General features: G+C 40.3%; 20 protein-coding genes, 1 long non-coding RNA gene and 1 pseudogene across 41 annotated transcripts in view; 14 read left to right on the top strand and 8 right to left on the bottom strand.

The window, feature by feature from the left end:
- The window catches only part of furinb (furin (paired basic amino acid cleaving enzyme) b), a 94,442-nt gene extending 43,467 nt beyond the window's left edge, over nt 1-50,975 (top strand). For both annotated transcript variants that reach the window (XM_082539340.1, XM_082539341.1), the window contains exons 3-16: nt 3,304-3,402; nt 11,277-11,372; nt 12,991-13,119; nt 13,502-13,578; nt 28,790-28,878; nt 31,331-31,503; nt 35,712-35,924; nt 40,503-40,603; nt 42,155-42,258; nt 45,424-45,541; nt 45,769-45,948; nt 46,163-46,290; nt 46,894-47,022; nt 48,062-50,975. In XM_082539340.1, coding sequence (XP_082395466.1) covers nt 3,304-3,402; nt 11,277-11,372; nt 12,991-13,119; nt 13,502-13,578; nt 28,790-28,878; nt 31,331-31,503; nt 35,712-35,924; nt 40,503-40,603; nt 42,155-42,258; nt 45,424-45,541; nt 45,769-45,948; nt 46,163-46,290; nt 46,894-47,022; nt 48,062-48,768 — 2,343 coding nt within the window. In that variant the 3' untranslated portion in view covers nt 48,769-50,975. The remainder of the gene's footprint in view (nt 1-3,303; nt 3,403-11,276; nt 11,373-12,990; nt 13,120-13,501; nt 13,579-28,789; nt 28,879-31,330; nt 31,504-35,711; nt 35,925-40,502; nt 40,604-42,154; nt 42,259-45,423; nt 45,542-45,768; nt 45,949-46,162; nt 46,291-46,893; nt 47,023-48,061) is intronic.
- Nucleotides 50,976-52,344: 1,369 nt separating this feature from the next.
- Nucleotides 52,345-72,898, bottom strand: man2a2 (mannosidase, alpha, class 2A, member 2). Its single transcript, XM_082539336.1, has 23 exons — nt 72,752-72,898; nt 70,602-71,584; nt 69,959-70,216; nt 69,710-69,854; nt 67,250-67,421; nt 66,909-67,036; nt 66,389-66,562; nt 65,753-65,939; nt 63,241-63,418; nt 62,692-62,894; nt 62,040-62,222; nt 61,780-61,894; nt 61,611-61,681; nt 61,322-61,487; nt 59,880-60,116; nt 59,527-59,649; nt 57,949-58,063; nt 57,569-57,702; nt 57,348-57,489; nt 56,887-57,020; nt 55,930-56,124; nt 55,707-55,820; nt 52,345-55,283 (listed from the first exon to the last, which is right to left on the bottom strand). The coding sequence occupies exons 2-23, from the start codon at nt 70,731-70,733 to the stop codon at nt 55,131-55,133; spliced, it is 3,459 nt and encodes a 1,152-aa protein (XP_082395462.1). The 5' UTR covers nt 70,734-71,584; nt 72,752-72,898; the 3' UTR covers nt 52,345-55,130.
- Nucleotides 72,899-75,862: 2,964 nt separating this feature from the next.
- On the top strand, nt 75,863-84,206 carry unc45a (unc-45 myosin chaperone A). Of its 2 annotated transcripts, XM_082538486.1 has the most exons (19): nt 75,863-76,025; nt 76,142-76,334; nt 78,401-78,576; nt 78,662-78,751; nt 78,887-79,054; nt 79,267-79,435; nt 79,562-79,732; nt 79,914-80,085; nt 80,213-80,513; nt 80,598-80,692; nt 80,846-80,987; nt 81,322-81,462; nt 81,590-81,717; nt 81,785-81,851; nt 82,015-82,128; nt 82,229-82,344; nt 82,904-83,021; nt 83,107-83,262; nt 83,351-84,206. In XM_082538486.1, exons 1-19 carry the CDS (start codon nt 76,002-76,004, stop codon nt 83,636-83,638), a joined length of 2,829 nt encoding a protein of 942 aa, XP_082394612.1. In that variant the 5' UTR covers nt 75,863-76,001; the 3' UTR covers nt 83,639-84,206. The 2 variants fall into 2 exon arrangements, with proteins under 2 accessions (XP_082394612.1, XP_082394613.1); XM_082538487.1 differs by lacking the exon at nt 75,863-76,025 and having other exon boundaries at nt 76,146-76,338.
- A 788-nt stretch (nt 84,207-84,994) lies between these two features.
- On the top strand, nt 84,995-87,306 carry rccd1 (RCC1 domain containing 1). 2 transcript variants are annotated; one of them, XM_082542818.1, is made up of 8 exons: nt 84,995-85,336; nt 85,430-85,645; nt 85,743-85,902; nt 86,017-86,138; nt 86,214-86,315; nt 86,404-86,574; nt 86,655-86,684; nt 86,799-87,306. In XM_082542818.1, exons 1-8 carry the CDS (start codon nt 85,129-85,131, stop codon nt 86,978-86,980), a joined length of 1,191 nt encoding a protein of 396 aa, XP_082398944.1. In that variant the 5' UTR covers nt 84,995-85,128; the 3' UTR covers nt 86,981-87,306. The 2 variants fall into 2 exon arrangements, with proteins under 2 accessions (XP_082398944.1, XP_082398945.1); XM_082542819.1 differs by lacking the exon at nt 86,655-86,684.
- On the bottom strand, nt 87,083-89,210 carry cib1 (calcium and integrin binding 1 (calmyrin)). The gene is made up of 7 exons (XM_082542820.1): nt 89,065-89,210; nt 88,331-88,365; nt 88,138-88,237; nt 87,817-87,970; nt 87,601-87,719; nt 87,389-87,477; nt 87,083-87,303 (listed from the first exon to the last, which is right to left on the bottom strand). Exons 1-7 carry the CDS (start codon nt 89,113-89,115, stop codon nt 87,282-87,284), a joined length of 570 nt encoding a protein of 189 aa, XP_082398946.1. The 5' UTR covers nt 89,116-89,210; the 3' UTR covers nt 87,083-87,281.
- Nucleotides 89,211-89,250: 40 nt separating this feature from the next.
- LOC309712181 (titin-like) lies at nt 89,251-99,560 on the bottom strand. The gene is made up of 4 exons (XM_082542816.1): nt 99,106-99,560; nt 98,567-98,663; nt 91,851-98,117; nt 89,251-91,701 (listed from the first exon to the last, which is right to left on the bottom strand). Exons 1-4 carry the CDS (start codon nt 99,124-99,126, stop codon nt 91,667-91,669), a joined length of 6,420 nt encoding a protein of 2,139 aa, XP_082398942.1. The 5' UTR covers nt 99,127-99,560; the 3' UTR covers nt 89,251-91,666.
- A 3,212-nt stretch (nt 99,561-102,772) lies between these two features.
- Nucleotides 102,773-104,783, top strand: gdpgp1 (GDP-D-glucose phosphorylase 1). The gene is made up of 2 exons (XM_082538622.1): nt 102,773-102,961; nt 103,410-104,783. Exon 2 carries the CDS (start codon nt 103,418-103,420, stop codon nt 104,513-104,515), a length of 1,098 nt encoding a protein of 365 aa, XP_082394748.1. The 5' UTR covers nt 102,773-102,961; nt 103,410-103,417; the 3' UTR covers nt 104,516-104,783.
- Nucleotides 104,784-106,723: 1,940 nt separating this feature from the next.
- Nucleotides 106,724-119,916, top strand: rhcgb (Rh family, C glycoprotein b). Its single transcript, XM_082542817.1, has 11 exons — nt 106,724-107,084; nt 109,752-109,941; nt 110,584-110,734; nt 111,028-111,175; nt 111,308-111,474; nt 111,669-111,806; nt 117,072-117,208; nt 117,356-117,480; nt 117,573-117,646; nt 118,158-118,225; nt 118,778-119,916. The coding sequence occupies exons 1-11, from the start codon at nt 106,865-106,867 to the stop codon at nt 118,824-118,826; spliced, it is 1,467 nt and encodes a 488-aa protein (XP_082398943.1). The 5' UTR covers nt 106,724-106,864; the 3' UTR covers nt 118,827-119,916.
- A 10,673-nt stretch (nt 119,917-130,589) lies between these two features.
- Nucleotides 130,590-138,884, bottom strand: LOC309712063. Its single transcript, XR_014278175.1, has 3 exons — nt 138,743-138,884; nt 136,822-137,091; nt 130,590-130,977 (listed from the first exon to the last, which is right to left on the bottom strand). It is a non-coding gene; the product is annotated as an uncharacterized lncRNA (long non-coding RNA).
- Nucleotides 138,885-142,072: 3,188 nt separating this feature from the next.
- LOC309711713 (Golgi apparatus membrane protein TVP23 homolog A-like) lies at nt 142,073-146,431 on the bottom strand. Of its 3 annotated transcripts, none has more exons than XM_082542169.1 (7): nt 145,083-145,168; nt 144,622-144,714; nt 142,983-143,127; nt 142,804-142,893; nt 142,585-142,710; nt 142,373-142,501; nt 142,073-142,271 (listed from the first exon to the last, which is right to left on the bottom strand). In XM_082542169.1, the coding sequence occupies exons 2-7, from the start codon at nt 144,699-144,701 to the stop codon at nt 142,245-142,247; spliced, it is 597 nt and encodes a 198-aa protein (XP_082398295.1). In that variant the 5' UTR covers nt 144,702-144,714; nt 145,083-145,168; the 3' UTR covers nt 142,073-142,244. The 3 variants fall into 3 exon arrangements, with proteins under 3 accessions (XP_082398295.1, XP_082398294.1, XP_082398296.1); XM_082542168.1 differs by lacking the exon at nt 145,083-145,168 and adding an exon at nt 144,967-145,074; XM_082542170.1 differs by lacking the exons at nt 144,622-144,714; nt 145,083-145,168 and adding an exon at nt 146,348-146,431.
- On the top strand, nt 145,344-157,276 carry polg (polymerase (DNA directed), gamma). Of its 4 annotated transcripts, none has more exons than XM_082542167.1 (23): nt 145,344-145,389; nt 145,959-146,556; nt 146,741-146,936; nt 147,062-147,229; nt 147,333-147,479; nt 147,593-147,672; nt 147,783-147,965; nt 148,051-148,193; nt 152,235-152,358; nt 152,453-152,674; nt 152,805-152,922; nt 153,165-153,248; nt 153,352-153,465; nt 153,554-153,714; nt 153,789-153,842; nt 153,928-154,045; nt 154,141-154,276; nt 154,373-154,619; nt 155,560-155,682; nt 155,813-155,981; nt 156,156-156,364; nt 156,447-156,607; nt 157,162-157,276. In XM_082542167.1, the coding sequence occupies exons 2-23, from the start codon at nt 145,985-145,987 to the stop codon at nt 157,224-157,226; spliced, it is 3,594 nt and encodes a 1,197-aa protein (XP_082398293.1). In that variant the 5' UTR covers nt 145,344-145,389; nt 145,959-145,984; the 3' UTR covers nt 157,227-157,276. The 4 variants fall into 4 exon arrangements, with proteins under 4 accessions (XP_082398293.1, XP_082398290.1, XP_082398291.1 ...); XM_082542164.1 differs by having other exon boundaries at nt 147,032-147,229; XM_082542165.1 differs by lacking the exon at nt 145,344-145,389 and adding an exon at nt 145,400-145,603 and having other exon boundaries at nt 147,032-147,229.
- A 19-nt stretch (nt 157,277-157,295) lies between these two features.
- On the bottom strand, nt 157,296-168,220 carry fanci (FA complementation group I). Its single transcript, XM_082542163.1, is given in 37 exon segments — nt 157,296-157,398; nt 157,635-157,736; nt 157,826-157,921; nt 158,043-158,117; nt 158,206-158,265; nt 158,344-158,400; nt 158,488-158,672; nt 158,786-158,882; nt 158,974-159,039; nt 160,290-160,417; nt 160,519-160,570; nt 160,648-160,764; nt 160,858-160,923; nt 160,926-161,184; nt 161,287-161,466; nt 161,682-161,843; nt 162,148-162,269; nt 162,412-162,600; nt 162,683-162,784; nt 162,866-162,934; nt 163,301-163,423; nt 163,544-163,658; nt 163,749-163,819; nt 163,901-164,031; nt 164,173-164,260; nt 164,355-164,535; nt 165,381-165,517; nt 165,635-165,712; nt 165,820-165,952; nt 166,081-166,166; nt 166,252-166,375; nt 166,516-166,557; nt 166,824-166,881; nt 166,972-167,125; nt 167,399-167,529; nt 167,686-167,758; nt 167,858-168,220. Coding segments are annotated over 37 exon segments (4,065 nt in total). The 5' UTR covers nt 167,951-168,220; the 3' UTR covers nt 157,296-157,335.
- A 472-nt stretch (nt 168,221-168,692) lies between these two features.
- On the top strand, nt 168,693-173,871 carry LOC309709492 (fatty acyl-CoA hydrolase precursor, medium chain-like; annotated as a pseudogene). Its single transcript, XR_014280667.1, has 11 exons — nt 168,693-168,730; nt 169,427-169,435; nt 171,787-171,976; nt 172,064-172,199; nt 172,298-172,397; nt 172,527-172,671; nt 172,773-172,850; nt 172,938-173,085; nt 173,199-173,348; nt 173,448-173,519; nt 173,588-173,871. The product of XR_014280667.1 is annotated as a fatty acyl-CoA hydrolase precursor, medium chain-like (transcript).
- Nucleotides 173,872-174,515: 644 nt separating this feature from the next.
- Nucleotides 174,516-185,763, top strand: LOC309711231 (fatty acyl-CoA hydrolase precursor, medium chain-like). The gene is made up of 14 exons (XM_082541395.1): nt 174,516-174,574; nt 179,077-179,160; nt 180,320-180,512; nt 180,589-180,730; nt 180,953-181,086; nt 183,370-183,523; nt 183,611-183,715; nt 183,841-183,939; nt 184,075-184,218; nt 184,325-184,402; nt 184,490-184,637; nt 184,751-184,900; nt 184,986-185,058; nt 185,131-185,763. The coding sequence occupies exons 2-14, from the start codon at nt 179,085-179,087 to the stop codon at nt 185,315-185,317; spliced, it is 1,683 nt and encodes a 560-aa protein (XP_082397521.1). The 5' UTR covers nt 174,516-174,574; nt 179,077-179,084; the 3' UTR covers nt 185,318-185,763.
- A 522-nt stretch (nt 185,764-186,285) lies between these two features.
- Nucleotides 186,286-193,706, top strand: LOC309711232 (cocaine esterase-like). The gene is made up of 13 exons (XM_082541396.1): nt 186,286-186,496; nt 187,813-188,005; nt 188,082-188,223; nt 188,456-188,589; nt 191,130-191,283; nt 191,373-191,477; nt 191,583-191,681; nt 191,826-191,969; nt 192,076-192,153; nt 192,242-192,389; nt 192,503-192,652; nt 192,738-192,810; nt 192,879-193,706. Exons 1-13 carry the CDS (start codon nt 186,421-186,423, stop codon nt 193,063-193,065), a joined length of 1,683 nt encoding a protein of 560 aa, XP_082397522.1. The 5' UTR covers nt 186,286-186,420; the 3' UTR covers nt 193,066-193,706.
- Nucleotides 193,707-193,809: 103 nt separating this feature from the next.
- Nucleotides 193,810-210,050, top strand: LOC309711230 (cocaine esterase-like; the record flags this gene model as incomplete). Of its 3 annotated transcripts, XM_082541394.1 has the most annotated exons (13): nt 193,810-194,124; nt 205,085-205,277; nt 205,354-205,495; nt 205,727-205,860; nt 207,695-207,848; nt 207,933-208,037; nt 208,161-208,259; nt 208,404-208,547; nt 208,648-208,725; nt 208,814-208,961; nt 209,075-209,224; nt 209,312-209,384; nt 209,633-210,050. In XM_082541394.1, the coding sequence occupies 13 exons, from the start codon at nt 194,043-194,045 to the stop codon at nt 209,817-209,819; spliced, it is 1,689 nt and encodes a 562-aa protein (XP_082397520.1). In that variant the 3' UTR covers nt 209,820-210,050. The 3 variants fall into 3 exon arrangements, with proteins under 3 accessions (XP_082397520.1, XP_082397519.1, XP_082397518.1); XM_082541393.1 differs by lacking the exons at nt 193,810-194,124; nt 205,085-205,277; nt 205,354-205,495 and adding an exon at nt 198,724-199,152 and having other exon boundaries at nt 209,633-209,856; nt 209,960-210,050; XM_082541392.1 differs by lacking the exons at nt 193,810-194,124; nt 205,085-205,277; nt 205,354-205,495 and adding an exon at nt 198,724-199,152.
- LOC309711235 (uncharacterized protein) lies at nt 196,381-198,514 on the bottom strand. 2 transcript variants are annotated; one of them, XR_014277911.1, is made up of 4 exons: nt 198,404-198,512; nt 197,840-198,018; nt 197,537-197,618; nt 196,381-197,002 (listed from the first exon to the last, which is right to left on the bottom strand). XR_014277911.1 is itself a non-coding variant. In XM_082541399.1 (4 exons), the coding sequence occupies exons 1-4, from the start codon at nt 198,449-198,451 to the stop codon at nt 196,887-196,889; spliced, it is 387 nt and encodes a 128-aa protein (XP_082397525.1). In that variant the 5' UTR covers nt 198,452-198,514; the 3' UTR covers nt 196,381-196,886. The 2 variants fall into 2 exon arrangements, 1 of the variants encoding a protein (XP_082397525.1); XM_082541399.1 differs by having other exon boundaries at nt 197,840-197,980; nt 198,404-198,514.
- Nucleotides 210,051-212,300: 2,250 nt separating the features above from the next.
- LOC309711234 (liver carboxylesterase 1-like) lies at nt 212,301-218,603 on the top strand. The gene is made up of 12 exons (XM_082541398.1): nt 212,301-212,396; nt 212,473-212,614; nt 212,837-212,970; nt 216,192-216,345; nt 216,431-216,535; nt 216,646-216,744; nt 216,880-217,023; nt 217,130-217,207; nt 217,295-217,442; nt 217,556-217,705; nt 217,793-217,865; nt 218,114-218,603. Coding segments are annotated over exons 1-12 (1,416 nt in total). The 5' UTR covers nt 212,301-212,394; the 3' UTR covers nt 218,301-218,603.
- Nucleotides 218,604-219,616: 1,013 nt separating this feature from the next.
- Nucleotides 219,617-224,973, top strand: LOC309711229 (cocaine esterase-like). 3 transcript variants are annotated; one of them, XM_082541391.1, is made up of 13 exons: nt 219,617-220,081; nt 221,342-221,534; nt 221,614-221,755; nt 222,086-222,219; nt 222,346-222,499; nt 222,587-222,691; nt 222,792-222,890; nt 223,045-223,188; nt 223,273-223,356; nt 223,440-223,587; nt 223,681-223,830; nt 223,939-224,011; nt 224,085-224,973. In XM_082541391.1, exons 1-13 carry the CDS (start codon nt 220,006-220,008, stop codon nt 224,269-224,271), a joined length of 1,689 nt encoding a protein of 562 aa, XP_082397517.1. In that variant the 5' UTR covers nt 219,617-220,005; the 3' UTR covers nt 224,272-224,973. The 3 variants fall into 3 exon arrangements, with proteins under 3 accessions (XP_082397517.1, XP_082397515.1, XP_082397516.1); XM_082541389.1 differs by lacking the exon at nt 219,617-220,081 and adding an exon at nt 220,609-221,026; XM_082541390.1 differs by lacking the exon at nt 219,617-220,081 and adding an exon at nt 220,610-221,026 and having other exon boundaries at nt 222,587-222,685.
- Nucleotides 224,974-225,988: 1,015 nt separating this feature from the next.
- On the bottom strand, nt 225,989-238,591 carry fbxo31 (F-box protein 31). Its single transcript, XM_082541397.1, has 9 exons — nt 237,972-238,591; nt 236,452-236,523; nt 230,020-230,096; nt 229,741-229,908; nt 229,534-229,608; nt 229,305-229,414; nt 229,025-229,178; nt 226,934-227,301; nt 225,989-226,526 (listed from the first exon to the last, which is right to left on the bottom strand). The coding sequence occupies exons 1-9, from the start codon at nt 238,393-238,395 to the stop codon at nt 226,304-226,306; spliced, it is 1,671 nt and encodes a 556-aa protein (XP_082397523.1). The 5' UTR covers nt 238,396-238,591; the 3' UTR covers nt 225,989-226,303.
- Nucleotides 238,592-243,199: 4,608 nt separating this feature from the next.
- banp (BTG3 associated nuclear protein) lies at nt 243,200-277,820 on the top strand. 2 transcript variants are annotated; one of them, XM_082542162.1, is made up of 13 exons: nt 243,200-243,459; nt 247,672-247,750; nt 247,931-248,040; nt 248,132-248,331; nt 248,457-248,513; nt 248,686-248,858; nt 249,940-250,179; nt 251,916-252,074; nt 255,059-255,180; nt 257,246-257,317; nt 259,312-259,356; nt 272,674-272,814; nt 276,747-277,820. In XM_082542162.1, exons 2-13 carry the CDS (start codon nt 247,681-247,683, stop codon nt 276,861-276,863), a joined length of 1,506 nt encoding a protein of 501 aa, XP_082398288.1. In that variant the 5' UTR covers nt 243,200-243,459; nt 247,672-247,680; the 3' UTR covers nt 276,864-277,820. The 2 variants fall into 2 exon arrangements, with proteins under 2 accessions (XP_082398288.1, XP_082398287.1); XM_082542161.1 differs by having other exon boundaries at nt 243,202-243,459; nt 248,424-248,513.
- Nucleotides 277,821-284,628: 6,808 nt separating this feature from the next.
- Nucleotides 284,629-497,515, top strand: znf469 (zinc finger protein 469). Of its 6 annotated transcripts, none has more exons than XM_082540330.1 (7): nt 284,629-285,476; nt 299,700-299,733; nt 335,883-335,923; nt 412,248-412,286; nt 435,192-435,326; nt 457,073-457,286; nt 484,464-497,515. In XM_082540330.1, exon 7 carries the CDS (start codon nt 484,653-484,655, stop codon nt 496,428-496,430), a length of 11,778 nt encoding a protein of 3,925 aa, XP_082396456.1. In that variant the 5' UTR covers nt 284,629-285,476; nt 299,700-299,733; nt 335,883-335,923; nt 412,248-412,286; nt 435,192-435,326; nt 457,073-457,286; nt 484,464-484,652; the 3' UTR covers nt 496,431-497,515. The 6 variants fall into 6 exon arrangements, with proteins under 6 accessions (XP_082396456.1, XP_082396453.1, XP_082396455.1 ...); XM_082540327.1 differs by having other exon boundaries at nt 299,700-299,759; XM_082540329.1 differs by lacking the exon at nt 435,192-435,326 and having other exon boundaries at nt 299,700-299,759.
- The last annotated feature ends 11,892 nt before the right edge of the window (nt 497,516-509,407 follow it).

The raw sequence follows: 509,407 nt of genomic DNA, 5'->3' as shown, positions 1-509,407 counted from the left end.
AGCCCTTTGGGCATGTCTTAAAGTCATAAATTTGCAATGTTTTCTCTCTGTTCTCTCACATATCGTTTCACAATATTCTTTTGTGTGGACCAAAAACTGCATATGTGCTAGCACAGTATGTGCTATGAACTTTCTTTTATGAACAAATATAATACATTTGCATGAATATTTATAATAAGACAAAATATGGCATTCGTAGATATTATCTTGCTTCATCTTGGAATTGAGAGAATTACTTGATAAGCCAGTGGGTAGAGTAACTGATAAGAGAAATGTAATTGTTTGTTGCTCTTTGAGTCATTTTAGTTATATGCAGTGTACAGATACAGAGTTTCTTCAAGCTACACAAAGTTTTAGAAACCATGGAAAAAGGAGTGAAACACCTAAAGTAAGAAATGCATGAGAAAGGAACTTCTTGCACTGCCCAGTGAGGAGTGTAAAGGGCAGTGTGCCTCTAATACAGACATTGAGCTTAGTGTCAGGGTGACTAATGACCTACAGTGCTCTCAATTATTATTGCTAACACATACACACACACACACACACAAACCCCATGTGATTTACTCGAGTGCATGCTTTGAAGAGGTATGACTCAGTTGCAATCACAGGCAGCTACACCAACATTTCCGTCTCCATCTCAATTTCCCAAGAACCGAAGACTCGTGGTCTAAATGAGGACATCAGCACTCTTGAAAATAGGTTTGTCCACAGAAAAGCCACCCAAGTGCAGCTCAGATTAGCTTTCTGCCCTGCCACAATCAATGTGAAAGTGGGTCTCATTAATTTCTTTGGGCACACCTTTCATCACACCTCAATCTTGCATTATTCAGAGGCTTTTTTTCCATTTTTAGCTTTGCCGTTGCTTTTGAGGCATGGTGATTGTAAGGTTAGTCCTTGACTGTAATAAAAATATAATAAAATCAGAGTCATCATGACCTCTGCAACTATGTTAACAACAGGATTTTTAAATATATTAATATAAATTTATCTTTCTGTACACTTTTACTTTTTTTTAAACATATATATTAAATAAGTATTAATTATTGCCTTTGCCTCTGTACAGCACCACAGTGGATTTTAAATCAAACAATCACGACAAGTTTGAAGTGCAGACTTTTATCTGTAATTCATTCTCCCAGAAGTATTGCATTAAAACTTAAGACCCTGAGTCTATCTCCCACCGGGAACGAGTCCAACTTATTGCCGGCTATTCGGACCAAGTTCTTGCAGTTGTTGTATAAAGATCGAATGGCTCGTAGCCACAGGCCAGACAATCCCATACTATTGAAGCACCTCAGAGAGAACACTTGGAGGGACATGATCGATTGCCTTCTTCAAGTCCACAAGACACATGTAGACTGTTTGGGCAAACTCCCGTGCACCCTCAAGTATCGTCAAGAGGGTAAAGAGTCCGCAACTGGGACAAAAACCTGCATTGTTCCTCCTGTATCTGAGGTTCGACTAACAGACGGACTCTGCTTTCCAGCACCCGGGCCTTGACTTTCCCAGGAAGGTTGAGGACTGTGATTTATATATATTTTTTTCTTTTCTCCCCACTTTTTTGTTCGGCCTAATGATGGCCTCATCTAGTTGCATCAGCACATCTTTGAACCTCATGTTGTGAATACAAGTTCAATTGTGAAAACTCTAATTAATCTTTCAGGACAAAAGAAATTATTTTTTTCCATTAACTGTGTATTTGTGGGAATGTCTTGTTGGGTAGCTTTCTCCTCACAAATCAGCCTTACGCTTCTTATATCTTTTCTACACATAATTGCATGCAGCGTGAACTCAAAAGAAAGGATCAATTTTGCATAACACTGAGTAATTTAAGACTGAGCGTCACTCAGTTTATGTGAAATTTATCACAGCAAGTGATATAAAAGCAAATCTTAATTACAAATATTTGACGAAGTCAAATTGGCTGGAGCTAGGCTGGCAGCTTTATTTCACTGCTGCCAGACTCTAAGCTCTGGAGCTTAGAGTCCAGCCTCCAGTCTGGACGGCCCGCAGACAGCCTGCCTGCAGAATCAGCCTGCAGCCCCAGGAGAGCCTTCCATCCTGCTGCGTCTGCTCTTCTCCCTCCTCATAAACATCCATCCTGCCTGGTCGACCTGTCAAACCCTGCATCTCCCACCCCTTGCCTCCCTCCGTTATCCCCCCCCCCCCCCCCCCCCCACATACACACACACACACACACACACACACACACACACACACACACACTCCCCTTCTCTCCCCTCTCTCTTCCTCTGCTCCACTGGGCTTGTGAAGGTGAGCCAGTCCCCGGTGGCACTACTGTACAGATTGCAATGTTTCCTCTTCAAATGGAGGTAGCTCTCTTGTAAAAACCCATGTGAAGAGGGACCGGGCTGTTTATTTTTGTCTTTTACTGCACACTTATCTCTGGGCGTCCTTGTTAATTAGTCTCTATCTCAGTCTTTGGTCAGCTGCTTTTGTCATTACAAGGACAGGATGAGGTTGTTCTGTGTGTTGCTTCAAAGTGAGGCTGATGAAAAGCACGCATCCCTGAGGTTTTAGGCCAGTTTGCTGCCACCCAATCACTTGTCCTTAAAAGCTTCTTTATGAGCAGGACGTGTGGGGGAACAATAAAAGCAGTAGGAGGAATGCTTAAGAATAGATCTGAAGTGACTCAACCTCTAATGGATGTGCCTAATCATTTTTGATAGTGTCCATCTGTGGTTCTGTAATTGATGTCTTAGGGCAGGTGCTTTCCTGGTACACTTCTTTGTCTGACATCTATAGAGCTGAAGTTTCTTCACCTCACTTCCCGATTAATCTCTGTTCTTTTAAGTTGCTCTGGATTTATTGTGTGTGTGTGTCTGTCTATGTATCATCTTTTATCATTTTTTTCTCAAAAGCTGCAATGTAATAAAGGATTAGGCAGGTCTCTAAAAATATACTCGCTAAAGAAATTGTAACACGTAAGTTATGTAACGAATAAAACACAGATCTCTAGGGCACTGGACTAAAATTCTTTTGTGGTGTTTAGAGGACTTCTGTGCCTAAAGTTCATGTCATGCATTATGACTGTTGATGAAATATTGTTTGTTTTCGTGTAATCTTTCAAAAGATGTTCACATTTCTACAACTCAGTGAAGTAACAAATGTTTATTTAATCTTAAATATGGAAAAAAGTGAGCCTGTTCTCAGATTTCGATTTGAACACTACCCTGTACATTTACTCATGTGCACATGAATGCCTTGGTGAGAACAGGCTGTTATTTGGCCATCCTGTTGCTGCAGGTGAACTGATTGCGCTTCCCCTATGTGTCGGTGCAGGTTTTTGGAGATTATTATCACTTCAGGCATCACGCCGTGGAGAAGAGAGCTTTGTCTGGCCACAAGAGGATGCACATCAGACTGCAAAAAGAACCACAGGTAAGACTGTTGTCAGCACTCGCACAGCTTATTGTAGCACTTCATGTTGGCAACAAAAGGCCAAAAGACAGATTGGATTGCACATAGAGAGTGGGTATATCACGAGAGAAAAGGGATGTCAGAATCGGTGACAGCTTGTCAAAGTCTTTGCACCGGTCCCTTCCATCTGTCCCCTGACCCAATCCAAAGTAGCTGTAAATATGCAAAACCACCCAGCACAACAGCTGGGAGAGTCTGTTATTAGCTGAGCATTTTCAGTAGTTTTTTTTTTCTTTTCTTTTCTAATAAATATTTTCATTTACATTTTCTAAAACGTAAATGCCATTTTTATATATTTAAAAATCGCATTTGTGGGGCATCTACTAATCGGAAGGCTGGTGTGTCGATCCCTGGCTGCTCCAGTCTGCATGGCAAAGTATTCTTGGGCAAGATACTGAACCGATGCATCCATTGGCGTGTGAATGTAGCTGAATGCTAGATGGAAAACACTTGAGCATAGTAAAGGTGCTTATGTGAATGGGTGTGAATAGTGAAGTAGGCATCTTTTTTCTAAAGTGCTTTGAGTGCTCGAGCACAAAAGCGTTATATAAAAGTCATTTACCATATATAGATGTGATATTTACCCGATATCAACCACCATTTTAGAATTGGTTCACAAAATCAAACTTTCTGTGGACCACATATAAAAACCAAAGTGCCAAAATTGGGAGATTTTTTTCTTCTCCTTTTCACGGATTATGGAATAAGCAGCATCATATCACCAGACCACTGTGTATTTGTACTGTTCCTGAACAATAAAACAGCATCTACTAACCAGTAAAAAAACCTAAATGCGCTTTTGCTTTTTCCCTGATAATAATGTTTATGTTCTCGCTAGAAACAAAATTGTCGGTTGATGTTAGAAAACACTGATTCACATTATAAACCTTATATCACGCTCTTTATTATAGCAGAATTTGCATCTGCAGCCAACAGATCAAAGCACATCAGTTACAGAGAAAATAATACTTGCAAAAATGTGAAATGCTTTTCTTTAAGCATGAAATGCTAATTAGATATGACATTTAGAGATCATTACAGCACTGCCTTCTGAAGGCAAAGAGATATTTACTAATGCTGCAAGCATTTTAAAAAAATCAGATTTGGGTTAAACTATTAAGTAATACACAGGAGATTTTTTTTTTAACCTGTCTTGGCAGGAAAAGGAAAAAGGGAGAGAAAATAGGAGAAACAATACAAATAAAGCAACAGAGCATGAGTAGAAAAACACACTGGGTCACCAAATAATGTACCTGTAAGAAAACACATACAAAAAACAAACAGCACTTAGAGGGGAAATGCAAACCTACGGGAGATTTTTAAGCAAACACAGCAGATATAGTCTTATTTAGTTTGTGTGGAGGAAAGAACTGAGTGTTAAAGTGCTGATATTCTACAGTTTATTCTAAAAATGTAGAAAAGATAAATGTGCAGTTACCATTATCAAGTGGACATAAGTAGATGACTGTCACCTAAAGAGGTGAAACCATATTAGATCATAACACTTCTTTTATTAAACGTCTCCTTTTAAATCTATTTGTGTATGTATATGTGTGAAATAGGAATTATTTAAATTAACCTTTTCAGCTTTTGTATATTAAAATAAACCCTGGATGAAGGCTTGCAGTAAGCTGGTGTGAAGTCTGTAGTATAGTAGTGTGAATTGTGTGGCAAAACCTGTTTGAATAAAACCCCATCTGTATACATGGGAATTTATAGTAAAACTATGGCTAAATCTGCCATATATAATGTCATTTGACTTCTCTACAATAAAAATATTTCTCAGAATGTTTAGTAGCTTCTAAAAAATCAAGTACCTCACATTTCAGGGACCAACAGAAGTACTGCATCTGTGCAAATGTCTGCTTTACAGTTCTTCTATTTTCAGTCTTACTGCTAAAAGAGTTAGCCATTTGTTGCTGCAGTGTTTACACTGGAAACAAGGGAGGCAGCTGAGGTAATTGCTGCTCTAAAAGCATCTTCAGAGCTGCCGGACTGGTGCTAAAAAGTAGGCAGTTACCCAGTGAGAACATCTATAGCAAGGTAGTTTTGCCAAGTGCAACCCAAGGACTAATCTGTAGCTTTCCTGAGTCCAAGTCATTCCAGCCGAGGAAAGGACTGATGTGCTCTGACAAGCTCTGAGGCCCCAAGACATCATTAGTGGGATATGGTGACGTGCACTGAGGCCAGTGGTATCAGGGGTTGGGGTAAGTGGATGACAACAAGTCTCTGAGAGCATCCAGGGAATCTGGTTGCTGAGCAGATATCGGTACTGTGGCTCTCAAATTCATAAAACATAGTTTTCAAATCTAAAAAAAAAAACCCCACACACAATTAAGTAAATTTAGCACAGGCAGTGGCAGAAACAAGGGTTTTATTAATCAGAATCAGAATTATTGTTACTGAGGAAGATTTAATGATGTGTAATATTGGATTTTGGGTGCAGAAGGGACCGAGCAACATTAAAACCCAAGTGAGAATCTGTCAATAGAAAGTTGATATGTTCCTAATAAGTGGCTTGAAAGTATTAAAATAAAACAATGAGATGGACACTGAGGTGTATTATGTGCTCTGTGGGCTTTTTGCTGATACCAAATGAGAGAAAAACCAATCTGCACTTTAAAACTGCTGCCTTGACGTCAAAGCCTAAGAATTACAGCCTTGCCTATTATAAAGACATTTTTGACAAAGGAGATTCCATCTCGAGTTCATCTTAGTTGGAATGTCAGTAGTTCAAGTTAACGCAGCACTTGAACCTAGCTATTAAGGGCAGCAGATTTCTGGCTCAGGCACAACAACTTGTCCCTAGGTTGCCCAACCACCCACACAACCAGAGCAAACCTCAGGCAAAGCCAAAAACATGCCACAGAAGCATAAGTGAGTGGGTTTGTTTTTGTGTTTTTATTTAAGTGCATTTGTGTAATCATATGGTTCTGTAAGACCATCTGATCTCTGGAAAAAATAAAGAACAGTAAAGGTTTTGCTTTACCTTTTTTTTTTTTTTTCAAATAAATAAATAAATAAAAAGACAATGGTTGGATTTGGATTAGTCATTGCTGAGCTTTGAGCTCGTTACAGTGTTTCCTCTCTGTAATCCAGCAGCTGTAACTCACATTACCTCCATTGTCTCTTTTCCTCAGCTCTGTGGAGCTAACGTGCTTATCACCATGCCTTTTGAATAATCACGCAGTGGCATGATGACACTGGCAGCTGCATAAGCTTACACCATAATGCTTGCGAGAGTTGTTTGTCATCTCCTCTCCACACCCCGTATCATCTTTATGAGGGAAAGAATTGATTTGTTTGGGGCGGCTACTGTTGGGTTTCTTATGAACAGTAGTGTAAGGCAGCGTGCACAGTGTCCTGGCTGGAATTTAAACTACATCTGTTTCTCGTACAGTTTTACTAGAAAGTTTCACTCTGGCTGTAAAAGTATGCTGGATTTTTAGTTGCTATATGAGGCCATATTGGATGAGGCTGACAAAATTCTGCATTTATTATTGTCAACAAATCCCGTTAGGAGACCAAAACCAATAATACATTAGTCTGCCTCTCAGTAGTGAACTCATGACTTACCAAGCTTGGCATTCAGCCCCAAGCCCACTGGTTGCTACTGACGTAAAAGTTTAAGTATGAGTCACAAGAGGAACAAGAGGGGGGGGAAAAATGCATTTGTCGGGGCCATGACTGATTATTTTCAAGACAGTGCGATTCCTCCTCCTTATATTGTTTCATTTTAATCTTTTTCAAAGGCTTGAAAAAACTAAAGTGATCCAATAATTCACAAGAAAAAAATCAAACGAGATGAAGAATATCTGTTTTCTGTTCATCATGTCGTGAATATTCCTCGATATTATCTTCCAGACCCTTGAAGAAGCCATCATTGATTTACAGCACCAGCGCAATATGTGTGTAATCACCTCAAAATAAACCATGCTCGTCGTAATGTCTGGCTCACTGATCTTTTTATTGTTGAGACACTAAACACTAAAGCTGCAGAAGGGAATATGCTTTCAGTGTCTGAAGCCTTGGATATACAGACAGTGCTTGTTAAAGCAGGGTTTTTCGTGACTCAGAGTGGCCTTTCGGGGCGGACCACTCACATAAGTACATTGGTTTATGCAGGGCATAGACCATAAAGGCAGTGCGTATGTGCCATCTTATCTTATTATGAATGTTATTTCAGATTCTTATTTTATTAATTTTTCTTTATTAAAAGGATCAGAAAGTCCCATTTTCAAAAAGGAAAGAAATTCAGTTAAATCTTTAAATAAAAAAATTCAATTTCTTCTTGGATCTGGATAAAATCTCTTTAGAGCAGAAATTGTAGAAGAGCTGGTTGAGAAAATGTTGTAATAATTATTACAAAATCCTCCAATGACAATGATAAATTTAAATTTGATTCATATATATCTATATAGAGCCAATTCACAACAGTCATCTCTGTGTACTTTACATTGTAGGGTCAAGACCTTATAGTACTCTACCCGTGAGAAAAGGTATTACTTGTAGTAATTTATGATAACTGCATGAGAGGCTGCCTTCATGTGTGCAGGCTGCATTACCAGAGGCATGTAGGAAATGTAAAAATGGGCAGCTGTAATGCAGTGTAATATAGTGCATTAAGGAATAAAGGAAGACAGATGCCTTATCCACCGTTACTACTCAGAAATTGGCCAGTGGTGTACCATTCCCGCTCCAGTGACATATGCCGTTTCTTCTGGATGGTTTGTTCATTGTATTCCATCATCACAGTCCAATTCCCAGCAGCAGGTGCTGATCTTCATACTTGTAGACTACCTTTACATGGTAATCAGACTCTCACATCAGCGTGCAAACCTGAGATCAGCTTTGCAGGCTTACAAGTGCTGCTGTAAATAGATGGATGTATATTTAATATCTGTCTTTATTGAAAAGTTAAGGTAAACAAGTGTACTTTCAATAAAATCATTCTTTAAAAGACGTGTTGTCTGTTTTTCTCTTGTTGCTTTTGACACTTTTTATTGTGAAATAATTCCATATCAAGAAATAATATTGGAGCTTGTGCAGCATGGCTAGTCTGTAAAATCAATTACGGAGCATCAAAGGCTATTGACTAAATAGTTTGTGAAATATATGGATCTCAATGATGCATGAGATACCCAAAATTTGTTACAGTTTTTTTTCTTTTTTCTTTTTTTCTTTGCATGCTCTGTCTCCAAGCAACCCCTCCTGCAGTCTGATTGACACGATAGTTTCCTACAATAACACATTTTTAGTTATTTCAGTCCTGAGCTCAATATGACATTTTCAATTTAGCTTCAAATTAAAAGGCCCCCTGTGAGATTTCCTGCTAAACAAACCAGGAATGTTTACATTCACTGCTAAACTTTCCAAAGCATACTGCAGACAGAATAATACCCTCCTTATTAACCGTCTCGTTGATATGTTTTTCATGAATATAATCATGGTGTTTTCAGCTATAAGTCCCAGCCTTAGTAGTTAGTGGCATCAATTTATTGGTGATTGTCATTTGATTAGATGTATTCATACAAATAGCAATGGAAAAAGTCCCTAAACGTATCTTTTTCTTTCCTTCTTTCTCTTTAAAGTGAGCCACAGAGCTATAGATCAAAGGACAGTGTGTCTTTTTTCACTGCTCTCTCTCTTTCTGCTTTGCCAACAACTCCAGCATGGCTTCTTCTTAGTCATCAGACATGAAAACCCTCAGGACACACTGAGAGAGATGGAACAAATGTTTATTGCTCAAGCAGATTACAGTGCTAGCCCTTGTGGAGACCTCCTCCTTGTTTCTTGATTATTTCTTTGTGCAGGTGGTTGTATTTGTCTAGTCTTTGTCCTTGCCCAACACTTGAAGTATATTTTTTAATTTCCAAAGATCACTTAATCTCCAGAAATAAACTGATTCCACCTTTTTTTTTTTTCTTTTTTTTTTTGTAGTTATTAAGCGGAGGTCGTCTTGCTGAAATGTTGCTCAATTTGCAAAAGAGATTGCATTAATTATGTTTGAAGTCAGCTTTAGCTATAAATGAAATGCTGTTTATCCTGTAGTCGATGGCTGTATGCAGATTATCATGGGTGGTAATTTTGCTCCGTTAATAATGTGGCGGGCAGTGGGCAGCAGTGCGGTGAGGTCAGACATGTGCAGTTATAAATGTAATGAAATGAGATAAATGTTAATTAGTCTAGGATCATTTCAATGAGGTTAATGGCTGCATTCTCTAAGGCAAAGTTTTCAGCTGGGTTTGGAGCTTACACCCTCAGCAGCTGTACTCAACACATTTTCTTTCAGACCCCGTGCTTTACAGAAGCATATAATCATGAAGTCGAGCAAGTAGAGAAGCCTCACCATTAGAAACAACACCAACAGCAGCAAAGCGATTGCAAAATGCTAAAAAAAAATCCACTGAAAAGACCTAAAATAGTTAAATAGCAAGTTGTACTTTGACAGTCTGCATTGTAAAGGAAATTCAAAAGTTTAGTCACGCTTCACTTGAGTGTTCTCCATGCAAATAGAGCAAGTTTGGGCTTTTTCACCTTCAACAAAAAAATCAGCAAAGGATGCATTTATCATTGACAATAATAATAATGCAGAACAGCATTTGCTCTAAGTGCTGTAGAAAATAAACCTCTGCTGTAAGCTCACTCAATCGACTGTCTGCAGATTCCCTCTGCTATAGTATAATTTCAGCCCAAGTCAGTATTTGAATTGTATTTTCAGTATTTTTGTCCTTATTTTAAGAAAGTTAACTTTTGTGTAGTTACACAAGTATAGCAAAAAACAAAAAGCAATGCCCCAGTGCATTATTTGTGTGTTTTCTGTATAGATGACAAGTTGACAGGTGACCATGAGGTAAAGCTGCTCTGCATAAAAATAAACAAAACCCCGTATAATTATGGGGTTATGCTTGTTGGAGGTGGGTGGGCTGTTTGGGTTTTGTTTTAGGGTTTTTAATTAAATGGATAGACTCAAAAAATAATAAAAAATGAGAAACGTATCTTCTAAAGCTTTTCAGATAGTGAAATTGAATTTTTATGGCGGATCCAAAGTAATGGAACACACCACAATAATCAATTTAACCTTGTTTTAATAGTTGTTTTTAATATTTGTCAATCATAATAGAAGTTAAAATGTGATCATTTGCACACCCCTACAACAAGGCATTCCTTGTTAAGCATATGAATGCTGTCCTTTTATTATTTTTTGTCACGGCTTGAATATAAATTGCTGACCTAAATGGGTCTATTTAAACTAGGTCTCTTTTAGCATTCTTACTACTGTCTCATGTACTCAGAGTGTTCAGAATATATGGGTATTAGCATGAAAACCCAAATGTTGAATGGCATTAACTGATTTGCTGTGTGACCTGTTAACATTGTGTGTTGCATTGTTTTTTGCAACTTCTGAAGCAAAACCACCATATGAAATTTACTATGTGTGATATTAGCAAGACTTGTTACCCTTACTTACTGAGCCTGAGCATTTCCCAGAAGCCCTCCCAACTTCAAAGGCCCCTGCTCAGGCACACTGTACAGTAGCCACCTTCCCTGTGCATCTGAGCAATGAACTAAATTAGATTTTCTTCACATCTCTGCTTCTCTTTCTAGTTATTACTTTTTGAACACAGCTGGGACCGTGTTTTCCTACATCCCCAGTCTGTGGGACACAGCAACAATTTCTCAAATTAGAACATTAATAATGACACAATATCATGAGGATTCCTGAGTAAACTGTGCTTTTTCTTTTTGCGTGTGGGTTTGCTTGTTTGCTTTGTGTGGGCATGCTGTTTGTGTGTGTGCGTGTGTGCACGCGTGTGTGTGCCTTGACAATCCAGGTCCTGTGGACAGAGCAGCAAGTGGTGAAAAAGAGGAAGAAGAGGGATGTGTATGAAGACCTAACGGATCCTGATTTCCCTAAGCAGTGGTACCTGGTGTGTAGACTTCCTACCATCTATCTCATTAGTTTGACATTATTACTAAAATGTTAAAATTGGGAAATGGAATAATTAAAATGCTTATGAAATACCATACATAATGAGATTTTCAGTAGCATGGTTCTAGTTTTCTAAAAGAGATATCTCTATGCTTCACCAACAAATAAAGTGGGTGTACAGTCAGCTGACTATATAGTGGCTGCTTCTCATATGCATTTGAAATCCCACTTTACATTTTCAAGCCCTCTCTGTATTCAATCATTTCAGTAGCAGCCTGTAGGAATGCCTGTTTTCAAGCTATATTCTTTGTTGAAGTGGAAGATTTATATTTAAATACAGCTGGTCTGGTAATCATAAGATGTGTTGCTCCGTTATGGGCTATTCTTTACCTGGCCTGTTTTAACCTCCTGCAACTTTTTTTTTCTCAGTCAAATATATAATGTAGTGCCTTCCACGATGTTGAGTTGAATGTGCAATTACATGTCAGGATAGATCACCTGTGAAGCATCGATAGCATATAATGTTGCCTCCATGTCTGTTTCATTATTCGCAGTTTTTCTCAGAGATGCCTCAATTCACCTTAATCCCCCCCCCCCCCCCCTTTTTTTTTTTAACTACATAAAACCTCTGTCAGTTCAGCAGATTAATGACAACATTGACTATCCCAGACATAAATCACCAGTGAATAGAAGTTGTGGAACTACCTCTGCCATTCAGCATTAGACTTCTAATCGTCTCAGGCCTTAAACCCTTTTTTTCCTATTTCAACTACATTGCAAAGCTCTGGCTTAAACAAACAAATAAACAAAGCTGGTTTAGCTGAACGCACAAACCACCAGTGCTGCAGTTCTGTTTTGGTCACATAATAAATTTATGGGATTTAGAATTCTTTTATAAAAGGTTTATTTAGCACAGTCACTTTAGGGCAAACTTAAGTGATGTATTGAGTTGTGTCTGCCTGAATTTAATAATGTGTATTTAATGTATTCATAAGTTTCAGCTATGTGCACTTCAATGTGAAGTCAAAGGGAAACTGGAAAAAGAAAAGGAGGCAGAGGAGATTATCTTAATGTCTTTCTGTTCCCGTATATCTGTGTTTATTTGTAACCATCTCTGTCAGCTCTCGCACTCACCTCTCCTTATTCTTCAAGCTGTACAGATTTTCACTTATTCCTCCAAATCACGCTTTACCGCTGCCTTTTGTCTGCCTCCCTCCCTCTCCTCTCGAATGCTGCCGAATGTTATTTCTTCAGTACGAGAGGCAAATGCTCTCTCCCCAAGATGCCTGACCTGCAACAGGTTGTCTTTCTTTTTCACTGACAGCAAAACAACAGTAGGATGTTCACAATGGGCAACTCATCCTGAGGAGGCAGACATACCGGGGTGATGCATTAAAATGGGAGTTTAAAATGTTCATGAAGCACCTCTGATCTCCCCTCGTATCTTCTTGGTGTCAGGTGTATCAAGCGATGCTGTTTTTAATAACATGCAGCAGAGAAGGTCTTCGCAGAAGATGTAGGACCTTCTTTCACTGACAGACCTTTTCTGTCATTTTGTCTCGGAAAAGTCAGTCATGGCAGATTGACAGCTGAACAAAAGCCTTTGTCTCTTCCAGTCCAACCCAACACATCAAGATCTGAATACAAAAGCAGCCTGGGCTCAGGGCTACACAGGAAGAGGTGTAGTGGTCACTATCCTGGATGATGGCATTGAGAAGGACCATCCCGACCTCATAAGCAATTACGTAAGTCATAAATTTCAAATAGCAGAGATGGAGCCGGACATGTTCTTGTCCCAAACTTCTCAACACACGATGCATTTTGAAACCAATTAACAAAATGTCTATTTTAACTGGTGATGATAAAAGGGCAACTTTTTGATATGTATTTTAATTTTCATGCTATTCAGTAAGAATTATAGCCACTAAAATTTCGTACTTCCTTTGTTTTATTAGCTGTATCAAAATCATCCAAAACCCTTGTGCACACAAAAGGTCCGACCGACAGCTTTTCAGGGTTTTTTTTTTAAACATTTAGTCACAGAGGAAAAAACAATTAAGCGAGCTCTTTAAAAGAAATGTAAAATCACTTGATTGGTGTCATAACCTTTTCTTATTTCTCTTTTAGGACCCTGAGGCCAGCTATGACGTAAATGATGGAGATACTGACCCTCAACCAAGATATACACAACGAAATGAGAACAGGTAATGTGCTAGCAAACTTGAAATATACATTTTTATTTAGTGATTAAATAATTTGGAATAGACTGTCCACCTCTTGTTTTATTAGTTATATTTTGCTCCCTGAAAGCTGTAGTTATCAGGGACTGGTGAGAAAGAAAGTGGATTCCGCTTTGGGTCCAGTGCTTTTGGCTCAGGCATTTGCATTCAGAAACCAATTATTTAAGTGTGGAAGTATGGGTGCAGTCATTCTGAAATCTCTTGAAAGACTGTTCCCCTTTTTTCTTGCTTCAGCACACAACTCAAGTTGCTGTAGCATCAATCCAGCCCATAACGCTCCACCACCAAAATAGCACTTATTTGTTGCCAATACAGCTCTTGTTTACTTGCCCCCCATTAACTCATGCTCTTCCCAAATACAAATACAGACCATTTTTTCCCTTCCAGTCTTTGGTGATCACTTGAAAACATATTTGTCCCAATTTATTGATGGAACACTAAAGCGTCAGCAAGAATGAATCCTTATCGCTCATCCCCTCCTCTCTCCCCATTTCTCAAAACGCCATGGTCCTCTGCTTTTGTCCAATCCCCCCTGGAGCAGATGAGAAGCTGCATCCCGCCTCTGAAATGCACAGCAGGATTTGTCTCAAATCTCTCTCTTTTCGTGCCACTAAGTCTTTTTGTGGTTGTATGGTTGTTTTTCTTTGTTAGTTTTGTTTCAAAGGATAGTATTTCCAGTTACAGTTGGTCAGAATGAAAGGCCCAATGGGCTTAATGTTTTTTTAGTTGTTGTTGTTGTTTTTAAAAGAAATTATTAAAAGCTGTTAAAATAAATCTGCTTCTTTACAGTTGCTTTTTGGTGCTTTGACGTTTGTCACTTTAAGCAGCTTCTGTTGTTCGTCTAGTTTTGCTTGTTTTTTTTCTGTTATCATCCAAAATATGATCTGTTCATCTGCAATATTTATTCATCTTGAAAGAGGCTGGCATCTGCAATTTTTGCACAGACGCCTGTTTCTTGTCCTTGCCGACAGCTTGAGCAGCCATGCAGAGCGAATCCAGCCTTTCCTGTCAGTGTATCGTAGATCCCACTCTGTCGTGCTGATCGAACAAAGCACTACTGGAGGGGATTGCTCTCTGACTCTGGTTTACTACAGCTCCCAAACTGCACCATGCTTATACTTTCCAAACATAATAAAAACATGAAATGCATGGGTTTGCACTTACACACGTTCTACTGCTGCTGTCGGTAGAGCTGCTAGAGTAATTATCTTACATTGGATCAATTTCTGAGCATAAAATGAATAGCAAGGGTGTGTCTTTGTGTCTACAGTGTGGAGCTTTGGTGTTTGGAGTGACCTGTGGACAAATTATATCCAATGAGTTATGCAAATCTCCACAAAGCAATACAGGCTGACAGTGAGTAATGCTCACAACCCCCTCACAAGGAGATTATATGAATATATTCATAGGACAACAAAAAGCAGAGGAGACTCGGAGGAAGGCATTTTTCCACAGTCATGGAGGCCAGTTCATTTGTACTGATGACACGCAAGGCTGATTTTTCAATTCTCATCTCAGGCGTTTTTCTATTGAGATGCTCTGTCTTGACTTGGCAGTTATTCTTGGAGGGGAGTGCATGTTTAGTTGAAGGCCAGTAATTCATTTGTGCTTCATCAATAAAATATTTGTGTTCATCATTATCAGAATCGGGGTATTAATTCTGATAACGGCATGGATATTTATCAGTCCAGCTGTGAATAAGGAGAGTTTTAATGAAAATTTATCGCAGCACGGTTTTAATACATTTTGTATTTGTGAAAGATTCTAATGAAATTCCAGCTGGGCCCATAATGATACACGGTAACACTGGTTACACAAATGTTAGGACAGTCTAGAAAATGTAATTTAAATCAATTGTGTAAAGGCTGAGCAAGGTTAATGTATATGCCATTTTTACATTTGATGTGACTGACATTAAAAAAAGAGACGACTACTGAAAACGTTATGCACTGCAAAACATAAAACATTTTGTGAAACATAATTCACAATAATATGATTGAAGTCCATCTCGACCACTTGATAACAATGTCCTACATGGACATCATCCTTCAGCCTAATCAGGTTTTATGTATGTGGCTAGAGATCGGCCACATACATAATATGTCAAAGGTGGAGGAGAAGAGAACTCGTAGGCATTCGCCTACTGTGGAGGCAAATTTTAATTCATGTCTGCACCTTCAGATTCAAGGTGATACCTATGTTTCATCATCTGCGCAGAGGTCCCCTCCACCAAAGAAGTGAAAACAAGAAAGAAAGAGACAACGTGACCAGCATCTATAGAAAACATCATCCCAATCCTCTTCACCTCAGTCCTCGACTCCTGAACCAAAGTCAGGACTGTACCACATGAAAATCTGCATAAAAATGTTTATTTATTCCCAATATTGTCACAATTACTTATTGTCAGCAGATCAGACACGTGACCCCCTCCTGTCTCCCGACAGCTGACACTGAGCCAGTTAAACAGCATTATGCAAGCTAATGTTGAACTCAAGTGTCAACTCAATGTGCACATTCTCTCTGATAAACAGTTTGATTACATTTTCACATCGTATGAGAGTTTATTTGCCAAGTGTCCAAGTCAACCAATGTTAGATCCACTTTACTAACAGCAGCTAACATCAGCAAAAACAGCAGTGGTTAGCTACAGAAAAGTTCAGGTTATCCCCAACAACTCACCTATTGTTCTCATCGGGTGGAAGTGAGTTTCACCGACTTGACGACTCCTTTCACAAAGTTTTACAGCTTCCTCCGGGGTAAACAGATGTGGACACATATGGACAGATGAGATAAAGAGAAGACTGGCCGACTACATTTACTTTTTGTCCTACAGCAGCCACTGTAACTAGAATTGTGCACTCATGTAAGAAAAAAAAGAGCTCAGTTAACTGCAGTCTGTAATCTACTGACCTCTAGTGGTGAAATTTTACACACTGTAACTTCAGGTATTTCTCAACCTAGAACGTTTTAAGCAATTTCCATTTTAGGAGTTGGGATTGTTACGATTTTATTGACACCAGTGTCACTATTGATTCTGCTGATCCATCTGGTTCTTTATCGATTTTCGATATTGATTTTTAGCTCTGCTTTATGTGAGGGAACACATGCAGCTACGTAAGTTTTTAGCTTTATTATCTAGACAGAACACTAATGCTAGCTGTAGCATCAGCCTCTCGGTAAACATCTTGAATGAAGAAAATTAGAGAATATTCGTAGGCTTTCTTTGCTAAAGAAAAATGCACAAAGTATAACACTAATGTTATCATATTGCAGGATATTCAGTGTCATTTACAGATGAGCTGCTTGATTGGACAGCAGCAGTAGCACTATTAAAACATCAAATAACTGACACTCATATTTTGTAGATGAGCATTTCAGCCTCTTGCTGGTGTTGTCACTCAAACTTGCAATAATTATTTTGCAAACATTATAATTAGTGTTACCTTGGTTCTTTTGTAAAACGAAGCTACTTCTTTTTCTGTGCTGTAATATTGTTTGTTTGTTTTTTGCCAGAATTGAGATATATGCGTTTTAAAAACATTCATATTTTGAGTGAGTAACTATATTGCAATCAGATTAGCCTGATTTTATGTATTTCCCCCACCTCTAAATTCTTGACAAGGTAAAAATTAAGGATAATTCAGTAGATCACTCTCTTGGCAAGCTCTCGCTAAATGCAGCCACATTCATATCATTCTATTATTCACACGTCGAAACTACACACTACCGTGCAGATTTTCAACGTTTTAATTTTGTGGTGATTCATTATTCTCTTTCGTTTTGTTTATAACAGCTTATATTCGTTTTTTTCCAACAAAAAACAAATAAAGACAAATGAAGAGAAAGGTTTGAGTTTCCCAAGGCACATACAGTATGCATAACCAGGCAATTCAGCTCACCTGGTTACTGCCCCCTCTTCTTCAAATGTATTCAGCCACCCACATACAATATACTCTGTTTCTCTAACTTCCCTGTGGAGAGCTGTTATCTCCTATAGAGAACCTTTCACAGGGCTTCATTAACTGAGATCCATATGCCTGCATGGGAGAGTGTGTAGTGACAGTCTTTATCAGAAAATGACTGGCATGCTAAACAGCCTCATGTCCTTGATTACAAATCAACCCATCATCCTCTGAATACTGAATGGTTAAACTCAAGGCTAAAGGTTTAGTGGCTAATCTGGATGATGGCAATGAGAAAGACCAAGAAAAGTGTTTGCATGCTTCTCTTGCCCCAATAAATTGCTCTGTCCTTGGTGGAACGTGGCTATTTGTTTCTCTGATCATGAAAGCACTTCTTCAGCAAAAAGACACAGACTAGAGGAATGTAATTGTACCCGTTCTGCACAAGCCTCGCATTTTAATTTTAATTTCATTAAATTATTAATTTGTTCTGACATTACTGGGGGCTGGGCAGACACCCCCTGCATCAGATGGCTGCGGGATGCGTTACATTTTTTAAGAGGTAAAGTAGTATGTAACTTTTATTGGGGCTCTTTTTTCCTGCTCCTTCAGTTTCCTACTTGATTGCTTGCAGATAACACATTAAAGAGAGTGTATATTCTTACACATATTCTCTTTAAAGGTTTTTTGATCATGCATGCACTCACCAGCCACTTCATTAGGCATACCTGTTTAGCTATTTACTCAAATATCTAGTCAGCAACCCGGTACATATGGTCAAGACAACATGCTGAAGTTCAAATGGAGCATCAGAGTGGCGAATAGGGGTGATTTGGGTGACTTAGAATAAGATATGGTTGTTCATGCCAGATGTGCTTGTCCTAGTATTTCAGAAACACTGAGGTATAAAGAGGATGATCTGTAAAAGAGGAAATATTCAGTGAGCGGCATTTCTCTGGGTAAAACTGCCTTGTTGATGCCAGAGTTCATGGTAGAATAGGCAGACTGCTTCGAGCTGATAAGCTAATAAGACAACAGCAACTCAAGTTCAAAGCCAATTGTTGCACCCTAGGTATGCAGAAGAGCAATTCTTTGAAGCTCTTTGATGATCAGACAGAAAATAAACTGAGGTTTGTTTGTTTTTTTTCTTTAATCATGTGAAAGTTGCGTTGGTAGTTAATTCATGATGTTACCTTTACTTCACCTAATTATACTTAGAGAAAGAAAGGTGAAAGGTCACTCGCTGCGGAGGCAAAATGTTTGTGTTTTACTGTCAATACAACTGAAAACATTTTTATGTCTTTGGGTCTTATTATGTACTTAGCGGCTGAAAACATAGCTCAATCCAATTTAAATTTGGACTGAACACCAGAAAGAAGGAAAAGAGTTAAATACCATCTGCAGGCACTGTGTCCTTGGCCAAGACAAGTGGCTAAGGCCTGAAATGAACCTTATTTTTGTACCCGAATGCAAATAAAAATGCCCGTCCTGTTATTTGGAAATCTATATCCCTTCTGTACATAGGCTGAATGCATATCTAAGACTTTATGGAGGTAATAAATCTGTGTCTTTGGAGGCTGATGCAGGAAAAATCAAAGCTGAAGGAGGGTACAAATCAAAGTAGACGGCTTCCTGATGTGTTGTCTGCTTTAATGCTTCTGTTATAGTGTTTGACACAGCAGGTCGTACCTGGCTGCGTTGACTTTGCTTACGAGACATTTTAGAGCACAGCATTTTGTGGAATTGGCATTGGTTGAACTGCTGCTATGTCAAGTGCGTTTTTCAGAAGTTATTTTAAGTCAAACAATAGTGCAGTCCGCATGTGTCTGATTAGTGTGCATGTGTTCTTTCTCCTTCCCCTATTAGTGTACATGTTTACAAGTATACTCTGTGCCGAGTAAATAAACAACCAAAGTTTGCTACTAATTTACCAAAAGTTTTATCAGACTTGGACATTACCTGAAACATCGTGGGATGAATAAAGAAATATTTTTTAAAAATTGCAGGGGGCATGTGCACAAAACCTTATTTTCTCCTATTTGCTCTGGCTCATTGCATGCTGAAGATAAATGCTGTGTTCTGTTTACACCAAGTTTATCAATTCTTGTTTAGAATGCTGCCAGCTTCTATCTAGCCTGAATACTGTAATTCTCCTTTCCCTTGTCTGTTTATTCTGCTGGGGAAAGCCTGTTTATTTTCCTGACAGCCAGGCAGGCTTGCAAGAGGTGAAGTTGGCAGAGAACCCACTCTTAAACCTGAATCCTCTGGCTTTCTGTTTTGAAGATATTACTTTTGCTAAAGAAAAGCTTCTTGCAGTATGAAGCTGCTGTTTTGTAAACATTTTAAATGGGTAATTTATGGAGGTGGTGAGCCGGGTTTATAATTTATGAGACATTACTGATCACCTCGACTCAATCAATATCACTTTTTTTTTTTCTCTCGGTGTGTTGTTTAATAGACATACAGTGACAGACTGATTTTGGACCAGTTGTGTTTGCAGTAAGTGGAGGAAGTCCAGTTTAACATGCTATTCAGGGTGAAGCTTTTTGCTTTTTTATACAAAGTTACTTTTATTAGTATAAATGCATTTAAAATCTTTTAAATGTGCTTTGTTGCACAGATGATTTTATGTAATTTGTTTAGAGACACACTGCACTATTTTTCATTTATTGTCTTTTCAGTTACTCCATCATTTGGTTAGGCTCGTTTTAAGCTACGATAGCAACATTAAGAGTCCCATTTCCTCTTCCACCACATTGCTTCGTAAAGCAGAGTAATGATGATTTTTTAGGGCAGGGGAAGTAGCACTTGTCTAATCTCTATTAATAGATATATGCATATGCAGACTCTGTATGGAAAGACAAGTAGATTTTTTTTGTCCACCTTTAGTCCTCAAGTAATCAGAATACTATTAGGAAACAAATTTCAGGAGGAGTTGGTTACATGCAGGTAAGCAGTCCTTGTGGAGAAGAACAGAGGGATTGCATTTGCTGAAATGCAATCTGGCAACCATGAATTACCGTCTGACAACGATCTAGGTTTTTGTTAGCTTTTTGAAATTCCTCTGCATCTTAAACAATAATCATTGTCTTGAGCCAGATATCCAGGTTACAGTGGGAAATTAGCTATTGCCCCAGAAGGCTGAGTCAGCTGAGGAGACGATGGGTTTCTGGATTGTTACAATGCTACTGAACAGTCATAGTACAAACAAAATGGGCATTTTGATATCTCGTCCTCTTCTTCTTCCTAAAAAAAAGATGTATTTCCTTCCAACTCCACATAAGTTTCCTCCCACACAAAGACATCCAAGTGAGTTGGATTAGAAAGTGTGAATTGCCTATAGATATGTTGCCTATGAATATCAGTCTAGTTACAGACTATTTAAAGTTTCCTTCTGATGGACAGTCAACTACCCCAACATACTTCCCTGCCTTCTGTCCATTGTATTGGCTGCCATCATTATAAGAAGGCAGACAAGAAAAGGATTCAATGCATGTTTACTCAATGCCAAGGGTTTAAAACGTGAAATATTAAACAAGCTCATCTGATCTCCTCTACAAAGCTTCAAGAACCTCTGTGTTCATCCACACAATGAAGCTATTTCTACTTCTCACTCCACTGTAACCATTTGAACAGACCTGCCTAAGGCCACAGCTGAGCTGAGTTGAGTAGAGCAGAAAATAGCCTAATACTTTTGGCAGCTACAATGAACGGACCCTATTCAGTCCCTCTAAAACCAACTGAGCAATGCCAAGACTCAGATCCTACAGTTTAGCCAAGCATTCGTTAGACATTAGTCTCACTTGATGATGCATATTTTGACACACATCCTCTGCGTAACAGAATTCAAACACAAACTGAATGTGTATGTGTGGTCACATTCATCTACCATTTGTAAACATAGATTCTCGGCGTTGGAACAGATTCGATTCAAAGTGCGTTTACGAGAAAGTATTTCTTGTCAGAGCTGTGTGAGCGTCAGAACCCCGTCTGTAAAGTATTCTGCATCATGCCCACCTTTGAAACCAAAGCTGTACTAAGTACAAACACATATACACTTTCTGGTTACTTTATGAAGTATACCTGTTGGATGCTTGTTGTCACAAATATCTAATCAGCCGATCGTATCACTGCAACTCGTTGCATCTAGGCAACCTGGTACTAGAAAAATCTACCTAATAAAGTATGTGTGTGTGAGCAGCTGACCACCGTGATTAGTGGATTTCCTTTGGGGGTTATTAAAATGAATAAAATGCATTGGCATAAAATGTAACCTCTTCCATCTGCTCACTAAACCATCACCTTTTTTGAGATGAGATAGCCTTTATTTGTCAGTTGCAGGTCTTTTGCCCACAACCGAGATGACAGACCTTGCCGACCGTACATACAATACACAAACATCACATTGGGGAGACAGGTCAGGCTAGGTAGCGAGAAAAAAACATCGAAATGTGTAACACAGAAGGATAATACAGGAATGCACAGATATCAACACATCAACACACCATAGCACAATAAACACCGACAAGCAACATGGGAAAGTGTTCCAGTGTGTACATCTGATCTGGGACCGCTGCAATCTTTCGACTGCGCCTCCAGCTGACCCGATGTCCACATCAGACGGGAGGTAAGCGTTGGAGGTGGGGTTGGATCCGGGGTAGGGAGGGTGATACGTCAGTGAGTGCTTATCAGTGTGTATCACTGGTCTCTCGATCTCCCGTTGGAGAACCGCGAGCTTCCCCATGATGGTATCAAACTTGCGGTCCGTGGTGTTGTCATTCTTTTACTCAGAGAGCCGATTCTGAGAACTCACGACTGCAGTTTTCTTTTCAAAGCAAAGACAGTTTTAAAAATTGCGATGGTGGCAAAGCTAAGATTCTTACGCTGTATTTGTCACATCTAAGAAGAGTTTTCTTTTGCAGAATTCTTTTATGTTAGTTGCTATTGTTGCATTCTTAAATACAGTACATTTCATGATGTTATTGACTCCTAAGTCCGAGGTGGAGATTGTCTTGTATGACATGTCCAAATTCTCCAACAAATGACAGGGCATTGACTTTCCCAAAAATGGTTCCTTGTCCTGAGGATGACAGATAAAAGCATTACCTCTCTCTGTCCCTTTTGCTTCTTCTGATAAGATAAGGGGGGTCACATTGGCTGTGTAAACAGAGCTTTTCTACTTCAACAGCCTTTTATCTAAGCTTTGTTTGGTCTTTTCTTATTCTAAGCTTATTTTAGTCAATGTATGTAGCTTCTGACATCCACCAGTTCACAGAGCAGTGATTTATTTAGTGTGATTGTCTCTCTGCAGAGTGAACCGTTTTGAAAGTGTTTCATTGTCTCGTCACGTCTTTTGTGCAAACGTCAACTTTTACCTACTTTTGAAACTACACTTACACCTACCCTCGCTACTTGACACGTCTCCGACGACTCTTCCAATCTATTTTAAATGGATATAGAATGGAGGCATTCAGTAAAGTGTCTCGGAAATCATTTAATTTCATGGACATTTGAAAGATAAAATTGTGGCTTCATCATAAACCCTTTTGTGTGCTCTGGCACGTCTGAGTCTCCCTGGATATATTAAGCTGTCTGGCTGTTTTTGCTGAATTCGATCCAGATCAGCCGCTCTATGTGCATGTGAATATGCAGACAGTATTCGAAACATTTACATTTTGGTGTGCACAGCCTCTCGATAAAAGTCTTCTCAGGCCTCTGGCTCTCTGTGCACTCTGCCGCGCTTGGCTGAATCCCCTGCCTGGCATCACATCTGTGGCTCCATGGTCTGAGGATATGTGCTGTCTGGAGCGTAAAGGCTGTTTTGTGATGCTGTGGACCAAACAACAGCATGTGCATGCCGATATTTACCACTAAAGGCAGTGGAGACATTAATATAAAGCGCTAATTAAAATTCCCTTTTCAGAATCCCGGACCTTTTTAAATCCAATACTATGATTGTTTTTATGAAAACATAGCAGTTTTGCTGATGTAATTAAAGGAAGCCGAAAACTCAGACTTTTTGGCGTAAGACCCGTAAGGATTGTGGTGTGTTTTTTTGTTGTTGTTTTTTAAACAAATGTCAGTGACAGTTGGCACATGAATCTGCTTTTTTTTGCGAAGTTAAACTGCAAATGTCTGCATGTAACAAGGCGTTTTCTTGGCCAAGCCGTCTGGCTGTCCATAGTGCTGACGATGTGTGATCTTAGCCATTGCGGGTAATGGCACGCTCCCTGGCCTGTGTAATAAAGGACAGCAAAACATCTCTTTTAAAATTAGTTCTCCCTTCATTTTTACTCACTCCTAGGAAATTATGACCACTGCAAAGGGACAGTTGTAAATTGCTTTAATATGTAGCAAAATGTCAGGTTAAAACAAACAAATGCGAGTTGGATTTATAATTTTTAAGTCTAATTTCCAAAAACATAAATCAGTAACTGCATTGAATACCTTCACATTAAAGCCTACACTGGTGTGTAGCAGTGACCCACTGCTGCATTAAATTACAGCAGAAGCACTTAGTGTTTTTTATGTTTTCAAATATAGATCTCTTCTATGATTGTTTTATGTTAAATTGGTTCCTTAATATATAAAAATGTAGGAATTTAACTTGTGGCAGGTCGGGCCAGGTTAGCACTGATCGCCCAGCTTTCTCAGTAATTAAAGAGAACTACACCCTAGCATCTGCCATCAACATAAAATCTTCTCACTCATACTTTTGTTGTGTGGAAAGGGGTATTGTCGCAGTCACACTAGTGGTCTTATGGCTCCATTTTGTATGATCTGAAATGACTGACGGCCACCATTCAACACCCACTCTGCGCTCGCAGCACATAATAACACACTGATTTGTGTGGACGAGCTTGTAAAGCCAGCCAGTGAGACGTTTGTCAGACACGCAATTGTGAGCTAAAATGTAATGAGTGGGCAGGTCTGTGCCTCTTTAGTGCTCTGATTAGACAATGGGTACTCACTAAAAGGTCTGCTCCCCACTTCACATGCAGACAGAGATGTCCTGTTGTACAGAAAACAACAGCCCACACTCTGATCAGCTGAGACTATAGACTATGCTGCAAGCTTTTACTATAGCAAATGCTCTGATACAATAAGATGACCGATTTGTGTGTCTGTATAGCAAGTTATAGCTTAAGTTATAAAGGGTTATAAAGTGTTTTGCTGATATGGCCTCCCCATCTAACACATTGCAGTTCAGCTCATGTGTGTGTGTTCCTGTTTAGACATCTTTGTGAGGACCAAAACTGGCATTCTACTATACTTGTGAGGACCAACAGTCATTTGTGAGGACACACACGTTGGTCCTCACGAGTTTAAAGGCTTTTTTGAGGCTCAAAATGTGGTTTTAGTGTCAGGTTTACAATTAGGTTATGGTTATGGTTAGGTTTAGGGTGAGAGTTAGGATTAGGTATTCATTTTTGATGGTTAGGGTTGGGGCAGGACAAGTTCCTGCCTCAAGTGGAGGAGTTTAAGTATCTCGGGTCTTGTTCACGAGTGATGGAAGAAGGGAGCCGGAGATCGACAGACGGATTGGTGCTGCGGCTGCAGCGATGTGGACGCTGTACCGGTCTGTCGTGGTGAAGAGAGAGCTGAGCGTAAAAGTGAAGCTCTCATTTTACTGGTCAGTCTACTTCCCTACCTTCACCTATGGCCACGAGCTGTGGGTAGTGACCGAAAGAAGAGATTGCGGATACAAGCAGCGGAAATGAGCTTCCTCCGAAGGGTGGCTGGCCTCTCCCTTAGAGATAGGGTGAGAAGTTCGGCCATCTGGGAGGGGCTCAGAGTAGAGCCGCTGCTCCTCCACATCGAAAGGAGCCAGTTCAGGTGGTTCAGGCATCTGACAAGGTATGTCCCACCGGGAGGAGGCCCCGGGGCAGACACATGACAGGCTGGAGAGATAATATCTCTCAGCTGGCCTGGAGGTTTTCAGAAGAATTTCACTCGCATGTACTGTACCAGTGTACCTGCACATGTGATGTGACAATAAAAGTGATTTGATTTGATTTGAGGTGCTAGAGGAGGTGGCTGGGGAGAGGTAGGTCTGGGCTTCTCTGCTCAGGCTGGGATAAGCGGGAAAAAAATGGATGGATAGTTCGGGTTAGAGATGTCGTTCAGCCATCACTAAGATAGCTGAACCACCGTGTGTGTGTGTGTGTGTGTGTGTGTGTGTGTGTGTGTGTGTGTGTGGGTGTGTGTGTGTGTGTGTGTGGGTGTGTGTGTGTGGTTCTTTAAATGTGCCAACTGAGTGCTGCTGTTTATGTAATATGAAACTAGTTAAGAGCAAAACAGTGTAGTTCAATTTAGCAATGACAACTTGTTAAATGCATTTGTGTTGCCTTATATCCTGCCATATGTGCCAAGGTGCTTCTGTAAGAGCCTGTGAAAAATAATCCCTGTTACGCAAATTGATTGCTTGTTTAAAAATCACATTAAGGTTTGTAGTTGACAGCTTAGGTCATAAAATGAATGATTTGTAACAAAGTTCAGCTTTGGGGGGTTTTTTTGGTTGGGTTTCCACATCATTCTTTTTTCTGTTATAAATTGTGACTTTGTCACAAAAACGACATGGGTGGAATAAGTAATAACACAGCAGTGATTCTCTGCTAAAACATATCCGAGTGAACAAAACTGCGAGTTAGCGGGTGGGTAATGTATCACAGATCCACACAAAGTCTAATCAGAATCTCAGCTGGAGGTGTAGCCACACTCCCGCCCTGTGAAACGACTTTGTCCTCTGGCTCATCATAAGCGAGGTTAGGAGATCAAAAAGGAAGTCATTTTTGGCTCCTGTGTGGCAATGCTGTGGATGTAATTAGCTTTGTTCTGATAACATACACTCAACACATCCCCCCCCGACAGGTGTGAAACACTGCACTTCCTAATCAGATACCTGCACTGTAATCAGGAGACAATCTTAATGACCTGTCTTAAATGCCAAATGCTCACTTCTGTTTCCCATCTCATCACACTGCTTCTCCCCAAAAGTCAATGAAACAAATTAAATTCTTTTCCGGTAATGACTACCTTTTTGCTTGGAATCATGCAAAGCTCTGCATTTTTCAATTAAACTCGCCATTGTTTATAATAGAAAAAGATCTAATAAAGATATTGATAAAGTGTGTTTGTAGGGGGTTGGAATAGTTTCCATTTGTGAAGTTTTGGTCTATTTGACATGTAGACTACGCTCTATAGGCAACCTGTCTCTTCTCTGAAACTCAAGACTGGTTCAAGGAATTATTGATGGACTTTGTGAATAATTCATGGGCATTGATAAAGTCTCGTATTTCATTTGGATGGCCTGTGGCCAGTGACTGTCAAAGGTAAAGTTAGTTTTTGACAGGCTTTTGTACTTGTCCTCAGGTTTCTATTCAGTCTTTTTTTCGGACTGGAAGACCTATAGCCTGTGTCACAAAAGAAAATATTTCTAATACTTTTTTTTCTTAAAACATTGAGTGATGCAGTACCTCAGCACTGTTTCCTCACAGCAAGAAGGCCCAAGGTTTGAATCTGCTTGCCAGCTGAGGCCTCACTATGTAGAATTTGCGTGTTCTCCATGTGCCTGCACAGAGTTCTCTCCGGGCATTTTGGCTTCGTTCTGTGGTCCAAAGTTATGCATGTTAGGTAAACTGGTGATTCTGGGTTAGGATTTTTCTGCCTGTTGTCCTGTCTGAATATTATGTACAATGAGTTTAATACTACTTGTACATGTTTTTATAGTATAGTATACTACTATATACACTATACACTGTATTAGATACATCTTGCTAATGCAGGATTTGACCCTAAAAAAGTTTTGGAAACATTCCTCAAAGATTTTTGTCCATGTTGACATGAGAGCATCACACAGTTGATGCAGATTAGTCGGATATACATCTATGATGAAATTCTCTGATTCTATCGCATCCCAAAAGTGCTCTATTGGCTGAGATCTGGTAACTGTGGAGTCCATTTGAGTACAGTGAATTCATTGTTATGTTCAAGATACCAGTTTGAGGCCCAGCCAGTGCACTCACGCTGAACCCAAGAATGAATGGTCAGAGTTGCATCTGGTATAAAATCTTTACCAAATTAAACATGCGGATCATCAAGAATGAGATTTCCATACTAGTTAGCAACAAGCGCCTCCGGTGCAGTTGGCCAGCAGGGTACCGGTGGAAATTGTCGTGCTGTTGGCTGAAGACAAAGGAAGAGGAGATGGGAAAGGCAGGTGAGAGTAGGGACTTTAAATGTCAGGACCGTAGCACAGGACGAGGGCTGGCTGATATGAAAATTAATATAATGCGTTTTCAGGAGACTAGGTAGATGGGAAGCAAGGCCAGGAGTGTTTGAGGTGGATTCAGACTGTTCCACCATGGTGTGGACAGGAAGCGAAATGGAGTAGGAGTAATCTTGAAGGAAGAGTGTGTGGATAGTTTTGTGGAGATGAAGAGAGTTTCAGACCAGGGTGGACAGGATTAGAAATAGTGTATCAGCTCAGGTTGAGCAGTTTGGAAACAAAGTTAGAGAAGCAAGGCTGATGGTTTGGACATGTGCAGACGAGGGATAGTGAAATTGGAAAAAGGATGCTGAATATCAAGCTGTCAGGTCGGAGGAAAAGAGGAAGACCTCAACTGCGAACGTTTGAGGCTGAAACTTGAAGGGGAGAAAAATGTGCGTTTAAGACCGTTAAAAATGAAAGTGCAAAAAGTACGATTAGAGTAACACGCAAACATCATGTTGGATTTATTAAGTCACAATTTCAGTTGTTTCACAGAACAATTTTTCTTTTTTTTTTGAATGCTATATTTGCAGCTCCTCTTTAATAAAGCACCCCAACAGTTTTTCACTTGTTGATACTTATCGTGCTGTGTGGAAAAGAAATCTCATGTGTCCTTTATGGTTCTAATTGCACATCAGGTTCACCACAGAGGTTACAGCTCTCTGTGTTGTTACAAGTATTAAATTATACGGCTGTCTAAATGAGAAGCCCTTAAATGTCAAAGGCATATCAGGCTTTTTGACATCTATTGTTAAAGCTGTAAGACATGCGTGTGCCGCAGTTCTAACGAGGGCCAATGGGCTTGTGTTTCTCTTTTGATTGCGTATTTATTTTTAGCAATACTTTAGCTGCCCTGTTATTTAAACATCCAGCACAGCTGGAACATTAACTGCCATTTTCGCTAATTTTATTTAGCTTTCAGAGCCTTTGTGGGGGTTTTTTAAAGTTCTTTTCTTTTCTTATGACCCATCTTTTCATTCACTTTCACCTTTTCTCTTGCCAGGCATGGAACACGGTGTGCAGGAGAAGTTGCAGCTGCAGCAAACAATGGTGTATGTGGCGTGGGTGTGGCCTATAATGCTAAAATTGGAGGTGAGTTAAGCACACGATTGATATTTTTCATTTGGCAGAAGGTTTAATCAGTATTATACTCATTTAAATGAGTTTATGATAATTTCACTTAGAACTGATACAGAACAAAATACACATTCACCATTAATAACTTGGAAGTTAATGTCTTTCTTCTAAGATCTCTGGGACTTTGGGGTTTGTGTCAGAACGACAATTTTGCAGCAGCTCAGGCTTCGCATTATATTAATGATCCAGTGATAGATTTTAAAGCTAATATCCATAATGTTTTTTTCTGGACCACTGACTCTCATTTACTGACTGACTGACTCTGTATTGTTCAGATGTACAAGTGAGAGTGTGCTGCAGAGATAGGCAGTATTATGCAGTGAATAGTTCTTTATCCAAAGCCTGTGAGATGAATTGCTTTTGATCATTTGCTGCAGTTTTTCTTGCCTGGAAATAAGTAGATCATGACTTAATTAAAACTCCTATGCTCCAGTAAAACAAATAAAATGGTCACTGCAACGATTTCATCCCTGCATTTAAAGCGGTTAGGTTCATGTTCAATGTTTATGAAAGGCTCAATCTGATTTTCTTAATTCGTGTCAGTGCTTTCATTGTGCTGCCCTCCACCTTTATTTGGCTCTCCACATAAAACGTAATATTTTTTAAAATTAATTTGTTTATTTTAATCAAGTCGGATTTCCAAAGTTAGTTAAACTGTTGATACATATTCATATGTTTATATGAAAGTTAGTCAAAATTAGACTCTTTGGGGAGAATCTTTTCCAATCAGTAATTAAGCTGTCAGCCTGTGCAGATATATGTACAGAAAGATGCTGTATGTAGAGCAGTTCATTCAAATTAAATCTGCGAAAACAAATCAAGTCTGGAAGGATTATTTTTCCTCCTGAATATTTTTGTGTTTGATAAATTATTCCAAGAAGGCCTTTAGTAACTTTTGTCATCAAACAATCTGTCAATGCCATGATGGCAGCCAACAAGACTCAGCGGAGCCGGTGGAGCCCTGAGCAGCCTGTTCACAGATGTTACTCATAACTCTCCTTCTTTGTCTTCATTACCATTCATCTCCCGACAGAGCCGCACATTGGCCCCGCTCTCATAAATTATTCCTCTGTGAATCTGTTCACGTCACGGCATCAGTGAATTGCTTATAAACAGCTGTGATTCGCTCCCAAGCACTCAAGTTGTGTGTGTTTTTTGTGTGGGTGGGTATGCGTGTGTGAGCAGAAGCAGTCGTGTTTGTGCTAAAGCTAAAATATGTGTGTCCTTACAGAGTAATAATTAGCGATTAGTACTTAAAACCTGTAATTGACCCTACTTAGCTCACTCTGTGTTTCCTCTCCATCTACTGTACTTGGTTTCCTTGTGCCTGCACACACACTCATAGCTGCACCGGTAGCTGCTACCTGTGACTTGATAAAGCTGCAGGGAATTCACGCAAGTGTCTTACTCAGGAATCATCAAGCCGCAGGAAGCTGATGAGAATTGTTACGACAGTAATTACCTTTACTGCTGCAGTGCAGCCCTCGCGTAACGATCACAGAGCAAACAATGTGCTTTATGTTGCATGTTTAGCGCAGTTACGTTTGCTTCGGGCTGCTTAGTATTCAAAGACGTGTTGCACTGAATGCCTGCGCCAACTCTGTAATTACAGCCTTGGTCACATCCCCACTGGTGTATGTTTGTTCCTACAGGGTTAGGCAGGTTCGCTAGAACGAATTATTGAAGTCTTAATGCGGGGACGTTGTCAGTCTTAGTGTATCCTCTGAGGTCCACTAAGTAATGGACCTTATTTGAGGGTGGGTTATTTCACGCTTCTCTACAGCTATTAATGTTCAGAGGAATGATCTGAGGCTGCTCACATCAAAGACTCAGACAGGTTTGCGTTCAGGTATGATGAAAGGTGACATGCGGCGCTACCCTGTGGACACGGCAGACTGCTGAAGGCTCTGTAAACTCTCAGCTCATTTTTACCTGTGCGTGTGTGGCTTTCTCTCATCTGCAGACTCTTGGATTCTTCTGCTTGTCCTCTCTATAGGTTTTGGTGGGGTCAGGAAGGTTGGTTTAACAACCCCCTGGGTTTTGTTTACATGATGCTTAAATAGTGTAGTATCCACCAGAGCAGCATCCGTGGGCGAGCTTTGTGTGCTTACTCATTAAAACTGAGACTCTGTGAAGTCTTGGTTTCCTTGTGAAGAGCTTGGTTTTTCCGGTTTTCAGTTTTCTTGTGTTTTTCTTTTTCCAGCTGGAGAAAAAAAGAGAAAGAAAATTTACGTTCTAACTGATTCGCTTGACTTTTTTCTTCTTTTTCTTTTTATCAACTTACGCCTGTTTTGTCTCTAAGGTATCTCACAACTCCCTCTGCTGTCTGTCACACTGTCACTATTTCTTCATAACTTTCTCTTCGGTAACCTTATCTAAACCCTCCATTGTGTCTTTGTTTTAATAGGAGTTCGTATGTTGGATGGGGAGGTGACAGATGTAGTGGAGGCTCAGTCTCTTAGCCTGAACCCTCAGCACATCCACATTTACAGTGCCAGCTGGGGCCCGGAAGATGACGGCAAGTCTCTGGATGGCCCTGCCAAGCTGGCTAAGGAGGCTTTCCTCCAGGGAATCACCAAGGTCAGTCAGAGCACAAACATGGTCTTTTAATTTACTAATGTCTTGCATTTCTTATTTATAGTATCACTATCAAAGTCACATCACCTCTTTAGTGTAGTCAAAGGAGCTTGCAAAGAAAGTGTAATAAATCAACATTCTGGGAGACTCATATTTACTTGGTTTATGATGAGACGCCATCAAGCTTAGCTCAGCTTAGCTTACAAGCTGTGATCAAAAGGCTTCACAATTACACACAAAATAAAAAAACAGGAATCATCGTTCATTTAAATTTAGCTGTAGATTGCTGCCTGTGCAGAAGCAGTTTTAACCACTTATACCTGTGCATCTGAATGTCCTCTACCGCGTTTGCTGAGGCTCTCTTTAATTTGACTTTTATCTTGGGAATGAGGACAGAGTCACAAGGAGCCAGTAAAGTAAAGTAATGTAGGTGGTCTGCAAAGACTTTGTTGCTGAGGCCAAAAAAAACTCCCTTTCAATGCACTTTGTGTCAGTGCGTGACGACCCCCAGTATACTTCAGTTTGTTTCCGCTGAATGTTCTACCTCAGATGTTACAGTGAAACTTTCATTGACAGTCTGACCCTGGGGGACACATTCACGGTGCACAACCCTGTGAATGTCAGAAAAACGATGACCACGCTCCTGGTTGAGCTTCTTACCTGATGCACCGCCTTCAGGCTTGGACACAGCAGACGCTTTCACTAAAACCAGCTTTTTGATCTGTGGGTAATAGCCGGAGACTCAGCTCTCATCGCAGCTGATGATGAATCTCAACATGAAAGCCGGGTCAGATTGACACAGAAGGTGGTATTTTTTATTTGCCAAAGTTTGAGACCCAAGGTGAAATTGGTCTGAAAAAGACTTCCCAGGAGTTATTTAAAAATGCCAGCTGTGTCCGAAGCAGTCCAGAGGTGCACAAGAAGACGATCTTAAGTGAGAGATGGGCTCAATTTAAATACGATGAGTAAGAGAGAATGTGTTTGGCTCAAAAGATTCAGTGTAAACATTCACTGGTTGATTTTTACATGAAACTGTTTTTATTGCATCACTGCTTGTTCTGTGTGCCTTTGCATTCCACAGTGATAAATTACTGAAATGCAGAAACCTCCAGATGCAAAAGTGTTGGAGATAGTTTTGGGCTCATGTTAGGCCAACAGAAACACAAAACAACAGGGACACACACTTTAACACAAAGACCAGCCGCATTCTCTGATAGTTGTCTTGTAGCTGGTCCCAAAAATGTTAATCAGTGAGTTTCAGAGGAGCAGTAGGTGGATTTTGTTGCTTTTATATAAAACTAGACTGCTTGTTTAAGCTCTTGGCTCACTTTGCAAAGAAGCAAAAAAGTGTGTGTGTGTGTGTGTGTGGGGGGGGGTTTATAAGTCAATCCAATCCGATATATTTTTGATTTTATAGCAGTTATAGAAGTTAAAGGACTCTTCCTTTCTCTTCCCTTCCTTTCTCTTCCCTTCTCTTCTTTTACCTTTTTCCCTTAATAAATTAAATCATCACTTAAAAACTGCAATTGGGATACATTTTGTTTAAAAAATTGTTTCAGTGCTGTGAAACATGCAACTGTGAAAAATATTTTTTAAAAACTGAAAAATCAAGAAGTGCACAGTAGTGGTCTTTCCAGCTGTAAATCACCAAAAAGTAATCAAGCGAAGCCTCATGATTCCCAAGCAGCTGGTGATGGTAAGGAGAAAAAAGTCTCTCTTTTCCAGGAAGAACACTTTAATAGAACAAGTCAGAAAAGTTCTGGACAATTTTCTACCTGTACAGTCAGAGCATATTACTTTTTAATTGATGATGGCTTCCCAAGACTGAGGAGAAGGACAAACTCAAGGTTAGTTTGCAAAATTGCCCTCTGCTTAGTCATTCAAGCTTGAATAGAATAAAACATTAAACAGTTTGGACTATTATCTAAGTCTAATACCAACATTTTTCATGTGTCAGTATGTGGCATCAAAAGACGTTATGAGAATAGGCTAATGATAAATGTGAGATGGAAGATAACAGAAAGAGAGGAGCAGTCACTGATGCGGAACAACAGTTACATTAAAACTCTGCTCTAATTGGCATATAAATTAATGAAAATTTTCAGTGAAACCGAATGACTCATTTATAGAATCCCATAATGCAAAATGCTCCTGATATCATGGTGTGTTAGTGAGGAAAGAGTGCCTCACAGCAACAAAGCAGGAGCTGACTGGTTCAGTGTGTGCTCTCCTGGCAGCGAGATAACCCTTGGCACTGGACTGTTATCGTCTGGCTTCTGTAACCTGCAACCAGGACAGCGTCAGGCCATAAATTAAGAGTAGTATGTACAGCTTCTCTAGCCTCTACTGTTAGGACACAGTTTGATTTGGACTGCATCGCCCAGCAGATGTAGTCTTATCCTGGATTCCTTTGAGAGATCATTTGCGAGATGGGGATGTGGGAATCCATTAAGAAAATTAAATGGATAATCATTTTAAAAACGTACTGAACAAGCTTAGTTAAAATTTGTATTCGCATCCTATTGAATTTCCTTTGTACGATTATGAGCTTAACATTTCTGTGATTAGCCATGCCGGAGACGGGCAGTGTTACAACAACAGTGATAAGGAATAAAATATTCCAGCATCTTATCTTTACTAGCAAGATACCAAGAAAATCAGCTAATTTAGTTTTATACTTGATGTAAAAACACAACAATGATACACACTGGTCTGCTCAGTCAGTATGATTAACGATGAAAGAGGTACAAAACAGAGGAGCAGAACAGGCAGTACAACACGTGGTGCTCTTAAAAGAAAAAGGGAATAAAATAAATGATGGCACATAACGAGAGCCCAGAGTAAGTCCATTAGCAAGGTACAGAGGAGGAGTTGGTAAAAGAAAAAAATCTGACTGAAAACTGGTAGATTTTGTGTGTGTGTGTGTGTGTGTGTGTGTGTGTGTGTGTGTGTGCACGCGCAATGGCATACATCTGTTTTTTTTCTCACCTAACTAATTTCTAACTGATTCATTTTCTAATGACAGAATGTAATAAATATTCAGTGGAAATATGAGCTGTGGGGAAATTCAAGTGAAAAGTAACCTTTTAAATTACTGGCATTTTTTTCTTCTTTTAAAAACTGTGTAATAGATTTACAATCAAAAACAAAGAGAATACGTTTTAGCACCGCATAAACCGTATATTTTCCGAGTGTACTTTTTACAACCTAAAAAATAAGATCAGCAATGACAGCAGTAGGTAAGAGTCTGTAAGACCTTAGGAAAGGGACACTGAGTGTTGTTGTCAACCCAGAGCCTATTACAGAGCTGTGGGGTCCTGACAGTCCCGCTGTCTCTGTCTCTTCGTCCAGCTTGGCCTCAGGCGGCAGTCATCAAGAATGGGTCAGCGGGCCTCGGGCTAAATATCACCAACATATTGAGAGAAAGAAGGTCAGCTTTGCAGGAAGTGGGCAGACACAAAAAAGAATAAAAACAGAAAAAGCAGTAAATCTGTTCTAAAATGCAATAGTAAGCAGAGCAGCAATGCCAAAATTCTGAGAAGTGCACAAATTCTCTGCGATTTGTATGCACTTTAGCTGCTCCAATTTTATACCGACTAGAGGCGGTCGATCGATTTCTGGGGCTTTCCAGCAAATAAAGAGTTACTCTGATCTAATCAGCTGGAGACAAATGTAGCGTTTGTGTGTCTGGTCACAAATGGAGCAATCAAATCTTCGCTTGTATTCCTGAGCTGACAAAGAACACCCTTTGTTACTTTGCTAAAAGGGGTTGGTGAAATTTTAATCCGAGCCAAGGATTTCTTGGCTCTTGTTGTGGTTCCAGACCCAGCTGGACCGAATGTACGTATGTCTCAGATAGTGTGTGTAATTTAGGAGCACAGTCTCTCTGCCAGATATCATGTTGTCATTTATCAGCCCTGAAATTATATTCAGCTTGAATAAATTTGGTAATTACATTTCCTCTGTTTGTTATCTGATGTTCTGCTGCAATAAGTCGTTTGACATGATGATGTATTAATAAGAGTTGTGCCTACAGCGCCTCAGTGTTTCTAAAAGAAAGCACGTTAACGACAGGCCGTTTAAGTATGGAGACAAACGTCTCTGTCAAAGCCGATTTTTCATACTTGAACCAGCTCCTGATAGCTTCTCCCTCTTAACCTTGTCTGTTCCTGGACTCCAGCCACATAAAGGTGTATGTTTCTGCACCACAGGGACGCAGCGGACTGGGCTCCATCTTCGTCTGGGCTTCGGGTAATGGTGGCCGGGAGCAAGACAGCTGTAACTGTGACGGCTACACGAACAGCATTTACACCCTGTCCATCAGCAGCACCACGCAGTCCGGCAACGTGCCGTGGTACAGCGAGCCCTGCTCCTCCACCCTCGCTACCACCTTCAGCTCTGGAAACCCGGGGGAGAAGCAGATAGTAGGTGTACAAACACACACGCTTACATGCACTTTAAAGATCTCAGATTTTGTGTAGGATTGTTTTTAATACTTTGAATCTTTGGCACCCTGTAAATGTCAAGTTTGACAGCACAGCTACACGTCCCGCTTACCAAAAGTTCATGCCGACGCATCCAAATTGAACCCGTTTTGAGTGTTTATACACATTAATGTTGTGTCTCTCAAATAGAAAAAAAAAAAGACTTCAAAATGTCAAAGTCTGAGTGATGTGAAACATACAATGAGCAAACACGACAAACACTGAGAGATGCCATGATTCCCTCAAGCTGCTTGTCACCCGAAGAAAGACTTGCTTCAGGGACGCAGAATAACATAAAACAACCATAAATCTGCCATTCCCTCCAAATTACACCAGAGGCGTGCTGCAGGCAAGTAAATACAACGCCAAATGAAATGGGTAGAAGTGAAGTCATTTTAAAATATACATGAGCACTTGCGTTGTATTGTTGCTTTAGCACGCAGAGGCTGCCGTTTGGTGCAGTACCCAGTGAGTTTATGCAATTTCCGTTTGTCCCAAACTAGTATTTATTTTCACTCTGTTAGATTTCTGTTTCTCACAATCATGCACTACCAAGTGGCTCATTTTGTGAGCGTATTTGGTCACCTCCATCTCCAGAGATTACACATTTTTTTCCCAACTGGAGCGAGAGAAAAGCAAAACATAAATTCCCGTTTTTCTAACTAAAATGACAGCAATGGCACTCGGCTGTAATTAACTTCATCTGTTGTGCACACCTAGATGGAATAAAATGTGGCTGTTTGCCAAAAATAAACACATTACCACCGAGTGGCACAAAGTTCACTAATTGGCCTTCAAGGCACAGTGTGCTGTTGCTACAGAGAAAAAGTAAATACGCTATATTTTCACAAAAATAAGGCTTTCAAATAATTAAATGGCACAATTAAAGCACTGATTGTTATTTTACTAAAGGTTAATAATGTTTTCTTATTTTGAAATTTTATGAATAATAATGTGCACAGGTTAAACTGTAGCCAGAGCTACAACTAGTATGTATTTATTGTAAACGTAGGTGGGGGGTTTTTTTCAGTTCACTCAATGAATTGTTGCATATTCTTCCTCATATATTCCTGATATTTGTTGTCGTCTGTCTTACCTTTGTTATGATGCTCTGTCATGTCAGGTGGATTCTGAAGTGGTTGTACAGGCCGCACCGGATTTTAAGCCGTATGCGTTTCACTTGTAATATGAGATATTTACACAGAAATATCACACATGAGGATTTTTAACGTTTAATTTAATCCGTAAGGTAACATAAACATGGTAACTTAAATGTTATGGTAACTGCAAATGCTTTTTTTCCTCGAACAGCGCCTGTAACACGGCTACCTTTAAGTATACGTACGTATCGATAACACACAAATTTCGTTGCTTATGGTTTTTTTACAGAACAGTGCACAAACAACATTGTCGTCTCTTAACAACTGGTAAAAATATATACCGTATATATACTACTTATCAATTTTATTGGTCTACTGTTACCAGGCAAAATGTTTTTGGCCGCTTGAAAAAAAATATGCATTAGCCGCACGTCAGTATAAGCCGCAGTGTTCACAGTGTGGGGAAAAAAAGCGGCTTATGACCCGAAAACTACGATAGACCTGAAATGGCGATCTGTCGTGTACTTGTGGCAGACCACTCAGATGGTGGTTTAATTTGGTTTGCTTTCTTCTGTTGTTGCCTCTTTTGCTGTGTTCTTTTAGTTCTGATCCCTTTGGCAACTTTTGTGCCAGTTTTAGTCACACTCCACCAGATTGTGCAAACAGAAGCTGCTTCTTCACAGTTGTCAGTGTTGATGTGGCGTGCCTTCATGTCACACTTTCATATGTCCTTGAACCTCGAGTCCAGGTGCCCCGTGGGCCTGGCACCATGGGGATTCTGCCATCATCTATGTTTCACATGGCCAAACCGGCACATGTGGCATTGCATAAGCAGCTTTTGCATGCTGGAAGTCTCAGTTTTGTGCGACTCTAGTTTGAGATATTTTGTCCTTCTATGTGATTCCAAGGCTTAGACAACTTAGACGAAAGCTGTTCTTGCTTCGTGATGGGACTATGTCCTCCAAGTAGTCACTGCAGTACAACAGGTGCTCTGTAGGCACAGATTTTTGTTGCTAGGATTAGCTTCTTGTTTTTCCACACTGAGTTTTATCCACATCCTGACCCATGACCGTGGTGTTTTTGATGCTTAAAGTAAGGCCAAATTCATTTCAGGCATGTGAAAACCTATTAAGAACCTCAGAACCGACAGCATGACATCAGCTCATAGATCTGCTGCTCTGACTTGCTCTGACTTTTGTCTTGGCTGGTAATATTGCCAAGTTGAACAGTTTGCCAGTGTCAGTTTGTGAGTGTCAGAAGGAATTTTGTGAAGAAGATCCCAAACAGCGCGACTGCTCAGATACTTTCAGGAGCGTTTCCACTTGCAAGGCAGCTGATGCCCTTTTCCAGCTTGTTCAGTGTTGGTTCTGCATCTCACTTCTCCAGTTAGCTGAGGAACAGTGTTTAGTGCAATTTCTGTGACTTTGTTCTCTGTGCCATATATTTTAACTTAGCATTCCACCAATCTCTCCATCTGTTTATCTCCACCAGTGATAAACTCACCAGCTTTGGACTTGAGGAGCTGTTTCGGAATCTGTTGGACCCGTTGCTTTCTTCATTCCTTCAAGCATACCTCTGATGTTTCCAGTATCAGTACCTTGTGTGCATTTCATAGCAAAGCTGCACCTGGTATTTATTAGCACAGCATCTAGTTGTGCTGTATGTCTGCCAGCTCTCAGATCTTCTAGGCTTTGCTTCTGCTTGAACGAGGCAGGCCTTATAGCTTTTATCAGTGGCTTCATTTCTGGCCATCAGCATCTACGCAGTGAGAATTCTTCCTCCTCCTTTTCCCAAACACTATGACAGTTCTATCATATGTGATGCTGCTTATGGAGCCCCACAGTTCAGCTGCGTTTTCAAAATAGTCAACATTTTGTGGAAGATTTTGATTTGGAGTATCCAGATTTTTTCCCATTTGTATTTGATTTTATAAGAAGCAGGTGTTGAAGTGTGCAAGGGTTTTATATTCTGGAATAATGAGGTTTCTCTGGTTGTACTCTCAGCTTGCAGCACCTAATATTCCTAAAATGAAATCTCAAAATATAGTAACCCTATTAGTCCTTCATATACTTTGTGCTTTTGGTGGGAGTTGTCCAGTTCGGGAGACATTAGCCGCAGCAGTGTCTGCCTACGCTTGAATATAATTTCATTTAATGGATTTTGGCTTGTGGCACATATTTGTGAATGAATGAATTGCAGAACCATAACCCAGCTATTGTGGGCAGTGTGAGTCACAAAGAATTTTCTTTTTTCTGTATACAACCGCTTTTGGTTGGCATTACAGCTTAGCAGAGTGCCAGCAACATCAGCATTTGCATCCTGTCATGAGCCTGAGCCACTTGTCACAGACAGTTTTCTCTTAAATGAATCACCTCACAACATGGTTGGTGGGTTTTTCTTTTGTAACGGGATCATATTTCGGGGGGGGGGGGGGGGGACTGAGTTTTTCAGGTGTATTTTTGGCCATAAGCCGATTGCCATTTAGTTCTATTATATTCAAGAGATGGCAGACGTCCCTATAGATGTTATCTCTAAAACTGAGCAACTCACACCAGAATAGTCTCGATAGATAAGTAACACTGAATCTGATCTGGGACCTTTTTCTATTTCTAACCTGCTATATGAAAAACTTAATTTGTCTAGTTAGAAAAAAAAAAAAAAAATGTCGAGTTTTCAGAGTCATAAAACCAAGAAAATGTCTAAAAAGAAGCTGCAGATAGTCTGAGCTGTTATTTACAAAAGATTTCACTCAATATTTAAAAAAAGATATTTTAAGATGAATCCGTTAACTTCCAGCATTTAATCTGTTAAATATTATTGTTTCAGTGTTATTCTGTCCAGGTCCTATATCTAACAGCTGGCCTGTGCAGACACCTGCCCTCCCTTTGTTTACCCCTCTGACACATCTTTCCACAGATAATGGTCATTAACGCCACAATCTGTCAGGCCAAAAGTTGCAAACCAAGAATCTGTCTCTAACCTTCATAGACCACCTTGCCTTTGGCTTCTTTGTCATTTCTGACATGTCCTCATCGTGACCCAGACAGCCCTCATTAGCTTTCTGGCACTTGCAGAGACCAAGAGGAGAGATGTACGTGGAGTGCTAACATACTCTGTCTCACCACAGCTTGACTTGGCTGGGCTGATTTGGCTGACCTTCATTACCCCAGGCGTGACCCCTTGGCAGGGATCCACAGACCTGAGACTGAACCACCTACTAATTCTCTCCTTCTCCTCTTTTCCATCGCACATAGCTGTGGGGAGAGCTCCTATTGTCCGCGGCCCTCATCTGTCTAGCTCTTAGTTTCTCTGCCTGGGAGCTTCACTCATGTTGAAGTGGGAAACTCAATGTGTCAAATCAACTATGTCTGTCCTCCTGTACTTATTTACACTTTCTCTCTATCTGCTTGTCTCTAAGGTGACCACCGACCTGAGGCAAAAATGCACAGACTCTCACACGGGGACGTCCGCGTCAGCACCGCTCGCTGCTGGGATCATCGCTCTAGCTCTGGAGGCCAAGTGAGTGCCCCTGTATCATCTGTTTCTACATTAGGGAATCAGAAATGTAAAGCTTTTTTTTTTTTACTTTATGCTACTGTTAACTTAGTTTATTATGATCCACTGCGTGCTACATGTGGGAGCATGTGCGTGGACTCACGTCTGTAAATGCGCAGACGTCTCTGGGAAGGCGGCGTTGGCCTAAATCCCAGCCAAGAAATTCTTTCCACTCCAGATTAAGCTTTTGATAATTGGTTAATTAGTGAGACAAATCAGCAGCTGCAGCCCACACAGACATCTGAATACCTGTAGGGCCCATGGTGAAGATTTTAAACCGGTGAATGTCTCTAATTATTGCTCACTCAGGACTCCAGGTGTCAGAATCCAAGTTTCTGTCAGCAGCTCTAATGTGTTCCCCATTATCTTGAGTCATATCTTGCATGTGTTAAGTCAGTTTTATCAGTAAGCAGTGCTTTACTGTGCATAATTCTCCTCCTTTCCACATTAGTGATTTGCTGACAGCTGTCAAATCAATCCAGTAGTACCACACAGCCAAGTTTCAGTTCTGGTATGCTCAGCGTCTCTGGTTTAACACCGCACAAGAGTCAGTATTTATCACTGTATAGCCACCCCCCCCCCACTCCTCCTGAAGCCCCTCCTGATAGGCAGCTGTAATAACAGGGTAGCTAGTTTATCAGTCTGGGACCGCACTGGAATTCACAGAGATGGAATCATTTAATAGGCAGAGTGTTTTGGCTTTCTGGTGTTTTATTATTTTATTATTTTCTCCTTCGCTCTTGGCTGAGGTGACATTGAGTGGATCGGAGGATCTTGTCCATTAATAACACATGAGAGGATGTGAGATGTGAATGCTGATGTGGAGGTTGGCGGAGGTGATGCACCACAGTGCAATTCCGTGTTTCTATTTCTGACAACTGTGGTGTTGCTCTCGGTAAAGCTCTGTGATTATCTTAACCCACAGAGCAGTTTTTCTTAGTGGTGACTTAAAGGATTCTCTGTTGGATACTTACAGCTAGACCCCTTAATAAATCTATATGAAGGGGAAAAAATTACTGAGCTTCAACTATGTTGGAGGTGACCCTGTCCCCAACTCACAGAACCTATTAGAAACTATCATTACAGATAGGCATAGACTGTCCTCCACGGTTTTGTTTTACAGTGTTCCCTGACCTTTCAACACAGTAGGTTATGATGTACCTTTGATGCTGGTATTTTATGCCCATGTTAAAACCTTTATGTGAGTCCATAGCTTTGTTTTAGTTGAGTGGCACATCCCTCAGGGTTCCCTCCACCTCTCAGTGTAGTATTTCAACACTGTACGGTTGTTCTCACTGTATATGCTCAGATGGATCACATTTCAGGTCTTTTTACAGTCTTCTGACCTTTTCCGTGTCCCATTGCTGCTCACATTTCCCGGCCTGTATTGTTGTACAGTTGAGGTCATCAAAACCTGACATTTCTCATAATGTGCATAATAGGAAGGTATTAGCCTCACCTATTACATGAGAGAATGTAAATGTGATTATATTTCTTTCTTCCCTGTCTGCGCAGTATGAACTTAACTTGGAGGGATATGCAGCACCTGGTGGTGAGAACATCCCAGCCCGGGCGTCTCAGCGCTGGTGACTGGAAGACCAACGGAGTGGGGCGCAGAGGTAAAAACTCAATACAGTTATTAGACAAATCAAGAGCAGGTGGTAACATGTGGAGTTGTGTCTATGCCTCAATAATGAGTACAAATGGAAAGTTCACTAAAGCGCTCTTTTGAAAATGCCTTGCTTGAGAGCGCTTTGGACGGCTTTGGTTGCTATGATACGGAATATGTGCAGATGTGTTACAAGTACCTACCTGACTGCTGCTTAACTGGTAAACGCTTGGTGAACTAAATGTACCTCCAAGCATTATTTTTATAGTAATGTCGCAGCAGTCCAGGGAAACAGGTCTGTTACACACATGCATACTTGGAGCAGCAGAAATATTAGTTTCTCTTACACTGTTGTTCAACTTTGTTGAACAAGTAAGCTGTGATGGTTGATCAGTATAATATGTGTCTTTCCCTCCAGATGGCAGTATAGCCCAGCCAAGGGATGAGCATTTATTAGCAATTATTTACATTTTTGTCGAGTAAATTTAAATGTTCATTTCTGTTTAGAAAGCTACCCTAAGATTCTGGTTATTACAACTCTTAGCACTTGGTATTTCTTTGCTATTTCTGTGCTAGTTCCATGCCAGAGTGGATTGATGCCCAGTTTCCCAATAACATGCATTTTTTTCTGATTCAAGTTAAGTAACCAAGTAACTGTGAAATTGTGTTAAAATTGTCATATTTTTGATCAGTTTGCTATTCCTATGCAGTGCAGACTACTGAATTTAACAAAAAATTTAACAAAAAAATTGAAATGAAAATACTTAGTTATTTAACACTTTTCCTGTCATGCATAATGTTGTAAGCAAAATATTAATTATCGGGTTAAAAAAAAGAAAATGCAGAAAACAAAGATGTGAATGGCTATGGTGGCCCTCATGGAGCCATTGAATACCATAGGTTATACTGATGAAGTGTGAGCTACATGTGGACAAGAACTGATAACATGAACTAACATATTTTTAAACAAATTATATCCCTAATTGTTTATAATGGATACATTTTAGTTTGTTATGCAAAGAACTTGAACAAATAGAAATCTCTTCTCTGCTCAAAGGAAGGTTTTGTCTTGCTTGTTACAGTTCGGCTATAACCATTACTTAACACGACCTGGCTCAAAGGTTTGTGGCCTAGTTGGTGCCGAGTTTAAGGCAGGCCAATCCGATAGGCTGAGACACTGGGTGGGTATATCAGGGTCTGCTTTGGAGTGGTTCAAATCTTATTTGTGTGAACAATCCTTCTCTGGGGCTACCTCTATGTACAGATCCTCTTCTGTTTCTCTTACCTATGGTGTGCCGCAAGGTTCTGTTTTAGGACCTTTATTGTTGTTGTTGTATTTACTCCCTCTTCAGCAAACCTTCTGAGCACGTTTATGGACATTTCTTATCACTGCTATGCAGATGATATTCAGCTATATATCTCCTTTAAGCCACAAGATGTTTCCAAGCTACAGATTTTGCATATACTCCATTAGAGGTTGGATGGCTGATAATTTTCTTCAACTTAATGAGGAGAAAAAAAAGTCCTTGTTTGTGCTCCCGATAAATTTGTGCCCATGGTTTTGGAAAATCTAGGTCCTCTTGCTAAATTTGCCAAACCTTCTATCAGGAATCTTGGTGTAACTTTTGACTCAGCTCTGACTTTGGACACTCATGTTAAATCTCTGCTTCGCTCCTGTTTTTATCATTTATGAAACAATGCTGAGTCCTATTGTGTCACGCTCTGAACTAGAAATGATCATACATGCATTTGTTTCATCTCGTTTGGACTAGTCTTCCAAGTACTCTTATGTTACACTCCTCCTGATCCAGCTGCACTGGCTCCCCATTAAAGTCAGAGTTCACTTTAAGATTATGACTTTTACATTCAGGGCTTTGCATGGACAAGCACCAACATACATCAGAGATTTCTTACATCCATACATCCCCAACAGGTCCCTGAGGTCATGTGATCAGGGCTTGCTGGTTGTCCATCACACAAGGCTAAATAACTAAAGATGACAGAGCTTTTGTAGCTGTGGCCCCCAGACTCTGGAACTATCTCCCTTTGAGTTTGAGATCTGTGGACTGAGTGGTTTCTTTTAAAAAAAGAAGAAGAAGAAGTTAAAAACTCATCTTTTTAAACTTGATTTTATGTTTTTGGCTTCAGTGAAGCACTTTGTGATTTTATCTTGAAAGATGCTATATAAATAAAATTTTATATTACTTATACTTTACTTAGATGAATACATTCAGAATTTCTAGTTCATTTCTTGTGTACTGCTTTAAGAATAAACATAAATGTTTGTCTTTAGGTTTCATGCACTTAGCGTCTAGTTCATAGATGCTCAATTAGTCCTTTTTAAAAAGTAAAACTTGTTTCTATTCGATTAAAGCAGCAATGTTGGCATTCTGTTAGAAACAGTCACACTGGCCAACAGCCAGAAACAGACTTTGAAGAACAACCTGCATTATCTTTTCTGCTAAAGTGTACTTCCTACCAAACTGACACGCATGAACATGCTATGTTTTGCAGCTTATCTTGTTGGAACAGCCGTGAAACATTTACCCAGAAAGTTTTCTGTTGGCATTAGTTTGCAGGGTAGATACTGTAGCCAATAAACATACATACAGATCTTCATTTAGGTGATGGTGTGGTCCCAGCTACACACTGTTTGTCTGCGGCCTGTAGGCTAAAGAATTAGTCTGACTTTGTCTTCCATTCCCTGCCAAGGTTCAGTCTGCCAGCTGCTGTCGTTCATCCACAGAAAGCCATCTGAGACATAGAGAAACTTTTCTGACATTGCCCCAAAGACCCTTTCCCTCCTTTTTAATGATAAAAAAAAAAGAAAATATGATAGGCTGGATAAACCTGTTTATATTATTACTGACTGTCGGTGACAGTTGGACTGTTAAATCCCTGCTGTTTTTAATCACATTTATGGTAAATGGTAAATGGCCTGTATTTATATAGCGCTTTACTAGTCCCTAAGGACCCCAAAGCACTTTACACATCCAGTCACCCACCCATTCACACACACATTCACACACTGGTTTATGTTCTCAGGCACAGATGAAGTATTGCTGTAGAGAGGATTGTTTGATTGTAATTTCTGTCACTCTGTGCTGCTATCTCATAACCACCACCCACAAAACTGCCATCCGCTCCCTATCCCTCCATTTTGTTTCCTCCACAGTGAGTCATTCGTACGGTTATGGGCTCCTGGATACAGGTGCTCTGGTGGCGTTGGCACAGAATTGGACATCAGTGGGACCGCAGCACCAGTGTGTTAACACGATGCTTTCAGAACCAAGGTTAGAAGGATGACTTAGAGCATGTGTGTGTGGGTTTGTCTGTAAAAAGAGTTTCACCATTATTACAAAGACTTCCTGTTCTATCATATCTCTGACCCTGATGGATGTCGCTGCATTCTCCTCCAAGCCGGGGAGGTCGCTTAAGTTTAAAGCACAGTGCTGTTCGGTGTCCATTTCTGCTTCCACACAACATTAACCACTCTGCCCGCCACTTGTCAAACCTGCAGAGACATCGGGAACAAACTGGTGTTCAGCAAGAGCGTGGATGCCTGCTGGGGACGACCAGAGCATGTCAGCTCCCTGGAACACGTTCAGGCTCGCCTCACTCTCTCCTACAACCAGAGAGGAAAATTGGCCATTCATCTCATCAGCCCGCTGGGTACACACTCCACCCTGCTGTTCCCCAGGTACACAGTAAAAAAACAGGACAACAGCAGCCAGGTCCTAATATAAATCTCTCTTTTTCTGTGCCACACACAGACAAATAATGTGCGTGTCCCTCGGTTTTACTTCGGCACACATGCTCCCAGAGGCGTATTCTCTGAGACAAATACTCAGAATATGCCTGCTTTCAGATGCAGGGAAAAAACACCAACATGTCCTCTCTTTTTATTTATTCAGGCCCAATGACTTCTCCTCAGAGGGTTTCAATGATTGGGCCTTTATGACCACACACTCATGGGACGAAGACCCTCAAGGAGAGTGGACCCTGGAGATAGAAAATGTAGCACCTAATGGACGTGACTATGGTAACCTAACTCATCTTCATTAATTGCCCGGACTGGTCGCATCACATCAAACCTTCTTCCGTTCCAGCATTATCTTATGTATTTCCATGCTTCTCTTAGTAGCCTCTCTGCAGTTCTTCCTTTTCTCTCCTTTTCTAACGGTCTATAACAGTTTTGGTTCCAGCAGAGAGGCACTTAGAAACTGCTCCAGATTAAAAGTTAAGAGTCTCTGGGCAGAGAACGATTCTTCTGCAAGAAAGTCTTTGGCAACTATTTGATTATCAAAACTTCAGTGTCTTGAGAATGTTTTTCTTTCCAACAACTGGGCTGCACTTTAGCTCTAAAAGCAAATGGCAGCACACCCTGACAGAAAGAGTTGCCATGTTTTCCAGTAGATTTGTTTTCTCTGAGCAGCAGAGGGAAACGAGAGAAACACCTCTCTTTCTCTGCTGCTGTTGATCCTCCTCCACTGTTGTTTGGGCCACTCACATCACTCGTTTCCTGTCTTTCCACCCCCATATCCTCTTCTCAGCCAGTTCACTCTGTTCCCTCTTTGAGAAGTGCTAAATTGATATTCTCTTTCACCACTTACACCTCCACTCTCTCTGCCTCTGTTCTCCTCAGGTGTGTTGAGTCAATTCACCCTCATCCTGTGGGGTACTGGGCCCAGCATAGTCAACCCCTCGTCCCCTGACTTCCCTCGGCCGTCCAACAACAGCTGCAAGACATTCGATGCCCAGCAGATCTGTATCGGTGAGATCGATCGGCCTTTCACTGTCACGCATGAGCCACTTAGGTTGAATAGATTCATTTGTATTGGCGCCGGCATACAGTCATTGTTACCAAACAGGCTTTGGGTCAGACTGTGTTGAGCATTTCAGTTTGTGAAAAGTGAATGTTGTGAATACAAATTGGCAATTTACAAGCCTCTTGCGCATCTGTTTATGTGCGCACAATGAATACGCACGTTGCCATATGTCATATCAAAGAGTGGAACGTATTGCGAGCAGCAGGGGAGATTTAAACTGCGCCAGTGCCTCAGGTGCATGTTGTCAGCAAGGATGACTTCCTCAGTGAAAAGCAGACGAAGTCAAAAATTATTTTATGTTTCGAGTCAGGCGCTTTCCTCTTAATCATTTTAGACATTTCAAAAATTTCAGTAAAATCAACATTACAGTTATTACTGCTTTTATTTCATTTCCTCAGTTGCCTGCTAATTTCCCTCAAATTAAGTCTAAGGTTCTGACTGCAGAAACCGACAAAGGACAAAAGGAGTAAATACTGAAATAATTGTTAACACTTATTTTTTTTGCCTGTTTGTGTTCTTTTGTAAATTAGCTGTCTTAGGGTAGAATATATTTCATATTTATTTATGGTTTTTATAGACTAAAGACGCTTTATAGCTTCTTTATCTCATTAACAAGTAAGAAATGTAGTTCCAATTAATTACATGCAGTGACATAGATATGGACTGTAATTAATCCCACACTGGTGAAATTCACTTGTGCGCAGGGGACAGGGTGAAAAAGATGTATTAGAAAAATAAAAATAGGAAAAATGGTGTACAAAAAAATGCCAAAATACTATACTGTGTACAAATGATTACTATATACAGTAAAAATACACAGTGCAGTGGGAGTGATAATAATACACAAATATATATATATTTTTTTTTAAACAGTGTTTGACGGTATGTGGTTCAAAGTTCAGAAATCATTTGTAGGTCTTATTTTCATTGTGTTTTTGACATAAACGCCCTCTTGACTAATTAATCTGCCCCCTCTCCATCCAGAGTGCAGCCCTGGCTTCTCCCTCTTCCTGCAGGGTTGTGTGAAGTTGTGTCCGCCAGGCTTCACGTCGGGGCAGCAGCTCCTCAACCTCTCTCTGGAGAACTGGGTAGATTTGTCCTCCGTCCAGGCGTGCCTGCCCTGCAATCCTGCCTGTCTCACTTGCTCTGGCACCGGGCCTGCAGATTGCCTGTCCTGCCCTCCTCACAGCCATCTGGTCTTCACCTCCTGTTTGCACCAGAACCAAGTCCAGCGAAAATCCCCTCTAACTGGAGGACTCCAGGGTGACGGAGCGCAGCCAGAAGGTGCGAGTCCAGCAGCAGCAGACCACGACAGCAAAGTAGCTGAGGAATCCCCAGGGCTCATTGTAGCTCCGTCCACTCAACTCCCCGCCGTCGTGGCCCTTCTCAGCTGTGCCTTCATCCTGGCTGCCTTCGTCGGGCTCTTCTTCTTGCTGCAGTTACGCTCAGGTGGCGCTTCTGCCTGGAGGACCAAATTGCCCTCTGGATTTTCAGAGACGAACGGGGTGCGGGTGGGCTTTGGTTTTGGCTTCCGGCAAGGACGGGAGAGAAAGGCAAGGATATGCTACAAAGGAATCCCCACTGTGTGGGCAGATGAGGACATGATTGCCTACGAGTCTGAATCAGACAGCGAGGAAGTGGACGGTCACAGCGAGAGAACAGCTTTTATTAAGACGCAGAGCTCAATCTAGCTGAAGCTGCATCTGCTGTTGTGGTGTCTGACACGACGACAGGTCTGACTGCACGGAGCTGATTCGTGAAGCAGAATCGCACAGGTTCAGAAAAACACAAAGCGCAGGCCTTACTGTCCCATCAGCACCCCATCCAAACGCAAAAGAGCCAATCAATTTTTTCTTGTATTTATTTGCTACAAGCTTCACGTGTATTTTCATGTATTTTATCTTTTATTTGATTGATGTCAGTTGTATTGATAAGCTTTGTCACCATTTAAATGTATTATGCAGCTAATTTACTTTGCAAATATTTTTCAGAGTGCTTTCCAGAAAATGAGTACTGCCACACCCTTAAAGCTTGGATACCTAACAGGAGAGAGTTAGAGACAGAATGGTCTAATATTAAGCAGCAGAGACCAAGATATCCTGAGTTTTGAAGAGGCACGACCATGACGTTGTGCAACTCCACCTAGAATAAATAAACATACCTTATTTAAATTTGGCAACAATGCAGTGCATTCAGCGCGACTGCTATTTTTGATCAGCCACTAGAATTTTCCTTCTGACCGCCTGTGCGTCTGTGACGGTTGCTGTATCTCCACCACCAGAGTGCAAACTCAAAATTATCCTGTGGCCATATGCTGCAGGCGTGCAAAGGCAAACAAGGAAGATTAGAATATTTTGGCTTTTATTGGAATATTTTCTCTCTGATGCCTCGGGATATTATAGCATTACAGAGACAAGGGTGACAAAATCACAGTCCACACCACCAGGAAAGTGTTCCTGTGCTCGTGGTTGTGTTCGCGGCTTGATGCAGCGCCTTCAGGCACTTCCACTGAAAAGTGCATTCTGGTGTTTTGTGTTGTAGTTTGTAACCCTCTGCTCTCATCACTGTGGATGATCTTTTATGTGACATCCTGGTCAGTTTGAGAGGGAAGTTGTTTACTCGAGGCATTTGAGGTCGCGATGAATCTGCCGAGACGCATGTGATGAAAAGGGCAGCTCCAGGGAGTGACTTAAGAAAAAAAATAGTGGGAGTGCTGGAAGCACTCGAGAAGGTCAAGCTGACCTTGAAGGGGAGCTCAAATTCAGGTTGGGTATGGTTTTTGCTTTTTATAGACAAAGTTGCAAACTTTTGATTGCATTTGTAGGTCAAGGCCCCAAATCGATGAATATTAGTGTCGAACTGAATATCTGTAAATTTCAAACTATATATCTGCACTTGGTAATACATGGTTCCTGAGGGGGAGAAAAAAACAGCGCCCCCTAGCATAAAAACTAATCAGAACTCGGAGTAACCTTGATGGAATCACAGTAGTTAATTATTCAGGCTTAGCAAAGCACCTCCAGAAGTAAAGGCCTTATTCAGAGGCTGAGAAGCACATTTGGATTGGCCCTTTACTCCATTACTTTATCTAAGGCATATCTAATTTGTCTCAACTACAAACATCAGGCCTCTACTTCAGGTGGACTTCTAATATATTGCTGTTGTTATCTTTCATCAGAGACCTGACAGATTGCAGGCCAGGGGTTATAAAGTTGACTCGCTGTTCATTAATGCTAAGAAAAACTTTAAATTGAGGATTTCTGCAGCGCGCTGGGACAGCATAATAAAACATCCCCGCAGGTTGTTTGATAAGCAGGAAACTGTGGAGGATGCTCTGTTTTCAATCAAGCCTCAGTGGGAATTTCCACTGCAGCGCAGACACCAGAGATGGTACATCAATCACACAGAAATGTGCCGAATTACAGTGAGCAGCACTGTTTTTTTAATGACATTAACCACTCAGCCCAAAAGCTGCTTGGCTAACCTTGTGAAGCATTGTGCCACTTGGTTACTGCGGGTGAGAAACAATATAATTCTCTCTTCATTTCTCCCCCAGAGTGTGCTTTATATTGATTTTGGGGCTTCTCTTTCAGAACATCTTCATCAAAGTGAAGCGTCCTCCCTTTCTGCTGTGAACACCAAACATAAAAGGACAAATTCATGCTTTATATTCTCTCTATAACGACGTAGACTTGCAGTTACGTGGCCAAATCAAAGCCTTTGGATCCAAAAGACCAGAATGGCTAGTGATTAAAAAAAATCAGAAGATAATGATTCAATTTTCTATGTTTGTTTTTATTTTTAATCCTTTTTTTTTACTATTTAACTGATGATGGATGTTATGTGTTGAGATCAATTTCATGCTGGATTAATTAAAAAAAAGTTTGGCTGTTGTAAAGCATGTCTGTTTTTTACTGCCAGGGTTGAAACCTTTTATAGTTTTTTTAATGCATCTTAAATTCAGCCCCTGACATACAAACATCCCAGAGAGAGCAGATGGTTCCTCGCTTCTTCATGGTCATATATCAGTGTTGCCGCTGCGTTTCCTTCACTCCTGGCATTGAGCTTTAACAGAGTGCCAGCCTTCTTTTTTCCTGCCTGCCATCCAGTTGCAGCAGTGAGCAAAGCTGCCAAGAACGCCTTCAAGAAACTGTTCCCTCAAGCTTCTGCGTAGCGGGCCCCTTAAAGTTTAAATTAATATAAATGGAGGTTTGTATGCATGGGGGGAAAACACCAGGCGGGCGGCGGCAGCAGCTTTGTTCATTAGCAGCTGCCCCCCCTCTCTACAGAGGTGCAGGTAACTGGGTTCATGGGTAAAGGTACATTCATTTTGTGGCCCATAATTAGATCTGCTGGGAGAACTCGCTGCACAATTCAGCACTTCCTGCATGTCATGTTTTGCATTTTAAATACAAACCAATTGCGTTTGCAAATTGTTTTGTAGATTTTTTTTTTTTTAATCTTTTGGAAAAAGTGGATGAATTTGAAAGCCCTTTGTCTCCATCAGTCACACCGCCATTACTCGTGTGTAGGAGTGGGTATTTTGTTTGTCCTTTTTCCCCCCCCCACACCTTGCCCTTTAGCTTGTAGTAATTAGCTGCCATGTACTGCGACAATGCTGTCTACTAACTAGACTTGGCAACAGTACACATTCCCTTAATTAAAACGGGACTCACGAATCAGCTCCTCATTAGTTGATTTCACAATATAATGCTCTGGACTCAGGGCCTCATTATTCCAGCAGGTCATGTTATCTGTGCTGTTGCTGAACATCATAAAGTCACCCGTCATATCCCCCCCCCCTTCCAAAATGCGAGGAGAGGCACCATTTTTCCAGATCCCTGATCCATTTTTATGTAGCAGCAGCAGCAAAGAAGCATTTTATGTTCGACTCCTGCTCGCTGCTGTCAACCATACCATCAACACCTTCACCTCAAAGTGGTAAACATGGGAAAACTTCCCGCTGCTTTTAACTACATGTGAGTTGAAGTGTAAACTTTAATGCTCGCCTTGACAGATATGCCGAGCGGGAGACCGACTGCTGACAAGTGAAGCATTGGATAGTCTAAGAGGGTTGATATGCCGCTGCACTTCTCTGACTGACAGCATCCACAGACATTTACACCGACTCAATGTTGCCCCCTGCTGATCATCACTTAATCTATTTAGGAACAGCATGTTAATTATCCAGATATTAATTAATGAATTAAACAGTTGGGGAGGGGGGTGGAAGTATTAGAAGATAAAGAGAGGCCTTTACAAAAGGCTAACTTTGTGTTTTCATCTTTATTCGCGTCCCATCTCTTTTTGTTCTTCTGCAGCGTTAATCCCCCGTGAATAACAAATGCAAGTAGAAGAGACTTTCATATATTACCTCTGAACAAACAAAAACAGTGCTACAAGAAGGAGAGAAAAAAGAAAAAGACGTTTACACAGAAAGTCAGACGCACATCGAAACAGCAGGGGAGAAGTTTATGACAAGGTTATAAGACACCGGGGAGAAAGTGCGATGGGAGATGAAGTGAAATCTGCTGACAGAAATGTTAACCACAGCTGGAGGGGAGAGAAGGGTTCTGCGGCGCTCACTGTGAGAGCCAGAGCAGAAAGTATTGAATTGTGGCGGGAGCAGCAAAAAGCAGCAGACCTCCCATGGAGGAAAAAAAGGAAAGAAAAGTGAATATAGAGACGGGGTAAAGCGACGCGACATGGTGAGGCTAAGACACAGGTGGGGGGGCTACGAGATGTCTGTCCTAAGCTTTGGACACTGATGACATCATCTATGGATGCTGTGAAAGAGCAAATGAGGGTAGGAAAGGCTGGAGACAGCCTTGGGGTAAGAAACACTGTGGAGATCAAATACAAAGAAGTGCAGCTCATCTGAAGAAACAGACTTGATGTTTTGGGGATTGGAGGTGGATCAGTTCACCCAAATTAGACCAAAGGCATAACTGGACTTCAGTAGTACGTGGCTATGCAGGCAGTGTTTGTATTAAGAGTCGAGCTTCGGAGATCTCTCTTAAATGTCAATGAAATTCTGCTCCCAGACCCATTTTAATAAAACATATGCTACATGTTTATGGCTTCCTGTTTTCTGCTCAGTATACTGACAAGTTTTTAGGAAATAATGAAACCAAACCGAGCAATCATAACAAAACAAAGCAAATGTTTTCCCCCCTTTGTTTTCAGGGGCGTTCCCGAGCCTCGATCCACAATTTAGTTTTAGCTTTTCGCAGCTGAGAAGGTCTCACATTCACACTCTAAATCAGCCGTGCTCTTTTGTTTCTGCGACAAGATTGCAGCAGCAATTAAAGCAGCAGTCAATGGGGGGAAAAAAAAAATCAAAAATCAAATTAAAATAGCTGTAATGGGGTGGTGTGGCAGAAATCTGAGCGACACTTTGGAGCGTAATAGTCACTGTGCCATCCATGATTAGATGAAACAAAATAAAATAAATTTGAGAAACATTCTTTTCTACTTAGCTTTTTAAAGCACTATCTGCTACAGTTTGAAGTCTTAATGAACGTAATATTTCTGGGAATCTGGACAGAGCAATGCACAAAACAAAAAGTGCAATAAAACTGAGTCACCTTGGGCTCTGGAAATGGTGATGATAGTTTTACAGCCTTGCCATAATGAAAGTAACATAATAGAAGCCCTGAACAGATTTCTCAAAACAACCTGCATGGCCACATATTATTATACCTCCAAAGCCTCAGTTGATTGATCGTTTGGAGTTGTGTTTTTTTTCTTGATATAAGGTGCAAATCAAAAGAACATCCTTCAAGAGTTTCCACACCACTAGAAGTATAAAAAAAATAGTATTTGCTTTTATAATTCGGATGAACTGACCACGTAATTTCTGATATTTCCCGTCAATGTGAATTATTTTCCTTCAGTGAAATGAGGCACTGCTCGACAGACACCCACATTAACTAATGATAATCAACAGTATTATGGATGGTCCCTGAAAGTGTACACCTCGAAAATGCTCCCATTTTAAAAAAACAAAACAAAAACAAACAAACCTTCATATATTCACATAAACATACTCCACAGACACACAGGTACCAATATATCTGCTGCATGGTATATATGAGGTATAGTCTTTGTCTAATCTTCTACTGCATACAGTATGGTACAGCCCAAACTCTCAACAGTGAAGTACGAGCACAGGAACGACCAACGGGAGCTTGAAATTCAGTCTTTCCACACATTTTTCATCCGCGAAGAGGAAGCTCAGGAAGAGGAAAAAGAAAGTTTCCTATCTACAAGGAGAAACAGTGGACAGGTAAACAGTCACCCAGTATGATTAATGATCGCACGGTTATCACATAGTGACCAAAGTGGGAATCGGGCAGCGTAAGGATTCGTAGCTTCTGTCTCCTGGTGAGTTGAGATATGAGAGGAAAAAAAAAAAAGACCTCACATTCTCTTTGCTGCAACTGAGACTGTCAAAAAGGAGGGGGAAAAAAAAAAAAAAAAGTCAGTCAACCTTATAACGGTTCAAAATCAAAACACTGATCTGTTTCATCTTCGCTGCATTTGTGGGGAAAAAACAAAATTAAGAACCCATTTTCTAAATAAAGCTTTGCAAATTGCACTCTGATGTGACACGCGTCCCGGGCTCTTTTTTTTGTTGTCATTTTGAATATTTACATTCAGTAGTTCAGTGCAGGATGAAGCAGAGATAGAAAAAGAAACTCCTTGCAAAGGAGAACCCTTAATTTTTCGACCACCGACACTGAACAGACACCCGGCTGAATCTGATGAGTGATTCTGGCCGTCTTTGTCATTTTGGAACAGCTAAAAGTTCACCCGGGTTCAGCTGCTCTTTGAGCCATCTGCAGTAACGGCTATCGCCTGCCCCCTGCTGTGCAGTCAGTCCTGTTACAGTGGACCCCATCTCTCTTGTAGCGTTTGTGGTTCTACTTTAAAACAAACAAAAACAAAAAAAACAGAGTCCCAGACCCCTCCGTTGCCAGCCCATGCTCGGCGTGGGAGGTGGTTGTTGGTCCGAGGAGTCTTAGAGGGTTTCTTTTGATCGGCACCGTTCTTATCGCAGCTTGAGCTTGAAGGCAGAGATCTCCATGGGATCGAGGGTGATGGTGGTGTTGTTGGCCAGAGGCGTGCCGGAGTGCATCAGAGTTAGTGACATGGGCTGAAGCAGCTGTAGGTCCAGGTTCTTGAACAGAGCCGACACGCTCAGCTGGACAGGGAGAAAAAGGAGGAGAGCTTCAGAGAAAAATACAGACAACAAGAGACTTCTTTTAAGCAAAAGCAACACAGCACAAGATGAACTGAAAAATCCACATCTACAGGAGGCTCATCAACAAAATTGACTACGTAATTATCAGCAGTAAAAAGTGCTGCCAATAAAAAAATTATTTGATCATTGTCAGTGTACTCACAATCAGCGTGGATTCTGTCGCAAGGACTACTTTAATCAACAGATGCTTTGGCAGTCGAGTCAAAATTACTTCTTTTTAAATGTCATTAGGCAGGATAAAAAAAAGTTACATATGACAGAAATAACAATGCAGCTGAACTTAAATATGCTACAAAATAAACCTCTTATCATGCGAAAATGTAGAGTAGTTTTATCCTGCGTGGTGTGAATTTCAACCCTGACCTGTCCCTGAGTGGTGGTGCAGTTGAATCCGAGGTTCTGAGCTTCGAAGTTGCAGTCCAGCGCGAGACGGTGAAGAATCAAAGCGGTGTATGGAGAGGGAGACAGGGGGTCCTGCTGCTCATATGCAAACACACGAAAAACGAATCAAAGTATGAAATGTCTAAAATAAAGTTTCCACTTTGTGAAAATCGTGTTTGTTTTTTTTTTAAATGTGTCTTTATACCTGGCTCTGGATGCTGCGGAGGTTCACCAGGTGGAGGTCGCAGGGGAGGATGGACTTGAGGGGAGCAAAGGTTTGTAGAGGAGGGATGCCACGTCTTTTGGGCAGAATGGGTAAGGCCAACACCTCATGGTTCAGCATGGCATTGGTCATGTGACTGAGTACAGATGGGAAGCTGGTTGTTGCACTGTCAGTCATCTGCAGGAGGGCAAAGTCAGATTTTAAAACAGTTGTGATAAATGACTGCAGAACTATTACAGCATCTTGAGTCACCTCTAGAGATGCTCTAGTGCCACTACATGAGGGACGGGCTCTAATTACTCTGTCCGAGCAGGAGGCGTATTTCTAATTCTAGTCCAGACAGACACGGTGCTAATCACAACTTTATGATGTGAACATTTAAATCACATGCATCGTCTCTGGCAACACTTCGCCCCCGTATGATCGACAGGTTAGATGGAGAGCCCGATGATAAAACTGCAACCGATGCCTTCCATTCTCTGCCAATGTGCATTCATTTACTTGATAAATGATATCATTTGTTTCTTTCAGTCGGGCTGTCATAAAGATGAACTGGTTTGGCTACAACTGTGAGGTGGAAGGAAGGGGAAAAAACTGGAGCTATGAGCCATAACTAAAGATACAGCTTTACCTCTTGAACTCGGTCACTCAGTAATGGAGAGAGAAAAGAACGTAACAAGGACGAGAGTTTGGCAAAGAAGCCATCGTGCTGAAGGTAGTGGAGTGAGGGGGGGGGAAAAGAAGAAGAGAAGGGAAACAAAATTAGAGAGTGGAGAGGATAGCAAAAAGACAGATGGGCTGGTAATGAGTACTGGAAAACAATATGAGGAAAGGTGTTAACAAATCACACACTGCACCCGACAACCTTGCACAGTCTTTCAATTCCTTGAGCCAGCTACGGTGTGCTGGAAAGACCACCGCTGCTGTCATCTTACAGACCTTGTTACTGGCTGATCTCCTCTCCAGCAGCAGCCGGAAACGATTGGCCGTCTTCTTGTTGTCTTTCAAGCCCTGACCCAGCCCACGATTATCATCCTGCATCAGTCGTCGGTCCATAATCACTTCGAGCTGGCCTGAAGGGAGAGCGGACCAGAGACAACAGCTTGAGCTCAGGTATTGAACTTTCAGACTTGAGTCAATAGATGCAAACACTTTGAGCTATCTGTCATTTAGAAACATTACTAATGATGATAAAAGGATTAGCTCAGCACACAAACGTGCGGATTTAAACGGTTTCACTCTCTGAGAACCTCTTAAGGGAGAAGAGGGAGAGCTAAGTGCTTGAGTCCTAATGCACAGTAAACAAAGAAAAATACCACACGTTTCAAAGATAACTTCCATTAAAAGATTAAATGAAGAAAAATGGCACATTATTGAATAAAATGTAACAGGATACAAACCACTCTCCAGGCTGCTGACACCCAGAGCCTGAGCCGTGTGCAGCGTGAGGCGGTAGTTGCCATCCTGGATGTACGCCTGGCTGGGCATGGGATAGAAGTTGGCTTGCAAGGGCAGCTTCAGGTAGTGTTGGCGAGGCTGCATCTAATAGAAAACAGACGCAACATTTCAAATAAATCTGAATACAAGTTGTTATTTCTCCTTTACTCATGATGCTACTGACCTGGAAGCCATTGAGGTCTGTGTAGAAGACCTCTCCACTCTGGATGTCAGTGACCAGTCGCATGGCCAGCTCCTTATTGGTCTGATCTCTAATGTCCACCATGGTGGTGATGTCTATTGATAAACCATCCACCCCTGAAAATGCGAAACAAGTCAGAGGAAGATGGAAATGTTCACTAAAAACGAGACTTCCTCACGCTTAAAAAAAAGAAAGTCAACAGACTCCAAAAAAAAAAAAAAAATCTCATTAAATTCTAAATTGTCATTTTGTTAAACATATTGGCTGTTGTTGTATTCTACCATCTGGTGTCTTTAAACATAAAAAGCCTGGGCAAAGCCAATTTGAGCTCAATCCACCAAGCAGTTTTGAGTAGTTACTACCTGGCACATTGTAGATGCGGATGGTTTGTTGAAAGTGCTGGTAGTGTGCCACCACCTCAGAGAAAAGAGGCCCCTCAACAACTCGCACCACAGGTGGCTCTTTCTGGTGGTAAGGCTGAAAGAGTAAAAGGAAGGCGAAACAGTGCGATTTCAAAATGTTCCTCAATGTAATACTGCAGATTTTGAACTTTTCCTCATCTATAGTAAATAATATCATCAAAAGACTCAGAGAATATAGAGAAATCTCTGTGCGCAAGCGACAAAGCCAACAACCAATACTGGATTTGTGTGATCTTCAGGCTCTCAGGCAGCAGTGCATTAAAAACAGGCACGATTCAGTCACTCAGTATGAGCTCAGAAACACTTCCAGAAATCGCTCTCTCTGAACACTGTGCCATCCACAAATACAGGTTCAAGTTTTATCATGCACAGTGTTGGGTTGTTGCTCAAACAATGTATCACATTCTTTACTTGATTCCTTGACAGAGAAGGTATTTGTTACACTACTTGTTAAATTACTTTCTCGTTATTCCATAATATTACCTTGGATGCATTGTCACGGTTGCCAGTTAACAGCATAAATCTACAGACCACAGTTGCGCGCACACACACACCAGTCCCTAATCCTGATGAGGACACACTTAAGATTTTTCTTTTAGTTTTTACATACGAAGTCAAAGCTGACAACACAAAGTAAAGTCAAAAACCAACACAAAGAGGCTTCAAAGTGATCGCCACAGTGTTTGTGCTGCAGAAACATGAGCATACAGGAACGGAGGCAACCACCTGACTGCCCTAACCTCTAACCCTAACACTCTGCTGGGGTGGGCTGGGGTCAGCATTCACTCAACTTAAACATCACTCTGTGCTCTTGTCTAGCTTTGTGTTAGCATGTTGTCTCTGCAGATGTTTGCAAAGACATGGAGTTGTGTTAGAATTATGCAGTTGTTTTTGCCCTAGAGGCAGTTTGCACTCATCATTGTCATTTTGTGCAATGAAAATAAAAGCCATGTCCATATCTCCACACCTGAAAATCCAAGCCTTTCACCAGCTGAAAAGTTTTGGTCCATCATGAAATAAAAAAATAACATAAAGAAGACCCAGAACTGTTGAGAAGCTAGAGTGGGACAACATTTATCTCCCAAATGTGCAGAAACTGGTCATCTCTGGTTCCCAGACATTTATACAGGGGAGGCTACACAACAGTAAACATGGCCCAACTGTTTTGAATCCTGTAGTTGGCCTATTTAATTTAAAATAGGCCAATATCTCTTACGAAAGAGTAAAATGTCTCACTTTAAACATCTAAAATATATATATATTATGTACTATTGTGAATAAATTATAGGTTTATGAGATTTGCAAATCGTTGTATTCTGTTTTGGAATTGGGGTTGCAGATACAGTACAGCAACTAAGCTCTTACTGTCTTTAAATCAAGCAAAAATGAAGCAGTACCCAGTCTGCCTGAATTCCTGCCCCGAGCTCCCTGGGACGACACTGTGACAGTATACACAGGGGAGTCTCGATCAAAGGCTTTAGAGAGACAAGTAAACGTGTGACAGAGTCAAGTAAATACCTTTGCTTTTCCATCTGGCAGAAAGAGGTAAGCGCCACTCTTGTCTTTAGAAGGACGAGTGCCGTACACCATGAACTGCATCTGAACCTTCACTTCCTGAGGATCATCCTTGCGTTTGATACTCTGCAGATGAAAACAGAGAGTGAGCAGAAAGGGAAAAAACAATTAGAGAAGAGATTAAAGCTTCTCTCCGCAACAACAAGACATAGCATGTTCACTTTGATCAAACGGGAAGGATTTGTTTACAAATCAAACTCACGGCCTTTTCCTCCACCAGATCAAAGATGAAACAGATCAGTGAAACTTTAACAGATACAAAGTCAAACAGAAGTAAGAGGAGAGGAAATACAAACCTCCAGCAGGCCGGTGGTTCCAGAGAAGCCTAGCGTTAGAGACTGACTGCTGATGTAGAAGGTCTGAGAGTCGGCTTGCTGAGAGCGGACAGGAAGCGGGTCCACAGCTCGGGCGGCAACACCCCGACCAGATAGCCTGAGTAGAGTGTCCGAACGTAGTGTCATGGGTGAGTCCGGAGAGTCATACAGATGGAAAACAGCCAGAGCGAGAGGCGGGAGACGAACCATGAATGTCGCCTGGATCAGGGATTGAGAAAGGTTTTAATTTTGAACAAAAATAAAACACAAACAGCTTGTGTTTTAAAATGCTGGCTTCGTTCTTCGTGTTACACAGGAATGCAAACGTTGACCACAAGGCATTCATTAAAACTTAAAAGCATTTACATATCAGCAACAGTGCTATAATTAAAATCTTATGAGAGACTGTGCTTAAAATGAAAATTCATTAGCCTCTGTTGGTGGAAAGCATTTTTTGGGAAAAAAAACCCATTTAAAATTCAATTACCTTAAGATTTAATAGATTGAGGCAGTTTATTTTTTATGTAATTTTCAATAGCTGAAAAAGAACATCTGTCCTAGTAACAACTTGCAGGTAAATAGAGAAAAAGAAGTAAAACTTTTATTTAGAAGACTAAGTGCTTTTAAAACACACATCATATACTTTACATACAGTACATCCTCTTGGCTTTTCTCTAAAGTAGAGCTAGGCGATAGAACGATAACGATATGTATCGCGATATAACTTTTACTCGATAGAGAAATTAAGCTATCGCGATAGACCTCGCCGCTCTTGTCGTCTTAAATAAATTTAAAAAAAAAGGTCAGCCAATCCAAATTCAGTAGCGCAGAGCCGAACCAATCATAGCCGCAGCGTCACGTCGCGTGACTTGTTACGTACAGCACAAGTGCCAAGCCGCACGTGTGTTTGTTTGGGAAGCAGCCAGCGGGTAATGGAGCCAGCGCGTAATGGAGGAAATGAGTGTGCCGACTAGAAAAATCAACCGAGCGTGACCGAAGAGAAAACAGATGATGGTTCCAATGCCGGAGAGATTGTCGAACGGAAGAGCCATAGAAGTTCCGTAGTGTGAAGGTATTTCGGCTATTTCAAGTCTGACAAAAAACAGAGTAGCGCGCACTGTAAATTGTGCCGAAAGCAAGTCTGGAAATACAATAAACTGGTGCATGCGTCACACTGTGCGCCACGTTATTGTTTCGGTGAAATGAATTTCTACAATACTGTTAATTCTACTCTCTGCAGTGTTTACATGCTCACATATACACAAAGTTACTGTCCCTCCACACATACGACTCTGTTCTGCTTCTATGCCCCAGCAAATTCCCTGTATGCGTCTGCACATATACTTGGCCAATAAACACGATTCTGATTCTGATTCTGATATCGCTATGCAGAAACCAGCATCCAAATGAAGTCAGTGCCTTACCTCAAACACCTCTGCACTCATCTGACTCGCAGAGCTCCACTGAGCACTCAGCTGTACGGGAAGCGACTGTCCATCCTCAGTAAGCACCCGAACCCTGACTGTGTTAACCAACACGGTCACCGCGCATAGCCTCTCTCGCTCAACTGGGTTGAACATAACCAGGTACCTGATGGGGAGGGGGAAAAAAAGGGGAAAAAAAGGAAAAAGCAATTATGAGCACAGGATGGTGTAGGAGTAGGTGAAAGAGAAGGCGGGGGGGATGAAAGATGCAAGATGATGCAGATAATACCTTGGTCCTGCAGGGTCCAGCTCGATTAAAGTGCGCTGAGGCATAGAGTCTTGAGTAGCACGCCTGTCATCCTATAGAAGGAAAATATAACACAGAAAGCACAGTGAATATTCAAGAACACACAAATATACAGGTCCGTTTGTTTTTTGTACGTGAAGTTTGCATTTACCGTCTCCAGAAAAGGCTCCGTCTGGTAAAAGCGATAAAACTCTTTGTTCTTCATCACCAGGAAATGAGCAGCATTAATGATCACTCTCTTCAGACCAATAAGTGACCGCAGTAATCTAGGTAGGATGAGAAAGAATGAAAGTGCTGCACTTCAAGGAGACACCTTCTTATTTACAACACATTTGTATCGAACAGGCCAGTCACAAGAGACTTAAGATTAAAAGCGAGATGGTAATCGTCCTAACTCCCTTCGTTTCTTACTTGGTGCCGTAGTCGATGACAACATTTTCTTTTGCTGTGCCAGTTATGGCGTCGTGATGCTGGAAGAGGCCAACGGAGCGCCTGGCATCCACTAGCAGGGAATAATCCGAAACCGGGTAACGCCCTGCCATGCCCGCATGCCTAGCATTTGCAACTGCCAGGCTGTAGAGGATCTCTGCCCCCCTGAAGGACAGTGACATATAGTTATCACGAGGGACACCTTTAGTCAGCTAAAGGTGCGTTCACATTATCTGACTACAGCAGTGGCCAAACTATAAGATCTCTACTGATTCATCACAAAAATTTCCAGTTGGACTTTAAGTTTTTGATGGTTTAGTGAATAGGCACAGTGATTGGTTAGAGAGCAAAAGGACCAATATTTTTTTATTTTTTTTGACTGTGAGCAAGTGTCAACTGACATTCTCGATACAGAACTTGGTCAAAAACATTTGATGCTGCATTTTGTTCTGCAGGTTAATTTGTATAGCAGAAGTTAAAGACACAGGTAGGTCCCTTTACACTGGAGTCCACACCTTAATTTTTTTGCAGTGCAAAATAGTCCTTTCCAAAATTTGTCCAAATAACCAGTAGAGGATAACCAACACATCCCCAAATCTGAAGTCAGCAATATTAGTGATTAAATCTGCCTTACCTGAGATGGGACTCTATGACGCGGTCCATACTCTTGTAAAAGGGTCGGGAGGTAAAATAACCAGTCCAGTAGTGGTCTTCACGGTCTGCGTAGGCAAAGAAATCTCCACTGAGCACCGGGTAGCCTGCCGGCCTGGATCCCTGGGCCACGCCGTTTGTTTTGTATACGGCGTTGAAGTAGTCTGTGAGAGTCCCAAATTGTGCCTGAGGAGCCGATTGACATGTAATTAAAAAAAAATAAAATAAAATTTAAAAAAAAATGGGCGCTTTCAAACACATCTGAACACAAGAAATAAAAAGCCTTTCAACATTAGGCATGTGCCTTTCATCTTACATGACATCTTCTGCACCAGACATCAAGTCGTGACAGATTCTTTGTTCTGTCAGCAAGTTAAAATACCACTGCATGATTCATTACCATGAGAAAGGTTGAATGCTGAACTACTTGGTACACTACACACTGAGATGGAAGAAGAAGATGAAATACAGGAGGGAAGGGAAAAAATATTTCGCTATAAGATTTGTGACAGTTGACAAATAAATTTCTCACTTGTACATGCATCTCAGGGTGAGAATTCATGTAGTCAAACAGCTTCTGGTAGTTGATATACTGCTGATCCCACTCAAGGGCTTTATCATAGCGGAAGTCATCCCCCAGAGGAACAAGGAGCACCTTACTGCGGTAGAGTTTCGATTTTTTACGGTACTGATCCAGGAGCAGCTGTGCCCTGATTGAGGAAAAAAAGGAAGAGGGGACACTTAGGACATATTTCTTGGCATCCAAGCTTCTATGCTTTGCATAAGACACTTTTCTAGGAAATCACTATGACCTTGGAAAGAGGAAAGTGGAACGATGATCAAATTACCCCTGGAGGTATTCTCCACAGAAACACCTCTCTGAAAAAAATCTTTAGGTCCTTGAAAGGCTGCTTAATGTTACTGCAAGAGCATCAGTACTCCATGTCCCAGATTTGCTAAAGGTTGAGAGCCAAAGGAGCAACAGACACAGCATGGACAATCATTTTTACTCCTTGCCTTATTGCATATTGATCTTTTGTTCCTGTCAGGCTGAAAAATTTGAAGAGGAACTTATTTAAATAACTCAGGCAGGATGATTATTTCTAATTGCACTAGTAGTTAATGTAAGAGCTGTCTGTCTGTCACGTTCTCTCCTTTAACTTTAATCAATAAATGAATAAGTGCTTCTTTTAACTGAGATGGCAAAGCTGCAGTCATTTCATTTATGCCTAGTTAGTCGGGTTCAGGCAGTCAATAATGGTATGTTCCTCTATACATTCGGGTGGTCAGTTTTTAGATTTATATAGTTAATACAGTGTGTGTTACAAAAAATGTTTTGGGGTTGTTGTTGTTTTTTTTATTAATCTTTGGATGACTGTTTTCTGACCTATCAGGATTTATCCAGCAAACAGCTATCAGCACTTCCAAGGCCACACCTGGTCCAACCAATTTCTGACCTAAGATTTTGCTCTAATGTGTCATAACATATGAACTCTCATTCCACTGTCATTCCTTGGTCTGAACTGTCCAGCTGTTCCCTGAGAGAAACATATGTGACGCAGCACGATAAACGCCAGCCAAAGACGCAGATTGAGGATCCCAGCTGTGACCAGGGCCAGTCAGCCAGTGAAATCTGCCCCATTGGATATCTATCTTTAACCTGTTGTGATGATGCTGTGTGGATTGTGATTGAATGAGTTGTAAACCCAGTTTCAATCGTTTACAAATGTGCTACAAATGAATATTTATCCATTTCTATCTTTACTAAACCACAATAACTAAAATGAATTAAATCTGTTTTAACATGTTAATCTACAGGTTTTACATTTTAAACATTTTTTTAAACTGGACTTTAGCCTGTTTTTTGTTCCGTGCCGCATCACATGGACTGTTTTGCTCATTACTGAAATTACTCGTTTTTAAAGTTTATTTAAAACTTTTCACTGTACTCTGAGCTTTTTGTACAGCTTAGTAAATCTGGCCCCATGTCTGGTTCCCTCTGTTCATCCAACCTCTCTGACTATTGTTACTGGAACAACTTCAAGCTGAGTTTATTTTTAAAGGGACCATTAAAGAAAATAGAGTTGCAACAACAGCGAAACAACCTGGGCTGTGTGTTGCTGGGCTGAAAAGCAGCACAATGTCAAAAGTTACATATTATACTCTAAACAAAAATGCTTGTTTTTTGCATGTCATGCAAAAAACAAGCATTTTAGTCTACTCCAATTTTTTTATGTAAAGGTCAGAACAATATACTGAGCAGAGTATGTTAGAGCTGTAATTTACAGCTGTCATGAACAGAGTTGGTCAAGTTACTTGAAAGTAATAATTAGTTACTAATTACTGATTACTTCTAATTAGTTACTCATTATTTATCTACTTTTTAAAAACATGATACACAACCTAAATATGTAATAAAGCAATGGACCTTTCAGCCCAGTTCTATTTTATTCGACATAATCCATCATATAAAATTAAATCAAATCAAAAAGTCTCTTTTCGAAAATTGTTTTATCAGTTTTAATCTTTTAACTTCATGCACATTGCATCAAGCAAAATTTAAATGATATGCAACAGTGTTTGACTTGAAGAAATTTGTTTTAACATTTATCAAACTTAAAGTAATGTCAGTACTGTTTCTGCCACGGACGTCGCATGCTCGAACGTCATAGTCGTGAGACACTCTCACAGACGACCAAAAAAAAAAAAAAAAAAAAAATCACAGTTTAGTAATGCAGTAATGCAGCATGCTTATGGGAAAGTAAAAGTAATCCAATTACTTTTTTGCAACAGTAATCCCTTTACTCATTACTTGAAAAAGTAACCGGATTACAGTAACGTGTTACAGCCCATATATGGTCATGACTCACTCATATATTCTGCAAATCTCTGTCCATTTGTATACTGAGCCATTAAATAACAGCATGTTCATTATTGATTATTCTGCTAGTACATCACTTGTCTGATCTACAGATCTAACCCAGAAAAAAATTAAGCATGAAATCTTTTGCTCCACGGTGAGCATCCACAAAGTGAAGACTTACCTCTCTGCTACGTTGGCTTCCACAATAGTTTTTGGTGGCACTTTCCAGGGACAATTTATCCTTCCGCCTGGTAGCCTCTTGAAGTCAAACTGGCAGCAGATCTTTGGATCAGGTCCACAGGTGTGAGGTACATCATAGCTATAAAAGGGCATCATGTGGCAAAAGATGTCTGTGTTTGACCCCATGTCTGTTAGGGTGGCAAAGTAAGGACAACAAAGCACTAGCATGAGAAATACTGACAGAAAGAACACATTTTGCTCTGCGCAAAGATGATCACACACATATCAGTGCTTCTAGAACTGCTATCAGTTTAATTTTCAAAACCTAGCACTGGTTAAACACTGGACAGTATTTAATTACAGAGCAAATCTCCCTAAATAGTGACAGTAACATATTGATATTATCTGGCATATCAAATTTTTCAAATTAAAATCTAATGAACAATAATCTTTGGCAGACATCCAGTTTAATCAGAAAAAATAATGACGGCAGCTCTTCTGAGGCCATTTTCCACTGGTTGTCCTTCCAAAAATTCCTCTTTCAAATGCCATAACGAGTGCCATGACTCATTCGGCAATGAGCTTAACAAAGACAAGCACATGAATCAGATGACATCAGCTGTTATGGTCCACTCACCCCATGCCTGCCTCCACATAAACTCCAGATTTCGGGTGGAGGCAAAATGTTTTTTAATGGAGTAGTGGATCCTCTGGATGAGCATGCTGGTCAGGTTGGCCCTCTTCAGTAGATAGGGCATAGTAGCACTGTGACCAAACGGGTCTACAGCCCACCCGCTGCAAGGAGTTATACCTATGACAGCAAGCAGGAAGCAAAGTATTTCAGGTTTATGCTTGGATAAAAGAGGAATACATCTTATGGGAAATCACTCTTCTCAGTGGGATGCAGTGAAAGTAGCACAAAGCATCTGAGCACCCACTGAGTTAGAGGCTACATCTGCTGCATGTAGGATGATGAGCTAGGATTTCAATACTAAGCAGTGTGAGGAGTGATAGAATTTTACATTTTTACTAGAATGAAGGCAAAAGCCCTTAAATTTCAGAGACAGTATGAAACTTTTTGAACTTTACATAAACATTACTCTGAATATAAATGATATCCGCTGAATAATAATAAAATGTCTTGAAGGATTGTTTACCTAGATTACTCTCCAGCCACTGATGCCCTTCAATGAGCTGGTCTATCATGGCAAAGTAATGGGCATTGGCTTCATCCGTCATCACCCAGCCTCCTGTCACAATCTCTAGCTGTCCTCCGAGGATCAGTCTGTTAAAAAGAAAGGATTAAGACAGCAAGGTGAGGATAATCCAGCCCTAAAGAAGGAGAGTCACATTAAGGAGATAATGAGCTATTTTTAAGATTTCACAGTCTAACATATTGTACTTAGGGCCAGTCTACATCAAAGAAATCTCACTGAATTCTCTGCCTTTTATTTTTACTCAAAAACAAAGCTGTGTGCTTCACAAAGCTATGACTAACTTGCGCATTGCCTCCTGTTTGTGTACATCTGCAGTCTCCCACCACTTGGAGAAGAATGAAATCTCAGACCAGATGAACTTCCTGCGAGGATCCTCAGCCAGCTTCACCACCATGTTGTTTAAAATATGTTGCGTCTGGTCTGTGAAATACTTGTCAAAAGTCTTGACCCAACCTAACAACACAAGAGGACAAATCTGGGCAATCTGCACAGCCACTGGCAAACATTCATACAAATTACACTGTGAAATAATTCACTCCTACCAATGCTTATCCAAACAGAGCTAATACAAAGCCGTGAAGAAAGCGCACGCAAAGAGACTCAGTGCTGGATTGTCACGGATCAAAAATAAAACTTATGTTTTATTCAACTAGAGCTGTTCGCCTCTACAACCTTTTTAGTAAAGTGGTTTCTAAGAAAAGTGACTAAAAAGCACTCTCTTTGCATTTTAAATGTGCAATAGTATACTGCAGCCCACAAAGCTCCTCTAGGATATCTCTTTTGCATGTTGTAATCTAATACATTTTATAGCGACTAAAGTTCCACATCATGTGGGAAATATGCAGAATCAGAAGAAATGCATTAGAGGTGAACAGAAACTTCCCTAGTTGACTGCTTACATTAAGACAATCGGTTTTTTGCATGAAAGGTTTTCTGAAATTTCTATGTCTAACTATGCGAATGAGACATTACCTATCAAGCTACGTGCCAATTTGCATACAGAAGAGAAATGTAAATATTGGAAACAGTCAGCTTCAATACTTCAGTACTGATTCAATACACATCTGTGTAATAATTTTGATCACATATTACAACTTAAAAGCCTTTTAAAGAGGTGATCTGAAATGAAGCTCATAAATCAGAAAGTATTGGGGAAAAAGTACTGTCACTTTTCGACACGAACATATCATTTTAGAGAGGAAATGCTCGCTAACATAGACCCTGGATGACATATGAACCTTTAAAATATGGAGAGGAATAAAACTGTAAAGTCTGGCATATGTGGAGTGTGTGAGTGGAGTATGACCAAAACAATGACCTTTAAAGCTACGCATTGTAAAATTTCATACATTTTTACTAGGAACTAGTATTTCAAATAGCAGATATCACTATGAAAATTCTCCATTTATCTACTGACATTAGGGCAGTTATTTTGTTGTATTACAATTTTTCTGAAATGTCATTTTGCAAATTAGGTACTATTCTATTCAGTATACACTCATTTCCATAAATAAGCAATAGACAAAGTGTTGACAAATAAACACATTTAGTGTTGTGGAAAGCAAACGAACACCGTTTCTTTCACATTGTTACTTTAAACTCTGGATTCTCCAAAGTGCAGGACCCTATCCGCTGGGTCACCTTGAGCGCAGCGAAAGAGTGCACTGCCTTCCTTCCTACTTTCTCCACTACTTTTAATTTAATTGATCCACAGCTCATTTCATACCGTGACTCCCTTCAAACTCAACTTTTCCATCCTAGTCATCACAGCAGACTAAACCTTCTTTTTATATATTCCTGGTTTCAAAAAGAACACCTCCATAATAATTTTAAAAAAAGCTTTAACCTAGCACAAAATGACAACTTCCAAGAAAATCATGCGCTGCCTCCTGCATTCTCGCTACAGGAAGCTCCCTCACCAAGTGAAGCACAATATTCCCCGTTGTGCAAATGTGTTTGAAGTCTACTCCTTGCTGTGTGTTCCATGTGAAAAAGGATAATTGTAGAAAAAAATCCCAATCTGACTCTTACAAAACTGTTCAAAGTTCATTTGTGAAGCTTAAACAGCTTCAAGTGTTTGATATGTGCCTTTTACTCACTCTCTAAATTGGCATTCAGTCATCAAAACCTTCGCAAACCCCATTTTAAACTCTTAATATCAGTTTTCTGCTTTAAGAGAATTCAGATAAGATCTGCTTTCATGTCTCTTCAATAAGAGCTGAGATTATTTCTGTAACTAAATCACCAGTCTAGCTGGATACAACACATGTTTATAACTTTTCAGCAAAGTTTTAAATAATGCAATTCAGAATGAAACCTATTCCCACTGCTGATGGACAAAATTTCCAGGTCTTTCTGGCCTGTCAACATATCAATAACTGTCAAGTTATCAAGCATGTGGCACAGGCGGGTAAACAAACTTAATGGAAATGTCAGTCTAAAATATAATCTCAGCCAATCCCATCTATGAATTGTTCCAGTTTTCCATTGGCAATATCTTCCTAATTCCATTGTTTGTTGCTAAGCCGTCAATCATGTCAGCATTATGCTAATAATAATGAGAACAAATGAATCCAATATTGAATGAATTTTGCATCCCTACAAACTAGCCTCCCACTCAGTTAAGTCCTAAAGTACCAAACTATTGAAACAAACTGCTCAGACGTCTTTTAGACTGTCTCACAAAAAACAATCTGATGCAGAAGCGCTCGGTTATGTTCAGTAAAGTTTACGTAACTCACCTGGATCATTGTGCGAATGAGGGACCACAAATACTTGCAGTGGTTCGTTATCCCACTCATTAGGTTCATAAGTGATGTCAAAGCCCTGCTTCCATACACCACCATCAGGGTTGTCAAATTTGAGGAGGGAGTACACATCCAGCATCTAAAATAAAACAATTAGCGCTCCCTGTTAAGACCCCAAAAATATTCTTAAAGTTTTTTTTGTTTTTTTACAGTAGCTACAACAACACAAAAGTCCTGGCCAACCTGGACGTCTGGTTGATCTCTGTTGCCTACAGCAAACTGACAATCCTGCGGCTTAACAGCAAGGAAAGTGGGACGACCATCGAAGGGTAGGACCCAGGAACCGTTGGCACTTCTGAATGGCAGGTGGCCACTGGGAGAGACAGCTCCTGTGTCTGTGAGCTCCATTACAGAATCCTTTATGTGGCTGATGATTTGATGGTTTTCCTCCAGGAGCTGCTCCAGCTGCTCAATCCTGTTCTGCAGGACTGAAATTTGGCTCTAAAAACAGACACAAAAATATGGATTAACACAAGAGATCAAACTAGCGTTCTTCTGCTCTATTAGTGTAGTCAAGTTATAGCTTTAAGAGTAAAAAGCAGATGATTTAGAAACGTCAACAAAGGAGTGTAGGACATTTAAAATATATCAACCAGTAAATAACTATATTATAACAAATGCATGATTGGAGGTGTCCATTTATATGTAAATTAAAAAAAAAAACAGGGTGAAACATATTTAGACTAATTAGCAGTCGGGCCTTAGAGGCAGGAATGTTTCTTATCATGACTTAAGGCTTGTAGTATATCACTGGAAAAAAAACAGTAAAATAAAATCAGGACAAATGTGCTATAATAAAAGCTGCAGAAAGGGTCATTACTCTTACCCGTGGAAAGTTCCCGCCGCTCTGTCGCCGTGCAGGGTCATGTTGGACTCGATCCAACATCAGATAAAGTGAGAACACAGCCACACAGAATATGGCCCCTCCACACACCGTCACCTGTTTCCTCAGCTTCATCCTCCTCTGAAGCGATATTCTTTCCAGGCTTTCAATTTTTTTTTAAAAATGACCTTGACTGAAGTTTAGGGTTTTTTTCAGTACAGAGGAAAAGGTCCAGAAAATTGGAATGCAATCATTTACAATAGAAAAGATAAAGAGGAAGAAAAAAAAAAGGTTGGAAAATAACCAACTAGACCAGTATTAATGGTTCAGTTCCACTCCTGTGATGCTTCCAGCCTCCACTCACCATGTTGGAGACCACAGTGAAGAGGTTACAGCAGCAGTAGCAGTGGACAAGGGTACTAAATCAGTAATAGCTGGCAAGAAGTCTGACAGCTCTGGCCAAACCACAGCCACCGGTGGTCTCCTTCAAAGTGGCCCTTGTGCTCAACCATCCAAATCAATGAGATTGCAGGAAAAGAAAAAAAAAGTGCCACACAGAAGCGGTTCAGACAGGGAACCTAGTGTACCCACAGCATGATGCGTGTTGCTGTGGGCCTGCTCTCTTGGTCCAGTCCCTTTTCCACGGCAGAGTCTAATCCACTACAGCTAGAGTCCCCTTTTTCTCAGTTGGCCCCAAGGGCCGTAACAGTTTGCACACTAGGCAGTGAAAGTGTAAAAGAGCAGGCTGTGGAAGAAAAAGACCAACTTGGCTCTGAACAGCAACTTTGTTTTTTTCTAGGTTTTTTGTTAGCTTTTTTTAATCAAGCCCAAACTGTTCCCAAAGCAGCTCCAGGAATTACAATGAGACAAATGTCATTCCTCTCTCAGCAGCAGAGTCATTGCATATCCAGTGTGGCAACATGGACAGCGAGTCTGTCCTTGATCACAAGTGCCAAGTTGAAATCACATTAGAGGGTCTTCTTCAGCTGTTAGGGAAATTTTAGATTAATAAAACTTGCAAAATAGACATTTAGCCAAACTTTTTAAGAGACAGGGTGTCACTGAGCAAAAGAAGCACTAGTAAAGAGGTCTCTGTTAGAAGATATTTCTTTCTGGATCTGACAAGTAAAGCTAACAAAGGGGGAGAAAATCCATCCAAATAGAAAGCCCCAGGTTTCCTTACAGCGGTAACGGGTGTTGCTTTCCTCTGTGCAAATCCACGATCATAATCCGGTCCCTTTGTACGCTGGGACTATTTTAGAATTAGCGCAAGGACTTTGGATAATGACCTTGCACTTTTATTTGCTAAGACTGACTGGAAAAACAAGAAAGAAGATTCTTCCTTAGACTATCTGGGCCAGAGTACATCCCACATGAAAGGGTTTATTTATTGGGATGCCCGACGGAGCATACCACAGTCCCTCATTCATGTGACAACGTGGAAATGCAGAGCTGATCCTAAGGCTGTTCACATGACGACATATAAAGAGTTAGCTTCTAGAGAAGCCATCACAGTCTATGCGTGTATGTACATGTAAAATCAAATCCTCCCTAAATTGCACGTTTCGTTATACTGACTGAGGGTTGACGCGTGTGATAAGGTTTAACTTGAAAGACTTTTGCTATCCCCGGGCAGCTAGCCAAAAGACACTTGGTTGCTTTAAACTTAAGCGCAGTGAAATATTTGTATACGGAAATTATTTCCCACAAGCTCAGACAGACGACAGCAGATTCTTCAAAAAATAATTAATATTTTAGCCACTCTAACGGAGACTGTCAAACTTTAATTACCATACTTACTGCCTAACGTTAGAAATTACGAATAAAAAAAGCTAGCGCTAGCTGTCAAATGTACCATCAGGTTACGTCTACTAGAAGCTCTGTGAACTCGATTCAAGTGTCGGAAAAGGGTTAGTATGAGGACTGCAAAGGAAGCTACTGATAAATTAGGATAAACAGCTGTTACATCTGTCGTTTTGTTCCGCTGAACATTTATGTCGGTGATTACGGGCGATAGCAAGTATTGACTGATAACATTAAGACAATACGTGGCTGATATTTCTCTGCTAACCGCTCACTTTTGCCCGAAACCTCGACTACCGTTTGCGTATGACCTTGGCACCTTGTCTCATAATGATAAAATCTGACGTTACCCATGAAAGGAAAGTATTCCGGAAGAGTGTAAAGCCCAGCAGTGTACGTGGATTTAGCTGCAGGCTGACGGATTACCTAAACTAGCTTAGCAGCTAGCGCCGCTGAGCAGCTGCTGCAAAGGCTGATGGGAGGAAAGGGGGTGTGTGCTGCTGACTGACCAGCATCTTGGGTAAAATAAACATTTAGAAAGTAGCTTTTTCTATTTTAAAAAATCCATTCATCCATACTCTTCCGCTTATCCTTGTCCACATAAATTAAAATATTTTTACATTTTATACTGTTGTACAGGTACAATTTTTGTAGGCTTTGATCCGTTATCTATTTAGCCGTATCTACTGAAATTAGATCCAGGGTCGAAATCAAAGACAGGTGCGATTTTAGGGAATCTTGAAACTGAAACTATACTGAAACTGGATTTTAAATGTACAGTGGTGTTTCCACCATTTGCCTATAGCTTCCTGCACAGACAGGCACCTGCAGGTTTTTGAAGAATCATGGGGGAATCTCCAAACAGTGTTATAGTAAAACAGTATAGTAGTGATCATATATGGTGGACATAAGTAACTGAGGTTATACATAGGGTGCCTTGAAAGATAAAGCCTTAAAAGAAACAAGATATATGTTATAAGGGAATCCATGGCCCATTTCAAAATTGACCTGAACCTACACTGAAGGCACAGAATGTGAACAGTAGAAGGGCTAATAAGTCTGTTATGTGCTGCGCCAATGGCACAGGAATAAACTGGTTATGATAATACTAAAGTTTTTTTTAATTACTCTTGCTTGTTATTACATTTTAAACATCACAGCAAACTAGATTCAATGATTTTTTTTACTGTTCCTATAAAAAGCAAGAATGTACAAGCGTTTCGTCTTTGCTCTAAACAAATTCAATTCTGAAAATTATTAATACCTTTTGAAAGACCTTTTCTACTAATGTATGTGAGAGACTGAAAAATGGAGGACAGTAGCTGTCCATTTCTCACCTACTATGTCTCAGTGGACTATGGCAGTAGAACCTTTTAAGCATAGAAATCAGACACTAATAATTAACAGTTGACTAAAAGCAAATCATCCCACATAGATAGTGCATTAAAGATAACTAGCATTCACCTGTTTTGTTTCCAGTGCTGTGCTTGTTTATAAGAAACACAGGCATTTAAAGAAAATGCAATAGAGAGTTCTTTCTGAGGTAGCTGGAAAGTTTTATCTCTATGAAATTTTTATAAAGCTACTGCAGTGGGACTGTTGTAACCCCTGCCAAAGTCCTATGCCAACAGACAAAGAGTCTTAGGCCACAGTGACAGCTGCTGAGAACCACAGTGCAGGTAAACAACAGTAGCAAAGCCCTGTGTGGAAAACATAATGGTGCATTGATGATGAGCTACACTGTTGTTTTTTGGTGGCTTATCGAAGTCTGTTTTTTGAAACAGAAGGTCTGCTGTCACTTCAGTTATTAATGAGCAGAATACGCAGGAAATTACAGGAAATGTGTTTTACTCCAGCCGCAACACACAATAACTTCTTATAAGGTCTCAAAAAATATTAAAAGTGGTTTGCTATGTTTAAGCTTTCTAAGTTATTTCTGTACTATGGTTCCAGAAAGTCCACCAGTAATGACAGCATAATTTTCCACAAAAGGAAGGAGCAAATGTTTATTCAGCTGTTGTTGATTTCAGGCCAGGCCTTTTTTTCTTTGGGACCCTGGTGCTGTTTTAGATTTCCTGCAACTAAATTATGTAAGAGACCTTACAGAAAAGTCCAGGCAATAGGAAATATATACCAATCACCATGCTGGATATTCTTCTAAATTAACAAAGGTGCTGTGGTAATATAAGACCCTTAACAGGTGTACCTGAGCACAAGGACCAAAGGTGACAAACTTGTCTCCAAGGCGACAGAGGACACCGAACAATAGTGCTAGACAGTATTGGTAAAAGGAGATTTCCCATAGGACTGGTATAAGAAATGCAGTACACGTCCTTTGGTGTTTTTAACTGTGGAGTTCCACTGCAAGAGACAAAGCAGTAGTGCTGACCTTAGGTTAACATATTAATTTGCAATTATATTATTATTATTTTTTTTTTTACACCAAAATTCAGAATGCACTCTTGTTTCCAAAAAGTGAGCCAACGTTTTCCTTGGTTCATAATAAATGAATCACTTCACTATGAGGTGCTTAAATTTTAATGTAACACATTATTTAAGTTGTTGTTCTTCTACGTATGACCTGAAGTACATATTTTGGCTGAACTGGCACTGTGGAACAACCCAGTTTGACATGCAAAACTTTTTAATTAACATCCACAAACATTTCAAATGGAATCCCTAGCACGTAACATATAAATACAACAACATGCAAACTGTAGAAGACAAACACTAGTTCCTTCTTCCTGTCTTGATCAAGTTTAGTATAATAAAAGACTGTATTGCTTAATAGCCTCCCCAAGTGGACAGTGTTCACATAAAAATGTTTAACATTGTCCTGCATCATACATAGGATACTTATCTAAGTTACTGACATTTATCAGTGCTAAAAAATTTGAAATAATTACAGTAAAAGATCTTTATCTTTGAGTGGTACTTAGTTAATCAGACTTACGCATACACTTATACAGTTAATCAAAATAACTAGTTTCTTTTTTTTAAAGGCAATAATGACAAAAGTCATAACATTTATGTTAAAACTTCACATAAATGAATTCTTAAAAATATATCATTTAAAGCTGCTCTATTGATTCAATAACTTTGAGCATTTGTGATTACATTTACAAAATGTGGCGAGTGGAGAACAACTCAGTCAGACGAGTGATTTTCCCACAACCTAACAACCCAAATGTTCTTATCATGTGTAATTCCTTTTTAAAAAATAGTTCTATATTGCTATATTACAGTTCTCAGACAGATATGGTGAATGTATGAAAAAAATGAACTGCTGGCTTTCACAACCCCTCTTTATGACATAAGTAGCCTGATATAACTCTCTGTGTCTGCATGGACTGAAGAAAGCCACATGGAATGGAAATATAACCAAATAAAGTGGAGATGGAGGCAGAAACGTTGTAGCTGTTCTCTTCCTTTTATGGTAATACAGCGTGGGCGAGAAGGGCGGTGCACGTCATCAACGTGCTCCGACACCCGGAAGTGTAGAAAGATGTAACATGTTTGGCTGGAGTTAGCGGTGTTTGCGACCACGTATAGTAAAATAAATCTACATATTTGCATTATACTGTGTGCGACACCTTAAAGATGAGTGATACTGAAAAAGAAAAGGTAATGTAGAGAAACAATTCGCTACTTTTGCCTAGCTTAGCTAATTTCAGTCAAATACATTTGATCGAAGTTTCTCTGTGATCCCGCTGCTACCTTTCCCCCCGTCTTTACTTTAGGACCCCGCCGCCCTGAAAGAGGAAGGAAACACTCTTTTCAAGGCAGGAGACATGCAAGGTGCTGTTTGCTGTTACACCAAAGCACTGAAGCTGACTGACAGCCATGCAGACAAAGCTGTACTGTACCGTAACCGCTCTGCGTGCTACCTTAAGCTGGAGGAGTACAGCAAGGCAGAGGCTGATGCCTCGAAAGGTCGGTATGTTCTCTTGTTTATTCTCAACATCACTGAATAACTTCTCTTTCATCGCGGCCCACAACTTAGCTGAAATTAAAGAAAATAGTCCGTATTAGTGCTCAAATTAGCCCTATTTTACGCGGTTTAAAGTTCATTCATCATCCAAATAGTTTCACAATATGAATATTGGCTTGTGTTCTTTTTATCCATATTCGCCAGTCACATTAACAATTATGGATAAAAGTAACTTCCTGCCTGGAGGTTTTTGGATCCTGTCCAACCTTATAAAGGTTGCACTTGCGTGAATGGGTGGATGACTGGATATGTAAAGCGCTTTGGGGTCCTTAGGGACTAGTAAAGCGCTATATAAATACAGGCCATTTACCATTTACCATTTGCACAATGACCATAATGATAACAGTCATCCTCCTGGAACCTCGCCATGTACACTTTTGAATAGCCCTTTATTGTCATTGTACATCCATCCACCCATTCGCTTCCGCTTATCCTTTTCAGGGTCGCTGGAGCCTATCCCAGCTGTCATAGGGCGAAAGGCGGGGTACACCCTGGACAGGTCGCCAGTCTGTCACAGGGCTAACACACAGGGACAGACACACTCACATTCACTCGCACATTCACACCTAGTGGCAATTTGGATTATCCAATTAACCTATCCCCACAAGCTGCATGTCTTTGGATGGTGGGAGGAAGCCGGAGTACCCGGAGAGAACCCACGCAAACACGGGGAGAACATGCAAACTCCACACAGAAAGACCCCGGGCTGATGGTGGAATTGAACTCAGGACCTTCTTGCTGTGCGGCAACAGTGCTAACCACCGTGCCGTCATTGTACACGTACAATGAAATTGTGGGTGCTCCACGCCAACTATGCAGGAAACAAATATAAATAGTAAGACAACAAGAATAAATAAGAAACAGGAGTAATCTATAAAAGACAAGAGAAAGGCACGGAGGTTGCAAAGTGCACTTATATTACGATGTATGGGTTAGAATATGTAAAATCATAATAAATTCCACAGTCATATCAAGGCAAACAAAAATGGTGCAGAAATATCTTATCAACCTGTACTTTGTGTATATGAGTAGTTAACAATAAGGTAATTTGCAATACCTCTGTAAATACATACAAATGAATCTATGCGCATAATGCACAAGCATATATACGCACAGATGGCCTTATATTTCATTCATTCAGATGCTAAAAAATAGAAAAGAAACCAAAGAAGCATGACAACTTTAAACTGAGCTACTAATCTGACAATTTTCTACAGATCAGCTCATCTGACTCATACTGTGTATATATTTTCTTTATACATATAGATTTAAATTGCTAGATAGATAAAGAGCCAAAGGCACTGGTCCAGCTTTCAAACTGCCCACATCCAAACCTATCACATGATTGAGTGGAACAACACTAATACATGAAGGCCCTCACGCTGCAATCCACAGTACCAAGAAAGGGTTATGCTGCCAATATCCCAGTACCAGACAGCAAAACTTCACCAGCCATCCTGTGACCATGACCTAGTAACTGTTTTGGTAGTAATGGGACACCTAAACCAGTGGTTTTAATGTTATGGTATATCTAGATTATATTTAAGTTATATTGAAAAAGTGAAAGTGTTTACTGACTTTTCTTACTTACTGTGAAGACACTACTTGATTGATACTCTGCCGCATGTGGTGCAAACTGAGAGTATTGTAAACAATGGAGTTTGAATGCGCTCTGCTGGCCAAACAGTGTGATGACGTCGATTACATACAAGCATCTTTTCCTGCAATATAATAATTAAACAAACAATGGACAACATAATTATAATGGTATATATGTCACCAGTATCATTATGTTGTCTTAACAAAAACAAACTTTTAGTTATTAGGTAGGTATTATAGACCAAAGAATTCTTATTGAGCAATAGTTACAGCAGAAATATTTTTTTTTATAATGGATAACATTATTCACAACTTGTGATTTTCAGCATTCTGGACATTGTTGCATGAAATGTGTCTTTACACAGATGCTTTTGCAGCTTTGATGAATATTATTATTGTCTCTTTCCAGCACTCGATACTGACCAAGGTGATGTGAAAGCCAGATTTCGGAGGGCCCAGGCATTTCAGAAACTTGGCCGGTTTGACCAGGCCTTTCTGGATGCTCAGAGATGTGCCCAACTGGAGCCCAAAAATAAAGCTTTCCAGGATCTGCTCAGACAGCTGGGAGCACAGATTCAGCAAAAGGTGGTGTGATGTGGATAAAGGTGTGGATAAACTTATTTTCTAAATTGTATCTTGCTAATCGAAATCATTTCTCTTAACCCTTTAGTCAGCACAACTAAACTCCACCGATGCTCGTGTGCAGCAGATGTTCTCCCTCCTCTTAGATCCATCTACTAAAGAGTGTGATCGACAGAAGGTGAGAATAACTCAAAAGGCAGATGAATACATTCCTCTAATTCATTCTTGATGCGCCTGATATTTCTTCATTAATGCTAATGCGTCTGTAAAACTGTACGGCACCAAAATAATCAAATCCTTCAATCAATTTCAGGCTGCTCAGAATCTAGTGGTGCTATCTCGAGAGGAAGCAGGAGCTGAACAGATCTTCCGTAATGATGGAGTGAAGCTAATTCAGAAACTTCTGCAGTCAAAGCTGGAGGATGTTGTACTTTCTGCTCTCAGGACATTGGTTGGTTTGTGCACAGGACATCAGTCTAGAGTAAGTGTGACTGTTCCTTTGAGATTACTATTTGCTTCATCTTTAAAGTCGCTTTTTATATTTTTGTAGTTTGGAATTATAAAAAAAAAGGTTTATATGCATTCTGATTTCCATCCATCATTAATGTGAAGCTAGAGCAGGCTGTTCAATGTGCTTGTCACTCAGTTGTTTTGCAGTTCATTATTGCTGATGTCCATTCTTTGAATTTCCAGACTATGGCGATAGTGAATGAGTTGGGAATGGAGCAGCTGTGTGTGGTAATGGGATCAGGAGCTTCAAGTGTGTCTCTGGCTGCCTGCCATCTGCTACAGGTGATGTTTGAAGCTCTGACAGAGGGAATGAAAAGAGAGATCAGAGGAAAAGATGAAGCTATACTTCCTGGTGAGTTTAGATACTTATATTGGGAACTTGGTTACACTGAAGGTTAACCTTTAGCAAATGTTTTGTGTGTGTCGGCTCTGTGTTCTTTACATTTAATTGTTACTCACTATATGAATCTTAACACAGAACCATCCAAGGAGCTGCGGTCAATGTTACGACACCTTTTGGAAATGATGCCAGCATCAAATGTGTCAGGACCGGGCAGAGACAGCGCTATAAATCTCCTTGTCAAACAAGTACCCCGCAAATCCTTGAAAAACCCAGATAACTCCCTCACGTTATGGGTGGTAGACCAGGGTATGAAACACATCCTACATGTAGGCAAATAATTTATTAAACCATGGTGGATACCAAGGCATGCATTACCGTGACACAAAGATGCATGTTTATTTTGTTCATTTTTCTATGTTAGAAAATTTATAACTGATGTTATCTGTTATCACTGTATATGAATTAGAGACTCATTGTTTTCCTACAGGGCTGAAGAAAATCCTGGAAGTGGCTGGGACTGTCCCAGAGATCTCAGAAGGGCCACCTCTTACAGACAACAGTCACATGAGCTGTTCAGTCTTGCTGAGCAAACTCTATGATGACCTAAAGAGTGACAAAGAGAGGGAGAACTTCAACAAACTATGTGAAGAATATGTTCAGTGAGTTGACCAAGGAAGCTTGTTTAAACTGTTTGTTCGTTTAGATCTTTTTTCCAGAACTGCATCACAAGTCCTTTGTGAGCATGAAAACTGATTGATTCTTCTAACATAATGTTGTTGTGGGCAGGCAACATTTCAGCCGGCCTGGCCTAGATGGCAAGCTGAGAGCCATCCAGACAGTATCAGTGCTTCTACAAGGGCCGAGTGATGTGGGTAACAGAACTCTGGAAATGTCAGGAATGATGGATGCCGTGATATCGCTGTGTGCCTCCGAAGATGTTACTCACCAGCAGGTAGCGGTTGAGGCTCTAATCCATGCTGCAGGCAAAGCCAAGAGAGCTTCATTTATCACAGCCAACGGAGTGTCCCTGCTAAAGGACCTATACAAGAAGAGCGAGAATGACAGGATACGTGTGAGAGCCTTAGTGGTAAGTACCACAGATAGTTTTAGAAAATAACACTTCTAAATAAAGATGAAAATAACAGCTATGTGTATGTGGGCTATTGCACAGGGTTTGTGCAAGCTTGGATCAGCAGGAGGAACAGATTTCAGCATGAAGCAGTTTGCAGAGGGATCTACACTTAAGCTTGCCAAGCAGTGCAGGAAGTATGTTGGCTTATATTGAATCTTAAGCCCTAGGTATAGATTAAGAGATGCAGCATGCTTGATGTACATCTGCAAAACCTGATCTAAATACCAGGTTTTGAGTGGATTACTGGATTTCAAATAACTGACAAGCTTTATCTCTTTCTCTGTAAGGTGGCTGTGTAATGAGACTCTCCCCCCAACTTCCCGCCGCTGGTCTGTGGAAGGTCTCGCCTACCTCACCTTTGATGCAGATGTAAAGGAAGACTTGGTGGAAGACAAGAATGCCCTGCTGGCCATGTTTGACCTTGCAAAGGTATAACTCATCATTATTTTCCTCATAGCTGAAAGAATTTAAACTGAAGTCTTATATTTTCTCCACTCTGACTTCTGTGGAGTTAACAGGGTCTGATTCTTCATAACCAAACGTCAGCATATTTGGCACACACCTTCACGGTGCATTAGATGGCAGTGTTAGTCCTGTCTATAGCGCTGACCAGTTAATCAGTAGTCCTTTCCTGTCTCTCATTGGACTCATTTGTTCTAAATCTAAGTAACTATTGCTAACTATTTCATGTCACAGGACCAGATTGTCATCCATGCTTGAAATGCACTGATGCCCTTTTTGTGTTTTCTGTGTGTTTTTGCAGTCCGAGGATAAGACTGTGCTCTTTGCTGTGGGTTCTACATTAGTGAATTGCACCAACAGTTATGATGTGGAGAAACCAGACCCTCAAATGGTGGAGCTGGCCAAGTATGCAAAGCAGCATGTACCTGAGGAACATCCCAAGGTAATACTAAAATTAACCTTTTCTTTTCAAGTAGAACTAACATAGCACAATATTTATTTTATACAGCTTCATTTCAATTATTTTTGGTTATGATTCATATTTCTGCCTGCTTTTTTTTTTATGTTAGGATGCACCTTCCTATGTAGAGAAAAGGCTGGTGAAGCTGCTGGAGGCTGGTGTGGTGTCTGCATTGGTTTGCATGGTCAAACAGGAGAGTCCTGCACTCACTGAGGCTTGTAGGGAATGTATTGCCAGGTAGGAAAATGGCAGTAAGTCTTGTTTTCTCTGTAGATTTTCTGGTTAATATAATCTTTCACGGCAGGGTGTTCTTGGCCCTAGTGGAGCGACAGGAAGACAGAGGCACAGTGGTGGCACAGGGTGGAGGAAAGGTAGAGTGTACTGATAAAAATTTCCCAAATTTCCCCTTGTGGGACAATTAAAAGATTTTTTTCTATTCTATTCTAAAATACACTCGGTTTAGCCTACACTCTTAACTAAGCACCACACTTCAGAAGGCTTAAATGATTTATGTCTGCTGCTCTCCTCCAAAAGGCTCTGATCCCACTTGCATCCGACAACACAGATGCAGGAAAAATCAAAGCTGCACAAGCCCTGGCAAAAATAACCATCACGTCTAACCCGGAGATTGCCTTTCCAGGAGAAAGGGTAAAAATGCAAACAGTAACACACAAGTTAACTTAAAAAAAATACAATAACTCTTTAACATTATCTTGCTTTTGTTTGTTTGTGTATTTTTTGGGGTCAGATCTATGAGGTGGTACGCCCACTAACCAGCCTTCTGAGGCTTGAGTGCACCCTGCTGCAGAACTTTGAGGCACTCATGGCTCTCACAAACCTGGCTGGCATCAACGATAGACTCAGGTTCGCCACTAGGGGGGAGTCTCTACTAAAAGTATTCATACAAAACAGTCTATTTTCATTCCAGAACATTACATTTAGGATACTTTTATTTATTTATTTATTTTACATTTTCTGCATTTTGCAAAGCTACTTTTGCAGATCAATACATGTGTCACTTTTATTGCTTAGCATAAAGTATTTAGATGGTGTGAAATCCTTCCATCAAACCTGTTTTTAAATTCTTCCAGGGTGACCACAAGTGACTGAGACTTAATATAGACTAAATCACAGACTTGATTAACATGCAGTAATTTTCTTGTATGGCAACTTTCCAAAGACTGAAACATTTAGAGTCTCTGTTGACCACTGAAATCCAATTTCCTGTCAAAGCTGTTTTCACTGTAGAAGCTGATAATTAACGCTGAAGTTGTGCAGTTATGCAAAGCATGCCTTGTTCTGTTTTATTTTTTACTTTTTTCAAAACTTACATTATATCTGCCTTTTAAAGCATCTTTTATCCTGATCAGCGCAGTTTCATAAGTGTTTTTCAGTTTTCTGAATTAAGTATACACTTTCACAGGCAAAAGATCATCAAGGAGAAAGCTGTACCTAAAATTGAAGGTTACATGTTTGAGGAGCATGACCTTGTACGAGCTTCTGCCACAGAGTGCATGTGCAACTTGGTTTTAAATACTGAGGTAAGGGATAATTTATTAACAAGTCTTTGAATACATGAATACCGGTTGAACTGACAGTAGCGGCTGTGCTGTGTGGCATCCTCAGGTGCAGAAGCTCTACCTGGCCACAGGAAATGATCGCCTGAAGCTGCTCGTGCTTTATAGCGGAGAGGATGACGGGAGGCTGCGGAAAGCTGCTGCAGGAACCTTGGCCATGCTGACAGCCGAACATCCTGAACTCTGCGCTCGCATCCCTGGAACTGTAAGAAAAGCACTCCAGTAGTGTCGCTACCATTATTTTATTTTTTTTTACTCTATTTTTGCTCACATGACTTCTGTTATCTTCTCAGACAACCCACTGGCTAGAAATTGTGCAGGCTTTGTTGCTCAGTGAAATACCTGACCTACGTCATCGTGGAGTGGTCATAGTTCAGAACATGATCCAGGCAGAGAAGAGTCTGGCTGAGAAACTCATAGAGAGCGAAGCTCTGGAGATTCTTTCCGTCCTTGCAAAGGGAGGAGAGGGCATGCCAGATGCCGTCTCGAAGATAGCTCAGAACTGCCTGGATAAAGCAATGGAGTACGGCATCATCAGAAACAGGGAAGAAAAGGAGAAGAGCTCAGGAACTGAACCCTGAACACAAAGTGCAGTGTGTGGATGTGCCACCTGACAGCGTTTCAGTTCTTTGAACATTATATTGGACCAGTGAAGTAATTTCATTTTTGCAGGAAATGGGCTCATATGTCTTAACAAAAAATGATTAAAAGCAATAAGGGATGTAGTGAAGAATGGTATCAAATGGAAGAACCAACAGCACAGAAATGATTTTTGACTGCTGTGTAACGTTGATTGTACACTTGTTAAAGTCTGGCAAAAGTGTGTATTCCACCCAGAGACCAACATTTCTCCTCCATGTATTTCCACTAAAAATGACCATTCCTATATATGTGCAAATATTTCATTTGAGTGTCATTATTAGTCCCACAAACACATTCTTATTTTTATTGTGCACACTACTTTTCTCAATATTTTATTTTATATTCAGCAAAAATAGAAACATTTCATTTACACTATAAAATTTACTTTTTGTTTAAATGTTTGTTATCACTATTATTGACAATCCAACACATTCCCAGTGTGCTTTGTTGTTTTAATACGTTTTAACTGAACACATGAAAAAAATAAATAAAAATGACCAATCCTCACTTCTGTTTACTTTATTCCATATCCCACCTGGCTAGATGTACTTTATAATGGTGCTTTAGTGCTGGGATGCCCAACTATTTTTATCCCTCAGCCATGAAAGGCTGGCGGGGTATTGTCATCGCCCTACTGGGCAGGCAATATGGATACCCAACTCTTTGAATGCGATCACTTGACAATGAAGTAATGTAGGAGTTTCAAATTTATACCTTAAGTGTATGTACTGAAAATCTCCGATGAGTCTGAATCTGTTGGGTTTTTTTTTTTTTGAAAATATCGTGAATGAAATAACAGAAGAAAGGATTTTGAAACTGACATCATAGGTACATCTGCTAGGAGGATGAGGGGTGCCACTGACTGCTCTGAGAATTTTTATATTATTAAAATGGCCATTCTACAACTTTCCAAACTAAATAAGAAATGTGACACAAGTTGTCCTATCAAAGTTTGTGGCACACATTTTATAATTTATGGCAGGGGTTTCAAACTCAATTTAGTTTAGTGATCATGTACAGTCCAGCTGATCTGCTAGCCAGGCCACATAACAATCTGGATCAAAAAAGCCAACCCTTCCATGTCTGTACAACTTTTTATTGTACAACTGTTTATGCGCACGCACATTTCACACTTAGTGAGCCAGCTTTTTATAAGACATTGTGAAAAGCCCGAGGTATATGCCTGATGCACAGCTTTTGTTCACAATAATCTCGGTGTAACGTGTAGTAACAGAGCAACCTTAAATACTGTCAATAAACATGAACTTGGTGTATGTCTCTTTAAAGACGATTTAAATGACATGCTCCTCCCTCGCCACTCGTCATCATCTCTCGCCGCTTGTGCTCCTGCTGTATTAAAAAAAAAAAAAATAAGCGCAGTCGTAGGTTAGTTTTGCGAACAGCTTCTGTTGAGCTGCTCGGTGTTCAGATGCGCTGGTTTGGCTTCGGTTTCAACGCCTTTGGACAGATATGTGTCCAGGAAAAGTCAGGCAGAGGAGAAAGTAGCAGCGCGCCCCACCAAGTCAAAATAAGTCACCCAGCAGAGCTCAGCAGTCACGTGGATAGAAGTAGATGCTGCTTGAAGACAAGTCAGATCAGAGTGAGCTGGAGTCGAAGAGCATCTTTACATTTAGAGGGTGAGTGTATCAAAGACATCGCCTAAGTCCTGAGGATTAATACATCTATTGCTTTAGCTTAGCTCTTGTTTTGTTGTTTGTTGTTTCTGTCAGGAGACAGCTGCCTGAGCTTGGCAGGTTTTGGGGAATCGGTCTCCAGCGAGGACTGTGGTATTTCTAAAATAGAGAGCCGTGGTTGTAAGGATGTATTCATCAGTGAATCGCACTTGACCCTGGCCTTCCCAGACAGGATTGAGACCTGGGATCTGCAGAAGAGGGAGAAGAGGCCATCATGGAGCATGGATATAAAAACCGACGCAGAGGGCTCTGGTAATGTGTATGCTAATATCTTATCTGGCTAGACAGACATTAATAATGATGTATGAAATTACAGAGTCTCAATATTACTTTTTATTTATTTTTATAGATGTGAATTTGCCATTGGTCCCTGGAGGTTACATTGCCTTAAAGCCTCCCTTCTACTGCACCTTACCAGGACACCTGAAAGCCAGGAGCCTAGCACTGGGTGCAGAGCATGCTGTTCTTCTTACTGCCACTGGAGCAGTGTACAGCTGGGGACTGGGCAGGTGGAGCCACTCACACATATGTCTTTGTTGAACATGTGAGAAGCAGCAGTTTCATGCATAAACAACAAATAAGCATAAGTAATCTTCCTATGCATGCATGTGTTTATGTAACAGCCATGGTCAGCTGGGGCATGGAGGGCTCACCTCTGAGGAGGAGCCCAGAGCAGTGGAGGCACTCTGGGGGATGCCCATGACCCATGTGGCTACAGGAGGCTGGCACTCAGCTTGCATTAGTGGTAAATGTCAAATAAAGATTTGGACAAGTTACAATCAGTTTGAAAAGGATTTGAAGAGGATCTTTTTGTTCTTAGATGGGGGTGACCTTTATGTGTGGGGCTGGAATGAGAGCGGCCAGCTTGGACTTCCTTCTCGAGGTCTGAGGAAATCTCAGCAGAAAACTAGTCAACAAACAGGTCTGTCCTGAAATGTGCACTGCTTTAAAGAGTTCTATTGAAGAGGCAGTTTTTACATCCATTTTGAACCACTGACCTTATCAAACAGGAGAATTATGCTGTGATACCAGCACACCACCAGATGAAAAGCTAAAGGAGGAAGAGGAGCATGAAGATGTGTTCATATCAATCCAGGCGTTCCCCGCTCTGCTGGACGTCTCTTCATCATGTGAAATCCGAGCAGTAAGCTGTGGTTCCCGCCACACAGCTGCAGTAACAAGTAAGGAATCTCTTCTGACAGTTGTTTTACCGGGATGCACATTTTCTAGCAATCATCGTGTCACAATTTCTTATTTTCAGCCACTGGTGACCTCTACACTTGGGGATGGGGTGAGTTTTGGTTTTAGAAATGTGTTACATCTAAGTGAAATACTCAAAGCAGTATCATTCAAATCAAAGTGAACGCCAAGATTTTTGGCATCTTTGCCTTTATTACCTTTACAGGGGAATACGGCCAGCTTGGACACCAAACAGTAACTAGTTCGGATGAGCCGCAGCGTGTGGAGTTTTTCAGGGCTGAGCAGATGCGTGTGCTTGATGTGGTGTGCGGGACATGGAACACATTTGCTGTTGCTGTAAAGGAGGAAGTAGCTTGTGCTGAAAATAGCACAAAATGCACTTGTTAAGCACAGTGAACTTTGGACAACAGTTGTAAATTTCTCCTACAAACACAAAGAATTAACTAAATTTCTTTGTTCATTTTTTTTCTCTATAAAAACTCAACTCAATACTTTTTGGTGAAACTTTTATTTTTTCTTCAAACAGATGTTTAAAAAGGGTTTATATTTGACAAATTACATAAAACAGTTAAGGCAGCAAAATCCACAGGTAAATATAATTTAAGGCAAGTAATTAAAATTGTTCTGATTTAAAATTATACACTAAAATTAAAAAGGTGCATGCATCTCCAAGGTCCACTGGAAGTCTTCAGAGCACAATCTTGAAGGAACTGTGGATAAATCAAATGAGAATCAATTGGACACTTATAAATGCAAATAATTATTGGTGTTTGGAGCAGCTGGATTTCTAGTTACCTGACAAAATCTGGTGACCTTGAAATGACGTGCTGAAACTCTGAGAGGTTCACAGTTCCGTCCTTGTCGATGTCTGACTCTTCAAGAATCTAAACAACACGCAGACATGGAAAAGAAAGACATTGTTAGGCTTACTGACACATCAGTATACCATCCCACACGCAGTTTATAACCACCCCTTACAACTATAAAGACAAACTCAGTAATCTCACGTTGCTGATGAGCTGCTTCATTTCCGTGGAGGAAAGTTTTGCATCGTTTGTCTCACCAGTTAAGCAGTTAACCAGCTTCTCCAGATCAGCACAGTCAAGGGTTCCATCATCATCAAAGTCTGAAAGCAGCAGACTGGTTAGCATTTCGTAGACTGACATATTTGTGTGCAAAAATAACTATATCACTTTTTATCAACGTTTTTTTTTTTTTTTTACCAAATATGCGGAATGCATAGTGGGATTTGATTTCCAGAGTAGCAGAGTCGCTGAAGGCACTCAGAAGATCCAGGAAGTCCTCAAAAGTGAGGCTTCCATCTTTTTGTTCAGAGGTTGAGAACACCTGGCAGATTCTTTCCTTGAAGGGGTTGGACTGTAACGGGAATGAGTACAAAGGTCAGAACAGATTACCAGCCACTGAAGCACTTCCTTCAGAGCATGAATTACAATATAATCCCATAAACATAGAAATCAAGCATTAACGCAAAAAACAAAACATAAAAACAATGTAATGCATATGCTTTGTTAAAATCTTTTCACCTTGAGCTCAGGCAGAGTAATAATCCTGCCTATTGGTACTCTGGCATCTATTTGTTCTTTTTCATGTTTCTCAAGCAGTTCTGTGAATCTCTTGTGAGCACTGCAAAAAAAGAGAAAAATATATCACACATTACAACAACCAGCAGAAGACAAAATTTTTTGTTAGTATGATGACTTGCAGCTTGTCACTTACAGAAGAATTTCTTGTTTTGTCAGGAAGGTCAGCTCCTAAAAATATATGTAGGGATTAGTCCTTTAAGAAGTTGAAGAGCTTCTTGTTCAAATAAACAGGCATCTTCTTAATTTAACAAGAAAAATAAAAGCATATAAAAAGTGATACATTAAACAATAATAAACAGTTTTCAAACTGAGCTTTGAATGAACAACAAAACAAAGACAAGACAGCCCGGACCCACTCAGTGCGTACCTGATTTTAATTACTGAAGTTGTTCAAACAGGAGATAAAAGGATAACACATATATTTATGAATACATTTTCTCTGAGTTTAGTAACAATAAGCGCTTCTTTCTTCTTCCAAAACAAAGGCAAAGTAAATGTAAGCATCAGTGCAAAGACAACAATCACTTATTAACATAAATTTGTAACTTTTACCCTCAAACGGATGTTTTTAAAGAGTCTGAGCAACAGTATTGGTTGTTATTAGGCTAGTGACCGTAACTTGTTTTTAATAGTATTTCCGCAGACGTTACATATAATCAATACGAATTACATCAACTACAAATGTAAATAATACTGGTTATTTGAGCACCAGGACGCTTATCATTTTATTTCTCCTTTGAAACGTCAGGCTAACAAAGCTATTACGCTCTTCCTTTAACGTTATTACAGGGCGTAAAAAACACTTCCACTCGTCCATTAAGAAAATAGGTAAAGTTTGCCTGTGGAGACTTTGCTTTCGGGACTTACCTGATATTCTGAGAGCGACTCTTTCGAAAGTTGACTCGCCGTAGTTCCCATGTCGAAGTTTTCAACTTCAAATTGTACTTTGCCGTAGTTAACAGTAACCCGCAAAACTACTGAACGGCTAATGTTTTCTGCTTCGCTTACTTCCGGTTTCTGACTAGAAGCGTCCTCCCCTTGTCGGGTGTAACGTAGCGGTTTCTATAGTGACGTATATGCAAAACCTTTAAAAAAGTGGCCTTTTTTTCTTTGGAAAGTTTAAAAAAGGAAAAACTCAGTTTGGTTCCTGTTCACAATTTTGTCATCATTACTTGATTTTCGTTGAGATAACAAAATAAAAGAGGAGACCGACTGGAAGTGGGTAAAGGTCGTTGATATAAATAAGGATACTAAAAACACTTTTATAAGTAAGACGTGAGCAGTGAAATGTACTCAAGTACAAGGAGTAGCTTTTATTTTCGTAGCATAAAAATAAAGCCCTGCGAGTCCTATTATTGTGGGGTCTCTAGTGATAGAATCACTAGTATCACAGTAGATTGTATCACTCTAACCAGACCAACCCAGTTCCACATATTACCAAAGAAGACAAAATAATGTTTCCTTTCTTTATTTGTATAACTACGGTTATTCTTGACTTTCATAATCCATTAAATTACACAGCATCTTTTTCTGAAAAAACAACAACACACCCTCTAATACTATCACTGATCTGCAACCCAATTAATTATACTTGCAACCCCATAATCATAAATACAAAACAAACATTACAAACATATGTTAAAACATATAAAATATTATTGCACAACATTTCTATGGTCCTGAGTATTTACTGGACACATTTATGTCATAATCTAAAAATAATAGTAATCCATTCAATCCTATTGTATTATTTAAAAATAATAATACTAAATTGTTTCCTTAGCTCACAAAGGCTTAATTCTCTTTGTAGTTGTTTAAATTATTACTTTAAAAGTGTATTTAAGCAAAGATATCAAAAAGATTAATTTGCAAAAAACATCACTATTTATTTTCAGTAGATTTAGAAAGTTGCTTAAATTAATATAAACCAAGACTTATCTGAAACTGAATGAGTATTCAGTATTAGGGTGACTACTACTATCTTCTCACAGTCCAAAGACATGCAGCATCAGTGGGGTTAGGTTAATTGATGATCTTTAAAGTAATAGTGTGTAAAATCTCACCACTAGATGTCTGTAGATTGCAGTCAAATGAATTCTGTTTTCTTACCCCTCCCAATCCAAGTGCATAATTGTAACTATGGTGGCTGCTATAATATGACAAACTTGTTTTAGTCAACCAATGGAGATCAGAAACTTAAAACTTAGACTGTACCATAATTTTAGTTTATAGTCGACTGTTGTTGTTTAGCTGGCTTATTGTCATCTGTCTGGACACAACAGGATTGCATGTCAAATCTGCTGACAAGAAGAAATTGTGACAATATGGTAAATGGTAAATGGCCTGTATTTGTATAGCGCTTTTCTAGTCCTTAAGGACCCCAAAGCGCTTTACACAACCTGTCATCCACCCATTCACACACACATTCACACACATATCAGAAATAAATAAGCACATTTATCCATGTTTTCATGTGTTTTCAGTTCAGGAGATGGGGCTTGAGGATGCTTATTCTGTTGTCTCTTTTCTTTGTGTTCTTGCTTCTTTGGTGAAGGGGACCCCCTCTCAGATGATAAAACATAGATACTTCATATCTTGAATCTGAATTTACCTCCATGTTTTCTTCTCCTCCATCTTTGGTGTATAACCTGACCTGGACAAATCTACTTTTTTCACGTTTTTTTAAAATTTGTTTTTTGTATTTTTAATACAGAACGGAATTTTTTTTTAATGTGTCAGTTCTTATTTAACCATTCCTAAACTCCTCCAGAAATAGTAAAATAAAAAGCAAACATAGATGTAGAACTATGGTTTTGAGAGTAAAAGTGTTCTTGCTGGTTTTCCTACCTCCTATAAAGTAATATTGTCTTGTCTTTTGTCAGCATAAATAACATAGGTAAGAGAATTTTTATAAAGTCAACCCAAAGCATACATATATGTTTGTCCGACATGTTCAGAAAGAAAAAAAAAAGAAGAAATCTTTGGCATAAATATGATGTACATGTTTAATCAGGTTACTTCCCTAAACAAAAGACAGAAAAGTACAGGGACATGAGACTAACTTGTCAACTCGTTATACTCTGACTCTCATGTCAGGCAAAAGACCAAAACATATCTGCATGTGTTTTATCCCAGCAGGGATAACCTTAAGCAATACAGAATTCCAGAGTCTCTGAATTTTTGTGTGCTGCCTGAAACTGTTTTCCTTTACATAAATAAAGACATTTGAACCATAAAGTTAGAAACTGATACATCATAATTCCTCAGAATGGTTGTTCACCAGCACGAGCTATTAATAATAACTTTTTTTTATTGCCTTCGTTTTACAAAATATGTTTTGATTTGAACTCAATCGACAAAGAACATCTTAAAACAAAATTGAATGTATTCTATTTTTATAAAAAAAACAAAAAAAACCCCGATGAATATCTCCAAATTTCAGGAGATGATTATCTTAACGTGGGGCAAGCTAGGCTCCTGGATTTGTCTCCCAGTCTGTTGTATCTAAAGCAAAAACAGAGGTAAAACAGCATGTAAAAGTGTGCAAGTGAGGTTTTAACATGGATTTTTGTGAAAGAATTCTTGTAAATGGTAAATGGCCTGTATTTATATAGCGCTTTGTAGCTGATGGTGTGTTTAATCTTAAGTGTTACCTGTCATTTTTGTTCCCTCTCTGGTCTCAGCTGGAACCCCAATCCCGTACTCATTTTCTCCTGTGACTCTAAAGAAATAGATTCCTCCCTCCTCCAGGTCGGACACCTTGTAAGACAATCGGCGACACTTGTCAGTAAGTCTTATCCATCCCGTTCTGCTGATGTCTCGTATGTCTACAAGGTAGTTCTTCACGGGAGACCCTCCCTCATTCTCAGGAATGTCCCAGGTAACAGTGGCAGAGTTCTTAGTCACATCTTTAACTATTATATGAGCCGGGGGACCAGGTGAATCTAAAACCCTCACATTTAGGGTCAAAGAGGCAGATCCAGCAGCATTTTGCAGTTTGACAGTATATTTGCCAGAGTCATCACGTGTTGCTCGTTCCACTGTGATAGAGGTGGCAGAGCTCGTGGTGTTGATCATTCCTCTGACTCGCAGATCAACATCTGCTTTCTCCCATGACACACTGGGAACAGGTTTGCCTGTGAAAGGCACCGTCAATGTGAAGGAGCTGCCACATTTAACAGGCAGAGTCTTTCTCATCTCAGGGTTAATGTGAATCTCAGGCTTCTCCTCTCGCTCTGTAGCTACTTCGGGGTCTGTTTCTGGGCTAGGCTCACTAATACCAACTTTATTTATGGATCTGACAGTAAAAACATATGCTGTCCCCGATGTGAGTCCCTTTACTGTAAACTCTGTCCTATCTGTGTTCTGAACAGCAACAGTCCAGTCTTCTTCTGTTGATTTTCTGAATTCAACTTTGTACCCTGTAACTGCCGCTCCACCGTCAAACACCGGTTTGTTCCATGACAGAGTGATTGAAGATCTGGATGAATCAATTATAGTGGGCTTTACTGGAGGGGAAGGAAGAAACTTTGGATCCTCTGCCAAGGTGAGTGGGCATGGCAAACTTGGTTCACTTAGCCCAGCAGCATTCTCAGCAAAGACTCTGAATTCATACTCAGATCCCGGATGCAGACCAGAGGCTTTGACTCGTAGGTCATAGACTGGCTTCTTATTGACCCGGACCCAACGGATGCCCTGCTTCTCCCTTTTCTCTACAATGTAACCGCTGATGCGGCTGCCACCATCAGAGGCGGGCGTCTTCCAGCAAATAGTCATCGCTTCATTGGTTGCACTTGTGACCTCAACATCTGTTGGAGCAGATGGGATGGTAAAAGGATCCATGGCCTTGACTGGGTCACTTTCCAAAGTCTCACCCTCACCATATTTATTGACTGCCCTCACCCTAAACAGGTATTCGTTTCCTTTGAGAAGTTTGGTTATCTTGCAAGTAGTTGACATCATGTCACCATACACAAGGGTCCAGGCAACACGGCTGGTTTCACATTTCTCAACAATGTAGTACATGATCTCCGCCCCACCAGTCTCATGAGGAGTTCCCCATGAGAGGGTGCACTTTTCTGCTGAAAGTCCAGAAACTTCAAGGGGTCCAGCAGGTGGACCAGGTCTGTCTAGTACTTTGCAGGTGATAGCCTTAGATGTGGTGCCCCCTGTATTCTGGAGAGTAAGAGTATACTGCCCAGAGTCTTTCCTAACACTTTCTCTGATAAGCAGAGAGGTATGCGTTTTTGTTGCGGTTATTTCAACTCGTCCTGTGGTGCCAATATTTCTACCATTCTTCAGCCAAAACACTGTAGGGTTGGGGCGGCCTGAGATGACAGCTTCTATTCTTAGGAGGTCTCCTGCTTTGACAACCACTACCTGTCGAAATTTGTCTTCCAAGATAATTTTGGGTGGCTCTACATTGTGCTGTGCTGTGACAGGTCCGGTTGTTTCAGAGGGTGGACTGAAGAGCTCCGCTGCATTCTTTGCAATAACACGAAAGTTGTACTGTTCACCCTCTGTAAGGCCAGTCACTTCAAAGAAGGTGTCCAATAAGTTTGTGAAGTTACACTTAAGCCAGCAACTATCGGGCAGTTCTTTGCGCTCAACAATGTAACCAGTTATTTTAGCGCCACCATCATATTCTGGCTTGTCCCACGAGAGAGTTACTGAAGTGTTAGTTATATTGGTGACAGTGAGGTTGCCTGGGGGGTCACACTGGTCTCTAGCTGCTACAGGATCAGATGGCTTGCTACAGGGTCCAACACCTGCCATATTCTCTGCACACACCCGGAACTCATATATAAGACCCTCCTCAACACTTGTCACCTTATACTGGTTTTCCGTCACTGGGCTTTTGTTCAATTTTTTCCACAGAATACTGCTTTGATCTTTGCATTCAATATGGTACCCAATAATAGGGCTGCCGCCATCACTCTCCGGTTTGCTCCAAGCAATGACCATAACAGACTTTGAGGCCTGCACAACATGAAGATTGGGTGGTGAGCCAGGTGGCTTGAAGGGATACTGAGCAACAACAGGCTCTGACTCAGTGAATTGGCTCTTTCCATAGCGATTCTCTGTAGCAACACGAAACTGGTATTCAGTGCCTTGTGTCAGACGGGAAATTTTGATTGATGTTCTTGCAACTGTAGCTGATACACTCTGCCATAATGTACTGCCTGTATCTCTTTTCTCAACAACATAATTAGTGATTTGACATCCACCAGTGTAATGTGGAGGCTGCCATGACAGAGACACAAAGTCAGCACTGACACCATCAACACTGAGGTCTGCTGGAGGACCAGGCCTTTCAAAAACATTAACAAATATTTGAGCAGAGGTGGTTCCAATGGAGTTGTTCAGGGTCACCTCATAAACACCAACATCTATCCTGGTTGCATCTTTGATAATGATCTGAGATGACGTGTCAGATGTGCTCACATTTACTCTGCTTGTCTCTTTCAGTGCATTGCCGTCTTTTTTCCAGGTTGCTGTTGGTGGTGGTACCCCTTTAAATGGAACATCGATCTTTAAATCATTTCCTGCCTTCACACTGAATGTGTTGGACAGCAGACTGATCATAGGCTCAGTACTGGTATCCTTTACTATCACAGGTGCCAGCAGGCATTTTGGCTCACTCTTTCCCTTCTCATTCACTGCGCACACTCTAAAGAAGTACTCTTTTCCTTTTGTCAGGCCATCAATAATTGCATCAAGCGCTTTACTCTCTGAACATTTTGTCCATGTGTCATCTCCCTTAGCTTGCATTTCTACAATATAACATGTGATTTTGCTTCCTCCATCATGGGCTGGCTTTTCCCAAGAGAGTCTTGCACTACTGCATGTGACATCGTTGAGTGTGATCTTGCCAGGAGGCAGGGGCACCTCAGAGACTTTAATAGCTTCCGTGGTTTCTGCTGGCAGCCCAGTGCCAAACTCATTCACAGCCAGGACACGAAAATAATAGAAGCATCCTTCCTGTAAATTGTCGATCTTATATGAATTCCTCATGCAGTTGCTAAAGACGCTTGTGAATGCTTTTCTAGTCTCCTCTCGCTTCTCTACAATGTAGTGCGAAATCTTTGCTCCTCCATCAATCAAAGGTGGCTCCCAAGAGATGGACACAGAATCCTTCTTTACATCCTTAACCTCCAAGTTTGTTGGTGCACTGGGAGAGTCCAAAACTTTCACATTGATGAATGCTGACTTGGAGCCACAGCAGTTCGAAGCCGTCAACACATACTTCCCAGTATCATTTCTGTTGACATTTTCAATGAGTAGCACAGTATAGGAGCTTGTTACCTCGATCTGAGCACGCTCACTGAGGGTGTCACCTTCCTTTGACCATTTAACCTCAGGCTCTGGCCTTCCTCTGATGGTAACAAAGAGATGTAAAGTGGAACAGACTCGAACGCTGACAATCTTCCTCAAGGCAGCGTCCAGCTCAATCTCTGGTGCCTCTACTTTTTCGGCTGCAACCACAGACCCAGGTAGATCCACATGGTCTCCGACACCAGCAGCATTTATGGCGCGAATACGAAAATTGTACTCTGCATTTTCTCTCAGTCTTTTCACAGTGTAATTTGTGTCCTCTACACCTGCGCTTGGTGTGCATGTAATCCACTCATCATCTGTTGCTTCTTTCATCTCTACTACATATCCACTGATGGTGGCTCCTCCATCATAGATTGGTTTTGACCAAGTCAGAGACACAGTACTGCTAGAATAGTCTGTCATTTTGGGGTTGGTTGGTGGACCAGGTGGGTAAGTAGCTTCACATACTTTTATATATTCACTTGGATCACTGGGAGCACCCACACCAGCTGCGTTTTCTGCAAGTATTCTAAACTGGTAGTAATGCCCCTCTGTGAGCCCAGTACATCGGAAACGCAAATCATTTAGTCTTCTCTTGTTGCATTTAGTCCACCTGACACCCTCTTTGTCAAGTTTCTCCACAATGAAGCCATCAATCTCTGAACCTCCATCAGTCTCAGGCCTTTCCCATGTTAATGTTACCGAGTCACCGGTCACAGCTGTAGCTATAGGTGTAGAAGGTGCACTTGGTGGTGTGAAAGGATTTTGTGCAATTAAGGGGTCTGATTCCAAAAATTCACCAACACCATATTTGTTCACGGCAGCAATTCTGAATACATATTCTTTGCCAGGTACCAGTTTTGTTACTTTGTAACTGAGAGCTTCAACATGAGCTTCAACTCCTGTCCATGTAACACGACTGGTCTCCCTTTTTTCAATGATGTAATGAGAAACAGTTGCACCTCCATCATTTAAGGGGGGATTCCAGTGAAGACTGCATTTCTCTGCACTGATAACTTTTACCTTCAGTTGTCCATCAGGAGGACCAGGTCTATCCAGGACCTTCAAATTTACTGGGACAGAAGTAGTTCCACCAATGTTAGTGAGGCTTAAGAGAAAGTGTCCCCCATCTGCTCGTGTACAGTCCCTGATAGTCAGGGTTGTATGTGTGAGAGTGGTTTTGATCTCCATTCTTGGTGTGACTTTGTCGATTTCTCTTCCTTCTTTCAACCATGTTACTGCTGGAAGAGGCTTTCCAAAGTAATCAGCTTCAATGACGAATGTCTCTCCAGCCTGAACAACTGTAGTACTCTTGAACTTGGGATCAACTGATGCTGTGGGTCCTTCAATAACATCCTGTGCAATGATGGTTACACATTCTGAAGGTGGACTCCAAACACCAGCCCCATTCTTAGCAGTTACTCTAAATTCATAACTTTGTCCTCCTGTCAGACATGTGACTGTGAACTGATTCTCAATAACATTTGTAAAGTTTGCCTTCATCCACCTGCCATCTGGGAGCTCCTTTTTTTCTACTACATAGCCTGTAATACTGCTTCCACCATCATATTTGGGCTTTGCCCACTGGAGTGTAATGTTCTCTCTCGTAATGACAACGGCTTCAGGTTTACCAGGTGGATCACAGGGGTCTCTTGCCACATAGCATTCTGATATCCTGCTAGATGGGCTGAGCCCTGCAATATTTTCAGCAAAGGCTCTGAATTCATACTCAATACCTTCTTCAAGCCCACTTGTTTTGAAGCGAACATCCGGTATAACAAATTTGTTAAGTTTGGTCCATAAAATGCTGTTCTTTTCTTTGCGTTCAAGGTGATAGCCAATGACAGGACTGCCTCCATCTCTGACTGGAGGCTCCCATTCAACCACCATGCTGTACTTTGTAACAGTGGAAACAAAGGGGGTGCCTGGGGCAGCAGGAACACTGAATGGATATTGTGCAACTACAATGGGTGATGTGATTGCAGTACTTTTTCCATATCTATTTTCTGCAAACACTCTGAATTGGTATTCACTTCCTGTCTTCAACTTGGTAACTTTGATTGTGGTTCTTACTGTAGTTGCAGAAACAGTCTGCCACTCCATACTTGTAGATTCCCGTTTCTCCACTACATAGTTGTCTAGTTGACAGCCTCCTGTGTATTCAGGTGGCTCCCAAGAGATGGTAACATAGTCTGAACTGACTTCATCAATCGTGACAGGTCCCGTGGGAGGGTCTGGCTTTTCAAGAACAACCACGGTGATTTCCCCTGTATATTTTCCAGCACTGTTGGCTGCAGTGACAGAGTACTGACCAGAGTGCTCCCTGATAGCATGTCTGATATGAAGGACTGTTAATGACGGTGTGGTTGAAATCTCTAGCCTTGATGTTTCTTTTACTCCCTGGCCATCTTTTTTCCATTCAACTTTTGGTGCTGGGTTCCCCAAGACTGGGACCTCTACTTTTAACTCTTCACCATTCTTGACAGTGAATGTTGTAAAAGTAATCTGGAGTTTTGGCTTAATAGCATTTTCCTTATCTGTGATGGGGGTGGGTTGGACATTTGGGCTGATTTCTCCATTTTCTGCAGCAGAAGAAGGCTGGCCTGTAGTGCAGAATAACAAGCTATAATTACAATTTATATATATATATATATATATGACTGGAAATGACATAGGTATCTCCTAAAAGATAATAAGACGATGTACAAGAGGCATCATTGGCATATTTCTCAGCTTTTATGTACAATTTGTATTGTACATTGAAGAAATCACAAAATTATATGTCTGAGGATTTTCTAAAACTAATCTACTGCTTTTACACTGTTAAAAACGAACACTGCTAGTTATTTAAGCTTATCTAAGGCATTTTAATCAACATATGAAACAAACTGATCTTGGGAGAAGCATCCTTCTTTTATTTACTTCAATACAAAGACATGTTAATGGAATTTATTATTAATAATTTGTTGAACATTTTCTAACTTAACTTTATAACAAAGTACGAATACATGCAATCTATGCACCGCAGAGACAGGATGAATGTGCAACATACCTTCAACAATAACAGTGGAGGGTGACTGGGAAACCTCAGTATCCCGTGTCATGTTTATATTTAGAACGTGAGCTTCATCTTCTGCTTTCTTTCCTATCTACAAGAGAGAGGGGTAACTTTTAATGTTAGTGAAAATGAGATTAAATATATACATTTAAATAGGAAAATACATTTTACCTTGTTCCAAGATTATAATATTGATTTGGTTATTTGGTGGCTTAAAGTCTGTATTAAATTTGTTAAAGAAAGCCCTCTGAGTGAGTTTTAAACAAGAATAGAAAGTAGGCTATCTTGCTGAGTGAGATGTGTGTAACCGAAACACTTGAAGGTGTTAAAAATAACTACAGACATGGCCAACCAGACTGCCAACTGCTCTGACGAACACATTAAAGCTGTATTATTATTTAAGTCTTAAGGCTCCCATTTAACATGCAAACAACAACATGCACAGAAAAAAACAACTCAACTAAAAGGACATTTGAAGATCCCTAAATGCTTTCTGTACTATATTACAAAGACGTTTAAGATGACTTTCTTACCTCATTCTTGTTTTCTTCCATCGTTTCTCTTAGTTAAACTGAAAATTTAGATCCCTTGTTAATCAGTTTGTTGGTAAAGATGCCCAAAGTGCTGTGAGCCCCAAACGTTTAGGACACAGATACACAACTCTGCCAATCACTGCCTGCTTTATCTGCAAAAGCATTCAGTGACTAAAATAAGCATGGCGGTGGATTGGCCAGCTGCTCATTCTTTCAAAATTAGTTTAGCCTGCATGGCTCAGCTAGAGATAAATGGAAAACGTCTCATCACTTAAATATTGTCCACGTACCATTCCTGTTATAAGAGGGTTTTCCCTGTAACTTCATATTTAGGTATTAATACACACCTACAGGCAGGCAAAGAAAAGCTTAATAATCTTATTTTACTGACCTTTTCAATGTTCGTGACTGATAAATATTGTGGGTGTTTGACACTTTTTTTGGCTTCAGCTAAGATTTTTGTTGGATTAGAAATGAGTACAGTTCAGTTTGAACAGTTTGGAGACAAATTTAGAGAAGCAAGGCTGACATAGTTTGGAAATGTGTAGAGGAGGGATGTACTGGACAAAGGATATTGAATATGGAGCTTCCAGGCAGGAGGAGAAAAGAAAGACCAGAGGGGAGGTACATATATGTAGTCAAACAGCACATAGGGCTGGTATGACAGAATATGATTCTAGAGATAGAATGAGATGGAAGCAGGTGATCTGCTATACCGACCACAGAGGGAGCAGCCAAAAAAGAAGTATTAAAAAGGAAGAGGAAGCTTTAAACTTGGGTGTGCCAGGGAAAGTTTTAGATCCATTCTATTAAAGGTGTAGTGTGTAGAATATCACCACTAGATGTCAATAGATTGCAGATTGCAATCAACTGAGTTCTGTCTTCTTAACCATCCCAATTTAAGTGCATAATCCTAGCTATGGTGGCTGCTGTAGTGAGTGTAGGCTGTCAGTCCACTGTTTACCTTAGCTGTAAATATATGTCCATATCTATTTACTCTGGAGGAGGCTGTAAAACTGAAAGCTGATGTGAGCTGATGAGTCAGTGAAGCTCACTTCTGCCTGATGACAGCATTGCTGAGGTGAGTTGCTTAGGATATCCTGAACTTCCTGTCGGTAAGTGCTGCAGTTTTTTGCTGTTGATAGCTGCCGTCAACTGGCGTTATTGAAACTTTCTTTGAAGTGGATCTAACATTGTTGGACTCAAACACACAGCAAATAAACTCTAGTATGATGTGAAAATGTAATCAAACTGTTTAATAGAGGGAAAGAATTATTTTTTGGACACCTGAACCTAAAATTATCTGGCATAATGTTGGGTCATCATAACCAGCTGGTTGTTTAGCTGGCTCGTTGTTAGCTGTCCAGAGATGGGACAGTCGTACGTATGATCTGGTGACAATAAGAAATTGGGACAATATTAGGACTAAACAAGCATGTTTTCATGTATTAGAGGGATGACTTCAGTTTCGGAGATGAAGCTGGAGATGAGAAGGAACTGGTTGAGGTGGAAATGTGGAAGGAGGCATAGGAGTGGTGGAGGAGGAGGCAGATGAATGGGTTAACCTTATATGTGGCTGGTCTCTAACCACATACATAAAATTTGATTAGGCAGAATTGTGATGTCCATCTTGACCAAGAGGGCGGGCCATATACAAATAGCATAAACAAAAAAATAACATCAAATGTGTTTTTAAAAAAAAGTCAAATTGAGTCAACCCCTTAAAGGAGTGCCAAAGGCTTTAGCAAATAAATATGTTTTATAAACAGTTGTAAACTCGGGGCAGACCATTCCACAGTGATCTGCCAGTCCAAAGACATGCAGTTAATGGGGTAAGGTTAGTTGATAATTCTAGATTGCCCTCTGATCTGAATGTGAGTGTGAATGGTTGTCTGTCTCTATGTGTTAGTACCGTGGCTCTCGCCCTATGGTAGCTGGGATACAATTGGTAACAGAGAATGGAGAATATAAAAAAATGCACCGTTGATAGCTGAAGAAATCTATTTTTGTTGTTCTTTATAAAAACAAAAAATTGAATAGCCTATATTCACTGTTCCTTTAAATGAACAAGAGACACCTTGAGAAAAGGGCTTGTTTTACGTTAAACTTGCATGCATTTTTTAGTATGTTTTCCATTTGGGCATAAAATCCACAGATTTCTTTTCAGTAATGCAAAAATCACTTTGTCAGTAGTCTAAAAATACATTACAGTGGTACTAGCATAAAAATACAAATGTTAATACTATTATTTTAATGCTATATTAATATACTAAACTAACTAAACTAATTTGAAATGAGCGCTTTAGGTCTATGATTAGCTTCACGGCTGCCACAAAAGTGATAAATGACATACTTGTTGCTCTTGATAAAAAACAGCACTGTGCTTCTCTCTTTATTGACCTGTCAAAAGCTTTCGACACTGTGGATCACGCCATTTTAAAGCATAGGCTTCTTTCTTTGGGGCTGTCTAGACATGTTGTCTCCTGGTTTACTAATTATTTGAGTGACAGGACTCAATGCATTAAATGTGAAAATCTGTGCTCAGAACTTTTGAATATTCACACTGGGGTGCCACAGGGTTCAATTTTAGGACCTCTGCTGTTCATCATGTATATAAATGATTTGGGACAAAATGTGTCCAATGCTAGTATGCATTTTTATGCTGATGACACAGTTATTTATTCCTTTGGCTCAAACTTTGAAAAGGCAATAGAATCGTTGCAGAAAGCTTTTGACGTGGTTCAGCACACACTTCTGGAGCTGAAATTGGTTCTCAATGCTGAAAAGACAAAGCTAATGTTGTTCTCAAACATGAAGAGATTTCCTCAAACTGTCCCCTTGGTGTCCACTCTTGAGGGAAACCTCATAGAAGTGGTGCATACGTATAAATATCTTGGCTTTTTAATTGATGATTCTCTGACCTTTAAACCTCACATAGACAATCTTGTGAAAAAACTCAAACTAAAATTGGGATTTTTCTTTCGAAACAAATTTTGCTTTTCTTTTGAGACAAAAAAGCGTCTTGTAAATGCTACATTTTTATCTGTTTTAGATTATGGTGATCTGCTGTACATGAATGCTTCCGCCCAGTGTCTTCATAAGATTGACTCAGTTTATCATGCCTCCTTACGGTTTATTACAAACTGTAGGGCCTTGACCCATTGTTGTGATCTGTACGCTCGAGTGGGATGGCCTTCGTTGTCCTCCAGGAGGTTTGCTCACTGGTGCATCTTTATTTATAAGGCCCTGCTTGGACAAATGCCCACCTACATTTGCGATCTGCTCACACGGAGAAGTACTGTTTCTTACAGCCTGCGTTCAAGCGATCTTTTATTGCTCAATGTTCCATTTGCCAGAACTGAACTGGGAAAGAGGGCTTTTACTTATGCTGCCCCTTTCACATGGAACATGATGCAAAAAGACTGGAAGATAGCAGATCTTATTTCATTAAATGCTTTTAAGTCCAGATTGAGAGAGCCAGAGAAAAATGTTTTTAAAATGTAATTGTTATTTATAATATGTATGTAACTTTGTAATTTTAACGTGTTGTCGCCTCTTGGCCAGGACTCCCTTGCAAAAGAGGTTTTTAATCTCAATGGGACTTTTCCTGGTTAAATAAAGGTTAATAATAAACAGAATCTTTTATTCTGAAACAAGGAGCCGGAAATGCACTAATACACACCAGCGAAGAAGAGCACGAAGCTAGCTTGCCAAGCTAACCGGTTGTAGACATCTGATTGAAGATGTAAACATGTATAAACCTTTCGATTGAATGGGAAAATTATTTAACCGTGTTGTTAACAGGCGTTTTAGCTGCTGTCGGTTTGTGATTTGACACGGTGTCAAATGTGAAGAGGTAAGGTCACTGTAAAATTCAATTCAATCATGCATGAATCATTAAAAGCCGTCCATTGAATGAAGTAAAATTGCTCTGTGAGGTGAATAGCAGGCTATACTGCCTCAGACACTAGTTTGATACCAGTGCACTGTCTGATAATAAAGCTGGAACTTTGTTCAAACTTTCCGCATGAAAATTACTTAATTAAGCCTCTGAGAACTGAACTTTTTGAAAGTTATACAATCACTTGTTTTAGCGTCCAGATGTTAATGTTTTTTCTAGTTTTCTTGTGTAACTATAGGTATTTCTATAGGTTTTTTGTTGGCATTGCCGGTGAAACAAACGTTATTTGCCAAATTATTGATATGACGTAAACTAAACATGCATACACGTGTCTGCCTGACCTAAATGACCGACCTCAGTGACTGTTATCAAATGTAATTCCTCTTGTTTCACTCATCAACAGATTCCAACATGTCCATCCAGTTTGTGTATAGCCATCAGCACTTCGTCACTGATGTGTATCGGATCAGTGGAAACAATTCCGCTAAAAACTCTGCATCAACAAAGTTTGACACCGCCATCCAAGGCGGCTGGGCAGACAGGATGGCACGGGGCATATTTCGCTACCATCTGGGGGATTTAAAAACGCGGGTCCTGCTGGGTTCTCATGGCTACGTGGCTCAGCTGAATATCCAAAGAGGAATAGAGAGAAGAAAGCCACAGGAGATCATGAGCATTAAGCAGGAGTTCAATGCCAAGCAGTTTAACTTTAACAAAATTAAACACGATGAAATCATATTTGAGATGATAAAGGACAAAAAAGGAGGTACACCTTTGACTAACAATGCAGAGTGTCCTCAACCCCAGAAGATGGTTGTGTTGGTCAATGTTAGCCCTCTAGAGTTTGGACATTGTCTCTTTGTCCCAGATCCTGCTCACTGTCGCCCACAGATCCTGACAAAGTTTGCAATCCATGTCGGCATTGAAGCTGTGCTTCTGAGCTCTGATCCCGGTTTCCGTGTGGGGTTCAACAGTCTGGGAGCATTTGCATCTGTCAATCATTTACACCTCCATGGATATTACCTAGACCATCCCCTCAAGATAGAGTCTAAGCCAGTTAAACCTTTATGTCCTGAAAAGGGATTTTATCGAATTTTGGATTTCCCGGCAGGCTTTTTGTTTTATGCAGAATCAGAGGAGGTGGAGAAAGTGGCCCAAACTATCTGTGAAGTCACAGATTTTCTTGTGAATGATAATATTGCTCATAACCTCTTTTTGACTAGAGGAAGCCCGCCGTGTGTTCAAACGCAAGGTGAAAAGGATTTCTGTTCAAGAAAAGGTGTTCGCGTTGCTGTGTGGCCCAGAATATCCTGCTTCGGTGCCAAAGAGGAGTCTGCCTTTAATGTTGCTCTATGTGAACTGGCTGGACATTTACCCTTTAAGAGCAAAAAGGACTTTGAGCGCATGACAGAGAAAGATGTCGTTGATGTAATCCAGAGCTATCTTTTGCCTGAAGATGAGTTTCATCAGCTGGAACAGCAGCTTACTGAACATTTATTGTGTTCATAATGTGCGGTCATTTTCATCAACTTACAGCTGGGCTGGAAGGGTCTTAGACTTTTGATGGCATAAATGGATGAATCTGGCCTCTGGATTTTGAATTAAATTGTAAAAACTGCAATACTGTACTGAATGTGTGTCAGAATCTTCCCTGTACAATGAAAGAGATTACACATGTTGAGATTTATGATATTTACAAGATAAAATGTGCTTTAATTGGTTAATGAATGTGTTTTAGCAAAACTGATATCAAATAAAATGTGACTAAAGAATGGAGTTTTGTGTCTGTCTGTTTAATGAATTGCTGTTCTTAGCCAAGTTTAATCGGGTCAGGAGAAGCTCGGGTGTGGTGGCACAGGGCGATTGTGAATGCTATTTGTTACATGTGAGCATTTTATGTTTGGTGTAAAAGGAGCATGGTGATAGGTTACATTTTTCCAAGCAAAGTAGATAATAACAATAAGTGTCATTGGGTACAAAAGGTTTTGCATTGGTTCAATAGAAAGGAGCACATTACTGAGAATTAAGGGCTGTAAGTTCTGTGGAAATCAGGCATAGGGGCATTTTGAGATTTGGACATAATATTCTTGACATACTATATTCTTGTCTATTTGTAGTGAAAAGATGATCGTGCCTTATGTAAAAGCCAGCAGCTTGAAGGATGCATTTTGTCCTTGTGTTTTGGATACTGGGTATTTTCCACAGCTGTTATCCCAACACGTTCTCAATGTGACAAATCGTCAGCATGTTACGCTTTCAGTCACCCAACGCGTTCCTATGTTATTTAATGTTATTGGTAACATTACCTAAATAACTGTCACCTGACAGTTATCCTGGCTCCACCATAAATAAAACTGCACAACAAGCCCAAAGTTAGTTCACAGCTATTGTCAAATAACAACACTACATCGGGCATTATGAGTTTCAAAAACTCACTTCAGAAAGCCTGACAGTGGTTCTCAGATAAACATCAATGCTAGACATAATCTCTGAAGAGCAAATCATTTGCTAGAACGACATCACCAAGGTAGCAGCAGTAGCGAGAGGAGCTGTCTGCTCACCTGTTGTAATGAGGCTCCTCACTGGGGATCACTCAGTAGCACATTAATCTGTATGCTTGGCTGCCAACTCGCTCTTTTTCTCCTATAATGGTTCAAAATGGTTTGACAGTTTTAATATTTATTATATTTATTTAGCAGACAGGGCAAAGTATTTAAACAGATTAACGGGAGTTACTATAGTCCTTCTTTTGCTGGTCTATACCTGGATAAATGGGAACTTCGTGTTTAATCAGGAAAACATGTTTTTCACACAGATTATTTGCTGGGGGATTAATTAAAGATATTTGTTTGATTTGGTCTCGATCAGAGACAGAACTACAAGCTTTAAATAACATGCATTCCAATATTAAGCTATTGTTAGGTTATAGCAACACTATAGGAATTCCATATGTGGAAGACAACTAAAAAGGATATAGTGCTCATAACCTTGCTGAAAAAAATAAAGGCATTTTAATTTTATTTTGAAAAGACCTGAAGTTTTGGATATTTAATCCAAATTATTTGTTCCAGTTTACTGATTCTTTATTTTACTCCGCTTTCATTGTTTCTGAGCACTAAGTGCAATAAAATGTTTTAATGTGAAAGTGAAAGTGAAAATGTTCTCTATAATTTGCTTGTATGAACCAGAAAAATGCACATTTGTTTCAACCTTAAACTCAATGATGGCTGTTTCAATCAAACCTGTCATGTATCTTAGACATTATTTACAGTTCATCGAAACAGCCCTGAGCAAGGAGAGAAGAATGTCCCCTGTAGCCATCTAGAAATAAGAAAACATTAACTGCAAGTTCTGTACAAGCCTCTATTATTATTGAAAAGCTTCATTTGTTTTCCAAAAATTGGCTTTTTGTCCTAAGGAATAAGTTAATCTCGCTGTTATATTACATGCTAAGCAAACATAAAGCCTAACCAACGAAATTTAAGGAACAACGTTTTTGCAGATTATTTAGGATGTGAATAAAGTTTGATTTGGTTTGATCAAAATTTTAGTAAAAACTGAAAATATGCTAAAATCAAAATTCAAAATCTAGATATCACTGAAAAGAGTCGCATGTGACTTGCAATTTGTAGGGAGAGTCTGTGGGTGTGTCCTCAGAGTCCCATCTTGAAAAATGCTCAGACCTTTAAAGCGTCTGTCACTTTTGCAGAGAGCAGCTCAGCAGAATAATTCAGAATTCAGATAATAAGGCATTGAGATAAAAAAAAAAAAAAAACTAAAAAAAACTATACATATATGTTGTTGTTTTTTATTATTATTTTTATTTTTTAGAAAATCTATTTTAAGTAATCAAAAGCAATGGGAGCTTGTCAGAGCTTTAGGGAAATGTGTGATCGTGAAAAGAACACCAATGTTCATCTGAGTCTTCCAGCCGTTTGCATTGTGTGGCAGACTGCCATGATCATCTTGTTTGGGGTTTTTATGCGTTATGATCACGAGTCAGATGCGCACTGGGTAGAGCACAGAAAACATTCAAATTTAACAGACATTGAGAATGACTTCTACTTCAGATATCCAAGTAAGTAATTTCTTTATTTCTATCTTTCTTCACCAGTAAATTCTGTAATGTATCCATTTCTATGTACAATTAGATATTTGTTCTATAATTTTATCTCTGCTAGCAAATAGTTTTTTCCAGTCCAGTAAAAAGCTTCTGGTTGACTTACCAGTTTCAGACCTCATATTATGCTAACCTTACAAATTACCTTCACATTGCTGACAAAGATCTGACTCCTAGGTGAATTTTCCCCAAGGATTTGACTCCTCTAAGGCCTCGTCCTGTTAAAAAAAAAAAAAGAAAAAGAAGAAGCTTAATGTCCATACTAAGCAATAAAGTGTGTCTAATTTTGATAATATGTTTTGTTTAGATTATGAGATTTTAAAGATCATGTAACATGGCGGGATATATTGGATGTATGGTTGTGGAAACTCTACAACACAGCCCACAGTGTCAATGTCAGGCTGTCGATAAGGCTAAGCCATCTGAGATGTGGTGTTGGATGTCAGATGAGAAGTTCTTTTCCTGATACACGTTAAAATTGGAGACTGAAAATACCCGGTTTTAAATTGATCAGTTTAACTGCAGGCAGTTTGCAACATCTCAGGCTTTGCTGGCTATGTTAGTTCGAAGACAGAAAAAAAGAACTTGTGCTAAAACATTTGCAGCTTATTGTTTCACAGTGCAGTGGCACCTATTGCGCCTCACAACGTGTGAGACAGTTGCAGTGTTATGTTGTAAATAATGCTGCTGTGCATGCTGGTATCTATGTATCCTATTTGCTAGTCATGTCAGGTACTGCCTGTCTCATGATTAAAGAACACTTCTTCAAGTGTGTAGCTGTAAATATAATCTCTAGATTTTTATACTTTTAATCTTGATTGATCTGAACTTCTAAGACCTGACAGATTTTTTTTTGGCTTAATTTAATGGAGTTATGCAATTCCTGACAATTTATTAAATATAACTAACTTTAGTTAGATAGATATATAAATAACCTAATTTAAAAAAAAACCCCAAAAACGTGTTGCTAGATCTACTTTAAATAATTACAATGATTTTGAGCAGGTGTTGTCCATACTTGCACTACAGACCCTCCAGATTCATGGAAACTGCCAAATCATCACTGTCATCGTTTTCCTGGTCTGCCCGTGTTACTTTTAAAGACATTTCCTGCAAACCCTAAGGGTTAGCACCTGCATAAGTAACTAGATGTAACTCTGCATCATCAAAACATGTCATCATCTAATCTGCAACAGTAAATACACACAGAGTCCTCGAGTCATCTTCACATTTTACCCCCTGTTATTTAATAAGCCCTCATGACTCCTGATGACATATTGTAAAAGTAAACTGCATGGTAGACAGAGCTCTGAAGGTGACAGTTTTTCCTCTAAATTCAAGAGTACACAATGTAACCTATAAAAGATCACAGGTTAATTAGTATCAGATTAAGAAAGAAAAAAGGACAACGATGGGTGTGATTAGCATTTTTGAAATCAAAAATATCTTTGCATACGATTTTATATAGTCACATTTAAAGCTCAGTTATTCTGAGAGAACGTGTACTTTAAATAGTACCTACTTGGGGCAGAATCACCCCATTGCAAGAAGGTTGTGGGTTTGAATCCACCAGCCTGCATGCCCCCAGTTTGCATATGCTTCCTGTGTCTGCATGCGTTCCCTCTTGGTATTTTGGCTTCCCACAGTTCAAAGACATGCGTGTTAGTTTAACGGTGATTCTAAATTATCCTTATGTGCGAATGTGAATGGTTTTCTGTCTCCCTGTGTTTCACAGTGTGTGTGTCTCTGTCACAGCTGTGACAGGGAGTGGGGTGGCTCAGGTTGTAGAGCAGATCAGCTACTGATCGGAAGGTTCCTCAGCATACAAATATCCTTGGGCAAAATACTAACTCCAAATTACCCTCTGATGCATTCATCAGAGTGTGAATTAGTTGCACTTGAGTTTAGAAGTGCTTGTATGAGTGGGGGTGAATGAGGCATGTTGTATAGAGCGCTTTGAGTACTCCGGGAGAATAGAAAAGCACTATATAAGAATCAGTCCATTTACCATTCTATCCCAACTGAATGAACGAGCCGAAGAAAATGAATAGATCCATAACACATGCTTACTAAGACATAAAATATAGTCATGGTGCATGGAAGGCTGACTTGAAGTAAATGGATTACATGTAAAGTTTCCATGTAATTTTGTTACATAAGCACAATGTAAATGTTACATTTAATGGAATCTGGTCAAATGAAATTTACTGCATTTGGATACATGTGGAAATATCAAGCACATTTTACACAATGATTAATTATTAAAATAAATAAACCTTTGATTTATATATTTCACTTTTATATTAAAAATGCTAATTTGCTGTGCAAATCATCCCTAAATTGTTTAAAGCCAGGTTTTCTTTTTTATTCTTTTTTTTTCTAGTTTTGTCTACATGAGCCCTCTTTTAGATTTTCCGCTCTTTCCACAATTTTTGCATCAACCCTTCAGACACTTACTTTGTTTACTCTAGTTGTGTGTTGGCAGACTGTAAGTGACTATCCACAACATGAGTTTGAAAGTAAAAACGTTATAACCACTATGCCACCAAGCTGTCCCTACTACCATTCCTTTCCTTTTTTCTACTTCTATTCTGTACTGCTCTTCTAATCACATTTTTCTGTTAGGTTTCCAAGATGTCCATGTGATGATATTTGTTGGATTTGGTTTCCTCATGACATTTCTTAAGCGATACAGCTTCGGAGGAGTAGGTTTCAACTTCCTCATCGCTGCCTTTGGTCTACAGTGGGCACTGCTGATGCAGGGCTGGTTCCACTCGCTGGACGCTGATGGGAAGATCAGAATTGGAATTGAAAAGTAATAGTTCAGTTTTATTGCTCATGATTTAAAGGAATCACTTCACACACAAAAAATCTTAAATGAATGACTTACAGATATTATATAACAGGTCATGTTATGAAATAATGTGATTCATGCTATGAGGTCTTGTCTTTGATTCAAATACGGTCTCTCCTATGGGAATATGTTTCCACCTGTATCCAGAAGAAAAAAGTGTAGGTGGAGAAACCAGTCTGAAAAATTGCCACAAAGATGTTTTTCAGCCACCCAAGAGTTTGTGTTTGTGGTTGGAAGTTAGACTGAAATTGGGGGTAATGGGAAATTATGCTACTTCTGAAGTGCTGCCAAAGATATGATAGCTGTGTTTGTGTGTAAAATAGAGATAGAGAAAGTGATCCACATGGGGTAATTCAAAACCGTGACCCTGCCTGGGAGCATAGTTTCTACTGAAACACATTAAGATGTGTTTTCTTTTCATTTGCCACCCATGTGAATCTATGTTAAGTGTACAAAATGCAGCATTGTTAGTTCATTCATTTCCGAATAAGTGCACTCTTAGCCAAATAAATATGATGATCTTGCACAAGGCCAGTGCAGAGAAGTAATGCTCTTTTATTTCCTTGCTTGTCCTTTACATTTTGGCTGTTTTGCCTTCTTCAGCCTGATCAATGCTGATTTCTGCGTGGCTGGCTGCTTAATTGCCTATGGAGCATTGCTGGGAAAAGTCAGTCCAGTCCAGCTAATGGTTCTGACTTTGTTTGGGATTACACTGTTTGCTGTCGAGGAATTTATCATCCTAAGTGTTATACATGTAAGTTTTAACAATCAGATTATACTTCACCAAAAATATATAATAAAAATGCTATCTAATCAGACAATACATATAATTTCCAGTTGTAAAAACAGGAGCTCCTTTAGTTCATGTCACACACACACACACACACACACACACACACACACACACACACACACACACACACACACACACACACACACACATGCATCTCAAGTCCACGACCACACCTGCTCAGAATCTGCTTCTCATAGCAGACTGCAGAGTAGGAAATATAGTTTTGGCCTAATGCTATTCTTTTATTCCTGAAGGCCAGAGATGCTGGAGGCTCCATGGTGATTCACACATTTGGAGGCTATTATGGTCTTTCCGTGTCATGGATGCTCTATCGTCCTAACTTGCACCAGAGCAGTCGTCTGCAGGGCTCTGTCTACCACTCAGATGTCTTTGCAATGATTGGTAAACTCTGTTTACTACCCACAACTGCACATGGTCATGTTTAGTATTGCTTTTGATTTATAAGAGTTTTTTTTTATCTATTTAATCTCACAAAACTCCCTGTTCCTCGTGACTTATATCACTATGGCACAGGCACCCTGTTCCTGTGGATGTTCTGGCCCAGCTTCAACTCAGCTATCTGTGATCACGGGGATGGGCAGCACAGAGCCGCCATCAACACTTACCTTTGTTTGGCCTCAACTGTTCTCACCACTGTGGCCATCTCGAGCCTCTTCCAGAAGCATGGGAAACTAGACATGGTAACAAGTTACAAACACTTATTAGATATAACCTATTATGCACATGGACATGATTATGACAATAAGAGATGAATACAAACCAAAACAAGAAATCTATAAAGAGTTTAACAATCCTGCAAACAAATTTTTCAACAAGTGCACCCTTCAGATGATTATTTACCCAGGATACACATTTTTCTGCACCTGTTTCTCAGGTTCACATCCAGAACTCCACACTTGCTGGAGGCGTTGCAGCTGGAACAGCAGCTGAGTTCATGCTGATGCCCTATGGCTGTCTTATTGTAGGTTTCTGCTGTGGCATCATCTCCACACTTGGATATATCTTTCTCACGGTATGATATTTTTTTTCTTTTAATGCTTTCCTTCCAACTGCTGTCAGACTTTACACCATGGTCTCTGCTGATGACCACACACACACACACACACACACACACACACACACACACACACACAATTGTAACTTTATCCCTGACAAGTGCATTTATTCCTACTATAACAAAGCATTTTATTCTATTTTGTATAGTATGTTATTCTATTTTATCTTCCATCCATCCATCCATCTTCATCCGCTTTGTCCGGGGCCGGGTCGCGGGGGCAGCAGCCTAAGCAAAGAGGCCCAGACCTCCCTCTCCCCAGCCACCTCCTCCAGCAGGGACGTGCAGAGGGGGGGGCTAGAGGGGCTTGAGCACCCGCCCCTTTCCTGATGAGTGCCCAAAGTGCCCTTTTGTTGAGGCAACTTTTAAATTTTTTTTATTTATTTATTATTATTTTTATGTGTGTGTGCGTGCGGAGTCCTGTCTGTGCCCCTCAACAATAATATTTAACTATTAATCATAGTTTTGCTAAATAAAAGGATCTGGCTTGCATCAGTCACATGATCACATTTAACCAATGATCGCCCTCGACGGCAGAACGCGCTGGTTACGAGCCGGGAACGAGCTCACAAAGAGCACGCGCATTTTTTGCGGTCCGGAGCTGTAGGAGAAACAAGTTAACTCAGAGACACAGACTGATGCGACAAACCCAGTAAGTAGGTGTACAGCGCACACTGTAGTGTGTAGCACACAGGAGTATTAGCTTATTACGTACACGTTGGTAAGCTGTCTTGTTGCAACTGACGAACTGAAACAAACGAGCGTGCTGTGTGTGCAACAGCGCGACAAACATTACCTGTCCTTTTATTAACTGCACAAGTAGTGCTGGTCACAGCTGCTGGCTACCTGTGTAAGGCTGTCATGGGTCTGTAGCTCTGTCACCGTTTTAGGGAACATATTTAGTTTTAAAGTAAGTTTCTGGGCATTTCCTGCCTTTCTGGAGGGATTATATTTCACTAAAAAACGATCTAATATGCATGTCCACATAATAATAATTATAATATATTAAAAAACACACGCTGTATTTTAAAGAACATACATTAAGAAGCAGATTATATTAGATTTATATTTTAAATAAGACAAAAGATTGTATCTCTACAGTTTAAAAATGTAATAAGCTTTGCCCTGCACAGAGTGGATAGTGAAACAAATGGAATCATCATAAATACATTATTTCATATTTATTACTTCCCCCTCCTCATTGCTTTATTATTGTAGCTCTAGTAATAAATAATAATGTAAGGATGCCCATAGTATATACAGTATTCTGAAGAAGGTCTAAAATGTCACTGTGCGTGCATGTGTGTGTTTTATGTATATAGATTTTTTTAAATTATTACTCATGATATAACATTGTGCAGACATGGCTGGTAAGGACATGAGGAGGAAACAGTAGGAGCGTATGAGGCTACTAAAGGCAGTGCTATAACATTTTTCTGTCATCATTTTATTATAGATTAAGTGCAGGAGTTGTTAGGTGTGGATAATTAGATTATAGTTTATTGCAATAGCAAGTTGTGCCTTGTTCTCAGATAGACAGCAAGTGGAGAGTGATATATGAAATGATGGGATGGAAGGAAGAAGAGAAGCAAAGAGTGATTCACAGGCAGAGCCGAGTTTATGTCACAGTTTTTCGTTGCCTTATGGTTCCAAGCGCTGTCACCAATCTTTGCATTTTGTTATTATCTCATGACACTTGTTTAATCAGCTACCATCTCTCCTGTGGACTTTTTAATGTCTACAGTCTCAGATCAACACAGCCCTGCCCTTCCCATATTAGATTCTTGATGAATGTGTGTTGTTGTTATTCAGCATGGTTCAATGTGCCCCTTTTTAACTTTGAGCACCCGCCCCTTTAAACCTCTCTGCACGTCCCTGTCCTCCAGCTTATCCGGGGGAATACCAAGGCGTTCCCAGGCCAGCCGAGAGATATAATCTCTCCAGCGTGTCCTGGGTCTGCCCCGGGGCCTCCTCCCGGTGGGACATGCCTGGAACACCTCACCCAGGAGGCGCCCAGGGGGCATCCTTGTCAGATGCCCGAACCACCTCAGCTGGCTCCTTTCGATGTGGAGCAGCAGCTGCTCTACTCTGAGCCCCTCCCGGATGGCCGAACTTCTCACCCTATCTCTAAGGGAGAGGCCAGCCACCCTTCGGAGGAAGCTCATTTCTGCCGCTTGTATCCGCGATCTCGTTCTTTCGGTCACTACCCACAGCTCGTGGCCATAGGTGAGGGTAGGGACGTAGATCGACCGGTAAATTGAGAGCTTCGCTTTTACACTCAGCTCCCTCTTCACCACGACGGACCGGTGCAGCGTCCGCATTACTGCAGCTGCAGCCCCAATCCGTCTGTCGATCTCCGGCTCCCTTCTCCCATCACTCGCGAACAAGACCCCGAGATACTTGAACTCCTCCACTTGTGGCAGGAACTCATCCCCGACCCGGAGTGGGCACTCCACCCTTTTCCGGCTGAGAACCATGGCCTCAGATTTGGAGGTGCTGATCCTCATTCCCGCTGCTTCACACTCGGCTGCGAACCGTTCCAGTGCGAGCTGGAGGCCTTCACCCGATGAAGCCAACATCTTATCCTATCCTATTATATTTTGTTTTTCTTAAGTTTTGCTCTTTCTGCCATGACCCCAAAATTTCCCATGTGTGCAACAAATAAGGAGGGTAGACCGGGGTTGTATTTCACACTTTTGACCCTTGCATGAATTTCTGATCAATATAATGTTGTTCAACAACCCTTTCATCACTAAAGCAAAGCCTAGGATGCTGGCTCAAAATAGTTGTTTGCAATTAATTATAACAAAAATTAATTAATTATCAAAGATCTGACACTTTGTGACCCCAGATGTACCCCAATGTACAGAGACATCAGTATTTCTATATATAAACAGCACCCAATGCCCCTTGTATTTAAAGCATGAATTTGAGAAAGTGACACGTTTTGCAAATTATTCTACATATGAGCAATAAAACTAAGGAAGTTGTGGTGCTTTAGTAATGTAGCTTTTGCTAAATGCACAAAAATAACAGAAAACAGATTCCACATTCCATTACTGTATTTTGAACTGTAATTTTAAAAAGAACTTCTGAACTTTTAAAATTACTGATATGATTTTAAAAGTTCAAAAGTTCTTTTTATCTTTTTACAGACAAATAGTCATTTTATGTGAGATTTTTCGACAGGTAACCTGAACAATAGTGAGCAAGTCAGTGTAGATCGGTGGTAGAGCAACAATGAACTTCATCAATATCAAACTCACTCTGAACTGATCTCCATTTTAAGTCATGATGCATGCTCGACCATCCACGTAAGGAAATTTACCAGGATCTCCATTTTAAGGCTTTTAGTTTTGCTCTAGTAAGTCTGTGCCTCACTCAAAGTCCCACAAGTCAGTGATGACAAATGTATACTCGTGGACTGCCAGGGGTATCAGTTCTGCAGACAGCATATCTAAAACATACTCTCTTGCACTGGCTATTGGTGTATGGCTTAACACAAACATTCTGCTAATATAGAAACAAAAACAAAACAAAAAACAAAACAAAAAAAAACAACAACACTGCCTTTACATGTCTAGCTGTAAAAACTATTTTAATACTTGGGGGCTTGGGTGTCACACATGTGAAAGGTTAATCAGGGGGCTTAAATACCTTGGTAGAAAGAAACAGCTGAAAACAGTCAAAGCAAGACAGGGGAAGTCAAACTCGACACAAGATACAGAAGACGCCGCCCTGAACTCTTTTATACCTTCCCAAAAACAAAGAACATCCACAACTCTCACATGTTGGCCCATCTCACGGGGGGGCTATATCTCCTCACTCACAGAGAGAATTATGATCTTGTTTTCTGCTTAGCCGTCACCTCCCTAAGAGCAGGACATCTGAATGTCTTCAACTTTACAACAGGGCCCCTACCTAAACATTTACATCCCTCTAGAAGTGTGTGAATGTGTGTGTGAATGGGTGGATGACTGGATATGTAAAGCGCTTTGGGGTCCTTAGGGACTAGTAAAGCGCTATATAAATACAGGCCATTTACCATTTACCATTTAAGCAGGAGGACTCTCAGTATCTATATCTCTCTATATATGTTGCCTCGGGATCTTATTTTCAGGAACTATAATGTTAGTTTTCACTCATATGCTGACGACACTCAGATCAATCTTCAGCTGAAGGGAAACAGTTCTGCTTCACTAGAACCTTTATTTCAGTGTCTCGTGATCATTTTTGGTTGTAAAGTTGCGATTCTAGAACCTCACATTTTAATTTGCACAGTTTAGAACTTTTTATCAAATTGCATGCTAAAAATTTTGGGGTTATATTTGACAATAAGTTCACTTTTGCGAAACAGATTAGTTTAGTTGTACAGCGGTCTTTCTTTAAACTGAGGCTTTTATCCAAGGTGAGATCTTTTTTGTCTTTTAAAAACCTAGAACGGGCAATTCCTGCTTTCATCCTATCCCAACTGGACTGTTGTAATTCTTTATATGTAGGCATTAGTCGGCCTGTCTTGCAAGGCTCCAGCTGGTCCAGAATGCCGCTGCTCGTCTTTTGACACAGACGAAGAGGAATGAACATATCTCCCCTGTGCTTACCACGCTTCACTGGCTCCCTGTACGTTTTAGAATCAATTATAATATCTTATTGGTTATAAAGCACTGAATGGACAGGCCCCACGGTATCTGTCAGACCTACTGCAGTCTTATATGCCCCTTAGAGCTCTTAGATCGGGTGATCTTTTGCTCTTGGCCACACCAAGGTCGAGACTGGTTCTTAGAGGTGATCGTGCGTTTGCAGTCGTGGTGTCTAAATTGTCGAATGATTTGCCTCTTCACATTAGACAGGCTCCTACCCTCAATCTTTTTAAATCTTAAAACACATTTCTACTTACCTGCTTTTAATACTGCACGAGAGTTATTTACTTATTTATTTGTTATTAGCTATTTGGCATTGATGTTGACTGATTTTGCTATTTTATTGCGTGTTATTTTATTATGTAATTTATATGTTTGTACAGCACTTTGGTCAACACCACTGTTGTAATTAAAAGTGCTATATAAATAAATAAACTAAACTAAACTAAACTGTTTAGTGTCTCCCTGTGATAACATCCCACAAGCATGCAAACTGGTGACAGGAGTGCTCTTACTCTACTAAAGTGAGAAAGTGATATTACTATAACTATGCTTGTGTAGTAAAATCAGACAAATCTTTCAGCCATTCATGGAGAAGCACCTGAAGATCCAGGACACGTGTGGAATCCACAACCTCCACGCTATGCCAGGAGTTGTAGGTGGCATTGTGGGAGCCATTACAGCTGCATCTGCATCTATTGAAGTTTATGGCCATGAAGGGTGAGTTTTCCTTGCCTACAAAAAGGAAACATTCAGCCAGACATTATGGCTGTGTTTCCCGTTTCAAATAAATGGCTTAAAGAGGAAAAAACAGTTGCAATACCTGTATTCTTTTCATTGAGCTCCCCTCCCCTTTTTTAAAAAAAGGCTGGTTAACACCTTTGACTTTGAGGGTAAATTCAAAGACATGGTACCCACAACGCAGGGCGGTCACCAGGCAGCGGGCCTCTGTGTGGCGTTGTGCTTCGGCATAGGTGGAGGCATCATTGTTGGTAAGGAAATCAGTTTGACAGAATATATACACTTGTTAAAAACTGCTTTTCAGACAGTGATGATAATGACTTAGTTTTTCTCTTCCTATTAGGCGCTATCTTAAGGCTACCTATCTGGGGAGATCCTGCAGATGACAACTGCTTTGATGATGAGACCTACTGGGAGGTGAGAGATAAATCTTAACATCCTTACATTTATGAGGATGTAAGGATTTGCAATGTAAAATCAGAATTCAGTCGCTATTTCAGCACACAGAAAGTTTTAGGATGCACAAAAAGAAAAAAGCTTTATTGGTATCCCTGAGTGGCATCTTTAAGATATTAAACAAATCCTGATGAATTTTATTAAATGGTCATACCTATTTTTGAAGCACACGTTTGCTCCAATGTGTATATAAATTGACAAAGAGATTTTAAATTACAGTCTTGGTTTAATGCTACTTGTAGAAACATTTGTTGTTGTGTTTTGCTCATTATGAGGCTGTTTCTCCAACCCAGCGTTAACATTTGCAAATAGTCTGCCGTCATTCACTCTTCTTCTGGTACAAAAATCCAATTTACTCTTTAACTTTTCCCCAAATTTAATAAGAAACCGTGAAATCAGATATTCTGACGATAGTTGTTCATATGCTTGTTATCTTCCTGAGATCACAATGTTTGCCTTCTAATATCAACAGGTCCCAGAGGAGGAGGAGAGCATCCCAACAATCCTGCAGTACAACAACCACGTGCAAAACAAAGATATGTAAGTGTCTCCTACTTTTATCTGTCGAGGATTTGTGCTGTTTTCATGCCAAACTAATGATGCAGTCATTGCCTTTTGTTGTTCAAGACTGTACTGCATTCAGTCTCCTCTCGATGGCAGCACAGCACAGTTTTGGGATTATTCACACATCTTGATGTAACTCCTGCCATTGTGTGAGGGATATATTTTCAGGGTGTTGAATACAGTGTAATCAGGAGGTGAGGTGGCGGATAACACGACACCTCAGAGACATAGACGTCTCCTACCACCCCTAGGTGTGGGTTTAATCATAAGATGCTAACGCAGATGCTGTGCTCTATGCTGCTAAGTTAACCTGTGCTCTCTGTTGATACGGGGTTTTCCACAGAACTGCTTCACATGGTTAACTCTTCAATGTGACCTTGAAGTTATGCAACAACAGTCATGTTTATAGTAGAAACAAAAATGCAACTAGTAATTATTTTTTGGAATCTTCTTAGTAGAGTTAATATGTAATGACCACATGAATGTCTTCAGGCCAGATCTTGTAATTTGTGAAATTTGGTTTTCTAGCACCGAGTCAAATTTCACCATGGAGTCAGAGTCCAGGGCTCGATCTTAATGGACATCTGCCTTGTTTCCTATCATTCTCCCACTGGACAAAAATGTTCATTTCGTGCAATTAATGACCACTTGTCAGCACCAGCTGTTTTTCATACAGTGATATGTTTGTCAGTATGTTATGACTGAATTGTATTTCAAAATCTCGTTTTTTGTTTGAGTTAAAAACTACTGGAGGAGTAATGTATCTTCTGCTAGCTGAACACATTATTCCATTTAAATCAGCTGACAGTAGGTCAAACATTCAGTGGGGGGAATTACCTTGATTTGCCTCATTTCAAAGTAAAGAGACCGGTAAATTGACTTATGTAAATTCTCGTGTCGCTTGCAATAATACCTCTAAAGCTGACCTAAACTACTCAAGAGAAAAGTTTTGTCTTATGCTTTGAACCACGTTGCGATGCATTTGTAGAATCTCCTATTCAACATTTCTCCTGATCCAAATCTAAATGATTTTGGTCTGTGTGATGTAATGAACTGCAGGTAAAATCTAAGAGTACACAACTTTTAGACAAACCTTTCTGTCAGCTTCCTTCATTGTCTCATTAGTTACATCTGAAAATGATATTTCCATTAGATGCATTTGAGTAGGGTTTTTTTTTTTTCCTTTTGGTGTGTATCTTCATGGAGAATTTTTACAATGAGACGGGTATTAATCTTGATACTGATTGATTTAGACCTAAGTTATCCTGTGACATTAAAGTAAATAAATGAATACATTTGGTAACGTGTTATCACCACCCTCTTATCAAGCATTACAAAGAATGATGGAAATGTAAATATGCAATCACACATGAGGAATTTTATAAAGTTAATATGCTGTTCTTTTTCCCTTCGTGCAGCGGCCTCTTCTTATGAGTACTTTTAGAGTTAGCAACAAAGACATTAGTCAACACCTTTTTGATTGTTGGATGATTCCAGCTAGTCACAATTTGCTAATGGTAAAATAGGCTATAGAAGGAATGTGTTACCAGATATGTTTATTGATATTACTGATCTGAAAATTGGTTTTGTCAGAAGTTGATATTTGTATTCTTAAACGTTCTACACTGATTGTATTGATCGTAATGTAATTTTGGAAATTAAAAGTTATTAAGAAAGTGTACAATGTCCTATGCCTGCTTTGTCTGTATGTGAATAATTAAGTTTGGATATATTTAGCAATTAAATAAATGTAGCCACTTTCACGTAAATTTTTGTTTGAAGCGGTGCACTTGAAATACAAATTTAAATGTGAGAGGGACTGTACCTCCTTCAACGGCTCCTCTTTAGTGGCGATGCAACTCAGGGTAAAGGTCGCACTCTTATTGCTCTCCCGGGACACTCTGGTGACCAAAACAAACTAGAGATCAGCCATAAGATCTTGACCTCATGTCACAAAAGGGCAATATCCCTGACAGGGTTGAACACACATGCTGGAGTTAATTATTTTGAATTCATTAGGAGAATTTCTGTGAAGTCATACATATTCCATATTGATATTATTTTTTCCACATGGATGGGTAAAAAAAATGCACAAGTGTGGGTTGTTCATGCAATAAATGTTAGATGATGCCTAGTCTGTCTATAATTGCTAAATATAGCATTGATTTGTGCATCGTCTATCCTTCATTTTCTGATGAAGGCTGGATTCACACATGCTCTGTCTTCTGCCCACACGTCTGTGGCATTTCACTGGTTGAAGGCGGAAGCAGCAGCAGCAGCAGCAGCAGCAGCACCAGCTCATGGCGGGAGTGTGGATGATTCCCACACATGAGTAGCAGCAAGGAATCCATCTCCTCATCCAGTCTCTTTGCTGACAAAAGCAGGCTTAGCGCTGTTTTCTTTTGTCATCAGTAACGTGTTTGAGTAAAGGAGGTAATGGTGCCACAAGTGCTCCAATTAAACGAGATGCAGCCCTGCTGGGAAGAAAGGCTCCCCCATTGCCCCCGATACCCCCCTATAATACATACACGCACATATGTGCACACACCCACACACAAACCTCAGCTCTTTTCATGCTACCCCCATGCAGTTCCCGCCCCAACTCTCCTCATGTTTATTCATCAGCCACTTAAAGGGCAAATGCAGAGGCCTGTTAAAACTAAATCAGGCTTACTTTTAAATGATGCCATGCCGTCCCCTCTGAGGTTAAGGCAGGGGCTTCCCAAATTCAGCATTTAAAGAAGGTCCTTCGGATGGACGCTGGCCACACGTTCATTCCTGAGAGCAAAGTGAGAAGGTGAGTTGGGGAAAACCTGTGGGGGGCATGAAAGAGGGAGGCATGGACAGAGAATGAGGCCTCACTTTCATTGCTGATGACCCACTGCCTGCCATCCAGGCTCAATCATGATCTCTGATTGACAGGTCGAAGGAAGGAGAGGGTGGGAACAGAAGGAGCTTAGAATGAGAGCTGCACAAAACGTACTCCCATATAGGGGGCTGTGGAGATGCTCATTAATGATAAAGAACATACCAGGCAAAGCATGTTTTCTCTGCATGCCAGCAATGTTGTTTGTTGGTTGAGATTAGTTTGTAATCTCCTAAAATGTACAGAACACTACATTACTACAACACAACGTGGGAGGTCGTGTTGGTGCACCTGATTGTGGACATTTAGCTTTTAGTTCTGCAACCCTAAACCCTTTTTGTTGTATTTTTCATTTCTTGATGAAACATTCCAAATGTTTTCAGTTGGTGAAAGGTCTGAACTGCAGGCAGGCTAGTTCAGCACCTTCTGTTACAAAGCTATGCTGTTGTAATAGATGCTGTATGGCTTCTTTGCATGATGGGGCTTTAATTTGCATCTGTGGATGGCACAATGAGCTGTGTTCACGTACAAAACTTTCTGGAAATGTTGCTGACTGACTCCACACAGTGATTTCCATGACAGAATCGTGTATGTTTTTAATGCAATGCTGCCGGAGGGCCCGAAATTCACAGGCATCTAATACCGATTTTTGGCCTTGACCCCTTGCGGACAGAGATTTCCCCAGATTCTCTGAGTCTTTTGATATTATGCACAGTAGATGATGAGATGTTAAAAGTCTCCACAATTTTACGCTGAGGAAAATTATTCAGAAATTGTTTTACAATTTGTGGAAACAGGGTTTTTTTTTCTGAAGCTCGGGCCATATTAATGAATATGAATAAAATATGGTTATATGAGGTTTGCAAATAATTGCATTTAGTTTTCATTTACTATTTACACAGCATAACATCTTTTTTGAAATTGGGATTGTATTTGTTTTTGCCACTCCTCAAACTAAACAGCACAATATGGTATTTTTTTTTATTTCTGTGTGTTCATGGGATTGTTTTATAGATATAGATACACGCCATCCACACTGCAGTAAAACCGCAATGAATTCCCTTTACAGTTACAAGCACCTACAGTGGTTAGAGTAGTATTCAGGAATCTATGTTCACTCTCTTATAGAGAGAGCTGTAAAAGCCCTTTTGAAAGCAACCACGAGTCCATAAAACTGTTCATAAACTATTCAAGCCCTTAGTCTTTTCTCTCTGTGCCTAATCTGCTCACATTCTGTTTGCAGTTTCAGTGTCCCCTAAAGGTGATCTCACAGCAGGCATTTCAAAACTTTCCTGACCATTAGGATCTGGACTGTCTTTGTGATGTCTAATCCTGGGACTAATTGAGTCCTATATTTCCCACCATCACTCCTGTCCAATGTTTTCCTTTGAGGCATTTTCAGCTATTTTTTTTATTCCATTACATTTGAGAGAGAGTGGCATGTTCCAGAATGAGTTTGTAATTTTTTCTTGCAAAAAAAAAAAAAAAAGTTCAGTCACTTCCTGATTTTGGATATTATCACTTGGTTATATTAGTGGCACATGTTGTGCAAGCCCAGGTAAGGTGGACCTGTGACTGAAGTGATGCTGCCAGGCTCTCATCAAGTTCACGTCTTTACTCAAGGGTAAATGTGGCCCTTATGAGAACAGATTTTGGCCAGATTTGGCCACAATTGTATTTGGCAGGGCGATATAAAGTACTTCACAAGCAAAATATTAGTTACATACAAATGTATCAGTACAAACAAACTATTGTTGTTTTATAACAATGTATGTATTACAGGGTATCTTGTTTTGGAAATATGACCAGTTCCTACTTTTTCACCAGCTTGGGGAGGAAACATTTTCCTGATAATACTTTTTAAAAACTTGTTTTTTTTTTACACAGGCAAGAACACTGGACTTTAAATGTACTTGTTATTGAGTTTTCTTATAATGTTGTTTATTTAAATTATGCTAAATAATTGTCTTTGGACCTATGCCCATTAGTGTTTGCAGCCTGCTCTTGAACCTCCCAGTTTTGTCCACTGTAGGTTTCTCCAGGCCTCCCCACGCCACAGAGGCTGCTTAAGTGTCCCTATCGGACCACAGTGGAGAGGAACAGCAGATTAACCATGATCCTATCCGCTCACCGCTAGCCCCTTCATACGCTCCGTTACACCAGCATTTAAAAGGAGGAGGGGACACCATTCAGGCCCGTGATATGAATCCCAGACGTGGGGACAAGAACAGAGCTTTCACCCCTGTCTCACAGCAAAGACCTCTTTCTGGCACCCTCTAATTCTGGTTGCTATGGGCTCCTGGGTTCAATGGTGGACTCCCGTTGTGAGGGGACAAAGCCTCTCAGTCATCCGGCGAGGGTTGCCAGGGGAGGCTGAATGTATGGGGAGGGACAGGCTGCCGTTGTCCCAGACGAAATGTCTCTCTTAAGGCGGCTGAGATCTGGTGATTGACAGGTGGCTACACGCTCCACTGCAGATCACCCGGGAGGTCTGGAAGGGGCCTTATAGCTGTGACCGTGAATGCATGGTTGTGTGTCTGCAGAAGTGTGTGTCTATGATTACACTGGCAGGGAGAACACATGAGAAGCTATAAAAGTGTCACCGTTGCATACCTGAAGAGGGAGCTGCTTCTGCGCCTGCATGTTCATTCACCCTATAATAATCCAATAAAGCCTGTAAAATGCATGTGGCATGTTGTTGAAGTAAAAGAAGTACAACAAATAAAAAAAAGTTTTGTAAGTGTTGCTGGAAGCCCCAACCCATGTCCAAAATCTGCCTGCTTAATAGATGTTTCTGACTTCAAGTACACTTTCTTTTAGAAAATTAAATGTAATTAATTGCTCTGTTTTATAGCTTCACAATACAGCTGTGAAAGCTGATCACTGTACAGTTAAACAGCTGTTGCAAACCTGAAACCACAATCAATATTTGCATGTTCACAGAATTTCTAATTTTTTAAAGGAAGGATCAAGAATAGATGCAATTTTAGGTAGATCACTGAACATATGGCTGGAGTGTGTCATTGCATAAAAACACAGACGTTAATTGCAATGATGCAAAAAAAATTGATTGCTGTTATCTGAGATTTTATAATATGCATGAATGTGTGCATAAGGATCTTTTTACTGCTGAGTACGGTTAAGTACACGGACCCGTGTGTTCTCAGATCAAGATGTTATTAGAAACAAATTTCTGCTACCCAAATTTGTATCATTGTCTCTTTTGTGAAATGGCATAATTTTACATTTTTGTGCTTTTAACATTAAAAAATATATTTGGTGGATCTTTCTTGGTAAGAAACTTTAAGTCGTGGCTTTTTAAATTAAAAAATTACAAAAATCAGATGCATTGATAAAAAAAAAACGCAAAACACTGGTATAATGTACAATGTTATGAAAATGCAACAGAAGAAAAACACTTTCGAATGACACAGTGAAAAGGGAGAAGAGTAATGCAAGAAACACTGCACATCAAGCTTTTTCTAGTTTAAGCAAAAAAATGAGACTTAAAGATGTTAGTGTGTGTCTATCTGATTCTCAAGGATTAGCAATATAAAGATCTGTGTCCCTCCCAAACACTCCTCCAGTGGGTGAAACATCACCCTGCTGGTGTCTAGGCATCAGAGGTCTCACAGAGGTGAGTGGGAACAAACAGGGCATGGATGTGGGGATCTAAAGGGGTTCTCTCACTACACTGAGTGTGCTTAGATAGACGTCTGGGACTGTCTGGGTCCTGCACTCCCAGACAGGGGCCCTTTCCACCCATCAGATGCTGTCCACGCCCACCCCCCTCTTCTCCTTGACCTTGACTCTCTGTGACTGTGGCCCTCCAGACAGTCTGGGGTCAAAGGCTAACACAGCAGCCACACATCAGACACGGTTCGAGTCCCCTGTGTGTGCATAAATGCTGAATGGCAAATCACCCTAAACCCCGCCTGTTGGAATGTGGCCCTGAATTCCTTCAGAGATGGATCCTGAGACATGAGGGAGAATTATTGTGGCAACATATGAAGTCCATAAAAAACAAAATGCTTCGTTCTGTGCGCCCCACAGAAAAAAATTGACTTAATTAAAGCATCAATTTGAAGTTCAAACAGATTTTTTGTCAACATTTACACACTGATTCAAAAATCCACATCGACGCATCTGCCGTGAGTAGCATTTGCAAGCAGCCGTGGTACAGCTTACCTTTCACCTTCGACTGCTGACTCACACAGTCCTCAGCCAATCACAACCAAGCTGCCAGCATGCCACGAAGAGCGGGGAATGGCTGAAGCCTCACGTGGCTTTTTGAAAGATGCCAACCCACACTGCGTGCACCTCTAATGAGCCTTTCCACGCCTCACTGTGAGCATGCGCACTGACTCAATATGGGTTCATCATTCCCCCCCCCCCCCCCCCCCCCCCCCCCACACACACACACACACCACCCACTCTTTTCTTCCTTCAGACTCTTGAAGCTTTTGGAATTAATTTCTGTTATAAATCAACACACATATTCTGATCTTCATTGTCTCTCTGCAGCCTAAATGCGTAAATCACCTGATTTCTTCAGCAGACATGCTGAAGATTAAGAGCACTTAATCAGCCCCACAAGAGGGAACAAAGCCAGCAGTGGCAGCAGAAGGTTTATCTCTCATTGATTACTGGTCGCAGGGACACAGTAGACATGGACAGTGAAATGTACACATGCAAAATAAGCAAAAAGGCAAAAGGAACATAAAGAATGTATCTCTCTTTCACCCACACACATATAGAAAACTTCGTCACTCATACACTCAAGGAGGGCAGACAGCAGCCATCTTAATAACTGATGCCCCTTCCTTTTATTTCTGTTTTTAAGACCAAAGCTTCTACATAAATTTTGCCTGAATCTGTTTAAAATCATGCAACTGTGAAGTAAAGACGAACGTCCTTTGGATAATTATAAAACACGGTGACTGAATCAGAGGCAGCAGGGGCTCAAACAACTCAGCGATAGGGTAAAAAAAATAATAATTCATAACAAAAATTAGTCTACATCACATTTGGAAATCAATTTGTTAAATAACTTTGTCTTAGTATTGATTTCTACATTCTTGCGAGGCTTTGGTTTTATTTCATTTTCGATAAAAGAACCAAATATTCGTTACTCTGAAATCAATTTTATTTTTAAAAATGTTGCCAAAGATTTTAAAAGCTTAATTATTTATTGTGGATTATTTGTAGAGGAAAATACACAGAGGCCTGTATGAGAAGAGAGTTATTGTGTTGTTGTAATGTGAAAATGGGGGTGGGGGTGAAATTATTTTTGCACTAGAGTTTTAGCAATTAACCATCCAAGCGATCTAAGCACAGGAAGCCTTTAAAATACATAATAATAATGATCATAATATTGCATTTAGCTCCAACTCTTTTGTTTTAAATTCATGTTATTGCCTTCCACTTCAACTCCCACCTGACGAGCATTTACGCAGCACGCAGAGTGTAACAAAAGACTGATAGATTACAGAGCAGGTAGAGGCTGGCTCTCAGAGGACCCACACTACATTACACAGTTCGTCTATTAACTGTATTACAGCACGGGAATGAGCTGCAACAGGAGGCGGGACATGATGGTCTTACGCACCAATCAAGAGCAGCACTGCAGCTGCAAACACTAATGCCAAGTCGAACCTGACGTCAGTTACTAACTAACAACAACAATTTAATGTGCTCAAATACAATATGAGCACATTAAATCCTTAAAAAAAAGAAAAAATAAGAAATAAACCTAAGATTTCGTTTTTTGTTTTTGTTTTTAGGTTTTTAGGTGTACAGTTTATAAATGAAAGATTACAATCAGCTAATAATTAGCTAATAATTTTTTAAACTATTACCATAATAATAGCAGGACTGTTGAGAGATTCCTGCAGCAGCCTGATGCAGCAAACCCCCCAATAAATGTAACAATAAGTTTAACGGAAATAAATAAATACAAACAAACACAAACCATTTGAGTGAAGGCCTTCGTTTTTTTACATAAGGATTTATGAGCGATGTATTATGTATGTTTATTTTGATATTATGGCTTGAAAACATTTTTACTTCCGGGAGCAGTGCGCCTGGTCAGTGCGCTCCTCTGCACTGCTGAGCGTCATTTATTGCGTCGATATTTGATACAACCCCACAGGCTTACTGCATGATCCAGATTCAGAGGATTATTTTTCATTGCGTTTAAATTTTATTTAAAAAAAAATTTTAATTGTGTTAACTGAACCTCAGAGTCTCACTTAACTTTGGTGAGAAATTATTTAGACACACGCATTTCATACAAAACAATACACAATGCTTCAGATGGGCTGCCAACCAAGAGCTAAATAAGTTGATCTTAACGACTAAAAGCACATTTACGGCGACTGGTAGTTAAGTATAAATCACGTGCTGCATAAATCAGCCCACTTGACATTGATGCCACGCACATGTTATTACTCTGCTCATGTTATGCTGTATATAATGACACGGATGTACAGTAATGAGTAATATTTCGATGTTTTTCAATGTTATTTACAAGTTTATTGTAGCTAAATATGTGGTAGAAAAAAAATATAATAAATAAAGTATACTGTTGAAGTGTGAAGAAGTTTTGCTTAAATAAAATAGTACCTCCATATTCTCGACTATCTGAGAAATCCAAATCAGTTTGGTTGAAGCATCAGCTCCTTGGAGGAGGAACCAATTGATTACAAAGCGACTCAGACACTTTGGAAGGAGAAAGGGCCCTCTGTTGTTTCAAACCAGCTCCTTTAACTTCCCAGAGTGTAGGGGCCCAGAGACAGGGCTGTGTGTGCTTGCAGTAAATGGCTGCACAGTGACTCCTCTGAAGCAGCGGTGGGGTGGGTGGTGAGGAAAGACTTTTAGGATACATTAAATCAGCCTGATTAGAAGTTTAGGCAAGGGCGAGGCTCGGGTCTGGCTGAAAGGCTGCCGGGTAGCCCCTTGAGTGATACTATTCACATCCTGGGAGAAAGGTCAGTGTCAGAGAAGTTCACAGGCCCCATCTCCTTTCTTATGCTAAAGGATCATACACATAGGGCTCATTCACAGGCTGGAAAGGCATAAACAGCTCCTACCAACTCTAACTTTCCCTCCAAAATGTTTGGATTCCTCATCGTGAGCAGTGAAGTCCTGCATCACGGCTTCTCTCCCTTAAGGGAGCAGCATGTGAGAATGTTGCTATGAAATAAAGGTTAAATATGTTGTTATTTTTATGGAAATCTGCTGAAAAAATATAGAATTTATATCTTTAATCTTTATATTTTATTTTCTCTTCTAACATGAGGGGGACAGGCTGTTGTTTTTATTGTATAGTGCTCAAATTCCTTTTTTGTGTTAACATGATTTATTAACTTCTTCATGCATTTCATTTTCTGTCTCAACTCCACTGGTCACTTGGGAATAGCAGGAAATAGCCACTTAATTAGCGGCCCTTGACCTTTGGTTCTGGCTAAAGCTTTTTTTGACCTCAGCATCTCTCCGGCCTGTTTATTGTCCTCTGGGGGACTGCCCAGCTCGTGACCCCTGACCCCTGCTGACATGGGACTTCACCAACAGGTCCCTGACCGGCTGTGCCACCTCACAGGACATTCATCAAAAAGCAATATTTACACCGAGCAACAGATTAAAGCAAGACGTTACCTCTGCAGAAGGATGATGTGGATACTGAATGTGCCATAATTATTCTCTGAGCTCTCTAATGTTTGTTTGCAGGGAGGAAACATAAAGCACACATTTGCAGGGCATGTAGGGTAAACCCAGCAGAATATGAAACATTTTTAATGATGAAAATCATGGCAGTGTAACAGTTTTTACAACATCATTTGAACATTTGTGCTTTCCTTCCATCCAGGCTCTACAGAGGCTGATTTCGCTAATTGGGTTCCATTCATCCAGAGAGGGGGAACTAATCACCAAAATCAGCCGCTGTAGTGTTTAGATAGATTGAAAACATGCTGACTCCTGCGTGGGGCTCCATGAGTGAGAACTGCACTGCCATGTGATGTTAGATTTGAGGAGATGGGTAAGAAAACAGTGCTGTCACAAGCTATTCACAAGCAAGTAACTGTGTAATTACAGAGTTTACTGCAAGATGTTTGTATCCGCACTTTAGTCTATTTGTTTTCTCACACTAGTCCATACATTATTGATTAGACTACCTCTATTTTTATTTTCTAAGTGTCATGTTTAATATATACAATATAAATAGATGATTTATTATATGGGTTAGAAGCGGGTATTCTGGCTTAGCAGCTTAGCTCTGTATTGCTGTTTATATTTCTGCTGCTGTGACACCTGCATATAGGATCAATAACTTCTTTAAAACATACAATTAAAATCAAGCTTTTTTTTCTTTTTCTTTTTTCAGTCTTTTATGAATTTTAATTGTTTCATCACTGCTTTTTAAATTGAAAAAAGTGTCATTCATTCATCCACTTTAAAACAATAATAGTCTGGTAATTTCAAAAGATTATATACATATTATATCGTTTTAAAATTTGTATTAGAAAATAATGCAATGTAATACAGTCAGAAGATTAAAATGAAAGGCGAATGGAGCAATGATGTTATTCATGTTTATTTAGTTATTAGTCAAGTACATTAAATTGCAAAAAGAAGTTATTCACAACTCAGTTGTTGAAACTAATGAGCATGTCTGTATTTTTTCTGTTTTTCTGTCACTTCTAAGCGTTTTGTTTGTTACACAAAGCGTGGAAATAATCCCCTGCTGACCCCGCGCGTGTCCATCTGTTGTTTGACTCCGGACAGAGATCAGTCGGACAGTGATTGAGGTCCGACTGACACCCGGACGGCTTGTAATCCCCACACCCATCCACCCACCCACCCACCCACCCAAAAAACTGATTAATTGTCCAAACGTGGCTGTGGCCTTCACTCACACTTAAAACTCAGACTCGCTTAAATTTATACTTACATTTTTATTGCACTGATTTAGACCTTTAACTATTCTTAGAACACAAGGCAAACGTGTGGGTGAAATGTTTCAAATAAAATCCACTTGATAAATAAAATATGAAGGCTATTATTATTACATTGTGTTTAATAGCGGACAGGGTCGTTTTGGCAACTGAGGTTTTCGGCTGATGAACTTTTCATTCCCACACACGGTGCTTTGTCTGCTCCTCCTAATTAAAACTTAATGCGGGGTCACTCAAACACCTTCTCACGAGAGAGAGCGAGCGAGCGAGAGAAAGAGAGAGAGGGACATTATAAATATGTGTGTGTTTCGTGTTTTATTTTCCCAGCTCTGTAATAATCCAGCCTCACAATATGGTCCTTCCTCGCCTATCGGATCACCAAAATAAAGCACGGTGTTGCTCGAAAACAAGAATCAAACACAGGGGTAAAGTTTTCATATTATTTTATTATATTATTTAAGTAGCTGTTACTGACAAGATATTAATAATAAAATAACCTATATTTATTAAAAAATACACTTTAGACATATTAAAATAAAATATTTAATTAATTTAAAAAAGCAGGCATTTACTGTGAAAATATACAAACATAATTTAGTGGGGAAAAAAGTGATTTATTAACAGTTTTTAAACAATTTAAACAAAAGACATCAGTATAAACATATCAGATCATATATGGCATTACATTCACAATGTCTTAAAATAGGGTTTTGTTGTTTTTGCTTAACCGAGGCCTTGATCTTGAATAATGTGTTTCATAGTAAACCTGCTGTTTCTACTTTATTTCGATGATACACTCAGGTTTCAGTTTCGTTAAATTTTATATTCTGTTAGGACAACAGTCTGATGAGTTTTCTTCCAGGCCGTCAGAGTCCTACAGAGTGCAGAGATGCAGGTCCTGTCCCATCCTGAGGAAGAAAGCATGGAGGGAATCATTAGCATGAGAATCGAACTTGGCTCCATAAACTCTTCTGCCCTGAATGAAAGTAACGTTTCACATTTTGGGTGCAAAAAGCAAAGTGAAGGTATTCTTGCAAACAGTCTCGATTTAGGAACACATTCCACTGACAACATAATATGAAAATGTGCTAGTTTTGTCATGAGCTAGTACGTTAAGCATTCATAATTAAAAGCTTTATTTGTAGAGCATTTTCTTGAGCTTACAAAATGCTGAGCAGTCATTAAAAACAGCAAACATTTACAATGAAACAAATTAACCCAAAGAACAAAGGGCCACCGGGTAAAACAACACATAAAAAGGGTAAATAACATCCCCATATAAAAACGAGTCTGTGGGGAAACGTTTAAGAATAAAATCTGAAAACGATTCTGCAAACCGAAGCAGCTCTTTGGTTATTCCAAAGGTTGATGAGTCTGTTTTGCCAATAGTGAATTTGTTGTGCATGATTTCTTTTTTCTTTCTTTTTTAATTTATACATTAAAGATTGTAAGCAGTGTTTCAGAAAAACAAACTTCCTTTTCATGCACTGTTAAAAAAAAGAAAAAGACCCCTGTGCTCTGCATGTTGTTCTTCTCTTCCATTTGCAGGCTGTATGCATGAAGGGATCTTAAGGCTTTTATCCCTACAGGGAACCAGCCCGAACTCTTTCTCTGTCAATTTCCACCCACTCCCCAATTCAGATGAGCCCTTTCTCCCACCAACCCCACAATGAAGGATTTGTCCTCGTTCTCTTTGTCCACCTCTGATATCTTTTTTTTGACTGCTCCCTCTCTGCAGACAGCATGCAGCGTATGCAAATAGGAGCTCTTTTATTCGTGAGACCCCTCCCCTGAATGAATGCAACCTTAAATGAGGCCACACTTGCGCACGCTCACAGAGGGGGCACGGAACATGCACATAGTACAATCAGTGGATTTGCATGCCCACTCTGACACGCAGTCACTCAAACATCAAACACTGACCATTTCAAATGAGCAGACACAGAAATATACATCGCAACAGATTATTTTATCCACAGGTTTATCCAAAGAGATCAATAACTCATGGGTTGAGGTTGGGGCCACAGAAGATGATTTTCACCGTTATTAATTACATCACAGTCCTACATGCAAAGTTGGAGATTACATTGCACAGATATTGCCTTGTAAGAACAACAATAGTGAGGCTTAAGCGAAACGGAATCATGCACTATGTGCATGTGTATAGTGAGTTTTCTGCTCACAAGCGATGCTTTGTTTGCTGTGTAATTTCACTATTTGACAATACGCTGGATATTTTTTGTTTTTTAGTGAAATGTTTTCTCTGCGGACTTCTTCTGACTGCAGGGAGCACGTTTTATCTGAAGAGCTCTGTTTGCAACGTAGGATTGGTTTCCTTTCTCACAAGTGCTTTATCACAGTGTTTGTATATTAGGTGACATGCACACATGCGCACGCTAACACACACACACACACACACACACACACACACACACACACACACACACACACACACACACAATGAGACAGAAGAAGTCTAACAGAATGTGCAGAGGAAGAGGTGGAGACTCAAAAGATTGGATGAATTATAACAGCGTCTGATGAACATAAAGCATTCTCTCACAACGAACATTCCCAAGCTGGCCCGTGCCATCTGTGAGTGTGTGTGAATGAGTTAGAGCTTGTGTGCATGTGTGTGTATCATTGGGGGGGGGGGTTGACGTCTGCTGGACAGCTCTGACAGTTCGGCCTTTTCAGCCCTACATTACTGAGCCGACCAGCCTCTTTCCCATAGCAACACTAACAGAGGTCAAAGGCTATGTACCCCGCACCCACCACCACCACCTCCTCCTCCTCCTCTTGTACTCCGGGGTGGTCACAGACACTCTTAACTCCCTGACCGGCTGCAGACAGAGCGGTCGCAACCATGAACTTGAACTTGAATTGATTTCTGACACAGAGTTGGGGTCGTACAGCCATTTTGCATCAGACGCTGTACTCTGCACTTTCTTTGTCTCTTTTTGCTTTTGCCTGTATCAAACTCGCACATGGTACTACTGAATAAAATTACATTCACAAAATAAAAAGAGGTCACTCCAAGGATTCAATGTAATTCTCCTCAACCCAGAACCTCATCTACTGATATGATTACAAAGGGCCACTGTATTAAAGGCTCAGTCACCTAATTCTCCCCTGCTTTCATTGGAGCATACAGGACCCCTACTCAGGGATGCCATGGCTAACAGACGTAATCTGCAAAGCCTTGGATGTAGAAACTTCTCTCCATCTTGCTCTAAGATACTTAGCATTGGGCTTTGTGCAAGATTAGTCTCTGCCAAAGTTGCATTAAAGAGTCCCAATGAGCCTCGCTTGACCCACATTGGACCTCATCCAAGACTATGGGCGGCCCATGAGCTGTGCTTTATACACCACAGCAGAGGCGTTAAAACATTAATACTGTCCACACATAGTGAAGAGGTAACCCAGGAGCTATACGGTATTAACATTTTATCGCTACTATGGCTACGGCGCTGAACTCACACAGAATAGGAAGTGAGCACCGGGCTACTGTCACTTCATCATGTCATACATTATAATTTCCCTGCACTGAAAATCCCACATAGGAAAAGCAATACATAGTTAATAATGAATAACAGAAGGAGGAAAGGAAGGAAAGGTAATCATCTCTATTCTGCCATTTTCTTGAGGGGAAATACATTTTTCTGTCAAATTTAAAGTTATGTACAAGTAGAAGGAATGAAAGAATGAAGAATGAATATTTAAGTATCTACAGTGTGCCGAGGAAGATTCGAGGACCTTTATATCCTAAATCCTCCCGACACCGTGTCAGAGCTGCTGACCTCACTCTTCAGCTGCTCTCATTTTAGACCATCTTGATTGAAAACTCTTTGTTTCCGAGACGATTAAAACCACGCGAGTCTTAAGCGGTTTCACTATCTAAATCAACATTTGCATTTTTTTTCCCATCACTTATTTTTTGCTCATTTGCAATCAACTCATGCTATCCCCCCTCCACACCACATTGCGTTTAGTAAGAAATACAGCTCTTATTAACCATTAGACAAAGAAATATTCTGTGTGCATTTGTACATGCTGCTCATTTTTAACACCCTTCAAGTACTAGTAAAAGCTCTTTACATCTACAGCACTTTTGGTATTAAGCGCAAATACATTTTCCTGACTTATTTGCTTCAGTCACCCCCTCTATTTGACCACGCTGTCTGTGCCGACTGCTGCGGCTATCACATACAAATTGATAGCCCTCCTTACTCTTTTCAAGCACACACACGCACACTCTTCCGTCTTCGATGCCCAGCTCCTCGCAGCTGCAGATGGCTTTAATGTGGCACTGCACAGGCTAGCACAAGCTAACTTCCTCAGTAAATGCAGATGGTGGGCTCAAACATGGCTGCCCATGTGCTACACCTGCTGCCTCCTTTTCATGCACGCATATACATTTAGCTCCAGTGTCTTTAACCTTCTCTTGATAACCCAATCTTTACCTTTGTTTTTTTTATTTTTTTAAAAAAAACCCAATTTCATCATCATTCCCCTCCTTGCTCCTCTGTTTCCCCTAATGTGTCATGGAGATGTGCAACGGAGACATAGCATTAAGCAAGCTATAATGTCTCCAAAACGATTTTTTTTTCACAGTGCTTCCTCTCTTCTGTCAAACCTGCCTGAAGCAATATGCTGTATATCACAGATGAGCAGCACAAATGCAATTGTAAAGACAGCTCTGAGTCTTTTATATGAATAAAGAGAGGGAATAATCTTTTGACATGTGGGCTGCACATGCCTTACACATCTTGTGGAGGCACACGTACAGTATGAGGCTCATTAATAATCATTATCCGCGGGTTACATCATTCAGCTTTCGAGAGCACACCCATCGCCTTAGCTGAGTCATTCGCCGTGATATGTTGTGCCACCAATTGTCTTGTATGATTTCTTTTTTCTTTTTTTACAATCTGAGAGCAGCATGAGTTTGGAGACGGTGTTTGCATTAACTCTCATCCAGATAGGAAAATTGAGATAAGATAAAGGAGTGCAAGGCAGAGGAAGTGACACACTGTGAGGGTTTAAATCTTTAATCAAATCAAAATTTTAATGTAAAAAAATTAATAAATATGAAAATTAATTGTTGCCTCCAATAGGATCTAAAGACAGGCTATGGTTTTACATGTGACAGCGTATAGGCCTCATGCTTGGGAAACCCCTCTCATTTAGCACAAAATACAGCATCTCCATGTCTTTCAGACATGGAGAGGAGGCTGAATAGACTAATGAACAGTCAGGTGGCACTCCAGGGCCTGAACTACACCCCCACCCCCCATCACACACATATCAAACCCACATACACTTGCACACACATTAAAACTCAGTGGCTCGTCCGACCCCGGTGATCTGCACGACAGTCTAATGTCTCAGGCATCTGCTCATGTCTAGTCTGGAGGGTCTTTCCCACCCTGCCCCCCAGCCCAGGTCCACCGCACCACCAGTTCCCACAATAGTGGGAAAGCAGGCTTTTCGAGGGGGAATGGGTAGGGAGTGGGGGGGTGGCAGCAGCTATTGAGGTGGGGTGGGGTGAGAAAGAACGGGGTTGAATGATAATGTGAAAACGCACGGTGCTGTTCATTAACACACGAGCACTGCAGCTGCACATGTTGGCCCTGCACACACACGCTCACGTGTCTCTTTTTCTGCTCCAGGTCGCTGCCGGAGTCACCGGGGGTACAGGGCAGCTCTACGCCACGATGAGGACGCTTTTCCGGGCGTGCGCGTGTAGGGTTACAGGCTTGGAGCTGCTGACGATTTGGATTGCTCTGCACTTACACTGATATTTAGCAGTGTCATTTTGCCCTTGCCAGATTTTGGAAGACGTTTTTAGCCTTCCTGTTAACTAAAGTTTCTAATCACATGCAAGCACCGAAGCAGTACAATTACACCAGAAAGAGCTGTAATCAGTATTAAACGCCGAGCGCTAATGCTTAAATTTATATATGAGCTCTTCAATCAGCGTTAACAGTTATAATAAGGTATGTTCACTGCCCCATTTCTTATTTCTCAAAACTTACATGCAAGCGCAGTGTCTGCACTGCAACATGAATGATAAAATATCAGTATTACACACAAGGAACTGCTTCGTGAACCCGAACATTTTCAGACTGTAAATTTAATTGTTAAACTCTAATGCTTTTACTTTTAAAGACAGTCGTGTGATCACCCACAGGAGAAATATCAGGATCCCTGCTTGTCTCCTCCTCAGATTTTCGCCACACTAAGACGCTTAAAGATACTGTGGTAAATATCACGATGCAAATTTCCTAACAAAAGCCGTTTTGCATGAATTAATCTCCGAGGTTTGTCAGGTGGAAACACGCCGTACACCACTGCCTGGTGTGCATCAGGGAGTAAAGAAGCACCATGACAGGAGAGGATGGCAGGTTTCCTTCAACCAGTGCCAGCTCATTAATTTTGTTTGCTACCCAGCAACCCCCCCCCACCCCTCCCTTCCACCATCAACTACCACCACCCTTCTTCACCCACCACCCTCACATCACCCCTTAACTGCTAATTAGCAGGAGCTGAAGAAAGCAGAAAAGGGAGAGGCCATGTGTGACTGGGGAGGAAATGGGAAACTCTTCTTTCCCCTCATCCCTCATCCTTCGTCCTGTTCCCTTCCCCCATCTCTCTCACACACACAGACACAGTCACACTTCCCACCTCCTGGCCACCATCACCACCACCATTACCACTGGTACCCAACAGAAAGCTATGATGCAGCTCACCTCGTGTGCCAGCCCAGCCATTTTAGGTGTCAACGGCAAACATCTCTCAAGATGGCTCCTCTGTGCAAGCCCTTACTCCGCAGGGTATCCGGCAGGGTCTTTGTCCCCCTCCTGGCACAGGCCAAGCGCCCACATTGGCAGTGCAGATGGCATCAGGGGCTCTCGGGCAAAAAAGGGGTGAAGGTGGGAGAGGGGAGGTCCTTTCTTTTTATTTTCTTCTAATGGTGGATCCTTTCAGGAATCCCACAGCTTTCAGTGTTATTCAGAAGCCTGCAATACGAGCAGAAAAATAGAAAAGAGAGGAGTAAAATATGAAAAGTGCTTTACACATCTTAAGGTATCACTATAGCTAAACACGGCCTACTGTACATACTGTAAACAAGCATAAATCAGTCAGCTATGGAAACTTTAAAAGCTCTCACCAGCTTTGCTTCTTCATAGCCCAGTCCCATCTCTTGTCATGCTTGTGTGTTTTTGTATGTTTTTGCCATAAAACCACCAAGAGAATCCTTCATATTATACAAAGTTCAAAGGTTAAATCAAGAATTCCTTGGACCGTCCCATATATAAAGCCTCAAGTGTTTTTATTCCCTTTCACTAAGAAGGCTCGTCATGTTCACACGCTACCTATAACAGGGAAAGCTCTGGAAAAGACTTGGACCACGGCCTTTTCACATATCCAATATCTCGTTGTGAAACGAAGCAATTAGCCGCATTTGACCGCAAGCTCTACAGCAATAGGTAGTTAACAGAATGAATGAAAACTCATCTCACTTTGGTGCTCTTTAGGCTTTAGAGGCATTCTCAGGGTTGAGCGTATGCACCGAACAGCGCTGAAGTACCAAGTTGAAAAGTTCAGCTCCTGTCTACAGGATGGCCCTGGCCTTCTCATTGAGGCGAGACACAATGTATCCCAAAGGCTCTGAGATTTGCTACAGCTTTAAATACAGACACCAAGTGTTTTTATTAGCAGGGTGCTACACCACTCAACGGCATTATTAGCAGTCCTGCTGGAACAAAGCATTAGCTTCCCCTTTCTTTCTCCTGAATGAAGTTAGAATCGGAACTGCATGTTGTGTTTAAAATAAATGGCAAATACTCTTCAGCGAAGGAAAAAAGTAAATGAATGACAAAGTAGAGGGTAAATTGTAAAAGATCACAACCCACTCGCTATAGGCTTCCAGGGGAACATGCCAGTGTATCCTGAAGCAGGTACTTTAAGAGGAATATTGGAGGTCCTCAAGAATGAAAATAATAATAATAAGTGTGACCTGTTCGCCTGTTCACCTTTCCTGCTACGACTTCCCTTCTTATTAGACTGGATTTTTAATATACTGTTAATTAATTTTTGGCAATAAAGTTTTTCTCACATGATGCTTTACTGACATCAGTGGACCAATGCCTGCGAATGGTGAAATTTTGGGTCTTTGAGTCTCTACTGCTTCCCATCCAGCCACTGGGTGACCTGCTTTACATTCAACACCATGTTGCAAAGAACGTGAATAGACAACCCTGAAACAGGCTCAATTCCTAAAGCTCATATGAACCCTTAGGTTACACTGAGGGGCATAAGTTTAAAGGTAAAAGATGCCTGGGGGTAGAGTACTGATTGAGATGTTAGATCATTTTATTTGCACTTGTGGCTGTTTTTATATAGTAGGTTAAAAAATTAAAATATAAATTAAAAGTAGTATTGTTAGAAATTTGTTTTTCTACTCTTCTACCATAAAATAAAGGTTGTATGAAGCTGACATATGCTACAATGGAAGGCCCACAAATGCACTGGTTATCGGTGAGAGAAACTCTTTATAAATATAAATTCAGCACTAAAATCTTACTTTACACACTTCTAGTAAAACATTTTGTTGCCTATCTAATTCACGAATATTAACACCAGCCTCAAAGCAGAACGTTTTCTTACCTGTTGGAGGTGAACTTCAAAATCCAACTTGGTGACTCTACAGCCGGAGCGCCCTTTTCTTTCGGGTACGCACACACGGCTACGGAAGTCATTTCTACTTTCGGTTATCTAGCTTTATGACAGGTATTTAACACTCATACAGCTAGATAACCAAAGACAAAAACAGACCCCCTCTCTCACACTCTCTGATGCTGTAGCCCGACATGATGCTGGCGTGATATCTAGAAGGAGGTGAAGCTGCATTAGTAGGCCCGTAATATTCAAAAATACACTCCCAGATCATTTCTGCATCTTTATATTAAAATAAAAAAGGAGCAAAAGCTATCGTCTCTACATGGAGTAAAAGATGCATGAAACGCCGCATGTTCACGATACGAAGATATGCACTGTCTTTATGCTGACATATGTTGGTGGTTTAAGAAGCCGACACACATTTCTTGTCCTGCCGTGATAAGGTGTCTGTTTGAAGGCCTGCTGAATACAGAGATCAGCCTGACCTAATTGTACTCTACATGTGTGCAATTGTCATGCATCTAAAATGTAAAATAATAATAACAAATAAATAAATATTAACTCATTAGAAAAATCAAATCAGGCGTTTTGTACACACAACAGGCTATAACGCTTACATTAGCATATCTTGCAGGTAACACCCCTGTATTGCAGCTACACAAATCACAATATTTAGCATACAAATTCTCATACTTTTTAACTTCAAAATTTCTAGTGTAAACCCGTGCAGGAGCTGTTTGAAATATTACTTTAAGCATTTAGTTAGATTTAAAAAAAAAAATCAACAGTGCTGAAAGATACTTCGATAATAACCTACAGTTATTTAGTTCATTTTGTAGGACAGACCTGTATTCTGCACAACACAACATCTTAACAATAATAACAAAAACAATTTAAGGCGAGATAAAAAGTATCACTATATGACTTGTAACAAACGACTGCCAAGGATAATTATTATTATAATTATCCATGGTCAAAACTTGGCATGTCGTTGTAATAAGATTAGGACTGAATGTGTATATCTATATCTATATCTATATCTATATCTATATATATATATATATATATATATATATATATATATATATATATATATATATATATATATCTATATCTATATCTATATATATATATATATATCGTCCTTAAAGCATGACCGTGATCCTGACACCGCGCTTATGCAGAGGACTAAAATGATGCTAGTTCAAGATCAAAAGCTGACTCTCGTAAAATGAAATAAATAAATAAAAACCTTCTCAATCTAAATTGAGCTGGGGTTTGGTTGGAGGGGGTGGGTAAGATGTTTTAATTTGCTCTCGGCTCGTTAGGGCTCCTGGGGGCAAGGGCAGCCTACTTTTAATGAGAGTTGCGATTGGCCTACTTCTTCTAAAACTAGACACATCACAAGGATTATCCGCATAAACTAACGCATGAAACCAATTTGTTCCTTATCATAACAACAGGCAGAGGGGTGTAGCAGTCTATATTATTCTGGTAATTTAGAGAATAAGATTTTTCTTTTCTGTTTAAAGATCATAGCCTGCACCTGCTTTCGCAGAAATAGAATGAAACAGGAGGGCGTTTCTGGTGGTTAAATTACATATTTCTTCCCCGTGGATATTAACCAGCAGGTATACTAAGCAGAGATTGCCAGTGTCCCTAAATCCTCTGCGTAAGCCACATGGACATGACATTTGGAGAGATTCAGAGCCTGAAAAAAAAAAAAAAGATGTGATGCTCTGCGTGCAAATCTTCCCTGTTTCCACCTCAATTTCTTACCTGCTTCACAAGCAAAGCGAACTCTGGAGGCAAATGTCCCCAACTTTAGCTCGCTGAATTTTCCAGACTCATTTTTCTGCATTCACGTCGGGCCCTCGGTGAGAATCAGCGCCGCCGCTCACGGATGAGTCCGCTTTCATCCTCGGTGCTCCAGCTTCTGCCTCTCCTCCAGCCTGCGCGCTTCCTCTACCGTCTGATTACTCGCTCCCGCAGTGACGTCATGCCAGGACCAGGGAGGCTTCCTGACCAATCACGGCGGCCGTTGGCACCAAAGAGTGTCCGATATCAGGAAGACGTCTCACTTCTGGCTCTTTCATAACTCCATTTACGCCCCCCCCCCCCCCCCCCCCCCCCATATTTTCTTCTCTACTACCACCTGCAGCAGTCGTAGTAGTAAAACTACACTAAAAGGCACAGATGGATAAAATTATCTCACTTCCAGATCTGTTTAGTATTTGTTTTCCTAAGAGCTTTCCACAATATCACACCAGCTTAAGGAGCAAAGGACTTCTTATTCACGCTGTTTCCAAAAATTTGGTGTTGGCCAATTTCTGTCCCTGTTCCTCTGCAATGGGAAGACTTGGAAACAAGAAAAAATAAAATAAAAAGAGCATGTCTTGCAATCCTTTTAAAAATATTTCTTTATTCTTAAACCAAGATCACGTCAGTATTATATCTCTTAAATATGCTGTTATATTAGAGTACCGTGCTCTCCGCAAATCAATGTATATACGTATATATGAACACATTTTCATTTTCAGAGTTATGGCCCTAACATTAACGTTATATATATGGTTAAAAATCATTTTAAACAAGTCACACTTTGCAGCTTGCAAAGTCATAAAGCAACTATGGTGACCGCATGCAGCCACATTGTTTGCTTTGAATTTTTCCACTTCAGAAATGAAGCTTTTCGTAGATGCAGACCAAAAATCGCGCCTTTTGCAGAGTGTCTTTGGAGGGCTGGAATAAGGGGTTAGCTTTCTTGGTCCAATAAAGGATCTTTGATGGTTTGTGTGGGAAGTGTGGGAAATGAGCATCAGGGGCCATGGCCAAAAGCAGAACGAACAGTTCCCTAACACGGTTAAAAATCTTTTTTTGTTTACTTCTTTAAAACTAAACTACACCATAAATAATACACAAATTGAATGTGCTTTAGTTGTGTTTACAGCAAATAATGTTAACTCAACCTCTCTCAATAATTGATTTCACTCTAACTCCCTCTGCATTTCAGTTTCCTTCCAAATTTTACGGTCATTTATTTTTCAAAATACTTTGTTGACCTATGCAAAGACCAAGCACACTGAGCCTAAAAAAAAAGACAGTCTATTAAAACTGGCTGATAATGGCCAGTGTAAATTATGTATATATGCATTAAATATTTATTAGTAATGCAAAAATCCAATAGGTTATGTGTGAAAAACATTAATAAAAAAGTTTGATTTGGTTCACCCTGATGCGCCTTGGCCTACCTTGTGACAGTCTTTGAGGTGTGGTGTTAAATCATGAGCAATAACTGTAATATGGATTTATCTTTTATTAAGCATAGCAACACCAATCCACAGACAGGATGTGCAATAAACAGTTCACAGCATTAAACGGAGCTCAACATAGCACACAAAGCCATTTGGGAACATGCGGTCTGTGGAAAGTGGAAATCTTGGGGAAGAGGCAGCTTACAAGTGTGTGTGTGTGTTGTTGGGGGGGGGCATTATAATATTCCAAAGATGATATCTGGCTGAAAGACAGAAAAAAAATAGATGCACTTCATAAAATTAATGTGAAATGGCATGTTAACAGAACAACAGCAGATGCTACATGATGCAGCCAGTCACTCACACGCTGGGGGAGCTGCTGTCCCGTGAAAGAGCGGTTGTCTGGAGGATGGCCATCCTGCCCGCCTGCCTTGCAGCGTAGGTAGCCATAAAGGTTAGCAGCTTGGAGGGAAATGCTAGCTACCACCACAGACTGAGGAAGGCAGACAGATGAGTCTGAGAGAGACAATATGCAATCTAGCACATATGCAGAAAAGCAAGCAAAGGGAGTCTCACCAGCCATTTAATCTTCAGAGAGAAGAGGGAGGTGAAGAAGAAGAAAGTCCAGATGAGAGGACAGATGATAAGGCCCAGCCAGAATATCCTTTCCTCTGCTTCAGTTCCAGTGTTACTATTCCGGGACTTATACACACAGATAAGAAAGCAAACACTATAGGGTTAACACATCAAAATCGCTAATTTTTATTGCTCAAAATGCACAAAACACCCTCTTACTTTTTTGGCCTCAAATACCCAGAGGCTCTTTCCATCCTCGTCAATCTGATTCCACCAGCGCAGCCCCACCAGCAGACGGCCGGTCACATTCTGAAAACAAGCGTGAGCAATTAAATCCTGCAAAGTTAAAGAAAGCCACAGAAAAGTAACTAGATCACACAAACTGTTTGATGTCTTACCTTCACAGACCAAAAGTCAAACGAGAGCAGAGCTATGATCAGGAGAAAACAGGACGCAAAGCTCTTGCTGATCCACTCACACAGCAGATAGACAACGATGGCAACCACTCGGAAGAACAAATGGAAAAAGGAGGCCATGGGGTGTCTAAAATTGTAGGGATTGGAAACGAGAAGCCTGATGTGTCAGCAGATAGCTTTCAAACAGATACAGGTGAGCATGTATGGAAACATAAAACGATAGTGTGCATGCAAAATGAGTTAACCTGCAGGATAGGTTTTATTCTGTGAATAGAAGGTCTGTAAACATTATCCCACCTCCAGTTTCAATTTAGTATTTATTTGCTTTGACCTTTGTGATCTCCAGTTAATGTTTCCAGTAGTTTTTCTGACACCACTTGTTTGTGTAGATTTAGCCTTTTCAACCTTCACAAAAAACTTCCACTACTAGTGATTTCTATGACTTCAGAGCTGTTTTCCTTAAATCAAGCAAAGAGATTCAGATCCATAACTGAGGTATCCACTGATGATCCCTCAGGATGAAATGGATGTATGCTTTGGAAGCATCATTTTAGGTACTTAGACAGCTCATGAATCCAGTTACATGATCACCTTTATCGGGTGGGAAGGTGTTCCTCTGGTCATTTAGGCCTTCTTCTACCACTTACTGCTGATCTAAAATTTTAGACTGTTCCACGTTAGTTTTATGGCATCGTAAAAAGCGCACTCCGCATGCTTATCCACATTTTTCTGCCATATTCATGTCCACTTGTAATGTGCTCAATGAGCTGAGTGTTTAAGAGTCCAGGCATGAGTTCTGTTATAGTCTGAACTGATACTTTTATGCCTGGTACTCTAACAGCTAGTGATTTATATTTAAACTAAAGCTCTATCAGCTACACAGCCCCCAAAGTACAACTGCATACAGAAAATATCTGTTTTCGTTACATGCTGGACGGGATTAAAAACAGGTGTTGACTATGTTTCTACCCTCTGAAATCCTGAAATTAGAGTTTGCCAAATGAGAAGACCAGGGGCACCTCCAGAATTGCTTCATGGGGTGGCCATAATAAAAATATTGGGGTGGCACACCAAAAAAGAATTTCCAGTTTTACTACGCTGTTTTCAAATAGGTTACCTGAAAATTATGGCAAAAAAAAAAGAGACAATAGAAGAAGAAAATAATTAGTTAGCCTAGTTAATCTCCTGATTTTAGAGTTGATACAACTGAAAATGGGTACTGATGAAAACCATATTATTTTAAAATCCATAATAGTCTATTTCAATTGATTGATTGATTGATTGGCTGGAAGTCCTAACCATCGCTTTAATGATTCTCAACAGAGCTGAGGAGAAGCTACTCAACATTCACTCTCCCAGAATGGAGTTAACTTTAAGAGTAAACCTGTTCAGGAAAGACAAATAAGTATTAGATCATGTAAGAGTGTCAACTGTTTCCTGTCTCTATGTTGGCCCTGAGATGTACCAGTGATCTTTCCATCTGTCCAGGGATTTGCACCAGCTTTTTTTTTTTTTTTTTGCTCAACAAGTTTTCAAAAAAACAAAAAACCTAATAATGCAAAGCTGAAAAGACACTATGGAAGATAAAACAGCTGTTGTGTTGATATTTCCTGCAGTGCACCTTATGACTGCGCTTCTCCGCGCCCTCTCCTGCTCGTCAGCTGCAAAGTCCAGCTCGACATCCTCAGTTGCATCCGCCATCGTCTGCTAAAAACTGTTTAAATCACCCGAGGGTTTGTAATACAATCTCGACAAGGACAATAATCAAAAAAGATCTCCACTGGCACCGTGATCTGAGATATGTACAAATCAAAATCTACCAAGCAAATACCAGTTTTGCATGGCTGTATTTGAACACTGAAACGAGCCAGGTGTTGCAGTGAAATAAGACCGACAGCGACACTGGCTACTTTTTTAAATCCACATCAGGAAACTGGGCTTAAAATATCTTTGATTCTTCACATACCTTACATATTTTGTGTTTTTCCGATACATTTTGACAACTACGCTACACTTCAATTAAAATAGCAATTCCGAATGAACAAAACAAACAAAAATATACGACCGCGGCAGGACTCGAACCTGCAATCTTCTGATCCGAAGTCAGACGCCTTATCCATTAGGCCACGCGGCCCATATTGCGATCTCATTCAGTATTTTGCATTTTTAACATTTTCTTCATAGTCCCTGTGGTATTCGTGTATAGCACTTTTTAAAATGAATATTCTAGCGCTATCCATGCTACGTAATCGAATCGCTGTCCGCTGTGTTCATTCAATCAGTTCTTTCTGACATACCACTGCTAGAAAAATAAGTCATCCAGCCCGCACGGTGGCGCTAACGATTTGTTTGGCTTTAGGCATACAACCCCACGAGAAGGAATGCTAAGGTAGCTATAATTCATTCTGTAATGATTTCAAAAATATGTTTTCGGATACATAACACGATAAAACAGATCAGCTGGGTTGCTTTTGTAATAAAACATAGTTAGATTAAAAACTGCCTTTTGCTAAATTACTGAAACGTTAGCGTAGCGTCATGTGTTCGCCAAGTAAACATGCGTTGAAGGGTCGGTAGTGCAACAGCTACAATAATATGAAAAGGTGAGGCAACCAGCATTCTACGTTTATCATTCGGTGGGTAAAATGATAGAATTAGCTACGTAGTTCACGTTTCATCTGTGTCTAGCAGCATTATTGCAAAAGTTTAGTTAATTTATACACATTTTAGTAACACCTGAGTGAAATATCAAAGTGCAAGCAAGTGATAATAGAGGCTCACAAAACCACAGAGAAGGCTGTAAGACACTCAGCAGTAGGAAAGTACACATTTAATCGTGTATAGAGGCTCTGTGGTGCCTAGATAAAGCTGCATTACGTCTCAGTTTGCCTCCGTCACGCTGTCTTATCACGATTGATCAGTGTCATGTCAATTAAGTTTTGAATCAATGTCTTCCAGCTCGAGCGAGAAGTCCACATGAGGTGATGCTGCATGTGTTACGCTGTCCTCTGAAGAGGACTCGTATCTCTTTACAATGGATGAGTCTACGTGGCTTCTGCTCCACCAAGCCTCACATACTTCAGGGCGAGGACTCCACACAAACCCGCCTGAACCCCCTTAACATCCAGATGCTGTCAAAAGGTCTTCACGAACAGATCTTTCGAGGGCTGGAGCCAGAATACAGAGAGGAGGCTGTACAGCGCAGCATAAGGCACTTACAGAAACACCAGCTGTGGGGAAAGGACACCTCACTGTTGCCCGATGTCGACCTGAAACTCCCCAAAATGTATGGCAATGACATTGACGAGCACTTCTGTCACTTGGCCCAGACACAGAGCCTTCCCTACCTTGAGGCTGCCACCAAGCTGAAACTGGCAGATCTACCACCCATGCCTCAGGAATGGAGCTGGGAGGTCGGCTGGACACGCTATGGGCCCACTGGGGAGAGTCAGAAAGTAGATTTTCCAGATGAGTCAGCTCTCGTGTTTGATGTGGAGGTGTGCACAACAGAGGGACAGTGTCCCACTCTGGCTGTTGCTGTTTCTCCAACCAACTGGTAAGAAATGAGCAAAAATGGGACAGGGTTGTATAGAACAATCCATTCATTTGCTTTATTCTTATGTTGTTGTAGTTGTTTCATACTTAAAACATTGTGTCTTCCATTCAACAATTGCTAACAATAAAAAGTTTTAAAGATAACTGGTACGTGCCTCAGTGATCTCTGTGTCCTATTTTTCTAGGTACTCATGGTGCAGTAAGCGTCTGATTGAAGAGCGATACTCCTGGTCAAACCACCTGACCCTTGCTGATCTCATTCCGCTAGAGACACCTTTCAACTCTGCTCGCCCTCCAGGGGGTAAATGGAAGGAGAGACTGATTGTGGGCCACAATGTCAGCTTTGACCGGGCTCACATTAAGGAGCAGTACCTATTAAAGGTTTACATCCTATTCCTCACATGTCGTTTTTACTCCTCACTTTATAAAATCCTTTGGTCACTTCTTTTTGTATGAATCACTATAATGCCCAGTAGCTTTTGTATGTTTGTATTCGCTTCCATAAGGGTTCAAAGGTGCGCTTCATGGACACCATGAGCCTTCACATGGCCATTTCAGGGCTAACCGGCTTCCAGCGCACACTGTGGATGGCCAGTAAGTTGGGTAAAAAGAGGGGTCTTCAGGAGGTCAAGGAACACATTAAGAAAGCTGGGAAGAAACACGAGGGCCCAATGGTTTGTCCTTTTCTACTACAGTTCACCTACGTAATATTTTGAGGCTATCATTTGGTATTTGGAAGGCTCTTGGCATAAGTGTGACATGATGTTGTGTGCACAGATCGGCTCCTGGGACTGGGTGAATATTAGCAGCATTAACAACCTGGCTGATGTCCATGCTCTGTATGTGGGAGGGCCGCCACTGCAGAAAGAAGCCAGAGAGACCTTTGTGAAGGGGAGCATGACGGATGTCAGAAACAATTTCCAGGTCAGATATGTGGCAAAATGTGTGTCTGATTAATGTGAACCATTTGTTAGATCTTGCATTTGGCCTGAATGGACACTTAGGCAAAATAAATGTGATTTTGCTGACACCTACAGGAGTTAATGCAATACTGCGCCCTTGACGTTAAGGCCACACATGAGGTCTTCACAGAGCAGCTGCCCCTCTTCATGGAGAGGTCAGCAAATCCCAACCCAAAGCTATTTTATAGTCATCTTTATCTTCTGTGTACAAATGTACACAACACAGCATTGTATAATTGTGTTGTCTCTGCTGTGTTTTTATAAGGTGCCCTCATCCAGTGACGCTTGCAGGGATGCTGGAGATGGGTGTGAGCTACCTTCCTGTCAATCAAAACTGGGGGCGATACCTGGAAGATTCTCAAGATGTTTATGAAGAGCTTCAGAGAGAGATGAAGAAGTCTCTAATGATTCTAGCGGATGATGCATGTCAGCTTCTGGAGAATGACAGGTGAGACCAGCACTGATTTATGTCAAGCTTTGAAGGTTCTTTTAAAAGCATTTACACTGCATAAGGTTTGTGTGTTTATACTAAGATACAAAGAAGACCCCTGGCTTTGGGATCTTGATTGGGACGTGCAGGAGTTCAAGCAGAAGAAAGTTGCAGCCAGCAAGAAGAAAGGCTCCAAAAAAGCAGATGACAAACAAATCGCCACTCCTCTTCCAGACTGGGAGGAAGGTCTGAGCTCAGACACTAATTCAGAATATTTGTGTAATTGGTATGATATATCTACTAGGGGTGCAACGATACACAAAATTCACGGTTTGGTTCGGTTCGATACTTTGGTGTCACGGTTCGATATTTTTTCGATACAAAAAAAATGTTCATGCCTTTTTAATTTGTCATTTATTAAAATTATAAATATATATTTTAACTCAAAAGTACAGTTTTTAAATTTAATGTTGCTGAAACAAAAGTAATTAAAAAAATAAATATATCTCAGGGCTCTCAAAATTTCAAAATCCCTGGTAGCCCTTCGGGCAGGGACTCTTCAGTTTTTGGTAGCCCAAAATAAATGTAAGTAGCCCGAATAAAAAAGAGAGCAATTTTTTGATTGATGTTTTGTTTCCTTTACAATATTATACTTTAATGTATAATATTGTAAAGGAAACAAAACATCAATCAAAAAATTGTTGAAAAACAAATTACAACATGTATAAAAATTACAATCATCAACTCAAATACTTGGTTCTAATTGAACAGAAATTTCTATGAACTTGTAAGAACTGTGTAGGACATGAATCAGTCTGTGTCAGATCCTGAATTTGAAATTTCCGCTGAAGTCACGGGTAAGAAACAAGTGGAACCAAGATCTAGGCCATTTGCTTTTTGAAGTTTGCAAAGACTGCTAAATTTTGCCAGTGGTAGTTCACTCTTTGCAACATAGTACGCTGTTCTAAACAGATTTTTCAGGTTTATTTTTAGTATGTTATTTGCAATTGGTGTTTGTTCTGGGAAAGATATTGCAGACTGAGCAATAATGCATTTCTTGCATTTCTCATGGCTTCTAATGGGGGCCTTTCTTAAAATGACTGGTCCCAGTAACAAAGGCGCTTGTCGACTCAGAAATCGAGAGAAAACCAACAACACACCCGGCAGAACATTATGTTATTTACACGGGTGCACATAAGTGGTCCGCATGTGCGCATTCGCTGTCAAAATAAAAGACGCGCGCACCAGATAAGAAGTTGCAAGACGCGTTTGCGTCCATATAAAAAGCACTGTTTTTGTCCGCTAGAGTGGGATTTTCACGGCACATTCTGCACCACATCTCTGTGCGTTCATCATTTGTTTGAAGCCAGCTCACCACCTGCAACCACTTTTCCGAGAATACGCGCTTCTTTTGTGGTTCGGAGTCCTTCTGACATTTCTTTGGAGGTAGAGAACACCAAAGTAATTGCTTAAAGGAGCTTCTTCGACATCTTTAAGAGTTTTAAACAAATGTCTGTCCTCCTCCAGAAAATCTTATGTATGCAAACACGCGTTGCAACTTCATATCTTGTGCGCGGTTTTTTTGGGTTTTTTTTGACAGCGAATGCGCACCTGCGGACCACTTATGTGCAGCCCCGGTTATATAGCTCCTCATATTGCAGCCACAGAAATTCTTTTGTCCATGAAACCATAAAGCTGCACTTTCTTTTTGCCTTATAGTCTGATTTGTCATAACTTTTCCGTTTTGTGGTAAGCTTTTCTTTGGCTGTCACTTCTTCACCCTGACCTCTCTTATTTGGCTCAGCAGAACTAAAATATATATCCTGCTGCTTTTACACACACACACACACACACACACACACACACACACACACACACACACACACACACACACACACACACACAACGGTCAGCGATTCTCTGCGCGATCAACCTCTCATATGTTTAAGCTTGCTGCGGGAGATTTCACTTGTCATGTTTGCATAGTAAGCTAACGATTGATAAGACGATGTCAGAGGAATTGGTGCGCAAATTATCATCACTCACCAATCAGTACTGTCAGTTCGCGCAATTGCAAAGTGAAAGCAAAAAACAAGCGCAAATTCAAACGCGATTTCAATATGTCACATATTGACAGTGGCTCACCGATGCCAATGACATAATTACCCAGCTACATTTCCGAAAGAATGCAAAAGCATTGACATATATTTTTCCTTCCTACAATAGCCCGACAGGCAGGGCAGAGATAGATTTTGGTAGTACCACTGGAAAAATCGCTAGCCCCGGGACGTCGGGCTAGCGATTTTGTAAGCCCTGCGTTACAGGCATGGCCCTTTAAGGATGAAGCCTGATGGGAAATGTATTCGGGATGTGTGTGAAGAGAGAGAGCGGAGAAGGGGAAAAAGTAACGGTTAGCTACAGAAGAGACAAAAAGAAAATGAATAAAAGGAATATAATAACTCCCTCGACAGCCAGAGTTGTGTCGGCGATGCTCGCTGTGAGTAAACTGTTTCAGCCCACTGTACGCGGTGTTCGTGCCTTAGAGAAGAAATAAAGTTCGGTGAAGCAGTTTCCTACGCCTCCTTCGATCTTTTTGCTAGCGGAGTTGACCTGTATAGTAAGCTGTTGCCGGCTACGAGTCAGTTACGGAACCTTCAAGTAACTACCAGAGGTTTCCTTACTACGGTTCGGGGCCGCGGATCTGGCGTGGTAACACCTGTATCTGATTCAGGAATCACTCATCTTTGGAAAAGAGAGTTTATTACAGAGAAATGGCTCTTTCCAAAATAAAAGCTATACTATCCGCTTCTTCTGGGCTATATTCTTAGCAGCATATTGTAGCGGGTCAGGGCTGTTCGGGGTTCTGTTTGTACAGTTATGTTTTGTTTATGTTGCCATAGTGACGGGTGACGCCCTCTCGCTGCGACGGTGTGTCCTTCCGGGGTCAGAGGGCGCCCTGTGTGGTGTTGTTGTTGTTGTGCGGTTGCCGCGCTGAGCAGTTAGCTAGCGGCAGTGTTCTTCTGCAGATGTCAATAAACGGCTGTGCTCCCTGGCTAGCTCACGGGAAGCAAGACCAAACGACACATCCGTCTCCTCGTTGTCTGAGCTCGCCACATTGGTGTCAGAAGTGGGATGATGGTGGCACCCCATGTTCTGACCCGAGTGACTTTTCCCCCGCCGGTCGTGACCGGCCGGTGCGCCAAAAGAAGGCACCTGGACATTTGCAGGACTTTGTGTGGGGCAATGGGGTCGTCGGGGACGACTGACCCCTTAGGTGGGGGCTGTGTAGCGGGTCAGGGCTGTTCGGGGTTCTGTTTGTACAGTTATGTTTTGTTTATGTTGCCATAGTGACGGGTGACGCCTTTTCGCTGCGACGGTGTGTCCTTCCGGGGTCAGAGGGCGCCCTGTGTGTTGTTGTTGTTGTTGCTGTGCGGTTGCTGCGCTGAGCAGTTAGCTAGCGGCAGTGTTCTTCTGCAGATGTCAATAAACGGCTGTGCTCCCTGGCTAGCTCACGGGAAGCAAGACCAAACGATACCTCCGTCTCCTCCTTGTCTGAGCTCGCCACAATATTAAACATATCAGGTCCCCATAAGGAGAATCATGTGCTAACGGCGGTCTAAATGACTCGGGTAAAGTTTGTAGCATGCATGCTTGTTGTTTTTTGTGCTTCCACTTGTCTTTGCACTAGGATGATGTCGGCGTAAATGTGCAGTCATATTCGTTGTGTTCCCACTAGTGCTGTCAGCGTTAATCTCGTTGAAATGACGTTAACGCCACAACACGGCAAATCTCCGTTAACGAGCTACCCCTGCATGGGGCTAGACGGCCAACACGTTAACGAGCTAACTGCGCTAACACACTAGTTCCCACCCATGTAATTGAGCATTGCGTGGCACATCCAACATACTGTTTTACTTTAGTCCATGACGCGCTTACCTTCAGGGTCATACTTCACATGAAAACCAAAATAATTCCAAACGCTTGCCCTGCGCTCTTCCTTCTGACGATGCTGTCTGTGTTGAACGCTCAGTGGATCTGCACTCGACAGTGCAGCCTAGGCGGAGTAGTCGAACACAGATTCACTGAGCGCTCAACACAGACAGCATCGTCAGAAGGAAAGTTGATAAAATAAATTACAAATTTTGTATTGTTCATATATATGCATACCGAACCGAAAGCACTGTATCGAACGGTTCAATATCGATACGAGTATCGTTGCACCCCTAATATCTACAGTGCACACAGACTATTAATAAAGTAACAGATAATTCAGTTGTGTTATATTAGACCCAGGTCCACCATCTGAAGAAGAGATGGAAGGCCCTCGCCCCAGCCGGCTAGCTGTTGAGAACCTAAAAGAAACAGTGAATCGACTTCCAAAGAGAAGGCAGCATCTACCTGCACATCCAGGGTAAGATCGCTCTCACACACACCACGGAGCCATTTCCAGTTCTGTTTCCCACTGATGGTGTAAGTCAGTTCTTTTTCCTCATTTTCTTCTTTAGGTGGTATCGTAAGCTGTGTGAGAAGATGTCTGACGACAGCTGGTCACCTGGAGCCAGTCTGATCAGCCTGCAAATGCGACTGACACCTAAACTGATGGGTTTGACTTGGGATGGTTTCCCCTTGCATTACACAGAGAAACACGGGTGGGGGTATCTGGTACCTGGACGCAGGGATAACCTTGATTCCCAGGAGGAAAACGCCGGGCCCGTGTGTCCCCACAGGTGAATCACATACTGCTCTCAAAGTAAAAACATGGCAGGGTGCTTTCACATCATGACCTGATCTTAGCAGGACGATCCTTGATGGCTGGAGATTTTTAACAGTGTATTAAAGTTTTGTTGTTTTTCACAGAGCTATTGAAAGTGTGTACAAAGAGTACTGTGAGCAGCATAGCAAGGAGCGACCGGACTATCTGGACTCAATCCCTTCAGATGACCTCATGTTAACAGACAGCACGGTGTGGACAAAGGTACATAATATACCATCATGTTTGGAGAATTTTGCATAGAATATTGCAACATGCTTCAAACAGATACCACATGCACTACAGACTGTTGGAATTTGCAAAAATCTTTCATCAAATTTAGACCTTTTCTTCAGTATCAACAGTAATACATGTGATTGCGGTTGGAGTTGATTCATCGGGGCTACGTGCTCTGAACGGATAACACATCTACCTTAATAATGTTTTTTTCTTATTGTCATGTATAGGTGGAGGAATTAAGTTCCCTGGAAAGCCAGATGGAGGAAAACGCCCTCAGAATGAGAAAAAGTGCAGAGAAGAACAAAAACAGGGTGAGTGCACAGGCTTGTAAGTTTAAATTACACCTATCGTGTCAGGTTTAGTGTTTCACTATGATTTGTTTATAACATACTTTGTATTCTTTACCAACAATAGTCTACAGATCCACATTATATGAAAGAGGGGAGTCATTGCCATTATCACCATGGAAACGGCCCCTACAATGATGTCGATATACCAGGTTGCTGGTTTTTCAAATTACCTCATAAGGTGAATTTATATTATTAATATATATCATAGGCACAGTGTTGTTCCACCAAGCTATTTTTACCTTGTGACCAATTATTTGTGTTTAAAGGATGGCAATCACAACAATGTCGGCAGTCCGTTCTCCAAGGACTTCCTGTCCAAGATGGAGGATGGCACTCTGAGAGCAGGAAGAGGTGGCACCAATGCAACACGAGCTCTGGAAATCAACAAAATGATGTCTTTCTGGAGGAATGCCCATAAACGTATAAGGTACTCCCATCAGAGTTAATCAAAGTAATTCAATAACAAATAAACTTTAGTAATGCTAAAAGGTCTTCTCGTAGTTCTCAGATGGTGCTGTGGCTCAGAAAAGTAGAGCTTCCCCGTTCTGTCAGCAGGTTTGTCTAATATTTTTAAAAAAAGAAAAGATTGATTGATTAGAGATAAAGTAATGAGGGTAATGAATGTAACATTTCCCCAAAGACACAAAGATTTTGATGAGGAGGGCCAGTATGGTGCCATATTACCTCAGGTCGTTACTGCTGGAACGGTAACACGTAGAGCTGTGGAGCCGACGTGGTTGACTGCCAGTAATGCACGGGTAAGAAGCAGAGCCGACACGCTAATCTGGATAAGTCTGAAAATACTGACCAGACACTAGAGCAATTCTGTATGGGCTTTATTCTGTGTCAACAGCGGGATCGGGTAGGCAGTGAGCTAAAGGCCATGGTGCAGGTACCACCTGGATATCACCTGATAGGAGCAGATGTAGATTCACAAGAGTTGTGGATTGCCGCAGTGCTTGGAGAGGCTCACTTTGCAGGCATGCACGGTATGACAGGTTTGGTTCTAAAGAAATCTACAGAAGGAGACTTTGTTATGTGTCTTCCTTTAATGATAATGCTGCATATGTCTCTCTGTGGTTTAGGTTGTACAGCATTTGGCTGGATGACCCTCCAGGGAAAAAAGAGTGAAGGCACTGACCTGCACAGCCGTACCGCTGATACTGTGGGCATCAGCCGAGAGCACGCAAAGGTGTTTAACTATGGACGCATATATGGCGCAGGGCAGCCCTTTGCTGAGAGGTTGCTCATGCAGTTCAACCACCGCCTCAGTCAGACAGAAGCTGCCAGTAAGGCCAGACAGATGTATGCCCTAACAAAAGGTATACGCAGGTAAGTTCAACGTAGGGGTGGGTTTTGATCATCAGTTTTCCGATTAAACTCGATTCTAGCTTGAATAACGCGATAACGATTCATTAAAATCCTGAATTGATTCTTAAATATAAATTTATTTTGTCCGAAACGCCAGAATCTCAGGTTAAACCTCACAAAATTTTGACAACCACCAAACAGCTAAAAACGCAAATGAGAGCAGGTACACGGATTCAGCATGAAGACCTAAACACAAAGTGCGGAACCGCCGACGGATAAGAATCAGTGAGATTTTGGCTTTCTCACCCGACTGCACGTACACGCCGTCATGCCGACAGCTCACAGATTCTGATGCGTCGGTGGGTCCGTGCATTGTGTTTACGTGGGTTTTTTTTGCGGTAGATTCTGGAGCTGTAGGCTTTGTCTCTCTCCAACCAAATTTGACTGAACCAGCAGCAAAAGAAGATCCAAACTACGCTTCACATTTCGCTTCACATAAACATCGTCATGTATTCCCTCTTACTTTTGCTGTTTTGCTTCCGCCACGGTAAAATGACACTTCGTGCACAGCTCTCTCTCTCTCAGTGCACTTCAAGAACAGTTTCTTATCTAAAAATCTGTTTTCTGCATTATTCGCTTGCTTATTACGCACAAGTCTACCGTTATGTACAGCGCTGTTGGCCGCTGTTTTTTGTTTTTTTTAATTTAAATTTGACTTCCGACAAGAAAGCCTCATTTCTGCTGTTCAATATTGAAGACATTTAAACTTTTTAAAATTTTGCAAAGTTGCAAAACACTTAACTGTGTCTCTAATTAAACCTGCGTAACTTTGCTCTGCTTCACTTCAGCAGCATCAGGTAATGTTTATATGTTGATTAATGGTTTTCTTCTGTTTTTGTTCTACTGCACAATGTTTAAGGTGGTAATCTGCTATAAAAAGACAGGTGTTTGTATTTGTCAGATATCATTTGTCAGAGGACGGCGAGTGGCTGGTGAATGAACTGGGTATAGATGTGGAGCGGGAGGAAGATGGAAGCGTCTCCCTCCAAGAATTGCGGAGGATCACTAGAGTGGCTTCACAATCGTGAGAATGCAAAATACAAACATTCACAAGTGCCTGGCTTGCAATAACCCATTTACTGTCCCTGAATATCCTCCTCTCAGGTGCTCTCCTCTTTAATTTTGCTTTTTTTGTGCTCCTGACACCATCTCAGTTCTCGACGGAAAAGATGGGATATTGTTGGGAAGCGTCTGTGGGCTGGAGGTACTGAGTCGGACATGTTCAATAAGCTGGAGAGTATAGCCCATTCAAAGAACCCGGCCACTCCTGTTCTAGGCTGCAGGATCAGCAGAGCACTGGAGCCCAATGCGGTTAAAGATGAGGTGATTGACTAAAGCTGGCAACAGGAGTATAATATATATATATATGATTTAATCTGAGTATTTAAAGGGATATGCATGTTTTGCCAATACAACAAACGACCAATGCATTACTCAAGAGGTCAGTCAGAGTGCTCTAAATGGCAAAATAAACTCTTCATTAATGTCTCCTTTCAGTTTATCACCAGCAGAGTGAACTGGGTGGTTCAGAGCTCTGCAGTGGACTACCTCCATCTGATGTTGGTGGTCATGAAGTGGCTCATTGAGGAGTATAACATTGATGGCCGCTTCTGCATCAGCATCCATGATGAGGTGCGGTACCTGGTCCGCAGTGAAGACTGTTACCGAGCAGCTCTGGCACTTCAAATCACAAACCTCCTTACAAGGTGTGCTCTTAGCTGACCGTATATTCTCACTGACAAACTGTGTGCTCTATAATGGATGGTTACTGTGTTTCTCTTCCTGCAGGAGTATGTTTGCTCATGCTTTAGGCATGCAGGACCTTCCCCAGTCTGTAGCCTTCTTCAGTGCAGTTGACATTGATCAGTGTTTGAGGAAGGAGGTCAACATGGACTGTGTGACTCCCTCTAACCCCACAGGTGTGGAACGAAAGTATGGTCTACCGCCTGGTGAGTTCTGCACACCATCACCAGCCTTCTTCCAACATTAAGAGTAGTATATTTATTATACAAATGTTTCTTATACAAAGTGCACAGGAAAGACAGGACAGCTTGTCTCATTACAAAATCTAAATGTAACAAATTCAGACGCAAGAACATACAATTTAGCTCTAGCACTTAAAGCTACAAAAATGCTCGTGTACAGACCAATTTGTTTTAAAACAACACCTTACAAAAGTTGGACTAAACATCTCTTTAAAATACAATAATGTATATGGAAAGTAATTAAATCCACCTCTTAGCATGACCACACAGTATTCAGTTAGTCTTCAAGAATTTTAAGAAAATCAACAGCACAGCTTGTTTATCACGAGAATTCCTGAAAGGAAGTAAATCAAATAAGTTTCAAATTTCTAAATAAGCCAAATTAGAAATGACTATTTTAATGTAATCAAGACAAAGACAGATATAAACTGTGGTTGGAAATGCAAGAAGGCTTTTTGATAAAGTGAACTTGAGGAACACAATCAGAATACTAAATAATGTGTGCAAACTTTCCACAGGTGAGGCCTTGGACATCTACCAAATCATCGACATCACTAAAGGCTCTCTAAACAAAGGGAGATAGCTCTTTGTGGACCAGACAGCTTTTATTCCAAACATACAACTGCCAGGACTCCATTCACCCGCTGCTGCAGTCTGGACGTGTGTGTGTAGCAGTGGTGCCCAGTATGACCTCACTGTTTCCTCTTCTTCTGTTTGGGTTCTTGTGTCTCGGTGGTGTCCTGTGACTCTGTGGTCTGAGAGCAATGGAAGAACAAAGACAAACAAACAGAGATCGTGTTGAAGGGAAAAATGATCTACTTTTAGCTCAGAGCATTCAAAGCATCAAGCTACATGCACATTTCAACCGTGGGAACAGTGTGGATATGGAGTCAGTTTTATGGACTCGTATAATAAAGTAAAAGTGGAGAGAAGAGGCTGTTGTGTATGTTGAACAGTATTGAAGCTCCTGTGGAGCTGAGCTAGCGCTTACCACCTGACTGTCATCCTGTTCCTGCAGGGCTGCATCCAGAGTAGCGGCATTGATGCGGAAATCTCTCGAAGTGCTCAGCTTCATATACTGCATCAAGTTTACCTGGAAAAACATGCAGCTAGATTTTACAGTGTCCAGAGGCCTGCAGAGTTTTAAAAAAATGTATATATTTTTTCAATATTTACACAAACCTTTGATTTCTTTGAGAGTGTGATGAGATACTTCTCATACTGCTCAATGCTGAAGATCAGGTTGGGGATAGCTTTAGTCTCACGCAAAAGTTTTGCCTTCCAAGAGGAAAAACATAACAGACTTGTTTATATTTCTTTGTATGCATATATTTCATTATTCTAAAAACAAAATTTGTATTGTTCAGTCCTCATTCATTAAATTTACAAGAGGCCTTACAGAAGCACCGGTGTTCACGTCATTCCTTCTCTTTTTCTTTTTGTCATCTGCACCTCCACCACTGATGTCTCCACTCTAAGAGGAATAAAAAGCATCTTGTGTCATTTCTGTAACAACAAAACATTAATGCAACGGAGCTGGACAAACTGAACCATGCTAATACCTGAGCATATGTGATAAAAGAATAGCACTGTGGTGTTAGGTGGGAGCCAGATAGTTTGACCTGCAAATATGAAAGAGTTAGTATGACGTTAGATCTATACAGGAAAATTTGAGCTAGGTGACAGTAGCTTGGACTCACCAGCTTCTCAAAGCGAGCTGGCAGCGACCCGTGCTGGCTGGCACACACCTGGATATACTAAAGTAAAATGAAGATAATGTAATGTTACACTCTGCAAGCTGCCCTGACATTTTCACTCAGAACATCAAGTTGACAAATACACACATATTTGACCAGCGTGGTGAGGATGGTATACGTGCGGGTCAGTTCTCTTAACAGTGTAACGGTGCAGGTGCCCAGCAGCAAAGCCGTCTGGACCAGCTCACTTAGCGCTGTTAAGAGAGTCCCAAGCTGCAGCGTCACTGCTTTCTCAACTGGGTCCTGCCGACCTGCAGTCTGTGTGGCTTCACCTACACATTTATGAAACACAGCATCACTTGCATTTTAGCCCCACTTGCTGACAAATGCATCTCTTCCTCCTCAGCATTAATCAAAGTGAGCATCAGTGTGAAAGGCTTCTTACCACAGCCCAATTTGTCAGAAGCTGTCTGACTTTTCTTCCTGGCAATAAGCCAGTCCACTTCATCAAGCACTCTGTCAACCTGAGACAGGACCAGCAGCTGGGACAAGACATTAACATGAAGAAGAAGGTGAGCAGGATAAGCAAAGGCATAACTCTCACAGCCAGTCAGTCAGAAAACCAACACTTACTGCTGCTGTTGAAGCAGTTTTCATGTTGACAATGGCAAAATTGGACTGCTTTTCCACCTCCACATCCTGAGACAGGAAAACAAAAGAAATCAGTTCACAAATGCACTTTAATGTGGGTGTATGAAGGTTACAGTCATCAGTGTACTGTGGGAAAGAAACTTGGATTTAAAATAGTCTTGTTTAACTTGTTTGATCATTAAATTCTTTCATATGAACTTGAGTGACATTTCATTCTTAATCCATAATGTCTGAAATGATGTTGGCCCAGCTTTGCAGCTATAACAGCTTCACCTCATCTGAGAAGGCTTTCAGAAGGTTTGGGAGTATGTTTATAAGAATTTTGAGCATTCTTCCAGAATTGGATTTGTGAGGTCAGACACTGATGTTGAACAAGAAGGCCTGCTCGCCATCTCTGCTCCAATTCATTCAAAAGATGTTCTCTTGGGTTTAGGTCAGGACTCTGAAGGCCAGTCAGATTCTCACCAAACTGGCTCATCCATGCCTTTATGGACAGGTATGGAGTCATGCTGGAACAGAAAGGGGCCAGCCCCAAACTTTTCCCAAAAAGTTCGGAGGATGAAACTGTCTAAAATGTCTTGGCATGCACCATACCACCGCCAAACCCAGATTTGTCTGATGGATTGCCAGACGGAGAAGCCTGATTTGTCACTCCAGTGAACACGTCACCACTGCTCTAGATTCCAGTGGTGACGTGCTTTACACCACTACATATGATGCTTTGCATTGCACTTGGTGATGTAAGGCTTGGATGCAGCTGTTTGGTCACTGAAACCCATTCCATGAAGCTCTCTACAAATCTTCCAGAGCTTATCTGAAGTTTGGAGGTCCGTAGTGATCAATGTTGAGAAAGTTGCCGACCTCTGCGCACTATGTGCCTCATTATCCGCTGACGCTGCTCTATGATTTTACGTGGCCAACTACTTCCCAATCCCAGTCATTTTTTGATAAAACACCAGTAACAGTTCACAATTGAATATATGCTGGCAAGGAGATTTCACAGCTGGACTTGTTGCACGGGTGGCTCCTGAGAGCAACCCTTTCTCTCACAAATGTTTGTAGAAGCAGTCTGCATGTCTAGGTGCTGGATTTCATACAGCTGTGGGCGTGGAAGTGATTGGAACACCTGAATTCAATGATCTGGATGAGTGAATGAATACTTTTGGCAATATAGTCTGTCGATCAACTCTAGCTGTGTGTGCAGTTTTATATAATTAAATGAGTTGCAGTAATAACAGTATCAGTATAGTTTAATGCCAAATTGTGCTCTGAACACTGCAAAGAAAAATTGTTCGTACCTGATCAATATCTCCCAGTACGCTGTGGATGTCTTGGCAGAGCTCCAGCAGTAGGCCTACAGGACTCTTATAAAGAACATGAAGGTTGAAGAGGAGAGAGAGCAGCCCCTTACAGAAGGCAGAATCCTCTAAAGGGAGAGAAAACCCCCACACACATACACACACATCAGGAAATGGCACCTAATATGCACCTAATATAGACACAGAGGTTAAGTAAACTATAACTTACCAAAACTGGTCTCTTTGCAGATTTTCACAGTCCACGTGATCATCTGAACAAACTGTTAATTAGATAATAGTGAATTAGAACAGGAGTATGTTAATTTGTTCGGTGGAGTGCATTTAAAAATAAATTTACCTGCTGGGAGGAGGGCTTTAGCTGGCGCGAGAGTACGCTTAGGATGCTGATCAGAAGCTGAGCCTCTTTGCTGTTAAAGTCTTCCTCACCGCCACTTAACTGTGTGAACAGCGCCCTCTGTTGACGGGCAAAGAAAACTGGATTTTAGCAAACATGTCATACTTAATAAACACAGTTTTCTTGTATTATTTAGTGTTAAATCAGAAGCACCTGAAACTGTCGGATGTAAAAGTAGTTCATCTCTACAACATCGCCTTCGTCATCTTGCTCTGTGCCATTTTCTGCATCATTTCAAAGAAACACATAATGATTAATTCCTGTATATTTTTTGTTGCTACAAAATGTACTGCTTTTTCACTGCTTGTCCAACCCATGGTAGAGAGCAGCTGGGCCATCTTGTTTGGGTAGCGTTGTTGGCAGGTTGTGAAGATCCTGAGCAAACCCTCCAGACACAGCTGAGACAAACTGGAGCGCTTCTCCTTCTTTCCCCCCTCCTCAACCACGCTGGGGATGTTCGTGTAACGCCACATCAGGACACTATAAAGAGACATAGACAGAGATCGTTTATTCTCATTTTTGGTCCTATAAGTATTATAATAAACAAATCGTGTGCTGTCATTTAGCCCAAGAGATTTCTACCTGGTCATGTCACAGAGGAAGCGGAAAGTCTTGTCTGCGTTCTGTCCATCTGGGCCGTCTGTGTGTCCCGTTTCATCCAGCTGCTGGATCTTCTGCACAACCACGCTCAGTATATAACGCACAAACTCTCCATTTGAACGAAGTACTGAGAGAGCCTCCTCTCTGCTCTGAGTGTTATCCCTGCAAAAGAAGATTTGATCTGATTTACCATTTCTAATTCTTATCCATGGAATTTGACTTTCCAAGTTTGCATAGTATTTCTAATTAGCATTTTAATGAATAGATTTAAACAATCAGAGTGCCTACAATTAGCTGCAAACTATAAATAACTGATTTTATTAAATTCCACAGATCTAGTAGTAGTCCATGTAAGCAACGCTAAAGAAACCATTTACCTGAAGAGCACAGTGATTGATGTTGATATGATGCCCATTGAGAATAAACTGCGGGGGGTCTTGTGTGAGGGCACCCGACCCTTTCCAGACTTCTCCTTCAGGATCTCAGACAGCTTGTGGTAACGGCTGAACAGCTCGATGATCTCCTCAAAGCACCTTTTACTGCAAGAAACGGGGGAAGATACAATGGTAAATTATAAAAAGAAATCCTCGCTGCATAATATGGCATATGTTTTGTATGATGCATAATTAAATTAGGATGATTAACTTTGTTAAACTTTTATTTTGGTAAAGATCCAAGTATTTTTGTGTTACTTCAATGAAATCAGCTATAGGGGGAGTGCTGGCTCTGTGTATCAGTCAGTAAACGTAGTGACCTGAACAGTTGCTGTGGGTTTATAAATTCAACTGTGTAACACAACAACACTTTCTCAAAATGCACAATTCAAAAACAGGTGCTTGTTACCTGTAGTTGGCTTTGATAAAGTTGTACTCCATGAGGACCTCATACACTCCCATCACCAGCACAGCATAGATATTATTCTTCACTCCAACACTGGATCCCATTGAAAACTCAGCCGACTTGTCCTGATCAGTATACACACATTATAAGACTTAGCAATATTGGAACAGACCAAGGTTCAGAGCCAACGTAAAAGCAAGGAAGAGCAGAATAATCTGAAATCTGCTAAGGACAAAGAAGCTGCTTGCTCTTGATCTCAAGACATACCAGTTCAAAGTCTTCTAGTTCGCACTTGATCATGCGTCTTGTCATACTCTCTAGAATAGCATGTAGGTCCGACCGGTATCCTTCCTCCTCTTCCTCATCACCATCACTGTCATCGCCATTGGGGTTGGCTGACTGGCGTGTGTTTTGCAGCCACATCAAGCAATGTACAGTACAGCTCAGCAGATGGGCCTGAAACATAACACTATTTATAGCTCGCATATCAGTCGAAATAAAACAACTTGCAAATATGGTACAGTGCACACAAGAGTACCAGAGGCTCCTGGAGGTAGACTTGGTCTCCGTGAGCAGTGATGCATGGTTCCAGTTTCACTGGGGGCAGGAGGTCTTGTTCAGGCTCGTAGTACCGCTTCAGCTAAGGACAAGCAAGCTTCTGATACATCATCAAGTCCATTATAACTAAGACAGCATGCAGTTAACTCATACATATACATACCTGTGACAAAAGGGTCTGCATGATGGAGCTTGCAAGTTGCGAGTTACGACGAAGAACATCAAAAAAACCCTTAAAAACCACAAGAATTTTCTTTTTCAGTATGAAAGTAACATTTTTACAGCTAAACCATATCTATACACATAAATAACGAAAGAGTAGAGGTTAACTCAGATTTGTTTTTCCCTTTAGGGATCACCACAGCAGATCATCTGTCTCCATCTTAGCATCCACCTCTTTCACACCGTCCCCCTTCATGTCCTCCTTCACTACATCTATGAACCTTCTCTGTAGTATTTCTCTTTTCTTATGCCTGCCAGCTTCATATTCAACACCCTTTGTAAAATGTATCCACTAACTATCCCAGGTTCACGTCTCTAGCCCTTTCTTCACACTGATAAACATAATAAGACATGACATTAAAAAAATGCTTCTGACCTCATAGAGCATGAGGCGCACATCAGCCTGCTGGCTGAGGCAGCGACGCAGACTGCTGAGGATCTCCAAGCAGAATGCTTCATTGGCAGCTGAGTTGTATCGCGAGTGAACATCCACTTGGATCTATGAATTGTAACAGAAAGACAAACCAAAAAATTAGACGGTTCCACACCTGCAGAGTGTTTCTAGCACACTTTCTAGAATCAAGTATGTAAAGTATACAGAGTTTTACTGCAACTGTACCTGACTGGAGGAGATTGCCTGGCTACACTGACTCGAGGCCAAGCTGCCCAACACTTTGAAGTTCTTCAGAAGCAACAAGAAGCCTGTAACTGCAGACTTCCGACCATCCAGTTGGCTAGTAGAGTCAAGTAAGGGGGTTGGTTAGTATAAGCCACCCTTCTTTAATTGCACTTTAAAGCTGTGTTAAGAATAAAGTAACACAAACCTGGAAAACATGGCCTTGCGAAGAACTAAAATTAAAGCATCTTTTAAGGACATGCTGACCTTGAGCAGGGGCTGAAGATTAAACAGAAACCAACGATTACACAATAGAAACCTCTAGAGCATTTATGTGTATCTGTTGGCCTGTTTAGGTACCTGGACAGCTTTGAGTAGACCTTGAACGGTGGCCAAAGGCAGGTATGACAAGTGGTCAAACGTCTCTGTCACCTTAGAGGATGACTCCAGAAGGATCATTGGGGCAGAGACCACAATATCAGAGAAAAGGTCTGAAGAAGAAAAGAAAACATTAAAACACAAGAATAAAAAAACAAAAAACAAAAAAAAAAACTGTCAAAACATAGTCTATAAAGTCAAAAAATGCTGCTGTGCATCTATAACTTAACCCTGCTGTCTAGAGGTTGTGTTACCTAAGAAATGACTGACAGGTGAGGCTGTCTTTGTGACTAGTCGATTTAAGACCTGCTCCAATATCTCTCCCCTGATAGGCTCATGCATCTGTTAAAGACATAAAATACACAATATTTGCATGACATTGAAAATCCTTTATTTACAATACTTCATAGCATAAAATTTTAACAAAAAATGTTACCTTAAAGCCCTGGAGTAGCACCTGTCCTCCTAGCTTACACGCTTGTTGAGTTGGTGTTCGGGCTACAGCTAGAGAGCCTTCTGTGGTCTTGCCAAATGGTCCAGGTTTGGGTCCAAATGCATCCATCAGGAAGAAGCCCAGCTGCACTAGCCCTTGGGTAACATGATCCCATCCGAACACACTATACGGATGGAAACGTAGACCTCATGTGAGAGGTTAAAATACAAATACTGTTTGTGTTGTACCATGTCATTTATTTTTGTTGAGGGTGTAGCGCGGTGTGGTCTGCGGTGCCGCTGCAGGGGAGGCGGATAAACTTGAGGGGCATCCGCAATCACACCTCGTCGGCATAAAGAGTCTGTACTGGGTCCTGTCAGTTGTTGTTGTTGGTATGTGTTGGGCTGTGAGCTGCGGAGCTGCAGCTGACTGTGTGTGTGTGTGTGTGTGTACAGCAACCGCGAGAAAAGTGGTGAATAAAGTATGCTGAACAGCATGTACATGTCACCGTGTGCTTGCTACAGTGCCTTTATCCGGGGAGCCTGAACAGCCCGGCCCTCCTCCACTCCCATGCCGTCGGGGAATGCTGGTGGGGGTCGCGGCGGTGTCAGCCAGGACCAGATCCAAGATTCTCAATCACCTGCACCCCACGCTCGATCCGGTCCTGGAGTTCTTCCTGTTGGCGGCGTGACACTGCCGCCTGCTCTCGCTGTGTGGCTGTCAGCTCTGGTCCTGGGTCTGCCGTGGCCCCCCTCCTGGGTTTTGGCAGGCTGTGAGCTCTGCAGCTCACAGCCTGACACATACCAACAACAACTGACAGCACCCAGAACAAACTCTTTATGCTGGAGAGAGGTGATTGCAGATGCCGCTCAGGTGCGTCCCCCTCCCCTGCATCGGCACCACAGACCACGAGCTGCCACAGAGGGGCATTACCTTATTTTGAAAGAAATCATGGAGAAAGAAACACATCAAGTTTTTCTGTTGAAGGTATCAAATAGAATACATAAATCAACATTTTGCTCTTCTTACCTGTTCTGGACTGTATCCAGTATCATCTGAGCCACACTGCAGTGCCCGGGTAGGAGGTCCTGTAGTAACTTTGACCCCTGTTGTAGCTGCTCGTCCTTGAAGCTCTTGATGATGGCCCCTTTCAAAAGTTCAAATACCTTCCAAAAAAATCATCATCATCAAAAATGAAATGATTAACACAAATGAATAGGAAAGATAACATGAATTAAGACTCTACTGAGTACGGGAAGTAGTGTGTAGTGTAGATTTCTAACCTGCTCTTCATAACGCTGGATACGTGCCACTGAGAGCAACAGGGCAACACTGAAAGGACACAAGTCTGCATACGATGTCTGCCAAAATGAAAATCAATATCTATGACACAGACTATCCGTACAAATATAACAAACAATTCTCAAACTATTAAAGCAACAAACAGATGAGCGATATTATACATAACCTTAAAGCCTTTAAGAAATTCCCTTGCAAGCTCATGGTCTAGTCTTATAGCAAAGACTATGTGGAGGATAGCAGTGCCCTCTACATGCCTTAGCTGGTCCTGTGGAATAGACTGAACCTCTAGATCCAGGCTGCTGAGAAGCGGATGTACAAGTTAAAAAAAACAAACAAACAAAAAAACAGACAGTCAGTAAATGGAAAGTTTACAGAAAGATGTATTGTGACTATAGTAAATCCCACTTGCAGTATATGAAACACTCACTCTCCATGTTTCTGCTCCTCTTCTTGGCGAGCGTCCTGCTCCTTAAAATAACCTACGATTCCGTCCAGGACTTGTTTCTTACAACCCTAACAGACAAAGAACAAGACCGGCATTTAGATGACTAACACAAACAGAAACATAATGTGCTGTTGAAGACACACTGTCACACACCTTTGCAGACAAAAGCAGCAGCTGGTAAACCAGCGGCGGGATCTCCTGCAGATCTAGTTTGTTGAACATCCTCAATACTTTCTCCACCACAAACTGCAACTCCTCTGATGACAAAGGCACATCCCTAAAATGAGGCAGACACAGTAAAACATTTTAAAAGGAACTAAAAAAATGTAAAATACACCAATATTGAAATAAATTCTATTATGATGGAAACAGAAATATGTTAAAGCATGCAATGAACTTAAAATAACAAAGTCCTACCTAAACATGGTTGTCAAGTGGATGACACACTGTGGATCCCATCTGCATGAAAAAGACCATGTAATGTAAATAAAAATATTTTTCAGTCATCTGCAAATCATTTCATCTCTACATCACAAACTGGTAATTGGACTAAAACAGAACATAAGACGTTGGCACTGAGGTACTTCATCATAATCCCTTTCATTACATGACCATGTAATTTCTAATAAATTAGGCATGAAGGCATCTAAATAATAAAATACTGCCAAAATACTACAATATATATTAGCATATCACTATATATATCAAATGCGACATGTCCTCACCTGCTCGAGCAGAGGCTGTTAATCAGCTGCTTCTTATACTCCTCACCACTGAGTTCCCCTAAAGTTATAATAAAAAATTGTGTTTTAGACCTTATAGATTGTGACATATGTGATATTAGGTTAGACAACAATGTTGATCACAAAGTACCTTTGCCATAAGACAAGGCTTCACATGCTGCAAGTGCAGTAAGAACTGTAGGAAACAGTTCCAGAGATTTCCCACTGCTCATTTTCCCCACTTTGATGGCATCAACAAAAAGAGACCCCAGTGTTGCAAGAGATGGCCCGGATAGTGTATGAGTCTGTGTATTAGATTAAAACAATCATTCTCATTCATATGAAAAAAAGAAAGTGTCACAATATATTTCTACTTATCTAATTCAAGTAGTTATAAATGATAGGATTGCAAGTCAGATCAGGACAAAAAAAACCTGTTACAAGCACAAAAATCAAGTAGACCCAAAAGCGTAGTTCCAAAACACACTTATTTGATTTAATCAACCAGTTACATGAAATCAACATATTTGGATATAGCGTACATCAAATCTATAATAACTTCTGTATAACATAAATACCTCCAGCATAAGCAACCCAATGATATCTGCTGCCACCTCAGTCTGAAGATCCCCAGACTCACACAGAGGGATGCAGTGCTGATACAGGAGAAGTCTACGATTTGCCCCAGCAGTGGAGCTGGGTGGAGAACCTAAACAACAAGCACAAACTATACATTTATTACATACCTTATCATCAAGCAGAAGTTATGCATATATGTTAAATGATTCTGACATGGTGTATGAGTGAATTATATTACCTTAGCTATCTTGCGATGTTTCACTTACAAGAATGAATGTGTACAAACCTTTAAATATGCCTTTTATTATGGTCCCAACCTTCTTGCCCTTCAGTGCACTATTGGTAATCGTGTTGGTGAGCTAAACATTGTGTGATAGATAGTAAGAGTATTTTATAGGTAAAACAGACATGACTTTGGAATTCCAAATGTGTCGCCCTTAGTTTGTAAAATAACTTACCTGGTCATCGGTCAGGGTTGAAAGGTATTTCTGTAGTTCGGGGATATTTTCTTCATCTGACAGTGAGACAATTTTATCCATTTCTGCTTTCATTGTCCACCCACAGATTGACACAAGTGGCTAGCAACTGTAGAATAAGCTAGAAATCTATCTCGTAAATCTCAGTAAGTTTATGAACGTTATTATTTTTATTTTACTTCTACTTATCGATTATCTAGTTGCATTTAATCCTGGGCATCCTGTTTAAATTAGTTGAAGGTAAATTACTCCGTAATATTATAACTTTATCGCTGTTGTGTTTCTAAAAAGTTTCAAGCGAACTTCCCGCCAGACGACACTTCCTGTTTTGCTTTGTGGTTGCCATGTTCAACTCAGACTCCCTCAATCACGTTATAATCCAGGTCACATTCCCCTGTACGGCAAAATGCGTATAATGTAAAAAAAATAGTTTTCCAGTAACTTGGAATAATATGCTAGCATAACACAATTTCTATATAGTTTCATATCTGAACGGAAGGAGTAGTTTGATCAAACTTACATTTGGCGGAAAACAGTCATCACTTCAGCCGTGGCAACCACGTTTGCAACCACGAGGTTTATAAATGGGTTACTTGTCGGTAAATATTTGGACATACGCTTACTGTTTATGCATTCCAGTTAAATATCATGTGTCGTTGTTTTGGTTAATGTCTTACACGTAATGTTTGGTTTCTGGAAATAAATCTCGCTAGGATCTTTTAACTTCAAGTCAGGAATAACCAACGCGGCCTGTTTCTTAGTGTTTCTTGAAATAGTGACGCGATAATAATTCATACCAGATCGGGCCAGTGGCGCAATGGATAACGCGTCTGACTACGGATCAGAAGATTCTAGGTTCGACTCCTGGCTGGCTCGTGAAATCTTTTTCGGTTTTGTGAAATTAAACTTTTGCTCCCCTGTTTGCTAAATGTGTTGCTAGTTTAGTGGCTGCATTGAAGTAGCGAATGCCATTGATTCAAACATCTAAAACCATGTATAATTATACATGTATGAAAATTATAAGACCATGTATTGTCCACAAAGGTATTTTGCGTAAAAACTATATAATTGGGATACTTTAAAACCGGATAATATGTATAGATTATTATTTTGTATTGAACACCATATTTTCAACCTGTATCATTTTCTGAGGCGCGAGGAGCCCGATGTTAAAATGTCCACCTTTAGAGTTTAAACAAATATGTTTGGGTTTTTTTTTTTTAAAGGTAACACAGTTGTTTTTATTGTATTAATGCCGAATTATTAATTGTGTCACTTTTGGCTACTCTAATAAGGTAGGTTCTCTGTAGCAGTCTTGATATATAATGAATAAATAAAAAACTGGGTCACATCCTGCAAGAAACACTATCTGTCTCTATGTGACAGATAAAAGGAGAAAGCCTCATATGATGAAGCACTCTTTCTGTCTCTTGGCTCTTTGCTCACATTTCTGAGAATCTGTGTGGTGTTGTGTCGAGTGGACCATGAAGTTCTATGCAAAGCAGACTTTCTCTTTTCTGATATCAGTTTTATTCCTCTGTGTTATTGCAGATCTTCAGGGTAAGTAGGAGAAAACCTTTTTTTAGGAAAATGACCGCTGTGACAACACTTAAATGATGTCAAATTTACGCCTTTGTATTTGTTTATCCTACATATAGTGCATGTTTTTCATTGTTTGTTTGTTTGTTTAAAAAAGATCTGTTTAAATCTAGCACTAGTAATAAATCATCACTCAGTGGTATTATGACAATAATATGCATAATACCGCAAATAAGAATGAGAACAATGTCTCTCTTTGAAAAAGATCCTAACAGCATTATTTATTTAAATCAAAAGATATCAAACAATCATCACTCAGTGGTTTTATGACAATGACAGTCATAATAAACTGACCATTAAATATCACATGTACTTAATGTTAATCAGATTGTAGCTATATTTTCTGTTTAGATATGTAGCTCAAAGAGGAATGAACAAAAAGTTGTGAGTTTTTTGTACCTATTCTCATTTTGAGGGGTTTAGGTGATATCTTTCCCATTATAGCCTATTTATTGTTTAGATAAAAGATAGCAAAGAATCAAGCAGGGTGTACCCATGGGAGAGGATGGAAGATAAACTCTTTTAGTAGGACACGGTACAAGTGTTGCAGAGATTATATACAACAAGGGACATTTACTGTAAAAAAAAAAAAAAAAAAGGCAGAGAAGTGGAATTTTTCCCCAGTAATAAATTATGTATTAAGTATGACACTTCAGATTAGATTTTTTAAACCAATTTAAGCCAAAAAAAAGGGTGCTGAAATTCTAATCAGAGTGTGTGTCTGTAATCTGAGCAGCACAGCACCCTGACGGGTGAAAGAGCACGTTTCCTATTGCATGCCATTCTGAACATGAATAAAGCTTTAAAGCAGCGGTTTGAGACTTTCCCTTAATACTGAATTTATTTAAATAACACAGGTCAACATGTCATAATCATCATAGGTATTTTTATTTGGGATTTGTAGTTCTTTTCATGCTGATTTCAAATTTGGGTTAAATTTTTTGTCCAGTTATTTCAGTACCTTGCTCAAATATTTCCGCACCGCAAAAATGAAGGTGCATCAGCACAAAGACTGACAGACTCAAGAATAGTTTCTTCTTAAAAGCCACACTCAAGGTCACCTGGTCCAGCCCTAACTATATGCTTTAGCAAAAAGGAAAGTTTTAAGCCTAATCTTAAAAGTAGAGATAGTGTCTGTCTCCTGAATCCAAACTGGAAGCTGGTTCCACAGAAGAGGGGCCTGAAAGCTTTCCCTCCCATTCTACCTTTGAATACTCTAGGAACAACAAGTAGGCCTGCAGTGCAAGAGCAAAGTGCTCTAATAGGGTGATATGGTACTACAAGGTCATTAAGATAAGATGGGGCCTGATTATTTAAGACCTTGTATGTGAGGAGCAGGATTTTGAATTCTGGATTTAACAGGAAGCCAATGAAGGGAAGCCAATACAGGAAAAATATGCTCTCTCTTTCTAGTCCCTGTCAGTACTCTTGCTGCAGCATTTTGGATTAGCTGAAGGCTTTTCAGGGAGTTTTTGGGACATCCTGATAATAATGAATTACAGTAGTCCAGCCTGGAAGTAATAAATGCATGAACTAGTTTTTTAGCGTCAGTGTCTAAATGAATATCAATTTTACTAAAAGTAGCTGTAGATAATATTACATCTGTGAGATGATTATTGTTAATTTTTTCTCTAATGATTAAAATTTTAATTGTGAAGAAGTTCATGAAGTCATTACTAGTTAATGATAAAGGGATGGTTGGCTCAATAGAGCTCTGACTTTTTGTCAGCCTGGCTACAGTGCTGAAGAGAAACCTGGGGTTGTTCTTATTTTCTTCAATCAGTGATGAATAGTAAGATGTTCTGGCTTTGTGGAGGGCTTTCTTATAAAGCAACAAACTATTTCTCCAGGATAAATGATGATCTTCTAAATTTGTGACACGCCATTTCCTCTCCAGTTTACGAGTCATCTGCTTTAGGCTACGTGTTTGAGAATTATACCACAGAGTCAAGTACTTCTGATTTGAGGCCTTAGTTTTCACAGGAGCTACAGTATCCAGAGTCGTACGTAGTGAGGAGGTAAAATTATTAACAAGATATGACTCATGACTCCTTCTGTGACTGCTATAAGGCCACAGATACTCTAAGAATGTTCACACTTCAATGTTAGACTTTTTCTACGGTCTGTATATCATATCATCTTGTCATAAGTCTTTAATATTGGAGGCATTACAGCAACAGCTCGCTTTTCCTCATGTTGTGAGGAAAAGGCTCCGATCAAACTGAGGCATGATGGTGATCATGTATTAGGGTGGGGTCTGGTATAAAAGGTCATCTGCTTTAAAGACATAAATAAAAGTGTCTTATAAAAAGATGTTTCAGTCAAAAAAATGCATTTTGTTTTATCAGCACTGGAGATGAGCACATTTCGGGGAACTTTGGCCTGCTGGACCAGGTTGAAGCTCTCAAGTGGATCCAGCAGCACATTCACAACTTTGGAGGAGACCCAGGATTAGTTACTATATTTGGAGAGTCTGCTGGTGGAGTGAGCGTGTCTCTTCTGGTAAGAATCTACAGTTAGAGGAACTTTATATAAACCTTTTCACTCTAGAACAAAAATTAATATTTGATGTGTTACTTGAATCACCAGCTCCTGTCACCACTGTCTGATGGGCTGTTTCATCGTGCCATTGCTGAGAGTGGCACAGCTGCTGTGGATACAGTTGTGGCAGATAATCCTCTACCAATGGCGCAGGTTAATTATCAATATTCTTCCTTTTTAGAGTGTGTTAAAAACATTTTTGTTGCAGAATAAGGTAACTCTGGCAATGGATTTGTTTTGACAAATATTTGACATTTCTATTTTATATCTGACCTCGGGCAGTTGCAAATGCATCTGGCTGCAGCCTTGAAAGCACAAAGAAGATCAGTGACTGCATGAGAAACCATGATATTGATACTATGGTGGGTTTTACACAGGTGAGGTAATGGGTGCAAACATGATAGAGAATGATTATTATGTCTTCTACAATGTTTATTTGAAGATTTCCATTTCTCCCTCAGCTATGTTCATGCTATCACATCTTTCACTTTTGTACATTTTACTCTCTTAGGGATCCAAATTTGAGATTTCAAGTAAATGTTGATGGACATTTCCTGACTAAACCTGTGGATGAGCTGTTTCGTAAACATGAACTCCATGCTGTTCCATTCATGACTGGTGTCAATAATGATGAAGGTGGATGGATGCTTGCATCAGTAAGTGTTGTAGAAGCCTGTGAATAAAGAGCCCAGTGGTCACAAACAGAACTTATGCCAGCAATTGTGAAACTTTAATAGTGGCTTTGTATTTTTTTTAGTTTTTTGCTCCCCAAAACTGGACAGAAGGACTAGATCGGGAATTTCTTTTGAACATGGTTTCCTTCTTCTACCCCGACGTAAGGCAGACACCACTTGATGTTACAATATTACTGTCCCCGACCTGCTCGAGCTTCTTTGATTGACGTGTTGCTTATTTCTTTAAGCCTAAAGCAGCATTTATCAGAGATGTGATAGCTGATGAATATATCGGAAATGGTGACGACCGTGTGAAAAACAGAGATGGGTACACTGAGATGCTTGGAGATTTGTTTTTCACCATTCCAGCGATCAAAGCTGCTAATGCTCACAGAGGTAATTTAATTTGTTTAATAAAAGATTATACAAATCTGTTTAAAACCCAACACTTGATATTTACTGTTACATACATTCATTAACAAATATCACACACATTCGTCTAAGTATAGATGCAGGTGCTCCTGTATACCTGTATGAGTACCAACATCCTCCGAAATTCCTGCAGCAGAAAAGGCCGAGCTTTGTTGGGACTGACCATGCAGATGAAATGTTTACGGTTTTTGGACTTTGCTTCACAACTACCCATGTAAAATTAGCCAGTAAGAATTCTCTGTAAAAATCTCTGTCTCAACACAGTACTGCATTTGTTTTGTTTTCCCCGTGTTTGAAAAATATGTTTTGCAACATGATCGTTTTAGATCCGTGCCCTGAGAATGCGGAACAGTTGAGCAAAATCATGATGAGCTAATTGGGAACTTTGCTCGCACAGGGTAGGAATGTCCAACTATTGTACATTTCACACATTTAATAACTGAATAACAAATGTATATCTGTTCAGATCTCCTGATGGGAAAAACCTAGTCCACTGGCCAAAGTATGAAGCAGAAGAAAATACCTGGCGATTGGTTTAAAAAAGCAGGTAACTGCTCAGCACCTGAAGAAGGAGCGCTTTGTCTTCCTGACTCAGACCGTCCCAGAGAAGATCAAACAGCATGAGGAAAATGCAGAACGCAGCGATTTGTTGTCACATCTCTTTTGTCTTTTTTATAGTTTTAAAAAATAATCCAGCCCGTTCTCATTCCCGAGGCGTTGCAGCATCAGACCAAGCCATGATTCAGTTTTTAGATACTGCAAAATATTAGTTAGTATGGACCAACAGTGTCTCTTTACTAATCCTTATACTAAAATAAAATTAATATTAAGTCATGCTTATATTGTGTGTGTTTTTTTTAAATGTCAGTCTTACTGGATATACAATCCTAAACACAGATATGTAAAATAATCCTTTGCAATGACAACAGTAGTTTGATGATGGGTACACCAATGCATTTTTTACATGTAACTGTGGAACTGAAATAAAATAGGAGTGAAAGGAGAAATCCTCCTTGTGGCTGATAGTTGAGTCCAGCTGTCTTGTATTACACTGATAGAAAGCAAAAGGCCTGCTTAAGATGAAATGAATTTAGTAAGTGGCCAAAACATGTTGAGATCCTTACTTACAAAAAAGTAAGGAAATTTGTGTTTGGTTTTGGTATCCAGAGGTGCAATAGTATCAGCATCAGCAAAGAATCTATTTCATTCAGTTTAGTTTTACTCAATACTTTTCAAATTATCCCCATCCCACCAGTTGGGCCCGCCCCAAAGAAACAATGGTTTATACCGACTGTGACAAAGAAAGTTAATTTATTTCACTGTATTGTGTAATACAGAATGTTGCGTAAACAGAAATTTATTAGGTTAGAATCAAAATGTAAACCTCCCCCACCCTCATTCAGATCTGGCGTTTGGAATTATTTTGGTTTTCATGTGACGTATGACCCTGAAGGTAAGCACCTCGTGGACTAAAGTAAAACAGTATGTTGGATGTGCCACGCAATGCTCAATTACATGGGTGGGAATTAGTGTGTTAGCACAGTTAGCTCGTTAACGTGTTGGCCGTCTAGCCCCAAGCAGGGGTAGCTCGTTAACGGAGATTTGCCATGTTGTGGCGTTAACATCATTTCAACGAGATTAACGCTGACAGCACTAGTGGGAACACAACGAATATGACTGCACATTTACGCCGACATCATCCTAGTGCAAAGACAAGTGGAAGCACAAAAAACAACAAGCATGCATGCTACAAACTTTACCCGAGTCATTTAGACCGCCGTTAGCACATGATTCTCCTTATGGGGACCTGATATGTTTAATATTGTGGCGAGCTCAGACAAGGAGGAGACGGAGGTATCGTTTGGTCTTGCTTCCCGTGAGCTAGCCAGGGAGCACAGCCGTTTATTGACATCTGTAGAAGAACACTGCCGCTAGCTAACTGCTCAGCGCGGCAACAGCACAGCAACAACAACAACAACAACACCACCACCACCACACAGAGCGCCCTCTGACCCCGGAAGGACACACCGTCGCAGCGAGAGGGCGTCACCCGTCACTATGGCAACATAAACAAAACATAACTGTACAAACAGAACCCCGAACAGCCCTGACCCGCTACAATATGCTGCTAAGAATATAGCCCAGAAGAAGCGTATAGTATAGCTTTTATTTTGGAAAGAGCCATTTCTCTGTAATAAACTCTCTTTTCCAAAGATGAGTGATTCCTGAATCAGATACAGGTGTTACCGCGCCAGATCCGCGGCCCCGAGCCGTAGTAAGGAAACCTCTGGTAGTTACTTGAAGGTTCCGTAACTGACTCGTAGCCGGCAACAGCTTACTATACAGGTCAACTCCGCTAGCAAAAAGATCGAAGGAGGCGTAGGAAACTGCTTCACCGAACTTTATTTCTTCTCTAAGGCACGAACACCGCGTACAGTGGGCTGAAACAGTTTACTCACAGCGAGCATCGCCGACACAACTCTGGCTGTCGAGGGAGTTATTATATTCCTTTTATTCATTTTCTTTTTGTCTCTTCTGTAGCTAACCGTTACTTTTTCCCCTTCTCCGCTCTCTCTCTTCACACACACACCAGGCAGTCCCGCTACACACATCCCGAATACATTTCCCATCAGGCTTCATCCTTAAAGGGCCATGCCTGTAACGCAGGGCTTACAAAATCGCTAGCCCGACGTCCCGGGGCTAGCGATTTTTCCAGTCGTACTACCAAAATCTATCTCTGCCCTGCCCGTCGGGCTATTGTAGGAAGGAGAAATATATGTCAATGCTTTTGCATTCTTTCGGAAATGTAGCTGGGTAATTATGTCATTGGCATCGGTGAGCCACTGTCAATATGTGACATATTGAAATCGCGTTTGAATTTGCGCTTGTTTTTTGCTTTCACTTTGCAATCGCGCGAACTGTGTATAGAGAGCGACAGCACTGATTGGTGAGTGATGATAATTTGCGCACCAATTCCTCTGACATCATCTTATCAATCGTTAGCTTACTATGCAAACATGACAAGTGAAATCTCCCGCAGCAAGCTTAAACATATGAGAGGTTGATCGCGCAGAGAATCGCTGACCGTTATGTGTGTGTGTGTGTGTGTGTGTGTGTGTGTGTGTGTGTGTGTGTGTGTGTGTGTGTGTGTGTGTGTGTGTGTGTAAAAGCAGCAGGATATATATTTTAGTTCTGCTGAGCCAAATAAGAGAGGTCAGGGTGAAGAAGTGACAGCCAAAGAAAAGCTTACCACAAAACGGAAAAGTTATGACAAATCAGACTATAAGGCAAAAAAGTGCAGCTTTATGGTTTCATGGACAAAAGAATTTCTGTGGCTGCAATATGACGAGCTATATAACCGGGGCTGCACATAAGTGGTCCGCAGGTGCACATAAGTGGTCCGCAGGTGCGCATTCGCTGTCAAAAAAAAACAAAAAAAAACGCGCACAAGATATGAAGTTGCAACGCGTGTTTGCATACATAAGATTTTCTGGAGGAGGACAGACATTTGTTTAAAACTCTTAAAGATGTCGAAGAAGCTCCTTTAAGCAATTACTTTGGTGTTCTCTACCTCCAAAGAAATGTCAGAAGGAGTCCGAACCACAAAAGAAGCGCGTATTCTCGGAAAAGTGGTTGCAGGAGGTGAGCTGGCTTCAAACAAATGATGAACGCACAGAGATGTGGTGCAGAATGTGCCGTGAAAATCCCACTCTAGCGGACAAAAACAGTGCTTTTTATATGGACGCAAACGGGCATTGCAACTTCTTATCTGGTGCGCGCGTCTTTTATTTTGACAGCGAATGCGCACATGCGGACCACTTATGTGCACCCGTGTAAATAACATAATGTTCTGCCGGGTGTGTTGTTGGTTTTCTCTCGATTTCTGAATCGACAAGCGCCTTTGTTACTGGGACCAGTCATTTTAAGAAAGGCCCCCATTAGAAGCCATGAGAAATGCAAGAAATGCATTATTGCTCAGTCTGCAATATCTTTCCCAGAACAAAAACCAATTGCAAATAACATACTAAAAATAAACCTGAAAAATCTGTTTATAACAGCGTACTATGTTGCAAAGAGTGAACTACCACTGGCAAAATTTAGCAGTCTTTGCAAACTTCAAAAAGCAAATGGCCTAGATCTTGGTTCCACTTGTCTCTTACCCGTGACTTCAGCGGAAATTTCAAATTCAGGATCTGACACAGACTGATTCATGTCCTACACAGTTCTTACAAGTTCATAGAAATTTCTGTTCAATTAGAACCAAGTATTTGAGTTGATGATTTTTATACAATGTTGTAATTTGTTTTTCAACAATTTTTTGATTAATGTTTTGTTTCCTTTACAATATTATACTTTAATGTATAATATTGTAAAGGAAACAAAACAGGAAACAAAACATCAATCAAAAAATTGCTCTCTTTTTTACTTACATTTATTTTGGGCTACCAAAAACTGAAGAGTCCCTGCCCGAAGGGCTACCAGGGATTTTGAAATTTTGAGAGCCCTGAGATATATTTATTTTTTAAATTACTTTTGTTTCAGCAACATTAAATTTAAAAATGTACTTTTGAGTTAAAATATATATTTATAATTTTAATAAATGACAAATTAAAAAGGCATGAACATTTTTTTTGTATCGAAAAAATATCGAACCGTGACACCAAAGTATCGAACCGAACCGAACCGTGAATTTTGTGTATCGTTGCACCCCTAGTAGATATATATAAACATGTGGTCTTTTTGAGCTTTTCTTTAATTACTAAAGAAAGACACAAAGCTAAACAAAAAAAGCAAAATTAATCAATGTTTCAACACCCTATAATGATATGAAATATTTATATAAGCAGTCGTACACAAAATTGGTAGACAGCTGTTTTATGTATAATTCATTATATTGTCCATATAATGGTACACTTGTAGTAAAATAAACCTTATCACTACATATCACAAGCATATCTCTACCAAGCACAACAAGATTTATGTCATACTTTGTGCTACACTGAGCAGAGTCTTCATAACATGTAGCTATATCTCTCATGGTCAATATAAATAGAAAATCTACAAGGAATAAGATTGCAGGTATAAAGCAAGGCAAACATTGTGTAAGCTATTAAAACATCTCGTGGCATGAAATCACTGAAGTGCTTAAGCTGTACAACTGGGATACTTTAAATACAGATTATCATTAGTTGGATACATTTAATTTCAATTTTTAAAAATGAATTCTTTCGCTTTAGGAAGTATTAGGTGTGAAAATTTGTTTTTCTTATTTTGGTTAAAGTTTGAAAGAAGAAAATAATGGCTAAAAAAATCAGTAAGAATGTTCTCTAAAGTTTGTTAGAGAGTTTACTCCTTTTCTCCTTCACAAAATTCAATGTTTCAATGTGGAGCTGTCACAAACGGGAGGAAATCTCTGCCAACTGACTTACTGTTAATTGATTTCGTATGATATTAATACCATTCCATGTCAGTGTTTTGGGGTAAATCTTCTGCTACCATTACAAACATTAAAGGTGAAATAGCACATCTTTGTCTTATCTCCCCTTTTGATTTCAAACCTTGACCTAAATGTACTAAGCCATCTATTACATTCTGATTAACTTGAGGAACATATGTCTGCAACCAAAGCGAGGCAAGTTTTTATTATGAAAAGTTGATCAACACAAAGGCTTTATAAAAATCCATAATTAAAATAAATCCCCCTTCATTAAAAAAAGCACTGTAGTCAAGCAGGTCTAAAACAAAGAAGGAGAAGGTGTTCTGGACACACTTCACTGTATGGTTGGACTTTAGTCCCGTGTCAAACTGAATGAATCACGTCACATCCTGTAAGAGAAACTAGCTGTTTCCCTATGTGAAAGAGAAAAGGAAAAAGCTTAACAAGAGGAAGCACTCTCTCTGTCTGTTGGCTTTTTGGCTCACATCTCTGAGAATCTGCCTGGTTTTGTAATCCAGAGTCGACCATGAAGTTCCGTGTGCAGCAGACTTTCTGCTTCTTGATGTTCGTTTTATTCCTCTGTGTTGTTGCAGACCTTCAGGGTGAGTAGGTGAAAACAGTTCTTTGCAAAATGACCTTTGTCACAACACTTAAGTTACGTGTAATTTATGCTTTTGTGTTTGTGTATCGTACAGGCAGTGCATGTTTTTATTACACGAGTCTCTCTTTGAAAAATATCTGCATAAATCTGGCAGCTGCAATCAATCATCCCTGAGTGGTATTATGGCAGTAATAATTATAATAAAAACAGAAGCAATTCGGACCACACTGTTAATTTCATTACACTGTAGCTGTATATTAGACATGATTTAAAATAAAATGAACATAAGGTTAACTTTACGTTGCACCTGCACTTCGTTCAAAGGTGAAAGATTGGAGATAACCAGGCTAGGTGTGCTGATAGGAGAGGATTGAAGATAACTTTTCAGTAGGACAGGGTGCAAGTGTTATTAAGCAAATTTCTTTTTTGCTGACTTCATGCTGTTAAAGAATAAATGGAGTATTGCAGTGACTGTGAATAAACAGAAACAGATCTCATGCTCAACTCTGCTTTTTTACCAGGATAATTGTAGACACCACCCAACAAAGAATGTTTATGGTAAAAATAAATAAATGAATTAGCAAGTAGCCTTTTTCAAATTAATGATGACATATCACAGCTGGTTAGATTATTTAAATGTCTGGTTTAAACCAAAACATTATCATTTAGTGCTTTAGTTAGCGCCCTCACTATAAAGATGGGGATTAATTGTCCACAGCAAAAGCTAAACTTTTCCCTTGATTTCTAAAAGTATTGACTTTACTTACACAAGTGACCAGTTAATAAACTTCCTGACTTTTTTCTCTTTTGATCACCTACATGATATAGTGAACTCTGAGTTTTAGTTCTTTCACATGGTTTCATATGACTGTATCACATATAGTCTTCATAAAAATAAGGTACTGCCAGGATTCAAATATTGAATATTTTGAGGAATTTAGTTATAATTTTTAAGTGCTTTTTCTCTAAGTATTTTTAAACCATTCATCAAATTGTTGACTAGTTTTTCTTTTGATGACGTTACCAGAACCAGATATTGCATATTTTGAGAAATTTGGTATGTCTGTTATAATTTCAAAGCACGTTTGAATGGAAGATTTAATTTTTTTAATTATAAAGTTTTATGTTATGATTCTCACTGATTTCTAATATCCTGACAGCACCTGTAGTCCGCACAAAGCTCGGGAGCCTGAAAGGTGAGTATGTGAGTGTGAAAGGGAAGGAGACTGGCGTCCATGCCTACCTGGGTGTCCCATTTGCCAAACCACCCCTCGGCCCTTCCTTGAGACTGGCTCCACCTCAGCCTGTAGGAGGATGGGAAGGAGTAAGAGATGCCACTAAACAGCCACCAATGTAAGAAACATGTGGTTCAACACACTTTGAGAAATGATTGGCTTTATTTGTATCATTAACATTGTCTCTCTTTAAGGTGCATTCAGTCTAAAGAAACTGTTTTGGATCTGGTTGATAAACTCGGTACAGCACTGGTGGAAATACCAGACATCTCTGAAGACTGTCTTTACCTCAACATTTACGCTCCTGCAAACAGAGCTAAAAATGCCAAGCTCCCAGTAAGAACCTTTTGCTGTAGATTATGAGGGATGCCTAATCACAGTCTCAATAAAGAGACCCATCTTCAGAACTCAATTGTACATTTTATCATCTAAAATGTAAACTTAAGTGTTTTTGTTTGTTTAACGTTTACATTTATGAAGATTAGTTATTGTAGCTTGACTGAGACTCCAAAAGATCCTCTAATCTTTGACAGAATGCTCTTTTATTGTTCTGTCCAGGTCATGGTCTGGATTCATGGTGGGGGCTTTGCGCTGGGATCAGCTTCAACATATGATGGCTCTGCCTTGGCTGCTTACCAGGACGTGGTTGTGGTTCTGATCCAGTATCGCTTGGGACTTCTGGGTTTTCTCAGGTAAATAAACTCCATCCATCCATAATCTCTCCAACAGGTCTGCCCTGTGGCCTCCTCCTAGTGGGAGACTGTGAGTACATATCGCCTCACCCAGGAGGTGTCCAGGAGGCATCCTAATCAGATGTCTGAACCCCCTTAACTCAAACTCCTTTAGATGTGGAGCGGCTCTACTCTGAGCCCCTCCCGAATGGCCAAACTCCTCACCCCATCTCTAAGAGAGAAGCCAGTCACCCTTGGGAGAAAGCTCATTGCCACAGCACCAATCTGTCCATAAAAATTATGAACAGAATCTGTAATAAATGCAGCCCTGGTGGAGTCCAGTACACATGAGGAACAATTCCGATTTATTGCCGGCATTGCAAACCAAGCGCTTGCAACAGTTGTAGAAGGACAGAATGAATAAAAACAACGGGACTGATACCCCATACTCCTGAAGCATCTCACACAAGATCTACTCTTACAGACACAATCAAATGCCTTCTCCAAGTCCACACAACAAATGTAGGCTGGTTGGGTGAACTCCCATACACCCCACCATATCCTTGAGATGATAAAGAGCTGTGTTGCGCACCCAGGAGGAAAACCACATTGTTTCTCCTGTACTAGAGGTTTGACTAACTCACAGACTCCTCTTTCCAGCAGCCTGGCATAGGATTTTCTGTGGAGGCTGAGGAGTGCGATTCCCATATAATTGAGCACACCCTCTTATCCCCCTTCTTGAAGATGGGAAGCACAACCCAGGTCTGCCAATTCAGAGGTACAGCCCCAGATCTCAACGCAACACTGTAGAGGCATCTCAACCAAGATAGCCCTACAACATCGGAACTCAGGGTGAACCTCATCCACCCCAGGGGCCCTACCACCAAGGAGTTGTTTAACTGCTTCAGTAACCTCGCTCCTGGTTTTAAGATAAGATAAGATAAGATAACCTTTATTAGTCCCACACGTGGGAAATTTGTTTTGTCACAGCAGGAAGTGGACAGTGCAAAAGTTATGAGGCAAAAATTAGAATACAATAAGAATAAATATAGTACACAACTGTACAGAATAGAATAAAATAAAATACTATATACAGTAGAATAAAATAAAATAAATATACAATAAGATAAAAATAGAATACAAATACAAATACTATATACAACTGAGTAAAAATACAACGATGACAGAAAGGATTATTGCACTTAGTATTATTGCATATGTATGGATGTGTGTGCTTGATCAGTTAAAGTCTTTATTATGGAGTCTGACAGCAGTGGGGAGGAAAGACCTTCGAAATCTCTCCGTCCCACACCGTGGGTGCCGCAGTCTCCCACTGAAGGAGCTGCTCAGTGCTGTCACAGTCTGCTGCATGGGGTGGGAGATGTTGTCCAACAGGGATGACAGCTTAGCCGCCGTTCTCCTGTCACTCACCACCTCCACTGGGTCCAGAGGGCATCCTAGAACAGAGCTGGCCCTTCGGATCACCCTGTTCAGTCTCTTCCTGTCCCCAGCAGAGATGCTGCCGCCCCAGCAGACCACGCCATAAAAGATAGCAGAAGCCACAACAGAGTCATAGAATTTCTTCAGGAGTGGGCCCTCCACTGCATGAGTATCTTCAGTCGAAGTCAGCAACACTCCACCCACACTATACACAGTGTTGGTAAAGCTCCTGTCCAGGATACTGGTTCCAGAGCCCAAGATATGCATTGAGGTGAGCCTGACTTTATCTGTCTGGTACCTCTCAATCTCACACAATATCTCAGGCTCCTTCCCCAATACAGGCGACGTTTCATGTCTCCATCGCCAGCCTCAGTAGACAGGCATCGGTCTGCCAGTGTCTCCACCCTTGGCCACCACTGGCACACATTGCACCCGACCCCTACAGTGCCTCCAATCTCCCTTGTTCAGGCCGCCCCAAGCTGACCCCATGTGCTGAGGCCCAGCCCCCAGGTTCCCACCATCAGGTGCCATCCCCAAACCTGGCTCCAGGGTGGGGCCCCAGTAACCCACTCCCAGGCAGGGTAAACTGTTGGCTCACAGTGTATAAACATAGCTTAATAATTTTTTTTACTCCCTTACCCTGTCAGTCAGGTTCAACAAATATGTGGAAGTGGGATATGCTACTATTCCCCAAATGGACAAATGAGATCCAGTAGCGAGTTTCAGTAGTGACTTACTGGCAGGAGCTGGTTGTGCCAGCTGCTGCCAATAACCTACAATAAAAAACCTACAATAGAATTGTCTTGTGAAAAGATATTTCATTTAGGAAAAATACATTATAAAAATGGCATTTTGATCTATCAGCACTGGAGATGAGCACATTTCAGGGAACTTTGGCCTGCTGGACCAGGTTGAAGCTCTCAAGTGGATCCAGCAGCACATTCACAACTTTGGAGGAGACCCAGGATTAGTTACTATATTTGGAGAGTCTGCTGGTGGAGTGAGCGTGTCTCTTCTGGTAAGAATCTACAGTTAGAGGAACTTTATATAAACCTTTTCACTCTAGAACAAAAATTAATATTTGATGTGTTACTTGAATCACCAGCTCCTGTCACCACTGTCTGATGGGCTGTTTCACCGTGCTATTGCTGAGAGTGGCACAGCTGCAATGAATGTACTTATGGCAAATGATCCTCTACCAATGGCGCAGGTTAATTATCCATATTCATCTTTTTTGGAGGGTTAAAAACATTTTTGTATCACAGAATAATGAGAATATTAAAATGGATTTGTTTTGACAAATATTTGACATTCATATTATACATTTCACCTCAGGCAGTTGCAAATGCATCTGGCTGCAGTCTTGAAAGCACAAAGAAGATCAGTGACTGCATGAGAAACCTTGATATTGATACTATAGTGGGTTTTACACAGGTGAGGTAATGGGTGCAAACATGATAGAGAATGATTATTATGACTTCTACAATATTTCTTTGAAACCTTTGATTTCTCCCTCAGCTCTGTTCATGCTATCACATCTTTCACTTTTGTACATTTTATTTTCTCAAGGATCCAAATTTGAGAATTCAAGTAAATGTTGATGGACATTTCCTGACTAAACCTGTGGATGAGCTGTTTCGTAAACATGAACTCCATGCTGTTCCATTCATGACTGGTGTCAATAATGATGAAGGTGGATGGATGCTTGCATCAGTAAGTGTCACAGGAACATGTAAATAAAAAGCTCCATGATCTCAATGTAGTTTGTTGTTGTTTTGTAATGTTGAAAAAAAAGTAATTTGGCTTGGTATTTCCTTAGTTTTTTGCTCCCCAAAACTGGACAGAAGGACTAGATCGAGAATTTCTTTTGAACATGGTTTCCTTCTTCTACCCCGACGTAAGGCAGACACCACTTGATGTTACAATATTACTGTCCCCGACCTGCTCGAGCTTCTTTGATTGATGTGTTGCTTATTTCTTTAAGCCTAAAGCAGCATTTATCAGAGATGTGATAGCTGATGAATATATCGGAAATGGTGACGACCGTGTGAAAAACAGAGATGGGTACACTGAGATGCTTGGAGATTTGTTTTTCACCATTCCAGCGATCAAAGCTGCTAATGCTCACAGAGGTAATTTAATTTGTTTAATAAAAGATTATACAAATCTGTTTAAAACCCAACACTTGATATTTACTGTGACACACTTTCATTAACAAATATCACACACATTCGTCTAATTCCAGATGCAGGCGCTCCTGTATACCTGTATGAGTACCAACATCCTCCCAAATTCCTGCAGCAGAAAAGGCCGAGCTTTGTCGGGACTGACCATGCGGATGAAATTTTTACAGTTTTGGGATTTTGCTTCACAACTACCCATGTTAGGTTATCTGGTAAGGCTTTACAAAAACTCTACCTTAGTGCTCGATCTGTTTTGTTTTGTTGATTGAAAAATGTTTTGCAACATGATCGTTTTAGATCCGTGCCCTGAGGATGAAGAACAGTTGAGCAAGATCATGATGAGCTACTGGGGGAACTTTGCTCGCACAGGGTAGGAATTTCCAAATGTTGTAAATTTCACATTTCACACTTTTAATTGAATAACAAATGTATGTGTGTTTAGATCTCCTAATGGGCACAACCTTGTCCACTGGCCAAAGTATGGAGCAGAAGAAAAGTACCTGGCGATTGGTTTAAAAAAGCAGGTAACTGCTCAGCACCTGAAGAAGGAGCGCTTTGTCTTCCTGACTCAGACCGTCCCAGAGAAGATCAAACAGCATGAGGAAAATGCAGAACGCAGCGAGCTGTAGAAAACTCACATCTGGTCTCTGCTCCATCAATTTTAAAGTAATTACACTAAACCAGGGGTAGGCAAATTTAGGCCTCAAGTGCTGGTGTCCTGCAGGTTTTAGATGTGTCCTTGATCCAACACAGCTGATGCAAATGGTCAAATGACCCCCTCAACATGTCTTGAAGTTCTTCAGAGGCCTGGTAATGAACTAATGATTTGATTTAGGTGTGTTGACCCAGGGGGACTTCTAAAACCTGCAGGACACCAGCCCTTGAGGCCTGGAGTTGGCTACCCCTGGACTAAACCATAATTCCCTTATCAAAAGGTCTTGTGAGGACCATCCATATTCTAATGTGATTTTTTTTTTCAATTAATTGAATCCAGAGTATCAGGGTATTTTAAATCTAGTACTGTAAACATAAGTTTTGTAAAACATTTATAAAATAAAAAGTTTTGACAAACCAATTTTGCAGCATTTTGTTTGTTTGTGACCTGTGCTTCTTTTACCTGAAAAGTTAGCACTCCATTCCCTCAAACATCCTATCAGATTAATTAGATAAAACTTTACTAATCCCTAAAGTGGGTTCTTCCCGGAAAATTCAGTTCAGTTTTTTCTTACATTTTCTCTTGTGTGCATTCAACCTTCAGAAGTCCTCCCGAGCAACTGTGGCAACACCTCTGTGTCTGTGTGGGTCATGAGAAATGCAATGCAAGCAAAAACAACTGCACTTGTATTAATTACTGTATCATAGTTCAAGAGCCTGTGACACAGCATGTGCTCATATGAATAAACTTGTAACCAAATTCACATTTTGAGCTTTTCAGACAGGCAGACGAAAAAAAAAAGGATTGCAAGAAAAAGTTGGTCATTACGATAGCGGCGAAACTTTTCTGGATTGAGTCCTGAATCGATCCTAAAGCTTAGACTTTAGATTGGACTTTAGTCCCGTGATGGTTTGGCGTCAAACTGAATGACAGCATATCTTGCTAGAGACACTATATTTTCCTCTTTGTGAAAGAGAAAAGAAGAAGCCTTTATATGAGGACGCACTTCCTATATCTCTTTGTTCTGCGCTCGGTTCTTGAAAAATCTGCAGAATTTAGCAATCCACAGAGCTGACCATGGAGTTGCATGCAAAGCACAATTTCTTCTTCTTTGTATCCGGTTTATTCCTCTGTGCTGCTGCAGAACTTCAGGGTAAGTAGGATAAAACTGTTCTTAGCAAAATGACCTTTGTAACATCACCTAATTTCTGTGTAATGTGTGTGTTCTTTAAACCTAAGTGTGTGTGTGTTCCTTAAACCTACGTGTAGTGCATGTTTTTCTTCTTTTCCTTTTTTTTTGCACAGTCGCTTTTTGAAAAGCTTCTTTTTAAATCTGGCTGTAGTATCATCTTCAGTGGTATGATGGCTATAATAGTCATAATAAATGCTGATAATTAAACATCAACTTTTGTGTTCTAAGTCCAGGTGACTTTTTACCTACAAACTGTGTTCAAAGGTGAACGATAGCAAAGAACCAAGTATGGTGTACCCATGGGAGATGGTAGTATGTCAGCATATGTATATGTATGTATATATATATATATATATATATATATATATATATATATATATATATATATATATATATATATATATATATATATATATACATAGATATATAGATATATAGATATATAGATAGATATATATATAGATATAGATAGCTTTTTTTTTTTGCTAACTTCAGTGACTGTTAATAAACAGAAACAGATCTCATGGTCAACTCTGCTTCTTCACCAGGATCACTGTAGACACAACACACAACAAAGGAAGTTTATGGTAAACAAACAACAAAACAAAAAGCCATTTGAGCAAGTGGCTTTTTTCAAATAAATGATGAACTATCACACTTGCTCAGATTTTTTTAAACCATTTTAAACCAAAATAATAAAAAAGCTTATTTAGTGTAATGGTGCTGTAGCTTAAGCAACTTAATCCACCAAATGGTCTGCATCAATAAATTAATTAAATTAGAATTTAATCAATATTAGGATAGGAATTAAATTGTCCACAGCAAAATATGAAATTGTATTCGTTTCCTGAATGTGGTTATCTCAAATCCTGAGGATTAATATAGTGGCGAACCAGAGTTTTCTTGATATTGAATTCATTTTCATAATTAACCAATTCATAAAATTCCATTCAGGCTGCTCATGTATTTGACTTAGTTATACAAACAGTATTGTAACACTGTTTTTTAACATGGCTTTATATGACTGTGTCACATGAAAAGTTCTATAAGGAGCAATTTTAAACTTGTCTGATGAACATAGTCTGCATAAAACTGAGCTATAGAGAGCAGTCAATTATTGCATGTTTTGAGCAAAATACTTTTCACTGGAAGATTTATTTTATTTTTAAAATATAGAATAGAATAGAATAGAATAATCCTTTAATTGTCCCACAATTAAAGGGGGACGATGTGAAGTTTTATGTTAAGATTTTCAGTCATTTCTAATATCCTGACAGCACCTGTAGTCCACACAAAGCTCGGGAGCCTGAAAGGTGAGTATGTGAGTGTGAAAGGGAAGGAGACTGGCGTCCATGCCTACCTGGGTGTCCCATTTGCCAAACCACCCCTCGGCCCTTCCTTGAGACTGGCTCCACCTCAGCCTGCAGAAAGATGGGAAGGAGTAAGAGATGCCACTAAACAGCCACCAATGTAAGAAATGTGAACTTCAACATACTTGGAGGAATTATTGGCTTTATTTGTAAAATTAGCATTGTCTCTCTTTAAGGTGCATTCAGTCTAAAGAAGCTGTTTTGGATATGCTTAATAAACTCGGTGCACTGCTGGCAGAAGTACCAGACATCTCTGAAGACTGTCTTTACCTCAACATATACACTCCTGCTAAAAGAGCTAATAATGCCAAGCTCCCAGTAAGAATCTTTAGCTGTAGGTTTTGACTGTTGCCTAATCACAGTCTCAATAAAGACACCATTCTTTAGAACTCAGTTGTTAATTGTATCATCTAAAATGTAAACTTGAGTGTTTTTGTTTGTTTAACATTTAAATTACTTTTTGTTATTAGTTATTAGATTAGTTATTGTAACTGACACTCCAAATGGTCCTCTAAGCTTTGAAGAAATGGTATTTTATTGTTCTGTCCAGGTCATGGTCTGGATTCATGGTGGGGGTTTTACCCTGGGATCAGCTTCAACATATGATGGCTCTCCCCTGGCTGCTTACCAGGATGTAGTTGTGGTTCTGATCCAGTATCGCTTGGGACTTCTGGGTTTTCTCAGGTAAATAAACTTCATCCACCCATAATCTCTCCAGCATGTCCTGGCTCTGCCTCAGGGCCTTCTCTCAGTGGGACACTGGGAGCCCAGGACACCTTACCCAGGAGGCGTCCAGGAGGCATTCTAGTCAGATGCCTAAACCACCTTAACTTGCTCCTTTTGATGTGGACGAGTAGTAGCTCTATTCTGAGCCCCTCCCGAATGGCCGAACCCCTTACCATATCTTTTAGGGAGAGGCCATCCACCCTTGGGAGAAGGCAGGTGTTGCAACACCAATCTGTCTGTCGATCTCCCACTTCCCTCTCCCCTTACTCATGAACCCTCCCCAGGCCTGGCTCCAGGGTGGGACCCCTGGAACCCTATCCCAAGCAGGGTAAAAGGTCACTCGATGTTTTAATCATAGGAATGTAAATGAACTCAAGTTTCCAAATTAGAACATACAATGAATTTGTTGTTCTGCTTTTTTATCTGATCTAATATGAAAAAAGATTTAAATTTTGCTTTATTTATCATGTTGTATAAACATGCAATAGCTTGGTTTTTGATTGCCTTACCGTATCACTCAGCTTCAACAAATATGTGGAAGTGGCATATGCAGTTACTGCCCAACTGCACAAATGGGGTCCAGTAGTATCAGAATCCTGGCACTACTATCTGCTGCCAATAGCACTGGACTTTCTGTTGAATTTCAAGATCAACCTCAGGGTGAAATTAGCCACCTTCGGCACTACTTTATTCAATTTCACCTTGAAAGTTCTTGAAATCATTTTAGAGCTAATAGTCACAACTTTTTCTATTATTTATACACTGTCACTAAACTAAAAAAAACTCACGTTTTTTTCTAAAAAGATTCACGCACCTCAATCCCAGATTAGTTCTAATACATGTTGTTGGAGTGATTTTGTTAAAAGTTGTCATTGTTGTGTTTAAAACTGTAAACCTTGTCCTGAACTGCATGTTCAGATATTTTTCTGTTCCTCCCCTACATGTTTGCTATTAGCAAACTGCAGGCACATTCCATGTAAAGGTTCTGGTTTCCTTATTTGGTAAGGAATGTTCACTTCCCGACCTTTAGGGGCTCACCTATGCTTGTATGTAGCCATATATGGGGTGGGGTCAGATGACCCTTTTATGACTAAAAATGCGGTTAAAACGGTTGTAACCAGGAAGTCACGTATACAAAGACATATACACAAAGTGTTAGGAAGATTACTTTTAAAATGTATTCAACGACAGATTACAGAACACATGCCCCAAAAAATGTATTTTCTAACGTATTCCGTTACGTTACTCAGTGAGAGTAACGTATTCTGAATACTTTGGATTACTTAATATATTATCAAGCTTTTTACAACTACATGAATGTACTATTGCTGTGTGATTTATTACTATTACTGAAGGTTACTCACCATACCCATAGCAACTAGATTTTAAATCTTAATATAAAATGAGTAAACGTAGGGTGGACATTAGGTAAGGCTGCACTTTTTGCAGCGAGCTCGTGTAGAAAACTATTCTGCGCATATATAAAACAGGTTCGCGGCTCCGAACCGAACCATCTGGCTAATATGTCGAGTTTCGTGTTGAGCTCGTAGCCGAAAACTAGTTTTACTTTGTTGTCTGGGTCAACTTTTCTAGCGAGAGACAGAGAGAGGCGTTGAAAGGCTGCTCCAACGGAACACAGCGTACAGTCGAGTCTTAATAGCTTACTTACAACTGGGCTCGTCAGGAACTCTTTTTGGCTGCAGTGGTTATTGTTATATTTACTCTTCCAGCTCCTGTTTCTGCTCGGTGACAACTCATACTTTTCCACTCTCCTGTAATTTTAAAAAATACTTCCTCATGTCATTATGAGACGCGAGATTGAGACACAGGCATTTGAGCCTCTTAATGCGTGTTTTGTTTGGGTTTCCACCGGCGTGGAATTACCAAAAATGGAGAGGGCATAGTCTAACATATGAAGCAGAAAAAGACCGCTGTGTAATCCCTTTATTTGAACAAAGTAACTGTATTCTAAATACCACCTTTTTAAACGGTAACTGTAACGGAATACAGTTACTCATATTTTGTATTTTAAATACGTAACGGCGGTACATGTATTACGTTACTCCCCCAACACTGCAGCCACATACTAACACATACACACACGTGCACTCACATGCTCACACGTGCATGCACACACACAGTGCCTCAGCTTTTACGACACATCATATGGGTTTTACAATGGGGGATTGTGTAACTGTGTTCACTAAATAAAAAGGCTGCAAGGGGAGGCTGGAATTTGGAATTGTCTGGGATCGGGTGAGGAGCTTGAAGCTCTGGATCCTGACCGGACCAGCTACCCTTGCGCAAGTGAAAGCCGATTGAGCTCTGGTTGTCTTGCTTTGTTCATTGAGATAAGTCTCTGAGCCAGCGAGGCTTGCGAGTGCAGACCTAACACATGTGTCCTCACAGATGCTTTAAACACATGGATAAAAGTCTCTTGTGAAAAGATGTTTCAATCAGGGAAAATACATTATAAAAATGGCAATTTGTTCTATCAGCACTGGAGATGAGCACATTTCAGGGAACTTTGGAATGCAGGACCAGGTTGAAGCTCTCAAGTGGATCCAGCAGCACATTCACAACTTTGGAGGAGACCCAGGATTAGTTACTATATTTGGAGAGTCTGCTGGTGGAGTGAGCGTGTCTCTTCTGGTAAGAATCTACAGTTAGAGGAACTTTATATAAACTTTTTCACTCTAAAAAAAATAAAATAATATGTGATGTGTTACTTGAATCACCAGCTCCTGTCACCACTGTCTGATGGGCTGTTTCACCGTGCTATTGCTGAGAGTGGCACAGCTGCAATGAATGTACTTGTTGCAAATAATCCTCTTCCAATTGCCAAGGTCTTTTTGGAGGCTTAATAACATTTCTGTTGCAGATTAATGAGTATATTGCAATTGAGTTCTTTTCCTAAATATTTGACATTTATATTTGACATTTCACCTCAGGCAGTTGCAAATGCATCTGGCTGCAGTCTTGAAAGCACAAAGAAGATCAGTGACTGCATGAGAAACCTTGATATTGATACTATAGTGGGTTTTACACAGGTGAGGTAATGGGTGAATACCTGATAGAAATAGCTGAATATGATTATTATGTCTTCTACAATATTTCTTTGAAGCCTTTGATTTCTCCCTCAGCTCTGTTCATGCTATCACATCTTTCACTTTAGTACATTTTATTTTCTCAAGGATCCAACATTAAGATTTCAAGTAAATGTTGATGGACATTTCCTGACTAAACCTGTGGATGAGCTGTTTCGTAAACATGAACTCCATGCTGTTCCATTCATGACTGGTGTCAATAATGATGAAGGTGGATGGATGCTTGCATCAGTAAGTGTCACAGGAACATGTAAATAAAAAGCTCCATGATCTCAATGTAGTTTGTTGTTGTTTTGTAATGTTGAAAAAAAAGTAATTTGGCTTGGTATTTCCTTAGTTTTTTGCTCCCCAAAACTGGACAGAAGGACTAGATCGGGAATTTGTTTTGAACATGGTTTCCTTCTTCTACCCCGACGTAAGGCAGACACCACTTGATGTTACAATATTACTGTCCCCTGACCTGCTCGAGCTTCTTTGATTGATGTGTTGCTTATTTCTTTAAGCCTAAAGCAGCATTTATCAGAGATGTGATAGCTGATGAATATATCGGAAATGGTGACGACCGTGTGAAAAACAGAGATGGGTACACTGAGATGCTTGGAGATTTGTTTTTCACCATTCCAGCGATCAAAGCTGCTAATGCTCACAGAGGTAATTTAATTTGTTTAATGAAAGATTATACAAATCTGCCTAAAACCCAATACTTGATATTTACTGTTACATACATTCATTAACAAATATCACACACATTCATCAAATTCTAGATGCAGGCGCTCCTGTATACCTGTATGAGTACCAACATCCTCCCAAATTCCTGCAGCAGAAAAGACTGAGCTTTGTTGGGAGTGACCACGGAGATGAAATTTTTATAGTTTTGGGATTTTGCTTCACAACTACCCATGTTAGGTTACCTGGTAAGACTTTATAAAAACTCTGCCTTACTGCTCAATCTATTTTGTTTTGTTGATTGAAAAGTGTTTTGCAACATGATCGTTTTAGATCCGTGCCCTGAGGATGAAGAACAGTTGAGCAAGATCATGATGAGCTACTGGGGGAACTTTGCTCGCACAGGGTAGGAATTTCCAAATGTTGTAAATTTCACACATTTAATAACTGAATAACAAATGTATGTGTGTTTAGATCTCCTGATGGGCAAAACCTTGTCCACTGGCCAAAGTATGGAGCAGAAGAAAAGTACCTGGCGATTGGTTTAAAAAAGCAGGTAACTGCTCAGCACCTGAAGAAGGAGCGCTTTGTCTTCCTGACTCAGACCGTCCCAGAGAAGATCAAACAGCATGAGGAAAATGCAGAACGCAACGAGCTGTAGAAAACTCACATCTGGTCTCTGCTCCATCAATTTTAAAGTAATTACACTAAACCATAATTCCCTTATATAAAGGTCTTGTGAAGATTATCCATATTCTAATATACAATGAATATTTTGGCATTTTCTTTTAATGGAATCCCTGATTTTGTTTTTCAAAGAAAAAAATGTCATTCTTACATTTTCACAAAACTGTGAATAGACTGTCCAGTAGGATGAAAGTATTAACAATAACTGCCAATCTCAAGTCACCTGCGTGTTACCAGGGTATTTTAAATCTGGCACTGTAAAAATAGGTTTTGCAAAATGATAAAACATTTATAAAATGAAAAGATTTGACAAACCAATATTGCAGCACTTTGTTTGTCTGTGACCTTTGCTAGTATTACCTGAAAACTTACCACTCCATTCCCTCAAATATCCTTTGAGATGCAACATGCGTTTTTTCATATTTTTTTCTTACATTTTCTCTTGTGTGCATTCAACCTTCAGAAGTCCTCCCGAGCAACTGTGTCAACACCTCTGTGTCTGTGTGGGTCATGAGAAATGCAATGCAAGCAAAAACAACTGCACTTGTATTAATTACTGTATCATAGTTCAAGAGCCTGTGACACAAGCATGCGCTCATATGAATAAACTTGTAACCAAATTCACATTTTGAGCTTTTCAGACAGGCAGACGAAAAAAAGGATTGCAAGACAAAGTTGTGAATTAGCGGCGAAGTAGGCGGGACATCCGAAGCAGAAAGTGTTCTGGAAGTGAGTCCTGAAGTGAATCTAAAGCTTAGACTGTAGATTGGACTTTAGTCCCGTTATGGTTTGGCGTCAAACTGAATGACGTCATATCTTGCTGGAGACACTACCCTTTCCTCTTTGTCAAAGAGAAAAGAAGAAACCTTCATATGAGGACGCACTTCCTCTGTCTCTTTGTTCTGCGCTTCTTGAAAAATCCGCGGAGTTTCGCAATCCACAGAGCTGACCATGGAGTTGCATGCAAAGCACAATTTCTTCTTCTTGGTATCCGCTTCATTCCTCTGTGCTGTTGTTGTTGCAGATCTTCAGGGTAAGTAGGATAAAACAGTTCTTAGCAAAATGGTCTTTGTGACATCTCCTAATTTCTGTGTAATGCGTGTGTTCCTTAAACCTACATGTAGTACATGTTTTTCTTTTCCTTTTTTTGCACGAGTTGCTTTTTGAAAAACTAGTGTTTAAATCTGACAATATTAATCAATCAGTAATCAACGGTATTATGGCAGCAATAGTCATTTTAAAAGCTGATAATTAAACATCAACTTTTGTGTTCTAAGTCCAGGTGACATTTTACCTGCAAAGGCTATTCACTCTGTTCAAAGGTGAACGATAGCAAAGAATCTATGGAACTCCAAAGTGTTCAAAATTAAATAAATAAATAGGTCAAGATGAAATAAATAACTATGTGAATAAATAAGACACAGATATGTAATGTGAGAATGATATTGTGAAATAATGGAACACATTTTGAAAAAAATGCTCATTATTGTGAAATATATTGCATTCTGCTATATAAATTTACTTATTATTGTGAAATATTATTTCATGGTCATTATTTTTCACAATAACAGATTATTCCTGAGGCATTTTATTTATTTCCAGCCGTTTTTAGTCCAAAATGACCTTTTTTCAAAGTCAGTCTTTATTTCAAAATCCCGTTTTTCCCGATGGTCTATTTATTTCATAATGCGACTTTTCAGCAGAATGACTTTGTCTGTCAATCAATGTAAGTGGGCTGGACCTTTGCACCTATTGGCTTATCGTTTACCATCGACTAGTTTTCCCGGATACCGGCTCCGCGGACGGCTACTGCAGCTAGCAACAGCGTGCTAGGTCAAAAGTCACGGAGGATGGCGGACTGGTGTGAACTTCAGCCAGTTCTGCTCATTTAAGCAAATCAGATAGAGAGGGGTCATTTACCTGTAGATACTGTTTTGAGTCGTTTAGATGTTTCTGAAATGCTTGGGATGATAATTGCTCTTCAAGATGTTCGCATCGATGACAGCATTGTCAAAGGTTTAAGATCAATTCAGCACCGTGTTCGTTTGGAATACGCCGAGGAAGAACAGTCTTCAAATGTTGGCCGTCCACGTCTAGAAATCCCGGTGCAGCACTCAGGACTTTAGTGCTGTCCGGGATAACCGTCGGGGTAATTGCCGATACATTTTCTGTGTCTCCGAGCACAATTAGGAGGAAAATGACGGAGGATGGTCTAAGGTAAGTTTATGCTGTAATTGAGCACCTGTGTGATTCTGTACACAGCATTGTTTAGGTGTTGACCTTAATTATGACGTTTGACAATGAATTATTATCGCTTACTTTTTTTTGTTACTGTCTAAACTAAGTGGGGCAGCTACGGCTAAAGCTATCGGCGCCATCTCGGCGTTGAGACAGTGTTAGCTGTTAGTGTGTTAACTCGGAGACTGGGGTCAGTGGAGCCTGTAGGAACCTTTTACACAGAGAGTAGACCCACCAGCTTTCCACAGTCTACTTACTTATCACATCTTGTTAGACAACAGGGTCATTAGTGCTTTAAATAGTACATAGTTGAATGTTTCATTGCTGTTTGCAGTTGATTGTTCTCTGATAACGCATAACAAGGTTGATGTTAAATAGCGAGTTTATTGAAATGGTTTTGTCTATTTCAGCAGCATTATAGATATACTTTCTCTGGTGTCTTCGGTAAAGCTAAAACAAGAATACATTTACATCCTTGGTTCTTTCAGCATTAATTGGAAAACTTTGAGATTTGCTGTGCGCCTCCCAAGCCATTCTCTTTTATCCCACCTGTCAGGTATAGATGGCAATACTTTAAACAAAGTTAAATTTGTTATACCTGAAGAGAACCAATCCTGACCTAGAATGGGTGAATGAATAATTAGTTGGTAGCCAATGCCTAAGCAACTCACATAGGCCCTGGCAGACTCAATAAGTCCATCTAGGAACAGCTGCAGGAAACACCTCTTCAGTTTAGATTTAAAACATGTGCATGCTCTTTCAGGTTGATGAGGATTATGGTGTGGACTGGACAGGACAACATAATCGCTGCCCATCAAATGAGATCACCATTCCTGAGATTCAGCTCCCAGATGCACTGAATGAACAAGACCCTGCTGTGCTACCAATACTTCAAAATCACTTGTAGAAAGACATTATTACATTTAATCAGTTTCTATGTCAGGAGGATTTTTTTTTTTTTTAAATTTCTACAGCTTTGTAGCTAATACTGACTCAAAACAGCATAACCAATTTCATTTTCAACAAAACAGTGAGTGGCTATAAAACAGGATTTGTTTTATACAGCTGTCACTTTAATGATATTCATTTCTTGGTTGGATATACAGTACATGTCAACTCTGAGCAGATTTAATACAATGAACACAGTAGAGTAGTGTAACATCTTAATTCAAATAATTTTTTCTAGAAATTTTTTTTGTATCAGTAGCGAGTATAAACAAAACATATTGTGTAATTTATAATGTACAGTGAACAACTGATTTTGATATCTGAACTCTTCATCAGTTTATATTAAAAAAGCCATAAATGCACACCTGTACTCTGTATTTTTCACTGTCAAGTGTATTAAAAAGAACTAGAACTCACTAGATTGTCCGTTTCTTTGAACACCGAGTACAGTAATGTGATGCAAGAAAGAAGAAATGGTCTAATTTTACCATGTGGTTATGGAATCAATCGTAAACCAGACCAAAACCTGAGTCAGTAGAGTTGAGACACACCTGAATGTCCATTAGAAATGACTCATAGGTACAGTAGTGTGCAGGAAGACGTAGTACTTCAAAACCGGTGGAAGACTTTGGAAGATTGCTGTTGACCACTTCCACAGTCATTTCTCGGCAAGACTTCCCATCCTGTCCAAAACTTGATGAGGGCTTTTTGTTGTGCACAAGATGCTGCAACAGAAGATTGTTTTAAACTATAATGACATCCTATATTCATTATTTTGAATCTTTTATGGAGAAATACCATAAAAGATGACCACTTACATACAGGGCACCAGACATTTTTGCCCCACTCAAATTGCTGTTGTAGCTTTTATAGATATTTTTATGTTAACAAAGCTAAAAGTAGTCTACATACAATTCTAGTGCAACTGATAATGCCACCACTCTTATGTATTGCATGGAGCAAATAACAAAACAAAATTATACTATAGCGTAGAGCTGGGCGATAGAACGATAACGATATGTATTGCGAAATAACTTTTTCTCAATAGAAAAATTAAACTATTGCGATAGACCTCACCGCTCTTGTCCTTTTTATAAAAAAATAAATAAAAATAAATATCGTGATATGAAAAAATCTCATATCGCCCAGCTCTACTATAGTGTACTTTGTTAATGACCCAAGATCACTGGACTGTATGTAATTTACCAAAGTGTAATCAGAGAAAACCAATGGCAAAATACCTATCGCAGCAGACTTACCATTTTCAATGAAGGACCGAAGGTAACCTGCCACTCTGCATTTATCCTCGAGAGCATTCCTCTTCTTCCTCATCTTCATCTTCTGTGGCAGGCCACAGTCATTTTATAGCTTTACTTATCTTGTAGTCTTAAGAGCATCAGCAACATTAGGTGTATTTTTATTAAATGTAACCCAGCTGTTCAACTAACCCACGCATACAAAACAGTATATTGGTGTTTTGTGTCAACAATTAATGTTCATCCTTCATAAATTAACCAAATAGCTTTACTATTCAGATGTTAAAAGATGTGACCTGACCTTACCTCACAACAGGGAGCAGTCTCTGATTCCCTTGGTAAGAAAGGAGGAATGATGTCTGATCTTTCTGTCAGAAGCGGCCATACCATGGTTTCCTTAAGCCCTTTCCTCAGCTGCTTGACTTGACGACTTGTTTGTGTTATGACCTACAACGGTGAGACCAAACCAAAACTGAAGTTGGAGTCTGTAAAGTGACACACACTTTAAATGTTAAATATTTAAAGAACATCCACTGTACTAGTAAAAGCATTTTCAAATTATACCCACTTACAAAATCACTACGTTGAACTAAAATTGCTTTCTTTTCTTTCACATAGATTACTTGTCTTCCATATTAGCACAGAAGATAAGCCACTTTAAAACAGTCATGAATAACTATTACCTACAACAATGTAAATAGTAATACAGACATTAACCCAGAAGACAATTATTTTCTCTTACCTAATTTATAGAATTCTTTGCTATGATAAAAAACAGTATTAAAAAAAATCTGTGACTAAACTGATTAAAAAGCTCATTTTTGCCAGACAGACAGACTAACCAAGCAATAATAACATATCGTTACTTACCCTGAACAGCGTTTCGTGGAGTGGAGCTAGCTGTGATAGCGTTAGCATTTGCTAACGTTAACACTGTGCGGTTGTGATGAGAACTTGGACCAGGGACCACTTCATCTCCAGTACACTGCTGCAATACGCAGACTGAGGTGAAGACGTTCAATCTAAGCGGTTAGCAAGTTCTCTGAGTAACTCAGAAACGGACTTGTTTCCTGCAGCCATGCCCTTCACAAGAATTGATACACCTGTAACGTTATTCGCGCCCAGTGTTTTGCATTTGTCGGTGCCTTAAGTTTATTTTGAGCTGCATACTGCCGCCAGCTGCATAGGAGATGCATTGCACCATTAAACCTAAATCGTTGGGTTGCGGTCACGTGGTTCTGATGACGTGCGGAGGCAGCGCGATTTTTGAGTGGAGGGCGGAAGTAAACATGGAGGACACTGTGGAGAGTCAGGAGAGCAGCTATTGTGCAACTTTAGACCCCGTTTCTCGGGAGAGATATAAACAGATAGTTAAAAAATATATCGGACGTGATCCGTATTCTTTGAAAATGTCCGAATACACCACAGAAGTAAAGGATTTGCCTACTATCGAGGCTGTGGATATCACCAACTACTTGGTCCTCCAGACTTCTTACTACACTAGGCAGCAAATGAAAGCTTTCAAGAGTCTGGAGGCGTACAATTTTTTTGTCAGCGGGTGGGTCCACAACCTTGGAACAAAACGTCTCCGTGATGGATACAGTTTGGTGTTTGCAAGGGTGAGTGTTTGTTCTTATATTGCTTTATCTTAAACACGCTAACAGTTAGCGGTAGCGGCTTTAACGTCAACAAACATGCCATATCCTTAGGACTTCGTTAGAGTGACAGTTGTTTGTTTCAAGGTAAACCATTCTCAGAGGTCTAACGAGACACCTCTGAAGACTTGGGTAATTGCAAAGGAGGATGGAGAAGTGATTGCAGCTCATTGCAATTGTATGGCAGGGTTAGTAGCCTAATTAAGTAGGCTCAAATCCGGGCTCTCAGCCGTCTGTTGCATATCCAAAATCGCCTCTGCACATCGATGCTGTTCTGCCTTAAGCTTCATTCTTTTCTCTCGTTTGAGAACTGATTCCGATCTGGGTTTTCGTTCGTAGCCGAGATTGACCGTCGGAGCCCAGTCCTCCGACTCTTCGTCATCCAAAGCACTTGGGCAGCCTATAGTCCCAATCAAGTCAATATTAGACTACTAACTTAAAAGCACTAAGTAAACGAGAATTTAACGACAACCTAATGCTAATAAGTTCGTTTGCAAACATAACATTACCTCTGACGAAGTGGTCGCTGCAGACACGGGCATTGGCAGACTCTGCTCCTCCCGACTGTAAACGTAAATTTAAAATCCATTTTTTCCTACGTTTTTCGGTTAGAATTTTCCATTTTTCTCCTCTTCGTTGGGCTATTTTTGGTACCCTAAAATACCGTTTATCAGTTTCTCGGGTCGACCTACTGGAGCATCCGTAAACACAACAGGACATAGGCATTTTGCGTACTGTCTGTCTGTGATTTTGCGCTTATCTTTTTCACTTCCGACCGCCAGTCAAATTTCGCGCTTTACGTCGACGTCACGTCTACGTCAAATGAAACCTAGCTATTCATGTGCTATTACTTATGTCTGAGTAAAGGAGCAACCAATCACACAACTGGCTCCGCCCTGTCTTTCTTGATTGACAGACAAAGTCATTCTGCTGAAAAGTCGCATTATGAAATAAATAGACCATCGGGAAAAACGGGATTTTGAAATAAAGACTGACTTTGAAAAAAGGTCATTTTGGACTAAAAACGGCTGGAAATAAATAAAATGCCTCAGGAATAATCTCTGTTATTGTGAAAAATAATGACCATGAAATAATATTTCACAATAATAAGAAAATTTATATAGCAGAATGTAATATGTTTCACAATAATGAGCATTGTTTTCAAAATGTGTTCCATTATTTCACAATATCATTCTCACATTACATATCTGTGTCTTATTTATTCACATAGTTATTTATTTCATCTTGACCTATTTATTTATTTAATTTTGAACACTTTGGAGTTCCATAATAACCAAGCATGTGAGACGACGGTTTTAAAAGACTGGACCGTGCATTATTGTTATTATTTTCATTTTGCAAAAAAGGCTGTTTTTAAAAAAAATCTTTCTGCTGACTTCATGCTGATAAGGAATAAATTGAGTATTGCAGCGACGGTGAATAAACAGAAACAGATTTCATGGTCAACTCTGCTTCTTTTTCAGGATCACAATACACAACAAAGGAAGTTTATGGCAAAAAAAAAAAAAATACAGAGCCATGTGAGCCAGTAGCTTTTTAAAAAAAAAATAAAAATAAAAAAAATGATGAAGTATCACAGCCCTGCGACAGACTGGCGACCTGTCCAGGGTGTACCCTGCCTCTCGCCCTATGACAGCTGGGATAGGCTCCAGCACCCCCCGCGACCCTGAAAAGGATAAGCGGAAGCGAATGGATGGATGGATGGGTGCATGAAGTATCACACTTGGTCAGATTATTTAAACCACTTATACCAACAAACAAAATAATCATAATAAAAATGCTCGTGTAGTGTAAATGGCAATGTACACCTGTGCAGTGTTGGGGAGTAACGGAATACATGTACCGCCGTTACGTATTTAGAATACAAAATATGAGTAACTGTATTCCGTTACAGTTACCGTTTAAAAAGGTGGTATTCAGAATACAGTTACTTTGTTGAAATAAATGATTACACTGCGGTACTTTCCTGTTTCATTTTGTCGCGGGTCAGGACTGTTTGGGTTTTGTTTGACAGCTACGTTCTTTCGTTCCAGGCGGCAGCGTTACGGTTGCCATGGTTACAGGGTGACGCTCTCTCTCTCTCTGCGACTGTGTGTTTCCTGGGTGAGAGAGCGCCTTTTCGTTGTTGTGCTAAGCTAACAGGCAGAATGCTACAAGCATAGCTCTAAAGAATGTAGCATCATGGGCAGTATAGTCCGTGTTGCAGGGAGAATGCACTGCCATACACGTTATGTGTCTGTGAGCGCGAGGAGGGAGAAAAAGGCGAGTGGAAAGGTACGAGTTGCCGTCGAGGAAAAACGGGAGCTGGAAGCATGTAAATATAATAATAACCACTGCAGCCAAGAAGAGTGCCTGACGAGCCCAGTTGTAAGTAAGCTATTAAGACTCGACTGTACACCGTGTTCGTGTTTTCCTCCGAAAACAATAAGTTCCGTTGGAGCAGTCTTTCAACGCCTCTCTCTGTCTCTCGCAAGAAAAATTGACCCACACAACAAAGTAAAGCTATTTTTCGGCTATGAGCCGACAGGGACCCCGCCGTATTAGTCAGAGGTCCCTTTACTACAGTTCGGAGTCGCGGACCTTCAGTAATAGTAATAAATCACACAGCAATAGTACATTCACGTTGTTGTAAAAAGCACGATAATATATTAAGTAATCCAAAGTATTCAGAATACGTTACTCTCATTGAGTAACGTAACGGAATAAGTTACAGAATACATTTTGGGGCATGTATTCTGTAACGGAATACATTTTAAAAGTAACCTTCCCAACACTGCACCTGTGTGGCAGGATGTTGGACCTAAACAAGGCACTCAAACACGGGATGTTAACCGAAAACGGCAGCTTTATTCCTGGAAATATATGGGCTCAAATTGTGGTCATAAATATTTTGTACTTGTAAATGAAATGCGTAGTTGTGAACTGAGTTTTGTAACCTTGTAAACAAAAATATCTGAAATTTTTATGTTTGTGCATCTATAGATTAGAATTTGTGTGTGTGTAAAAGAAGATTTACACAAGTTACATTTTTTTTGGTTAAGGTCTGGTTACAGATACAAAGCAAAAAACTCTGAGCTCATGTACCGTGCTTGTGTGTGACTTTCAAATTAGAAGTACGAATTTTGACCCAACTTTTTCTTCCTTTCAGCTGATTGGTCAATGTTGTGTCAATCACAAACTTAACAATCCAATCAGAGAACAGATGGGTTTGGCTGTGGAGGGGTGCTTTACTGACCTCCAGGTCTTCGCACCACGAAGGAAAACATGCTATGCGTGTCTGAGTTTGGTGAATTTTTTGTCACAGGTCTTCATGCTAATACGGGGAGCTTCAGAGCCTTTTCAAATTTTCAAATACCCAGTGGACCTTGGGGGGGGGGGAGTAGTGTTGTGGAAATGACACACTCTTCACTAGTTGGGATAGTTACAAAGCTTTCTTTTTTATGAATGAGCGATTCATGTTTTTATTGAACATTTGAAGATAATACAACACAAACTCTTGTAGAGGTTATAATGTCAGAGAGAGACATGTTTTGAAAAGACAAGCAGGTTCTAGTGATGGGATTTCCGGCTCTTTTTAGAGAACCGGCTCTTTCGGCTCGGCTCACTAAAAAGAGCCGGGTCTTTCGACTCCCAACCGGATCTTCAGATTGTTTTGTTGCTTAAATTAATTTGTTATTAACAACAATATAAAATTATGCACAGAATGAATTACTAATGTAAAAAAAAAACGCGGTTTTATTTATATATGTTTATAAATAAATATATACGGTGGCCCCTAGAGACAAAGCACGTACAAACTCCAAAATGCATTTCTAGCGTTAACTGAACTTCCAAAACAGAGCTACCTAGATCACTAAAATTACACAATTGAAAGCATATGTGTATTGTTTGTGTATTTATACACAGGCACTCATATATATTCAAATAATTGAAAAGTAAATTTCATTTACCTGTTACTACCACACACCAAATCCGGTCGTCGGTACTTCCTGACTTGTGTAGCCAGTAGGTAACAAAAGCTCAACACTGCGCCTAGCATCCTGGAGCACTTCTGTTGTGTTTGTATGTGCTTCGGAGATTGTACGTGCTATGGAGTTTTTACGTGTTATGGAGTTTTTACGTGCTTCGGGGTTTGTACATGTACACCACCACCATCAACTTTGCTAAATTACTAATGAAAAACATCGACCAGGCTGCAATTGAGCAGCAATGTCCATCCAACTCTTTTCACAGTTGTTGTGGTCGTGATAATTTTGTGAGGCCATATTGAAATGCTCAGATGAGCTTGCCAAAGTTTTTCAAGTTGTGCCTCTATCGCCCGTGTCCAGATCACACGCTGCACTGTCGTGCTACTACGTCTTTCCACTTTCGTTTCTGTTTGTGCGTGTGCAGTGTGAGAGGCTGCGTTGACACCCTCACGAGGGGCGACAGGATTTCGAACAGGTTTGATTTTCTTGTGACCATTGATGATCGGGACCTGGTTGTGAGGTGTTAGTCGCTTCTCGTTACCAAATGTATACTACACAACACACGATTAAGGCGAAATTCAGGCCCATCCCCAAAACGGTCGCACGACTGAAAAACGGCTCAAAATGGGCCAGAAATTGTACAGTGTGTGCCCAGCTTTAGTTAGCCATGAGTGCCTCCGTTGTGAAAGGGTCTTTATTCTGCTCAGTGTGACTCACAGCAATGGTCCCTGGTCAGCCCTGACTTTGTGTTAAAGTCATACTAAAGTAAAATATCTGGTGCTATACCAGATATTTCTGGTATAGCACAAAATTATCCTTTCAACAGTTATTGAAAGTTAAGAGACCTAGCTTGTATGAACCTTATGGGATATTCATATAGAGATCCTCCAGCTTCAAACTGTATTACCCTTCCAGGACCTGAAGCTCAGTAAAGCACCCCTTCAAACACAATCTGTTCTCTGATTGGAATGTTAAATTTGTGATTGACATGACATTGACCAATCAGCTGAAAGAAAGAAAAATAAAGTCAAAATTCAAACTAGTAAGTTGAAACTCACACAGCCAAAGAACTTGAGCACAGAGTTCTACACATAGCTTATGGCTTTGTATCTGTAACCAGACCTTAACATAAAAAATTTGTAACTTGTGTAAATCTTTTTTACATACACACAAATTCTCATGTATAGATGCAAAAACATAAAAATTTCAGATATTTTTGTTTACAAGGTTACAAAACTCAGTTCACAACTATGCATCTGATTTAAAAATACAAAATATTTATGACCACAATTTGAGCCCTTAGGAAATAATTCTACAGGTTTACAGAAAAGCCAATTGAAAACAAGGAACAAGAAATAAGAAAACTAGGAATTTCCTAGGCGCACTGAGGTAACAAAAAGCAAAGAGGGTGTACAACGCGACAACGGACAGAGGAAAACACAGGGTTAAAATACACAAGGGAGTAACGAGTGAATGGGAAACAGGAGGGACACACATCTGGAACTAATCAGATATAATGAGACAAAGGGCAAGCAAAGCTCAAAACAATGAGACTATTAAAGTAAAACAGGAAACACAAGACAGGCAAGAAGACACAGACTTGACAAGGTGGCACAGCTGACTGGGAAGAGACAGGGAACATGGGACACGGGAACAGAAACTAAACACAGGTTAAGATGAAAACTGATGGAGGGAGAACTAAAATTACTGAGAGCTTGAGAAAAAGGATAACCAAAACCAAGAACAATAATAAACAAGTAATGTTAAACCAAAAAAAACCAAACACTGCCATGACAGTAAATGTGCATTATAACAGGCATGTCTCTGTAGCTGTAGCTCGATCAACAATTCTTTTTAAATATAAAGTTTTAGGTTAAGATTTTCAGTCATTTCTAATATCCTGACAGCACCTGTAGTCCACACGGGGCTCGGGAGCCTGAAAGGTGAGTATGTGAGTGTGAAAGGGAAGGAGACTGGCGTCCATGCCTACCTGGGTGTCCCATTTGCCAAGCCACCCCTTGGCCCTTCCTTGAGACTGGCTCCACCTCAGCCTGCAGAAGAATGGGAAGGAGTAAGAGATGCCACTAAACAGCCACCAATGTAAGAAATGTGAACTTCAACATACTTGGAGGAATTATTGGCTTTATTTGTAAAATTAGCATTGTCTCTCTTTAAGGTGCATTCAGTCTAAAGAAGCTGTTTTGGATCTGGTTGATAAACTCGGTGGACTGCTGGCAGAAATACCAGACATCTCTGAAGACTGTCTTTACCTCAACATTTACACTCCTGCAAAAAGAGCTAATAATGCCAAGCTCCCAGTAAGAATCTTTTGCTGTAGGTTTTGAGGGATGCCAAAACACAATCTCAGTAAAGACACCCATCTTTAGAACTCAATTGCACATTTTATCATCTAAAATGTAAACTTAAGTTTACATTACAGTTTTCTCTGTTTAAAGTTTAAATTCTTAAAGATTAGTTTTTGTAGCTTGACTGAGACTCCAAAAGATCCTCTTATCTTTGATGGAATGCTCTTTTATTGTTCTGTCCAGGTCATGGTCTGGATTCATGGTGGGGGCTTTACGCTGGGATCAGCTTCAACATATGATGGCTCTGCCTTGGCTGCTTACCAGGACGTGGTTGTGGTTCTGATCCAGTATCGCTTGGGACTTCTGGGTTTTCTCAGGTAAATAAACTCCATCCATCCATAATCTCTCCAACAGGTCTGCCCCGTGGCCTCCTTCCAGTGGAACACTGGGAGCCCAGAACTCCTCACCAAGGAGGCATCCAGGAGGCATCTAGTAGATGCCTAAACCACCTTAACTGGCTCCTTTTGATCTGGAAGAAGAGTGCTCTGAGCCCCTCCTGAATGTCCAAACTCCTCACCCCATCTCTAAGAGAGAGGCCAGTCACCCTTGGGAGAAAGCTCATTGTCACAGCACCAATCTGTCCATAAAAATTATGAACAGAATCTGTGATAAAGGGCAACCCTGGTGGAGTCCAGCACCCCCGAGGAACAATTACGATTTATTGTCAGCAATGCAAACCAAGCTCTTGCAACAGTTGTATAAGGACAGAATGAACCATGACAATGGGCCTCACACCCCCATACTACTGAAGCATCTCACAGAAGAATACTCTGAAGGACTTAACTGAAGGCCTTCTCCAAGTCAACACAACACATGTAGGCTGCTTGGGCAAACTGCGATAGACCCTCAAATATCCTCGAGAGAACAAAGAGCTGTGTTCCGCACCCGGGAGGAGCGGGAGGAAAAGCACATTGTTCCTCCAGTACTAGCAGTTCGACTAATTGACAAACTCTCTATTCCAGAACCCTGGCATAAAATTTCCTGTGGAGGATGAGGAGTGTGATCCCCATATAATTGGAACAGACTGTCTTATCCCCCCTTCTGGAAGATGGGAAGCACAACCCAGGTCTGCCAGTCTAGTGGTATGGCCCCTGATCTCCCCGCAACATTGTAGAGACGTGTCAACCAAGACAGTCCTACAATATCCATTGCCTTACAGAACTCAAGGCGAACCTCATCCACTCCAGGGGCCCTGCCACCAAGGAGTTGTTTAACTGCTTCAGTGAACTCTCCCCTGGTTAAGCATTAGGTGCCCCACTTGTCGCCAGACTCTGCTCCTGCTACAGGAGACATGTCAGTGAGAGAAAGGAGGTCCTGTTTCCTTTTGCCGCCTGACAATATCCTCAGTTGAAATCAGCAGCACTCCACCAGCACTTTACACAATGTCGGTAAAGCACCCCTTTCCCCTCCTGAGCTGCCTGATAGTGTTCCAGAATTGCTCCAATAAGATCTGAGTCTTTTTTCATGGCCTTATTAAATTCCTCTCACACAAGTTTTTACTAGACTCTCCAGAAGACTGGTTCTAGAGCCAAAGACACACCTTCAGGTGAGCCTGACTATATCTAGGCAGTACCTCTCAACCTCCCACACTAACTGAAACTTCTTCTCCGCCAGAAAGGTGACATTCCATGTCTCCATCACCAGCTTTAGTAGTGGGCATCAGTCTCCCAGGGTCTCCATCCTTGATCGCCACTGGCACACACTGTACCCAACCCCTACGGTGCCTCCCATCTCCCTTGTTCAAGCATTGGGGCCATAGTAACCCTTTCCCAGGCCTGGTAAATTGTTCCCTCGATGTTGGACCCATGGAAATATAAATGAACTCAAGTTATGAAAGTAGAACATACTGTGGTTTTGTTTTTCTGTGTTTTTATCTGATTTTATAAGACAAAAAATTGAAAGTTTGCTTTATTTATCACAAGGTATAAACATAGCTTGGTAAATTTTTCACTGCCTTACCGTGTCACTCAGCTTCAGCAAATATGTGGAAGTGGCATATGCAGCTACTGCCCAACTGGACAAACAGAATGCAAAAGTGGTTTTCAGAATCCTCTACTAGCTGCTGTCAATAACACATGAACAGAAGTGTCTTGTAAAAAGATGTTTCAATCAGGGAAAATACATTATAAAAATAACATTTTGTTCTATCAGCACTGGAGATGAGCACATTTCAGGGAACTTTGGCCTGCTGGACCAGGTTGAAGCTCTCAAGTGGATCCAGCAGCACATTCACAACTTTGGAGGAGACCCAGGATTAGTTACCATATTTGGAGAGTCTGCTGGTGGAGTGAGCGTGTCTCTTCTGGTAATCTACAGTCAAAGGAACTTTAAAAAAACCTTTTCACTCTAGAACAAAAATTAATATGTGATGTGTTACTTGAATCACCAGCTCCTGTCACCACTGTCTGATGGGCTGTTTCACCGTGCTATTGCTGAGAGCGGCACAGCTGCAATGAATGTACTTGTGGCAAATGATCCTCTACCAATGGCGCAGGTTAATTATCCATATTCTTCCTTTTTGGAGGGTTAAAAACATTTTTGTTGCAGAATAATGAGAATATTAAAATGGATTTGTTTTGACAAATATTTGACATTCATATTATACATTTCACCTCAGGCAATTGCAAACGCATCTGGCTGCAGTCTCGAAAGCACAAAGAAGATCAGTGACTGCATGAGAAACCTTGATATTGATACTATAGTGGGTTTTACACAGGTGAGGTAATGGGTGCAAATATGATAGAGCATGCTGAATATGATTATTATGTCTTCTACAATATTTCTTTGAAGCCTTTGATTTCTCCCTCAGCTCTGTTCATGCTATCACATCTTTTACTTTTGTATATTTAATTCTCTCAAGGATCCAAATTTGAGATTTCAAGTAAATGTTGATGGACATTTCCTGACTAAACCTGTGGATGAGCTGTTTCGTAAACATGAACTCCATGCTGTTCCATTCATGACTGGTGTCAATAATGATGAAGGTGGATGGATGCTTGCATCAGTAAGTGTTGCAGAAACTTCTGAATAAAGATCTCAATATAATTTTAAAATTGCAAAACAACAGCAAAGATAAAAAGTAATTTGGCTTGGTATTTCCTTAGTTTTTTGCTCCCCAAAACTGGACAGAAGGACTAGATCGGGAATTTGTTTTGAACATGGTTTCCTTCTTCTACCCCGACGTAAGGCAGACACTACTTGATGTTACAATATTACTGTCCCCTGACCTGCTCGAGCTTCTTTGATTGATGTGCTGCTTATTTCTTTAAGCCTAAAGCAGCATTTATCAGCGATGTGATAGCTGATGAATATATCGGAAATGGTGACGACCGTGTGAAAAACAGAGATGGGTACACTGAGATGCTTGGAGATTTGTTTTTCACCATTCCAGCGATTAAAGCTGCTAATGCTCACAGAGGTAATTTAATTTGTTTAATGAAAGATTATACAAATCTGCCTAAAACCCAACACTTGATGTTTACTTTTACATACATTCATTAACAAATATCACACACATTCATCAAATTCCAGATGCAGGCGCTCCTGTATACCTGTATGAGTACCAACATCCTCCCAAATTCCTGCAGCAGAAAAGGCCGAGCTTTGTCAGGACTGACCACGGAGATGAAATTTTTACAGTTTTGGGATTTTGCTTCACAACTTCCCATGTTAGGTTACCCGGTAAGATAACATAGAAATCTGCCTTAGTGCTAGATCTGTTTTGTTTTCCAAGTGTGAAAAATATGTTTTGCAACATGATCGTTTTAGATCCGTGCCCTGAGGATGAGGAACAGTTGAGCAAGATCATGATGAGCTACTGGGGGAACTTTGCTCGCACAGGGTAGGAATTTCCAACTGTTGTAAATTTCACACTTCACACTTTTAATAACTGAATGGTAAATGGTAAATGTCCTGTATTTATATAGCGCTTTACTAGTCCCCAAGGACCCCAAAGCGCTTTACACATCCAGTCATCCACCCATTCAGACACACATTCACACACTGGTGATGGCAAGCTACATTGTAGCCACAGCCACCCTGGGGCGTACTGACAGAGGCGAACTTAATAACAAATGTATATGTGTTTAGATCTCCTGATGGGCAAAACCTTGTCCACTGGCCAAAGTATGGAGCAGAAGAAAAGTACCTGGCGATTGGTTTAAAAAAGCAGGTAACTGCTCAGCACCTGAAGAAGGAGCGCTTTGTCTTCCTGACTCAGACCGTCCCAGAGAAGATCAAACAGCATGAGGAAAATGCAGAACGCAGCGAGCTGTAGAAAACTCACATCTGGTCTCTGCTCCATCAATTTTAAAGTAATTACACTAAACCATAATTCCCTTATCTAAAGGTCTTGTGAAGATTATCCATATTCTAATATTAAATTAATATTTTGTTTTTTTCTTATGTTTCTTTTAGTTGAATCCAGGGTATCAGGATATTTTAAATCAAGCGCTGTAAACATAGGTTTTGTAAAACATTTATAAAATAAAAAGATTTGATTAACCAATTTTGCAGCATTTTGTTTGTCTGTGACCTGTGCTAGTATTAACTGCAAACTTAGCACTCCATTCCCTAGAATATACTTTCAGATGCAACATGCCTTTTTTTCATGTTTTAATTCTAACATTTCATGTTGTGTACATTCAACCTTCCGAAGTCCTCTTAAGCAACTGTGTCAACACCTCTGTATCTGTGTGGGTCATGAGAAATGCAATGCAAACAAAAACAACTGCACTTGTATTAATTACTGTATCATAGTTCAAGAGCCTGTGCACAACATGTGCTCAAATCAGTAAACTTTTAACCAAATTCACATTTTGAGCTTTTCAGACAGGCCAACGAAAAAAAAGGATTGCAAGAAAAAGTTGTGAATTTGTGAATTACGATAGTGGCAAAGTACGCAGGACATCCGAAGCAGAAAGTGTTCTGGAGTGAGACCTGGAGTGAACCTAAAGTTTAGACTCTAGAATGGACTTTAGTCCTGTGATGGTTTGGCTGAATAACGTCATATCTGCTGCAGAAACTACCCTTTCCTCTTTGTGAAAGAGAAAAGGAGAAAACTTCATAAGCGGACATACTTCCTCTTCTTGGCTCTGCGCTCAATTATTGGGAAATCTGCAGAGTTTCGCAATCCACAGAGCCAACCATGAAGCTGCATGCAAAGCAGTCTTTCTTCTTCTTAATATCATTTTTATTCATCTATGTTGTTGCAGATCTTCAGGGTAAGTAGGATAAAACAGTTCTTAGCAAAACGGTCTTTGTGACATCACCTAATTTCTGTGTAATGCGTGTGTTCCTTAAACTTACATGTAGTACATGTTTTTCTTTTCCTTTTTTTGCACAAGTCACTTTTTGTAAAACCGGTGTTTAAATCTGACAATATTAATCAATCAGTAATCAACGGTATTATGGCAGTAATAGTCATTTTAAAAGCTGATAATTAAACATCAACTTTTGTGTTCTAAGTCCAGGTGACATTTTACCTGCAAAGGCTATTCACTCTGTTCAAAGGTGAATGATAGCAAAGAACCAAGCATGTGAGACGATTGTAGGTCAAATGTTTTAGAAGGACAGGTTGCAATTAATCAGACTTTGTTTTGTTTAAATTGGACCGTACAATTTTTAATTATTTTTATTTTTATTATTTTTCTTTGGCAAAAAAAGCTGTTTAAAAACAAACAAACAATATTTTTTGCTAACTTTATGCCGATAAGGAGTAAATGGAGTATTGCTGTGATTGTGAATAAACAGAAACAGATTTCTGCAGATTTCAACTCTGCTTCTTTACCAGGGTCACTGTAGACGCAACACACATCAAAGGAAGTCTATGGCAAAACAAAAAACCAGAGCCGTGTGAGCAAGTAGCTTTTTTAAAAAAATAATAAATGATGAAGTATCACACTTGGTCAGATCATTTAAACCACTTAAACAAACAAAAAATAATAGTAATAAAAATGGTCATGTAGTTTAAATGCCAATGTACAGCTGTGTGTCAGGATGTAGGACCTAAACACAGCACTCAAGCACGAGATGTTAACTGAAAACGGCAGCTTTATTGCTGGATATAATTCTATGCTTTTACAGAAAACCAAACTGAAAACAAGGAATCAGAAATAAGAAAATAAAACCAAAAAACTAAGGAACAAGGAAACTAATGGCTTAAAGCAGCAAACAGAGAACTAGGAATTTCCTAGGAGCATTGGTGTAACACACAGCAAAGAGTGTGTACGACGCAAAAACGGACAGAGGAAAAAACAGGGCTAAAATACACAAGGGAGTAATAAGGGAACTGACAACAGGAGGGACACCCAGCTTGAACTAATCAAACATAATGAGACAAAGGGCAAGCAAAATGAAAACACTGAACACCAGACACCAGACTATCAAAGTAACAGGCATGTCTCTGTAGCTTGAGCTCGATTAACATATTCCACCAAATGGTGTGCATCAAAAATGTAAAAATCAGAATTTAAATAATCAATAATGACAGGAATTACATAGTCCACAGCAAAATGTGACTTTTTATTGTTTGTTTTTGACAACAAGCTGTAGACAGCAATCAGATATTGCATGTTTTGAGAAAAGTACTTTTCACGGGAAATTTTATTTAAATATAAAGTTTTATGTGAAGATTTTCAGTCATTTCTAATATCCTGACAGCACCTGCAGTCCACACAAAGCTCGGGAGCCTGAAAGGTGAGTATGTGAGTGTGAAAGGGAAGGAGACTGGCGTCCATGCATACCTGGGTGTCCCATTTGCCAAGCCACCCCTTGGCCCTTCCTTGAGACTGGCTCCACCTCAGCCTGCAGAAAGATGGGAAGGAGTAAGAGATGCCACTAAACAGCCACCAATGTAAGAAATGTGAACTTCAACATACTTGGAGGAATTATTGGCTTTATTTGTAAAATTAGCATTGTCTCTCTTTAAGGTGCATTCAGTCTAAAGAAGCTGTTTTGGATCTGGTTGATAAACTCGGTGGACTGCTGGCAGAAATACCAGACATCTCTGAAGACTGTCTTTACCTCAACATTTACACTCCTGCAAACAGAGCTAAAAATGCCAAGCTCCCAGTAAGAATCTTTTGCTGTAGGTTTTGAGGGATGCCTAAACACAATCTCAGTAAAGACACCCATCTTTAGAACTCAATTGTACATTTTATCATCTAAAATGTAAACTTAAATGTTCTTGTCCGTTTAAAGTTTAAATTCTTAAAGATTAGTTATTGTAGCTTGACTGAGACTCCAAAAGATCCTCTTATCTTTGATGGAAAGCTCTTTTATTATTCTTTCTAGGTCATGGTCTCAATCCATGGTGGGGGCTTTACACTGGGATCAGCTTCAACATATGATGGCTCTGCCTTGGCTGCTTACCAAGAAGTGGTTGTGGTTCTGATCCAGTATCGCTTGGGAATTCTGGGTTTTCTCAGGTAAATAAACTCCATCCATCCATAATCTCTCCAACGGGTCAGCCCCAGCTGCCTTCTTCCAGTGGAACACTGGGAGCCCAGAACTCCTCACCAAGGAGGCATCCAGGAGGCATCTAGTCAAATGCCTAAACCACCTTAACTGGCTCCTTTTGATCTGGAAGAAGAGTGCTCCTAGTCCATCCTGAATGGCCAAACTCCTCATGCCATCTCTAAGAGAGAGGGCAGCCACCCTTGGGAGAAAGCTCATTGTCACAGCACCAATCTGTCCATAAAAATTATGAACAGAATCTGTGATAAAGGGCAACCCTGGTGGAGTCCAGCACCCCCGAGGAACAATTACGATTTATTGTCAGCAATGCAAACCAAGCTCTTGCAACAGTTCTATAAGGACAGAATGAACCATGACAATGGGCCTCACGCCCCCATACTACTGAAGCATCTCACAGAAGAATACTCTGAAGGACTTAACTGAAGGCCTTCTCCAAGTCAACACAACCAATGTAGGCTGGTTGGGCGAACTGCGATAGACCCTCAAATATCCTCGAGACGATAGAGAGCTGTGTTCCGCACCCAGTAGAAAAACCACATTGTTCCTACAGTTCTAGCAGTTCAACTAGCTGACAAACTCTCTATTCCAGTACCCTGGCATTGAATTTCCTCTGAAGGCCGAGTAGTTTGATCCCTATATACAGTAGCTGGAGCACACTCCAGTCCCCCTTATGGAAGATGGGAAGCACAATTCCAGTCTGCCAATCCAGAGGTACAGCCCCTGATCTCCACGCAGCATTGTAGAGGCGTCTCAACTAAGACAGTCCTACAATATCCATAGCCGTAAGGAACTCAGGACGACCCTCATCCATTCCAGGGGTCCTGCCACCAAGGACATGTTTAACTGCCTCAGTGCCCCACTTGTCCCCAGACTTTACTTCTGCTATGGACGACTTGTCAGTATTCCTTTCACCCCCGACAATATCGTCAGTTGAAGTCAGCAGCACTCCACCTGCAATTTACACAGTGTCGGTAACACACCCCTTTCCCCTCCTGAGCTGCCTGATAGTGTTCCAGAGGCTAACAAAACCTAATAGGACTTCTTCAGCGCGATGACTCCCTTCAACTCTGGTAAACACTGTCTAGTTCTGGGGTTAGCACCATGACAGGCACCAAGCCCCTTCAAATCAAATCAAATCAAATCAAATCACTTTTATTGTCACATCACATGTGCAGGTACATTGGTACAGTACATGTGAGTGAAATTCTTGTGTGCGAGCTTCACAAGCAACAGAGTTGTGCAAAATACAATAATGTAAACAAGCAAAATACAAGAATGGCTACATCTGAAACTAATAAATATATGTACAATATATAATAGTATATGCATTTCTGGATGTGTATACTAAATATTTTTCTACGTGTGTGTGTGTGTGTGTGTGTGTATACACATATTTTACAAATTAAATAGAGTAAACAATAAATAAAATATATAAAAATATACAGAGTTGAGACATGTGCAAAACAGTGGCATTACTGTACAGTATGGAGTGCATAATGTTAAAGTTCCAGTAGTGAAGCTGAGGTGTCTATGACGTGTTCAGCAGTCTGATGGCCTGGTGGAAAAAGCTGTCTCTCAGTCTGCTGGTACGGGACCGGGGCCTTGTCAGGTGTTCCCAGCGCACCCTCACTATACATTTGGGTGGTTCAGGTCTGTCCACCGTCATCCCCATGTGATCCAACTCACCACGAGATAGTGATCATTTGACAGTTAAGCACCTCCCTTTACCAAAGTGCCGAGAACATTCGCCCGCATATCTGATGATATGATTACAAATTCGATCATTGACCTGCAGCCTAGGCTTTCCTGGTGCAACCTGTAATTACATACACTCTTATATTTGAAGATGGTGTTCATTATGGAGAAACTGTGGTCCAGTAACAGAACACCACTTGGTTTTGTGTTAGGCAGGCTGTTTCTCCCACTCACGTCCCTCCAGGTGTTAGTAGACACACGTGTTGAGGTCTCCCAGTAGTATGACAGAGTCCCCCAGTTGGAGCACTCTCAAGCACCCCACCCAGGGACTCCAATAATGCCAGGTACTCTGAAATGTTGTTCAGCGCATGGGGGCAGATGATAGACAGTACCCATTCCCCAACCCAAATGTGCAGGGAACAAACCATTTCATCCACCGGGAAATCCTCAACGTGCAGGCAGCAAGCCAAGGGGATACCAGGATACCCACCCCAGCCCGAAGCTTCTCACCAAGGGCATGTCCAGACTGGGAAAGACTCCAGCCCCTCTCCAGGAGACTGGTTCTAGAGCCAAAGACACGCCTTCAGGTGAGCCTGACTATATCTAGCCAGTACCTCTCAACCTCCCACACTAGCTGAAACTTCTTCCCCACCAGAAAGGTGACATTCCATGTCTCTATCACCAGCTTCAGTAGTGGGCATCAGTCTCCCAGGGTCTCCATCCTTGGCACACACTGTTACCAACCCCTACGGTGCCTCCCATGTCCCTTGTTCAGGCAGTAGGGCCCCAGTCTTCCCAGGTCTGGTAAATTGTTCCCTCGATGTTGGACCCATGGAAATGTAAATGAACTCAAGTTATCAAAGTAGAACATACTATGGTTTTGTTTTTCTTCTTTTTTATCTGATTTTATAAGATAAAAAATTGAAAGTTGGCTTTATTTATCACGAGGTACAAACATCCATCCATCCATTCGCTTCCGCTTATCCTTTTCAGGGTCGCGGGGGGTGCTGGAGCCTATCCCAGCTGTCATAGGGCGAGAGGCGGGGTACCCCCTGGACAGGTCACCAGTCTATTGCAGGGCTAACACACAGGGACAGACAACCATTCATGCTCACATTCACTTGCACATTCACACCTAGTGGCAATTTGGATTATCCAATTAACCTATCCCCACAAACTGCATGTCTTTGGCCGGTGGGAGGAAGCCGGTATAGAGTGCATGTTGGCCTAAAGCTATGTTTATAGGTATAAACATAGCTTGGTAAATTTTTTACTACCTTACCATATCACTCAGCTTCAGCAAATGTGTGGAAGTGGCATATGCAGCTACTGTCCAACTGGACAAATAGAATGCAAGAGTGGTTTTCAGAATCCTGGCTCTATTAGCCCTGTCAATAACACATGAATAGAAGTGTCTTGTAAAAAGATGTTTCAATAAGGAAAAATACATTATAAAAATAACATTTTGTTCTATCAGCACTGGAGATGAGCACATTTCAGGGAACTTTGGCCTGCTGGACCAGGTTGAAGCTCTCAAGTGGATCCAGCAGCACATTCACAACTTTGGAGGAGACCCAGGATTAGTTACCATATTTGGAGAGTCTGCTGGTGGAGTGAGCGTGTCTCTTCTGGTAATCTACAGCTTAAATGAACTTTAAATAAACCTTTTCACTCTAGAACAAAAATTAATATTTGATGTGTTACTTGAATCATCAGCTCCTGTCACCACTGTCTGATGGGCTGTTTCACCGTGCTATTGCTGAGAGTGGCACAGCTGCAATGAATGTATTTGTGGCAAATGATCCTCTACCAATGGCGCAGGTTAATTATCCATATTCTTCCTTTTTTGGAGGGTTAAACATTTTTGTTGCAGAATAATGAGAATATTAAAATGGATTTGTTTTTGAAGAATATTTGCCATTTCACCTCAGGCAATTGCAAACGCATCTGGCTGCAGTCTCGAAAGCACAAAGAAGATCAGTGACTGCATGAGAAACCTTGATATTGATACTATAGTGGGTTTTACACAGGTGAGGTAATGGGTGCAAACATGATAGAGAATGATTATTATGTCTTCTACAATATTTGTTTGAAGCCTTTGATTTCTCCCTCAGCTCTGTTCATGCTATCACATCTTTTACTTTTGTATATTTAATTCTCTCAAGGATCCAAATTTGAGAATTAAAGTAAATGTTGATGGACATTTCCTGACTAAACCTGTGGATGAGCTGTTTCGTAAACATGAACTCCATGCTGTTCCATTCATGACTGGTGTCAATAATGATGAAGGTGGATGGATGCTTGCATCAGTAAGTGTCACAGGAACATGTAAATAAAAAGCTCCATGATCTCAATGTAGTTTGTTGTTGTTTTGTAATGTTGAAAAAAAAGTAATGTGGCTTGGTATTTCCTTAGTTTTTTGCTCCCCAAAACTGGACAGAAGGACTAGATCGGGAATTTGTTTTGAACATGGTTTCCTTCTTCTACCCCGACGTAAGGCAGACACCACTTGATGTTACAATATTACTGTCCCCGACCTGCTCGAGCTTCTTTGACTGATGTGTTGCTTATTTCTTTAAGCCTAAAGCAGCATTTATCAGAGATGTGATAGCTGATGAATATATCGGAAATGGTGACGACCGTGTGAAAAACAGAGATGGGTACACTGAGATGCTTGGAGATTTGTTTTTCACCATTCCAGCGATCAAAGCTGCTAATGCTCACAGAGGTAATTTAATTTGTTTAATGAAAGATTATACAAATCTGTTTAAAACCCAACACTTGATGTTTACTGTGACACACTTTCATTAACAAATATCACACACATTCATCAAATTCCAGATGCAGGCGCTCCTGTATACCTGTATGAGTACCAACATCCTCCCAAATTCCTGCAGCAGAAAAGGCCGAGCTTTGTCAGGACTGACCACGGAGATGAAATTTTTACAGTTTTGGGATTTTGCTTCACAACTTCCCATGTTAGGTTACCCGGTAAGATAACATAGAAATCTGCCTTAGTGCTAGATCTGTTTTGTTTTCCAAGTGTGAAAAATATGTTTTGCAACATGATCGTTTTAGATCCGTGCCCTGAGGATGAGGAACAGTTGAGCAAGATCATGATGAGCTACTGGGGGAACTTTGCTCGCACAGGGTAGGAATTTCCAACTGTTGTAAATTTCACACTTCACACTTTTAATAACTGAATGGTAAATGGTAAATGTCCTGTATTTATATAGCGCTTTACTAGTCCCCAAGGACCCCAAAGCGCTTTACACATCCAGTCATCCACCCATTCAGACACACATTCACACACTGGTGATGGCAAGCTACATTGTAGCCACAGCCACCCTGGGGCGTACTGACAGAGGCGAACTTAATAACAAATGTATATGTGTTTAGATCTCCTGATGGGCACAACCTTGTCCACTGGCCAAAGTATGGAGCAGAAGAAAAGTACCTGGCGATTGGTTTAAAAAAGCAGGTAACTGCTCAGCACCTGAAGAAGGAGCGCTTTGTCTTCCTGACTCAGACCGTCCCAGAGAAGATCAAACAGCATGAGGAAAATGCAGAACGCAGCGAGCTGTAGAAAACTTACATCTGGTCTCTGCTCCATCAATTTTTTAAAATAATTAGAATAAATCATAATTCATTTAGCGACCATTCTTTACACATGAAATATTAGTTACAGTGAACAACACTTTTTGGTAAAACATTTGGTGTTACCTTGATCATTTCCATTCTAACATATATTTTTTTAGAATCCATGATTGTGTTCTTTAAAAGCGCTATTCTCACCTTTCCACAAAACCCACGTCTCCCGTTTATAACCAGCACTGTAAACATAGGGTATGTCAAATAATCCTCGTTAATGACAAGAGCAGTTTTTGTATAGTTTAAGACATTGATCATCGATAAACGAATGCAACTGTTTTTACTTCACTATAATCAAAGTGTAATTGTGGAAGTGAAAGAAAATAGTAGATAAAAGGTTGCTAGTTGAGAGCAGCTGTCATAACATAAAAAAAAAACCTTGTTAAAATAAACAGATGTTACATCCTGGTTCTTTTCAGTTTTTATTTTTTTCTCATAAGAGGTGTTTAAGTTAACTGCTGTGATGACCCTTTGTGACACCAGCCAAAAAGAGCCTCCTATTAGTAAAGCTGCATTGTAATTGTAGGCCAACATGCACTCTATAAATTTTGTGCCCCTTGATGAAATCTGGATTATATGCCCTATAGTTTAGGTATATTATTCTACTGCAGTACTCATCTTAACTTCATGCCTTGATAAAACTTTAGGTGTTGTGATTAGCTTACATGTTTTCATGGCTGATGCAAAACTGCTTTTCATCTTTACACCTATCCTACTCATATAGGAGTGGATGTTTCTTTTACACAGCACAGTGATTGTGCTAGTGATTAACATTAAGCACTATGATTGGTGAATGGTGATGCTGGCAGGTCGCCTGTTAGGCATTACCTCTACTAACAGTGTTTGTATTTTATGTGTATTTTTGATAAAATTGTCTGGAATGAAATATATTTCAGTAGTCCATTTAAGAAATCTGAGCAGTTGTTTAGCTATGGGGATTTTATGCGTATTTCTAGTGTTACCTGATAACTTAGCATTCCATCTCTTAAAATATGTTAATCTTTTGGGTTGGTATTGGTACTAATTTAAAAATATATACCTCAAACGTGCACTATGAAAAATGTCTGAATATTTTTGTGTTGGCTGTCATGTCTTTTCTGTACATATTTTATATATTTTATAGCACATTTAAACAGCAGAGGTTGACCCAAAGTGTTTTAAAGACCGGCACATTTACATTACAATGTATTTACGTGAAAAACTGAAAGATGTGTTTTGCTGCGAAAAGTAAAAATCACAGTGATTTAATGGTCATTAAACTGGTTTCAAAATTTGGCAAACGGATAATGATTCGCTGCTCTCGTCTACATAACCTCACTTTATTGGTTAAAAGTATTGGTATTGATACAGCTCAATCTGCCTCCACGCGTCTGCTTTTGGATACTGCTTCCCTCAACACGCAGCCGTCTGCGTAACCTACAGGCAACGACAATGACTGACTTGACAGCAGTGGGACAGACAGTTTGCTGTACTTTGATCGCTTTTTGCTGTGCCTTAAAATCAGTGCAATCCAGTTACACCCCGCAGGATACAGTACATGCGCTTACAAGGAGACTGCTTCATATGAGGAAGCCCTACTTCTCTTGGCTTTTCTCTCACTTTTTGCACAATCGTGTGTCGTAATCTGCCCCAACACCACCATGACGTGCCATGCCAGGCAGACTTTTTGCTCTCTAATGCCAGTTTTATTTCTCTGTGTTGCTGCAGACCTGGACGGTGAGTAAGAGGAAACACTTCTTTGAACATTGACATTCGTGCTTTTGCGTTTGTTGATCTATAGAGCACATTTCATTCATAATGATGTAAATCCAAGCCCATCATGTATTCATGATTTGAATCCTGGGTTGTGCGAAATCCTAGAAATACACCTTAGACAAAGTGAATCTGTGAACTAAGGTGTAGGTCTGTTAGGTTATGTTGTGGTGATCGTCGGGTTGGGGGATTTGTGTTCATACTGGAGTTCAAAATTAAAAGCAATGGAAGATGGACAAGAAAAGTTCAAAGCCATCAAGTCCCCAGTTTAGAAAAAAGAGAAAAGAAGAGGAGGAGAAACGAGCAAAAGATGCAGGTAAGCAGGCTAGGACCGCCACTGCATCTATACCAGGGGTGGGCATGGTGTCCCTGCAGGTTTTAGATGCGTCCTCGAACCAACACAGCTGATTTAAATGGCTCCTCAACGTGTCCCGAAGTTCTCCAGAGGCCTGGTAACGATCATGTGATTCAGGTGTGTTGACCCAAGGTGAGATCTAAAACCTGCAGGGACTCCGGCCCTCGTGGACTGAGATTGCCCACCCCTGTCGACCTTTTTTTTGCTCATAAATACCTTTATGAAAAGTGATCACCCTCGCAAAAAAACCCCACATAGATTTATCCAGGTAGTAAAAACAATTTCCGCGTTTAACTCATCCTAAATGGAAGAAGTGAGATTGTTTTTCTGTCGATTAAAATTGGTGGAATCACGTGACACCCTGCACGCTATATTAAGTCTTAAGTTACGCGGAGGAATCTGCATGAGGAGGGACTGCCTCTCCTGGCACTTCGTTTTTGCAAAGTCGCCGATTGTTGTAATGTGTATCAAGACCACAATGAAGTCCAATGCAAAGCTGAATTTCTGGTTTTCAATGTCCGTTTTATTTCTCTGTGTTGCTACACAGCTGAGAGGTAAGTTAAAGTGAAACGCTTCTATGAACAATGACATCTGTGCCCTTGTGTTTATCTCTGGACCGTGCACCTCCAGCTGTATGTCCATAACTGGATCAAGGACACACATGGTTTATATTAACTGGCTCTAGTATTTCATTACTGATCTTCACATAGCTGGGTGACTGTAATTTGATGGAAGCTACAAATAAATAAGTAGTTCTTTTTTCCCCCTGCTTTTTACAACTATAAGTATTTTTGAAATCTGAAATATTAGATTTCATAAATCATGAAGCTTTATGTTATGATTCTCACTGATTTCTAATATCCTGACAGCGCCTGTAGTCCACACAAAGCTCGGGAGCCTGAAAGGTGAGTATGTGAGTGTGAAAGGGAAGGAGACTGGCGTCCATGCCTACCTGGGTGTCCCATTTGCTAAACCACCCCTCGGCCCTTCCTTGAGACTGGCTCCACCTCAGCCTGCAGAAAGATGGGAAGGAGTAAGATATGCCACTAAACAGCCACCAATGTAAGAAACATGTGCTTCAGTTGTTGTAAAACACAGTTTGAAAAACATCCAGCATTTATTAAATGTTTTTATTTTTCAGGTGCATACAACCTGAGCGATTTGCTTTGGCACTGCTTGATAAACTCGGTTTCTTGTTGGCTGATATCCCAGACATCTCTGAAGATTGCCTTTACCTCAACATTTACACTCCTGCTAAAAGAGCTGATGATGCCCAGCTCCCAGTAAGAACCTTTTGCTGTAGGTTTTGAGCCTTGCTGGTCATTGCTGAAGAAATTTTCAGTGACAGTTGGTTTCCTTTTAAGGATTTTCATATGACAAAAAAACACCCCCTTTTAGAGCCAGTTGCAATGGGTTTGCCTTTATACCCAAATATTTTTTGTTTATCTTAAACATTAATTTAATACTTATTAATTGAGACTCATGCAGTGTGCTTAGCAGGCACAAAAATTGCTTTGAAAGAAAAATAAGAATGAAGAATCAAAAATATCTTTGGGGTTTTTTTTTTTTGTTTGTTTTTTTTTTTGTTTTGTTTTTTTTTTTTTTTTTTCCAGGTCATGGTCTGGATCCATGGTGGAGGCCTCACAGTAGGATCAGCTTCAACATATGATGGATCTGCCCTGGCTGCTTACCAGGACGTGGTTGTGGTTCTGATCCAGTATCGCTTAGGACTTCTGGGTTTTCTCAGGTAAATAAACTTAAGTTACCAAATTAGAACATACTGTTGTCCTGTTCTTTTCCATTTTCAAAGACTGCTCCCCTTCACCAACTCTAAATTTAGCTTAGTATGCCATTCAACTCTTTGTTTTATCAGCACCGGAGATGAGCACATTTCGGGGAACTTTGGCCTGCTCGATCAGATTGAAGCTCTCAGGTGGATCCAGCAGCACATTCACAGCTTTGGAGGAGACCCAGGATTAGTTACTATATTTGGAGAGTCTGCTGGTGGAGTGAGCGTGTCTCTTCTGGTAAGAATCTACAGTTAGAGGAACTTTATATAAACTTTTGCTGTGGAAACCAACCTTTAATATGTGATGTGTTACTTGAATCACCAGCTCCTGTCACCACTGTCTGATGGGCTGTTTCATCATGCAATTGCTGAGAGCGGCACAGCTGCAATGGATTTACTTGTGGAAAATTATCCTCTACTAAAGGCACAGGTTTATTATGTTATTCTGGGGGATGTTAATCATTTTTCATTGTAAAACAGTAAGAATAATGCAACAGGTTTGCTTTTCTAAATTGATATCTTTTCACCAGGAGGTTTCAAATGCATCTGGCTGCAGCCTTAAAAGCACAAAGACGTTTGCTGATTGCATAAGAAGCCTTGATATTGATACCATAGTGGATTTTACCAAGGTAAATTACTGGGTGGAAACCTGATGTGGATTTCTGATTGGCTGAACAGTCTCATGTCTCTTAAATAACTCAAGGGAACTATTTTTACTTATTTACTTATCTTTTACTGTTTTACGCTATTGGAATTTTTACTTTTGTGCATTTTATTCACAAGGACCGACGGTTAAGATGTCCTGTAAATGTTGATGGGCATTTCCTGACAAAACCTGTGGATGAGCTGTTTCGTAAACATGAACTCCTCACTGTACCATTCATGATGGGTGTGAATAATGATGAAGCGGGATGGATGCTAAAAAATGTAAGTGCCCATCAAAATTTGATATCTTATTTTTGTTTAAACCGGCAATGTTAAGTGCAGCAAGGTTTTTATTCTTTCTTTTAGTTATTCATTAGTGTTCCACAAAATTGGGCAGAAGGAATGGATCGGGCACAAGTCATCAATGCAATGGCCTTCTTCTATCCCAATGTAAAGCACACACTGCCTGATATCACAAAATGAACCCAACCTGCTCAAGCATCTTTCACTGATGTGTTCTTTATTTCCTTAAGCCTAAAGATGCATTCATCAAAAATTTGATAATTGATGAATATATTGGAAACGGTGCCAACCGTGTGAAAAACCGAGATGGGTTCTCTGAGGTTACTGCAGATATTATATTCAATATTCCAGTCATTAAAACTGCTAATGCGCACAGAGGTAACTTTTATAGATTAATGCACATTTATCTAGAAACAATTATTTCATATTTACCGCTCTTACTAAGTGTGACACTTGTTTGTCTAATTCTAGAAGCGGGTGCTCCTGTATACCTGTATGAGTACCAGCATTCCTTGAAAATGGTGCAGAAAAGAAGACCGAGCTTTGTTGGGAGTGATCATACAGATGAAATTTTTACAGTGATGGGATTTTGCTTCACAACTACCCACGTTAAACTGCCTCGTGAGTGAAACCTAAAAAGTTTAATCTGAGCATGAGATATTTGGTTTGTTAGTTTTTGGGGTTTTCTGGGGTTGGAGTGCAGGATTTTTTACAAGATTATCACTTTAGATCCATGCTTTGTGGAGGAGGAACAGTTGAGCAGAACCATGATGAGCTACTGGGGCAACTTTGCTCGCACAGGGTAAGCTTACATATTTTAGTATACTGGGAGATAATACCACATTGTTATATCGTGTATATCTGTCTGCGTGTAGGTCTCCTAATGGGCACGACCTTGTCCACTGGCCAAAGTATGAAGCAGATGAAAAGTACCTGGCGATTGGTTTAACAACGCAGGTAACTGCTCAGCACCTGAAGAAGGAGCGCTTTGTCTTCCTGACTCAGACCGTGCCAGAGAAGCTCAAACGGCATGAGGAAAATGCAAAACGCAGCGAGCTGTAGAAAACTCGCATCTCTTCTGTTACGTCAGTTTTTGATATCATTACCAAATAATAAAATGCATAAATTAATCACTTATGACTTAATTGCCTGCCTTTCCATTCTACATTCACACAACTCATACTAGCCAGTAAACTATGGTTAATAGATGTGCGATTCAGTTCTGCTGCTTGTAATCGGGGTTTAAAGTGTTTTAATTAATTTCATTTTCATAGCACCAAATCAGAACAACAGTTTTCTCAAGGTGCTTTATAATGCAAAGTAAATGCCTCAGAATAATCAGATAGCCAGATGATCACCTTATGAGCAAGCACTTTGGTGACAGTGGAAAGGAAAATCCCTTGTAACAGGAAGAAACTTCTGGCAGAACAATGGCTCAGGCAGGAGTGACTATTTGCTGGATCGGCTGGGGGTGAGAGTAGATGACAATACACATGCAAAACGGTGTGAAATAAACAGATGTGACAACCTGGTTTTCTTTTTTTTTTTTTTTTTTTTTTTTTTTTCCCCTCTTTTGTTTATTCATTACTGAGAAGAGCGCTTAAGCTGAAAAGCTCCCTGAAGTCTGATGTGAGCAGTTCAATAGGTCAAACTTAGTTTTCCACAAATTCAGGCATATGGCATTTAAAATAGTACAAAGCAACACTTTTAAAAGGCAAATTATTCAAACAGCTGGGTTACAGAGAAAATAACTTATCAAACAAATTCACTAAAGTTGAGATGGAATTTAATGGAGGGACAAAAAGGAAACAAAACAACGCTTTAGCAGATATCTATTTTTTTGCAAATATTAGTAAAGCTGCAGTCTGATATAAAAGTGCTGGCCAGTGGTTTTCAAATGATTCAATATATTGCCCAGAAAAGTGCACTTGGAGTAGGAAAGCTACTGGGCATCACCATCAGGCCATAATGAGACATACAGACACTTACTTGGTACTGCGCTGTTAGATCGTATAATGTTCAGCTACTAGGTCTAGAATTTAAAACAACTGGGAAACCTGTAGGGAATAACTTTGCAGGTATAAAGCCAGGCAAACACTGTGTCAGCCATTAAACGAACAAACTCAATACATTTCAAAGGTAAGTGAAGCTTCAGTTTCATACCATAGTTACAGAAGCACAAACTGTCTAACGCTGATACTTTGAATAAATCCAGATTATGTATCTGTTATCGTTGTCACATTACAATTCCTTTTTCCATCTTACATAATAATTCAGGTGTGGTGATAGTAAACATGTCTGATGTTGCTGAAGGACATAAACGTCTGACCAACGCTGGTTGATGTAAGTACCGTGTTTGATAAGACGGCGGGTGAACAGTTAGAAAATTGCCCGCTTGTAAAACATATTCAGCAATTCTATTTGACACCATACAATGAATGAAACTTAAAACACGTTTGTTGTACTTAATACTCGTCTGTCCTTGTATCACTAATGTCGGGCAAAGAGAAACACCTGAGATGCTGTCTTTTCTAAAGTCTGGATGTCTCTAAAGGAAAAAACTGAGGGGGAAAAAGGCATGCTGCTTTATTGAAAACAAAACTGGTTCAGATAGTGGTTATGAGTGTAAATAAATGCAGCATGCAGTTTAATATGTTGGGCACTGAACTCAGTATAATACTATATTATATAGTAGAATACATTGGACACCTTTGTCTTCTTCAAGCACTGCCAAGTACAGACATGGATTTAGAATCAGAGGCACATACAGTTTGATCTATAATAAATGGTGTCATTCCTTTGTTCTTTTTTTTTGTTTTTTTTTGTCCTACAGTGAATAAATCAATTTGTGACCTGTTATCATGCTGTACTGGAGGATTAAAGTCATACGTTAGGTGAAGACAAACAGTGACACGGGCAGCCTTTCAAAGAGTTTGGATTGGAACAAGCTAAAGTTAGATGGTAACACCTAATGCCTTTCAAACTCTTAAGTTAATCATGATAGTATCGTTGCCAGCAGAAGACAGAGGTGTAATTGTGTAGAATGGTTGTTATGATGGCTATTACTGTGGGAGGAGACTTAAAGCTTGGTGCATCAGGATGTCCAGGACTGCATGTTGCGCAGCATGGCCTCAAATCGCTCCAAGTCGGGGGCATGAGCGTGAGGTAAGTTGTCCGTCAGGCGACTGTACAGACTGAAAGACTTCAACTCCAGCCAGATGAAACCAAACCGGTCCTTATCAAACAGCACAAAGAGCCCCGGGGTGCGCTCCGGACTTGTAAAGCCATGCCCAGCAATCAGGCCTGTCCCATAGAAGCTGAAAGAGAGATACGTGTCCTCATCGATTAATACATTTTGTTACATATATTGACTGGTTCATAAACGTACACTATGCACAGGATATTAAAAGCAATAGTGAAGACGTCTTGATGCATTCTCAATCATCCAGGAAAGTAAATCTCCAAAAAGTTGATTCTGTTCATCTGGACGTAGCGTTCAGTCTCGACTGAAGAAGTCACTTGGATGAGTGACGAAACGTTTCTCCCACAAAATGCTATGTCCAGATGAACAGAATGAACTTTTTGGAGACAATAGTGAAGACCAGTATTTTCCTTCATTGATGAATTAATTGTGACCATTACCTTAATATCATTGCCCTTTATGTTAAATGCCTTTCAAAATATTTTGAATTCTGTAACAAAAGCCTGTTAGCCAAATCCTCACCATTTTCTGCAGGTGCGAGGGTACTCCTCGTTGCGAGCCATGACCCCCATAGGCAAGACAAAAGGCTGTGTTTCAGGATTGGATCTGCTACTGTGACTAGAGTCACAGCTGTCTGAACAAGCACCGTGATCTGACTCCATCTCCTCTGCTGCGCTGGAACCACCACAGGCCCCTTCAGCTGCACATCTACCTGTGGCAGAAGTGCCATTTTCCTTTTGTTCCTGCTCCCTCTGTACTTCCTCATGCACTCCCATTACTAGCCGTGACAGCTCCTCAATGTTACACTGTTGCTCCAAGTCTGGGAGGACCACAGGCCGACACAGGTTAACATCCAGTGTGAGCTGCCCTGCAGGAACATTGGGATCTCCCTGCAGGAAACCATAAAATCAGAGTATGCACCATGAGTAGATTTACATGCAATTTAAATCCACAGTCTTGAAAAAGAAAAACCCATTTTCAGTTCTAAGGTTTTATGTATCACAACATAATTGGGAAACAATAGAATAGAATAGAATTCAACTTTATTGTCATTGCACATGTCAGAGGTACAAGGCAATGAAATGCAGTTTGCATCCATCCAGAAGTGCTTTAGCCATAATATAGATATATAAACAAAAAAAAACACCAAGTCTTAACCAGGTCTGAATGTTATTTAAAGACTATCTCAGATTAACAATACCACATGATACCATTACACAGCATCTTATTTATTTAACAAAAATACAGAAGTGGCGTGTGAAAAAATAAGTGTACACTAGATTCAACAGAAACCAATGTTAGCAGCATTAACTTCAAGTAACTGTTTCTGTATGACTTATGTATGACAACTCATACCCTGGATATGCTGAATGTGTTTGCTGAAACTGGTGCTGTGCATTATGGCCAAACAGGGTATTGGGCCTCATTTACTACAGTGTGCATGCACAAATCTGTGCATAAATTGTGCACACGAATGTTTCAGGCACAAATCTGTGATTTTAGAAAATTTTTGTGCCTGAATTTGTTGGTACTTTAGGAATAAATTTAGAAGTCCCTCTGACCATGCACTGCACCTAAGGAATTTAAACAAAGGTCTTTAAAATGCACACTACTACTAGTGATACTAATAATAACAATAACACTTATAGTTATTATTAATATTGGCTTTTGGTTGGACACAAAGTGCTCAGAATTACAAAAAAGGGATGTAAAGAAAACAAAATACTATCACTAAGGAAAAGCACAGCCACTGTTCGGAGGAAACTCATTTCCGCTGTTCATATCCTTTCAGTCACTAACCAACATTCATGACCCTAGGTGAGGGTGAGGGTGAGAACTTTTGAGAGTGAAAGTATTTTTTGCGTATGGCAAAAACATTTCCACACAAATATAAGTAAGTGAGGCCCACTGTTGCAGAAGTCTTGTGGTTTGTTCAAATTATACTTTGGAGACCTAAGCTGTGCTGACATGTTCTTTTTAGAGAGAAGAGACATTCTCCTGTCACCCCTTGCAAATATGCCATCAGAATCAGAATCAGAATTAGAATCAGAGCCATACTTGTTAAGTCATTTTCTAGTTGTACTGTAATGAATTTTAACATTTAACATGCTAACTAAAGCATGCAGAGTCTGAGATGTAGCTCTTGGGTTTCTTGCAATTTTTACTTGCAAGTACTGCAGGGTCTGATCTTAGGGTAAATTTGCTAGGATGTCGACTCCTGCAAAGATTTGTTGTCTTCAACTTCTGAATGATCTCTCTTATTGTAGAATGATGGACTTGAAATTGTTTGGAAATGGCTTATTTTACTTTGCAGATTGCTGCTCACACTCACTGGTGATCAGTTAATCAAGTGCTTTTAATTAGCAGCACGTGGTTACTACTTACCGTCTTAGTTGCTACAAAAGCATTAAGTGTGCACTTAATTTTTCACACACTTCCAGAATTTTGGCTTAGTTTTAATTAAAGAGATAAAAGACACAATGTAACATGTTATATCTTGTTGCTCCTCTAAGAATGCATGAACAGATTGAGGGATTTTAAACTGCAGGGCCCACATTTAAGAATCACTTTCATTTAAAATGAGTACAACCACTAATAATGATTATTACTTACAGTGAGTTTGGTTGCTCTTGCAGACATTCCATGGAAACTAAGCATGACAATCTCCAAGCCATGACTACCATAGGTGCCTTTGAAAAGGCCTGGCTGCAGCAGATCAGAGGGCTTTGCAGGTGGCAGGTAGATCCTTCGGTATGTCAAGCAGTTACTGTCATAGGAAAATAGATGAAAGCATACAGGTTTATTTAGGCATATTACAATCATTATCATTTTAACATGGAAGTACAACAGAGAAAATGCACGTAAGCAAAAAATAAATACAAAAAATGCATACTCATATTGACTAGTATAAATGAACTTCATTAGGATAAGCTCCTGCATGTGCTCATGAAATATTTCTTCCAGTGTCCTCCCCCATTCTTCCTCCAACCATGTCCTGAACTCCTGCACAGACACACACATCGTAAAAAGTTGATAACAGTCCCTGAATTTCACCATCATCAGCATGCATGGGCTTTAAAAGATAGCATACACTGTAAAGGTAGTAAAGGTATTTGACCCACCTCCTGTCTGCCTCCTGGCATGCGGTGATGGTCAGTCTGGTTACACTTTGTTGAAAATTCATCCTTCTTTACTGTCTATATATAACAGAATATAAGACATATAAGAGAATTACATACTTTGATAAGATATTAAACTCAAACCAACATCATCTATTTGTGTCAAAAAAGACAGTATCACTCCGCTTTTTCAAATGTGTAAACCCTTACCTGTATGTCTCCTTTGTGAGGACCTTTGTGTCCATACATGCACTCCACAGTGGCCTTGTTGCTCTCCATCATGTGGATCTGGAAGAGTGGGCGCCTTCTCATGGGGTCCTCCACGCGGGGGTCGTGAGGTGGCAAATACATCCAGCCAATGATGAACAACCCGTCCACCTGAATGAAACATATTTTGAAGAATTTACCTGCACTACCTAAATTATATGTTCCTTTATACCAATATTTACTATATGTAGCAGTTTTGTGCAAAAGAGGAAAACTACCTACCACAACATTGAGCAATCCACCATAAGGGCCAATGTCAGGCTGCCATAGGCCCAAAATATGCCTGTATGGGTAAAGTACTGTAAAACAAGAGCATAATAACACACCATACAAATCATTATATGCACTGCTTCACTTGAGGTTTAACATTAGCTCACTGTCTGGTTGACAAAAACAAACAAACACCAGTTGATGTTAAAAAACACTCAACTTTTGGTTTATGAGCCAAAGGGAAGAAATGTGTAAACTGATGGTGTTCCTGCCAACCAAGTTTCTGAACAACACACACAGCACACCTGTCTTTCCATTTCATTTTCAATACTCACACAAGAAGCTCAGGGGATATTTTTTAATAACCATAACCATAACGCAGACTACATTGCACTGCTATGACTGTGGCTTGCAGATTAAGTCAATAAAAGTCACCCCACACGTAACCCATCATGCTGCAGCCTCCACGTAGAGGCCCATGTACATACAGTGTGTGTACACGTCTTTATAGTCGTATATATATGTATGTATATATATATATATAGGCAAGGCAAGTTTATTTGTATAGCACAATTCAACAATATATATATATATATATATATATATATATATATATATATATACATACACACACACACACACACATACATATATACTAGGGGTGCAACGATACACAAAATTCACGGTTCGGTTCGGTTCGATACTTTGGTGTCACGGTTCGATATTTTTTCGATACAAAAAAATGTTCATGCCTTTTTAATTTGTCATTTATTAAAATTATAAATATATATTTTAACTCAAAAGTACAGTTTTTAAATTTAACCCTAACTAGAGCTGGGCGATATGAGATTTTTTCATATCACGATATGTTTTTTTCATTTCAGGCGATAACGATATCTATCACGATATAAGCCAAATAACTATATTTGTAAGATTTAAATGTGCTGTTGCTCACAAGTAAAATGTGAAATAATCAGCAGCTTGTTTTTATTTAAATATTTATTTCCCATAATAAGTTCAACAGGGTAGATGTACTTAAGGAACATGAGACTTTTTCAGATAAATAAAGGCAAATATTGCAAACTACACAAAAGACAGCCGCTAAAGCGTTTAAGTTTCAAAATAGAACAAACGAAACAGACTAAATTGTCAATTCCACTTAGAAACAAAATATTAATTCTAAAAATAAATCTTAGTTTGTTTTACAGAAGAACAGACAAAACTGACTAACTTTTGTCAATATCAAATAAACTGAGAACTAAAAGGAAATTCTCAATCTCTCCTTGTTGTATAGCTGAGCTTTTCAAACAGTTTTAACAGTTACTTTAGTCTGACAAAAGCCGAATGACGAATTAGCGCTTCCAGTCAGAGACTGAGGCTATGTCCACACGTACACGGGTATTTTTGAAAACGGAGATTTTCCGTTTTCGTTTTAAAAAAATAATCCCGTTCACACGTAAAGGCAGAAATGAAGGAAAACGGTGCTATAAACATGCCAAAGCAGCAGGTGGCGCTAGATTCCTAACCGTGCAGAAATATTGGCCAATCAGAAGTCTAGAAGCCTCGGTGGGAAAAAGTAAACAAAGCTGGGGCATAGAAGCAGAACCGAGTCGTATGTGTGGACCGACAGTAACTGTGTGTATATGTAAGCATTTAAACACTGCAGAGAGTAGAATTAACAGCATAGCTGGACTGGCCATCGGGCATACCGGGCATTGCCCGGTGGGCCGCTGGCGATTTTTTGTTTTTATGGGCCGATGGATTTTTTTTTTTTTTTTTTAGGAAGGGTATATATAATGAAAGGTGTTGGATTGGCCAATTGGTCATGATCGACTCTGGGCTGGACCAATTACAGCCGAGGAGGCTGGATGCACCCGCCCCCTTGTTTAACAATCACGTGATTTTCGCGCATTGCATGCCGGGAACTCGTGGCAAAACAATCCAATCAAACAAATCAAATGCAAACATTTGCAGCACCGCAAAACGTTCATTCTCCGGTTCCAATACCTTCTTTTTTTTTTCTTTGCCGCACAAAAAAGGAATGTACAAAACAAAAGGAGAACAATGCCGGTCCGAACAAAGACAGACTCGACGAAAAGACAAAGAAAAGATACGAGGAAAAAATCAAAGGAGTGAAAGAGTGGACAAAAGACGTCAGCGTGCTGCCCAACTTTCACCACGCTCAGATTTATAATTATACGCTTCTTGGAGTGAGTGCATACACTCATGAAGTTTAGTAACTTCAGGTCACTGCAACAAGCCCAGGTACAGTTTACCGACGGATGGGTACAGGACCTTGAAATGCACCGTGTAGAACGAAAGACTATTGTACATATCATAAGTTTACCAGTCTCACAAATCGTCTTCATAAATACACATTCATTAACAGTTTATTAATATAACCTTTGAGCTCAACGGTAATTAATTAGTAGTGGAAATAATTTCTGGTAGTGTAACAGTGTTTATGTGGTATTATTCCACTTGCCACAAATATCAGTGTAATGGGGAAACAGCGCCCCCCCCTCTCGGTGTGGCTGGCTGCAGTAATCGCTGCCAGTCTGCCGTAGCCATACGAGAGGTGAGTTGTATTGTTCCGCACACAATATAGCTAAGTAGTACAGACACATAAAACATGTTTGATTAGCTGACGAGCACCGAGTGTAATAAGTGCTTAGTGGACACATGTCCAACACCAGTTTTATGTACTTTTCATTTGTTTATTAATGTGTGAAACTGTATGCTAAAGCGGAATGCTAATGAGATGTTCTGCCGTAGTGTGCTGTGCGGAGTGGTGTGTGGCGAGCCTGTGCACTGATAATACACTGTTGTTTCCAGTCAGGTACATCATTTGTTGTTGCTGTTATTTTATTGCATATTAGAAATTGTAATATTGCTGCAGTAATCGCTGCCAGTCTGCCGTAGCCATACGAGAGTGTGCTGTGCGGAGTGGTGTATGGCGAGCCTGTGCACTGATAATACACCGTTGTTTCCATTCAGGAAATAAAGTGGCAACGATCGATCAGAGACTCCTTGTCTTTTTAAAAACACTACACAACGCAGAGTCGAGGAGTCTGTTTGCAGCGGGATGAAGCAGAAACCGGTTACAGTAGCATTACAGAAATGTAGCAGTGACAATAATATTGTATGTTGTAATCGCAATGGACAATTAGTGATACAAAACAACTGTTTTATCCTGTGAATAAAAGTATATGGGTTTGTCAGTGTACCATGGTTATAACAGAAGCGAAACGCAATATTGTGTCAGAACAATTCACTATTTATGCACAATAAACAAAGGAGCATAGCACGACAATTTCTGTTCAGCGCCAGACTTGCTTGTAACCTATATCACCAATTATGTTAAGAAAAATGACGTATTAACTACTACAAAACTCTGACCTTTGTGGGAATGCTTGGAGCAGACTAACCTGTGAGCTGGAGTGTTCTGAGATGTTATATTTGGTATATCCAGACCATCCATCGGCTCTTACTTTGGAAACATGGCTTAAAAAATTTCACTTCAACGATGTAATCCGATAAAAAAAAAAAACGATCTCTTTACCCGTCGGCTTCCCGTGGCTGTCATGCGACCGGTTATTGCAGTTAATAATACAACAGCTTCTTGCCATTTTTTGGGTTTCTTTTTATCGCTGTGTAACTGAGTTCAATTGAAAGCCTGCGTGCGCTAGTACCTCTTGCCACAAGTTCCCAGAATCCTTTGCGGTTTTATCCCTGAATGACGTCACATTTTCAATCTTTATCCTGGTGGGCCGGTCTCTAGTCAAAATGCCCGGGCCGATTTTTTGTCCCAGTCCAGCCTTGATTAACAGTAACAGTATTGTAGAAATTCATTTCACCGAAACAATAACGTGGCGCACAGTGTGACGCATGCACCAGTTCATTGTATTTCCAGACTTGCTTTCGGCACAATTTACAGTGCACGCTACTCTGTTTTTTGTCAGACTTGAAATAGCCGAAATACCTTCACACTACGGAACTTCTATGGCTCTTCCGTTCGACAATCTCTCCGGCATTGGAACCATCATCTGTTTTCTCTTCGGTCACGCTCGGTTGATTTTTCTAGTCGGCACACTCATTTCCTCCATTACCCGCTGGCTGCTTCCCAAACAAACACACGTGCGGCTTGGCACCTGTGCTGTACGTAACGCGACGTGAAGCTGCGGCTGTGATTGGTTCGGCTCTGCGCTACTGAATTTGGATCGGCCGACCTTTTTTTTTTTTTAAGAGGACAAGAGCGGCGAGGTCTATCGCGATAGCTTAATTTCTCTATCGAGTAAAAGTTATATCGCGATAGATATCGTTATCGTTCTATCGCCCAGCTCTAACCCTAACCCTTGTGCTTGTTTTTTATTTTGACAGCGAATACGCACCTGCGGACCACTTATGTGCAGCCCTGGTTATTTAGCTCGTCATATTGCAGCCACAGAAATTCTTTTGTCCATGAAACCATAAAGCTGCACTTTCTTTTTGCCTTATAGTCTGATTTGTCATAACTTCTCCGTTTTGTGGTAAGCTTTTCTTTGGCTGTCACTTCTTCACCCTGACCTGTCTTATTTGGCTCAGCAGAACTAAAATATATATCTGTCTGTGAAGGTTCTCAGTCATCCAGGTCATCGTAGTCAAATATAAATCCTGCTGCTTTTACACACGCACTCACATAAGCTCAGCGATTCTCTGCGCGATCAACCTCTCACATGTTTAAGCTTGCTGCGGGAGATTTCACTTGTCATGTTTGCATAGTAAGCTAACAATTAATAAGACGATGTCAGAGGAATTGGTGCACAAATTATCATCACTCACAGATCAGTGCTGTCGCTCTCTATACAAAGTGAAAGCAAAAAAACAAGCGCAAATTCAAACGCAATTTCAATATGTCACATATTGACAGTGGCTCACCGATGCCAATGACATAATTACCCAGCTACATTTCCGAAAGAATGCAAAAGCATTGACATATATTTTTCCTTCCTACAAAAGCCCGACGGGCAGGGAAGAGATAGATTTTGGTACCCCGACTGAAAAAAATCGCTAGCTCCGGGATGTCGGGCTAGCGATATTGCAAGCCCTGTATCTGATTGAGGAATCACTCATCTTTGGAAAAGAGAGTTTATTACAGAGAAATGGCTCTTTCCAAAATAAAAGCTATACTATCCGCTTCTTCTGGGCTATATTCTCAGCAGCATATTAAACAGCTGTCTAAATGACTCGGCTAAAGTTAGTAGCATGCTTGCTTGTTTTTTTTCTGCTTCCACTTGTCTTTGCACTAGGATGATGTCGGCGTAAATGTGCAGTCATATTCGTTGTGTTCCCACTAGTGCTTTCAGGTTAATCTCGTTGAAATGACCTTAACGCCACAGCACGGCAAATCTCCGTTAACGAGCTACCGCCGATTGCCCCGTGCATGGGGCTAGACGGCCAACACGTTAACGAGCTAACTGCGCTAACACACTAGTTCCCACCCATGTAATTGAGCATTGCATGGCACATCCAACATACTGTTTTACTTTAGTCCATGACTCGCTTACCTTCAGGGTCATACGTCACATGAAAACCAAAATAATTCCAAAGGCCAGATCTGAATGAGGGTGGTCCATGGGGGAGGTCCATGTTGTAAGGGGAGCTTAACTTCTGTCTCGCTAGCTTGCCCTGCGCTCTTCCTTCTGACGATGCTGTCTGTGTTGAGCGCTCAGTGAATCTGCGTTCGACTGCTCCGCCTAGGGTCGACAGTGCAGCCTAGGCGGAGTAGTCGAACGCAGATTCACTGAGCGCTCAACACAGACAGCATCGTCAGAAGGAAAGTTGATAAAATAAATTAAAAATTTTGTATTGTTCGACACATATGCGTACCGAACCGAAAGCACTGTATCAAACGGTTCAATATCGATACGAATATCGTTGCACCCCTAATATATATATATATATATATATATATATATATATATATATATATATATATATACATACACAAGGCGTGTAGTCTAACCACTACGCTATCCAGCTGCTATATATATATATATATATATATATATATATACATACACATACATATACACACACACATATATATATATATATATATACACATACATATACACACATATGTATATATATATATATATATATATATATATATATATATATATATATATATATATACACATATATATATATATATATATAAAAGACTGTCAGATTTTTTTTCCTTTTTGAACCAGTAAATATTAAATCCATCAAAATATGAGTGTCCGTTTACAGAATAACCTAAATGAGCAGGAATGAACCTGCTTCACTAAATCGATAAATAGATTATCTTAGTTCGAATTTATTATGTTATCAAAGTATTTACTTCTCTTATATGTCTTATATTGTGTTATATTTAGACAAAGAAGGATGAATATGTGACATGAGAGCTGAGAAACTAACGTTTAACATAGAGATCCTGGCTAGTCACTCCTCGTGCTTCCACCTTCCTCAGATCCTCCCTCATGCCAAACTCTGCAAGGAAAAAAAGAACAAGACAAAACAAAACTTAGTTTGATTATGACTTTGATTATAAAGATAATCACACTTATAATTAATGTGATAAATAACCTTGGTATTTATCTAATTGAGAAAAAGCAGTGAGGTGAGAACAATTCCGATATTCCTGGTGTCTTTTCCCCTTTAAATTGAGATCAGCGAAATAAAGACTTTATAGGGCAAAGTTAAACCCCAGTCATCAGACACAGACCTGACCAGATCTGAATTGCACAAATTCTCAGGCACACAGAGCCAAAAGCATGAGCAACAGTTTCAACAGAAATCCAAAAATAAGACAGTGGAAATGCTTTTGGAGATTGCTCTGATGTCTAAATTCTGTTTGTACTAAAGAGAGATATAAATAGAGTAAGACCTTAAAAGAGAATGTGTGTATGTGTGTAGTAAAAGTACTAGTGGTGGCATCTGTTGCTGATATTAATTGCTCTTATTGAGCAGCAAGTAATGTCTCTCAGGGCCACTGAAATGACGACTTGCTTATAAAGCGCTTTCCAAAAGTCATCATGTTACTGTCTTTGATGCTGTACAGACATGTTTATTCTCTTTGTTATTCTCTGCCAGACATTTAAGAAAATGTCTCCTAGTTTAAACAGCTGGTATTCTGAATGTGTGTCAAGTCAGGACTAGAAGGTTATCTCACGCGCTGATGTTTTGAAATTCCAACACTCATGTTTCATCTAAGACTTAATTAGGCTATTACTGATGCACTACTATATTGCATTTTCCTAGTTAATAGATTGGTAACACACACACCCCCAAAAAAGACAGAAAATAATAAATGCTTATTGCACAAATATGTTTAAGTGGCTCATTTTTTTTTTACCTAATCAGCCAACTGATTTAAAGGGTTATTTTATAATTTGCAATTTTCTAATCATTTGCAATTGCCTTTTATTGTCCATTAATTTTTAAACTTTGCACGTTGCATGTTTCAAAACACTGAAAATGAGCTGGGAAACCCGGAAGTGAATCTTCAGCTCTACCAATTTATGCTCGTCATGATTACATGGACTGTGACTGAACCGCCTTTGTTGAACCCTGTCATCTGCAGTCACCTAAGATAATCGCAGAGGGCTTGGTCAGGGCCTGCATCAAAAGTCTAAACCGCCAGACAGAATGGCTGACATGGCCCTAATGAGAGTCACAGGCCTTGGTCTATTCTTAAGCAGCTGTGTTTACAGAGCCAGCAGCTGGGATATGGTGGGGTAATTTCCTTCATATTTCCCGCAGAGATCAATTGAAATGCTTTTAAGGGAACTCGTTTCCGCGAAATCAGCTGATACATAAATTCTTACGACAAGAAAGAAGCTCGGACACTCTGATCAGAGACCCGAGCTTTATATTTCGGTCTTACGTTATCGCTCTATGTTTAAATTGCAATAAACGTCCAGGGCTGCTACATTTACCTTCAATGCATCGCCTTCTCCAGATGGTTTCCGTCTTGAGGAGTTGTCTGAATTTCTTACAAACGAGGGCAACATTTGATAGAGTTGTTCCTGGGAGCAAGGAGAATATTTCCACTAAAAGCTCCGGTGGTAATTCCGCTAAGGACTGGGGGTGTGGAGGTCCCGTGCTCGTGCGATCCAGAAAGCCCCCTGTGTTGACACGACCGCTGCCATATTCGCAAGCGTCACTCGGCCCTGCAGTGGCTGCTACGCCGCGCTCTGGGCCTCCGCAAGCACCTGCGTCGAATCTCCCTTTGCCCACGATCCGCTCCTCTTCCTCCTCGTCCATTTCGGAATCGCTGCCTTGATCCTGCTGGTTATGCCTCTGTCGCCTTCGGCACCTCCGAGACTGACCAACTCCGCAGAGCCTGGCGCAAACAGCCATCCGTAGTTACCAAACAGGCAACATTACATCACTACAACACATCCATCAGCTGCAGTGTGCCTGATCCTTCCTCGTCCTCGCGAGCATGGGCAAAGGCATTTCATCTGACGTCACAATGTTCCCGTACAGTGCGTAGTTTGTTGCTTTTGAACATAAAGCGACGGTAGTGTGCAGTATCTCCTGCAGTTACGCAAGTTTATAAGGGTAGCCTATGCCTGAAAGACAATGCTCTTTGTAACCGCTTACTAACACAGGGTTTAAAGGTCACGGATCAGCTCGTGTCACACAGCTGCAGAGTTTGCAGCGACATGGTTCCTTTTTAAGTTAGGAGAAAAGCTTAGAAAGTCACCCTCTAAAAGATCAGTTTACTGTTATTTAAAATAGTAACATTAGTCTTTATTAAATGCTTTCATTCAAAATAAGCATGAATCCGTGCAGAATAATATCCAAACTGATAGCCAATAATTGCATTTTAACATTTATGTTTTAGGTTGTATATTTGTCGAGGTGGGAGGTGTTTTTGTTCTCTGTGCAACATGCACTCAACTAGGGATCAAACAGCAATCTTTATAAGACAGGCATTGCTAAACCAAGACCTATTTCTAATGCTAATTTAACATTGATTGCTTGTTATTCTACTATAGTTTTGTAAAACACAATATTTTCTGTGAGTTAGTTTATGTAAAGCAGTTATGTACAATGTGTTGTTCACATTCCTAAGTGAAAAAGAGACAAAATTAACTATTTCTGTCCAGTTAGATTCGAATCACTAAGATTTCTATTTTTATTTCTTTTCTCACTTTTCCCCAGCTCACTTCATATCCCCGCCAATGATTGCCTTTTGAGTTATTTTGTCCTTTACTCATTTTTCTGTCAAACATTATTTAAGGACTGCCCTTCCTTTCACTCACTGGCACTTTTCATCTTCACACGGGGTGTCAGTTTTGATTTAGCCGTCCATTTGTGTGAGGGAAAAAGAAATTTCTATTATTTACCAATCAAATGCCACCCTGAATTCCAAAAACTGAAATTTTAATCTTCTTGCACCTTAAGCAGTTTCCACTTTTGAGTGGAAGGGGAATGTTTAGTCAGGATGTTTTCCATAGTTGTCCTTTTTTCACATTAATATATAGCAGGAACCAGTCTGCTACAGGCAGATTAACATATTATTATTATTATTATTATTATTATTATTATTATTATTATTATTATATACCTATTATTAAAGATCATTACTATTCTATTCATGTCCTGTAGTATGCTTAAGATCAGAAATTCAAGAATTCAAGAGGTTCTCATTCTCATAATAACCTTAAAAGCAGATATTCATCTCACACTATCTTGGGAGCAACCAACTGCATTGCCGCCCTTGTAGAAAATGTTTAACACTGGTGGTCATGCTGTCTTCATATATACATGAACAAGACAATGGTGAACAGCATGTGATAATATCCACTAATAAAATAATATCTCTAGTGCCCTTTTTGGTGCCATTCTCTGCCATTCACTTTCAGGGATGTCAGTGAGGTCAAACTATGAATGAAAGCACATGTTTCAAAAAAAGTCCTGTATTTATTTAGTAAAAGCTAAACTAAAGGATAAACCACAATACGAGGTTAATCAGAAGAAAGGACTGAGATGTTTCTGATCACTTGTTTCTAGGAATAATGCAGCATAAGTCATCATTCCTGCAGTTTGTATCTAATATAGACTCATCTAATACCAGCAAACACTTCCTTCAGATGCTGCCATATTCAAAACACCATTAACTAGACATCTGCCACTTAGCCACTTGATGTATGCAGGCGAGTGTAATTTGAATCCTTTTGGCCACAATCTACAAACTTCCCCTGATCCTGCCTAAACTGAGCTTTATATTCCCATCTTCTAGCGCTTGCTGGATTAGAGGCATTTTGAAAGGTTAAACCTCAACAGCCGGAGCTCTGAAATACCTACACCCAACAGATATCGCCACCAAGGATTACTCCGAAAACAAGAAAGGCCAAAAAAGAAAAAAGGGAAAAAATGACACAGCTGAGAAGACACTTGTTTTTTCTAAGAAAGACGGGTGAGTGTCTCCACATTTAATGAAGGCTAAACAATAAACATTCTGGCAGCAACACTCATAATAGTAATCACTGGAGACAACTGCAACACAAAGGAGTACTTGCTCATACACTAAATCTGTTTCCTGTTCTCTTTATAACCCTGGATGACAATCTGAAATGTTGTCATTCTCTAAATGGACTAGGACATGATGAGGAAAATCGAGGAGGCCCGAACAATGAATCAAACAAAGGATTATATTCATAAAATAACCCAGAAATTAAATAACAAACAAACAAACAGTAGACATTTAAAAATAAAATAAGAAAAGGGAAAGGAAATGAGCGAGCCATGTATGCAGTATGAAAGATCTAACATTTTTCATCGTGACCACTGGAAACTGACACCTTTTTCTAGGCATATGAATCTAAACTTACCAGGTTGAATGAGGAAAGTATTTTTTAGACATATCAGAGGAGATTTTCCCCAAGGCAAGCTTTCCCAGATGAATGTGCCTGATCCCATCTGCCGGTGGATCACTGACTTCCTGACGGACAGGAAGCAGCATGTGAGGCTGGGAAAGAATGTCTCGGACTCCCGGACCATCAGCACCGGCTCCCCACAGGGCTGTGTTCTTTCTCCTCTGCTCTTCTCCCTGTACACTAACTGCTGCACCTCCACCCATCAGTCTGTCAAGCTAATCAAGTTTGCAGATGACACCACCATTATTGGACTCATCTCAGACGGGGATGAGTCTGCCTACAGGAGGGAGGTTGAACGTCTGTTGTCCTGGTGCAGCCACAACAACCTGGTGCTGAATGCCCAGAAGACAGTGGAGATTATTGTGAACTTCAGGAAGCACACAGCCCCACTCCCCCCCATCATCCTGACTGACACCCTCATCACCACTGTGGACTCATTCCGCTTCCTGGGTACCACCATCACCCAGGACCTGAAGTGGGAGTGGGAGGAAGGATGTACTGCCTGAGGCAGCTGAAGAAATTCAACCTGCCAACACGGACAATGATGCAATTCTACACTGCAATCATTGAGTCCATCCTCACCTCCTCCATCACCGTGTGGTACGCTGGAGCCACTATCAGGGACAAACAGAGACTGCAGCGTGTTGTGCGCTCTGCTGAGAAGGTGATTGGCTGCAGACTTCCATCTCTGCAGGACCTGTACACCTCCAGGACACTGGGGCGTGCAGCTCGGATCACAGCTGACCCTTCTCACCCTGGACACAGTCTGTTTGACCTGCTCCCCTCAGGCAGGAGGGTCCAGTCGCACCAGAACCTCTCGCCATAAGAACAGTTTCTTCCCCTCTGCTGTTGGACTCATGAACAATAACCGTATGACTGTTCCCACCACTAACACATGACCCTACACTGTGTTCACTGCATCATTCCATGTTTGGCACTGATCACCACCTGCACTCATGTATATATCTATCTACTTAGCACTTTTAATTCTTATTTTTATGTCTATTTAAGCGTTATATGACAGTATGTTTGCACTAATTACCGCAGCAATTTCCTAATGTTGTAAACCTGCTCAACATTTGGCAATAAAACCCTTTCTGATTCTGATTCTGAGATGTATGGCAGAAAATTCTCCCATGGTAGCACACTGGTGTGCATATAAGAATATGTTATTTTAAAAATATTTTTATTTACAGACATGTATTCCAACCAGGAACAGCCCTTCTGCATCACCATTCGCACTATGAACTGAACCTTGAGCCTCATCTGCAGATCTGAGTCCTTTTAAACAATGCTATCTAGCTCTACCTATACAGCTCTTAATGATGAAAAGTGCAACCACTGCTATGTGGAGAGTTAATAGACACTTAATATAGTGATTGTAATAACCTAATATCTGCTGCATTTTCTTATTCTTGTATCACCCAGAGGAACAGAAAAATGTCTAAAAACAGTGTGTCAAATCCCTGCCTAGCTGAAAGATGGACTGAGCCTGCCAGTGGCTCCATCTGCTGGTCATTTGCTGCTTTTACTTGTAGCACTCACCACCTCTTCACCACAGTTGTTGAGAGAGTTACATTTTAGTGCAAAGCAATATGCTCTATACTAGATATTGGCATATTCTATGATATTAATATATAAAATAAAATATATTGTTTGTATAAGTTATTCTTCTCTATCCTGCAACATTTTGCACGTATTATTCTTGCTCTATAGTTAACGTGTTTATTTGAATATAATAAACACCTTTATATGTACACTGAAGACCAAACAAGTAAATGTAAAACGCTTGATAAAAATACACTTGCGCTTCAGCTGACCTTGAATTTTGTAATGTTTCAACTGAATTTGCTTTGTTTTTGTTGTTGTTTTTTATCATTTTTGCTGATTATCTGTCTCAGAAATAAACATCAGAGTCATCTACATTGTGAACAATAGTTAGTGGCCTGCTTAATTTCTTGTGCCAAATCATCTACATAAAAGGGCAAACAATGTAGAGGAAAATAAACCCATTTACTCCAATCACTGGGAAACCAAAATAGTAAAATACAGTAATATATACTCTATAAGGTACCTACTGATGCAAACAAAGACTAGGATTAAATCAAGATAACAAACAATCCTGAGGAGTTGGATTACCATGGATGTAAGAAACGTTTTGTGGACGTTTAAAAATTACAGGGTTAAACAAACATGTTATCCCTTTATCCAATCTCAGTGCTTGCCACAGAGGTTGTATTAAGATACTGTGCTTTATTTTCATGGGGTATCATGATGAGTAGTCGAATAAACTGTACAATTTAATGGAACTCGGCTTTTTTCAGATTCAGATAAAACAGCTTGAAAAGAAGCAATCGTGCAGTCTGTGAGTGGCGTCTACAGCGGTGACAAGCGGTCTCCTGCAGACTGAGCTCCCTTGAATGAGCGTTGAGGAAACCTCCGTGTGAAGCACACGAAGGCAAGGTCTCATCTCTCGCGAGGAACGACGCCATTATCGGAAGCTCTACAAACAACACGAGAATTCACCATTCACACGGTAATATAACCCAATCTTACACGGTACATGTGTTGTGTGCGAGAATGAGGAGAGAAGCTGCATCAAAATCACATTTAATTTAGCGATTGCTTCAGCATTAAACGAATTTTGCATTACGCTCCAAAGGCCTTTAGGCCCAACTAGCATGCTAACTACCACGCTAGCTTAAATAGCGTCTCCTTTAAGTTAGCATGCAAGCTTTCAAATCCGATTTTGTAGCGGCAGCTAACATTAGGTGCTAGTTATGATTCTGCTGACGCTAATTAACTAATGAAAAATAAATAAAATATCTGAAGTACAGTAGTTTTGAACCGTATGTCTAGTCGCATTACATAGATACATAACAAATAGATGCTCCAAGTTAGTTTTCCTCCGTTTATTCGCCTGTGTTTAGCATCGTCAGACCCCCGCCCAGTTAACTAACCAATCTAAAGCTCGTTAGTTTGGCTAGTAGACGTGTACCAGCTCCGTGCCATTTCTTTATATTTGTAAGCTAAACTGTAGTAATCTAGGCTAAGCAGCTAAAGTCTAAAGAAAATAGCCTGAAACAGCTGTGTACGACCGCGTTTCCTTATAGCTAGCCACTATCACAGGTAACGGTAGCCTGCTTTAAAAAAAGCGCCAGGAGCTTTTTGCAATTTCAGACCGTTTTACATAGGGCTTAATTTAGTTGAGCTACTCTAAAACTGATTTTCGCTCATTTTATGTTGGGCATAGCATTCAAATAAACCCTCTTACATAAATGGTGTGTGTCTTCAGTAACAAAGTTTCCTTTGTGTAAGTTTAAGGACAAAACACACATTTATTATTCTTTTTTTAAATGTAAAGTAATGGCGCAAACTATTACTCTTAAGCTGCAATCCATGCTTTTGTTAGTTACGTAGAGACGGGCCCACATAAAAATGTCATACTTTGATTATTGTAATTTTCCCTTATGCATCTATGCTTTTTTGCCATGTTTGGGAAACGAGGAAATGACTCAGGAAGACAAAGCTGCGAGATCATGACTCTGGATATCATTTCTCATACACACAACATGATTGTTAGTTTATTCGTGGCTGTTATGAGGATATAAGCCTTGTATTTACAATAGATGGATCCTTCTCTCACACATTTTAATTGAGGTGCTGTGCATTTCTGGAGTAATACTTTTGTTTTTAATAATTTGTTCCACAACTGCGCTAAAAATGTGTTGGTGTTAGCATTTGCATTACAGCTCCAACATTTTGTTTCCAAAATGTAGGCAAATCACTAAAGCAATTGTGCAGTTATGACACAAAGACCAAGGAAACCTTGAAAGTAGGCAAACAAAGCAATGCAACAAATGAAAAGCAGCAGCTAAAATTCGATGAATTATACAGGATTTTTTTTTTCAATATTTGGCAATACATAAAGGCTCAAAACAGGACAACTTATAACATGTATTCAAGTGAACTGATACACGGATCAGAAGTTGCAAATACTCTACTGCAACTTGCAAAAATAAATTAGTTTGGAGTGTGTAAGTGCTAGATCTTTCTTGGGTTACTGAATTTGACAGTTTTGTGGGAGTTACTTTGTCATATATTTGTTGTGTAAAGGTAGCTTATTAAAAGTGTAACCCTAACTGTATGAGTATGTATGAGTATTAGGACCATTAAGAAAAAAATATTATCGATCATTTTGAGATTAAAGTCAAAATACTATTATAAGGGGGAGAAAAATTATATGTGGCGATTACACAAAACAAACTGCCACAGTTGCCATAGTCTCTGGGTTAGGGAAACCGTACTTCAGAATCGGTTTTAGTAACAAGGAAGCATATGATTTCTCATCTCTTGATAAGTATAAAGTGATAAGTCAAAAATATGCTGCAGAAAGATGCATCTGGTCAGATAGACAAAAACACAAATTAAGAAGAGTGGGTTTGTACAAAATTAAATGGCTGGTAATGGACAGATGCAAGGTTGTTGATGGTTCCACTCTTGTCCAATGAAGAGGATGTATGTTGTATCACAGAAAGGCTAATTAATTTGTTTCACTAATTCATCTAAACAAAGGATTTTTGTACAGGTATAGAAAATATGGCAGTTTGTCTTGACACAACAATGATGATCTCCACGTTTCCACTACTTTATTATTAAAACGATCAACAGTATTGCTTTTCTTTTAATGTGCTCCTAATATTCCGTCGTAGTAACTGCCACTTTGAAGTGTTACTCAGGACACAGGCATTTTTGTAGAGATCTATCTTTTGTTATAGAGCCCAGAGTTGTACTTGGTTTAAGAATATGGAGTTCCTGTGTGAGGACAAGAAAAGATAAAACTTAACTAAACATGTCAAACATTTGTACTGAAGGAGAGAACCTTTATTGTTGTACTATTGATAACATAGTGGTTATTATATAAAGCTACACTTAATGGAAGAGGACCTTTGAGATTACATAAGTAAACCTTGTGGTGCACACAACACGAATACTGCTAAGGTATTCGAATACTTTAATAACATTATATTAATTTTTTCAAAAATAATGATTAACTGCACACACACAAACGTACCCAACCAAGTATTTGAGCATAAATTGTAGAACATCAGATACAAGCACAGTATGTGTCATGAAAACTTGAGACTTCATGTAAAAGATAAATGGCACGAATGCCTTTTTCGGAAATCCTGTCATGGATACTTGACTTGAGGATGTTGACCACTGCCAGTAAATTGTAACTGAATGTTTCAAATGATGGATTGATCTGAAAAGCTGAGGCACACTGTATGCTCAAATCATTTTTTTTGGTTTTGCATTTCTTCTCTGCCAGGGGTAGTAGTTCTTTAGCAGCCAACACAAAGTCAGCTTTTGAGACTAAAGGAATATGGTTGTTATTTATGTAGCATTATTACCTAATCATCAGTTCGTAAACCTTTAGAAAGTGGGTTGTTTATTCCAGTACTGTTTTAACAGTCTTGAGAAGAACACTGCCTCTTTAGTTAAATTGTTTCTCACACTCTGCTACACATGTTATTTAGTGTATTTAGTGGAAGCAGTGTGCATGCAGCTGCAGCTGCAGGCCTCGGTCATTGTCTTCACCCACTGTTTTGTGGTTACCTACATTTTGGCTACTTTAAGAGTCCAATACACGATACTTCTCTTGCATGCAAAACAGAAGAAAATAGACTTCAAACTGAAGAAGGTGCCCAGGGCTGTTGTTATGCCTAAAATGTGAGTAGAATGTCAAAGGCAGCTTCACTGCTGCTTACAGTGAAGGGAAATACACACACAGTAGCATTCTTCCTGCAGCCACAGGTGTCTGTGCATGATTTTTTTTAATATACCTAATGTTGGTTTATCTCTGCACGGCACTATTACATGGCACAAAAGAGTTTCAATCCAATTCAATTGAGCGTTATTTAAAATGGTACCATATCACAACAACAGTTGCCTCACAGCACTTTATGTCCACTGATCTCACCTGGACCACAACACAAATGCCCTGGTAAAGAAGGCCCAAGAGTGGCTGCACTTTCTCTGTGTCCTGAGGCAGAATAACCTGAACCAGAACCTGCTGCTGGCCTTCTACCACTCTTCAGTGGAGAGCATGCCCTCCTACTGCCTGGATGTTTGGTACGCAGGGGGCCACTACTGAGAAACCTGTTTGACCTGCTGCCCTCTGGTCCGTGCCTCAGTTGAATCAGGTCCCACACCTCCGGATTCACAAACAGCTTCTTCTCCTGGGCTATTCAGACTGTTAACAAAAACTATCCCCCCGCACCTCACCAATCTGAACCATTGTCCGAGTAACTCTCATCACTCAGGCCACTCACATAAGGACTCTATACTCAGACCAATTCCTTTAAACTACTTCCAAGCACTCTGTTCTCCAATGTGTGCCTTTCTCTTATATTTGTATATATTCCTCTAATTGGTTTATCTCTCCTTTTTACTATTTATTCCTGTTGTCTTATTATTTATATTTTATTCCTGCGCAGTTGGCATGGAGCACCCATATTTTCGATGTACATGTACAATGACAATTAAGGACTATTCTATTCTATTCTATTGTATTCTATTCTATACAATAATACAAAGAAAACAGAAATTCCCTACAATCATATTGCCCACTGCTAATGTGTAAATAGAAACAGACAGCAAAAAGATATTTTAATTTATATAAACATATCAGTAAATGAATATTTTAATGTCTTTTTAAGTTGAACATGTTCTTCCTGCATTTCAGCGGTGAACAATGTCTGAACAAGAGCTGAATGAAATTGTGCAAATAACAGTGGAGGACTTTAACCAGGAAAATCGTACTGGTAAGATTCCTTTGCAAAAAAAAAAGGTCATTAGACTCTTTTTATAATATAAGGTTAGGATTAAGCAGACAGTTAGTACTTTTCTCCTGTGTAGAAGCACACCTTCACTCTTGAAGTAAAATCTAACAGGATGGTTTGGTGTGTTGTTTTGAGGGTGTCTTTTCCTTTGATTCATGGCAGACATGATGGACAATCATGAAGATGATGAAGAAAGGTCTCAGAAGAAAAGAAGGAAATTAAGCAACGGCCAGGAGAATAACAATAGCAATCAAGATATCGCTCTTATTAAGGTAGCAGCTCTTTATAAACCATATACTGTTTACTGGTCATACATTTATATGTAGTTGGTAGAGCTTAATTTTGCTTTTGAATTTTTTTCAGAACTTGTTGGTATCATTCACTGGGTCAATCAGCCAGCGGCTGGAGGGAATTGAGTCAAAGCTACAGTCTCTGGATGCTGCATGCAAAAACCTTGCACGCAAACTGGATAGCATGGCACCATGTGCCAGAAGTCCCATTCAGGTTCCTATGGTTGCAGGATCCCCTCAAGGGGCCACTCAGACTTGGAACAAAGTGCGATGGTAAGCTCTAAATGTTGGTGCCATATTGGCCACCAGTCAGTCAGGCAGGTTAAAAGTTCAATGAAAATGAAAACTATTTGTTTTGCTCTCAGTGTTGTCCCACAAACAAATGTTATTGTGAGCAGTGAACCGCCGAAGCCCTCAAGTCCAGAAGACACTCCTCTGGAGAACCTGCTTAGCAAGTGAGTGGCACACTTATTATACTGTATGTTATATCTGTCCAAACACACCACCACACAAGTTATGTCAAGTTACTGCCTTATAACAATTTTTCAGTTGAGCTAATAGTCTGAGTGTACCTATTTTGTTTTTCTGGCCAAACAAGATCTGTCAATGCATTGTGTTTCTTTGCAGCACAGTGACCAGGAGGCGACACAACACCATCCTAGTAAAGGTCCCTGGCCCAGAAGAGAGTCAAGAGGAACAGGAGAGTGGCTCAGAGGCCAGTGATTGTGTTTCCAACGGTGGTCAATCAAGCAATGCACAGAAAGGCCAAAATGTCACTCTCATCACACTCAATGCAGAAGGTATGACCACGCTGGTGAAGAGGCACAGCAAGGCACATATCTTTAGTTTCTTCTTAAAATTAGAAAAGGACAAGTATATTACTTACATAGAGCCATAGGTTGTTTTTAATGCCCATGTTACTCATTTTCAAACTTAGTTCTGCCATGTGTTCAAAATTTCTGTATCACAATTTTTCTACAGTAGAAAGTGACAGTCACATATGGTGAGCACTACCATTACTGATTGTGGCAGGGGGGGAAAAAGCTAGGGGTTTTTCAGCCTTTTTTTTTTTTTCTTTCAAAATGACTTCCTGATCTTTGGCGACTTCACAGCAACAAGCCTCAACAATGTCCCATCTGCAATCCCACTAATAGCAAAAACACTTATGCACTAAAAGTACACAGTGCTCAACATGTTCATCTGCATCAACTCTAAGGAAAAGTCACTTGCAGTAAATTACCCCCTGACATTTTTAGACCTCTCAGTAATTGATTTTGAATGTTTTGTTCAGTTTTTAGTTGTTTAATGTGTCTAACGTGACTCTTTCAGCTAATCTCCATATTAAATAGATGGCAAACTGTGCTGATGTGTTAATTTCCCTGTTTTTCTGCCTCAGATGCTGTTAGGCATTATTCATGCCTTGAGTTGCATTACTGTGTTTTTCTGTCTGAAACCAAGAGAAAATAGTTAACTATGCAAACTTAAACGAAGTCCACATTGTCCCATTGTTGTGCTTGCTGGTTGGATAATTTTTATTGGATCTGAATTTCTTGGTTACCTTCAAAGGCAAACTATTATTCATTCATTTGCAACTTTGGGTTACCATTATAAAAATTTCTGTTAGTCAGCAAGTTAGATGTTACCATATGCCTAATGCATTGGTCATGTGGTTTACTTAATAGCTAGCATACACTGTGACCAAACCACATATTCTGTTTTTTTATAACAGTTATACTAAGTTTTACACAAATTCACTCACTTCCTTTTTACTGCCACATGGGGGTGCTGTCATATTATATCAATTATCTCAGTGGCTGTTGCTGTAAAATATTTCTCAATCTGTGCAACTCTTTGAAGAGCCGTTCCTCCTCTGTTCTTTAGATGATTATCCAGCCGGCACCTGGTTAGGAGATGAGAACAACCCAGAGATGCGAGTTCGCTGTCCAATATCTGCAGCTGATATGCTTCATATCAGCACAAACTGTCGCACAGCAGAGAAAATGGCGCTGACGCTGCTGGACTACCTATTCCACCGTGAGGTCCAGGCCATGTCAAATCTCTCTGGGCAGGGCAAACATGGAAAGAAGCAGCTGGACCCACTTATGATCTACGGCATCCGCTGTGAGTCTTGATAACATAACCATCTAATACTGGTAATTTTTGGGGGACTATTTGTTTTTGACAGAGCAGTGGTAGGTCTGGTAGTGAACATACTTCCATGACAAGCTGATTGACATGCTATTTGTCATGCAGGGTTTGACTTTTTCAGTTTTTGATTTTAAGTAATAAATGAACTCTCTGAGACCTTTCCACGTTTCATCCCGCATTTCGTACAAAGCGGCACTGAGTAAAACACAGAAAATAGACTGCACTCTGTATTCCCAAGACGGGTTACAACAACATCCATTCATCATTGCACACATGCATTAATGTGCAACACATTTCAGAACATACCAGACTCTAAACGACAAGCACATGTCTGGTAGAAAGATCTTAATGGAGTCACTCTCAGTGCAAAAAACTCTTTGATTCTTGATTAAGTGGAGTCAGGGTTACACTGGTAGTGTATTTATTTATATAACTATAGGCCCTTCTTACAGTGTTAAAAGGGTCTCAGTTATCTGTAACCTATGCTCCAGAGTTCTGATGTACCCACTGTATCCCCCATTGGTGCAAGTAGACATAAGCAGAATTAATATTCTTTGTGAACTGCATGTAAGATGGTCAAATAGTCAGAAATCCCCTCCTCCCACACCTTGTCCACTTGGTTAAGGGATGTCTTGGTAACCTTTTGCTGTAAGTGTCTGGACAAGGCAAAACAAAAAAGATCCAACAATCACAACCTAGTCACACCATGACTGGCCAGCTGTGCTGAGGTAAGAAAGAAGTATCCCCACAGCACACACCATCATGCCTTTTTGCTGCCTTGTAGTTTGGCCGGTCAGACTCTATTTCCTCTCAACAGCATGGGTGTGTAGTTACATGTAGATTTGTTCAGGCCAAAGAGAGTGTAAAAGGTAAATGTTGCTTCTGGGAAAATGAAAAAGTCAAACCAAACCCAGTGTCTTAAACCTGCATTCTATCTTTGGGCTGCCAGGGGGCGATATATGTGGCTCCCGTTCTACGAAAGTCTTTGGGGAAATGACCCTCTGCCCTGATCTCTGTTAACACTTCTCTGAGAAGTTTATAGACTTGCTCAGTCATTTTGAGCTATATAAAGTGTTATCTAAAATAGGGAGGATTTCCAGGGTGTGTTCATTTGCTAATGAGGAAGAGTGATGTCACTGAAGTATGAGCCATTATTTGTTCTATGTATGGTTCCCATTCAGAGGAGAACAACAAAAAAGAAAGGACAATTTACCTTACCTACAGAGTAACTACCAATTGCAAATCAGGGGCTTTTACACACCTGATGTGTAAAATGTGTACGAATATGGTGTGCCGTTCACATCGAGCACACAATTTCAGCAGGATGAATCTGCAGTATTACATGTTTTGGATCAAGTGCGATTTTATTTATTTAGGTATTTATTACCCCCCCCCCCCCCCCCCTTTCTGCATGTGGATCTGAAAAATTCCTAATGTGTTTTTTTTAAAGTATAAGCTATATGACTGTATTCTTCTAAAAATGTTAAGAATTAAGCCTTAAGTAATGAGCAATCTGCTCATGCTCTTGCCACCAGTTGAATGTGTTAATATTTAAGTGTATAGAAAGTCACCAAAGCTAAAAGCAAAATATTTTATTCCCATCAGTACTGAAAGAGACTGAACGAGACAAATGAAGTAAGGAATATTTCACTAATTTTAGGTTGTTGATTTAAACCTTAGGTAACATTGACCTCTTCATGCTCCCACAGGCCACTTATTCCACAAATTTGGCATCACCGAATCAGACTGGTACCGGATCAAGCAGAGCATTGACTCAAAGTGTCGCACTGCTTGGAGACGCAAGCAACGTGGTCAGAGTCTGGCTGTCAAGAGCTTCTCTAAACGAACACCTCGCAACACAGTCACAGGTAAAGTACAGGTTGTTTTTTTTTTTTTTTACCAGAGGCTTGTTACATAAGTATAAATGTTTCTAACATCACTGGTACACGTTCATTTGTCTTAATGTGGAGATAAATTTAGCTAGTTTTCTGTAATTATTCTCTGATCAAAGTAGAGGCAAAATTGTAAAAGTAAACTGCAGCAGAAGGAGACATCTGTTGCACACTCTTTGTTTTTATTTATAGGCCAGTTAGAAAACTAGTTTTCTGTTTGTCAGTGTCAGTGGAGCAGAAAGTGAAACCACTGGATTCATCTTTAAAAGAGCTCTGCAGTCACACAATCTCGATTTGTAAATACTGGTGATGGCCACAGTATGTCTGAGCAAAAGTATGAGGTCACGTTTGGTTTGAGGATGGGTCAACAGATGGACTAAACCAGTTGTTCTCTGTAAATATGCATGCATTTTTATTTGGTGAGTAATAAACCCACCCTCTGTGTCTTGTGCCACGCACATTCTCCATGCAGATTCTGGATGATGCTTGGCACGTTTTATATGGTTGCTATTATTTAGATCACATCAAATAGTTCATTTGGGCACACCTACCTTATTTTCAAAATGTTTGAAATTAATTGCACCTGCTAATATTCAGGATTTTCACCAAGTTCCTGGAATGGCAATATGTAGATGCTAGACATTTTGCAGGTCCTTGGCTACATTTTGTAACGGTGTCCAAACTCCTAATGGGGACATCGTCTCTGTTTTGTTTTTTCTAATCTGTGATTTTCTTGTGTGTCTTTCTCTTGGAAGTGAATCTTCCGTTCTCTTTTCTGTTCAATCCAGCTTTTTAACTAATCACCATTTTACCTACTCTTAGCGTTATTGCATTCAGGCAATGTTGACTTTTTGTAGGACTGCACAAAGTGCATCTCTATATCCATCCATCCAACCAGGGGTAGCAGTCTAAGCAGAGAAGCCCAGTCTCCTTCTCCCCAGCCATCTCCTCCAGTTCATTCAAGGCTTTCCTAGGCCAGCCAAGAGGTGTAATCACCCCATTGTTCCAGCGAGTAGACATACTTATCACATGCCTAAACCACCTCTACTGGAGTTTCGATCTATCCTTTCAGTGTGTAGAGTACTTTACTCTGAGTCTGTCCAAAGTGTTGCTTGTGGGGCTCGCACACAAGAATTTCACTCGCATGTGCTGTGCCAGTGTGCCTGCACATGTGATGTGACAATAAAAAGTGATTTGATTTGATTTGATTTGAAGTGACTGAACTTCTCAACCTGAGTGACTGGCTAAGGGGCCAGCCACTCTTTAGGGGAACTTTTATTTTTGTCACTTTTATCTGTGATCTTGTTATTTTGTTCACTACCCAGAACTCGTATAGACTTATAGACTCCTTTGCATCCTTTACACCCTCCAATATCCTCCAAAGGATAAAGAGTTTTTTGACCAGGAGGAAAACTGGTTTGTTCTTCCTGAATCCAAGGTTTGACTAACTGATGGACTCTCCTTTCTAGTACGCTGGCATAGACTTTCCTAGGGAACGATAGAGCAGTGTTTTCTCCTTTTGACTCACCTCATGGTTTGCCAGAATCAATTCAAGGCCGACTGAAAGACTTCTTCCATGGCCTCATCAAACTCCCCTCTTACTGAAGTTTTTGCTTCAGCTGCTGCCAGAGCCACACTCTCCTTGGCCTGTCGGTACCTGTCGGCAGTGGTTGGAGTCCAAAAGACTAATGAAGCCTCATATAGCCCCTTCAGCTTGACTGCTCCAAATCATGTCCACCGTGTGGTTTGGGGGTTGCCATCACAACAGCCAATGCCATCAACCAGCGAGTGCACTGGTTAAGGGCAATGCAAACGGATGACTATATAGGACCATGAATCCCACTTCAGTGTTTTGCAGGAGCAAATATTAGTAGGCAAATTTGGGAATCCAAAATTGAGAATTGAAAAAAACACTACTATTATAATGGTTTGGGATAGATAGCCTTATTTGCAGCAAAGGGTGAATTAAATCAATTTCCACGTTTTTTTTTTAAAACTGCTTTTTGGCAGGAGTGAAAACAGTCAACAACCACAGAGACACAGAGTACTTTGCTTCATCTTATTTTAGCTATTTATTAGCTAGTTATTTTCAGCTACATGAAAGCTATTTCAAGACCGGAACCCAAAAGCAGTTTCTGCAGATGGTTGTAATCTGCACACAATGCCTGCAGTCCTTCCCTCCCTGTGAGTCAAAACCTCTCACCTCTGACCAGAGAAATGTAAGACTGCAGGGGAAACCCAAATAACCCATGAGCACAAATTAGGTGTGGGTTGTCAGGCCCCGCCTTTATGAGCCACAAACACCCCAGAATGTACAATGCAAAATATTAGTTGCAAATGCATCCAATAACATAAATCACAAACACAAATTAGTCATTTTGCATAAATCAGAACTGGAATATTTAATAATCAATTATCATATAGAGTCCAAAATTTACCAAGCAAGAGTTCTTCCTCATGTTGCAAATTTCTTTGTTTTCATGCTTAAAAAAGCAATCCGACTACTTTTCTCATTAATGTCACTTCTTGTAAATAGGTCTTTTATTACTTTATATTTAAACATTGAAAACGAGAAAGTGATATTTTATTTTGCGGCCAGGCTCCACTTTGGATGAGGGTACTGATATCTATTTGACATCTCTGTAGATGCTGTTGTGCATTTCCGTGGGATGATGGCCAGGTCTGGTCAGGCTTTCAGACTGCTGTTCTGATAACAAACCCCAGACCCTGAGTTTGGCTGCTACACCATGAATCTGTTTGATGATTCTCTGGAGTCTTTAATGTATATTTAAGTGTCTGATACATTTTAAAAACCGTAATATTCTGTGGATGGCCTAGGATGATCCAGAATTTCTTATTAGAATTTGGTTATGTATCCTGGAATCCATTGAAAGCTATTTCTCACCTGTTTTTACTGTGTACATGAGTGCATCACTAATCTTATTGCTTTTCTTATCTAGAGGAAGGAATCACAGAAGAAACGGCTCACATTGAGACTGCCACTCAACAAACCTTGCACTATACATTGGCCAATCAGCAGGTCCAGTTTCACCGTATTGGTGAAGATGGACAAGTTCAGGTGGTGAGTGTCAGATTTTTTTTATTTCCAACTCTCTTTAAATTCATAAGAAAACATTTTTATTGATTGGCAAACACAACAGAAGAAAATCTTTCTGCTCATATCTCTGTTCTTTTCTTTGTCATGTGTGTACTTTATCTAAGAGGCCCTCAGAGCTGAGTTCATAGTGTACTAGAATGGGTCACACCACCCACTACAATTACCCTTACAGCATTCTGGAGGAATAGTGCAAATTATGTCAGTGAACCAGTGACTCATGGGATGTACATGAACAGATGCTATGGTCAGAGGTTGCGTTCAGGCCCAGTACAGTGTTATAGGTAGGCGGATAGAGGAAGTGACTGGATCTTTTAGTTCCCTCAGCTCTGAAATCACCCAGAATAGATGATCAGAGTTAGATACCAAGAGTCACAATGTCAATATATTCAGAGTCCTGATGGGTTATTCAAGAAGGAACTAATTTATATTTTCTTTTTCTAGTGTTAAAACTTCATTTGTACAGGTTTGATAAGCCTATGTGGATACAATGTGATGAGTATTTCTGCTGTTTCTGGTTTACATCATACTATACATGATGCATAGTTTTGGCAGTACTCGTGACAGACCACTTCCCTGGGAAGGGAACAGATAGATGATAAAAAATACAGGGTAGACAGGCAGGAAGTGCTTTCAGGGAAAGGTGGGTGAGAAAGATTGTCAGGAGTTCTCCCTACTTGCCTGCCTGAGTAGGATTGTGCAAGTAATGGTCTCAAGGATTCACATTGTTGAGTGAGAGAGGGATTGCAACACCTTCTCAATATGATAACTTAGTCCTGTAGGGAAGACCATCCAACCTTACATCTGAGTATTAAAGACTACAGTTGAGCCTAAAATTTATTAGTACTCCTAATGCAGTAGGAGAAATTAATACTTGCAAAGAGTGATTGAGCATTGCAACCATCATTCCATAGTAACTCAATGTAATTTATCATCATCAAATTATATTTCCCAAAATAGAGCAGCTTAGTTGTTTAGCAAATAATTTGATTAGATTACATTAGATTAGCCTTTATTGTGTCTCCCTTGGGAGAAATTTACCTTGGACAAGCCAGGGAAACACGTCATGTAAGCTAGCAGATGCATACAAACTCTCATTTACAATTCCATCTATTAGCATTCAGTAATTTGATCAATAATGGCAGTAGAGAAAATTTAAAGCTATTTAACTTACAGTTTGGTACCCCGTACCTTTTTTCCATCCCTTTTTTTCACATTTTGAATTTTGGGTCAGAGTTTGATGGAAAGGTTGCCAAACCATGTAGAGATGCTGTAACAGATAATAGATTCAACAATTGTCCTATAAAATAGTAACATAAGGCTATTATTCACTCCATGGACCCTAAGCCTTCTTAAAAAATGCAAGCGCTAAATCATGCACACACCCATCATGAACACAGAAATACTTAAAAGTCGTCGCTTGTTCAACCTTCGTACTACTAATCAAACCCGGGCTGTGATCTCCAGTAGATCTTGATCTTGGATCGAAGGTCAATTCCTTATTTTTCTTTAGCTTTAACATTAGGTTTGAAAGCTTTAGTCACAACTGGGTTTTTTTTCCTTTTTTTTTTCTTTCTTTTTCTTTTTTACATTTTTTGTTATCACTCTACAGCACAGGTGTTGCACTCCAGGCCTCGAGGGCTGGTGTCCTGCAGGTTTTAGATGTGTCCTTGATCCATCACAGCTGATTTAAATGGCTAAATTACCTCCTCAACATGTCTTGAAGTTCTCCAGAGGACTGGTAACGATCATGTGAGTCAGGTGTGTTGACCCAAGGTGAGATCTAAAACCTGCAGGACACCGGTCCTCGAGGCCTGGAGTCCAACATCCCTGCTCTACAGTAATGATGACTGGGAAAACCCAAAGAGGATGAATTAACTTAAAAAGACTTTCTAACCACTGTGTGCAATTTTGTTATTGTGGGTTATGAAGATTATATAAACATACCTTTTAACTTTTTTTTTTTTTTTACATCATATTCATGAAATTGTTCTAGCTTCAGCTATACCTCATCTTCATCTGTGTGTCTCAGATTCCACAGGGGCAGTTGCACATAGCCCAGGTACCACAAGGAGAGGAGGTGCAGATCACACAGGACAGTGAGGTTAGTGTGCAAGTGCGCCCGTGAAAGAGGGGTTGTAAAATAGAAAAGAAAAATAAACAATCACCCTGAGTCACTTCTCTAGATTTATTAAATTCACTTCACTAAACATGTATCTAAAAAGAATATGACTGTTATGTAGAACGATGGCACCAGTGGTTGTAGTCAGCCGTCTGCTGATACCTACCTTTCTTTATTGTTTATAGTTAAGTCAAATTTAAGCAGAGTTAAGTTTCGGGGGTAGAAAATCAATTCTGTGTATGTTATTGTGGGGGAAGTTCACAATGTTAATTTGTATTGTTTGAATTTAGTTAATGTTTGTGATTTGAATTGTTTAAACAGCTATCTGAAATTATCCACAATATTTGTTAGAGCTGGAAGAATCTCCTGTTTTGATTAACAACCAAAAACAACCACTTCTATTCATTTTAGCTAGTCAATGGTAGGACTGGTATGATTTCCACTGCATTTGTTTAACTATAAACAAAGGAATACTTGAAAAATGAATTTTTTGCACGACATTACATCTATTCAGTGCCAACTTCTTACGGCAAGAGAACTGCTGATTAGCACAATATACAATGTCTTATAAGAAAGCATAAGTGTGGAATAATTGTCCTGATTACATTGATTTTACAATGGCTGTTTAATTTTGTAATCTCACAAGCAGCTTATTGTAGTCTCTAAACTAGTCTACTTCTACAAAGCAATTTAAACAAGTTTATCAAGAACCTGTATGTTTGTTTTGCTCACACAATTAGCTGGCAGCTAGCTGCTTGTCTGGTGTTGCGCAAGACGTTTTAGACATTAGTGAATTTTAGCCAAAGTAAAGTTTTTTCAGTGAACGTCTTATTGTTTATATATGCTATCTGCCAGATTATGCACAAGGTTTTGAATTTTGTTTTCATGTAATGCCCAGGTGGCTTATTTTCCCCACCACACATCCTTGCATGCGCGCACACAGCCTGTCAGTTGAAATCAAACTCTAACTCCAAACCACCCCGACTTTTAAAGAGGAATTTCCACATCAACATCTTTGCTAATGATTTTAAAGGATGTGGGAGAGAGATTTATTTCAAGGCGCCAGTCTGTGTACACATATATACATGTAATCACATACTGTATATGATTCAGGCCACACATGCTTGACAGCTCGGCATTTTTGCAAAAGCAATTGACACCTTAAGCAAGTGTTTTTCTAATTTCCTATTCGGTTCTACTCCTAGAGGACACTTAGAGGAAGAAATGCACAATTGAAGGAGAGAGACTGAGTAAATTGGAGGCAGAAAACACTAAAGCCTTTCCTGCACTTTGTGGCTGAGCCCAGATTTTTTTCCCCTGTCTTTTCTCTTTCGTATTCCATGCTATTGTTTGTTTTTTGGAGTTCAAAGCTTAGCAACAAAATCCCACTTCTCCCAACTGCCACTCACAGAATATGTTTTCATTAGGAACGGGCCCCTTTCATCAAAGGGATTGGTTTTAGTGTGCTTAAAAAGGAAATGAGCTGTTTGAGAGATTACACTGCTCTCTGGCCATATGGCAGCTCAGACAGTATTGCATATATACATGAGATAAAATTAGCTAGAGCAGAAACAGCTGAGACCTGAGGATAGCTAAATGTGTCTTGTATAATATCCTTTTGCAAAATGGTCCTGTTGATATCACTGTGGGTGTTTAGAGATTTTCTAATAGCCACTATATCTCGATCTGAGACAATCATGCACTTATGTCAGAGCAAACAGATTTCTTTTTATGTTAACAGGGAGTCGAACTCTATCCAGAAATGAAAATACATGGATGTTCCATTCACCTCCTCTCAAGTACAAACACTGGCAGGAACTTATCATGCTGACCTTTTCACACTGCATATCTGATTGGCTTAGATAGTTTAATGACTTGTTTAACTTAATGTGATTTCAGCTTCTTAAAGTAGTTAAACCATAGTCTTTATATTAAAACATAGGGCTGCTGACTGACATGACATTTCTCAATTTCAGGGAAATCTCCAAATCCACCAGGTGCATGTTGGCCAGGATGGACAGGTAAGAACACGTTTAAGCAAGATTTCTGTATGAATATGCAGAATGTGTAAGCAAGGGACACGATTTTTGGTATTGGAAGCTTTCTGGTTTTTGAGGCACTGCAATGCAGTCTTGACATATGTGGGGGGGAAAATGCAGATGGAATAGGAAGTCCTAAGTATATCTAGGATATCTGAAAAGCCAGCAACTGATAATTGATTAAAGTCCTGAAAAATTGACAGTTGCCAGGCAAGGCTAAATCCAGAGGCTTTTGGGTTGGGTTCTCAGACTGACAGCAACTCAAAAGATGTTATAAAACACTAACTGATCTTTGCTGTAGATTTTAAAATATATATATCTCATATTTTCATACTTCGTGGATTATGTTTGCAATTACACTGTCTGATTAGAGGTTAAAGGATGGAGCAGGTCATTATGACTTTGAGGAGATATTTTCTGTTGGCATTCATATATAATGTAAATGTGATCAATGAACCAGGTAAGGTGTCAAATAACAAAAGCTTGTGTCCCATTTATGTTTCAACACAGTATGTTTCAGGATAGACTAATTAGACACACACACACACACACACACACACACACACGCACACACACACACACACACACACACACACACACACAGACAGAGCAAGATGTCTTTTGTGCTCTTGGTGTCCGTGTCTTTGTTCATACCACTCCCTTCTTTCCTTCTCTGTCACTGGACTGAGAGCCTTTCCTGTTCCTTTATTCTTTCCTCTGAGATCCAAGTGAGTCTCGATCAAAGCAGCGTTGGCTGTGTATCACCGATACATGCCACATATGGATGCCTGAAGACAACCACCATTTCACATTCATTATTTCATCATGTTTGTCTAGAAGCTAGGCTTTAGGGAAGGAAGTGCCTTCTCACGCTCCATCTGGTGGTTATACTATTTTGTTACCACAGGTGTGATTATGTAACAGCCTCAGAGGGCCTTTTCTTCCTGAATGGAGGCTACACAAACTCCCTCCTGGGATCATCAAAAGGAGATTGTTTACTTACCTTTTTTTTTTAAAGGCAATTAAGAGATGGGTGCGTCACAGACCCATCTTTAACTTATCTTATGGTGCATCACATGGCTGCTGGGTTTGTACACTTTGGTTGCCAACCTAGCACAAAAAAAGCATGCTGTCATCTGCAAAACGTTTTTACCAAACAATCTGATGTCACCCGTAGGTACGGCACACTATGGGGTAGTCAAATATGTGCAAGCATACTTTTCTACTAGCATAAAATGAAAGCATGGTAATTTTTGGTAGAGCTATAAAATGGTGACTCAGGCCAGCCTTTTTGGATTTTATTTCGGTGTCTCAGCAGTTCATTCTGCACATAAACAAAAGCTATTGTGTTTGAAAGCACTGTCGATTTACTGGTTTCTTCCAGGGTTTGTTATGAAAAAAGTCAAAAATAATCTGTAGCCTAAAATTCAGGCTTTCGTGGTCGTAAATTTTGTTGTCTTATAAAGTCTGGTCATAATTTTGTTTTTATCATAAACTGAGGAAACAATAAAACAAGGCTTTCTCTGTACACATTATGCCAGTAACCAGGGTAAAGAATGTAATGTAACAACCCATCTATGCAGTCAGTATGGTAATTGCTTTTTCCAATATGGTAAGCAGTAAGCAATTACAATAGTACTATGTTTTTAGGCACCCCAACACTTTACTTTTAAACAGATACACTCATCAACATATAATATCTCAAAATCTGGAGCAAAGAAGGAGTTACACCACAGCCAGCAGCTGAAACCACTTGTTTCCAGCTGGTCAGTTCTTCATTTTATAGTCTGATTATGATCCCATCACTCAGTTCCCTCATAGGTTCAAGATGCCATTTACTCTGGATGTGCATACATTTGGGTTGCATGAATGCATCTGCTTTATATCAGATTTTTGTTGTTGTTATTGTTGTTTGTATTCCTTTATTGACTGTTAAGCTTGGTGCGTGTTGTCAATTGATTAAGGTAGTCAGCACACATCCATATGCTCCTTCTCTTCACACATGCGTGTTCATGTCCTCAGATGACCTGTTTGGTGAGCCTGACAGCAGCATTCCTCTCCGTCTCTCTCTAAGATCTTAGAAGGAGTTTTGGCTAGAGTGTGGTTTAGATTTTGTCCCATTACACACATTTCCAGCAGTTATTCATATGAGTTCAAAGAGTGCATGAACTACTCTTGCAGATTGCCATTGGGGTTAGCTCTTCTTTGTGGTATACACCATGATTTGCATGGCATAGATTAAAAAAAATGTAACTTTTGAAACTGTATTTTTTGTGGGGGATTTTCATGTGTGTTGCATCCCAAGATAGAGGAACTAAAAGCTCTGTATTCCTCAGGGGGTATCTGAGAGTCTATTCCAATGAAAAGCTCCTTTATTTTTTTTCTTATCACTCCCTTTTTTAAAGCTCATATTTTTGTTGGGTTTGTAAAAAGATATCAGAATTGTTCCAAAACAAACACCAAGTGACTTACTCTGCTAGACCTCATGTTGTAGGTCGAGTTGTTCACACACATCCAGTTACATGCGACAATGGCAGTATCTCTTCAATTACAAATTCTCATATTCTCATGCACTGGAGGGAGAGCAAATCTTGGGTCAACTCTTAAATCTTGATAACATGCAGTTAAATCACTGAGCCATTTAAAAGAAACGGTGCTTCCACAAGTATGTTAGTAGTAATAGCACTTACTCAGGAAAATGACAGATTATAGCTATATTATGATTGCTGCAGTGTGTCTTGGAACGTCATTTGTTAAGAACCTCAGACACACAGTAAAGATCACACTTAATCCTGATGTGTATTTTCTTAAATGTGTAATTTGTCTGTTTACAGAGAGCCTTACATCAAATGGACTATGAATGATGTCAGTGTTTTTGTAATCTGGCAGACTAGTGCTGAGGCTATGTTGGTGTAACCTAGCCTACGCAATTCATCACAGAAAAGCCATCTTTTTATCTCACTCTGGGACCACTTCTTCTTTATTTAACTTTCACTACACTTATGTAGTGTAGTTGTGGCTATGGTTGTCTTTTAAAAGCTACCTGCCACATCCATTTTCTGTTAGATATTTACACTCTGTGGTACTATTTGAGCTATATTTGGACCTGATACCCACATCAAAATAAAGTCAAATTTTCAGCTCAGCACTGATTTTTATTTTTTTTTCTAAATAACTGTATAGCTCTTTTGGGGACTTCTAATCCATGTTTATTTCCTTTTTGTAAGGTGGTCTGGCTTGCATTATTCTGTCTCATCAGTCTGTTATGCGAGTAGACTTTATATGAGTCATATCTGGTCACAGTCTGTATAGTCTGAATAATCACTCCTAAAGTTTCAAATTACGATGTCATCTTTCATTGGGATGATGAGTCTGAATCTGGCTTTACAAGCTTTATCATGAAAGATGTTAAATAACTTCTTCTGTTGATTTATATCCTTGTCTCTTTACCAGGGACTGTTAAAGATAGTGGACAGGTTAATTTTGGAGTTTTTGCCAAATCGATCTTTTTTTAAACTCTCATATTAACACGTTTTTACTAAATAGCATGTTTTGTGAGTTCAAATCTACCTTTATGTTCTAAACAGACAATACTGCCTGTTCACAGAAACATATTGATATTCTAGTTTTGGATTCTTTGGTTTTAGAACAATGGTGGAGAGTCCCGGGTACTAAACCCCTACTGGGGCTGTCTCAATCAAGGTGTTCCTTAGAGTTGCTAAACACCTATAGATCTGAGTCATCACACGAGTCAAGTTGTGGGTTACTCCTGTCACTGGGGCTGAGAGGTGAAACTTCTATGAAACATTGCCCCAACACGGCTGATAGCTGGTGCCATAAGCCACCACCTATGTTTAAAAATGGTAATTCACAGTGGATATAGATGGCCTCCTTTACTAGTCTCTAAAAACATCTGTCTTCTCTATCTAAAATGTGGCATCCTCAAAAGAGTGTCCTTTCTCCTTTAAGTAAGGCTAAGTTTTGTTGGATTATTAATACATTTGCAGTATATACCTATACAGAACATGCTTTGCTGGCAGTCTACCGTCTATCCATCTATCATCTTTTGTATTGCTACTAGAGACTATGTCCATGCAGTGAGAAGAGAAATGTGCGGCACACATCTTAGTTTTGCACGTTTGTCTAATGCTACAGCCACATTAGGGAAAACAGTCCAGGAGACAACTGCATGACCAAAATGATTGTTACTGTGTGCAATGATTTTCTGATCTTGTTACCTTTGAAATGGTGCTTGAAATGCTTCTAACCAGGTGTGCAACCAATTGCAGTCAGTTGCCAAAGGGACTTTAGTGCGTTAAGACAGCAATAAAATATCTATAACACAGAGACGGTCTGCTTTCAGTTTGAAACTGAATGGGGTGAAGTTGGCAGTTACAACCTGATCGACTGAGTGATTAACTTTGATAAATCTGCTGCCATATGCATACTCGGAAATTCACACTAACTACTTATATTCAGAGCCCAGCATGTACTTCATAGATTTGAAACAGAAATTCCTCTTTCATGGTTATTGCAGGACAGCAATTTAACTGCTAACATATGGATTTTAACTTCTATATAGGAATATAACCCAAATACAGTAAGGGGAGTTATTTGGAAACCTTTGCTAGGTCGTCCGAGAGTGACTGCTGTCAGTATAAGTCAGACCATTTGGATCACATGCAGCCACAAGTTGAGTGCTGCACGATCAGCCCCTTGAGCAATCACTTGGTCACTGCAGCTACTTCAAGTTGGGCACTGAATATGAAAAAATTCAATGCTATCACTGGACAACCACCAATTTAGTCACAGTGAGGCAAGTCCCATTTTTTGCATGCTAGTGTGATTGAGCCATTGTGTAGTACAGATGACTGTAGAGGGTTGTTTTTTTTGTTTTTTTTGCATCTACACTATAGTATACATTTGTGCATTATGGATGCAGATGTTTTTGTTACTTCTACCATGGGAGTCTGTGCCAACTCAGCCATGAACTTGGTGCCACTGTGCCAGCTGAAAGTCTGAGCAAAACTGGTTTAGAGCGATCCAAAGTTCCCAAATTGCTCATAAAACCCTCTCATGCGGACGGAAGAGAAGGCAGACCATGAAGCTATAAAATAACTAGCCTTTTACTGCACTGCCTGTCTGCCATAGCCTCTTATCTTATGCCCTTCTGTATCTCTGCTGTGATCTTATCCTGCACTGATGCAGACCAAATGGAGGATTAGAAGATGAAAGGAGTGACTGATGAGAACAGGAGAAAAGAGAAAATATGGGGAGGGAAAGGCATTTAAAAAATGCCTGAAAGACATGTTTTGTAATGCTGATGATTTAAAAACAGACACCAGCTGAGCTGGTGAACAAAAGCACACTCTGTAATACAAATGCAATGTACCAGGTATAACTGGTTAAAAACACAGGAGGAGATTGTGCCCTCTGCTGGACTATTGCCTGGCTCAGGCAAATACAGTATGCTCACAATGGCTGCTGACAGTTCTACGTGCAGGTGTTATTTTTTTCTTGGATACCCGCTGCAAAACTGTAATAACTGCATCTTTTGTGCTTTTGAGCTGATATTCAAATGCAAAACATTCTTAGCAATACTGGCCAAAAATACTTTTATTTTACTTTATTAAACTTTTATTTGATCTAATGTTATTTGATGTGCTCGAATCTTCACTGCATGTAATCTATATCTCTGAATAGACAAGTCAGTAAACTTCAGCTAAACTGGTTTTTGGAAGCAGACGAATGCTCGTCACATCTTGCTTGCAAATCTTTTTCTGAAAGCTCTGCAGTCTTTCATTTATGTTGAGCAAAGTCGAAGCGGTCTGCGGGCAAGATTGACTCTTGCCATCTCGCCATAAAGGCCTGAATGATGGAGAGCTGCCATCTTTAAATTAGAATTCTTGAGGTTCTGCTAGAGCGGCAGGTGGGTCTTCATGACCAAGGCTCTTCCTGCTCAGTTATTTTGTTTTGGCAGTTTAGCCAACGGTACAAACTTCACAGTTAACAACCTACTTTACTCCTAGTAAGACTGTATGCATTGCTTTGTGTGGGTGGGGGTTGTTTTGTTTTTGTCTTTAAATCCATTGTGGATTCTGTGTATGTCCAACTGATACTCTTTGACACATTTGGACTTCAGTCAAGTGGATACTTTATAGAAGAGATTTCATTGTTTTTATTTTTAATTTTCGTATGTTTGCAATAATGTCAATAAATAGAACATGAAGCGAATCAGCTCCAAACATTGCCTGATTCCACTGAACGTGAATCGCAAACACAAAGAATCTCATATTAAAACATGCAGTTCGGGTTATTAGAGGACTCTTCCAGTCAGATGGCTTTAAACCTAAGCTATGTCAGTCTGTAAATGCAGCACATCTCAAGAGACTACTATAAAGCTTTACGAAATTTACTGATCCCATCATCTGCCTGCATCATTTATCGATGATGGACCTGATTACCTCCCATCTGGGGTTTTAAACATGTTGTTCTCTCACCCCACCTCATTTTCCCTCAGTTGAAAGTTTGCCATCCTTTTCTGTCATCACATGTTTTGGTGCATCTGTTGAAACATCCCAAATAACAATGTTCATGGCCGGTATGAGAACTGGGTCATAGAACTGAGTCCAGCTCTGCACTGGTCCCTCCAGTCTTTTCTGCCAGGACATTCAAACATAGAGCAGATACAAATAGTTTTAGGGTGATGGTGAGGGAAGCACACAGTGTTACTGGACAAGATAGGGATAAAGGAAAGGAAAGGAAAGGAAAGGAAGAGTACAGGAAGACAGTGAAAGTAGAGTTTAAGAGGAAATGGGGATTACTATGTTTGACTCGAGCTTTGTGAACTTATGATATTGTAAGCACTTTTGTTGCCTGTTGTTGGTTAGGGTTGTTGCAGGTCTGCTGTGTGAGGACAATGTGTTTTTGTTCCTTTCTACACAAAAGGCAAATGTTTGAACAATAAGTAGGCTTAACCTCACAGAATCAGGGTGTGATGGAATCAGACTGCTGGCTCATGGCCCAAGTTGTTTTCCGAAATGTGGTTTCTGGTATTTAAGGGGATGTTGAAATTCCTGTGATTGACAATGTTGGGCCAGGATAACAATTAAAAGATACAAACAAAATGTTTTATGACCAGGGTTTAGTATAAGTGGATTGTACGTAAGCCTTCAAGGATTTGGAAGACTAGTGGTGGATCACGTTTCAAAGAAGTGGTCTGCTTCATGTCTTGTGGCATCATGGGGCAGAGATAAAGGGACACAGATCGGGGAATCCTAGTTCTTTGTGTGTGTGTGTGTGTGTGTGTGTGTGTGTGTGTGTGTGTGTGTGTGTGTGTGTGTGGGAGGGGGTATTTGTAAGTGAGCTTTTCAGAGTTGTTCAGAGGAGGATACCCCCAGTGGTGTTTTCTTTCGTCTGTGTGGGCAAAGTCTGGGTCGCTGGCTGTGTGAGTAAGAGAGACCAGATGTCTTAGATGCATTTCAGTATGAGTCACCCTCAGCACAGGCCTGGTGCATATCTGCCTTACCAGTGTCAGGCATAGATGGCTCCATCATCATCATTCAATGCTGCAACCTCTGTAACCAAGTCCATGAAGCACCGTTGTCATGTAAATTTCTTAATTAGTGAATTTATCACACATGAGTCATAATTTTGAGACTAACGTTCAACAGTCTTTCGAATTATTCTTGACATATTTACAGCAGACCCTGATTTTACTGTTACTACAGTAAAGAATGGCAATTTTAGCAAAACAACTTCCCTGATTTAAAATTAACCTCCAAAATGGGGTTACCAGTGTAAATGCTTTCTGTTAATCTGTGTGTGTTGGATAAATAAAAACTCCAGAGAAAGGATGAGGTAGAAGTACCCAAGCTTTATTTCACTGAAACTGGAAAATCTACAGGAAGCAGTAAAAGTAATTCTGATAGATTCATAGTTGATGTGATGCATCAGTGAGTTAAAGACTCCCAATAAGCTACACGCTGATGAAAGATGACAGATGTCTTTCGCAACAAATCTGAGATTTGAATTTGTTGGATTCTTGGCTGGTGTGTGTCAAAGGCGCCGAGTGCATTTAAGGTTTTCTGTTATGGAAGTGCTTTGGAAGCCTAAAAGGGTCAGCTAGAGGTAATTTGGACATCTCAGTACGTGAGATCTAATTTTCACTGCAATTTTCTTTGTTTTGTATTTATGTATTAAAAGGACAGTGGCACAATTGAAAACAAACATAAGATGCATTGCTTTAGACAACTGAGGAAAATTACATTTGGCCTCAATAATGCGTGTTTGCAAATCTAACTAGATAAAGGATCTTGTTGCGATGGGTAGTTTGGGCAGTGCTGTATTTTCTTCATTGAATTTTACAACCTGTATTTATCATCTTCCCTGGCTCCATTGAATTAAACAGAATAATTGGAAACATGATAAAGGCACCCTTTTAAATCATGAAATTTACTGACGCTATAAAAATGGCGTGGTCAATTAGGCAAGCCAAGTTTGGATTTATGCTAGAGAACAGTGAAAACCGTCAATGAAATGTACTTCTCTTTCGTGTTTAAGGGGCCCTATTCTTAATTACAGCTGTTATTTTTGTCATCAGTTCCCTTTTGATTTTCTGCTCTGGATCAGAACTCAAGTGAAGTTGGTTTTATCATAAAACTTTTCTGAGCCCTGCCTGAATCCGACTCCCAGTCTGCTGGTGGGAGTTGTGAAGCAAAGGATGCAAGGGAGGGCTTGATTCTTTGCAGGTGTTGAGCTCTAGTGTAGAAACACTTTGATGGTGTGGGTGGAAATGGGAAGCTTTGGTTCAGGTCACAAGTTCATGTATAGCATACATAACAAGTTTCAAAGAAGTATATTTAGCTAGGAGATATATTTGTCAGAAATATATGGTAAAGATGCATCAACAAATGAGTGGAGTAATTCTCAAAACATAGAGGGGAAAAATCAATACTATAGTTTTTAATTTCAGTGTTTTGACTTCATTGAGTCACATTACAATCTGAGGTCCAGCTGAAATCAGAATAGCCAGCGTAAGACTCAGCAGTAAAATAAAAGGCATATGTAACAAAGCGGTAATGACTGCAGTGAGACATTTTACAGTCGGTGTGATCATTTCCCCAGTTCACACAAAACAATCACTTAGAGCACTTCTGTGTCTATGGCCATCTTTATGGCCAAGTTGAACCCAGGCCTTACTCCCTCCCCCTGCCCCCCACTCCTCCATTTTGACCGCACCTACCCACCCGGAGCTAGTGTTTCTGCTTGGACATCTGTTCAGGAATGGCTGTTGCAGATGTTGTTGACGGCTATTAAGCAGAGAGGAAGTTCCAGGCACTCCAAAGTCCAAATGTTTCTTTTTTCATTTCCCTGTTTTGGTTTAGTTTTTTTTTCTCCAGATCTGAAAGAAGAGGCGGTATTCCTACGGGAGTGATAGGAACCAGATTTTTATTGGTCTCTTTTGCTACAATATAGCCGGTATGAATTTTGTTTCCTGATAAATAGAGGGTATGTTTCTATGCCGCTATATTTGATTCCCAGTGTAATTTTAGCAAGGGAAGCACAATATTTAGAAACTTAGACACACACGCACGCTAACAGGGTGACTCATAGCATCACCCGATCCACAGCTGAGTTTAAGTGAGACCTCCTGAAAGACTGGGAATTAATGCCAGCTTGCATCTGGCTCATGCCTTGTGAATGCTGGTTGTCTCACTGTTGCATTACTCTTGGATGGTGACTGAGGATGAGGATGGGTATTCAGAGGTGTTGTCTTTTTTCTTAACACCCATTACCTTTGTGTAAATCAAGTGTAACTACTTTCATATGAAGTGAATGCAGAAAAAATTTAAATTGAATTAAAGCAAGTAAATGAAGACTTGGTAAAGAACTTTGTTTATCCTTTTCGTTATTTTCCTTCGCTGTTGGAGTTGCGAATGTTTTCTGCATCAGGCTGCTGTTGTTGTTCACTTGTCTTTCCTCTCCCATTGCTGTATTTCTTTAGCGTCCTGGATCCATTACTGAAAGCATTACAGCATCAGCAAAAGATTTATTCTTTTCTTCCCTTTTTCTCTCAAGACCGTGATAGCTAACAAAGCCTACAGAGAATTGCTCTTCTCTCCAGTACTGTGGGGCAGTACCATAGCTTTTAATGCTCCCTGGCTGCTCTTCTCTTTGGCACTTGGTCATGAAGGTGGCCGGCCATTCAAACTGATTATTTAAGACTTCAAATCCCCAAAACCTTGAGGTCAACAGTAACTTATTCTCTTAAGATCCACTGGTGGCCCCTATGTCTGACAAATTAAGCCCCCTAGATCAAATCTAATATGTTGGGCAACGTTTTAAGTGACTTCTTCCAAATCGTAGTTGAAAACCGATGTTATTATGCAATCAGGCCAAGTAAATTTTTTCAGTGTCAGGAGACTCGTGTGTTCCAAGTACAAACACTTCTCACCTTGTATAATGTGTAATTTGTTTCTACTTACAGTCTATTTGTTGATTCAGCCTAATTTACAAAAATCATAACTTTTTACCTCGTGAAAACTTTTCTTGATATATTAAAGTGATCTTTGTTTTTGCATCATTGCCAACCAGCGTAATGATGATTATGTTCTATTAGCTGAATGAGCGGTAATTATCATCAGTACTCAAAGAATTGCTTTATAGTGCTTTATATAAACTTCCAACCTTGAGGTAATTATAGACAACAAAACTATAATTTATGCTAATGGGGGAGAAAGATAAAGAAAACCACAATTTATCCCCTGATTAGATTTAGTTGTTATGAGCGAGAGCATTTTGTCTTGCTGTTTTAGACTGACTTTATACTTTAGAGCCAAGCATGACAGTATTATCCTCAAATACTGGAGACGAGTTGTTCTGACAAAGAAAGTCGTGGGACAGGATATGGACCCGAGAAGTTCGTGTGTAATCGCTGCAGAGATCTCACACACTGTTCCAACTTTGTAAATGCTTTTGTGAGTCTGTGGGCTGCTCCTCACAGCTGAGAATGCAAACTGCTCTCAAATGGAGGTTCAGACGTTAATTGAGTGAGACAAGTTTTTACAATCTCATGTGTCAACCATAGCATCCCTTAAACCCCGGTAATTGTACACTTAGATACAGTAAGTACTGACGTATGATCATGCTTGAGTTTATGCACACAGGCACACATACTCAATGTACGATTTCAGACAGACAAGCACTTGAAAGAAGCCAGTTTTGATCCCTAATAGAAGAGTAGAGACTGTAGAGATGCAATGGATGTCTGCCATAACGAAACCATTAAGCAGGTGGATCTTTCCTCTTAGTTTCTCACCGAGCTGTCTGTCTGAACACTTTTAGCATATAGTTTCTAAAATATGATGGCTGTTTCAAGAATGTAAACGTCGTTTGACACAGAAGGAAATGCAAATGTTTCCCAGAATTGTTAGCATTATACACCGTTTCTGTATGCTAAATAAACATATAACTGGAGACAGAAGGCAGGGAGCTTTAATTTAAACTGAGTTTGAAGATTGGAAGAAGACGACTAGCTCTATCAGGATTTTTTAGTCTTAATGCTAAGTTGGCTGGCTGCTGGCCTCAGTTTCAGATTTATAGTAAAGATATAAAAGTGTAATATCTTAACATGTTGAGTATGAACATGAAATCCATTTTTTTTTAAACGTATGAGTCGTCTTTACACCAAAACTCCAGGCTAAGGCTCTAAATATTTCAGTGTTTTATAGGTTCTCACTCAGTGTGATTCCTTTGACCCAGATCTAACAGATGACTAGATTATACTAGGTCAGCCCACTTAGCCTCGATCCACTCCTGTCCTTGAAGCGTCCTAATTATCTCATTGAGTGAGTCAGACTGATTTCTTACATTAATAGCTTCCATCGGGCTGGCTTGGCCTAACATACTGTGGTGGTGAAGCAGCACATTTTGTGGTCAGATTGGCAGAACTTCTTGCCGGAGGGTACTGGGGTGGTTAACTGAACCTTTGGGGCACATCACAAGCTCAGAACTTTAAAGTAATGGCTGGGCTGGGGGGTTGGAAGCAGTGTGGGATGTTACAGGGCAGCAAACATCATCTGTAATGAGTTTTTTTCCCCTTCCCTTCCTTTTCTTTTTTTTTTTTTTTTTTTTGCCAGCTTGCATTTTTGGCCCTATTTGTGTGTGTGTGTGTGTGTGTGTGTGTGTGTGTGTGTGTGTGTGTGTGTGTGTGTGTGTGTGTGTGTGTGTGTGTGTGTGTGTGTGTGTGTGTGTGTGTTAAGCATATGCAAGATTATCTCAGCACTAAGGGCACCTTGAATAGGACCGAAGTATAGAGCTCTCATAACTAAAAGCTTTCCAGGCATCACTGAAATAAGGAAAAAAAATATCAATAAGATCCTGCTGTCAGGTCATGTTGAAATGCATTTCTTCAAACCATGCACAAGCACAAAGCTTAGTGAATATTTCCCTCCATCTCTCTTTTTGTATGCTTGTGTTGACAGGATGATTGTATGTTAATTTGTATGTCTGTTGTCACATGAAAGTTTTGTTGTCCAAATTAACAGCAGTGCTCTGCAAGTGTATACATGCAATGCAATCCTCTCTGTTGGTGGTTGCAGTCTATCTATAGGAACCACCTCAACGAACTAAAGCTCTACTCAACAACACTCCAGCTGCACTGCACTGCTCTGTAATTAGAGCATCAAAACCGCAGATCTCTAATGTTGTCTGGCTGACTTTCAGCGCCGTGGGAGATTAGGATCCCCTTGCGATGTCTCACTAACCATTCTCCAACAGTTTCCTTTCTTTTTCTAAATTTGAACCCAAATAAAAAACATTGCTGGTGAGCATAACACATTATAGAACCCAGGAAAACAGAACTTAATTGAAATGACTGGATCATAAAGTTTCTCTTAGATGTGATGTATAACCCAAGAGTGGGATGCGGAGAAGTGAGAACAGTGGGGATGAAATGTTTATTTATGCCACCACATGACTCGTTCCTAGTTGCCAAGTTTCTTGCTGCATTTGTGTGTCATCATGCTTGTACTCAGTGATGACTGTAATCATTAAAGACATAAAAAACATCAGATAGGACATCAATAAAATATTCCTGTGGTTGTTTCTTATTGCGTTTGCTGTAAAATAATGAGTTTTCTTATGATGGATTTTTACACTTGGCAGTGGGGAAACGTATTGAATATGTTTTATTCAGCTCAGTTTTTCTAACTGATTCATGAAAAATCAGAGAAAGGACTAAAAATCCCAGTTGTGTTTGACCTTTCCGCTTTCATCGCCACTCTTTTTCTGCTCTAGGTGCTTCGTGGAGCTCAGTTGATAGCTGTCGCTTCAGCTGATGGAGGAGCCACAGCAGTGGAGGGCTCCCCACTCCCACCTGACATCCAAGTGCAGTATGTCCAACTAGCTCCTGTTGCAGATCACACGGCTGCTGTACAGGTAAAACACAAACACACACACCCTCCAAAAAAAGGCAAACTCCGCAAAGAGCACATTGAGTGTAACTGAGTAGCCTCATGGAACAGATCCCCCAGTAGTAATCTTGCAATTTTATTGCTTGCTTTTAGTTATTCCACAATAAATATTGCATTTCAGAATACTGTAAGAAAACATGTCATGTCTGTTTTGATGTTGATCACTTTTGTCTAGTTTGTAAATAAACTGTAAATATAATCTGTTTTCTGTTAAAACGATGCCAGTCAGACTCCGTAAACAAAACAAACAAACATTCAGATGCCAAATTACCTCAAGAATCAAGAATGTATATAAATCCAAATGGGGCTGGTTTCATTTTCTTGAGCTAGGATGCATCTTGGAGCTTGCAGTTATTGCTCGAAAAGGAAATGTACAGTCTTCTACCTTTAAATGTATTTATTGAACTGCTTTACCATTCATGAAGAGGCAGTAAATGTACTGTATATTTTCATTATGCTGTTCAAATATTGCTTCAAAAATTTAGCTAAAGTACTTGTAGGTACACCAAATTTGCTTTTCTCCTTTTCTTATACCATCGCTTAAATGGCATACATTCTGCTTTCTGTCATTATGACAGGTGTTTGGACAAACAGTAATTAAACATAATCAAGTTGAGGTGGAATGTTACAAGAGGGGAGAAAGTAGTAATTAGTAGATATTTCTAAAATCCTTCAATGAGTGAGCTTGCTGAGCAACAGCCACATGTGGAATCAGGATGTTGTGCAGACACTTGCCTTTGTAGTCTTTGAAGTGGTCACTTTAACCCTTCAAAAAATGCACGTCTCCTTTGTTCTGTCATCTTTTCTTTTCCCCAGATATGATGAATATTTAGTCCTTTTTTTCCTACTTTTTTCCTTGACGCGTGTGCTACGAGTCAGGTTTTTGTGGTGTGATAATGTAAATAGGCGGAATTTCAGCCTACTTCTGGTTCCAGTCCTGTCCTGATATGAATCAGGACAGGCTTATTCATCTCCCTGTAAGAAATGCAGAGCAAATGTGCTGACCAGCCATACAGCAGTGGATTTGAAAGGAAAAAAAAAAAGATTTTGCCTTTTGAGTAAGGAATTGCTGTCCATAGTTGTCTCAATAATCTGTTCCTTGCCGATTTGAACACGAAAGTAGTTAGAGCATTTTATACTGATTACATTTTTTGGGTGTGGATTATACACATACTGATGGCCTTGTTATACAATTTATTTGTGTACTGAGCCCACAAAGTTTTTGCCACTCAATGTACTGTATTTCAGAATCTGTACTTTATATTTCTGTGCGCAGTGAGAATTCAAGCTGTTTGTTTACACAAGTGATTTGTTTGAATGAACCTTTAAATCTAAAATGAGCTCATTTTTTTCCTAATGTTGGATTGTACACAGATCTTGACAGATATCAACAAAGTTGACAGAAGTCTGATCAGTCACAAGTGTGATGTTGATGTTGAGTAGAGCTGGGGTTCACCAAGAGCATGTGGACATGCTCAACAACAGACTGAAACTGCTCATAAACAGCGGTGTGTTTATTAACCGAGTAGACTTTAAGCTCCCATTCTAAGATGTTTTAAAACACATCTGTATGCTAACATTGATATTTTTCCAGGTTTAAATGAAAAACTTTACCCGAAAGGACCTAATAAAACAAAGGACATGTAGGCTGTATTGTTTTGATATCCTAGTTTAAACGTTGTTAACTTTCTCTTCAGAGTTCATAGAAAGGTTATTTCTTTTCCTGCTTTTCTGCAGTCTGCTAAGTCAAGACACTGGCTCTCATCTGTTTACACACATGTGGAAGCATTCATGCAACATGCTGGAAAATTACTCCAGATTTTGCATTTAGTTTTCTCTGCATTTTCTTCTTTTTCTTATTTAATAGTTTCCATTAGACATATGAAGTGGTGCGCAATGCAAGGCGATATATTTTTTATCTAAAGAATGCATAGCATTTCTAACTTCTGGCTAAACTGTGACACAGTTTAAAGCTGAGACTGCAAAGCACCGGCAGCCTGGTTTTAGTACACATGTTACATATTTTCGTTCTTCCATTTGTTATTTGCAAGGGTAGAGCTAGGTCTGTGCTATGATAGCTTAAGAGTCTTTCAGTTCTCATTTAAAAAACAAAACAAACAAACTTGGAATCAAAGGTGTTGAACTTGCCATTTTTACTGCCGCTGTGTCTCATGTTTGTGTTGTGTGTGCTGCTATGGTACAGCTGTGCTACAGTCAATGCTGTTGTCTTGTGACAGCACGTTGGGCTGGAGAGAGAATTAAACGCTGCAGGTGTGTTTGAGGGAACCTTGGATGTGTGTTTGAGGAACAAATGAGTCACTCCTCATGGTCATCGTCCAGAACTGAGTCATGAACCTCATCTTTTACAGGGCTTTTAGACACACAATAACTCGATACATCTGACATCGACTATAGAGACAGTCAGGGAAGCATTTAAATCCAAATGGCTAGCCTCTTGTTTTTCTCCACTTGTCAATCTCCTCATAACCTCTCCCTCCTTCTCTGATATATTTCTTCTGTAATCTATCTTGTCATTCCTCTGCTCCTTCTGTGTGTTGTTATTCACTGTGGTTGTCTTACACAATAAAATGGAATCAGGATATAGCTTAGTCACATTGATTAGTCCACAGGAAAGTCTTCATCATTTGTGATAGGTGTCATTAGGCTTTTACAAGGTGTGACCGCAAAGTTTTGGGACTCCAGCCATTAAAAGATGTAAATTCACCCTATTTTTTTTTCCAGAGTTGTCTCCTTGTGTGCCTTTGTGGTCCTGCTAATTTAAGATCACTCCCTGGAAGTTGGGTTCTGACCACTTCCATTTACACATTTGGGATTTTAGGATGGGCTTTATGAAATGCAGACAGCTTTTTGTGTCAATCTCACTTGACTTTTGTAGCGAGGCAATGATATTGTGTGACTATATTTGACTAGTACGCAGAGAAAATGCTCCCATATCGTGAAAATGAATGTTCGTCACATTTTGGGATGTTTATATATGAGGTTTAAAGCGTATAGCTGCTTACCAACATCATTTTGTCTAGCTTCCCTACAACTGGACCTCCTGGCAGCTTTACAAGCCAGCACTTTTTCCACTTGCCATGTCAAAAATGGATAACTACTTTGTGTTAACCTAAAAGTGCCTATAATCCCAGCTTCTAACTGCTTGTACCCCTACTGGCAAAGTGATCCGATTTCAAGGGCTAATTCCAACAAAGAAGCTAAATTGAGGGCAAGATTCATTATATAAGAAACCAAAAAAGATTTAACTTTTGGCTTCTTGTACCTTCATTTGGTAGGAATGGATTAAGAAAGGCAGGGAAGTGGTGAGACAGAGGGTGGATGTGATGCAGCAATGAGTGGAGACTTGATCCACTCCCACAGTAAGGCGTAAACTTTTGACAAAGAAAGTCCCAGCCTCAACTGAGGGGAAACATATTCCTTTGAGATCAGGGTACTTTTTAGTCAACTATGTTTCAGTTGGTTAGTTTGTGTTATTGCATGTCTTTTGATCTTTTAACATGTTAGTTATGATCCAAATGTTTGTGTTTAAACACTAAAGTCACAGCAGCTGATGATCAGCTGCAACGTTCTGTCACGTAAAATTGTTTTTGTGAACGGATTTTGGTGGTTTTTATGAGAGCAACACAACAGCTACAGTTACACAAGAGAATAGACTGTCTGACAGGAAAAAATAAACAGTTAGAATACTCTCTGGAGCCTCCCAAATCATCTGAAATAACCCTTTGATATACTCCGCTCTTCAGAGAACTTAAGACTGGTTTAAGACTGGTCCTCAGTCCCCCTTACCTGGTGAACATTCAGTAAAAGTACTGAACGTTTATTGTATTTTCACCTTTCTTGTCACCTATTTCATCTCTTCTCTTTTCTTTATCTCAGGCTGCTGAGCTGGCACCAGCCCTGCAGGCAGACATGGAAGTGAAAGAGGCCATCCAGGGTGCTATCCATGGAGACAATGGCGAGATCGTCCAGATTGTGACATCCGTGGCCACTTGAGAGTCCATCTGGTTTGACAAAGATTAGAATCTTTCCCTACAGCAGGACCTGAAGAGTCTATGGAAGATTGGGGGTCAACAAATGCATACAGTCTGACAAGCACTCAAGTTAGATAGTCTTTTAACAAATATTGAAGGTCATGGATAAAACAAAGAGGAGCCTTTTTTCTGTTTTCCCCTTGCAAACTGCTTAATTCATTGTTAGCCAGATGTCGCAATGTGGAAATGCTCAGAGATTGTGAAAAGACCAAGATGCTTCAAAATCAACTGTGGCCCCTTCTGGTGGTTTCATCACTATAATGACCTGACAGGCCGAAGAATACACAGCGGGATTATTGTCTCTTCAAGGAGGGTGCTGCTCCTGGACACCATCACCCTGCCACTTCATCAGCACCAGTACTTGTTTACATCAGCTTTGGAAAATAGTGGGTTATTTGGACTTCAGCTGTTTGACTAACCCTGAGATGCCGCAGAGGGTTTGCAAAAATCCCTGAAAATTCCTCAAAACAACCAGCACTGCACTCCTTTTTTCGTCCCTTCTTGTCACAATGATCTGAAGGAGAAAGTAGAATTTGCTGTGGACAGCTGCTCTTTGTCCTAATTGATTTGATTTCCCAACACTCACCTGGATCTGGTCCATATTATCTCTCCTGGCTGTGAGACACTTTATTTTGTTCAACTTGTTTTAATGTTGCTTCAGCCACACAGCTTTGTTTGTTTTTGGTTTATCTAATTGTAACATGTTGAAATATTGGGGGAGATTTAATTCCAGAGGTAGAAGGCCATGAAATGGAAGAGACCGGGTCAATGGTAGACAGTACAAGTTGCTTATAGACAGCCAGGGAAACCCTGAAGTTGTTTATATCCCCCAGTTTTGTCTCTGTGACATCCATTCATGTGAATAAAACATGTTTGTGGTTGCCATTAAAGTGTGCTTTTGTTTAGCTTTCCCCCTCTAGTTTCTCTCTCTCTCTCTTTTTTTCATCAGACATGGTCATCAAAATAGCTCCAAGACATGACTTCGCTTTGATCTACTACAAACAGACAATCGAAATGAGTCTGAAATGATAGTTGGGGTTTGAGGTCTTGTTTCATGTTGAGCTAATTTATTAGCTATTTTTGAAGTAAATCTGTATCATGTCAACATCAATAAGTGTAGGATTAGGCTACTGTACTGTCAGGAACCTTAACAAAATACAGAGCAAACATAAGCTTTTCCATACACTCGACAGGGTTTTTAGTCCTCATTATAATTTTTAAACTGTGACTGCATTTTTTGTGCCCACTGCGTGTCTATGCCTTTCTTTAAGTAAAGACAAAGGACTCTTATTATTTAGAATGATCCTCAAGAAATGACTAAGAAAAAAAAAGATGAGCGAGACACTCAACTGTGTTGGGGTATGTTTCCCATGGTCAGCATGATGTAATAGTGTATTTTGGAGTGGGGAAAAGAGTTAGGCGACAAAATGAACTCGATAAAACAACATTCATAGTCTTGGCTGCTTCCTTTTGTTTCCTTTCAGTCTGTTGCTGTGTTTGAGTCCTTTCACACAGCCCCATCTTGTACATTCCCCTCACTGCTTCTCCCACGTCTTGCTCTTCTCCCACTCAACTTGTGTTTTCTTTTCCTTTTGGAAGTTGCATTGAAGTTATGCACTAAGCTGGGCTAAAATTTCATGGGATAGTCAGGTGAGTGCATCCCTTGCCATAGCTGAGTTGAAATGCTGGCACAACCCCCTGCTCACAGTGAGCCCTCCATTAAATCTTGGACTTGGAACGGGATAGACCTTGCTCTTCACTTTTACAACTATGGACTCTATTCAGGAGCTGGAATTGGTACCATAACTATGGGCTCTCTCATGGGCTGCCTCTAAGATAACCTGCTGACAACTGAAGCAAATGATAGATGGAGAGATGCGATTGTCTGGAAAGGGAATGTGTGTTTAGAGAGGAGGAGAGGAGTGACAGGCAGAGAGCAGGCGTGTATCTTTCCCTTTTTTCTCAGCAGCTCTGTGTTCACCTGCAGAGACAGTGGGTCTGCTGGCATCTGCTCTTTGTCTACATCATCCACAGGCAGGCGTCCCTTAGGATGTTCAGCAATGAGTGAAGATCATATTTGGATCAAAAATTTCTAAACCATGTGTGTTAATGACAAATGCAGATGTAAATCTGTCTCACATTCACTCTACTCCAAAAGGTCACAGGTAAGGCTTTTAGAAACATCTCAGTCCTTTGAATTGGTTTCTGTTACGCATGAACAGAGAAAAAATATTTTTATAGATGAAATTGTGGGGATTCTGGGTGGATGTATCACTGTGTTGGACCAGAGTCAGGAGCATGGCTGCTGTTATATACATCATAAAACAGCACGAGCTTCTAAATGTCAGTTTTTATTGGTTGAAGGTCTAAAAATTGAAGCTTTATTCATTATTTAAACAGACTATATAAAAAGAGAAGTTGCTAATAAGAGCTGTTTGACAGGCTTGCAGTAGGTATTATCCGCAATATATCGTAATATAAAAGAAAGGGATCCACATACACTCACTGCTGTTTTATAAGTTGCAGGTTTCTAGTGCTGGGTTTTATTCCCCTTTTACCTTCAGGACAGTCTTAATTCTTTGTTGCGCATATTTAACAAGGTGGTGAAATGGTCATAAATGGATGAACATGATCAGCAATAATATTTAGGTACATCGTGGTGCTTAAACAGTGCTCAGATGGTACTAAAACATCCAAAGCCTGCTAAGAAAATAACCACTACACTATTACACCACCAGCAGCAGCCTGAGCCACTGAGGATAGATCCACACTTTCATGTTTTTGCACCAACTTCTAAATACCACATCTGAATGTTACAGCAGAAATTAAGACTCATCAGACCAGGCTATAGTTTTTAAATTATCTGTTGTTTAATCCAAATTGGAGCATCAGTTTCCTGTTCTTAGCTGACAGGTGTGCCATCCAGGATGATCTTCTGCCAGAGCCCATCTGCTTCAAGGTCCAAGATGTTGTGCGTTCAGAGATGCACTTGTGCATATTTTGATTGTAACTATTTAAGTTACCTTCCTATCCTCTGACATCAATGTTTTTGTAACATCTTCTTTAAATCCTAGATATGTTTGTGTGGGAAATTTTCAGTAGTCAGCAATTTCTGGAACCAACCAGACCATCTGACACCAAACACCATGAGATGGTCAACATCACTTTTTTCATTTTTTTAAAATTTCCACTCTGTTGCTTAGCTTGAACTTAAGCAGATCATCTCGCTCATGTCTACGAGCACAAATGCATTGTTCTGTTGCATTCGTTTAGAATATGTAAACAGTATACAGAAAGTAATTTAGAAAGAAATACACAAAAATAAAGCAAAAATACACAACAATATAGCTTCACATTTGCTGCTTTAGTTTACACATACAAAGTGGGAAGAAGTGCAAACTTATAAGTTATTATTTATCCAGCTTTCTTATTGATATAAACCTCAAAAACAACAACATAAATATTTATTAGTGCAAAGAATTTAGACACTATGTGAAATACAAAATACAGTTGTGTATAGTTTTTACAATTCCATAATTTTACATCCATACATCAAAGACAAATACCTCCAATTTTGGAATGCTGATTGCGAAATCTGAGCAAACACAGAATAACAACTAAATAAACCTTGTGAAGTGACAGCAATGCTAACCAACTATATAGTCACCCTATATCTCTTTAAGGCACCCTCTGACTTCTATATTGTGTCTGTTCCTCATGTGTATCATACTGGTGTCAAGCCAGCCTCCAATTCGAGACTTGCAGTCAAGCCAGCCTCCAGTTTGTTTTACGTTCCCTGTGTATTCAAAGTATTACGGGAATGGATGTGGAAACCGGATTTCAAAATAAAAGCCAACTTCGAGTGAATTAACAGGTATGTTAAGAACATAATAACATATAATTTAGGCTTTTTTTTTTTTTTACAAACTCTAATGTTAGATCTATATGACACAGCCTTGTACCCTAATTGTGCCCTGTCACTATCAAGGCCATCTTATTTTGGATTTCAAAGTAAAAGCCCTGTGAATCTTCATTTTTGAACTACTCTTTCAATGACTTAATAATGCTCTTAAAAGCAAAAGTCGTATTTCCAAATACTATTTGAACTTTATATCAACACTTTCCAACCACAGTCTTTTTACAGTGATACCATATCAATATCAAGTCAGTCTGATTTTGCCTTTCATAGTAATGGCCCTTTGAAATTGTCCATAATTGACTTAATCTTCTAACGATTCAAAATGCTCTAAAATGAAAAATTCTTGTTTCCACAGGGTAATTCCACCTTAGATCAACAGTATACAGCCCCACAGTGATACCATATCAATATCAAGTCATTCTGATTATGCCTTCCAAAATAAAAGCCTTTTTAAATTGTCCATAATTGACCTAACTTTCAGTGATTTCAAAATGTTTTAAAATGGAAATTTCCTGTTTCCACAGGGTAATTCCACTCCAGATCAACAGTATACAACCTCACGATGTTACCATATCAATATCAAGACATTCTGATATTGCTTTAAAAAATAAAAGCATTTTCAAACTGCCCATATCTGAGTTGCTCCTGGAACAATTTCAAAATGCTCTAAAATGGCACATTCCTGTTTCCACAGGGTAATTCCACCTTAGATCAACAGTATACAGCCCCACAGTGATACCATATCAATATCAAGTCATTCTGATTATGCCTTCCAAAATAAAAGACTTTTTAAATTGTCCATAATTGACCTAACTTTCAGTGATTTCAAAATGCTCTAAAATGGAAATTTCCTGTTTCCACAGGGTAATTCCACTTTAGATCAACAGTATACAGCCCCACAGTGATACCATATTAATATCAAGTCATTCTGATTTTGCCTTCCAAAGTAAAAGCCTTTTCAAATTGTCCACAATTGACCTAACTTTCAGTGATTTCAAAATGCTCTAAAATGGAAATTTCGTGTTTCCACAGGATAATTCTACTCCAGATCAACAGTATACAGCCCCACAGTGATACCATATTAATATCAAGTCATTCTGATTTTGCCTTCCAAAATAAAAGACTTTTCAAATTGCCAAGATACGACCTACTCTTTTAAAGATTTCAAAATGCTCTAAAAGTGAAAATTGCTGTTTCCACAGGATAATTTCACTTTAGGTCAACAGTATACAACCTCACGATGTTACCATATCAATTTCAAGTAATTCTGATTATGCCTTCCAAAATAATGGCCTGTTGAAAATGCCCATAATTTACCTAACTTTCAATGATTTCAGAATGCTCTAAAAAGGAAGATTTCAGTTTCCACAGGGTAATTCCACTTTAGATCAACAGTATACAACCTCACGATGTTACCATGTCAATTTCAAGTCAGTCTGATTTTGCTTTTCAAAATAAAAGCTTTTTCAATTTGCCCATATATGACTTACTCTTGGAGCGAATTCAAAATGCTCTAAGATGGAAAATTGCTGTTTCCACAGCATAATTCCACTTTAGATCAATAGTATCCAACCCCACAGTGATACCATATCAATATCAAATCAGTCTGATGTTGCCTTCCAAAATAAAAGACTTTTCAAATTGCCGATATACGACCTACTCTTTTAAAGAATTCAGAACGCTCTAAAAATGAAACTTGCTCTTTCCACAGGATGAATCCATGTTAGATCAAAAGTGTACATCCACACCATGGTACTACTTCAATTTCAAGTCATTCTGATTTTGCCTTCCAAAATAATGGCCTGTTGAAAATGCCAATAACTTACCTAACTTTCAGTGATTTCGGAATGCTCTAAAAAGGAAATTTTCTGTTTCCACAGAATAATTTCACTTTAAATCAACAGTATACAACCCCACAGAGATACGATGTTAAGATCAAGTCACTCTGATTTTGCCTTCCAAAATAAAAGTATTTTCAAATTGCCCGTAGACGACCTACTCGTTTAACGATTTCAAAATGCTCTTAAATTGAAAGATGCTGTTTCCACAGGATAATTCCACTTTAGATCAACAGTATCCAACCCGACAGTAAAACCATGTAAATTTCATGTTGGTCTGATTTCGCCTTTCAAATTAATGGCCCGTCGAATTTGTCCATATGTGATATACTCTTTCAATTATTTCAGAATGTTTTAAAAATGAAAATTGCTGTTTCAACACATATTGGGTTTTCATTTTGAAAAGCAAAATCAGACTCAATTGATTATGACAGAATTGAATCATAAAGATGATGTAAAAGGAAGCTGAAATTGCCACTAGGTTGTAATTGATAGTACGTTTATATTTTAAGTCTGTGGAAAGATGTCATTCTAAATAAAGAAATTACAAAACAGCTTGCAAACCAACCATGACATCTTTCCACAGACTTAAAATATAAACGTACTATCAATTACAACCTAGTGGCAATTTCAGCTTCCTTTTACATCATCTTTATGATTCAATTCTGTCATAATCAATTGAGTCTGATTTTGCTTTTCAAAATGAAAACCCAATATGTGTTGAAACAGCAATTTTCATTTTTAAAACATTCTGAAATAATTGAAAGAGTATATCACATATGGACAAATTCGACGGGCCATTAATTTGAAAGGCGAAATCAGACCAACATGAAATTTACATGGTTTTACTGTCGGGTTGGATACTGTTGATCTAAAGTGGAATTATCCTGTGGAAACTGAAATCTTCCTTTTTAGAGCATTCTGAAATCACTGAAAGTTAGGTAAATTATGGGCATTTTCAACAGGCCATTATTTTGGAAGGCAAAATCAGAATTACTTGAAATTGATATGGTAACATCGTGAGGTTGTATACTGTTGACCTAAAGTGAAATTATCCTGTGGAAACAGCAATTTTCACTTTTAGAGCATTTTGAAATCTTTAAAAGAGTAGGTCGTATCTTGGCAATTTGAAAAGTCTTTTATTTTGAAAGGCAAAATCAGAATGACTTGATATTAATATGGTATCACTGTGGGGCTGTATACTGTTGATCTAAAGTGGAATTACCCTGTGGAAACAGGAATGTGCCATTTTAGAGCATTTTGAAATTGTTCCAGGAGCAACTCAGATATGGGCAGTTTGAAAATGCTTTTATTTTTTAAAGCAATATCAGAATGTCTTGATATTGATATGGTAACATCGTGAGGTTGTATACTGTTGATCTGGAGTGGAATTACCCTGTGGAAACAGGAAATTTCCATTTTAAAACATTTTGAAATCACTGAAAGTTAGGTCAATTATGGACAATTTAAAAAGGCTTTTATTTTGGAAGGCATAATCAGAATGACTTGATATTGATATGGTATCACTGTGGGGCTGTATACTGTTGATCTAAGGTGGAATTACCCTGTGGAAACAAGAATTTTTCATTTTAGAGCATTTTGAATCGTTAGAAAATTAAGTCAATTATGGACAATTTCAAAGGGCCATTACTATGAAAGGCAAAATCAGACTGACTTGATATTGATATGGTATCACTGTAAAAAGACTGTGGTTGGAAAGTGTTGATATAAAGTTCAAATAGTATTTGGAAATACGACTTTTGCTTTTAAGAGCATTATTAAGTCATTGAAAGAGTAGTTCAAAAATGAAGATTCACAGGGCTTTTACTTTGAAATCCAAAATAAGATGGCCTTGATAGTGACAGGGCACAATTAGGGTACAAGGCTGTGTCATATAGATCTAACATTAGAGTTTGTAAAAAAAAAAAAAAAGCCTAAATTATATGTTATTATGTTCTTAACATACCTGTTAATTCACTCGAAGTTGGCTTTTATTTTGAAATCCGGTTTCCACATCCATTCCCGTAATACTTTGAATACACAGGGAACGTAAAACAAACTGGAGGCTGGCTTGACTGCAAGTCTCGAATTGGAGGCTGGCTTGACACAAGTTGTATAATATATGATCAGTCCTACATGCTATTTTACTATTTCACTCTCTCGAGACCCCCCTGATCATTCAAAGACCAGTATGTAGAGTTTTAGAACTTCCAAAAGTCTGACTTCTGTCAGCACGTTCAGTTTCATACTTTCAAGACTGCACAAAACCACAATTTTCCTTGATTCAAGTAACCCACACATGTGCGTCTAGAATTAATGTTAATGGGTCACTCAAGAACAATCAATCAAATTTCAGGCACCAGACTGACATTTTTGATGTTGTCAAAAGCCAAAAAGAGTCAAATCTGACCAGAACAGTTTGTAAGGGTTAAAATGGCCACGAGAAGTTCAGGTGCCGTTGGTAAATCACAGAGAGAGAGAGAGAAAAGAAAAGAAAAAAGCCCGCAAGGATTAAGAACCATGTAAAGATTGTTCAGTTTCAAAGACTGGATGGTATTTTATTGAGACAGCATAGGGAACTCCCTGAATCGTGAAAAATAGTCAAACCTTTGAGGAGAAGTGGGTGCCGCAGAGTCCAGCCGAAGCTGCCTGAATGGGAGGTCCTCCTTTAGTTTGGGGACCAGATGTGTGAGAGAGGAGGGGTACAGAGGCAACCAGACAACAGCTACAAAATACTTCCTAGTTTCTCTAAAGAAACTGCATAAGTTGGCAGCTCAGACCTTCGGCTGAACGCACGCATCTGATATCAGCTTCAGAGGTAAGTTAGATAATTCCACGGCCGTTTGTATACTGATTACTGAAATGCGCATTACGTCGTTGCCCTGAAGGTGAACCGAGGACGTGATGACGTGAGGGGGTAACTGCTTTTGACAGACCCAGGGTGTATGATGTCTGAGCTGCTTTTCTGCTGTTCTCTTTATGGTAGTTGCTTCTACTTGACCGCCTACATTCATTCAAAAGCAGTAATTCCAAAAACGAGCGCAAATGTTGTGGCGCGTCATAGCACTTTGGCACAGTGTGCAGTCATCAGATACAGACTGTTAACGTCTAGGAGTGCGCAGCAGGTGCGCCATGTCACCTAAAAATAGACAAACAAAGCTGTAATGAGCTTTAACAGCAGTGATTTAAACGCGTTAAAGTGGAGGCAGTTTCGTTGTACTGTCAGTAATCAACTACATATACACAACTGACAAGTTGTTGTTGTTTTTGTAAGTTTTTTTGTTTGTTTTTTTTAAAATACTCGCATAAAAGAGATCACATTTAATGTGATATTAGCATTGTTTTATGTGTGTTTTTGTGCTGTTAGTATGGGTGAGCTGGTTGCAAGAAATCATCAGAGTTGACTCAGAAGCTTTGCCTGTTTTATGAGCTACAGTGCCATAACCATCAAACCTTTCTTGCATATATTAAACGTCTCAGCCGGATTAATTTATTCTGTAAGGTCTGCGGTTCGTTTGAGCAAGTTACTTTAACATTTTTATTAGCACTGAATGGCATCATAGTAAAATTTCATTATGTTAGTTATGGAGGGCCTACTGTTTAACTTAAGCTGCAGGGAACTTAATAAGATCAACATTGCCTCATTCCACGTAACAAGATTTATGGAAAGACTTTCATTCAGCAAACTATTTTTATGGATTAATATGAATAGCCTAGGCTGTTCTATTATATTTGCATCCAGTACAGTGAAAAATCTGGAACGTTGAATCTAATGCTGTGACTCTGGCACTCTTGTGGATCAGGATAAGAAAATTTACTGAATGTACCCTTTTCATTGAACACAAATGTAAGTACTCTGAGATGACCCCTTTGATTTCCCTTCTCTTATCTTTGTTATGGTTACAAATATGATTATGCCAAAGATGGCATGCAGTACATGGATTTGTCTGGAGCCACAATTGGCTGATGTCTCAGAGCATGATTTTCTTGGGTTCGACTGATTCAAAAGGTCAGGCCAGGAAAACAGGGACTCAGAGGTTTCGGGGACAGTTGAACACCCATCTCTGATCCTTCATCCCACCATCTCTGGTTAAAATCACCCATCAACCTATAATGTCACTCTGTATGTGTGAGTGTATGTGGCTGGCTCGCATGAATTTACAGTGTGTTAGTGTGTATCCAGGGGCAAGAGTGTTTATGAGGCTTAATAAATTGAGCTACTTGCCTCCTATCCGAGCATTAATGTCGACCAGAAACGTTCCTTTTGGTATTCTGCGGATGTGCTACAAGCTTCGAGCCCAAGGCCGAGTCATTTGTTAGCTTACTTGATCCCAGTTTGCACAAAACAGCTTGCCACCAGAGTCACTAAAAGTTGAGATAAAGGAAAGCCTTGTTCAGTATTTGAACATATTCCAGGCTAGAATGAGCATAGAGATTTCACATTCAAAGATAATGCAGAAATGGAGCGATCAACAGAATCTGCATGTGTTACTTAAGTGTAGAGGGGAGACGAGACAGAGAGGATCTTGGGATAAAAGATTAAGACAGATATGAGTTTTGGGAAAGAGACAGGGAAAAGGAAGAGAACAGCTACACTGCAGCATGTTTTCTATATAAGAAAAATAGTACAATAAGACATCTTACCATAACAAAGCCTACATGTTTACAAGTAATGGCAGATGTTTTCAAAACAGCTGGCAGATGTTTAGTATAGAAATCATCTTGTAATAACTAATGAGCATTACAATTTACGAAGTTCTTACAAGAAGTTATGGTCAGCTACTTAATAGGGGGAGAAAGGGGGAGTAAGAGTTTTAACTTAGACGACACATGATGCAGTAACAGCCCATGATGCAACAGCCTTTTAAACAAACACGGTCACTTGTAAAATGAGGGCCAAGCCTCTCTCCGTTAATAAATATCTCACTCCTTAGAACACTCTCAAATAATCTCCTAAATAAATCCAGTTGTCCTCTCTTCAAGCTCTAGACTAACGTGACCTGGATGGTCTCGAGAACCCACACAGACACTCTATTTCCACCCTAAAACACAGACACATTTTTACGGTGAGCCCAATCTGAAAAATATAATTAGCAGTCCTAGGAATAGTTAAGATACCGCAGAACTCTCTGTCAGTGAATACACAACATTTGGCTACTTTATAATAGTAGGATAGCTAATATAATTCTCATGGAAATTAACCAAACTTCAAAGGTTTTCTTGCCAAGACAGAATATTTTGAATATTGAATATTTTTGAATATTGTCCACAGCTGTAATGGTATATTAACTAGATATTGTCAAAAAAAAATTATTTTTCATTAAACTTAGTGTCTTGTTAATAATAACATGCATTCCACCTAAGTGAAGTAATTCAAGGGCCCTGGTATTGTGCCTGTTGGGTCACTTACATAATGCACTCTTTGACATAGACCTCAGATGTTATTTCTGGAATCTGCTGGAGCCATTCTCTCAACTCTTATTATCACTGGGAACAGTCTAGACTTCACTTTTCACATATTTTCCAGTTGTTCTTTCATCCTCTTGTACTTGTCAGTCGTCTTATGCTGCTTCTTTTTGATGGTACTATGAGGTACAATTGTCATATATTCTGCTTCTTGTCAACCACCACTATATTTAGATGGCTAGCCAACAGCTGTTTTTGTCGACAGGCTCTTAGCTCTGCTGCTCTTGGTCACTTCTGCATGGGTTTGTTTCCCAGTGGGACTTTGAAGATCCTTATCCATTCATGGCAAGGATGTTTCTGTACTCTATCTGTTATGGCCCGTCTAAGGGTGGCCAGACCACAACATGATCCATCCTCGTCAGACCTCAAGCTGCCACATCACACAATTGGTACGACTCTACAATGATTTATTTACAATATGTTATTTCATTAGCTGGTTATAACTTCAGGGTGCCAAAACAACAAACAAAGTGAGTCTATATTAAGGATTTACCAAACTTACCTAATCAAAATACACAAACAAAAGAAAGCTATAATGAAAATAAAAGGCAGTCCACCCCTACGAACTCTTTGTTGGGATGAGCTGAGGATGAATGAATGGCAGTCCATGGCAGCTTCAACATATGTCATCTCCAGCTAGATAACCAATCCATCTTCTGGATCCACCAATCACGGAGAGGCACCTGCACACTGAGATTTACATGCTGAACAACAACCCTATGACATCAGTCGTAGCACCTCCTTTCACAAGAATTAACATTCCTCTAAATGTTTAATTCAAAAAGCAAGTTCCAAAGATCTAGACAAGGCATCAGCCAACACATTATTCTTACTATTTTTGTAGTTGAGATGAGATGAGATAGCCTTTATTTGTCAGTTGCAGGTCTTTTGCCCAGTTGATCTGCAAGTCTTCCCCTATCCACAGCCCAAATGACTAGTTGCCTGACTTAAAACCTAAACCTAACTTTACTCCAAGTTTGTCTACCATAATTTAATGATTATTGGGACTAGCTAGACTCTCATGAGAAAAACACAATTGCACATTCTCACAGGTTATGTGTCCCCCCCCCCCCCCCCCCCCCCCGACCTTTCTAACTTCCAGTAAGGGTTCATCTAAGATAATCAGTCATCAATATGTAGGTCCTCTAAGCTAATCTTCATATGCTAAACCAGTATTAAAATCACACAGCAATAAAGACTAGCACCTAAGTCTTTGGTTTGAGTTGCGCATTTGGAAAAGGAACACTAATGGATTCTGATCGGTAAACGCTCGTACAGGCAGCACACTCAATCCAACGTAAACTTCAAAGTTCTGTGAAGCAAATAACAAGGCAAGAGCCTTGTGATCTATACCTTGTTTATTTTCTTGCAAGAGAACAGCTCCTGCACCAAATGAACTGGCATCAACTTCCAGTTCAAAGAGGCGCTAAACGTTTCTCACGGAGAGGCACCCGCACACTGAAATTTGCATACTGAACAATAACCCTACAACATCAGTCATAACACAGGCATAGTCATGCATCGCAGAATGTTTTCTCACATTACTTTGGTCCATATCCCTTGATAAGTTTGTAAACTTGTAGCTTTTCACAAAGTATGATTTGTTTACCACCAAAGATCTAAAACGCATCCCTAGAAATCATGTGAGAATGTTCAGTTTGCCTATTGGCCAAAGTTGTCTTGGGTGAAGGCAAAGTTTTATGCTCTGGATTAGTGGACAACACTGGAGAATTTACTTCCAATATTCGTATTTATCTAGGCAATTTTGTTCTTTTTATGTCTAATTGCTACAGTTTGTGTACTCTATGTGTCTGTCTTACTCTCCTGCACGCCAAAGCATACCTGGCTTGCAAACTTGCAAACCTCTTTTGATTGGAACTGGATTGAGACTGCCTTCTCCAAAGGGTTCCAAAGGGTGTTTTTACAGTGTTTTACATCTCTATAAATGAACTGCATCAAGTGGGAAATTGAAGCAGAGTTTAATTTAAACGTACTAAACAACTCAGGTGTGAAAACACCCTCAGTGTTCATGGCTTTGGTTGGTCTACAGTTGGGAACCTTTTCACACCAAGTGACTGTTCCTCAGAAAGACCGACTAAATTTGATGTTTTTTCAGCTTTTATTTATTTTTTCTCAAAATTTATTTGTATAACATTGTTTATTGGGAACATTTTTTTTAACTCTAAGTCATTCCCAAAATCTGGTTTTCTTCACTTATTGGTCATGATTAGTACACACTGTTCATCTCTAATCATCCTCTGATCTGCTTCCTGTCACATCACGTTGCTCTATTAATTTTCCCTAACAACCTCCAGAAGGTGTGTGGCAAAATTGAAAAGAAAACTAGAAACAGATCCTCATTAAATCACTCACAGTCAAGTATATCACATGCTTGGTTTTATTTAGGAACAGAGGAAAGCGGATGTGATGTGAACTTCTTTGCTCAGACTGTTTATTGGCTCAAGTGTTGGTGTTCAGGTCCAATCGGGGGTTTTGTGCATTCTTGATGATTATGGTGGAAGTGGAGGGGCAGGGCGGAGGGGGGTAACTTTCCAACTCTGACAGTTATGTATGCAATCAGTGCTGAACAAGAACCTTTTCATTTTAGGGATGCGCCCTGCCTGAATAGCTCAGCACAGCCGAAGAGAATTAGGTGAATGCTGTTGCACCCAGCTGTGCCTTGGATCAGCAATAGTTTAGTGCAATTACAAAGTAAGAGACAAGATCAGGAAACACCCAAAGGCTGTGCTGTCACTGCTGAGCAACGTGATGAAGTGAGTATGGATGGTAGTGGACCCCAGAAGACCGAGGGATGAATCAAATGTTAACAAGGAGGAATAAAAGAAAAAATGAAAACCAAAAACTTCGGATCTTGCTTTAAAGAACACTTCACATGACATCAGTCATTTCTTGCAAGGAAAAAAGGTGGCACGAGGTCATTGCACAATGACATGCATAATAATGTTTGATCGTCACTGATAATGTTATGATTATCAAAGATCAATGTAGTAACAGTGACATTTTGCAGTGTATGATACAATTAGCACTGAAGTTGTTGGTTTGTGTGTTGGATGGTCATTTGTTATGAAAGTGATTCTCCAGCATCTGGTTCAGCTCTTCATGATCATGTGATCTGTGGGTAAAATAGTTTGGTGCAAGCACACGCACCGACACATCTGTTTTATTCATGTTGTGGGACATTACATTGACTTATATTCATTTCCTGGCATCTTCCCCTATCCACAGCCCAAATGACTAGTTGCCTGACTTAAAACCTAAACCTAACTTTACTCCAAGTTTGTCTACCATAATTTAATGATTATTGGGACTAGCTAGACTCTCATGAGAAAAACACAATTGCACATTCTCACAGGTTATGTGTTTTTTTTCCCCCTGACCTTTCTAACTTCCAGTAAGGGTTCATCTAAGATAATCAGTCATCGATATGTAGGTCCTCTAAGCTAATCTTCATATGCTAAACCAGTATTAAATTAACCAAATTGAATGCACCACATAGAGCCTAGTGTATTTGTCGATCCTTATCCTGCCTTCTTCATCTCTACTTCCCAATAATGCTTTGTACAAATGCACAAAAACCTCAGTGGTTAATAGCTTGCTGTTAAAGTTATGATAGATACACCCTGCAGTGAAATCAGGAGGGGATTAATTACACTTTCAGGATGTAATTGCTGGAGTCATTCATTACAATTAGGTCACAAAGCGGTTATTGATGTTGTGTTGAGATCAATTTGCCGTCAGAGATAGCAGATGTGAATTAGAGGAATGAACGAGAAGTGAGCGTTAGTGAACTGGCTCTCTCTTTGCCTTTGAAACATTCCTAGCGACAATGCAGCGAGTGCTACCTGAAGAAATATTGACAGAAACATGACAGTGGATTCCTGAGAATGTGTGCTAGCTGTACTGTCTGTGTATGAGTGCCTGACAGGGGTGCCAGTTTATATTACTCTCCTGTGTCTTTTTACATTATCTTTATATTTTAATATAAAATAATGGCATTATTTGTGAGCTATGTCTTTTGGCTTTCTGTTAGTCAAGTGTGGGATATTGATCTGGGCGGTTAAATAGCACAGGTACACTTCAGGGACAACAATGAGACAATTGTCAGTGCAGGCTTTCAGCTTTAACGAAACTGTTGTAATAAATATTTTGGAATTACAGTCATTTTTCTGCACAACCTCCCGATGTTAGAGGCTCAAAAGTAATAATATAATATAATATAACTTTAAATAAATAAACCTGAAGCCTAAAAAACCACCTGCATTTGAGGATTATGCTTTTCTTGCGCTTTACTGCATTCAACTTCAGTTGCTGCTCATTTGTGGATCTCTTTGTCTTCAGTTCTGTCTTCAGTACCTGAAAAGCTCTGTTCTTCTGAGATGAGGTGACTGACTTGGGTATTGAAGAACATCTAGTTTCTTTGACTTGAGAAGCTAGTAAGCTTTAGGTCATTATTCATTTGTATTCTTTTAACAGCATTTGTTTAAATCTGACTAAAGAGTATAGCCTGATCTTGATGCTTCTATTAGCAGTCACATCATCAAAGGACATTACTGCCCAATCCCCACTGGTATCCCTGCGCCCACCATGTTTGACAGAAAATGTGATACGCGTTGGATCATGAGCTCTTTCTTTCCTTCTCTGTACATTCTACATACAAGTTAATTTTCAGTCCAAATACATTTGATTTGTTTTGCACATTTTTGTAAATCCTCTGTGTTTGTATTCATGAATGCTTCTCTTAGTTGTACAATTTGACAGTGATATGCCTACCTTCTTAAATGTCTTCTTGGCTTAGTTAGATTGTGATGTTAATTTTCTTAACCAAGGAAAGAATTCAGTGGCTTCTGTGGAGTCCCAGGCATTTTGGTGTTGCTGAGCTGGCCAGTGCAGTCCTTCATTTTCAATATCTCTATGGACCACATATTGAGATTTCCAGAGAACAGCTACCGGATACAAGTTAAGTGCCTGAATCAAATCCAAATCTTTTCCCTGATGAATTTCTCCTGAAATGCCTTGAAACTGACAGTTCATTGTCCAGTTAATTTTGAGCCTCTTGAAAATTTGATACTATGTAAAATAATTTCTGTAATGAAAACATTTGCTACACCCCTTGAATCAAAGGTGAAAATCTGCACTTCCACCACTTCTTTATTATTGATTATTGAAACACCCAAAACACATCTGTTTTTTTGTACAGAGGAAAATTTGAAAACTTTGTGTCATTGCTCAGCAAATTATGGACCTAACTGTAATTATGTAATATAAACGAAGTAAATTGAACGGAGACTCAGTGACTGTTTTTCTAAATTCTTTCACTGTGTCCTGCACCCAAATTCAATATGCTGTTTTGCATACTTGCTTCTAAAACTGTGGGCTTAAGAATTTCTGATGATTGTTTCTATTTTATTGTTTATTATTTGAAGTTGGCAGGTTTGGTTTGGTTGGTTTGGAAGCACATGCATTATGTATTTTATTAGACATTTTGCAGTTTTGCGGAAAATGCAGTAACCGACAGTAATATCAAACAGATTATAGTGCAAACAATGGTGTCATTCTAAAACGAAATCAAAAAATGGGTCTGCTGGATTCTTCATATAGACTCAGAGCAGTCCATGTGATCGTAATGGTTTATTAGATTCTAAAAAGCAGCATTTTATCTTTGTTCGTCTTATTCATTGATCTATGTTTTGTTTATAAATTTAGCCACATTACATCATTGTAGAACTGAATTACTGTGTAAACAGTAGTTCTGGATTATATTTAATATTACCGTACAACAGAGGTATTAACATTTATATCTTATGATAAGACATCTGATCTAGGTCATTATTGACTAGGACCTCCACTCCGGGGCTTAAAATCAGAAGTCACTGCTTGTGCTGAGTGATTGCATTTTGATTAGACAGATCTCGGTCATTATTGTTTCAGTTCTGACAGAACTGTTGCTGCGCGTGTGTGTGTGTGTGTGTGTGTGTGTGTGTGTGTGTGTGTGTGTGTGTGTGTGCGTGCGTGTGTATTAGTTCAATATATCAATTCTGCTCTTTCTGCTATGCATGCTTTCACATTTTAGGCCCACACAGGGCTATAGCATCTGCTGTTGTGTTAGGGGCTCATATGTCTCGAGGAGCTTAAATGGCCTTAGAGTTCCCTGGAATCAGATGAAGATGATGAGGAAGATGATGAGGGGGTTGAGACTGTGAAGGGGGAATAGAGGAACATGCTGGGCAGATTTAGGAGATTTTCGAAGACACATCCATGGGCTTGTTCAGTACTGCTGACAGAAATTTGGACCATGTATGTATAGATCTACTGTAAAAACTGAAACGGAACAAAGAAAAAAAAAACATACATGGAAAAAACCAACCAGCTGCAGAGGATTTTTTAAAATAAGGGATGTTTTGTGTCAACTTAGGTTAGCAACATTAAGTTTGTCCAATTTGGTACTCAGATCTGCTCATGTTCTCATACGGGTGAGTTTGGATCTGGTGATCCCAGGGTGCATAACTGACCATCATTACCACATGTAAGGACAGTGGATCCATATTTTAACACACAAATGCAAAATATAACTTTATAAAATTAGTGCAGTGCAATGGCTGACCATCGTTTCTGACATAAATTAGGTGAATTTTACACTTGCCATGTGTATAAGTGAGCAAATACATTTAGTTCCCTCACTAAAATGTGATTTGTTCCTAATTACTCCAAGCACCATGGTGCAGGGCCATGTCAGCTTACATTCTTTACACCAAATTGTTTATTTAATTTCTTGGATCATTTCATCAACATCTTGGCAAGACTGGTGCACTTGGCAGTTCTCAGAGTTGGAATGAGTACTTCCAATCCTTGAGAACTAACACCTACGCATACACAGTGGCCTTAGTTACCTTGGATAATTTACGAACGGTTATCTGAAGTGTTTTCAACTTAAGAATTTTGGTTGATTGCACTACATTTTCATAAATGTTGTTCGGAAATATTTCAAATGTAAAATGACTGTTAGAATAACATGTTTGATGTTAGGCTTTCTATGGCGCTTCCAGCCAAAGTACATACATCTCTATGCACGCATTTTCTGTGTTCTCTGAAGGCATTGCAGGTCTCTACTTTCTTCTGCATTTGTGTTTAGCTTCTGGGAAGAATGGATCATTCATTGGTTAGGATCTATTTAATGGCAAGAAGCTCAGGGTCAATTCAGAATAGCGATTCATTGATAATTCTTTAAGACAGGACGTGCTTCATATCCATAATAAACACGAGAGGTTTGGCTGTTCCCAACCAAACCAAACATCTGCCTAAATGATCTATGTCAGGAAAAGCACAGAAGAAGTGGCAAAAACAGCTGTGGGTGTTCTCGAACACACAAGAAAACACAATTTTCCACTGAAAAAGGGGTTGCAGTGTGATACAGTTTATTTAGCTCATCTTTCTGGCTAGCTCTCGTGATGATGGTGGGAAGCCAGAGGCATCAGCGGTGAAGGAAATCCGTAACTTTAGAGAGAAAAAGGAAGATGAGACCTCAGCCTGCCTAAGCCAACTGGGCATTTGACTTTATCTTTTCGTAGTCATTTCTTCTCTGAGTGATAGTAAACAACAAAAAAAGTTAGTATTTTGGCAGGTTAAACAGTTAATCCTGGGAAACTCCTACGTTTTTGACTGGGATCTTGAAGGAGCTGCTGAGAGAATGACTCCATTCCCAGATAACAATGCTTAGCAACCATCTAGCCAGCTAAAATGAGCATGTGAACGCTATCACCAAAGTATGAAGCCAATATCTGATTTCTAGAGCGTGAAACAAACACGCTAGAGCGCTGTCTTTCTGCCTCTATGATTCATTGTAACCTGAGAGACATGTTTGCAATGATTTGATAAGAACAGATTACATCCTCATGTGCAGCCAGTGTTTGTGCCAGTTATTTCTGTCTGTTACTGATACATCTCAGTGTTTGGCCTAGAAAAGGTACACTGTGTACTTCGTGGTCCTTGAAGAAAAAAGTGGGCTTATAGTTAACAGCTTTCCAGTATTACACACTAAGCACAGTCAGCCCACCTTGATTCAATTCTTGTGCATAAAACAGGATAATCCTTCCCCCCCTCCCTCAGTGTAATATCAAAACTATACTGTGGCAGTACAGTTGTCTTGTCATTTCTGTCTGTCACACACTATTCCCAGTAAATTCTATTAGCAGCCATTGTTCTTTGGTATTGTTTGTAAGGTCAGTAAACTGCTAAAACAACAAACACTCTGTTTAGCATGCCTTTGTTGTTTCCTCTTCATCACCTGTTAGTGATCTGCTTTATGTATCTCACGTGTCTCTGAGGCTAATCAGCCCTGGCTATTAGCCCAGAGAACCATATGGTGCTCTAACCCATGTTTGCTAGCCTGCATACAAACCTCTTGTACATTAGACCTAGATGCACACTGTGGCTTTTTTCTGTGTACATATTGCACAGTTTGTATAAGTGTCTCAACTACTGTACTCTAATTGCTCTCAATGACTTCCACATGCGGCTGTGCTCTACAAGTCTAACTTTCGCCACAGGGTTGAGAATAGAATAGCCTTTAGAATAGAATAGCCTTTATTGTCATTGTACAGAGTACAACGAAATTGGAGTGCCACTCCCTTGGTGCAAGTTTCAATAATAAATATAAATGTAAAATATAAAAAGTACAAAAAAAACAATCGTAAGTACTCAAACAATAGTATGTACAATATATACAGGATAGCAGCATTAATATAATGACAGTATGAATAGCAGCATAATATAATGACAGTGACGGTATGGAATAGGTTCAATTGTTTTTGTGCTTATTTACTACGGTGATAGCTCTGGGAAAGAAGCTATCCCTGAATCTGTTTGTCCTGGTTTTATGTGACCTGTACCGTCGGCCTGACGGTAATAGTTCAAACAGTTGGTTGCTGGGGTGAGAGTGGTCCTTGATGATATTGCCAGCTCTGCTGAGGTACCGAGAGTTTGCAGTGACCTCCAGGCTGGGCAGAGAGCAGCCAGTGATCTTCTGGGCTGTGTTGATGACCCTCTGCAGTACTTTCCTGTCTGCAGCTGAGCACCCTGCATACCATGTTGTTATGCCGTACGTTAGGATGCTCTCTATGGTGGCTCTGTAAAATGTCACCAGCAGCCTCTCCTCCAGGTTGTTCCTCCTGAGCACTCTCAGAAAGTGGAGACGCTGCTGGGCCTTTTTAACCACCGCTGTAGTATTTGCAGTCCAGGAGAGGTCATCAGATATCTGCACGCCCAGAAACCTCATGGAGTGTACCCTCTCCACACAGCTCCCGTGAATGTAAAGTGGGGCCGGGTCTGCTCTGCCCTTCCTGAAGTCCAAGATAAGTTCTTTAGTTTTCGTGGTGTTCAGTTGGAGGTTGTTAACTGAACACCACTCAGTCAGTCTGTTGACCTCATCTCTGTAGTCCGACTCATCCCCCCTTGAGATGAGTCCAACCACTGTGGTGTCATCCGCGAACTTTATGATGGTGTTTGAGAGATGGGTAACGGATATACCCGTGACTTCTGTCATGAAAAAGAGAATCACGACTGGGTAGTGTTGTTTTTACTTAGTGTCTAGTCCACAGAGAGGATCAATCTCCATAACTAGCACGTGATATTGCTTAGGAGGAAATTATATAGACTTCTAACTTTATCCTTGACTTTTCAACCATAAAATTTGTCGTATTTATTTCTGAAAAAAAGTGCAGGTCATGCTCGTGTTGCACTTTAACAAAACAGTGCTTAATATAATTTAAGTCCCTCTCGAAAGTGGGGTACAGTAATCATAGTTCCAGTCTGGCAACAAGCTTTGAAAATCAAGTTTTGAAAGTAAAAGTTTTTGGGGTGTTTTTTTTCTCGTTCTTGTTTTGCATCTTTTTTCAAACACCACCAGATATAAATTACAGATTGTCACTATCCAGCTGGGCTGAGTTCAGCTGGAAATAGGACCGCGTGCCAAGCTGTTCTCTAAAATGACTCATTGTCAGCATTTCCACTTTGTGCCGGAGGCTACCAGGAAAACATACTTTCAATGTTCCTCAACCCTAAGCTGATTTTAAAGGACCTAGCATGTTCTCACAAGCAACTGTCTGTGCTGTTCTGGCAGGCCTCTATATCTCAGACTCGTGTTTTATTTAGTTAAGTTTTGCCGAATATTTATTTATTTTATTTAAAGCAAGCTGTAAAATGCTGGCATCCATTGTCATACATATTTTTATTGCTCTGCTGGGTATGTTATTGTCCTGAAGTAAATTTGTGAATAAATGAAAACAGTAATTGGAGACGTTTATAAAAACACATGTTCCTGTGGGCACAGACTCTGGATAAACAGTAAAGCCGCTGTGTTTTCACTGAGTATCATTGTTACCATTGCTTTATGCGCCATTCCAAAATCATTCCTATCTTTTTTGCTTTTATGTTGCTGTTGAACCTGGAGAAATCATATTCCATTAGCTGTTGCTGTGCATGCAGCACACATGAACCTCTTTTGTGTCTTACCAAAAAATATGTGATCCCAGTGTTTGACATTCCGTTTTTACCGCTGCAGTGTTTGGGTTGGGTCGTTCTGTTGTCATTCTTCTGATTGATTAGTATTGTTTGCACTGTTTAGTTTGCCAGGGCTGTTTTTTTTTCCTTTTCAACAGCTGAAGCAATCCTACTGTTTCATTGTTGGCTTTCTGAAAGAGTTGGAAAACAATGCTGTGACTCTGAAGAGTCACTTTTATTTGGCTCCAGTAAGCATGAGGCTGGCAGGTCAAAAATATGGCCCGCGGACAAAAGCTGGCCTGCCAAGTGTCCAATTAGGGCTGCTGGATAGCTTTGAAATCTTTTCTTGTATTTTGAATTGAAAGGCATTGTGTTGCAAATTAAGAATGGATCACAACATGAGAATGGTTGTTCAGATTGGTAACTTCAACTTTGCCAGAGGTTTGTCATCATTGTCAGTTTTATAGCAGTGTTACTGACTAAGACATTAACCATGGCCCGTCTTAGCAAACTCAAGGAAGGTGGCTATGCCAACAGGCTATGCCAACACATTTCTTTGATTTATGACTGCTGTATTTCTTTGTAATGTCAGTCGACTGATTGAATGTGGAAAAAGTGAGACACATTGTTGAAAACGCACTAATTCCTCTTCAGCATATGTTCTGTAAATGTTTGGCTCATCAAAAGTGAATGTCTTAAACATTTACTTTTACTTCTGTATGTTGAAAGACAGAGTGGGAAATTTGCAGGTGTTTTTTATGTGTTTGCTTGTTTGTTTGTTTCTTAATTGCTTTTTTTAATGGCTTTTCTTATGCAGCCCACATGTGCTCGGAGAGTTTACATGTACTAAAAGGAGTCTGACTTCTGTGCACTAAGCATTTATTTTTCCTGATTTTGTTGGCAACATCCTGTTGTGCGTATTTGTCTTTCATCAAGATCGATGTGTGCCTTAGCTCTTCTGCATGTTCTTTGTGATATATCAGACTTTTTTGGTTCTGATCTGAATCTTATTTTACATAACTCTGTGTATGTAACACACTGTTCCTCTGGTCTCTCACAGGAGGGTGGGACCAAGCAACAGAGAGCTCAAAGAGGTACATCTCCAACAGGAACTCAAACAGTTAAGTGAGAAATTACTTTTGCTGCTGCACGGTGGAACGGTGGTTAGCGCTGTTACTACACAGCAAAAATGAGTTTAATTCCCCATCAGGCCGGGGCCTTTCTGTGTGGAGTTTGCATGTTCTCCCCGTGTTTGCGTGGATTCTACCCGGGTACTCCGGCTTCCTCCCACAGTCCAAAGACATGCAGTTAGTGAGGACAGGTTAATTGATCAGTCTAAATTGGCCATAGGTGTGAATGTGAGCATGAATGTTGTTTGTCTCTGTGTGTTAGCCCTGCGGCAGACTGGCGACCTGTCCAGGGTGTACCCCGCCTCTCGCCCTATGGCAGCTGGGATAGGCTCCAGCAACCCTGAAAAGGATAAGCGGAAGTGAATGGATGGATGAATTAATAGCCAATTATTGTTTTGTAATGCATGTATACCAACTGTATGTGATTGTATGTATCTTTAGTGCCAAATGCCATGTATGTGACCTTCTAATGTTACACAGTATAACATACAGATTCAATTAATGTAAGTATTGTATAATGTATTCAATTTGTCTGTCTTTCATGACCATCCGTGGTAAAAAACAAACAAACAAACACATTAACATCCTTCTGTAAAGGTAAACATTTAATTGCAAAACTTTTAGGCCTTTTACCAGAAATACAAGGTCACAATTTTCAGTGTAGTAGATTTATTTTATAAATGCAGGAAAAAAGCATTCACATAGCATAATATTAAAGGGTGACAAATTTTGCAAATGTTTTTTCTACTTTGTGGAAGATTGTGGCGGTCTTTGACTTGTATTAACAGTAACCCCACTGGATTCCTTCATTGTCAGGCTAAAAATGCCTGATCAAAACTGCTGGATGTACTGTAAGAAATGTCAGTGCTAGCAACACAGTGTTGACAACTGCATGGAATAGGCTTATTTTTAAAGCTTCGTTTTGCATAACACGACCCAGAACGTTCCAGCTGCTTCAAAATGCAACATAAATCTACAATGGGAAGGTGTTAAGACTATTATCAGCACTTTCCCTGAAGTGTCAGTGAGTTCAAACATTGTATATCTTAAGGTTCAGTAGTTAAAAGTCCAGATTTAAGCTACAGTTGTGCTATATATAAGTTCTTTGAGTTGAGGGGTATTAGAAGAGTAAGTACATGCTGAAAAATACTGTGTTCTGCATTTTTTGGTTGCGCTCTTGTCTTGAATGCAAGTCTACTTTTCCAGTGTCACTGGAAAATTATTCGGTTTTGTCAGCAGGAAGCTTCACACAGTGTCGGTGCAACTGTTCTCCAGCTCTCCAGAGCACTCTGTGGAGCAGAGAGTGGTAAAATGTGGAACCACTGGAGCAGAGCATTCCTGGTCATGCAATGGCCTGTGAATCCAGCTCCAGCCACTAGGAGGCAGTGATATAATAGTGATGATTGCTGAAGTTGTTTATATATATATATTGTCTTAGTAAATTTCTAGGTTCTTAGCTCTCAAATATCATGACATACTGATGGTATATTGCTTATTTTAGTAAGTATCTGAAATGTGGGCATGGGTGACTGATCTTTTGTTGAACTTACCGTTGAATATGATTACCCCAATCAGTCTAATCACCCCAAGCAATCTGCTTCTATACTGTAAATTTCTAGCAAGGAGCAGTTGGGTAATCCAGAGGATGTACCACTGAATGCATAACCGATCTAATTAAAATGGAAGAAATCCAACAAAGAGGAACATTTGGTGTGAGATGTGCTTTGTCATTAACCACCTCTGGGCCTCAACACAGTTTATAGAACACATTATTAACAACAGCCCCCAGCTCAGTATAAAGCATCTTGAGAAAATATTTTCCTCACAAGTTATCAAGATTTAGAAAAAAAGATGTGTGTGCAAAAGCATGAACTGTTCTTCCCTGAAGCGAATTAAGGAATTGCTTAATGTCTGTAATTCAGTGCAGAAATCTTTTTAACAGTGATGCAAAAACACAGAAAATACTTTCCATTATGTATTGTACTTTCCCTACCAGTCAACAGGGCAGCTTTTTAAGACAAGAAAACCCCCACAGATGCTTATTTGAATAACTCAACCATACCTTCAATAAAAAAAGAAGACTTTATTCCTCTCTTAAAAATTAAAGGGAATGGTGATAAATAGGAGCAATCTGAAGGTGTTTTAATAAATACACAATTTTTTTAAATGTAATTTATTTTGCTGTGTTCATCACGTGTGTGTGTTCCAAGCTTTTTGCAGTACCGTTGTAGCCCCGAGCCAACAGAATTGCATCTAATTTAGGGCATTACTCTATAAAACATAGTGAATCATAAAAAGCTGCAGGTTGGGTGCAGGATGTAGTTCAGCTGCATTCAGAAAACCCCACAATATGGCACTAAAACACTACTCATGTGAAACAATAAGAAAGTAACGTTTCACTTTTTTGACTTGTGTCTTTGCTTTTTGCTAATGCACACCCTGACCCATTTACTCTACCTCACCTGTTCACAACCGCTCACAAAGCCTCTGATGTTACAACTTTTGTCCAGTAAATTTTTACTTTGATTCTGTGTGATGAGGTTTGGTTAAAGCTGTGCACATTGCTAAGCATGTTTGTGACAGCATTATCAGCCAGGAGATGGACCTTTTAAAGGCTGAAGGGACTTTGGAGGTGAGTTTCACCTCTTTTTCAGTGGATCAAAATCATGATTTAAACACCATATTACAAATGGAACACTTGACATCCACTTACTGATTGTCTCTATTTTTCTGAGTGTACGTGTAATTTTTGTGTGTTAGGTGAGCATGACAGAGCTGTTGCAAAGGTTTGTTAAAGCCAGCATGAGCATATCTTTTTGAGTCTGTCTGAAGGTGGCTATCTGACCTGCGCCCTGCCAGGGCTCAGGCTTCTTTCCTGTAAGAGGATACAGTAATGTTTCACTCTGCTGGGTGCTGATGAAATGTATTTAAACAGATTGATGTGACCTCTAAATCCAAACAGGTTCAAGTGTTCATCAGAAGAAAAGCACACCGTGCACACGTTACCTTACGTTAGGCTGTTAGTGGACCTAATTTTAGATCCACTGTGCGAAAAGAAAATAACTAACCAATGGATGAGTAAAGCCCTGCTTGGCATAACACCTTGGTATTTTCTCGGATTTGTCGTGCTAATGCGTTCAGCATCGTGTCTTTTGTGTGGAGATTAGCTCTCTCCTGCTTATTTTGGACGAGGCTGAACATGTTGTTTGGACAGGTCTGCGTTGTACTTTACCTCTGCCAGTATCGGCTCTCATTCACTGACAGACTGTGGAAACTATATTACGCTGTGACTGATGCATATCTCTTTCCATGTGCGCGTGTGTGCATTTGTTTATAGATATATTGTTAAGTTCAAATACTGTTTGGAATATTATGATTCATCACTGGATGAGCTTGTCTGTGCAGATGTGTTATTGGAAACAGTTTGCATTAGTTACACAGAAAAATATCCTTCCAGAGATTAAATACCATCTGTGGTGAATGCGCTGCATGCCCTTGTAGGTCAGTGGAACGGTGCACAGAAATGGCAGGTGTTTGGAGAGCTTGTATCAAAATATTTCCCCATAGCTGTGTTTGCGTGTGCCTGCTGTCTGTTGTCTTTCTCTGGTTGTCTCTTTGTGCGTGTGTGGACCACCCAAAGCCTTTGAGGTCATAACAATAACAGGTCCACTTCCTTCCAATGATATTGCGGGGCTCGTACAAGGGCTAGACACTATCAGTTCACATCGCAGCAGCCCGACTGTTTGGTGGTCTTGTCAAAGCTGTGCATAAGTTATTCCCACTCTCAGTGTTTTTTTTAATCTACATTTGCAGATTCCTAAATATACAGTCACAGACTTGTATTTAGTTCGAGGAAGTCTGGGGATCTTGAAAAGCACCAACATAGCTCAGTGTGCTAATTGCCTCAGTGTGAGATGTGTCAGCCTGATGTTGCAATTAGCTTCTTTTTTAAAAAAAAGCCTCTTCTGCAAGTCTTCTCTTACTGTTTACGAATGTTTCTCTACTTTTCTTTTTTTGCCCCTTGACTTCCGTGTAAACAAATTCCTCTGGTTAGACAGCACTTTCATTTTTGTGATTCTTCATTCTGTCATGAATTAATATGATAATGTGAGCAGCGGTTTAATTTTTTCCAGCCATCACTGCAAGCCATGTTAAATTGAGGGCTATGTGAGGTTTCAGCTGGAAACACTGAGGAGAGGCCTAGTACAGTATGTCTCTGTCAGTCTTTGGCCAGTTAAAGAGGGGAAATAATATTTGTTTTTTGGCAAGAAGAAAACTTTGCCCAGGGTCCCAGCTATTCTTATTTGCCCTGATAACTGTGTGAAATGTTAGACTTGCACACCTCAGTGCGGTGTTGCTTACTGTGCATGCATTTCAAACAGTGTTTCAGTTCAGTCTCAAAGACAATTGTGCTTTGTCTCACTTTTCCCCACCGAGCTGCAAAATCAACCCAGACACGTGCGGTGCACATTGTTTTGGAACCTAAGAATCTATATGGTAGCTTTACTGTGATTTATTATACTGCCGTGTTTAGTGTCATAATCAAGTCTGCTAATGTGTTTAATCAAAAGGAAATTCCTTCACTGAGCTTTTAAAAGTATAAAACACTTATAGGCTGTTTATATGCAAGAAGTTGATTTATGGTGTTAAATGACAGTGTAGCAATCGTTGTGGTTAAACAAGGGTGCAGCGTACTGCTCAGATGCCCAGGGCTGCCAGTCCCCCAGTCTGTCTAGACGGTTTAAACACTAGGCTTTATAGACCTGCTGCCTGGCAATCACTGATGATTCTTTTTGTGGGATATGAGAGACTGGGTCAGTTAAAATGATTGACAGCTAGTGGCTTTCTTTGTGTGTATTTGATGGGAGAATGCTGTGCATGATCTGAAGCAGTGGCTTCATCATTTGGTGGGTGACATAAAGCCTTTGAGGAGAAAAGGGCTCCACCTGCACGAGCTGTTATGAAATGATCAACACAAATGCTCCTCATAAATGTCATGTGGATGCCATTTATCCCTGCTGAGAAGAAGTACCTTTCCCACAGCCAACAATAATATCCATAATACAGCTGGGGAGTCACGTTGGTTTCAAGGCAGATGGCAAATGCCCTGCCACTCTCTCTGTGCTGTAAACTGTGGATAGTGATGGTAATTATTCTTGTTGTTATCAGTGGATTTGGAGTTGCTGTAACCTCAGATTGGGGCCAGTTTCCCTCGAGTGTATTAAAACCCCTTCACAACACTGGCGCTGGATGACATGTATCCACTTTATTACACAGCCTGAATTACTCACACAAATGCTGATTTCACTATCAGTGTTAATTTCCCTCAAAGGTTCTGAACAAACCTGTAGTTTGTGAATACAGTTGTATTGTACTTGGAATCTCGTTTTTATGTGGCTCAAGTTGATATTAATTATCGTTAAAATGATCTTTTATCCCACGCAAGATCATATTTTCTGTGTGCTTGTGCATTTTTTGACTGTTGTACATTGGCTTGTTGCATACGGGGAAGATAATCATTGACAAAAAAATGCTTTAGACAGACTTAGGAAGTGAAATACAAAAAGAGTTTGCCCAGTTTGTGATGAATGGCACTATTTGTATCCGTCTTGAGAGAGGGTTTTAATTGCCAGTGAATGGAATCTGTCTGTGTCTGATTAAAGCAAGATGCTGAAGCACAAGATGGCTGTTTGCAATGTGGTGTCTATTTTGAATTATCTTTATGCACAGCTACTTCTGTTGAATACTCAAACTGCTCTTTGTCCCAGCTGTTGTTATATGCCAAGAAAATTCTTTGATTAATCGACAGCACAAAGCCAAGACTGTGCCATATCGAATGACTGTCTGAGCAATAGTTCTGAGATCAGTGCCAGAGATTAGCCATGCTGCCAGAAGGCACCCAAAACAGTTCTGCAACTGCTGGGATGTAAACTGCCTATGTCTCTCTGCAGTCGTGCCTCCAAGAAACCGAGTCATTCACCGTCTGTGCAGAAAGACCTATCAGAGTTCAGGATCAGTTTCAGAAAAATCTCCTTTCCTGTATCCTTTTCCCGGGTGCTTTGAGTGCCAACCTCACTCTCACTAGACAGATGGGAAGAGGAAGTGAGAGCTGAATGAGCAATGCAGTGTGTGTAAAGAGGATGTGGGCCATTGCTATATTTTGGTTTATTAGTGTAAAGCTGGAACAGATGAGACAATAGTGTGATTTTTCATCAGCTTGCAGGTTAATTGCACACTGCTTTGCTTTCATTAAAAGCCTGTAGGGCTCAGAGTTGGCAGCCTCTACAGGTTTTCGACGTTGCTTGGCATAAATAGTAAAACCACATGTTTGTCTCCAGTTAATGGAGATTAACCTGACAGTTGTATTCACAAGGACAGTGAGCACTTGAGGATTCACATACCTCCACAATAACAGCTGTGCTAATCCAACTGCACCCAGTCTGCCAGTTTTTATTTGTGTGGGGTTTTAATATATTTATTCTTATGTTAGATTGTCCTGCATGAAACTCAAAGAAAAAAAAAGACTGAGTAATATGTCTTGCGTCCACAAGGGGGTAGACATTCGGCACACATGGTGTTTTCTTCCGTGCCATAGACTTGCTTGGATCAATTTTAACCAAGTGACCGGGGACACACAAAATCTTATCTGAGGGTATTTTAGCTGGCTCTTGTTGTGTTCTGCTTTCATTCCCGCCTCAGCTCTGACAGAAAAGCAAGATTCACACACAAAATGTACCCATTTTCATTCTTAAACTGCACTTCATCTTAACACAGTGTGAAAGAAAAGACTTAAAACTCATGAGGATCCAGCAGTTAACTGTGAAGACCTCGTTATTACCTCATCACCGCCAAGTTGTTGTTTGTTATTTCCTCAGTAGCTTCACTTCTAAGCTGTTATGTTATAGACAGACAGGCTGTGATTCATATATTTGGAAAAAGAAAAGAGAGTGACAAATGTGCCAGAATAACATTGGAAAATTCAATTCCAGTGAAAAAAGGTCAAGCTTGCAGCGCCACAATCAACAGAAGAAAGTGCAGTTAGGATTATGCTGGAATTTCACAATGTCATACATCAAGAGTTGTGACTTTTTTTTTTCTTGATCTAATTACTTTTGTCTGTGCATGCATCAGCCATCATGGCCATCATCAAGAACTTTAACATCTCTTTTGTTCATTTAAACCCATAAATTGTGTTCTGCTTCGGCTGGTTACCGCATTATATGAGCACAAACTGTGGAGTGATTTGGTGATACTGATAAATAATGTGAAGTAAACATCCTAAGCTGATGAATGAGCTTTAATAGCGGGAGATATTTATGTAATTTTGCAATAAGCTTTATGCTTGTATACTCTCAGGATGCATTTTCTAATCAGTTTGTGTTTAATATCCCACTTAATGGAAACATGTGCACACAGATGCATGCACACAAAAGCAGAAAAGATTTAATGGGCCCCTTTTATAAACTGTTGCAAAAGCTGAGAACAGATGTTAGAAAATCTTGGATTATCTTGTCTGACTCGCTGTTTTCACATTAGCATGGTGGTGCATTTTCCAAGAAATTAGCAAAACAAACTGTGGTTCACACACCTTCACGTGTTATATTTAATGTCACATATCATCTGCTTTGCTCAAGGCAGCATTGTGTCAAACACCATTTAGTTAAAGGTATTTGGTAGTTCTGATTGGTGACAAAATATACTGAAAAGTCACCATATTTGTAGTCAGGAGCCCTTTTTTCCTGCTGGAATGCCGTTAACCGGGTGTCAGCTGTTGCTAAATTTAGTGACAGTGTTGCTAAGTTAATAACAATGAGGTGAAGTGAAAGAGGAATGGCCTATAAAAATACTTAAGGCTGGGATTTTGACTCCATCTCAGGCCACACTATTCACGTAAACCACCAGACTGCCAATTTTGTAACCGTATTTGTTAGTATGTGGCAGACTAGTTATAAATTTGGCCCCTGTGTTCATCTGGAAGGGAAGTTATCCAGATCCTGATCCCTTACTTGTGTCTCTTGGGTTTTTCGCAACATTTAGCAAAGGGCATTTAAATTTTTCATTCTTTCCCACACTCCACCTTTCCTTTTTTTTTCAGAACATTACTTTTTCTGAATGATGAATAGAGAAGATTGCTGTGGACACCAAATAAATACACGCATATGTATGGGAGATTGGACATGGGAATCAGATTACTACTCTGAGCAGGAAAGATGTTGAGAGTCTGAGTTAAGCATTTAAGCATTTGAAAAGAACAATATCAAAATAATTGAATATTCAGGTTCAGCTCTGATCAGTGCAATCAAACATTCATATATCCTATTAATTTCTCCCCTGCCAACCAGTGTCACTCAAAAAAGAGGTGATCTTCTTTGACCTGTTCCTCATGACATCATTAGGGTTTAGGTTTCAAATGAATCAAGTGCTCACTTTTAAATACAGACTGTGGACTTTTTGGCACCAGACCCCTAGATTTGGTGATTTCATATTCTCAAGGAAAATGTTGTAGCTGTTGAAAGATACATACCAGTGCATCATACTTGTCTGAGTTTGCATTATCACAGAAAAGACTTGCTGGTATGTTTGTAATAGGCCCAATCCATCTTCATCTGTGTTTGAACTTGCTGAACTCCATTTTCAGATTCAAGCTCCACTGATTCACACGTCAGAAGCCCTGGACGTGTGCCATTTCTAATTCAGTCAGGTTTTCCATTCATGGTCCCCATTATAAGCTGCTTTTATAACGACATCTCAGTTAGGTAAAAAAACAATCATTTTTCATGTTCTTCCTTGGACCTCCTACGACCTGTTAAAAACCAGGAGTCGTGAGATGTATATTTTTAGAGATTGAGGCTGTGACGCCCTCATTTGTCCATCACTATCACTATTTTGTTTCTCTGTCTGTCCCAGATAAACACAAATTATTTGACATGTCGATTTCTATGCATAAGCATATATATATAAACAATGTGTATATGTATTTGTTTTTCAGCGATAGCTGAGGTTAAACAGTCAGCACATTTGCAGCAACAGCTGCGAAGGTTATCAGTGAATGGTGGGTGTTGGTTGACCTTGACCGGGTGTGTAAAACTCTGATGTTGTTTGAGAGCCAAAGGCAAGCAGAGATATGAGGGAGTGGTGTTTAAAAGAAGACAGAAAGAGGCTGACAGGGCAGACGAAAGAAAAAAATAAGAGTAGGGAAAAAGTAAACCTGCTGGCTTTGTTGAGAATAATTAAATAGAGTGACCATTGGTGATCACTGACCATCTGCAGACATAATCTTGCAGAGAATGCAAGTTACCTACTGTGTTTGTTTTGGAGTGGTAAAGGAACAATCATTTCTCTATTCTCCTACAGATGGAATTTGGAGTCAGGCTGGTGGCTCAGGAAGATCCAGTCATTCCATTGTTATCTAGAAGAAGGTTGGTGATTTAGTTGTCCTTGAAGACACAAGGGGGACTGAGTGCACCTGGACAAAAGTGAGTGAGTCCCTAGCTGCAGTAGTTCAGTGGCCGACTGCCTTTTTCAAATATTCCTGGACCAATATGACAGTGAGTTACGTAAGAGGTAGAGTTAGCCACAAGGGATCAATATCTACCAGTGTGAAAATATTCATGCCATAATGCTGAGGCTGGTTGGGCGAGTGAGTGCAGTATGTTTGTCATCTGTCAGAATTTGGAATAATAATCGACTTCACTGGAGCAAATATGTGGAGCACTTTCATGCCAAAAGGGCCTTTTTACATTGAGCAGAGTTAGGAGAGTGGAAAGAAGGGGATGGGGACCAAAACAGATGGAGGACATTCACGTGTTTTCGTGTGTAACCGTTTAGAATTAGGAGTGGAGTTTAAAGGAGTGGAGTCTAAAGACTTGGGCAGCTTCTCCTGTCTCTGCTGCAGTCCCGTTGAGTGAGTTCGGGGTAAAAATCTCAGCGCACGGGTGTTAAGTAATGAAGCAATGGAAAATGTCATTTAACTCAGCATTGCTTGCCTTCATTGTCCAGCTGGCGTAAATGCTGATGCATATAAATGTCCGTGTATGCAATTAAACTGAAATGCCATTTCACTTTGATTTATCCGTTTTGTCCTTTCCTTTAGTCTGGGGCACGACTTGTGCTCAGACTGACTGTCAGTTTGACTGCAGAGCGACAGGGTTGGTAAGGAAAGTGTGTTTTGGGGAAAACAGAGGAGAGGAGTGATGAGGGAAATGTCTAAAATGGAAGTGGGTCCCTTATTCTGTCACAGATGTGGGTTTGGCTGAACAGTGAAATCTAGTCTTACACTCTGACATCATCTGTTCAGGAAAATCAATGACAACAACCACAGAATGTCTTTTTATTATAATTGAATCAGATACACAGACCATCAATAATTTTGACTTACTCTCTATTGATCACAGTGTTGTGTCAGTAATGTCATTATTCCCCCACCCCCTTCTTTTGTACATGGATGAGGAGGTTTAACATATGTGTACATTAGTGGGGTAATATGTAATGTCCACCTGTAAGAGGATGTAGTGAACACAACTCAAGAACTCCACTGAGAAACCTTTATATATATGTGACTGAGCCAATGTGATCTGGATTACTGTCAGCATAGGCTTTGTCATTGTGGTCTGGTGAAATTCAGGCTTCTTGGCTATTTCAAGTGTGAATAAATCATACTGAACAGAGGGGTGTTCTTAGGGCCCATTCACTGAGAAAGCAGTGATTTTTGTTAAAGCACACATACAAGTACATATTTATAGTTGTTTTCTTGCCCTCTTGAAGTGATTGTGACCAGTGATCCAAAGTTGCAAGCCCGAGCTAGTTCAATTTCATCTAATTTCTCATTGGTGAATCTTTTTCTCTCTATATTTGCACAGCTGCTACCCCATGGATACAATTACCGTATCCATATGTTCATGAAAGTCTGTTTTATCTCTGGTATCCATAGTTGGTTAAGCTGACATCTACTGCACTAACAGCCTGTGGCAAAATCACTGGTTGAGTGGAAAATAAGGACTTGTAGTATCAAAGTAATGGTGTGTTTTCATTTATTTTGGATGCTTTTCAATTCCATCTGTCACAAATTAAACACGTATCTGTTAGAGAGCTGCTGCATCCATTCCAGCTTTTATTAAGAGGTAGTGTTTTGACACAGAGGGAAGAAAATCAGTCCAAAATTCAAATAGGGATGATATTAGTAATGTGGTAAGAGGTAACAGTAAAATTGGATACAATAGAAAAAAGAGATTAATTAATTAGTTATTTTGCAGAACTGTGCAAAATCTTGAATTGGCCTCATTTCTTTATATTTTGCTAGGTAAATAGGGAATAGGTGTAGTGATTTATTGAAACATGTGCAATGGATATACAGTATATAAGGCAAAACAAAACTCCCCCAAAACCCGAGAGCTCAAACAGTTCTAACACGCTTGATATTCCACATTTAGTATGACTACCTTTATTCTTCAACGCAGCCTGAACTCTCTTGGGCAGTTTTCTTGTAATTCCTTTAAGTAGTCTTCATAATGCTGACATCCGAGCTTTGGGGAGGCCAATCCATGACTGATAGTGCTCCACTTGTGTGTTTTTGTTTCCAGGCAGGCTTAAACGGCATTGGTTGTGGGCTTGGGATCATTGTTGCACCAAAAATGAAGCTGTTGTCAGTCAGATGCTTTCCTGATAGTGGATTGATATCTTTTTCTGTGTTCATAAATCATCCATTTTGATAAGACCCCCTCCCCTAACACCATTGGGTGAAATGTGCCCCAAACCATGACAGAGCCTCTGCCATGTTTTACAGATGGCTGTAGACTTGCAGTGTTGTGCTGCTCCTCTGATCTCCTAACATATTAATGATAACTTGAACTGAAAATCATTTCACTCCATAAGACATAGTTTGCATGACACGTCGAGTTCACTGCAGCGAGTGTGGAAAGAACGTCGCACCGTATCACGTATAATTTGATTCACATATACGTTTTTGTGAACTCCATTGTACACGAAGCGATCTTTATGGGTGGGGGGGCAAAACGATCTGGTCGATACGCCCCTGAAGGCCGTTAAGGTGCTACCGGCAGAGGATGACGCTATGTCAGTGTTAGCACGCTGAACGCTATGCTGGAACAGCAACGGGAGTTTTACAAAGATCTAATTCACCAACAGCAAGATAACTTTAAGACATTTGTCCAATTAATCATGGATGGAACTAACAAAAGGTTGGACAGCATTCTGAGGGATGTACATGATGTTAAATCCAGCCTGCAATTCACGGATGGGGTTGTCACCGAGCTGCAAACTGAAGAGAGGTGCATTAAAAGCAAACTAAAAGAGTTTGAATCGGTGGTCAGCACCTTTGTGAGGAACACAGAGAATTAGCAACCAAGATGGATTATTTAGGAAATCAATCGAGAAGGAACAACATTGTGGTGGATGGATTAATAGATGAAAAAGCAGAAACGTGGGAAGGATCAGAGAAGAAAGTCCGACATATGCTGAAGAACAAGCTGGGCCTGGATAGTGACAGCATTCAAATTGAACGCGCTCACAGAGTCGGTCCATACAAGGAAAATGGACGAGCCAGGCAGATTGTGGTCAGACTACAACGATTTAAAGATAAACAATTAATTTTCTCATCTGCCAAAAAACTGAAAGGTATCAATCTTTGCATCAATGAGGATTTTTCAGAGTCCATCAGGAAGAGGAGGAAAGAACTGTTACCACAGCTGAGAGCGGCCAGAGACAGAGGTGATATTGCCGTCCTGAAATATGACAAATTATTGGTTAAACCAAGGTCACAGAACTCCGGAATTAATATTTAGACTCCAGCAATGTTGTCATCTGTAGCTGTTGAGATCGATCGGTCTGCACATTAATGATAATATGGCAAGCAAACTACGTATGGACTTAACGCTTGACGATCTGGAAATTGTGTGGGTTCAGTTACACCCGCTCTATGGCAGGCCTGCATTAGTAGGTTGCTGCTATAGACCCCCAAGTAGTAATATGTTGTATGTAGAACGAATCTGTGAAATGCTGGAAAGAGTAACTGAGGAAAACAAAGACATGTTCTTATTAGGAGACTTTAATATCAATTGGTCGGCTCCTTCTTGTCCTTTAAGGATAAAGATAAGTTCATCAGCGTCGGCTTGTTGCCTGTCTCAGATGATCACCATTCCCACCCAGGTCACAGTCAACGCAGGAGGTCATAGGTCATCATCATGTATTGATCACATATATACAAATGTTCCTGAGCATTGCTCTAATATTGTTTCTATTCCAGTTGGTTATAGTGACCATAATCTTGTAGGTTTGACCAAGAAAATGAAACCACTGAAAACTTCACAAAAGATAATTTTTCATAGATCATACAAAAATTTTAATGCAGATAAGTATATTAATGATGTAAAAGAAATTCATTGGATTGACATCTGCCTCGAGCGTGACCCTGATATGGCATTATCTATGTTTATTGAAAACTTTTGCTACCTGGCTGACAAACATGCCCCCTTAAAAAGATTTACTGTTAAAAAGAAATACGCACCTTGGCTAGATAATGAACTTAGGGCTGCAATGTCAGAAAGGGATATAGCAAAAGCACATAAGTCTGTCAGTCCACAAGAGTGGGCAAGATATCGCGAGTTAAGAAATCAAGTAACTAAATTGAATAGGCGCAAGAAGAAAGAATATTATCAACCCAAGCTCAAGGAGGCCAATAAGGACGGCAAGAAGGTGTGGAAAGTTTTAAATAATATAATGGGTAGAGAGCTTGCTCCGGTGGTGGCTCACATCTACACGGGTGGTACGTTTATAAGTAAAGCTAAGGACAATTATTTTGTGAATTACTACAGCAATAAAATAACAAATTTAAAATCTAATATGAGCAGAGGCGATCCCACCTTATCACGTCGTCTTATACAGGATGTTATCATGAATAATAAGCAATGCCAATTTAAGTTTGAGGCAGTGAATGCGGAGATGGTAGAGTGCTTATTGATATCACTTCCTGACGATACATCCTCTGGCTCTGATAACATAGACAGTAAACTGCTCAAAGTTGCAGCCAAGTTTGTGTCCCTTCCTATATGTCACATATTTAATAGATCTTTGGCATGCAGCTTATTTCCATTGCAGTGGAAAGAATCGAAAATAATTCCCATTCCTAAAAACAAGAATGACGTTTTTAATGGTGTCAATAGCAGCCCTATTAGTCTACTCCCCATTCTAAGTAAAATTAAACTCTCTTTCAGACACTCTAAACCAAGGCACAATGTACATTCCAAATTCCTTTAATTTTAAATATGTTTATATTGTCTATCCTGTAAAATAGTCAGATGTCTAATCATATTAATGTACAGAATTCACCTGCTTGCTGCTACTACTGCACATTCACCCAATGTATATATATATATATATATATGTTCTTCCTCTACCCCCCACCCCCCCCACCCCATTTTTGCACATATCGAGGAGCGTGTCAGGCTACATTTCACTGTGTGTTATACTTGTATAACTATGCATGTGAATAAAGAACCTTGAACCTTGAATTATGGAGAGGATTGTCTATGAGCAAATTCAAATTTACCTAACAGAAAATCAGTTACTCACTCAGTTTCAACATGCTTACAAACCTGGTTTTTCCACCAGTTCAGCTCTCATTCACATGACAGATAACTGGTATAAATATCTAGATAATGGGAATTTGGCCGGGGTGGTATTTTGGGATTTTAGTGTTGCATTTGATTTGATAAATCATGATTTTTTGATAGATAAACTAAAATGTTATGGATTTTCACCAGCTGCTTTGTGCTGGATGGAAAGTTATTTGTCTGGAAGAAGGCAAAAGGTTTATTATAATGGTTATTTCTCGGAGGGCTGTGAAATGAACTGTGGTCTACCCCAAGGCAGCTGCCTCGGTCCACTTCTCTATTCAGTCTTCACGAATGATTTGCCGTACGTCCCGGATAAATCTCATCTCGTAATGTATGCTGATGATTCCACCATGTTTTATTCAGCCAGTAGCTACTCTGAATTGACAAGCATATTACAACTAGATTTGCTGAATGTGTTTGACTGGATAAGTAAAAACAACATGATTTTAAACGTGTCTAAATCCAAATCCATGTTATTAGGAAGTATAGGACGCTTAGTCAACAGCCCACAACTAAATCTTTCCATAGCTGGATCGGTATTAGAACAGGTCACCCAGATTAAATTACTTGGTGTTACCATAAACCACCACCTTTCATGGTCTCAGCACATCAACTCTGTTATTAAGGAAATGGGACAGGGCATAGCTATAGCTAGGAAATGCTCCTTTTATATTACTTCTTCAATTATGAAAGATGTCATTAATGCACCAGTATTAGCTCATCTAGACTACTGCTCAATCATTTGGTCAGCAGCTAATAAGACAGATCTGAACAGACTTCAGTTAGTTCAAAATAGGGCGGCCAGATTAGTGTTAAGGTGTTCATATTATACAAGTATTGATAAAATGCACGATAAACTTTCTTGTCTTTCTGTACAAGCTAAATTATACTATGGCTTACTTGTATTTTTAAAGAAAGCAATACTGGTAAACACACCACACTTTTTTTATGCTCAGTTGCAGTATCCAGGTGAAATACATAATCATGCTACACGATTCTCAACTAACCACAATTTAGTAACTCCTCGAGTTAAAAGTAACTTTTTGAAAAACTCTGTTATATTTAGAGCATCTTTTCAGTGGAATACGTTGCCTTATGCAATTAGAGAATTGGCTTCTATTCATATTTTTAAAAATCACCTAAAAGCCTATTTAGGCAGTTTTTAATTTATTTGTAAATATTGTAAGAGGGTAATGTCACTTGTAATGGAAATTGTGTATTTTGTTTGAGTGTTTTTTATATATATATTTTTTTTATTTACATGCTTATATTTTCAGAATTGTAAAACCTTTTTGTGGATGTAAGAGGCAAATTATGTGGATATTTTGCATCCACTTCATTGTGTAACATTTTATTCGATGGTATTTGGGGGTTTGGGCCCCAGGAAGACTAGCAACCACTGTTGTGGAAGCTAATGGGGTTCCTTATAAATAAACAAATAAACAAATAAACATATGTCCACTTCTTGAGTAATCTAGTGTATATCAGCCTAGGCTCGACAGTGCAGCCTAGGCGGAGTAGTCGAATGCAGATTCACTGAGCGCTCAACACAGACAGCATAGTCAGAAGGAAGAGCGCAGGGCAAGCTAGCGAGACAGAAGTTAAGCTCTCCTTGTAACAGGCAAATTGAACCTCATTCAGATCTGGCGTTTGGAATTATTTTGGTTTTCATGTGACGTATGACCCTGAAGGTAAGCGAGTCATGGACTAAAGTAAAACAGTATGTTGGATGTGCCATGCAATGCTCAATTACATTGGTGTGAACTAGTGTGTTAGCACAGTTAGCTCGTTAACGTGTTGGCCGTCTAGCCCCATGCACGGAGCGATCGGCGGTAGCTCGTTAACGGAGATTTGCCGTGTTGTGGCGTTAAGGTCATTTCAACGAGATTAACCTGAAAGCACTAGCGGGAACACAACGAATATGACTGCACATTTACGCCAACATCATCCTAGTGCAAAGACAAATACAACAAGCATGCTACTAACTTTAGCCGAGTCATTTAGACAGCTGTTAGCACATGATTCTCCTTATGCTGCTGAGAATATAGCCCAGAAGAAGCGGATAGTATAGCTTTTATTTTGGAAAGAGCCATTTCTCTGTAATAAACTCTCTTTTCCAAAGATGAGTGATTCCTCAATCAGATACAGGGCTAGCAATATCGCTAGCCCGACGTCACGGAGCTAGCGATTTTTTCAGTCGGGCTACCAAAATCTATCTCTTCCCTGCCCGTCGGGCTATTGTAGGAAAAATATATGTCAATGCTTTTGCATTCTTTCGGAAATGTAGCTGGGTAATTATGTCATTGGCATCGGTGAGCCACTGTCAATATGTGACATATTGAAGTCGCGTTTGAATTTGCGCTTGTTTTTTTGCTTTCACTTTGCAATCGTGCGAACTGTGTATAGAGAGCGACAGCACTGATCTGTGAGTGATGATAATTTGTGCACCAATTCCTCTGACATCGTCTTATTAATCGTTAGCTTACTATGCAAACATGACAAGTGAAATCTCCTGCAGCTTAAACATGTGAGAGGTTGATCGCGCAGAGAATCGCTGAGCTTATGTGAGTGAGTGTGTAAAAGCATTTCAGTTCTGCTGAGCCAAATAAGACAGGTCAGGGTGAAGAAGTGACAGCCAAAGAAAAGCTTACCACAAAACGGAGAAGTTATGACAAATCAGACTATAAGGCAAAAAGAAAGTGCAGCTTTATGGTTTCATGGACAAAAGAATTTCTGTGGCTGCAATATGATGAGCTAAATAACCAGGGCTGCACATAAGTGGTCCGCAGGTGCGCATTCGCTGTCAAAATAAAAAACACGCACAAGGGTTAGGGTTAAATTTAAAAACTGTACTTTTGAGTTAAAATATATATTTATAATTTTAATAAATGACAAATAAAAAATGCATGAACATTTTTTTTGTATCGAAAAAATATCGAACCGTGACACCAAAGTATCGAACCGAACCGAACCGTGAATTTTGTGTATCGTTGCACCCCTAGTGCTTATATGTATGTAGTCAGGTGTCTGCACACGAGAGTGATGATGGGCTTTCGGTGACATATCTAACCAGGCCTTACATTATGGCCTCAGCTGTCATCAGAGGTACATCTTTCAGTCAAGCTGAAGTGTCATTCTTTGAAGACTATGACAAGCAGTGCAGTAACGTAGATTTTTTTTCCGTGTTGTTATTACAGTTTTGTTTGGAGTATAGGGGCTCAGCACATGGAAGCTATTACCCTGAGGGCTTAGGAGTGCTTTTCCATAGAGAAAAGCGGGGGGGGGGGGGATGGAGACCATCTACGCATTATGCCCAGGGCTCATTTTTCCCCGAAGCCCCCCGTCTTCTCCGTAGCAGAGGGGAAGGCTTAGTTTCCTTTCGAGACTTATCATAATCAGTGTGAAACCTGCCCCCAAGAAATTCTCTTAAAAGAAAATGGCACTATAGGATCTATGACAAGATGTGGTGTAGAATTATTTTACAAATGCCGTGTATCAGAAGGGAGTCCGTTGTATTATTACCACTAAAGTAATTTCATTCCTAAGGGTGAAGTCAGTTGGTGTCTGTCACTTCCTGTTCACACCACCTTTCCATCCCTTGAAGGACATAGCAGTTAAATCAATTTCCAGCTTTGCCATGATAAAACATCAGCCATCTCTTGCCTCCCAATTAAGAACCAGCTGTCCTGCTGGAATTGCTGGTCCAGAATGAGCAAGACTGTGAAGGAGAGGCGAGTAATAGGAAGCCCATCTGGACTCCATCAGCACTAGGTAAACAGAGCCAGATCCAACATGGAGCAATAGAGCCAGGCCTTGGCTTCCACCCACTATCACAAAAGACTCGAGCAATGCCTCAAGATACAAATGATACACACATTGTCATTAACTCGAACCGTGTGCAAAAATGCAGATGTGTTCAAAACTGATTGCACACACTCTTGGACTTGTGACATGTTGGTGTTGGTCCTTTACTTCTGTGATGGAGAGCAGAGACTTCATAAATCTTTTCCAAGGCTGCGTCTAGTGTTCTTTTGTGTTCCATTAAAATACCTTTGCTACCCCCCATACGGTAGCAGGTGCATTTTCTAGTCTACCCAAGTCCAAAAAAAGTCATTTTCAGTACTTAAAACAGGAGAAATAGACACAAATTGAAGAATAGAGCTTATATTTCATTCAAAGTTTATTTTCATAAACTTACTAAAGTTTATAAAAAAAAATTATAAGGCTTAAGTAAGGAAGGGATTTGTTATTTGGATTTTTTAAACTCTGGGCTATCATAAAAGAGAAGGATTCTCTCACATGAACTCTGAATACCCTGTGCATACGTACATTTTGACAGGTGATTTAATGCCGCTATCTTGGAATTTCTGTGTTGGGTGTCTCCACCTGGAACTGTATGCAGCTTGCATTAAGCTGCCCGTTTATGTAAAAAAGGACGCTGCAGAAGAATGAAGTAAAACAGCAAGTTTCCACATGTGTTTGGATCTTAGCTCTCTTTTTCTTCAAGACTGTCGTCACAAAAACAACAGTGTTTTAACTCCAGTACTCCTCACTCATCTCCCAGCAGCCAGTAAGCACTCTGTATTTTTATTTCTGCATGTATATATTAAGAGTCATCCAGGGTTACTTCATGCTCCAGCATCAACATTATGACTGTTGTGGGCCTAACCTGGCCTTGTTGTCACACACTGTTAGTGCAGATTGTTCCACTTGCAGTCTGTGAACTCTTACACTTCAGTCCTTTACTATTTCATGGACTTGAGATGTGTTTCTGTCTTTCAAATAGAGAGATTAACTGTCCCGTCCTTGCGCTTGCTGCACATTTGATCTTTAGTTTCTATGTGTTGATCAGCCTTGGAAAGAGGATTTGTGGCCATAAAGAAACGAACTGCTCTGTGTCCTTTTTTCTGGAGAGATTTATTGTAATAATCAGATTGCATGCGGTCATGGCCGGGGCAGCTACATATGGAAGTGCGCAATGGTAATAATGATAATAGGCCTCCTTTATAAACACTGACATTTGGCATGGTCTCCCATCAAAATGAATAGGAACCCCAGTGGCCCATGTTGCAGACATCATCAGCACCCCACAGTTGGAGAAGGAGGATGGTTTTTGAGATGTAGACTTTTTTTGGGGGGGTTCCATTGAGAGTCTACTTCAGCAATTGGAAACAGTTTGTTCTTAGTGGCAGCCTGAAGCCTGGCTGCCCTCTGTTTGTTCTTCTGCTATATATAAACCTTGGTTAGCCTGTTACTCCTTCATATTAATATGTACCTACATAGCTCAACATCAGCTTTATACTGCTTGGCTGTATTGTACTGCACAACTGTCTTTGTGTTTGTTTCTGTCTGGGTTCGGTGTTAACGCTACACAATTCTGCTAAACTCCAGCTAATGTTCAGTGACAACTGTTTGTGTTTTCTCATTTTTGTTTGTTTTGTTTTTTGTTTGTTTTTTACATACAACTTGGTTTTAAGACTTATTCTCTGACCTACACCCTTTCTCCCCACTATGTAAAGGGTTCACACTGGTGTATAAGTGATTTATAAGATTTGTAGGGTTGCTGATTGTCCCTGCTTGTTTTGTCTTAACCACAGAAGGAGAGATGGACAGTGTGCTAAGTAAAAACTATATTCCAGACTTCTTTAATTTGAATACAGGTTTTCAGATTATGGATGGAATTCCAAAAGAGTGCTGACAATTTAGATTAGGACAAGATGAAAGGTGAAAAGTGGAACAGACAAGGAAACGGAGACGGTGAGTGTGAGAGAGATGCTCTCTATATGTGTATGTGTGCATTTATCCTTTGGTGTGTTTTTAATTTTTCACCGCTGAGAGGATTTCATTACATTTTAGCAGGGAGAGCATTATGTCCCTTATGAACACCATGTGTCTGTCTTCCCTGTGTACATGGAAAACTTTTATTAGATCTTGCCTGTAGAAAATGAAGACTACATAACACGTAGACCTAGCTTGGCTTGAAATTGACCTGAACAGACTCCACCGCTATAACTGCTCACAAGCATGTGAAATGTCTCTCCTGCGGTGGGCCAGTCTATAGAAGCCTATACCTGCTGCAAACTATACATGCACTGCTTGATGTTTTTGGTTTGGTGGGGTTGATTATTGTTTTTTATTAAGAGCAGATGCATTGGCTGAGATTTGGTTTGACTGAGCTTAAAGGGGAGCTTCAGAAGGAAGCATTTTGGACACAGCCCAGTATGTTTCACATGAGGTTTGCACCTTCATTTAACCCTACCTTAAAATGGTTAATTTTATGCTCCTTTAGTCCAACAGTATCTAAAAGATGTCAGAGCAAAAAAAACACACGGAAAAAGGATAATGTTTTGCTGATGATTTCACCAGTTTTAAAAGAATTAATCTTAGAAGCAGGTTCCTCCTTGAGTATGTGTAATGCGATAAGTGTTTGAATCCCAGCCCATAATTTGAGCATGTTAGTAATCTTAAATGTCCCACAAGTCTCCGTCCCTCACCACATTCCTGTGCCACCCAGACTCCAAATTACTGTAAACTAAACCAGAGCCACACCGTGGCAGCAGAAGGGTGTCAATTTGGACAGGAAAGAATTTATTTTAACGTGACTAGAGTTTCTCTGGCTCGGCTTCCTGGTGGGGATGTGGAGAGGGTCTGTCTCTGGTTACTCTGTCCCTTGACATAAATGCCACATGCTCCCTAAACAATAGTCAATTCATCCATCTCACTGTCTGTCCGTGAATACAGCCAGACCATGCTGCCAGGAATGAAAAACACCTCAACTCTCCCCTAAGTGAGAATAATTTTGGAGAATCATAGTTGTCTAAACTGCAAGAAAAAAGGTCGTTTAGACCAGATTCATGACAAATACTTTATAAAATATACTGACTTCCAGTAAGTTGCATGCATAAACCAAAAACAGTGGTACTGGATTGCTAATAAGTATTGGTTAATATCCCGAGTTGAGGTACTGGAACTGAGGTGGGAAAAAAAAGTTCTGTTTCTGTGTACACGGTGTGACCTTGGTGGACTGATTCTTATCAGTCTCACGTTTCTGTGTAGCAGAAATATCTATGAAGCCAAGCAATGGAGCTCTGGCGCGAAATGTCATGGCCTTCAAACGGGAAAAGAAGCGATGTTTGCTGTTTCTTTTCCACAGTCCACCAGCATGAAACACGTAAGCAGACTGTGAAGTTGTTTTTTTCTTTGGTAGCATAGAGAAGTAATTGATTCACAGCATCTTGCTTGCACGCATACTGTGGGACCTGTAGATTCTGGGGCAGCTGGCTCAGGTCACACTCTAGAATAATAAACCTACAGTGGTTTGATGTGCGTGTGCGTGTGGACCCTACTGGACAGTTACCCTTTTTCTCCGTTCTTGCCTCCCCCACTTTCTTCTACTTAGCACAGGCCAAAGAGTGGAGGTGATGATGGGCCCCCAAGTTACTCAGTAGGCCTCTCTTATTGGTCCCACTCTCAATGCATGTCTGTTCCCTGACATCTTCATCTTTCATCACCACCCCATCAATCCTGTGCCTATGTGACCATCCCCGCAGAGACAGGGCCACACTTTGTCCCAAAATCCACCCCATTTCCCCTCTAGTCTCCCTGCCCCATAGCCCCTCCTACTGTGCATGGGGCGTGACAGCTACCTGACAGTAGAGGCCCCTAAATGACAGAAATTGCATTCACAGCCCCCTTCTATACCCCAGTGCATCAAAACAGCAGTGCTAGAAACATCAGCATGCCGATATACCCAAATACCACATGTGTGTCCAAGAGTGAGAGACCAGCCCCCACTCTGTATATTCATAAAGGAGTCCTTCTGTCTTGCTTTTATCCACATGTTAATGTTCCCTTGAGCCAGTAAACGCCTACAGGATCAAGGCTCCCTCAGGGAATAGAGGTGGATGTTATCATAGCATTCCAGCCCATGTGAAAGTATGCCAATTAGCAGAGCTGGAGAATGTTATTCTGCTAACCTATTGCAGTATCCCCCTTTCCAAATAGCAGGTGGGGCCTAAATAAGTTCCTATCTATCACTGAAATTGCCCACTGAAGCTGAAAATTGATATTTTATGTTTCAGTTTCTCCTAGATTTATGAGACACTAAGAAAAAGCACAATTTCTTCAGTAGGTGGCCTGTAACCAATCCTGTTGGAGTCGTATAACAAGTATAACTCAACAACATTTCCAGTCCTGCCGTAACTTTTGCCAGTGTTCCTCAGTGATGTTGGTTCTTGCAATGAACCAGTCAGCCAGTCAGCAGATACTATGCTCTGATATAGTTATATAGTATGTAGTAGATATAGTTAGAATAGTTAATTTCTCTAGTCAGCAACGCTGCTCTCATTTTCAGCCTATAGTGTATGCGTGCTAACTTTATCTATTGTCCAGCACTCTCTCGTACATTGCAACACATTTCTTTGGCGTTTGCACCAAAGAGTAAACTGAAACGCTCAATCTTGTTGTATATTTCACGCTTAAGTACATTTAAAAAGCTGTGATTTTTCTTATCTGACACTCTTCTATGATAACAGCACATTCATAAGTCTTAAATACTTGAAGGCAGCTCAGAGAGGTTAAAACAAATAATCTTGAAAAAAAAATCGTACTTGCTAAAGAAACCCATTTGTCTTCAGCGGAAGTGATTAAGACGACTGAGATCTATATGGCTGAGAATTTACACATCCCTAGTAACTTTCGCCAAATGGCCTAAAAGGCTGACAATCATCCAGGAAAATACAGTAAAACAAATGCTACATCAGCGCTAGTTGATTTTTATATTTTCCATACTATTTCATGCAATCATATCTATATTTTATACCTACATATCCTTTTCCGGTGGTCAGGATTCTCTGAAGCGTATGCTAGTTAACTTGAGTTGATTGGTGAGGTTCTGAAGTTAACCTTTACATGCATGTCTACATCTTTGGTGTGTGCATGAGAGGAAATCATGATAGACATGGTAAAAACACACAAGTGCACATCATCACCAGAAGACACAAGGTAAAGCCCATTCAATGCTTGTCTTCAAAGCAACTATGTGTTTTTTTTTCCTCTACAGACAGTTCAGTTCAGTATGTGCTCTGGACCAATCCTCAACCACATGTCCTAACCTCAAACACTGTGCTGTAACTCAAAAGCATTGTTTGAGACACGAGGCACACTCTTAAGATTGGCTCGTGATCCAGCCTGACCACTACACCGAATGCCTTAAACTCCCTCGGAGATACAGAACACGACTCTGTCCAATTCCAGCACACACTCTTGCTACAGTAAATAACCACTTGAGTACTTTTGCAGTGTACTTTGACTCTTACCGGAGCTATTCCCCTCCTCCACTTTCCATTGAAAACTCCTACTGTAGGCAGAATAAAAACATGCACCCTCTCATAGGGTTTTAATGTGTTATTGTGGACAAACCTTCTAATAAATTTAACTTCTTGGCAGAACCAATTGCATCTAAAAATGAACCTCCACTTTTAGTGTGCTTGTTTTTCATTTTTTAGTGCCTGACAAACAGTCCTGACTTGGTGGGGGTTAGTCATTATGTCCAGTAGCCAAGGGAAGGCTGGAAAGTGTTAGAGGTAGATGATGCGTGCTTGCACCTTTGGGTTTAAGTAGTGATCAGTGATGATAGAAAGTGCTGTTGACAAACATGAATATGATGCTGCTTTGCTCTAGCAGTTTGGACTGCAAAAGGACTCATTTTGTGAGATCAAATATTAATTATTTTAATAATGAATAAATATTAGAATGATCTCATACACTTTTATGTCTACAACTTAGTCAAAACACATCCAGTAGTACTGATTTTACATATGTGTGCTTCAGTCTTATGTAGGCAAACAGTAGTGTTGGACGTGTCTGGTTTTTCATTTATTCTGCCCCCAGCTCCTATGGGACCTGTGGTTTAGTGTAGGTTCCTGGACGTGCTAGTTCTGCTAGTGGAGGGATATATGATAGGATGGGTTGTGGTGTCGCTGTTGATGGTGTTTGTGTTTCCAAGCTGACTGCTGTGATGTTTTTGTTCCTGCATAAGTGTGACTTGACCTCAGGCTGTCAAGGCTAGTGGTTTCAAGTGGCATGTCGGTTTGGATTACAGTATGGTTTTGATTTAAGACATTTACGTATCCTGCACGTTCACTGTAAACATAAACAGTACAACATCAAACTGGATTTCAGAGCCCTTGCACCCTGTAGGAGTGAAGCCAGGGCTGGACTGGGACAAAAAATCGGCCCGGGCATTTTGACTAGATACCGGCCCACCAAAAATGTGACGTCATTCAGGGGTAAAACCGCAAAGGATTCTGGGAACTTGTGGCAAGAGGTACTAGCACATGCAGGCTTTCAATTGAACTCAGTTACACAGCGATAAAAAGGAACACAAAAAATGGCATGAAGCTGTTGTATTATTAACTGCAATAGCCGGTGTTGTGCCAAAAAGTGATTGTCTGCCAAAAAGTGATTTCCGGTATTTGCCAAAAACTGATTGCTCGTATTAAAATTGCTATAAGTAACTTGTTGGGCTATAATATGTGAAACATTTGTCAAATGCATCCCTCATGGATGACATAAAGTCATCTCTCCATCTCCATCTCTCTCTGCTGCTCTTCTGTCTCCTCTGTCACAGACTTCTCCACTTTTGATGATAAATCAGCCTGGTGCAACATGAAAGGATTGGCACAATTTGTTAAGATTTTGAGGAGTTTGAGAAACTAACCTTAAGCATAAAATAAAATTTACTATCAGTAACTTCATAGCACCCGCCCAGCAGTATATAAACTCTGTCATGCTAGCTAGTACGCAGTACCAGTTATTCTAAGCGACTGTAAAAAGTCAGCATAATGAAAACAAACTACAACTAAACTTGGTTTATATCTGACACAGATAGACAGCAGGTCATAACTTCTTACCTGAAGTTCAGTTGCTCTGCCACTATGAGCGGTGTTGTGCCAAAAAGTGATTTCCGGTATTTGCCAAAAACTTTATATAACCTTTATTTATGCAGTTAAAAAAATCTCATTAACATTAAAAATGTCTTTTGTAAGAGTAAGTTGGCCAAGAGGACAGCAGAAATGGCAGCAAATATGACAATAGTTCTGTAAAAATATTTTAAGTGAGGATAAAGGACCGGATTGGTTATAATGTAAGTACAATAACACAGAGCTGTAAAGATACTTGAAAAAACAGATAATTTTTTAATTCTATATATAATCCCTTTGTAAACGCTGTTCACCGAAGTCTATTTACCAACATACATAAAGATATTACACATAAAAAAAATACACGGAAACATTGGAAATCAGTTTTTGGCAGGCAATCACTTTTTGGCACAACACCGGCGGCCGCCTCGGTCTCTCCTCCTCTTGCCTCCCCTTTCCCTTATCCCCCTGCTGGCCTCCACCACTTGCTGATGTTGCTAAATCTGTGGAAGCTATGCCATAGCTACCGCCAAACAATTCAGTTATTTTTACACATTTGGCAGCGTCTGCCTGAAGCGCTTGTTTCTTTTTGGCCCTAATTTTTTCTGCACCTCCTTTCCTTTTTTTGTTCTCCATTTTCTTTTTCTTTTTTTTTTTTTGCCTGTCCCGTTTGGCTCTTTTGCCATCAGAATTGTTGTCTAAAGGCAAAGAAAGATGCCCAACGGATTTACTTTACCAAACTGACCATCCCAGCCTTGCCGTAATGGTCTATTTGATTCACCTTTTATTGTTCATTTTATTTTCACTTACTGAATACGGGACAGACTTGACTGGGGGAAAGAAGGGGAGAAAGAAAGAGGGAAAGAGAAACAGCTGAGAAGAGGGACGGGGGAGAAGGGCAAAAGACAAAAACCAACAGAATGAGCAGAAAAAAAAAGAAGAAAAAAAAATGCATATATCAATCACCTGGGTCACCTGCTGAGAAAGAAAAAAGAAAACAAGCAGAAGAGACCAAGAGTAATAGAATAAACAACATCACAATGATATATGGGAATATGACAGTAAATACTAGTCAAGTCAAGTCAAGTCAAGTTTATTTATAGAGCACATTTAAAAACAACCAAGGCTGACCAAAGTGCTGTACAGTAAATACAGATAAAAATACAATAGAACACAATTTCGTAAAACACCTCGCTGATCAAATAAAAAATAAATAAACAAATAAATTAAACCTTTCTAAAAGCCAATGAAAAGAGGTGAGTTTTAAGAGCAGTTTTAAAAGTTTCTAGGCTTTTGGAGAATCTGACGTGAGGAGGTAAACTGTTCCACAGTCTGGGTGCAGCCACAGCAAACGCCCTCTCTCCCTTTGTCTTTAATTTATACCTGGGAACATTTAAAGCATCAGATCGGCTGACCTCAAAGATCTCCTGGGGCGATAAGTACTAAGGAGTTCTGACAGGTAAGAAGGTGCAGTGCCATTTAAAACCTTAAAAGCCAGCAGTAAGATTTTAAAATCAATCCTAAAAGCAACTGGGAGCCAGTGGAGAGAGCAGAGAACCGGAGTGATGTGGTCTCTTTTTTTTGAACCGGTCAACAGGCGAGCGGCAGCGTTCTGCACCAGTTGAAGGCGATGTAGACAGGAACGATCTAGGCCGGCATAGAGGGAATTACAGTAGTCCAGCCGTGAAGTAATAAAAGCATGGACCACTCTTTCTAGATCGTTCCTGCAAAGGTAAGACTTGACTTTGGCTAAAATCCGTAAATGATAAAAAGATCCCTTAACTACAGAGCTGATTTGTTTATCAAGTTTAAAAGCATTGTCAAAAATAACTCCAAGACTCTTAATGGAAGAAGTGCAATCGGAGGTTAGGGGTCCCAAAAAGTCAAGAGAGAAGTTGGGATCTTTAGGAAGCCCAAACACAATGACTTCAGTTTTGCTTTCATTAAGGTGTAAGAAGTTAAGAGTCATCCAAGTCTTAATGTCAGACAAGCTAAATATTAAACATTATTGTGCAGCACATAAGATCAACAGAACACAGTGTGCTTTGAAGTAGGAGCCAAAAAGGGTGTAGTTTGTGGGTGTGATCACCCGTGTGTACACCTGTGAGCATGGACGCGCTTGTTTTTTTTTTCTTCTCCATTTTCTTTAGTTCGTCTATAAGATTGCTAAACAAGGGGGGAGGGTGCATCCGACCTCCTCGGCTGTAATTGGTCCAGCCCAGAGTCGATCATGACCAATTGGCCAATCCAACACCTTTCATTATTTATACCCTTCCAAAAAAAAAAAAAAAAATCGATCGGCCCATAAAAACCAAAAATCGCCAGTGGCCCTCCGGGCAAATGCCCGGTATGCCCGATGGCCAGTCCAGCTATGAGTGAAGCTGCTATTTATTAACTGTAGATTAGATTAGTAATTTGTTCTGACTCACGTCTTTGACTTATCATCTGGATTGCAGTTGAATGATGGAAGCTCGAATAATTGAATCTAGAAGAATGCTGTTGGAAAAACACAGTTAAAAACATGTCAGAAACTTACTTGTTGCTAGTATCCTTATGTGAACTTCATGGCGTAAATCCACAGTCATGATCATCATCCAGAGACAGATGCTGATCTCATTTTCCCATAAACCTTCTGTCAAGATTGTAGTCTGTAGAGAGATTGTTTAATGAGCTATATCAAAGGCAAAATAACATTTGTAAAAAAGCTTCTTTTAGCCTGAGAGTGAATAATAAGCTCTTTATCGTGATTAACATGAATTACTTGGTGAAACAACTAAAATGTGGTCTTTCTACAAAACACGTAGTTTTTATAAAGGTTTTCTTATCTACCAGAAACTTTTTTTCAATGTGTTTGCAATTATATTTCTATGCTTTAAAGAAATACTTGAACTTGAAGCAGTGTTAAACATTTGCGGGTCACCACTAGGTCTTGGAATGGTATTTTTAATGCAGGTGGAACTGCAGAATCTGATGAATAATAACAATAAAAAGCTGGAGTCTAACCTAATTAGAAACAGGAATAACAATAATTCATACTGGTTTAGTCATTATTGCAGCAAGTTGCAGAACTGGAATTATCCAGTTGGATTTTTTTTTTTCCGACTTAGAGCTAACTTAAAGAGCATGTGGTTGTTACCTTGGCTTTTTTCCCCTTCAGGCTGATACGCATCACAGGTATTTGTGACAATGATCTAAAAGGGACAATATTTATGCCCTGAGCTATGAAGTCTTGGTAATATTTCAGGCTATGCGCACACAGTAATACCTTAAGTAAAACCTTAGCTTATTGAGTTAACATTGATGGCATTACTCCTGCTTTTGTTGTTACTTTTGTAACACAAAGTCCTAAAACTGTTGCTAGGATGACACTTGTTCTGGGCTTTGAGTGTAAAGACTCAGTGTTTGTGTGCTTTTGTGTGTACATGAGAGAATAGATGGATAGCATTAAAAGCAAAGAGCATCTGGGTGTGCCAGAAAAAAATGTGGAGTTAATTAAAAAACTTTCTCAGTGAACTATGGTCTGCTTTTCATTTTCAGTTTAAATCCACTATCTGTCACCTTACTGTCTTGATATAAACCTGTGAGTAAAACCAACTGTCACAATTGTGCCCTGGAAGTACAGACAGCTACCACTCATTACCTTTGGATCCTAAGCAAGAACCATTTGCTTCTCTCCATAAAAGCTGGTAAACACCGCCATCATTTCCTTCCCTGTAAATATTAATTCTCTACATGTGTGGTCTAAGGTTGGGAAACACATCAATAATCTTTTGTTTGCAGCTATGTCTAAGTAGCAGAAGGCTCGTGTCACGTGACTCGCGGCTGCAAAGACAGTTGATAAGAAAATGAACATGATGTGAGATCTGCTAACTTGTTGATATGAATTTTTGTGAAAATGCATTTGTCTCCATTCTGCAGCTTAGAGACAGAAATTCTCTCATTGTTTAGAAAAGTTATCAACCAACTCTTGTGTTTCTGCTCTGTAGTCGTATAGAGAGCACAGACATCTGAAAAGATTCTTGATACTGAGATTTTCACCACATGCAGAAATGTGGTATACTCATTCAACGCCAGAAGAGTTGGAATTTGAGATAGACTGGAAACCTCCTTCCATATAAACAGCACATGGCTCCACTAGATGTGTGAAAACATTCAATTGACCATCCAAGGCAGTATTTGATCTATAAAAAGCCTGGCAATAACTACAGACAAATGAGAGAAGAAAGGCAGTGATTGAGTATAAAGATTGCAAAAGGGTCTGAAAATACCAGAATTAGAATTTACAAAGAAGCACGCAGCCAAGAAACCAAGAACTACTATTACCTTCTCAACACTCGTGAGTTCGGGTCTCATGTCAGCACTGCAAAATTGGTCTACACCAACAACCAAATCGAAGAAATGCGCCTTGGTGTTTGTGGTTCTCAGTGTTTGTAATGGAAAATGACATCACAGAAAATGTAACCTTATGTAACCTTGATTCTTGTTTTTTGTTAACCCCAGTCCCCACTTGAAACATTTTCTGCCATTATCGTTCTGGTAAAGATTAGCATTAACCAAGATAGTGAATCTATGTTGACTGAAATAACATTAATGCAGCTTTTGTTGGCATATTACATACTTTTGACAGAGAACTGAATGACAAGATGTAAAAAGATGCCATGTGTGTATTTCAGTTACGATATTATAGTCCATGTACACATAACATTAATATTACTTGTCTTTGCGCTTCTTAGTCAATGTTTCTGCGTGATGTGATTACCCTGATATTGACTCATATGCACCCACAATTTTCATCTTCAGTCTGACATTGTGCCAACTCTATTTCCACTAAGAAGCGGAATCACTTTTTCTTATGAATCACTGAAGACCAGACTGCATTACGTTCATGTAAACATACTGATTGTGCTGAGGTTTTAAAAGTAGAGCAGAGTGAAGGGAAACCAGCTCAGCATTTAGTGGCAAAAACTTCAGTGAATCAAAAACAAACAAGCACCTTGGACTGTTTTGAGGCCTCAGCATTAGTGTTTTGGCCACCACAGTGTTGGTGTCTTTGGAGCCAGAGGTGACCATATTTAGATGGGAGGTATAAAAGCAAGTAGGAGTGTCGTGAGCCAAAGTTGGTGAGTAAGGTTTTGGACTCTAAAGCACAATCCAACAGCTGACAGTGTACCTTTCAACCTATCCACAGTAGTCTCAAAGTAAGCACCAATGGCTGGGGAAATAACTAGAATTTTTCTGGGCTCAGTTCAAGAAGCTATTTTGTTGGGAGCGTAGAGGTCAGTAGAAACCAGAGCTATTGTGAGGTTGCATGGCAGGAGGGGAATTGACTGAGCAGGCTTCCCCGGAGAGATCGGACTGGTGGAGGGTTTTACAGCAGACAAAAACGTCCTCATATTCCTTCACAGAGAGTGTAGAACAGCTTGGAATCCTGGGGAAGACTTTCATTGGAGGCAGATAGGATTCCAGTTTAGAAGAAGCTTCAAAGATAGAAAAGAAGAAGTATTATGCATATTTATTAGCATAAATAGTTAAACACACTGAGCTGATTACCACACTCAGTGAAGACAGTCTGGCATAGAGTTGTGGCTCATCATGGTCCTGGGAAGGCTCCACTACCAGGCAGAGCTGCCCAAACCAGTTGGAAGGCAACAGTTGTCAGCCAAGTTATCAGCCATGAAAGGCAACTTTGGTTAACATATACTATACATTTGCTAACTATGTAGAACTATGTTATTAGTATAAAATACTAGAATTTCTCTCACCAAAACTGAAGCACAGATGACTTGGCTGGTCAGAAAATCCCACGGCAGTTTTAATGGGAGTCTGTGGGGTGTGAATTGGAACCAGAAGCATGTGGATGATGCACTTTCTGGTAGTGGCCACATGATTCACCACTCATTTTCTCAGTTTCTGTTTATCGGAAACGAAATGTTAGTACATGGTGTGTGTTTTAAATCTTCTCACATTATGACGCCTCTGAAACTGTCTAGGGAATTTCATGATCATACTTTACATGCCATGTAAGTTAGAGGGAAGTTTTCTCCTTCATGTTATGTCAGTCCCACACAAATGATGATTGTATTGGAAAATTATTATTTGTTTCACAAAAAATAAGCCACAGTGCAAAAGCAGTCTGTGAAAAAGTCAATCCTTACTGTTTCCATAGGAATCAAGAACATAAACTGATAATCAAGCGTACTTGATTAACTGATCATCAGCACATTTGACCACCTCTAAAAGCACATGTTTTTGCAATTCAGGTGCCTGTTAACTCAATGCTGAGGAGGAAAGACATCGTCAGTGAACATAAAAAAGCAGTTGTCTTCTCCTCATCTGTTTGGGAAAGGTTTTAAGGTCATTTCCAAACAATTTGATATCCATCATCATGCAGAGAGAAAGATTATTCACAAGTGGAATATATTCAAGCAACCATGAACTCCAAAATATTTTAGAGTCCAATGTAAGGCCATCTGTCTGACAGCTAAAGCTTGGCTGAAACTGGGTCATGAAACAGGATAATGATCACAGCAGCAAATCTGCAACGGAATTGCTGAAAGAAAAGAATCTAAAGGTGATTCTGTGAGCTAATGGGACCGAGGTGTGCTTAGTTTTTAATAGGACTACTTTTTGTTAAAGATATAATGGTGCTCAGTAATATGTCATGTATTTGTCAACGATCCTCTTTGGTTTAATTGACATAATTTTAAGACTAGATCATTCTTACCCCTCAGCCATAAAAGGCTGATTTTGACATTTTGGTCACCCCACTGTGGGGGTGAGTGGGCAGATGGCGTGGATACCCAAGTTTGTGAACTTGATAAGTCAAGAAAGATATCGCCTATGATTTTCAAACTAATACCATAACTATATCAATTAAAAAACTCAGAGTTTGAATTTCAGTGACCTTAACCTCAAGGTAAAGGTCAGAGGTCAAGTTTTATGAAAATTTTATGACTGAGAAGAATTCAAGAAGGAAGTTACATAGGATTTTCACATTTATATGATAGGTGCATCTACTAGGAGGCTGAGGGGTAGCACTGGTTGCCCCCAGTATTTTTTAATCACATCCTGAAGACATGAGAATTAACAGAGGGTGTCCTTTATTTTTACCATAATATAGGCCATTATTTTGGTTCCTTTCAGAGATCTTTAAAACCTTCCCAGAGTGCCAGTGAAATGAGAAATGTGCTGTTGATGGTGGCAGCCAGTTGCATGTAGAGCTAAAAGCTTGTTGACACATATGGTTTATTTCTCTGTGGCGATGGATTGTAAATCAATTTGCCCGTGTCATGCTTGTGTGGTATGCTCATTATCATTTATTTTTGTTTGCATCCAACTGCTGCACATATCATGGGGATTCTCATCAGTGTGACACTGACTCATTCCTCTTAGCAACCTGTGGTTTATGTTAGTGAGAATGGCAGCACTGGTGTCAGGGTGTGGGTTGGGAAGCCAAGCAGAGAAGACTGGCTTGTGTGTGGCTGTATGGTTGTGATAAAATTCTGAAACCAGGAGCACAACACTGGAGAGGGAGAGTAGCAACAGCAGCGCAACAGCCAACCATTCTGCCAATCACGATGTCTCACTCACTCCTGGAAACAAGTCTTTTCCATTCTTTATTAGATTTGATTTATACTTTTTGCAACGTATTGAACAACACAGGTTCATGATATTGTGCATGCTTTGGCACCGGGAGGAAAGAGACGGAGAACTTAAGGGGGCTAACCAAATAAAAGTGCTGCAAACAGAATGAAGGCAGCAAAAAGGCTGTACCGACCTCATGCTTTTATTACTGTGCCAGAAAACTGTCTCGATCCAACGAGAGACCATTTCTCATTCAATTACGTGTTCCATGTGTGCGTTCCAAAGCTTCATCCACAGCGAGCAAGCCCAGTCTTTCACACACATCCTCATCTCCAACACTCAGTCCTGTTGCCTGTCAAAACAGGATTGCAAAGGGTTTGTCCGGCACGTGTGTGCATCCATGTTCTGCTGCATCTGTACAATGTACGTGTGATCAGTGTATTGAAAGTGTGTTTCTCAAAACATACAGTTAAGCATGTGCCCGTTCTTTGGCCTCTCTACATCTGACTGCTCTGACTATTAACTACAGATTTCCCAACGCCGTAAATCAGTGGAATGTGTGCAGGTGTTTGTGGCACATATCCCAATGCAATTGTAAAAAGTATAAAGTTTGTCTGGAATAAGCAAAAATCAAGCACAGAAGTTCATTAACAGCTTGCTTTAAAGTTCAGAATCATAGTAAATCTGGAATAAAAGGGTTTCACAGGTTTTGTGGCTCTAATTTACTTTATTTTTCTTAAGGGTATATGTAAGTGCAGGTAAACACATGTACCGTTGTGATCTGGAAAGCCAATTTGATTGTCATGGCATGCCTGCACCAAACAGCAATGTGTTTGGATACAGATGTCTGCCTGTAGACAGATTTACTATTGCAGTGGATTAACCAAATTGCAGTGGTGGAAATATATTCAGGCAATTTAATAACTAAGAATCATGGTAATGTCAAACACAACTGTGAGGTTATAACACTTCTGACATTTGTTTTCCAAATAGTAAAAATCCGCTCAAGTCCATTTAGGTCTGTAGCACACACCCAGGATCATCCAAGATAAGAGTCCTGGAGCAGAGGGACATCTCCGACATCGATATTACACAATAATTCATTAAAGAGTAAACAGTAACTGAGACAGCCTGAATTCACAGGAGAACTGTAGCAAGTTCTCCAGGATGGTTGGAATGACCTACTTGCTAACGATACTGTGCAAGTGCACTTAGGGAAACTAGTGATGATGCAAAGCAGTCGCATCAAATATTACTTTAATTTTGCATTGTTTTTTTTTTCTGTTCACTACATTTTGTTAGTCATTAATCGCTAAATCAGAGCTAAAATTGTTTTTGACTGCATCACTTTACTAACGGGCCATAAATCTCTTGCACTGGAGGAGTCAAAACTTGCTCTGAGGTGTCTGAAATTGTCGATGCTGCTGATTTACTTGTTTGTTTACATCGTGTCTACGGCTACTGACTGTAAAGTAGATTGGCTCAAAGGGGCAAAAGAGATTTACCCCGCTGATGCTTTTATTGCCAGACATCTTCTGAATCTCTATAATTTACACTAGGGCTGCCACGATTTGTCGACTAGTCACGATTACGTCGACTATCAAAATCGTCGACGACTGATTTAATAGTCGACGTGTCGTTTGAAGCTTTGTAAGATCGCAAAAGACGCAGGAATAATAGCAGGATTTAAGAGTGTAATAACGGACTGAAACAGAAGATGGCAGCACAGCATGTACAAGGATGCCAGCTGCCGTTAAACCCCGAAGAAGAAGAAGCAGCTGTGTCCCAGAATTCATAGCGCGGCCCAGCTTAGTTTCCAACAATGGCGGTAGCTAGTTAGTTTTAATATTACTCTTATTATTCTTTCTGGGTCACAAAATAAACGTTTAACATATTTTCAGGCGAGAATGTAGCTGTGTAAACCTCAAATATCTGCTCAGTTTATCAGGACACCACATATTTTCAAAAGCGCTCCGACGTTTTCGGAGACGTCTGTTACCCACTAGCTTGATAGCTAGCCGGGGGCTAGGTCACTAGCGCCGTGAGAACACCGGACTCCCGGCAAATTGTTTTCAAACCCACCGCCGTCTTTCGCGACTCAGGTTAAATATATATGAGTCACTTAGATAAATTAAAAATGTTGTTGTTTGGCTTTTTTTTTTTTGTATTTTATTTGTTCCTGAGTAAATCGGTTTGGCTGAGATTAAAGTTATAGTTTTTACACAGCTGAATAAACGTCAAGCAGACAGCTGATTATCAGAAGTGTGAGATGCTGGAGAATATACTCCGGTGTCCTGTTATATTTTAGATAGCAAGGAGTTTATTAAACTTTACCGAAACAATCTGCAAATTTCAATAAAATTGAATAAACTATCATCTTGTCTTTATTTTTAGTTAGCACCTTAAAAGCTTAAAGCTGTAAGCTAATGATAGTTATATAAGAGCAGATGCTGCTGGTGCAATAAGCTGTAGTTTTACGTCCAGTGGATGATGATCTGATTAGTCAACTAATCGCATAAATAATCGGTGACTAGTCGACTATCAAAATAATCGTTTGTGGCAGCCCTAATTTACACATTGATATTGCACTTGGAAAAAAACATATGAATCTTTGTTGCAAAGTACTTTCTATGCACTTTGCACCTTTTGTCCGCATGCACATGAAACTCTTTTTGAGATAAGAGATATGACATAGTTTGATCTGGGCAGGAAAATGAGCCCAGGAGGACTGAAGCTTTATCACTCTTATTAAAAGGAAAAAAATGATACCACCATCTTGTGTGTAGACCAGTATTCACAGTATTCTTCACAGTAAATCTCAGCTCATTGTGCATGTGTATCAGTAATGGATGAGGTTAATCGCACTTTATAGCTGCTGAACTCACTGCAGAGTTCTGTGAATGGCCCGAGGTTGACCTACTGCAGATGTAGTCGATGTCTACATCTGCATAACATATTTTCTTTTTGTGTTCCCCAGGTTGCAGTTTTGATCTTTGCTGAAGACTCAAGACCACACAGGTAAATGAAATAAAGCAGATATAGGCTTATACTTCTATATTCAACCTCTGTCGTTATCATTTCTTCAATCTCCTCCTGTCCACTAACACAGTGTTTTCATTCAAACCTGTGATTTCAAGCTCTTATTATTTACTTACATACATGCAAGGGGGCTTCACTTTGTTAGCTATGACACATGTTTTGCTTTCAAGAGCTAGCACTGTATATTTATGCATGGATATAAGCTTTTCTTGTCTGTGTGGTGCACAAATGATAAGTGAGCAGTCAGTGGTCTGGTTTTAGTGCAGCTGAATCAGGCCTGTAAACAGAGCAGGGCGTGCTGCAGCAGGCTAATAAAACAGAGACTGTCCCACTTTCTGCCACTTTGATCCACATTGCAGGCCCTGCTGGACTTCAGCTTGCCTCAGTGTCTCAGACGTCTTCACTGACCGCACCTATCCACTTCACCCTCAAAGCTAATTATGGTTATGCTCTATAAACTTTATTCCTGTTTTCTGCAAGACAGAGCAAGACATTAACCAGAATATTATTGATGTTTAATCTACTACTCATGGCTTGTGTGTTTTGATATGTGGCTGTTTGTAAGCATGCATACACAGTGTGACTCAGGGCAGGCATGCTTGCCTAAGCGAGCGTGTATAGTGAAAGGGTCTTGTTTAGAAAAGTGAGTGAGCCCTGGAGGCTTGTCAGTTCCCATGTCTTTGTATTAGAGCAGTTCATAAGGCCTTTCTGCCTTCCTAGAAAACGGGCATGTGTGCAGGCAGGCCAGGTGAGGTGAGGTGCAGGCAGCTGGTACTTCTGGACCTCTCTGTCTTGTAATGAGTCAGATTCTGCAGAATAGGATTAATCAAAATGAGAAGTTGTTTTTGGTTTGGTCTCCACTTTAACTGTGTGCAGTGTGATATCTTCTCAAAGACAAGTTACATCTAGCAGAGAATATCAGGCGCAGCCATGGTTTAATGTAATGATGGGAAGTAGAGAAGGAGAAACGGAGAAAAGAGGAAGAGACAACAGAACAGACAGACAGAGGCTTAAGCACCTACTGATATGGAAGTTGCACTAAATCTGGCATGAAAGTTTTTGGCATTTGGACTGAGCCTGAGGAGAAGGATGTCAGGAGGGAGGGTAGGTGTGGGAGCAAGAGAGATGAGAAAGAGGTGTGGAGACAAGTCTGGGTCTGAGTGGAAACTTGAATGGAGGGGAAACTGGGCTGGAGGCCACTCAGCAGATCCACCTGAACCCTGCCAGAGCAATCAGCTATCAGAAGTTTAGAGAGGGAACCATTTACCCCCCCTAAGTAAATTCACTAGGGGTTTGTAGGGATTTGGCTTGCTTTTTGGGCTCTAATGCAGGGATATTTTGGTAAGTGAAGTCCTCTTGTTTTGAAGAGATGGTTCCAGAGCCTGTCTGCTTTTTAATGGGATCACAGCAGACACTCCAGGAACCACCGCCAGGTGAAGCGGTTCTGCTATCTACTTCCAGCTGTGTAAACACACACACAAACATACACACAGACAGACACACACACGCAAACTCTCCCACCCAGACACAGTCAGAGACATGTCCTGTCAGTTCTAATAAAATGCTTGCTGGCTCCCATAGAGGGAAACGCTCATAATCCCATTTTCTTTCAATGAAAAACAAAGCAGATTCTTTTGCTTTTGAGAAAGTGATTGGCCTTGTTAAAAACAATGAGTTGCTTGAAAGATGCAAACAAATTTAACAAGAGCTAGTGGTGTCTGTTCTCAAGCTGGGAATGTTCAAGGGAGCGTGACATTGTCCTTCCCCTCTCTCTTTTTCTCTCTTTCTTCGATATTTAATGTTATTTAGTGTTTCCTGCAAACGTTAATTTGTTTTCTGGGCTGTTTTCCTTCCCTCTAGGCTTTCAACCTTGTTTGCGGTTGATGAGGTGATATAGAAAACTCACATCTTTCTTGTTTTTTTTTCTTTCTTGAAATAATGGCACCAATGTGTATCCCTGGGAAGTGCATGCATCTGTTTGGGATGTTCGCTCTCTGTGATTGTAGGACTCTGTTTTACTTGGTCAGTATGACCTTTTGCACAGGTTTGTGCAATGAGGGAAGGAGGAAGCAGTGGCCAGGCAGTAGCTTTGCTGTTAAAGGCATTTAGACTTTAGAGCTCCATTGTTTATGTAACTAAGAGAAAGTCAAGACTCCCTTATGGCCCTTTTGAAAAGCAGATGCCGGAGATTTTTGCTGCTACATTTTATGGCTTATTTGCTACCAAGGAGATTCTGAGATATCTTAGGGGAGCACGTCTTTTCTCACATTTCTTCTGTCAGGCAAGAGCTGTGGAAGTTCTGAGACTAAGGAGGGGTTTGAGCTGTTAGTCTGACAATACTTATTTTTAATACTAGTCTGGCAATACTTTATTTTGTTATATTCTTTTAATATCTTATTCTGTCCAACAACTCCACCTTTTGTGAAATGTTTTTACCCTTTATCACCTTCACCTCTAAGATGGTTGATGCATAAAGGCCCTTTCAGCCGATTCAAACCTCCAACCGATTAAACACTAAAACATTCTCCAAACAGATTTTCCAGGACTGATGGTGATTGCTTCAATAAGTCATTTAGTTTCCTATTCAGCCTTGAGGATTTATTTTTCATTAAACAAGGAAAATATTCTTCTTAGTTGAGATAGTTCCATTGGCTAGAACCAATCACCACTCTAATATTAGTGGTACACCTACAAACATACACACACGCACAATCCATCACTGACAGCACTCTTGGTCTCTAAGCTGCCATGTTGATCCTCTGGAGCACAGCAGAAATGGTCATAAGCTCAGAGGAGCCATTGTATTGACAGAACTTTCATAACCACATAGTGTTACATAAGGCCCATGTCACAGATCTTGCACAGTGTGTGAGCATATTTTGTGTGTTATGTGCTCAGCCATGTGTTACATTTTAGCTGGAAGGTGCGATGTTTTAAATTATGACTAATCCACCATGCCTTGGAGCTACAAAAAGAAGGTCTAACTGAAGATGTCTGTCTAACAGAATCCTATGCCAGAAAAGGCAAACTAGTCTGAATAAGACCACAGTTATCCAGTTGTGTGTTTTTCCTGATGTGTGCCTAAAGTGTGACTAACCCTGTGGTGTTAAGGTTTGTTTTCTGCAGCCTGGGTAAGCTTTCATTAATAAGGAGACAGACATTTTTGCATTTGTGGAGAATTAGAATTTATTCCTAAGAGAAACTGGTTTGCACAATGGCATAATCTTTGGAAAACAAAGCAATTTTCTTGAATACCATCACGTCTAAATGCACAAACAATTACAAACGCTCTGCACTGGAGAGGTCACGGGAACACATTTGTCTCCTCAACATGGTCTAAAAGAATTTGATTTAGTTTTCCCTCTAGATGCTGTGTAGAAAACTTCATCGCTATTCAGTGTTGATGAATTCTGACTTCAGTGTTATTGTGGTACCCACAATCCTTTGTCAGGAGTGTGCATTTTGGACTGCAAAAGTCCACGTGTTTGCTGAGAGCCCAGCGTTATTGAAACTCCTGCCTCATCTGTTTGCTCAGCCGGATGACTCAGAGGTCTGCTGGGGTTCAGTCAGCTGCTGCCCCTCTGGATGTGCCACCAAGCTTTCAAACTTTCACTACTGTTGTGGCGTCTGCTCAGTCCACATATGTGAATCACTGTTGAGGTTTGTGTGAATTAAACGGGTTACGTCATACATAGATCACTTTCATCTGTTTTTTCATCTGTTTTATGTATGGCAGCAGAGAGACCTAATGTGCTGCACAGCACATGATATAGCTTAGTGTTAATGTGGTGTTGATACGTATGTGCATATTTATAGACTAGTATTCTGACTTGTAGGGTTTTATGTTGGGCAGGGTACGTATTGGTGTTGAGCCAAATGTTTCTGTAACACTACTGAAAGCTGGCATTTGTCCGATGTTTTCCTTGTATAGTTTGAGTCTGTGCTCCAGATTTATATAAAAAGTTCGAGAGTATTCTGTTGGATCTGCATTCAACATTCAATCAAAGTCAAATATTAAAATAAACAGCTGATGCTGATACGTTACAAAAGTAGTTCAACAAATCAAATGGCTGACAGATACATGATTTGTTAACCAGAATAAATAATTTCTTCAAATCTCTTCAAAGACTCACTGTTAATTCCAAATATTCTGGGAAATGTCAAAGAATACTAATCCATAGTTTTATGAACTTATTAGTTGTGCACTGTATGCATAAGGCACAGGTGTTTCTGTTTAAATATGCAGCACACACAATGTAAGCACATGATTTTAAAAGTGAACAAGTTACGTGTGATTTTTCCCTATTGTCATCCAAAAGTCTGTTTGATCTGACTGCTTACACCTCCTCCGGTGGCATTCGGGACTTCCGCAGTGATCGATTGGCTAAGTGGCCCACTAGCTTAGCATTGTGAGAGGCAGCTGAGTGATATATTGTGTGTGTAAAAGTGAAGGGCGTTAAGTGGAACACAACCCAACAGCAGTAAAGGCCGCAGTATATCTGGCAAGACGTGTCTTTTCTGCAGCATATCCATCCTTAGTCTAAGTTGAAGTATGTGTGTGTTTGCATGAGTGTGCATAGTCCCAATTCCCCAAGCGGGGTCTTACCTTACAGGGTAACCCCATGACCTGATTTATGTTTAGATTTTATTCCTTCTGTTATGCTGGATGCTTTTAACAGGAACTGTAAACCATTAAATCACCCAGTGAAATGCATGTCATATGAGACTTTCATTATAGGTCATACATTGAAAGCTGTACATTATTGGCTATTCAAAGTCCCCATGCTTTGAATGGCTTAAGGAGTGATTCTCAAAGAGAGAACCAAGCATGAACCGATGCATGTGCTTATTTATTTAAGTTTGTTTGTTTTAGAGCACACATATCCAACTATAAGAGTGTGAAAGAGGGAAAAAGTGGTAGCTTAATTTGGAGAAATAATCTGTTGCCTCGGTAATAGAGACTAATGTGGAATTAGGCAAGCATGCATTCATCTGGAATGCTTCAGCAGCAGCAATCAGCATGGAAAACACAATGATATGGAATTTCCCTGTCAAGCTTTCATTCATGTTCTTTTACACTGATTCTAATGTGGAAAAATGTGGAAGGGAAGCTTACTTGGGGAATATGAGGATTTAGACCTGGAAAATTATCTAACTTATCAAATATGAATGTTCTATAATGAGTTCACATTAACCTTAATATCCTCAGCAGTTTTAGGGCATGCTGAATGCTTTCCATTGAAAGTTCACGAAAAGAAACCTTGTTATGGCATTCACTTCCTCTAGTTCAGTGGTTCTCAAAGTAGGATCCAGGTACACCAATGGATTTCTCAGTTCTTGCTTGTAGTTCTTGTGTTCCTTAACCTGCACAGCTGCTGCAGCTTTCTTTAGCATTAAGATATAAAACTGTAGCCAGAGTTCCTGAAACGCAACCATAGCCTCAGTCATGATGGCCTGCTGCTAGCTAAACTGGAAATCAAATCACACATGAACAAAAGTTAAGTACCGGTACTAAGACAACATCAGACTATAAAATTAACACCTTATACTTTAATATGAAGAGCCCCATGAGGCTTTGCTCTTGCTGCTTTTTTTGCTACATTATCTCTGTGACATGAATTGTGGCACAATGATCGTTTCATGTTGAGTTTCCAGTATTGACTAGAGCCAAACTTTTTGTTGGAAAATAAAATTTGATTAATTGACCAGCCCTGTGCTGTGTTGTCAAATGAATATGTGTACAAGATGGGGATTGCCTCTGCTTTCACTTAAACAGCAGTCACTGATCATTTCCTTGGCTAAGTGAGTGAAGGCTGAAGCATTGGGAGAAGAAGAAAAATGAAAGGTCTATTCGTGTTTTTCTAAGAATCAGAGTTCTGGAGGGAACTTGTACACGTCCATTTACCCCTCCTGGACTGACCCTTCTGACTCTGAACTGTACCCCCCTTCATTGGGGCACTTTCACTGGTCAGCCACTATGTGGCCCCATGCTGGAACTTACTGGATGGCTTTATAAATGGACATCTCTTCACCAGCTTTCCATAACTTTCATGATTTTCATATCTGCTTCCTCTTCTTACTACCCATTGCTTCATCACCCTCTTCTCCACCCTCTGCCTCTTTGTGGGAAATACTCATACAGCATTGGGCCATCTATCAAACAGGCCATTAAAAAGAAATACAGAGACAGAGTGCACCTCTAACAGTAAAGCAATGAATCACTTAGTTTCTCATTACCGTGGGTTATTGTCAATAGAACTGTGGAAAAAGAAAATGTTATATGGACAACAGTCCAATGCTGTGAACGAACTCTTTATGCATACATTATTAAAGCAGCTCATAAATGCCTATGTGTTTTATTACTTTATTTTCCTAGGGTGTTTTCAATTTAGTTTGATCAAACTGCAACATGTCTGATTGATATTTGGATGTAGATTATACTTTTAGACAGCAAAAATGGACATGCAGTAAAACATTTAACATGTAAATCATACACCTTGAGCAATAAAAAGACCCATGTACTATAGTAAAAATTACCATTATATTATTTGGTTTTACACAGCTTACATAAAACAGCTACACCACCCAAAAGCCTTTGACAGCTGAGCAGAACTCAGGCACAAGCCATTTATAAATCTATAGTGATGAATCTTTGATTCATAAATTTGGGAAACAGCTTTGCCACAGCTATATTATTATTATTATTATTATTATTATTATTATTATTATTATTATTATTATTATTATTATTATTAGTAGTAGTAGTAGTAGTAGTAGTATTACAGAAGACCAGAGGTTCGAATTCCCTATCTGGCCACCTCTAGAGTTTGCATGTTCTTTCCAGGTACTCCAGTTTTCCCCGAATGGATGTCTGTCTACGACAAATTAGCAACCTGTCCAGTGTGTACCCTGCTTCTCGGCTCATGACAGCTCGAGATGGATAACAGTTTGTTCAATGACCTCTCCACCACGGCTTCAGATGTGTCCACTTTGCAGCCAATCAGAGACCCAGAGTTCCTGATAAATGTATTCATTCTGTTGGTGTCATCAGCTATGCTGCTCTCCCAGGAGACCACAACAAAGGTCACTGCACTTGCACAACAGAGTGATAAAACAGATCTCCAAAACACAAAACACAGCCTGCTCAACTCCATGTGTTCCAATTCAGCCTATTGTTGATGGGGATGCCCAGGTACTTGCATTCCTCCATCATATCAACATACCCTGTCCCAAGAAAGACTTAGTCCATGCAGCTATCCTCAGTGGATATCAACCATCTCACTGCTCTTATTCATATACAGAAGCAGATGATTTTTCCCAGACCACTGCACAAATCATCCAATAAGACAGAGTCATAGCAAATCTCACATACTCTGGACAGACAGACAGACAGATAAAAACAGAATATAAAACACAATAAACAGTAGGCAATCAAAAGAAAAAGGGGCAAACAAAACAAGATCCATTCACAGTGCAAGAGTTGTTACTACTATTGACTAAACTGAAATAAGCTGTTAATAAAAACTAGGTTAAGGAGAAGAAAGTAAATGTAGATGTGCATGTGCATTGAGCTAATAAAGGCTGTATCAAGAGTCTTGATTGTGGTTTGCAGAGAGTTATGCTTAAAACTCAGTGTCTCTCCTGCTTTCTGTGATGCATTGAAGGGCCTTATAGCCTAGGGTACAATAGAGTTCCTCAGTCAGTGGTCCAGGACAATGACAGTAGTCTGTTGGTAAACATGCTCTTCGGCCTCAGGAATACTTTGTGCAGAGGGTTCCTGTTGTTATCCATGATTGAAAGCATTTTATTGAGGGTTCTTTTCTCTGCCACTGATGTAAGGGGCTCCAGCTCCATGCCAACACCAGAGCATGCTCTCTTAACCAGTCAGTCCATCCCTATTCTTAATGCTGCCTCACCAGCAAACCACTGTGTAGAAGAGAACACTGGCAGCTACTGACTGGTAGAACATCGGCAGGCATTTATTGCAGATTTAAATGAACTCAGTCTTCTTGTGAAGTACATCCTGCTCTGTCCCTTCCTATAAAGTACACCTGTATTAGCTGACCGGTCCAGTTTGTTTTTCCCAACATTTCTCCTTCAACAGCAGTGGCTGAATTACCTTAAACACACTAAAGAAATCAAAGAGGTGCACATCACCATGCAGCCTACTGTCTACATGGGAATAGACAGATATAATCATCTACATGCTGCAGACAGCATGTAGATGATTATATCACCTGCTCCCAGTTTTTTGTTGATATGTGGATTCCAGGAGTTCAAGATATTTTTTTTTTAACCTACGGCCTCTGGTGGGCCAAGATTCAGTTCTTTAGCAACCTTATCATAAGTAATATGAAGGCAACTAGTCATTAGCTGTTAAGCTCTGATGGTGTCAACTTCTTTGATACAGGAAACCGACAGGATGTTTTCCTCAATGCCGATATCTCCTCAACGCCAAGTTGTAGAAGGCAAATCTTAAACTTGAAAGCCAGGTCAGAGCTGTTGTAAGATCTAGCTTTTTTCATTTGAGGGAATTAGCCAAAATAAAGCCCATCTTATCGAAACAGCATTTTGAGACAGTAATCCATGCCTTTGTTACTTCTAGGCTGGATTATTGTAACGCACTTTATTTTGGGGTTAGTGATGCGTCCATTAGGCGGCTGCAGGTTGTGCAAAATGCTGCAGCACGTCTTTTAACTGGAACAAAAAAGTTTGAGCACATTACCCCAATTTTAATTTCACTCCACTGGCTACCTGTACATTTTAGGATTGTTTTTAAAATTCTCTTATTTGCTTTTAAATCTCTTAATGCCCCCCCCCCCCCCCCCACCTCTCGGAGCTACTACAACCATATACACCTCCCCGTTCCCTTAGGTCCGCCAATCAGCAGCTCCTTAAGGTACCAAAAACTAAGTATAAATCTAAAGGTGATCGTGCTTTTGCTGTAGTTGCTCCAAAGTTGTGGAATGATCTACCCTTGCATGTTAGGCAGGCCTCTTCTCTCTCTGAATTTAAAAGTCTTCTTAAAACATATTTATTCGCTGAAGCCTTTGGCATTGATTAGAGGGGTTGACTCAATTTGTTTTGACATGTTTCAATTTATTTTAGTTTTTTAGTTATTTATTTTATCTTATCTCATTTTAATTTTCTTTACTTATGCTTTTAGCATGTACAGCACTTTGTGAACTCTGGTTTTATGTTAAAGTGCTTTATAAATAAAGGTGGTATGGTATGGTATGTGACACAGGCATAGACACAGACAGTCTGTGTCTAGCACAATTTCCATACAGCAGGCCAAGACAATTAGAATACTGTTCAAAAGGTGGTAATGTTCTGTAAAATCACCAGTCATAACCTTAAAACCACTAAAATGTTGGATTAGCAGGCATGCTACAGTGGACTGCGTGATGTCACGCAGTCCCTCTGCATCAGCTGATGGTCGAATGCAAACCGTAACAACAATAACAGAGCAGAATTCTACAACGTACTTTCCCATTGTAGTGTAAATTTCAGTGGTTTTTCTGTAATGCAACCGTTCTCTGACTTGTATCCCCATGTGATGTCTGTGTTGTGTGTGTAAGGTCGGGGGGCGGGTTCATTCCACTGCAGGGCAACCTACCACTGCATGTGGTGAATAAAATTTTAACTCGAACTTGAACTTGAACTCAGTGCTCTAAGCCTGTACATCATAATGTTCTAAAATCTTGTGTTCTACATCCTGGTAGCAGGAATGGACAGTTTATATTTCCTCCTTTTAGCTCTTTCCCTCGCTCCAGCTCTGCAGCTCCATCAGCTCCATCAGCTCCATCAGCTCCATAGGTTTAGCAGCATCAGTTGGTGCTGTGTGTAAACAGTGCATTGGCAAAAAGAAAAGGGTGTATAGAGTAAAAAAAGTTATTAGTGATTTACAATATTTGAGTATTGTAAGTGATGAGGACAGGAGTAAAAAACAATAAATCACTGCCAGTTTTATCCCTATCCATTTCCTGCACTAGATCTTGCTTATGACATTGATGTCACTTGAACTGTCATGCCAATATAATAATACGCCAAAAGAGATTTATTTTGAAGCTATTTTCTACCTTCCTTTCACTTTTTACTCATCTCTTCTGCCATGTTGACTGAAATTGAATAGCAATGGAAAACAAACAGTGCTGGTGCGGGTGGGATTCTGTCTTTGGGGATTAAAGTGTTACATTTTTGCTCCAAGTGTCACTACACTGACTGCTTCAGTGCATAATGCCTTTATTTATTTCATTTCATTTTATTTATTTTTAAAGTGACAGTAATTTCTTTATAACCCCATACTGGCTGTAGCTCAGGTGGCAGAGCAGGTCAGCCACTAATCAGAAGGTCGGTGGTTCGATCCCAGGCTGCCTCCTGGCTGCATGCCAAATATCCTTGGGCAAGATACTAACCCCATGTTTGCCTACTGGTGGTGGTCAGAGGGCCTGGTGGTGCCAGTGTCCGGCAGCCTCGCCTCTGTCAGTGCGCCCCAGGGCAGCTGTGGCTACAATGTAGCTTGCCATCGCCAGTGTGTGTGTGAATGGCTGAATGTAGTGTGAAGCGCTTTGGGGTCCTTAGGGACTAGAAAAGCGCTATACAAATGCAGGCCATACTGGACACATATAACTGTTTGCACCCATACTCATCTGTGTCATAACTGAATGCACATGGTTTTAGGATTTGTAGCTTGGACTTCCCAATATAATTATCTCTGATGTTCCTTACAAAAACCTTTCTAAATTTGATTAGAAATAATAGAAAAAGAAACACGGTCCACTGGTGTTTGCTTACATTTCCATGGGTACATTTCTAATTTGGAATTATTTCAGACAAATAGAAGTTTAAACAAACAGGGCTTGAATTGTTGCCACAGCTAACTAACATCATATCAATGATGGTGGGACTAGAAAAGCGCTATACAAATGCAGGCCATTTACCATTTTTACCATATTTTTATACTCAGAATTACAGAAAGTTGAAAAAAACAAAACAAAAGAAAGAATAATTTCTGCAACAAGTGCAATCACATTTAACCATTCCTGACATTTTAACTAGTCTCAGATGCTTATGCTTTACTTGAAACTGGGTGACCTGCAGCACTGCTCCACTTGTGGATCACTGTAGATTATGCTTTTTGCTTCGAGATGTAAACACAAGCCCCAGCCAATCAAATGGAATTTACACAACTGTTCCAGGGCAGTTACTAGCCAATCAGATTGCATGAAAACTGCTGTGATCCTAACTAGTGAAATTGGTTAGCAGTTGGTTAGTGTTGCTATGGCGATAACCCATATGAATGATGAAATGAATGAACTTCCTCAGAATATCATTCAGTCAATATTAGGGATGTTTGTCGCCACGTGTTTGATATCACATCACATGATTTGTGCTTTATGCTTTAGCTGTAAATATTACATAATACTTTTCTGGGTGCCACCACTGGAAGTTGTGTAGCGCTTTGTTTTTGTTCTCACTAATGTTTGGATTCACAGACCTAATGAATGAGGTGCAAGTTTTTTTTACATGATATTTAATTGTATCAAGCTACTAGAAATTGTGGCTACTACCGTGTTTGCCAAGGTTAGAGCAATAAGGATTATGACATTATGTCTGATGTTGTTCTTAATGTAATGACGTCATTACTCAGTGGTCACAAGGGATCTGTCTTCTTGGAATACTAAGGTGGATGTAACACTTTGTAAATAGTGCATCACTGCCCTGTTTCATTGCAGTACTGTTTGGGGAAAGTCCAACTATTGAGCTGATAAGAAGTGGTCAAGGTTCCCTCTAATTTTTGATGTGTCTGAGCGAACACACAAACTCCCTGAGCGGTCCCTTGGACCACTGTGAGCAACAGCAGACGTGTGCACTGTGGTCACGCCAGCATCGAATCCATCCAAGTTACATGGTTTATTAAAATAATCAAATTACAGCATTTACATTTATGATAGACTACTTTTAATTAACTGCTTTAGCCCACTTACAATGAAAATTTAAAAAAATCTTGTTCATGGCCTGTGTAGTATGTTAACACTATTGGAAGCAAAAATAACTTGAACTCCAATTTTGAAAACACAACTTTCTTTTCTTTTTTTTCTTCTTTTTTTTAAATAAAGCTCTGACTTGTATTATGAGTCTGTGGTCTGGGAGAGAGTCCTGTAACTCTCTGTCTGCAAAATACAGTAAATAATGACCAATGTTGGGCAATTAATTATATAGTTACTTCTTCAAAAAAGTAACTGAATTATGCAAGCAGCAAAGTTCTTTGCAGCTGTTTACCTAAAAATGCAGCCAAGGCGTTTTTTTAAATAAACATTTCAAACTATTTACAGAACAATCAGGTGTTCTGCATCAAATCTGATGCCACACCAATTATTTGTGCTACTCCAAAAAAGAATTTCTGTCCACTAAGGAGAACAACAGCCTGATACCTGCAGGCCTGACAACAGGAGATGTATCACTGCTGTAACACCTGTAACATTCAGCAGTCGCCTCATTGTTCTGACACACACAACAAAACTATTGACTACACTACACACTAACTACACAAGATTTGCGCTAAACGTCGCAAATCTCTCACATCTCAAAACACCGCCGTCACCCCTAAAACTTCCCCCTTCCTAAACAACTAAATGCCATGTTGCCATATCATTTTTTGATTGGTCGACATGGTACTTTTTTCGACGAATAGGAAAGGGTGGGTTTTTTGGTTCCACGGACGGAGAGTGCTTTAGAGCATTTTCCTTATAAAATGAAGTTTTTACCATTTCTTCCCGCAGTAAATATAAATTATAGTATTCAGGAAGAAAACCAAACATTGCATATCATTTTATCATAACTCTGGTTTTACGTGGCCGATCAACACAATTTAAAAACTGGTATAAAGTCCACACTTTTCCCGTCAATTGTTCCGTCTGTCCTGCTCACATCTCCAATGGTTGTACACGTTGTCATTAACGTGGCTTCACTCCACATCAACCATGCCACTTTGCTAGCTAAAACACCGGTGTCGACACATAAGGACGCTGTCATAGCCTGTCAACGTTGATTAGCTGCGTATATACGAATATGAATCGCGTGATTGGCTGGACTATGGGATAAAGTGGCATCGTTCTAATCCCATACGGGAGCAGCCAGTCACTTACTGACTAACACTGCAAAACAGAATCAGAGCTTAACAGAATTAAAGTTTTAATTTTAATTTTAATTCAGGTTGGATTTTTTTTGTGCGCAACACAGTTTTTCTGTGCGCAGAGACCGTGCCAGCAGTGCGCAATTGTGCATGCGCGCAGCTTAGAGGGAACATTGGAAGTGGTATATCTTTGATTGTATTATCTTGTTTGGGCTCTTGCGTGGGACCTGAAGTCTTTGTTAACTTGAGCTGTTTTTAAGTTTCCACTTCCATGCTTTGTTGGCCAGTTATTCTTTTGCATGCGCATTGTCAAAAACAGACGTCTAGATGTTTATGTCACATTTTGTCTGGATCCCATTGGCACATTTCAGTGTTTTCGATTTCTCTGCCACAGCAAATCCACCCAGTGGCCTTCTACAGCGTTTCCTCTACTGTAGGTATGGAAGGACTGATGTTAGTAATTTAATTGCTGGATCCTGTCCTATAAGCCCATATGGTTTCACTGGGATGGATGATGACTATTAATCGTGCTCTGTTGCCTGTGAAAAATGAATGTGAAACTATTGTGTTACAACAGGGTCTGTTGGGCAAAATGTCTTAAACACTTTGTTTGAATGACAGTGTCAACAGGTGATATTCTGGATGTTTTTGTGGAGAAATACTAACAGAATTTCTTCACAGTCCTAGCAAAGCAAAGCTTGAATTGCACTTGTTTTACTTGCAAACAGCCAAATTAACAGATGAATTAACTATTTAAAGTAAGTGTGGTCACCATTTTAATCGCAACTAACATCATCTGTGCCTGATTCCAGTATGCCTCTCAGCATTTCTGTGAACAAAACTGGAATTCTGTTATAGATCCTTGGTTCTGGCGCTATGGTATTTCATTGGCTTAGATGACCCATTTGCTTTACTGTGATTGGTCCACAGTCTGAGAAGCATGACTTAAAGCTTCCTAAGAGCCATTAACCGTTCCACTGCTTGGTTGTCATGGCCCTGTGCATGTTCTGTGTGACTGTATTAGTTTAAAGGCATGCCATCAACCTCACCCCTTTCCTTCACATGTGAATTTTGTTACTGCTTCTGCTTCCTGACTAAAAGCATTGGCTTTTGGCACTTTTGGGAACAATTGGCAAATCAGTTTCAGGATTTAAGTCGCCCATTTGAGGCTATCTCATCTATTTCGTGACCAAAGAAGTTTGTAATAAGCCAAAGTAAAGCCACATCAGTGATGTCTTGTCACCTCATTTCTCCTCAACAGCTCTTTACGTCCAACCTTATTGTGGGGTTGACCTCCCACATTTTTCTCCCAACATTGTGTGTTTAGATAACTTGACCGTTTTTTTTGTGCTTCTCTTTAATAGTTTCACAGGACAAACACGTGATTAAAAACAGTAGGAAGAAACAGTTTGGTTTCTGCAAATTGATTGTATGTTAATACATAATCGAAGGCTTAATCACTCACCCGTACAGACTACCTGTTTTCCTTTCAATGCTCACAAGTGTTTCACTTTTAACACATTTTCTGCTCATCGTTTACCTCCTGCAGACGTTCTTATTGCAGGGCTTGCTGACTACTGTATAGAGGTTGGAAAGGTCTTTAAAGTCTCTTTCCCCTGAGGTCATGCTTTTAGGTTGTGAGAAGTAGCAGTCCCTCTTCCCAGCAGAGCCGTAGTACACGCTAACTGTAGTGAGGTCACCACAGTAAAACAACACAGAAAGTTTCCTAAGGTCATAAAGGCTGGCCGCTGAGTGTTTGGAGCTGTAGGGGAATACGTCCTGGATAATTGGTGGGATAATTTCCATAGCGGCAGCTGAGGTCAGGCATGGGCCTCCTTCCCCGCTGTCCACAAAGCACACATACAGTCAGAGCCCCTCATTTGTCCTTCCTCCCATCACCATAAAATGCTTTTTAATATAGTTTTTTCTTTGCTTTCTCGGTTTGCCTCAACTTTTGGCCATACGTACTGTCCTCTGTCCCCTTATCCTAAAAAGACTCTTAACCATAACCTAATGACTGCTATATACACATACACATATGTAAACATACCGATGCAGAAAGCAATTTAAATTTTCTAAATGCAGTAAGACTGGAAGACAGATGTAGAGATGATGTGATAATGTACTATAAATCATCGTTGTACCTTTAAGTATGCCTAAACACTGATCAGAAAGAATAGCCAATGATTGGATAGTCAAAATTTGCAAAAGAAGCTTTGATGTTATCATGTGGTTACACAACTAATGGCGTTATGCTTTTCTCTGAGGCTGCACAATGCACTTTCCAGGATGACAAGTTTCTTTAAGTAGAGAAGAAGAGTCATTTGTGCTGATTAACAGTAATCATCGCTATTGTTCTGAATATCAGTTGGGTAAAGGGAATCAGTGATTGTTTTCTCAGTTAGAAATAACTGATGTAATCACACTAGGCTTAATATTCACTTGATTTTTTGTTTCTTTTTTCTTTTTCCATCAGTGTCTGAGGGAAATACTTGGCGCTCTGTTGTTTTTGTCATTTATCTTTATTTCCTCTTAATAGAAACTTTTCCCTGGCATTTTCCTGTCTTCTTCACCTTCCTTTGTTCTTAAATCAGCAGCCCCGATCTCTGCTGTCCACCTGTGTTATGCGCTGCAGAGTGGGTCTCTGTTATCATCATTTCTTTTTATTTATCACCTTTCTAGTTGTGCTAGTCATTCAGTGTACGCTCCAACTTTCTCTGTCTGAGCCAGCCAGCACAGCGTGTTGGAGACTTGCTCAGTGGGTGGGAGGCAATTGCATGCGAGGCACACTCTGGGCCGCGTGCTGTGGGCTTTGCCCCCCTTTAAACCTCTGTAGCGTCTCTCTTCACTCACTCCATTTTTCTTTTTTCCTCCCTTTTTCTCCGAGTTCCTGCAGTGGGGGAAAATCTTACGGTGTGGTTTATTTATTCTGGTTTGGTGTTGGTTCTCACATGTCCTTGGCAGGATTTCATACCACCATGACAGTAGCCTGGATTGTGAGAGATTATCATGTGCACATGGGTGTCCCTCTAGCTGTTTGCATTAATGCCTCTGCAATAGTACTTGCCTAGAGGATAGAAAACTTATGGGTATTCATTTATGTGTGCAATACAACCTTTCATTGTTAACGTTGGAGCCAAGTGTTTGACTGCCAGTGCATTTCCTTGCCACGGTGCTTTGGTCTCCAGCATCTAGAGACTCATCTTTCCTCCCTCTCCCTCATGTGTCTGTCTGTCTTGTTTATGTTCCTCCTCAGAGAGAAACCACGATGACCTTGTAGGAACGAGTGCAAGGTCTACAATTCAGCTGGTGATTTGAGGGAATGAATGAGGGGGTTTAAAATAAGGGGAGGGCTTGGGGAAAGGAGGTGGTTAAGTGAAAGGCGGATTGGGAGCTAAGCTCTTTCCATTTGACTCTTTCCACTAATCCCAAATTGCAGCCACTGGAAGATGGTGACCTCTTCCTAACATATGTTTACAATTAATCTAGCTGTGGTGAGAGCCTGTTTTCACCAGGAGAGAATGATAAGACTAAGGAGCAACTGGTCCTTATTTGCGTAACCAATTAGCTGGAAACGCATCATCTGATTTTTATCACGCTTTTTTTCTGGTGAGCAACACATCATTTGAGACTATTATTTAATATAGAATATTTATTGTCGTGATTGTAGATGTATTGGAGGCCTCTGAGGACAAACCAAGATGAAGAACAGTTTTCAGTTGAAATAATCTTAAATGTATTACTGGTAAATAGAAGTGGTTGAGTCTTTACTCTTCTTTCCAGCCACAGCTGCAGATTAGATATCCAATTTCATGTCCACAAATATGCACTGTTTTTAATTAAAGGCCAAGCAATTTGTTGCTAGGTTCAGCAAAAGCTTTGGCATGTTGGGCCCGTTTTGAAGCTGATGACGTTATTGTTGCCCTTTGCTCCTATTGTTGCTAACAAGGAATAAATCTGAGGATTTCTGTTTCTGCTTCTTTGCTGCCTCTTTGAGCTCTGTGACTTGCTGCGAGCAGGAGAAAGTTGCAGGGGACCCAGGGCGCGCTGACATCCAGCTTCCATTGTGATGTATGAGATGGATAGAGAGGGGGAGAGAGATGCAAACTCCCTTCCAGTGTTTGGGAGGCACATAAAACATACTACAGAAGGGTCATAAAAAGAGCCAACATTAGTGTCCAAATTTAAAACATGTCCCAGGTCTCAGCTGTCGCTCGCAATAGGATTTCTTGCCCCCCTACCCCCCACCCAACACCCCTTCTCTTCTCCAGAGCTTTGGCAGGGACAAAGAATAACACAACAAAGGAGAGGGGAACTGGCAGGCTGCACGTTCCCAACATACAGACTTTATTAGTCTGAAGCATCAGCATTGTTTTTCCCCCACGACGGTTAAAGATTGAACAGCATAATGAATAAGTGCAGAGAATATAAGATTCAGGGGGTGACAGACAATGAAAAAGCAAAGAGGGGAATGTGATTACTTTATTACATAAATCTGGTATCTTATAAAGGGTTGGCTTTTGCAAATTGCAAATACACAAATGCTGCATTGAAACTCAGCTCAGCTATTATGTATTCATGCTGATGTTTTTGGTTAAACCAATTGGGTTTTTGAGGCATCTATCTCTGAGATTTCAGCTGCCCCCAAGCACCACTGAATTTGAAATTCATTTGTGGTTCTCAGACTTTTAAAAAAATGACTTTGAAAACTTAAACAGCAACTCTCATTTCACTTCTCTTCTTTCTGAAACAAAACCACATTTGTTTTTATCTAATTTAACGTGATCGATCGCAGATGTTCTAAACGGCGGACAAAGATCAACATTATTCGTTCGTCTTTTAATTTGACTTTCGACATGGTAAACCTGCATTAGGTGTTCCCCGGGACACACAGGCATGAAGATTAGTGAAAGTAGGCCTCTGTACACCTAGAGGCCTATATTATCCATTAAAGGTAAAGCTATGTTAATAATTGACAAGTCTAATCAAAAATAGTCTTTTACAACGTGTATGATTGTCGCAGATTAAAAAAAACACTTGCTAGCTTTAGTGTATATGGCCAGAGACTGGGTGAACTGGCCTTTTATTGGCCAGTTCACCCATGGCTAAAACTATACTGTAGGCATGACACAAGTAAGGTGACACTCTTATTTTCACATGCTTTTAATCTGTGGTGGTTTCCTGCATGCCCAGGTATATATATGTTGTGTGTTCCTGTAAATGAAAGCACGTGTTAATAGAGGACCTTTGTAGCATTGCCACCATTAACATTAATGATGCATAATGATGTTGAGAACATATTAAAGCTATATTTTCACAAGCTCAACATTCAACACCTCAAGCGTGGTACATTTAAATCGCATTCCTGATCATCAAACCCCACATTCAGTCTTGCTCTATGCTGTGAAAGAGCCATATAGACACTCAAAGGCCAGCAGTGCAGGGAGCTTCAAGTAGCAATCCAAATACACAGTAGTATTCTCAAACACCATGGGACTGCCAAATACAACACTCGTATTTATTTATGTATTTATCTGGATTTCCTGTATACTTGTGGAGATGCTGGACGTAGTGGGATTTGCTATCTGAAGCCCATTTGACAAACTTTGGCAAACACTGGCCAGGCTCTGCCATGTTGCATAATAGCACTGGGTTATTTTTCCTTGGGGCTCATATAATGATGCTGCTGTCCCCGTCCCTGAGACATCTATATCCTTACACTTCTACAAGGTTGCTGTGTCTGACAGGTTCCCTCTGCTGCTTCCACCAGAAATGTTGGATAAAATGTGTGAATATATAGTTACAACTGTCTAGTAACCCTACATTGTGTGGAGTGATTAGTTTTCCTTCATGGTATTCCTCTTCACAGAGGAAATATAATTGGGTAATCAATTTGTTTACTGTAGTTCATCAAACCGAGAACTTTAAAGACACAGTTCTTGACTGGAGGACAAAACAATATTAGCAGTGTAATGATGTAAAACTGCAACACAGATTTTGATTATAATTTAAAAAAAACTTAGGCGCCACGTTCTTGGCAAGGCTCCGGGTCAGCATTTTCTGTGTCTGAGTTCTTTTATCACAAGTACTCCAGTACTCAGTAATCTTAACAACTGTTGCATGTGTGCCATAGTCACTACAGATTTGATTTAAGTGGCATGAGAATTATTAAGAAGATGAATGAAATTTAAAATAGTCATGTCAGTGATTGATGCTTGCTTTCAGGATCCTCTGCCAGAAAGGTTCCTTTTATATTTTTTTTTCCAGTTTTTGTTTGTACTCGTTTGGTGAGGGTTAGGCAACAGATTTAGGAAAATATCATGGTTTGTCTGGCATAAAGCCATGCAGCCAGACTTCTCCCATGTCCTTCAGTGAACTCTAGGTGAACTCTAATCTCATTGGTGATCGAAAGTAATAGCATAACTCATCTTTTTAAACTTGCTTTCGGTTGATTTTTGTTTTTATGTTTTTAGCTTCTGTGAAACACTTTGTGATTTTATCTTGAAAGGTGCTATATAAATAAAATTTTACTTTTAATTTTTAGCATTTCTTTGAGGTCTGTCTGGCAGATTAGATTAGGAAATCTTTGCAATGCAATGCAAAATTTTCATCTTCAGCATATTAGTTTGCTAAAGTTAACGTTTATGTCAAAGCACTATTGCACCAAAGTACAGTATCGCAGTGTTAGCACTCGCTGGCTTTGCTGTATCTGTGGATACAACGCAGCAAACTTTCTGAGTAATCACAACAGTGAAACCAAACACATTAATGATTCCTCCATCTAGTACCGGTAAGCTATGCCAAATAACAAAGCACAATAATACAGCCCTGAAACTGGCACAGCTGAATAGACAGACTGCCAGTACAAATATTATTCTCACTTGTGCTTTTTCTGCGATGAGATGAAAAAAATTTCCTGTCAGAAAAACCTCAAAATAAACACGGAGCAGCGATACTAATATGCAAATTCTTCTTCTATTAAACACTTATACTCGTTGTCACATGCTCTCATAACTTTTATTTGGCAGTTAGATATGGATTAAATTGAGCAATAAATGATTTTTGTTTATGTTTTTCTTTTTTTTAAAATAACTTTTTTGAGTTGAGTTTTAAACATGTGAAAGCTTTTCGCTTTCATTTATACACAGAACTGTTTAATGAACTTTCAGAGGTCACTGTCGTCCCTCTTGGTTTGAAATTCCCAGTATAATCACTTGATTGGCACACATGCTCTCTTTAAAAGTTAAGCTTTGACAGGCTTCATAGACTTAGTATTTATTGGGATCTACTGCAGATTTAAACTGGGATGTCTAAATGAAGAAGGTCTGGTGACTGTCATCTAGCATAGGAAGCCAAAAGTATTTGTTAGTAGTACTTTGTTAATATGTTTTCTTTCCTTGTGTGCATTGAAGATGATGAGAATAGAGTACATTTTCACTTAAATTAGCTATATTTGTAACATTCAGACCTTTAAATGCTGTTATTCTGACAGTGCTTTCTCAGTGACCTTGCGACAGCTTCTGTCAGTACAGACCCATGCTGTCTTTCTGGATCTTTGTCTTGCATATCTCAACCAAATATTGTCTCACTGATGCTGACAGAACGCTCTGGAGTGTTGGACAGATGCTTGGAGGGTAAAAAATACCATTTTATTTTCATAGAAATGAAAATCTGATTTTTATAACATTAACAAAAGTCAGATTTTGTCAAAAAGCTCTTTCAAACCAGCATTTTTCAAAACTGGAAAGTAAACACTGACCAACTAAAAAGCTGGAACTGGAAGTGCATTTGCCCATGGTTGCAACTTCTGTGCCAGCTGTGTTTTACTACAGCAAATATGCTGCTGGAGTAATTTTGACATCATTAGCTGAGTAACCTTCTGCACAGCCAAAACAGACAGCAAGATGGAATGCACAAGGCAACAGTGTGGTAGCAAAACCTTGAGCTGAGAATCCTCCCAAGCCTGCAGTTGCTTTCAGGTATTTAACACAGCTGAGTCTAAATATCTAAATAAACATTTTGACACATCCAAGATTCTGCTGTGGCTTAAATAGAGTCATTATTATAGATTCATAAAGTCCTTATGCCAAAATCCACTTCATACCATGCTGCTTTTTTGTTTTCAGTTCATCCAGTTGAGGATTCTGGGGGAGCAAGAAGCTATCCCAGCTGTGAGTCCTTTAACTAAGAGACAGGTTACTGGTTTGATTCTAGCCGAAAACGCAAATCCCCTTCGGGGTTCGATGAGCAAGAGCATCCAGTGTAATACTCAAGCAAATCGAACATGCACAGTTACGTGCTGTGACAACTCCTTATGAAAAGGGAGTAGCTGAAAGTAGCTTTCACTAATACTGTAACTCAAAGTGTGAATCCTGTGTGAACAGATTTAGAAAAATTACAAACTTACAACTTAAAAATTACAAAAAAATTACAAACTGCACAGTATATTTAGCCTTCAGCAGCTTTCTTGGAATGTTTTATTTTTCCTGTTAATTAAATCTGATTCTGCAACTGGACAAACTGTAGGCTCCTTACTCAAACAGTTTCTGAGACACTGCTCCTTGGCAAAATTTAGTCTGCATTTAATGTAACTACACAATCATTCTCACTCTTCATACACTATTTGTCAGTAGCAAACATAACTAACTGTAACTCTTTCTCCACTCACAATTAATGATCGGTCACGGTTTATTTTTTTTCCTCTGGGTGGTGCCTTCATGCAGTGATTTGTGTTGTTTTTACACAGCTTCAGCTGAAACACTGTTTAGGACGTTTATACACTACTACCACATCATAGCAATGCATCTAATGAATAGCACAAAATTTGAATTGAATTTGGACCGCTGCCTCTTCGCTCTTCTGGGGACTCTTGACGTGATTCGAGCATGCGTCAAGTTTCTAAAATGTTCATTTTCAGGTCTTTGCTGTGAAGAAACTGCTTTTTCTTTTTCAGTTGGTGTCTGTGTATCTCTTTAAAGTTGATGTAAAATGTTACCGTTTTTGTTTTGTTAGCTTTATCGAATATTCTGATAAAATTTGCCCAAACTACTCTTTGTAAGCCTTGTATATCTACATTGTACAGTAACATTTAGCCAAACAGCCTATTGCTTTCAATGGCTTTACAGCATAATCGTTTGGCATTACTTATGCCAGCAAATAGAAAGAAATAAAGAGTTTTTAAATGTTGGAAATCCTCTGATCCACTGCTTATATAGACATAAGCATTACATATTTACAGTGTTACCTTTTTTTCTCTATGTTCACAGGACATTTTCCCTTCACATTTCTTTGTACTCTAAGAATCTGGCCAGTGTGCTTCACGTGTGCACACATGGCTGAACAGTAGCTTGTTTGTGTTGCTGAATAATCCTTAATCAACAATCCAAACCAAACCATAGTCTCTCATTATCCCAGGGAGCATGCCAGCTTGGCATACTGTGAGCCCTGCTTGTCTGTTTTTAACAGGAACCTAGTGAGACAGTAGAGGCCCTGCCGGCAACTGTACAGTACATGTGTGCGTGCCTATACTGACACAAACATGCAATGTGCACATGGACAAACACAAAGATAAATCTGCATGAACAGGATGCACGTGGGTTGAACTACACAACAGCGCAGGCCAGAACATGTGCATGTGCTTGTGCTGTCATAGCAAGTAAAAGTCTTCAAGAGCAAACAAATACTACAGTGCACATGGACATACACACACATGCGTACATATGAACTCCATGGACCATTTGAATATAATAGTGGGGTATTGTGACAGAGATGAATAACGTACAGAGGGATTATTAGCCGCAGACTTAATACTGCAAAAAGCCATCTTTCTTTCATTAGGCAGTAAAGGAGCTGCAATATGGCCCCTAAAGGCATTAATTAGACTGAAAGCAGGGTCTGTGTGGGCCCTACAGTAGGCACCACACATGGCATTGAGTACCACACGGCTGCATGTCCTCATTATCGAGGCTTTCCTCTTCAGAGCTTTCATCACTCCCCATCATTCAATCTAAAGAGGTAATCATCAGCTTGGTTAAGCCACTAACCAATAAAAATTTGTTTTTATAAAGTAGTCTCAGTTAAAGACGTCTCAGTTTTTCTGTGGGTCTTTTCTCATGTCTCTCCTTGTCATTCTTGCTGTGATGCCCTGGACATTTTCTTCTATTATACACACACACACACACACACACACAAACACCCACCACCCACACAGACGAATTACTTGAGTGACACGCTTCACAGCTCTGACTTCCTGCCACCCAGTGGGAGGAGCTGTCCATTACTGTGACAGACTTGACTTTTTAAAAATATTATTTCATATCAGGCCAGAGAGGTTAGAGAGAGACAGATGCTGTCAGGGAGTGATGGATGAGCCTCTTTTAAAAGGCCATCAGGGAAATAATAGACAACCCAGTGAGCCTTGAAAGCAGCGAGCTAAACCAGAACAATCTACACTCCCCCTCTCATCTCCGCAACTGTCAGATTGAAAAATGTCAGCAATTAGAAAGTATGGTAATGTAAAGGTAGTTTCACGTTAGATCTGCTGCATACTGAAGTAGCTGTGGCAGTTGAAGTGGTCAGAGAGAGCAGCAGCAGGAGGAAGAAGGTTAGAATATGGACAGATGGCCTCGGGGCTGAGTCCAAATGGGAGAAGACGGATTATGTAAACTGCCTTCCCCGTGTCATGGAAAGGTTAAGCAAGCTGTTAGTTTTTTTTTTATATCCTTAATATTAATATATATCTTTGTCGAGTATTGGGAAAGTAAGAATTCTGCCAGTATTGTTTTTACAGCCGGCCCGAAGACGATTGTTGATAACAGATTAGGAGTGTCTGCTTCCAATGCAATATTTATAATTTGTGTTTTTCTCTCTGGCATCACTCAAAGGAAGAGGGAAAGGCTTTGGATGGGTAATACGATGTCATGGTTCAGTCCATGATGTCATTATGGATATATCTCCTGATTGTGTGTTTGTGCACTCTAATTGACTCTATGCGTCTTCATTTGGTTTTTCATAAACAATGAATTTAACACGCATGCTCTTTTCTTATTTATACAAAACTAAATATGAGATAATGCTTCTCTCCCCCCACTGTAAGATTAAAACCATGTATGCATAAACATAACAATACTGTGCACAACCCACATTGTTAAAGACTTGTATTCCAGTGGTTAACTTTCCAGTGGAGGCAACCATGGTAAAAGTCCAACAGAATAGGAGACCACGGAGACTAAGAGGCAGGACTTTAAATTACTTATTTGATTAAGGAACTTTGACTTGGTGTTTCGTCTGACGCCAGACCTGGGACTTGGAGAATGAGTCAGAGCTGAAGAGAAAGAACATGAAGAAGAAATGGATGGAGTGAGACTGAGGGAGAGATCAGGGGTTTCTTAGTCAACACAAACCCTGTCAGACAGGCAGGCCATATAGTTCTGCTTTTTATGTACTCATAGTTCATAGTTTTAGGTCTGAGGCTGTAATTTATTTTAGTTCATTTTCATGAATAAAAATGGCTGAGTGTGCATGTGTCTGGTTGAGGTTAGTGTTTCTCAACACAAACACTGTGACAGAAAAACCATAGACCAACCATACATCTCTGGTTTGTATTTACTCATTACCCACAGTCGAAGTTCTGGCCCACAAGTTAATTTCGATAAATGGCCTGTTGATTGTGTAGAAAGCAGAAGGCCAGCGAGGAACAGCAAGTACGATCTGTCCTCATTTTTGGTTTTGATGAGATGATTCAAGCACTTAAGGAAAGTCCAGAATTCAGCACAACCATTGCTATTAAACAGTGACATCAGTGTGGTAAAACCATAACTCAATGGTTTCGAAAACATCTAGCTGAATCTGCGGGTGCTTTTCTAGTGGTTATAAAAAAGAGACAAATAGCAGAGCTCCGTCATCCACACACTCTCAGAGGAAAGCACCATTACAGAGGTTCGGTAGCACTCGATGTTTATTTTCAATCTTTCTGAAAGTTGCTCCAAAGTGGAAACTGTGCTGCTCAAACTGGGTACAGAAAATATACTGCACTAGTAAAGATGCAGAAATGCCAGAGGACACAGATCCTTGTCTGTAAAGATAATCATTAATGGATCTGCATTAACTGTGTACGCGGGGACGGGGTATAATTTAGCATGTGCTCTCTTGCCAAGGATGTGTCGCAGACTGTGTTAGTGGTTGGGATTGTGTCTGTTTGTGGGCGTAAGAGTGTTTTTTAACAGCAGTGTGATCTTTGATCTAAATGCTGGCAGATTTGATTCAAAGTGCCCATAAGCCACACTTTTCTCACTTCTAAAGGTTTTCAACACTCTAACTTAAAACCTCGTTATCATAGGTTTTGGGGCAGCATAGTAGGCAAATTTGTGATGACATTTAAACATAAATTGCTGTAAAAGCAGTTCTATTTCTCACCGTGGGCATTTATGGCATATATAGCTCGAGGTATAGCAGTGTTTATGTCCACTGGCAGCAGTAGAAAGTAATCAGATCTCTTCTCTGGGTTTAGAAGAAGAAACAGAAGGAAAGGTTTCAGATGGATGCTGTGGTGTCTCGTGCCTTGCCAGTTGCCTCGACCACTGGCATGTCTGTCTTTGTCCCTTTGCCCGGAACAACCATGTTAGTTTTATTCATCTCTCCAAATGAACAGTTGGCACCACTGATTCGGGGGAATTAGAAGGGGAAAACATAGGGGCGCCTGGTGTGGGGTGCTGGGTTTTTTCCCCTTCATCTTAATTTTCCTCCAGGACCACAGCTGATTGCACTCTCCCTGATGATGGTTAGTAAGAGGGAAAGAACTATATCCTCTAGAGCCTGTTGGCCAGGTTGGATTCCTTCCCTGTGGCATCAAGACTCACTGAGCTCTATCCTTTAGCATCCCATATTCATCTTACATCCTTTCTTGGGTCTTAATCCATGTCTCCACAAGGAAAAGACTTCAGTAGTTTTTATTGATCTGCAATTGTGTTTTCAACTGTCCACAAAGCCAGTAGTTGACAGTTAAGGAATGCAGCTAATATTCTTTTGGAAAGATTTATAGAGGCTCTTTTGTTACGTATGCGAATGAGCCAAATCAGTTGTTTTCTTTTTTCTATCCCCAAATCCCTCCTCTTCCCCCAAGGCTGTCTTTTGACTCTTGCTTGTCTCATCTCCTTGTATAATATGAACTGCTTGATATCGACTTTCAGCAATAACTTTGACTCGTCTTCCAAGTTTCTCAACTGTGTCCGTCTGTGTTTTATAAGAGCACCAACATCATACTTTTGTCTCCTGCAATTTAAACCAGAAATTAGAACCTGTTCAATTTTGGTACTGGGTTCCAGCTTCTCAATGGAACTAATTTTAAAAGTGTGCAGTAAACCAAACCAGATTCAGCCCTTTTTTTTATCCCCTTTATGCTTATACTTGTCTGGCTTTTTTTACTCTCACGAAAACTACTTTTGGTATATGTAAACTCTGTGACAACAGTACAACCCTCACTCGACAGTTTCACACAACTCAAACAGCCACGTGGAAGTCTAAACATGGCCGCAAGTGGCTGGCCTACATCTGTATTTGCGTTCATATTTTATTCTGTTCTAACACACATGGCCTCTCGATGTGTTTTGTCCCCAGCCTCCTACAGTTGCACATCAAGAGCTGTAATAAACGCGACTGTTTCATATAGAAAGAAAATTCAGGACTTGCCCACTGAGGGTTTCTGCTTGCCACTTTGAGGTGTTGTACTTGTGTATGCAGATATATACCATTCTGCTGTGTGGCATTTATGAGAAAGTTTACTACAATAACAATCAAGGAACGTTGTTAGCACCCACTTAGTTTGGTAAAAGCACTTGGACCTGCTCTTTTTCCTCTCAGCACTTCCAAAGATCTTTTTATGAAAGAAGGAAGGGCTTTTATTGCCTTTTTTCAAATAAACTTTCATCATACACAAGCACATGGAATAATTTCTTATACTGTTGTGGTAAAAAGAAAGTACAACCTATTTAAATTAAGGTTTTCTGTATCAGCAAGTAATAAAAGTAACCTGGTCCTCAGCAGGCCTTAAAATGAGGTCCATAGAGCCTGACATGAACTATACCTGCAAGGACCAGATTATTTTTATTATGTCTGGATATGTCGTAATTGTATGCAATGTAGTGCTGCAGTAATCAATAACTTGCCACCTGGATTTATATTTTTGCAAGAATATTTAGTGCCTAACACATTTTTATAGACCACGTGACAAGAAAACAGAAATATTTTAGAAATCTGGCAAAAACTTGTGGCAAAAACAAACTAAATTCCTGTTTTTACAAAGTGGATTTCTCTGAGAAGTCAGAAATGAATTAAACATAGCATTCAACCAGTAAAACAAGTTTTTTATTCAGGAATGCAAGTAAACAACTGCTGGCATCTTAATCAAATAATACTAATGTGCTTTATTATTTTTTCTGCTTCTGATTCATGCACTGTCAATCAATAAATATTATATGTTAATATTAAAAATATCATTTTATGCATACAAGAGGATTACCCTTGACCAATATAAACCTTGTAACCTTGTACTGGTTATATATGTAAACGTATAAATAGTGGAATATTTTAGTAACCCTTTGACCATGTCTGTCAGAGATGCCAAATGTCTGCTAAAAACTGCTTTTCCTGTCGGAAATGAAAACACAGGAAAATGTTTATGGGTCTCGGTTGAAGAACAGAATAATGGATTTTGGCTCGAGAGCACCATACTGCCAGCGACCGCGCTCTCCCAGCCTACGCGTTTGCGTCTCTTTAGTCATAGTTCACTTATATTAAAAACAATCGTGGCGATGAGTAGTGTAAAGAGAATAGTGATGAAATCAGTCAATGTATTATAAACATAAATGTTTGCCAAGACTTGATGTAATACAGAGTGCTTGTTTGAAGAGGAGAATTTCAAGTTTAATCGGGAGAGCTACCATAAATCTAGCCAACCCTGAAGTAATATATCTATGTCTGTGAAGGTTCTCAGTCATCCAGGTCATCGTAGTCAAAGGAGCTTGCAAAGAAAAGCGTCTGGACTTGCTTGAAGATGTTTCACCTCTCATCCGAGAAGCTTCTTCAGTTCTATTTGTGAAACCTGGCCCCACCTTAGATAAGGTGATAAGGTGATAGATAAGATAGATAAGGTGGGGCCAGGTTTCACAATGAGCTCACCCGAAACCCTGGCAGATTGAGACCCACACCCAGTTTCACACCTTGGCTCAGGCGATTAGAGGATCATCAGGGGGTCCTTTTGTCCCTCTGTGGGGGGAAACTCCCACTAGGTTTAAATCTGGGACTCCCCACCATTTGATCTTAGAACTGAAGAAGCTTCTTGGATGAGAGGTGAAACGTCTTCAAGCAACTTAAAGAAGTCCAGACGCTTTTCTTTGCAAGCTCCTTTGACTAATGTATCTATGATAAACCAGCTTGTCTTACAATATATTTTGTTGCGGTTATGAATGTAAAGCTTCTCCTAAGTTTCTGGGAGGTCATCCAGCTCATGCTGAGAAGCTGTAGCACTAAAGAGGGCACTGTGGTGGAGGCTGTAAAGTATAATAGAGGGTGGCTCGCTACTTCAGCTGCAACATTTGTTCTCTTTTACCAGAGAACCGAAGTAATGGACAATATTTATCTTTGCTCTTGGCCTCATAGTCAGAGTTATTATTAAAAGTGAGGAACTCCGGTTACTAGTTCTTTTGGGACGTTGAAGGAAGGAAATTATGATGAAAGTCGTCCAGAGCTGGCCGCAGATTGTACACTTTAATAAGTGGACAAGTCCAGTGGATGTATCAAAATGAATTGCTGTAAGGAGGTATTTCCTTGAAACGGACAGACTGGTTAGCATGAGTGATGTGGGGGTTTTAAAAGGCCCAACAAGCTTCTCCACTCTGCTGTATCTTAAGATTGTTAAATCCTGCAGTTATCTTGCTTTTTTCCATGTACTCAACAGGCTCAGTTGGCTGCAAGTTGAAACCACAGCTGTACAGTCCTCATTAAGAAGCAGGGGTTTATTCCCACATTAATATTTTGAAATCCCCTCTAGTTCTTTCCTGTTTTCTCTTTCAGCACTTTTACAAAAAGGCTGGAAATAGAGATTATTATCAAATTCAGCAAAACTGTTACTTAAACTATGCCAAAAATAGTCAACAGAGCTCTGCAGTTTTCTTCTTGTGTTCATATAGATGGATAAATAATATATGACCTTAACAATAAACACTAAGCTGTCTTTTACTTTGTCCTCCTCCATTTCCTCCTTTTTCTTTTTTTTACTAAGTATGTATTGCTGCCTGTCTGTCTGTCCTCAAACCTCTTCTTCTTCAGGCCTTGGTAAAAAGTGATTAGACAGCGTCAGGCATCACTGGTTATTTTTGTCTCTAAGGCTCCTTATTTCTCAGCAGATGACTGTGCATGGCACTCTAGAGCCTGCAGCACAAAGGAAAAGCTTTATCACTGTTTTTGTTTAAACCCATTTGGCTTGACTGATTAAAGTATGTTGCCTCACAGATGTGTGCATGGGTTTGTGTGCGTGTGTGTGTCTGTGCGTGTATGAGAAAAAAAGGTGGGTAAGGGTGATATAGAGAATGGCTGAATCTACAGTGCTTCTAAATGAGTATTTGTGCCCTTGAGTATATACATATGTCTCAGTGGATGCTTGTGTGTGTAGCTGTATCCGCATACTGGCCCCTGGGCAGCCTGAGTGCAGACATGATTGATGACTTGTGCGCTGTAGTGAAAGTCTTTTCAATGAAAGCAAAATGAGGTTTGGACTTTATGACTTCATCAGATCTGCTCAGTTCAATGTGAGGTTAATGAAATGTGGCAAGCTCTTCTCTTACAGCTTAGACCATGCATTTTATTCCACAATGAGGCCTTTGCTCAACCGTGTCAGTGCACTTAGCTGCCATCATTGTGACTGAACAGACACTGGGTGATCTGCTGTAAGTCAGCTCATTGTAGTGACATTAGGAGTGTGTGCTCATGAATGATGTACATGCAGAACATTTTGGAGCTGTCAGCTTTGTGTTAGATCTGTTTGCACTGAATACCACAGTGCTTCCAGATAGTGATGGAATAGGTATGTAGTAATTTTACTATTAAATGAGTCATTGGGAGTTTTTAAAATATTTTTTTGAAAGAAACTTTTTAAAACTTTTTAAAGTTTGTCTGCAGTGAAACTGTATCTCTTGGACACACCTTCTCATTTGATGTTTTTTTCTTTATTTTACTACTTTCTACATTGCAGATACATACTGAAGACATCAAATATATGAAGCAAGTTATATGGAATTATGTAGAAAGAAAAAATGATAAATAACTCTAAATATGTTTAATATTTTAGCTGCTCTTTGCTTTGTTGAGAGTGCTGCAAACCCTTGGCCTTATCTCAATGATTTTCATGATGTAGTCACCTAAAATAGTTTTCACTTCACAGGTGTGCCTTGTCAGGGCTCATTTGTGGAATGTCTTGCCTTCTTAATGAAGTTAATGTCCATTCCTTGGAAAACCAAGGAATGGACATTAGACCAGTGGAAATCTGTGCTTTGGTCTGATGGGTCCAAATTTGAGATCTTTGTGCGACACAGAAAAGGTGAACAGATGGTCTCTACATGCATGGTTCCCGCCGTTAAGCATGGAGGAGGAGGTGTGGGGGTGATTTGCTGGTGACACCGTTGGAGATTCATTCAAAATTGAAGGCACACTGAAACAGCATGGCTACCACAGCATCCTGCAGTGACACGCCATCCCATCAAATACACCTCTAGGGTGTGCAAGGGCCAAGAAGGAGAGTGATGGAATGCTGAGCCAGATAGCCTGGCTGCCACAGTCACCTGACGTAAACCCAGCAGGGAGGAAGGACCAAAAATGCAGGATTCAGTGAGGCGAAGTTGAACTCAAAGTAAACAGCTTTATTTGCAGGTTGCAGATTGAACAGGCGACAAACTATACTGGGAAAATATAAACTGGCAGACAGATAATCAGGGACCAAAACACAGAGTATAGGCTGAGGGTGAGTAGACATTAACGACACGACACTGACACAAGGACACACTGGACGTAAATACACTGAGTGAGTCATCAAGGAATGAGAAACAGGAGGGAGACACAGCTGAGAGGGTTTGGGCTAACGAGACACGGGGAGCAAAGCTAGACACATTGACATGAGGCACAACCTTTCACAATAAAACAGGAAACAAGAAACAGACACTTGACACTGAAGTGAACCTATACTAAACACGAGACACAACCCAGGAACTAACCCCTCACAAAGAACATAGAATAATACTAATAAACAAAGCATAACAAAAGGATCAGAATACCATTACCATAATATGTAAGAACTGAAAATGCTGGGTCAAAATGACCCAGGACCGTAACACGCAGATTGAAGGCAAAAGGGCCAACAAGTGCTCAGCATCTGTGGGAACCATTTCACTACCTTATGAAGCTCATTGAGAGTGCGCAAAGGAGTAATCAAAGCAAGGGGTGGCTGTTTTGAAGAATCTAAAATATAAAACATGTTTTGTGTGTTATTTCACACGTTTTTGTTTACTACACAATTCCATATGTGTTCATTTATAGTTTTGATCCCTTCCCTACAATGTAAACCGTCATGAAGAGTGTGTGTGCGCATCAGCGCAGTGTAAATGTGTTGTTTAACTTTACTAGCATTGGCTTTCTTTATACAAAAAAATGTAAGTAAATCTTCACATTTGGTAAACAAGCTGCATTTCATTATTTTTCCATTAAAATAACTACAACCCCAATTCCAAAAAATGTTGGGATGTGTATAAAATGTGGGTAAAACAAAGTGCAATAATTTGCTCATAATCTCATAAGCCCTTATTTTATTCACAACAGAAAACATATCAAGTGCGTAAAATTAGACATTTGTGTATTTCATGAAAAATAGTAGCTCATTTTGAATTTGAGGAAAATTTTTAAAAAATGGGATGAGGCAACAAAAGCCTGGAAAAGTAAGTGGTATTAAAAATGATTTTTAAATTCAATTTTAATTATATAGCGCCAAATCACAAAAAACGTCGCCTCAAGGCGCTTTATATTCTACAGTAGATCGCACAATAATAGATACAGAGAAAACCCAACAATCATATGACCCCCTATGAGCAAGCACTTTGGCGACAGTGGGGAGGAAAAACTCCCTTTTAACAGGAAGAAACCTCTGGCAGAACCAGGCTCAGGGAGGGGCGGGGCCATCTGCTGCGACCGGTTGGGGTGAGAGAAGGAAGACAGGATAAAAGACATGCTGTGGAAGAGAGACAGAGATTAATAACAGATACGATTCAATGCTGAGACGTCTATTAACACATAGTGAGTGAGAAAGGTGACTGGAAAGGAAAAACTCAATGCATCATGGGAATCCCCGGCAGCCTACGTCTATTGCAGCGTAACTAAGGGAGGATTCAGGGTCACCTGGTCCAGCCCTAACTATATGCTTTAGCAAAAAGGAAAGTTTTAAGCCTAATCTTAAAAGTAGAGATAGTGTCTGTCTCCCAAATCCAAACTGGAAGCTGGTTCCACAGAAGAGGGGCCTGAAAACTGAAGGCTCTGCCTCCCATTCTACTTTTAAATACTCTAGGAACAACAAGTAGGCCTGCAGACCGAGAGCGAAGTGCTCTAATAGGGTGATATGGTACTACAAGGTCATTAAGATAAGATGGGGCCTGATTATTTAAGACCTTGTATGTGAGGAGCAGGATTTTGAATTCAATTCTGGATTTAACAGGAAGCCAAAACAGGAGAAATCTGCTCTCTCTTTCTAGTCCCTGTCAGTACTCTTGCTGCAGCATTTTGGGTTAGCTGAAGACTTTTCAGCAAGTTTTTAGGACATCCTGATAATAATGAATTACAGTAGTCCAGCCTGGAAGTAATGAATGCATGAACTAGTTTTTCAGCATCATTCTGAGACAGGATATTTCTAATTTTAGAGATGTTGCGCAAATGGAAGAAAGCAGTCTTACATATTTGTTTAATATGTGCGTTGAAGAAACAACTGGAGGAACATTTAGCAGCTAATTAGATAACATGATTTGGCACAGTTCATGGTGTTTTGAAAAACATGGACATTGGATCCCCCACACTGAAGAGGAGCGGGAACCTTTGGCTTGCTATCAGCTCTTTGTTCAGAAGCCTGAATCTCTGATGGTATGGGGTAAGTGCCTATGGAATTAGCAGCATGCACATCTGTCCAATTGTTTCTGTTATCGAGACTCGATGGATAGGGCTTGCTCTAGGGCATCCTGTGGATAAATGGTAAATGGCCTGCACTTTACTTAGTCCCTAAGGACCCCAAAGTGCTTTACACTTAGTCATTCACACACACATTCACACACTGGTGATGGCAAGCTACATTGTAGCCACAGCTGCCCTGGGGCGCACTGACAGAGGCGAGGCTGCCGGACACTGGCACCACCACCAGTAGGCAAACATGGGGTTAGTATCTTGCCCAAGGATATTTGGCATGCAGCCAGGAGGCAGCCTGGGATCGAACCGGATTCTGATTAGTGGCTGACCTGCTCTGCCACCTGAGCTACAGCCACCCCAATGGAGCAGATTTGGATTTGGGAAGCTTAGATGACTTTGTGCCTTATTTATTATGTTTACTGAGTCATTTCTGAGCATGATCTGTAGTGTGCTAATGTGCATTGCTTGTTCGAGGCCATAGACAAGTACTTGGTCTACAGCATTGTTTAGGCAGGTGGTAAATGTTAAAGTAACAGCCTCACATCAGTAAGGTTTCTCTACAGAACAGTGCACTCCAATGAAATGGTCAGTGTTATTTACTCTTAATGATTTTAATGTTGTGACCAAATTACGTAAGCCAAATATTGTTTCTTTTGATTTTAGTAATAGCATCTGTATTGAGCACTGATATTTTTAACTTAGTTTGAAAACCCTGCAAAGCTATAACAGAGACATGTGTTTCTCAGTGTTTCTTGGAGAGAAACACAAGGGCACACTGCTGTCTTGTTATTCTATCAGCTTGTTGGTTCTAGTCATTGTCAGTACTGCCACGTGTAAATTAAATCCTTATTTGTTATACGTCAGAATAAGAGCTGGCATAGTATGTCCTGAGGACAACCTGGAAACCAAACCTTCACTGGTCAGTAACCTCCAGTATTTCTCTGCTCTAACTTTTTCTTGCATATAATTAATCAGCCAATCATGTGCTACCTTTTAGCTTTTTATCTAATACAATTCTTTCCAGCATTTTTTCTACCATTCATATGTATAAACTTTGTTCTCACATGGCAACTAACACTTTCCCATCCAATTTTTTTTTTCAGCAGGCAGTTTTTTCTCATGTAAAAAGGTTAATAATAACCTGTTTGTCTCCTTTTATCTTGTAATTTTATGTGATAGAAACAATTATTATCACACGATAACAGAACCTTTTTAATCTTTAGATGTTGGTTACCTGCTGTTAAACACGATATTTCAAAATTGTGTTTACAGTGAGGTTTTAATTGTGTGCATTCATAAAATGTTAGCATGCATGCACATTTGCATGCTCTCTCAGGTGTCTTAATATGTGGCAATGCTTTGTTCACCTACAGTGGATCTTGATTTTTTCACTTGATTTTTTTCACTTAATACAAGATATTTTTGCTTAAAATAAGAGGAAAAATCTGCCAATGGAACGAGTGAAAAATTTTTTGTTTCAAGATCCACGGTCTAAAAACAAGTTAACATATCTTACTGGGATGTTACTCTTTAGTTCATTTTGTCTTGTTTTAAGTGTGATAAGATTATCTTGACTAGTCAAAGGAGCTTGGAAAGAAAAGCGTCTGGACTTCTTTAAGTTGCTTGAAGACGTTTCACCTCTCATCCGAGAAGCTTCTTCAGTTCTAAGGTCAAATGGTGGAGAGTCCCAGATATAAACCTAGTGGGAGTATCCCCCCACAGAGGGACAAAAGGACCCCCTGATGATCCTCTAATCGCCTGAGCCAAGGTGTGAAACTGGGCGTGGGTCCCAATCAGACAGAGTTTCGGGTGTGTTCATTGTGAAACCTGGCCCCACCTTATCATGCGAATTCCTGAGGTCAGATGGCCCAGGATGTGAGTGGGCGTTAAGGCGTCTGGGAAGGGATCTCAAAACTGGATTATAGATGGCAGAGAGTTGGTGTCGTAAACCCCCGCCTCTGTTCAAAGATGGTCGCTCACAGTGGACATAGATGGCTTCTTTCACTTCTCTTTCAAACCATCTGTCCTCTCTGTCCAAAATGTGAACATTGGCATCCTCGAAAGAGTGTCCTTTATCCTTAAGATGCAGATGGACTGCTGAGTCTTGTCCTGTGGAGGTGGCTCTTCTGTGTTGTGCCATGCGCTTGTGAAGTGGCTGTTTGGTCTCTCCAATGTAGAGGTCTGAGCATTCCTCGCTGCACTGTACAGCATACACCACATTGTTAAGTTTGTGTTTTGGTGTTTTGTCTTTTGGGTGAACCAGTTTCTGTCTGAGCATGTTGCTGGGTCTGAAATACACTGGGATGTCATGCTTGGAGAAAACTCTCCTGAGTTTCTCTGATACACCGGCTACATAGGGGATGACAATGTTGTTGCGTCTGTCCTTCTTATCCTCCCTCGCTGGTGTCTGGTCTTCTTTTCTGTGCCTCTTTGCTGACTTTAAGAACGCCCATTTAGGATAGCCGCACGTTTTTAATGGTTCCTTTACATGTGTGTGTTCCTTTTTTTTTCCTTCAGGCTTAGAGGGAACATGTTCTGCCCGGTGGTGTAGGGTCCTAATTACTCCAAGTTTGTGTTCCAAAGGGTGATGGGAGTCAAAGAGGAGGTACTGGTCCGTGTGTGTGGGCTTCCGGTAAACTTCGATGTTGAGTTTGCCGTTCTCTTCAATGTGCACAGCGCAGTCCAGGAAAGGCAAACAGTTGTCCTTTGTGTCTTCCCTGGTGAACTTGATGTTTTTATCCACAGCGTTAATGTGCGTTAATATCACGGCCTCTAACATCAAGTTCACCAGGGAAGACACAAAGGACAACTGTTTGCCTTTCCTGGACTGCGCCGTGCACATTGAAGAGAACGGCAAACTCAACATCGAAGTTTACCGGAAGCCCACACACACGGACCAGTACCTCCTCTTTGACTCCCATCACCCTCTGGAACACAAACTTGGAGTAATTAGGACCCTACACCACCGGGCAGAACATGTTCCCTCTAAGCCTGAAGGAAAAAAGAAGGAACACACACGTTAAGGAAGCACTCAAAACGTGCGGCTATCCTAAATGGGCGTTCTTAAAGTCAGCAAAGAGGCACAGAAAAGAAGACCAGACACCAGCGAGGGAGGATAAGAAGGACAGACGCAACAACATTGTCATCCCCTATGTAGCCGGTGTATCAGAGAAACTCAGGAGAGTTTTCTCCAAGCATGACATCCCAGTGTATTTCAGACCCAGCAACACGCTCAGACAGAAACTGGTTCACCCAAAAGACAAAACGCCAAAACACAAACTTAACAATGTGGTGTATGCTGTACAGTGCAGCGAGGAATGCTCAGACCTCTACATTGGAGAGACCAAACAGCCACTTCACAAGCGCATGGCACAACACAGAAGAGCCACCTCCACAGGACAAGACTCAGCAGTCCATCTGCATCTTAAGGATAAAGGACACTCTTTCGAGGATGCCAATGTTCACATTTTGGACAGAGAGGACAGATGGTTTGAAAGAGGAGTGAAAGAAGCCATCTATGTCCACTGTGAGCGACCATCTTTGAACAGAGGCGGGGGTTTACGACACCAACTCTCTGCCATCTATAATCCAGTTTTGAGATCCCTTCCCAGACGCCTTAATGCCCACTCACATCCTGGGCCATCTGACCTCAGGAATTCGCATGATAAGGTGGGGCCAGGTTTCACAATGAACACACCCGAAACTCTGTCTGATTGGGACCCACGCCCAGTTTCACACCTTGGCTCAGGCGATTAGAGGATCATCAGGGGGTCCTTTTGTCCCTCTGTGGGGGGATACTCCCACTAGGTTTATATCTGGGACTCTCCACCATTTGACCTTAGAACTGAAGAAGCTTCTCGGATGAGAGGTGAAACGTCTTCAAGCAACTTAAAGAAGTCCAGACGCTTTTCTTTGCAAGCTCCTTTGACTACGATGACCTGGATGACTGAGAACCTTCACAGACATTATTTTGACTAGAAACAAGACAAATATACTTGCTAGGATTCTGAGTTTTTGCAGTGTATCAGGATAAGAGTAAAAAAAAGCCAGTCAGGTGTGAATAACATCACCCTCCCACCTGCTCTAAACCTGTTGGGACATGGGCTGGTGGAACGCACAGAAAGCCAGGTGAACCCCAGGGGTCTTAATTGCATATTTAGATCTTCATGAATGCTCAGAGGAGCACAGTGTTCTGTTTGATCACTGTTGGCCTCATCTCAAAAGGTTTCAGTTACTGAGCTCTTGGATTAGCGCGATGTTGTATTTGCATTTCTGGGCAAGTCACTGTACTTAATCAAATGCTAATGCTGGAAGAGTGAAGAAAAGGAAGCTTAATATTCTTAGACGGAGTCCAAGAAAAAAAGAAATTGGCAGGTAGCAGCTTCTCGCTTCACTGTTGAATGTACATAGTGGTATTGTGAAACTGTGGTTTTGAACGGTGTCTGTGTATTACACAGCATACATCTGTGTATGTGTGATACTAGAGCCTGGGCTTGACAGGGGATGTAGAGGAAGGCTGGTCTGTGTTATTCCAAGAATTATCAATGGCTGCCGCTGTGCCAGTCTGTGCTATTCATCACAGCTGTAAGAAACATACAGCCTCAAAATGTTTGAGATGGATGTAGCCACCGCAGTGTCACTCATTGCTTTGTGGACTATGTGTTAAAACCTTCAGCGGTGCATTGCGACCATTGCCAGTTTGTGTGGATTTTTTTTAAAGGTGCATGCTTGTTATTTATTGAAATTAATTGGTTTCTGGTCAGCAGTGCCCTAAAGCACCACACAGTATAGCTAAGAAGATACTGAACATATTTAGATGTGAGAGTAAAGCTTGGAAGTTATCAGCCAACACCAGAGATGGGCAGATAAGTTTGTTACCAAGGTGCACCTGCAGTTCACTGTGATATTAAGTCTGATGTTATTTTCGGCTACAACAGCTAAAACAGGCTTAGTGGACAAACATTTGACTCTTTTGTATGAACATTGACAAAAGAGGTGCAGTTGCTTTGAAGGGGGGAAATTAGCCGTAGAGACCAAAACTGTTTTTTGAACACATGTTTATGTCTGCTGTAAACTTGGACAGTTTAACAAGGGAGTCTGTGGAGTCAATCCATTCAGGGAACTGTAGTTTCTGGCACTTTGCTCTAAAACAGTACATCACCATATTTCATATGCTTATGTGTTGCAGTATGTGGGTGTTTGCACTTGCCCAAAGATCTTTTAGGCTCACAAAGAGAAATAAAAAGTCAGGAATGACTCCAGTGACGGAGAAGAGGGATTACAAGCTGATCTAAAACAGAGCAAAGAAGAATTCAAGATAAGTCCCTCCAGGAGACTGAGAGAAAATCACAGCCAGGCCAGCAGGCGTATCCTCTGTCACTGTCTGCAGTGGGTGACCGTGCTTCATTTACGTTTAACTGTATGTGCGTTGGCCCCAAAATAGGTTCTCTGTTTGAGATTGACCACAAAGACTGTATGTGTCTAAAGGGTGTGAAAACATTCCTGTTATCACTATGGAAAACTCTCCCTGCTGTCATCAGATGGGGGAAATATTATGAGTCTGTCTGCTGGCGAACGTGTGTTACTCTGGGATAATCCTGTTATGTTTATTTTCTGAAACAGTAGACGTTTAGCTTCCACATCACACAGCCCCAGGATCCCTTAGCCATAGCATCGGCCTCACTACTGTTTCCGCGTGTGGATTATTTTGGGGAAGGTGAAGGGCATGTGTGTGTGTGTTTTTTAAGGGTGTGTATGACACGCAGGAGAACGGCTTTCAAGATCAACTGATGATCAGAAAATTATGAATATATTTAAAATAACATGGAAACCACAATGTTAAAATTGACAAGTTTGACGCTATTTGTTTAGTCTTAACCAAGCAACGAATCTATCACTATAAAGACTTTATACTCTTTTCTTTGCAGGAGCCACATTAATTTTATAAAGAAGTCGTTAGTAAGTCAGCTGTGTTTATCTTTTACAGCTTATAATAGACAGACAACTTTTCATTTTCCATTATGTACCTCTAGACTTTAAGCCAAAATTTCCTTTTCAGAAAACTAGGTTTTAAACTAAGCAATCAACAAGCAATTCCATAGCATACATATGGGGGATCTTTACATATGATGTTGTAATACTGATCTGGAAACATAGTGTACTGATTTTAAAGATTAGGTCTTTGATTTTAAGTAATTTATTTGCTTATCTGCTGCCTCAAAATTTTCCTTCCTTCAGTTAGGCTCAATTTCCAAGATCAAAGCAACAGTTTTTGGAGTTTGTCCAGCCTCCAGTATTTAGAAGATTAATCGTAGACAGAAGGGGAATATACTTTGCAAGCATTTTCCTGAAAAAAAGGAAAGATAGTGGAAAATCAAATGTCAAAAACACAACTTCTTTTGGTTACTGTCCCTGCTTTGTTGATGTTGGGCTTTGTGGGAAGGGATGGCGTCATCACCAGGCAGTGGTGCTGCTCTCTGGTCCTAACATATGGGTGATCTATCTGGTCCCATCAAAACAAAATGACAGTTGCCTTTCCTGTGCACACATGGAAAGCATTGGGTCACACTCAAAGGCAACATGCACACACTTGCAGGAATGTGCACGTAGAACAGAGAGAAAAAGGTAAACGGAGCTTCCAGATGACTATCCACCTCGGGCTCTCAGGTTACAGCACAGGAACAAATTTTCCAAAGCAGTATTTTCATCTTAGTTTTTCCTCTTTATGACTTCTTTGCTATTTGGCGAAATATCACGTGTTTCCATTAGGCTACAGAGTTACTATAGGTCAGTTTTCTTTTCTAAGAAGAGAGGCTTTCAAACTTTGAGCGGAGCTTTTGCGCCTCAGATATTACTGAGACCTTTAAAAGGCCTTAAGCACATATACCAAACCCCTTTAGACTCTAGGTTTACCATAGTGTACAACACATGTTTTTTTTATAAGCATGCATCACAGTTCATATATGGAAATTAAAATAGTTTTACACTTGATACTTTTCTGTACTTTGAGAAAAATGCAGATGGATATGAAAGTCCAATGTCATACCTCACAAGATTCTTAGGAGACATATGCTTTATTAAACAGTCACATTTACCCTAAAAGTACTTTCTATTTCTCTCTCTGTCATGTGGGCTCTGATGCAGACTTTGCAGTGTGCACAGCTATTGTAAGCAAAGTCAAAACAACTAATGATTTGAGAATTTATCAACATGTTTCTGAATATTTAGTTAAATTTAAGAAAAAAAAGGTCAGAGAGGGTCACGTTTGATTGGATGTGGAGACCTTTGTCTTTCGTGGTGTTGGTGCTGTAGATCCTGAACCTTTATGACTGTGCTGAAAGGTCTGCTGGTGAGAGGGTGTGTAGATGGATGGTGGTCAACAGAGGCTACTGGGCAGATGACAGCAGGCCCTCCTGTGGGAAGCAAAGACTAATAATAAGCGCTACAGATCAGAAGGCCTTTGAAGAGATGGGGCATGACCCAGCTATGTAAGCTGTTGGCAGTGGGTGACAAATCCCACGAGAAGCACTATATGCAGTGGTGGTAATGGAGAACAGTATATATGCTCATATTTAATTTAAATTCCATTTTCCTTCTATTATACAGCATATTTAAGGGATTTTTTTGTCTTGGTATGTTCGAACTTTGCTTCCACTTGCAGACATTCTGTTCATCTGAGCTTTTCTTTCCTGCTATGACTTGCTGTATGAAGCTATGTGTGTGTGTAGCACTCATAATTTCTCAAGCATGCACTCACCATAACCCCGACAAATAAACACACATATCATCCCTGTTACCTCAAGCCTCAAGCCATGGTTTCATCACACTCAAATTCACCTGGACTGTTCTTTGAAGCAGAAGAAAAACTTTTGCTTTTTCTGCTCTTAATGTGACACCCCGGGGACAAAGAATTGAATCACTGTCTTGATAAATTTCTGGAAGGTGCAGGTAGCCAAAGAGTGGGTGTGGTAGGTTATTATTTCAGTCCAAACTCCAGTTGTCATTTCTCTTCGCCCTTTGTTAAGCTTTCTGTTCTTTATTTTCTTTAAATATAAGTTCTGCAAAACACCTGATTGCAAAGAAATTCAGAATTTTAGTAGCCAGGAGTCTGGCAATGCATCCAACCCCATCTGCATGTAATTGTTCCACTATCCAGAGTTGGTTCAGTTGCCTGTCTCCAAACCTCCAAGCACCCATCCATGCGATCACAGCCAGCGTCTTAACAGTAGCCATGTGTCCTTAAGTGCACTCTGTGGTTGTCCAATTGCACTCAAACTGTATATGCACACTCTATGAGTCATTATTGTAGATTCATCAGAAGTCGTTAACAAGCTGGCTATTGGCCAATGGCCATAAAAATGCTAAGGGTGCTCAAGAGGACCACTTGTATTAAAATACATTTGCAGTGCAACCATTTTGCCTTGTTTACACTGGTGCAACAAATCCATAATGGATTTATATCAACTTTTAATATTTCTCTTTTATTATCAGGGAGGTTTTACTCCTAAGATGATCTTTTTGTTATTTTGCTTATTATTGTGTAGTTGCCTTACAGCAGTAGTAGGACAAAAAGAATGTTATCTTTGTGAAAATGTTTCAGTCTTACAATCTAGTTGATGCACGGATCTCTCAATTGAAGGTTTTTTTGATACTGGGGTCCACAAAAAAGGAAGACTTTAGTTCTAATCTTATGCAATTTCTTAAAATCAGAAAGCACCACAATTAATGGATGAAAATAATAGGTTTGAGTGTTGTCTTTCCCCAGTCTCTGGCAGTCGTTATGTACAGATGTAACAGATTAGAAGGTTGACACCAGCCCTGACTTTTAACAGCCTCCTTTACATGCCTGCCTTAAGAAATTGTTTGTTTATCTATTTTAATTGGCTTTAACTTTTGCTGCCAAGTGTGAGAAAAGACTCTGTAAGTTGGAAACTTATAGCTTCGTCTGTCAAACTGCGACTCGTGCTTTAGAGTTTTCTGGATGTTTTGCCTGTGGCTGAACTATTTAAAAGGTCCAGTTCCTTTTAGAGGGGAAACAATGAAGCTATAAAATTCTGCAAACGCAAAGTATTGAAACCCCCCCCCCCCCCCCCCCCCCCAGCAAAAATAAACCTTGAGGTGGAATGAATATTAAAATAAATATGCTTTTCACCGAATGCTTTTGCCTTACTTTTTTCAGAATCATTGTAATCATTTGAAGCGATTTCCATATCTAATTAGTGTTTGAAAACAAAATTCCAAGTGTTCCTGAAACGAGAGTTAAGAAATTTTAAATAAAAGTGTAAATAGGCTGGAAAAATGATTATAATAATAATAAGATTAAAGGTACCAGAATCTGAAAGCCATCTTTCTCTAAGATGGGAAAACTGCCCATGCCACCAGCTCACAAAACGTGCTTCATTTCTGCTAAATGGTTCCTGACTTTTTGCCTTGCACTCCGAGGTAAACGTCCTCTCTTTAACGCCAAGCCTTTTCTCTGTTTAAAAATGCTCTATGAATCTGACCTGTGATTGGCCAAAGCCTCTCGTCACAGGGCCCAGATAAGGTGTAGGAGCCTCGTTTCCTCCCACACAAAAAAGCAGATTTGCACAAAGCAACCTTTAGATATGTAAGATATATTTATTTTTCCAACTGATCCCTGTTCAAGAACCTTCAGATTCTTCTTTTTGATACTTTGCATGTACTATGTAGTGTGCTATACTCTCTCTTTACATGCACGCATGCACGCACACTTTCTGCTGTGTAAATATTCATGTTCATTCCCGTAAATTCACATGTTATTTATGCTTTCTCTTTCCATTAATTTCACTTCAACTTCTGGCAATTAGCACCTTATAATGTCAATGTGATTTTATCACCTAGTAGAAAATATCCAGGGCTCAGAATTCAGAACCATATAGGAGCCCAACCAATTGGAAAATAACCATGCCAAAAAAGAAAAGAAAAGAAAGAAAGCACTGGATATCAAATGGAAATACAGACTGTCTTGTTTTCCCTTTTCGTGGCTCGCTTTTCTTGTATTTCTCTTTTACTCCATTGGTTTTAAGCTATTTCATTTTTGAACATGCTTCTGGCAGTGGCTTGCTTTCTGTCTGAAACAGATGTTGGGCTTGGATTGGAGAGACATTGCGGCAGTATGAATATTTTCACTGGTCGTACCTCAGCTGACTCTTCATCCAGTGGTTTCCCATTATGTGATATGGGCTAAAAGGACAAAAGTGTTTTTAAGCCCATCTTGTGCGGAATTGCAGATAAGGCGATGTCTGGATAAAACTGTGTGTAAATCTGGTCTAAATCACAGTGCATAGTATGGTCAGAAGGCAATGGTCAGTTGATTCCAGATAATCATTGCATTATTTGGAGAGCAGATGTTCCTTTTCTAACAAGTAACTCTCATCTGTTCCCTTAAAACAGCACATATGCAAAATATAAAAAACTCTTAAACTAGCAATTACATAAATTTGTTCAAAATCACTGCGCAATTAAGAAATGACAATTTGAACTCTTCCTTAACTAGTAAGAGTTTGAGTTTTTGCACACAGCCAAAAATTAGTCTAGGGAGGTTTCGTACATGTTATAACTTAACAAGTCCTTTAAATATTTTTGGTTATGTGTGGATTATGGAATGAACACATTTATAAGCTGCACATGGGCACAGTTTTATGCCAGTTTATCTCTGCAGCACTATTTTTTGAAAATCCATTTAACTCTACACTGGCAACAGTTAAATCAGTCAGACAACTTGCATGAAACACACGACATGGAAGCTCCTTCACATTATGCCCTAATGTGAGACCCATAACACCCATCTCTGAAAATGTCTGTGAAGACATCTCCATGTTTTCAGACAATAAACATGTGAATTTACTTGAAGAGCATCATTGTTTCCTTATAATAAAACAGGCTAATGAATATACATAACATATATCATATAGTTAAAACTTGTGGATGCTGACATGTGATTTCTGAGCTCCATCAATCTTCTGAACTAATGCCAAGCATATTAAACGCTCTCTGAAACTATAACAGTAAAATGACTGTAGACTATATGATCGACCATTCTCTATTTTTGTCTTTGTAATTTTGACTGCACTCAGAAAGACCACAGACTATACAGTGTACTATATGTGGTTTACAGAGTTTTGATTGTTGCCTTTTTACTGTAAACTGCAGACTGAAAATTAAAACTTCTGAGGCCCCTCTTGACAAGATGAGCATTAGAGAGCCCGCTAATCAGCTTTGATCTTAATGAAAAATACCAGTCTTCGTAAGAGAAAACTGGGTAGTCTGGGTTGCTGGGGGAGTGGTTAATGTGCTGAGTGATGGATAGATGGTTAGGCACTGAGTTTAGTCTAGCTATAAGAGCCTTGAACTTCCTTTTGGAGATTAATAAGCACCAGATAAGGCTGATAGTCATCTGCAGCCACGCTCACATTGCTTAGCCAGGCAGTCCTGATCAGCTGCCAAAGCATACAGAGTGATACATTCCTTAATCTGAATGCAGATTAAGGAAAGAATAAGAGCAAGAGAGAGAGAGGTAGAGACATTTGCAGGGGACATATTATTGTTTTGGGGTTTTTTTGAACAACAACTCTTTTCTTCCTCCTCCACATCCTTTTTTTTAGACTAAAAGGTTTAAAAGTAGAGACATATACTGTTATATATTGACTGTGTGTTTGTTTTTTTCCACATACAGATAAATAAACCAAATAATTATCCCAGAAACCTGAAATGTGTGTGGGAGGAAAGATTGGATTTTAATCACAGGTATTAGTGGGGCTATTAATGAAACTGAGTCGATCAAAGTTACCCTCTGAGATCACAAGCATGCCGTACATTCTGCACTAATCAATAATCCAATTATGTGACAAGTAAACACCTGTCAGTATGTGTACACACTCTGCACAACTTACATTCGTTTTATTGCTCCAAGCCTAACTGCTACCAGTTGCACAGCCTTGACCTGTACTATTTAAACTAAACCAGACCTTACCTCACCCTCATCAAACAAAAATTCTTCACCATATCACCGTGAAGAGATTTAGGTCCCCACAATATGAGAAATGCTTGTACCGCACACACAGACACACAATGCTGAAATAGTTAGGGATGGTCTGTGGTGCTGCCCGTGATGTGGCTCGCAGTGAGTCTGCTCTCTGCTGGACAGATCTGCTATGAAGTGTAGTGCATGGAGCAGGTAGTGGCTCTCTCTGCTGTCTCCCTCTTTTTTTTCCTCTCTAAGAGACTGGAAAAAGTCAAATAAAGAAACAGTCGAGGCTTTTCCTTCCAAGTTTCACTGGGGATCTCTGAGTCCAAAGCACTTTTTGTTCATGGAGAACATGTGATGTGGGGTGCTGTTGATATCAAAGAGCAGAATGAACTTTTTGCCTCGGTACATTTTATTCTGAACGCAGAGTATATTTACATTTTTTCCAACATCTGTGTTGCATGTTGTCTTTTCAGTTCTAAAAATTACATTGCAGTTAATGTCATGTGATATTAAGTCGTACAGCAGCTACAAGAACTCATTGTGTACTTAATCCCCTCTATCTTGGATGTCTTTTTTTGCAGACAGTTGAAGCAGTATATGTAACTTAATACTGGAATAGGTCACTATAGATGCCTCGGACTATTTTTTGTGCCGAACTGATCTTCCTTGTTTTGATGCATGCTCAATCATCCAGGTAAATAAATCCGAAAAGGTTGATCCTGTTCATCTGAACGTAGCGTTTTCAGTGGGAAAACGTTTCGTCGCTCATCCAAGTGACTTCTTCAGTCTCCAATCTAAATGATCTTCCTTGTTCCAGCTTTGGATTAAGTACTTATTTTAAAAATGCTCACCTAAGCAGTATTTTTAGGGCAGGCAAGCACACATGGTAATGAGAATTTTGCACTTTACGTAGCTGGCTTTTGCAAACCTACAAATAAAGTATAAATAAGTAGTTGGTTTATAAACTGTGTTTCAATTTTATTGCTTTTGAACTACATCTGCTAACTCTGTCTTCAACTTTAACTCCTCACAGGGCCATGACCACACAAAGTGTCTGTCTGTCTAAAGTGTGTCTCAAAGACTTAAACAACAAGGAGAATGGTGGGAAAGTGGATTATCACTGATTGGAATAAACAGCCACTTTCATCTGTCTTTCTTTCAGTCTGGGCCATAATAAAGTTTCCAACCACACAAGTTTTTGATGCTTTGTTCACGGTGAACTTGGAAGCTGGGGACCATATAAGCTTAACATTGGGTATTAGATTCACATAAAACAATACAAGTTGGAACCCTAGAAGCTTTTTTTTTCTCTAGTGGATACGGTTGGCAGGGGGACAGTACACAGCCAGGAGGGCTTTAAAAGCGTGCGTTTAACAATACAGCCTTAGACACTCTCCAGAAAGGTTTTCATTAGTCTGCTTTGGAAAAATGTGGCAAATCGTTTTCAGCAAATTTGCTGGGGAAGAATGTCAGCGATTATGTTAAGTGCATTGGAAACTATCACATTATTACAGTCATAGATGGGCTACTATCTGTTTTTCTTTAAAATATATTTCATGGTTTTGGAAACTGGAAAGGGAAAATCGAGGAACATTGCAGGTCTTTGTTACTATACCACCGTTGCTTTTCTTTGTGTTGCTAAATTTAGCAAAAATTACCAGTGTCATCTTAGAGATTTAAATCCTGCATCTGCAAGTAGTTTAAGTAAAATAAACACAATGGTTCCTGCTTGATGAGCAACCAATAAACATACAGCACATTTTACATTAGAGTACTTTTCTCCTGGAGTGTAAAAATAATGGCAAAGTGTCTCAATCTCACACAGCAGGGGACTGAGTTTACAAGGGTAAATTGGCCTTGCTAATGGCCACATTGTATATTTTACTATTAATGTTGAGGATGTGGGCTTCTCAGGCAGAGATAAGACCACCTCAGCGGATGACACTGCTATTAATTTCTGTGAGAGAAATTTCATTCTAAGCATGCTGAATGAATGAACTTATTGCTGTAGATTACAAGCTCCATTTTGGGTATCTTTATGCACTAAAGAGTTTTGAGACATTCAGTGCAGATAAGACTGCAATGAAATCCTTATATGTGACCAAATCTGACCAAAAGAATGAGGAAATTGATTAAAACTGATGAAAAACTTTGATTAATCTTTTTTGTCTGACTTTCAAAGTCATTTCAAGACACTATTGCAAAACTCAAGTTTATGATGCAAGTTAACGAGCAGCAACAACGAGCGTTGTTGCTGCTCGTTAACTCAAATAATGGTGTGGACAAGCCTTGCTTGGGTGTAGGCGCAAAAATGGTGAAAGTAAAAGGGTTGTGTCTGGAACCCCGGATTTCAAAAACTGTAACACGTTCTACTTCGTTACCTATTCGCTGTTAAAACTGCAGTAACATGGACAGCTGTAAAAACAAAGAAGAATTTAAGTAGGTATAGCAGGGAGGGTAGATTTTTCCCAGTTTAAACTTTACCTTCTGATGATTCATTTAAATGTTTTCCTCTTCTGGCATGGCTGCTTCCTTGGTACTAACATGGAGGAAAAGCCTGTGTGGCTACAGATTAAGCACATTTCCTATAGGCACACATCTATCCATGCAGTAAGGAATATCCCAGTGAGGAGTAAAAAAGACTTACACAGGAATAATCATACACTTCAAGACTCCTTAAAGTCTGAAAGGTCTGATCTAGTGTGTTCTCTACACTCACCATCCACTTCATTAGGTACACCCGTTCAACTGCCTGTTAACTCTGCACTCACGTGACAGCAACCCAGTGCATTTAGACATAGTTAAGATGATCTGCAGAAGTTCAAACTGAGAATCAGAATGGGGAAGAAAGGTAATTCAAGTTACTTTGAACATGGCTGGTCTGGGTATTTCAGAAATTGTGGCTTTATCTCTCTGATGCATTCATCAGAGTGTGGATACGTGAAGCAATCAATCATTGAAAAGCGAATGGGTGAATGACTCATGTTGTATAGTGTGCTATATAAGGATCAGGCCATTTACCATCTACTACCAGTCCAGACTGCTTCAAGCTGACAGGAAGGTATCAGTAACTCAAATAACCACTTATTGCAACCAAGGTTGCACATGTCAATAGATGGGCTACAGCAGCAGCAGGCTGAAACTGAGGCTGAAGAAAAAAACTAGGTTCAATCCAGTATTTGCAAGGTGTACCTAATAAACTGTCTACTGAGTGTATGCGAAAAGAAATTTGAAATTAGATTCACCTTGCAGGATATTTGATTAACAATCCCAGTCTGATTGAAACATTGACGAGAACCTCTAACTGTCTAACAAATCAACAACATCTATTCTGAGCATTTGTAATGTATTTAATAATGTCATTTCTTCTGTTTGTGAACTTCTGCCATTGTTCTTTTTTTCTTAATAATAAACAGATGTTTAACAAACAAAAACTGATAAGGAAAACTACAAAGGAGATAGCTGCTGTTTAATCTTTGATGAGAAAAACATTAAATATAAAACTGCATAGGACAGAAATGCATGCAAGCTGCACTTTTATGGGGAAATATGGGGAAACTCCTTTGTATCATACTCAGGAAGACTTTGAACCATTAATGTCACATTCACATCATTCATCATTTATGTCTGTGGTGCTGTGTACATTCTTCATGTAACACAGGCTGGGATCCAGACATGTGGGGGGCTCAGTGGGTTCAGTGATGGGTTGGGAACAGACAAAAGATAATGATTTTGCATCACAGTAGCAAACTATAACTTTGTTTTGGCTTGTAGATACCTCAGAAAGAACCCCCCACATTTTATTTATTATTATTATGATATCTTAAAGAAAGGAATTTTGTGTACTAGGACTGGGATAACTGGGAAAGGAGTGTTTGGAGAAAAAAGGAACAAGACTTTATACGATAAGGCAGGAAAAACAGGGCCTAAAACTTCATGGAAAAAAGAGAGAGTGAAAGAGAGAAAACAAAGAAGAAAATGTTAATTAAAGTCAATATCCACATAATGAGAGACTTAATGTAGACATTCAGCAGGAGTTGTAGAAAAAAAATGGCTAAAACCTCAATTATAATGACGCACGCACGGACAGCTGCAGCACCACAAACACACAGTTGTGCTTATTATCCGTTTGGAGTCTGCTTGGAGAACACGTTCCGTACATGCGCAGTGTCTCAGAAAGAGCAGAGTGCAAGTAACAAAAGTCCTCTTCAGATTCATTTACAGATGAACCTTTCTTTGGATGGATGAGAATCCTTTACATTACCAATGCAGACTAGTTGATTTGCACATTTATGTGACTTGGAAGCTGCTTCTCTTGTTGAGTATGGCCAACGAGAGCCTGTGATTCATGTGAGGGTGGGCTGGAAGCGATTTAGCTAGAAAATAAATGAGTGTATATGCCTAAAACAAACAAACAAAGGATTAATGAAGCACACCAGAGCTCAGTGACCCTCAGTGATTAGTGAGTGAATGACTTGGTGAATAAGGAATTCAGATAGGCTAGTTTAGCTTAGAGAAAAGGATTGTGTGACCCACTGGCCATGACATGACTGAAACCGCCATGTCTGAAGGACATCATTGGCTGTCCTGGGAGGTTTCATGAAAGATCATTTCAGTCTTGCAAACATATTTTCTCCGCTAAGGTTTGTGCATGTGTAAGAATGTGGAGGCATTAGTATCGAGTGGAACAGAGTGGACAGAAGCTTGGGAGGGGCAGAGAGGAATTCAGGACTGCTGGACAGAGCTGAGGTGCTCCACTTTGTAGACAGGTGGACAGGTGGAAACAGAGCCCTTATTGTTTATGGCTTAATCAGGCATGCAGGTGTACCGCCCAGCGTTCGCCTCACCACAGCAGCACAGCTGCTTCTTGACTTCTTGCCTTCTTTCCCAGCCATCATTCCCCTCATGCAGCCTTATTTCTGCAGTTTAGAGTGCCTGCAGTCATGGCTAGCAATATTAAGTGTACTTTAATATTGGTGGATTACAAAATAAAAGTCAGTGTTATTGGAAAATATGCTCCAGCATGAGGTATCAATTGAGCATGAGGTGTAGCATTGACTCATACTATCATGGAAATTAATGGACTGGTGCTGAGTGCATAACCGTTCTCAATTTTGCACATGTTAATATGTAGTGAACTTTTTTTGCATTGAAATAGAACAGTCACAAAGGGAAGGAAATGAGCACAGTATACTTTGCTTCAAAAAGGTAAAACGTCTGGGAGAAATAAGTTTAAAAAACACTAAACCAAAGCAGTTAATGCAGAGAGAAGGCCAAGATGAGGGTGTCATGTGCGAGTTAGATGTAGTTGTAGATATGTTTCAGTTTATGCAGCCTGGCAAGTCAGGTCCAGGTTGATAAATCTGTCAGCAGTGCGGTCTGGTTGCACAGGTCCAGGTTACTGTAGGACTTGACTCTGCTGCTCTACAGCTGTCTTGGATTTAATCCAGAACCTCATACTATATCCTGGATAAGCTCCAAGCCTCTGGTCCGCCATTATCCAGCCACAGCGCACCCCCCTGCCACCAGCCGGACGTCCTTTTGGCACTGAGCCTCCCAGCTATAGTCACACTCTGTGGATGTTTTGGCTTAAACGCAGTCCAGTAATGATCCTGTCTTTGCCATTTGATGATGTTAAAGTAACATTTCCATAGAATTCAAAGTAATAATAATAATTCACTGAGCTTCAGGAGCTATATATATATAAATTTATATAAAATTTTACTAAACCTAAACCTGCTTCTGCACAATAGAGATTTTAATAAGGATGACCAAAGGAAGCCCCGTGAGTGTGAGTAGAAAAGACAATGTAATTGTAATATAATTCATCTCCCCTTCTTTTGTGGTTTTCTCAAAAACATTTTGCTGTAGTCTTTTCCATGGCCTTGACAGCATCTTTAGAGCCAAGGCAAGATCGTGTCTTGGGGACTTTGGCTCTGAGTTTTGGGATCTGTCTGTTGGAGTCTGGTCACATTCTTATTTAACCTGTGGTGAGATTCTGGACCTATTACTATCCAAATGGCCACGAGGTCACTCTGTGGTCCAATTCATTGTGTTTTGGTGGTTTGCCGACCTTGGTCCTCGCGTGGAGATTTGAAGGCAGTGCTGTTGTTTGTCTGGCTTTTGCTCCGTGCTTGCTTTCAATCTGTAGACTGTGTTTTGGAACAGTTAATGCTTTGTGGCAATTTGCATTTTATTTTGTTCCTGAGCCCAAACAACTGTGATGCAATGGAGATTTAATGCTCACAGCCCATCAGTTTTGAGCTGTGTCTAAGTAGATGTTAGAGAGACAGGCCATGGCTCATTAACAGTGTAAAAAAGACCTCGTGTTTAGAGTATTATCTCAGCGTAGAGACAGCTCTGTAAGAGGGTGTGAAACGTAGGGTGACAGGGAATGCTTAACATGTTCAACCTAATTTAACACCAACCATTCCAACTCTCTCAACCCTGCTACACCTCACTTATTAAAGCTTTCACTGAACGTCAAACAGTATTCTCAGAATTGTTTATAATAATTCATTGTCCTCTGTTTCTTTACTAATACAATTCTAAACAGTATTATATCCTCAGTCTCCTCTTCAGTCTCAAACAGTTGATGGTATTTGTCCTTACCAGCAGTTTTGTTTTTAAATGTGATGTAAAATATTACATAAATAAAATCTGTTACCCGACTAGCAAGCAAACCTACTTTGCCTACCTCAAATGCTGAAAGGAGGATATCCAGATTTAATTAACTGTATGAATTATGTTGGCATATTTCATATTTTGTTTAGCATTATATGTTGTGCATTTGTAATGAGATGACATGTTTTTATATGTAGTCCAGTTGCTTTCTTGTAATCTGCGACCAAAGGTTTATTTGTATGACTGATATTATGGTTAAAAAGTATCCAGTGACACAACTTACAATAACGGTGTTTTCCTTTTTATTTTTTCTCTTCAATCACTACCTGATCATGTGTTTTCTCTCAGCCTTTGTATTTAGTTTCACAAAAATCTTTGTTAAGTGATTAAGAGATGCAGAATTCTTAGTAGTTAGTGTAGTGTTGTCAGCTTCTCTGTATATATATGTGCGTGTGTGTCTGTGTATGAGTGACAGGCAGAATTATAGTGTTGTAAAATCGGTGGATTGCTTAGTCAGAACAAATCTTGTCAGAAACATCTAATCCTCTCGGTAACACCAGTTCTGTCATATGAAAGAAACCACTGTAATAAATCTTTGAAAATCAAACACACTGTTGACATATGCATAAGACATATGCAGCCACACAGGGAATATTATCTGAGCACGCTTTTCTTGGAATATCATTTGCTGTGGACAAATTGTTTGTTATTTTAAGGATTAGCCTGCCTGAAACACAAAAACGCCATCGCCAGTAGAATAACACATAAACATCCCACATCCCTAATTAGTAAATATAAACTAATACTCTGGGATTATCTCTGAACTCTTTCACAAGCCAATACCTACGGGGCTTTTCAGAGAGACTTGTTGGGTCACACTGGAATTGAATGAAATCAGTAAATAAACCTTTCTAAGGCACATTGCTTGTTTATTTATTTCTGTAAAGTATTAAGATGTCAGCATGAGATGTAGGGCAGCGGTGTAGTATTGTAGAATGTGCCTAATCATTTGTGAACGGCTGTTTGTATTAATTCTCTGATTGTGAACAATATTTAAATAATACCGCTATGCTGCCTTTAACTGCCTTTTGTACATTAACTACTCTTCCAGTGCCATTAACTTCAAAACAGCGGTGGCTAATGCGAAGAGTGATGAGAGGCAGTAATTCAACGGGCGACTGGAAATGGGTTAGGAAAAGACAGAGCTGGTGAGCAAGAGAAACAAAGGCACTGGTGAGGGAAAGTAAGTGAATGTCAGCACAACCAAATCAGATGCTGGGCCCTCACCCATGACCTTGGCACAGTTAGAGTCACAGTTCTGAAAACAGTAGTGGAGAAATGAGAGATGGTCTGACCTAAAACCACCACAATGATATGAGTATGATTTACCTTGTTTCTCTTTCTATTCTGCATAAATATTCCAGAAACTGTTTAACACCCTGTTAACTGTCCTCCAGTTTAATCGGGACACAAATGCACACTTTACACTTTTGTTTATCTTGCAGAAAATCAGTTTTATGTATATTTAAATGGGTAAAGCTACATGTAGCATATTTTAACACTAGCCTTTTTCTGTTAAGTAACAGTACTTATTTTGGCTCTGTACTCATCCTGAGTTGGGTTATTTTTATGTGTGAGCTTTGTTGTTGCTCCCTATTTATCTCTCCTGTGGTTTGGGTTGAAGTATTTATTGATGTGGTGTGTTTCTCATAGTGTGTTTTCAGAGTTAAACCTGTCAGACAGTAATATGTTTCTGTTGATATTTCTAGAAAGCCTTTGTTGTTCTTTATGCGTAGCTATCCAACTTGGTAAGCTTTTGTGACCATTTTAAATGTCCACTTTGTGGCTGTCAACTTGTCAACAGTGAAATATACATGTCTCCTAATTTTATATTCTAATGTCATTATGTTCTCAAATTTTGTAGGTGAGTCACTACAGTAGCAGATTTTGCTGACAAGCATTGTTCAAAGCAGCAGAACTTTTTCCTCACTTAGGAACAAGTTACTCTCAGGCCAATTACATGACAAGTCAAAGAATTTAGGCATGTAGGCATGGTCAAGATGACCTGCAGAAGATCAAATAGCAGAATAGGGAAGAAAGGGGATTTAAGTGACTTTAAACATGGTATGGTTGTGGGTGCCAACACGATGCTGCACAAACATCTCTTGAGTTTATAGAGAATGGCTTGAAGCAAGTAAAATATCCTCAGAGGAGCAGTAGTTCAGTTGTTCTCTCAGTGAAGATGCCTCGTTATCGTGAGCAGTCGGACTGTTGAGATGATAGGAAGGTATCGATAACTCAAATAACTGTTGTTGCCACCAAGATATGCAGAAGAGCATCTCTAAATGCTCAACACATTGATCCTTGAAGCTGGTGAGCTACACCAGGAGAAGCGAGAAGCTCTCACCAGCTGCCACTCCTGTCAGCTAAGAACAGAAAACCAAGGCTGCAATTTTCACAGGCTGCTGCTGGTGGTGGTGGTGTAAGGGTGTTGGGGGATATTTTCTTCCCATATTTAAGCATCATTTAAACACCAAAGTCTGCCTGACTATGTCCATCTCTTCATATCCACAGTCTACCCATCTTTTGATGGCTGCTTCAGGTATGATAATTTGTCACTTTGCAAGGCTCATTCTTTCTTTGAACATGACGATGGATTCACTGTGTACTCAGATGTCATCCAAATCAAGCTCCCGTCTTAATGCTGTTTAAAACTAGACCGTTTATTCTTACAATCCACTACAAGAGCAGCTATAGTTTAAAAATACTAACAGTAAAATGTCTTGTGTAAATCTCTTGGATGCCAGTTAAAAACTGTATCATAAGATTGCATGATATTTCTTGCAACAGCCAACAGACAGTGTTGCCAGTGGTGGCAATGTTGGGCATTAAAAATCTAGACAGTGCCAGATTTTTGGCACCTTCGTGCTTCAAATCAGCATCTGTATAAAATAGGTATTTATTTTTAACCCTAACCCTTTGTGCTGAGCTAACCAGATATGACTTTGCTATAATATTTATCAGTCTCAACTATTACTTTAAGTCCATGTTGAGTTCTGACTGCTGTCATTGATGCTGCTTACAGCTGAAAAAGATCCACATGCCGTCTGTTATACGTTTGTCTCCTCAGTTACTTTAAATTCTAAATGGAAATAGCTTAATTTCAGCCTCTGGGACTTTGTGGCAATTCTTCCAATTGTTCAAGCAATAACCATCTGTGCATCAATGCTTGAATGCATTTCCACCTGGATTTTTAATGCTGTTACATGCTGTCTGATTCTATTCCGTCAAACAATGTGACAGTACCAATTGCAAATTGTGTAAACATCTATTTTATGCATACAGTAAATATTGTAAATAACAGTAAATTGTTCAGATAAACATTTTTTTCTCCAGATTATTCTCAAACACAATAATAACATGGACTGAACCACCACTCACAACCACTAGCACTTTATATAGCCTCTGTAGGAATTATATCTCACTTATCTTAACTGCACTACTGTATAGCTCTGTGTAAATAATCATTCTGTACATTCGATAATCTTTAATCCTACAACTGTTTACAACTTGCATAGTTCCCATTTCTGTATAGCTGTATATCCCAGATTCTGTAAAGTTATTTATTTCATATTCTGTATAGTTTTTCATATTTATATCCTGTTCATATCCTGTACATAGCTTGTACTCACTACAGCCTGTACATACTTATAGTTATAGAATATTCACAACATACTTCATACCGTGTACATTATAACATACCATAATAGACCCATTTCTGTAATATACTCACATATCTATATTATTGCTAATATTCTGGATGGATGCAAACTGCATTTCGTTGCCCTGTACCTGTGCATGTGCAATGACAATAAAGTTGAATTCTATTCTATTCTATTCTATTCTATTTTAATCGTAAAGGCCATTTTACATATTTCTAAATGTTTTGATGCTCTCCCACGTAATGTTTAAGTAAATACAGGAATTGTTTTCACAGTGATTATTGTGATGGTATCATTCACACTAATGCAAGGAATTCATTAACAGACAGAAACTTTGAAATGGCTTTTTTTGGTACTGCAAAGCTGAAGTAAACAGTTAAACTAAAGCACCCACACTTATTTGTTGCTTTGTCTACTTCCAAGTGCATCTCTAAAACAGGACTTTCAAAAGTCTGTTTTTAATTGAAACCTATCACTTGTTTTCAATATTACGTACTTGAAAAAGGGTCTAGTGTTTCTAAAAATTGCTATTTTCCTTTATGCGCCACACAGAGTTCTTGATTGGAACCCTGGGGTCCAGAAACTCTTTTGAGGCTCGGGGGCAATTTAACTTGTAAATGTGCTGTTTTGGCATATTGAATGGACAGAAAAACATATTTTCCCAAAAAAGACGCTAAAACGTTTACAGGCATAACCCTGTAGCGCTGTGCATTTTTTCAGGAGATTTAGGGCTCAATAGTATTGTGGCTATAATAAAAAGTACAATTCCATGTGGGGAAAAACAATGGGGGAAAATATTTTTGGTATCCATGACACTTCCCACTTACAATTATTTCAAAGCAAGGTTAATAAAATAAGATTGTCGCTGCAAAATTAGTTGAGCTTGCTTAATTACAGATTCTTTCAGCCATGACATTATATTTCTTTTTTCTTTTGTTGTTGTTGTTAATATAACAGATACGTTATGCTGCCGTTATAGATTTATTTTTCGCTTGAAAATATAGTACTATTAAATTTTAGATGGTTCATTTTGGCTTTCCTGCAAGGTGTCGAGCTTTAAAGGTTCTTAAAATTGCTTTCAGATGTTTTACATCTACATATCATCTCCAGCCTTCATAAAGCTTTTACTTGCATGCTCGCTATAATCTATTTTTCAGCTCTTTGGACGCTAAAGGTCATCTGTCACTCCTGGTCTTCCACACTCACTGAGCAAAAACTTCCAATTTATGGCTTGAATTTTAACTCCTTATTGGAGCCCTTGGAGAGGTATATTCTAAGTTGTGTGCAGAGGTCAGGTTACAGGAGTTATTGCCTAGGTAAAGAAAACACACTGAAGAATGTTTTAGTCCTGAATGATTGTCAGCTCTTACAGCACAGTGAAGACAAAACAGGAAAGCCCCTGGTGGCTTTTTATTAGCAGGAATCACTAACAGTGCTAGAAACCATCTCTTATAAAACATACTGCATAACCCTGTTTGAGCCTCTGTTCTGATTGGCTGGCGTCTTGTCATCACCATTGCCTGTGGTTTAACACTCTTATGAATAGGGCCCCATGCTTCTGTTAATCACATGGCAGCAAGATAGCTTCTGATTATCAGGGTTGTGAGAGTCTGAGGTGATCTACTGCATGCTGTTATCCATTTTCTATGCAAAGCATTGCAGTGCATCAGTTGTGGCATCACTTCATGGTGTGTTGCAGTTGTTTGTTTTGGCAGAGATTTTGGCAGGTTAATTCCTCTGTGCAGGATGCGGCCTGTTTCTGATTGTTTGGCATTAAAATCCATTCACTCGCTTGACAGGCAAAAAAAGCCAGTAAGCCTTGTTTCTGGGTGCATATGACACATGAAAATCCTAAACAAGGCAGAATGTGGGCAGCTGTCCCACACCACTGTTGTATAGACGTGATCTATGGCACATCTTGCCACTGATAAGGAGGTAATGACAACATTACCACATACTCAGGCTCAACAATGGGATATTAGCAGATGGTTGTGTTCAAGTTGCCACTATGTCTTTGCTTTTTCTCCATTTCACCATTGTTGACACATCCAACCATTTATTTTCTTAACTTCTCATCCAACTCTGGGTTCTGGGGGGTTGTTACTGAGTGAGACGCATGGGGCACACTGGTGCACGCTGGTGCACCCTGGACAGTTTGTAAGTGTATCGTGGCCCATGGTCAAGACAATTGAGGCAAAGATAATTATTAGACTGGAAGCAATGTTTAAATGATTCTCTGCTGCGACTTCAGCTACGTTTTCATTAACTTGTGTTAATAAGTATGGTAACATCTGTTGAACACTGGCAGACCTTGTTAAATGGAAACATGGAATTAATTATGAAATATCAATCACATGATATATTTTTGTATTAATTACTGTCAGATGTTTAAATTCGTCAGTGAGCTATAGCGCTTTTACTGCTCAGCTGAGCAGTGACATGTAGATCATCATATCTGAATAGAGAGAGATTTAAATGGCATTAGCTGCATTTAATCTAATTTGCAGTTATTTGTTGAAGTTAAACTCTGGGTATGTGGAAAGAAAATATTTGAAGTGATAACAGGTAGCCTGCTGTCTCTGCTCATTTTTCATCTCGATTTCACTGCAGGTAGAGCCAAGACACACACATGAGCCCATGTGACTAACTGAATAAGAAATCCACCCAGAGCTGAGTGCACCACCAGAGTTCTTGCACTCCTGGAAAACTATGAAAAATAACCAAATTCATTTCCATTCTGTTTGGATGCAATTTTGAACAAACTTTTTTTTTAAATAGTCCACGCCTCTAAGATGAAAGTATTGTTTGCAGTTTGTTTGTTTTTTATCTTGATTTCTTGTAAACAGAGGTAAAATATCACATACAACCAACACATCATCAAGGCCCTCCTACTAATGCAAACTTGCCAGAGGGCCATGCGTAGGTGGTGAAACTCCGTGTCACAATGGAAGAGGTCGTGCTTGTTATTTTTGAGAGCAGTGGCCACAGTGGGACTGAGACTGGTGTCTTTTGTAGAGAACAGATAGGTATTTCTACGTTTACAATCCTAAACACCAAGAGTGCAGTTGTCAGCTCAACTTTTCCTGAGCTGAAGCTCTCTGAGGCTTTGCAAGGAAGGCCTCACAAGCTGCACAAGTTTAAAATGAGGGGATGGTTTGCTTATTCAGAAAATTACAATTATTTATCTCTCTGCATGAGGTTGTGGTGCAGGTATAATTGTGTGCAGATGCACTATTAAACAAAGAGCTCTTGTAAAAAAAACAAAAACAACCCCCCCCCCAAAAAAAAAAAAAAAAATCAAAGTCAGACAAATAGACAAAAGTGGAAGCAATCTAAAATCATTAACATAATGATAAAGTACAAAGCATCACAACCTCTCTGCAGGAGAAGCTGGTGTTTTTCTCCGTTTGAGTACAGTTGCAATTGATTCTTTAGGCAATGCTCGAATGAAGAAAATCTTTTAACTGTGTGCAGAGATGCACTTTTTCATAGTTTAGGAAACTGTATGTCATTACAGAGCAACAAAGTCATGCGTCTTGCAAGTCAGTCAGCTGTTTAACTGCTGAGTGTCATATGATTTGGAGATAAAGAAATGTAAATCTTCCACCCATCACCCAACAACAGGGCGAGAGGCAAGTTACATCTTAGATGGGTTGCCAGTTTATCAAAGAGCTTGCACAGAGAGACAGACAACCATCCACGCTGAGCTTCATAGCTACGGCCAATTAATGACAACCAATATTTGCAATATGTATGTCTTTGAAGGCATAGTGCCCAGGAAATTTCACACAGGGAGACTACAGCTGACAAGTAACATTCAAAATGTGAAGAAAGTGTGATACAGTGTTACCACTGCATCTAAATAAAAATTTTAATTTTTTTTTTGTTTGTTTTATAGGGTTTTATGTGTATGTAACCATTATCACACCAACATACTGACTTGCTGTTGATTAAAAAGCAAAAATGTTATTAGTAGTTACCATTCACTTTTTCCTATGTGAAGGTTTAAGCCATGAAAGTGTTATAGCCTATTTGTGATTGTTTGGCATTAAAATCCATTCGCTTGCTTGACAGGCCAAAAGAAAAGCCAGTAAGCCTTGTTTCTGTGTGCACGTGTCACATGAGAATCCTACACAAGGCAGAATGTGGGCTGCTGTCCAACACCACTGTTGTACAGACACGATCCATAGCACAGCTTGTCACTGATGTGGAGGTAATGGCAACATTACCATGCACTCAGCGTCAACAGTGGGATGTTAGCACATGAAACCATGTGTTATAGTGTTATAGTGAATCATCATGCACAGTAATAGGACTTGATGTGCATGATGTGACAGCTAGCAACTTGAATTGCAGATTATGTTACATTAATGTTGCACTTTGTTTTTGTTTTTTTGTTTTTTTTTATCAGTGGTGAAATGTAAAACCTCAATCTATTGAATAAAAAGAAGCAGGTGCTTTACTGAAACAGTCAGACAAAGTAAGTAAAGCTGTAACTCTGTTTACTTTCAGTTGCAGGAGGAAATTTGACAGTCTATCATTGTTAGTTAGTTTCCACATTACAGCCAATCAACTGTCAAGCTGTTTTCTTAAGTTTGATGTACATTGTACATTGATGACAATGGTCCAATCGCTTATAACAACAGTTAAGATACCACGGGAAATTAATCTCACCAGATTCACTATCAAAAAGACTGGCTTATCTTGTCACATGCTGGCACGGTGCTCAGTGAGAATGAATGTATTTAACAACCTATAACTCATCTTAATTATGACTTGGCATGATGCACAGTAGCAGTACACCATAAACAGCATAAAGTCTGCCCTTATTTGCTTAAACACACTGATTGATGAGCTGATTCAATGATCGTTGAGTATTTTCTCGATCTGTTTCCTTTCTTGATTTCTTACCACACATACTTATATCAGTGCTTCATAACAAATTTGGCAGACCCTAACAACACAGATATGATCGTGTAGCTTCTGCCACAGCTTCTAAGGGAGCTTGATAGTGTAACCAGAGGCAGTGATGCTATCAGGTGCTGCGGTTAAAAAGACTCTATGCTTTGGCAGAGGTTGACATGATATGTGGTGCGCGTTCATGCAGCATGTCCGGTATCTCTTTTACACTCACACCTGCTCATGATTTATTTTAACACCCTTGGTTTGATAAATGAACAGACGCACCTGCGTATGCACTCTCAGCCTTATCTGAACACACACACACACTCAATAATTCCCAGAGACCTGGTTGATTACAGTGCGCTGAATGTGGCAGAGATAGTAGTTGTTGGTCTTTGTCCTGCTTTGAGGTAGCAGCTTCACTGGAATTGTGGGTGGGCTTGCAAGATTGTCATGCTTGGCAGATGGTAATTTTGGGTTGAGTCTGCGGTTAGTATTGGGGTAAGGATATAAGTTATGGCTGGTGCTGGTTTGACTAGGCGGAGTCAGCAGCAGGGAACAGTAGCTTTGTCCCTCTCTCTGACTGTAATGCCGATAAGCTTTGCCATTTCCTCCACTTGTCTTTCTTTCTGTCTCCATGTTTTAGTTTGTCTTCTGATTTTCTGTGGAGGAAAAGGGGAAATGAGGAGGAAGTAGAGCAAAAAAAAAAAGAAGAATATACTAAAAACAGAGAGTGAGACAGGGGGATAGACAGGAGGAAACAGGACAGGGCAAGAAAGAGGGAGGCACTGTTTGAAGTCAAACAAAAATCGTCCGTATCCTCAGGAAGTCACTGCTGCCAAAGACGGATAAACACGGGACTGTTTCTTGTGGTTATGATTACATGTGTATTGTGTGTGTGTGCGTGTGTGTGTGTTCACATACTGTCTTTCTCTTTGATAATGACACTATTTCTTGAAACAAAGCCCATATTTTAGCATGCAGCTGTGGTTCAGTTTGGCTTCTCCTTCTTTTCAAAGTCACATCGTGCCCTCTGCTTAGCCCTTCCCTTAACCCCCGGGGTAATGAATTAAGCTGTCTAAAGGTCTGCATTCACTGCTTGTCTGCTCAAGGCCCAGAGGGGTGTTTTTTTCCCCTTTTCCCTGGGTCCTATGAGGACTTGATTGAGTGCTAACAAGGAACACTTTTATGGATTTCATATAACATCACAGTGCCTTACTAATAGTGGTCCGCGGTCTCTGGGGTCATATTAGCTTGAATCATTTGAGGTGTGGTCTGAGGTCTTTGTGAATGTGACGGTGAGACTAGGTTAGAATAAAGGTAGTATTAATTTAAGGCCAATGGTAAATGCCAGGTGTATAGTTTCAGGTTAGGATTTAGAGCTACAGAGTGTGAAGAGTGTCCTCAAAAGTATAGAAATGTGTGTTGTGTGCGCTAAATGGTAAAATGGGATCAGAAAGTTCAAATCTTTCCTGTTCTGTGCATCGTAACAAGACAGATGAGCTTAAATGAAAATGAATGCTTGCGGTTTGAGATGTGATTGCATCTGTGTATATATAAATTCTTTTGGTGGGACACCGAGGGCATGCAAAGTGGTATTAGCTCTGCTGTAATGACACAGAGTGATGGAAATACCACAGCCACCTTGACAAAACTCGCCCGGCATAACGGCTTGGGGCACAGTGCGCTCAGAGATTACACATTAGTGCGAGTGTGGTTGCGGGGTGTGTATGTACTCCCACCTTAGTCTACAATCGTCTAGACTCTCTAACAGCCCTGTTGTGGAACAGCTAATCAACGCAGCTGATGAAGCAGTGCGAGTAAGAGAGAGCAGTGAGGGTAAAGATCACAAGGCATATTTAAAAGAGACAAAAAGAAAATTACTGAAAGAGAGAGATGTAGGATCGTTCTTGAAATGATCATCAACTTTCGTGTAGATATTCAAATAGGGGTTTGTGTGGTTTGGGTTTGATGTTAGTGGTGAGACCAGCAGGATGGCTGGCCAACAGGATGTGACTTTTAAACAACCAGCAAAAATATTTTCCAACTTAATTAAAGGGCTCTGGCCCTCTCAGAAGATAGCAAAATGATTATGCCCCATAGGCCAACTGCCACTCAATAGAGACTCTCCTCCCTCTTGTTCTGAAAAGTCCTTTGTTTTCTGGGAGCTGTCACTCGTACTTTATGCAGGTTTCTGAGGGATTTCCAACCTTGGACCTCATGCCTGAGAGGCTTAATAAGAGAAAAATAATTTCTGAAACCACATCTGATATATGAAAGCACATCTGTTTAATAGCACAAGTACGGATACTATATCTTTAATTTTATTTTATTTATTTGTCTCTCTGTGTCTCTGTTTGGACTATAAAAGCTATAAGTGGCTCGACCTTTCCCTGCACATACCGTTCCAGCACTGCCCATTGTGACTCAAACCCTTGGAGTGGACGGCCGATCGTGTCCTGTGTTCATAGCTGGACTGGCCATCGGGCATACCGGGCATTTGCCCAGAGGGCCACTGGCGATTTTTTGTTTTTATGGGCCGATCGATATTTTTTTTTTTGGAAGGGTATAAATAATTAAAGGTGTTGGATTGGCCAGTTGGTCATGATCGACTCTGGGCTGGACCAGTTACAGCCGAGGAGGTCGGATGCACCCTCCCCCTTGTTTAGCAATCTTATAGACGAACTAAAGAAAATGGAGAACAAAAAAAGGAAAGGAGGTGCAGAAAAACTTAGGGCCAAAAAGAAACAAGCCCTTCAGGCAGACGCTGCCAAATGTGTAAAAATAACTGAATTGTTTGGCGGTAGCTAAATCAAATCAAATCAAATCACTTTTATTGTCACATCACATGTGCAGGTACATTGGTACAGCACATGTGAGTGAAATTCTTGTGTGCGAGCTTCACAAGCAACAGAGTTGTGCAAAATACAATAATGTAAACAAGCAAAATACAAGAATGGCTACATCTGAAACTAATAAATATATGTACAATATATAATAGTATATGCATTTCTGGATGTGTATACTAAATATTTTTCTACGTACGTGTGTGTGTGTGTGTGTGTGTGTGTGTGTGTGTGTGTGTGTGTACACATTTTACAAATTAAATAGAGTAAACAATAAATAAAATATATAAAATAAAATATACAGAGTGAGACGTGCAAAACAGTGGCGTTACTGTACAGTATGGAGTGCATAATGTTAAAGTTCTAGTAGTGAAGCTGAGGTGTCTATGACGTGTTCAGCAGTCTGATGGCCTGGTGGAAGAAGCTGTCTCTCAGTCTGCTGGTACGGGACCGGATGCTGCAGAACCTCCTTCCTGATGGAAGCAGTTTGAACAGTTTATGGCTGGGGTGACTGGAGTCCTTGATGATCCTCCCCGCTTTCCTCAGGCACCGCTTCCTGTAGATGTCTTGGAGGGAGGGAAGCTCACCTCCAATTATCCGTTCAGAGCACCGCACTACTCGCTGGAGAGCTTTGCGGTTGTAAGCAGTGCTGTTGCCGTACCAGGTGGTGATGCATCGAGTGAGGATGCTCTCAATGGCACAGTGATAGAAGGTCCTGAGGATGCGGGGGCTCATGCCGAATCTTTTCAGTCTCCTGAGAAAGAAGAGGCGCTGCTGCGCCTTCTTCACTGTTTTGTTTGTGTGTACTGACCACGTAAGATCCTCAGCCAGATGTACACCAAGGAACCGGAAGCTGCTCACTCTCTCCACAGCAGCGCCGTTGATGGTGATGGGGGTGTGTACTTCTCTGCACCTCCGGAAGTCCACTATCAACTCCTTTGTCTTTGCGACGTTGAGGGTGAGATGGTTGTCTTGACACCAGTGGGTCAGGGCGCTGACCTCCTCCCTGTAAGCCATCTCATCACCATTGGTGATAAGACCCACCACTGTAGTGTCATCCGCAAACTTCACAATGATGTTGGAGTTGTTAGTGGCTGTGCAGTCGTAGGTGTAGAGTGAGTATAGGAGAGGGCTCAGTACACACCCCTGTGGAGCACCAGTGTTCAGTGTGATGGGGGATGAGGTGATGCTGCCCAGTCTGACCACTTGGCGTCTGTCAGACAGGAAGTTAAGGATTCAGCTGCAGAGGGAGCTGCTCAGTCCTAGATCCTGCAGTTTCCTGTCCAGCTTCGAGGGAACGATGGTATTGAATGTTGAGCTGTAATCTACAAACAGCATTCTCACATACGTGTCTCTCTTATATACTGCTGGGCGGGTGCTATGAAGTTACTGATAGTAAATTTTATTTTATGCTTAAGGTTAGTTTCTCAAACTCCTCAAAATCTTAACAAATTGTGCCAATCCTTACATGTTGCACCAGGCTGATTTATCATCAAAAGTGGAGAAGTCTGTGACAGAGGAGACAGAAGAGCAGCAGAGAGAGATGGAGATGGAGAGATGACTTTATGTCATCCATGAGGGATGCATTTGACAAATGTTTCACATATTATAGCCCAACAAGTTACTTATAGCTATTTTAATACGAGCAATCAGTTTTTGGCAAATACCGGAAATCACTTTTTGGCAGACAATCACTTTTTGGCACAACACCGGCTATTGCAGTTAATAATACAACAGCTTCTTGCCATTTTTTGTGTTTCTTTTTATCGCTGTGTAACTGAGTTCAATTGAAAGCCTGCATGTGCTAGTACCTCTTGCCACAAGTTCCCAGAATCCTTTGCGGTCTTACCCCTGAATGACGTCACATTTTTGGTGGGCCGGTCTCTAGTCAAAATGCCCAGGCCGATTTTTTGTCCCAGTCCAGCCCTGTCTGTGTTTTGCAGTTATGCAGTCCAGCCAAATGCTCATTCATAGAAAAGGCCCTTTTGTGACCCACTTGTTGGTTAGCATTTTTTAAACTTCTATTTATGGGCAGACATTTTCTTTGGCACTGGAGGGCGATAATGTTTTTGGTGTGTATATTTTTTGCTCAGGAAAGAGGTTTTCATTCTCAAGTGCCCTTTGAGATCCATCTGTTTTGTTAGTTGTCTGACAGACAGAAGATCTCTGCCTGATTCTCAGCTTAGGATAGTTCAGCTGTATTGGAGTCTGAAGCAGTCACACACATCTGTTTAGATACATGGATGTCTGCTTTTGTCTTGGGGAATGGTTAGTACAGAGATAGATGGTTAATAACATCGAGGGACTGACCAGTGAAGAAAAGACAAGATTAGTATTTCTGTTCTGGTCTGTGCCTGGCTGGAGTTGCTGTGCAGTCTGGCTTTTACTCTCTGTTTATGATTTTGGCTGTGTGGGTTGTGTGTTTGTGTCTGGATAACAGCAGGACCCAGAGGCTTGAGCGTGATAGAGAGGTTAACCAAACCAGGTTAGCCAGAGGGATAGAGTCTGGGTTTGTGGAGTAAAGTGTTATGATGGTTTGTGTTATCTGGACTGACAACCCAAAAGCTCATGAGATGTAACCCTCGGGGGGCTGAGAGATGTGTGTGCCGCGAGGCCTGTTTGCCTTATGTATATGACATGGGGAAGTGTCAGGGACAGTTAAAAGGTGTTGGGTGAACATGAAAACACTGCAAACCTTAGTCAAGCACCCTCCTGGAACTTCTTAGACCCCCATCTGTTTTTGTTCTGCACACCAGCAAACAGAAACAGACATGCAGTGGCGTAAAAATGCGTAAAAGGCAACTGCATTAAATTGTCTGTGAGACGAAGCTTTCCAGAGAGAGTAATGAAAGAAATTGAGAATGGCACCAATAGCCCATGCAAATGATTCTAGTGGTCTATAGTGGGTGCTAATGCAACCTACAGGTCATCATTAGGCCGTTGTGATGGGAAACCTGAAGGCAATTAAAAGTCTACAGTTCTCCAGACAGTGGTGAGTCACTGGTGATAGAGTTGAAGCTTAACAGTAACCAGTCCTTGTGACTCAAACAAATTTGGCTTCGAGTGAGATTTTGTTAATGTGATAGAGTTGTTTGGAAGGTCTGCACAGTTTGTGGTACTTTCTTCCTTTTGATACGTCCCTTTGTGGCATTTTTTGTGATTCAGCATTGCTCACGGTGATGACAAGTGGACATTTGTTTTTTATGCTGATTTGACTGGGAAAGGCACTGACTACACTGGGTTTGCTTTCTGCTCACAATAAGAGAACCAAGCTGGCATGGTAAATATGAAGCAGGGACATCTGTTGTGGTTGTTTATTTACATTGCAAGGAAGTGACAAACTACTTTATCCTTTCCTCTGTTGACTTTACTAGTTTATTTTGTTCAATCAATACTTTTATACCATCCCTGCTTCTTTGAACCACTATTAGCTTTTTATTTTTTCCACTCTCATTTGCCATTTTATTGCCAGATGGAACTTGAATGCTGAACACATACTATATGGAAACAGTGCAGAGTCAGACAGTCTGTCGAGAGATTACAACAGCTGTATCACGCTATTAATAAAAATATCATAAGGTTTAATGAATCAGTTCTCATCAGAGATGAGTCAAATAATTAGATGAAAGCCATGTAATGTCTGAATCAGCAGCAGGTTGACTGTACAATACTGAGGTGAAGGTGTTTGAAAGTGTAGTGTTCACAGTGGGTGGTGTGTCTGTCTGCATCCTTTATGACTCTGATTCATTACCAAATCATAACAGAAAGTGAGTGAAGATTTTCCACAGGCAGTCATTACTGTGGGTACCATTATATGTTTGAGTTCAAATCTACTGGAAAATACACATCACCTTTCTTTATAAGTTATATTAGCACACTGATACTCATGAGTACACCGTGCTAGTACTTGGTTGGACCCTGTTTTGTTTTCAGGACAAAACAGACGAGTTCTTCATTTCATAGATTCAACAAAGTGTTGGATATACTTTTGCACATTTGCACATCCATCATGCAAGCTAAATCCCTAAGGAGCTCAATTTGATTGAGATCTGGTGTCTGTGGAGGCCATTTGAGTACTGAGAAATTACTTCATATTCAAGAAATCTGTTTGAGATGATTTAAGCTTTGTGACATGCAACAAATGCGCTTTTGCAAACAAGGTTTGGACATAGTAAGCAAGAATATTCAAGCAGGCTATGGCATTTTAAAAAAGCTCAGTTGCTACAAAGCAGCCTAAATTGTGCCTAGAAATGATACCCCACACCTGGCAGATGTCCTGTTGGTCACGGCAGATGGCGCCCCTCCCTGAGCCTGATTCTGCGGTAGTTTTCTTCCTGTTAAAAAGGAGTTTTTCCTTCCCTCTGTCACCAAAGTGCTTGCTCATGAGGGATTGTATGATTGTTGGGTTTTTCTCTGTATGTATTATTGTAGGATCTACCTCTGAAATGTTCTCAGTTTTTGTTTAACAGTAATGCAAGAAATATGGTTCCCGTCAGCTTGGCTTTATGGGCCTTTGGGCTGCCTGAACTGCAGTTGTAGTCATATGAAAAGGTATTTCTTTCCTTCATCTGAGGGCCGCACCTATGCTTCCCTGACTTGGGTGGCATTGTTTGGTGTTGGGAGAAAATCTGTTACGGCCTCTCTCTTTCTCCTTTCCTTCTCTTTCGCTTGGGGTAACCTTTTGCTCTGTCCTGGGATGGTGAGGGGACAGGTCTACGGTGTTATTTTTGTGCCACTATTCTGAGCGCACGTAAAAAAACATTGCAGGTGCAAGTGTTGCATTTTGAGAAGAAATTTATTTATTTACATCCAATTTACAAACGGCTGGGTGCAAGATTTGGCTATTTTCACTGTGAGTACGTTGTCATTCAAACCAAGGTAAGTCAGCTGGAGTGCATCGAGTGTAATAGCCATGGTTCACACCCTACTACAGTTGATGTTATACATTTATCAATGAACTGCTAAAATCTCGTTGTCATATTATGTGCCCATAATTGTAAAGTTGATGCAAATTACCACATTGATAATCGGGCAAGATACATTTCATAGGCAGGCTTCCCTACAGTTGTGCGAAAGAATTAGCAAATCGTTACATAGCACGTATGTCTGCAAAGTCACTCCATTCGATGTTTGTTCACAATTTCTATAACCTCCGAGACCACCAACGATAATATAGAACTTACCGGAATGAAAATGTCCGGTAAGTTAAGTGATATCTAGAGATGGAAGTGAACTGGATATCAACTCGTCTCACGGCTGCTATTCAGGCTAGACGCCTTTGTTTGGTAAGGTCTGCCATATGAGCTCCCTCATGTTGCTTCCAGGTTGGGAAAGAATAAAAAGACAAACCCTTTTTAAGCTTGTTCCTGTGTCGGCTGTGCGGTCGAACATTGCAGCCGACCACACAGCAAGTACGAACCATGGCTGTTGTGTGTGCTTTCGCTCCTTTGTGGGTTGCGCTTTGTTTGGACCCAGAAAATGGCGCATCAGGCCAAAATCCTTTCCACGCCCACCCCCGTGACATCACGCTCCAAAGCCGTATAGCAGCCCCTCTTGCTCAGTTTTTGCATTTGCGCTTGCTCGCAATGTGTTGCTTCCACTCTCAACATTTCTGCCCAAGTGCGTTCAACTGTGCTACAAAACCAGCCAATCACAGACTTGGATGGAAAAAAACTCTGATTGGCTGTTTTGGTCTCCAATCAGCCTCGTTTGAGTTTTGGACGAAATGCATTCTGGGATATTGCATTTCGTCATTTTGAGTTGATTGGAGACCAAAACAGCCAATCAGATTTTGTTTGCATCCAAGTCTGTGATTGGCTGGTTTTGTGGCACAAATATAACGGTGTACAGAAAGAGTTAAACGCGCACGGGCAGAAAAGTTGAGAGCGCGAGCAACATATTTCGAGCAAGCGCAAATGCAAAAACTGAGCGAGAGGGGCTGCTATTGTGTGTGTGTATGGATGATAGCAAACACTGAAATACATTTTTTGCACGCAGCAATGAATTTTGTTCACTCAAATTTAGCTTTTCTTCGCTCAAAATAAATTTCTTCTCAAAATGCAACACTTGTACCTGCAAATTATTTTTAAGTGCGCTCAGAATAGTGGCACAAAAATAACGCCATACAGGTCTGGGTGATCTTGTGCCACTGAGCGTGTGCCCCAGCACCCTGGTTATGCCGCCTAGTGTCCTTCCTGTGTTTTGGATCTGTTTCTTGGCTTGTGCAGTGCTGTGGCCTCCTCTTGTTGGGTGTCTGTGCTGCCTGGATACGACTAGGATGTGCTGTCTGTGTCTTTGGTTCTGGTGCAGACTTTCCTACTTGAAAAAAATGACAAACGAAATGTAAGAAATATGTGGATTATATATATGGATTCCTTAATTTTATTTTTAGTTACCTTAAACAGTTGTTCTTACTCTGGATGTTAGAAGTCCTAAAGAAATAGAATAAGAAAACCTGGGGAATGAAGGATTAAAGCAAACATCAATCACAGACATGCAGTATGGTGTCACAAGTTCATAAGGAGGTCATAAACCAGTAAGGTTAGCACTCCAGTTTTTAAAGACCCTGATACACTCAGAAACAGTCATGGATGTGGACACACATGCGGTTCTGTTTATGCTACATTGTGTGCCTCCGCAGTGCACTTGTGCAGTCATAAATCGTTGGCTGCACATGGACATCTGTGCCTAACTAACATGAACATGAAATTTAGTATAATTTTACATTTACCCTGGCCCTCTTATTACAGTTGCTTTACCTACTGTAATCAAAGCTTGGTTCCAAACCTCAGATTTTCTGCCCACATACCACATATTTTCAGAAAATTCACATTACTTGATTTGACCCCGGCTAGAAAATCAGTCAACCAGTCGGTGCTTGGTTTGTGAGCATTATTGTCATGCTTAACAAATACCAACAAGGAAATGGGAACAAGCCAGAATGTGACTGGGATATATATTTGGGATATAGCCTACGTGACAAATTATGGTATGTGCAGATAATTTTGAGTTATCACAGAGGAGAAAAACATGGGTGGACAAATAACATAATGGATCCATTCTGATGTCTCAGTTATTTATGATAGTTTGCTGGCTTACAGAGATTCAGAATCCTGACACTCCTAAATCAAGTGTGGCCATTATTGATATATTTTCTACACCTGTGCTTTTCTTGCTGTGACATGCCAGAATGTCTCATGCATTAAGTCACATAATCCTGTTGTGGCGGAAAAACATGTTTGCATAGTGTCTCTCTAAAACATTATGTTTGAGTTTCATATATCATGCTCTTTTATGATGTGATTGTGTTTCCTCACAGAGTAAAAGGCAAATAGTGTGTTTCAACTCTACTTGAGAACTTAAAGTGCTTTATACAGCATGTCTCATTCACACAAGCACGTTCTACAGCAAAGTGCTTTTTATCTAACAATCACACTAGACGCGTGGATATATGCAAATTATCTTTGTGTGATATAAACTAGGTCAAAATGAAATATGTGCAGTTGTTAAAAATACAGGTTTGTTTTTTAACATCTCTTTTTTTAAACCATGGCCTCTAAGTCCCCTGGCTCTCACATTGACTGTTTGGATTGAATATAGCAGTATTTGGCCTTCATAATACAGCAACACTCCAGTAGAGCTTCCCCCTCCTGAATTCACTGGTAAATGTTTACCTTCACACTCCAACATGCTGGGGTGGTCCCAGAGCACAAGGTTAATGGGCATAAATTGCAAGCGCCCAGCTGTGTGTATATTCAGATGTAAACACAAAAACACAGAAGTGCAGGGATGTGGTAGCACATTCATATGTCCAGCACTGGTAATGTGCAGAAAACAATAATGACAATATTAATGTGGCAGAAATCCAAAATTATATTTAAAATAGCTGAGTGCTGTGTTACCTTCTACAGTGAAGATGGTCATAATTCAAATAGAACTGCTGTTTTGTGATGCAGTATGTGGCACAGATGTTCATGAACTCCCACTAGACGTGTTCAAATCCATTTATTATGGCTCACTGTGTATGAATGTTTGGATAGTATTTCTGAGAATGTGCCTGAGCCTAATTCTCAGAATAAATCTTTTTTTTTATTCACTCTTTTATTGTACTTGTAAATTTATTTATTTTTACAAACTGCTCTCTTTTTTATATGATATAGTCAAGCACTTGGAAAAAGGGGTACCTTACAAGTTTGATCACTCACTACAAGCCTTTTTAGGGCCTGCTTGGGTCCTCTTACCCAAAGACAGTTAACTGGGTCACACCTTCAATTAGTCTATGATCCTTAGTCTATATGTGGTATTTATCTAATTCAAAAAACAGCATTAATAAACTTCTGAATGTTATTACAGCAGAAGAGAAACTCTAGCCTCAAATATTCCACATTGTGATCTTGCTAAGCATGCATTTTTGACACGTTTTAATAGGCAATTGATTATGAGGATCATTTCATATGTACTTTAAGCTCATCTTGCATTTATTGAATGACCAGCGAGAGCTGGTTGACCTGTTTAATTTTCAACATAAAGTAAAGGTAATTAAGTAAGTAAAATTTTATTTATAAAATATGCTAGCCACTGTTGCAAAACCTTTAGTCTCCTTTCGTTCTTTTCTTGTATGCTAAGGACCCTTGACAAGGTAATATGCAACTGAATTAGCAACAGTGTTGCAGTCGCGATTAAAAGTTTAAGACCACTTGAAAAATGGCAAAAAAAAACCCAGCTTTAACGTGCAACAAGAAAAAATGGGAGTGAGACAAAACATTTTTTTGAGCATGCAATTTATGGAAAACAATGCTTAAACTGCAACAGGCTGCTTTACAGCTTATCAAAAGTTTAGGACCACACCTCCAAAAAAACCTGTTCCATGAACTCAGTAATGAGTAGCTCCACTGTTATTGTTCATCACTTCAAAAATTCGTTGTGGCATGCTTTTTTTTTTTTTTTTTTTTTTGCCTGTCCCATTTGGTTCTTTAGCCGTCAGAATTGTTGTCAAGGATACCCAATGGATTTACTTTGCCAAATGGATCATCACGGCCTTGCCGTATTGGTCCATTTGATCGACCTTTGTTGTTATTATTTATTTTATTTTATTTTCAGTTGTTACAGACGGGACAGACATGACTGAGGGATAGGAAAGGGAGAAAGAAAGAGGAAGGAAAAGAAAAACAGAAGGGAAGAGGGACAGTGAGAAAGGGCACTTAAAAAGAGAAAGAAGAAAAAAAAATCTCCTGGATCACCTGTTGAGAGAAAAAGAAGAGAAAACAAGCAAAAAAAACTGAGCAACATACAAAGCACAACACCATCACGTTAATGTAGCTAAGTGTAAACAGCAGTAAATACTAAATATTGAATGTTGTTGTGTAGCAAGCAGGACCGACAGCGCACAATGTGCTTGGAAATAGCAGCCAATAGAGGTGTAGTGTATGTCTATGAACAGTGAACACCCGTGTGCACACCTGTGTGGATCAGCGCGCTTGTATTCAAAAGGTTTCCCCATGTAATGGTCTGCTAGAGGATGTAGAGAGCCATAGCCCTGTCCCCCAGGGCATGAAGCAGGCATGGAGGAGATCCAGGCCCCAGACATCCAGAGGCCCCAGAGTGCGAGAGCCCAAGGAGGACCATCGAAGGGGCATCCGTGCCACCCTCCTGGGAAGAGCTGAGAAGAGCCCCAGATGTGGCATGCTTGATGCAAGCGTTTCCACGAGGTAAAGGGAAATGTTTCTCCAAATGGTGAACAGGGCCACACGAAGGGCAACTTCCCTTGTTATCCATCCCCAAAGGTTCTCAATTGGATTTAGATCAGGGGAACATGCAGGATGGTCCAAGAGAGTGATGCTATTCTCCTGGAAGAAGTCCCTTGTCCTTGTGTATTGTGTATTGTATTGTCCTGTTGAAAAACCTAGTCATTACCACACAGACGGTGCCCTCAGTCATGATGGATGCTCTCTGCAACACCTGGACATAGCTAGCGACCATTTGATGCACCTGCACCTCCTGGAGCTCCATTGTTCCACTGAAGGAAAAAGCCCCCCAGACCATTATGGCGCCCCCTTCCACTGTAGAGCATTATTGAAAACATCTCAGGTGGGATATTCTTGTCATCCCAGTAACATTGGAAACCATCAGGACCATCAAGGTTACAATATTTTTTTCATCAGAGAATAAAACTTTCTTCTACCTTTCAAATTCCTCTGTTTGGTGCTCTCTTGCAAAATCCAAACAGTCAGTTCTGTGTCAGATGAGGCCTTTGAAGACGTTTTTTGTTTTTAAAGCCCTTTAGGCTCAGATGCTGTCTAATGGTTATGCAGGTGGCACCAGTTACGACCTTAATTTGGGTTGAGGATCGCCCAGTGTCTTGACAGACAGCCAATTGGATCATCTGGCTCAGTGCTGGTGAATTTTTTGGGGATCTTCCACTTGACTGTTTTGTTCCGTGACCCTGAAGATCATTTAAGAAATTCCAAATGACTGTCTTACTGCGTCCCACCTCAGCAGCGACAGCACTGCGAGAGTCCCCGCTTATGCAATAACCTGACCACGTTCAAAAACGGAAAGTTTTTTTGCCTTTGCCATCAGAACATCATGACAGTCTGGCTACCTGACAGAAAATGATAATGAATTCACATTTTTGTACAGATTTGGCCTTTTAAAGACATGTGGTCCTAAACTTTTGATCAGCTGTAAAACAGCCTGTTTCAGTTTAAGCGTTGTTTTCAGTAAATTGCATGCTAAAAAAATGTTTTGTCTCACTCCCATTTCTTTTTGTTGCATCTTGAAGCTCTACTTGGAACCTTCTTAAGATCCAACCATGAAAAATGGTTGAATAATGCATGAAAAATAAGATTTTCTGGCCATTTTACAAGTGGTCTTAAACTTTTGATTTGGACTGTATGTGACTACTTAGAAGACTTAATCAGGAGCCTTACAGCAGCATTCTGAACAACCTGTAGAGGTCCAGCATAATCTTTGGTAAGATGAGTAAATAATGATTTAAATTTATCCAGGTGTTATGAAATAAAGGCATGAATAATAATTTCCATTTAACAGTGTGGAACTCAACTTGCAATAAAGTGATAAAAGCAAGAGCGAAGCAGAGCGCAGTTGCAGAAGAGCAAAGAGGGAGTTGAGTAAAAAATTACTTCAAGGTTAATAGAATCTACATACCTATACGAGGACTTAGTAACTTAGAAACATCTTGAGGCTTAAAAAAGATATACAATTTAATGTCATCTGCATAGCAGTGATAACAAATGTCTTTAAACTGTCTCAAAATGTGCTGAACATGGAGCAAATGTACCAGAAACAGAAATTGCAGACAGACTGAAAGACATTTTTCAATAAAGATGCAGGTAACATGTCAAGAAGGCATGTGGATACTTTCATTGAGTCAACTAATTTGATCAGTTCATGTAAAGAAACAGGTTTAAAAAAAAAAAGAATAATAATTAAAATAACAGGCTAACTGAAGGACACTTTTTTCTACACAGGAAATTTGCAACATTTTCTGAATCTTCTTTTGAAAATAAAAAATGGCACGGCAGGTGAATGGTGTTAAATAACACCTTAGGATTGTCTGTGCTCTTTGAAACTAGTTTTGAAAAATAGTTACTCATCTCATCTTTGGCTGAAATGGTAAAAGAAACTAAGAGGTCCTTTAAATGAAGGAGCCGAACGAGTAAACGTGTTGAGCTCCACGCACACTGAACAAAATGCTTTAAACAACCAATACTTTTTATTTATCTAAGGGAAGGAATGTTTATGTGTCATCATATTCATGTCTGCTTTTTCTCAATATGTGAGCGCCTGCTCTTTGAATGTTTGGTCTTAGTAAGCACCCTGCATTGTTGGATGATCAACTCTGTGTTTCATGGGGTGGGGGATACAGCTTTGTGAGTCATGTTTACAAAAAAAAGCATGGTTTCCCAAACTTAGTCAGCAATCACAGACAAGAAAAAGAACATATTATTCTCTGTGGGGTTGCTGAGAGAACCCACACCCACCAATGAAATGTGAATTATATTATCTGTATAAATAGACACATACGCGCACACATAGCTGGGAAAAACAGACGTGAGTACATTACTCACAGTTGTCTCTTTGTTCTTTGAGTCTTTTTCTTTTATTCTTGTCAGGTTGATGCCACATGTGGCGTAGCTTTGAACCTGTGTAGGATTAAGCGTGTCTGTCTGGCTGGAGTCATCTGAAAGCAGGGCATAGCACTGCTGGGGCATCTGACTTTTGCTGCTTTTCAGTCAGAACACAGTTTTTCCATATATTAATGTAATGAACACAGTATTATCAGCTTTTCAGTAACATTTCCACATCATGAACATTTTTGTGTAAATATGTGATAACTGGTAAAGAAAATTCAACTGTGGAGTTGAGTAGATTATTCCCTATGAATTAAGCATTATTGTTAAAATATTTAGTATGCTGGATATGGATGAAAAAGGTATATCGGTTTCATTCAGGCTTCTATATCTTATAATCTTCCTGTCTTTAACCATGTTGCCAGGTTTAGACAATCATGCTGAAAAATATAGCTCCCTCTAAGCATCTTTGTTTAATTCTTTCCAGAAGGTGAAAGAAGGCCTTTCTTGGTAAATCTTTCATGATTTTAGAAGAAATAAACAGTAAACACTGTGAAGAAGTAAACAAAACTGTAATAAAAGTGCTGTAGAGGAAGCTTTAATTAAGCACTGGTTGTTATTTTTTTTATTTCCAAATGAAAGTGGAAAGCTGCTCTGATATCAAAGGCAATCACAATGGAAAACAAAAAAATGAATAAAAATAGAAATACCCTCATTCTTTTCCAAGACCACAGATTGGCATTTTATGAACTGTATTTACACTCGACTCTCTCTTTTGTTTATAGGTAGTGGTGTCTCTTGAAGCCTGACAGCATATGATGCCAGTAAGTGCTACCACATACCTTGTTTGATGACTCAAGAAGAAAATGTGTGCTCTGGATATGCTCAGTAGTAGTAGTGTGACACAAACCCCGTTTTTTTTCACGAGATTCTGCAGCGTTTGATATAAAAATTTCTCCCATGGGTAAATTTTGACTTTTCGTCTTTTCGTCTACCTCTCCCACATGTTAACGCCCATCTTTGACCACAGCCAATAGGGGATAATGCATGGTTGATGCTTTGCCCCTCCCTGTGAGATGTAAATCTTGTTTTTCTCTGCTGACCACCACGATCCCAGGAAAAGACAACAGTCTTCCAAATGACACGGTTGTAGACTTCCGATTACAGCCCTGGCACTTACTCTACCAATGTGTAAACACATGATGGAGAGACACAGAGCGAAAGAGACAGAGAGAGGGACACAGGGAGACAGAAAAGAGATGTGCTGCTGCACGTGGACTGCTTTTTGTTTGAATGTAGATGGTTAGAAGAGCTGGATGCCTTTACTTAAGCTGTCTCACTGCACGAGACTGGTTTCTCAGAGCTTGAGTGGATTATTAAACAATAGGCATAGCTCATTCATTTTAGCCAGATGCCATCAAATTTTCTTTTCATTTGTCCCCTTGGTAAAAGCAGGAACACTTCAGTCTGCACATTTTCATCCATGCAACGTTAGTTTTATGTGATAGATATATATTTCTGAATCATATCCATACAAATTTTTATTACAGTAGTTTCAGCCACAAATCGTCTTTGTGATCCTGTGGCCTGTGAGAAGACAGTCCTAGCTTTGGCTTCATCTTGGCCTTCTGACCAAAAGTGTGATAATTTTAGACTCTAGTCTCTCACATGGTCTGGAGCAAGGACGGCATTTTGGAAATAAACTTGGAATTTAGCTTAATTGCAGTTTACAGATTTAGGAGGGGCAGCGTTCTCTTCTTTATTTTCTTGCATAAATAGAGAGTGACTGCAGGCCAAAGACATGAGGTTTCAAAGCCACAAAAAGAGGTTAAAGAACGTCAGAGGCAGTGAGGACAGCCTGGCTTCCAAACGCTCCCTATAGCCATGCTCTGCTCGTAATGTGAGATCCTTCTCACCAGTCACCAAATGCATCAGATTTAATATTCCACCCAGGCTATTATGTCCCTCTAGTAAAACTCAAATGTTAGTTTTAAAGCTCTTCATGGACAGCCAAGTTACAGTGTTTGCTTTTTTCAGATGCTAATTTTTATTGTAGGAGGTTTTAGAAGGTAGAGCAGGGACCCATTTTTGCTCCATTTCATTTCCATACAGCAAATGACTCATCCGCTGAGCTCCTCAAACTTTGACAGCTTCTCTGCAAATACTGTTTGCACGTAGAGGTCTATATGTTTATCAAAGCCTCGTTACTCACATATGATATCGCTCATTATGAATTGAGTTGTTTCTTAAGTCTCTTTTTTATCTGCTTCTTTCCATTTCGCAACTCCCTTTACCAAGACATATATTTTTTGTGTTTGGTCATGTCTGTGTAATGCAGTAAAAATAAACATAATTAAACCTTTAACCCTATGCTGAATAGCATTACAGCGTGCTAGGAGTTGTAAATTAAAACATTATTTATTTATTTTTTCATATTACCTGAAAAAACAGTATCAGTCTGGTATGAGTCTATTGTGCTTTGGCTTGTTTATATGAAAAGTACTAGATACACATTAATCTAACACTAAAAATGCACAGTGCAGTTATAGGTGTTTACATCATTGCATCATTGCAGAGCAATAGCAGTCACTTCAGAGAGATGCTAGATCACCCTCAAGAACACAGAAACTGACATGGGAGATGCATCAGTGGAGAAAAGTGGGTGTAGATGGACATGTGGATAATGAAGAGGCTCACTGGGAAGAGTTTGTCAGAATCAACTTCTTGAAATAGGATAAGTGTGAGCTTTTGAATACTCCCTAAAGTATATACTCGTGACGGTATCTGATTTTGAGGCTGAGTAATTCAGGCAGTGAGTGTGGGCTGCCAAAGGAAAATGTGTTTAGTTTAGAGGAGCTGGAGAAAAGGGTGGAAGGCTGGAAGCAGCCATTCAATAGGAATGAAAAATTATATTTCAGTATAGTCTTAGGAGCTTGGAAAGAAAAGCGTCCGGACTTCTTTAATTTTCTTGAAGATGTTTCACCTCTCATCCGAGAAGCTTCTTCAGTTCTAAGACCAACTGGTGAAGAGTCCCAGATTTTAAGCCCTACCTAATCATACGAGCCAAGGTGTGAAAATGGGTGTGGGTCATGTATAGGAATTTCTTTCATTTATGTATTAATCGCATTATTTTTGTATAATGCCTTGGTGCCACTGGATTTTAACATGTCTGACACCCATACTGAAGACAAATGGTGGGGGTGTAGTAAGGAAGTTGGGGGAAGCAGACCAGAGTCTTTTGTCTCTTCGAGGACTCTGGGAAGTAGCAAGGGAGTGTGAACCTTACGGTGTGAAACAGCTGTGTACTGCCTTTTGTTCCTGGAGAAGGTATTTAACTGAGAGCCATGCTAGGCTCAGTGAGACTCTGCTGACCCTGCCCCGTGGTCATGTAGGCGCTCCATCAAGCTTGGTTGTCTGTTGTCTTTGTGTGTTTGGATTAAAGAATGTTAGCTACCGCTCACCACTCGTCTGCAGGCTTTATTTAAATAGAAAACTTCCACAACAAAACGGCGACCCAGATGGGACGGTCCGTGTGGTTGCTGAACAACGGTTCCGTGGACGGGCTGATCACCCCTGAGGGAAAAGGTACCTTTGTCCTACCGGCTGTTGAAGCAAAGGAAATGGAGGAGTCACGGAGCCGTGTGTTTCAGTCACCACCGAGACCATTTTGAGGGGACCCCTGCAGATGGGTGAGTTGTAGCTAACTTTGTATACAGTTATGAGGAGTTTTTTTGTCTGGCCGAGCAGTGAAGTGCTTGCTGCTCCGGAGTTCGAGTCTCCGGAAGGAAAATCCTGGGGTTCGAGTCCCCAGGCTTGTGTTCGGTTCCGGTGTTGTGCAAAAGAAAAGCAGTCGTCTGCCAGAGTAATTGCAAAAACACCGGTCCATCACAGGGAACGGTGGTTCGAGTCCACCGTTGATAATCACGTCTGCACAATACAGTGTGTGGAGTGACGGTATTTTAGCACTTTTCTGCCGAGAAGGGAAGAAGGCCATTGCAGGGGACGCTCTGAATGTAAATATGGGATCTAGATCCAGTAGCAGCGCTCCACCGGGCGGCCAGAGACAAAACTCAATGCGTGACTGTATGGTAAGAATTGAGTAAATGTGTGGTGTGTAAGATTGCAGAGAATGGTTGTGTGGGAAAAGTTGATGTGTGTGTAAAAACAGTGAGAAATGGGGTTACAAAATGTTGAAAATGGGGAACAAAAAAAAAAAAAGAGAGAGGAGTGTAGAAATGTGTGTAAAAGTTGTTTCCAACTAGAGGGAGAAGGTGGTACTGCAGGCCACCAGCTCCTCTAGGGTGGACACACGAAAAATTTCTTTTTAGCAGAATTGTTGATAAAAATAGGCAATAAAAATAGGAAGAGGGTTTGGTGTTTTTCAACGTAGAACAACTAAAATCTCTCTGGGATTTTAAGAAAGGGGAGTTCAGAACCAGAGAGGGGAGATGTGTTGTTTCAAGCAGTGAGAAGAATGATCAAAATGTCTCAGTGTGTCACTTGCAGGTGAAGAGCAGACCCGGATCAATTTTCCACGTGCAGCAGTCGGAAGAAAATTATAGGTTAACATGATTAGAAACACTCAAGCCAAGTTTGGCTGAATTATTTTACAGCTTAACTTCCATGTGTTTGTCACCCTGAGAACACAAGCTCCAAGAATCTCTCCCTGAAGACAAGAAATGCAGTTCCAGACCAACGAGATGGATCTCAAGAGCTCACAGCAGTATCCTGAGCAGTGAAGAAAAGGTTCAGCAGCAGCAGCTGTGCAAGACGGCGACAGCAAGGAGAAAAATGGCATCATCATGACTGGGTGGATGGATGTGCATTTCCAACGAGCTGCACCTTCACTGTGTGTGAATGGACCTTTGAAAAGACTGCCTGAGTTGGACATTTGCCACTTTCAGCGCAAAAATGGCAAGATGAGAGTGTTAAAGACACAGGACAAAGCTGAAAGGCAACTGACTCTCACTAGACTGCTGCAAGGGGGGAGATGAGATGAGACCACAGTGGAAGGAGCAGGGGAGAACATGGAGGAAGGCTGTGTGGGAATGAAATTTGGGTTTAGGAAACTGGGAGTAAAAACGACTGCCTTGCATGGAGAATTGAAAAGTGTCTGGAGCACCGCAAAGAGGAGAGGTACACAAAAATTACACAAACAGAAAAATGCATTAATCCTACTAACACAGTAGTGTCCGGCAGCCTCGCCTCTGTCAGTGTGCCCCAGGGCAGCTGTGGCTACAATGTAGCTTGCTATCGCCAGTGTGTGAATGTGTGTGTGAATGGGTGAATGACTGAATGTAGTGTAAAGCGCTTTGGGGTCCTATGGACTAGAAAAGCGCTATACAAATGCAGGCCATTTACCATTTACAAACACACATGCAATGAAGCTCATGAAGACCAAATAGCATTTTAAGCATTTCTGTTACCATCATCTTGTCCGGTTCACTTAGTGGGTTAAGAAGTGATACATAGACTAGTGAACTATTATTATTTTTGGGGAGGGATGATTGAATCATTGCAGGGGTGAACAGAATGCTGCAGGGGGGTCAGATGAGTGGAGACCAAATAGATTGAGTTTCTTGTTTCTGATGTGTGAGGGAGGTCTTATCATGACACACATCTGGGTACATGGGGGAAACCAAACACTCATTATCTAATAGAATATTGCTGTTGTGCAAGGTGTGACTGGTGGATGAAAGTTTTGGAGATTTACTGATGCATTTTCCTTTGGTACCACTTTGAACCAGATCTATTATTCTAAAAGAGTATGCTTAGACAACTTCTAAAAAGAGGCCTTCATATTTTTTGATTTTAACAGTGCACTGAGATTTTTTTGTTTGGCAATTTTCTCTTTTTCAAGCAGGCCTGCAAGATCGGAATCGAAAGCGCTACACAACATGTTGAACAATCGCAAGTGAGCTTCTCCAAAATTAAAATGGGCTCGGGAGAAAGCCACTTATTTGGGACAATCAGAAAACAAGTCCCTGTCAAAAAGGATTCAGCGAGGTAATCCCGTCTAAATTCTTTTTTCTTTTTTTTGAAATGACGTCATTGCTGGCAGTAGAAACGTATTGCGTCACGAGAGGTTCTACTGTCAGCAAATAAAAAAAGGGGACTGACTGTTGACTGACTGGACACCAGTATGCAAGATTGCACCTCCACCTAGACAGTGACAAAAGGGTGGATGTATGTATGTTTCTTTTTACTGATATATTGTTTTTACAGTGGGGCAAAAAAGTATTTAGTCAGCCACCGATTGTGCAAGTTCCCCCACTTAAAATGATGACAGAGGTCAGTAATTTGCACCAGAGGTACACTTCAACTGTGAGAGACAGAATGTGAAAAAAAAAATCCATGAATTCACATGGTAGGATTTGTAAAGAATTTATTCATAAATTAGGGTGGAAAATAAGTATTTGGTCACCTCAAACAAGGAAAATCTCTGGCTCTCACAGACCTGTAACGTCTTCTGTAAGAAGCTTTTCTGTCCCCCACTCGTTACCTGTATGAATGGCACCTGTTTGAACTCATCATCTGTATAAAAGACACCTGTCCACAGCCTCAAACAGTCAGACTCCAAACTCCGCCATGGCCAAGACCAAAGAGCTTTCGAAGGACACCAGGAAAAGTATTGTAGACCTGCACCAGACTGGGAAGAGTGAATCTACAATAGGCAAGCAGCTTGGTGTGAAAAAATCAACTGTGGGAGCAATCATCAGAAAATGGAAGACATACAAGACCACTGATAATCTCCCACGATCTGGGGCTCCACGCAAGATCTCATCCCGTGGGGTCAAAATGATCATGAGAACGGTGAGCAAAGATCCCAGAACCACACGGGGGCACCTGGTGAATGACCTGCAGAGAGCTGGGACCAAAGTAACAAAGGTCACCATCAGTAACACACTACAACGGCAGGGAATCAAATCCCGCAGTGCCAGACGTGCTCCGCTGCTGAAGCCAGTGCATGTCCAGGCCCGTCTGAAGTTTGCCAGAGAGCACATGGATGATACAGCAGAGGATTGGGAGAATGTCATGTGGTCAGATGAAACCAAAGTAGAACTTTTTGGTATAAACTCAACTCGTCGTGTTTGGAGGAAGAAGAATACTGAGTTGCATCCCAAGAACACCATACCTACTGTGAAGCATGGGGGTGGAAACATCATGCTATGGGGCTGTTTTTCTGCCAAGGGGACAGGACGACTGATCCGTGTTAAGGACAGAATGAATGGGGCCATGTATCGTGAGATTTTGAGCCAAAACCTCCTTCCATCAGTGAGAACTTTGAAGATGAAACGAGGCTGGGTCTTCCAACATGACAATGATCCAAAACACACCGCCCGGGCAACAAAGGAGTGGCTCCGTAAGAAGCATTTGAAAGTCCTGGAGTGGCCTAGCCAGTCTCCAGACCTCAACCCCATAGAAAATCTGTGGCGGGAGTTGAAAGTCCGTGTTGCTCGGCGACAGCCCCAAAACATCACTGCTCTCGAGAAGATCTGCATGGAGGAATGGGCCAAAATACCAGCTACTGTGTGTGCAAACCTGGTAAAGACCTATAGTAAACGTTTGATCTCTGTTATTGCCAACAAAGGTTATGTTACAAAGTATTGAGTTGTATTTTTGTTATTGACCAAATACTTATTTTCTACCCTGATTTACGAATAAATTCTTTACAAATCCTACCATGTGGATTCATGGATTTTTTTTTCACATTCTGTCTCTCACAGTTGAAGTGTACCTCTGGTGCAATTTACTGACCTCTGTCATCATTTTAAGTGGGGGAACTTGCACAATCGGTGGCTGACTAAATACTTTTTTGCCCCACTGTATATTCCCATTTTCTGTGTTGTAAAGCACTTTGTGATTTTTATCTGTGAAAAGCACTATATAAATAAATTTTACTTACTTACTTACTTACTTACTTACTTACAGGAGCAGAAAGGTGACAGCAACAGGTTGCATGAGCTTTTGGGCCGTGCTGACTTAACCTTTTAATTACCACTTTCTGTGTCTTTGTGAATTTACCAGCGGTGTGTTATTCATGACCTTGTATGGTTTACAGTGCAGAGGTCACTGTGAGAAAGTGTGCATACAGATGCGCTGCGCTAACATCTACATCACTTTTTCCACAGCAGAGGGTTAATCGTGGTTAATCACATGATTTACAGCAGGACACACCACTGGCTAATGTTTTTTCTTACAACAGGGCCCGGAGTGAAACTACTCCAGGGGAGAAGCCCTGGGAATTTTTAAGAGACTATGCACAACTTTATTGTGCATGTCCAATTGTGATAAGCTGACTGAGGGCAAAAGAGGGTTTTCCAGGGAAGTTTTCATTTTAAAATTGCAGAGACCGTGACATGAGAGATATGGAAGGATTGACTGAGGTGCAGATGCAGACCATGACCATGAGAGAAGGCTTCAAGAGGACCAGTGAGAAGCAGGAACCACCTGCAGGACAGCAGACGAACGACAGTGGCCAAGGTTTCGGGTGAACCCACTGTGAAACCACCCCTCCCCTTGGGCAGCACTCCCATAGGCCTTAAACGACATGTCAGCTGATTATGGTGTCTCGTTGTCAAAGTTCATTGGACTTGTGATTTGAGCTTAAATTAGGGACTCTGAAGTCATATTGCAAAAGTGCATTTCTAAATTAGTTCTTTCAGCTATGCTGGAAGTACAGTACAATTTCTTACTTGTTGATGTTGGCATTTAAAAATATCTTCAGTTTGTCTTCGTCCTCTAGTTATTTTATGGATGATCTATAACAAACAAAAACACAGAGATACATGGCATCATGGTGCAATGGTTAACACTTTCAGATAATAATGCTCTCCGGGCCTGTCGCTGTGCAGTTTGCATGTTTTCCCTGTGCTTATTTAGGTTTTCTCCTGGGCACTTTGGCTTCTTCCTGTAATGCACATTGTATAGTAAAGTGCTTTTGAAAGTACAGTAAAATTAAGAAATCATAAATAGCACTCAGTTCCATTTATTCTGAAGTGAATAAACTGACTTTATTCCAAAACTCAAAGAGAAACAATAGACTTAACAGAAAACAATGTGCAAATACTACATCAACACTTTGTTCCGCCATGTAATCAGAAGATAACACAACCACTTGTGATTAGAAATATATTTACATTAAGGTAAATTACTGATGTTATAATTTGTGTCAGTGCATGTATTTTGAGTAATGAAGGATGGTGGAATAGAAATCAGTTTTAGCGTGGAAGCAGAGATTCACTTCCTCTCTAATATCTCAAGTAGATTTTAAACAAAGCGTTGGTCGAAATTTGAGCATAGTAAACTTCTGTAAGCTAAATCAGTGCCTAATTACAACAATAAAAAGTGTTAACCCAGTGAGGTCGTAATTTGCAAGTGTAATTCAACCTTTACATATGCTATTGCTCTCACAATGGCAGTGGAAACAGGCTGATGTTTTCCAGGTCCTAAATGAGCCTGTTAGCGTTCCAGCATTTGTCAATTGGCACTAAATACAAAGTAGAGCTGAAGTTGATGTCTTTTCTTATGTGGGTGTTTGGTCAAAGAAAGTACATGACAGCTCATTTAGTAGCTGTTTGTTGGTAGCAGCCCAGTGGAGAGACATTTCCTTCCTGACAGTTTTACAGCTATTATGGCTAAAAATAATGTGATTAGTTGACAAGGATATATGTTATAGTGTTAAAGGTGTTAACAGGGACCATTGCTGGCTCATTTAATTTGGATGTTTTTCGATTGCACTCAGTGTAAATATTTTTTCAGTCTTGTGTTAAAAGTAGCTCTTAATTAAGCAGCAATCCATTCAGATTCATGCGTTTGGATCACTGAGATCTACCACGACGAAAATCATTTGCTTCTCTCAATTATTATGCCTTTGTGCCACAATTTGCTTGCAAACTAATCCTCAGCTCTTCTTATTTCTGACATATGTACCTAAACTCTTAGCATGAGAACCTGTCAATCAACTGTTTCATCTGCAGTAGTGCCATGCAGAGGGAGGCTTTTCGTGATTGGAGAACACCTTGCAGGGATTGATGTAAGCAGGTTTTGATATCTGGTCTCTTTAATCTCTAACCCTCCCCTTCTTTAAACCATGTTTGATGATTGGCAGATGAGAGGGATTTGTGGGGTCGCCTGGCGTACAGACCTGAGGCATAAAACCCAGTCTCATGTGCAGGCATGTGTGCTGATTCTCCAATCTAGTGTTCGCTGGTGACAGACAAGCGGTTTGTTAATGTAGAAAGGGTGAGGTTTTTGAGTCTGGAGAACATAAGAATTCATCAGTAATCAGTGGGTTTTCCCTCAACCATGGCACCGATATGAATAATATGAATACTTAATAAAACCCTTAATCTTAGGCGTTTTTAAAGACTTATTTCTTTGTTTTGTTTAGTTTAGTTTAAAAGAAGATTTCTGCTTTAAACCCTTGAAATTCAACACAGACCGATCACAAAGACCTAACTAAGTACTGACTTCACTTTGCTAACTCTGAATGTAGTGGTTTAAGGTCTTGGAAATGGTGGATGAATGTAGGTCTTTCTTAAAGGTGTCTGCTATCTAAATATTATAAACCTGACACACATGTTCCACTCCACAAATATATTACTTTGCATTTTTAAGATTTGACAATCCGCTGACAAATGCAGGTTTCAACAGAGCACAAGTGTGTTATTCATCCCAGCTGATCTTCTTTAAGCCCTGCTTAGGTGGATAAGAGACAAAAAATGTTACTTCTACTTTTGCTAAGATGCAGCCTAAATGCAAACATGCAAGCTCATTACTGAGGTTTTCTGGGTGAAAAAAAACAAAGGACAAAGCAAAAACCTTTTAAAAAAGCATCAGAAATAAACTCTCTGAATGTAAATATTTTAAAATCTCAAAAAACAAAACTAATAAATCAGTTCTTGTAATTGTGTTTAAACCCAGCTGCTGAAGAATTTTTATGCCTCTCCAAACCAAAGTGTTTGAAATGTTTCCACTGCATTTCTCAAGTTAACTCATGCATAGTCTTACACGAAGCGCTTAACCTTTAGCTGTAAATTTAAATATGAAAATTATGTCTGCAAAATTACAACCTTTATGCAGCTTTCATTTTATGAACTGCAAGATGACCACGGTGAGTAGTGCAACAGTGAGAGCTGAGTTCTCATGAGCTGAATGTAGCTTTGAATTCAAAGTCTAGTATATTTGGAAAGGGGACATAATGACTACCTAGAAAAATGCGGCATTTTGTATAAATATTTGAGTCAAAGTCACACATCCTATGCTATATAAAGTTCTCAAGATGAAAGACCTGCTTAAAGTCACTATACATTGGAAACCGACTGTAGCTTTCTAACTATGCTCAAAGGAATTGTTACTGTAGTGAGTTTGTACAAAAATTAAATTTTGTTTTTTTTGTTGTTTCCACCATACAAAGCATATTAGCTCCACAATCAAAGTAAGTAACTTGGAAAAGTTGAAATGCCCAGATAAACACTTTTTTCTGATCCCTGTAAAAAGTGACATGTGAGTTTGACCTAGTGTAACAGTGTTCATTCAAAGATGAAACCAACACATTGCTGAAGTTTAAAGGTCAGCATTTCAAAACATCATGAGTCCCTATACATATATTACTTGGGAGACTACACCAGGCTTGGCTGCATTGAGTTTCAGCTCCAACGAGGTTCCCAGAGTTCATCGAACTAAAAAAAACAAAATCTTAGTCTTGTAACTTACTTTTCTTAAAATTTACTGTGTAAATTGACCTGAAACGCATTTTCAAATAATCACCAGCTGACTATTTCAACTGAGGCAACAGGTCACAACAACACAAGTCACTGTCCTCATGAGAACGAACATGCAATCTTTCATTTAGTTTTTACATATGAACACAAAAGTGACAAAACAAAGCAAAAATGAAAACCTGATGGGAGAGACTTCAAACTGATCACCACAATGATTCTACTGTAGAAACATGTACAGGTAGGGCTATAATGCTTCAAGCCTGACAGCTTACTTTTCTACTTACTGCTTTGCTTTTGTTACTCATTGAAGTTCAGAGTATGGCTGCAGGCCTGGAGTCAGCATGCACTCAACATTCTTTGCTGGCTTTGTTTTACTATACAGTTGTTTCTGTCCTGGACACGGTTTGGCATTTTACCACTGGGTTCATGTCAGTTTGTGCATTAAAAATATCATTAATGTCCATATCCACTCCTCAAAAGCTGTAGACCACTACACTATTCTCCTCCTCACAGCACAAGAACAGATATCAGCTGACTGCTGGATGAAACGCACAGGAAAAAAAAACATGTTTACTATTTCTATCTGTGCAGAGAGCTGAAGAATTTTGTAGCCCAAGTAACGACATAGTTGTAACTTTAATTTAAATACTGTATTTAGTACAGTATTGCGCTACTTTGTAATGTGGTTGGCTCTGTTGTAGACTATCGACCTGTCCAGACTACACCTTGCTTTTCACCCAGTAACAGCTGGGATAGGTGTCAGCCCTCCTCCCCAACCTGAATTGGGCAAACACAAGAAAATGGGCTGATGGATGGATGGTTGTTTTAGTTCTGTGGCTTCACACATTACATATGCATTCATAGCAGTGTCTAAAATAGATTTATTATCTTTAGCACTCAAGCCTAGAAGACTTTTACTGGCTTCAAGTTTAAGAATTAATTTATGTTTTGTCTTTGAGAGTCAACCAAGTGACACTTTACTTGTGAGTCAGTAAGGTTTTGAGATTTTGTCATCTTAAAAATATCAGTTTTTTTCGTAACCAATGCATTATGACTACATTTCTCGTTTCCTATGTAAACTCCATATATACCACTTGCAGTGTCAGTTTTCATCTGGGGTTTTTTGTTCTGTCATCCATCTTCTTGTATGACAAGATATCAGCAATACTATCAGTGTCAAGCTAGGACTTGTTGAGGTCTTCCCTAAACTACACTTTGTCACTCCATATTCCTTAGAGAAGTGAGCTCATAACCCATTTATACATTCTCAGTAAGAGAGGTCAATTGTACTATCGACACAGTAGAATTTTAATATAGCAGAGTTTAAATTTTAATAAAGGACTCATCAGGGTCTAAACAAATAATCAGATATCATGTTCCTCCTGTGAATGTGGACAAACTGTTCAGTTTTGTGAGCCTGTGTAACTTGTATTATCAGATTCTGGTTCTCTGACAGCAGGAACACCTGCTGTAGCCCATCTGCTTCAAGTTTTGTTGTATTGTCTGTTCAGAGATGCTCTTCTGTATACCTTAATTGTAGCGAGTGATTATTTGAGTTATTATTTCAGCTGGAAGTAGTCTAATCATTTACTTTAGACTTCAGCAAGGCATAGTTATTTAGAGATATTTTCTCGTTTTTAGGTGGTTTAAACTTCACCAGGTCATCGTGCCTAAAGACATTAAATTTGTGATTGGCTAATTATATATTTGTGTTGGCAAGCAATTAAACAGGTGTGCTTAAGTGGCTGGTTTAGGTACAGTATAAACACTTGAAAAAAATGATGTTTTTTTCTATTAAAAGGCTATACAAATGGGGGAAAAAACCCATGATAAACTAAAATGACTGAACAACACTACAATGTGGTGTTTATGAGAATTTCTGTTGCTTCAATCTAAGGTGACTTAAGGAATTTTTTCTTAATCTTAAACCAGTAATCTAAGTCCAACTGAAGAAAAACGTCCTTTTGGTTTTATGATGCATCAAAAAATGTTATATAGCAACACTTACTGCAAATAAGATTATTCGCTAAAAAAAAAAGTACTTTTCATGTCCTATCATTATGGGACTAAAACACTGTGATGGCAGTAGGTTAAACATATTTTCTGACACCTTATCAGTAATCTGTCTGTGTAGGTTTTTCAGTCATCCAGGTCGTGGTCATCTTAAGTGGCTTGGAAAAAAAGCAACTGGACTCTTTGAAGTTTCGTGAAGATGTTTCTTCTTGGATGTTTCGTCTTCATCAAACTTCAAAAAGTCCAGTTGCTTTCTTTCCAAGCCACTTAGTCCTTATATTTATATGAATGATTAAAATGACCCGTATAAAAAAAAGAGCTGCTTCACACAAATAAACCCAAATTTCAATCATTTCTGTATCGTCATATGTTCACTGAATTGTGCCTTCACCAGAGCTCTTATTATATAATCCTACATGGTTCTGCGGAACCTCTGCTCATCTGTAATATGTTCACAGTGCATGCCGATGGGCCTTTGATCTGCCTCCCCTTCTGGGCCTCTTCTAAAGGAGGACCCTTCTTAAGCTCATGCTGCCTGGATATATCTAGTTGGATATCCTCCAGGTGTGATGAAGAGTGGCCCTCATTATGTTACTGCATCTGTATGTCAATATGTTACTTCAGGTAAGCTATGGCACTCGTATGGCCCTCTGTTGTTCAGCTGAACGCATCCATGAGCACTGGTGCACTGCAGGTCCAGTACTATCTACCTCTGTAGGCCCCCAGTCCTAAGGAATGCCAATGACTGCCAGCTCCAGACAGCTTTTAAGATTTTAACTGATGTATTTCACTACAAAGGCAGATATCTGTGCCATATGCTAAACTGTGGAAAGTGCATGCTCAGACATCTAAGACTACTATTATCAGGGTTTGGATATTTGCCTAAAGCATATCTTAATGACGATGACATGTGTAAGATGTATTTAGCTGTGTTGATAGATGGTTGCACAAAGTATCTGTCAAGTGATATAAGGAAGAAGATGTTTATATGGTGAGAGCACTGTAGCACAGATTTTAAAAATATGCAGTGACTTATCTCACATATCGCCATTTCACTATATATATGTGTGAAAATTTCTTTGGAGTGTGTGATCCAGGGGGTAAAGGACAGTAAAATATGGTTTTGACTTTACTCTGTTATGCTCTTGTCGTGCGTCTCAGTTAGAGGAGGTTGGCTTGACTCTCTTGTTTTGGATAATTGTACGCTGCCGAGGTCTGTGGTCCCCTTCTCTGTCTCCATGTGGCCTAGGCTGCAAGAGCCATATTTAGGTTGCATGTCCTCTTCATCCTGTCCTGTCTCATCCCCATCCTGTCTTGCACACCCCCAGAGCGCAGCAGGGGGCAGATAAGAGACAGCAAGTCATCCAAAGACGAAACTGTAGGTACATTAGGAAACTCTCCTGGGTTATTACAAGATTTGTGCTGACATCACAGGAGTGTTCAGAATTTTTATTTTGAATGGGTTTTTTTGTTGTTGTTTTTTTTGTGAACGTCAAGTTGTTTGGCTGCATAAACGTTTTTAGGGAATTTATGTAACCAAAAATATTTCAAACCATGCTTTACTTGTACTAGTGGTATTTTATTTTTGCAGGTTGTGCTTGGCCTTTCTTCTTTTAGATGGTGCAACTTGAGTGCAACGTACGGCCTCTTCTCATATTTGCTTAAAATTACCATTAATTACACCCCTTCTTAAAGAGTTAATGTAGGTCTCACATGTCCCCAGAAAGTCTGTCAAGTTTCACTTCAAAATATAGCACAAATTGTTCATTCTAGCATGCCTGTATATCCCTGGTTTTAGCCCTTTTCCAAATGGGCTGTTTCATTTTCTGTACCTTTAAATAAAATTAGCTGCTGCTGCCAGTGTGCTTTGCCGGAAGAGTAGTGTTCCTTTTATGTTGTTGCCATGAATACGCCAGCAAAAACAAGGGGAAAAAATGACCCCAGATTATAGTATAGGAGTAACCCTTAAAGAGCTGTTGGCTAGCAACAAAACCTTTAAGTGTAATAGTTTATGTTTATTATATTTATATTTATTTTTCACAAGCATACCGTGAGGAAATACTAAAAAAAAAAGTATAGCTCAGGATAGCACTACAGGAGACATATAAACTCAGAAACCTAGTTTTGGTATGAAATTTGTCTTAGTTTCCACAATGTGGTAGTGACTGTTTGACATTACAGATTTATGGATGTCCTGAAGATTCATTTAATGGCAGGTTTTCAAAATACAGGCTGTGTGAATAAACTTACTACATCAGTATCAGTGTCTACAATGTTGTAACTTTAGTGGTGATTATAAACTTTCGTGGATGTCCACAAAAGACAACAGTGGTGGATGATCGCAGAATCATTTCCATGGGGAAGAGAAACCCCTTCACAACAGCCAACCATGTTAACAAAACTCTCCAGGAGGCAGGCGTATCTGTCACGGTTCTGGGTCAGTTTCGAACCAGTATTTTGAGTTTTGATGGTTAGTTTATTTTTGAATGATTGTTGTGGTTTTGGGCGCTATGGGTATTATTATTATAATGATGATTATTATTAGAATTCTATGTTTCTGTTTATTCATGTTTAAGGATTTGTTCTCGGTTGTATCTCACGTCTAGTTTAGTTCAGTTCAGGTTCCATGTGTCATTCTCTGTCTGTCTCTCAGTGTCAGGTCTGCGTCTTTGTGTAGTGTTCTTGTTTCCTGTTTTATTGTGAAGGTCTGCGTCTCATGTGAGAGTGTGTGTTTAGTTTTACCTCTGTCTCGTCTTGTTGATTATTCCCAGCTGTGTCCACCACCTGTGTGTAATTCCCCTGTGTTTCTCTGTGTGTATTTAAGTTGTGTCCTCTGTCATTGTAGTTGCTGGTCCGTCTGTGTATTCACCATGTTTCATCCATGTGTTCCCTGCTGTCTACCATCGTCTGCCTCTGCTCGCCCTCCTTCATGTTCTGGTTTCTGCGCTGTAGTTTAATTGTTTTCCAGTATAGTTTAGTTTGTCTTCATTTGCCGTTTTCCCTTTGCCGTTTAGTCAATAAACCACCTTCACGACTACCTGTGCTTGGATCCTCCTTCTTTTCTTCCACACGGCTCTTCTCACTCGCCGTGACAGTATCGATATCCAAGTTTACCATAAAGAGACGACTTCTTGAAAGGAAATACAACTGGTTCACTGCAAGCCACTCATAAGCCTCAAGAATTGAAAGGCTAGATTGAACTTTGCTAAAAAAAAAAAAAATTAAAAAATGAAAAAGCCAGCAGAGTTTAGGAAAAAAACATTCTTTGGCCATCGTTCTACTGGAACGATGGAATGAAAAAGTATGGAGAAGGAATGGAACAGTTCATAATCTAAAGCATACCACATCATCTGTAAAACATAGTTGAGGCAGTGTGATGGGCATGCATGGCTGCCAGTAGCACTGGGACAGTAGTGTTTATTGACGTTGTGACAAAGGACTGAAGCAGGTGAATGAATTCGGAGGTGTTCAGAGACACACTGTCTGCTCAAATCCAGCTAATTAGAATATATAAGAATTTTCTTGAATATTCTTGAATGGCCAAGTGAGTCACCTGATCTTCCCGATTAAGCATGTGTTTTGCTTGTTGAAGACTAAACATTGGACAGAAAGGCTCACAAATGAACAGCAACTGAAAGCCATTGCAGTAAAAGGCCTGGCAGATAAAAAGGAGGTAAACCAGCATCTGGTGATGTCCATGAATTCAAGACTTCAGGCTGTCATTGCCAGCAAAGAGTTTTCAACCAAGTATTAGAAATGAACATCTTATTTTCATTTATTTAATCACTTTTGAGACCTTGAAATGAAGGGACTGTGTTAAAAAATCCTTCACTTCCTCAAATTTTGATGCAATTCTTTTGTTCAACCAACTGAATTAAAGCTAAAAGTCTGAGCTTTCAGCTTTAATTCAGTCAACTGCATCTGAGTTGTGGTAATGTAGAAATTTAGATAATTTAGAAAAAAAGTTGTCTCTCCCCAAATATTGATGCACTTAACTGTATAAATTATACATTGTTTTACTAATTGTGTCTCAGCTGATAAAAGACAATAAGAATTAAATACAGAGTCCACAGGAGAGAGTAATGATGCGCTGATTCAGTCTTTCCGGTTCCAAAACAATACTGAAAGCTTAGCTTTGAGCATCCATTGATACCAAGTGTCAGTACCAAGTATGTCATATCAGAGCACTTGGTATTGACAATAACTGCTAATCATCGAGTGTTCTATGCAATCAAAACATGCAATTATTGTTTTTATTAAATGGTCCTCCTTAGTCTTTGCAATCAGAGAACAAAGAAAATAATCATTCTAACTGACAATTATCAAGCATGTTTTACATAAAACAGTCAGTCAGTCAGTCCCTTTTTAAAATAAAGGTTAGGAAGGGGGTTGGAGTTTGGGTTATTACCTGTTAGACCTCAGAGTGTTAAATTTATGAGCTTTGTTACTCATTTTGAGAAGGAGGCTTATAGTTGTGATAATCTCCTTATATACGTTCACTAGTCTCCTTCTCGGTGCTAGAGTCATTCGGTTAATTTATTCTTTCTCTGCTGTCAGTCTCAATGTGCTCTTCACACTCATACATGTAAATGTGAGGCATGTGCAGTGAAACTAACAAGACAAGTAAAGTGAGACGGCATTAATGTAACTGAAGGAAACATGCAATAAAAGCTTACAAGTGTAGAAAGTAAAGTAGCTTTTACAGCAATCACAACGAGAGTGATAGCCGAGAAGAGAGGGAAACACCATCAGCTGATTTCAGCCATGTCAGCTCACTTGGATTCTTGCCACAGATACCTTATCATTTTTGTAGGCATAATAAAGATTCATTATCAGAAACATTGTTGTATATATCCCAAATTTAAATAGTGAACATGATTAATGTATTTTCTTTCATCCGGTTGTCTCTTACTTAGCAGTGCGCGCTGAAGATTCACTGAAGCTGGATCTGTCTTTGCCTTTGATGAAAAGCTTGAGGATATGTAGTATATCTTTCCAGAAGAACAACATTTTAGCTTAAGGGGAGTGACTGCTTGGAGAAGGAGCTCGTAATATTTATTATTACAATTAAACATATCTCTCTCTCTCTCTCTCTATCTTTCTCTCTATCTTTCTCTCTATCTCTATATATATCTAGTGTGTGTGTGTGTGTGTGTGTGTGTGTGTACCCTTATGGAGCTGATAGTGGGGTCATGTATTTCTCTCAATCCTATACCTGCATCAGCTCGCATACCTGTCTCCTGCGGCAAATAAAAGTAGGAGCAGGTGTTATAGCACACAAAGCCACATGGAAGAACTTTTGATTTCTCTGGCTCAGTCTCTCCTTTTTCTTTTCGTTCACTCACACATATGCACCCCCTACGCAAACACTTCTTCACCTTCTCTTTGCCTTTCAGTTTAATCATCCAGTGAAAAATTTATGACTGCTGGGCTTGGATTCCAGTCATTATCAGCTGAAGTCACCCATGTAGTCAGATGCATTCTGTTTTTTAGACAGCTACTTTTCAGTTTGCTCTACCTATAGACAACCTACAGGGACTTGTTGTAATTCATCATTCTGTCCAGTTCTTCTTTTCCTTTCTCTGAGCTAGACATTGACCTGGTTTTATAGAGTTTTACTGGAATATGCTTATCTGATAGTGCTATAGCTTTAAGAAACTTTTATCAATAAAAGTACCTGTCATTTTTGATAATAATAAGACTTAGAAGAATAACAAAACAGGTGTTATTAAAAATAATGGGAGAGATCCTACCAAATAAGTACACAATCTATATACAGTGAAAAATTGAAGAGCCTGATATTATGTAGGGTTTTGGTGAAAATTCCTCTGCAAATGATCCAGAAATGTTATAAAAAAATTAAAATCTCTTTCTCAAACCTGGCTCATTTTTTGTATTGATTTCAGTTCACTTACACATTTACAGGAATCTGTTGCCTTCCTGTGCTGTTATACGGTAAACCATCACTGATGATGACTAACCATTTCTGGTCATTGTGAAGTTTTCCAAACCTCAAGTCTGTGAAATAAAACCCCTCTGTTTTCCTTGTGTTCCAATCATCCGGTATATATTCCATTTTTGCCTCATGTAGATGACCATAAGCTCTTGTCTTAACTGGAATTGTAATGGTGAATTTCCAGTATTTGTCTTTGTGAACAGATTTTGTCATACTATTGCTTAAATCTGGGATTCCAGTATGCAGTAAATCATAATTAAGATATTGTGATAATGCAAAATCTCAGGTTAGGGCTCAATCCTAATCTAGGATAATGTTTTTGATAGCTATAACATACATATTACATATGTTTCTCAAGATACTGATACTTTCAGGGTCAATCAAATTTTGAAAATTTGGTGAAGAGACGCATGAGAATACAAGTTGAACAGCAGCCACCCCAGGAAGTTTACTTGGCTCACTGGATAGAAATGTAAGTTTATCTATTGGTCTAATATTTCTAATATCTTACAAAATTGATAATAGACCACTAAATTTGGAAAAGGGTAAAATGTTCATACTTATGGTTTCCTGAACAAGTGCTCTAGTAATGACATTGACATTATCAGCTATTATCAAATTTGAACAGACATTAATGGTTCTCCTAACTTCCTGGTAATTCCCTGACATTTAGTCAAGAACCACCTAGAAGATGGTAATTGTGGATGACAATGTACCAGTAGTTTATTTTAAACATTTAGAAACCGTGATGACCTCTGTGCTGAATACACTAGCAGATGTTAAGATCCCAGTAACATGGCTAAACAGTGATCAAAACACTAATACTAAATAATCCCTTAATTATCACATTTAGGTTAGACCCTGGAGAGCTGTCCAGGGTCTAACCTGGCTCTCGCCTTACGATAGCTGGGCTAGACTCCAGCCCGCCCCTGACCCTGACAAGGATAAGCGGAAGATGATGGATGGATGGATGGATTGATTTGGAGCACGTTGGCCAGAGAATCAGGAATATCACTGACGACACATACCATCTGCCCTATTATTAGGTACACTTGTTTTACTGATTTTCCCGCATAACCATCTCTAGTTTATATAGAATGGTATGAAAAAGAGAAACTATGCAGTGAGCGGCATTTTACTTAACTAAAATCTTGTTGATGCAGGAGATCAGAGGAGAATGGGCCGACTGCTGAGAGCTGATATGGAGGCAACAGAAAGTCAAATAACCAATTGTTAGAATCAAAGGTTTGCAGAAGAGATTCTCCAAATGAACAATACAGTATGTCAGCTGAGAAAAGGAAACTGAGTTTATAATTCCCACATGCTCACCAAAACTGGACAAAAAAAAAGATTAGAAAAATATTTCCTGGTTGGATGACAGTCCATTTCTGCTCTAACTTTTGGATGGTACAGTCCGAATTTGGTGAAAACCCAACATGAAAGCATGTTTCCATCATGGCTTGTAGGTTGCTGCTGGTGGTGTAATGATGTGGGGGGTATTTTATGGGCATACTTTGGGCCCTTCATACCAATTTACCATTGTTTAGACATCTTTACCATATAAAATAAGACATAATGATTAAAGTAGTGTACATGGTAAAAACTAGACAAAAGCGATCATGCAGAGGTGAATGTTAAGCTTCATTTAAAATGTATCAATAATGTCCACGGATCTCAAGTGCATTAGAAGCCTGTTCCACAGCTTGGAAGCCACAATCTCAAAACCACAATCCTCTGAGATACCGCCAGCAAACACTGATCAGCTGATGACCTATGAACTGATGACCTGTAAACATATAAACCAAATATAACAAAAAAAGATATTTATTTGTCAATAAAAAATATTGCCCTGTGAATAAAATCTCTGCAGAATTTGTATCAGTGGCAAAGACATTTAAAACAAGACGTGCTGGTTTAACATCTGTATACAGATACAGAACAGAAACCTGTGTGTAAAAATCAGCACACAAAGTTCCCACGCGCAGTTTGATGACAGAGTTAAACAATCACACAAAACCACAGAGACTGCCAAATGCAGGTACAAACTGTAGATGCAGGCATTTGGGATAGTGACCTAAATATGTGAACAGTTGTTAGGTCTTAACACATTTTGGGCCACTGACATAATTTGACCCTTCTGCTGAAATCGTCCAATGACAGAAAGAGAAATGGGAATGTTGTAAACCAGACAAACAGGAACTGGGGGAGTGAGGGATGACCAGCAGAGAAGGAAGCTGTTCCAGATTCTCAACGATTACATAGTGACTCATAGGTCAAGGCTTGTAAATAGGATTTTTTTTCATGATTGGAGAGCTGACTCACACACTACTTTGATTTTAAGTAGTGCTCCCTGGGAGTGGGGGGGAAGAGTGAAGCATGGGATCGTAAAGCAGTTATCTTTGGAGTCAGGGGAGGTTTGTGGGGATGTGGCTGATGATCATTGTGGTGTATCACAATTGAGCAGCTGAAGCTGGAGCCAAGCTGGTATTTAGGATCGTGATGATGACTCAGAATCGTAATGCGGTTGTTGAAAATCTCTCATCTGCTGCACGGCTGGGTTATATTGTGAAAGCTGTTGTCAGCACTGCTCTGGCTTATCTCTTGATCAGGTTACAAGATGACTGGAGAGCTGGAGTGAATATACGCTCCTCCTTTTGACCCTTTCTAAGTTACATGCAGTAATAAAGATTGTTATGGTTACATCACAGACCACAACAAAGAGAAGAGACGGACTGCCACGTTATAATAATTAACAAACAATATCATGAGAATAGGCTAAAATGAATGAAAAGAAGCAAAATGAGGTATGAGTGTTCGTGCATATATGTGGCACATGTTTTAGATGAAAAACTGAACGATAATACAGAGTAAGATGGTGCTGAGTGCATGGTGAGGAGCACGTATAGGCTCGCTGGTCCACGTGTAGACAGACAGAGGTTAACCGGTAGATAATAACCTTGTTGGACACCAGCCAGGTGCTCTGGATTACAGCCAATCATACTTGGCTCCACCTAGAGGAAACCCTGCAGCACATACAAAACACACAGCCCCGGGTCAAAAAGGTTCTTGTGAATTTGAGACAGCCCACTAACGGATTCTTACTGAAGTGTGTCAGTCAATTTCGATTTTAGCTACATCTCCTTTCTTTCTCCCAGTAGGTCCCAGTAATTCTGTTATTAAACTTGCATGCCTGCCTCTCAAAAAGCACCATGCATCCCTCAAATTTTGGAAAGATGATGTTAGGGTCATTAAAGCTGTAAAGTGCATCTGTGCGAGTGTCTTGCAGGTATGGAAGCCATATTATTCACTGTCACATGCAGTCACCAACCAACCATAAACTTTTAAACATTTCCTATTAAATGCCTTCAGCCAAGTATAGATTTATAGAATCAGTTTAACAGTTCTGAAACCAGATGACAGTTGAAACAGTATGGAAAGCAAACTCCAACTGGATTCCATCTTTTGGCTTAGAGTAAGCTCTGTACTGCACACATATATGTACACACACACTTCAGTAAAAGCAGGTGTGTTTCCTTCATCACACAGCTGCACACCAGGGTAAGTGCGAGGTAAAGCACACGCTGTGAGTGTGGTGCATGAGTGTGAGAGCAGGAGGCAGACGGAGAAAGAATTCAGACAAATTTAGATAAACAGTGACAGGCAACAGCAGGGAGAAGAAGAACTTGTGAGTAGCAGAAGCAGAAAGAGAAAGGAAGCAGCATTTTTTTTTTTTTTTTTTTTTTTGAAAGAGCAAGCGATTTGCTGATTGGCAGGACTTTAAGAGGGAAAAGTAGTTTTTAGGAAAACCTTTAAAAACTGCTAGGAAAAAGGAACAGAACAAAAAGGAGCTCAGTAAAAAGAAATCGGTGGAAACAGCGCAGTGGTGAGAAAGTTTAAAACATTTTGGTGGAGTAAAGTGTTCTGATCTTTTCTCTCCTGAGGGCGTTTTTTTGGAAGCCTTTCTCATCAGTCTGGGCAGGACTCATTTGTCCCTCTAACCTTCCCATCCCTCCTCTTTTTTCCCTCTGCCTTAGTTCACCGTGACTAGCGCCACGCGATGACTGCAGGTTGAGGAGTAAGTGAGGGAAAGGGAGAGCAAGATCAAGGAGAGGAGAGACTGACACACACCTCATACATTGGAGTTTGGAGTCACTGTGCAGCCCAGAAAGGTGAGCGGAGGAGAGAATGTCTTACCTAATGTTGAGCTTTCCCAGTGTGTGTCTGCATGTGTGTGCATGTGTTTTCGTGTGTCTATATGTAAACACAGGTATCATTATGGTAGAACTGGGACTGTGAAAGCCATGTCATGCAGTGGACTGGGTGGAATTTTCTTTGAATCCACCTTAGCCTCAGAGAAGACACGTATTTATATTTGAGTATGTAAACCACTCTTGTGTTAGTCATCAGACTTTGAAGTGGCTGTGGCACCTTTTTCCTCCCTTAGATTAGAGTTTGGTGTGTGTGTGTGAATCACCAGGTGAAGCAGGTCAAAAGACAATGGAGGAAAGTCGCTGCAGCGGGGTGCACGTGTGCTGCGAGTGCCTTTGTTTTGTTTTGATTCAGTTTGAACTTTGGTTTATGAAAGATCAAACAAAAAACTTGTCCTGCTTCAGCAGTGGACAGCTAATAAAAGAGTCAAGACCTCATCTGGTCACAATATGGTTTGCATGAACATTTTGCTGCCACATAATAAAATAAATTAAGCATTTCTTTTAAGTTTTGTATGTTTACAGGACATCAGCTGTTATGTTAGCAATGAGAAGCAGAAAACAGCTGCAACAGACTAATATTACAAGAGTCTGTGTAGACTTTGTAAGTGTGCGTTATCTTTTTTGAACACCAAAAAGTAGCAGAGAAGAAGCTACAGCGGTGATCCTGCCTATACCTGTTTGCTGTAATACTGTTTACACATTGCTTCTACATGCTCCACATTTAGACTTAAGTATTTCTTTTTTCTTCTGCCTCTCATTCACCTTCCGATTGATTCATCTCTGTGTTGTGGTTATCTTGATTTGCTTTTAGCCCACCGGTGACAGCTCAGAGCTAAGAGCTTCCAGGGTGTGGCGAGGAACCTAATGGTGGGGTTAAGGTAGAGCAGAGAGAGAGAGGTCACAGGAATGTTTGGGGTTTTTTTTTTTTCGCTCACTACTTCCACAGTGAATATACCCAGCCCCCAACTTACATGCCTCCAACCAACCTGTGTTTCCTTGGCTTGCACTGAGCCCTCCACTTCCCCTCCCTTTCATCCCCACACCCACTTTATCCTCCCCTGCTCCGCAAGTGGAACCTGCTCGGTCATGCCAGTCTACCTCCCTGTGCCAGCCTGACTACCACACTCATTTGAAAGGTGGAAAACTCATCCTCACTGCTGCCAGGTGTGGCATTCCCCCTGTAAGTGTAATGCTGTATTTTGCCAGGTGTGCCATCATGATGTCTGAGTGAAGGAGACAGTTATACTTTGGGTCCTGGTCGGCGAACGCTTTGTTTCAGCAGTGAACAACATAACTCCAAAAATGCTGATCCAATATTTTGTTGCGATATGTGTACTTATTACATATTTGCTGTCCACTGCTGTCAGCGCTGTCAATTATTGCCTTAGGTTACTTTGCTCCACTTCCAAGGGAAATTGTGCGTCTATGTGTGTGTTCTGTAAGGCAGACTGAGCAGCAGCAAGGCTATAAACTTTGCAATTATGAGTTCATAAAATGTGCTATGTGTTCTGTGCATGCAAGTGTGTTTTCTAATGCTTCTGAAGTCTGTTTATTTCTTGTTGCTACCTTACTCCAAAGCATCCATAAGATTTTATATACCACACAGATTTTATATACCTTTAACAGTGACTCGAAAAGAAGGTACAAATGCAGTGATCAGTAGACAAGGTACCAGATGTGTCCATCAGCAATCAGAGTCATGTTCACAATATAGAGGGACAAAGCAGGTATTCCTTTAAAAGCTTTATAAGAGGATTGATTGATTTATGAGGTCATAGGCGGGAGTGAGGTCAGGAATCCAGGTGTACGGGGATGCACATGCATAATCTGATGAGAACAACAGAATGGACGAGTGATGTTTGACATGAAGTTGGTGTGCCCTGAAAATGTTGGCTGAGTGAAACAAGAAGATAAAGGTGTCATTGATAGTCAAGGGAATAAAACCCCAGGCAGTTAGCAAAAGGAGTGGTGCAGATGGAAGGAGAAGGGTGTGTCAGAGGTGGGAGACAGCACTGAAGAGTGACAGTCCAGCTGTATGACAGGCCTGCTGCCTTGAGCTCTTTAAACACCCAGAAAATGCTGCAAGAATAGAAACCATATCAGTGCTGCGGACCTTTTACCTAAGATTACTTCTCCCCCTTTTGTCCCTCCCCTTAAGATACCCTTTCCATCCTCTGTCCTCTAGCATTGTTATGTTTTTCATTAGCCATTTTCAACCTCTGAAGCTGGGCACGTTTCTGGGGCAGTCTTATATCCTTGTTTCAGATCTTTGCTGGGGTCTCTTTGACCTCTGCATATAGCGCTGCCTTCTTTTTTACTTTCTTTTATCTTGTAAATTTGGCTTAGTATCAAAGCTAATCCAATGACCGCATAATGCAGCGTGTTATTAAATCACATATAGCAGTCTCTGGAGCAGTCTTTTTTTCAAACTGCCAGTCTAAATCGGATTTGTTTTTCATTTGAAAGGCAGCTCAATTTAAAGAAAATATTTGGCATGTACCAGCCTCTTGCATTTGTATGTACATGTACAGATGTATGCACAGAGCAAGGCACACAGTGCATTCTCACTAGCTGGAAAAGCTAACACATGCAAGCCCTCACTTGCTCCCTTGCATTTATTAATTCAGGCAAGGATATCTCAATATGCCCTTAGAGATGAATTAAATAAAACCTCAACCAAAAAAAACCAAGTAAAACACTGTTTTGTATTGTCACAGTATTTTAACGTGATGCATGCAAGGCGCTGACAAGCTGATGCAGTGTCATACACTACTTTGAAATACGAGCAGCCAAAATCTTAGAAATATTGTATTTTTTATGACTAAATCATTCCGAATTGAACTAACATTATGTATATAGACCTATATAAGTGCGGGCTTATAAAAATACTTCTGTTTTACAGTATAAATTGCTGCGTTTTAGCTTCCATTACATGATGCTGCCATTGAATGTTCGTATATTCGTCTCTGACAGGCAGCACTGCAACAAGCCCTGGTGGACCAGTAAACCTCCAAGAAAAGAGAAACAAATGGGTTTAAAGCACACAGACATAGCTGTCATAGTGCCAAATCATCAGTAAACACCACAAAGTCTCATGTAGGCAGTGCCTTAGCATTTCCTTCCAGATAAGTGTCTCATCTGCTCAGCTAGAGCAAAATACCTGGAGCTGTTTCCATTGGTCCATTCAACAAGCATTTATATAAACTGTTTACTACCTTCATTTTTTACTTGCTGTTAATGGCAACCCCAGCTTTTATCAGTTAACATTTAGTCTTAAATGAGCTATAGTTTACCAAAGTGACTGAGGAATGTTGTTTTTTTTCTACCCAGCATGACTTTCTTTCTATTTTCTCTCATGTGCTTTTTATCACGTTGTCATAAATCTCCCCCGGTAATCTTCGTTTGAAGGTGTTTAATCTGTATTTGCTTACATTTAGAGTATATTTCACTGGAACTATAATGATACGCAGTTTTATTTAGTCATTTTATGTGCTGGTTACTTTGCATGGAATGATTTAAGAGAGAAAGCTTTCTTTTTCCATATATTATTTTCAGTTTTTAGCACACTTTGTTTAGATGGTTACATTTAGGCAAAAAAAAAAAAAAGTAGCTGGGTAGGTTTAGGAAAAGATCATGGTTTGGGTTAAAATGCATCCTAAAATACACACTGCCTGCCTGGCAGAAAGTTGTGGGAGCAAACTTCTCCCGTTTGCTTTGCAGGGTTGGTTTATGTGTTCAGCCCATGTCCATTTGAGTTTCAATCACAAATATGTGTATTTGTCTTCCAGATGCTTAGATTATGAATGATACAAATACTCCTAAAGTGAACAAATACAGAAAAATGTGTCTTTAACTAAAGTGTGCTGTTATGGAAACATTTTCAGGTATGCAGGCACCTCAGCCTTTAGGCCTGAGGCACTGACATATCAGCTGTACCCTGCAACCCAGGACTTTCTCAGAACTTTAGCAAAGAACCAAAAGCGTGGGTGTGGAGATAATAATCCCCTGACAACTGCCCTGATTTTAGCTGTTTCCAGACACGTAACTTAATGAACCAAATTCCTGCCTAATGCCTCATCATTACAATTCCTGCAGTATAGCTTTTTTGTTGTTGTGTTGTTTGTTTGAAAAAGTACAGCCCTCACCCAGTTCACTGGAGTAAGATATACCATGTGATCCACATTGTATATGTCACCTCACCTGACTGGTAAGCAAATATGCTGAGATGATAAAAAGGGGGCTGGCAAGGATGCTAACGGTGTAAATACAGAGGGAAAGGAAAGGACACACACACACATATTTATATATATATATATATATAGAGAGAGAGAGAGATACACACACACACACACACACATTTACGCAGAACAGATTCAACATTACGTGTTATCACACTGACAGGCACATGTCCATACGTCAGAGTATGACCCCGTGTGGGAAAAATTGTTCACCACATTTGACAGGCTCAAAATTCACATGAAAAAAAATCTCCCTTTCTGAGCACTTTTTATTTACATTTTTAAAAATGCTTCTACATGTGTAAGGTTTCTTCTTAGTACTGTGGTCACACTTGAAGTATGATTACCAAGCAGAAACACAGCATGAGAGGAAAAATCAACAAATGTTAAATCCTGGACGTCACTTTCTCTTTGGAGTTATCAAAGACACACGATGATCCACAAGAACACTTTGTTCTCCTCTTATGCTCCATTTCAAAAAATGACGCAGAAGACTGGGACCGAAAAAGGGCACAGAGTGGAATGACATTGGTGTCCTCGAGGATTAATATGACTCGCATTTCCTTCCATGTTTATATGAGTACATGTGTAACTGTGTGGGTGTGTGGATTTGTGGTTGCACGTTTGTGGCTGCATCTGTGTGTCTCAATAGTAAAAGTCTTTAACTCCTTGTGGTTGCAGCTCTGTGGTGTCATAGAATAGATGAAGACACAAACACCAACAGATGACTCAGAACACCTTGAGGTGATTCCCAATGGCAGGGAATTGAATGTGTCAAGAAAACCACACAGCTGTACATTCTCAGACTCTGAGAGTGGGATGTAGATTAACCGAGTGGAATACTTGAATCTGTAGACGGGGGCTGTGCGCTTGTCTGATTACTTTTGTGTGTTTATCTGTGTCTGCGCATGGATATGGGTCTCCCAACTCATACTGCCTCAATGTGTGTGGGAAGGAAGACTCATTTTGGCTACACTTTTAAAAGTCCGTGTAAATATTTTCTGGATAGCCTCCACGGTTTAGCACTTTAAGGCAGCGTAAGTGGCTCTGTTTACTACATGCCTTTATGACTGATTGTGCTACATGTGAAAATCCACAGTATACTGTACGTCACTTGATATTTACTTCCCAGTCTGTACATGGGGCATGTGCTGTGCTTCATGGTAGCACTGCCATGGATATGTGGGTATGTAAAGGTGATCTGATTGACAGAATACGATTTGAATCTCCAAAAGTTGATTCTGTTCATCTGGACGTGGCGTTTTGTGGGAGAAATACTATTTCTTTTTATACTATTACTACTATTTCTTTTATTATACTATCAAAATACTATTTGAACACACTCACAAAGACAGCAGTGTTATGTAGCTCCCCTTCCACAGATCTAGCTGCCTGGAAACCCTTCTGCAACTCCTCAGTGGTTAAAACCTCTGTTTGGGGTTCTCAAAGTTTTGGTGATTTCTTTGTTTAAGATTGCACTGGGCCAAAAATGCATTGCTTACACCTGTACAGTGTTAGAATAGTGTTCTGTCTCTTTTACTGTAAGATATGCATGTGTGCCTGATTTCTGTGTTTGGCATTCGGTGTGACAGCTAAAGAGTTGATGTGATGGGTTAGATAAGGGAGCAAAATAGGCAGTGTCATCACAGGCTGAGTGGGATTTTTTTATGTGTACTGTCACTGCTTGGTATCAATTTGTCTCCTAAAGTGAATGTCAAACATGGTCGGCGGTTTCTGAATACATGCTGTAAATTTAGGAATTACACCACAGTTGCATGTGATTTTGTCTGGTATTCTAATGAGAGTTAGTATCTCCCACAGCTTAAGGCAGCTTTAGGTCCACAAGGTCCACAGTGGCCACAAAATAACTTAAAAATACAAAAAGAAAAAAGAAAAAGAAATACTGCCTCCCAAAAAGAAGAAAGAAAAAGGGTCACATAAATTTATGGACAAATTAGCACAAGTTAAAGGTAAAATCCTTTGGACTTTACCTTTAACAATGCACTTTGGCATGATTTGTTAAATGGACTGGTACTGATGCAGTGCTTTTGCTTTTCTAGTTTTAATGAGCACTCAAAGCACTCAAATCATAAACGCATTTACCTGTAATACTCATGCACATTTAACGTTTAACTGTCCAAGGACAGTGAAACAGGCAGGCCTTGCTCAGGGATTGAACTGATGTTCAGATCAGTAGATGATCTATTTCACCTCCTGAGCCACAGTGATATGGGTCCCATTGTCTCTCTATTAAAATATTTCTAACTTGATGGGAATTATCTGTTACAAGATGACAATGGTCCATCCATAGGACACAAGGGGTCACTGATGGAAATAAGAGTTTGACACAGGAAATCTGAATTAAAAGGACTGATAGACGTATTGTATGTATTGAATTCAAAAGCTAATGTTATTTTTAAAATATACTGGCTGATGGTAAGAGGAGGCTAAAATAAGTTCTGAAGTCTGGAGCTGATTAATGGATATTTAGTTGAGGTATTTGAAGAGACCAGTTCTTTGTCTTAATAGAGGATAAGATAGAATAGCTTAGCATTTTAGCATTGGAAATTTCATTTCTAAGATACTAAAATGGAAATGATATTTCTAAAAACACAACTGCACAAGCTTTCTTGATGTACTGCTCAAAACTTTGTATCAGACCAAAAGAGAAAAAGCAGATAGGGATGGGCTGGGGGACCGACTAAGTGGTGATGTGCTGAGGGAGGAAAAAGGAGCAGGATGCCACCATCTGTTAGCCATATGCACGCCCCACAGCAGTAACATAAATCTCAACCACACTCAGCAATGCAAAGCTACATTCTGCCAGGCTAAACTTGTGCTCGCTAGCTGCATCAAGAGAAGTGTGCAACTCAGGCGTCATATAGATCGAGGATGTATATTCATTATATTGTAATAAAAGTTAAGCCGAAACACCATGGGTGGACTAAGACACTAAATTGGTCTGGAACAAGGTTTAGAAACATACTGGAAACCCTATCTCCAGTTGGGAACTAAAATATTGATGGGATGCTGTAAACCTGCTCAACGAGTTGCCAGCTAAGTAAGACTTAGTAGAGCAGTTGCACATTCTTTTTGAATATGCTACTGCTGTAGTGGACCCATAAATTACAGCTCCTAACTATTGGCTAGAAATTCGTAGGAAAAATACTGTGGCTAAGAAATGGTTGATTTAAAAGTTGTTTATAAAGGAAACGTTCTTCTGTTCTTCTCGTGTGGTCCCTTGGCCCTCCACTAGACTAGGAATAGTAGATGTGCAAATACACAGGGCACTCTCACACAAACACACAGTTACAGGTCACCGGGGTTAATGGCAAGCCCAAGCAGGGCAATGTGTGGATGAGTTGGGCGTTACTTTGTATTTCAAATGAGCTGGAACTCACAAAGTTGATTCTTCCCACCATCCTCGTTTATGACAGTGTGTCCTCTACTACAGTGGCAGTTTCATCTTCAGTGACACCGTTAGATCTCTGCATCAGCCATATAACAGTCTACATGTGTTGGTGTATGAAATTTGAAAGAGGTTGGAGGCTGATGTCTTAGTTACAGGTGAAATAGCTAGGGTAAAAAATGGAAATAGTAGGTAAAAACACTTCACATCTGTCTACTAGTTTCTATTTTTTGATAATTGGTAGTTGTTTTTTTTCTAAATCACTTTTTAACCAGCAAGGAAAACCGATGGGTTTTTGTTTTGGGATTTCCCAGAGAAAACCTGTTAAACACTAGGACAACATATAAGCTGTACACAGAAAGTCTGAACGCGGGAACAAATTTGCAGCTAAGGCTAGAGTAAAAAGTAAAAGGAGTAAAAAACTCTTCTCTGTTATTCCACTCTCTTGTCTTCTACCTCATCAATTTTACTTTAAGATAATAGGGGCCAAATAATGTGCCCATAGTGTGTCTATAACTATAAAGATCTCTTGTCTTGTCTCAAATGACATTTAAGTAGTACAATCACATGTCACTCAAATGAAGTTTATGGAAAAAATGGTTTCTAATTTTAAGTGGAATTTTATTCTATAAAAAATCTCATACATGTGTGTGTATTTAAGATTTTGTACTATATTAAATTAACTATATGAAGCGAAGGAAACCTGCTCTTAAAAACAAATAATTTCCGTCTTTCGCATAGAGAGACATTCTTTTGGCTTTTTTGGTCTGATTTCATGGAACTTTAGATCGATTGAAATCATCACTGGTGAAGAAATGATATAATAACATAGTGGCCAGAGATGAGTCACCACTAATTTCACGTTCCCTTTCAAACCCACTGTTCAATTGTACTGTTCAAGAGCTGCGGGCGAGCTGAGCCCAGCCAATATGAGGGCCCAGTCCTGACATCACACTCATGCAGTGTGACAGATGGATGGGGGAGAACGCTCCAGAAAAAACATTTAAAAAACAGCAGCAGAAGCAGAAGTTTGACTCTTCTTATATCATTCGCTGAGCTGTGATCAGCAGAATCGGTAAGAAGGTGGCATCTTGTCAAGAGGTCTTGCTTACTAGGCAGTAACACAGTGACACGCTACAGTTACTTTAGGATAAGGAAACCATAACATAATCACAGTCCTACAGAGCATCATTGCTGCATGTCCTTCATCTGTCCTTCATCAGCATGCGTCTTCTATTAGGCTACAGAAGCCACAGCCAAAGTGGCAGCTTGCCTTATCCTCTGCATATGAAGCAAATGAGGCAATGTCATTCAGAAAATAATTGAAAACTATGGGGAACGCTGCTCAGGGACTGTTGGTCTGATGTATTGTTCCAGTAACTTGGGGAGACTGTTGATTAATTCCCAGTATTCCAACTACATTAACAAAATAGCCAGCTGATGAAAGCATAGCCATGCAAAGCTGCTCACCATTCAGCTGGCTATGCTCCAGCAGCAAAGTCAGTCAGCTGCCCGGTGGCCAATTAATCCATGTTTTAGCTCTTTGCTGCTTACTTTAATCATCTTTTCTAGATGTTGCACAAAAGTTATAAATAGAATTCTTTATAAATTGTGGAGAGATAAATGGTTTTCTTTGGCATCCGGATGGGCTGATGTAGCCCGTCACATGCTCAGTCAGTTGATGCAGGACAGTGACAGCTGTGACTTCCTGAATCTCAACTACTGACTCTGTTGCCAAGCCAGACTAATGGCATCTGGAGCAGTGTGCTTCCAAAGCAGTGTGCCGCTGATAACATTAGGTTCTTTTTAAACCAAGAGTCATTAGGTGTATTATGTTAAAAACGCTGTTTGAAGTTGTATGGAGCATCGTTAAACATGTACTGTCCAACCAGTTTAATCTGCTCCAGAGTCCCTGCCTAGTAGCATCGGATTGCTACTGAGGGATTTCTTTGTTATTTAACATCACTTGGTGACATAAAAAAGATAAATAGAGTGTGTAAATGCAAAAGTGTGTAAATCTAAAATTAAACTAACCACAGGAGAATGAAAGGAACAACACAAAGCAAACTTTTCTCTCTGCCATATCAAATAAGCTGTTCATTAGGCATTTCAAGAAATGATCAAAGGAAAGTTAATGAAAGACATACAAATGTCATGGTAGAACTGGCTATCCTGTGTGTCTGTCTCACAAAACGCATAAAACTTGTTCATCTTCCTTCACTCTGTCTTTTTTTTTTTTTTTTTGCTCTTCTACTTCTTCCTTTCATCTTCAGCCAGACGCTTTTGGACATGTAAGATGTAAAAAAAAAAATGCAGGAAGGAGAAGAAGAAAGAAAGGACAGTTCTAAAGGAATATGGCTCGTATTAATCTGGAAATATTGCTTTACCTCATCTGAACTAAATTACCGGTCTGAACTCGCTGTCCTCAGAGAGTAGGCAGATTTCCACCGGCAGCCCAGATGGGCAAGGAGTGGTCGACAGATCTGTCACCATGACCACAGTGAGCACATGAACCCCTGGTCTGTCAAGCTCTGTTGCTGTCCTTTTATACAGCGGATCAAAAGTGTTTCTTTGTTATTGTTGGGCTTGGATTTTATACTCAGGGGCAGCATCTCTGGAGGAGAATCCAGAAGTTTTTAGACTCTTTCTCTCTCTCTTTCTTTGTCCTGTTTCCTGCTATCTTTGTGGCTTTGTGAATGTGTATTCTTAAGAAACCAAAATTCCTATAAGTAAGGACATGAAGGTCCTGAGACATGATCTATTATTCTAAAACTATTAAAGACACAATGAAAGTATGGTGTTGTTCAAGCTTACCAAGGCTTGTGGTTTCTACTGGTAAGGAACAATGCCAGGTTGGAATGACCAGCAGCCTCTCTCACTGCCATTATGAGGGATATAAAGCTGCTCTTACCCATAACCGAGCATAAATTGGAGATAGAGAGGACCCTCGGAAGGGTGACGGTCAAGTGATACCTGTATGACACATCAAAGACCAGTGGCAGTCAAGCAGCACTTGTTCCTACAATTGCACTGTGGTAAGAGAGCACTCTGTTTTTAGTGGAATGGTTTAGAATTGTGAAAAGGGGCTGAAATGATGCCCTCAAATGACAGATATTGTTGCATCACTCCACTGTTCTCACCTGTGTAAGAATACTCAAGAGAGACTTTCCTTTCATGTGTACCTGTCCAACAGACGAGGCAGCAAAGGAGGAAAATCGACCTGTTTTTGCTCCTACACCAACTCCAGTTTTCACTGTTAAAATTTTTTTTACAAGACAGAAGTATGCTGTGATTTATCTCCAACGATAATTTTTCGTGAAAGAAATCATAAATTACCTTGCAGATGCCCCAGACAGCAGTTTCTGATAGAAACCAGCAGGAATGTTGCTGTCTGTGTGTGACATGCAAAAAAGGTGCTTCTAGCGTTTTGGTTACAGCTGCACAAACATAATGAGCATGATGGGGCGGCTTAATGAACAACTGATGCAGCTGATCAATTATAAAAGTGAATAATATCATTGAAATGGATAATAGAACTGTAATACTTATATTAATTATTACTGAAGTTATTATTACGTCGGTTATTAGGTCTAGGTCTATGTTTCGTATTAAAAAAAAATATGAATATAGCAAATTACATTTGTTATTATTAATGTCTTCATCAAGAGTCATTAGCTCTGATTCCAACGGTGATGATAATATTTTCCCACATAAAACATGTTTTACACTACATGCATAGCCAGAGTTAAACAGAATCAAATTACAAGTGTAAAGATTCTCAGTATTCATTATGTTTTCTATGATCTCCAGATGTGATATGGAAATAGGAGTGTTGTTGTAGATCTGTTGAGGACGGAATGTTTGGACAGGTTTTTGACACAATCTTCAAAATACTAAAGTTGAAATGTGATTTCAGACAGAAAGCAGGGCTTGCATGACGCATGAGAATTATTGCTGTTAGTGTGGTAAAACTGTTTTCAAAATCCAAATACATGTTAGGGGTACAGGAAGAGGCTCCAGCGAAAAAAGACAGCTTTCACAGTTCATAGACGCAGTAACCATTTATGGACGTGGTTCATTCAGAGGGACCAGATCAAAACATCGATTCATGCCTTTTAGTACAAGACTTTCACAATTATGATACATATCAGTTAATAGAACAGATGAATGGAGGAGTGGTATAGAAGCTAGGTTGTGACTGTCTGAAGCACCGCATTTGATGTGAGCTGACCAGAACATGGACAGTAGGACTATGAAACCCATCTGACAAGTTCTGTCCTCAGATGAAGTTGATAAATTTATTCGTCTCTTTGTTGAGAGGTCCCTCCACTCATCTTAGTGAAAAAATCAACACCATGTCATTGCAGTTTGATGTGTCAAAATATATCATAGCTCAAATTTACCATTGCTGCTGTTTGTCAGCTGATCTGAGAGCTTTATTTTTTTATTTTTTCTCATCAAATTTGCTCCTGCCACACAGAGAACAAAGATTTTTGCACACCCCTTCTTCATCCAAGTCATTGGTTCCAATCAGTAGCTCCTATGTTTGTATATTTACCTGGTTTGCCTACAGGTGACCTCTGACCTCAGGAAACACAACTCCGTGGGAGAGAGAAATGTTCCGGTGACAGGCCCACTCGTGGGCGGCAGAGCGGTTTTATACTCAGACTGGCATTATCTGCATCTCCTGCTCTGCTCAAAAGGACAGGGCCACTAAATATACCCTGTAAGGCCTTCCCAGGCTCCTCTGGGCTGGGGAGATGCAGCCACCGCTTGGGCCGAAGGCCAATGACATGGCTGCCGACCTCCACTGAAAGTATTTTTAAGGTCAATTACAGGGTACAGTGCCTTTAGATGGCCGACTGGTGCTGAGGAGGCCTCATATTAAAGGTTTATGTGGAGAAGGACCAGAGAACTTTGCCTTTGCTCACCCCAGCTCCCATTGTTACCACACACCCACTGAGACAGTGCACCCAGAAAGATTCCTATGGTGATATATGTCATATATGCAAGTGTTTTGAGTATGTTTATGTGAGTGTTTTCTCTTGCAAAGTGTTTCAAAGACAGATCGTTATTAAGTATATATTGTGACGAGTCTGTCAGTGGCTCATCATTCTGGAATGTGTTTTTACTGATAATGTAGTTTTGTAAAAATGATTATTTATGCATCTGTCAGTGTTATCTGGAAATTGTTGTAAATCCCGTTGTCATTTAAGGTTATGTTGTGGTTATTGGAATTTTAACTGAAAAGAAGAAACTCTAGCCTTCTAAACTGTAAGCACTTTTCTTGCATTGAAAGCTTCCTCCATGCTAGTGTTCCTAGGTAAATGTAAAAGTAATTTTTTTAAGTCTGTATTGGCAACAACAGTCACATGTCCAAATAGCCACTAATTAAGTTATTCCACAAAGTGAAAAAAAACTTTCTGGATTAACTGAACGCTTCAGTCAAACAAAACAGAGTTTTGTTTGGATGAAGGATGAACTATTACAACAACCATCAGTATTTAAGTATTGTTTTAACTAGAGATTGACCGATCCGATATTACGTATCGGTATCGGTCCGATACTGACCTAAATGACTGGATCGGATATCGGAGAAAAATAAAAAATGTAATCCGATCCATTAAATATCACGAAAGCACCTCACAAAACTTGCAACACGCCGTAACTCACCTCAGAACGTTAGCAGTCGGAGCAGTATGCATCACGTGATAGAGCGGCTGTGGCATGCCGGACCTGTCGGTGGTCTGGATAGCATTTGGAGCTTCGCTAGCAACCTGGCATTTCATCTCCGACAAAGTTATCCCCGAGAGAAGTAAAGCAAGTGTGTAAGTCCATCTCTGAATGTTTGTAAAGCATTCCTGCGTTAAGCTTAACGAGCGACTGCCTCTCGCTCTCCTGCTGCTACTTCAATCGTGAAACTGCTTAAATGATCAGCTGATCGGCTTTTCTGTCGCGAGTCCGTCTTTGTTTTTGGCCCACTTTGCACCAGAAAGAGGAAACCAGCGGCTGAACAACAGCAGAACGTTTAAGCTTGATAAGCTGTTGTTAGAATTTATTTAATATTACTTTCTACACCAGGATCTTTTTCTACGTAGCTGACGCTGGTAACTGTGCAGGGGCGGATCTAGCAAAGTTTAGCCAGGGGGGCCGATAGGGCATTAACTGGGAAAAGGGGGCACAAAGACATACTTTTCTTTCTTATTCTCATTTAAAATGTCTAGCTTTTAATAAATAATTACCTGACACACAAAGTTTTAATTTGATGTAAAATGAATAGAAGTCAATTACTGTATATAGTGACTATTAAGTCTAATATATATACCCTAGTAAGCTATAGTACTTTTTCCTTTGGGAAGGTACCATCTGTGCAGTCTGCAATTTTGTTGAAGAAAGATGTTGAATCTATTTAATATTTCTTGAAAAAATAATTGATTTCTGTGCATTTTTTTTCACACTGCATCAAATTAAGGTTGATTACGTCGATTAAGCATCATGAGGTGGCGCGTGAGGGGTGGTTCCCTATTTTTTATTTTTTTATTTTTGTTGTTGCTGGGAGTTGGAACCCTATTAGTTAGGTTGCTTAATATTTACGCTAAGTACTCTTTAAAATACCAGAATAGGGAGGATGGTGTAGGTCTAAGTTTATTAGATTGATCAGTATTGCTGAACTATGAAATATTTTTTTGTATACAGGTATAACAGAATAGCTTTAGTGTAGTTGTTGTTTTAAACTTGAGTATGAACTTGCAGACTTGCAAAATGCAGCAAGATATTTAAAAAAACAGTTTTGTTGATTAAAAAACACTATATCGGATTCATATCGGTATCGGCAGATATCCAAATTTATGATATCGGTATCGGACATAAAAAAGTGGTATCGTGCCATCTCTAGTTTTAACTCAGACTTGCAGCTTTTCTTTATGACCAGAGTACTGATTATGACATCTTATAGTGGCAATTAAAAAATCATTTGAGACAACCTTTATAATGCACATTAACAGATACAAACAGATAAACAGAGCTTGGTCCTCATTAGGCTTATCTTAATATTCCCTCACACATACACTCACACAAGCCCCATTCTCTTTACATAGGCCACACACGCAGACCGCCACAGCTGACCGACACTTGATATAAATGAGCATCCAGCAAGATGCATTTGGTTTTTTTCATGATTCATTCCAACACGACTACACTATGCCATAAATACAGGCCTGTCAAAATGTGTTCTACCCCACAGAGAGGGGAGTGGTGTGAGGTACAGTAGACACCATTCACTCTGTGTTTGGAAGGGGCAGAAAGTTGGAGTTGGTGGCTTTGGTCTCCCTGAAGAGTAAGGTATTGATGGGACAAAAGTGAGGAGAAGGATTGAAAGGCCCATTTGTGAGGGTCAGTCATCTCTGTGTTTGCTATGCTGTGGCTCTGGTGCAATTCAATGGACGCTCTATCCACCCGACCTATTTCAATCCCAACTCCTAAGTCAAAAAAATAAAAAATAAAGACACTGCAACTCAAAAAGGTCACACTTATATTCATTTTATCCTAAAACATAATCACTTAATCATTTTAAATCAGTTGCCCTTCAATTAAGTTCAATAAATTCTTTCTAGAAAGTCCAAGTATAGTTTGTCTTTGTGAACATGATCATAAAATTGTTTGGGTTTTGTTCTGAAATTTTTAAAAAAAAACTGCTTTAATTACAATTAATAAAAGACCTTTTCAAATAAAAAAAAAAAGCAGTTATGTTTTTGTGCGGAACTGGACTGTAGTTCACGTGCGGTCACAGTCCCACAGTTATGCTTATAGATTTATGAAATGCAATCAAGGCGGGTCAGCCCACTGTTTTAGTGGTCTTATCGTAAACATACCATGGGCTGTGTGAGAAGTGCTGAAATTGTCACAGCATACCACCATATCGGTTTAAATTGCCACAGCAGTCAAGGCTATAAGAGCCTGAATAAATACTATTCCATTCCAACGGAGTCGTTCTTATTATTAGCAATCGTCTGGATTTGAATTACCCATATAAAACAGAAAAGTAAATCAGTGTATTGTATAGGTTGTGTAATCCTTACCATTTCTTACAGTGCTGTGCAAAGACTTCAGTCACATTTCAAATCTGAATATTTTGCTTTTATTGAAACATCTGCAAAAATACATGAAAATACAGTATATAAGGCAAAACAGAGTTTTCATTTTTTGTGTAATTTGGCATACAGCCACTCAGCCTTTTGTCTCTGTTTCCCTTCCTGAAGAATGGCTTCTTTACAGTCACTCTTCCACTGAGACCATTTCTGACGAGGCTTCAATGAATAGTTGTTAGATCTGTTGAAGGGCCTGATCCTTTGTTGGATTTTTTCCTGTTTCTTAAGGACATGACTTTCAGATACATTCATCTTCTGTTGATAGTTTTAAGCCTACCACTTCTTCTTTGTCTTCTGCTTGGCCAGTTTCCTCATTTTTAAGGTCACATTGCACAGCATGCCAAGATATGCCAAGTTTTCTGCTAACAGCTCTTTGGGAATTACCTTGTTGGTGTGAAATACTATTTTATGCCTGTAAAACTATGTTTTCTTTGGCATTTTTCATAGATTAAGCAAAAGACATGGGAACTATTAACTGTTTCTCAAGAGCACTTTAAAACAATTACCAGAAAGTCTGGCTTTTTAGAAACAAAATATCAAGAAATGAAGGGTGACACAAGGCTTTTGCACAGTACTGTACACAGAGTATTTTCCATCCATCCATCTTCTTCCGCTGAGTATTAAGCGGAAGAAGAAGCGGAGTATTTTCCATGTGGTACATATATTGAAATTGTTTTAGTCAAAAATAAATATGATTATAATTTTCAGAATCTTCTGGTAACTAAGTTTTGAAGTAGATTTGAAATTATTCTGTGCTGCTTCTTTCAAGGACGTATTTGACTTAGAATTAAGTTCATATATAGTGATTATGTCTACCTTTGCTCTTTCAAGAACACACTTTCTTCAGCTTTCCCTCTTTTACCTGCGGTGCACCTCATGACGTTGTCTTCCTGGGAACATCATCACTCCTGATCGACATGATGGGGCGAGTACACATCGCCAAACTGCTAAGTCTACACTGGCTGGGGTGCCCCATGTTTGCCCTGGGGGAGAGCATCTGCTCTTGTCTGCTGGGCTCTCTCGGTCAGAAATGGCACACCATGGTGTGATGGACTCTACCGGTCACTGTTCATCGGCATTGTAGGTGTGAAATTCCCAGGAATCCCCAGTACGGCTGCTTCAGAGTCCAGTAGTTGAATCAGAGAGAGGATGGGAATGGATGTGTTAGACCTTTTGGTCAGACATCATCACCGTGTCTAACTTGAAACCCACAGTCTAATATTTCTGGGGCCCATTCTTGCCTCAGGACATAAACTTACAAAGCACTCATTGAACTAGTCTTGGGTTTGTAAAATATTTTCTTTCCTGGTTGTTAAGTTTTAATGTAATTGATTTTATAGGACATTTCAGGTGTCTAACAGTCAGTGACTCATGGAATATACTCACCACATGTAGTCAGCGCCTACACTCAGTGCCCTTAATTGACAGTTACAGGAGCGTTGTTGGTGGTGGTGATGGGGAGGCCTTTCATTGGGCCTCTGGGTGTGTCACCAACATGACCAGTTACTTTAAAACCTTACTGCAACTGTGGCAAAATCGGGTTGCAGAAATAATTTAAAAACTTGGAACCAAAGCAGTGTTCTTGCTATTACTTCACTGAGATGCTGGAGTCCAGTGACGCTGTCTTAGCTTTTACAGTATACAAAGCACTCAAGGGTTCATCTCTTCTTTAGCTGTTAAGGTACTTCGATGTCAAGTTACCACATGTTAATTGAGTACACCAAAACAGTGACACACAGCCAGGGAGCAAGATCTCATTCAACATTAATCTTGCCATGGTTAAACCACTCTATCCTCTAAAAGGCTGAAAAGAAAAGCTACACTGTATATTTGGGGAGGTGAATTTACACATTTTCCCCCAATCTATGTTTAGTTTTAGGGAACTATTTTTAGTAACTTTATTACAGTCAGTCAATAAATCTGTGCATGCAGAATTACTGCTAAACGGTCAAAAGTTTTATTAGTTTTTTGACCCAGGTGTTGCTCCAGTCAGGAAAGCTAGAATCTTTTGTGGTCACTGTTAAAAAACTCTAATAAGCATCAGCATTGTTTTCTCTGGGGTTTTTTTTAGTGACACACAGAAAGAAGGACCATTTAGAGACCCCAGACGGTTGGCAGGAAGAGGATTTGTGTGGAGAGTTTAAATTGAATTCCCCGTGTGGGCAGCTGGTGGTCTGATATGCACAGACTACAGGGCTAGGTTTGAGCAGGCTCCACTCTTTTATATACATTCATCTTACAAAGCGGTTCTCATTGAAGTGACGTTCAATTTGGCATGGCTGTTGGTACCAGATTGGCTGATCTGAACATTTCAGGAATTGCTGATCTACTGGGATTTTCCTGCACAAACATCTCCAAAAATGCCTAACTGATGTCAGTGGACAATGCCAAGCAGGGGCGTAATTTCCAGGGGGGTTATGACCCCCCCAATAATCAGACCCAGCCAATATAACCACCCTCCCCCCCAATAAAATTATGAATTATATCTTGCATAAATAGGCTGTTGATTTTCTTTACTCATTTCAGTTATTACCAGCAAAATAGTTGCATGTTTAATCATCTGGGAATTTACAACATATTTATTTATTTAGACAGAGATCTTGACCCCCCCAATGTTCAGTACAAAGTTACGCCCATGATGCCAAGACTTCTATGAGGAACAGGATGGAACAACAACAACTCAAATAATTACTTGTTAGAATCATTGTATGCAAAAGAGCAGCTCTTAATACAATTACAAGTCTCTTAATACATGCTATAGATGGACTACAGCAGCAGAAGACAACACCAAGTGCCACTCCTGTCAGCTGGGAACAGTAAACTGATGTAACAATAGCCTTCAGATCAGGCTTATCATTGTCTGATCTGACGAGTCTTGATTTTAAAATTTCGCTGGTAGCATTGCAATTTGACCGTTTCAATAGTGTGGTGGATATTTTCTTTGCACTTTTTGGGCTCCTTAGTACCAATTGAGAATCATTTTAACTCCAGAGTCTAACTTAACATCGTTGGCGACCATGTCCTTACTGTTTCCATCTTCTGATGGCTGCTTCCAGCAGGATAATGCACCATGTCACAAAGCTCAAATCATCTCAGTGAGTTCACTGTACTCACAGAGTTTCCACACTCACTCAATCCAAGAGAGCACCTTTGGGATGTAGTGGAACGCAAGATTCACATCATGGATGTGCAGCTGACAAATGTGCAGCAGCTACGTGATGCTATCATGTTAATGTAGACCAAAATCTCTGAAGAAATGAGACAGTTCCAAAAGCAAAAGAGAGTCCAGCAAAGTATACCTGATAAACTGTCAGGTGAACATTATCATTCATTTAATTTACACAATCCTCTCTTCTTAAATTGGGTAAAAAGCAACAGAAATTATGTTGTTTATTTTTAGTCTAATGAGTTGTAGGCCATGTCTGACCTGTACTAGATTAATAAGTGATTTAAATCGGTGAGATGGGATTTACAATTTGCTGTACCAGTCATGAAAACAAAGGGCACAGAGGTTTGTCCTCTTTGAAACAAAAAAGAGGGAAGAATGTGAGAGTTGTTGTTACTGCTAAACTTTGCCGCACTGCACTGTACTGTATTTACACCACAGCTCTGTAGAGCCCCTAGTGGCTAGGTAGGATGTTGAGTGTATTCACGTTCCTAAATACCAATTTTAGATCAATCATATCTCTCTTTTTTTTAAACTTTCTCCCTCTTTCTTTCTATTTATATTTCTCTATATCTTTCATTTTATTGTATGGGTTTTTGCTTTTTTTGTTTTCTGTTGGCTGCAAAGTCTGATGGCAGCCTGTCGTGACATATCTAATTTTCCTTATCGCATGACCACTTTGTGCTATTTTTATCAATTTACCATCTTTAGGGTAATGACCATACCTGATTATATTGCAGACAGTAAACAAACAGCAGCTTTCAGATGTTGGATTAGTCTTTTCTTTATCACCAAAGCCTCCGATTAAAGACATAAAACACCACAGAAAGGCTGTCCATGTCACTGGTTTTGGAGGATTAGTGTTTCTTAGCAATGAAGTACACAGAAATGACTTTGTCTCTTCTTTCTCTGTCATTGCTCTACCAAACCATTTTCAGCTGTCTCAATCCCCAGTCTCGTGTCTGAGTTTTCACAGCCTACAATGAAGGCAGCCCATAACTTTAAGTACTGTTTTGTGGACCTGTGTAAATTTGACACCATTATGCCACTGAGAGGGTCTGTGTAGGTGTTAATGTTAGCATGGGAGATTGCCAGAGATCTGTATAATGCCTGCTTACCTCATCATGTGCTGCCAAAAAGTTCTCCTTTACTCTTACATTATGCTGACATTTTGGTCCTTCTGCTCTGCTCCAAGATCTCTGGCTGTCTTTTTTGTTGTTGTTGTTGCGGTATTCATATTTGTCCCAGCTGCTCTTTTGCTTATCCCTCTTCCTGTTCCTGTTCAAGGAGCTAGCACTGTATCTTAGAGCGCTGTCCTCTTATTTAAACTTAATGCCTTCTTTTTCTGCAAAGGTAAATCAAACTGAGGCCAACAGATTTGCCAGTAGTGGTGGATGTAGAGATGTCCTGTGATGATGTCTTTTTAAAAAAAAAAAAAAATTTTAGCATCAATGTTTAACTTTCATGCTATGATCTTGAAGTTGGCATGCAGCAGCTGAACTTCCACAGAAACCTAACTAGAAGTGATTTAAAGTATAATGTGTTTTTTTGTTTCTGAAGTCTCTATTACCAGTTGACTTGAACCTTAATTTTAACCTTAATTTGTTTTAGTGTACTTTTCTTTCACTTTACAGCCCCCTTTTTCTGCCACTGCCCAGTTTAAACTGGCAGACTTGGCAGAGCAAGGTTTGTGTGTGGTGGCACTGGGGGCAGGGCGTAGAGCTTGCCTGGGCTGACTGTACCCAGCCCCTCATAATTACGGACAGTAAACAGCTAGTGCTTTTAGGTCTGATTTTCCCTGTCTCATGGGGAGAGAGTTCACTTTGGCATGAGAAAAAAAGGCAAAGAGGATGAAAAAAGGGGAAAAGACATTCTGAAGGTGGACAAAAAACGTCATCCTTATTCTTGGTGATGAATATGGAAGCAGTTTGCAAAGAGTTATAAACACACAGACAGTCATTGTGCCCACCCCCAGAACTTAACACACACACACACACAGTCATAGTCCTTCCTGAGCAGCAGTCGTTTGATGTGATCTTATAGTAAGTCTTAATTAAAACTTCCAACACCCCCTGGTTAAGTATGTGTTTGGTCTTTTTCCTTCACTCCCTGAAACTGTCAAACTGATCACCTATTTTATGTCTCTCTCTGTGTCTGTGTTTTTCTTTCCGTCTGCCTGCCTGTCTATGTCCTTCCCCTGTCTCTTTCCACTATTTCTAAAGCGAAGCCCTTCTGTCCTACACCCAATACTTGGTCTAAATTTACTTTTGGTCTTCCTTCTTTTCTTTCTTTATTTTAATTTCCTAGACATTTAACGCAGTCACTGGCAAACTCTCACACTTTATTTCTCCCTATTGCATTTTGAGGTTTCACTGGCAGAAGTTGAACTGATTTTGCGACATTATATTTCATTCATAAGGTCCAAACTAAGCAAATAACTCTCTGTGTATTCAAATGATTTGCTGTATGACATCTCTGTTTCTCCATCTTCTTCCTCATTGCTCTTTTTCTCTGTCCGTGCACTGCACGGCACTAGCAGGCGGTGGGACTGGAGGTTTTCTTTGGCAGCCTGCTCCCCCTCTCTTGGCTGAGACAGGGCCTGTGCTACTGGCTGGGAGTGTGGAAGGGAAGCAGGGAGGTAGTGAAGGCAGAGGGGAGGGAGAGAATGGGCTTGGGAGGAGAGAGGCTGGAGGGGTAGAGGCGTGGTCTCAGCTGGTAATGAAGTCTTCTCTTTTCATCCTCAGAAGGCAGAGTGGGAGCGAACGGGCCCGGGGTCTGCGCAGCTCCACAGCCTTCTCTGCCTCTAAAGTGTGCTGAGCGCTGCTCCGCTCTGCGCTGCCTGTGCCTGTCTCAGTTCCCGTCTGCCACAGCTGAGAGATACAAAGATACCAAGACTGAAAGAGACCGCTACAAACATGAAGCTTTTCCTTGCATCGGCTCCACAGCGCTACTCTTGAGGTAAGACTTCCTTCTTTATGTGCTGCTCCTGACCGTGCCTTGCTATGTGCTCTGCTTTACTGTCCGTCAGTCTCTGTTGATTGTTGTGGTGGGGGCTGGGAGGTGGGGGTGTAAGGGGGCCTGTCCAGGTTAAGTCACTCCCACTTTCATCATGCATGTGTACGTGTGTGCACGTGTTTGCCCATACAGTATGACCAGTTATGGGTAGCTGTGTTTTGGCTCATGTGAGATTGCACCTCTGAATATGCAGCATGTGTGTGTTTGTGACTTTGCACAAATGAATGCAGTCAGCGTCAGCAGTGAAAGGTTTATGTTAATGGTGACAAATGGGTTGTAGCCATGCAAAGACTGTGGCTGAGGCACACATGAAGGAAACAGGATGAAGTGGCAGGCATTATTAGAAAAAAAAAAACTTTGGAAAAGTAAGGTGAAAGTGACTATTCTGTAAGAATGTTTTGGTTTTTTAAAAATTGCTTTGTTTGTCAGATGAACTTAATATCACTCTTTTTACTGCCCTTCTGGGCTAGTGTTAATGTAATATAGAGCCATAAAGTCATTTTAAATGAGCTGCTAAATGGTGTGGTGTTACTGCACCTGAGTGTTTGGCCACATGTGGATATTTATTTATTTGCACTGTTCATTGCTGTTGAATGCAAAAGGCTAGTGGGGCCCATCTCTGTAAATAAAAAGGACAGCAGGCACTCATCTGCAGCCCAGTGACACCAGGCTTTGAAGTGATTTCAGTGGATCTGTCCTCCTCCCCGCTGGGCATTTCAGATCCGGCCTGCAACTCTCTTACTTTCATCTGCATTCCCTTGGAAATCCATCCATCTGTATTCTTTCACACACCTCCTTCCTGATCCCATTCACCCCATGAGTTCTTGCACCCTGAAACCCCTCTGCGAGGCCTTCACCTCCTATCAACACCTCCTGTATTTTCATAGACAGTATTCCTACTGTTTTTATTCTCCATCTCATCTGACGAGCTTCCAGGGAACGGGTCTTTCCGATACCTCTCCCAGAAAAAAAAAAAAAAGCTAAGTGACTTTCCATTAGTTTTTGCTAGGCCATGAGAATTATGGTTTCCCAAATGAATGGTGTACAGGAGCCTAGCTTAATTGAAAAAACACAAGCATGGTCTGCCATGAGGAGACGGTCCTTGTGTCACTGTTGAACTGTGCGAATGTACTTTCCAGAGCTGGTGAGAAAGAGAGAGAAAATACAAAAAAAGAGCACGAGGAGTACAGACAGAAGGCTGGGGCAAACAGATTTATTAAATAATAGTGTGGAGAATGAAAAGAACTGATTGAAAACATTGGTGGTGTTACACAATGCCGATCAAGCAGCAAATAAGGATGAATCAGCAGAGGGCATCAAATTATATAAAAATTCTTCTAAAGAGAGCCAGAAGAGGAAAAAACAGTACAGCGTGAGTGAACTTCCAGTTTGGCTTCAGAAAGGATAGTTTGGATAAAGTGAGATTTTAGTGGCAAAAAATGACATAAGACGCCCATGTTGAGGCAGTTTGCTAGCACTTTAGCCCCAAGGACAACAATAGAACACAATAGAACTGCACAGTTCTGCAAGTTTGACTTGTAAAGCACTCCAACACACACTATCAATATCTGCCTTGCCTCCTGCATTCTCTCCATCTTATTTCTCTTCTTCCCTTCCACTCCCCCACTCCCTTCACTGTGTTTGTGTGAGATACTTGTGAAGCAGCCCCATATTGTGATGATTGAGGCCCTGTCATTGATTCAGATGGCACATTTGTCAGACACATGTTTGCCAGCAACTGCTGTTGCTAGGGTGCGCGGCGCTGCTGTGGAAAGCATCTCTTGTTGACTTCCTCACTGGGTGGTTCATGTGTTTGTCAGGTCACCGTAACCCCTGACACCATCACCACCTCCTGCTTTTCGTACTGCCTGTTAATGTAACTCTAGACTCCCAAAGAGATTACCGCCACACTCATGCATCACTGCTGACATAAGGAAACATAAAAGATCAACATTTGCAACTGCAAGAGGATAACAAAAAGTATTTGTTGTAAGAATCGTCCACAAGAATCCTCTGATGAAAACACATGCAGGCAGCCTTCACTGGAGAATGTGTAAAAAAAAAAAAAATATAACCCCAGGACTTAATACTGATTTACTACTCCAGAGGTGGCACACACATATTATTTGTGATAAGTGCACTTTTTTTCAATTTATCCTCACTGACGTGTCTAAGGGGCATGACAATGGTTTAAAGGTTGGTTTATTATCAGCTCAGCAGGTACGTAATACAGTGGAGAATATTCCAATATTCCATTAATTTTTATGTTGAGTGATGTCATCATGACTTTCTGACTTCTCTGGCTCAGTGCTGGCAGGACTGAGAAGACTTTCATTATAATTTGGTAGTGAAAGGTGAACGGTGACTTCAGTGCTCATGTCTGCTCTGTCCTTCCTCCGTGGGATTAGAATAGAAATATAGAATAGAAATATCCCGTATTGTCAGTAACTGGGGAAATTCAAGTGTTCCCGCAGCAAAGTGACAGGCAGATGGAGCATGGAGATAAAAAAAAAACAATTTACAGCATAATAAAAAAAATAATGTGCAGTTATTAAGTTATTAAAAATGTAAAAGATTATTAAAAACAGAAAATGGAAAAACTGTGCAAATAACAGTGGTGTTATTTTTGCCAAAGTTCTTCTGTTTCCTTCCACCTGCACTGGGTCGAGAGGGCATCCGAAAGCAGCGCTGGCCTTCATGATGAGCTTCTCTAAACGCTTTCTCTCAGCTGTAGATAAGCTACTGTTCCAACAGACAACATCATAGAAGATGGCTGACATCACCACAGAGTGAAAAAAGGTCTTCAGAAGCCCCCCCCTCCAAAAGATCTCCTCAGCAGTCTGCTCTGACCCTTCCTGTAAAGAGCATCAGTGTTGTGACTCCATTTATTCTTCAGGTGAACATCCGTGTACTTATAAGAGTCTGCTCTCTTAATGTCAGTTCCCTGGATGTTCACTGGTGTCGGTGTGGTGGGTCTGCACCTGCGGAAATCCTACACCAGCTCCTTGGTTTCCCACATTGATCAGAAGATGGTCACGCTGGCACCAGTCCACACAGTCTGTATTCTGAGTCATCCTCACCTGTTATGAGGCCAGCTATACCAGAGCTATCAGTGAGGTAGTCCACTAACCACTGGGACAGCTCCAGCTTCTACCTCAGAAGTCCAGGCTGGATGGTATTCAAAGCACTGGAGATCCTTACAGTGCTTCCAGGCTTCTCCAGCTGGGTCAGAGTTCGGTGCAGGACGTAGATGGTGGCATCATCCACCCCGATTCTAGGCTGGTAAGCAAACTACACCAGATCCAATGAAGACTGAAGGAGGAGGCAAATATGTTTGAGGACCAGTCTCTTGAGGGTCTTAATCAGACGTGAGATCAGTGCTACCAGCCTGTGGCTGCTGAGGTCCTCCGGATGCGTGGTCTTTGGTACTGGTACCATATAGGATGTCTTTCACAGCTGTGGTACTTTCCCCAGCTTCAGGCTCATGTTGAACATGATGCCAAACAGTTGGTCAGCGCGGCACCTCAGGAGCTTGGAGCTGATTCCACTTGGACCTTCAGCCTTTTGCATCTTGATCTCTCGCAGCTCGTTCCTCACCTGAAGTGTTGAAAGGGACAGGATGGTGTTGGAGGAAGGGGGGCGTGGGATGGAGTCTTTTGAAGCAGAGGTGGTGGATGATGGCTGAGGGCTAAGAAGTCATGGGAAGAAAAGCTGGCACTGGTTGAAGATAGGGTGTTTGCAGCAGAGATGATGGGGCTGGGGGAGAGCCTTCATTTCAGGGTTGATCCAGGGCTTGTTGTTGGAGAAACACTGTACCTTCAAAAGGGGCAGAGTGTCATCCGCACAGAAGTTAATGTAGTCAGTGATTATGGATTATGGTGGAAAGGTATTGGGGAAAAAATAAGTTCTCCAAAACTTCTCCAGACATGAAAAATCTAAGTCTGTGTTAAACTGAACTGACCCTCATGTTGAGGATTATCACTGGTGATGAAAGCTGAACCTCACACTATGACCCTTAAGACCAAACAACACTCTTGACTTCGTGGAGTCCAGTTCTTCAGAAAGCACATCATGTGAGGAATGTGAACAAGAGCATGGTTATCGTTTTTTGTTTGTGTTTCTTTCTCTCTTTTTTTATTTTGAGATTGTCAGGGTTGTGCACCGCAGATGAACACAGTGTCAATCTGCCAGACTTGATTTATGCACTAACGTCCTACAGAGTAAGGGAACATTTAGCACATGTGAAAATGCTGGTAAAAATCGCAAAGTTTTTTGGAACTACCACCACAATCTTTGCTTATCTCCTATCTTTTCTTTTTACCAAATTTGCGTTGGGGCGAGTTTGTCAGGTCTTGACACAGTGGAGATTCAGCATGAATCCCAAACAAACACAAAGTGGTCAGAACAGTATCAGCAGGATGACTGGAAGCAGTGTATGACTGCACAAGGAGACAACCTTGAAGGGTGTAGATTTGATTGGAATTCTTTGTAAATAATGTATTTTGAGGACATAATGAGTTTATTTTGTGACCATAATCTGTGCGTTATTTACTGTTGTCAAGGACAAAATCCAGATTTTTCTCAGCACTCATTTTTAGATGTTGACTAGTTTCTACTTGCTTAAATATTCCATTTACCTTTATCTTATTCTCACTGGTGAATGATCAAAGAAACACAGTCTTAGTAAACGAGTATTTCTTTAATTATTACTGACTACACCCATAATAATTTCCAACCATAACTGGAATTACCATACTGTTATATTTTGAATTCCCTCCCTCCATCTTTTACTGGACACTGTTGCCTCCTGAGTGTGAGCAGAAACCATCTACAGTTGGCGAAAACATAAGAGAAATGATGCGCTTGGTAATACCTTAAAGGAAAGAGCTTTGAATTCATGATAAATTATTGCTTTCATCACAGACTTCTCATGGTGCTCCCAGTCATTAAAACTCAAAAAACCTCAAAGTTAGATGAGAGTATTTTTAAATTTATTGGCCCATATAATTTTCAGCTAAATTTGAATATATAATTGAAGAGATGGCCTCATGATTAAAAATTGTTATGTGTTTGTCGGCTGATCGCTAACATCAATAGAGACCAGTGTGATTTAAGACACTGGCACTATAAACAGCAGACTTCATATTACAAAAATATTGTGCAGTAATTTTTACTTTTATTGTTCCTTTTCCAGCATCCTTTGTACCGCTCTCAGTTTATTTATTCCATTGTGTAAGTTGTGCAGTAAGTGACATGAATATTATCAGGACACTCTTAGAATTGAACTTCTTGACCTCATTCACCTCATATCCTTTCCTCAGCTTGCTTGCTTTCACTGTAACTCTCAAACTTTTCAGTCAGGCATTACTGGCTTTCCTTTAAAGAGTCTTTATAATGAAGTACTTCATTTAGTAATTAGCTCATTTATGCGACCCACTGTCAGGTGCCTTCTCCAGCTGGTGGCGCTCTTACTGGCGAACTAGTCTGTCCATGCCTAGAATCAGGCCTGTAAATAGGATTTGGAGGCAGATGCTTTATAAATTGCAGTGCAGATGTAAAACACATGACTTTGGGGAGCAGCGAGTCCCTCAGGTTCTATCATTTTGTCTCTTTCTCCTACCTACTTCTACTCCTCTTATTCTTTGATTTCTCTGTCCTCTTATTCAACTACTGCACATCCGCCATATTTTCCATCTTATTGTATGTCTGTATTTATCAGATCACACCTTCATTCTGAAGGTCTCCTTAACCTCCTACGCAAATCCAAGTTAATATATAGATATGCAATGTGTTCTAAAGTGTGCATGTGTCCGTGTGTTACGGTGCGCATTTTATGCATTCTTGACTGTAAGTCCAAATTTCTGTGTCAGACTGTAGGTGGTGTACTGTGGGTCTGCTGACAAATAACCTCTGGATCAGCCATCATGTGTTTATTAGACACTCTATCCAACAGGCAGAAAATTGGCCTGAATTTTTGCCTTGCACCTCTGCTCTTCTGCTGCGTGAAGGCAGACCCAGCAGCTCTGATTGCTTCTGACACTGACAACAAGACCTAGCTTCCTGAGAAGACTTTCTGCAGAGCTCCTCTTGTATCTGCACAGAAAAGTCAAAGGTGATCAAATCAAATAAGATGTTTTTTCTCTAACGCTTGCCAGAACTTAGAGGTCAGACAGCGAGTTACGTATGGATTGGCAGGTTTATGTTTACTTTCAGTGTGCTGAAATATGTCTTTATCCCATTTTTTTAACCCTGACATTTGAACCTGCTGCATCATTCCTTTGTGAGTGAAGGGCAGATGCATCATTTGTAAATTATGCTATAGTTACCTTGGCCTGCAGCTTGATAACTTCAGGATCACTTTCCCTTTTCAACCCCTCTCCGCTACATTCCTGCTGGTCTCTGCTTACTTCTACGTTTCGCTCCAGATGTGGCATTGTTTGGACACATTTGTTTTGGGCTGGGGCCGGTAGACCTGCTCACAGTCTGATGTCATGCTCTATTTAAAGGGAAAGCCATGAGAACTGGGTGGAACGCTGTGGTTTCACTTCAAAGCTTCTTTCTTGGACTACTGATGACTGTCATCCGTGGCACAGCAATCTGTGTCATGGACAGATGACCACATTCATTTTAACTGTTGACAGATATGTGATTTTAAAAAGGCTTATAGAGGAGGCAGGATTTTGCACAAAAATCAGGAAGTTTAACTTTTACCTCATGGCCTATGAGTTTTACTGAAGTTTTCTCAGTTTCACAGTTCTTTAAAATAACCTGCCACTCCTACAAAGAAACAATACAGGGTCTTATTTAAAGATTAGGCTCAGGCTGTTTATGGTATAACTGAGAGAAACCTGATACTATAGTTGGATGAGATGAAAGGATGATGCCCTCAATTGAACCAACAAACATGACAGGTTTTTATGGGTCAGGGGAGTCACATGCTGCTTAAACTTTCATGCCTCTCTAATTAGCTCTGTCAGTCAATGAACCTGGCACCTCATGCCATTAAAGAATGGGATAATGAATCCTGTCTGTCTCTCAGTGTGTGTGTGTGTGTATGTGTGCGTGTGTGTGTGTGTGTGTGTGTGTGTGTGTGTGTGTGTGTGTGTGTGTATAGGGTATTCTGTACCACATTAAATATGAAATATCTCACAGTGTTCCAGCTATATGGGGGTTAGGATAAGGGCATCTTTTCCTCGATGACTGAGCTTATTGTGTCTCTTATTTAAACTGTGAGCATAGTGGAAAGCCGCTTTACTGTCAGATTCCCCATGGGAGCTCTGCCTTCAGCACTATTTGGCCTTCAAACACATATATATTTGCCAGGTCCTCTCTAGTGTTTCTGCTTCAAAGAGCCAAAAGTTCTAACCCTGCTAAATATTTCCGGTTCAAACGGGCATCTTTGCTAGATGTTCATCCCTCTCTGTCCTTTCTCCTTTCTCTGTGGTATTTGCTTAAGGAGTTCACAGTGGCCTTACAGGAGTTGAAATCTGAAATGACTGAGGTGAAGTGCTATTAGGCAATTTAGTAATGCTCACACACATACTTCCAGAAAAAGGGAAAGTAGCAGTGAGATAATATTGTCATCACACAGGCTCTCTTTGAATTTGCATCAGTTTGGGATGCCCACATCCTGACAATGCTTAAGTGTTGTATTCACACACTCAGGCACAAATATTTAAAAGGTTAGGTTAGAAGGTGACACAGCCTGCTGAATGTTTTTAAATGCATTATTGCCCATTTGTGCATTGTGTTTTATTCCCAGATTGTTTAAAGAGAAAGATGCTGGCAACGGAAAGTGAGTTTTCCCACTTTTGCAGCGTACATATAATTCAACAGTTGTATTTTCAGAGTAGTTATATATAAATGCAGATGTTTTTGACACCGAAATGTGTTTCTCTGTGGGTCTCGCTCCCTTTCGGCTTAAAGTTCACTACAGTGCATTGCCACTGTGGTCAGCATCAAAGGCCTGGATATAGACATGTTTACACACTTTCATGCACAGACACGCAAACAGACCTTTGGATCATTTATATTTACTTACATATGAGAACATAAACAATAAAGATGAAATCAGGAAAACTCTTCAGCTCATGCATCCTTTCCAAAAGCACACTCACAAAGTCACACGCTCACACACACTCACACACACACAAACAGTCTGCCTGGCTGCGGTCCAGTGCTGCGCCCAGTGTTTCCTCCAAACACAGAGGCCAGATATTAAACATAATGAATGGATAACAGTTCAACCCTGGGGTCATGAGGTCAAGCATCTAAATGATCAGTGCTTCCGCTCCAGATTCTGTTTATGACTATGTGTATACACACCATACAGCCTGTCAGACAATTATATACACCCCACACCCAGCGTCAAGCTCAGACAGCTGGCACAGCCAAACATTCACCGTCTGTTTTAGGGAGGGGGGGGGGGGTGTTTGTGTGGGGGTGCGTGGAATTACTCATGTTATCAGGACATAAATCTGTTTACCCACCACTTGCAAGAGTCCATAACATAAATCAGAACAGAATGAAGGACTGGGTTTACGGTTTGGTTAAACTTAGGTTTAGTTTCAAGTTAGAGTTAGAGTAAGGCAAGTAGTGATTATGGTGAGAGTTAGGGAAAGTTTCCAAAAAAATGAATGAATGCAATATCTTCTTGTGCAATAGATACACAAGAATCTGTGTGCCCGTTTGTGAACTCATTCAACTTATTAATCTGCTACTAACACAAAGATTAAAAAGAAGGCTAAGGCTGCGAGGAAATTCTGTTAGTGCTGGAAAAAAAGTCTTCTTCATCTTAGTCAGAGACAGTCTTTATTGCTGCCCTTGACTCACATTTGTCCCATTTTCTTTCACATATTAGTCTATCCTAGTGTGCTGCACATTGCAGGAAACACAGATAATGAATCTCAGTGTATACCGTGATAATGTGGGGAAAAGATGTAATTTGTTCACACATGCTCACTTTTCAAGGATGATAAACTCACATTTTAGAGGGCTAAAGCAGGTGTTTGGGTGGGACAAATGGGAGGTACTGATGGATAAGGTGACAGGGTGGAGTAATAACAAACTTCAGTATAAATTAGAGTTAAACATTGTCATTTGATGGGAGTGTCAGACTGGTTGAAACATAGTTTCATTTTCATCCTTCTTTTTTTTATTTACTTGTGTTTCTATCCCAGATTCCCACAGTCCTTTTTACATTTGAAAAAGTTGGACATCTAAAGAGAACAAATTAGTTCATTGATGTAACTGGATTACTCTTCGCCTGCGGACAGTGTTATTTCATAAATAAATGTTTCACTGATCTTTGAAACAGGAAATTATCCAGTGGGAAAAGTCCAGTCCATGAAAGCAGCTTTGCATCCTTTCACAGCGGTTTTATTTCATGTAGCATCTTTTGCTCTGTACCCGTTTGGAAGTAGGGACAAAATCTTCATCATCACCGCTCATTGACTCAGCCCGTGTGTATGTACATATCCATTTGTTTGGATTTGTTTATCTTCTTCCGTCTGTGTTGTATATATGCAGCCATGTATACGTACACCTACACATGTTTTTGTTCAAATGCCCTTTTGTGGTATGTCATGCCTATCTGTGGGTTATAACTCTGCATTAGAAAGTTGATGCCTGACTCTTCAGCCTCAGCACCATAGTGTATATCTCATTTCCGTGTTCGCATGCAGCCTTAAACTGCCGAGGAGAAAAAAAGGGGTTTGTTATGTGAACCATGTGTGGCTACCGATGCACATCTGAAAGGCACATCTGAAAGGCAGCAGGGAACTCAAAAAGTGTGGCTACATCTGCCAACTTATTTTACTCTGTATCTGATGTCAGACATGAGACTGTCAGTCTGTGAGATGCTATCAGCTCCGAGGCATCCAGCGAGGCCTAAAATGACCATTGATACCAGAGATAGGTATGATTTTGGTCTGTGTAAGTCCTCTAAGCCCTCTTGGCTGAAACAAAAACTGTGATGTACATCATTTCTTACTACAAAGTCACATTTTGCTCCATGGGGTTTTGAGGAATAACTTTCAAAAGCTTCCATCTTTATCCAGATTTAGCGAGTGGGAATAACTGCTTCCTGTAAGACACGGTGGGATTATGAGTAAATGCAACAGACACACAAAGTGTCCTGTGGAGGAAAATGTATTAACAGACTTAATGGTGAGATTGCAATGTCAGGTTTGAGTTTGTTGTGTCAGTAGTTACAGGGAGGCTTTGTTGATATCATATGTAAGATGTGGAGCAGATCATCAGCTTTCTTCTTTACCTTACATACCTTATGCCTCTCAGCTTAAATCTCAGTGATGTTAGAATGAGCGTTGCTTTTATTTCCAGAGCTTAAACACATCTAAGGATCTGTCTGTATCTGCACCTTGGAGAGGGGCTAAGGTATCCCCTGTACTGTCTTACAGCACTACTACTATCTTCTTCAATGTTCCTACTTTTGAACTAATCTCTCTCTGGCTTCTTCCACCCCTGCCACTCTATGTGTCCTGGTTCTAGACACAAACTAAGACCTACAGTCTCTGGTCCTCCAGAGAAAGTTACAGATGTTGTTGGGAAAACCACCTCAGTCCACCTCTTCTAAATCCTCATGGCTCTGTCAGATGCTACAGTGCCACTGTTGTCTAAGCCCCTCCTACAATTTGAATGACAGACTCATAGGCGAGCAGAGCAGAGGTATTACTATCAGGTTTCCCTCTAACTACAGCAAAGACTGAGTCTGAGCCTGCTCTGCCACAGGGATCTTATATTCCCAGAGGCACTCACGTGCCTTCTGCTTATGAAATTACACGCTTGGCCTTAGCTATTCTATTTCACAGAAGAAATTCACTTTTATTGCTGACATTTTGTTTTCCGTGACTTTACTAGAGAATGAAAGAGATGAAAAGAAGGATAAGAAGAAGTGGGGGTGGTAGTGTTTAAGAAAAGCCAACATCTATTTCCATTGGGGAGCTGCTTTGCTTAGTTGAACCGCATGGTTTGGATAGGAGTAGATATTCCGCATAAATATTTTTACGTGTGATTGACAATTAGCCCAAATGTGCTCATAGTTCAGCTCACGATGCTTGAGAAAAAGCCATTTGAAGTACTTTGATGTAGCTCAACGCTCTGTGATCATTTTCTCTTTTGGTTCGTCTTTATTACTTTCCCTCCTCATTTCCAATCTTCCTTTACATCAGGTAGATAACACCCTTTGCTCTTTTTTAAGCTCTGTTGTGAGAATATCAGAAACGTTCAGAAAGTTTCAGGTGGAGAAAGCACGTACACAAAAAGAGCTCCAAACACAGCGTTCAGTTAGAAACTTTTAATCTCTGTTTATCTAGGCTGTTGATTTATAACTGAGTTCCCAGGATTTATTGGTCAAGCTGTGATCCAGAGGATTATAAACCCTTCAACAGAACTGCTCTCTGTTAGTTATTATTCAATATCTAACACAGAGCTTCAAGTCATGATGGACCTTGAGTGAATTTTAATGAAAGATTTCCTGCTTGGTCCCTGCCAGGCCGACTAACACGCAATATCACCCGCTCCTTAAGAACTCACTTCTTCAAATTAAGGGTGAGGGAAAGGCTGCACTTCTAAAAACAGAATATTTTCAAAGGAATGAGGCCACTTTCAGGAAAGTTACAGGAGCTGTATCCGACTTTAGACCTCGGTATGGGTCAGTGAGTGTAGGAGCAGTAAAACCCAGAAGGCCGTGTCTCCCCCTTTTACTTCACCAGCTCAGGCCAGAGATGAGGTGATCCACACGGTTGATATGTGTGTGTATGTGTTTGCGACAGGAGGAAAAAGTCAGACTCTGGTCTCGGTCCAAGACAGGAAAACGCTGAAGTAAGCTCGCCCGTCACCTCCCAAACTCCACTGGCCTAATTATTCCTAATGCAGTTGTGTGATTTATTCTTTTAGCACCCTTTTAACAGGGTGTAGATGTGTGTGTGTCTAATGTGGTAGTCTCGCTGAAAAAAGGTCATGTGAGGACAACTGCTCTAAGGATGCAATGATGTATCAGATGTGTGTTTTTTGACAGATTTTCTTTCCTGCCATTGCTTGATTTGTGTCAGGAGCTGAGACTCACCCATTTTATGCTGTACAGACTGTTCAGAACAGCCCCCACAGAGAGCAGAGGAAAGAGTTCAGTCTGACGAATGATGTCAGTGTTTGGAGAGGATGAGTGTGATGGTGGTGGTGGTGGTGGTGGTGGGGGGGGGGGGTTACATGGGTCTGGGAAAATAAGAGTTTGTGTGGGGGAGGTAACATGAGATCCCCCACAGAGATGCTAAACTCCTTTACAGACTGAAAGAGAGAGAAGAGGACTCTTTACAAGGATGAAGAAAAACGTTCCCCTTTTAATCTGTTTGCAATCTAAAAATAACCTCCCCTCTCTGTCTACTGCCCACTGGGGCAGGCTTGTTAAAGTGTCTGTCTCCGAAGGGAAAGAGTCAAGTGCTACAGAGGACCAAACAAAAAAGAAGCTAGTAAAAGGGATGAGAAAAGAGGGAGGGGTTAAAATGGAAAATGGAGCAAAAGTAGGAGGGCAGAGGCAAGGTAACAGCAAAAATATGCAAAGAAGGAAGAGTGCTGGGAAAGATTTAGGACAGATGGATCCTCGAGAGAGTGAGAAAAGGTTCATGAAGCTTTAAAGACTGCTAAGTGGATCATCAGATTTCTACCTTGTCAACTGTTCCTTCTCACCACGCCAGTCAGCTAGCCAGACTGAGTGTAAAGCAGTTACACACCAACAGTATGTGGCCCCAAGGTTTTTTTGACTGTTGGTGCAGCAGTAAAAGCACCTAATGCTTGGAAATGTGAAATAACAGAAAAACTTTTCCTTGGCCCAATGGCATGGCACTTCTCTAAGGGGTTCACTGCACATGCGCTGAATCGCACATTCCAGATAGTCACCCATTCTTCAAATGCTTCCCTAGTTTTCAGTCTGACTCACAACTTTCTACTATACCAGTGTGGCCAGCCACCCAGCCTGATGTGTCATCCCCATCTGTTACTGTTCTTTTTCCCCTGACTTCCAGGAAAATGAATGGAACAGGACAGTATTTGTTTTCAGTGGGATTTGGTAATTTGTACCAACAACGTATTAGAAGAAATGAACAAAGAGGGACAGAAGTTCTAAAAATGCAAGACACTGTCTCAAGGACATGCTGAGCTTCTCTCGGAAACTAAAACAATCTCTGAAAGGTGGAAAAGAGACTCAAAGAATGTGGAGAAAAGTCTACTTGGTGGATTCTTCAAATTGCGACTCTGCTATACTCAGAGGCTCCTTCTTTCTGACCTGCACTACAGAGCTGGCTCTCAACTTGCTCACCTCTAACATTCCACCTTAAACAGCGGCAGATAAAAGCATCTCGTCATCTCTTCTCTGACCTCAGTTCCCTTTCATTTTATAATCACACTCACACTGTGGTTAGCAGAAATATTATTCAGATACTCTCAGATGACATAAAGAGCAGACTGTTGCCTGCCAAGTACACAACTGATATGCTACAATTACACATCGTAGCTGATAAACAACATATGGACGCTTTACTTTCAGACAAGATCACACAAAAATACTAAAGCTACATACCTTATCAGTGGTGCCTTTTTTACCACTGTGATGTCATTTTCCCATTTAATTCAGGGGGAACTAACCTCCCTGCTACCATTACTTTTTCCTTTTTTAACAATGGAACATCAGCTGGGCGTCTGTGGAGAGATTGCAACACTGAGGTTATTCTAGTCTGCTGGAGCTGCAGCAGTCTGGCAGAAATATCTGAGCCCCTGACCAAACCAGCTAAACACCATTCATAAATTCCTCCAAGATTGCAGCCAAGAGCCTAAGACCTGACGATGTGTGGACTGCCTGACCTGCTATTTGCTCTCTCTGCTGGTTTGAAGCAGACTACCTTGCCATAGAAAGAAAGGTATTCTAATGTTAGATAAGAGCATATCCTCAGACGCATTTTCTGTCTTCTGCTAGTTTTCCCTATCCTTCAAAACATAACAGCAGTGATTTGCGTATTTGTTTTTTGAGGTCAGTAGAAGCTTTTAACATTTCAAATCCTCTCAAAACTTTACGAGCCTATATTTCATTTTAATTTTCCTGTCCTCGGTCTGCATGCGCGATAGCAAGGTGGATAAGAGATGAAAAATCACCAATCACATGAGACTATCTTCATTTGTTATTCTTTCCTGGAAGTGTTGCAAATGGTACTCCTCCACATAGTTTTCAGTACATGAACTCTGAAAGTGTCTTTCTGTAAAAACAAAAAAGAAGTTAAGGTACGCATTTTGCAGTAGATAAAAAAAGGACATGAAAGGGGCTTCCTTGTATTTATGTTATGTTTGAGATGGTTGTGAATCACAGTTAAGCAGATAATTCTAATGTAACTCTCTATCCTCAGTAAGTGGATAATAAGAAAGCAGGATCAAAGTCATCTTCTGTAATCACAGTTTACATTTGAACAACTCTTATTTATTTAGCATTTGTAGATATTTTAATATTTACACTTGATAAATTATTGCTCCTATTTTTGACTAAATCTTTGACCAAAATCTGGGTGTGTTGTAGTGGCGAAAGGTCCTCACATGGCCCCTAAAGACCCAGTAGCCCTAGATTAATGGCTTTCCTGCTACCCAAGAGATGAAGACTGTGCCAAAACAAATGGTTGGGCACGCGATGTTGGCATGACAAATTGAAGTGAGGTCAAAAGGGCAAAAGACAGACCACAGCCCAGACCGACAGTTTTTCTAGTGGGGCTGCAATGAGACCATAATGCTAAGCTGAGAGGTCACCAGCGCAGGGTTACAGGTTGTAGCTTGTCCCTGTCTCAGCCTTTTAATGGACTGTGACAGGGCTTCCGATCCCAGCAGCCTGGCCAAATGTTATATTCATCAGAGCAGCTCCTGGGTGCAGCACTAGCACTTTTCATGGATACGGAGTTTGACACATAAATTAGAGCGTGCTATCCTTACCTCAGCTTGTGCAACCAGAAAGGTATTCATCTGATGTGCATCATTCTGGAAGCGAAGACAAAAAGAAGTTGGCAAACTGTGCTGTAATGCTCACAGTAGTCATTTCACTTGAGTTATTTATTGTAAGTTTATAAGATGTCAGAAATGTGAAATGCTGTTGTAGTATGCAGTCAACCATATAAACAGCAAAAGAAATAAACACCAGTTCTGAGTTAAAACAAACGTCATCTCTCACTTTAAGGTATGTTACTTCCTTAAGTGAGCTCATTTCAGATTTTGGAGACCATTCTTAGCACCGGCGCAGGCGTTTGTCCACGATTGTTCAGTGTTTACTTAATGTTTTCCAAGTGTTGATTTGGTGACAGTCTGATATGGGATTGTGGTTTCAACTCTTGCGTTTTGAAGTAAATTGGCTAAATCAAAGTAGAAAAACATAGGCTGTAAATCATTACTCGTTCACTGATAAAAATGTTTTTTTGAAATGCACGGAGCATTATGTTCACACATAACTCAGGATGTGAATGCTCACATATGGCTGAAGGTCAAGAGGGGATTGTTGGTGTTTGGGTGACTGTGAGAACCTTAGTCTTGAATACTCTGGGTTTCTTATAGTTCTTTGTGACCAAAGAGTTAAGCATTCAAGCAGATCTAGTTGTGCAGCAGCTGTAAAAATAGGAAGGAGAGGCAAAGTATAATTCATGAGATAGCGGGCACGACTACTGCGGCTTGCTTCTGGTAGAAGAAAAATTACCCACAGCAATTTTTGTAGATGAATTAATTCAATATTATTCATTATGTCCAAAGCCCAGATAAAATAGCACTACTGGCCAGAGGATGACATTTGTGTACTTCTGTTTAGAGTGAACCTTCCCTTAAGCTGTGTGTCTGGAAATAAAATGTTTTCATCATGAATAATCCCCTTTTAGAAATTTTGATAGTGGCATTGTGTACAAGAGTAAGTATATTCTCCATGCTACCCAAGGGTATTGTAAGTCTCACTTTCACTTTTAGCCATTTGAGGCCCCATAATCTGTCAGATTTGGAATAAGTCACACTCACTGTACTCACCTATATTAAAACCTGAGAACATATAACAACGATTTTATGTAAGCCCTCTATTAATTGCTAAGACATGGGCTGAGAAAAATATTCTTAGGTACACAGAATATTCTCTGGTTTGCTCTTTGGCTTGCTCGGCCGCCAGCGTTCCACACAGGTATGGCAGACAGGTGGGGTATGGTTGATGCACAGAAGCTGCTTTCTCTATCTCAGCCTCCTGCACTGGTCTCCAGTGAGCCCGAGCACATTTGATGGGAACAAAGTGAGTGCTGCCAGGTGCTTTGGCCTCCTTTTCAGCACTGGAAACGCATTGGGGAGTATACAAAAACATTTAGTGTGGTTTCAGTTGATTAAGTTTGTTGATCAGCAGGAGATTAATCGTGTAAAAACTGGTTTATTTCTTCATCATACACTCCTATGCTTCAGTGAGAGCTCAGCCAGAAATACCAATGTTTTTAATAGGCTCTAAGCGTACTATCTCATCTGTGAAGATGTTGAGCAATTGAGCACAATCTTCGAGTCAGTGGTGATGTTGTGCAGGATCTCTGCAGAGACCCTGCAGTGATCCTGCTGAATCAGTGGGCATATAGCCTTAGGATCACTGTGGCATCCAGCACAGAAAGATCAATACTGATGTTGTGTGGTGTAGAGACAGCAGGGACTGGATCAGTGCTGGTTCTGTTCCAGCCAGCATGGGTCAGTGCTGCACACTCTCTGTGGTGGAGTTGTGGATGTATGAATGGCTTCTTGCAGTGGCTGTACAGAACGTCATTCTTCTCACCCTCATCTGAGGCTGACATCCGAGGGGGAAGCCCAGGAAGCCGGCAAGTTAAATGTTTTTCTGTCCCCCTGGTAGGAATGGACGTATCGGGTGCTGTTTTAATGTGTGTAAAGTATAAACACACGGCAGTGTCCAACGACCCAAGGTAAAAACGACAAGGACATTAGAGAAAACAGACTGTGTCTCAGCAATATGCAGGGGGGAAACCAAAAACATTAATGCTGGGTTTGTTTGTCCTAAGAGTTACTTGCCCACTTTGCCATTTCCCCAAGAATCTTAAATAGCCTTACCTTATTGGCCCTCATAGGGTTGTGTAAATATTCCAACTCAGGTGAAGACTACTATTCCCAAGTTCCTGTTCTCTCCACTGCTGCCAGGTCTAGATGGGACAAAGTACGCATTCCTGGAATAGCAGCACGACTCCAGTAACCAAACTGATTTGCTCCCCCTAGCCTCAGACAGAGATTTATTTATTTATGTATTTGTTTATTTTACCCTCCACCTTTAACTGTGACTGCCGGGATTCCCTTGCAGTGACTCAATTATAAGGCTCATTAACCATTAAACCATTATATAACCTTTTTTCTATGTTCAAATACATCATTTTGTCAATGAACCCGTGCTGCTTACTTTACCTTCTGACGTAAGTGGATACATGTCAGAGAGACAGACACCATACAAAGGCTTAACACCAGCGTGTTTCACCTCACCAGTCTCGGGGCAGCACTGGCACAGCTTGTCTGTCAAGCCCCAGTGAAAAAAGGGAATGAGCAGTTGGTTTATCTCAATGCCTCTGAGAGGGCAATATTTGTGAATTTTAAAATAAAGCTATCCTAAGGTTGGTTGGGGAGAGAGAGGAGGAGTCTTGGGGAGAGGATGAATAGGGTCCTGTGCTCAGCCCCTGGGTGGACTGAACCCCTCTGTTTGAGCTTTTTTCGGCCTTGGCACACAGGATTCCCTGTGAGGAGTTGGTCGGAAGCAGGAAGTGGTCGTGTAAGTCGATCTGCAGATGCAGCACAGAGCTCCTTTTCAACAGCAGACCCCTTGGTCCTATTCTACACAGCGACGCATCAGGTAGTCCTCCTGCTGCACCCGCAGCAAGACACATGCCACACAGAACCACTGGACAGAGAAAGTGCAAAAGATAAGAGGAAACGCTAGGAAAGAGGACAGAGAGACAAGGAACAAAATTGGGAATGATGCCGAAACAGTGCAGACTTCCGCTATTTAAGTCATTGATCAGATAGGAAAAGCTGTTTACCAGCTGTGGTTTAGCACTGCTGAAGTCTCTGCCAAAATCTGACACGGCTGGACAACAGTCCAAACTGTTATCCATGAAATCTTCTTTTGACAGGCAAGGAAGGGTAAAGTAGCCAGTGCTGATACTAAAGTCAGGAAAGAAAGAGTAAGCTACAGGTGCACTGCAGCTTAACATTTCCACAGCATATTGTGGTCGAACTGTTTGTTGCAGATAAGGGACTTTATTATTTTAACGGCTCTGAATTAGATTCTGAGTGCAGTTTACAGTCCTCTCTACTTGAGATCCCTTCGTCCTCCACATATCTCTTCTCCAGCCTTTTTGTGACTTTTCTGATTTCCAAGAAAGAACAACTGCTCCAATTGTGAATTTGAGAACTATGCTACTTCTTATTTCAGATCCTGCACATGCCCCCCAGATCCCTCCCCCCCACCCCAATCCATTTGTTTATAGATAGTTTTATCAGCAACATATAAAAAAGGTCTCACTCACAAAGGTGGCACATTGACAAGCTAATTAGAATGGAATGTGGGGCACTCCAACAAGTGTGTCACGTTCTCCTTCATTTTGCCTTAATTGTCTTGGCTTTTCCAAACCATTACTATAAAGTGGTTTTGAGCAGGATGTATACCACCTTGTCTCTCAGCACTAAACAAGCAGTGCTGAGGCACAAGCAGTAAAAGGATAAAGTTAGAATCCTGCTAAAATTTCACTAAATGACAGCTGAAACTGAGCTTCTGTTGCTATGAACGAGGCTATTGTTTAAATAGGATTCGTTGTTATTGTTTCCAAGTGCTACTTTAGGTGCAGCTGAACTGCTGAAGTGGACCAAAGTGTTGAGTCTCCAAAATAGAAAAAAATTTTTTAATGATGTTTGTTCGGGCAAGAGAACTTTTTTGTGTGTGTGTGTGTGTGTGTGTGTGTGTGTGTGTGTGTGTGTGTGTGTGTGTGTGTGTGTGTGTGTGTGTGTGTGTGTGTGTGTGTGTGTGTGTGTGTGTGTGTGTGTGTGAGAGAGAGAGGCTGCCACAGTTCAGTAGTAGTTTGACTGCATTTTAGTGATGTAAAATCCATTACTGAAACAGAGTTTCCAGTTTGCACTATTGTGACATAGAGTAAGGGGTGATGAATTGGTCCAGTCATGTCTCTGGCAGATCGTTTAACTTCAGTAAGCCTTTGAAGAACTGCCGTGACCAAGGAAATCCTTGACATCTGAGACACAACACAAAGAAACATAGACACAAACACAATCCAGCTTATGGTCCTAACATACGTCTAATAAAACCAAACAGAAGGGAAGCAAACTTTATCACCATCAAGATCCTGCTGTTTTGTCATTGGATATTTTTGAATACCATGTCATGCATTAACACAGGCTACTTAGGAAAGTCATAATTAGGTCATTTGGACATTTCCTTAGGCTATTTAAAGAGACACAGGCAGAGTGAATTTGGAAAATGCTGGTACTGACTCACGCACACTAGACCTGGAATTCCCTCTTTGCCATTTGCCAGGGGCCTACTGATTTTGGCATTGGTGCAAATTGGACGGAAGAATAAAAAAGGGAGGGAAAAATATTAAGCTGTGTTTTTTCTTTGCTACCCTTTCCACTCATCTCCTCACATAAATGCTAGAATTCTGCTGGAGACACAAAATACTTATTGTCACCCTAATACACTCAACTCCAAACAACCTAAGCTAAGTCTAAGGAGCTTGGAAAGAAAAGCGTCTGGACTTCTTTAAGTTGCTTGAAGATGTTTCACTTATCATCCGAGAAGCTTCTTCACAGACATTTTAGCATTAAGCTGTGACTGTCAGTCATGCAGCCACTCCAGTAACCTTCGTCCTAAATCTTCCACAAATGTTTTTGTTTCCTCTCATGACCAACCCCCACCTGTCCCTCAGTTCCTGTAGCCTAATGCTAAACTGAAGAGATTTTCTTTCATGTGGGTGTGGGATGGAGACAGAAAGAAAGTGTTAAGACAGACAGCACAAGATAGAATGAAGGAAAGAAGAGGCACAATGGTTCATCTGGGAATGATGTTTGAAGCAAGAAAACAGAAGTTTACTGGTCATGTTTTTTTTTGTTTTTTCTCTGTTCTTGTCTCTGTCCCAACCTAACGGTAGAATACTGAGCTCTTTCTCTCAGCATATGGCACATCAGATGCTGCCAAATCTAAAAGGAGTGAATTACTTTCCATTACAAACCCGCTCTCCTTTTGATTTAAATCTCTGTGACAAGATCAAGTCAGAATTAAATCTGACTTTGATTCAGCCGCTGGTGCCGTAAAGTAATATTACATCTACTACTCTATAAAAACCCAAACATTGTGCATGTCAGTCATACAACTTATACTCACGTTGTACATAAACAGACTTGTCTGGATAAATACAGCACACATATACAATTTTACTCCTCTGAATGTGTGAATGCACTTTCATGCACTCACGTAAAACCTGAACCATTTTCCTAACTGCTATCATGAAGTGAGACCAAATGTTCACAAAAAGAGTTTTTGTATATCTGCCAGCTGTGAAGTCTCACAGAAAAACTGTATTTCATGAAAATGTGCTTGTTTTATGTGGCACTGACATGTACTGCATTTAAATGGCCCCCTTTCCCAAAGTTTCACAGTCACATGCCGGGACTCGACTGTCCCCTTGTCTGGAGATACGTGCACACTAACTCCTGTCTAAACCTTACTAAGCAAAAGTTGAACCTGAAGGTGAAAGGTCATGAGTATATCCTGCAGGTAAACAGGAGTCTAAAAGACTTTTGCCTCATTGTCTTTAATGGATTTCTGCCACTCCCAACTTCTTCTAATGAAAGCATCTGTCCACAAAAGGCTGTAGTATGCGGGCTTATCTGGCTGTCTAAAAGAGAAACAAATCTAACTAGAATCTCAAAATTATTTAATATTGCCTGTTCTTCCATACTTAGTTCAACACACAACATGCTTTAAATACCCAGTGATGTTAGGTTTGCTTTTACTCTTTTTGCAGGGGGATATAGAATTTCTTCACTGCTTAAAACATTAGTGTGAGGCACAGACTTTATGCCAGTTGTAAAAATCATTTTAGAGCTTTTGTTACCGTGTAGAAATAGCAGCATGTGCATGGCTGAATAAGTATTTTGCCATTTAGGCATGGCGTATGACGACAAGGAAGCTTGTGTCAAAATTTTGTGGCTACCGCGCGGCTTGTTTCTGCACGCTTGTGTTAGGTGAGGTTGTTCATTTGCTCATGGGAGGTAGGGTGATGGGTCACTAACAAAGGGCTGATTCCCCAGAGGCCAAAGAGGTTGTTGCGCATCTTTCGCAGGCCCAGTCTCATCTCTGGACTTTCACCTATGTGCTACTGGCGCCAGAGTCTCACTGCCTCTGGCTTCTTTAAGGCACAGGATATGCAAATATTAATGGAGCAAAACATGTATGTCATAAATAGATGGACACTTTTATTGTAACACGGTATCATGGATTTATGGGAATCTGATAACTAATGGCTGCAGAAATTATTTAATGAAAGAGAAACTGCAGACAAAGTTTACATAAATATGTCTGTACCGTATAAACCTACATGCCGTTTCAGTCCTTGAGTATGTGTGTACAATAATTTACCTCAAGGTTTGTAAAGATCAAAGTTTATTTTCATGTAGAGGATGAAAAAGACATGTATCTAATTATTAAATAAAACCGGTTTCAATTATTTAAAAAAAAAACTTCACATACTTTAACGTCAAAGTAAAGATTAACAGATGGTCTTTTTTTATCTGGCACATCTGAATTTGTCAGGATTGTTATGATTTCTTTGTAACGTGTGACTGAAAGAGCTAAAGCCAAAGCTTCTATGTTTCACCTTTCACCTTTTGCATCTACTGTATCCAGATTCAGTAATTGTTCTACCATGACCACTTTATAACGGGACTTTCCTCAGATACCTTTCAGCCAGTGTTTAATGAGTTTAGGTTGTCTTTTGTGGTATGTGGCTTGGTGAAGAAAGCATGAAGTGTCTTTTACCTTATAAATACCTAGATATGTGCAGCAATTAATAGTTAGTTATTTTACTGGAGCTCTTGGTGTGTCTTATAGTATTAACTGTCATCTGGTTAAATTTCCCCCGAGTACAGCCCTGGACCTAATTGAAACAATTACAAATGAGGCTAAATGAGAATGTCAACTGATGATTTTTTTAGAGGCAACCAAATACTTTTGCCCAGGCAGAAGAAAGGACAAGCAAATATTGATACGGTAAAGAAGGAAGACTTTCTCCATTAAAAACAAGAAGGAGCCAGGAAATTTTACCTCCATCGCCCTTTTCATTAATATCCTCTTCTACTCACTCATGTTTAACATGTCTGTCACACACACCTTTTTCTGTCACAGCCACACAAGTAATATTCCACAGACAAGCAGAAATACTGGAAACTGTGTCAAGAAGAAAAAATAATAACCTTGAAATGCTCTAAAACAAAGATTCCATCATGTTGATGGAATGCTGTGGTTAGCAATATGGAAACAGACTGACTCCAGAATTCAGTGGTTAGCAAAAAAAATAAATAAAAGAAAAAACTCGTCTGTGAAAGAGGAAAAACTTGGGAGGGGGTAAGGACAGCCTCTGGAATTACACACCAAAACCTCTGAGACGCGCACACTCATGCACACTAACAGATTCACATACACATACACACCTTCTATCTTACCCACTGAGCAGTTAACCACAGTGGGTGAAGGGTGGGGTTAGGGTGGTGGCGAGCAGGGAGGCACAAATTTAACAAACCTCCTTTTAGTGCTTTGCTCGCTGCTTCATTTGAAGTGCTCAGATGTGCTCTTCTTTCAGACACTCTGAACTGACTTCTCGCAAAATGTCACCAGTATGGCAGAAGACAGATGACTCATTAATTATCCTCTGTAAATCGTACACTGAGAAACTAAGGTTATGAACTACTGACAGGCCACTGCTGTTCGCACACCCACATCCATTGCTTCTGTTTTAATAACTGCGGTGGCAGAATTGAGAAAGCGCATCACTGTCATATCTCTCCTCCTAGCCTGCCGTTAAATAGACATAAGTGCAGAGATCTTAAAGGCAAATTGCTTGCATAATGGATGTCTCCAGAATTACAGGGGAGGAGGCAGGCACGCTGACAGAGGTTTTGGCGGAGAGCCCCAACAAGGGCCTGGGGCCAGCCACTCTCACCATGCATTCTCTTCACTGGGCTGGTCATGCTGGGAAAGGTGTGAGGAGAGCAGTGAGACACCCCACCAGCGTCCCTCTCATTACACAGCCTACTGGGCTACGCAACACACTGAACAACCCATCCCTTTTGCACACTTTTCCTTCTACTTAATGGAATTCCCCGTTACCCCATAAATGCCTCTCCATTCCATCACCTCTTACCTCTCATCATCTCTCGTCTTCATCTGTCTTCTCTCCCTCAGTGATCTTCTAGACCACTGCATGTTGACGTTTCAGTGCACAAGCATCTGGAAAAGGCGAACAAGCAGCTGATGGCAGTTATTGATTTCCATTATTATAAAGCAAGCCATTCTTTGTAGGAGTGGATTACTCACCCTGCTGTTGCTTTTCTCTTGGCATTAAGGGTTTTTTGTTTCTCTGGAGAGTCATTGTCTTCCCGAGCCACCTTTTTTTTGTGGTGTCTTAAACAAATGTTGAATTGCTGCATTGTTAAGATCACCCATTTTAGTAGCTCTGGTCTGCTTTTACCATTTCTGTGAGTCACCTTTGGGTACTCTCCTATTACAGAACGCACATCAACAGAGGTGTTGAGTGGCTCATAAAAAAAGAGATGCTGAGCCTGTAGTCTTTTATGTTAACTGATTTTGAGAGATATGGCGCTTAGAGGTTTTGGCCTCTAAATGGCAAAAGCAGCTATGTGAGACTGATGTGATGAGTCGACAAAGATTTTGACAGCGCTACTAGCAAATATTCACTTAAACCAACACCACATACATCCTGTTCTAAAATGACAGGAAAGGGGCTTCCAGGAAATTGAGCTTTCATTCAAGCACCGTTTAACCATCCCTTCCTTCGTTCCTGTGAGAAACCAGTACAGACCCTTGTGAAAGTAATGGGAGAAAACAGTGTAGCCACTTTTGTTACAGTTATGTGCACGCACACACACAAACACGCGTGGACTTATACCACAAGCACACCAGTTCTTAGGCACTCAGCAGTCTCAAGCTGAGAGTCAGGGTGGTGTTGTGGTGAAGCCATATGGGGCGCCACTGCCTGAAAGACTTGGTGATTTGACAGGAGGCCTGAAGAACACACACTCACATGGACACATACACACAGCCTTAATTGACTTATAAAGCTGCACTAAAATGCACTTTTATGGAATAAATTTTAGACCAGTCACACAGGATTTGATATGAACTTGTGCCCAGCTTGCAATTCTGTCACCACCACATTGTCTTTATACACAGTCCAACAGCAATTCATGCTATTTCATGAAAAAACTGAGTAAGCAGTGCAAAAACACCACCAATTTGCCAGATTAATATGCAAGCAGTCTCTGTATGAAATAATTCTTGTTTATGAGAAGGGAAAGAAATACTGTGCAGCCCAGGGCTGTAGGGGAAGTGTCCAAGGCATTTTTAGACTATAATTGACCCTTTACTCTTTGTAAACTGACAGCTCAGGCTTTGGTGCTACTTCTGTAAGGTTCCTGTAATCCTCATACTGCTCTTTTTGTTGTTGGAGGCGTTCATTCACAGCCACAAACCGCAACAGCCAGTCTAGGCAAATACAATTGGGGCTATGATGTATGATCGTGACTGTTGACTCAGCAGTGCTGGATCAAGCGCTGCCTGATGGAGACGCGGCAAGACCGTTCACCCCAGTTTCCCCAACCGGTGGCAGAGATACCTGCAGACACTTTGGCTTTCAGATTCTGTGGAGCTGTAAAGGGGATGTGATTTTTCACAACCAGGTCAAAACCTAGCCAGGTCTCAGCTTCAGGTCTCCCTTCCAAACTGTTAAATACCTCTGGGAGGTTTACCACAGGATGAGACAAGGAAACATGCAGCACAGGGTGATCTTGTCAGAAAAAATTGAGGGTCATATCTCACTGTGTGTCATGTGGTATCTGAAAGCATTGACTGCTGCTTTGTGGATGGAAACATAATGGCCTTCAAGGCTCAAAGCTGTAGGCCAACACATCTTATCTCATATCAGCTCATCTCCTCGTCTCTGTGGCTTTGAGAGGGCTTGAATTTATACAGTGAAAAAAAATTGTCCACCTTTAGGGACCTATCTGGCTGTGACCTCACTTACACTACAATACAGTCAACATACCATGCACTTGCTAACTTATTACCATTAATAAGGCCACAAGACATACTCCTACAGAAACAGGATTGTATTTATGTTTCATCGTGATTAAATGTGGTTTGGTTCTTTTGCCAGGGTGCACAAAGAATTCATTTGTGAGCCATCTGTCATCGTCTTCCAGATAGTCAGCACTAATGTTGTGCTGTCAAACAGTCTTATCATAGGCTCGGTGCTCAGGTGATCAGATACGATCTCTACGAAAGGAATTTGGATGTTTTGCAAAAAAAACTAAAGTAGGGTTGTTTTTTTAAATCTGCCTGAATTATACCTCTAACTGAATACGGCTATAAATAAAAGAGTACATAAATCATAATTACCATACCAACCTGCTAAAGGATGTTTTAGTAAAAATATTGATTCCACAGGATGGATTCAAGATGGAAACAAAATCAGGTGCTGATGACAAAATGACCCAGAGAGTTCCAAAAAAATAATCTCCTGAGAGACTGATGAGGGTGCACATACTTACTGTCTGTTTGTCTTTCACATCTCACAGTGTTATATACAGTTTTCTGGCTCCATTATAGTCACTGGCTAAAAGAGAGGCTCGATTCAGTGGTACTTAGTTTTTCATTTTAGTATGCAGTTTTCACTCATTCCTCACAAGCTAAAACTTTCCTCAGTAAACCACAAGTGCTTTGCTCAAGGACACTTCAGCACAGTGGATGGTAGCCAAAACAGATGCTTTAACCAGAAAGGTAGTCTCGGCAAACACAGGCTACCTCCAGTACCGGTATAGTCAGTGGAGGCAGACAGAAGATGTGTTGGAAGTTTGGTTACCGGGCCTAGAAATTACATTTTGGTGCTAACTGCAAGTTTCATTTGGTCTGACCTCAATCAACCAGGAGCATTGCCGGGCCAAAGTAAACCAGGACCCGAGAGCACTGTCTGGGATGCCTGGGGAAAGGCAACAAACGTCAGTGTGCCCTCACTTCTCACTGTCTAAGGGCTGGCTGACTAATCCTCGATATTCCTCCATGATCTAAACCTGAAGCCTTCTGTAGCAAAAGAACACTGTGGCATTGTGTCCCTTCTCTCAAGGAGTCTGTGATTCATTTACTGGCAATGCACTTTGGATGCATGTACTGAATTTTTCTCATCCTCAGAACTACGTTCAACTTCATCATTCCAAGACGAAACTGCTTTCTTTGTATGACTATTGAATATGACACAACAACTTACTGCTGTCAAGCGAGAATCAAGCACTCAAAAAAACTCTATGTGGTTGTTTGAAATGTGTCTGTTGTTGAAAAAAGGAACTTAGACTAAGTAATATCTCAAGGACTAGTATGAAAAGACAGAATTTTGGAATTCCCTATTGATCACACAGTGTATATTGACAGTACTGTTGTTTGATGCTGCAATACTGCTCTCTGCTGGCAGAAACAGGGAACAAGTATATGACATGAAGTAGCTTTGTGTGAAACTGTAGGGTTTTGTTTTGTTTTTTAACTTTATTTGTTTCATTTGGAAGTTCCTGACATTTCTATTTTCAATACTAACACCTAGGCCAAAAAGTATTTTTTGGATACACAAGTTTTTCTGAATGCTGTTCAATGTTTCGCTTGCATGTTTAATTAGTATTGTTTGCTTTTATCTAACAAAAAACATTTAATTTCTAAGAGTTTTTAATTGTTTTCATCAGATAGTTTAAGGTTGCCATCTGATCCTCTTTGCTCTTTATTCCTTCCAGGTCTGATTTGCTTTGGTGCCAGATCTGCAATTGACAATGAGGGTGAAGAGATGAGCTTGCAGCGAGAAGCCCGGTCCCTGCAGTTCCTGCCACTGGACATTTAGTGATTATTACTACACACAAGACGATGTCCCTGTCTCCCAGATAGCGCTTCTGAGGACCAGGCCTTCACAGCACACATTGTGCACCATGGCAGGAGAGACTCAGCGAATGCATGCAGTCAAAGAGCTGGACACTGAGTCCAAACTGCAGGATGAGGGCACCACGCTGGAGCAGACGAGTGAAAAAACCTCAAAGGAATCTTCAGAGCACTTTTCAAGCACAGGCACTGAGGCCAGAGCCAGTAGCAGAGGGCCCAAAGCTGAAAAAATAGAGAAGAAAAGGGACTGTCTTCAGCAGCGTGAGGCTGTCATACGACCACAGCAAGCAGGGAAGATTGACTTCAGATCACTGCAGAACAGATCAAAGTTCGCCACTGACAGGACTTGGTCGAGTGGCAAAGGCAGTCCCCAGTCTCCAAGTGGAAAGAGCCGCAGCCGAGAGAAAGGGAAGCGGTCAGTAAAGACAGAGCGAGGCAACCCACAGCAGCTGTACAGACCAGGCATTACAAATCCACGCACTGTTGGTATTGCATATCCGCAGCAGAAGGTTTTGCCACCCAAGAAGTTGGAAACCAGTCGTGGCCCAGTTTCGGGCAGCTACAGATTCCACGTTCCCAGTATACCAGAGAGAGAGGCCGAACTACAACAAGAAGAGCTTAGCTACAGCCGCTGTTTCCAAGAGGCTTCCTCTAACCTCACCTCCCAAAGCTTTACCTCACAGACACTGGGCTCCTCAAGTGGAACATCATCTCACCCACACCCACCCCTGTCACAGCAGCAGCAGCCAGCATCCATGGAGAGCAACAGTGCACAGCCTGGCGGCCAACTGATTCTGACTGACTTTCATCTGAGTGGCTCTAATGCATGGGCATCTCCTGAAAGGACTTTCAATGGTGCTAACTTTGGGGTTTCATCGCAGAAATCCACTGCCCTATCAGAAGCAAATAAGGCAAACACATTTGTGCCTGGCCCATTTCAGTATGGATATAATTTAATGGAAGAATCAACCTCTGACTCTTTTCCCTGTGAACAGGACCCACAATCCCAAGACTTCACAAACGCCTCTTTAGGTTCTGTTCATGTGACCCATAACTCGTTTTCTTTCGCACCTGCAGAAGGGCAAAATATTGCTCAGAACAACACTCAGTTCAATAATGAACAGCAACCAGAGGGTCGAAGCACTTATCCTCACAATCCGCAGTCACAGTTTATGCAAGGGGTGGCATCATCCATCCAGTGTCCAAGAAACCTGAGTGAGGACTCAGCCAGCAGCGACAGCTCTGGCTCCAGCTCACAGCAGTCGGAGCAAGGAAAGACTGGGCTGGCCGAGAGCACAGATGCAATTGGTCAGGCAGACAGTAGGGATGCAGCCATCACCTCGGGGAGTAAGAGAAACTGTTACCCCAAAGACACAGCTGCCAACCAAAGAACACTCATTCAAGGAAGTATGCATGCAAGAAATATTTCACAAGTCCCAGGCTCACCAATGCACTTTCCCACCAAAACATATAACAGCATTCCAGTCAATAACATTCGCTCGAGCACAATGGCTTTTGATAAAAACATCAACAGTAATGTTCTAAGTAGGATACCACATTCATGGGAGGGGCCTAATAAGGCATATTCACAAGAGGATCCAAACACAATTCAGTACACTGATATAAATGACAAGTTTCAGTTTCAGAACCAGCCAGCGATTGACCAAAGGCCAAATTCATCTAAAAATAACAGAATGCCCTGGCAGCAGATACGACCCACCCCTGCCATGCCAAACCAAAGTAGAATTGAGTTATCTAGACAAATAAGCAATCAAAAATTGGCTTACATAGTTTCCCCCTCTGACTGGCAGGATGACATAAAATCACATAAACCCAGCTCGTTGAAAACTCCTGGCTCATTTCAGAACAGCAGAACTGGTGATGTCTTTTCAAACCAAAGACAGGAGATTGTTAAAAAAAACAGTAACACAGTCCCAACTTTTAAAGTAGAAACAAGCCACTCACAAGTATGTGAGTCGAAAAATAAGGTAGTATTCTTTGGACTCAATCATTCTCTTCCAGCAGCACCGTCAAGAAACTACAGCTTTCCACCATTACAGGTGCCGCCTATGGGACTGATGATGGTATCGCCTTATGAATCCCCTTTACCATCCCCAGTTCATAATCCTGCATCTAGCAGTACCTGCTCCTCCCACTCCCCAGCATCCACGAGCCCTGTTAACATCAGCTCAGAGGACACGCAGATATCTAAGCCACCACCCTCTCACCCATTCTATCACCAACCACAAGGCAAAACCCAGTTACCCTCAGATCACCTGAGCACTCACTCCCACCAGTTTCATTCCGACGCTCCGCGGAACCTTCCTTTTGTACCAGACAGACCCAAAGACGACATGATGAGCTACCTGCAAAGCAGTAATCATGTAAAGACAACTATGGATGGAAGCAAAGCTTATGTGGATAGTTTTGGCGTGGAGCACCAGCAGCCTCCCCCGCCATACTCTGCACATCAGCTGTTAGCCAGCTCATTAGCCACAGCAAATCTTGACCAGTTGGATGTGCTCCTGACATGCAAACAGTGTGATCAAAATTTCAACAACCTGGCCTCATTTTTAGGCCATAAGCAATACTGTGCTCATCACACGTTTGCACAAAATGACCTCAAAGAAACGGCAAAGATTGAGGACAGTAGAAAATACCATTCAGATCCAGCAAAAGCAGTGTCGTCCGTGTCAAACGTTTCACTCTCAAGGTGTCCGTCTGATCTTCACTTGTCTTTGTTGGGCCTCAATAAAAATGGCGACCTGATATGTGACAGTGAAATGAAAGGAGACAATAAAGACGATTCAATGAAACTGTTCTCCAGTTCAGTCAACCTCCCCGAGCTGGAAATGGATGCCAAGTTAGACAGTCTAATCACAGAAGCTTTGAACGGACTGGGATATCAGTCAGACAATGCTGAAATAGACAGCAGCTTTATTGATGCATTTGCTGATGATGACCTCACCACTGTCAAAACATCGTCAAACAAACAATCTCTGAAAATGAAAGAATCCCTGGTCTTTGAGAGCAAAAATAAACAAGCAGTTGATGATGTGTCTTTCACACAGGAAAAGTATTTTTATGACTCTGATGTAGAGAGCCCTGAGAAAATCTCTCTGAATCTGGAACAAGATGAGAAAATTAACATAAAAAAAGAAGTCTCTCATAAAAATTCAAGAATTGCCTCCAGGGAGAAGACGTGGGAACAAGGCAGCAAAGTGAAAGAGGCAAAAACTCTGTGCAAGAGCGAGGGCGAAAACACGGGGACACAGAGGTTACTCTTATCCAGCAAGTTTTCGGAACGCTGCGGCGTTAAGAGCTTTCAGGACAACTCCGCACTTCGAGGGTCGGCACCCTCACAGGCCTCCACCTCTCCGACTTCAAGAACTGCAGTGAAAGAGAGCAAGAGGAAAAACACTGGAGGGGGCACCTGGAGCAAAGAACTTATTCACAAAATAGTTCAACAGAAAAATAAGCTCCATAAACTCCACGTCAAAGGTACTAAAAACCTTCAGTTTTCCTTGGTGATGGAGAGACTAACTCCTACGGTGCAGAACACCGCCTTTGGAGAATACGACTATGTCTCAGACTCAGATGATGAATGTGAGCCCGTAAAGATAGCAAGCCAAGGCCGACTGAATCAGAGTAGTCGCTGTAAATATACATACACTAAAGAGTGCAAGTGGCGAGCGAAGAGCGAGAGGGACCAGGCAGCATGGAGGCATGAGTCGAAGGACTGTTTTGAGATGAAAAAAAGCGAAGAGGTTTCTCTTTCGCCCGACAAGCACAGCTCTCACCAGAGGCTCAGGAGGCGGGGTAGCAGATCGTCCACAAGCAGTGAACTCAGCACATCTGTGAGTGTTTCGAGTGATAGTATCAACAGCCCCAAAAGCACTGATCGCACTGACTCAGACTGTGAGAAGAAGACAGACAAAAACAAAGAGTCTCCAGAGCAGAAAACCCATGAAAGGTCTTCCCCTCAGAAGTTATTTAAAGAGTCCAGCACACTTGCACTGACTTTCACAAAATCTGTCAAGAAGTATAACAACAACAAAGCCATTCATTCTGATATCAAAGACAATACAGAGGATCCAAAGAAATGTCACTCAAATCCTGAAGCTGCTGATCTAGCGGCATCCTCACAAAAAGCAAAAGACACAGTAAAGCACTTGGAAAAAAGCAAAACGTCTCATGCAAAATCAAGAGAGAAACCCGTGTCTCACAAAAAAGAACCCAGTACAACGGTTACTTCAGACAGAAATTCCCTACAGAGAGCAGACAATCTTTGCCCTAAAGACGAACCAACACAATGTGGCGGCACAGATAACAAGACATTTAATTCACAGTCCCCCTCTACCAAAGAAACTGATTTCAATATTGACAGAAAAACAAAGGGCAAAAGAAGAGAGGGCTCCCTGGCTGCACAGCCAGAGTTATCAGACACTCCCACGTTTGAAAAACAGAGCGACAGTGTCTGTGCAGTGAAAGAGGCTATCACTTTAGCCAGTGACCTAGTCACGCACAAACCTGGGTCTCTTTGCAGCTCTTTGATGGATGAAGTGTGCCTGTCTCCAACTGAAAGCCAAAGCCCGCTGATACAAAAAGACACACTCCACCTCATGCCTTACCCCCTGGACCAGGAGCAAGGACTCATTAAATCTCCGCTTTCATTTGACACCTCATCAATGTTTGGGGACCTCACAGGCTTTGACGGTGGCCTTTACTCGGAGATGCCGATACAAAAAGAGGGTTTCCATTCAATAGAAAACACATCGGAGAAAAAGGACGACTTTGTGTCATCTTTCTCTCCTTTTCTGGAGCAAAGAGACTGGAATCTCATTGTTAGCCCCGTTCTACCAGATGAGATATCCCAGTACAAAAGCAACTCGGAGAAATCAAATGAAAAGAAGCCAGATTATAATCACGTTCCTTTGTCTCTGCCAGAAAAAATAACTGACTACAGTGCAAATCTCAACAGCTGTGCATCAGAGGATGAGCTGGAGATAAAGAGAATAGTGAACGAGCTCGAGAACCAGCTGCAGACAACAAAGTTGGAAAGGCCACCGATACTGGATCAGCACGTCCCCAAACAGCTGCAAATGAGCAAATTTTCACCTTTACGTCTGGGTGATGAGTCAGAGAGTGAGTGCCCCACTTTGGATGCTAAATGCTCTGTACCGACGATAGATGTACCTGTTTCGATGCCTTCAGAGCCTTTCACTGAACAGGGACTCTCATGGCACGGCACGTTTCAATTTGAGCTAATGGGTGAACATCACAGTCCCCACACTGCAATTCACAATGAATCAGGGGCTCTTGAAATATTTTCAGACAAAGAGGGCCATGCACCAAATTTAATCTCTGCATCCTCACGTATTGAACACCCACAGCTCCACCTTGGTCAAAAAACGGAGGAAAGAAGTGCTGAAGAAGACACTCCTGCGGAAACAAAGGAAGAGATTTTGGAGCAGAAGAGATATACAGAAAATCTCATGAAAAGTCTGGAGGTGATTTCACACTCTATATTCAAGAAAGAACCCCTTATATCAGTAGACAAAACGCCAAATGTCAACTCTCCCCAAAGTCAACAACATGTAGAAACTGAATGTCAGGCAACAGATGCAGTTGAAAGAGAAGATCATGAGGAAAAGGAAGCAATTATGAAAAAGGAGAATATATTATCACCTCCAAATATCAGTGAGAGGAAGGATGAAATTGAATTCATTCTGGATGAGTCAGAGTCATCTCTCTCCAGCAAGGCTGACCCCAGAGTCAATGGCAGCCAGCCAAATTCATCGCAGCCAAGTGAGGCCACAGAAAACAAGGATTACAAGGCACAGAGTAAAGTCGCATCAGAGCAGGATATCTCCAAGAGTAGCACTTTAACCGAGACTGCTCACTGCTCAAGTGTGGTGACACATGAGCCACGTGTGGATGAGGAATCTTGCGGGAACTGTAATGCAGAGGACAATGTCGATCAGCTGTTTAAAAACAGTAGTGTCAGCCGAGAGTATTCACCCACGGGTGAGGAAGCGGAGGCGGTGAAGGGAATTACGGGTCACTCTGGTGTTCATCTGTTATCACCAGCTCAGGCTGAGCCCAGTTCAGATATTAGTGAGAAAATGGCAGATGTGACGAAGGCAGCAGCGGAGCGACAATCAGCTGGTAGCCATGGTAATCGTGACGACAACAGCTCATTGCATGCTGACGAATTAAAAGTGGAGCGGTCAGAAAGTAAAACTGTTAAAATAACTGTTGAAACATCAAGCCAAGATCATTTAATAGGCCTGTCGACACAGACGTACAGTGAAACTGATATGTCCGTAGAGATTGTCACCACAGACAAGCCCTGCAGTCCGTTACTGGTGGAAACCAAAACAGAAAGCTCTAGATGCTGCTCGCCCTTCCATGACACCCAATCCATAGAGGGACAAAGCAATCTGTTGATCATTTCACAGTCTGATGGCATCATTAACGGTGATTCCTGCAAAATGACTCCATTTAATGACTCATTAAAAACTGAGACAGGTCTCATCTTTGAGTCTGCTCAGAAACGAGAAGAGATTTTAAATGTTCAGGACATCAAAGAGCAGCTTCCCATTGATTTCATGGCAAGTCAGCATAACTCACCGTGCAGAGATGAAGTGGAAGAAAGTCACTGCGTCTATTTAACGACTGCTCCATCAGTCAGTCCTCTATTATCAAGCTCTAATCAAATGCCTATGCGGAAATGTAACACAGAAGAGGATTCGTGTAAGTCAAACAATACATGCGACAATAAATTTATTGATCAAGACTCCATTCAAAATACAAAATCCCCAAGAAGCAAAGGCAAAAACAAAAATTCAAACAGTGAGGAGCTAAACACAACCGTGGAGATGGAGTACTCTTTAATAAGTCCGCCTGACCTGCACTTGGGAATGATAGAGTGTAAAATCCCCAGATCTGAAACCACCATCTCCTCTCCACTTCCAGCAACCGTTATGGCAGAACCACCAGTGGTATCAGAGAGCCTTGGAAAAAGAGATTTAATGTACGACTTCAAGCTCAGCCCACTCAACTATAACAGCATCTCAGATGAACCTCCACAACTAAACCAGTACGATTACATACCAGTCTCACCAGCCAGTCAGCCTAAAGAGAATGCAGATACCGTGCTGAGACCCAGTGATGACTCTGAATCATGTGATCTGAGTATAAACCCTGCACTGATTTTTAGCAAAACTGAAGCAGACACAGGAGCATCACTGAATTCCAACCCTGCAGCTAAGCTATATTCATCCGATGAACCACTGGTGCTACAGCAGAGTATGAAATTCACATGTTTTTCACTGGGGCTCCCAGCTCAAAGCAAGAGAACAGACTCTACAGCTGGTAATGTAAAGACAAACCTGGAGGTTTGCCATGAGGTGCTCAAACCTGTTGAGAATTTGCATGTGCATGCAGACCTTCTGAGCAAGGCTGAAACAGAAACTTTAGATTCTCACAAAGCTTCTGTTGAGGACAGTAAACTTCTCAAAAAAACCTTTTCAGATGGTCCGCCCACTCCTAAGCCACTCATCATCTGTGAAAGTGAACAAATGCTGATTCCATCAGACCCTTCAGAGAAGCGACCAACAATAGACACTGGCCAGTGTTCAACAACGCAAATACACAAAGATGTGACGCAAAAAAAGACACAGAGCAGCGCTCAGCAGGGCAAAGTGCTCTGCGAAATTTGCTTCATGTGTTTCAGGACTGTGCCAGGGTTAAAGAGGCATAAAGCAATGAAGCATTTGGTCAAAGCTGAAAAACACACTGGCCCGCAGAGTGCAGCATCAAGCCATCAGGGGAGTGCGCTTATTTATGAAGCATCACAAACTACAGAGAAAAAACATAAAGATGATTCACAGACCTGTTACCCAACAAAAATAGATGGCCTTCCTCAGATAAGTAGTGCTCTCATATCTAAAGCGGCAGACACCGAATCCATCCTGGAGGAAATGGCAAGTGAGACAAGTGCAGTGGCAGTAGATGAAATAGGCTATCAAAGCCCAATGCTGTCAGTAAAAGCAAAGAAGAACAACAAAGCTAGAAAGAACAAGAACAGTGAGGTAAACAGAAAGCCTAACCATCTCTCTGATGAGCTTCTGAATATATTAAAAACAGATATACTTCAAGCTATAACTCCCGAATTCAAAAGCAGTGCAGAGCGCAGCCAATCTTCTGAGGAACAGGAGAAAACCAGTGAAAGAACTGAGGAATTCCCTCACTGTGCTGCTTCAGAGCCTGCTTTTGACAACACAGCCCGATCTCCAACAAAAGAGACAAATGTACTTAATGAAACTGTGGAGATCAATCAAATTGCTGATGCAGAAGAAACAAAATGTACGAGTATCACAGAGATGGCAAATTTGGAAGTGTGTACGGATAATAATGTGGAAAGTACTATAACTGTAGAAAAGGAGGTTATCAGAGAATGTGATGAAACCAGAAGGACTCTGCTCCCTGTGGAAGACATGTGTGAACTGAAAGGTTCAGAAGATAGCCTTGCCCAGGAGATTCTTAGAAACGTGGCAGGCGAAATAAAATGTGAGAAAAACAGTAGCCCTGCAGACAAAGTACATCCTCTCTCCTGTTTGAACTCCACAGCTCTCAGCCCTCCAAGTATAAGTCCTGATCTGAAGGCCCTACTTGACGATGACACCACATTCTCACAGCTCTTTCCCAGAGATGATGAGGCAAAAAGGAAGAAGTGCCAAAGGGTGTACAGCAAAAGAAACAAAAGGCAGAAGCTATCGCCCCGTTCAAATGTGACTGCTGACTTCCTTCCTCCTGAAACATTCGTGCAAAGTAAAGATCAATTCGCGGAAAACCAGGCTGAACAGACTTTTAATGACAATCACGCAAAGCACTGTGAATATGAGACAATTTCTCTTGATGATGCCATCATGTTGAATATGTGCCACAACAGCACAATAAAGGCAGATGTCACACCGCTGGCAGATGTTAAACAGAGGGATCAGGGGGATGCTGTTCATGACAACATTAAAGAGCTCCGCAGCAGCCTCTTGAAACCTCTCGAAAGCACAATTGATGAATCTTCAATTGAATGGAGCGGTCCCACTGCCTTCACCAGCTTTGATACCAGCTCATCTGTGACCTCTGACCCCAAATCTTGTAAACCAGAAGTAGCATCCACCCCGTACACTGTGGAGCCAGAGGGCGTTCAAACCTTCCACAGCATTGACATCCAAAACATGAACACCACGTTTCAGCTTCCAGAAATCCAGTTCTTTGATTCTAATAAAGATATCTCAGTAGCTCCTCCAGCAATCGCAACTGTTGATGTGGAGAATAGAGATGATGAAAAGTCCAACAAAGTGGCAGAGCGGCGAGGCAGGAAACGGCAAGATGGCGGAATGAAAGTCAAAGATAAACAATACAAGTGCAAAGTGTGTTTCACTTGGTTCCTTACCCTGGGTGAGCTGAACTTTCACAAACTCTCCCACAACCCCTCTCCACCTCCAACCTGCTACATGTGTGTCCAGCGTAAATTCAGCTCCAGGGAACAACTAAGAGACCATCTGAGGGAGAAGCATGCAAAAAACAAGACAGGTATTTGGACCTGTGGAATGTGTTTGAAGGAGATATCAGATGTGTGGATGTACAATGAACACTTACGGGAGCATGCCACACAGTTTGCCAGGAGGGGTCAGACTCAAGGATCCATGCTAGGCATTTCGGGCAGCTTCATGCAAGAGACAGCAGTGAAGAACTTCATCTCCTCAATAATGCAACATCGCCCCAGCAAGGTGAGCAGAGAGGCCAGCAAAGTTAATAAAGAACAGGAAAAAGCTGTTTCTGCAGACAGCACAATGGTAGAGGGTGCTGAGGCAAAGCTTCACAAATGTAAAAGCGCCAGCGGAGCTGGTGGGAAGAACGCCTTAACCCCACTTGAAGTCCTCCACAAAACAGAGACACCTAAAAGCGTGGAGATGCATCCCAACTGCAAAGACCCCTCAAGAGACTGCCACCACTGCGGAAAACAATTCCCCAAACCATTCAAACTCCAGAGACATTTAGTGGTTCACAATTTGGAAAGGATTTTCCTGTGCCACAAATGCCCCGTCTCTTATCAGGAGGCCCAGGAGCTTAAAGATCATCTGAAGAGAGCTCACGAGGAGGTGGATGAGCTGGATTCGAAGCACACCACCCTCTACACCTGTGAGCTCTGCGCTGATGTCATGCACGTGATTAAAAAATCCTTCATCTGCAGCACCTGTAACTACACCTTCTCCAAGAAAGAGCAGTTTGATCGTCACATGGAAAAGCACCTGTCAGGGGGAAACAAAATTTTCAAATTCCGAGGCGTCTTCAGACCCGTCAGAGTGTCTGCATCCAAAGAAGATGAATGTGTTTCGCCTACAAGTAAAAAGAGGAGAATTCTCCCTGACAGTCTGCAAGAAAACAGCTCAGACAGTGGCATTGCTAGCGTAAGCTCACTGCACTTAAATCAAAACTCTGACACACAGTCTTCCAAACCCCCTGTGTCCATGGCAGACGACTCCACACAGACCATCAAAAATGAATACCACAGTGACACAAACAATACAAGTGTGAAGACTGAGGACATTGCTGAGGACTACTCTGAACTGCTTGTAAAGTTGGAAAAATGCATTCATATGGATTCTCCTGAGTCTGCTACACCCAAGAAGGAGGAAATTGACCCGACTCCCTCGCCTCATCTTGATAAAGAGGGTAATGAAATATCAATTCCTGAAGCATGCGGCGTGAAAGAGGAGAATGAGTCGATCCACATTAGAGCAGAAACAACCTGTTGGTCAGCATCTAAAGAGAGTAGTGGTGTGGGGGAGGAGACTGTTAAAGCTGAGGAAGGTTCTGTTCAAGGTGACGCTACAGAAACGGAAGAAAAAACAGATTCACCTCCTCCTAGTGACAACTCTGTAGTCAGCTTAATAGAAAATCAAATCAGTTTAAAGACACCTGAGTCTGCAAAGGATGAATCAGCTGTCGATGTGATGGACCAGCAGGGGGATGAGGAGCAGTGGCATCAGATGTCCAACTCTTCTAGTAATAGCAGCAAACAACAGATCTTATCTCATGGTGCTGAGCAGGAATATGACAGTCAGAATAAAGAGAAGGCTGCCCTTGAGAAGTCAATTGACAACACCAAAAGTAGTCCAAAGACCACAGAGTCAACACCAGGCCTTCACTCCAAGGTTTCCCCCAATGCCTCAGCTTCAAATGAGGATAAGGAACCGCTGAGGCGACAGAAGAAGAGAAAGGACACGAAATCCCCTCATAGCCTGCAAAGGGTTTCCTCTCCAGTCACACAAGAAAATTTTGGCGTTGATTCTAGACCCAAGAAGAAATTTTGCCCCAGCAAGTGTGCAAATCCGTCTCTGCAGAGAAAGTCAGATGGACTGAATGAGTACCCTGTGCTGTCCTCAGTACGGGATGATGTCGTTAGCAACAAAATCATTTCCAAGTGCAAGACTGTAAGTTTGGGCTTGCAGTCGAAACGAAGTCTGCTTGATAGCTGTACGCAAAAGAAGGCTGAGTTTGTGAGCCCTCAGAACGGGGACTATAAAACCAAAAAGGGAACTCTGGGGAGAGCTTTGCATTCTCAGATATCGAAAGTTTCTTCAGTTCCCATGAACAATTCTTTGAAATCTCGACCAAAGATAGGGGTAAGGTCGATGGAGACCCATTCCTACCGGACAGCAGAGTCACAGAACCACCTCCTCAGCCAGCTGTTTGGCCAAAAACTCACTAGCTTTAAGATTCCTTTAAGGAAGGACACATCAGAATCTATTAACTAAGGGTTGGGGAGGGGGGGGATCTGTGAATAATAGACTGTAAATGTTCACAGGTATAAATGTTTAAGACAATTCATTATGGTGAATGAGATTGCACAGCTATTTTCTGTGAAATGCTTTAAATCTTTAAATACTTACATAGTCACTTTATTTCTTCTTTGTACATGTGTTTTTATTACATAAATGTGAGGATGAATGGCAGATATGAATATTGGGTCAGAAATTAAATATGCTAGTTGGAGAAATCATTGAACTTTTTTTAAGAGAATATATTTCATTTACCTAAAGGAGAGAAAAAAGAATACTTGAAAATACAGTAAAATATTTTGTTTTTAGAAATGCATGTTCATGTTGCATTCATAAAATAATTTTTTTAATGTTTTCTACTAAAGGACCAAATGACATCAGAACTGACATGGACTATTGTCTGTGCACCTTTCATAAATACTTCCTACATAGTCATTTTGTATTTTTTTTTTTTTACATTACTGTACTGCATTGACATTCATCGTATTAGCCTTTGTATAAACATTACGTGGTGCTACATTGTGTTTTTTTTTATTGTAATGTGAATGCCAATGTCCTCAGAAGGGAACATGAGATCTGTAGCAGATGCAGTTACAAACGTACATCAGACTGTTTTTACTGGCTCTCTGTATTTTATTAATACTGTGTAAACCATCCAAGTAAATCACATGTAGGCTGACAGAAAACAAAATTAGGAAAAGCTTCCATTGTATAAACTCAGGTGCATACAAGGACATCAAAGTCCCAAGACCTGTATTTGGAGTTCTTCCCATGCACTGAAAATACCACACACAAATTACAAACTCAATCTTTAACTCCAAGTGTTTAATTCTTAATAGTATTTACTAGGACAACAAAGGTGCTTTATCTTGTTTATACTGTATGTATCTTACATTGTATTATATTGTAGGTAGATGAATGTGTGGTGTAAAAGTTTTATTTTAAAAATGTGCAAAATGAATACGAATGAAAAGAAAGGGAAATGCAGTGTCTCTTGCAAGTTGTAAAGTGGCTCACCAAGTGCCTGTTTTATAGTTGGTTATTAAAGATCTGTACAGGTCTCTCCTTGCTCTTTTCTTCTTTTGTTCATGACATGTTTTGCAAATGTTCCTACTTCCATCCCTGCGGACTGCAGCTGTCACCGCTTGCTTCAAACACTGGAAGCAGTGGAAGGTGCGTGTGCCTGGAGGCAAAAACAGGTGCACACACAACAAACTCTGACGCCATATTTTTGTCTTCAAATCAGCACTTCGCTGAGCTCACTTTTCATCAGAGAGACGAGCATAAATGTATCTTTACTACAGGGAAATATTCAGCAAGAAGACAGTTGCATTTATCCAACCATATGTTGTTGGTCTCCGTGAGCACTGGCAAGCAGGCAGCGAGGAGCTCCCGCTTGTTTCATGCTTCCGTCATGCTGCTCTACCACCACGTGTAAAATGGCTTCTGTTCCTACATGAACACTTTTCATCATCACATAGGAATAAAAAGCCATATTACACAGTGGCATACACACAGAGAATACAAGGAGGGGGGTCCTCGCATTTTTCCCCGTATTACCTGAGGGGAAAAAGCAAGAAGAAAAGAGGATAGTCAGAAAAATCAAGTCTTTCTTTGGTTGAAGCTCAGGATTTGGTTCTTGAGGAAAAAAATAAATAAAAGATTAAAAAACAGTATTCAATAATAACAGTTGGCTGACTGAAGTGGATGTCTGCATTACAAGATGACATTTAACAGCAATCATCAGCACACTGTAAAGGACGGTTTAAACTATTAGTCTGTGTTCAATTCGATTCAATTCAATTTTATTTATATAGCGCCAAATCACAACAAAAGTCACCTCAAGGCGCTTCTGTGTTGAGGATATAAGCAGATTTCCACATATGTGGCTCCTTTTTCTTCAAAATCAAAGATCTCACTTGTGGTACGAACACACTGGTGTTTTCTGTAAACACTGTAAGCAGCCATCGGCCCATGTGTTGATTCAGAGGGAGTGTGGAGGAAACAGAGCCACCGTGTTGTTGAAATAACTTCTCCAATTATATTTGTGTGAATGCTGGTTTGGCAGCAGACGCAAACACCATATTTTTGGACTCACTGATGACAACTGAAAATAAAGCAGGCATAACTGGGAGGGAATTATAGGCCTCGGTCCCTGTCAGCCTCTCTCAAGGAGAAGCAGCGATTCAGACTGCATGAACGTGTGCCGGCACGTGTGCTATATCCTGACCTTTGTTACCGTACCCAAAATAAGCACTTTAAAGATAGAAAATCAAGATTGTTTCCTTGAAGCAGTCGAGGAGATGTCATGAAGGCTGAGTGCTGAAATGAAAACTCTTACAAAAATCAAGCAGTGTTCAGAAGCATCCCAGTTATATCATCCTGCGTATAGACCCTAGAGTCTAATGCTTGTGAGGCTTTTCCAATACTCCTAAACATTTTAGATACACATTGCATAATCAGAAATGGTCTAACGTTAGCAGTGATGTAAAATGAAGGATTTGGCATTTAAATTATTTTTGGACCTAGGTATTAGCAGGTTTTGGTTATGAAGTAATGAAACCCATCATAAATGTCACTGTATCAGTGGAAAGTCATTTTTAATCCTTCAGTCAATAATTAATAAGACTCTAGTTTGCCTTTTCAGTGTCAAAAAGTGAAGACTGTCTCCCCTGATGTTTATCCTCAGCTGTCTATCTATGTATTTAAAACCCAATTGTCAATCTTTCGCTCAGCATTTGTTAAATACTTCCAGATAACCCACAGAATAACTTGCTGTTTAATATTTAATGATGTATAGCAATGACTCGGTTGGATTACTAAAGCAGCTCACTGAAGCATAAAATATTTTGTGGTTTTTGTAGAGCTGCTTTTTTTCTTATTCTAAACAATAATTAAATTCCCACCCATTAGTAGATCCACAGCAAAAAATAAATGAAAAACCTTCGTGGGAGGATGGATGACCATCTGTTGATGCGTGTGTGTGTGTGTGTGTGTAGTAAAAGAATGCCACTGACTCATTGGCAGACGTATCAAGATTAATTAAAAAAGAAAAGAGCTGCTGAGGATCACAATGTGCTTTGGTTTAGCCTCAAAGATTAATCATTTAAAATGCTTAAATATTGAAAGACCTTGATTGTCACAGTAAATATAGGGTGCGTGGTTCATGAAGATTTTAACAGTATTCAAAAACAACACAGTTCTCAGTGTAACTGTTATGAAGTGAAATCTAGTTACAGATCTAATTAATGCATGATCTGGACTGGGAGTAAATTTATTGCACTGCAGGAATCCTTGCAACTCAGGGACTCAGGCATGAGTGTGGTGCCTGAAGGCTGCATCACTGATGACTTCAGTGACGTCTAAGCCATCAAATTGTGTCAGTGAAATGCCTGTGTGGTGATTAACATGTCAAACAGAGCAATTATAATAGAAGCAAAATTACAGTTACATGTTGCTTTGTACGTACAAAGTTTGCCATTTAACAATCTCAGGCTCAAATTAAAATTTTTGTTGCTAATGCAGAAGTACTAATGCACAACCAAGTCCTGCAGTGGTACTTCTGAGTAAAAAAAAACTCATAAAATATGTATGTGGGGTAATCAGGTTGTTAGTTTTTAACTGTTGCAAATCGGCAACGCCTGCCTCGAGAGGGTTAAGTGTTTACATTTCAGATTTATTATCCTTCTGAGCTCCACTGGTAATTTATACGCTAATTAGTGGTTGATGTTTTGTCCTTGACTGCATCTGGATTTTACCTGAATGTCATGCTGAGCTTGGTCCCCCCCCCCCACACACACACACACAGTCTTGTTGTTGTTGATTAAGACAGAATTAGAGACCTCAGCAGATTGTGTCACAGTTTAGCCCACAAAGTGTCACACATAGTATGAGCCCCACACACCCTACTGCCATGCATCCTTTTATCATCTGATCTATAAGGAAATTCTCCAGAGGCACAGTCATGCAGGAGCATGACAGGAACGCTTTGCACTTTGAAGTAGAGTGACATTATCAGTAAGTACGGTCTTGAAATAGCATCTCCTCTCACTCCATATCTGAGTCTCCCACCCCTGCCTCATCTGATCTCCGACTTTCTTTCCTCCATTTTTTTCTCTGCCGCCACCCTCATTTTCCTGCTCTTCCTTTTCTCTCGCTTTTCTGCTCTCTTCATCATCAATTTCCAATTCAGTGTCTCACCCCCCCTCTCCCCTTCCTCATTTTTGCCTCTGCCTCTCCCCATTTTCTCCTTTCACCCTTTATCTTAGTCATTCACCTGATTTTTCATACATTCCTCTGTTTTTTACATTTCACCCCATCTCTTTGCAGCTTCCACATTTTTTTCCATCTATCCCAGCTGCCTGCACACCTTTCCACCCACTCTTCTTCCTTGTTTTTTCCTTCCTTTCTATCTCCCTCTCATTCTATCCCACTCTCTCGCCTCACCCTTTGCTCCCTCCTCCCTTAGGTTAGTGTTGGCAGCCTCGCGGGGAGGTCATGAGATCAGGGGCAGATAGAGATGGGCTACTGGTCAGCAGTAATGACACACAGGCTGAGGGGCCACTCAGGTCGCCCGTGTTGGGAATTTTCACTTTCAGCCATCATGGAGAGATAAATGGATAGGCGGGAATTCGCTGCATGAAAGGGAGGGAATGACTGAGCATCCCTCCCGGCACACACAGGAGGGAGATCGTGATGAATTTTCATGGGGATTGTATCTGAAATCATTTTTGTTCAGCAGGAAGAAGGTGTACAAATAACTCAATGCAGGCACTTTGCCTTGATGTAAACAAAAAGGGAAGAGAAATCTTTGAAGTCAAATGATCAGTCAGATTTTTCCTGACAGACATCAAAACAATCTCTATCCAATTTCTTTTTTTAAACAGGAGCGAGAAATCTATGCAAGGAATCTCCCACAACACTGGAACCTGAAATAGAAGTCAAATGAACTAGGGCAGCAACAACATCAACATGAATTATGGAGCAAATGAGCAGATAAAAATATATCTCAGTGGGTAAAAGGTAATATAGGAAAATGAAACATTAAAGTGATGCCAGGCACACTTCAGATTTCCTAATTAATGGCCTCTCACCATGAAGTCTTGGCCGCTTACTGCCAACAGAGGCTTTATCAACTCAAACATTTGTCATTGCAGTCAGAGCCAGAGAGGAAACAGGCTGCACACAATAGCTAAAAGTACCTGTTTGATGTTCCAGGTTTACAGAAATAAATGGGGTTGCACTGTAGGGGCTATGCAAACAAAAGCCTGTCGATGTGTGTCTGCAGCCACTGGAAAGCTGCAGCCAACAGCAGGTGTCTCCAGAGCAGCTGGCCTCAGCAAACAAACACACAGCTCATGTTAAAGAAAGTTTAATGCAGACAGACATCATAATGAGTTTAGTTGAATTTTGTATAATTTTCTCATTTCTATTTATACCTCTTTTATACTGATTCATTCTTTAAGCTGTTGACAGACTTGAGAAAAATCCAGCAGATAATTGGTGCTGGGTCAGAGTTAAACAACAAGAAATAAATACCTGCGTCGTGATATATACATTTCAAAATTGGCTTACATTAAGAGCGACCCATTGTTGCATACAAGGCTGGACCTGACGGCCAGTAGGGTTTCCTCACGTACCTCCAAGACATTCTTCACCCTCGTTCCCTTTCTCCCGTGCTAAAACCTTCATCCCTTCCCCCCTCCTCTACCTCCACAGCGTGCTCTCCCAGCTTTGCCCCTGCTGTTTCTGTGGATATCACAGAGAATCTGAAGGATCTATTCTGACATTTGATGTGGCACAAAATTGGATTTCCACTGTGATTCTCTCCCCAAGCGCCTCGTGGAGTGTAATCCACGCTGTGACTAATTGAGTGACATGCCAACAGCCTGAGAGTGTAAATGGATGGTTGCTGGTGATATGTGTCTGTGACCTGTTCTTTTTTTCTTTTTTTTCCAAAGGCCGGTGAGTTAATTAGACAGAAAACAGAAATAACACACACAACCTCTAAATCTAAAGCAGAGGCTCTGGTGCTGAATTCTCCAACACAAAGACACATTTTGTGCTTTGTCAGTGTCATCTTGTGTCGTTGCCTATTGAATGTGACCCTGCATTGTTGTCTGGCTGCCTGTGACATTTATAACTAATATCTGCCACAGAAAAAATCAAATTCCCTTGTATAATAAACAACATACTCTATAAACTGGCTTAATTTGTGTGATGGGTAGCAATGACATTCGCCTTGTGGATCAGAGAAGCTGTAATCTAAAGTGGGAGACAGAGGTGTCAGTGACAGATGTTACAGGATGACTCACCACTGCTATGTCACCTGTATGACCACCAGCATCCCAGAAGGCATTGCTTTAACCTGGCAAATCCCTGATGCAGACAGAGGAAGAGCTCTATAACAATGACGCAACAGACAAAAGAGCATTTCCCCCCCGCCCCGTGTAGATAAGTTATCCTTGCACAAAATCCCTACACTCTAATCTCAAATCTCTGTCATGCCCTCTGCTCTGGGGATCCTGCATCTGATTTGGGTTTGAATAATTGAAGCCGCTTTTCTCCTCCGGAGACTGGATACAGCAGTTTCCTCTTCATTAAAAACTTTCCACTAATGCGCGCGGGTGCGTGTGTGTGTGAGTGCACCCCTTACACGAGCACTCTCCTTTCACACCCCCGCTAAAATATACACACCCACACAAATTCACACGGAATTAGACCGGGATGGAGATGTGTACACTGAGTGCACGCACTCGTTCGCTGTGACACGTTGTGAAAACATGATAATTACTTTGAACAAGTGAGTTGCTGGCAGCAATCTAAAGCATAATGGCAGGCAGCACGCAACAAAAGACACTAATGAATGAACTCATAGATGGATGCTAATGTGGCATACGTACCTGAATGAGGATCATCCACCAGACTCTCCCTGCTTTTCTTCTCAGTTCTCACCCCTTTCCTCCCTCTTTGTGGATGTTGTTATGGCTGGTAGTCTTGTACTGGAGAACAGAGTCTTCACCCTTTCGAGTCGGGGACCGGGGCTCAGCTGCAGAGACTGACATCATCCCTTTCAGAGAGGAGGTTTTCCCCTCCCGCTATCTGCACCCTCTGTGTGTGTGTGTGTGTGTGTGTGTGTGTGTGTGTGTGTGTGTGTATGTGTGTTTCATGGCTCTCCCTATCCCTCTCTTTCTCTCTCTCTCACACACACACACCCTAACTCAGCCGCTCGCTCTGTACAGTAGTATACTCCTCCTATCTCTCCCTCCCCATGCTTCTCTTTTTTATCTTTTCTCATCTATTTTTTACTTCCTAAAATTGCTGCTATTTTTCAAAGCCACCACAGGTGAGTAACACAAAACTGTACAGTAACATGTGCTCAAGTAAGACCATACCAGTAACAGCACCTTGGACTTGTGCTGCATATTGCTCCTCGTAGGTGTGTGAATCTGCCGTCACAGAAGGAACCCATCCACAAGGAGTTTTACATTAGAGATTTTATTAATAGATGTGATTGCCTGCAGGTCTTTCACAGTTAGCTTCACCTCCACCTCTTCTTCTATCACCTGCATCTGCTTTCCATTCCCGTTATAGACCGAGGGCTGAAGGTGTACATCAAGGCTGAAGCTTAATGGGCAGCCCACTTTCACCTATCCAATTCTTTCACATCAGCAGAAAATGAAAATGGAAAGGAGCTAAGCACAGGAAGCCTTTTTGAGTCTATTGAGATGGATGCCTGCTGTGGTGCCTGTGATGGTGGAGATCGGTGTTGCTGTCCATGGTGCTGATTACTCCTGAAGGAGACATCACTAAGGACAGCAGTGACCCTGCAGACCCACAGAAAATAGCCTTCAACGGAGCAAGGAGGAAAAACCTCTTTCAGCCACTGCAGAAACCTTAATAAATGCACATGCACGGACTCACACACGCAGACACACACAGATAAGGGTGCATGTGTACACAGCAACAAACACACACACACACACACACATAGAGACTTAAATCTACCTCCCAGCCTCCTCCTCTGTCTCCCGCGGGCATTTCTCTGCGTCTCAACTCATTTAGGCTTACATTCATCATTGTAAGGTAACTGTGGCAGGTGGGATTAAAATGGATTAGCCCTATTAAAGAAATGTGTGGTGCATATTACACCCCAAGCCACACACACATATTGTCCTCAGAGCCACATGCATTTTACTGCAGGCACAGCGCTGTGCTCAGACATGTAGAAGAGTATACTGAAAATACATGAACGTGTGAGTATACGAACCTGCACAGTCTCGTAAAGGTAAAAAAACCCAAAAAACCAGAGGGATAAAGATAAAAGGGCTGGCAAAGCAACTTGATGAGGACATTCACAGGAAGGAGAGGTATAGCTGCTGTGTATATTGTTGCTTTTCTGCCACTCACACAGTGGACTCCTTTTTGTTGTCTTAACTCTCGTCTCAAGAGGTAGCTTTTAGAATCTCGCCTCCTTGTTTCCATAGTGACACTTTCCCTCCTTTGTGCGAGAGAGTATGTGTGTGTATTTCAGAGACACACAGAGAGGAGAAAGACAGGCGTAGGGAGGGAGAGAGGAGGGGGATGACAGCAAGATAACTTGGTTCACTTACATTTATTCACAACAAAAAAAAGTCCACACAGCCAGTTTTGTACATCAGGGAGAGTTTCCTTTGTTGATGTTTTATCGGCCAACTTTTGACTAGTTGCTTTGCAACGGCTCAACCAAATTATAACTGTTGTTACTTTACGTGTGAGACCAACAATAGCACATGCTGATTCCTCAGAATCTTTCTATGGGGATTTTTAAGGCATTGCTTACTGTGCTAAATGCTCCATGTGGAGGGCTGCCAGTTCTTTTAAAAATACACCAAAAAAACTACTAAAATTAAACCAGTCTCTCTCCTATTTTCTTGCTGAAATAGGAGAGAGACTGAAAAAGTGTGTCTTTTATTTTCTACTCATAGTGCCATTTAGTTATATCAAAGGCAGGTTACTGAAAAGCTTCATTGAAATTAGCTTAGAAAGAATAATGACAAACATTCAGAATGACCTTGAAGGATACAACTATTACCTGGATAAAATACTACCTAGTGTAAATCTGTGGCGCGTTGCGTATAATAAATTATTAATTATGGATATTAAATGGCTAAATTTATCACTTTCAAAACAACCTGGGTTGGTGTGGGAGATTGATGGCAGGAAAACAGATGTGTGGATGTGTATGTGTGGATATATAGATATATAAATTTAAATCTCCTCTTGTTGCTCCAGAAATCTGCACAAAAAAAGACTTAGCCAAGGAGCAAATCCCTTCTCCCCATGCCCTCCAGCATCTCAGCCAACTGCGTTCCACATCAGTGAATCTGATTCAGGAGCGAGGACACTGGAGGCTCGGCTGAGACGCAGGGTTGACTACACATAAGGGGATTGTCTAAACTGAGACGTCTGCCATCTTGAGCTGTCATAACTCTTGTGTATAAACAAGGATACATGTGACAAACTTAATGCAATGATGGAAGAGGCAGCAAACTTTTCGAGAACCGGCATTGACACAGTATCTCCACAATTTTAACCACTGTAGCTGCTCTCTAAAGTTTCTGAATGCTCAATGATTACTAACATAGCAGTAGAGCATCATATAAGTGCAATGGCAGGGTGGTATTACATAAACTGAAGCTGTTCCCCATGAGTGGCTGGAGGTAAGTGGTGGTTCTTGACATCCATTCTGGTTTTGTATGAGAGAGAAGGGAAAAACCAAAAGAGCGGAAAAGAAAATGCAGAAGGTGGTGCGATGACAGCGGTGTTGACTGATGCCTGAGTGGCTCTGAACTGATCCCAGCAGCAGGTTGAAGTCGTCATAAGCCCAGTATTGCTCAGCTGCTCCATCAACCCGCAGTTATCTCCATAAAAAGAAGGTCTATCACCCTGACAGTGAGGCTGAGGCGAAGGTGCACCACTCGATCCTTCACCATTTCAAATTACTGTAACCTACCTGCCAGCCACTTTCCACAGTAGGCAGAAGTGGGGCCGCGTTACCTTGTAAGGATTTGTTATCACTGAGATATTGAAGCTGTTCGTCCATGTGATTTTTAATCTGTGTGCGCAAGCAAAAGATTGCGTGTGTGTGTGTGACTCTCAGCAAGTGGCGCATGGCCGCAGATGACTGTGTAGTCTTCTCTTCACTTTTCTATTTTGTCTTGAATCAATCCCCAGAGTGTAACAATACCTATTTCTCTCTGTATAATTGGACTGGATGACAGGCACATCTGAAGTCAGCGGATGAAAGCCTCTCCTGACAATGAGAGAGTGTCTGGCCTGTGACATGACTTGAATGAGAAAGAGATAACACTGCCACACACACACACACACACGCACGCACGCACGCACGCGCGCACACACACATTGTAGCTGATAAGCAAAGCAGGTCAAAAACTTTTACTCATTTGTCACACGAACGTGATCACTGGACAGCTAGTGATCACAAAGAAAAGGCAGATAAGGGATGAAACAATATCATTTGTGTCATGATCTCTAATTTGCCTTAAATTAAATCTCTCCCTGCATAAGCAAAAGATAAGTTGCAGATTGAATTTATTGCAGTGCTCTCCAAATATTTGCTAGCATTCTGCTTGCTCTGCATAACGCTACTTTGACAGACTGTAAGTTTGAATAGCTGCCAGTGAAACAAATTATTATTCACTTCCCCCTGTATTCTGGCTTGCCTATTTATATCTGCGTGTGAGGGTGTGAATGTAATATTCTGCATCCTGATGCATACAAACCCACACGCGTGCACACAAGGATCTCTCACACACGCGCACACACGCGCACACACACACACATAGACACACACACATGCTACCAGAGTGTGAACAAAACACCGAATGCATCTCAATAAAGCACTCAAGGAGATATTTGTAAAACCAGATCATGCCCCTAAAAAGCACAAAATGTCTCTTTCTTAGTCTATTTGCTGTTCACTTTGTCACCACGGAAACCACCATTGCCCAAACATCCCTACGCTGATGGACACTTACATTAAGTGTCTTCCCATCTCTCCCTCTGTTAGGCCCCTTCCTTTCCTCCCCTCTCTCCCCTGCCATCACTTACCACCATGTGGTCAAGCAAGTAAACAGCTCTGAAAAACTTTGTTACCCCCCAAAACCAGTTTTTTGCTCAAGTAATGGATCGTATATTAAATGAAGGGGGGGGAAACTCCATCTCACAAGGCCAAGGAAAAAAAAACATTTTTTTCTCCCACATAAATTAAAGGCACCAAGGTACAGAGGTACAGATCAATAGCCTTAGAAGTAGGGAACAAGAAATTTATGTATCTCGCACAGGCTGGCTATTATACTCTCTAATGATGCCATCTGTGCCACATCATATACTATTTCAACCATCTATGTATATAGATATATACGGAATAGGCACTGGAGTGTATAATAGCGGCCATAAATCAATATGTCACAGTGTACAAAAGTGATTGGTTTTCTTTGTGTCCTTTAAATCCCCTTCACAAACTGAAAACACAGTCTCATGGACTGAGCATTCCTCTCTGCAACACTAATTCAGCAGTGATTTATTCTCATGAGAATGTTTTCCAGCAAAAGTGCAAACTGCAAACAAAACAAATTCCTAATCATGGGACATTTTAACAACATAAAGAGAGAGGAAATCTTTCTTTTTCAAGCCTAATCTTGGGCATTATCATTTTGCCAATTTGCCAATTTGCGAAGAACCAGTGACACATCTCTCGCGCCGCATGTTGCAGACTGGCGCATTTCCATGGGCACGTGGACAATTTCATTCAACTAAAGCTTATTACGTTAAATTTATGTTGAGCCTGACTGTCACAGAAGAGTTGGTTAAACTCTTTGGAAAGTTTTGGGGCTCCAGTTTGTTTTGAACCACATTCAAGTGAATCATAGCAAAATAATATGTGCTTTTAAAAAAAATTGTGTGTGTGTTAAATGCATTTATCTTAAAAAGTACATATAAATCTATTTAATTGACTTAATTGTGCACCAATCAATAACAATAACATTTGGTCAGAAACCTTGGTAAAAAGGAACTCAACTGTCTTAAGAAATTATAAAATACCTACAATCAACAGTTTACAAAAAATAAGAAGAGCTGCATAGCTCAGATTGCTCTCAACAATCTAAGCTAGTTCCCTCTTCAACGAGGCAACTTGAAGTCCAAAAAATACTTTTGGGGGGCTTATATGCTTACTATATAACATCTAGCAAGATTTCCCAGATTTTGCTTTTTTTGTTTGTTTGTTTGTGTCTATAATCCATATTTTTACCTTTTTTTTTCTTTTTTAGATGATTGTGAAATAGGAGACAAATTCCTGGCTGTGATGAATCTCAAGGAATTAGAGCCTGCTCAGCAGTTCTCTTCACGTTTTATTTGTCTTTCTGCATATTTTCAAATGTAATTTATTTTTGTTTGCTTTTGTAGGCTGCAGTGTTAATGTTCTGATTCAGTCTCACAACATTCACCGCTTTCATTAAGACTCAGCTAGAAGCCGTATTCAGCAATTCGAAAATCCCACAGTATGAGTCAAATGAAAGAGAGACAAAGTTGGTGAACATAACGGAGCATTTACCAGCTAAAAGAAGACGGGTTGTTGGAGACCAGAATAAAACTGCAATGATAATCAATGGTGAACTTTCACTCATTGAATAGATACAAGCATGATTAGAGTGATGCAAGTGTAGCCATATGAATACAGTTTAATTACTTCTCACCACATGTTAATCAATTTTCTGGCCACCTGTTTTGCTGTCAACAAGTTGCCAGAGACAGTTAATACCTCCTTTAAGTCTTCAGGGTGGATGGAACTGAGATATAGGCATTGTGGATTTAGACTTTTGACTTTTGACTTTAAAAGTATTTAGTCTGTGTTTTATACTGCATATATGAGAAGGTTTGTACATTTTCCT

This window comes from Aulonocara stuartgranti (genome assembly GCF_965226115.1).
Source record: "Aulonocara stuartgranti genome assembly, chromosome: 7".
Taxonomy (NCBI): Eukaryota; Metazoa; Chordata; class Actinopteri; order Cichliformes; family Cichlidae; genus Aulonocara; species Aulonocara stuartgranti.
Note: the sequence above shows the minus strand (reverse complement) of the source record. Positions and strands in the feature narration are given on the sequence as shown.

What these genes read in the sequence shown, in the direction of transcription:
- man2a2 (XM_082539336.1), bottom strand. Translation starts at nt 70,733, where the DNA reads ATGAAGCTGAGGAAACAGGTGACGGTGTGTGGAGGGGCCATATTCTGT. An exon ending in TGAGTGCAGAGGTGTTTGAG is followed by an intron (nt 60,117 to 61,321) that starts GTAAGGCACTGA and finishes TCCCTGATCCAG; the next exon opens with GCGACATTCATGGTTCGTCT. An exon ending in GAACCACCGGCCTGCTGGAG is followed by an intron (nt 59,650 to 59,879) that starts GTTTGTATTTCC and finishes TTTCATCTGCAG; the next exon opens with AGTATCAAACGCAAGGATGA.
- unc45a (XM_082538486.1), top strand. Translation starts at nt 76,002, where the DNA reads ATGAGTGATACTGAAAAAGAAAAG. An exon ending in CTATGTGAAGAATATGTTCA is followed by an intron (nt 80,086 to 80,212) that starts GTGAGTTGACCA and finishes TGTTGTGGGCAG; the next exon opens with GCAACATTTCAGCCGGCCTG. An exon ending in GCGCTCGCATCCCTGGAACT is followed by an intron (nt 83,263 to 83,350) that starts GTAAGAAAAGCA and finishes TTATCTTCTCAG; the next exon opens with ACAACCCACTGGCTAGAAAT.
- rccd1 (XM_082542818.1), top strand. Translation starts at nt 85,129, where the DNA reads ATGCGCTGGTTTGGCTTCGGTTTCAACGCCTTTGGACAGATATGTGTC. An exon ending in AACCGACGCAGAGGGCTCTG is followed by an intron (nt 85,646 to 85,742) that starts GTAATGTGTATG and finishes TTATTTTTATAG; the next exon opens with ATGTGAATTTGCCATTGGTC. An exon ending in GCACTCAGCTTGCATTAGTG is followed by an intron (nt 86,139 to 86,213) that starts GTAAATGTCAAA and finishes TTTTGTTCTTAG; the next exon opens with ATGGGGGTGACCTTTATGTG.
- cib1 (XM_082542820.1), bottom strand. Translation starts at nt 89,115, where the DNA reads ATGGGAACTACGGCGAGTCAACTTTCGAAAGAGTCGCTCTCAGAATAT. An exon ending in ACAAAACAAGAAATTCTTCT is followed by an intron (nt 88,238 to 88,330) that starts GTAAGTGACAAG and finishes CTTTTTTTGCAG; the next exon opens with TGCTCACAAGAGATTCACAG. An exon ending in CTATGCATTCCGCATATTTG is followed by an intron (nt 87,720 to 87,816) that starts GTAAAAAAAAAA and finishes TGCTGCTTTCAG; the next exon opens with ACTTTGATGATGATGGAACC.
- LOC309712181 (XM_082542816.1), bottom strand. Translation starts at nt 99,126, where the DNA reads ATGGAAGAAAACAAGAATGAG. An exon ending in TGGAAGAAAACAAGAATGAG is followed by an intron (nt 98,664 to 99,105) that starts GTAAGAAAGTCA and finishes TCTCTCTTGTAG; the next exon opens with ATAGGAAAGAAAGCAGAAGA. An exon ending in CTCCACTGTTATTGTTGAAG is followed by an intron (nt 98,118 to 98,566) that starts GTATGTTGCACA and finishes TCTGCACTACAG; the next exon opens with GCCAGCCTTCTTCTGCTGCA.
- gdpgp1 (XM_082538622.1), top strand. Translation starts at nt 103,418, where the DNA reads ATGTCCATCCAGTTTGTGTATAGCCATCAGCACTTCGTCACTGATGTG.
- rhcgb (XM_082542817.1), top strand. Translation starts at nt 106,865, where the DNA reads ATGGGAGCTTGTCAGAGCTTTAGGGAAATGTGTGATCGTGAAAAGAAC. An exon ending in ATCAGAATTGGAATTGAAAA is followed by an intron (nt 109,942 to 110,583) that starts GTAATAGTTCAG and finishes TGCCTTCTTCAG; the next exon opens with CCTGATCAATGCTGATTTCT. An exon ending in CACGTGCAAAACAAAGATAT is followed by an intron (nt 118,226 to 118,777) that starts GTAAGTGTCTCC and finishes TTGGTTTTCTAG; the next exon opens with CACCGAGTCAAATTTCACCA.
- LOC309711713 (XM_082542169.1), bottom strand. Translation starts at nt 144,701, where the DNA reads ATGGCGGATGCAACTGAGGATGTCGAGCTGGACTTTGCAGCTGACGAG. An exon ending in CTCTGAAGATTAAATGGCTG is followed by an intron (nt 142,502 to 142,584) that starts GTGAGACTCCCT and finishes TGCCTTCCTCAG; the next exon opens with TCTGTGGTGGTAGCTAGCAT. An exon ending in GACAGCAGCTCCCCCAGCGT is followed by an intron (nt 142,272 to 142,372) that starts GTGAGTGACTGG and finishes TCTGTCTTTCAG; the next exon opens with CCAGATATCATCTTTGGAAT.
- polg (XM_082542164.1), top strand. Translation starts at nt 145,985, where the DNA reads ATGCTGCATGTGTTACGCTGTCCTCTGAAGAGGACTCGTATCTCTTTA. An exon ending in TGACTGCCAGTAATGCACGG is followed by an intron (nt 154,046 to 154,140) that starts GTAAGAAGCAGA and finishes CTGTGTCAACAG; the next exon opens with CGGGATCGGGTAGGCAGTGA. An exon ending in TCACTTTGCAGGCATGCACG is followed by an intron (nt 154,277 to 154,372) that starts GTATGACAGGTT and finishes TCTGTGGTTTAG; the next exon opens with GTTGTACAGCATTTGGCTGG.
- LOC309711231 (XM_082541395.1), top strand. Translation starts at nt 179,085, where the DNA reads ATGAAGTTCCGTGTGCAGCAGACTTTCTGCTTCTTGATGTTCGTTTTA. An exon ending in CTAAAAATGCCAAGCTCCCA is followed by an intron (nt 180,731 to 180,952) that starts GTAAGAACCTTT and finishes TGTTCTGTCCAG; the next exon opens with GTCATGGTCTGGATTCATGG. An exon ending in ATCCTCTACCAATGGCGCAG is followed by an intron (nt 183,716 to 183,840) that starts GTTAATTATCCA and finishes ATTTCACCTCAG; the next exon opens with GCAGTTGCAAATGCATCTGG.
- LOC309711232 (XM_082541396.1), top strand. Translation starts at nt 186,421, where the DNA reads ATGGAGTTGCATGCAAAGCACAATTTCTTCTTCTTTGTATCCGGTTTA. An exon ending in CTATAGTGGGTTTTACACAG is followed by an intron (nt 191,682 to 191,825) that starts GTGAGGTAATGG and finishes TATTTTCTCAAG; the next exon opens with GATCCAACATTAAGATTTCA. An exon ending in TACCCATGTTAGGTTACCTG is followed by an intron (nt 192,653 to 192,737) that starts GTAAGACTTTAT and finishes TGATCGTTTTAG; the next exon opens with ATCCGTGCCCTGAGGATGAA.
- LOC309711235 (XM_082541399.1), bottom strand. Translation starts at nt 198,451, where the DNA reads ATGCTAACGCTATCACAGCTAGCTCCACTCCACGAAACGCTGTTCAGG. An exon ending in TCCACGAAACGCTGTTCAGG is followed by an intron (nt 197,981 to 198,403) that starts GTAAGTAACGAT and finishes TCACCGTTGTAG; the next exon opens with GTCATAACACAAACAAGTCG. An exon ending in TCGGTCCTTCATTGAAAATG is followed by an intron (nt 197,003 to 197,536) that starts GTAAGTCTGCTG and finishes CTTCTGTTGCAG; the next exon opens with CATCTTGTGCACAACAAAAA.
- LOC309711234 (XM_082541398.1), top strand. An exon ending in GGAATTCTGGGTTTTCTCAG is followed by an intron (nt 212,971 to 216,191) that starts GTAAATAAACTC and finishes TTGTTCTATCAG; the next exon opens with CACTGGAGATGAGCACATTT. An exon ending in ATCCTCTACCAATGGCGCAG is followed by an intron (nt 216,536 to 216,645) that starts GTTAATTATCCA and finishes ATTTCACCTCAG; the next exon opens with GCAATTGCAAACGCATCTGG.
- LOC309711229 (XM_082541389.1), top strand. Translation starts at nt 220,777, where the DNA reads ATGGAAGAAGTGAGATTGTTTTTCTGTCGATTAAAATTGGTGGAATCA. An exon ending in CTGATGATGCCCAGCTCCCA is followed by an intron (nt 221,756 to 222,085) that starts GTAAGAACCTTT and finishes TTTTTTTTCCAG; the next exon opens with GTCATGGTCTGGATCCATGG. An exon ending in CCATAGTGGATTTTACCAAG is followed by an intron (nt 222,891 to 223,044) that starts GTAAATTACTGG and finishes TTTATTCACAAG; the next exon opens with GACCGACGGTTAAGATGTCC.
- fbxo31 (XM_082541397.1), bottom strand. Translation starts at nt 238,395, where the DNA reads ATGGCTGTTTGCGCCAGGCTCTGCGGAGTTGGTCAGTCTCGGAGGTGC. An exon ending in GTGGATTGCTCAATGTTGTG is followed by an intron (nt 229,909 to 230,019) that starts GTAGGTAGTTTT and finishes TGTTTCATTCAG; the next exon opens with GTGGACGGGTTGTTCATCAT. An exon ending in CAAGAGCAACCAAACTCACT is followed by an intron (nt 227,302 to 229,024) that starts GTAAGTAATAAT and finishes GGTTTCCTGCAG; the next exon opens with GGAGATCCCAATGTTCCTGC.
- banp (XM_082542161.1), top strand. Translation starts at nt 247,681, where the DNA reads ATGTCTGAACAAGAGCTGAATGAAATTGTGCAAATAACAGTGGAGGAC. An exon ending in TAACCAGGAAAATCGTACTG is followed by an intron (nt 247,751 to 247,930) that starts GTAAGATTCCTT and finishes GATTCATGGCAG; the next exon opens with ACATGATGGACAATCATGAA. An exon ending in AAGATATCGCTCTTATTAAG is followed by an intron (nt 248,041 to 248,131) that starts GTAGCAGCTCTT and finishes AATTTTTTTCAG; the next exon opens with AACTTGTTGGTATCATTCAC.
- znf469 (XM_082540330.1), top strand. Translation starts at nt 484,653, where the DNA reads ATGGCAGGAGAGACTCAGCGAATGCATGCAGTCAAAGAGCTGGACACT.